Source organism: Oryzias latipes, chromosome 11 (genome assembly GCF_053564925.1).
Source record: "Oryzias latipes strain Hd-rR chromosome 11, Olatipes_Hd-rR_3.1".
NCBI classification, from domain to species: domain Eukaryota; kingdom Metazoa; phylum Chordata; class Actinopteri; order Beloniformes; family Adrianichthyidae; genus Oryzias; species Oryzias latipes.
The window spans coordinates 16,800,524-17,377,239 of record NC_136247.1 but is presented as its reverse complement, the minus strand read 5'-3'; the positions used below and the strand labels follow the sequence as shown (position 1 = coordinate 17,377,239).

The following is a 576,716-nucleotide window of genomic DNA, read 5'->3' as shown; positions in this document are numbered from 1 at the left end:
AATAGGTGGAGGAAGATAATCTGTAGATGAAGTAAGTGGAAAATTCACTATGAGACAATATTACCCACTAGGGCTATTATTTTCAGTTCTTTTAAAAGGTGCTACAACCCAGAGAGACAGTAAACACTTCTATGATGTGTCAATGAACTCTTGAAAATGTATTTCCGGAAACAACACTGAACCTACCTAATTTATACTGAAATTTATACTGAAAATCAGATGATTTTTTCAAAAAGAAAAACTTTGATTTTTTTGTGCATGGTAGCAGGAAAGTCATATCATAGGCTAAAGAACCATATCCCCCACCTTTCATTTTCTCCTGGAACTGGTTTTGTAACAGGGTTATTGCACCAGATCTCATGGAGGGCACAAGTCTGGTTTGTTACAGACTTGTTCATCGCATATCAAGTGCGCATATCAAAGCAGCACATCCAGTGGCCTGTATGCGACTGTATGAACTTTTGAGGTCTTGAAGACTTACTCTCTCGATCTACTAATGCAAGCCAGCGTAGGGTAGTATATCTAAGACAAGAACTACCTATGCTTAATAAACATGAAAACCCCGGACTCCGTCATGTTATTCCATTGGAGCTTAGGCGGAAATACTGGGAGTGCTGAGCCAGTTGTAAACACAAGGCGAGGCTGGAGGCTAAGGCTGAAAACCGGCGGTGTTTAAAATCATTCGTCCCCTCCATTATTATGAGAAATGTCAACGCCCTGTCTAACAAGACAGATAAGCTTACTGGACTGATTAAGACACTGCTACATGGAGAGCAGCCTCCTCATCTTCACTGAGATGTGGCTAACCAGCTATGTGCCAGATTTTTTTTTTTTTTTTTTTTTTTTTTAACTTGTCCTGTCCAACAGCTAAGCAAACAGATGAGAGCTGAGGGCCTCTTGTGTTGGACATATTTTATTTTAACAAGAGGGGTTATTCATCTTCAGACAAACCAAAGGTATGTCTGAATAAACCCCTTTTGTAATTGAGGCCAAACTTTATTAATTTCAATCATGTTTGAAAATCTTTGGTGTTGGACCGGACGGAAAAAGAAAGGAGGGAAGAAGAGAGAGGGACGTAAGAGAGAGGGGGGGGTAGGAGGGTGATAATCGGAGGGGAAAGGGGGTAAGACCATGAAGCAGCATAGAGCAGACAGGCTTACTGGTTGTTTATCGTTACGGTACGGTTCAAATGTAGTACAAAAAGGGCGGGGCCTGTTCACACACACTCAAATATTATCAACACACCTGCTAGCCGCAAAAATGTCCACATGTCAACATGCACACAAAACAGATAGTCTTCACGAACGCATACCTATGCCTTTAAACCAACTAGTGTGAAATCTTTCATTCATTCAATCATGCAAACTATTAGTGCAAAGGTGAGCCAACACCTGTGCTCAGGTGAGTGTTTATGTTCTTCTAAAATGGATGGTGGAATGTGAAAAGAAGGAGGAGGAGCGCCCAGCCACCCCCACACCCATACCCCCGCCGCAGCAGCAGCGGCAGCCGGAATTCCCCCAACGCCACACGGGAACAGGCAGGGAACAACCGCCCCCCGGGCGACCAAGACCGCCACCCAGGCCAGGGCCAGCAGGACAGCCGCGAGGCCCCCAGAGCCAGAGAGCAGGGAGGCGCAGAGGGAAAGAGAGCGCCGCCCCAGCCCAGCCAGGAAAGCAGCCCCCCGCCGCGCCAGAAGAGCCCAACGCAGGGCCCCACCGGAGAGGGACGCCCACAGCCCCAGACGAGCACCCCACCACCACCCAGGAGTTCCGGGCATCCCCCCGCCCCGACCCCAGGTACGAGCCAGGACCCCCCAAGGGAGACCCGCTCCGCACTCCAGGCAGCCACCCACCCGGCCCACGGTTGGTCCAGGTAGGAGCAAGGCAGGGGCCCGCCGCCCCCGCCCAGGAGGGGGGAACCCCGGGGAAAAAAGGGCGGCCCACAAGGGGTGTTATAAATATGGCCCGACCAGGCTCGGCCATGTTGGAAGTTTGGCGGGGCCCAGCGCCCAGGGGCAAGGACCAGGACCCACCCCCCAGGGACACGAACACCCCCGGCTCTGGTGTAATATGAACCCCCCCACCACGCGGAGAGAGCACCGCCGGGCCCAGGGAGCCGGCACCCAAGGGACACGGCCGCCATCGTCAAGGGGCCCACACCCCCCACCAGGGAAGGGGTAGGGGACAGATGGTCCTAGGTCCCACCTTCCTTGCAAAGGGGGAGGGGTGTGTGTACTAAGGGGGGTGCAGTTAAAATTGGCGAGTAGGGCACTAAGGGGACATCTCCTGATTACTCACAGTGATGTCCCCTCACCCTCCACACCAAGGGGCCCTAAATGTCTAAGGTGCGGTTAAAATTGGCGGGTAGGGTGCCAGGAGGACATCTGCTGCTTGCTTGCAGTGATGTCCAAGCACCCCCCCCTACCAAGGACCCTACATGTCTAAGGTGCAAATAAAACCGAAAGAGGGGGGGCCCACTCCATACGGCAACCGAGGCGCATCGCAGGCTAGACCCCCCACCCCCTCACCCTAATATGAGGTTATATAAGGAAGGGGGTAAGTTGGGGACAGCTGGTAGACTGTCCCCCGGTGGTCAAACAGCCGTCCCCCAGCCCACCCCCAGCAAAGGGGCCAGGGCCACCCAGCCCAGGGGCCCACCCCCGGAGGCGCCGACACCCTAGGCCCGGCACCACCCGCCCCACACAGAGAGAGAGGAGCCAGAAAGCGTCGCCCCCCCCCGGAGCAAGCCCAGGCCCCCACCCCCAGACGCCGGCCCTAGAAGAGCTCTGGTCAGGCCTCGACGGGACCGAGGAGGCCAACCGCTGACCGCTGACTGATTGCCTCAGCGGAGACCCCGACCCGTTAGCCCCCCCGACCCGTACTAATAATGCCCCCCCCCCCCCCCCCAGAACGCCCCCCCACAGGACAGGGCCGACAAGCCCCCCACCCCACCCCACCCCACCCCACCCCAGACCCCGCAGCCGAAGCGGGTGACACCCAGAGCGACCGGGGGCCCCGAGAGGGTTGTCCCGTCCCGTCCCAGAGCCAGGGAAGGGCCGATCCCAGCCCCAGGTGCAGATGGGCAGCCCATCCGGCGCCGCTGGGCCCCCCCCCACCCGAGCAGGGCCCCCCGCCAACCCCCCCCAGCACAAGCAAAGGGACCACCCCCCCAAGCCAAGCCAGACCACCACCCCACCCCCCCACCACGCACCCCCACACCCAAGCCCAGAGGACCACGCAGCGCCCCAGCCCGCCCCACCCAGGCACCGGACCCGACCCCCCGACCAACGGAGCCCCCCACCGCCCCCGCCAGGCACCGGAAGCCCCGACCCCCACCCCAAACCACGGCAGAAGGGCAAGGAGCAGCGACGACCAAGCCCCCCACCCCCTAAAGTCATGGAGTCAACCACAGGAGACCAGAGAGACTGAATTCTTTCAAAGTTACTTGAGCTTTGGGCTGACATTTTTTCCAAGCTGATATGATCAAACAGCAGATTTCTGTGTTGACTTATGTTTATATTTTTCTTGTTTTTTCAATTTATCAAAATAGTTTTTTTGGCAAAGAGTTATGAAAATGTTAGATGCTAATCCTTCTTTTAATCCAGATTTTAATGTGTATCTGCCTGGCTTCACCACCATGAGAGCAGACCCAGATACCAGCAGGAAGAGTAAAGGGGGGTGGTCTCATCCTGTACGCCAACAGAGGATGGTGTCACCCCAATAATCTGACTGTCAAAATGGTGATTTGGAATCGTAAATCTGGAGCTGCTAGTGGTGGGCTTCAGGCCCTATACCATGTGAGTTTTCCTACATCATCGCGCTCTGTGTTTACATTCCTCCTAGAGCAGAGGCACATGCAGCTCTGGTGACTATTTACAACACAACCACAGAACTACAGTCCAAGCACCCATGGAAGTTATGCATCCCTGGAAACTACTCTGCCCACTTACATCACTATGTCGATTGCCCCACAAGGAAAACAGAACTATTGATCTTCTGTATGCAAACACTCTGGAAGCATACTTACCTGTCCCCCACCCTTGAAAAATCTGACCACAACCTCATACACCTGCAGCCTAGCTACACCCCTCTTGTGAAGAGGCACTTGGCCACCACCAGACAGGTCAGAAGATGGTTTGCTGGAGCTGAGGATGGCCTCAGAGGCATCGCTTTGACCTTTTGCACCAAGCCTCTTTCAATTGGGGCAGACATGAGCCAGTAAACAGTAGAAGAAAAAAGAAAAAGCCCCTCCAGTACTTTTCCAGTGTATACGCCAAGAGCTAAATACAAGTTCTTGAATGTGCATCAAACACCCAGTGTCCACATAGCTAAAGAGTACTAGTGGGAGGAGCCACTGTGCTTTAGTGCTTCTGTTTAGTTCCAGGTTCCTGATTTGGGCCATTTCTGAAAGTGAATTAAGCAATTATAGATGTCCCCAAGAACAATGTTGATCGATTGGGATATTATAAGAAAAGAGTCCAGCTTTCATTTACAAGTATTGTGGGTGCATGATGTAATGGTTAGCACTCCACAGCGAGAAGGTCCTAGTTCAAATCCCGGGTGAGTTATGTCTATGTAAAGTTTGCATGTTGTCTCCGAGCGTGTGCACGTTTTATCCTGGCACTCTGGGTTCCTCGCAGGCTTCAAAGGTTAATTGGGCATTCTACGTTATATTTGAATGTGGTTGTCTGTCTCTATGATTTTCTGCAACAGACTGGCACACACTGATTTTGCCTGACAGTAGCAAGGTAGGCCTCAGTAACCCTGTGAGCCTGGACTGTAAAAATCTATGGATGATTCTACAATAAGTGAAAACACCTCTTTGTCTTAGTTTTTGCTAACATTTTGTTTCTGTCATGTTTGAGTTCTGCCTTCTGTTTTATTTTGAAGGTTTCCTGTGTGTATTAGTTTTGAGTTTTACTTCCCTGACCGTTTTCAGCTGGATCTTGTCAGTTCTGTTTGTATTTAAGTCTTGTCTCTGCATTCCTCTTGTGCTGGTCCATACCGTCATTTACCTGACCGTCTGAGTCCTTGTCTTCCTGTTACCCCAACAGTTCGTTATGTTTGGTTACCCTTCTCAGCAGCACTTTTTGTTTTACGAGTATTAAACCCTTTTCTCTTGGAACCACCTGCCTCCTCGTCTCTGCATTTTGGGTCCTTCATCAACCCCATTACTAGACCTATTGTGGACAATACCTACAACTTCTACTTGCAAATGCCCAATTGTCTGAAAACTGTCCTGTAAAAAGATGGGGAAAATCTCTAGATTTACACTTACGTGGGTGTTTCAGTATTACATTTAACAGATAATGGTTTTTTTGTTGTTTTTTTTTGCTATTTTGGAAACATTTTGCTGAAATGTTCCCAAAAAACATGACACAAAGACATAATTTCATGCATTTTTCCATTAGCAGCCCAAAGAAGGAACTGTAAGATATTAAATCTTGGATTAATACAAGATTTTATTGAAAGAGACTGAAACTTTATTTCCTGAGCAAGATTAATGTATGTAAGATTTGATTATTAAACGGTTACTTATAGTAACATTGTACGAGCCGTGGAGTTCATGCTGGATGTTTTAACTCAACTTTCCTTGTCAGGGGTGGTGGTGTTGAGAGCAGCGGGAGGGCAGGAATGACAACCTTGGGGATAATTGTGGTGACGGGGCTCAACAGCAGTGTTAACCTCAAAGAACAAGTGCCAGGCTTGGAAGTGCTAAGAGGCTTAGTTGCAAATGTGGCAGTTTCCCTGTGAGTGAAATCCATACATGCCTCCACATAAACACAAGCGTAGAAGAACAGACGTTTTCTGACAAGAAGTGCACACGCACATTATGCAGTCACTCTGCATTTTCTCATTAAGACATATGAAAGGCTTTCTAAAGACTCATGGGAGAATTCATTACTGCTCTGTCAAGCTTAGCTCTTTTCTGATGCTCAAACAAAGTCCTAAGTGTGTTTACAATGGTTGTCAGAGGACTAAAGCTCATATTAGCATTCCTCACGTAAAGTCAGAGGGACAGAGGATTAGAGGGTGTATTGTAAGTGTATTTGTGAATCAATGCTTCTATATAAATTAGAAAATTTGCTCCCAAACTTTTAGGAAACAGGAAAAAGTGAAGAGCAGATGTAACCTTTGAGGATTATTGTTCCATGTAGAAACCAAGCAGCTGGTGTAACCGTTTTTATTAACGAACAGCACCATAGATCGGATTCTCCACTTTCATTGTGACACAGTGTCAGTTCTGTTTTTGTTTTCTTCATTCTTGTGTTTTTCTGTGCAGGTTGGCTGTGGCTCTCCTGGAGGACTCCGCCCTCTCTCTGGTGGCTCTCCGTGGAGTGGCACACAGCTACCTGCACTTTTGCTTAATTTGTTTGAGCTGTATTTAAGTGGTTCTGTTTCTGCACTCTGTGTCGGAGTGTAGCTTATGTTTAGTTTCTAGCTCATCTTGATTATTTTGTATTCTGGGTTTGAGTTCTGTCATGTTGTGGGTTTTTCCACTTAGGGTGGCACTTTTTGTTATTGAATACTTTTAGTTCTCATTGTGGCTTGTCTTCTGGTCCTGCATCTGGGTCATCCTGATACCCCCATGACACATTGTTTAATGGATAAAGTCTGAACTACAGTAGAGGGGGTCATTTTGAGTGGATGCAGATGGCAGAGCTAAAAAGGCAGGCTGAGAGAAAAGACACGAAAAGTTTGATAATAAGGGATCCTAATAAATGCCACAATACAAATGAGGAGTATTGTCATGAAGGACGGAGCACAGAATGCCTTATTAATCCAGCCTCCAAATATGACAGTTCAAAGAGCATTTCTTGACTAAAACCAGCCGTTCACAGGACTTTATTACTCAAGAACAATCCTTTACTTTGATGAAAAGTGACATGGTTTTACCACAAGAGATTATGTAGTTTGTTTTGTGTAAGGTCATTTAGAGATTGATTAAAAGTGCCTTACCGTAACGCACCTACAAATAAGACATGGATGTGTTGTAAACCTTAAGGACAAAAGAAGTACGTTTTGACTTGATTTAAGATCAAATAACTTTAACACAACAAACCTAAAAGAAAAGCACAAAACATGCAGGAACACAAATGGTGTATATTTGTATAGCCCTTTACTACCTTCTTAGGAGGCGCAAAGTGCTTTACAGACACAGTCCCATTCACACACTTGTGAATGGCGTTGCCATACACTGGCGCCCTATAACCACCCGGAGCAATGTAGGGTTCAGTGTCTTGTTTAAGGACACGTCAACAAATAGGCAGGCAAGCATGAACCAGACAGAAGACAAACAGGGTGAAGCTGAAGCCTCAATCATATTGATGAAAAGTCTCTTGATTAAGATTATCTTTCTTTTTCTTTTTAATGTTTGATCTCTTGCTCTTCCAAACATAACTTTTAACGATAACGAGAATTTATTTCTAGATTATCAGTAAAATAATACTAATAACTGCTAATCAAAGAGACACTCAAAGAAGCACAAGAACATGTTAGCTTTACCTTTCTTTTATTTCTTATTAAGGAATTGGTTGTAACAATGACTTTTAGTCTTTTAGTCAGCTTGGACTGGCAAACATTTCAAAACCATCTCTTGGGTTTCGTCTTGAAAACCCACTTCATTATTTACCACCACAGCAACTCTGAACATTTTTAATTATGTCTCTCTTTACAATTGCTTGTAATAAATCAAAATGACGGCATTAAATAATTGATTTTCATTATGTGTTTCTTTTTTTTTTGAAGAGGTAGTAGGACATTTGTGTCTTTGAGTTTTAAGAAATAAAACCCTTCAGCTCCAGCGTCTCTGCCTCCCAGGCTCTATGGGGTAATCGATGGCATCTGTTTCACCTGTTACTGAGCCTTTATTAGCAGACTCAATCAAGCTAATTTCTGCCAGAGAAGCAGTTGTGCACTTGTGCAAGTTGTGGCAGTGCTCCTAATGTTTCTTGAGGTGTTTGCTTCTTCCGTTTCAAACTGTCCTTGCACACTTGGACCAAGATTACCTCCTTCTTACTTATTCCTCTGCTGTCTTTCTGTAAAATCTATTGCTGTCAATAAACTTAGCTTTAGATTAAGGGAATTATTTTTGGGCGGCCGTGGTGCAGCGGTCGGGCGGTCGACCCATGATCGTAAGATTTCAGGTTCTATTCCCGCCTTGCAGTGGGTCCTTGGGCAAGACACTGAACCCCACCTTGCCTCTGGTGGGAGGTTGGTGCCAGTGTTCGGCAGCGGATGTGTGTGCAACTGGGTGAATGGGTCTGCGACTGTTAAGCGCTTTGGGCCTTGTAGGTAGAAAAGTGTATACATATACATATAAGTATACACCATTTACCAATTAAATGTATAGGACTGGAAAATTGTAAGAATTCAGGTAAGGGATTCCTGTGAAACTTTCTGCCTGCTAACCATTTACAGTCCTTCTGCTTTACTAGTGTTGGTGGTTTGAATTGAAAAATTGTTTCTTTGTTTTCCTCCCATAATGTTGCAATGTTTTATCGTGGTTTGTGTGTTAAACACATTTTAGGCATCTTGTGTTCTTTTTCGGCGATGTAGCACTACTAGTTTTATCTTCCTAAGGCCTCAGTCACAACTGTCCTTACAGCTAGAAAAGGACAAACATGTGCGAGGCATGCTGGTGGGCCGCACAAAATAGCTAAGTAGTAGAACGCCCAGTGAACCTGTAGAACAGAATGTTTATGCACATTTTATGTACTGCCATGCTGCAAGGGATAGGTCATAGCAAAGACTTATTCAACAAGTAGGTGGGTGAGATGCAGGTGTGTCTTAGAAATTTTTCATTTTGACAATCTCCCAAATTCCCTGGACTATGCAAGGTGCCTGTTAGTGCTGTTCACGTAGTAAGTGTGGGCTTCTTTAGGCTCCTCATGTGCAGCCTGACTATTAGAAGTTAGAAAATTGGACGAGAGATTAGTTTGTGTGCAGATCCTACAGGCACTTAAATACCATCTGCACACCCCGTCCGTGCGGCATTTGCATGGGGTCAGTACTTGCCTGTGGCTGGGTAGCTCGGTTGGTGAGGTGAAACCAGGTTTTGATTTCCAAACAATTAATGGCAAGCAATGGTGAAGCAATGGTATAAATCGTGAGCAATTAAAATCCCCCAGTGAGGGCCCTTGGGCATGACCCTTAACGGTGCTGCCTCCCGAGCGCGGCTCGTCTGCAGCACACTGCTCCCCCAGGGGATGGGTCAAATGCGAAGAAGAATTTCCCCATTGTGGGACAAATAAAGTGACAATTATTAGTTTCACAATACCCTACTAATGACCAGAGTGCAGTATGATAGTACCTTACAGCAGCATCACCAATACGTCATAACGGCATGCAATTTACATCAACCTTAAAAATACTTCAAGATATACTTACCACTCGCACAGCTATGGTACATTCCAGAGGTGGCCGTATGAGCCTCTCAAGGGAACTACACCTGTGCTCCTGATTGCTTCTCTTTACAACCCTCCATGGGCCTGGACAACCAAAAAGCTTGCACCAATGCTATGGGTCCACCACTTGGATGTGATGGATTCTTAAACGTACTGACCCAGATCATCTGTCAAGTCTGCATTCTTGGATAGATACAGCATTGCTTTCTGTCAGTTTCTTCATACCTAAAACCATGGGTGTTTGTTTGCTCCTAAGTGTTTAATGAGTGTAGTTCTTGATTTGACCTAATGATGGCTAAGCTCCAGAAGACTCCAATGGCCTTTTAATGCCATTAGGGTTTAATGTTGAATCATGCTTGTCTTAAGCCTCTCAAAGTATACTACATCCATATATACAGTATGATAATAGATAATCATTAGCATCATTAGCTCTGCCCATTTCATGATATTAATCTATAGTCGGTCTCAGCACTGTGTCTGTGTTTTACCCACGGAAAAAGCAACAACATCCAAACTTTTGCAAAGATGGATGTTAATACCGTGAAGCTTTCAAAAAGAGTTTTGCCGATCACTGCTAGCTCCGCAATAAAAGGTGTGTGTGTGTGCTGGCAGCATTGATTCTTTCTGGAAAGGGCTGTTCTTTACCTATGTGACAATGTTGGAACAGACTCATTTTCATGGGTTGGAAGGAGCCGGTGCTCAGATCCCAGGTTTTTAAAGGAATACTCAGAAATGTGTACATGGATCACAATACCACCATGGGGTTGTATTTTGTGAAAAGCTAGGATTATAATACACTTGATATAGGCCCACACAGTACTTAAGAATTTATCTTTTTTTTTTTATTTGCCTGTTTTTTGTCAAGGTTGAATCTAAATCAAGACAATTTGTTTGAATCTCCAAGGCAGATAAAATGTTATTGTTTCAAACTAGTCTTTTCAAGTAGTGCAAATGTTTTTAGAAGTGTTTTATTTTCCTTTTATTTGTGTAAAAAAAAAAGAAAAACATACCAGGTCAGCATGGATGATAAACTGTATGCGATTGGTTGGAGTATTATACAATGCAAAGTACAATATCTGATTCATAATCTGCATATGTGCAAAATTATTTTCCTACTTTCAATCTTTTTCTTAAAAGTCTTGGTTTCCATCACAATTACATATCTCAGGCCACTGTAAAAACCACAGTTGGGTCATGCTTTAACCCCTCTTTCTGGTGGCATGATGAGATTAAGAACATTTTGAAATAATTTAACAAAAACAGCAACAGCATCTTTTAATTAGCCTTCCCTCATGATCCATTTACAACCAATAGTTTCAATTTACAATGTGGATGCCGTCAACATATGCTGTGGTTGCAAATCACGTTGATGTATTGTTCTTTTCCAATCTAATGCTTTCCATTTTCAACCACTTAGGAGAAGAGCTTGTCCTACAAATGCTATAGAAAACCACCTCATCCTCATTTCAGCTGTAGTTTTTACCTGAACCAGGAAATCCTTTTTTTTCTTCCAAATTGGTATTAATTAAACCCACTTGTTGCTGTTTAGCTGTTGGTCTCCTGTCATGATGTCATAACTGCTACTGTGTTGTGCTGATGGAGAATTAACATATTCAACAATAGACCAGTATTACCTTTTTTTGTTTTTTTGTTTTAGAATCTTCCAATAAAAAAATTAGTTTGCCATGAGCATGCAGAGTTTAATTCTTAACAGTCAAAGTCAGAACGAGTGGCAGTGGCTAGCTGCAGGTTTAATAACTATTAAACCAACCCAGTTCATTACTGTTTGTAATTACGTCTGTGAACAAACACCTTTGCTTCATTGGCAAAGGTGGCTAATGGCTATATGTCCATTATCTCTAGTTAATTAGGAGGGATCCTAACAACATATCCATAACAAATCCCATGTCATGTCATATTGCTGTTACATCCCTTAATCACCAGTGCCATGCAGGGTGTAGGAGTGCAAATTACTTGAACAGGAGTATGAAATATTCTCTGCAAAATCAGGCCACCTGATTAGGAATCTTCTGAGAATCATAGTTTGAACAGCTTTAATGTTCCCTCAAACAGGTGTCTTGCTATGATCCAGTAGCTCCAAAAGAACTGGTTCTAAAATTTAGCCATGCCTTATAACGGTACTTATGGAGATCAAAATCCTATCTTTTTCTGCTTTGAATAACTCTGCATGAATGTCTTTTCTTTCCTTGCCCTGTAGCCAGAATTGGTCATGGTAGTGTGTGGCACTGCTGCCACATTGTATCTATATTTGTGCATATAGCTATATAAGGAACAGCTGACATTTTTCATCACCCAATCTCAGATGCCACCTGTAGTATTCGGAATTGGTAAAAAAAATAAACCTGAAATGGGTCGGGCTTAGTGCCCGAAGTTTATTCTGTTCAACTTAACACATTTTCTGAGTCGCCTGCAAACACAAATACATGAATAAAATAACCAGTTCTACACATTAGAAACCTCCATACCTTAATTGTGAATAGACAATTTACCAATAAAAAATTAAAGTTTGTGTTTCCCGGGTGTACACATGTTTATTTTTGGTATAAAGTTAAATATTGTGCTATGAAAATCAATAGGATATTGCTGAAACTGCGTCTTTTTCAGTTTTGAAAACAAGAATAAAGTTCTACAGTATAATGCGAGCATTTAAGGTCCCTTGTAAACAATATGAAAACATCAAATTTTTGAAAAATTGTCTTAAGTTTAATAAAATTAAGCGTAGTTGGTAATCCTAAAACAAAATAAACTTGATAACAACAATTTAATTTATATAAACCTAGACCAAGAAGAGCATATCGTATATGCCTTCAAGCATTTTGCATGTACATAGATAACTCTTTCAGCTCTGTGTTTGTACACCTATCAGACCTGATTCAAAAACTCAGCCAAACGTATCCAAACAAAGTTTCTAAACATCTTTAACTATTTTAAGTGGATTCAAATAAACACTAGAAAATCAACTTTTTAAAACTTCCATTTTCTAAAAGAGAAACGTGTAAACAACGAAAGAACATGTCTCCCGGGGGACTTCTACAGACCTAAATTGCCGTAACAGTGCAATTTGCAAGGGTTACAATTGGTTGCATACGGTCAAAGCCCTTATTTGCATCAAACCCCATTGTAGTAAGTTGAAGAGCTGCTTATGTGATTTGACAACAATTCAGCATTAGTTAGACACCCTCACTAAAGACCTGACTGCAGCTTATATTTGGGGCTTTCTCTGGTTTTAAAGACGGATGTTTACTTGAACTTTTCATTGCCTCATCCAGAGAGGGTTTTTCAATCAATAAAGCATTATAACTATGACAAACCCTGAATCACACTCTTCGGCTTACTGATACAGACATGCACCATAGAGGTGCATGTCTGTATCAGACAAAAGAGGCATTAGTAAATTCAGAGTGTATGTCCTTGATAATGGAGGAACTTTCCCTTTTTTTGTTTAACTCCTATGTAAAGACAAATGAGGATGTTGGTATCAGAGACGCCCTGTAATGTTGTGGGTTCTTCAATCACATGGTTTTATTTCAAGGCAAATATTATTTTATTTAAGTACAGTTAGGTGCAGAATTTATTTAAACTGTAAGAAGCATGACTTATTCAAATATTGAGGATCATCTTCTTAAAATTCAAAGTTGAAAGTCTTGTACATCATTGTTCACTTTTCCAGGAATAAATGTCCCACTAAGTATACGTTTTATTTTACCTTATCTTATCAAACATGTCCTGATATAAGAACATGAAAAGTTCTGTCACACAACCAGACAAGATCATTATCATGTGTTGGGCTGTGGATCAAGAGGTATAGTGGCTGTCTCTCTGCTGTATGGTTACTGGTTCCATTTTTGGTTCTCTTTTGCCTGATCAAAGTGTTCCCATGCCAAACACTGACAGGTTGTTCATCTGTTTGTGAATGTGTGTTCTCGATCTCTGGAGGTATGTCCCTGCATTAATGTTTGCTGTGCACCTTGAGTGTGTGTGTGTGTGTGTTTGGATCATTTTACTTGCCTGTCTCTACTCTCAAGGTTAATGTATACACAGATAATGAAGATGATGTGTTGGAAAGTGTCCACTTTTCCATCTGACTGCTGCTACTTCAATGCATTACGGAGCTCATCAACATGATGGAACAAGCTCCTTAACATCTCTTTACACTTACCCACATGTATAACGCAGCCTCTCCCTATACACAAACATACTCTTATACTCACAGCACATTTGTAGTGTGTTAAATGTCATACCAAAATGCCCCAAAATACAAAAAAAATATATATATATATATATATATATATATATATATATATATATATATATAATAAAAAATAAATGAAAAAAACGTCCCTCTCACCCTCCGCGGGTGGTTTTCTCCTCCAAGCTCGGGTCCTCTACAAGTCACCAGCCCATCGCAGGTTTACACAATCACACACACAATACACATTCACAGTCACACTTAGGGACAAGTTAGAGTAATTAATCAACCTATGAAGCATGCCTTTAGACCAGGGGTAGTCTAAATCTGGCCCACCAAACTGGACTAAATCATGATCCTTATTAATGTTTTATTTTCTGGTATGCCCCATAGACTGTGCACTACAAATTAATTGACCTTTGTTTATATGCAGAAAGCTATTCTGCATTTATGCAGTGTTAGAAGATTTGTTGTTTTTTGTTAATGTTCATGTGTGTTTTCCAAGACGGACAGTCACTTTTCCAATCATTCCAACACTACATGAATGCAGCATTTCTCTAATTTGTGTTTTTCCCTGAGGGACATCAACCCATTGGTGCAACTGGGACTAAAAATGAGAACAAAAGCCACAGTTCTGAAATAAAACATTCAAAAATGTTCTACTTTAAAATATATTACTGTGTTTTTTAGTCAAAATTATAGGATGTTTTTGTCCAGATTGCATGGTATTTCTTTCTCTAATGAGGTGGATTACCAAAAACAAGCAATCGATCTTCTCTTGGTCCGGCCCTTCTGTCAAATTTTAGGAAACCTTTGTGGCCCACAGGTCAAAAAGTTTGCCTAGCTTTGCTTTCGACTGTGGTTAGAAGCCAGAGTGCTCAGAGAAATTCCACGCATGCATGGGGAGAACACGCAAAGTGCACACAGAAAGGACCCAGCTGGGATTTGAACTGAAGGCGCTCACCCCGGATGCATGCAGACTCTGAGAACCATTCTATAAAACAAATTACATAATCAGATAATGTACAAGCTGTACTTATAACTTTTTATAACCATACTTGTTGCACAACCACGTGTTTAATTATTCCTTGCAGTCAAACGAAATCTGTAGCTGTCACAATGAGACTGGACCTGTTAATGGGTGTTTTACCCCACTCTCTTTGAGCAAACTGCTCTAATTGCCTCAGGTTTAAAGGGGGTTTTCTCCAGACAGCATGTTTCAGCTCCTTCGTCAGATGTTCAATAGGATTAAGATTAGGACTCAAGGAGGGACTCTTCAATGTTTTACCCTTAGCCAGGTCATTATCTTGTTAGAAGACCCATGACCTGCCACTGAGACCAAGCCTTCAGACTTTATTTAGGACTTTAAGACCAAAATGGCTTGACAGAAAAGCCCCAATTCAGTGTATAGTAATACATATTAGGAAAAGTGAATATAATACAACAGATACCCAGTGTATTGAAACTACAGTACTTTGTTGCAAATTATAGCAACAATCTATTTTTATCTAATCACAAATTCAACTTTTTGAATTTAAGAGGTCATGACCTCTAAACATGTGTGTCCTCTTTCAGAAAACTGTTTCTCAGATATAAAACAAAGATTTTATTTTAGGAAAAGGGCACCAACTGCCTTTCACAACGTCCTTAGAGCCAGACATACAATCTTCTGATGAATTACAAAGCTCTCATGTTTGTAAATTATAACACAAATTCTATTTAGTAACAAGATGTTATTTTAAAATATTGAAGATTTTTACATTTATACTGAAAATAGGCAGGGTGATAGTTCTCGGGCATTCAGATTGAGAAGCCCTGCGTCCAACTCCTCTGAAACTTCTACACTATAACAGTAGCTGTGTTTACATGGGCAAAAGTAATCGGAAAGAACGCCTGATCGGAAGAAAAATGCGTCATGTAAACACGCCGTTCGGAATAGTCTGCCCTGATCAGACTCGTTCGGATCAAAATTTCTTTCCGATCGAGATACAGTAGGTGAGTTATGCCGATTATCCGATCATGTTGCATGTAAACGGTTCATTCTGATCGTGTGTCACTTCTGCTCTGGTTTAATGTCATGCATAGATGGTGCTTTGCTCCAGAGAAAGCTTTGGAGCTCAAACAGGACCGACTGGCTTCTCTGCGGAGGCCCGGTGAGAAGCACTGCTCCGCTCTTGCCCCGCTGGCTCTTCGCCTCTCCCATCTCTTACACCCCTCACAGAGGGGGAGGGGAGCGCTTCGTGACGTCTGGACCCTGCGCGGTCCGGGCTCGGGTGCCGGTGGACCGAGCGAACTGTGTCTCTGAGCAGAGCAGCTGGATTTATAACTTTGTTTGTTACGTTTGAGGGGAGGGGAGGATGCTTTGTTACATGTGCGTTTTGTTGTTTTGTTTTGTGTGGGAGACTTCGGACTGCGATCCGTCCCTCTGCTCATTTCCTGCATGGATTTATGTTCATCAAAGAAGGCTAATGTTGTTAGTGTGTGTTAGCCTTCACCTATACCTGGCTTCTTCCAGCTCCATTCTTCCACAAAAAAAAGCACTGACCACACGGATTAAAAATAAATTGATGAGCAAACAGGCGCTTCATAATATTCACAACAGTAATAAAAGCATGTTTGGAAGATCGTCTCGTATATTACAGAGCTGCTGCATAAATGTATATGTGTCATGGCTACAGAACAATTTCGAACCCAGGCGCTGGAACCCGGAAGAAACACAGAGGAGGATGAGCGTGGCAGGTAAGTGGATTTAATGGACAGGTAAGTTAAGAGAGCGTGAGCAGGATTCGTGGTGTCCACAACACGAGGGGCAGACTTCGGCGGCGTCATCATCGGTGGAGATGCGGGGAACAGGAGGAACGGCAGAAGCTTTAGGTGTGTCCAGAGGAGTAGGCAGAATGAGGGTTCAGGCGACCACTAGTGGCTATGGATTCCTGGGGGTGAGTAGAGAGAGATATTAGGTGCAGGCTTGGCGTAGCGAGCGAACAAAGAACTAGACTTGGAGACCAAATATGCACCATCAGGGGCAACGGACTGGCGAAGAATACTGATCCTGGAGCTCCTTATGAAGGCAGGTGATGAGATGAGGTAAGTGGTCGCAGCTGGGCTGAATCAGGAGCCAACCGGAGAGGAAAGGGGGAGGAGTCTGACAGAGGCACCATATCAATATGAGAGCAAGGTATGTTTACTGTGGGACACATTTCCTTTTTCTGGTATTTTCAACACTACTGCGCATGCCCAAATGATTTATTCCGACCGAAAATGTGACCATGTGAACGTTCGTTGTAATCGGAAAAGGTTTTTCTGATCCTATGTACACGGTTGAATTTTAATCCGAGCATTGATCCGATCAAGATATTTTGCGCATGTAACCGTGGCTATTGACAGGGAAGGAAAAGCAAATAGTGGGAAATACATTTTAAGCAGCTTATGTATTTTAAGAACACCCATCCACCCCCTCATGGCACATCATTTGGTCTGTCAATGGCGGGTTGCCAGTATGCACCAGGGGTTGGAATCCTACCGCCTCTGGGCTTTGGGCAGGTTGGGACCTTGGGTGTCTCTGGATGTTGCCTGTCACATTTATGGTTTCTGATCAGAGCAATATTGGTGTTGATCAAGACAGAATCTAGGGAATTTGGACTGTTGGAGCATCCTCTGAAACCCTCGAGGGTGGCTCTGGCCAAAGCTCCCACTAAAGCTGCATTCACACCAAATCCAATTTGCGTAGCAGAAGCATCCAGTTTCAATATTAGGTCAATGCATAGAAACCATCTGAGATCCTGCAGCGCGATTTGAGAGTTGGGCACATTGGTCCGGCAGCAGTGCGATTCGAGTGTAACGGCGCAATTTGGGCATCGCGGCGCATCCAGAGTTAAAAATTTGTACTTTTCCAAGGAGGGCCTGTTCATTCAGATGATTAAAACAACAAATTATTTTTTCAAAATTGTCATAAAAAAGGTCCCCTTTTCTTTAGTTTTAATGCAAACCCACCTCTTAAGTGAAAGACACGTATGTACTTGTTACCATGGGCACGGTTTAAGCTATGTAATGGGAATGCCAGGGGGTACTTTTGCCCCGAGCTGCCCTCCAGGTTTTGCTCACTCGAGACTGACTGCGTGAAATGGTTCCATTTCAACAGATGGAGTTTATACAAGATAGGAATGGGCAATCAGAGAGTGCTTGCATTGCAAAATCCCAAACACAGTCTGTTCTAAGAGAGAAGGTATCAAAGACAGAGGGAAAATAAAAATGTGAGAGTTGGAAGAACAGAAGCGGCGCATTCTAATATGCACTGTTTAAGGCGGTCTGCATGTATGAGATGTGGACAGTGATCATGATTGGATGGCTGCTCAAATGGAGCATCAGTTTCCCTGGAGAACCTTCTTTTCACTCTACTCTTCATTGCTTACTTCCTCATCCGTGAGGATTTGGAATTGTCTCATAAGAGTGCAGTTCTTTTTTGTTTCTAAACATAACCCTAAACAGGGTTTATTTTGTTTTATTTTTGTCTTTACAGCTAACCTATAGGAAATATGTTCTACAAAAGCAGTCTAGTTTTGAGGCTTCTATATTTTTGCTACAAGCCCTGCATGCACACGTAGGCCTCACTTGCATGAGCAAATGTGTGTACAGCTGAGCAGTGATTAGCTGCACGGTCTCTCTGGACTTTTACTCCTCTGTGCGTTCTGCCCGCCAAGCTCAGTAAAAGCTACGTCCAGACTAACAGCACTATGCCATGTGTGTGTGTGTGTGTGGGGGGGGGGGATAGTGTTTTTCTCTTCTGATTAGTTCGAAAACTAAAGAAAGCAAGCAAACACATTGGAGCAGTTGTACTGTTCAGGTTAATAGCCTTAGGCTGAGAACATTCTAACCCTTTTTGCTCAAGGTCAGCGCTGGAAAATCTACAGGAATAAAAAACCAAGTAACAATGAAAAAAGATGTCTTTTTTTCTGATCGATACTTGTCTTTTAAAGGTTTTAGAAGCTGTGATGCATTTATTTTGTGCAGAAACCTGACCCCCACCTCCTCATCAAAAAGTTGTTCTTATATATTAACCAGGAAAAAACTAAAATTTTAGTTGTTGGTCATTAAGGTATTCAAAAAAAAGTGGGCGTTAAAACTGTTTTTTTATCATCTTAGAAATCTAGCTAGGATCTGCCCACTACTCTCTTGCTAATATGGAGATGCTAATGCATGCTATCATCATGAGTAAAATTGATTACTGTAACGCCCTGCTTGCTGGTCTTCCAAAAACTAACATGAAGAACCTGCAGCTCCTCCAGAACTTTGCTACACGAGTTCTTACCAAAACCAGGAGGCGGGCTCACATAAACCCAATTTTAAAATCCCTGCATTGTCTCTCCATATGCTTCAGAATTACGTTTAAGATACTTGTAACAGTTTTTAAATGTCTAAGCGGTCTTGCGCCTTCTTATTTATCAGATCTTTTAGTAAAATATGAACCCTCGAGGAACCTGAGATCCTCTGGCACTGGTCTATTAACCATTCAACCTGTAAAAACTAAAACCTATGGTGAGGCCACTTTTCAGCACTATGGCCCCCGTTTATGGAACAGTCTGCCAGAGGACCTGAGAGCCGCACAGAGCATTAATGCTTTTAAGAAAAAGGCTCAAGACCCATCTTTTTAACCAACTTATTTTACAACTTTTATTGTTTTTATTTATTTATTTCATTTTAATGTTGTATTTATTAATCCATTTCAGAATCGGAATTACTTTATTGATCCCACATGTGGGAAATGTGTTCTTTACTGTAGCAAATGACAGCATTGTAAATATAAAAGGAAAAAAAGAATAAGAATAATATATAAAACAAACAAAAAATGTAACATAAATGTAAACAATAAGTTGGTATAATTTAAAAAGCTATTTACAGACAGTGCAAGTAAAAATATGAGCAAAAAAAAAAAAAAACATTTTATCTTATTCTATGAATTTCAGGTTATCAATGATTTATTTTAATCACCTTATTTCAATCTTTTACTATTAAATAGTGGTTGGCTTTTATCAGTATGTTTACTTTTTAATTCTCATTTTAATTTTAATTTCCGGTACTGTCTCAGCTGGAACTTCTCCCTCTGGATTGGCTGCTGTTCAGCCGCTGCAGCTCTACATAGGGACCCGCATCTCCGCTTAGCTCTGGTGGGGCCGGCCCCCCCCTGTAAAGCTGCATTAGGCTGGCTATGCAGATATTTACAGAGAGGAAGCTCCTAAATATTAGCATTTCCAACAACCAACATTTTGTTTTTTTGCTCAGCTTATATTTCCCATTGTCTATCTCTATCAGTTAGGGGGTGGGAGTTGTAAAATGGGTGGGGGATTGTGTGTGGGTACGAGAAGGGGGCTCTTTGAATCTTCATGCTTGTTTTTATATACACAGTATATTTTTTTGTTTTAGCGTAAAGCACTTTGTGTTATGGTTTCATAAGAAGAGTACTATATAAATAAAGTTTGATTTGATTTGTTACTTAAGATAAATGCTGAAAATTCGCCGCCATCAGTGTTTGAATGGGTGAATGGGACCGTGACTCTAAAGGACTTTGGGCCTTCGAGAAAGGTAAAAAAAAATTGCTATAACAAGTATCTGCCATTTACCATTTTACTTTGTCAGCCTATGAAAGGTTTAGTTAAAATCATTCCATGATAGGCTGCTTTGATATGCTTTGATGAAAAGAAAAAACAAAAAAAAAAGCTACAGCATGAGGATGAATTGACGAGGGGGAAAAAAAACTGATTTAGCACTGCCCTCAAAAATGGTTATGTCAACTGCACTTTGGTGAAATACAAGTAAAGGAAAACTTGCAGGAGTGAGACCATGAAAGCAGGGAAGTGACAAGAAGAAGAAGAGCCACCACTCACACCAGGACTCAACCGATCACCCACACCTGAAGGACAATGGACACTCCCTTAAAAAAGACAGTCATATTGTGGATTAGGCTCCTATTGACACCTTCACACACCAACAGTTAAACACTAACAGGCGCCACAACCCCTGAGCCACAGCAAGACCCCCACAAAGTAACAGGACTTTAGCCAACCGTTCTGGACCTCACTGGATTATTTACACTTACTGCTCACATGAAATATAGATAATTATTTGAGGAGTCTCTTTGGGGTTCAGGTTATGATTGACTGATATCTACATCCCACTTTACTATTATATTTTCACCCTAAGCAGTATGCTTTGCTTTGTTTGGTATCCTTTTTTTCTGCACTACCTCATCTGTGACTATACAGTTACTTTATTTATTTATTTATTATTTTGTAATACTGCATTCACATACTAGACCTAAAATCACATTAGGAAATAAACCCCGAGTAGAAAAAAACGTTATTTACAGTGAAAATCAAACAAAAGTTTGGCCAACTTTAAAAAAATAAAAATTTATAGCGTAAGTACAAAAAATACAGAAATAAAAGGAGTTATTTTTAAAACAATAATGTTAAATGCAAGTTAGATATTTTTGAACAGTTTTTTTTTTCTCTCCTGAATCAGTTTTAACAATGAGAGAGACATAAATCTCTTGTAGTTCTTCAAAAAACATTTTTTTTTCTGCTGAACAAACATAACCACATCACTAACATGCTCAAATTTTAGAAAGCAGCAAAGCTAGATCTAACTTTGAACACAAATGTGCAATGTTTCTGATATTTTTTTTTTCATTTTACATTAGGACCCACAAGATGCTGTGGTGACTTTTTTACTCCCCGAAAAACAAAGGTGAATTTCACACTTTTTGCCTCAGAGTGGTGTCAGCATTTGGTTCTCATCCTAAAACAAATGTCTGCGTCACATGGCTATACGTGTGGAAAATTAAACTAAACAGTTCATCATGAGTCTTCGAGTTAAAACTCAATCATTATAAATAAAACTGAATCTATTAGAATTTCAAGACCTCTGTTTGAAAAACTAGTGGAACAGACAATCAGTGCATCTTTAAATGATTGGAAATGCCCTATAAACTTGATCAGCAGCAAAACTTGAGCAGCAAAACGTCCTTTTAATCAACCTATAATAAATCAACCTATAATGGCCATCTTCCCTGAAGAATGAAAGGATCTTAATGACTGAGAAGATTTTTTGGAAATAAAAAAAAAAAAAAGTTGGCAGAAAAAAACTAATTACAATGAGGGCAGCATCTCAGAAACCACTGATAAATAAATATGTTTTATGTTTATACTATCAGATATATGACTTAACATGAAGTATTTCTCTTGAATGTACCACCCTGCCAAAATTGATTTTGATTGAAGGTTTTTTATAATCCTCAGGGAAAAGGATAAAATTAATTACAATGTTTTTCTGTTAGTGCCTGTCAGTCTCTGTCTCTCCCTCCAGTTTTTTCTTTTATTTTTCTCACCTGCTGTCTCATGAACAGTTTCTTTGTTATTCTCCTGAATAATTTATAAAAAAAAAAAAAAAAAAAACTTTCCCCATTAAATTCCTTTACCTGCTATATCTTTTTATTTTTCGTGACAAAGCATATTAGCATTTTTTTAACTTGTTTTTTTATTTCTAATGTTGCTTGGATTTAAAACTCAAAGACTTTTTATTAGTGGAATTAAAACTGCTTGATCGTATGCCCTGTTTGTCTCATTTTGATCCCACTAGCACATTTTCTTCCATTGTAGCTGCTTTTTTCCCCATCATATGATGGTGTTTGATGTTCATGGATCTAGATATTTTGTTGCTCTTTGAAACATTTCAGAGTTACGTCCTTGACACAAGTTCCTTTTGGATCCTTGACAGGAACGGCACTCTAACAGAGATGTTGGATAAAGGCACTTACCACTAAAAGTTAAACACATTTTTCTTTGGGTAGTTTTTATTCTTCTACACTAAATTGCATTCTTTATTTGGCAGTCAAAGTGCCACTTAATTATTGATTGCAGCCACCTGTGTTGCACCGTTTGATTACCTGCAGAGAGAATATAAAATACAGCTTCCATTCTTTCAGCTGTTACGATCAGCATCACTCATCTGCTGCTTCTGTGTGATGACCGGTGTTTGTTAAGTGTTTGAAGGCATCTGCCAAAGCTTTGTAGTGTCCCTTTGCCTTTTCAGCATGGGCAGGGTTGGTTAAGGATTTTCCCCAGGCTTTTTAACCATGCTGTAGGTCACATAATATGTGTGTCTTTTTGTCTTCCTTCAGCTGCACAAACAACTATGTAATCTGTAATGCTATGTTTTCTCACTGGGCTCAGCAACGCATGCTGGAGAGACCACTTCCAATGAAAAGTCTATGAACGTAAACGTCCATAAGGATCAGATCAAGTGACATTACATTTAAACAGAAGTCCTTACAATGAGATTGGCTGCTGCCTGCTATCAATACCTGGCATTGCTAATACCAGCCTGAACAACCACAATTTGTGGCATGTTTTGTCCTCTCTAGTTAAGGAGAAAATGAGACTTATCCAGCTTTCACCTTCTTTTTTTCTCTGTTTATTTGTATAAAACTCTTGAGACGTATTTCTATTTTTCAAGGCTAAAAGGGGAGCATGGAGTGGTTTTCTGCTACAGTTAGAAATCAGTTTAGAGTTTATTTGCATTTAAATTTGCATACTCTGATAATGGACATTTTCTTGGTAACTGCAAATTGATGGGCTTGTATGCTGGAAAACCAAGAAATAACGTCACTTAAGCAATCTATGGAAAATGTGTCCGGACAAGGAAGACATCCAAGCGAGCCACCACTGTTGTATTTAATCCTTTTGTTTGATAAATTGAACTCCTCACATAGCTTGTCATGGCTTGTTAAATATGAAGGGGCTAGTGAGGGTTTTCTGCATCTCTTGACCCAAGCTTTCTTTCTGAATCCAGCAGACTTGTTTTATAAGTCCTCGTTCTTCTGGTTTTGTGGCTAAACTGTTTGCCCCTCTTTAACACAGTTTAATTTCTTGTAAAAGATCACGTCCATAGATTTCTGAAGCTATTAGTACATTTAGTGGAACTTTACGGTAAGTTAAATTACTCATTTAAAAACAGGATTTTGGAGCCTTTAAAAAAAATGCAAAATTAAGCCAAGTTATTCTCTCATTTATTTCATGAAATAAGAAAAGGCCTTGGCTCAATTTTGACACCATTTCACACTTTTTTTAATCTATTTTTTTTACCATTCAAAGTCTGGTTTCAACCTTGTCTTTTCCAAGTGCGTCCTTCTTAGCAAGAAAGTTGAGACACATCAGAAAAGTTCTTTACCCCTACCAAAAATGATTTTAATGGCAGTGCCATCTATGAAGTACCTCCTTCATTTCTGTCACTCTACAAGATGTAATGATGGTTATAAGGAAGACCAAACTCTGTGGCTCTGTTGACATTTTACCTACATCTGTCATTTTTATATTGATTTTGTTGGACATGGGTTGAAATATAAAACAATTGTTCAATACAAACATGAGAGATTCAATTTATCTCTAAAATACATTTATGGAGCTATAAAACCCAATTGGCATAGTCCAGTCAGGATTTTGTCAAATGTATTTTACTGAGACTGCTTTCAAATGACCTAATGATAGCAGTAAATTAAGGCCAATACATGGTCTGGCTTTTAATTGATTTGATGTTTGCATTTGACACTGTGGATCACTGAATTTTAATTTAACAGAATCTCTTAACAAAGTGTAGATTTCTTGCCGTGTTGTTTTGTTGATCTCATACCTGAATGAGGTATGAGATGTCGCACACTCAAAAAAAGGAAATTACCAGCCAATTAAGTTAACGAAAAAGTAACTTGTCATTTCAACCAGAAAATTTTATGTTTGTAAATCTTACGTGAATGAATCATGTCGATTGTACATAAAAATAATCCATTTAAAAGTTACTAATTTCAATCATGTTGATCCAACATGATACCATTAAATTGGATACATTAGTAATCGCAAGGAATTGTGGGATTCCATTTTCTTTGTCTATCTGGGCAGATTGGGGTCTAAGTGTGAGTTTTTGTCCATGGGTTTTATTGTCTAGCTGTTTTACTCTGTTTTAACTAGTGATTTAAACTGTTATGTTTATTTTTTTTTTGCACCATGAGTTAAAGTTTGGTAGAGGATGATGACCAACCCCCTTGTGTGGCAAACTGTTAATGTTCCAATACTTAACACAGAGTTCGCGGTAATTGAGCTCCTGTCTTGTGATGTGGGACTTTGCTGGGTAATTCATGTCTTTGATGTGAAAATTAAAAGACCCACTGGTTGTAACTTTGGAACAACATATCAATTACAGATGAATAAATAAAATTAAAGAAATAAATAGAAATTCAAGTTAAAAATAAACTTAATTTACTTAGGTGTGACCAATTGAAGTGATTCAATTAAATTGGATCAACTTTTTTCTTTTTAGAGTGAGCAACAATATCAATTTAAAGTTGGGTGCAACTGCTCTATTTAAATTGAATCAACTTAAATTTATTAGTTTGAACCTAAATACATTAAGTTGACCCAACCTAAATACATTAAGTTGAGCCAACCTAAATAAATTAAGTAGGACCAACATGATTCATTTTTGTTCAAGTAACGCAATCTAATCATGTGGAAATCCTTTCCATAATTTTTTTATGTTCATTCAAAGTGAACGTTTTTTGAGTGCATCAATGTCGCAATAGATATTTACCTGCAGCGGCACTGTCCTGCATTGTTTTTACAAGGGTCTGTTTTAGGTCCAAATGTAGACATTTTTATTCTCTTAATTAGATTACTTGTGGTTTTAAAAAAAATATCATTTTTATGCAGATGATTTTAAACTTTATTGTTTACAAGTACTTTTATGAGTGTGCATGGAGGGATCACAAATGACTTCTGTGGCCCAATGTGATTTAAAACTGTAGAGCACAGGGATATTAATGTTCAAGCAGTTTGGACAGCTAAGAGTACTGAAATAAAATGTATTCTGTGTGTGGGCGCTAGCTGGAGATCAGCTAGAAGGGAAAAAAAAAAAGGCGATGGCAAAGGTTGAGAGATCCGATTAAAGAAATGTATTAAAAAAACTCATATAAGTCTGAATGATCGTTCTTAACACATAAGAACCCATGGTGACATTAGTGTAACAGAAAAAATGGCAGAAATGGAACAAGAAGTCCACCTGGTTTGTGGTAAATTGCACATAATTTTATTTTTCAGAAGACAAAAAAAGTTTGAACTTTCTGGCTGAGCCCTGACCTTCACATGAGCAGTGTAGTCTTTCTCTTTAAAGGCTATGCTCCTCCCTTTTGACCAATTTTTTGTTCTTTAGTTTAATTACGTTTATGAGTTCTTACCCCAACGAGCATTAAAAAAACCTTTACATATCCATTTAATTTAAAAATAGGAGGGGAAAGGGGGGTTGTAGCAACATGCATGAATATTTGCAGGGAGAAAACAATATAGACACCAAGTATGCCTGTTTTATGCTCAGACATTTCAATAGCCCTCTTGAAACCTTGCTGTAGTCCCTTACCACAGTCCAGCACCATTAAGCAATAGTATAAACAATAAACTACATTAAAAAAAACGTATGAATTTATGCAATATGTTTAAGTGAATGAAAGAAATGGCACAGGAAACTTTCTGTGGTGTTGAGTGTAGCCATGTGAGCACCAATCCAACTTGTAGCGACTTACTCCCTGGCTTACATGTTATGTGTTGAAAGGTTGTGTGAGGGGTATCAGGGGCAGGAGAATGTGCCACAATGTTGCTATTCTAGCTCTGCTTCTACCTGTTGAAACAAGTCAACTCTAAATTGACTGCAGACTAAAAAACACTACACTTTCAACAAGATTGCCCATCAACCATATTTTATCACCACTTTCTTGGCTACCAGTCAAGTTTAGAGTTCACTTTACATTTGTGTTAGCTTCAAAGCGCTGTAAGGACAGACCTCCATAGTGATAAACAGAGCTTTTGGCCAGCATCTTCGAATGGGCACAAAGACATGCCTCAAAACTCTAGTTTAACGTAAAGTGTTGCATAACAGCACAAGGTCCTTTTCTCTGTGAAAGAATCGGTTGGATTTACTTTGACTGCGTTATAACTTCACTGCTGTGGAGTGTTGCATATCATCAAAAAGGCTGTTTTTTCTCCACTTCAAGATCTGATCTAATTGTGTAAGTGGTTGAAGAATTACGGTACTAAAATTAATGTCAACACCTACACTAAAAATAGAAATTTGCTATATGTTATTGTAAGACACTTTTTAAATCAATGACAGGTGCTTTATAAAAATAAAATAAAAACTAACCACGGATGTGCCTGTTATTCCCTATAAGATACTTTTTTTAGTTTAACTTGCTACCATGGCAAATGCTCACTGTCATTACAATTTCAATCTTTGTTTGCTTTTGCATGAAAAACAAACTAACCACCTGCTCCTTTTAGATTGAAAACTAACCTCAGCAATTCTTTGAGACTGTTTAAGGGAAGATTTTGTTTTTAAGATATTACGCTCTCCCACAAAAAAGGGAAGATATGGAATGGTTTGAAGACAAACTTTAATTAGAGGTAACTACTTAGACTACATATTTCCTCAGACTACATCTCAACCCAGTTGAACAAAAAACAAATGAAAGTACAGATGACAACAATTAAGGTCCCACTCCAATCATCTATTGATGGATTTTCAAGGCATTCCAAGTGGTCTTTGAATTATGATTATGTCTTTTTTAGCCAAAAAAATAGAAAACTATTGTTTTTTAGGACATAGTTTCTGCAGAGCTGCAGGACTTTATTAAAAAATCACCACTGAGTTGAAGTATGGGAATGTTGCCCGCCCCCATTTCTCATCATCCCTCTGTTCACACGCTCTCCCACAAGCTTACAGCCCTTCAAAACCTCAAACTAGCATTATGAGTGCAACAAAAATGGTGAGCAATATTGAAACTATCCAGCCGTACAGTTTGGAGACAGATTCCAGCTCAGACCAGGCAAAGGAAGAGTTACATGGATCTCTTTGTCTACAAGTGGCTGGATCAGAATCCCTAGTTACATTTAATATTTTTTTGTGATATGTCAAAACAATCAACTTATATATGTACTTTATCTTTTAACATTATTGCTGCCAATCATTTTTTAAAAACAAAACTCTAAACAAAATGTTTTTAACATGAATAACTAAATCCAAACATCATTTTGGACCAATCATTCTGTTGCTGTCATCATTTCATGTAATACTATCACACACATCATATTTATTAAGCAAGATGGCTGGCAAGCTTAATATTCCTGGCCCTTAACCTTTCAGTGTGCTATAATCCAGAAAATCATTTGAGAGGATTATTAAGTAATCCAATTATGTTTCATAATCTGAACCTAGAAAGCGTTGCTTTGCCTCTGATAGGTTCAGTTATCAAAGATGATTTTGGCTGTAGGCTGAGCAGTATGTCAGGGATATTGAAGTGAATTACATATTTTTCCTTTTTTGATTTTGGGGACATTTATTTAAAAGGAAAATAAAAAAAAATATTCAATGTTTTGTATATATTTCATGCAATCTTTTTTCCTCACAAAATTAAACACTAAAAATCAACAAAAGTGTTATTATTATTACTTTTTTGAAAGGAAACCTAAAATATTTTAAAAAATACAAGGATCAGAAAAAAACATTAACGTGAAAAAAATTCTCTATCTCTTCCCTTCATTTCCGTTGATTATTCTGGGCTGATAGATTTGCAGTCAAAAACATGCAAATGACATGTTTTCTGCTAGGTTCTCCAAAAGATGAGTGTTATCATTTAACTCCAACACAAACCAGGAAACAATTTCACATCCATGCAAGCTCTCTGTGCCTGCACTCATGTCATACGCTGTGATTTGTGGAGGCATCAAACACTCCATCTCTTTCACAGAAATTACACATCAAAGTATCAAAACAGCTTCAACACTTACAAGCTGGAGATCAAAACATACTTTAACGCATGTGGATATGAAATAAACATTCCACAAATAAAAAGTGCATATTTATTTTTTGAAAAAAAAAAAAAAAAAAAAAGATTTACCACCCTCGCTATGTACTTTTTACATTTGAGACAAGACTGTGTACAGCAGAAATCTTAAATTGAAAAAAGATGGATCCTGTATGACCAACCACAGGAAAAAAAAGAGGATGCTTTTCTTATCCTGCATGCTTTATAAACAGCCCTGAAATTCCCCAGAGATCCTGGCATTTTTTTGGCTCGAGAAAAATTCTCTTCCTAAAAACATTACAAACACCACAAAACAAAGCAAGAATAATGTGAGAATGTGGGTGATCAGGATAACTGCAGAGTGTGTGGTTGTTTTAGATCTAAGCTACATTCATTATCAGAAACGAGGGAGCAGCGAAGCAGAGGGAGAAAGGCGGTCGATCACAAGAAGTAAACACTTGTTGCATCTAAAATATCCAATTAAATTGTTTTGGAGTTCAGAGCGTCTGTTTTATCTTTGTATAATTGCTGTTTTTATCTTTTTTGCGACTTGGGATTTGGTATGATTAGTGTTTTCCCTTTAAACTCTTTTTTTTCTTCTTCTTTTCTTCCTGTTTTCCTGGAGGAGTCTTGAGTGGAAAAACTGTATTTCTAATTTTTCTGACCCTCCCTTTGCCAACCTTGCCACTGAAATTCTGCCCATGTCTTTATTTTGTCATTGCGCATGTCAGCTTTTTTTATTTATTTATTTATTTTTTACTTTTTTGTGAGTGCTGCTGGCACTAGTCAAATATTATCCCATAATGGGTTCCTGCACTTAAAGAGTAGAGCCCACATCTCACTGTAGAAGTAAACAACAAATCACACGTCATATCTAGAATGACCCAATGTCTTTAAGATGGCAGATCAAAGAAGGAAACTCAGAGGAAGGTGCACATCTTCATCAGAAAGGGGTCCTTATTACGTGAAGAGGATGAGACTACTTTTGTTGTGCGTCTGTGAGTTTCAGGGCAAAATATGGAGGAAAGAGTCAAAACTTGAGATGAGTTCTAGAGGTAGATTCTGTCTTGGAGTTTGAAGCTCAAGTTCTAAAGCTAATTTTTGTTGCAAAAATTGTTCAAATGCAATGCATTGCAGTCCATATTTGCCATTCTAGTGAGCAGCGATGCACACTGGCTTTTCAGAGAGACTTCTGGGAAATTTGTAGGGCACAGGATTTTGAAATTGTAGATTTGGACATGCTACAAAATGACGGATGCACTATATAGTGCACTAAGTAGTGAAGGAATTCGGACATAGCCTCAGTTCTTTTTGGAGTATAAGTTAGGCTGCACGATAAATAGGCTCATATATTCATTATTTTACTACTAACCTACTGATGCCCACAAGAAGGCACTGCAGGTGTGTAGATCAGTATTTGCTTCTGACAGCAATGCAGAAGAAGTGCCATTCAAAACAAGCATGGAAACCCGATCGTTCTCCTTCTAAAGTTTATGATATTTTTCTTATTAGTATTCTTGTTTTTTATATTTTCATTCTTAAAACTAATGCGAAAAGACAAGTCATGAATGTAGTTTAGAGACACAGAGGTATCACTAAAAGCAGCGTCATTCAGACGCAGCTCTTGCAGTTTTGAAGCTAATGATCGCTGTAAATAAAAAAACAAAAAAGACTGAATGATCTCATGAGCCCTGACATAAAGACGTTTACAGATAATTTTGTAGAGCTCTACAAAATAAAATCAATCTGATCTCTCAATATCATCCGTGTCTTCCTTGCATTGTAACTGACGTACCGTCAGTGCCTCCAAGTTTCGATAGGGATAAAAACTTGCTTCTCCCACACGTGAAACGAGGGTGTCTAGTTTATGAACACAATTTTGGACAAGCATTGAGCACCAAACCAACCCCTGTTGAGAAAGAGGCAGCAGATGCGAATTTGAGGCATTAATGACATTTGTGTGAATGCAGATTTATGCCGAGCTTGCTGGATTTGTTCAGAATTGTTGCACTTGTCTCCCAAAAGTACGAGTTATACTCCAGATAGACTTGTGTATGTTTTTTTTTCTACTTTATTATTTTGTTTTTTTTCTTTTGCATTTTTGTTTAAAAGATTGTTGTTAAACTGAAGACATGTTTGTTTATTTATGTTGCATTTGTTACAGGGAAAATGCATGTGAGTGTTCTTTTGTTTCTGAGGACATGCATTTGATTTTGATTGGTAATTGGGTTGGTTTGGTGAAAAGAGGACTTCTTTTCAAGATGGAGGGCCTCCTTTATGATGTCTGGCTTCCATGGTGCTGCATTGTAGGCTGCTTCCCTACCATACTATTATCAATGGATGGATGTTTCCTCCACTTTACCTGAAAATGACATAAAGCATAAGAGCACCTTGACGTTTCTTGTGGACAGTGTTTTTTTTCCTTTGACAATAACAATGGTATGCTCTATTGTGTCCCTTGAGGGGGCACGGGACATTCCTGCTCTGTCTTTGAGATGCATCCCCTCCTCTCTACAACCCTCTACGGGCCTGGACAACCCAACAACCCACAGCACCCATGTGGGTCAACACTTCACACGGGTACATGTCGCTGAGGCGTTCGCTTTTTTAGATTAAGAGTGGCACACAAAGCATGTCTAATGATTTTATTTGATTATATTGTGAAATAAACATTTCATTCTGGCTTCAACTTAAAAATGTTGAGCTTTATTATGTTAACCACAATCACATATTTCCAAATCTACCTAATAAGACTGCAAAACCTTGTTTAGTGACATTCATTGTTCATTTTGCTATTTTATTTCAACAATTTATTTTTTTCTAGTTATAAAAAAAAAAGTCAAAACTTTTTTTCCACAAAACATTTTATCATGACAATCTGTGCATCACTGCAAGTGCTTTAAAAATCTTTTTTTTATTTCTACCAGAGCCATTTTTTACTCTTAACTAGACATTTTTCTTTGCAGGACTTTAGAGCTAAATATCACTGTGCTGTATTCACATCACACAACACAGCATGAGAAAGTTTGCAAGAGCATCAAGAAAAAGGCCCACTTTTAAAATAGACCTCTTAAATGCAGCTGTGAGCCATCTAAGGCACATCTATGCATAATTCATGTTCATTTACACAACCTTCTACCTCCTGATCATTGGTTCATCTTATATTCTTCACATCTTGCCTGAATATAAAGGAACTAATGCCATGTTTTGAAGTATATCAGGAGAGTGGAGTTTACATTTTAATCCCATAATGTCTGAGACTATTTTTGTTGTGTCTTTTCCTTCTCCTTGCACAGAAAACACACTATTAAAATGTGGGCATGAAAATGGATTCTTGAACAGTTTGTCTTTATCAAGAACGCACCATCTAATTAGCTAATGTGGTGTTGGCTAGCAGTGGCTAATCCATCCAATTGCGCCCCGTCTGAAACATATCCTTCTCCCTGATCAGTTTTTACAATGAGCATGATTTTATAATAAATTCAGGGAATATTTTAATCTAACATTTATTTATTTTTTTTTTTTTCTTGTCCTTGTCCTGACAACCAGAAGTATGTCTGAATAAACCCCTATTGTAATCGAGGCCAAACTTTATTCATTTTAGTCATATTTCAAAAAATCTTGTGTTGGACCAGACGGAAAAAGAAAAGGAGGGAAGAAAAGAAGGATGTTAGAGGGGGGGGGGGGGGGGGGGGTAGGAGGATGATTATAATAAGAGAGGGGGGGGGGGGGACCATGAAGCAGCATAAGGTAACAAGTTTCTGGATGTTTATACTCGTTATGGTGAGGTTCAGATGTAATACAAGTCTATAAGGGCGGGGCCTATCCACACACACACTCAAATGTCATAAACACACCTGTTGGCTCCAAAAATGTTCACATGTCAACATGTACACTACACAATTACTGTGCCCACATTTTAATCTAACTTTGCCTTTAGTGGCAACAGGGTAGAGACTATTTCTGTTACTTTGAACAAAAGTACATGTAAGGACTATTTTAGAAAAAAAAAAATATCTCATGGCTAAAAAAGTTAAGCATGACACGAGTGTCAATATAAGACTGTAAAAGTCAATGACTTCCAGGAGTTAACAGGCAGCCAAAGGGGGAAAACAGAAAATTTCACAAAGTTAGACATAAAGTTGAGCAGTATATTGTGTTTTCAGAAAGTCCACATTTAATATAAAGGGGATTTTTTGGGGGTTATCTCTGAGATATCATCCATAAATTTTTAGCTGTTTGACAAAAATATTTTCTAACTACGGATGTTCACATTTCAGCATATCCCTTCAGGGGTTGCCACAGTAAATCAGCTTTTTTTTAATTTTTTTTTTATGCTGGATGCCCTTTTCTGACACAACCCTGTATTTTATCATCCAGGCTGGGGACAGGCAAAGGGGGAAATGTTTTAACCTTCAATTACTCTGAAAAAAAAATCATGTGCAAGAATACCCCAGATGTCAGTTTCAGTACCTCCATATTAAATTTTAACACTTCATTTGCTTGCCAGCATTTCTCAACAGTTTCTAAAGACCAAATCCAGAGCAGATTAACAGATAGCTCGACCAGAGTCAGAGTCTATAGGCAGTCGGCTGTGAATGTTCTTTCCTTTATTGGTTCAAACAGCAACATTGAACATGTTTTAGGACTTATATTTTCTCCTGGAGTCCAATGACAAAAAGCTTTATATTGAGCTTTGTCAAAAAGTCAAAATAAAACCCCTAAAAAGACTGTTGACACCATTTGCTGATGTTGTTGGGCTGTTCTATGCTCAATTTCAAAGGATACTGGTTTACACAACATTTAAAAAAACAGATTATTTGTCTCATCAAGTTAAAAAAAATATTCCAAATTTAATTTTTGTATCAGCCCATCAGCTCTGGTTGATCTGATTGGCTGATTTTTCCCATTGACCTCTGAAAACCTCAGACGAAGTGCACCACAAAATAATGTAATGAGTTCAGTAACACCAAGGTATGAAGAGTCACTGAAAAGCAATGGCACCACCTTTTTGGCAACAAGTGTTGGGATTGTTTGGTGTGTGCATGTGGGACCTGTGGTTGCCTAGGCAACTTGTAACCCTATCAGTTCAGCAGGGTAAACCAGAGATCCAAAGGACTTCTCTATTCTGCCACCTCACCCACCTTTATTTGGCACAGATTCCAGCCTCTAGTCCTCTGTCTACCTCTGGCTGACGAAACATGAAGTGGGGGGTTAATTAATTCTTAGGGATAGTCCTGTGGCGTGATCACTTGGGCTCTGCTCACATGGGGTGGTCCTCTGCTTTCAGCAGAGTTGGCAAGAATATATGCACTCATTAATTGCATGCCCCTAGGACAAGCAAGAAAAAAAAGGGGAAAAAAAAGCTCAGGTAATGATGAAAAGTAAAATTGAGGGGGGAAAAAATAGACCATATGATCTATAGGTCACAGGTTCATCCACACCCTTCCACACATGCTTTCTCCTATGTAACTCCAATTGGAGACCACTGCAACAGTTAACTGCCTGTGGTGTTTATAGTTAAACCAAATAGTGTAATAGCACAAGTCAAAGTAGGCAATACAGCGATGGATCATTGAAGGCCAGTAATTGGAATTTTCCAGAACGCACAACATTGTATGTGTTTTTGTTTGAACTCTGTGTATGTGTTTGCGTGCACACACATTGAAGCTGTACAGAAAACAAATCAACAGGCTGGGAACCATGTGGCACAGAAACACCGGTGCACTACTGAGGCAATTGTTGATTATCGTGTACACTGCAATTAAAGAAACTCTAATGAGGAGATAAACAAAGTCTACTTTTAAATCAAACTTGTTGGGATTGTGTTTTAATGAACTCCCCCTGCTGCTTTGCTGCTTTTTGAACAACATCTGAGTTTCTAGAGTTCCACCCTACTGAATTGCCTTAATCATGCCGCTCAAAGTGTTAAGGTGATGCTCCTTCTGCTCAGGATACAGAAGCATCCCTCATTAGACAGTGTGTTATTTCATGTATTAAAGCTGCATCTTTATGGACCAAGTTGTCAGTTATTTATAGAATGTAGATGAAAATGAGAGGATTATACTGTAGGACTGGCAAATGGGGCAACTTAATTTAGAAAGTGTTTTTTTTTAAAATGATCTTAAAAAAGGTGTGCTTGGTAAACAAAATTCTAAAGCACCTTTACTGATGGAAGACACGTCCTTTAATAGACTTGGAGACTGTAATTTTTGTTTATCACAAATATGATGAGTCTTAAGTCATATGTAGTATTTTTCATTACCAGATTTCAGGTGAATTTTTTTTTTTTTTTTTTTTTTTTTTTTTACTGTATTCTTGAATTTACAAGAACGAACCTCAATTTATTTTAATTCAATTGAAATGTTTTTACTCTGTGTTGGACAGACAGTTAATCATGGTTTGTCATGCTGAGGTGAGTCAGAAAACTAAAATGTAGAAACACAAAATGGTAGTTGGAAGCATAGAAGATATAAATAACAATCTAACGAGCGATCGTGGCGCAGTAGTAGAGAGGTTGACCTCTGATTGGGGGATGGTAGGTTGGGTTTCCAACTTGCCCGCTCATGTGTTGAAGTGTTCTTGGACAAGAGACTGAGCCCCACAGTGTTCCTGCTATAAAAGTACATGCCATTTACTATTTAACAATCTGCAAAACTGTTCTGATGCTCAATGGTACAACATCAGATACTGCAAACCTCAGCTCCAGGGCAGAGGGCAGGTAGTAGATGGTGTTCAGCGTTTGGACAACCTGGTGAATGAAGCTGTTTGCCAATGGAGTAGGCCTGTGGGAGCTCTGAACCTTCTCCGTGAAGGTAGTAGACATAAAGTGGGTATGCAAAGAGTGCACGTTTTTTCCAAATAGCCTGATAGCTCTTTGCGTAACACGGATGTGGAAGACGTTTGTGAGGGGGGAGCAGGGGGTACCAATGATCAAACTGGCTTAATTCACTATGCTTTGGAGAATCACTCAGCAGGAGGTACTGCAGCCGTCATGCCACTCAGTGATGCAGCAGGAAATGACGTTCCCCCCACTTTGGTAGAAATAACTCATGGGGAGGGTTGTAGGACATGTGCTCTGTTTTTATTTTTTATTTTTCTTCAAACAATAAGATTTTGATGAATGGTATTAGGGGTTTTGTTGGTTGAATTCATGATTTTGCTGTCACATCAATTTTGACATAATATATAGTTTATATAAATGTGTATATGTTTTGTATTATTTTCTTTTGTTTCCATTGTTTGAAAAAAGCTGAGAAAGCAACATGTAAGCAAATAGACCGTAACCTCAGAACAGTGCAGTTATCTTTTGAAACAGAATTATTTAAATGAAAATATGCACATCACATTTTATGATATGTATCACCAGGTTCTTCAAGGTATGCAGAATCTAGAACACATATTTTCAGATTTAAAACATGTTAGAATGCATTTTTTATCAATCAACTCTGAAGGTTTTTGTATCTTGACTCCTCCAGGTACAGCCATTACAGTTTGGATGTTGGATCCAAGGAATTGTACTGTTTTCCCCACTGTGCATTTCATATTTGAAAAGGCCCCACTAATTCGTAGGTTCTCGAAATAAAAAGGCATCGTTCAAAAATGTATTTCAAAAATGTGTCATGTTCCTGCCAGTCTGTCATATTGTCACCTTCCCCCATCAGCCATTTCTCCTTGGAGGTTATCACTCATTAGTCACACCTAGATCATCCTCTCCATATACCGCCTGCAGGCAAACATTCACCATTAGATCGTCTTAGCATATTCCTCTCTCAAGTCAAGCTGCTCATCTTCTGTTTTCTGACCAAGTCTCACTGTGTAAGCCATGTCCTGTAAGGATGGATGAAGTGAAATCTTAGGAAACACCAGTAAATGCATCAAAGTTTTGAAACAATACCTGAAAGCCCTCTCTCCACAGTGATTTCTACTATTTATGAGGACCACGCTGCATTTGACTAACGGGTTGGTAAAGAAGCGGTGAAGGTTTTGTCTGGCTGACTGTCTTGTTTTCCTCTAAAAGAAAAGTTTTTGATGCTTCTTACTTCCGCGGGTGGTTTCTCATCCAAGGGGGGGTTCTCTTTTAGAGGCCTGGGAGCTTGAGGGTCCCAGCACTGCACTTTTTTTTGGACTGAGATGTCTGAAATCTGCTTTTTATTTATTTATTTTTAATTTTAATTATTTGACTTTTATGTCATTTTTTAAAATCTATTTAGAATACAGTATTAAACATATAATTTGCTTTGTTTGAGCACATTCTTTTTTTTTAGTTGATTTATTGTTTTTATTAGTCTGTCCCTTTAGTGGTTATCTTGAGGTTTTTTGGATTTGTCCTTTTTTTTTCTACAAAAAATTGTATGCATCATTGTATCGTTGCACCTGCAACTACTTTCTTCCCCATCTCTACTCTAAGTAACCTCACCGTTCCACTTGAATTATTTTCATTTACACACAGATACTCTTTTTTGCTGCGGCTGACCTTTATTACTTTCTTTTCCAGATCAAACCTTCACCTCTCTAGATGTTCTTCCACCTGCTTCCTGCTCCCACGACAGATCACAATGTCATCTGCAAACATTGTGGTCAGCAGAGATTCCTTTCTAACCTCATCTGTCAGTCTGTCTATCACCAATGGTAACTGGAAGGAGCTCAAAGCTGATCTTTGGTGTAATCCCACCTTGAACTCCTCTGACACACCTACAGTACATCTCAGCACTGTCAAACAGCTCTCATAAATGTCCTGCACATCTCCACCATACTTCTCTGCCATTCCAAAGTTTCTCATTTAAAATTCATTCACCTCTCTCTGTATCCTGTCACAGGTTTTAAATTTACTGACATACAATGCCGGTTCTTCTGGCCTTCTTTGTACTTCTCCACAAGCATCATCAAAGCATAAACTGCATCTGTACTCTTCTTTGGCATAAAATCATTAAGTTAAAATATGTCTTATCACAGTCAAAACCATTATTATTTCCCATTTCATGACGTTACGAGACATTTTTATTGTTATTCACTTTCAACACAAAATCTATTGTGTTGTTTTGACAGTTTGGCTAAATCAAGGCTGCTGTCAAAAACCACAAAACAGGTTTTGACAAGTGATAAATGGTTTTCCCTTTTTTTCAATCGTTTTTAAGTTTTGGTCACTTTTGATTCTTCATGCAAATATAATTATAGAACAGTCAGAGTTGATTTTATTTTATTTTAATAATTTAACAAGTCAAGAACCTAGAAATTTGAAATATGTTTATTTTTCCATATGTCAGTTTTATTGTTCCAGGTCATAAAATGAATCATAAAAAAAAGGTTTTTGTAATCGAAGAATTATTTTCAATGGTAGTATGTATGTATGTATGTATGTATGTATGTATGTATGTATGTATGTATGTATGTATGTATGTATGTATGTATGTATGTATGTATGTATGTATGTATGTATGTATGTATGTATGTATTTACCAAAACATCCCAATAGTTCAGTTATGAAAGCCTTTGGTAAAAAATGTCCACGTTATTTTCCAACAAACATGCTGCGAACAACAGGTCGTCACGAACACTTATGAAATAATTGAGACGCAGGCACAACGCAGGTATTTTTCATTTTTTCCTCCTCCTTCGAACTCTGCACACTACGCAATGGATTTTTCCACTCTCAGTTGTTTTTTGCAAAGATTTATGATGGTATGGCTGTGACAGACTTATTTTAATTGGACTTAGAGGAAGTGTGACGGAGTGCTGATGTGATGTGTCTGTATTAGCTAGTAAGTCAATTAGCATGCTTGTCACACGATGGGAGGCCACTGTGTTTGCAGCAACTAGTAGCAGGACACAGACAACAGAAACAGCATGCAAAGAAAGCTAATCAAAGCTTTATTTGGCTAGGTAATTTCCATCTGATTACGGCTCTGATGTCCTGACTTAAGATGATGATTTCTGAAGTTCTACCTGTTATTTTTCCAACAACCCTCTTGTTATGCAGCCCATGCAAATGATGCCATCTGCTCATCATCATTTAAATGTTTTTGTTTGAGCCAATTATGCTCATTAGGAATGCTAGACAGATCTGCGGGCTTAGAACGTGCCAGCCACCATGACTGTGTCCTGGAATAACCCCTGAAGCTTTTGGAACACACATGACTCTGTGACGGTTGCCCGAGGGCCTCAGTCACTTATACAAAACCTAACCTTCTACATGTAAAGGTAAAGCATCGCAATGTGTTACTTAAACATTTGCAGCGACGCACAGGGATGCACGAGTAGTTAAAAAACGTCACTGTGCTGGAAAGGACACACCAAGCGTAATTTTTCTGTTACTCATTGACAAACCATTTCACAAGCTTCTGTGAAGATAACAAATATTAGACTTCAAGACATCTCTCTCTTCCCCTCTGTCATTATTTTCTGGGAACACATACAAACGCGCACAGAATTAAACACAAAACATCAGTAGTTGCTAGTATCAGGCTGCTTGTTTAAGATGAGAAGTCGAACGTCAGTGAGATAGGTAGCAGGGATAGATTTCATTAAGATAAAGCTCCTCCACTAGCTCCTAAGGTAAATGTATTTTAGGTGATAAAAAGAGCAAATCTTGTTCTCAGTCTCTGCTTGGCACAGAATTTGAATGAGAATAGTTTGCTCCCCCAGAGAATCGAGAGATGCATGCATTTATCCTTGTGGTACCACTTTACTTCAATGTGACTGTTTCTTGCTGCCTCTTGTGTTTTTTTCTTCATCTGCCGAGTATTTCAGGGATGAGGACTTTGACGGAAGGGTGCCCATGGAGGAATAATACTCTTATTTAGATTCTTTCTCACTCCCTCTTGTCTTAATCAGAGTGTGAAAATACATCTTGCCCTTCTGCATTTCAACACGTAACACTCCCACGTTTATATTCTGCTTACAAAACCACAACAGAAAACTTTTTTTTTAGAGTTGATTATTTCTCTTGTCTTTATCTGTAACTGTTAGTTTTTCTTTCTTTCTGTCTTTTCTTTGAGTTAGATTGGGAGAATATGACAGCTTGAAAGATGTGAAGGTCACATTAAAAAGACATCTTGTAGCTTTTTTCATTTAAGGATTGCTGCTTTGGGACAACACAACCCATCGGCCACACAATGTCGGCCACACAACTAATACAAAGCTAAAAATGAATACTGCAATTTTACATCCATCCATTCATCTTCAGAACCTACCAAATCCCTATTGGCAGTGGCAGGGTGGCTGGTTCCAACCCAGATACTATTAGGCAAGGTGGAGTCAGCGAGAGAGAAGCCTGGCCCGACCCGGCCCGAACGTAATGATTGTCATTTTAGTCCCCGACCCGACCCGAATTTCGGCTCGGGCTTAAGATCTTACCTCTAGTTGGAAACAGCAACCCTGTGACCCTGAAAAGGATTAAATGGTTTCTGAACATGAAAGGATGGATGTAGAATTGCTGTGTTTATTTTATATCTAATACATTTTTTAATAAGTGCTCTAACAGACATCTACAAATATCCTAGGATTAGATGTTTACAGGTAGATATGTAGTAGACCTTCATATGCAGATGTCTACCAATAGTGTTCTAAAAAATATTTGCATATATATGCATATGTATAGGAGACCTTTATATGCAGATCTCTTTCAGGACACTATCGGTGGACATCTTGTGAAAGAACAACATAGAGATATCCGAGATGTCCAGTAGACTCCAACAATAGATATTTATTAGTTATTCAATAGACTTTTTGTGCCCGGTGGGAAGAAACTACCCATACCCATCTGAAGATGCCTGAGGAATGGAGGAGAAGCGTTCTGGTCCCAATCTTTAAGAACAAGGGTGACACGCAGAACTGCAGCAACTATAGAGGAATAAAGTTGATGAGCCACACAATGAAGCTGTGGGAAAGAGTAGTGGAAGCCAGGCTTAGGAAGAAGGTGGAGATTTGTGAGCAGCAGTATGGTTTCATGCCCCGTAAGAGCACCACTGATGCCATTTTTGCTTTGAGAATGTTGATGGAAAAGTACAGAGAAGGTCAGAAGGAGCTGCATTGTGTGTTCGTAGATTTAGAGAAGGCGTATGACAGGGTGCCGAGGGAGGAGCTGTGGTACTGTATGAGGTCGTCTGGAGTGGCAGAAAAGTATGTCAGAGTAGTTCAGGACATGTATGAGAGAAGTATGACGGTGGTGAGATGTGCTGTAGGTCAGACAGAGGAGTTCAAGGTGGAGGTGGGACTACACCAAGGATCAGCTTTGAGTCCTTTTTTGTTTGCTATGCTGATGGACAGGCTGACAGACGAGGTAAGACAGGAATCTCCCTGGACAATGATGTTTGCGGATGACATTGTAATTTGCAGTGAGAGTAGAGAGCAGGTGGAGGAACAGCTAGAGAGGTGGAGGTTTGCTCTGGAAAGAAGAGGTATGAAGGTCAGTCGTAGTAAGACAGAATACATGTGTCTGAACGAGAGGGATCAAGGTAGAAGCGTTAGGTTACAGGGGACTGAGGTGAAGAAGGTGCAGGAGTTTAAGTACTTGGGGTCAACAGTTCAGTGTGATGGGGATTGTGGAAAAGAGGTGAAGAGGCGAGTGCAGGCAGGTTGGAGCGGTTGGAGGAAAGTGTCAGGAGTGTTGTGTGACAGAAGAGTGCCAGCAAGACTCAAAGGAAAGGTGTACAAGACAGTGGTGAGACCAGCTCTGCTCTATGGGTTAGAGACGGTAGCAGTGAGACAGAGACAAGAGGCTGAGATGGAGGTAGCGGAGATGAAGATGTTGAGGTTCTCCTTAGGAGTGACCAGGTTAGACAGGATAAGGAACGAGTACATCAGAGGGACGGCTCATGTTGCCTGTGTCAGCGACAAAGTCAGAGAAGCCAGACTGAGATGGTTTGGACATGTTCAGAGGAGGGATAGTGGATATATTGGTAGAAGGATGTTGGAGATGGAGCTGCCTGGCAGGAGGGCAAGAGGACGGCCAAAGAGGAGATACATGGATGTCTTAACAGAGGACATGAAGTTGGCTAATGTTAGGGTAGAAGATGTCCATGATAGAGTGAGGTGGAAAAGGATGATTCGCTGTGGCGACCCCTGATGGGAAAAGCCGAAAGAGAAAGAAGAAGGGAAGAAACTACCCAAATGGGTTGTTTACAATGAGCAAGGCATGATGGGACCAGAACACGATTAGCTGTGGGAAAGTCGTCTGAGATCTAAAAAGCGATGTTCAATAGACCTCAAAGAATAGATGTCTATCAAATGCATAACGTATATATATAGCTGTAAAAACTTAAATAATAAGAAGCCATGATTAAGATATCTAATAGATTTGTCTGTGCCCAGGGAGAAGTATTGGGTGTGGAAACTGGAATCTGATTATAATAAAATATGCCACCAATCAAATAAAGCGTACCCAAAGCAAGTCAATGATCCAATTTCAAGTTAAAAAGCCTTGACTAAACTTTTGCTGGAGAATCAATGTTAAAGTGCCTGGTCCATGAAAGAAAAATGTGAGTCTTGAGCTGCACACCATTACTGTGGTGTTACATGCTGACCTTTCACAAAGTAAGCCAATACAGCCGAGTGACAAGAGTTTCATCTTTTAGAAAGATGTACTTCTCAAAGCTGTCATAGCTGTCCATACACGAAAGCAAATATCCAGTTATTTTGCAGAATTACTGTATTTTCCTAACTATAAGTCACCAAACTATGCAAAAATATGCACAAAAAAATGACTTTTATTCTAAAAAAAAAGGGATGGGAATAGAAGCCCCGTGAAGCTTTCACAGGGTTCATGTAATTGTGCCGGAAAAATTAACCAACCGTTCAGGACTTTGAAACCACACAGAACAGCGGCATCTGGTGGCGGACTGGAAATATATCACATGCTTCAACTAAGCTCTTTGTAACACTTCAACGTGGAAATGATGATGAAAAAACGTAAAACAAAACAATGTTGTTAATGACGATTAGAAGAAAAACGTAAAACAACAAAACATGTGACGTTTTCTGTGAGAAGTGCTTGACACAGAAAAATACACATCACAAGAAGAAAAGAAACGTAAAAGAAATTTAAGAAAATTGTAAAAAAACCGCTGAATGCAAACCCCACTGACTGTTCCACTGAGCTATCTCTACTGCAACTGATTAAGTGTGCCATCATAGATTCATTGAACTAGTTTTTTTTGTACACAACATTCATAGTGTATTGTTTTATTAGGAGAAACCGATTTGAAACGATGCTTGGCCACAGTACATTTTTTACCCAGAGGCATGGTTAAGTGAACTGACACTGATTCCAATAAAGGGGAAACAATAGAACTGGTCGGGGAAACGTTCGGGATTCATTTGTATTTCTATAGAATAGCGCGCCCAGCTGTTCAAAACACAAGTGACATCTGAACCATGGTTCGACCAAACAGTACATTTGGCGCTTCATAGGTCATCAACCACGTGATCGGCGCTAGTTGACACATGCCCCGAAACATTGTGTCGAACCACTCTGTTTCACGAAGGTGAAACATGCGCCGAAGCATCATGTCAAACAGGCCATCCCTACTAAAAAATATGCTAATTGCCTTTAATATGGAAACGTTCAGCTCATTCAGTAACACTGAGCAAACATATACAGAGTAACATCCACTTTTTAGTATTTGTATTAGACCCTATTCTACAGGAAGTGTTTCTTAAAGTGATATGTGTATACTATTTTAAGTAGGGGTGTAATGATTAATCATTTTCTAGTCTTACGAACCTACCAGATCAATAAACAGTCAGGATTTATGTTTATGCCGTTCAGCCTGCTCTCATGTTTGGCGAACGGTTTGCTGGAGCTGTACATGAGCTGCCTGCCTCCCATGTCTCCTCACAATGACGGAACCACTCTCCCACTGCTGGCAACTCCGTGGGTTCACCTGGCCAGGGAAAAGACCGGGGTTGAACCCCCAGCACACACTAAAAGGGTGAGAGCGCCATGGCCACCTTCTTCAAGGAATTCTGGGCATATTCAGCCCAAACCAGGAATCAACTCCAGTGTTCCTGATGTTGTTCAGACGTTCGGCCATTGGACTGAGTTCGGTAGCCAGAGGTGAGACTCACTTTGATGCCCAGACCCTTGCACATTTCACGCCACACTCGTGAGGTGAACTGGGGCCCGCGGTCTGACACCATGTCCTCCAGGAGATCACAGTGCTGGGCTATGTGATTGAGGAGTTGGTCTGCTATTTCTAGAGCTGTGGGCAGCTTAGGCAATGGAAGTTGTCAAGGCGACTTAGCCATTTGGCAGAATACACATAGGGTTGCTTAATGGGCCACGTCCACCTGCATCGTGGGCCACCACAAAGAGTTTGCTGTTAATTCTTGAGTCCTTGCCATACCTGGATTTCCAGCTGCAGGCAAGTCGTGCACAAAAATTGAGACTCGGCTGCAACGTGGCCAACTTGCAGGTCCAGCTGGAAAACGCAGAGTGTTTGCTGGCAGAGAAGAAGAAGCAGCTGAGTTGTAAGATCTTAAGACTGGTTGAACCAGATCTAAACGCTGAAGGAACAGTTGGAACTCCAGAAGAACATCAGCAAACAGGAAATCCTGGAGGTCCAGACCAGGCAAGAGACTTGTCTGGTGGAGGTGGACGGCAAATTATTCCTTGACAAGAACAGACAACTGATTTTTTATTTTTTTATTTTATTATTACTATTATTATTCTATTATTTAAAAAAATGCATAATCATAGCTAAAAAACAACTGGGAATACTTTTAAAATAGATATAAAAATGATCGGAGTGGGACTTAAACATTTCAGTAGACTTCTGTAACCTTCATCAGACTGCCCAATTTTTGCTATCTGACTTTTGATTTGCCCACCTTTCATAGGTGGGATCCACCATCTCTCAGAGTGTGAGAATGTGAGAGATTTTTAAAAAGAAAATCCTGACTGTTTGGAGGGAGGATAATTCACTTTGAGCCTCAGAGGTCAATAACTTAACTGCACCTAATTAAATGTATTGGAATACCCCAATAACAAATGCATTAACACATTTCTCATGCAGTTTTTGCACAGAATATTTAAACTAAACACATTTTCAGTGTTTTTTTTTCTTTGGCAGTTAATTTCGAATGAATAACTTGATTTTTACCCCCACCCACCCATTTTTATCAGAACAACATCCAGCACAAACACCCTAGGTTTTCCCTGAAAATGAAATAATAGATTAGTGCATTGTTGCCAACACATAATGTTAGTGCACAGGTGCATAGAGGGCTAGAAGCAGGTGGGTGGCATATTTAAATGAGCAAGAGCAAAGCACACAAATCAGTTTTCTGTATGTCGAGCTGAACTGCCCTATTTTGGCAAATACTCAAATACTTCAGAAACGAGTGTTGATTACTCTTTGAATTAAAGATTTTGACTCTCAGAAAAGTTTACATAGAGAAAGCTACAGAAATAACCATGAAAACAATAACTGTTAATAAAATGCCCCTTTGCAAACACCCAGGGAGTTGCACAAGATTTTAGAAGGGCAGGGCTCAAAGTCTGAAAAGGGCAGCAAAAACACTTTTTTTGTCCTTTATACAATAAGGAAATTAAGTAAAATGTTAAAATAAAGAACTATAATACTAAGACAACTACTCAGCTAGGTGACCTGTGTAGGTCAAAGTGATATATTTGTCATTTTTTAATGTGAAAAAAAAAGTCATTGTCAACATGAGTTCATTCAGTCTTTATCATAGACTGGAAAACAAAACAATTAAACACTGGAAGGTATTTGTGTTAGCAATGTGCTGCAGACATATTCAACATGAATTGAGTTTAGTAAAGATTGTAATGTTTTAAACATGGATTTCCCACAACTTTTATCCCCAGAATGCTGGTATTTTAAATCATCTTTAATGTTATCATACTGTTACTGTGCAAATTTTGTGGGATTAGTTGGGTTTTCAGTGGTATTTTTTTAGTCTGTCCTCTATCAGTTACTGCAGGTTCATGTTAATTATCCACTACTGTCTTAATTTCTGTTAATTATGGCCCGCAGCAGTCATAGACTGCAAGGACCATATTGTGACTGGTACGAGGGTCGAACACTCAAAAAGTCCAAAACGTCAAAAAAACGCGTCAAAACGCCAAAAAATGGGGTCAAAAGTCGCCCAAAGCACACAACGACACGACAATTGTGTAACGCAACAAAAATAAACACACACACGCACAACACCCCCGCACAAACGACAAAATTGTAGTCGCAAAAATGATGACAAAAACCCAAAAAAGCCCAAAAAAGCCCTCAAAAGACGGGTTTAAAGCCCAGAAGACCTGCCCAGCCTATAGTAAAAGACAGGCCGCATTGAAATACATAGGCCACCTGACTGCAAAAACTTCTATATTGTTTCTGCTTCGTTTCATTATTATTTTTATTCTTCTTCTTTCTTTCTTCCACTTTGAGTGAAAATTTGACCCCCGCCACATACCCGAAAACTCACCAAAATTGGCACACACCTAGGATAAATTGAAAATGAATTTTCGGCAAAGAGAACGTCACCCCCCCCACGATGATGACATCACGGCGAGCGATCCCGTCAAAAAAATGAATGGGCCGAAATTTGTTTATGGGGCCAAAAAAAAATATTTCAAAATAGACTTATGAAACCTAAACACACGTGTTGAAGATATCCCAAAGACGTTATGAAATCATTATGGGATGGCCACACGACCTACGACTTGGCGGCCATTTTGCGGCGAACTCAGAGAAATGGCGATTTTCCTGTTATTTGACAATATGGGAAAACGAAACTTTTGTTTAAGCGATTTTGACGAAATTGCATACACATGCCAAGACCTTGATTCTACAATAACCAAATAAGTTTCGTTGACCTTTGACCTTGGCAAGGGGCGGCCATCTTGAATTTTCATAAAAAAGCACCTTTAGTAACGGATACAAACGAAAACTCGTCCTAGGGATTTTTATCGATCTTTTTGAAATTCTCGGGCATCAATGGCAAGCTACTGTGGACAAAATGTTGGAATTAGAAGTTGTAGAATTTGAAACGCGTGCGCGTGGCGAATTCGCAACCGTCGCCATTTTAGCTAGCTCGCACATATTTTATCGGAATAGCCTGAAACTGAAATATGCGATACCTTGGTCCACACTGAACAAAACGATGTCACGCACGACAAAATCGATAAAGGAATGTGGCCGTGGTAAACAAAAAACGATCGCAAAAAAAAGTGCTGACTCGGCTAAAAAAAAAAAATTCGGATTTTATTTTTAAGAATCGGCTAACGAAACCCAGATAACTTTGTCGGGTATATCCAAACAAAGTTTTGAAATCATTACGTGATGGCGACTCGACCTACCGTTTGGCGGCCATTTTGTGCCAAAATCTGCCATTTTGCGTTTTTCGCGATTTTACACAATATGGAAAAATGAACTTTTTTTCGAGCGATTTTCACGAAATTTGACTCGCATGTCCCTAGCGTAAGTGTACAATCACCTTTGGAGTTTCGTCGACCTTTGACCTCGGGAAAAGGCAGCCATCTTGAATTTTCTATAAAAAACACCTTTACCACCGGATTCAAACGTAAACTTGTCGTTGGAATTTTCATCAATCGTCTCGAAACTTTTTGGGCATCAATGGCAAGCTACTGTGGAAAAAATGTTGGAATTAGAAGTTGTACATTTTGAACGGCGTGTGCGTCGCAAGCTAGCAAAGTGGCGCACTGTTATAACTCTCATGCATTTCAATACAATACAGTGAAAATTGAATGCATACATTCATGCCTGAAACAGATTACATTGAAAAACACTGGATATGGACATATAAGGAATGTGGGCGTGGTTAGCATAAAACCACTGTTGCTAAGGACGACAAAAAGTTTACTTTTACCGATTTGTCCGAAACTGACGTCAATCTGTTCGTCCTCCCGAGGGGACCTAAACATAAAATGGTTGCTATGGAGATAAAATCAACAGAAAAGCCGCCATTTTGGAAAAAGTGGGTTTTTTAGCAACTTATGACATATAACTCTCACCAATGGAGGAATGTGTTTTTCTAAGTCAGTTGATGATGCTGATCGCTATGCTAGCACTTTTAGCTATGTTAGCATAACTAGCATAGTTAGCATAATTAGCATTTTAGGTAATGTGTTTTTCTGAGTCAGTTGATGATGCTGATCGCTATGCTAGCACTTTTAGCCACATTAGCATAGTTAGCATAGTTAGCATAATTAGCATTTTAGGTAATGTGTTTTTCTTAGTCAGTTGATGATGCTGATCGCTATGCTAGCAATTTTAGCCACATTAGCATAACTAGCATAGTTAGCATAATTAGCATTTTAGGAAATGTGTTTTTCTGAGTCAGTTGATGATGCTGATCGCTATGCTAGCACTTTTAGCCACATTAGCATAGTTAGCATGGTTAGCATAATTAGCAAATCCAGCCTTGAATAGCTTTTAATTTGTGGGCGGTGAGGGCGGTGGTGCGTAGAGTTGGGCGTAGAAGGCGGGTTGCGTCTGCGGGCCATACAACGCCGCTTGCGGCTTTAATTATCCTTATTGTTGAGAAGCGTGTCGTTTTCAGTTCTACCTTGTCAGGTCATCCGCTTTATCCCCTTTTGTTTCTCCCTGATTTTATTCCCATTTAGGTTTATTTATTAAATGTTTATGTTTCTACCACCAATCCTAGTTTCCTACATTTTGGCTCCTACACTTCCAGTTCTTTGAAGATTCACAAACTATTATCTGAACACAAACTTTGTTAGTTTGGAAAGATTTTAAAATAAAAGATTGTAAAACTGAATAATCATTATCAGGAAACGTTACATTTAACAGATTCATTCAGACCTGTTGGGAAGAAGCTATGAACTTGCCATAAATATGGTCCTTTTTTTTGAAAATGTCCCTTGTGTTTTATTTTGTACTGGGCACCCAGTTTCCTGTCCCCACAATATCTGTCTGCTGAATTGTTGCGCTGTGCTATGACGTCTGGCAAAAATAGAAATGGACTAACCATTAACCATATTTACGCTCGTTGAATCAATACTAAAAGAAAATGGGAAGAATACTATGGGGACTTTGTGCTGAGATTTCTTTTATCCTTATCACTAACAGGAATTTATTAATGTTAATACAATTTATTTAAATAGATATATTTCTTCTATTTGATTTGAAATGGTGTATTTCAAGCAATCAAATAAGAATAATACACAAAAACAATACAAGCATCGGTTACACATTCACAAAATGACCTATCAAACTTATGATAATTAGACATATTAATAAATATTGCTTGAAAGAGAGTGGACGGAAGCGAACTTATATAATCCCACTCCAGTTCTACAGTAACCATTTTATGACATGTTTGATCATTATCCGGTTCATAACTTTTATCAGACAGAATTAAGAATCATTATTTATCAATAAAGCACATGACTAAGATGAATTACTTAATTATATGTAAAAATAACTATTTTTGAAATCCTAATGGCAAATGCAGATCAGTTGTTCAAAATATATGCATATTATGTTACTGTTAAAAGTAATTTATATGTTTAAAAAATAATACTCGGTAAAATAAACATAACACTGTTTCAAAAATCTTTATAGCAATAATTGCTCAAATATCAAAGGTTAAAATATGTGCAAAATTACATTAGGAAAAATCATGAATCAGTTTTCAATTTTTGGAGCAAGTGAAGTAATATCATTAGAAATCAATCAATTGAACCCTTTTCAGTAATTGATTACCGTAATTTCCAGGCTATTTACAAGACACACCCAATCGATTTAATGAAGATTAACCACTATTTACTTACACAGGCCGCATGTGTATACAAGCCACATGTTATGGCGACTCAGTTGGAATGTCACTGATTACCGTGACCCAATTACTGAGAGACCATGGCAGTCTCAGAGAGGGAGGAGTAACCAATAGTTTAGCCTATTTATTCAAACACACCCACATCTGCCAAACAGCATGGACCTCACTTAAGCTAACAGCTCCCTCAGTTATGGTGTGGAACTTCACACTCTGATTCCCCACTTCCCATGAGTTTTAGGGGTTTCAGGCAGGGCTAACCCCGGTTTGCCACACTGTGTTGTAGATTGCGGATGTATTTGTGCTGAAACCACATGCGTTTGTAACCCTTGTGCTATCCTAGGCACTTTAACATTGGGAGTTGGGTCATCTAGACCCACTAGACAGTGCGCTGAACCTTTTTTCTTCAATGATTTGTGAACCTCACTGGTGTCCATGGATTACATGAAATCTTTCCACCTTTATCCACCTTTGTCATGGTAGGGAGAACAAATCAATGTAAGGGTGGGGTCATCTAAGATAGCACAAAGGTTAAGAAGGAGCAGGGAGCTGCAGCGGAACGCGAGAGCAGCTCTCCCTTCCTTCTGGCAGTAACACGGCAGCAATGTGAAAATAACAGGGTTGGTTGAAAAAACATACTAGTAAAAGAGAGCAGCAGTGACTTATGAGCGCGCGCTCTACGCGGCTCTGCGCGGCGCCACACGTTTCCTTCCACAACAGTGAAAGAAACTTCTGGCACGCAGCAGACCGGCTTTTCTAAACCCATTGGTGATGGTGGATTTTTTCACACTGCGTTTAACGATTGCTTTTAACTTGAAAGCTGCATCATATTGTAGTGGCGGTCACGTGCACGTTGGGTCTAATGGCACCAAAGGATTGTGGGATGCGGCTGAGCAGGGGTGTTTCTTTTATTGCACCATGACTGCAGTGTCTAAGAGCTGAAGTGAGGTCCATGGTGTTTGGCTGCTTGTGTGTGTATTGAAGCAATCACGATTGTTGTTGGACATAGACTTATTTAAGCAGTTTCCCCTCTAAAACTGCCGGAGCGATCCTGGCAGCCGTTAAATGAAAGCATAAATTAGCCGCATCATTGAATAAGCCGCAGGGTCGAAAGTTCGTGACAAAAGTACCGGCTTATAGTCCGGTAAATACGGTAAGCATTTTTTTATTATTAATTTATTTTATAATAAGGTAATGCTGTGAAATAAAATAAAATACAATTCTGTCGAATGACCAAGGTTGGTATTCCTTCTGCTGATTAACAGCCATTCTTCGGGAAACAGAGTTTTCCTTTTCCATCTTCAGCTGATATCAGTGGGGCTGAAAGTTAAGGTCAAGTTGTCTGCAGGTCAGAACTTTGCTGAAAATCAGGGTCACTTCAGACTGTTGGAGAAAGGCGTAATTTTTCTTGAAATTATATTTGGCTCTTTGATTTATTACTGCATGTTGGTTCAGACGTCCGTAATCAAACACTTCTCAAAGTCCTTCATGGTGTTCACAACCATTGGACCGGTCCAGTGGACCGAGTGGTTTGACGTAAATCCTGCAGCCTTTAACCCAAGTGTTCTCAATCTGCTTACGCTTCCTGAGAAGCCTGGCATGTTTGGCGATTTCAGCATTCCTTCTGGTCAGATGGTCGTTCAGATAAGCAGCAGATCCCTTCAGAATCCTCCTTTGATTCATCAGACTTATTTTGTGTTTTTGTTTCACAAACCTGATGAGGATCGCTGTTGTATCCGTCTCCTTTCTCCTGGGGAGCGGGTGGCAGATCGTCTCGATGGTATTTAGATCCAGGGAAATCCCTTTAGACGTGGGAAATGATTCCATTTGATGTTCCAAAGACTGTCCATCGCTCCCAGTTTCAGAAAAACTACTAGCAATGCTAGCGCTATTAGCATTAACAATGCTAACTCCAGCTGCATTTATCTTTGCCCGAGTTTTGATCGGTACTCCAGTGAGAATGACATTATTCATCCTCGCTTGTTGTTCCACATCGTCCAGTCTTTTCTACAGAATGTCGACCAGGTTTTCTCTTTGCTCTTTTTGAGTCCGTCACGTGATCCATGAAAGGATACAACGTAGCTTGAATATCATCAAGAATCTTTTTAAGGTCTTCGTAGTCAGGATTTTTCTTAGGGGCCATGGTCAGCTCTCTTTTTTGGGAGAAAATCAACTTTTAAGTCACTTGAAATTAGTTGTGTAGCTGCCATGAGCCACACACGTCCGTGCTGTAACCCGGAACCGGAAAAATAGATAGATAGATAGATAGATAGATAGATAGATAGATAGATAGATAGATAGATAGATAGATAGATAGATAGATAGATAGATAGATAGATAGATAGATAGATAGATAGATAGATAGATAGATAGATAGATAGATAGATAGATAGATAGATAGATAGATAGATAGATAGATAGATAGATAGATACAGAGGGCACCAGGGCACTTTTTAATGCAAGGCAAAAAGGGCAGGTGGTCAGCCACCCCGAGAGTACTATGTGTGCCTGCAAACACCAATACAGACCCTACAAAGAGATGAAAACAACAATAAAAAGAAGGAATTAAAATTGAAAAAAACAGTTGGAAAGTTGTAACAAATCGATGAAAGCAGGTAAATAAAAAAAAGCTATTTTAAACAGTTGAGCTTTGAGAGTTTACTTAAGGACAGGAGGCGAATCGATGTTTCACATCTCTGATTGGAGTAAGGAGTGACAGAGTGACAGAAAGCTCTGCTCCCCGTAGTGCTGAGGCAGACAGAGGGTGCAGTGAGGTGAATGGAGAGCAAAGATCTGAGAAAGCAGGTGAAGATGGAGATATGGAGGAGGTCAAACAAATATGGATTGGAGTGGTGGAAGGAAAAGGTGGTGGATGGTAAATAAATGTTTAGTAGTATTGGAAATCCTTTTGGGTACCATGTGAACACATGATTATTTTGAAAATACTGAATTAAAACAAAATGAATGAATAATAAGATATGAGTCCTTAGGGCTTTTCAACCGTTATTGTATTTAGCATTTTTTATTTAGCATTGCTGCTTAGTACTATACATTTTTTTTACTTTTACTTTATCACAAGCCTGTTTTTAACCCATTAACACAGGAGATGTCGCCGGTGACGCCTAAATAACAAATGCTCTTTGACATACCGTCACTCATCGAGTGTTTACGCAATCAACGTGAAACAGCTGATTCCAACGCAGAGATTTTTATTTATTTATTTATGTATTTTGCAACAGAATCAGCCAATTTATGTTAGTTGCAAATGGCCCAAAGGACTTTACAGTCATAGATGCCACTGCCAACCCATATCCACCAGAGTTAATGGGGGGTTCAGTGTCTCGCCCAAGGACACTTCGACACATGGGTGGGCAAGGCAGGAATTGAACCTGCGATCCTCTGATCAGAGGTTTGCCACTCCACAGCTATTCCAGAAATTGCTGGATTTATAAAACTTGTGTTAAAGTTTACAGAGTTACTGAAGTAATGGGTTAAAGTTCTAATGGTCGTAAAGGAAATATGAGCAATTATATAAGTCAAGATATGAATGGCATTGAGAGACAGGCAAAGAGAGGATGCCTTTTTTGGACCTGAAGCTGGCTCTGTTCAGAGTCCAAGGACAGCTGCCCTCCAGATCCAAAGCACTGAAGCTGAACTAACGAGGACGTAATGACCCTCATTTGTGTTTACCTCAGCTCACTTAGTGAGCACACCCAAAACGGCACATTACATCTTTTGCTTTTTGCTTTACTTTATGATTTTTTTTTCATATATTCCTATTTAGTCATTTAACCTATATAGTTTATATCTCCCATAAGATGTACGTATGGTCAACTACAACAGGCAACATAAATGTGGATTTATGAAAAAAATCTGAAGAAAAAGACTAAAGGTGTGTGAGTTGGTGGTTGATTTATTTACCACGATTATTTATTCACTAAGAATCATTTGATCATTAGCACCATGCTGCTTCTTACTCCAGTCATTCCCAAATAAACACACAGGTGCATCTTGGCTTGGTATTTCCTCACCTAATTAAATGAACGGAAAGCTTGATATCTTAGGTGACTCTTTGTTCTCTAATGAAATATAGATAAATAAAATTGGGGGAGCAAAGAAACATTTCAAGATGAAAAATAGAACAACATATCTCATATGTTATAGACCCATTCCGATGGTGTTTTTGTTATGATCTTGTAGCATTTTCTAAAAATGGATGAAATATGTGAAGAAAATTAAGATTAAAAATGCTTTTCTGAGTATTTATTTAGTCAAATCATTGTGAATCAGAAGCAGACAAAAAAAAACATTTGAGAAACCTTCTAGCTGTTACGTAGGTGCTATAGTCTGCAGGCCAGAAGCTCCATACTCTGCTCCATTCCGATGCATCCGCTGATGGACAAATAGATCCATGTATGTCCTTGTTCTCCTCGAATGAGCTTATATCTGGCTCAAAATTGGAAAGCTCCAAAATTTCTTGACATTTTTTGTTGCACCGGTATTGTTAGGTTGGGGTTGTGAGGGGCTGTAAGCTAAAACACAAATCAAACACAAAAGAGACTTGGGAAAGATGTAAAGTTAACAGGTCTCACAGCGGCCCATCGAGCGCATTCTCCTCACTTCTGAACTCTGTGCTGTGGTGAGTTCAGGGACAGTGGGACATGAATATACAGTGATTAACTAACTATTTATAATAGTTTTTTTTTTTTATTACATAAAAGAAACAGCACACCACAGGCTCCTGGCCTGGGGGTCTCTCCTCCCCTTTCCTGGTCTGGCTGGTCTGGCTGGGTAGGATCTGGTTCCCCTTATGAATACACAGTTCACTTCGGCAGCGTCCATGTATCTCCACCCCCACGTGGACGTTCACACTGCCACACTGCTCCCTGTCTGCTTCATCCCTCCTCCTAACCCACAGTGTATTGATGGACAGATATTTTCCGCTCATCCTCGTGTCAGATTTTCACCTTTGATGTAACATTCGTCTTTCCAGCAGATCTGGTATAATTGTTACAGCTTAAAATAATTACTTATCCAAATCAGTGCTTGTATCCCCCACTCTCTCACCTCTCTTCCTTTTACTCTCTTCCACCCCCTCCCTCACATTCTTCCCCTCTCCCTGCCCACACACACTAAATGTAAAAAATAAATAAAAAATAATAAAACAAAAAGGGGTTTATACAAATCTACACTCTGGTTTCTCGATGCTATATAACCTCTTTTTGTGATAGCAAAACCTGTCCAACACAAAAGGCCTTCAGTTCTAATCTGTTTGCTGAGCTGTTGGACAGAACAAGTTAAAAAAATACAATTAAAAGAAACAGCGCACCTGTTACCTATAAAACTCCGCACTTGCCTCGCACAAGACTTTCTGTTGCTCTGTTCAGCTGAAAGTGTTGCAAACAGCGCAAAAAAAAACCATCTGGGTGAAACTCTAAATTCTTCAGATTCAGTAAATGACCGACAATTGTGATCCATAGCGTTTAGTTAGATCTGTCAAGCTTATTTTCTCAAAACAGGAGTTTCCCAAAATCTTAATTTCTTCTGTCGTTTTTCTGGCGTTCATGCATGTTTTCTGAGTCATGATGACAAAAAGATGACAAAAAGTATTTCTGAGTCCTGAAATACTTGGTCTAAAGCACCACTTTTGATTTAATCTGCTAAACATGGTAGCTTGTTTAATAACTAGTTTTACATGTACTAATGTAATTTATTAATGTGTTGTGTAAATATTAGATTTTATGCATTACTTATGTTTGACTAATTCCTTATCTATTCAAAACAAATTTTGTAATGAAACCAATTGCTTATGATATAATAAAGTAACTGATGTTTATTTCAAAAAAATCATTGCTGAAATGTATTGGTCACAGTTTCTTGAAATAGACTTAGCTGGAATAAAATCACGAAGAAAAAACAAAACAAAACATGTTTTGCTAAAAGTATTAAATAATTTATTTCAACCTTTTATTAAAAAAAAAAAAAAAAAACATCTTATTTTGCTTCTAGTTTGATCCATCAATTTCATGCAAAATTCTACTCTCCAGTCTGCAATTTTAAATGATGTAAAAATGTTATCTCAACTATGATAATCAGACTGACTTTATAGCTTCACTTTTAAAATCAATTAAAATGTTTTTCACTTCAGCTAAAAAATGTTGATTAGGTACAAGGGCAATGTCATGTGCAAATAGCAGGATGGGTATTTAACCGGCTTGGCCTGAGTTGTTGGAAAAAGTGATGCAAACATGTTAAAAATTGACTTTAGGGATTTGATTAAAAGTTGTTTGGGATTTTTTGCACCTACTTGACATGACATTGAGAAAAGTGTTTCTTTATATGACTTTCTATAAAGTTAAAATTATTCTGACAGCATTACAAACTGTTTCCTAGAATGGGGAACATAACTAGAACTCTATCAAACATCCCACTTTGGCAGCTGAAAAAGAATCTCACGAGTTTTTATCTATTGACCTCAAAGTACAGATTCAGAGGTTGTAATCTACATGTTTAATGTGGCTCTAGGTGGAGGTTTTAGAGACCCAACCCAATGACAATTGTGTTTTTGGTGTTTTTACCATGTTTTTGTAGCCTTTTTTCTTATACCGTATTTTCCGGACTATAAGTCGCACCGGAGTATAAGTCGCACCAGCCCAAAAATGCATTATAAAGTAGAAAAAAACACAGATAAGTCGCACTGGACTATAAGTCGCATTTTAACTTTCACAACCTTATATGACACAATCAAAGCAGACTGTTTATCTAATAATTTCACAGTAATTTTTTCTCAAACTTATTTATTTATTCTTTTCATGAAGCATCATCGGCCAACTAATACTCTGTTTTCATCCTGTATTTGTAGAAACAGTTTTCACTTTTATTGCATTTCTGAATCTATGAAATCATTGGAAAATAGAATATTATGTTGTTAGCCTTCAAGATCTTACTGTAAAAAAAAGTTTGCTGATTCTCTGAGTCACTTAACATACTCCTAACACTTAACATACCTCATACATCAAATTGACCCAGGAACATCATCTCTGTTCCTCACAAATGAACATAACAGGAGGGTTAACAATGTATTTATTTCAATTTATTTCTAATATAAGTCGCTGCGGAGTATAAGTCGCACCCCTTGCCAAACTATGAGAAAAAGGGCGACTTATAGTCCGGAAAATACGGGTAATAGACAATTTATATTAAGGAAATTAAGAATAAATCTGCATCTCTGAGTATGTCTTAATTCAAATCATTGGGAATCATTTGAAAAAGATTGTAGCTGTTACTTCCAAACTAAAATGGGCGGGCCACAAGCTGCTCCATTCTGATGCATCCAATTTCAGGCAAATAGTTCCATGTAAGTCTTTGTTTTCTTTTTCTGCGGTGAAATCTGGCTCTAAATTGCACCACTGGATGGCTCCAAAATTGGCCACCATTTTTGTTGTACTGGTAATTTTGGGTTGGGGGTGTGATGGGCTGTAAGCTAGAGGGAGAAAGTGTAACCAAAGGGATGATGGGAAATGGGGTAGACTTACTCCGCCCCAATGGTCCTGGCGCACAACTCAGAGGTGAATTTCTAATAAACTCATTTGCAGAAACTATCTCCTACATTTTTTATGGCTAAAAAGACCATAATTATATTTAAAAGACCACTTTTTGATTGGAGTGGGAATTTAATTAGATTCTACTGCATAAAAATAAATTCATCAAAAATAATTACATTAAACTGTAGAGGTGAAAAAAAAATCCAATGCCTGCATTAATGTTGAAGCAAGCAGAAATTGTATGTGCTTTTTCCCAACCTCTTTCAGCTTAAAGAAAACTGATATGTTCCCGTGTGACCAATTATAAAGACAGGTTACATGTTTGAACTAAAACACACTTTAATTAAAATGTTTTCAACATTGAAGTCCTGCCAATGTGCCTGATGGTTACCAATGAGAGCTAATGAATATAATATACACATACAGACAGTACAGTCATTCACAAACACACACACTCGTGCACATGCCTAAACAACCCCTATACACCCACCCACAGACACAGACACCAATAATACAGACAGCAAATCCACCCTGATTTAATTAGAAAAGGATTAGCTAAACTCACTTATTCGCAGGCTTTTGATGTAATATTAAACATCATTAGCACAGGTGCTGACAGCGTTCTGGGCTGGATCACTGAACAGAGTGTCACTCCAAAGGCCTTGACCTCGCTGCCATACTCACTGGTTTGCACATACGTTCTTTGGCAGCGGGATCTCTGACAGTTCATTTAGTTCGAGACAATCTGACTCAATGTGGCAGGACCTGGGTGTCTTACCTCCTGTGGGGCTCAGACACAGACAAGAAAATAGACCTTCTCCCTGACACACATTTTATTATTCATTTAACAAAAACAAAAATAAATCTAACAAATGTGTTTTTGGGACTGTTGCAGGCAAGAGTTGATGGAACAGCTTTATCGCGTTACACTGCTGTTGATTAACTAATGACTCAGACATTGATAAAAGCTAGAAATGCTACTTGCCTTATAATGGAGTCTAGTCCTCCAATTCCTTACTGAAGTAGGAGGCTGAAAACAAATAAATAAACTAGCAAGTAGCAAATAAGACATTAAATTTATTAGCTGTCCAGCTAATTAAATGGCTGGAGATATATGGAGAGAGGAGAGTATAGGGTGAGAGTGGGATTAGATGCACAGAGAAGAAACAAGAGATGCTGATTGTGGGGGGTTGAAAAATGTCCCTATCTCAGGCTTTCCTGTGCAGACATGAGCCCACAAAGGCTTGAGTGGGAAAAGTGAATCAGCATGTGATGCATGATGGCGAGAGTGAAAGAGTGCAGATGTGTATGATGATGCATGCAGTAGGCTTCAAGCAGACAGAACACACATCCAGACATCCATGAATTATCAATTTGCAAAAAGTCACATCAGCTTATTATAAATACAGACAGGAAAATAATAGAAATTGGAGATGGATGATTTACCAAATGGACCAGAAATGGATTGGGGGCTGTTTTTCCAGTAATTTGTCTTTTGAGCGCTGTATCCTCACAGATGCATGTTGAATGCTATGTTCCTATCTAATCTTTTGACTCTGTCACATAGAAACTTATATTCCCGTCATAACTCAAAAATATTAATTTACGAAGTGCCAGAAATACTAGCATTCCTAAAGAGGAGTCCCCAAGGTTTTTATTTCATTTTTATTTTTTGAAGACACTTTTTTAATGACAGTAATAGATTGTTTAAAAAATATATGAATAAATAAAAACTTGTAGAGTAAGAGCTATCTAGAATGTTCTATGTAGTTTCTAATTGCACTGCTGATAGAAAAATACTCAATGGTATGATATCTGTTATGAAAAAAAGTTTTTTTTTAATTTTTTTACTTTAATGTACAGTACAGACCAAGAGTTTTGACACACCTTCCCATTCAAATGAATGGGAAGGTGTGTCCAAACTTTGGGTCTGTACTGTGTATATACAATAAGACTTCGTACCGCTAATGCACTTTTAATTTTAACTATATCTCAAAGTGCTAGACCTAAGATTGACGCTGTCTTTAAAATGTGGATTTAGACCAAAACTATTTATTGCATGGAATAAAAATGTAGAAGAAAAAAAAGATCAGAACAAAATAAATGGAAACAATTCCATCAATCTCCTTAATGGATATATTTTCCTTGCTCTGGTTGCCGCCCTTTTTATTAATTTATTTCATGGTCTAAAACCACATCCTTACAGCAGTTAAATATTGCATGTTCTCATGCTTGTTCATTCCTAAATGTCCTTAAAAAGTGTTATTGTAAGAAATTGCTTTCAAGGTTACCCTGCACTCACACAGCAAGTTCCCCGTCCACCTTTCTCCTAAAATCCTGCAACAGCGATCATGCAAATTGTTAAAAAAAAAATAAAAAAACCTTGGCTAATTACAAAAAAAAGGCTATCCCACTTCTATTACCCAGCAGTGAAGCTTTACCTGCCCCATCATTGTGTTCCTATTAGTGACTAATCTAAAAAGAGGTATTACACTATTTACCAGCTTGATTGAAACCAGAAAGCCTTGTCTTGCACAATTTCTTTTTCTTTGGTGTATTTTAGTTTGTTCCATGAGTCAGACCTTTCGGTGACCTTTTCGTTCTCCTCAGTCCTTACCCTCAACCCCCCGGGAAATTTCCATTGACTATACCTCAGAAGAGGGCATGCATATATAGTTCTGCTGTTTTGGGAATAATTTAAAGAGGGTGTTGTGTTATTGGCTGGCTTCCCCACACCTTAGCAAGAAAAAATATATATATTCTGGATAAAATGGAAAGAAATGTCCAGCTGTTCCCAACATGACGCATGCTAGCTGCAAAGAACACTGTCAGAGGGACTCTGTCTGTCCGTCCGTTCGCCTCTTTCATCTTGGCAGGCTTCTCTGCTGAGGGTGGGCGGCTGAGAAGGAGAACACACATGGGATGAAATGATGTCAACTGGGAACAGCTCTGATGTTGGTTCTGGACAGATGAAGCCACCTGTCCACATGGCAGAATTTTACAGACATTATGCAGACTCCCACGCCAGTGTGGATTTTGAATTTCAAGGATAGAACTCATCCCAGCTCTTCTGGATCCTATCATAGTTTTGCTCTTCATTATTTGTATTTAGACTTAAAATCACCCATTTATTTGGAATTTAACTGATGATAAAGTGCTTGTGACTGAAAAAAAGCCTATTTTAGATTTTATGAATTCAGATATAGCTCAGTTGACATTAAAATGGGTAATCCGTTTTGAAAATTGATATACACTCCATTTACAACATTTTGGTCAGTTACCTAGATTTGTCTTTATTTTCTAATGCCTGGCAGCATTTAGGATCTTCTCTTTTGAAACTGTACTAAAAGTGTAATAGCTCTAAACTACTCAGACTGATGGTCCCAGCTGGGCAAGATAGCCTCTGCCAGCCCTGATAAAATGAACTCAATTAAAATCTCTGCTAAGACACAATCTTTAGAAGAACTTTCAAACAAAAAAGTTTTTTGTTTTTTTGGGGTTGGGGGTCAAGAACTACACACAGACTAAGGGAGAAGCTCAATCTGTGCATGGAAAACTACCGGGTAAATGGATGAATTCAACTAAAACTTGAATACACAAGAACTACATTACAAAACTTGTTGAAATTGTTAATTTACTACTGGGAATAAGATCACCAAAGAACTGTCATCAGTCAGTTTTACAATTTAGCAAACAGCTATTTAGTTATCATTTTCTGCAGCAGAATTTTTTTGTTGTTGTTGTTCTGTTTTTTATGGGGGCCCTGAAGTGCAAATCACATCAACCAATCACACAACGGAAAGTCATATGTAAGATCACAACAATAGTTAAAAAAGAAAAACAAATAATAATTATAATAATAAAAACTTCTAGAAAAAAAATGTTGAAATCAAAAAAAAAATCCAAAAAAACCAAAACACAATTTGGAAAAAATGAAATGAAAATTAAATATTTCAGTAATTTATCAATAATGACATGTTAAAAAATGAAACACAATAAGAACCTGGAAGATGTAGGAACAATGGGACATCACTGATTGGATGATGATGTTTGAATTTGACATTTGAGTTTTTTTAAATGTCCCCATACTAAACGTTTTATGATTACTATGGAGGATATCCATAGTATGACAAATAACTTCAGCATAAAGCCAAAGTACCTTTCCAGATTTCTTCTTTTGTTTCATTTTTTAATAATTCCTTCTGATTTCTGGGAAAACATTTTGTTTACCAAAACGTTTCATTTTTTTGTATTAATTTTGTGGAATTGTTTTTTGGTTTCTGACTTTTTTGGGAGTGCCAAAATGTATTGGATTTTTTTAATTATTATTTTGCATTTTCAGTTGTTGTTGTGATCTTTTAAACTTTTTTTTGTGTTGCCTGATTTGTTGGAGTGATTTGCACTTCAGGGCCACTGTATTTTGGCCCTCTCACGTGTCCCTTTCTGTCTGGCCATATTAGTGGACTCCATCAGTGGGTTCATGGTATTAAAGACTTATAATTTCTCACTTGTCTGACCAGGCTGTGCCTCAACTTATGGTGTAGGTCATAGTTTTGGCAGCCTTGCCTCTCACTTTCTGACCGTCTTCTGTCATAGGTTACTCTTTGCTCTTCACCCGGTCACTAGTATTTGTTCTCATCAAGTTTGTTTTTTTCTCTTCTGGATTCTATATGGCTTTATTGAAGCAAAAATGCTTGTAAATGCCATCTCAGTGGCCTTGTGGTAGAGACTGAGAAGGTCATGTGCTCAAATCCACGGTCAAGTCAAACCAAAGACTCTAAAAATGGGAGTCAATGCCTCCTTGCTTGACACTCAGCATTAAAGCACCAAGTGGTTCCCAGTGTCTGGAGCTCACTGTTCCCCCAGGGGATAGGTCAAATGTGGAGAAAATAAGTTACACACTCAGGTGTGAGACAGCTAATGGGACTTTAACCGTCTTGTATCTTGGAGCCCAAAGTCAAAGATAGTACAACATTCCTGTTTATTTGAACAGAAAGCTCTGTTTATTTTACAGATTTTAAACATTTTTTACAGGATTATTTTCCAATATTGCACAACTAAGATGCTGTATTCATATAATTTCAAAAGATGACCAGAAAAATAAAACTTTCCATTTTCTAAGGGTTTATACCCTGAGGTGCTGCTGCAGGTTCCCTTCTCTGTGGTGTTGATAGATTTTGCTGTGTTGATTGGATGTTGTGTCAGGGCATATTATGCGGATTGTTAGGTTTCCTCGGAAACATGCCTGCGTCGCTGCTTCATTAATATTTATTATTGATGCTTTCCTGGTGGAACTGTCTGGCTGTTAGACTCACAGGTAAAAGTAGAGATTGAACCAATTCTTGTGTTGATAGTAGAAGTTAAATATGGTCTTAAACTAGAGCTCTCTGTGTTTGGGTGAACTAAGCTGACTATTCTTACGGTTTATAGACTATAGATTTGTTTGCCTCTTCTTTTAGATTCTGGTATGTAAACCTTAGATGTAGACTTGGCTCCTCCATTTTCCTTCCGCCCGTCACGACAAGAGTCACCGCGGAAGTTTTGGATCTCTCATCAGAGCTTCATCCGGTCAGTGGGCTCCTTTCACCAGCAAGGCCACTTTGAAACTTTAACGCTTTATCTTGTGCGAAGAATTTTGGAACTACATGGATCTCCAAAATTATATATTTTATATTTATTCTATAAAGAAAAGGAGGGCAAGGTGAACATTTTCGCTCATATTTACTGGTAATGTTTTGCAAAATAAATAACCCAAAATAAAAAAAAACAGACTATGCAAAAAAGAAGCCTTACACAGACACACACCTCCCATTAAGAAATAATCAACCTGAAAGATAAACTGTGTAAGAACCATTATCTAATCTGCCAGGTTCAATGGCTCTGTTAGAAAAAGTTCATTAGGCAATGTGAACTCACTCGTGCCTTAAGAAGGTTAGATCTGATCGCAGACAAGTTGACATGTTATAACTAAAAATTAAGTACAGATTAATCAGCAGCCATGATCACCATTCAGAATCGCAGGACAGTCACTCATAATTACAAGCCAAAAAATGAGGATAAGTCAATTACCTGAGACAAAATTGATTCGAAGATATTTCATTAGTAACACCATACAGTGTTCTAACAAAAACTGTGCAGATCATTAACAATATAAAGTCTACAAACAGGCTCATATTACAAAAATAAATGTTCTACCTCTCGTGGAGGGAATTTCAATTTGAGCACAATGGAGCTCGCCCTATAGCATTACACTTGATTCCAGAAGATTTGAACAAAAAACAGTGCTTCAGACCACAAATGTTTCGGGTTTTTTTTGCTTATTTTTCCCATTCTTATTTGCTTGTGTGGAACTTATTGATTCTAGATTTTGAAAATTTATTATTAGACTTCTTGTTAAGAAAAAATGTATTTAAGTGTACTACTTTCTATTGATTTTATTCCCAGAATATTCCTATTATTAGTCTATCTCTTTCGGCAGTAACGGTAAACATGAGCCAAAATCTTTACCTTGCCCTCCTATTCTAATCTTTTTGGGGTTTTTCTATTTGTGCATCTAATCATCAATCTCTCTTTTCCTCACAGCATCTTCTTTCTTTCTCTGACTTCTCATAGCTTAACACTTGCACCACCAATCTCTCCCCCTTTTTCTCCCAAACCCTCATCAAACCACCTCCACACCTCTGATTGATGGACAGAAGACTCCTGTTTTCATGCTTGTTAAGTCCATTAAAGCTGATAATCACTGGCTATACTCTTCAGGTGCTTTGCTGCCTGCACACTCAGATAAGAGGGCCACCCATGATGCTCTGAAACATCTGCAGTGTAAGCTAGAAAATAGGGATGGGAATGGAAGCCCCATGAAACTTCCCTTGGGGTTCATGTAATTGTGCCGGAAATATGAACCACCCATTCAGGGCTTTGAAACCACACAGAACAGCGGCTTCTGGTGGCGGACTGGATGTATATCAACATATGTTTCAACTAAGCTCCTTGTAACACTTCAATGTGGAAATGATGATGAAAAAACGTAAAACAAAACAATGCTGTTGCTGATGATTAGAAAAAAAACAACACCAAATGTGACGTTTTCTGTGAGAGGTGCTTGACACAGCAAAATACACATCACAAGAAGGCAAGGCAAGGCAAGTTTATTTGTATAGCACAATTAGTACACAAAGTAATTCAAGGTGCTTCACATAACAGAAAAATGCATTAAAATCACAATACATCATAGAAATAATCAACGTAAAATTTACTTTAAAAGAAAAGAAAAAAAAAATTGAAAATTGATTTAAAAATAAAGGAAGGAAAGGAAAGAAAAGTGCAGATAGGACCTTTCAGTCATATACCCGGCTAAACAGAAATGTTTTAAGTCTAGATTTGAACATGAACACAGAAGAGGCCTGTCTTACGACTTCAGGGAGGCTGTTCCAGATTTTAGCTGCAGAATATTGAAACGCTGATTCCCCTTGTTTAGTTCTGACTCTGGGAATCAACAGGAGGCCGGCCCCTGAGGTCCTCAGACTACGAGATGGTTCATATGGCACTAACATGTCAGAGATGTACTTTGGTGCTCGGCCATGGAGAGACTTGTACACAAGCAGAGCTGCTTTGAAGTCTATTCTTTGAGGTACAGGGAGCCAGTGCAGAGACCTGAGCACAGGACTAATGTGATCATACTTCCTGGTTCTGGTCAAGACTAGAGCAGCAGCATTCTGGATGTACTGAAGGTGTTTTACAGCTCGTTTGGAGAGGCCAGTGAGCAGGCCGTTACAGTAGTCTAACCTACTGGAGACAAATGCATGGATAAGTATCTCCAGGTCTGGCTTTGACACTATGTTTTTGATTTCGGCAATGTTTTTCAGATGATAAAATGCCGCTGATGTTACTGACTTGATATGGCTGTTAAAGTTCAGGTCAGAGTCCTTTTTACCCCTAGATTTCTGACTTGATTTGAGGGTTTAAGAGACAGAGAATGAAGGTAGCTGCTGACACTTTCTCTTTGTTTATGTGGGCCAAAAATAATAACTTCGGTCTTGTTTGAGTTTAGCTGGAGAAAGTTGTTCTGCATCCACGCACTGATCTGTTGGAGGCAGTGGCTGATTGAATCCACCGGCCCATATTTACCTGTTGTCAGTGACATATAGACCTGAGTATCATCTGCATAGTTGTGATAAGATATGTTATTACTGCGTATTAACTGCCCTAGTGGCAGCATGTAGAGGTTGAACAGAAGGGGTCCCAGGATCTATCCCTGGGGCACACCACAAGTCAAAGACATGTAGTCTGAGACACAACTCCCAATTTCAACAAAGTATTTCCTGTCTTCCAGATAAGACTTGAGCCAACTTAGGGCAGATCCAGAGATGCCAACCCAGTCTTGGAGTCTGTGCAAAAGGATCCCATGATCAACAGTATCAAAGGCAGCGCTCAGGTCTAGCAGGATTAAGACAGTGACTTTGCCATGATCAGTGTTCAGGCGGATGTCGTTGGTTACCTTGATAAGAGCAGTTACTGTGCGATGATGGGGTCTAAAACCTGACTGGAAAACATCAAATTAATTGTTTAATAAGAGAAAATCAGTGAGCTGTTGGTAGACAACTTTTTCAAGGACTTTTCCTAAAAATGGCAGATTAGAGATAGGTCTGTAATTATTCAGTACAGTGGGATCAAGACCGCTTTTCTTCAGGAGAGGTTTAATGACTGCAGTTTTTAAGGCCTCTGGGAATATTCCAGATTGAAGAGACATGTTAACTATTTGAGTAATTGATGGCAACACACTGTTCAGGACAGACTTTAGAAATCTAGTGGGTAACACATCAAGGCAGCATGTAGACGAGCTCAGACGGGTGATGGTCTCTTGGACAGTTTGGTCAGTGACAGGTACAAAGTGAGTCAGCTTAGAGTGAGTAGGTGGCCGTTGGATAGTTATATGTGTTGTGGAGTTGATAGCTTTTTTAATGCCCTGAACCTTGTCATTAAAAAATACAGCAAACTCATTACATTTGGGTGTGCAAACCAGTTCTATTGGTAGCTGGGTTGGAGGGAAGAAGAAGAAAATAAACGCAAAGCAAAAAATAAATAAATACATTTTAAAACACAGGTCTTGAATTCAGGACCTCTGGATGCAAACCCCACTGACTGTTCTACTGAGCTATCGCTACTGGTACTAATTTGACATGCCATGATAGATTTATTGAAGCATTATTTTTTTACACAACGTTTATAGTGTATTGTTTTATTTGGAGAAATCGAGTTGAAACGATCCTGAGCCACAGTACGTTATTTACAAGGAGCCATGGTAAAGTGCAATGAACTGAATTTGATTTACAAACTTGGGAAAACAACAAAACTGGTCGGGAAACGTTCGGGATTCACTTCGTATTTCTAGAGAATAGCGCGCCCAACTGTTCAAAACACAAGTGACATCTGAACCGTGGTTCGACCAAACATGCATGCATTTGGCACGTCATACGTCATCAACCACGTGATCTGTGCTAGTTGGCACACGCCCCGAAACATTGTGTCAATCCACTCTGTTTCATGAAGGTGAAAAGCGCGCTGAAGTGTCGTGTTAAACGGGCCATCCCTAGGAGCCATCATTAAGCTGAGAAAACAGAAAAATTCCATGCAAGAAATTGCTACAGTATTAGATGTGGCAAAATCAACAGTGTGGTACATCCTGAGAAAGAAAGAAAGAAAGCAAGAAAGCACTGGTGAACTCAGCAACGCAAAAAGACCTGGGGCCTCATTTATAAATGTTGCGTATGCACAAAAGAAGGCGTACGCCACTCTCTACGCAATAGTTGAGATTTATAAAAAGCAAACTTGACGGGAAAATGTGCGGTCCTTCACGCAAGCTCTGACCCAGGCGTACGCACAAAAACGGGTGAAATGAGAAACGGCGACACCGTCGGCAGATGGAAGAAACACGTGAAAGTGAAAATGACAATAGTGCCTCTCATAAATAACATGAAGACTTCACAAAGCAAGTCTTACAATTAACAGCTACACGAACACCCGTTTGATCGATCAGCAGTGAGACAAACAAAAAGAATCAAACGAAAATTACAACAGAAATTCAAATGAACACTTATTTGCAAAAAGAAAAGTGAAATATGTTCTGCAATATTGGCATGTTGTGCAATTCATCCTCATAAATAATATATTTAACAGAACGAAATAATGTACAAAACTGACATTCCCGTCAATGTGTCCGTCTGGCGGAGCAGATATAGGTGCAATTAGACAGACAGATAGATAGATAGAGAGAGATGCGTAAATTGTCTACTGGGGAAAGTTGTTTTCATAGTAAAACATTTCTTCATAAGGTACGGAATCATGGTATTCATGCATATGCCTTTAGTTTGTTCTATTTTTGATAAAACAACGTATGTCTCGACCATTCAGAAAGCAACAAGAAATTACATTTGCGCTGAACAATTTCCCATTTCCACGTCGATTATTCCCGACATCTGTAGCTTGTCAGATGCAATTAAATAGATGGAAATAAAATGCCCCATCACAATGCGTAATGACGCACAATGGCTGATCTTGCGCTCTTAGAAGATGTGAGCCGGTTCCGACTTCCTCTGCGGGCTTTTGGGGGTGTGTCACCCGGTGCATCTGGCGTGTCGGCGTCCCCCTGCGCCTCAGTCACCACTCCACTTAAAAGGGATTCCCCAATTATTGCCGCCAGTCTCTCATCAGGAGGGGTCAGCTCCGGTGTCCCCCCCCCACACCCGTGGCAGACACGGGTGTGTGTGTGGGGGGGGTTCAGCGCTAGACGTTTTTTTGCCTTGACTTTGATGTCCGACCTTTTCTTTTTTATTTCGGCCACGGTCCGAGGTTGTGAGGCTGCAGCATTTTCGGCGTCTGCCGCCGTCTGCCACTCACGTGCCTTTTTGGCATTAGTAATGCCCACACTGTGCCCTCCAAACAACATTATTCTCCTCTTTTCCACCTCGCCAACGATAACTTCTACTTCACATTGAGTGAAGTTACGTTTTTTTGATTTTCTCTCCGTGTTTGGCATGGTTTCGCAATCAATGAATATTCATTTGTGGGCGTTTCACGGACTACTTATGGGCAACTATGGGGGTGTCATGAGGCCGCAAAAGCTGCGCAGCATTTAGAATTGGTTGTGATTTATTAAGGGAAAGATGCGTAGGATGTGCGTGCGCACGGTTTTATAACTCCGAATATTTCTGTGCGTACGCACGTCCTATGTTTCATCCGTACGCCACTTCTGACGCAAATACTACGCAAAGTATTATAAATGAAGCCCCTGGACATCCACGGAAGACAACAGTGGTGGATGATGGCAGAATCATTTCCATGGTGAAGAGGAACCTGTTCACCACAGCCAACCAAGTGAACAACACTCTCCAGGAGGTAGGCGTATCAATATCCAAGTCTACCATGAAAAGAAAACTGCATGAAAGTAGATACAGAGGGTACACTGCAAGATGCAAGCCACTCACAAGCTTCAAGAATATTCAGGCTAGATCGGACTTTGCTAAAAAGCATCTAAAAAAGCCAGCACAGTTCTGGAAAAACATTCTTTGGACAGATGAAGCCAAAATCAATCTCTACCAGAATGATGGCAAGAGAAAAGTATGGAGAAGGCGTGGAGAAGCTCATGATCCAAAGGACACTACATCATCAGTAAAACACTGTGGAGGCAGTGTGATGGGTTGGGCGTGCATGGCTGCTAGTGGCACTGGGACACTAGTGTTTATTGATGACGTGACACAGGACAGAAGCAGCCCAATGAATTCTGAGGTGTTCAGAGACATACTGTCTGCGCAGATCCAGGTGAATGCAGCCAAACTGATTGGGTGGCATTTCATAATACAGATGGACAACGACCCAAAACATACAGCCAAAGCAGCTCAGGAGTTTATTAAAGCAAAGAAGTGGAATATTCTTGAAAAAATAAATTCAGTCACCTGATCTGAACCCAATTGAGCATGATTTTCACTTGTTGAAGACTCAACTTCAGACAGAAAGGCCCACAAACAAACAGCAACTGAAAGCTGCTGCAGTAAAGGCCTGACAGAGCATTCAGAAGGAGAAAACCCAGCATCTGGTGATGTCCATGAGTTCAAGACTTCAGGCTGTCATTGCTAACAAAGGGTTTTCAACCATATATATATACATATATATATATATATATATATATACACATATATATACATTTTTATATGTATATACGTATATATATATATATATATATATATTATACCGGAACACATTTTTTAACTTTTCTTTTAAGACGTGACTTGGAAAAAACTCTTTCAATGTAAAAAAATTGTCAAATTCAATTTATTTAATGATCACAATGTTAAGCACTGCAACTGTATCTTATATATAAGTTGTTTTACCCAGGCGAATTTGTAGTGCTTTTATTTTGTTAACTTAAATCACAGAAAGGGAACAGTCAGCATTGTCTAATTTCCACCACAAGATATATTTCAGAATAGGAAAAAAAAATGGAATGAATGTGCCTTAACCAATAAGGTTGTAAAAGTATGATTGGGGAAATAAACCGCTTTTTATTTTCAATATTGCTTTATGTAGCGTCTCCAGTACTTTTTGAATGGTTCAGGAGCCTGAGGGGGGCACTAATATTTTCCAGGAACAATAAAATGTGATGATGAGGCAGCATGACAGAATGAAGGAAAGTTCCTTTAATGTGGCAAAGATGCGTTGTTTACATATCTGCACTGCAGCCATGCTTTCTCACACAGATGAAAACTAACGTTGATTGCCATGATGTCTGCCTTTTTTTGGGGCGTTGTACACATCACTTTGATCAATCAGGTCGCTGAACCAGAATCCATTGCTGGGAGGTTCTGCAGAACTTTGGCCCTCTTTGCCGATAGCATTTTGGTTGATGCTAAGTGCATTAGCCTATTAGCCGCTGTGAAGCTCAAGTGTTTCGCTCGTTCTTATCTGAGTCCGCTACAAAGCACCGCAATCCGCGTTTTTATACGTATGATACCGGCATCAACATGGCACAGAGTTTCAGTTCGGTACCCATCCAAAGTAAAAACTAAGAATTCATGTCTCATAACAACGCAAAAAGCTGCCTCTGGCCGAGGTCTTCCTCTTGTTTTGTGCAAAGTAGAGCTGTTCAAAGAGGCTCTGTGTGCTCTGCTGCCCACAAGTGGTCGGAAGGGTGAAGTGGAAAACGAGTCAGACGCTAAAGGATGCTCAGAAGTAATTAAATAAATATCGTCCTGACAGCATTTTGAATCGATACAAGTATCGCCAAATGAACTATCGCGATATATTGGCGAATCCCGTAGTGCTCACAGCGTGACTGTTAGAAATTAGACAATCAGAACGTGGTTTGTTTGGACATCCTACAGGCATGGGCAACCTTTTGTAATCACAACCCATAAACCTACAGCACCTGTATGGGTCAAACCTTGTACGGGTGATTGAGGCATAAAGTGGAAGTGAGGTCATCTTTAAGTTACCTTTGGGTTTCACCAGCATGAAAAATTAAATGTTATTCCAAATGTCCTGATGTCACTTGGTGGGAAGCAAGTACACAGTTTAATGGTTTTGTCCAAAAACAGACCTCTGTGGAGCCCCCATAGGTGACAACATGGGGGTAGTTACTTTTTTCATGCTAAAATAGTTTTGTCATCTACTGAGGTAACATCGGGGATGGTCCCATAGAGTCCAACTTGGATGTGAGTGTCATGTAGGACATTTTTTTGGTCCACTATGTATAGAACAAAGAGAAGCCCTGGTCAGCAGCCATTAGTTGATCAATGGGGACTCTACAAGAGCGATTTTTGTGCTGTTTGTAGGGTTGAACACAGAATCGAAATTCTCATACATGCAACAACTTTTCCTCAAACTATTGAGAGAAATGGTAAGTTTGAAATTAGGCCATCATTTGCCAAGTTTTCTCAATCTAATAATGTTATTTTTGTAGTGGGAGAAAATAAGAACAGTTTGGAAGGACTGAAGGATCTTTACAAGTTCTTAGTGAATAACTGAATGTTGCAATTGTGGAATAATGACTGAAATGCATGGCCATATTAAAATAGGTTGAAAGAAGATCCGGGGGAACCTGAAGACGATTTTTATTTGTTGCATAAGTCTCTCCTATTTTCTCCTTGTGGTGTCAGTGAAGTCAGAGTTAATGGTTGCTGTTTCTAAGAATCTGGGCAAGTGTTGGAGGGGCAATGGGAAGCAGATTGTGGGGATCCTACTAATTTGGAAAAAATAAAATGTCCCATGTGGTCAGTGCATGTCTGGGATTGTGGTTGGAGTAGGTAATTCATTGTACAAAAAACAACACTTTAGGGTTTGCAGAGTGTTTGCTGTTTTTGTTGGGTTTAAAGTAAGTGGCCGCAGCTTTAGAATAAGCAAGCATAAGCGTACACAAAGAAATAGCTATTTATCATTTTCTGATGCTTTGAACTGGGCTGACCCAGACAAACTAAATGGCAAGAAAAGTATCTTGCCGTCTGTTATGATGCTCAATCTCAGTAAGAGAAGCTGATTATGACAAGTTAGCTAATGTTTCACTATATATATATTGCATGTATTCATTCATCTCCTAAACCTTTTTATTCATTTTCAAAATTGTTGGCATAAAAGCTGCTTTGCAAAATAAATATAAGACCAAAATAAATATAAGACCAGATCATTTGTGAGAGTTCTCTTTAGTGATTAAACATTTTTTTTGTTGCTCACACTCCAGAGGAAACTTTCTAAACGTTCCAACAAGAGTGCACCCTCTTGTTCACTTCTGTGAGAAACGGCCTGATGCGTCCTTTCATATGAATCAATCAAAGGTGACCTTATGCTGCTGCTGCTGCTGGGTAGTGAGCACAGCCTTGATTAGGAGTGCCTATGCTTGTTAGACACAATGCCTCTGCAACTCTGCATCCCACTTTTCAGTTTCAGCGCATGTGTGTGTGTGTGATGTTTAAATTCCCTCTTTTGATTGTGATTATAAACATCCATATCTTAGCAATCAGTGTACAATTACTTCTACTTTGTTGTTGGCCATGATTAGTTGTTAATAATTATTTTAAAGATTGCTTTTATCAACAAAAGTAAAATCATGTCCTGAAAAATCTATAAAGCTGAGGTGTTTAACTATTTTCAGAAAGTTTTATCTTTTCACATGCAAGTCTTGCTCAAATGGGGGTTTCACAGGGGTGTAGTTGGGTAGCGCTCTCACCTCTCTGTGAGGAGGCCCTGGTTCGAATCTCCGCATGGTCCTTTCTTTGTGGAGTTTGCATGTGTGGGCTTCCTCCCACAGGCTTCTTTGGTTCATTGGTGACTCTAAATTGTCCCTAGAGGTGGGATTGTGTTATTTTGTGGCCCTGCGAAAGACTGGCGACCTGTTAAAGGTGTACCCCACTTCACCCAACAAAAATTGCGATAAGCTCGGCAACCATGTGACCCCATAAGAGATTCAGCTGAATCAGACAATGGATGGCTGGAAGGGATGGGTTTTACAAATTAACAGCTATGTAGAGAATTTCTTATCAATTTATGATGTGTTTATTTATTTATTTTTCTACTTCTTACCTATACAGATTGGTGCTGGTTCTGCAAAAATTAATTTGATGTGTTACCTGATCGTCTACATGCATTTTTGCTCAGCAACACATTGTCCATCCTATCAGGCAAAGTCACACACTTCGTTATTTGGTCTTTTCAAACTGACAACTATAACATGACTTGTGACTCAGGAGAGCTAAACCTGATGTTGTCCTGTTTTGTCTCAAACTGCTAGTCACCAATCCCAGAAGTTCGATAAATCTCAGCTGTGAGTGAATCAGCTCTACAGCAGTAGATGTTCCAACATGCAGGAATTGAAGGAGGACCGCCAATTAAATAGCAACATATGTTGGTATTAGTGTGCATACAGTAAATATTAAACTAGATCATGATGACATTCATTAAATGTCTCTCCAAAAAAAAACTGATTGTTTTCTTAACTCTCACTTGGACTTTATAACTTTCATTTTTTTGTGTTGATTACTTCTTATATGTAATTAGAATCATTTTGATTTCAGCAGCTACAGTGAGGTCAATAAGTATTTGATCCCCCTGTGATTTAGCAAGTTCTCCTATCAACAAATCATGGATCCGTATGGAGGAGTGGGCCAAAATCCCTGCTACAGTGTGTATAAACCTAGTGAAGAACTACAGGAACCGTTTGACCTCTGTAATAGTTAACAAAGGCTTCTGTACCAAATATTAAAGTTGTTTAACTCAAGTGATCAAGTACTTATTTGTCACAGTAATATACAAATAAATAATTTTTAAAAAAAATCGTACAACGTGATTTCTGAATGTTTCTTCAGATTCTGTCTCTCACTGTGGAAATGCACCTTTGATGAATATTTTAGACCCCTCCATGTTTTCTAAGTGGGAGAACTTGCTAAATCACAGGATGGTCAAATACTTATTGACCTCACTGTATTTCCAATTTGCAATGTACAGCCTTTTTTATATGGAAATGTCCCTATGATTGAAAAATTTGATGATTAAAATGTCATATCTGCTTTATAGTCACGTATTTTACTAAAAGACTTGTAAAAAGAAGACTAAGTGTGTCTGCTGCAGAAGTATTGTGAGTGTTTAAAAGAGCCCAACATCCACTAATACATTCACAAGATGATTTAAAGATGATTAGTTCCAATACTTCACATTTCATCACCTTTTGTTTTTCTTGATAGTTTTATCTTTCTTTGACTGCACATTCCCCACACATAAGTAAACAGAACCTTGTTGTTAGTTTAGATGCATGAGGAGGACCCAAATGTTTAGGAGCAGTAGGAGGCAACCAGATAAGAAGTAAATATTGTTTATTAAAATTAAATAGGGTAAACATCAAAAAAAGGTGGAGGCTCCAACAAAAAACAAACAGGGGGTAAGAACAGTCTTACAGGGGAGGATAATGACTGATAGGAAGTTGATGTACAGGAATTTCTCAGGTGTGGGAATGCATGAAGAACATGAGAGGATGCAGAGTTCAGCAAAGTAGAAAAATAAAACACCAAACCCAAATAAATGTGCAAGGACATACACTTCCAAGTGAAAACAGAATTTAAACATCACAAGGCTCAGGTGGTGAAACTGTTTTCTGAAAAAGCTAGCTAGCTCACAGGTGCTGACAACTGTGATCCTGATTGACAGAATCTGTAAGTACAGACTTCAAAGGTCGAAACTCTGCTGGGTAAAGTTGCACAACAGAATGAAGTAAACAAAGATGAGGTTTTTTTGATGAGCCAATAAGTAAAAATGTCCAAAGAAGGCATCATGGCTTAGAATCAACTGGCATTCAAAAAGGCATCTAGTCATAGCTTGAGTCAATGTCAATGAAAATAAATAATGTACAGACTTCAACCAGGGATGTGTCAAAGAAACTGGAAGTCCAGTGGACCAAAAGTTTTTATTCGTAATGCCGCCGAGGCAGTGCAGGACAAACCCACAGGTATTGTCCAGATCTTACAGGAGCAGCAGGAGCTCTGGCTCAGAGGTGTAGGAGAAGAATTGTCAAGCAAAAGATGGCTGCTGCTAAGTGTGGAGAATTTTTGGGCAAAAAAAGTCAATTTAGAAAAGTGTAGAGCCAAAATACAAAGACATTTAAAATTAAGAAGCTCACACAATTGTTACAAAATCATCAAAGTAAAGTATTAAAGCTTGGTCTTGGCATAAAACTCAGTTATGTCAGGAAAAATAAGCAAAAAGGAATCCAGAGACCTAAAAAAGCAAAACTTTAGGAGAGAACTGAAGTCTAAAACCAACTGCTGAACTGGAGGATGCTACTGGCTTTTGACCAGGGTAGCACACCCTTTAGGGCTGTTGGATTCAGCAGTCTTACTCTAAAAAGTAATAAACTGTTAAAAAGCCCTTCTTAAAATTCTTCTCAGCTGTCCCAAGCACAGCTACGGAATTATTTGGATTTTCTGTTATATTTGTAGAATCAGAAGTGATATGTGAATTGTAAACATACAGATTTCCTCTGTGATGAAATTTTTGCAGCAAGCTTAAAAGTAGGACATGGTCCTATCAAAGTTTGAATGTCAGGCTAAATAAACAAGTAAAACACAAAGCTAAAACTCATGAACAAATGATCAAAAGTTAAACTAAGCATCATGTTTATCAGTTGTTCTTTTAATTGTCAAAATAGCATCTTAAATCAGTTTTTCACTTTGACCCTGAGAATCACAAAGGATGTGTTCACAACTGTAATTGTAAAGCAATTCCTCAAACTATTATTTGCAGCACAAAGTTGAACTTCAAATGTCTTGCATTGGGAGGTTTTTGGTTTGGTTGACAACAAATATGGTTTAGAAAACTGTCTATAGCCTTTTTGCATGTTTTTTAATACCATGTTGTCTCCTAAACAGGCTAAAAAAAAACCTAAAGCTTTTGTGGCTGGCAGAGGTGAGTCAGACCCACATGCTGGAATATTGCTCATCAAATTCTTGGTATTAAATGAAACATTTTCACAGAAGGCAGAGCATTTTAAACACTACATGGTAACCAGAGCTTGTTTTGAAAAAAGAAGTTGACTTTCAAAGACCTCCTGCCCACTGGTTGCTTCAAGGAGACTGATTCAGTTTACCTGAAGCAACAAGTGTCAGGGACTTAGTATGGATGCCTGAGATGCAATGTTCAAGGTTACTCCTGTGATTTCTTGAATAATTTAAATAAATGGTCAATAACATATGATGACAAGCACAGGGATCAGCAGGCTTTAAGCAGTAGAAAAGGGAGCTTGCTTGTCATGGATTCAGTGATAACAGACTCTAATCGTAAAACTGATCTCTGTGCACTGATTGTATAAAAGAGACGATTTCAGGTCAAAAAGTCCTCGACATTCTCTTTTTAGTTCACTTCTGCATGCAAAAGCGATGTTGCATAAGAGGAAGACTTGCAGAAAAACCTTCAAATGAGCAAATGATGTAGTATTTGTATTCAAAAGCATGCCCAATGAAAAACAGAAGTTTCAGGTCGGAAAGGCTTCACGGGGGCCCGGGACTACTCTGAAAAACTAGAAAAAGGAGCTGGATTTATATGAAAGACAAGAACTGTGAATGTGAACGATAATGGCTGAATTGTAAAACTGGCGAGCTCGAATGAACGGGAAATGCTGTGAGGAAAACAGGGGAACGTGCAGATCGAAACAGGTCAAACACATGAGCTTGATTAGCCAGAGGTTAGGGTTAGACATAAATGCAGACTGTAAGACTTGCCGTTATTGGAATCTGGAATACCTGGCTGTAAACGGGAACATATACTGCATATGGCAGTGGTATGAGCAAAAAAATATAGAAAACACTAAGAACACACAAGCTTTCAATACTCTTATAAATACCTTAACATCTTTCTAATCTATGCAAATAGAAAAATCTATGTGCACTAGGGTTGTGTATCTTCTCCCCTCAAATTATTCAATAAACATCTTGGTCCTTAAATGAATGATTTCTTAATGTTTTAACTGGCACTTTCTATTTTAAGCAACACAAAATAATGCCTTTGATAGAGCTTTAAACACAAATCCTTTGGGAATTTTGGGGCTTTTAGACACTTTTTTTTTGTGGTAACAAAAATAAAAAATACACAACATTTAACAACAAAATGAATGTATTTATTAAGGTATTGTTTGCAGTGCTTTACGCCTCTTTATCATCCCGAATGTGCACACTAGTTTTCAACACATTTCACACACATTTTAAAGCAGTATAGTTACTACAAAATACATGCTCAGTTAAAAAAATAACAAGTTCCTGATTTTAAAGGAAACCCAAAAGTTGTAGCCATGACAGAAATGTGGTAAACAATGCAACATAAAATCTACATAAAACTGTTAATCCAATTATTTCATCATTGTATCAATGCATTTTCAAAGGGAATAGATAAACTGTAAACAGATTAATCGTTAAGTGGAACTAAATAAGTGTTGTATCTTGCTGAGATCTTACTAATGGTAACAAATGATTGTTTTCTTAAAAGGTTTCAAAGGTGCCAAGACCAATGCAGGTTGGATTTCCTAATTTCTCGATAGAAGTGGGAGGTAAATGATAAAAGCTGAGATGAACCCAAAAACACTCTTTGGATTGTTGGAATTATAAATGTATTGTGCTGGACAATAATTTACATTTTTTGATTGATATTATGTCCATGTTTTTTTGTTTAATTATGTACATATATTTTTAATCTAGGTTAATTGCATTGTTGACTGCAGAAAATTAATAACAGGGTTTATATTTTGAGATATTAAACATCAGAAAGCTTCATAGAATACAACAATTTCAGTGATGTTTATTTAATATTAAAAAAAAATGACGATGCGCTGAGTGACCATGCAGTACTTTGGTCAGCTGGGATTGTTTTTGAATGTGCTCTATAGAAGAAGACAGGTTAATTTGACTCTTAAAAGCTTAAACAAGCAGAGATAATCTGAACAAGAACGCTCACTAAGCCAAGTAACAGTGCTGTGGCCAAGACAGAAATGAAAAGTGAGAGAGGGTTGAAGGTGAGAAAAAGGAAAAGAAGTAGCTTTTTGATATTCTCATATTGCTGGCACCTGACTCTGTCTTGGGGAAAGTAAAATTATTTGACAAAAATAAATAAGCTTTGGCTGGAGCTGCCTTTTCGATACCTTTGTGGTCAAAGAAAATGAATGCTGAATTGATGTATGAGATGAGGAAAAAAATGAAAGTCTGTCATCACAGTAAGAAATTGCCCAGGGTTTAAGAATTGTATAAGCACAACACCGATGGGAGCTGAGAGAAAAGAGGAGACGTGCAAGAATGGACAGTAAAATAACAAGGAAAGAAAATAAACGTATAAATAATCTGAATAAATCACTGGTGCAAAAATATGAAAAGACATGACATTTTTTAGAATGGAAGTTCTAGAATGTGGAAATCCGAGAATATGCACCAAACCAAGACATTTGAAAAGCTGAAGAATGTAGAAGAAAAGTGATAAAAGCTAGAGAAAGAGAAAAAAAAAGGAAATTCACACTTGAAAAATGCCAGCTTTTAGCTCATAGTATTATCCATACATAGGGCACACTAAATAATATTCCGTTCCCACAAGATAATATTCTGTTCCCTCGAAATATTATTTCGTTCCCTCGAAATAATGAATTAGTGCAAACGAAATAATTAATTCGTGCAAATTGAATAATTATTCACGTCATAAGTCATTCATAAACACGGATATGGTCTCTGTCCGGGCGCAAAAGCCGCTTTCAGTGGTAACTTCCGTGTCCTTGTGACCCACATTTGTTCAAGAGAGGAAAAAGAAAAACAAGAATGATCAATTTATTATTGTCTTAATAAATATAAGGAAAATATCTTAAGATTTACGATACCTATAGGCTTGCTGCTTTGCCACACGATTCACCGGACATAGCTCCACCGCGGAGCTCTTTTGCTTGTCATGCCGGCATTCGGGCTGTCTACGGGCAAGCCAGCGGCCCGAATGCTGGCATGACAAGCGATATAGCCCTGTGGGGGTGCTAGGAGCTATGTCCGGTGAATCGTATGGCAAAGCAGCAAGCCTAGGTATCCTAAATCTTCTGATATTTTGCTTATATTCATTGAAACAGTAATAAATTGATCATTCTTGTTTTTTTTTTGAACAAATTGGGGTCACAGAGACACGGAAGTTACCGCTGAAAGCAGCTTTTGCGCCCGGACGGAGAGCATATGCGTGTTTATGAATGACTTATGACGTGAATAATTATTCAATTCGCACAAATTAATTATTTCGTTTGCACTAATTAATTATTTCGTGGGAACGGAATATTATTTCGTGCGAATAAGATAATAATCTGTGGGAATGAGATATATTTTAGTTTTTTGATGTCAGGACTCCGTAGTTTGGTGTTAGCTTAGTCACAGTAACGTTTGTTTAGCGGTGTCAATCTGTTTTTTGTTTTTTACGTGTTACAAGCACTGGGAATATGATAATGTGGCTAACATTTGTAACGTGGCTAACGGGGAGTGTATCACAAACAAGTTCTAGAATTACCATGAACGTCTGACAGACTCTTCTATGACAATTTGGAACAAACTAAAACAGTCTCCGGCACTAAGGTGGTCTGAAATCAAATACACACAAGTTCTGTGCTGTTTCCATGTGAAACTTTGCAATATCTGGAAGTTCTGAGGGGCAAATAATGCATAGGAGATATGGTAACGCTTTCTTTTACAGTACAGTACTTACAGTGTACTTAAGTGGTATTTACATGGTACTTATTGTGTAACTACTGGGTACTTTCAGGGTACTTACATGGTACTTTTTATGGAATTTACTGGGTACTTACACTGTGTTTACATGGTACTTTCTATGGGACTTTACTGGGTACTTACATGGTACTTTTTGTGTCTACTCTGTACTTACATGGTACTTACTGTGTATTTATATTTTACTATTTGGTTCATACCTATGTGGTACATAATGGGTATTTATAATATTCTTACTGGGTATTTACATGTTGTGCAAAGGTGTCTTTTATGGTACTTACCACATGTAAGAACAAGGTAAGTACAAATAAAGTACCTTGACCTTTAGGTCTGCACTCGCTGTATGTTTCATGGTATTTACCATGAATTTACCACAGAAACTACCCCTTAAGTACACTGAAACTGTACTGTAAAAGAAAGTCAGCCCTATTTCCACTCAACTACATGGTACTTTCATTACTAAATACCGGGTATGTTCACTTGAATATTACTTGGTACTTACCCCTTAATTACAATGAAACTGTACTGTAAAAGAAAGTCAGCCCTATTTCCACTCTATTACATGGTACTTTTAGTAGTAAATGCTGGGTATGTTCACGTACTACCATCCTGTGCAGTGTACATACACACTTGGTCTTCTGACCTCACCAAATGAGACAATGCTAACTTGTTGGTAAGGATAAAGTAACTACATTGTAAAAACATATACTGGCCTGATTACTTCTTGTAACATGAGGCAAGTTTAAAGAGAAACAAGACAGCTGTGCAAAACAACAATCTTTAATATGATACATGTCTGCAGCATACAAAGTGTCATCACAATAAAATTTGTTTTAAGTACAAAACAGTAGAAAGGAGCATTCCAAAAAACACATTATTGGCCTGAGGGTTGTGCTTTTTGTCCATCCAAATTCCTTCAGCAGAGTTTGGTAACGGTGCAGGACTTCTTCAGGGTTTGTAACTGCAAGAAAATTCACAATAAAAGCTCAAATGAAAATAAAAAGAACAACGACTTTGATGAAATACAAAATAAATTTTACTTATTTAATCATTTCTGTAATGAGTTTGATAAATCTCTGTGTATTCTTTATCGCTTTGACTGTAATGCTTGAAATTAATCAATTATCCTCATTTATAAACATGATAATAAATTATTCAAAACTTAACTTTTTTTAAATATTGTTCTAAAAATATATAATGTCACGAAAATATGTAAAACAACAAGGCTAAATATTTACTTTTAATACTAAAAACCCCCCGAGTGTGTGTTTTTGTTAAGTAGGTCGGGGCGAGTAAAGCTGCAAATTCCCAGCGCACTTGAATGCAGCACAACTACCCCCAAAGTGAACGTGCATTAATCCCAAGAACCTCGAGGCGCGCGCAACAGTTTGAATTTCTCTTCATCTGGCAGGTAAGCCAGTGTTTTTGTTTTTTTAAATATTGGATAAATTACATGTAAATATTTAAACTGATCAAACTTTACAAAGAAGCTAATTTCGTGATTTCAAGCCGCTCTCTCTGTGTTTGAAACGTGACGTAAGAGCACGTCTGCTACTGCAATAATTCAGTTATTTTATGTATAAATTTTCAAAGTTTGTAATGAAAATTTACAAACATTGTTGTTACTTACCAGGAGAGAGGCACCTGTGAAACAAGCACGTCGCCTAAATAATAAAGTCTGTTGTTCTGTGCTGTTTGACTGAGCGCATGTCTTTCTGGGAAAATCAAAGAAAGGCGTTTATTTAAAATAATGATGACGTACTTCCGTCTTTTTACCGCTTTAGATCAGCTATGGTGAAGAAGACATCCCAGACGAATCCACGAAGCCACAGGAGAGTAAGCTAAAGTAAGTTAAATCCACCAAGTGGACATATTATTTACATTAATGAAGAGTTTAACTGCATTTTCTTTTCTTTTTCCGTTTTTATTCTATTTTTATTTATTAATTTATTTTCAAATATGATAGAGACAAAAATACCAACCAAAAGTGAAACTGTTTGAAAATTAAAACATATTTCTGTGAATAACTGCGTTGAATTTGAAATTGCCTATTTATTTATTTTTTTCCTTTTGTTTTACACTGCCATGTTTTTCATGCTAATGCAAATTGTAGGTGCAAATAATATTTATAAAGAAGAAATACACACAGCAATTGCCAATTAAAACATTACTTTTGTCATTCTTTGTCTAAACAAATTAGATTTTTTATGGCAATTTTGATTTTTTTTCTTTGATTTCTTTTTTGTTCTAGTTTATGTAACTAAAATATAAAGTTGTGAATAATCTATCATGTTTATAAATGAGGATAATTGATTAATTTCAAGCATTACAGTCAAAGCGATAAAGAATACACAGAGATTTATCAAACTCATTACAGAAATGATTAAATAAGTAACATTTATTTTGTATTTCATCAAAGTCGTTATTCTTTTTATTTTCATTTGAGCTTTTATTGTGAATTTTCTTGCAGTTACAAACCCTGAAGAAGTCCTGCACCGTTACCAAACTCTGCTGAAGGAATTTGGATGGACAAAAAGCACGGCCCTCAGGCCAATAATGTGTTTTTTGGAATGCTCCTTGTACTTTTATGTACTTAAAACCTATTTCATTGTGATGACACTTTGTATGCTGCAGACATGTATCATATTAAAGATTGTTGTTTTCACAGCTGTCTTGTTTCTCTTTAAACTTGCCTCATGTTACAAGAAGTAATCAGGCCAGTATATGTTTTTACAATGTAGTTACTTTATCCTTACCAACAAGTTAGCATTGTCTCATTTGGTGAGGTCAGAAGACCAAGTGTGTATGTACACTGGACAGGAAGGTAATACGTGAACATACCCAGCATTTACTACTAAAGGTAACATGTAATAGAGTGGAAATAGGGCTGACTTTCTTTCACAGTACAGTTTCATTGTACTTAAGGGGTAAGTACCAAGTAATATTCAAGTGAACATACCCGGTATTTAGTAATGAAAGTACCATGTAGTTGAGTGGAAATAGGGCTGACTTTCTTTTACAGTACAGTTTCATTGTACTTAAGGGGTAAGTACCAAGTAATATTCAAGTGAACATACCCGGTATTTAGTAATGAAAGTACCATGTAGTTGAGTGGAAATAGGGCTGACTTTCTTTTACAGTACAGTTTCATTGTAATTAAGGGGTAAGTACCAAGTAATATTCAAGTGAACATACCCGGTATTTAGTAATGAAAGTACCATGTAGTTGAGTGGAAATAGGGCTGACTTTCTTTTACAGTACAGTTTCAGTGTACTTAAGGGGTAGTTTCTGTGGTAAATTCATAGTAAATACCATGAAACATACAGCGAGTGCAGACCTAAAGGTCAAGGTACTTTATTTGTACTTACCTTGTTCTTACATGTGGTAAGTACCATAAAAGACACCTTTGCACAACATGTAAATACCCAGTAAGAATATTATAAATACCCATTATGTACCACATAGGTATGAACCAAATAGTAAAATATAAATACACAGTAAGTACCATGTAAGTACAGAGTAGACACAAAAAGTACCATGTAAGTACCCAGTAAAGTCCCATAGAAAATACCATGTAAACACAGTGTAAGTACCCAGTAAATTCCATAAAAAGTACCATGTAAGTACCCTGAAAGTACCCAGTAGTTACACAATAAGTACCATGTAAATATCACTTAAGTACACTGTAAGTACTGTACTGTAAAAGAAAGCGTTACCGGAGATATTTATGAATAGCAATTTCCTTAGGCAAAACGAACAATTTAGAACAGCAAAAAATATGGTCGTGTGACCTTTTGACTTGTCACAGGCCTGATTTAATTTAATTCAATCTTCAATTCACTTTTATTTATGTAGCCCAATGTTACATTAGTAGACATGTCGATGGGCTTCATCCCATAAACATGAAATCATAAATAACATGAACTCATAGAATCTTTTTTTTTTCAATTAACTTTGAGAAGTAATTGTAGTCGAATCAATTTAGCACATGCAGCATTTAGCAAGTGTTATTTAGCTGCTTGCTTCTGTAGGCTTTTCATTTGAAAGGCTGGAGTGTTGTTGCAAAGAGGAAGCCTAGGCAACAAAGTTAGGGTCGCATTTTTTCTGCACAGCCATATGAAATGACTTACTTTCACATTTAACAGCTGCATGCACCTTTTCTTTTTCTTTTTCTCTTATATCATTTTATAATGCCAGTGTTTTGAAGTGTGGTGTGTTTTTGTGTTAATCTGCTCACATGGTTCACAGATATTTTTCCTGAAGCTGCAAAGGAAATGTTAGCTCCACTCTTGTTCACATGCATTAAGAAGACAGTGTTCCACTCCTGAACAACAAAGTAACAGACAAAAACGAAGTTAGGGGGGCATCATCTGAAGCTGCTTGTGTTAGAGGAAATAAAATGTTTTAAATTATTCTTAAGCTTTTGTAACAAATGTAAAATTAATGCAAGTGTTAGGATATTGATGTTTACAGCCTTTTTAAGATCAAGCATCCATCCACAGGTCTTTCGGCCTCCTTACATAGTCACTATCTTTCCTATTTTTTACGTTTCAAGCCACACATTGTTTGTGACACTTTCGTCTAGGTGAACGTTTTTCCTCTGTGAGTGACAGAATAGCTTCTTCTGCTTCAGACATCGGATCAGCTTGGGTTTGTGTGTCTGATGCTTCACTGATCCGGGTCAAAGCTTTTATTTCTGCTCGCCTAAAAAGCCGCTCTGTCTGTCGGGTTAGATTTGGCAGCAGTGACCCCATTTATCGGAACTAACAAGCTTTTTAGCATAACCCCCACATCTATTAAGAAAGACAAAACAGGACATTTTGTCTGTTTCCTTTACAATTTCCGTCTTTCTATGATCTTGCTTTTTTTTTTGGGGGGGGGGGGGGGGGATTTCCTTTTTTTTTTTTCTCTAGAGTTAAAGGGGGAAGTTCAGATCAAGCTCAACAGAGTTCCCTCTGTTCATTTCACTCTGGCAGAAGAAGCTTAATATACATGCAGCAAGCTCCCAGCAAGGCCTTAGGCGGCAGTCAGAGCCGGGAAGGTTCTTTTTCCCATTCAGAAACCTCAGAATAGTATCCATCCGAAGCAGTCACATCATTAGTGATCACATTATCCCACCTAAACTTTTATAAGTGGGATTTTTTTCATCTCAACAATATTGCAAGAGTTCACCCTTTCCTCTCTCTTGCCATCACATGGGGGCTAATGTATGCTTTTATTTTAGGTTTGATTTTTGTAATGGCCTGCTCTCTGGTTTATACAAAAACTCTTTTGTAGGCCTACAATTATGAGTTCAGATGAGGGTCAGGGGGCGGGAGCATTCTACACCAGTTCTAAGGATCGCTGAATTGGTTCCCTGTGCATTTCAGGATTGATTTTTTTATTATTCTTTTAATGATTTATAAATGTTATATTGTTCTTAAGCCTTGTTATCACAGTGATTTATTTCTAAAATATTAGCCCTCATACTGATCTTTTAGTTGTTCCTGAGGCGAGGATCAAATCTTAAGGCTAGTCCTCGCCACTGGAACAGCCTACTGGAGAGCCTCAGGGCTGCAGATGTTTTTAGGAAGAGGTCCAAGCCCACCTTTTTAAAATAGCTTTTAAATGATCTTATTAGTTGATTTATTTTATTTATAGGGCTGTAACGATTCATATCATTTTTTTTTTTTTTTGCCAATATGATTGGTTTTGATTTAAATCTTTAAATATTTAGTGTCTGCTTGTTTTTAACTTTAATGCTACACCCAATCCTAGTACATGCACCTACAGTTGGAAGAGGCTTGGTGTGAAATGTCAAAGTGGAGCAAATGTCGCAAATATGCTTCAGGCTTTTTCTTTCACAGCCATTTTCCAATATATGAAAGGACATGGTGTTATATATGTCTGGCTTGGCAAACTATAGTTATTAATTAAATTAATTTAAATTAAATTAAATTAATTAATTAATTAATTAATTAATGCTCCTTCATGATCAATGTTCATATGTCACTACCACAGTTGAGTCCCTGATTGGTCAAAGTTTAATTTTCTAGATTAATTTTCAGCATGTGTACAGTTGCCAGGCATTTTATACGTATAGTCAACAAACAGACTTAAAAAACGTGAACACGAGACTTTTAATCATGGCAGCCCGAAATGCGCATTTGCAGGAGTTTACGCATACTTTGCATTGGAAGCAGTAGCTCTAACCTACTCAAACCCAGAGTGCTCTTTTTATTTCTTATGTGTGTGTGTGTGTGTTTGTGTATGTTTTGAGCAGTTGAGAGTTTGACAAAGACGTGTATTAGCTTTTTTCTGTGATCTATTTCAGTGAGCAATGCAGTGTGGCTCATCAATAGCTGTGAAAGAAACACTATTGTTGAAAAATTAACTCATCCCTGGTATTGATGTTCTGACAGAGATGATGGCCGTGTCACAGTGTAAACACTAACTGTGATGTGTCATTGGGTTTATTGGAAAATGCTTCTTCACATTCCACACTAGACCATTTTTTCCCCTTCTCTTGCAGAGGCAATATCTTTATGTTGTTGTAACCATATGTGGCATGCACCGTCAGATATGGACATTTTTTTCACTTGCTCACGCTGATATTTGTTTGACAACGTTACGCAAGAAATCCCAGAATGTTTTCAACAAGATATCAGGTTTTTCTTTCCTGAGTCCCTATGACTCTATGATCTCTGAGTGACATTTTATTTGACACTTACGGCACACCAGACATCAGTCATGCAGACGGAGTGACTGCAGAAAGCCGTGGACAGGGGAAGACAACCCTGTGAGTCAGAGAGAGGGAATTGTTGAGTTGGTGGTCATCAGTGCCGAGATATAAATGTATCAGGGCTTGACAGACTGACGTGCTTCTAGAAGGGATGTACAGAGTATTTATTTATTATTCATGTATTTTGTTTGTTTTGGGAGACATCTTGACATGTATTTTCCTAATTTAACATTGCAACTCTCCAACTGCCATCCTATTATTTTGAAAATTCGTTTGGTTCAGGTATAGATGAGGGTAGGACTTCAAAGCTGCATTGAAACTAATTTTTTCTGCATTTTTCATCTTTAATTTAGTAGGAATACAAGTCTATAAACCTAAATAAAAGAAAAGAAAGTGTCCCATATTTTCTAGATGTGCAAACTGCATTCTGGTCTTTTTCTTTCAACCTTATTAAATCTTCGCTCTCAGTTTCACACATTGACAGTGTGCAAACCGTACACTGCGGATGATATAAATGTAATACTACAGCACTGGGCTGCATGCAGGAGAATGTCCTTTAAGCTCAAATCACAGAGAAAATGCAGTAGCAGATGCCGTAACATTCCACAGCAGTTGCAAATTCAAAAAGCTGCATTTCAGATCTCAAGACACTGCACACATCTATGACCTGAAGGTATTGCTTCTGTTTTTTTCCACATGCAGAACACAATTGCTTTCCCACCAAATTGTGCAGTTTTCTTTGCTTTCCCTCTCTGGTTTGTTTTCCATCGTTTGGTCAGGTCTAGACCCGAATTTGTACGGCAGGAAGTGGCTTGAAGAGATAACCTCTGGTTGAACTCTGGGTTTTTAACAAGCTGATTTACCAAGTGACAGTGTCTGCTGTAAGCCTGATTTTCTTTAAGCAGGTTACACTTAGGATAATGAATCAACATGTAAAAAAGGACCACATCAAAACAAAAAGGTGAGATATCAGTAAAACACTCAACAGCAGAGTCTGTTCCTTTCCATGGTCTTCTACGTTCACACAATCGATGTGTCACAGATTAAAGGACAAGGGTTCTTGAATGCCCCTTTAGCATGGTGTTCAAACTGGACTGTCACTACCAGATACTGGCGCATTTCCCTGCAGTTGAAGGAGGTTTGGTGTGAAATGTTTTAGCAGTGCAAACCTTGTGAATCTTTCTTTCACAGTTGTATTTCTGTTTTACTCAAAAGTCAGTCTCCATGCACCATTATGGGATTCAAAACACAACAGGATTTAAAGGTGATGGTATTTTTCTCGTTAAACTTGCTAATATAGTGCTATTTATAGCCCCCGCATGTTTTGCAGTGCGCTTTACCATTGCTCTAAAGCTTCTCACGGGAGGACTCCACATCCACATGTGCATACAGTGATGTACAGTAGCTGCAGGCTGTGTGGCATCTGGGGCTCTGTGTCACTCCCTTCATCCCTCTGTCCCTTTCCCGTGCTATATTGACCCACTCTTGGCCTTTGCAACATTATCCATCCAACCAATCCTGTTTGACCTTCTGTCTCTACACCCTCCCCTCCCTCTGTCCCTGGGCTTTGGCAGTGGAGAGGTGTCCTTGTCTCTGATGACAGTGGGCTCATTGCCAGACATGTCACCACTCTGCCCCCCAGCTAGCACAGCTCTCAGGAGGGAGAGTGTCCAGGTTCAAGGGAGGTTTCACTGACTGACACCATCCACCAAGAAATATAATCTACTAAAATTTGTTTTGGCGGTGGCTGTTTTGATGCTGTCAACAAAAATTTGAAGTTTGGTAAAACAGCTCTGTTGGTCATATATGGTTGTATGGGGTAAGACTATTGTCAAAATGAAATGTGTGTCCATAGAAAAAGTTGCACACACTTTGAAAAGACAACAACAAAGGAAATATGAATACAACATTTGGTTTTACGTTTGATAGGTCTGTTTTGAATATGACTTTTCTTTGCTATCCATGCAACATTTACCCTGTTAATTTATTGTCAAAAATATATCTCAGTGTTACAGGCATGTAAACACCGATTAAAGAAAAAAAAGTGCGCATGTGTAACGACTACCACTAGAGAGAACATCAAAAATAAGAGATGCCTCCGCAGTGGAGTTCAATCAGGTGAATACAAAAAGATTTTTTAGCATTGATTTATTCATGATTTTGTGCAGATCATTGGTTACAACAAATTTTCACCAACTATCATATCACAGCAGTGACATCATAAACAAGAGACAACGTAGTTTAATGAACAATAATAACACCACACTAAGAACTGCGTAGATAAAGCCAAAACAAAACTAAACAAACTTGCCATTCGTTAGCAGGAAATTCCAGAAAGTAAAGTCAGTTGGGTATTTGGAGCCTAGTGACATGACTTTTTTTTAAAAATCCGGTGTAGAGGTAACCGCCTGCTACTTTAACAGGCTATTTTCTTATTATCAACCTTTTTTTTACAGATATGGACTTCTTCTTTGAACACCTAATTACTGCATTGGCATGGCTGCTACTCCCTTCTGAACTGTTTTCCCACCACTTCTGGGTCTAAAACGGTCAGTGGGTGCATTCCTTAAACAATCAGGTGTCGCCTGGCAACAACAAAAGTCTGCTGGAACGGAGAATGGAGAACGCTGGTTTTCGTATCTGTTATTTATTTCAACACTGTTATTGTTAAACTATTTTCCCCACTGTGACATCAATAAAGTTGAATTTTTGTTTTGCTGAGCCACGGTTAGTTGTATCAATGATTCGTGACTCGAAATATATCCCTGTGACGTATTTTTGACAGTGGAAAATGTTGCATTCAAAACAAAGACAAATTTAATTTAAAACAGATATTTGAATGCAAACCTAAGCATTGTATTTATATTTTCTTCAAAGTTGTGCACAAAGTATTAATTTGAGCACAACTTTGACTGTGAGTGTATGTTTTGACAGTTTGACACCCCATATGGTTGCTTGTTCAAAAAACGCAACAAAAAAACCCATGCAGTAAAAATTGACATTTTCATCTCAAATATACTTAATGTTGTGCTTGTGTTTTCTCCAAGAGGGATATAGATTGGAAACGGGGTAAAAAACAATGTCTACCTGGTAATAATCACAGTTTTGGGGGCACATAGGGGCTATGCAAGTTTCAATTTCACACTACTCTACTTTCCCAGCCATTGGCCCAGTCTTTTCCCTTTCTTTCTCAGTAATCCTTCGAGGCAGTGCTGACAGCAGAGGTATGATAGAGGAGGGCCTACTGGAGCGAGAGGGAAATGATCTGCTAATGGTACACTCTCTCCCATAGGACACCTGCTTACACTCCACAGCCCCGCTGCTCACTGGGTTGTGGTGTGTGCGTCTGTGAGAGGGAAACGGCGAGGCAGACCTTCATCAAGGTATGCCTTATTCTAAGTAAAGTTTACTTCTCTTTGATTTCTCCTTTTTTCATGCAATACTCTTTGTTCAGCTTTCCAGACCCAGTCTTCTGATTTGACTTCTTCTCTTTTGAAGTGTTTTTTTTACCCTTGCAATTCCTCGTCAACCTTTTAGGGTTTATAAGATCACGCCAAGCCTGATTAAAGCAACCCACCCTTGATCATTACACCCTGATGGTCACAAAGCGGCCAGCAATTAATAAACCCGGCTTGTATTGGTTTTGTCTGAAAATTTCACCGCGCTCTCATTTGGATTATAAATAAATAGCAACATTTTACATCCCACTAAAACTTTATGGGCATGTTTCCTCAGCTTTCCAGCTGTCTAATGTCTTAGCTTTACTCCCTAACTCCCAACGCCACTCCACTACTCTCTGTTGCACAGTAATAGCTTGCTATCCCATCTGCCTTTTTTTGCATGGAACATGTCAGCTATCCATTTAAGTCATTCCCGTGCGTGGCAGTATTTTGATAGGCTGAGTGGAAACTGACTGCTGGTGCATTAAATCACATAGCAACAACCCATGGTAATGTTACTGGAGTTTCCCACTGTGACTTTAGGTCAGAGTGGTTTAATCTGTTACTTCGCTACCCATAAGTTCCATGCCAGATATAGAAAATTGGAATTTTGCACATTGGTTTATTTGCTTGTTTTTCCAAACACGATTCTTGGCTGTGAAGATACCTGGAAACCTGCGGGGAGGGATATGCTCTCTGCAGGGATCTAATCTGAGTATGAGCTTCCTCCCACCTATCGAGGAATTCAGGTTGTACTGATTGTTTCTTCACAATGAAGGTAGAGAGAAGACAAGAGAACATCTCCATCTGGGATAGAAAAACACAGTACCAGGAATAGCTCACTAAGGTGAAAAGGATTTTCCAAAGCTTGAAAAACTGACAAAGTGAAGGATTGTGAGCAATACAGGAATTCACCGTGGGCAGAAGATGGAAAGCTGACAAAAGAAAAACAACTGATTTAGACTGATGTTGTTTTCATTGACTTTTTGGCCCAATAGCCAGCATTTAGGGGGCCAGGTTTCAGATCGTGTATCCTCATGTGTGTAAAGGGTGTTTGTGTGTGTGAGCAGAAAAATGCACAAAGCAATTCTCTCCCACTAAAGAGAACTTTGACCTCTATCTCCTCCTTTCAACCCCAATCACAGAAGTTGCCCTTTACCCTTCTCGATGACGGACAACCAGACAAATTCATGTTTATTTTAAGCCTGCTTCATAAATGAAAAATGGTCAATTCTCCCTAAAGTGTCCATCCCCTCAAATCAAAACGACACTTTTCAGATCTGGCACAGTTTAGTGGTAATTTTCTCAGATCTCAAAAAAAATATAATAGAATGCAGAATAGTTGTAAGAGGCAACAAAATAGGTTTCTAAAGAGAATTAATTTCTACTCGATGTGATAATAGTGTTTTTAATTATTTTAATATGTTCTTGTGGTATTTTACTCTGGATGGAGGACATATTTGAAGGAAATTAAGATAAAAATCGCATTTCTAAATATTTCTTTATTCAAATTGTTGTGAATGAGGAGCAGACAAAAATCATTCTGTTTGAAAAAGATGTAGAACACTTGCTGGGTGGGGCAACATAGCTCAGATTTTTTTTTTTTTTTTTACATCGGTAACGTTAGGGGTTGAGAGGGGCTGTAAGCTAGCAGGAGAGCATGTAAACAAAAGTATGAGGGGACGAGCTTACTCCACGCCAACAGACTTTTAAGAGTAAATTCGTCTTACGACCCACGCACACTCACATTCACACTTTTAGAGTAACCAATTAACCTATGAAGCATGTTTTTGGATGGTCGGAGGAAGCCGGAGTCCCCGGAGAAAACCCACGCATGCACAGGGAGAACATGCAAACTCCACACAGAAAGGTCCTCCATTGGTGTTCTGTTTCAGGTCCCAGCCAGGATTTGAACTGGGGGCCTTCTTGCAGAGCGCTAACCACTGCTCCACCGTGCAGCCATCATCATCACACAGTCATCATGATGTTCGCATCACAGGTGCAAACATCCCTAAAACTGTTGACCAATTCTTGGTCATGTTGGTTGTCATTTCTGAACTCAGGGAATGAAAAGAAACAGAGCAACATTTACAGCCAATGGTAGTCTACAATCTAAGAACTTCTTCTGCTATATGGTCATCATGTTTACTAAACAAACAAAATTTTGCACAATGTTATTTGTATATTAAAAATAAAGTTGGTTGATTAGAATATTTCAGCTTGGTACAACTAATAAGGTTCTCTAAATTTTAACGCTCTTTTTGGACACTCTTTGTATTACTGCAACTCTTCGACCATTTACACAATTAAGGAAAAGGATTGTGAAGCTGAGAAAAGCAGTTTTACACCAATATGCAACACTTGATAGAAGCAAAGTCTCGGCTTAAGAATCTTAGGTTAATTGTGTAAGCAGTTTAAGAATTATGGTAATTTATGTCGCCAGCGACAGCTCCAGTGTTAAAGGGTTAAAGTAATAAAGAAAATGCATCCCTTTTTCTTTTTTTTTTTTTTTTTTTTTTTTTTTTTTTTTTTTTTTTTTTTTTTTTAACTTGTCCTGTCCAACAGCTAGGCAAACAGATGAGAGCTGAGGGCCTCTTGTGTTGGACATATTTTATTCTAACAAGAGGGGTTATTCATCTTCAGACAAACCAAAGGTATGTCTGAATAAACCCCTTTTGTAATTGAGGCCAAACTTTATTAATTTCAATCATGTTTGAAAATCTTTGGTGTTGGACCGGACGGAAAAGGAAAGAGGGGAACAAGAGAGAGGGACGTTAGAGAGAGGGGGGGGTAGGAGGGTGATAATAGGAGGGGAAGGGGGGTAAGACCATGAAGCAGCATAGAGCAGACAGGTTTACTGGTTGTTTATCGTTACGGTACGGTTCAAATGTAGTACAAAAAGGGCGGGGCCTGTTCACACACACTCAAATATTATCAACACACCTGCTAGCCGCAGAAATGTCCACATGTCAACATGCACACAAAACAGATAGTGTTCACGAACGCATACCTATGCCTTTAAACCAACTAGTGTGAAATCTTTCATTCATTCAATCATGCAAACTATTAGTGCAAAGGTGAGCTAACACCTGTGCTCAGGTGAGTGTTTATGTTCTTCTAAAATGGATGGTGGAATGTGAAAAGAAGGAGGAGGAGCGCCCAGCCACCCCCACACCCATACCCCCGCCGCAGCAGCAGCGGCAGCCGGAATTCCCCCAGCGCCACACGGGAACAGGCAGGGAACAACCGCCCCCCGGGCGACCAAGACCGCCACCCAGGCCAGGGCCAGCAGGACCGCCGCGAGGCCCCCAGAGCCAGAGAGCAGGGAGGCGCAGAGGGAAAGAGAGCGCCGCCCCAGCCCAGCCAGGAAAGCAGCCCCCCGCCGCGCCGGAAGAGCCCAACGCAGGGCCCCACCGGAGAGGGACGCCCACAGCCCCAGACGAGCACCCCACCACCACCCAGGAGTTCCGGGCATCCCCCCGCCCCGACCCCAGGTACGAGCCAGGACCCCCCAAGGGAGACCCGCTCCGCACTCCAGGCAGCCACCCACCCGGCCCACGGTTGGTCCAGGTAGGAGCAAGGCAGGGGCCCGCCGCCCCCGCCCAGGAGGGGGGAACCCCGGGGAAAAAAGGGCGGCCCATAAGGGAAATGCATCCCTTTTTCAGCATTTTGAGGAAACAAGGACCCTTATACATAACACATGGTTTCATATGTAAAAAGAGAGATAACATTAGCATATTTTGGGAATAAGGATTTGCTGTAGTTCTGCAAGTAATGTAAAAAAAAAAAAGATTGTGTTGTCTACTGAGCAAAGTGTATCTCTGGAGTGAACTGGAAATATTTGCAAACCAATGCTCCCCAAAGAAAAACAGCATTTGCCAAGTTCACAGAATTGTTCACAAGAATTCATCAAATATGAATAGTGACAAATGTGCTTTGAAGTAAAAAAAAAAGCAAAATAACTGAAACCTTTACCAATGGGTGTAATTATTCTGTCACAAACTATGCATTAGAGCTTTTGTGTGGATAACTCTATGTTTGTGTCATCCTTTACAGTCCTCTTGACATAGCTTACCCAGAACCACCTTGGATGCTGATTGTGGTGACAAATTAATTAAAATATTGCATTGTAATTTATGAGTGGTGATGTGCAGCCTGTAATTACTGCAAACAAAGTTACCTTTATTCTTCAGCGCCATCAGCACGGGGATGGAGAAGAGGGTCAACGCTCTGCAGTCATGGGAACTACTGTTAGTGAGTAATTGAAAACCCTCCTTTGTGCCTGCCAGCCAGGCAGCTCTTTAATGTAAATGTCAGAAGCCTGTTCAGTCATTCACTGCTCATGCCTGTGGAGAACATTTTTTGATTTTGTCCTTTTGTTTGCATATACTTTGGGTCACTTTCTTATAATGATCTGCTCTTTGTCAAATAAAAAATAAAATAAAATAAATAAAGTTGGGTTGTGTCTTTGAAAAAACACACATATTTTGTTTTTTTTGTTAATTTCTTTTGAAATAATTAAAATTATGGATTAGGAGGAAAGATAACTTGGTAATCTTAACATTCCTTTAAAAACAATGAATAAAACAGATACAGAACAATTTCAAAAAAAGGAACTAAAGTGGTTTGTCACCAGGAAGGGTTTGTTTCAGGAACAAATTTGTTTGGATTCATTGAAAGATTTGTAAAAAAGTCTTGTTGTGATCCAGGTTGTATGATTCCGAAGGAAACATTGGAATTCGTAGCTTTGGCGGCTGGAAAACAGATCCTGGGTTAGTGTAATAATGTTACCAATAAATGAGGCTGTTTTATAAACATGAAAGTGCGAAGTGGCAAGAGATGAGACTCTTCCCAATCTCCAGCATGTGACCACATATTTCTGTTTGACCTCTTCTGGAGCTTCACAGACATGTCATTACTTCCAGCAGGCAGGAACCTGATACATGTGGATTAACTACATATTCTTATTTGAGTACATTCTTGTAAGGTAAATGTTTCAATCATAAGCTAGGGACTCATTTCAAGAATGCGCTAAATGTGGATTCTTGAACGCGTGTATAGCCCATGGTATTTACACTTTTTTCTTCTCTTTTTCTCCTGTTTTCTTCTGTTTACTAACACATGTCCGTGGTGCGACATATTAATATATAAAAAACTTGTCATGTAATTCTAACCAGGCACAAACCGCAATCAATCCCTCCTCTTTCATCAATTTTCAAACAGTTGTCATTTTCGTGAATTAAAAGGATGCCCTCCATAGGTCGCTACCTAATCTGATTTTCAATGCGCGTTGAATGGCCATATGTTTTGTACATAGAGCCAGAAAACAGTCTTAGAAATATACGTAGTGACAGGTGAATGCAGAGGGCGTTGTGAATTTAGCTTTACAGTTATTTACTGTTCTTTTTCAAAAACCAACTATTTTAAACCCTTTACTAAAGAAAACATTTTTTTTTTCAGGCCCTTAAAACTCAGAATTTTATTGTGACCTAAGACTGTACCTTTTTTTTTTAGACTCAGCATGTTCTTTTTGGGTAATTAATTGAAAGCTTGTCACCTCGTTTGTTAAGGGCCCCATAGCACTGATCGATGTTAACGCTCAAACACCATAATAAAAGAGTCAATACTACATTAACTGAAACAAAAACATTTCCTATTGGAACAGTTGTTCAAGTTTGATCAAAATTAATTTAGAATCACTTAGTGCTGCACGGTGTTACATTGGTTAGAACTCTAACCTCACAGCAAGAAGGCCCTGATTCAAATCCCAGCTGGGACCTTTCTGTGTGGAGTTTGCATGTCCTCCCCATGAATGTGTAGGTTTTCTCTGGGCACTTTACAGTCCAAACTGTTTGCATGTTAAAGTGTGGATGCCATGCTTTGAACAACTTTGTCAAATAAAAAAGCCTTTTAAACGCTGATTCTATTGATACCAATAGTTAGCGTCGAAAAAAATCCGAAGCATATGAATAATAGACATCTTTCGAAGGAATCAGAGATTTGAATTTGCCGCTAAGAGCGCAGGCTGGAAGTGACCTCGATATGACCTGTGACGTCACGAAAGGCATTGACTTTCGCAGTTCCGCTTCGGACAGCATGTAAACAAAACAGGTAGTTTTCGTTTCTCTCGTGTTTAAATCTGTTAATCATCAACATGCCAAGTCGTTGTGTGGCAGCTGGATGTAGCAATACATCTAGTGAAAGTGTATCTGTGTATAAATTCCCAAAACAAGAAACGCTGCTGAAACAATGGACAAAACAAGTGCAGCGAACGAGGGCGAATTGGGTGCCAACTGCTTCGTCAACTTTATGCAGCGAACATTTTGAGGCAGACTGTTTTGAAGAAACACCACAGCTCATGAAAGATATGGGAATGCATGTCAGATATAAAAAAGTATTGAAACCGAACGCAATCCCCACCATTTTCAAGAGATCGCTAGTGGGAACGTCCGAAACAGAAACGCCCAGTACCAGCACTGGCAGCAGCCAGTACAAAAAGAGAAAATCTGTGACCGAAAAGCTGGCACAAAAGAGAGTGAGTTTAACGTTTATTACAAAATTTATTTATCACAAAAGAGAGTGAGTTTAACGTTTAATATATATACGGTATATATATTGATATAAAAATTTCCCTATGCTATATTATAAAATCACGAAAGGCAACTAACCATGCCGTGTTCTGGAGTCTAGCCGAATCTTCATGCTGGCTATCGTCATCGGCATCACTAGACCTACTACTTTCTGCTATATCCTCCTCACTTTCGCAAATCGATACGGTTGCAAAAGTGACTCATCATCATGATAATCTCCGCAACTTTCCTCTTCATCTTTCTGTTCATGTGATGATAAATCGCTAATAGAGACGGTAGCATCACTCTGTGCTTCGCTATCGGTGCTAGCCATGTTGTCTGCCTTTCGTTACGTCACAAACATGGCGGCGCGAAGTCGGCGGAATGCGTGAAGCCGGCGGCCGTCCTCGTTGTTTATATCGCGTTTTTCGCTATTTATTCTTTTTCGAAAAATATTAAAAACAATCGCAACATGAAATAGAGACTATTTACTATATTTTGGCTTGTTAAAATAGGCCATGTCACCCACACTTTAAGTATGTTAAGTGGTAACTCTAAAGTGTCCTTACGTGCAGCATGTAAAAGTTCTTGTGTGTCCTGCGATAGACTGGCAACCTGTCTAGGATCAGTCGCCAAGACAAGCTTCAGCAACCACGAAACCCCGAAAGGAATATAGCGGGTTAAGTAAATGGATTGATGAATAGGTTCTAAGTTATTCTTCCCTGTTTTCTGATTTAATTAGGAGTAACATTTTTTTTTCATTAAATGCATATGCATACAAATATGTTTTTATTTAACTGAGAAAGTATAGAAGTTGTGTTGGTGTGTACAGTCACAGAATGGTTGTGTCTGGAAGGTCAATTCTATATGAAGCACTACTGTTCCTTACATCTTGTACAATCAAATGCCGAGAACATTAGTGTCAGTGTGAATAAGCTTATCAGAGCCAAAAAACAAAATAACTCTGACAAAGTTGTAGTTATTAACAACTATAATCTTAAATGATAATTCTAACTAATACAAAACCCTAAACTATACATACAAAATGATGCTTTGGCATAAAAAAATACATCATTTAATTGGTTGTGCTGACTGGGTCAAAGCACCCACATAATGCCCCCCCACCCCCACCCCCACCTTCAAGGCTCTTGCAGGTGCATAGAGCCGACCAAAAGCCAGAATCTCAGCCCTAAAAAAATAAGGGAACAAGCTCATGACAGCATAAAAACCACTGCAAGCTCTTTTTGAAGAACCTCTAGAATCAACATCTGTCTATCTCAGCACTAAGTCCTGAATTCATGGAGATTGTGACTTCATTTTCCACAAAATACATGTAAAATAAAATCATGCACAAACTCTACAATAATTGAATAAATCTAAAACTCATCCATACCTTTATAGTTACTACAAGGCGGATCGTACCATCACATAGTGGAATATTGTCTGTCGGCTTCAATAAGTCTCAGATAATTTTGAAATGTGAATCCTCTTTTACTATACTTTCCACAGTTGAAGGCACACGGAATTATAAAGGGCACCGTCAATGAGTGGTCTATTTTCAAACGTCTGTCACATATGAGGCACACTGAACTATTAGGCACTTTAATCAAGACAAAACAAAAGTTGGAGATAAGTCCATCAGTCAGACTTTATTAACTGCGTTCACATTGTAAGACAGACAGACATTTTGACAGAGTGATGGGTTTGATGTCAGTGAGCACAACCAGAATGAATCCATGTATAAAGAGCTCTGGATTAAGTGTGCCTTTTAGTGCAGAAAATACAGTAATTGCTAAAACTAATATATAATTATCTATGGACTCGTTTGAAATTGTTGCAATAAATGAAGACGATAAACAACTAGCATCTCTGTTGTGATGCATGTGACATTCAGATTAGAGTTTGATGATTATGAGTTTAAAAATGAATGAACCTGAGGTCAAACATGAAGAAAGATCTCCAGTCAATAATTTAACTATTTACTTTTGAATTCCATATTAGGGTTACATGGACATGCACTTTTGCCAGCTCCAACTCAAGCTGCTGTACAGAAAAAAAAAAAAAAAAAAACATCTATAACCCCCGGTGCTGTCTCCATCTGACTAATCCTCTTTATTGTTAGACATATTTCTTGTCTTTAAAGACCCTCTCCCATCAACTTTCGAGCTTAAGTGTTCCCAGCGGTCTTTTAATTATGATAATGCTGCTTTCAGCCAAAAAACAAACTAACAAAAAACTAACTGTCCCTTTCTTGGACATAGTTTTTGCAGAGCAGCAGTAGTTCATTAGAAATTCCCCTTTACGTTTTGGGAGGGCTCTTTTTGGATTTGGATTTGGAAATGGTTTATTTCAAGCAATCAAATAAGAATAGTACACAAAAACAATACAATACAATCATCAGTTATACATTCATATGATGACCTATCAACCTATTGACCTATTTTGTCTCCTCTCTCTCTCTCTCTCTTCTCTCTCTCTCTCTCTATGTATATCTATCATTTCCAATAGGCTACAAGTAACATAAACAGACAGTAGCCTTAGCTGTAATCCCTCAAAGAGTGTTAGCTGTTTTGTGTGAGGACGACATCCTGTTGTGACTGCAAGTATCTCCACCAACACAGACTGGCAGACAGAAGAGCTGCGCCTCAAGACCAAATGTATGTGTGGGTGTGTGGGGCAAAGGGTAAGAAAATATTCAAACAGAAAGCTAACATTTCTATCACAGGTGTAAAGGTGGAAGTCAATATCAAGGCAGTTTGTGTCATACTGTGTAATTGTGTGTGTTTTTAACAAGCACCCTGAGCTGGTCAAGTATGATGGATGTGAGGTAGGCAGGGGGCTGATTGCTGCGGTGTTATTTTTTTTTCACCCCACGTTGAGGAAGGAAGGTCGAAGGTCTCTGCTTTTCTGATCTCTAGATGTGCATGGGATGATGGGACTTTTTGATGAAAAAGTGTAAAGGTCAGCAAGTGTGTGAGCATGTGTGAATCCACCTCTTTAAATGTATAAAACACCTTTAAGACGGAGTATGTTTGGAAAGATACCCTTTAAAACCAGCAAAGAAAAAAATACATATTCAGAAAATTAAAAAACGGCATAATTATAGGAAATGCTTTTGTTCTCATGGCTCACACCCAGCATGCTATAATACAGCATGTGTAGGTGTTTGGGCTTGACTGTGTGAGCTGAAACTCTTTCACAAACCACAGCAGGCAGCTGCTGCTCAGGAGAATCATCTTTATACCCTGCAACAACCAGCCAGGCCACCATCCAGCAGAGACGGATTAGGAGGGTTTAAAGTCGGTGAAGGTGAGCCACTCAAACACAAATTTTCACACAGCCCTCACAGACACTCACACGTTGGAAAGTGCACATACTCCAAAGAAAATAGGAGAAAAATAGATGGACGGGGTGCAGCTGAGGCAGAGAACAGGATTTATCTTGTTAACTCTTTTTTTTTTTTCTTTAAGGGCTATATCTCAGAAAAGCACATTTTTTTAATTAATTTAAACCCACATCAGAAAAAGTGCCATTCGGACTGAGAGACTCACTTTGTACCACACTTTTTTTTGCAAAGAACAAAACTCCTGCAAAGGATGTGACAACAGGGAGAGTAAAAAACAAGGTACAAAGAAAGAAGTGCAGGTGCATATTTACTGCTCCCATTAAATTGCCTTACAGATAAAAGGGAATAGGAAATAAAATAAAAAAAGAGAAATTAATAATAACTCTCCCCTTTGTGTTTTTCAGGGAAAATTTCAAGGAATGGGAATTAGCTGTAGGAATGTGTACCTCTGTGTGTTGAGAAGATAATCCCCTTAGAACAAATCTGCATCTTATTGGACCATGAACAGGTTACCTCAGGGGAACTGAAAGTATGTTTAGGATTTCAAGTAAGATTAATTTTAGAATTCCAGCTATTGTTTATCCTTCATTGTTTGGTTTTCCACCTTCATGGATGTGTATTTAATGGGCAGACAGATGGTCAACTAAATTAAAGTCTATTTTCATCAGATATAAACTAGTGAATTCCTATTTCTATATTTATCATTGCTTTTTATGATGTGATTGTCAAATTCTCTGGATTTGTTTAACATGCTTAAAAGGCTATGAACAACAGTGAGCAAATAATGTTGAATAAACTTGTCATGGTATCTCAGAGAGTCCTCTCCTCCCCCCTCCATTCTCTCCTTCATCCACAGATTGAACCCAGCTGTCGGCTATTACCTCATCTCCTGCTCCAGTATTTATGGTGGCTGCCTTCCAGAATTCATCGCCAGTTCGTTGCCCTCAATGGTGCACTACCTGGTCAATCATAGTCTTATCTACGACAAAAGTATCTTGTTTTTGTAACAACAACATCCAAGTTTTCGATCTGCCTATAGGATTCATACACCACTAGCTGACCTGGGTTCTTTACTTTGCCAAGCCACGACTCCTGCCAAGCCACGATTCCTGCCAAGCCACGACTTCCACATCCGCCGCTCAAAAAACAAAGAGACTTACCCGCTCATCCACGTCTTGCCTAATCTCCGGTGAACTCTTTGCAAATAAATCTCTTTTCACCAAGATCCGTGCGTCTCTTTCTGGGTTCCAGCGTTTGGGTCTGCTTTCGTCCGAACACATGTCAAAACTATTTTAACTGAGAGACAGGAGTATTAATATCCTCAAAGGTCATAGATAGTTGTCCAGGAAATCTATTGTTCCTTATCTGGTTCTAGTAACACTATGTTACCAAAAGGATTGGCCCACCTGCCTTGACACACATATGAACTGAAGTGCCATCCCCTTCTTAACCCATAGTGTTCAATATGATGTCGGCCTACCTTTTGCAGTCATCACAGCTTCAATTCTTCTGGGAAGGCTGTCCACAAGGTTGAGGAGTGTGTTGATAGGAATTTTGGACCATTCTTCTAAAAGCACATTGGTGAGGTCACACACTGATGTTGGTGGAGAAGGCCTGGCTCTCAGTTTCTGCTGTAATTCATACCAAAGGTGTTCTATTGGTTTCAGTACAGGACTCTGTGTAGGCCAGTCAAGTTCATCCACACCAAACTCTTTCATCCATGTCTTTAATGGACCTTGCTTTGTGCACTACTGCACAGTCATGTTAATAAAGGGGACCTGCTCCAAGCTGTTCCCACAAGGTTGGGAGCATGGAATTGTCCAAAATGTTTTGGTATCCTGAAGCATTAGGGGGTTCCTTCACTGGAACAAAGGGGGCAAGCCCAAATCCTGAAAAACAACCCCACACCATAATTCCAGCTCCACCAAATTTCACGCTCGGCACAGTGCAGTCCCAAATGTACCGTTGTCCCGGCAACCTCCACATCCAGACTCGTCCATCAGATTGCCAGATGGAGAAGCATGATTCATTTACGTCTCTGATGCTCTACAGTCCAGTGGCGGCATGCTTTACACTATTGAATCTGATGCTTTGCATTGGACTTGGTGATGTGTGGCTTGGCAATGGAAATTCATTCCATGAAGTCTGTGTTATGTACTTGGGCCAATTTGTAGGTCACTTGAATGTTGGAGCTCTGTAGCAATTGACTCCACAGAATGTCGCCCACCTCTTTGCACTTTGCCTTTAAACACACGCTGACCCCCCCCCCCCCCCGTCAGTTTACATGGTCCACCTTGTGGCTGAGGTGCTGTTCCCAATACTATATACTATATTATATATACAGTACAGACCAAAAGTTTGGGCACACCTTCTCATTCAAAGAGTTTTCTTTGTTTTCATGACTATTAAAAATTGTAGATTCACACTGAAGGCATCAAAACTATGAAATAACACATGTGGAATTATATACATAACAAAAAAGTGTGAAACAACTGAAAATATGTCATATTGTAGGTTCTTCAAAGTAGCCACCTTTTGATTTGATTACTGCTTTGCACACTCTCTGCATTCTCTTGATGAGCTTCAAGAGGTATGAGGTGTGTCTAAACTTTTGGTCTGTACTGTATATATGTCTCTTGTGTACCTCTTTGTATACCTCCCTAAACAAAATCGACTAACCATCACAGTGGCAGACATCCAAGAAAGAGTTTCAGGTATGAAGAACTGGACCGCACTGGGCCCTGACATGATACATGCCTACTGGTTAAAGAACCTCACCTCACTCCACGAGCGCCTGGCAGGACAAATGAACCAGCTACTAAGAGATGGGATCCACCCCGAATGGCTAATGGAAGCGCGAATGATCCTGATCCAGAAGAAGCCCTCAAAGGGTGCAGTCCCAACCAACTATCGGCCAAAAGCATGTCTCTCCACAACATGGAAGCTCATGTCAGGCATCATTGCAACAAAGATAAATAGGCACATGGATCAATACATGAGCAACACAGAATGGCATTGGAAGAGACTCCGGAGGAACCAAACACCAACTCCTGGTTGACAGAACAATCGCTCAAGACTGCAGGTCCCGACACATCAACCTGTGCACAGCCTGGATTGATTACAAGAAAGCCTATGATTCAATACCACACACGTGGATCACAGAATGTTTGGAGCTGTACAACATCAACAGAACTCTAAGAGCCTTCATAGGAAACTCGATGAAGCTGTGGAAGACCACCCTTGAAGCCAATGGCAAGCCACTAGCACAAGTGTCCATCAAATGTGGGACCAAGGCGATGCTCTGTCCCCACTGCTGTTCTGCATAGGTCTGAACCCCCTCAGCCAAATAATCAACAAGACTGGCTATGGATACGGACTCAGGAATGGTCCCAACATCATTCACCTCCTCTACATGGATGGAATCAAGTTATATGCTAAGAGCGAGCGTGACATTGACTCCCTCATCCATACCACCAGGATCTACAATACTGACATTGGAATGTCATTCGGGCTCGAGAAATGTAGGCAGATGGTGACAAAGAGAGGCAAGGTAGGCCACACAGGAGGGGTCTCACTCCCAGAAGGAACAACAGCAGACATTGAAGACAGTTACAAGTACCTTGGAATGCCGCAGGGAAATGGCAACCTGTAGCAAGCATCAAGGAAAGGTGCAAAAGCTAAATACCTCCAATGAGTAAGGCAAGTACTAAGAAGCCAGCTCAATGGCAAGTAAAAAGACCCAGGCAATAAACAGCTATACACTGCCAGTTATCAGATACCCTGCAGAAATAATAAGATGGCCAAAGGAAGAGATACAGACCACGGATGTTAAAACACGAAAGCTCCTCACCATACATGGAGGGTTCCCTCCCAAATCCAGCACCCTGAGACTGTATCCTAACCGCAAGGAAGGAAGCAGCGGACTAGTGAGCGTGGAAGCCACTATCCTGGATGAAACATCCAAGATGCATGAATACATCAAGCTCAAGGCCCAACTGACAGTGTGCTCAGTGAATGTCTAAGGCAATGGAGAGCAGAGGATACAGCACTGAAGCACTCATCCTGGCACCTCAGGAACAAGCCCTGAACGCAAGAGTGATTAAGGCTCAGATCTACCACACCAGACATTGATCCACCCAAGGTGTAAAATTACAAGCCTGCAGATACCAGAAGAAGTGAGTGTTGGGCAGATTAAACTTTTTAGATAGTAATTCAAATGAAGCTAAAGTTCCTTCTGTGTAAAAGTTTTTCACTGAAACTAGGACACAACTTCTCCAAAGGGCAAAAGTCTTATCAGTAAATGATGGCGGAATCAGAGGGTTAAGATGGAGTAGCGACATGAGAGATATTTTTTGGATTCCAAGGTGCTGTTTCACTTGTGTCCATATCTTTAAACAATGCTTAACTATGATGTTATTGGTATAAGATGTGGGAGATAGATTAAGAGGAAAACACAAACGGGAGAGTGGAGTAGCAGAGGCAGAAGTACAGGATGACTCCTCTGTTGGTAACCAGGCTGGCTTAACCATATGACTATGGCACCAAAATAATATTGTTGGGATATTTGCAGCCCAATAGTGAATTTAAATGTTTGGTAGGGAGAGGCTGCCATTATCTTTGCTTTTCTGCAATTTATTTTTTCCCCACTGTTTTCCGGATAAGAATTGGGAAATAGAATTGTCACAGAACCTAAAAAATTGCTTTGGAATTAATACTGGTGGGCATTGAAAAAAATTGAGAAGTTTAGGCAGCACATTCAGGGGCTGCACGGTGGCGCAGTGGTTAGCGCTCTTGCCTCACAGCAAGAAGGCCCCCGGTTCAAGTCCCGGCTGGGGGACGTGAAAAACAGAACATCAGTGGGGGACCTTTCTGTGTGGAGTTTGCATGTTCTCCCCCTGTTTGCGTGGGTTCTCTCCGGCTTCCTCCCACCATCCAAAAACATGCTTCATAGGTTAATTGGCAACTCTAAATTGACCATAGGTGTGAGTGCAGGAGTGAATGGGTGTGTGAGTGAGGACATTCTACCCTGCAACAAACTGGCGACTTGTTCAGGGTGTCCCCCCCTGCCTTCGCCCATAAGTGGCCAGGATAGGCTCCGGCAGCCCCGTGACCCCGAAAGGGATAAAACGGTTAAGAAAATGAATGAATGAATGAAGGCAGCACATTCATTTTGATGCAGCTTGTTCTACCTGCGAGAGATACTGGCAGCATGGAACAATGCTGTAAGTCACAAATAATTTGATCCAGTATTGGGTTAAAGTTGGTTTTGAAAATTTTTTAAAAGGTAAGTCTGATTGGGGGGTAGGGTAGGGCGACTGGATTGATAGGAAAAATGTTCACTTTTATTTAGGTTTAATTTGTAGCCAGCGATCTGACCAAACTCCCTCAGCAGAGCTAAAACTGGAGGCATGGAGACAGCTGGATCTGAAATAAATAATAAAAGGTCAACTGCATATAATCTGCTAATGTGTAAACCAGTTCATTGGTGTCTGTGATTGTTGTGGTAGGTACTGCCCTCGATACTTCATTCACAGTTTCCAGGAAACTTTCTTTCCAGAAGACTTTCAGGTGGTACATCACTTACCATTGTAGCTGGTGTTGGGGTTGCCTGGTGTTCATTCAAGACATAATCTTGGCTTTCAGGTCATCTGCTGTCTCACTTTACATATCTGTAGTTTTTAGGACTGTGTCCCCATTCTCAGAGTGGGAGTGTGGTATAGCCTCCTCCCTGACCTGGTGTTCTTGCTCTTCTGTGGTGTGTGTATATGTATGTATATACAGTGCTGGAGGACAGATCCACTTGGGAGGACAAACCCCTGCATGGGATGTACCACCGAACCATAACTAAAGTGACTGATATCAAGAAGTCCTACCTGGCTAAAAAGGGCTGGCCTACAGGTCAGCACTGGCAAGACCCAAGGTGTAGGCTGTGTAAAGAGGCACCTGAAACAATCTAGCACATAACTGCAGGGTGAAAGATGCTGGCAGGTAAAGCATACATGGAGCGCCACAATCAAGTGGTTGAAATAATATAAAGGAACATGTGTGCAGAATATGGACTGGAAACCCCAAGGTCAAAATGAAAAACACCTCCTAAGGTGGTAGAGAATGAGAGGGCAAAGATCCTGTGGGACTTTCAAATCCAGACTGGATGGATGGTAATGGCGAACCAACCAGACATTGTAGTGGTGGATCAAGAACAGAAGAAAGCCATTGTGGTGGATGTGGGAGTACTAAGCAATGGAAACATCCGGAAGAAGGAACTTGAGAACCCGGAGAAATACCAGGGACTCAGTAAAGAACTGGAGAAAGCATGGAAAGTGAAGGTGACAGTGGTGCCTGTGGTAAATGGAGCACTCAGGGCAGTAACCCCCAAGCTGGAGGAGTAGTTTGCATTTTCTGTTGCTTAGAGAGATAACAATAAAGGGGCAAAAATAACAAAATGTAAAGCAATTTATTGGACCAAAATTAGGGTCTGCAGGAACAAACCTGTTGTGAGCGGGCAGAGAACCTGCTGATCCTTCGTTTATTTTTCAGTCCAGAAACGCGCAGTGCTAAGAGCAATTCAGATAATGCGCAGGGCCCTTAAACTGCAACATGTGTATATATATATATATATATATATATATATATATATATATATATATATATATATATATATATATATATATATATACACACACACTAAGCTAAGCTAAACTGTCCAGACGTTTGAACAAGCTGAGTGGAATTACATAATAAAAAAAGAGCTGGATCACTTGAACATTACAGAAACAAGAACTTTAACAGCGTGGCATTGAAATATATAGATAGAGTTGACTTTACAGTTGCAATGACTATGTCTGCTATATTTACTACTAATGTCTCTTAAAAGTTGTTTTCAAAGGTTGAAAATAAAGTCAGGGCTCTATCCTTGATTGTTGTTTTTTTTTGTTTGTCAAGCCTGGTGTTTACCAGCATTGCTTTGTGCTGAGGGACAGAATTGGGTAAAAAAAAACTGTTCTGGAAGTCAATGTTACCAAAAAAATAAAAAAATAAATAATTAAAACGATTTTGAAGACAGTATTGACGGCTAATCTTGTCAGTTAATGACTTTTCACAGTGCCATCTCCAAGAGTTCAATTTGTCTCTAACAGATCTACAATTAACATCTCAATTGTTTAATTGGGAGCATAAAATACAATTTTTGGGATCTATTTTGTCCACATGGATGTGTCACATAAAAATGAACTTTTGTTTAAAATGTGTCATATTCCACCTGTTTAAAACAGGCAGGTTAAGTTCAGAGACTAGTTGGACACAGACATATTTTGTAAGGATTCAGTGCTTGAATTTTTGTGGTGTTTTTTGCGATGTTCTGTTTCCCTCGTCAGTCTCACCAGGGGGTATTCCAGAAAGCAGGTTATGCTAGCTCCCACGGTAAGTTTGAGGCCAAGGAAGTTGATAACCTCAGCTTTCGGTTCCACAAATGTATGTATGTTTCAGGGTAGGTCAAGTTGCCATGGCAACTCATGCTCTGAACATAACCTGGTCTGGAGCAGGTTTAGATGAAGGTTAGTTTGTTTTCAGAGAAGTGAAGCAGCATGCTGTGTCCATTTGAAGATGATTTAATGGATGAAAAAGCTCAGATAATACTTCTTCCACCATGAGAGGGTGATAAGACCACATATGGATGTTGGAAAAATAAACTTTTTTACTTTGATCTAAATTAATTATTTGCTTCAGTTAAATTAATTAAAAATCTTTTTTTTTGTTAAGTCAGTTTAAAAATAACACGTAGTTTTCAGAAAGTTATTTTGCTTTTATTCAAATTAATTCAATCAAGTAGGTGTAACTTTGGTGCTGCTGTTAGATCAGCACCGCAAGGGATTGTGGGATATCATTACCTTTGCCTGTTTGGACGGATTTGGGTTTAACTGTGGGATTTTGACCAAATGTGTTTAGTTGTTTAGCTGTTTTACTGTGTTTCACCGTGTTTTGCCGAGTTATTTTGTCCTACTTTGCTCAAGTCTCTGCACCATGAGGGAGAGAGAGGGAGAGGATGATGAGTTTATGTAGCACTCCTACAATCAATAACTATACTGAGATTGTTGGAAAATTCCTAAATGAATGAACACACTAAGCACATAGTCTTTTGTTCTTTTAATTGTTATAAAAATGAGGATCTGCCGGCTCAAACTTAGACATATGAGAGTTCAAGAATTTTAATTCATTACGATGGAAAAAAGATTACTTGAATTGGAGTAATATGACATTTAGTTAAATAAATATGTAAATTTGAGTTGTATTAACAACTATTGAGTTTTATAGACATAAGAAATTAGGTTGAATAAATTTAACTCAATCACTTGTTACCAATAGAAGTAATTCATTTAAGTTGGCAAAATTGGATAAGTTATAAATATATATATGTGTGTATATAAATATATATATGTGTGTATAAAAAAAAAAAAAAACTTGCCCCTATCACCCTTTCGTGGGTGGTTTCTCACTCAAGCTCGGGTCCTCTACCAGAGGCCTGGGAGCTTGAGGGTTCTGCGCAGTATCTTAGCTGTTCCTAGCACTGCGCTTTTCTGGATTGAGATGTCTGAGATCTTTCCAGGTATCTGTTGCAGCCACTCCTCCAGCTTGGGGGTTACTGCCCCGAGTGCTCCAATTACCACAGGCACCACTGTCACCTTCACTTTCCAGGCTTTCTCCAGTTCTTCTCTGAGTCCCTGGTATTTCTCCAGTTTCTCATGTTCCTTCTTCCTGATGTTCCCATCGCTTGGCACTGCCACATCCACCACAACGGCTTTCCTCTGTTCTTTATCCACCACTACAATGTCTGGTTGGTTCGCCATTACCATCCTATCAGTCTGGATCTGGAAGTCCCACAGGATCTTTGCCCTCCCATTCTCTACAACCTTCGGAGGTGTTTCCCATTTTGACCTTGGGGTTTCCAGTTCATATTCTGCACACATGTTCCTGTATATTATTCCAGCCACTTGATTGTGGCGCTCCATGTATGCTTTACCTGCCAGCATCTTACACCCTGCAGTTATGTGCTGGATTGTTTCAGGCGCCTCTTTGCACAGCCTACACCTTGGGTCTTGTCTGGTGTGGTAGATCTGAGCCTCTATTGCTCTGGTGCTCAGGGCTTGTTCCTGAGCTGCAAGGATGAGTGCCTCAGTGCTGTCCTGTAGGCCAGCCCTTTCTAGCCATTGGTAGGATTTCTTGATATCAGCCACTTCCGTTATGGTCCGGTGGTACATCCCATGCAGGGGTTTGTCCTCCCATGAGGATCTGTCCTCCAGCACTGTATCCTCTGCTCTCCATTGCCTGAGACATTCACTGAGCACACTGTCATTTGGGGCCTTGAGCTTGATGTACTTATGCATCTTGGATGTTTCATCCTGGATAGTGGCTTCTACGCTCACTAGTCCTCGGCCTCCTTCCTTGCGGCTAGCATACAGTCTCAGGGTGCTGGATTTGGGATGGAACCCTCCATGCATGGTGAGGAGCTTTCGTGTCTTAACATCCGTGGTCTGTACCTCTTCCTTTGGCCATCTTATTATTCCTGCAGGGTATCTGATAACTGGCAGTGCGTAGCTGTTTATTGCCCGGGTCTTATTTTTGCCATTGAGCTGGCTTCTCAGGACTTGCCTTACCCGTTGGAGGTATTTAGCTGTTGCAGCTTTCCTTGTTGCCTGCTCCAGGTTGCCATTTGCCTGTGGAATTCCGAGGTACTTGTAACTGTCCTCAATGTCTGCTATTGTTCCTTCTGGGAGTGAGACCCCTTCTGTGTGGACTACCTTGCCTCTCTTTGTCACCATCCGACTGCATTTCTCGAGCCCGAATGACATCCCAATGTCAGTACTGTAGATCCTGGTGGTGTGGATCAGGGAGTCAATGTCACGTTCGCTCTTAGCATATAGCTTGATGTCATCCATGTAGAGGAGGTGACTGATGTTTGCCCCATTTCTGAGTCGGTATCCATAGCCAGTCTTGTTGATTATTTGGCTGAGGGGGTTCAGACCTATGCAGAACAGCAGTGGGGACAGAGCATCACCTTGGTATATCCCACATTTGATGGACACTTGTGCAAGTGGCTTCCCATTGGCTTCAAGGGTGGTTTTCCACAGCTTCATTGAGTTTCCTATGAAGGCTCTTAGAGTCCTGTTGATGTTGTACAGCTCCAAGCATTCAGTGATCCATGTGTGTGGCATTGAGTCATAGGCTTTCTTGTAATCAATCCAGGCTGTGCACAGGTTGGTGTGTCGTGACTTGCAGTCTTGAGCGACTGTTCTGTCAACCAGGAGTTGGTGTTTGGCTCCTCTGGAGTCTCTACCAATGCCCTTCTGTGTGTCACTCATGAATTGATCCATGTGCCTATTTATCTTGGTTGCAATGATGCCTGACATGAGCTTCCATGTTGTGGAGAGACAGGTTATTGGCCGGTAGTTGGATGGGACTGCACCCTTTGAGGGATCCTTCTGGATCAGGATCGTTCGCCCTTCTGTTAGCCATTCGGGGTGAGTTCCATCTCTTAGCAGCTGGTTTATTTGTGCTGCCAGGCGCTCGTGGAGTGCAGTGAGCTTCTTTAGCCAGTAGGCATGTATCATGTCAGGGCCCGGTGCTGTCCAGTTCTTCATACCTGAGACTCTTTCTTGGATGTCTGCCACTGTGATGGTTACTGGATTCTGTTCAGGGAGGTTGCTATGTTCTTCTCTCAGAGAGACCAGCCACTGGGCATTGCTGTTATGTGCTGTCTCTTTCTCCCATATACTTTTCCAGTACTGTTCAGTTTCTAGCCTTGGTGGGTCTGCTCGGCTGTTTTGACCCTGCCACTGAGCGTACACTTTCGCAGGTTGAGTTGCGAACAGCCTGTTTATCCGTCTGGCTTCATTGTCTCTTGTGTACCTCTTTAGGCGGCTGCTCAAGGCTAGGAGCCTTTGTTTGGCAGTTTCCAGTGCTTCAGGTATGGGCATCTGGCTGTATCTCTTAGGTACTTGCTTTCTCATTGTACCTCTTTGAGCCTCTGTCAGCTTACTCACATCCTTCCGAGTTGCCTTGATTTTGGCCTCTAACCGTTGCTTCCATGGTGGGTATTGTTTTCTCCCATGGTTACTCTTATAGCCAAGCATCTCAAGGATCACTGCTGCTGAAGTGTAAACCAGTTCATTGGTTTCTGTGATGGTTGTGGTAGGAATTGCCCTCAATGCTTCATTCACAGTTTCCAGTAGACTTTCAGGCGGTACATCACTTAACCGTTGTAGCTGGTGTCGGGGTTGCCAAGTGTTCATTCTAGACATGATCTTGTCTTTCAGGTCAGTTGCTGCCTCGCTCAGCGTAACTGTGGTTGTTGGGGCTGTGTACCCAATCTCAGGGTGGGAGTGTAGTATAGCCTCCTCTCTGACCTGTTGTTCTGGCTCTCCCGGGGTATTGCCATTGTATTGTATCGCTTCAATCTCAAGTTGTGATAGGAGTTGCCGTTTGTGGATGTTAGAGCATTGGGCTACCAGTTGTTTGGCAGTTAGCCTTGATTGTGGGTTTTGAAGCATCCATTCATTCCACATTCTCTGCATGTAACCACGCTGGTTGGGATTACTTGAGTAGTAGCATTCTAACAGAACCTTGTTCTCGCATCTAGTCCATTTCCGTCTTGTTCCAGTAGCCCACTTTCCATCAGAGTGCTATATATATATATATATATATATATATATACATATACATATATATATATACATATATATATATATATATATATATATACACATATATATATATATATATATATATATATACACATATATATATATATCCATTGTCTTTATGTACCTGCTGTGCACGAGCATTAACCCAGGGTTACCAAGTCGAGCGTAATTACGCCAACTCATATCCGGTCTTTTGGAATCGACATACCCAGAGTAAGCAAGTTCAGGCTTAAAGTCAGGCTAGTTTAAACATGCTTCCTGGAATACCCCCCAGGTTCAGATTGATCACCCACAGCTGGTCTTCATTTAGATAATTACCCTCAGTGTATAGGAGTGTCTGGTTTTCAGTTCCTGAGGGTCAGGTTATCTGCTCTGTTCTGCTTTGACAACTTGTTGTTGCACCTGTGGTTTTGTCATGTTTCAGTCTTTTGTTTGATTAAATCTTTCATTTTCTGTCAGTAAGCCTGGTCTCTTGCATTTTGGGTTCCACACCTCCAGTTCCTGACAGATTTGGTCTTTCACTTCTACTGTTGCTAAACTTTCAGTCTTGATGCACCAAATATTTAAAATATGAATGAAAGGAAATGCAAACAATGTACAGTGAAATCCTTTGCCCCCACAATGTCTTTGTCTTGCAGATCTAAAATGGCATCATGGTGCAGTGTCCATCCAAAGAAAAGAAAAAAATCTGAACTTAAAGAGTAAAAATGTCTGACTTCTTTAACATTTTTAACTTGGACTAAATCAATAAAAAATGTCTGTAAACCACTGATTAGTCAAAGGATCACTTCGACAAATGAATGATTACAGGTGCAGTTCACCTTGCGATCTGCAATTGTTGCTGAAAGCTCAATTATGCAGAGAAGCCGCATGTGAAAATGATCTGGCAAAACTACAAATTGCTATTTGAAATTTCCTTTCATGAACCTTAGAGTTTCTGCAGAAAAAAGCGACCATCTGACTCATAACTTTGATATGGTGCTTCTGTCAGACTCCTCCCCCTCTCCTCTCCGCTTGGCTGCTGATTCTCCCCACCTGCGACCACTTAACTCATCACCTCATCCGCCTTCTTAAGGAGCTCCAGGATCATCAGTCTTCGCTAGTCCGTTACCCCCTGATGGTGCATAGTTGGTCTTATTGTCAAGTTCTAGTTTGCCACGCTACGCCAAGCTTTGCCTAAACTCTCTTTCTGCTCACCTCCAGGAATCCATTACCACGAGTGGTCGCCAGAATCAGCCTCAGCCCGGATCCCCCACTCTGTCTTCTCCTGCGGTCACACCTCGAGCCTCTGCCGTTGCCTCTGTTCTTTGGACCTCCCCTTCAGACGGCTGCACTTTCCTGTGGAGGAACCCACCAGTGACGCCACCAGCATCTGCCTCACGCCAGGGACCTACCTCATGTCCTGCTCACACTCTGTCTCCAGAATCTCCCATTAAATCTCTTACCTGCCACGCTCGTCTTCCGCTGTGTTTCTTCTGGGTTCCAGCATCTGGGTCCGAAAGTTTTCTGTAGCCATGACAAACTTATTTTAAAGGGTACATTGGTGTGCTGACAGCAGAGCTGCAATTTTTTCGGGGGAAGAAATCAACTATAGCATGGATTTGATGGCTTTCAACAACTTCCTGTTTGCATTTTATTTTTTAAAAATCTACTGCGGTCATCCAAAATTATTTCAGTTTTTATACTAATTTTCCGATTCTGTATTCAGTTTAAACATTGCAACAAAAGCCTTGAACATGCTTACAATCAGAAGGGACTATAAAGCTATATAAATAACTGTTAGTCCTTAACTCAAATACATTTGACAGATTCCTCCTAAAAAAAAATATATATTTATTTTTACAGAAAACGGGCAACATTGGGTAAAATATTTATCTGCAAACACAAAGGCATGTTAAAAACTCAGGCTTGCAAGAAATTAAATTAACAAACATAAATGCATATAGTTACTTTATATAAGAAATAAGCTTTTCTTTCAACATGAAAAACATTATTGAACTGTGACTGATGTGCTGCTTAAAAAATATTTAAAAAAAGCTTTAAATGATTAAAAAAAAACAATCCTTTTTTTATATTATTGAAGTAAACCACACCATCTGTCTTAATAGCTACATTCCGTTTTCATCACCTTAAAAAACCTTGGAATCTGTGCTTTTAAATTTAACTTTATACAAAATAATGGAAAATACGCAAAAAAAAAAAAAAATAATTAAGGAGCAATCCATATTAACAAACATATACTTAGCAGAAAATATTGGAGTTCATGTGCAGCCAGCAGGAGGGCTGGAAGTTCTTCCCCACCTTCCTCTGAGTTGTATCTGTCCAGGCTCTTCTCTGATTGCTTTGTGGGCACTTTAATTGCCAATTAGGGAGATGCTAAGACAACAATCAAAATAGGCATATGTGTGTGTGTGTGTGTGTTTCACTGGAATTTTAAAATGCTCCAAAGGTTACAACAAGAAATTGTAAATTGGTAGTTTAGGTGCTGCATGTGTTTTACATTCACTACACCTCTTTAAAAAGGCTAGTCATCTCTAATTTTTACACCTTTCCTGCTAAAAACATTATGGGGGGATGAAGATACAAACAGTTGAGGAAAACACATGGCATGTGTGTAATCTTGTTCTACACTCCCCAGACAGTGCAGTTATAGCAATGAAATAATCAATAAATAGAGCTGATTTAGTCCTCCCTATACTTCTATTCACTCGTTTATTTGCAAAATATTTTCTTTACCAAGCAACACCAGAAACAATGTGCATATTATTAAGTCTGTCTGGTGGGACCTATCACATATTCGACTGATCTTTTTTTCTAAGACTCACTAGGAATGCTTACCTAAAACACTTTTTGAGGATGGTTTTGGTATTTAAATCACATTTAAAGACGCACTCCAATCTTTTGACCTATTTTAAAAGCATTCCCAGTGATCTTTTAAATATGAATAGGTCTTTTATTGACCCCAAAAACGTGTTTTCTAGGACAGGTGGCTGGGATTGTTGGTATGCAGTAGGCCCTCCCGAACTTTTAAATCAGAAACATAGTAGAAAAAAAAGTTGTGTGGCTATCACAAGAAAAGGTTTGGGGACCCCTGCTCTGTGGTGGAAAATGTGTTGTTTTTCATTCTTCTGATCAAACATCATATGAACGCAGAATTTCTTTAAAATTTTACATGACTTATACCAAGGCATTGGTTTAATTGGCTCTAAAATATTAACAAACCACACTTTAAAAAAAAAATCATAAATGTTCTGTTTTAACATATTCTTCAAAATGTTTTCTTTCAGATTCAATGTTTTCTCATATTGTGGATAACCAAAACACTCCACGCATCTGCCCTTCTATCGAATTTTAGAACCATTTGTGGCCCACGAGTCGATCCAGTTGATTAGTGGATGCATCAGAATGGAGGGGAGCAGGGAGCTAGTGGCCGACCTAGCACCATTTCCACGTCACAAGTAAACTTTTTCACATCAATTTGAATAAAGAAATACTCAGAAATGCAACTTTAAGCCTAATTTTCTTAATATAGTTCCATCAGAATAATGTCACATTTACATGATTTTAATGTGTACATTGGTCCCACACAATCAGTCTATGTAAAAACACAATTTCTCTTAATTACTTTTTCTTTTGGAAAAACTAATTATAATCATGTTAGTTTCATGAATCATGTTAATTTAATGTATTAATTCAATGTAAAATGTTGAAAATGTAATCATGTTTAATTTTAAATGACTTGCAATCCCACAAAGAGATGGTATCACAAAAGTATTCCGTATTCAGAACATTCACAGGTGCCTGAAATTAAGACTGCTGAACCACGTTTCAATAACAAAAAGCAAAGTTCATTGTCAGGTATATCTCTTAACCCTTGTGCTATCTTACATGACCCCACCTTTACTTTGACGTGTTCTCCCTACCATGACAAAGGTGGATAAAGGTGGAAAGATTTCATGTAATCCATGGACACCAGTGAAGATCACAAATCATTGAAGAAAAAAGGTTCAGAGCACTGTGTAGTGGGTTTAGATGACCCGACTCCCAATGTTAAAGTGCCTAGGATAGTACAAGGGTTAAAAGTAAGCGAAACTTACTTAGTTAGCCTGCGATGAGCCTTGGGGGAGGGGGTTTACTAGGCAGTGGCCCCCCTCCTATGGTTGCCGTATGGAGTGGGCCCCCCCTCTTTCGGTTTTATTTGCACCTTAGACATGTAGGGCCCTTGGTAGGGGGGGTGCTTGGACATCACTGCCAGCAAGCAGCGGATGTCCTCCTAGCACCCTACCCGCCAATTTTAACCACACCTTAGACATTTAGGGTCCCTTGGTGGGGAGGGTGAGGGGACGTCACTGTGAGTAATCAGGAGATGTCCCCTCAGTGCCCTACCCGCCAATTTTAACTGCACCCCCCTTAGCACACACACCCCTCCCCCCTCAATATATACATTCCAACATAAACACACACACATGCACACACACACCCTCTCAAACACACATACACGCACACACATTTTGCAAGGAAGGTGGGACCTAGGACCATCTGTCCCCTGCCTCTTCCCTGGTGGGGGGTGCGGGCCCCTTTGCGACGGCGGCCGTGTCCCCGGGGTGCCGGCTTCCTGGGCCCGGCGGTGCTCTCTCCGCGCGGCGGGGGGGTTCACATTACATCTAAGCCGGGAGTGTTCGTGTCCCTGGGGGGTGGGTTCTGGTCCTTGCTCCTGAGCGCTGGGCCCCGCCAAATTTCCAACTGTGGCCGAGCCTGGTCGGGCCATATTTACAACACCCCATGTGGGCCCTCTTTTTTCCCCGGGGTTCCCCCTTCTTGGGCGGGGGCGGCGGGCCCCTGCCTCGCTCCTCCCTGGACCAACCGTGGGCCGGGCGGATGGCTGCCTGGAGTGCGGAGCGGGTCTCCCTTGGGGGGTCCTGGCTCGTACCTGGGGTTGGGGCGGGGGGATGCCCGGAACTCCTGGGTGGTGGTTGGGTGCTCGTCTGGGGCTGTGGGCTTCCTTCTCCGGTGGGGCCCTGCGTTGGGTTCTCCCGGCGCGGCGGGGGGGCTGCTCTCCTGGTTGGGCTGGGGCGGCGCTCTCTCTCCCTCCGTGCCTCCCTGCTCTCTGGCTCTGGGGGCCTTGCGGCGGTCCTGCTGGCCCTGGCCTGGGTGGCGGGCTTGGTCGCCCGGGCGGCGGTTGTTCCCTGCCGGTTCCCGTGTGGCGTTGGGGGGATTCCGGCTGCCGCTGCTGCTGCGGTGGGGGTCTTGGGGTGGGGATGGCTGGGCACTCTCCCTCCTTCTTTCCACGTTCCACCATCCATTTTAGAAGAACATAAACACTCACCTGAGCACAGGTGTTAGCTCACCTTTGCACTAACAGTTTGCATGACTGAATGACTGAAATATTTCACACTAGTTGGTTTTTAAGGCATAAGTATGTGTGTGAACACTATCTGTTTTGTATACATATCGACAGGTGGACATTTTTTGCAGCTAGCAGGTGTGTTTATAACATTTGAGTGTGTGTGTGGACAGGCTCCGCCCTTATTGTACTACATTTGAACCTTACCATAATGATTAACAACCAGTAAACTTGTTGCTTTATGCTGCTTCATGGTCTTATCCCCCTTCCCCTCCTATTATCACCCCTTACCCCCCCTCTCTCTATCGTCCCTCTCTCTTCTTCCCCTCTTTCCTTTTCCGTCCGGTCCAACACCAAAGATTTTCAGACATGATTGAAATTAATAAAGTTTGGCCTCAATTACAAAAGGGGTTTATCCAGACATACCTTTGGTTTGTCTGAAGATTAATAACCCCTCTTGTTAAAGTAAAATCTGTCCAACACAAGAGGCCCTCAGCTCTCATCCGTCTGCCCAGCTGTTGGACAGGACAAGTTAAAAAAATACAACAGTAAAAAAAAAAAAGAAATCCTGGAGAATTGTAAAAAAATAAGATTGTAAAGAAATCAGTTTTGTTGTTGCATTCCTAAGTATTAAATCTAAGGTTATTAAATTAAAGAGACTATAAGCTTATCTGACCAAAGATAAAAACATTGCACAACATGCATTTAACAATGGTAACAAATGTTAAACAATGGAATTGCTGGTAGGTGAGGGCATAACACCTTTTGTGGTGAATGTCTGAAGACGTTGCTCCCTGTCCTGGGCCTCTGACTTTCACTGAAAGAGTCTGTTTTTCAGAGCACGAACCTTGTTGGAAAGTTTATCCTCATTCAGTTCCATAGTTATCTTTTGGAGTACCTCAGATGTGTAACAGAGGTTTTGAGGATACCTGAGGTTGACAGCATACATTACTCCAAACAGCATTTCGACAGCCAATGCCACATTGTCCAGATCCTGCAGCACCTTAATGTCCTCCAAGACAACTCCAATGTCTTCAGCCTCAGCGCTTGAAGCTTGTTAAATACCAGAAATACCCACACAGGTGTCTTTGACTCTTCATCTATGTCCTGTGCCAAAAAATCTATAGTGATGTTAGTCAAGGAGATTTTTTAACTGTATATTAAACAACGTGGTGGGATTATATAAGGTCGCTTCCTTCCACTCCCTTTCAAGCAATATTTATTAAAATGTCTAATTATCCTAAGTTTGATTCGTCATTGTATGAATGGATAGCTGATGATTGTATTGTTGTTGTGTATTATTCTTATTTGATAGCTTGAAATAAACCATTTCAAATCAAATTAAATCAAATACACCTTGTTTTCGAATAGTTGATGGTTAAAAAAAAAAATTACATCAGGAAGGCACACACTTACTTTAAGGCCGTGTCACACTGCCGCTAAAGACCAAGGGAATCTGACTGTTTAATTAAAATAAAGCATTGTGAGGGCCTCCGCTCCAGGGTGATTGGGGGAGCAAACAGTCCAAAACCCAATCTACAAAATAAAAAAAAAAGTTTAGAAAATGTCTCCTTGTCTTGGGCCAATTCTGATTCGCACTGAGAGGGCAAGTTACTTATGTGAAAGAGGGGCAGGTTGTGACCACACCCCTCTGCTGTTGTTTGTCACATCCCCTCTCCACCTTGCGGTTCCATCATCCACTGGATCCAACTTTGCTGTCCCAGCTAGTGATGGGTCTGGCAACACCGATGCGGCTCACATGTCGAGCTCATAATTTTTAAACCCTGTGTCTGTGCGCGAATCACTTCAGGAGAAGTCACGTGACCGATACAGCCACTGTGTTGGTGTGTCACAGACGAGCCAAAGAAGGAAGCACAGAATCTACCAGCAGTATTGCCAGACTATGCGCTCTTCCACCCAATTGGGTGGAACTTATTTAAGTTATTGTGGTTTGGTATTTATTCCTTTGTGAATAGATTTGTTATATTTGTATGGAGACAATTGTTTGGTATTTTGTTATTAATTTAAATTTGGGGAAACCATTTACTTTTATGTTATGCTCCTCAAGGGTACCCCTCGACATCCAATGGGGCATAACAGGGACCCCGAGACGTTCCCAGCCCAGCCGGGAGACGTAGTCTCTCCAGTATGTCCTGGGTGTTCCCTAGGACACCGAGTGGGACAAGCCTGGAACACCTCCCAAGGGACACGTCCAGGAGATTCCTGGTTTAGATGCCCCGATCCGCCTGTCGATCTGGCCCTGAGGTCTTCCCTCACTTGTGAAGAAGATTCCAAGATGTTTAAACTCCTCCACCTGGGACAGGAAAACTCCACCCACAAAGAGATGCAAGTGCTAGGTTTAACTGGCTAATTTTTGTCAGGACTTTGGATGTTGAATTTATTTACTGCTGCTGGTACACAGGCTGTGAGCCATGTTGATGGGATTGAGATGAGGAATGTAATTAAAACTGTCAAGAGTTACAGCATAAGAAGGTTCCTATGGAAACATTAGTCTTGAAAAAAACTTCTCTGCTGATGAACTGCAGGGTTTTTCAGTGCAAGACACTCCAGATGGAGCTAGCTGATAGGTCTCTCTTTGCTACCATGATGAGTAAATGTCTGGCAAAGATTGCTGCAGTACTCGAAAGGCAATACGGTCTGTATTTCAGTTTGGATATTAGTACTAACTACAGAAACCGAGTCAGCCCCTTGCCACAACATTGATGCTGAGGCAGTAATGGGAATGTTTCCTGCAGCCAAAAGCTGTTCTCCAAATGCAGCATTTACTTTCATTTCGTCAAAGCGAAGGGCTCAGAGGAACACAGCTTTATTATTATCTTGACAACCTTGATGCTGAGAAGAAGGAAAAGTTTCAAATCATCCATTTCTCTCAAACACAAACAGTGCTATGTCAATTGTGAGAAACGCTTTGAAGTCAGAGACAAAATTATACGCAGAATTGGTGTGAAGACACAAAAAACGGTACCTATAAAAGAAAAAAAACTGGAGGAAATTCTAAAGAATCAAAAATTTGATATTTCTAAGGAGTATTCTAATGTTGAAGAAGCTCAATGACATTCATTAATGAAAGGTGGTTGGTCATCTGATTTGTCATATATGGTATGATAAAGGAACAGAATCAAAAACTGTGTACAATGGTAAAATTTAAAAACTAAAGAAGGCTACCGGGGAGAAAAAGAAACATCTGAGGATCCTGTTGATTTTGAGATTTCCGTACAGGCACTTGGTACAGATTTGTTGTGTGAAGATTTACTTATGCCATAAAGGATATACAAAACAATCACTATATCTGAATGATCTTGATGTCATTGGAAAGGTATCTTTAAGCCCTTTCCAATGCCAGAAAGATCAGAAAAATCCAGCGAATTTGAAATGTTTAGACAAATGCCTAGTAGCCAGTGGGATGTGTGTATTGATGGAAGGGACAGGCTGACCGCGACAAAACGTGTTTCAGTTAGCCATTGAATTATTAAGTAGTAATAAAAGAAAAAAGGTGGGATTATAAAATCAACACGAATGGCAAAGCTGCGTATAATCATTGCCAACATTAATAAACGTACATTTTCACTTTTTAGTCCTTGATTTGCATCACAGAAGGGGAACTTCAGCCGGCTGGAGTTCCAGCTCCACAGACACGTTTTCTTCTGCTGAAATTAGAGGAATACTGTACCATTGCGTTTTCAATGTATTTCCTTTTCCGGTTTTGAGGAAAATTAATTACATCATATTTACTGTTTTGATTTAATCACTTAAAGGCAAGAGGATGCAAACAAGAACATTTAACAGTTTATTTAATTACAAAGAATTTACTTGTTTAAATTACAGTAGCAGAGAAAACTTGAATAAATTGATTTCATGTACTGGCAGTACTTTAGCAAATTCAAAGACTTTGTGTTTCCTTTTTTCAGTACATGTTAAAACACAAAAACAAACTTTTCATTGGAGAGATTCTTTAAAGGTGAAGGTTACAGGCAAATGCATTCAAATGATTTTATTTTAAAATAACTTGTTTTATGTTGTGCAGTTCGTTGTAATGTAGCAGACTTGCTGCCAATTCTTTGTTGTAAAAAAACAAAATAAGTATTATAACATTTTCTGTCATTATTTAATAAAGATCCAACAACAGCCTGTAAAAAGCCAATGCAATCCTGTTGCTAGCATCTAACAACTGCTCATCAGCAAGGGGAGCCTCCTCCAGAAAAACCGGCATTTTGTCAGTTGGGATTCAGGTGTTTGTCTACGCCGTGCCGAGGAGAGCAGTGAGAAAGATGATTCATAAGTGAAAACGATTCAAGGAATTCAGCCAAAAAGAGCATGTCCTACATCTTCAGACCAAGATGAGTCACTGTAAGACTGTGCTGGCCGTAATTATCATGTTCAATGTTGAAATTACTAAACAGTGGCCTTTAAAAAGGATAAGAAGGGACTTGCTGTGCAGCTCACTAGCAAAAAAAAGTTATGCTTTATAAAAAGAACATGGTAGTTTTTTTTTTTTTTTTTTTTATGTGCAATTTTCATGAAAGATTCTCTTGGATAAAAGCAGATATATATGGTAACAGGCAAACACAATGTTTCTGCACAATTATGTCATTACAGATTGACATGAAGGAACCACAGCCTACTGTATGTTCTTTTATTTTGTAACCAAAGAACTTAAAATGAGCATGACAATGTTTCTATGACATTTGCAGGACTGCCAAAGCTTAACAGAAAAAATAGATCATATGAGCAAACCAACAAATCCATTCCAAAACGACTAAAAAATAACAGATATGCAACAATGAAATCATTAAGTCCAGACATAATTGGAAGGCGTAGGACAAACTTTGGAAGACATATGCAAAAACAAATGCTTATAAACCTCAATTAACTTCTGGAAGGATCAAGATCAAGAATTTTCTTTTGTCGTCCACCTTTATGAGTGCAGGCTGATTGTATCAGAAAAGACGTCATGTCTGTGTTATGATATGATTGCCTGGATATCGATGTGTTCTGAGATTGACTAGTTGTTCTAAAAGTGATTTCTTTCCCATCAACATGTTGAGTCTCGAAAGCAAAAAGATTGCAATATTTAAGATAGAAAATAATATTTCGGGTCATAGCATGTTGCTGTTTGAAAATGTTAAGGTTTAAAAAATTCAGAGAGAAAATTCAAAGGTTTAATAATTTCAGAAAATAAAGCTCAAGGCTTTGAAAAATTCAGAATCTGATGGAACAGAAAAACTTCCATACATTATGTAGTTAGTAGTGGAGGCAGTCAGACACAACTCTGATTTTGGTTGTTTAAAAGGGTTCTCTTGTTTACTGCTTGGCTCCTTGGGAGCACTTCCTGGATCATCCAGTGGACCCAACTACAATGATTTCTTTTTTTTTTTCGTCTGTAGTTTTGCTTAGAAATTGTTGTTAATTGGAGGACATTTTTTGGTCAAGTTGTTAAATGTAAAATGCATTTAAAAGGTTTGTGTTTCTTTATGTTTGAATTTGATTTATAATTGGATCGGTTTGGTTAAGAGGTGGAGCCAACCACCAATAAAAGAGGACCTCTTTTCCAGGTAGAGGAGCCCATTTTTGTCGTATGCCTTCCATGGTGCTCCATTGTGGGCTGCTTCCTTGTATTGTATTTTTGTCACATTGGCTGAAAAGAAAAGATCCTTCACTTTTTGTGTGACAGTGGTTTGTCCTTCTGACAATGATAGCCAGTTGGTATGTTGATCTTGACATAGGTAAATACGCTGAAATTTGTGAGGGTGAAAAACTAGATTTGTGTGTTTGGGTTTTTAAGCTTGACTCCATAAGCTTCAGGCAAAGTATTTACTTCACTGTACTTTTTTTTTTTTTTTTTTAACTTGTCCTGTCCAACAGCTGGGCAGACAGATGAGAGCTGAAGGCCTCTTGTGTTGGACATATTTTACTTTTACAACAGGGATTATTAATCTTCTGACAAAACAGAGGTATGTCTGAATAAACCCCTTTTGTAATCAAGGCCAGACTTTATTCATTTTAATTATTTTTGAAATTTTTTTGTGTTGGACCGGACAGAAAAGGAAAGAAGGGAAGAAGAGAGAGGGATGTTAGAAAGAGGGGGATAGGAGGGTGATCACAGGAGGGGGGAGGGGGGTAAAACCATGAAGCAGCATAAAGCAACAAGCTACTGGATGTTTATCATTACGGTAAGGTACAGATAAAATACAAATCTCAAAGGGGCGGGGCCTGTCCACACACACACTCAAATGTTATGAACACACCTATTAGCTGCAAAAATGTCCACATGTCAACATGTACACAATACAGATAGTGTTCACACACGCATACCTATGCCTACAGGCCAACTAGTGTGAGATATTTCATTCATTCACGCAATTTGTTAGGGCAAAGGTGAGCTAACACCTGTGCTCAGTTGAGTGTTTATGTTCTTCTAAAATGGATGATGGAATGTGGAAAGAAGGAGGGGGAGCAACCAGCCACCCAGACCCCCGCCGCAGCAGCCGCGGTAGCCAGAAGCCCCCAACGCCACGCTGCAACAGGCAGAGAACAACCGCCCCCCGGGCGCCCACGCCCGCCACCCAGGCCAGGGCCAGCAAGGCCGCCACGAGGCCCCCATAGCCAGAGAGCAGGGAGGCATGGGGTGAAAGAGAGCGCAGCCCCAGCCCAACCAGGAGAGCAGCCCCCCCGAAGCGCCAGGAGGGCCCAACGCCGGGCCCCACCCGAGAGGGGTGCCCACAGCCCCAGACGAGCACCCTATCACCACCCGGGGGGTCCGGCATCCCCCCGCCCCAACCCCAGGTACGAGCCAGGACCCCAAAAAGGGAGACCCGCTCTGCGCTCCAGGCAGCCACCCACCAGGGCCACAGATGGTCCAGAAAGGTGCAAGACAGGGGCCAGCCACCCCTGCCCAGGATAATTAAAATATTTAGATTTTTTTTTCCAATAGATCAGGCAGTGATATTAAGAGGGATGGACCCAAGCTTTAGAAGTAAACTTTGAACACTTTTCATTCAGACTCTAGTATACCAACAGATGTCAGAAAGGACCTGCTGCAGTAATATGTCAATGATGTGTAAGATTGCCCTGGGGAAAAACATGAGCAAGTGACAGATATGCCTCAGATTTTCTGTTTTGATCAGAGTTGATGCACGGTGTAGACACTTGGATGAAAATTGATTATGTAAGACAAGTCAAACATGACAGAAACTGTCTGTGGCATCTTCTTTTGGAGGAGCATCATGTAATCCAGAGTGGATGTCATTTGTGATTTTACACTTGCTTCAATTAAAATCTGCAGATACTATTGCATAATAAATATAATAAATATTTTTAATGTTTTAATATTTCGATCTAGAATATCTTTTAAGAGAGTGAAAACTGAGTTTTCGTGATTTTGGCATTTGCTGAGTTTACATTTAAGTTGTCATTTACTGATCATTACCCTGAATATTGAGTTAGATCAGGCCGCATAAACTCTTGTCACCCTTTCAGAAAAAAAACAAAAAAAATTCGAATACCTAAATCCAGTGAAGTGGTTTTCTTGGATTAGCCACATTTCTTAACCTGATGCATTTTGTGCAGGTGCTGCAAGAGGATTTCACCCTCTGTCTAGAATAAGTGAGTGTGTCCGCTTCTCATTTTAGACATGAGGATTATGTAACCCAAGATTCTATGGTGTCCCAGTTGGGAAGGCAAAACCAGAACAATGTGAGATTTAACAACAAAGCCATTTACTCCGTGAAGCCACTTTGATGGCCGGATGCAAGAACACTGGTGTATAAAGTGGGTAATTGAAAAAGAAAATTGCCGGAGAAGGCAGATTTGTCTTCTAAGTCGTCTTTCAGGAATTTTCTGTTTTTCATTTATTTCTTACTTACTTGACTTAATCTCAGATTTTCTTTGTTCTGCACTCTGCACACTTGGTCTACAACCTTTGCATTACACTGAGCTCTGCTTAGCATTTGTGCAAAAGTAAATATTATAAAAGAAAATTCGGTACGTTAACATTTTTAATGTACTTTTTCATATTTTATTAGTAATGGCTTTGTTTGTCCACGTGTCTTAGATTGTCTATCTTTTGTTGTCTTAATGTTTCTGACTTTTTTTCTTCTTTTACTGTAACACTTGTTTTAAATATTTTTTTTTGTCATTTAACTACGAATAGTCATCCTTAAAACTGTATTATTGATGGTGTGTCAGGTCATGCAAACGTTGTTTATCTCATTCAGGCTGTTCACATGCCCACAAAAATCCTGGTTTGCATGGTATTTTATGGTCTGACTTTAGAAGAACCACCAATTGAATATTAAGGTGTGATTTTTACCTATACTGGTATTTTTAAAACTTCCATCATTTTATCCTTTGGAAAATGGTGGCGCCAGTTTCTATAGCTTTAGTTTTGTTAATAAGGGAACTGCTACATCTACAGTATACACATTGCTCCCTGTCTGTGTGCTCTGTGAGGACAAAACTGCCATTGTGCAGCCATGTCTGGAGTTCTTCTTTCACTAAGGTTCCCTTAGCCTTTTTTTAGTTAGTCAGATTAGTTCTGCCTTTAAATGGCACTTTACACAAGTAGGAATGTGTTTTGATATTTGGCGCAAACACATAATACAAATAGGATCAGTGGAAGGTAGAAGATAAAATATATAGTGACTGGAATAAGTAAAATAAGAAATATTTATTGCATAAAAGAGACAATAAAGTTCAATGAGAATTCATCCCTTAGATGTAAACAGTTTTGGAAAGTTATCCTTAGGAATAGTTAACATTTAAATAAAAAGAAAAACAACAATAATTTAAAGGGCTTATGCCATGTTTTTCTTATGCCTTTCAGAGTAAACTGCATCCATATTTATGACGACAAATTTCGTTCTGGCAACCCCAAAGAATGATAAAAAAAAAAAAAAAGTGATTTTTGCAGCTTTTTTTGATACTTCAGACAACTCAATCTCTGAGGCACTGTCTTTCTCTCCTTATGGGTGCTGCCCATTTCATGACGTCAACCTAGAGTCTGCCTTAAGCAGCGTGTCTGAGTTTCACCCACGAAAATAAAAAACATCAGAACTTTTGCAAAGATAGATGTGCATATTAAAGGAAAGCGTTTTTACTGCTGACCGCTAGCTCAGCTGAGAAAATGTGTGTTAGCCGTGTGATTTCACAATGTGAGAATCCACTTATTTGGATCAAAATACCGCTTTGGGGTTGTTGTTTTTTTTTTTTTGTGAGAAAAAATATGATAATTCACTTAAAATTTCAAAAAGTTGATTTTTCATTAAATAGGCCCTTTAAGTTTGGAAGAATGTACTAGGAAAAATGTCAATTTACTTTTAATGACAATTGACAAAACAGTACTACAGGAAATGTTCATGTGAAGCATGAATTGTAGCATGTCAAAACTAGAGATGTTTGGAAATGCAATCTACTAAAAGAACCTTTGTTGGCTTTATGTAGGAATGGATGGCTCCACGGTTGGACAGTGGTTGGCGCTCTTAAAGGACCCAGTTTGAATCACAGCTTCTATAACCAAACTATGTAAAGTTTGCATGTTCTCCTTCTGCATGTGTGGCTTCTTCCCACTATGTAAATGGTAAATGGCGTATACTTATATAGCGATTTTCTACCTTCTTCGAAGGCCCAAAGCGCTTAACAGTCACAGACCCATTCACCCATGCACACGCACACTCACACACTGGTGGCGGCAAGGTGGTGTTCACTGTCTTGCCCAACACATGGGCGGGCAAGGCGGGAATCAAACCCGCAAATTTCCGATCGGGGGTCCACCGCCCTACCAATGCTCCACGGCCGCCCCATATATATATAATAATGGTTATTAGGTTGATTGAATACTCTACAGCAGGGGGTTCACCAACTGGAGGCACCAGGTCACCTCCGAGGGCCACATAAGTCGCCCACAGGGCTATTCTAAAAATAGCACAACTCTCCAGTGAGCTGCGTCTAAAGTTTACTTTTATTATGTTGCTATTCCTTTTAATTCACACTTGCATTTATATAGATCTAGAAATGACAATATCTTAAGAATATGTTCATTATACAGTGTTCTCCCGCTAATTTGTGTTTCAATATTCGTGGTTTCACATAAACTGATTGAGATGGTGCGTGAATTTCTGAGGAATTGGGGAGGAGATGAAGAGGACGCCGGTCTGCCAGCTTCCAACAGCTGGTTCCAGCGGTTCCTGAATAGCTATAACCAAAGTTTGTGTCCCTGCATGGAGAAATGGCATCAGTTGACTCAGAAGTGGCCAGAAAATATCCTGAAACGCTAAAGAACATAATCAAGGACAATAATTATCACCCGGATATATGAATGATGAATGAAACCGGCCAATTCTGGAAGAAGCGATGCTCAGAACACGCTGCTGCAGTCGGACTGACACGCCTTAATGGCACTGCAGGATCTCTCGTACTTAAGAAAGAGAAAAAACAGGGTTAGGCACAGAGTGTCAGATTGACACTTCTACTACGGTTCAGTCAATTGCTCTGAATAAATACATAAAACTTTATGTTGAGTAATACATTTTCTTAACATTTTAACACATTTTAATACATTTTTTTACAAAGCATCAAACGTTTCAGAAGGCTTTTTGACGAGTAAGGATCGGTGACGGACATTCCTCAGCCGCAGGGGGTGTGAATGGTTCTCTGTATTCGCGGGTGTCTCTGGTCCCTAATCCCCGCGAATAAAGGGCGCGAGTGACAACACCAGTGCCAGTTTCAGATCAGATAAAATTAAGTAATTTCATTCACAATTTTTTGCGATATGGACGTCGCCATGTTGGTACCAGAACCCCTCAATAAGCAGTGATTGGTCCGGGTTGGTCTGAGTCATCTTTTTTATGACAACCACTCTCTATTATTATTATTTTTGTTTATCTCTACATTTGTTTTTTCCTCCTTTGATGGGTGGTTTAGGGCCTTAATGCTTGTGATTCTTAGCATCCTGAAGAGAATGAACAAAAACAGGCCTCCCAGGGACTTTTATGATGAATGGACTTTCCTATCCATCCAGGTTTAGCATTTGTCAGTAGTTCTGCTGCATGCCCCATTTCCTAGCTGAATGCAGAAATGGTTGGATATGCATTTCAAAGACTTCAGCATCATAGAAGGAAGCATCAGTCTTGGATGAAAGCTTCTCTGTTGATTCAAGGATAAGGAGCCATCCCTTTACCTGTCTCTGCTCTCCTCCGATGATGACACACACTCTAATCATTGGGTCATATCACATCTGGTGTGCTCACCAACATCAAAAAAGTTTCATGTTGGGATGCAGAAATTCTTAAGGAGGCAAAGGAGAGCAAGAAAAAAACAACATTTTGGATCAAAAATGTTTGGGAGAAGCACAATTTATCAGAGGTTTCCTCTTTTACTTAAATATTTTAGAACTCAAATGAAATAAAGTTTATTAGAGAGCATTAATGTTTTTAGCTACAAATGCAGCACTTAACTTTGTCATTGAGAAAACAATGTAACAAGGCTTTTCTGCAATTGTTTATAAGAATACATATTTTTTTGTATTTGTTGTTTTTGTTTTTTTCAGGTTTTAATAGGTGCTCCAAAAACGGACCACCTGACCTGGTTAAGGCCTATTCAAATTAGGTCTCGCTCTAATAAGTTGTGCTGATTGTAGGCTTTTGTGCAAATGGACAAGTTCTGTTGAACAGTTTTTTTTTATTCATACAGACTGAAATGGAGCAATTTGCTGCTTTTATGCAAGGAAATGTTGTTCAAACAAAGTACTCTTTGTTCAATCAGAAATGTTCCAAATACAAATCTGTTGGTTTACATGCGGATACAGGAGAAACAGTGAAATGTGTTGAAAACATAGAAATTTATTTCTATATATCAATTCCACAAAATGGCTTTCAAATCTTTACTGCATAGTGCTATATTTCTTTGTATTGTAAATAAAACTTATTTTAGAAAATAAAAATATTCACACTTAAATCAAATTAATTTTACATTTAGGAATATAAAAAATCCATCAGGATTTTTTTTTCTTTTTTGCCGTATAAACTAGAGTTTTATATAATTATTTGGCTCAGACGAGCCTCTTTTTTATACTCGCCTGAGTGGACTGTGTCAAGAAATCGATGGCGCAATTTGGAACATGCAAATTTAAACCACGTCATGTCAACCAATCAGGGACTCAGCTTTGGGCTTGTGACATGTTTAGTGACTCGATCAATGGGTGGATTCCAAATCCAATTTGGAGGATTGATCGGGGTGTTCATTTTCTTAACCTACTTTATCCTTCTTAGGGACTACGGGGGTAGCTGGGGCCCATCCCAGGTATTACTGGGCAAAGGTGGGGTACACCCTGGACAGGTCGCCAGTCTGTCACAGGGCCGATGTGGCTGGAGCGATCTCGCCCGATTGGTGGAGAGACAGGCAAGCAGCTGCGGCCAATCTTTGGCCTCTTGAACTTTATGATATTTTACTTATTTTCATTGAGACAATAATAAAAGCATACTCTAATTTTGTTCTTATTCTTATGTTTTCCCCCCTTGGTCAAATGCGGGACAGCAAACCTAGTCAAACTGGGTCACAGAGACGCAGAAACACTGTACCGGCTGTCATTTAGACACAGCTGCTGCAGAGATCCCCTATTACACATTTTATACTCTTTTTCTCAGTCAGACACAAATATTTTTATACTTTTCTCTCGTGTAAACGCTGAAAGTTCAAACTTTTGTTAAAAAATAAGTATTATTGAAGGAGATCAGATAATCTGAAGGGCTAAACAGATTCTGCTCCTGTAGGTGACTTGATTAATTGACAAGGGCAATAGCCAATCAGGACAGGAGAAGAAGATGTGCCGTTGATTTAAAAAAAATAAACTGCAAAACTGCACACAAAAGGTGAACCACAATAAACACCATAGTTTCTGCACTCCTTTATTCTGGAGGTTTTTCTAACTTATCCCAACTTTGCCACCTCATAAAACGCCCTTCCAGAGACCGAGTAAACAAAGGGTTGCATATTGACTATAAAATGCAATCATCCGAATTAGAGTCAGCAACCCATCATGTCACTCTCCATCTTTTTGAATTATTGCTAAGCATTTTTTCACAATGGCAGTTCAGAGGTTAAATGGGTGTTTTGTTACATTTACTGTACCAACACAGAAAAGACCATGAAAATGCATTGACTGCTTAAACATTCACACACCACGTTGGTCACACCTGATCCTTTCCCATGCATGATGTAAACATGCACATGGGTCCACTTCCCAAGAGAACTCCTTCATGTTGGCTAGAAGCACAGGGTGACAGAGACTGGAAATAAAATACACTGAAGCTTTGCACTGAGCAGATGGGAAGAGCATTCTCAGTATTTTGTAGTCTGAAAAGCATGGTAAACGTCACATCTGTATGGTATTTTTACAAAATTCAGCACCTGTGCATCCCAGTATAGTTATCTCCCATGAGAAAACAGGTTCATATTCTTTTAAATTCTCAAAATATATTTCTGTTCCAAGTAGGAAAATTCTAAAATATGAAGAGAAAGGTGCTTCTTTGAAAACTTTGCCCTCTCCATAACCCTGTGGTGGTCCTCATATCCACTCAACAGTGAGAGCTAGTAATAAAAATTCCCTCTCCATTCTCCTTTTCACCTCTCATATTGTTCTTGTGCTGTAGCACTGTGCTCAATGCTTGAGACAGCTTTGCTTGGACCATGTGACCTTACACAGCTGACTACACACAAAGATATGTACGCACTCCTCGTGAGCACACAATCATCTAGCGAATAGGTGTGTATATGTGTAATGTCAAAATGACATGCAGCTGAAGCAGCTGATTAAAAGTCAAGTGAGATGTCACGCATGTAAAGCTCTGCAGATTCTTGAGCATCCTATCTTTTCCTCCCTGCAGGCCAAATCTCAAAATGATGAATTGAAACTCACAAAAACTTTTGAGTGGAAACACAGCTTTACTTAAAACAGCATAGTAACCATAAGTGTCGGTGAACTGACAAATGGGCTACTCTGTAAATAGTTACCACTAAAGATCAATGTACAAAAGGAAAAGTATAATATTTTATAAATAATTGTGAAGTTATAGCAACTGGGTATTTAAAGTCCCACTGTAATAAAAATGTTTTGGTTTTTTTGTGTTTTTAACTCGTTCTTGTGGTATTATTCTGATGATGGATAACATATATTAAGAAAACTCAGCTTTAAATTGAATTTCTTAGTATTTCTTCATTCAATTAGTTGTGAATCAGGAGCAACCAAAAATAAAACAGTTGTAAAAAGAGCTTATTTGTAATGTAGAAAATATGCTGAGCAGGTCATAAGCTCCCTGCGACTCTCGATTCTGGTGCGTCCACTTACAGACAAATGGATCCATGTCCAAGTGTTTTCCCCGTCTGAGTTCAAATCTGTCTCAAAACCCTACAGCTGGACAGCTCCAATATCGCTCGCCATTTTTGTTGCACTGGTAATGTTTGGTTGGAGGTGTGAGGGGCTGTAAGCCAGCGGGAGAGCATGTAAACAGAGTCCCGACCACAACTCAGAGGTGGATTTCTAATGCTGCTCTGCAGAAACTACTGTATGTCCTAGAAAACAACAGTTATTTTTTTATATTCTAATTTTTCATTTTGCTTAAAATTGGCATATTCAAAAGACCACATCCACCACAACGGAAAGCCGTTTGGTGGATGTGGCAGTGCCAAGCGATGGGAACATCAGGAAGAAGGAACATGAGAAACTGGAGAAATACCAGGGACTCAGAGAAGAACTGGAGAAAACATGGAAAGTGAAGGTGACAGTGGTGCCTGTGGTAATTGGAGCACTCGGGGCAGTAACCCCCAAGCTGGAGGAGTGGCTACAACAGATACCTGGAAAGACCTCAGACCTCTCAGTCCAGAAAAGCGCAGTGCTACGAACAGCTAAGATACTGCGCAGGACCCTCAAGCTCCCAGGCCTCTGGTAGAGGACCCGAGCTTGGAGGAGAAACCACCCGCGGAGGGTGAGAGGAGCGTTTTTATATACATAGTTAAAACAATAAACATAGTAAAAAAATACAAATAATAATAAAAATAATTTCGAACATTAATATCCACAAAGTGGCATATCCTTTGCATTTATTCAAATGTTAACACTTTAAAAAACAGTTTTGCCACAATTCATGTATTTTGATTACACTAAGAGAATTTATGAAGAAAGAGCACAACCAGTTGACTTTTCCTTAGAAGTAGCTTAAGGTATTTGAATGCAGTCATCAAAAACCATGGTTATGCATTCTTAGGAGCTTATCTAAAAGTTATTCTCTGGCACATTTGGAAATAAAGCAATATTTATTAACTGATTGGGGGCTGAAAAAGAAGGTTTGTATGGTGTACAAGGTTTGAAACCTCTCATGACATTTTTTTTTTCTTCTGGAAATCGATAAACATAATCTTATTGATAAGCTTCTTATCCTCCCAAAAAACAGAACATTTTTAAAAAATGTCTTCATTTGGTTAGCCGGAATGCAATACTGTCAGGAAATGAATAGAATAATGACTAGAAGAAAGTGCAGAGACCTTTCAAAGTAGGGTACATTTATCACAAATGCATGACCCAATACTGTTCATTATGTAGACCTAAAATAGGCTTGAGACTAATAACGTTGTGTCACATGGGTAGGATTTACTGGGACCTTTGGGCTAAAGTTGTGGGACATTGTTATGAAAACACACTATACTTCTTTTCTCTCCAATCATAAGTGTAGTCTGTCAGTACACCTGAAAACAAACAGATCAGGTGGGATGAATTCTGGTTTTAGTTCACGGTATCGATAATGCCAAACCAATAATCAACGGTTTTGATAAGACAAAAATTTTGATTGAATTGCACCAATTTAAATAACTCAAAAACAAAACACAGCTGGGTAGTAGTGGCCAGACACCAGACAAAGCAGGAGGTGTGGTACTTATTTACACACTCAAAATAAATCAAATTCTGTATATAAATATAAAATATATATTCCTGTCCTGTTTTTCCTGAAAATTCTATGTCCAAAATAAAACATTATCTTATATCATATTTAACGAGGAGCAACTGAAAATAACTCATTTCATGGTCTATAATATACCTTATGAGAAAAAGGCTCTTTTACAAACTACTAACTACTTTGTCTAATAAAGTCATGTGACTGGGTAATAACACTGAAGGCTGACTGGTAATGCATCACTCTTGTTAGAGCTTTTAGGCACTATGTCCAACCAAAACAAAATCTGTTTTCAGAAATTGTGCCGTTTTTGGATGACTTGTCTACTTTGCTACTTCTGTTTAATTATTCAACCTAAAGAACATTAAGTAATTTACAAAATCTTTTTTTTTTTCTTTTAAGCTCTTAATCAACATCATCTGTTCAAAAAGACTGAAGGGTTTCAAATCATTGAGATTTTAGAAAATTTACAATTTTAGACAAAAGGATTTCACTGAAACAAGTGTTTAAAAAATTTAGTCATTACTGAAAACTGTAGAGGAGTTGGTTAAATTAGGAGTTTATTGCAATTTTCAAACTTTACTACAGGAAAGTTTGTTAGCATGGAACTGCAGAACCTAGAAACACTGTTTTAACCCTTGTGCTATTTTAGATGACCCCACCCTTACTTCGACGTGTTATTCCTACCATGAAAAAGGTGGATAAAGGTGGAAGATTTCATGTAATCCATGGACACCAGTGAATATCACAAATCATTGAGGAAAAAAGGTTCAGCGCACTGTCTAATGGGTCTAGATGACCCAACTCCCATGTTAGAGTGCCTAGGATAGCACAAGGGTTACATAGCTAAGCTACTCAATACTCAACTACCTAATATGCACCATGAGATGCGCTTCTCAAGTGGAACTTTTTCCTACTTCTGGCAAAGTTTAAATGTTGTGTTTGAAGTTACCCTTTTCTGTCAGCCTTAATAAATACAGTTCAAGTGCAATATCTGCCTTTAACAAATACTGTAGTTCGTGATTCTACCTATAACGCTTCTGAATAGTGACATGACCTACTTGTATTTGGTGTTACAGCACTTTTTATTTGGTCCATCATTTAAAAAATGGGTATATATGGCTTAAAAGCATCTGGATGGCTCAGTTGGCTGTATTTAAGACTGTCACATGGGAAACCATAGTTTGATTTCCCAGGGGGCACGATGAGCTTCATCCACTGTGGGTCTTAGGGCAAAACCTTTTGCGCTACTTCTTAACTATGTAGCCACAAGGAGGCAGAAGTTTGGATTCCCCTGTGCCAGCCCCCAGCCCGGATAAAATACAGGGTTGTCAGAAAGGTCATCTGGTGTAAAAATTTCTGCCTAACCACCTGTGTGAATCATCAAAAGCTGATTCGTTGTGGCGACCGCTGAAGAGATATGCTTAAAATCAAAGCCTAGGGGGGTATTCCAGAAAGCATGTCTAAACTACCCTGATTTTAACCCTGAAGTCTTGCTGAAATCCGCCTGAACTTGCTTACTCTGGGTATGTCTGTTCCAAAAGACCGGATATGAGTTAGCGTAATTACGTTTGACTTGGTAACCCTTGGTTAATGCACTTGCACAGCAAGTACGTAAAGACATTCTAAATGGATCGCCGATTTCCGGAGTCACCATGGAAACGCGTGGGGAGAAACAGGAGAGAGCGCTATAATACTCCAGTGAGACGGAGATTTTAATGACGGCGTATGAAGATTATACACCATCAAAAAAGTAATACATGTTCCTTCTTCCTGATGTTCCCATCGCTTGGCACTGCCACATCCATCACAATGGCTTTCCTCTGTTCTTTATCCACCACTACAATGTCTGGTTGGTTCGCCATTACCGTCCTATCAGTCTGGATCTGGAAGTCCCACAGGATTTTTGCCCTCTCATTCTCTACCACCTTCGGAGGTGTTTCCCATTTTGACCTTGGGGTTTCCAGTTCCATATTCTGCACACATGTTCCTGTATGTTATTCCAGCCACTTGATTGTGGCGCTCCATCTATGCTTTCCCTGCCAGCATTTTACACCCTGCAGTGATATGCTGGATTGTTTCAGGCGCCTCTTTGCACAGCCTACACCTTGGGTCTTGTCTGGTGTGGTAGATCTGAGCCTCTATTGCTCTGGTGCTCAGGGCTTGTTCCTGAGCTGCCAGGATGAGCGCTTCGGTGCTGTCCTGTAGGCCAGCCCTTTCTAGCCATTGGTAGGACTTCTTGATATCAGCCACTTCAGTTATGGTCCGGTGGTACATCCCATGCAGGGGTTTGTCCTCCCATGAGGATCTGTCCTCCAGCACTGTATCCTCTGCTCTCCATTGCCTGAGACATTCACTGAGCACACTGTCATTTGGGGCCATATATATATAAACTTATCCAATTTTCCCAACTTAATTTAATTACTTCTATTGGTAACAAGTAATTCAGTTAAATTTATTCAACATAATTTCTTACGTCTATCAAACTCAATTAGTGCTTATACAACTCAAATTTACACAATAATCTAACTAAATGTCGTATTACTCCAATTCAATTAAATGTTTTTCCATCTTAATTTATTATAATTCTTGAACTCTCATATGTCTAAGTTTTAGCCTACAGATATACTCATTTTTACAAACTCATTTTTTCTAAAAAGCAAGGAACAAGAAAGATTAATAGCACGAAATCAATTGCCATTTCTCCGACATTTTTATTATATCACCAGTTAGTAGGGGTGCCATATGAACTTATCATCCTGGCCCTCCCTCTCAATCATGGTGCAGAGACTTAAGCATAGTAGGACAAAATAACTGGGCAAAACACAGTAAAACAGCTATACAACTAAACAGATTTGGTCAAAAACCCTCACTTAAACCCAAAACCGTCCAGACAGGCAAAGGGAATAGTATCCCGCTATTCCTTCCGGTGCCGATCTAACAGCAGCACCAAAGTTACACCTACTTATTTGAATTAATTTGAATGAGAGTAAACAAACTGTCTGAAAACTACGTGTTATTTTTAAGCTGACTTAACTAAAAATATGATTTGTCTTAAAAGAAGCAAATAAGTTAGATCAAAGTAAAAAAGTTTATCTTTCCAACATCCATTCGTGGTCTTATCACCCTCTCATGGTGGAAAAAGTATTATCTGAGCTTCTTCATCCACTAAATCATCTTCAAATTGACACGGCATGCTGCTTCACCTCTCTCAAAACAAACTAACCTTCAACTAAACCTGCTCCAGACCAGGTTATGTTCAGAGCATGAGTTGCTATGGCAACTTGACAGATCCTGAAACATACCTCCTTTTTTGGAACCGAAAGCTGAGGTTATCCGCTTCCTTAGCCTCAAACTTACCGTGGTAACTAGCAAAACCTGCTTTCTGGAATACCCCCCTGGTGTGCATGTAGACATAAAACTGTACAAGTAAATAATATATTTTTATTTCTGTCTTGAAGCAGTCTCAGCAATCTTAATTACAAATTCATCTGACTTTTATCTACTGACAAGTATCCAACCTCAACAGAGCAAAAAAAGTATTTTTTTGGCAAGCAGGACTTTAACAAATGGATAGTCAGAGGGCAGGGAAGAGGAAATAAAGGGATTTTAAATGTTTCTGTACATAAGCTCTAATTAGCAAAATGAGTTTTGGACTGAAATGGAAATTAACAAAAGTTGCCTTCAAGTTCACGTTATCCACATTCTATCACTAAACATTAGCATTTAGCCACCACGGTGAACATTTTAAACTATTCCCTCACACTCCAGAGTGGTGTTCAGAGTGAACAGGGGTTTTTCAGCTAAATGTTTTTGGGAAAAAAACAAAACATAAAACGCTTAAATCTACACCACCTATGAGATTTAATACTTACTGTATGCTTTAAGATTGTCTTTGATATTCAGGATGAAAGAAGATGTTTTGCTCCATGATCAGCTGGCTGAAACAGTACTATTATGTGTTCAATGGTTGTCAAAGTCAGAGAAGCGCATCTGCAGACTCTGGAGGAGGAGGGCTGAAGAAGTGAGAGCGAGAGAAAGAAGCAGACTCTAATGTCACGCTTGCATTTGCAGGGAGTCACTGATGAAGGTTAAAAGGTTACGCATCACAGTGGTCAATGCTGTCAAGTTAATGTAAGACATGTTCAGTGTCAAAAACGGTACTCTTTAATGATGAAAGGTCATTTGATACATCTTGATGTGGGAGGTGATGCACTGCATAAACAAGCATATCTTAGATGAAAACCATCAATAATTCTGACTGTATTTCTTTAAATATGTTAGAAGTAAGTTGCTGAGTGAAGTGGTTAAACATTCATGTGCTCCATGTGTCAAATTCACTTTGAAAGTGGAGTCCCTGCTATTCTCTGACATTTTTTGTTGTTGTTGAAATCGGTTACAAATTAATGGAAAATTAAGTCAACTTTATTTATTTATAAATTGTAAACCTTTCGAGTGCAAACAATGAATTTGACTTTTTTATGCAAACCCAATCACTTACAGTCCTTAGATGGACAGCTATATGGGAGTAATATCTAATTGGGACTTCTGACCTCTGACTTCTGCAGAGTGTTGTTTTCCATTCATAGCACTTTTCCACGTTGTAGAGGGTGATTTAAACAACAGACATGGAAGCTAAAGTAAACAGTTTTTTTCTAAATGAATATTAGACTTACCCTATAGAAAGGTGAGAATGTTTGACAACTCAGACAATGTTCAGAGCAGAGCAGCTACTTTTATGTATAATTAGAAACCAGACTGTTTTTACCCATCTTCAAGACTATTGGTTACGCAAACGTCTGTGTGCATAAGTCTTGTGAGATAAGTCTTCCATCAATAATGTATGAATATACTTCTAACCTGTAAATAGCTGTGTGCAAACTATTTGTTGGTGTGTGTGTGTGAGAACTAAGCCATGCAATCTACTTATGGCACTTATGTTTTGACTCTGTATTATCAACTGGCGCCCCCCCTCATCTTAACACCTTTCCCCCTGTCTCTAATATCCTATTCTCTCACTCTCCTTATCTTTTCCGTCCCGTCCGAAATAAAGCTTAGCTTCAAATACAAAAGGCGTTTATACAAATATGCACTGTCTGAAGATCCATAAACCCGATTGTAACAGTTGGACAGGGCAAGTTAAAAAAAAAAAAAAAAAAATTACAAAAAAATCATATATATATATATATATATATATATATATATATATATATATATATATATATATATATGTACATATATATATATATATATATATATATATATATATGTACATATGTGTGTATATATATATATATATGTATATATATACATCTATATATTTATGTGTATATATACATAGATGTTTCATTGAGCAGTCAGAATGTATGTAGTTTGCATATAAGGAAAATACCGATAAAGATGAAGAAGGATCTATGGCTTGGTTCAAACGCGCAGAATTCTCTCCAAGAAAATCAACTCTGTTAAACAATATCCCTTGCTTTTTTGGGACATTACAGTATCTTTTCAAGACCAGTCTGAACACTGCTTTTTTTCTTCTCTTTTTTTAGATTAATGTAATAGTCAATTAAACAGCTGTTTTTTTCATTTATTCATTCATCTTTTAGACCTGTTTTGCCCCTTTCTCAGTCACAGGGCTGCCGGAGCCTATCCTGGTCAAGGCAGGAAGACAGAGGACATCCTGGACAGGTTGCAAGTCTGTCACAGGGCACATACTAGGCTATAATAATCAATTCAATAAATGCTGGGGATCTGAGAAGAAATAGATCTTCCTGTGTCAAAGTAGATCTGACAAGCTGGAACCCAGGTTGGAAAGAAGTAACAGGTGGAGCTGGCTGTTATCAGTGATACATTCAAGCAGGTTTCCACATGTTGAGGTCCAAAGAACAAATTCAGAGCAACATTATAAACAACATCATACAATAAATAAAACCAAAAGGCCAAATACTTAAATCTATACAGAATTTAAACGTATTTTCAGTGTGAAACAGATTTTAGCATACAGGGAATTATCAGGGTTCTGTTTGAAGTTGGTTGTTGGTTGAATAGTTTTGGGATCAAAATGTGATTAATTCAAATTGTTAATGAATTGTTACTCGATCTCCTTTAAAAAAAAAAAGCTTGTTACTCAACCTGAAGCTTGTGGTGTGCAAAATAAGGATAAAGCAGAGTGATAAACTTTCAAATCTAAAATGAGAAGTAATTTGGTCTATTTTAAAGAGTAAGAAGGACCTCTGATATAAATCATGGTCAAGGACTAGCAGAGTAATTAAATGTCTGTCATAAAAAATATAGGTAGTCTCAGATGACATTTCTTTTTCAGATGTTTGAGACAGTGTTCTTATTCAGAGGATCTATTTAGTGAATCAAAAGTCTGTCCTAATACCTCTAAAAATGTGCCCCAAACATATTTACTCCCAATGATCTAGAAGTCAACTAAATACCAAATAATGCTAAATTCCTTTCTGTCATTGCAGAATAATATAGACCGTGTTCTACAAACAAATGTATTAACAGTAGTCAAAACTTTTGACTAGTTTAAAACCCAAATGAGGACAAACACACTTGTTCGATGTCCCTTGCCCAATTTTACTGACTTGTACTAAAAACAATGTTATCTTGTGTTCAGTAAATCACCGTTACCAATAACCCCTTGGCGCCTAAATTCATTTCTAGTTATTAAATAAAACAAAATCCCTTCTGTTATGGCTTTAAAGTAGATGTTAAGCTGCAGTAAGTTTGGATCAGAAATGGTTTGATGCGAATTTATATCAGCAGGCGTCAACGGGTTAAGATCTTTAACACTTTTAAAAAAAAATTAAATTTCCTACATTTTCTACCTTATCAAAGCTCTATTACAAACAACTCAAAATCCTACAATGACACAGTGACAGTTTGGAAAAATGTATTCTAAACATTGATGTAAACTGGCAACCTCTCCAGGGTCTACCTCGTCTTTGCCCATTATTCACAGGGATAGGCTCCAGCCACCCATTGACCCCAGAGGGGATTAAACACCAATAGAAGATTGACAGATGGAGGGATAGCCATCAATGTAAAAGAAAAACTAAAAAACTTTCAAACGTAATTAGTTTTGAGGTCTTGCTTTTTTTTTACTTACAGTTGCAGTTCAGGGATGTACAACCCTGATTGAATTAAAATAGATCAGGTTTTGAGCTTTTGTGTTTAGGCAACAATAGTATCCTATGCCAACTGATGGAGCAGAAACAGTGAAGCACACCAAAACAGTGAGCAAAAAATTAAAATTTAATGCTTGAAAAATTCTACAGCAAAAATGTTTTTTTCATGCTGAACACGGGGCAAACACATGAGTTCATGACCCCTCAGCCTCACACCCATCCTTTTTCTTTTTTAAATCAATACAATACTTTTCTGGTTATCAGAATGGGCCTGGACTTAAAAACCTGGGGGTTTAAAATGCAAACCATGAGAGCAATATATAATAAAACCCCAGAAGTGGAAGCAGCTTGAGGCATCATGCAAGGACATTAAACATGACTAAATGCTTGTTGAATTTGGCATTTAACTAAACAAAAAAACTCAGCTTGATGCTTCCTAAAGCAACATTCCAAGTGTTCTGGCAAAATGGGAGATTCAGTTACAGCTGCTCCTGGTGAGGGACAGTTAAATTAGCTGTAGCTGTCAAGCTGGGTTCACATAGCAAACTGCTGCTATTACAGTAAAGCTTTGGTGTAGCAGAATGAGTTTTTCCTACGGCCAAGGCTGATTGACATGTGTGTCAGGCAGCATGGCTGCAGTGCATAATTGTCTTGAGAAAATATGAACCAATATTGCAACATGTGGATTGTATTGTTGGACTTGTCAAAGTTTTGAGAGCAATCTTGACAGAAAAATATATGAATCTGGTATGTGACTGGCTATAACTGAGCAAGGCCCACTGAGCTTTGTGGGCCTGATGGAAGGATCATGTTCGCTAGGCTAGTGCTATGGAAGTGTAAGTAAGGGCATTTATTATTTATGACACAATTCTGCACCGGCCCAGTCAGTCAGTATGAGCACAGTTTTTAATTAGCCTTTCTGTCATTGCTAATACAGACATGTAACACGCACATATATGATCCTAGAAGCCATGTGTGCAGTCATGCACTGAAAATATCTAGTTTTTAAAAAGTATAAAAAACAAAGCACAGATTCTCCAACTAGCCCAAAGCTAAATTGTTCACCTGTTCTAGCTCTTTTGCCAATCTCAGAATGCCCCAAAGCATGATGTTTCCACCCCCATGCTTTACAGTAGGTATGGTGTTCTTTGGATGCAGCTCGGCATTTTTTCTCCTCCAAACACGACGACCAATGGTTTCATCTGACCATAGGACATTCTCCCAGTTCTCTTCTGGATCATCCAAATGTTCTAGACCGGCATGCCCATGTACTTGGGCATGCCGGTCTAGAACATTTGGATGGCTCTGTCGGTTGAGCTGGTCGGCCAGTGATCGAAGGGTCGGCGATTCAATCCCCACTCCCCCCCATTAAACTGTTGTTGTGTCTTTGGGCAAGACACTTTGCCCTGCCAGCCTCCAGTGTGACTCCACTGGAGTGTGAATGTATGATGGTCCCAGTGTTGGGGCCAAAGGACATGAGTAGGCATCAGTGGTTTACCGTCACCAAGTATGAATGAGGCGTGAATTCATATTGGACACATTGTAAGCATAAGACGAACTAGGAGATAAACAGGATTCTGCAACTTTTTGCTCTTTTCTATGGATTTAATTAAATATCTGCAGCAAATAAACTTTAATGCCATGTTTTGACATTACTTATGTATTATGGATTAATTATTAATCAATCATTAAGGGAGGCTGAAAGAGCTATACAACTACAATCTTTCTAACCTGGACTTGAATGTCCAAATGCAAGAGGGTAAAATGCATTCAGAGCTTGGAGGTTGTTAGCCACGTAGCTTGAGTTTGATTTGCAATGAACTGAATGTATATAGTAATTATTAATATACAAATCCTTGCAGCAGCAAATATTACAATAAACCTGGGGTGCAAATTATTCTTTTGCACATTTATTTGCTTTGCTTCTTTGGAACACTTTTTAGTTTAAGAATCACCACTAAACACCTGAGGCCAAGTTTATGAAACAGTGTACTTTAACTGTGTGTGCACAAGGCAGCTGCAACAATGCACCAAAAAATCTGTAATACTGTTATTAATATTTAGTAGCAGCTCCTCTAATTCAAATGAGAATTCATTTCCAATTGACAGCTTAAAGCAATGTTTTGCAATGCAATTGGACAGGCCTTTTGCAGTTATTAAAAAAGACAATTTAATTCCCTTTTACTTATTAACATTTTTAAATAAAGCTAAAATTAGTTGCAATTGCTGGTCTCATGGTATATGTTGTTATTAATACTAATATGACAGCTCATTTTGCCTTTGTCAATTTTGAATCAAACATGACAATAATTAGCGTCACATAATATCAACATAGCCGCGTGAGGCCTTCTCAGGTTTGGATGATTAAGGACATCAAAAACCTGATGTACAAATGGGAAAAGAAAAAATCACACTAGAGATTGCATACATTTTCAAACCTTTTGCAAAAGGGAGTGCCAAGGGCGTCTATAGAAAGAAGTACTTCGCTTCTGCTTTGATCAGCCCCGTCACGGAAATCAGGTGTTATGACCTAACATGTATAAATCAAGTCATGGCATACGAGGACGAAATGAAGAGACAAGCTGTTACTGGTATTCCTTCCGCACGGACAAAAAACAGATACAGGTTTCAGAACTTAGTTCACACAATGTTCATGCATACCAAGAATTGAGTAAATGCATTATCAAAAAGTATAAAAGTTTAATGAAAAACTCTAATCGTTCCACACAACCTGGTGTTTTTGTTTTTAAATTTCTATATTTTTAATAGATTCTCCAGTAAAACACCATGTTCTTGTCAACTGGCCATGAGGCTGGGTGGAGTGTGTGCTCAAAGGACTGACTAGCGTTAGGCTAATTTTAAAACGTTAAACCACAATAAGAACTAAAGTATGACCCCCACTTGTGTGTGACTGATTTGGTGGCACATTTGTGACACTTAGCTCAGAGGTGAAAACAAAAAAAAGAGAGAGAAAGCAAGATTAGAAAGTATACATCTGACAACACTTGTGTTTCAAATGCAAACATGCATTTGGTATCAAAGACTTTTTAAAATAAAAACACAGGTGGGATTTTTTAAGCAAACTTTTATTTATTCATTTATTTTCATTTTTGAAGCTGCCTGTTTTGTTTGCAGTTAAGGGAATTTTGATTTCAAAATGTGACTTTTGCTCTCATCGTGGTGGCACAAATAGTACCTCTTATATATAGACACAAATTATAGTGATATAGCTGACAGTATTTAATTAAAACTGACAAATTCCTTTTAGTCAACAGCAATGTGGGATTTTAGTGGCTTACTTCAATGTGCTCCATCCACCCTAGTTTCCCTGGTAACCTACATGTCAACTAATAACCATAGGTTACATAGTGAGTCTTAGTTACCTATTCAACTTACCTTTTGTTTAACCTATGTGCTATTCAAGGCACATTAAGTTGGAAGTGGGGGTCATCTGGACCCCACTAGACAGTGCGCTGAACCTTTTTTTTTTCTTCAATTATTCTTGATCTGCACTGGTGCCCGTGGATTACATGAAATCCTCTTCACCTTTATCCACCTTTGTCATGGTAGGGATAACATGTCAATGAAACGGTGGGGTCATCTGGACCCCATAAGATAGCACAAGGGTTAAACCTCTAACACCAGCGGCATGGTAGACAACACCTAAATAACACACACTCTTTGACCTACTTTAACTCTTTGGCCACTGACACGCTTAGTAAAAAAGTATATTCAGAGACGAAGAAAGCTTATTTTTCTTTCAGCTTTGCATCAGTTGCCACAAACTAACTTTTCTATGCAACAGATTCATCTGATTTACATTGATTGCGTAAGCACTTCAGTGGTGTAAAGGCTGTTTTTCTCTGCTTCCGGATCCACTGGAATGACGTTAATTGCGTTAACTGTTGAAGATCAAGTTGCCTACAAGTGGATGCATCAGAATGAAGCAGAGCAGGGAGCAAGTGGCCCACCAATTGTAGCTTTTTTTTTTTTTTATTTGTAAAAACTCAATTCAGTGTGTCACCTCTAGATTTAAAAAGTTTACTGCAGCAATAGCTAAACAATGCTAACCAATGAAGGCAACTACCAGAGAGAGGCGTTTGATGCCTCATTGTGTTTTTTAATGCTGAAAAAGACATTGGGTAGAAAAGAAAAAGAAAAAACTGAACAAAAATCTGTACCAGAGGTAATGACATGTATGCATATTTTTTTTAAATTGTATTAAATTATTTAGACTAAAAAATCAAACAAAAATCTCCCACCCAACAAAATTCTGAGGACAAAAACTTGTATTTGAGATCGGGTTACAGTAAAACTTTCTTTTTTTTTTTTTTTTTTTTTTTTTTTTTTTTAACTTGTCCTGTCCAACAGCTAGGCAAACAGATGAGAGCTGAGGGCCTCTTGTGTTGGACATATTTTATTTTAACAAGAGGGGTTATTCATCTTCAGACAAACCAAAGGTATGTCTGAATAAACCCCTTTTGTAATTGAGGCCAAAATTTATTAATTTCAATCATGTTTGAAAATCTTTGGTGTTGGACCGGACGGAAAAGGAAAGAGGGGAAGAAGAGAGAGGGACGTTAGAGAGAGGGGGGGGTAGGAGGGTGATAATAAGAGGGGAAGGGGGGTAAGACCATGAAGCAGCATAGAGCAGACAGGTTTACTGGTTGTTTATCGTTACGGTACGGTTCAAATGTAGTACAAAAAGGGCGGGGCCTGTTCACACACACTCAAATATTATCAACACACCTGCTAGCCGCAAAAATGTCCACATGTCAACATGCACACAAAACAGATAGTGTTCACGAACGCATACCTATGCCTTTAAACCAACTAGTGTGAAATCTTTCATTCATTCAATCATGCAAACTATTAGTGCAAAGGTGAGCTAACACCTGTGCTCAGGTGAGTGTTTATGTTCTTCTAAAATGGATGGTGGAATGTGAAAAGTAGGAGGAGGAGCGCCCAGCCACCCCCACACCCATACCCCCGCCGCAGCAGCAGCGGCAGCCGGAATTCCCCCAACGCCACACGGGAACAGGCAGGGAACAACCGCCCCCCGGGCGACCAAGACCGCCACCCAGGCCAGGGCCAGCCGGACCGCCGCGAGGCCCCCAGAGCCAGAGAGCAGGGAGGCGCAGAGGGAAAGAGAGCGAGTACAGTAAAACTTTCTAATTATTCTTTTATGTTTGAAAAAAACTGTACTGAACTTTAAATCTACACTCAAAGCAAATAATGTGTACTTAAGAAAAAAAAAAAAAAGGAACAAGCTTTTCTCCAGTACTAAGAGGCAGCATATGCAGTAATGATGTTGACTCAATTTTGAGCCATGTGTACATTTCCTCCTCAGTCCTCATGCTTGGTGAGAGAGGTTTGCATTTGTGAGAATTTCAATTAGAGCAGTCTGCATAATGAGCAAAAGGGACAAGGGACTGCAGTGAGAGCTACAGTACACTAACAATGTCAGAAAATGTTTGAATAATGTTGTCTAATTGCTGCCCGATATGTTTGGAAGCAAACATGAGCAAAGAGAGCAATTAACTTTACTTACTAACTGTTAAGTCACTTACTGAGCTATTCAAAGCTTCCTGATTTGCCCACTGAGGAATAGATTTGGTCCTAAAATACACAAGCAGCTTGTTTTTGTTTTTTAGCCCTTACCCTAAAAAATGCTTTTAAATTTATCCGAAGATGAACATAGAATAGAATCGTGTTTACTTTCCCTCCATGTCCCAAACATAGCAGGAGAATAATGAAGAACAAATTTTTCACAAACAGTTACTCAAGTTGTCCACAAATGAATTTAATGAGTAGAAGACATAGCCAGGTAGCGAGGTATGTGAGACTTTTAATCATGATGTTTTGGAATCATCAGTCAGGATGTTAATACAGAGTGGTAGAAGTGTCTGTTTGTCTGTGTGGGGGATATTTTCTTGGCACACTTTAGGCCTCCTTAGTACCAATTGAGCATGGTTCCAACACCACAGCCTACATGACCATGTCCATCCCATTATGACCACAGTGTAGCATCTTCTAATGGCTACTTCTAGCAGGATAAGGCACCATGTCATAAAGCTGGAATCATCTCAGACTGGTTTCTTGAGCATGATAATCAATCAATCACAATGAGTTCACTGGACTCAAACGGCCTCCAAACTCACCAGATCTCAACCCAACAGATCACCTATGGATTAGGAGATTGGCATCATGGATGTGCATTTGAGAAATCAGCAGCAACTATGTAAATATGGACCAAACTCTCTGAGGAATGTTTCCAGCATCTTGGAAAATCTAAGGATTCAGGTAGTTCTGGAGGCAAAAGGGGTCTAACCCAGTTAGGTATATCTAATAAAGTGGCCGGTGTGAGTTTATCACATTTAAATGGTTACTACATTAAATCAAGAGCTGCAAAAACGTATAACAAACAGCTACAGATACTTTACAAAAGATGAAGATACACTTTACCCTAAAAAGTTAGGAAACTGGAAGCTAAAAAATAATTGAACACCCACTTTAGCCTTGTATGGCCGGTCTGTGAAAATGTTGTCTAACATTAAAGCGGACGTGTAAGATAAAAACTACAGGTAACAGTTTATCATGTTGCAGAAAAAAAATGAAATTAAAAAAAAGCTATAACTGAAGCAAAAAAGTAAACAACAAAGCAAAAGCACACTAAGATGATGAACCTATCTTTTGGACACAAACTTTGTTGTGTCACACTTTCTTTAACACTTTTCATGACTCAAGCTGCCAGGAAGAGAAACGTCTATGACACTGGCTGACACTGCCTCTGACTCAGCTCTCCGAAAGGAGATCCTCATGTCTCCTGGCAACAGCTGTAATAAACACATTTACAGGAACTGCCAGTTTTCTTTTTGGCCATTATTAGCTGTGGGAGCAGACAAAACAATAGGATATTAATGAAACAGACTGCTGCTGAAGGGTAAAATGTGGCCCAACTTTTTTTTATTAAAACAGTATCAAAACCAATGAAAAGTCATGTCAGCTGGTTGCATTATGAAAGGGATATAACTATATTTTATTTATTGATGTTTTCTCCATAAAAACACCATGTGTGATGAAAAGAGGTGTGTTTCAGTGAGAAGGTGTTGGTTCAAAATACATACTACTAATAATACTGCTTACAACGTGACATTAAAACTTGGTCTACAAACTTCCCCGATCCAGTTCTCATAAACAGTCAATGGTTTAAACTGACTTCATTTATTCCATTCCAATGAACATATTATTTACGATTTGAGGATATTGAGAAAAATAATGAAAAGAAGTCATCAATATATAGTAGAGCAATTACATTTTCCATTTCTAATAAAGAAAATATTTACTCCAACAGGTGGATCTATCATGACATTTTATTAAAGCCTCACATAAGTGACTAAGAGATTGCATCACTTTTTGTGATTTAAGGGATAAAATCATCACTCTCACTTTCACCTAATCAATACAAGAATTTTGCAAAATAAATTAAAACAAATGAATGTTGTTTAAGCTACGAAATACTGAATTTTTCTAGACTTATACTGTAGCTTTCAGCAAAGTCTAAATGCTGTTTGAAGCAATGTAACTATATGTATGCTTTAACTCCAGAATTAAGTCATACCTTAGTTAAAAAAACATGTATTTATATTTATTGTAGTTAAAATATAAAACTATACTCAAAACCCTTCTAAAAAGAAAGCATGCATGTGAGTTTAAATCATCTCACGTAAAAGGAATTTAAAGGATACGTTTCTTTGCTAGAGCCATTTTTATTTCTACTCTCAGTAAGAATCTTTATCTGTTTTTAACAAAGGAAATCATTTATTGCCATAACTCCTTTTTATGTGTGGCTAAGATTATTTATTAATGCACAGTTGCTGCAAAACTGCTCCTTTGTGGCAGAAAAACACTTCAGCTGAGGCACTGATGAGACAGAAAGGATTCTTAGAGCAAACTGAATAAAGAATAAACGGCAGTGAGTCAGCTGCAGGGATGTGGCATCACCTCATCCGACTTTTGATTAAAATAAAAACTTTCATAATTAGTTCTTAAAATAAAGCCTCACCATACCAAATCCCCTTATAGGGCACACAGACAAACAAACTCTGTGATTTGTCATGCCATTTGCCAAGTCCTCCTGGACTAGCCTGCAACGTATTGGAAAAAAAAAAAAAAACACAAGATAAAATGGATTTGGGAGCTCAGTTCCTCTTTGTACTTTAAATGTCAACCTTACAAGGTATCCTGGGGAGTGGCTCAAACCAAATACCCCACCCCTATCAATCTGTCTGCTCTCTGAACCCTTTTGATGCCATGTCATTCCATTAGAAGGCTGAAAGGATGTGGGGCCTCTTATCTTCAGTGCTCTCTACCTGCATCATGCTGTTGTTACTGATGAACACAGCACCGCTTGTCTCACCTCGGGTTGTGAGCACAATTCCAATCTCCAGCAAGATACTTGCATGCCTCCGCCACCCGTATGTTTATCTCATTGAGTAAATATGTGATTCGAATGCAGGTGATGGGGCTGTTTGTGCTCCTTGTGGCATTGTGAGAAGCTCTTTGAATGACATGCGGTATTAAAACTGCCAGTGTCGGCGGATGTTAGCGCGATAAAGAGCCAGAGCAAATCATTCTCATTAAACATCAGTTTCTCTTGACTTTTAGGTTTCTTGCTGAAAGCAAAGTCTGCATTATGACACAAATGCAAAAGAGGCTGAGGGAAAAATTGAAATTCTTGTAATTTCACGTAGATATGCCACAAACCAAAGAATTCATTTCTTTGAAACCTCTTCAGAGAACATATGAACAGACTGTGCCTACTTAGAAGTGCATGTGCTTGCTTATCGCAAGCCCTAAATTAAAATCTAGTCATCTGTTAAGTATTATAGGATTAAATTTGTTTTGTTACCAAGTGCAGATGGAGCTGAAAGGGGATTTGTTTGTTTTCTGTCCCTCTCACTTTTATCAGAAAGCATGCGCACGCTCACATGCACACATCTCAGCAGCACTGCTCAGGGACGGTTCTATATTGAAACTGGTTCTATGTTCCAGTGAGCTTATCAGCTGTCATTTGAGGGCTAAAGTGGAGGCACAGAGACCAGGGACTTATGTCTTATAATGCTGACTGCAGATTCTGAACTGTGTCAGTCCATTTAAAACAGCTGCATGGAGCTCCAGCTCTGCATGCATGCAGTGGATGTAAAACCTACGCTGTTTCTGTGTCTGTTGTTACAAAACAAGGAAGGTTATTTATTTATTTCTTTAAAAAGCTCTGAGAAAGGAAATAAGTCTTTGATCCCTTTCTGATTTTGTGGGTTTGCCAACTTCAAAAAGAAACATTTGAATGGTAGGCTCATTTGAACAGTGGAAATCAGAACAAAGGAAATCAGAAGATTTATGTTTTATTGATTTAAATAAGGTGAAGGTGACAGTGGTGCCTGTGGTAATTGGAGCACTTGGGGCAGTAACCCCCAAGCTGGAGGAGTGGCTACAACAGATACCTAGAAAGACCTCAGACCTCTCAGTCCAGAAAAGCTCAGTGTTAGGAACAGCTAAGATACTGAACAGGACCCTCAAGCTCCCAGGCCTCTGGTAGAGGACCTGAGCTTGTGTGACAAACCACCCAGAGAGGTTGATGGCTTTACTTATTTATTCATATACATAAATACCTGCGACAGACTGGCCTGTCCAGGGTGTCCCCTGCCTTCGCCCACAAGCGGACGGAAATAGGCTCCGGCAGCCCCGTGACCCTAAAAGGGACAAAACGGTTTAGAGAATGAATACACACACACACACACTTTATATTGTTCCTTTCTTTCTAAAATGAAATTTATATGATGGTGGAGCCCATCTAGAAAACAGACTACCTTGTGCTAGGCTATAAGTAGAAAAACAGAAGCTCGTATTCAAGAATAGAATATCTCAGGATGTGCAGTATTTCTGCATCTCACCATGATCTTCTCATGGTCAGCATTCAGGTATGCTGTGCATAGCAGCCTCAGGTTGCAGTGTATTCTCTGAGTGCTTTTATGATCTTTTGTTGCGGTAATGTTTGAAGAGCACTGTGGATTGCATAAATGTTGTTTCAAAAGTCAGTGGTGAAAGCCAATTGAAATTCATGCTTGTGCTGCCAAAAGTTCTGCATCCCACACCTACATGTAATTACTGCTTTGCTTGTCGTGGATGTTGATTGCATAAGTTAGTGATTTTACTGAGAGTAACTTCAAAAACCTCTTTATATTTCATAACAGAGGCATAAAATGTAGATGTGGTCTGGATCATTTGCCTCACAGAAGAAACGGATATGGAGATCTGTGTTGTGCAGATGTTTGTAGTTCCTGAAAGAACAATGCACCAAACTCAGCCTGTTATATTAAAATAACAATAAGAGAAAGGGACATCCCTGAAATGATGAACTTCTAGATGTAATTTTTTTTCTTCTTTTTTTTTAGAACTAAGCTTTTGTTATGTTCTAAAGTTTGATCCGGATGAGAATAATTTACGCATTCCAAAAACGGGTTTTAAAACTAGGTGAGGCCTTGACTGTCAGGCAGTTGCTCCCTGACTCTGGAATGGCTTTCTCAGTTAAGTTAAGAATTTCTTTATTTATAATTTCTTTTAGCTGACTTTTTTACAAATTTGACATTATTATTATTACCGTATTATTATTATTATTATTATTATTATTATTATTATTATTATTATTATTATTACAGTATTATTATTATTATATTTCTAGCTATCTTTTATTAGGTTTTTACTTAAAATGTCTGAGTGTCTTTTATTGGGTTTACCTGCTTTAAGCAGCTTTTATTATTTCTCTGGTTTTATCTTGTTTTATTATTGTGTGAAAAGTTTTATATAAATCAAGACTTCAGGTAACTGCAAACAATAAATAAATAAATAAACAAAGAGGCAAAAAAAAGGTAAAATACATGTCTGTGTCAAGTAAGAGATGAGTGACATTAAGCTCTCAAAGTAGAGTTTTCAAAATTCAGGTTTAACACGTTTTCCATCCTCATCCCATTAGATAAAAAAAAAAAAAAGGAATTGGTTAAGGCCCTTAACTTTGGTGATATTGTCACTTCTAAAAGAGAGAAAAAAAGTTAGAATCTCAAGAACTAATCAAGGGCACATCAAACCAGTTTCCCACTTCCAGAAACTCTGGTCATCCTTTGAGACTGGGTGAGAAGCTGTTTCTATTCATGGCTCATTGCTGATTTTCACCTTGTCCCAAGCAATCCAGCAGTGTTCCTCCAGCCACTGACCCCTCTCACTCTTCAATGGTCAAACGGACCTTTCTGCTTGTGCCTTTCAGCAATGAATCACATCATTCTATCATACCAGTGTTGCACTCATCATTACCATCAGCTTTCACTACCAAGTGTGTCCGTTAAGAGGCCTTAGTGAATTCAGCCACGCATCAAAGGCCTGACTCTATGGGGGGTCTAAGTCCTGCAGTAATTTGAATAAGGGAACCATCAAAGTTGGGCTTTAAAAGATCAAGGTCAGTGGTTATAATATAGTTTTCCTTTCCTTTTTTAATCACTGCCATGTCCCTAGGCCTTGTCCGGGGCAGCTTTAAAAGAGCTATTGGAAGAGATTTGTTTTATGTGTAGCGCTGAGTGTTCTGCTGACAATCAGCAGTATTGGATCTGAGCTGAATACACTCAACCTCATCTAGTCAAAATTATAAACTGTGAATCTTCCCATTTAAGTCCCCCTCTTTTATAAAAAACAAAAAACAAACATGTTTTAGACTTTTCACATGTATGGGTGGCATTTTTCTTTATAAAAGAGAACACATGTAAAAAAAATAATTTCATTTTTGCATTTCTGAGTATTTTTCCTTGTAAATAGCAGTAAATCAAACTGTCGCATTGATGGTCAGTTTGAATTAATAAGCTGTTGTGATGTCACAATGGCCCAGGAGTCCAAGTGCATTGCGCAAGCTCCCTGATCTGCCCCGTCCAGCGTGTACAAGCTCAGGTGCAAGAGAAAAGAAGATGCCACATTGCTAAGGCTGGATTCTGTATTTAATATTAAACTTAGGTTGAAGTCCCGAATGTGTTCTTCACATTTGTGTTCTCTCTCTGACCGAGTTTGAAGGCTTGCTGTCCTGCATTCAGCAGAGAGGGTGAAAATAAAAACAAAAATAAAATCAGGGACCCTTCTTTATTGTTGAATCGATGAAAATAAGAAAATGATCATGAAGCTGAAGAGGCTCAAGCAAGCTGGCTCCTCATCCTAGTGGGTTTCTGGCCGCCAGCTTTCCTCACGGCAGCCGGCATAGTAATCGGGATTGCTCCAGCTCCATCCGCCCTGCGACAGACTGTCCAGGGTGTACCCGTCTGTACGGGTACTGTTGGGCATTACTTTAACATTGAAACTGTCCGCCTCTACCACAAACATCACGTTCCATGTGAACCCAGCTTCACCGTAACCCTTAGTCCTAAACGTAACCCTTCCTCTGGGTCTGTTTGGTCCAGGAAAAAGTTCTGCACTGGCTACGTATTTGGAAATTTTCGAGCGAATAGGCACTTTTTTTATAGTGTTTCATTTGATTTGCAGTGCAGTTACATTTCAAAATCTACATGTCCTAGAATCAAATCAGTTCTGAGCCAGAGCCAGTGCTGCTTGCTGCTGCAATGTGGCATAAATTATATGTAATTCAAAGCATTTTTCATGGGTTATGAAATAACTTTTTGATGTGTAATTTTATTAAACAGCAGGGTCTGGTAAACACACGTTTTGTTACTCACACATATTCTGTTCTGAGAATAGAAACTGTGAGTCGGTGTAGTTTATCCCCTTCTTGCGTCTAACATTTCACTCATACAAGACACGGCTTTCAAAAAGGGGGGGATCGAGGGCGGGGCTACTCAGCTTGGCACCATTGGCCACGCCCATGTAGAGGAGAATTTGGAAACAGAGCCTTCAGATAAACATGAAATATTGCTTTTAAGATATTTTGTTTGTGAGTTTTTTTGGTTAAAAACTTTATTATCATAATTATTACACCACTGGGAACTTTATTATTAAAAAGAAAAATTGTCATAGGGAGACTTTAACTATCACGCCAGTCCTTACATCTTATGGAATGATTTATTAAAGAGTTAGGGTTAAAGGTTAGGGTTAAAACATTTTGATGAGTTAAAGAATCATTTATTCTTCATAGATATATGGAAAAGGAACCAATTCATTCATGTTTATTTTTGAATATAAAAAAAAGTTACAAGTTAATGAGGTTGTATTAAAGTAACTAATTTTTTTCCTTAAAAACAAAAGAGACAACCATATTATCATGGGGAAATTGTGTGTCCTATTGTGTTTTCCAGTTTTAGTTAGACCTTTTTTTTTTATTTGCTGCATTGGTGAAGCAGCTGAATGCTTAAATTGTTAGGATGCATTAAATCTGCCTAATAAATTAATGGCACTGACTGAGCTAAACTATTGTATTTCATGCACCAACAAATAACTTGGAGCTCAGATACATTAATTATATTGTAATCTTGGAAACTTCAAGGGGAATTCATCTGCTTTGTATCTAGAGCTAATCCTCTGGCCTTTAATTTTCAGATCAGAGCTGCATACTTGAGACGACGACACGGCATGGTCATCATTTTTGGGGGAATTTCTTTCATTTCCTGTACTAGAAGGCCCAGTTCATAAACTCAAAGGGCTATTACACTAATACTGCATCTTAATAATCTGTGGTAAAGCGCACAAGCATGTTCACCACTGTAAGCATACCCTTCACAGTAACTCCATCTACATGATATTTCACATTCAGTCAAGGCCTCCCCTAGTTTTAAATACTTGCAAATAAGGAGTCACTAGCATCCAACAAACGATTGTACTCTGGCTTCTAACTGTTTAGTTCCCAGAAAAACAAAAGTGAAAAATCTGTCCCTTCCCATAGAGTTTTTAGAGACAATGGAGAATTTAGAACATGATTTTTAAAGTACATTACCTTTGAGTTATTGAGTTGAAGATCTTCCCTACTTGGATTAGATTGTATTTTCCATTAATTAGTTCATGATTTGATTTTTCTTTATAGTAATTCTTGGTGTTTATTCAGATTGGACATATTTGGTTCACTTAAAGTGAACCAGAATTTGTTTCCCCCAATAAAACAAATTTTTGGTCTCGACTCTACTAAGCGGACCCTAGTCCGGTAACAGGAACGGCTCAGACCCATTTTATTATGTGGTTTTGGTCAGTTTCCAATCAGACTGAGCTTTGGTTCACTCTGAGTTTCTTCAGCCTGTATAGGCTTTGTGCTCAGAGCGGAACAACTGAGCCAAAACAGCCACTGAATTGCATTGCACAATGTAAACAGAGTAACAGAGCAGCAACGATACACTGTCATAAAGTCATAAAGACTTATCAAAATACCTTTTGTCTTCATCTCAGCAACCACCTGTAGCATGCCTCCGCCGTACCAAAGTAAAAATTGTTGTAGCTGACGTTGATACAAACATTCAAAATTGGTCAGCAAAATATAGTTTATCCCAATAAAGTTTTTCCCAACCAGGATTTCAAGGTGCAGGATTTCCATAATTCATTTATTCATCTTCTTCTCTCTTGGGTGTCTTCCTCCTGGGCAGGGGTGGCTGGACCCTGCCTTGCTCTCACCTGTTGGTGGGCTGCTTGTCTGGGACTGGGGGTGCTCTCCTGGGGCGGGACAATGCGTTGGGCCCTACTGGCATGGGGGGAGGGGGCAGCTCTCCTGGTGGGGCCAGAGCTGCACTCTCTGTCCCCCGGTGCCTCCCGGCTCTCTGGCTTTGGGGGCCTCTGTGGCGGTCCAGCTGGCCCTGGCCTGGGTTGCGGATGTGATTGCCCGGCGTGCGATTGTTCACTATCTGCTACCGTGCGGGTGCTGGGGGGTCCTGGTTGTGGGGCTGCCTGGACACTCTCCCTCCTTCTTTTTACATTCCAACATTTCCTTTAGTAGAACATAAAGACCCAGTCGAGCACAGGTGTTAGCTCACCTTTGCACAACTAGTTCTTTTGACTGAATGAAATATTTCACATGGGTCACTCCGACTGCATAAGTATGTGTGTGTGTGAATATCAGTTGAACTGTGTACATGAAGACATGTTTTGTATGTGGGTTTTTTTGGAGCCAACAGGTATGTTTGTAGCATTTGGGTGTGTGTGGACTGGCCCCGCCCCCTTTTGGATTTATACCACTTGTAAACCTGACTGTAATGAGTAAAACAATCAAGCAACTTCTTGCTTCATGCTGCTCCACGGTTCTACCGCCCCTCCCTCTTCTTTAATCGCCCCCCCCCCCCTCTTCTGCCCTTCTCTTCTGTTCCATTCTTTTCCATTTATTTATTTATTTATTTTTTTTTTTAAAGGGCATTGTTTCCTTAAGGAAAGTTCACTCATTGTTTGGTTAAACTTAGTAATAAAATGATTTAAAAAACCACAACAACATGGTTTTGAATAGAATTTTGTTTTAATTATATAAAATGATTAAGTTCTGCATTGAAATCTAATAGATTTAGTATTTTGGCAAAAATATATGGCCCTGTTTCACACTAAGCTTGAAGGAAAATGGGTTTTCTGTCATCCAAATATGTTCAGATATGTATACGCAGTGCAATAATCCCCAAATTCATGTCTAATAGGCATATCCACACCAAATCAAGCGTTGTAACACAGTAAAAAAATCATGTTTCTTTCAATATTTACAGTCATCCTGAGGATATTTTATCAAAATGCGTGTTAAAGGGGGTACTGTATCTATTTCTGTTTTTATTTTTTTTGGGCCAGTGGGTGGGCTCCTCTGGCTTAGAGGGCTAAAAGCGAGACAAGCAGCCACAAAGACCTAATTTTATTAGTTGTCCGTTGTTTTGTTGATGCACACACCTGCAGGCACAAGTTCCACGCTCAAAGTTCCTGCGCACACCATTTCTTCACATTTGATGGTCTGTGCAGTCTGCCTACACTGGGAAACTGTGGACTCATGATTGATTTTAATCTGGGCTGTCACTGGATCAATGGAGGTTTATTACACCCAGAAGGAACAGTTGCAATGAAGCTCTTCCCTCTGGGAGGTGGGGTTTCAAAAGCCTTCATCATCCAAGCTGCTAACACCCCATGGGGAGCCTCTGGTAAGGGAATTGTGTTTTTTATTTTGCGCCATAATGTTATTTCTCTGAAATGAGATGTTGTGGGCAACACTGGTGTCACTAAGCCAAGTTGAAATGTGTGGCACACCAGAATACCTCTTTTACAAACACATTCATTGAGGAAAACATTTGTTGTTTGTCAAATGCAAAGTGATGTGGACAAAAGGGGCCAGACAAAAGGAACTCTGCTTCACAGCGGGGTTATTTATTTTGCCCTCATGCCTGTCAGCGGGATGAAACAGTCTGTTTCTCATCTAATACTTGGCATATGCGTGCATCAAGTGCTGTTTTAACAAACAACCAAGCAGCTGTGCGCACAGCACCGCATGTTTTATTAGAGGCATTTAGAAAGACCGCTGGAGCCCAGTCCCCACTGCTTTCAGTTCTGTGCTTTTCAGTTGCCCAGGTGACCAACACATGGCGATGATTAATTGCACCTTGCTAATAAGCAATTCCTTCAACAACTGACAGAGCGGTGTACCCATATGTTTCAAGGTTTGGTGCATCTCCAAGCATTTGGACCTCCAAGCCTTCAGTTATGTGTTGATTCAACAAAAGAAGTTATGAGAGGTTTCTCCGCAATACAGTCCTCATTCTTCATTGTCTCTATGCTAGTAATTCTCAGATGATATATGAAGTGAACCTAATACTGTTCTCAACAACCCAATGTCCTGATTACAAACAATAATTCATTGTTACTTATTGTAATAAAAGGGTAATGGGCCTTCATAAATCGAGCGGCTGTTCACTCCAGGAGTGGGTGTTTCAAGTGAGCTCAATGAAGGATCCAGGAGTTGGTATTAGAGAGTTGCTGATCCCAGTGTCAGTCACGTGACTTTCTTCTGTCATGTGAACTTATGATATTAGGAATATCCATCCATCCGTCCGTCCGTCCGTCCGTCCGTCCGTCCGTCCATCCATCCATCCATTTAAATGTTTGGGAACATTTAAACCCCCCGACCAAATCAAATCAAATCAAACTATTTATATAAAGCACTTCTCATACCTTGCACAGTAAGTGGTTTACAATTAAAAACAAAAACATAGACATAATCCAATCCTACCTTCACACTCCCCCATTTCCCTCCCTCAACATGCACGATCCTACACACAATGAACACTTAATAAAGTAACTTGTAAAAGTAACTCAATGGAAAGTGACAAGCAGGAAGACACTGGGTCCTACTTTGGAGTGTTTGGTATGACTCCAGCACGGATTTAAACTCATGACCCGTCAATCACAGGGAGCACACTCTACTTCTAGGCCAAGGGGTTGGCAACCGGTGGCTCCGGAGCCACATGCAGCTCTTTCATACCTGGGCTGCAGCTCTCTGTGTTTTTGTAGAATAACTATCATGGTCTAAGATTGTCGTGGTGCCTTTAACACCGTCAAGTAGCGCGAGCTGTCAGGAGGAAGAGAGCAGAGGGGGCGTGTCTACAGCTGTGAATGCCAACCAGAGTCTGTTTTGGCGTGGAAAGTTTTTCTAGAAAGACAGTCAGTGGCGATCTCGTAGCGGACACATGAACGCCCCAAAAAAAGCCTTTTTTTTCCCCCTAGACTAAAACCACCCATTTTCATCAATAAAATGAATATAATTTATTGGGTTTACTGGATTTAAAGAAAAAAAATAATAGATACGAGTGTGCATCAAAGTGAATTTCTTTTGAGAGACGGAAAAGTCTATTCAAGGTTGTGGAAAATGGACAAAAGATCAAAGGAAACATCACACTCCTAAAAATAAAAATAATTAAAATAAATAATTAAATAAACATCCTCACAGCACTTTGTATTAATACAAGTATTGCCAAATGAAATATCGCAATAAAAAACATTTTTTTCTAACACACCTACTGTTGCGGCTCCCTGTGCTTTCATCTCAGTGGGAAACTGATCAAAATGGCTCTTTGAGAGGTACAGGTTGCAGACCCCTGCCCTAGGCCATTGAGTTAGTGTATAGTAAGTATATAATCACAATGACAGATAAATAGGTAAAACAAGAAAATAATAAAAAAAAAAAGGTAAAAAACAATTTATTTTGCCTTCTTTAGTAAAACCTGACAAATTAAAGAAAATACAGAAAAGCATCATTTGCTCCTTCTAGAAAGTGAGGGATTAACAAATGAGTGCGTTTAATAAATGTAATGGTTTTTTTTTAAGTAAAAATACTAAAATATATGTCTTTAACATTTTAATGAGAATTTCGTTTTTATTTCTTATCAAAACATTTTTGATTTTTGACACTGATGTTGTCTAAAAGTGGACCAGTTGTCATGGTTTGAGTTTCTTTTGTATTGGTTTTTGCTTTCTGTCTTGTTCTGTCATGGTTAAGTTCTGTTTCCTGTTTTATTTTGAAAGGTTTCCTGTCTTGTCTTGTTTCTTGAGTTTTACTTCCTTTGGTCCCCATCTGCCCTGATTGTGTTCACCTGTGTCTTGTCTGCCCTGTCTGTTTATAAGTTCTGCCTCTGCCTTCCTCCTGTGCTGGTCCATTAACTTCTGGTCGTGTGTTTAACGTCTTCATGTGTCTTCGTCCGTTCATGCCATGTTTCATGCCCCGCCACAGTGAGTTTTTGTTTTGTCATCCTGCTCTGCAGCGCTTTTTGTTATAATTAAACCCCTTGCCCTTGAACCCGTTTGCCTCCCGTCTCTGCGCCTGGGTGCTACCGGCTCTCGAGCCTCCCGCATATGACAGAATGGACCAACCTTATTTCCTGGACCCAGCAGAGCGGGACATGCGGCTTTTAGAGGCCTACTGCCTGGAAGCAGAGCAGACCAGGACATTCTGGGTGTTTGACCAGGCCCAGTTTGCCTCATATCCCTGGAGTGGGAGCCACCAGGACTTTGCTGGGAGCCGGCTTGCCCTGAGGGGGGGTCGTCGTCGCCGCCGTCCCCCACAGTCACGTTCAGTGGTGGTCCGGGATGCACCACAGCCACGTTCAGTGGTGGTCCCGGATGCATCACAACCTCACCCAGTGGTGGTCCCGGACGCACCACAGCCATGTCCAGTGGTGGTCCCGGACGCACCCCGACCCGTCCCGGCTCCCAGGGGGTTGCCGCCTGCACCCCGACCCGTCCCGGCTCCCAGGGGGTTGCCGCCTGCGCCCCGACCCGTCCCGGCTCCCAGGGGGTTGCCGCCTGCGCCCCGACCCGTCCCGGCTCCCAGGGGGTTGCCGCCTGCGCCCCGACCCGTCCCGGCTCCCAGGGGGTTGCCGCCTGCGCCCCGACAGGTCCCCGCTTCCAAGGGCATGCCTGAACCTCCAGCCGGCTCCACGCCCGACCCGCCAGAGCCTGACTGCTGGCCCGACCCGCCAGAGCCTGACTGCTGGCCCGACCCGCCAGAGCCTGACTGCTGGCCCGACCCGCCAGAGCCTGACTGCTGGCCCGACCCCATGCCAGACCCTGACTGCTGGCCCGACCCCATGCCAGACCCTGACTGCTGGCCCGACCCCATGCCAGACCCTGACTGCTGGCCCGACCCCATGCCAGACCCTGACTGCTGGCCCGACCCCATGCCAGACCCTGACTGCTGGCCCGACCCCATGCCAGACCCTGACTGCTGGCCCGACCCCATGCCAGACCCTGACTGCTGGCCCGACCCCATGCCAGACCCCATGCCAGACCCCATGCCAGACCCCATGCCAGACCCCACGCCAGACCCCACGCCCGACGACTCCACGCCCGACGACTCCACGCCCGACGACTCCACGCCCGACGACTCCACGCCCGACGACTCCACGCCCGACGACTCCACGCCGGACCGCTCGGCCCCCCGGCCGTCCTCCGGACCGGCCTCGCCCGACCGCTCGGCCCCCCGGCCGTCCTCCGGACCTGCCTCGCCGGACCGCTCGGCCCCCCGGCCGTCCTCCGGACCTGCCTCGCCGGACCGCTCGGCCCCCCGGCCGTCCTCCGGACCTGCCTCGCCGGACGGCGCGGACCCCCGGCCGTCCTCTGGACTCTTGTGCCCGTCGAGGTTTATCCTCCGGGGCCCCCCCCTCATGTGACTTTTGGAACCTCGGAGCGGTTCCTTGAGGGGGGGGTACTGTCATGATTTGAACTTGTTGTCTTGTTTTTGGTCCTTGTTCTGTCTTGTTTCTGTTTCCTGTTTTATTTTGAAAGTCTCCTGTCTTGTCTGTTTTCTTGAGTTTTACTTCCTTTGGTCCCCATCAGCCCTGATCGTGTCCACCTGTGTCTTGTCTGCCCTGTCTGTATATAAGTCTTGTCTCTGCCTTCCTCCTGTGTTGGTCCATTATTCCTGTTCCGGTGTTCATGTCATGTCATGCCATGTTCCTCGTTCCTTGTTCCTTGTCTCATGCCTTGCCACAGTAAGTTTTAGTTTTGTTTTGTCATCCTGCTCGGCAGCGCCCTTTGTTTGTAATTAAACCCCTTGCCCCGGAACTTTGTGCCTCCTGCCTCTGCATTCTGGGTCCTACCGGCTTTCGAGCCACCTCACCGTGACACCAGTGAAGAAGTTATTTGACGTTTTACCCTATAGGTAAGGATTTAGGAAAAAAAAAAAAAAAAAAAACATAAACAGCCATAGAGCGCCGCATGTTATTGTTCACCTGGGGCCCACAAACTGCTAAGTCCGCCACTGTTGGAAGGGATAACAACCACAAATGCCACACACTATTTCTGCATTAAAAATAACTTATCAGTAAAACAGGGCAAAGCTTCCACGTGGGCTTGCCAGTCTTTGATTGGGCACATCGGACGACTTTGATGTGATAAGAAGAATGCATGGAATCAGATTAAGACAGATAATGAAAAAAGGATTATGGGAAATCATCTGCAACTAGCTTGTTGCTTTCAGATAAATCCTAATGCTGCTATTGTCAAAACATGATAAGTATGTGTCAAGAGAAAAGCTTTTGGTCTGACTGTTTCTTATCCTAATACAAATTAATTGTTATGTTTTCTGGTTTTTATAAACCACCTGCTTTCTTCCACTCACCATTTCTTATATCCACAGAAACCAGGACTGCACATAAAGCCGTAATTGTAAAGAGATGGAAAAGACTGGGAAGACAATGATAGCCTAAAGGCAAAAAAAAAAAAAGAATTATTCGATGGTTGTGCTTTATTTAACCAATAGCAGGCATGCTTTTGACATTAATGTACATACAGCACAAAACTTGACGTTCAAAGCGGACTCAAATCATTCAGTCATAGGTGTCAATTGCAAAAATCCATCAAAATTATAAAATGGCTCAAAAGTTACTCCAGAAAACACCCACAGAGAGGCACACGCAGATGTGAAACTGCATCAACCGCTGGCTGGCCCATTAGCCCTGTACACGGGGAGGAAAGTCAGAGGTAGTGGAGTAGATCCTATTCCAACAATCAATCATACATTAGCCAGACAGCATGTCCAACCAAGTGGGCTGCAAGACTGACAAGAGGAAATCAGTACTGAACACAGACGCTCCCAAACAGAGAAGGCGTTATTGTTGAAGCTCTTGTAACATTAAGCTTATTTTTGTCTCACACTCTTGTAAGGACTCATTCTTTCAGTCTTTCCAAATTGCACACACTATTATTGAAACCATATTGTTTCTATATTGTATGTGAGTCAGGAAGAAATGCTGTAAATGTCCTAAAGACATTTATATGTTACTGGTTAGTGAAGCAAAAACTGCATGTTTGATGTTTGATCCCTGCATTTTAAATGATTAATAAACTTTTTTTTTTAACCTGATGTAATTTCTCTAATTAATGACGTTGACTCTTTTTAAGAAGGTCTAAAACATGTCCCTTAATATGGGTGAGAAAGCTGTCTGAGAAAAAAGCTGTCCAGACAGGAAACAAAGTCTTTGGAGAGCAAATTGCTGACATTGTCCGCAAGAATTTTAAATCCCCTAAAATGATTTTATTGGGTGAAAGAGTTGAATGGTGAGTCAAAAGAGCAGAGGGCCTGCAGAGAGTGGCAACACTAGTTGGAGCAGGGCCGGAGAGCTGACATACACTTGCCTGTCCCTTGTCTCATAGCCAGAGACAGTCACAGGTGCTATCCTCCAACTTTCGCGATAGATCATCGCGTGCCCTTGCGCAGCCGGAACAATGAGGTTGCGCGATGTAAACAAACCCTGGAGGAATGGCATCGTTCAGCAAGGTGAAGTCTTTTGACTGCTGCCGTGTCTCTGTTAGGCAAATAAAATCCAACTTTTGGTCAAGGAGGAGATCTTCAATGAGATGCTGTTACGCCCCCTTTTGTGCCAAGGGCAGTGTTTTCCAACCAGTGTTGTGGGAGATGGTCAGGTGTGCTGTGGGAAATTGCCCTCATTAACTGATCTAAAAACATTTACTATCTCCAGGATATCAGCTCTGTGTTCATCCAAAGAGGCCCTGATAAAGCACTGAGTAGTTAGGAATATGAAAGATCGTAAAATACTTTTTTCTGTGTGTTTATTTGATTCTATTAAAGACATTTTGATAAGAATGACGGTACCGCAATTTAGCTGCAGCTGTCTCCACATATCATTTTTGGAGTCTTAATCACACGTCATCAGTCTGACCAATCAGAAGTGGTTCAAGTCTTCACAGCCTTGTTCCGATTCTGCTCACAAAGTCTCTCAGTTCCAACAAAAATAACAGTTAAAAGCTTGTCTTTAGTGGTGTAGCTTTCAGCGGGATCCTGTATCAGACCGTGGAAAAAGTGAACAAAACAATGAAGCTCGCTAGTAGAGACGCTAGTCTGTTAGCGTTCGGTGGCTGTTTGCACTACATCTCCCATGATGCATTGGGTTAAAGTGACAGCATCTCAGCGCACAATGAGACATCCTTGATAAACGTCTTGAAACCACAACGAACACACGTCGACAGTTTTTAAATCTTCTAACTTAACTTTTATTACATCTTTTAGAAAAAAACAACTGCAACTTCCAGCTTTTTCTGCCACAATTATCACAAAAATGCACGTGAGATTGTGGAGGGGCTGTAGATCAATACAGACGATGAGTTTCTCCTTTTTTTTATTTATTTAATTTTTTTGGATGTTGGTGTGCCGTGGGAATTTTGTCAAGATTAAAGTGTGCCGTAGCTCAAAAAAGGTTGAAAAACACTGGTCTAGGGGTACCTAGGGGGGCATAACTAAAAATAATGTTTTTGCCACCAAATTGACTGTATCAAAAACACCAAGCGAATGGTCTCCATACAAATATGACAACGTTTATTTACAAATTAATAAATAAACAACAATAACTTAAGGTGAAGCTAAAAGGGTTCAGGGTGAACCCAGGCCAAAATAACAAACAAAACCCCACCTAACTGAAATCTGTGTTCTTACCTGTACTAAAAGAAAAGGGAATACAAAAACAAACTCTAACCTCCCTGGACTAAAATAAACAGGAGAAAATGGTAGTCCACCCCTACAACTTCACCTAAACAAAACTACACTAAAAATCTGATCCTGATATCAAGCCCAGAAATGTTTCATGCTAATATATAACAGCTTATTGTTACTATTGGTTCAATTAACAAATGGTGTACCCTAATAAAATAAAAACAAAGTAAATTTGAAAAAAATTTGTCTTTCTATTTCTCAATATGAAAGGAGGATATTTTAATATTGTATTACTGTTGTGAAGGTGCTGCGAATTATAAACAATATTAGCTATGAATATTGTTTTTTTCTAAAAAGCCCTTTACTTCCTTACAACGCAGAACAGGTTACCATGGTAACGCCTTACAAGGTATATACTTAGAGTTGTGACAGTCATCAGAAGGCAAATGTCTAGTTTGCATAATGACACCCTTACCCAGCTGTGACTCAGACATGTCAGAATGATGGCAGCACATTGGTCAACCCCCACTGGTGGGAATTAGCTGCCGTTACAACAATAACCAGCAAATATGTCCTCAAAGGCTTCACCATAGTAAGTGTAACAGTTATTCTTATATTGTCAGAAAAATGCTAGCATAAAAAACACAAAACATTGAAGTTGTGTTGCTTCATGAGAGCTAATCATTTAATATGATTTTAAACTACCAGCTATTTTCTCAAGTTTGTAGAAATGCAGTTAGAGTAAAAATATTCATAGCCTTTTGTAAAACAAAAGCTTGTGGAGCTCAGACCAAAATGCCATGTTGTATTATGTCTAGACTCTGGTTTTACTTTTAAGTGTTATGAATATATGCACTTGTGCTTTTCTGTCTTCCTGTTTAAATGCCATATTCATCTATTAGGTGAGGAAACCCGGGTACATAATCGACAGTAAGGCACAGGAAAAGTCAAGCAGTGTGTACACCACGGGGAAAAAAAGAAAGATATTATAAAAGAAAGTGGGTGTTTATGTTCTTCTGGGATGGATGATGATGGAATGTAAAAAGAGGGAAAATTTCCCAGTCATCCCCGAACTTAGGCCCCTGCTGAAGCACCAGTGGAAGCCAGGGGTGCATGGGAGAGCACCCCCAGCCCCGGAGGAGCAGTCCACCACCACCCAGGAGTTATGGGCATCCCCCCACCCCAACCCCAGGCACGAACCAGAGTCACCCAAGGGTGACCCGCCCCATGCTCCAGGCAGACACCCACCCAGCCCAGCCCAGAGTTGGTCCAGGAGAGAGCAAGGCAGTGGCCGACCACCCCTGCCCAAGAAAAAGTGGGGGGCCCCAAAAAGGAGACTTAGTAATGGAGGGATAGTCAGAGATAGGTGCTAGACAGGCCACCAGTTGGTATAACAACCGTCCCCCAAAGAAAGAAAAGTTCCTCCCTGTGATTAATTGTCTTCACAATGACTGCATAAAATAAAAGAAAACACTGTTTTTTGATCCATCTTTCTTTTTCCCTCTGTGTGTGACAGATTGCTCTCCCGATTCATCATCTTTCATCTGATCCAACATCCTAAAAAAAAGCCTTGCAGTGGGAATTTGAACCAGACTGCTGTGGTCTTAGGAAGATGAAAACCATTAATGATTCATCAGCCATCAATAAAAATAATTTTCTCCAATAGCGTGCCATGTTTGGATTCTCCTAATCCCTCTGATCTTCTTACTTTGGCTCCACTAGCGAATAAAATTCTACATTTTAAGATAAAATTGCAGCATCACTGTTTCTTTTAATTTGGACTTTTCTTGGATCCAATCACAGATTTTTCATCACACCTGCTTTGCAGCAGCATGAGGTTACATCTAACCGAAGGCTCTCCTGTTTTTGTTCCTTTTATATCCTTTATATCACTGTCTCCAGCATCTAAACTAATAGATAGGAATGGTGTTTGTCAGTCAAACATGATCGTTATAATATATCCTTAGTTAAAATGTACATTAATACTAAGTACATGGCTAAAGAACAAGTCATTAAATTTGGTTTTATATATATAAATATGTATATATATATGCCATATACGTGCCATACCAGGTAACAAATAGTCTGTTTTTTTGTGAAAAAATTGATCGAAACCAGAAAAATAAAAAAGAACAAAAAGTGATTGAATATTTATTTGTAAGTGACCATGGTTTAAGCGAGTCGAAGACCTTCATAGGGTGCATTATCTGAGATAAACGCAACCATCCTCCTCTTCGTGTTGGTATGTCCAGGGGCTTCATTTATAAAACTTTGCGTAGGATTTGCGTCAGAAGTGGCGTAAGGATGAAACATAGGACGTGCGTACGCACAGAAATATTCGGATTTATAAAATCGTGCGCACGCACATCCTACGGATCTTTCCCTTAATAAATCACAACCAATTCTAAATGCAGCGCAGCTTTTGCGGCTTCATGACACGCCCATAGTTGCCCATAAATAGTTCGTGAAACGCCCACAAATGAATATTCATTGATTGCGAAATCATGGCAAACACCGAGAGGAAATCAAAAAACGTAATTTCACTCAATGTGAAGAAGAAGTTATCGTTGGCGAGGTGGAAAAGAGGAGAAAAATTTTGTTTGGAGGGCACAGTGTGGGCATTACTAATGCCGAAAAGGCACTTGAGTGGCAAACGGTGGCAGACGGCGTAAAAAAATGCTGTAGCCTCACAACCTCGGACCGTGGCCGAAATAAAAAAGAAATGGTCAGACATCAAAGTCGAGGCAAAAAAACGTCTGGCGCTGCATCGCCAGAGTGTGTTTGCCACGGGGTGGGGGGACACCGGAGCTGACCCCTCTTGATGAGAGACTGTCAGCAATAATTGGGGAATCCCTTTTAAGTGAAGTGGTGACTGAGGCGTAGGGGAACACCGACGCGCCATATGCACCGGGTGACACCCCCCCAAAAGCCCGCAGAAGTCCAAGAGGACGGCTCGAGGAAGTCGGAACCGGCTCATAAGCCACTCGTCCTCGTTTGCCAGCAAGTCTTCTTGCTGTCTAAAGATGCGTTCACTCCGAATTCTTCCATTTGCCACATCTTCTAAGAGCGCAAGATCAGCCATTGTGCGTCATTACGCATTGTGATGGGGCATTTTATTTCCATCCATTTAATTACATCTGACAAGCTACAGATGTCGGTAATAATCGACGTGGAAATGGGAAATTGATCAGCGCAAATGTAATTTCTTGTTGCTTTGTGAATGGTTGAGACATACGCCATACATGGTTTTATCAAAAATAAAACAAACTAAAGGCATATGCATGAATACCATAATTACGTAGCTTATGAAGAAATCTTTTACTATGAAAACAACTTTCCCCACTGGACAATTAATATGTCTGTCTGTCTGTCTGTCTATCAAATTGCACCTATATCTGCTCCGCCAGACGGACACATTGACGAGAATATCAGTTTTGTACATTATTTCGTTCTGTTAACTATATTATTTATGAGGATGAATTGCACAACATGCCAATATTGAAGAACATATTTCACTTTTCTTTCTGCAAATAAGTGTTCATTTGAATTTCTGTTGTAATTTTCGTTTGATTTTTTTGTTTGTCTCACTGCTGATCGATCAAACGGGTGTTCGTGTAGGCTGTTAATTGTAAGACTTGCTTTGTGAAGTCTTCACGTTATTTACGAGAGGCAGTATTGTCATTTTCACTTTCACGTGTTTCTTCCATCTGCCGACGGTGTCGCCGTTTATTTCACCCGTTTTTGTGCGTACACCTGGGTCAGAGCTTGCGTGAAGGACCGCACATTTTTCCGTCAAGTTTGCTTTTTATAAATCTCAATTATTGCGTAGAGAGTGGCGTACTGATGATTTTCACTTTGTCGGCCATTATCCCTTACAGATGTTTGAATAATAGTCTAAAGAGGTATCAGAGTCCAACATTAACTTTCTTTACCATTTAAGTTGGAATCTGCGCTGTTATTTATTTTTGCTCTTTCCAAAGCTGAACTTCAAGTCTGCTTATTTTTTTTCCCTTTGCTTTAAGGAATGAAAAAAATAATCTCTCTTTTTCTCATTTTCTTTGATGAAAAAAGCCAATTTTTGCATCAAAAGAAACTGCTCCAGCAGACAGAAAAGTATTTAGACTTTGTAAAAGATAATCAATTTTTATAGAGGTTGGAGAGCTAAGACTAAGAACATTTTTGTGAGATACTTTAAATATTAGCAGTTAGATCTCGATTTACAGCCACAACTTTGTTAACATGGCACTAAGAAAATGAACCAAGTGTTTGCTTTGCCTCAACGGACAGACAGATAAATAGATAAAATCAAGCATCAGGACTATCTAATCTTTATATGTTGGTTTAGAAATTAAGCAACCCCTCAGTCACAGTGACCTAGCACATTATATATAACTTGTCAAACCCCTACTGGGGGATTGGATTTTATCTATACTATATTTAAAGTGAAATCTTCTGCTTTTAGAAGCTGAAAAGCTGTGCAGAGTTCCACATATGAAAATCCAAGATGCCTTCACATGTCTTTTAATCTTGTAGTTGATGTTTGTTCAGATGTTTCTTTTATTTCATTTATCGTGCAGACATCAGCTGAAACAGCAGTCAGCACCAGACCGGGCAACAAATCCTTGTCTAAAAGGATTTAGGTTTTCCTGTTTTGTGTTCTGGCATTTTAAAACCATTTAACACTTTGCCACGTCAACAGACTCCATTTAAAAAAAAAAAAGTGTGTGATCTGAATTCATAAATGAGGTCCAGTGCTGCGAGGGACATTCCATGATATGTTTAATCTAGGAAATCTGTTCACTGACTGGGTACCAATGTTACAGAGTTCAAAAAGAGGTGATGCAACTGGAAAGTATGAGACTTTAAATGTTGCAACAAGTTCCTCAAAGTCAAGACACAACAATTTTTAAGGTTGTTGCAAATTAGCCAAGCCTGACTAAACGGTTCTTTGGAAGTTATGACATGCTTGAGTGAGTTAATATGATTGAGTTTGGTTATGAAATAAAAGACTCTAATCTGTGCATCATAAATGAAGACGTGATTTGGAGTGTTCTTTGTGTCAGTGTTCAGCCCTCATTCAAGCAGGGATGTTAAGCTGCCAGGAAGCATCATTTCTTTTCAGAACCAATGGCAGCAGCATTTTCAGACAGTACTGATGCTAAATTCACACGAGATAACACTCAAGATGGGAAGAAAAACAACAAGTTTAGAATTTTATTCGTATTTACCTTTGATCTTCCAGGGGGAAAAAAAGAAAATATCAAGCCTCAATATTCCCATGTATCTAAAGGATACCAATTTGGATGCATTTTATTTGTATACAAGTAAAAGCAAAATCAACTCCATTGTGAAAAAGAAAAGGTTCATTATATGTTTCTGTGGGTTACAGTGGATTCAAAGCTCCTCCCCTAAGCAGTTGATAAGGCAGAACAATACTTGTTCATAAGAATGCCTGGAAGAGTTTAATTACTAGAAGAGCCTGCTGTCTTCACTGCAAACATCATTTTAATTTTAAACAAAATTTTCAAGAAAAAAAGTGGAGATGTGCTTTTTGCTGTTGTACTCTATGATTGAATTTCAGTTTGATTCATGCATTAGAACCCCTGGAACATCTAAGAAGATCAATTGTCATTATCCAAATAGACAGCCGATAATTCAATTCAATTTTACTTATACAGCCCAAAATCACAACAACAGTCGTCTCCATGGGCTTCATATATGAAGGTAATTATGTTCCAAAACAGATGAACTTGTAGATTTGATGGGAGAACTTGTAAAATAGAATGCGAGAACTTAGACAGCAAAAATCTGCATCTGTGTTTAAAAATCTTCTGCTGTAAAATTTAAACAAACAAAATTACAACTGACAAATTCCCATTTGCATGTGTTCATTTAGAGCTACAACTTCAAATCTGTGATGACAACTGCTCAAATGTGCTTCTGCGTGCTCGAATCTGCTGGCGCAAATCACAAGTGTGCTACAACTGTGCTCTGACTTCTGACACATTCCTTGCGAGAAAGTTGTGTCAAAACTGATCTGTGTCCGAAAATGGAACGGGGGGGTTAGAGGAGGGGGAGTCAACCAATCAGAGTACAGCACTCATAGAACTTGGTAAAGTTAGAAAGGTCTTCACAGATTCAGACTTCCTGCTTCAATAACTCTTCTGATAAACGTTCAAATGTGACAGCAAGTATCTCAACCATTTTGTATTAACTCAGAGAGGGAACTACAAATGCATTTCTAAAGAAAAAATATTGTTTTTTTCCTGAATTTTAATGAGAAATGATCTCTTCGTGCTTTAAATGCAGACATGCAGCGAGACGGCTGAACGGACCGTCAACAGGAAAATCCTCTTTGTTGTAGCAGGACAACAGGGTCATGACAAGTCAGTACAGAAAATATGGAGACAATAGCATCACTGTCCTCAGAGCTATTGAGCACCTTTATTATGAATCATATGCATTAATATTTGACAATTTTCTTTTGATTAGATTAACATTATTACTCCCCCAGGACGGAGAGGCGATGTACAAGAACTCTTAGAGAAGAATTAACTTATCGAACTCAACAACTACCTATTTAAATATTCCAACAGATGAGCTTCGTCCAGATGGAGTTGGGGGACGGCTGGGGGCGCCAGACGAGCCAGAGGCAGGATCCACAGCCAAGTGTAGGAGCAGTAATACAGACAAGGTACACAGTCAGATACAGGGCACAATCATAGGAGCAGATACTCACGATAACTAGAATTTGGCATTTTGAATGGTCAGAAAAAGGTACAATAAGTAAATCATCATTTTGACACTAAGAGCTTTTAAAATGTGTTCCAACTTTGATAAAAGCTGTAACAAATGGAGATCACGAATGGTTTATAAAATATTTATAAAAGTCTCACTAGTTATGCATTAATTTGAACTACAAGGACAGACTACAAGTGAGCTCTTTACAATATTTATTTCTGACAAAAATGACACCCAGAAAAAGCTATACAACTACTTCTACAATGCTTTGACCTTATATAATTTTACAGAATGAAAAGATTGACATATTCATTAAAAGTCCCACTCTGGTCTTTTAATCATAATGACAGTTTTAGCCAAAAAAACAAACAAACTGTGCTTTTTAGAACATAGTTTCTGCTGAGCGGCAGTTGATTATAAGAAATTTGCCTCTGAGTTTTGGGTTTGACCGTTGGCGTGAAGTAAGTATTTCTTTTCATGCTCTTCCCCTAGCTTACAGCCCCTCACAACCTCAACCTAACATTAGCGGTGAAACAAAAATGGTGAGCAATATTGGAGCTGTCCAGCCGTACAGTTTTGATCCGAATGCCAGCTCAGATGAGAAAAACAAAGACGTTCATGGATCTATTTTTCTGCAAGTGTCTTGCTGTAGTCCCTTCTACATCACACTTACAAGTTTTTCCCAGCTGCATTTTTTTTTACTGCTCCTGATGCACAACAATTCTAATAAAGACATTTTCAGGAATGCAATATTAAGCCTAATTGTCATAATATGTGTTCTCCATCCAAAAAATTCCTCAAGAACAGGTTATAAACACCATTTTCATCAGAGTGGGTCTTCAATTTTTATACGACAGAATCAGTTGTTTGTTTTTTATTGCAATATTTGAAACAGTGTCCTAAAAAGAAAACAACATGACATACAGGCAGCAAGTGGCCTTCAAACACTTCCAGCCTAAAAACTGCTTTTTGAGAGAATAGAAAAACAGATGGTAAATAATAAATGGTTGCTGCAGTCAACCACTATGTGGCAACGCTCTTTGAACCGTTTTTCTTCTAACTTGAGGGAGAGAGTTGCAAATGTTGCAGCAGTGTTTTAGTTGTTGTCTGAATTGATCTACTGCCAAACATGCTGCAGATTTTTTTTTTTATTCGTATGTTCATGACCCACTGAACAAGTGAGAACAAATTATATTTTAGTGCAGGAACATCTTTCTGGGTCACACAGATTTTGCAGTGATTCCTTCTGAGTCCTGCTATTAAAATATAGTACATGTATGAATTATGGATTCACTCCTAAAAGCTCAAATTAAGCAAAAATAGAAAGCTGTTTTTAGGAAAAGTGCATCGCAGCCAAAGTTAAATCTGTGTCCAAGACAGACCTTAAGTCTACTATCACAATGGCATGTGGTAATTAGTCCTGTGTTGTGCTATTTATGTAACAGTGACTGTGCAGTAACATACATTAAAAAAATATGCATATACAGCATTGTGGACTCTTGTGTTTGCTAGCATATTTCTGTTGAACTTTATTCTCCTCTCAAGAACACAATCACAAATAGACTTGAGACTAAGGGCCGTGGCCTTCACCTTTTTATGAATCATGTGCTTATTGGAGCGTGCTGTGTGCACCACGGATGAGCTTTTAACATTGGCCTCAGCAAAAATCCCATTTAGTTAAGAGCTCAGGAAAGTCCTGTCTTGAGGCTAAACAAAGACAGGCAAACCATCAAGGAAAACCAAACACAGTAAGGATGTGAGTCCTACTAGTTATTGCCTTTCTTTTTACAAAGGTGTTGTGTTTTACATGACTAACAATTCAAAATAAATGGCCTTTTAAAACTAAGTGTTCTTGACCCGTTTGGGATCTTGACTCGTTTACTTGTGTCTCACCTTCCTGGTTTGAATTAAAACCTCTACTGTTCACAATATATAAAATATGAATTTTATGAGTCAAAATCTGACTTATTCAATACCTTGCATATATTAAAGCACTCTCTTTCACCTTGTCATGTTGCCTCATCACACTAATGTTTCTGGAAAGAATTGTCATTTTTTTCCTGTCTTTATTTTTGAAGCACCTTTTAGGCTCCTGAACCATTGAAAAGTACTGGAGAAGCTACATTAAGCAATGTTGTAAATAAACAGCACTTTATTTCCTCAATCATACTTTTAAATGGTTAAAGAGCTTTTTTAAATTTTTATTCTTCTACTGAAAAATATTTAATTGTGGAAATCAACAAATATATTTTAAGTTACCAAAATAAAAGCACTATGAATTTGCTTGGGTAAAAGCAACTTCTATATGAAATAAAGTTGCAGTGCTTAACGTTGTGATAATAAAATAAATTCCATTTCACCTTTTTTTTTTTTTTTTTACAATAAAAGATGTGTTAATATTCAGGTGGAGTTTTTTTTTAAACTCACACTCTTCAAAAAAAAAAAAGAAAAACATTTATTATGGTATAATATCAGGATACGTATCGTATTGCGAGATCGCCAGACTTTTGCCGAGACACACTTCTGTTCTGCACTGCGCTCTGGTCTGCATTTACAAACCTTTGCAAAAACAGACAGAACACACCTGAATAGTATGGAATCATGATCAAGTTTATTCCTAGTTTTAAGCTTTATGGATATCTAACAAAGGAATTCAAATAATAAAGAAATGAAGTAACTAAACAGAAAAGTGCAATTTTAGTGTCCAGCAGATATCTCTGGTTTTGTCAACTCCTTGATCTTCCAGGCATGAATTGAGGAATCAGGAGAGCTAAGGCAGGTGAGGTTGAGAGGAATTTGCTGATTAAAAACAGCTGTGCTCACTCTTAGTGCTCCTATGGTGAACTTGATGGAGGACTGAACCTCAGCAGGTGAGTGGCATTGTTGGACTGCAGCTTTTCTGATCACTGATGCTGTGCTCTGGAAAACAAGCAAAATTAGGTGTGGTGTTTTTTACTTAAAAATCTCCTCCTCTGTGTGTGTTTCCACCAAGTTTAAAACCTTTAACAGGTTTGTTTACTTTGATTCCATCCTCACAGGCAGCAGTGCTGTCTTCTGTAATCCAACACAGGACACAAGTTCCAGGAAACATAAATTAGATCTGACTTGCTCAATGGAAAAAGAAGGCGAAACTAAGAAAAATGTCCTTTATAACTTGATTGGCAACTTGGAAAAAAAGTAGTAAACATGAACACCATGAAGAATAAATGCAAACAATGGACTGTTGAGGCTGTGAAACTGATAAGTGGAATGAAAGCAGTGAGTCCAGTGAAGCATTATCAGCACAAAGCGGTTGGAATGAGCAGTGAGAAAATAAAGCCATGTGTCAGGAATGAAGTTACTGACTGAGACAGCTTGAAGTGTTTTTCAATTTCATTTAAAACTGCACAGTCAAACCTTTGCTTAAACCACTTGAGCATCACCTTACAAGTTTTTTGCTTGTTAATGCGTTGGGGACTTGGGCTTTTAATGACAATAGTTGAGATTTACTTTAGATAATACAGCAGATTACTTTAACTCAAGGCCCTGGACCATGCCTTTCTTAAGGCTTTTATAGTAAACAATATCCATTTATATAATTATATATTACCTTTGGCACACAGAACACTTTTTATTAAAATATTTGTTATTTTTGCAGCTCATTTTCCAATCCAGAGGTAAGACGACTCAATCTCTGAAGCACCGCCTTTTGCTCCTTGTGGGTGCCGCCCATTTCATGACATCAACCTAGAGCTGGCAGCGTGTCTGCATTTCATCCAGGAAAATCCAAACTTTTGCAAAGATGTATGTGCATATTCTGGCACAGACTCATCTTAAAAGGGCCTGTTCTCACTTTTCTACATCAGCTTGTTTTCGGGGGGTTGGGAGGTGGTGGTGCTCAGAGCGCAGGAATACTCAGAATTAAATGAACAGATCAAAATATCACTTTAGGGTTGTTTCTTTTTGTGACGAAGGAACATTATAATACAATTAAAAGCTCAAAAAAAGGATTTTGCATGGTATAGTATAGGCCCTTTTAAATCTGAAGTTTTACCTCTATGGTTTACATTCTGTCTTCTGCTGTAACCTTTCAACCGTTTAAACAATTATCGTTACTCCAGTGGATTCTGAAGCGGAAAAAAACAGCCGTGTGCTGATATGCAACACTTTACAGTAGTGAAGAAAGTGTTTACACCATCAACATAAATCAGATGATACTGTTGTAAAGAACGTGACGTGTTAGCGGCACAAAGCAGCTTTTTCCTACAACAGAATCACCTGATTGACGTTGATCAAAGAGCATTTATTATTTAGGTGTTTTGCTTGAGAAGGATAATTACATTTGAGTTGTTTTCTAGCACTAGCATACAGTTATGGCATATAATATGAACTTTTATTTTGCATATAATTGTTTTGAGTGGTATTTGTGGCACGCGGTGGGTCTTGGTCAATTATAAACTGGACCAAAGGACTTTTTTTGTGTTTTAGCATTAAAGGTTAGATGATCACATGTTACTTAAGATTATTAAAAACCATATCTTTACAAAAAATTGCGTTAAATGTTTGCCTGCACTGCCAGTACATTTAAAATGTAAAAATCTACTCCCCTGAAGCCCCCCCCCCCCCCCCCCCCCCCCTAAATCCGTCTCACCTTTTGTTATTGTCAGAATGATGGAAATCACAGCACTTCCTAAGTGAGTGCAGCTTTATAATGGTGATGGGTGTTTTCTGTTGGCACAAAATTGCTAACTTATCTCCTGGAGGCCAAGATCAACCGTCATCACCACTGTCATGGTAGGCTTTATTCATTGCTTTACTCTGCCCACCCTTTGGTGATGGAGTGCAACACAGGCTCATATTTTATGGATTGTAATTGAGATCAATTTTGTCAAGGAGAGTGGTTACAGGTGTCTCTTTTAATCATAAATGGAGCTTTCTCTTTTACATTTTCTCAGTTCTCTGACCACATAGTCAAGGCAGCCCCCTTAGACGGGTACAACATTCATTTAATAAATCTAAAACAACTTTAAACTACTTTCCGAAGTCTAATCCTATAGCATAGAGAAAATGAAAATGACAGAGGACACACAGCTTTAAGGCTTTAAAAAGCATTGCCACCGACATATAATATATTAAAATCCGAAGCAATAATTCCGGTGTGCAAACATGGAGAGAAAACAGCACTCATGTAATACTCTGCTTCCTTTACAACTTGAAACTTTAAGATATTAGAGCAAGTATGATGCCATTTGAAAGACGATACAAATTCCAAAAATGGTTACATCATTTTGTTGAACGAAAGCCTAATGATTTATGGCAAAACAAGTATTAAAAACAATAGGGGTGGATGACTTCATTAATCATGCACAACCTGTAAACACACGTTTAACACCAATGGGGTTGCCCTTGAGAGGTCTGAGTCATCAAAATGCAGCTAGCATGCTCATTGACAAAATAAAGCCTGGTACATGCCTCCGGGCTGCAATTCTCAGAACAAGAATTAACAAGAAGAATAAACTGTGGTTTTTCTCCATCTTTCCTGATCTCTGATAGGCTGGCAGAGCAGCCATCAAAATTTGAGGGAAGCTTTACAAAATTTCAAATCACAATCATGTTTAAAAAAAAAATCTTTCTTTCAAAATAAAATAGAAATGTAAATAGAGGTCATCATTTGAATGTATAAACCATAACCAATAAGCAGTAAGAGTGGCACATTCCAAAAAGACATTTGTCATGTTTTGTGAGAAAATATAGAAATCTCCAACATGAAAATACATTAATTAAACATGAACATATGAACCCGAGAGAATCCATGTACAATTTCTTTCTGGACTTTTACAGTTAATTTGACTTATTTTCATTTGTTATTCATGTTGGTCAGCAGCACCAAACAGCCATAAATTACAAAATAAAACCGCAGCCAGATTTGACCACCTGGATTCTCCAGGGTTTCAAGTGATTCCTTAACCTTTTTTATACTTTCAAGGTTCTGTTAGACTTGAGGGGATACATTTAAATTTGTTCAACATCTTAAATGGGTTTTTGAGACAAACTGCATTTCAATAAGGATAGCTCTTAAGAACGTCAATAAAGACAAAAAAATATATTGGTGATACAAAAGATGCGCATGAAATAAGTCCATAGTCTTTGGGGTTAGGCACTGGGCCGATGATGTCGTGCACAGACCATCATGGAGGAACAATCCCCAGAACATAGATGCTGATAGATGCCAATCACAGGTATCGGTGCCAATCACAGGTGGAAGATGGGGTGGAGGAGGACCGGCAAAGCCATCTAGATAGAATGTAAAGAGATAAACATCCATGAATTGAAAAGCAAGGGCTAATTGGTGCAGTGTGATGGTGGGTAGTTTCCCAAATTCAGCTATGAGTACAGCTCACTGCTCTCTCAGGGGTTCGGAGAACAAATATTCCAAATTCAGATGTGGGAAAACTGACGGGACCAACCAAACCTTAAACTTTTACAGCACCATAAAACATGCTCGTTAAAACAAATGAGTCAATTCAACTATATTTTAGCATCAAATTCTAGCATTTTAAGCTCCTGAAATACATGGCTGGGCAGTCTTTGCATAGCAGCTCCACTTGTCCAAAATGGTCTCTAGGTAATCTTCCCAATTCGTATTTCACCTGACTTTTATGGGTGCTTTTAAACATCTGCTTTTTGTGTCTGCACAAGCACAGAGGGGACAGTGCTACAGAATGACCCGCCTTGACATTGAATAAGTGCTTTAGTGCCTAAAGGCTGCCTTAATATTGATTTAGGACTAAATGATCTGACTGAATGACAAACACTTTAATTATGAAGTCAACATGCAAACACGTCAAAAACTAGAGGTTTAAAACAAGAATAAGGATGATGGAATCATCAAAGCGACCTTGTCATTTATTCAAAGACCTACCTTTTTAGCTTTAATGCTCACAGAGAAATGGACATTGTCATTTTCTGAAGTTTCATCAAAGTCCAGTTTCTTCTATTGATATCTAAAAAAGGTATTTATTTCAAGGCTGGTTTGAGTTCTCCGCCATTTTATGTTCCAGGAAATGCACTGTTGTGCCTTTCTTTGGTTTGTTTGTTTTTTCAAAGAGTCAACATAATTATCTAAAACAAATGCTCCTGGAAAAGTGCAACCTCTAAATGTTAGTCTTTTAAAAGAATGCATGTTCTTGGATAAATCCAAAGGTTATGTGATGTGATTAGTTATGAATATACATTAAAGGATCTTAATAGAAATAAAGAAGAAATACTTTTCTTAAAATGTTTGTTTTTGTGTAGCGTATTTTCTAAATGACAATTGGGCAACAAATTTAAAGACCCAGTCCAAGGAAAATTTTATTTTTGGTATTTTTAACAAGTTCTTGTAACATTTATTCTGGTGATGGGGGACATGTATAAAGAAAATTAAGCTCAAAATTGAATTTCTGAGTATATTTAAGAACTAAATCATTGTGAATCAGGAGCAGATGAAAAAATGCCGTTAGAAAACGAGCCCATTTGTGACGGAAAATACGCTGGGCGGGTCACAAGCTCTCTGCTCTGCTCCATTCTGCTTTATTCACTTGCGGATCCATATACGTCTTTGTTTGTCTTCGCCTGATCTGGAAGCTGGAACAAAACTGTACAGCTGGATAGCTCCAATGTTGCATGGTAACGTTAGGTTGGGATTGTAAGGGCCTGTAAGCTAGCAGGATAGAGTGTAAACAGATTGGTGTTGTGGGGGGGGGGGGGGGGGGGGGGGGTACTCTATGCCAACAAGAATTTCTCACGAGCTACTGCCGCTCTGTAGGAATTATTTCCTAGAAAACAGGTGTTTTTTTTCTCTTTTTTTTTTTCTTCTTTCCTCTGGCTAAAACCAGAATATTCATAATTAAAAGACCATTGGGAACGCTTTGAAAATGAATAATCGGAGTGGGACTTTAACGGCTATAGTAAACATTAATGAGCTATCAAATGAAAACTTTGCTTGAGCTTTTTATAAATAGTTAACAGTTCATAAAAAATTAAAGATTTTAAAAAATTGTGAATTATGGATGCTTTTTTTTTTGCAGCCTTAGATGCAAAATGGGGAACGAGTAACATAAACATTTTAAAAGCTCATGGTAATAGATTCAAATATTTGAAAAACGAAATCTTCAAAAGGTTCAGCTCTAAAACATCAAGATGATGGGCACGTGTACACGCAGCGGCTTCTCTCGGTAGAACGATTCTTCCTGTACTTTCCCCTTTTACAGCCATTGTTCATATAACATCTGTATTGAAACATATACTGTACATCTAACGATAAATCGATTTCTATCTAATTTTCTCCAAACATTTAAGAGTATGACTGTCTGCGACACTTAATGGTGAGCACATGGGGCTAAACACCACTAAAGACAATTTGATGAGAAACAAATTCAATCTATTGGTTATGCCTTTGAGCCAGCCAAAATAAATCTTCCACACTGTTAGATATGAAATGATCAAGCTGTTTATTTATCTTCTGGGAATGAATGCTAGAGAGTGGTGCGTCTATGAATTACTGTTGATGCCTTCTTTCAGAGTAAACTAAAAGATGAAAAGTAATGTTTTTAAATGACATTTTGGAACTGCAACTTTGTCTATTTATTTGTTTGTTTATTATTAAAAACCATGTTGATCATCACAAAGTCACACTCCTTGCCAATAGCAAGGTGAGCTTAATATGTCTTTTTTTTTATCCCTTCTTTAACTTGTTTGGTCTACAGTCAGTCATGATGGATGGTGGAACAAAGTGTGGTCTGCTTTGGGCTTCAGCTCCTTTTAAATGTATGGGTATGTGGGAATGGAGAGATGGAAGAGATGAAGAGAGCAGGCGAGACATAAAAGGAAAATGGCTGAAATGAGGTGATGGATGTCTATAAAAAGGATTAAAAAAAAAGAAAGAAGGAAAGACCTGGAAGGACCAAGAAGACCACACAGACACCATATTGTAGGTGTGCGGAGAGACGGTCTGTGATCTGTCTTTGTCAGGTCCAATAAAAGGATTCTCTTCTTATAATTCTGAAATTAATTATTGTAGCTGAGAGTTGTGAAAATATGAGAAAAAGCACCACTGTGTCTTATCAGGCACGCTAGAGTGTGTGACAATGATTTATAGCATGCATAAAACATGGTACATCTATGATGACTTTGTTGAACCTCCATCACGACTCTAACCTAATGCTTTTTATTCAGAAAAAAAAGTAATAAGAAAAAGAGGGCTTATTATGACAAGAAGCGTCAGAAATGTTGTAAAAATGCAGCTGTAGATTGATTTTATTATTTCACAAGCTTTTCCCTTGCATTCACTGTTGCAGATAAATTACAAAAATGTTCAATTATGGCCACAAAATGTAGTGTATGCACTGGAGAGAATGGTTCTATGAAAATATATACACAAATTGTATACATAAAATTAAGAGTGCAAATATTTATTGTGGGAATTTGTTTTCAAATCAGTTTCAGTTTTGGAGAGGGTGCACTGTTATTTTAATTCAATTCAATTCAATTCAATTCAATTCAATTCAATTTTATTTGTATAGCCCAAAATCACAACAGTCGTCTCGATGGGCTTCGAAGTAAAACATGAAATCAAAAAGATCACGAAAACAAAGAGTTCAATAGAAAAATACTAAAATGAACTAACAAACTGACTAAGCTATACTGGCATCCCTGCCCTTAGACCCCCCTTCGCGGTAAGGAAAAACTCCCAAAAAAACCGGATTCCGGAAAAAACGAAGAAACCTCAGGGGTGCCCACATGAAGGAGGGATCCTCCCCCAAGACGGACAGGCGATTTACCAGAAATCTTAGATAAGAATTAACTTATCTAAATCTACAACTACACATTTAAGGTCCAGCAGACGAGCTTCATCCAGCCGTGGTTGTGGGGACAGTCAAAGGCGCGAGTCGAGCCGGAGACAGGAACCACAGCCAGGTGTAGGAGCAGGAGCAGAGACGAGGTACTCGGTCAGGTACAGAGCAGAGACGAGCCAGAGATGAGCCAGAGGCAGGATCCACAGCCAGGTGTAGGAGCAGGAGCATTTTAGATGGAATTAGAATGCATCTGAATGATGTAAATTTAAGACTGAGGTGTTGAGCTCCCCTCTTGATCTTCAGAAATTAGGAGTCTTGCTAATGCCATTAGATGACCTTTTTGTATTCAAATTCTCTCATTAGCCATGTTTTGATATAGTATGTAAAGTTCAGGAACTGCAACAGACTGGCAATTTGTGAATGTTGTAACCCGTCTTCACCCAACAGTAGCTTGCTTCAGTAGACTCATGACAACTAAAGGGATCCATTGGGTTCTGAAGATGGAGGGATGGAAGGTTCAGTGAAATTCCCAGCACAAAAGTGCATATCCCCATCGCATGTGGGCAAAATTAAGCTTTAAATTACATTTGGCATAGTTCAAGAAATGTTGCGTTCAGTGGACCATGCAGAGGGCCGCACATTCGTGTAATCGTTAGTGCTCTGTTTGTTCAAACCCCGGGTGGGAGCTTTCTTGCGTGAAGTTTACATGTTGTTCTTGTGTATGTGTAGGTTTTCTCTGAGCACTCTGGCTTCCTCCCACAGTTTTTATAAACACACGGTGATTGTAAACTGTCCCACAGCTGAGAATATCTGTGGCCCTGCAACAGACTGACAACCTGTGCAGGGCTTACCCCACCTTTGGGAAAAACTTGCGTTCATTTGAAATTCATGTGAAAAAAATAATCCAAAGGTATCATTATTGAAAAAAAATGTTTTAATGGTACTGCTTGATACAAATCTGCCTCAGAGTTATTGACCTGGTTTGATCCTTGGAATAAAAATCGATTCATCGATTACTTGTTACTTCCCTATGAATTGCGTATATCACACATATATCATGAAAGACCGAAATGTTTATACATGGAAAATGCACAAAATGTACATAGTAGCTGTGTGACATGACATGACATAACCCTATTTAGGGTGTACCCGGCCTTCACCTAGCAGTACATGGCATAGGCCTCATGCAAATCCATGAGAGGGTTTATGTGGGCCAGTATAATGGATGGATTGAGGTTGTGCATTCAATGCAAATCATTAAAATGACTGGTATACATTTATACACAGACCTTTAAAATGTTTTTCGGATGAACTTTTTTTTCGTTCTCATGTAAGCAGAGCTTTCCCTTCCCGACTATTTTTTTTCTGCATATCTAAAATGGCCTTATGGGCTTTCCGTCTTCTCCTAATGTATAGGATTAAAAAGAAGAGGAATACAGGTGACAATGTCAGACAGAATAAACACAAACTGGATATAAGATTTCAAACTTTTGTAGGTAATGCCTCTTCCATGGAAAAGAAAAGCAACTGAAATGTGGAAAAAGGAGATTGTATTAGGAGAGACAGAGGAAGGGAATGACTGGGGAAGCCAGAGGGGAGTTTTGTACCCAGGAAACTATCATAATTGTCACATTTGATCTAGAAGGAACTCAAGTTAGCTTCATGGACCAGTGCTTTTTTTTCTACCTCACACCCTTCAGCAAATTCAGCTGAGTGAGCACAAGACAAACAAATAAAGTGTGTACACCCCCAAATTTATGCTGACACTCATGCACACATGCATGGGCAACCATACCCTCGATCGCACTTGCACATTTACACATTCAAGAGTTTGTAGTTCTGAAATATTTTATTCAGATTTTTCGTGCTTGGATTTACCTCGGCGGGGCAGCCCTGAAGCGAAACCCTGTTCTCTCCTCATCTGAAATGTAAACAGGCAGGAAGGGATTATTGAATACTGGGTCTGGAAAGTGAGGCAGTGTGAAAACTTTACGGTTCCTGTGTTATTTCTAATCGCTGCTGCTGCACTGGGAAGCTTGCTTTGTGAGAGAATGAATCCCCAGATGAAACTAATAAGTATGAGCGCTCAAAAAGCTGATGCCTCACAGACTGTACGGTCGCTCTGCAGGGAAAACTTCCATTTCAACTGGAATACCAGTTTGAAGAAACATCTGTTGATGACTGAATTATCTCATAAATTTGCATGACTTTACTGTGGTAAAGTGGGAGAAAAAAAAGTCCCATACGATGAGAAAATATATTTCTTTTTACCTTCTGATTGGTTTTTAAAGTGCAAACAAAAAGGTAGAAATACAGTCTGCATGATGTTTCAGGTTTAACTTGTACCTCTGCTTCTCTTTCTTTTAGTGTTCGTGCATCAATATCCCCCCTGGCCATGGCAGATGTCGGCTGAATCGGTCAAAAGGTCCCATTTACTTGTGCTGATGTCTTCATGGTACATGTACTCTCCACACTTCCTTTAATGATGGAAAGCTTGACTCAACTTCAACCTCAAATCCACAGGACAGCCCACTCACTGGCTATGAAACGCAAAATACTGGTAAGGAATTGGGATGTGTGAAAAATTATTTGAGGGAAAAAATGTGACAAAAGGATGATGAAAATAACAGGGCCAGCCGGTGTTTTTGAAGGAGACAAATCCTTGACTGATTTCATTTCTTCATTATATCCTGCATCCAAAATACAAACTAAACCTTTCGGAGAACAAAAGTAATTTCCATGAATGAAATGTAAAAAAAAATAAGATACAGAGCATCACATCAATGGATGACAACGTTTGTTTACCTTTTCAACAGGAAATTTTGACATGCCGTTGTCTTTTAACAGAGAAGCTTCTTTTTTTTTAAGATTCTGGCCATGCCCACAGCAAAAGATCATGGTTGATCAATCAAATTGATCACAGTTCATGCAAAACATCATTGTGCTTTCCCTCTTATTCAAAACTAAAACAACATATTCCAATCAGAAATGTTCCATAATACTTACCTTTTACAGTTTCTTATTTTGTTTGATTCATTATGATTTCTGAAATGTTTTTTTTTTCTATTTTTCTCGACAAGTTTCTTTTTTTTACGTTTTAGTTTGTGGAATTTGGGTTTGTTTTCTGGAAAGCAATGTTGTTGTTTTTAATTTGCTTTTTAAATTGTCTTTGTGATCTTAGATATGCTTTGCGTTGAGTGATTTGCAATTCAGGGCCACAGTTAACTTCTTACCTCCTATCTAATAAAAAAACCAAGGAGAGTTCCAGACCCAGAATTCTCAAAATATTGTACCCAAAATCATATATTTCAGGCAATTCTAAAAGTACAATAAATAAATAAAATCTATATCTGGTCTGCATGAAAAGTTTTGATTTTTGATTTTTTTTTAAGCTTATAACCAGAAGGTGCTGATTTAACTTGATAGAGCTCTCCGTGGTGCTGAACATTCCTCTGATCCGTATGCATGTGAGCTCAATTCCGAAGCTCCAGAATGCATTTGTGTTTGACTAAAACCATGCCCTTGAAGCTACACTGAGCTGTCTATTTTGCTGACTTAGCTGCAAGCTATAAGTAAGTATTTATTTTCAGAAACCAGCAAACACAGAAAGATCACAGGCCAGTTACAACATTACCATAAAGCCAAAGTGTCATTTTGATTATATTATAGATGAAAATAAGTTTTCTTGTGGGCAGCAGTCTGATTATTTCCTGTTTGTTTGGGTATAATGTGTAAATATAAAAGCTTTAAAGTTTTTCTATTTTACTTAAATACTAAGTGCATAGCAACAATTCAGTTCTTTTGAATACCACTTAAATGATCAATAGTGACACAGTTCTCTTATCTATGGTAAACATTGTTGTGGTGTTTTATGATAATAGTTTGAAAACTGTTTAATTCCTGAGATGTTGGTATGCTCGGCTACTGTCTTGCAGGAACAGAAGCGACTGTTATTTTGCATTCCACCCCAGACACGTCATATGTGGAGGAGATGATAGAGAAGGCATTATCTGTTTTGTGCTTTTCATTGGATGAGTTAACCTTATCAAAATCTATTTTCAATTATTCATGAAAAATTATAAATTGCAAGGGGAGATTCCTATCACTATGTAAGTGAATTAAAGATGATTCTTTTTTTATCAGTACTCAAAGGTGCAAAAGTGGTTGGAATCGTTTGTTCTGAGCTAATAGATGAGAACGTCTGCCGCAGTCATAGGAAGACTACTTTTTCATCTGCTTTGTTTCCCATATTTGCTTCACATTTAGAGCAGATTAATTTGATTCAGGGCAGAATTTCATCATGCAAAACAACACATTTCTTAGAAAAAGTCTCTTAGACATTTCAAGAGAAAAACCTTGACATGGAAACACTATTTGACAATGGCACAGATAAACCTCAAGGTTAAATCTCTTAAAAGAAATGTAAACAAAATTAAAAAAGGAATTTGTCTTGATATTTTATTGCCCTTGACTCTTTGCATTTGTCCCTTTCTTTTAAGTCCAAACATGGACAACAAAACATTTGGAATACTGAATAATCTGACAAAACAAAAACACCACCACTGACTAAAATCTCCACAATCTACATTCATAGTTTAACTGTATTTAAGGTGCAAACCTTTGTTGACTTGAAATCTGCTACGAATTTGGGATTTAGCAGTCTATGTGAACACTTGTGGAGCCTCGCTCGTGTAGTTTCTACTCCATACTTAACATGTCAAAAGAAACACTTGAGTTGACAAATGTACCATCACTTTTGTCCTCATCTTTATGCAAATATATGCAGCCCGGCACCCCAAGTTTAATCAGACCATCAACTGTCTTTGACTGCTTTGAAATGAGTGCCTTATGGAATCCCAATATGAAGCTGTGAAATCTTAAGATGTTTAATCTTAATATGTTTATATTGAGCTTTAATTGATCATATGTATATAGATATATATAAATCTATCTATATATATATATATATATATATATATATATATATATATATATATATATATATATATATATATATATATATATATATATATATATAGATATATAGATATATAGATATATAGATATATATATATATATAGATATATAGATATATCTATATATATATATATATATATATATATATATATATATATATATATATATAGATATATAGATATATAGATATATATATATATATATATATATAGATATATAGATATATCTATATATATATATATATATATATATATAGATATATAGATATATATATATATCTATATATATAGAGTTTTCTTTATTTTCATGACTTTGAAAATTGTAGAGTCACACTGAAGCCATCAAAACTGTGAATTAACACATGTGGAATTAAATACATAACAAAAAAGTTTGAAACAACTGAAAATATGTCATATTGTAGGTTCTTCATAGTAGCCACCTTTTGATTAGATTACTGCTTTGCACACTCTTGACATTGTCTTGATGAGCTTCAAGAGGTAGTCACCTGAAATGTTCTTCACTTCACAGGTGTGCCCTGTCAGGTTTAATAAGTCTGATTTCTTGTCTTATAAATGGGGTTGGGACCATCAGTTGTGTTGTTCATGAGTCAGGTGGATACACAGCTGAAAGTCCCACTGAATCGGCTGTTAGAATTTGTATTATGGCAAGAAAAAAGCAGCTAACTACAGAAAAATGAGTGGCCATTATCACTTTAATAAATGAAGGTCAGTCAGTCCGAAAAATCGGGAAAACTTTGAAAGTGTCCCCAAGTGCAGTCACAAAAACCATCAAAACCATCAAGCGCTGTCTGAATAAGAAGGAGCTGTCTCGCCTGCAGCTGATCCAGAATTCTGCTGCGAGGATATTGACCCGCACCAAGAGAAGAGATCACATCTCCCCTATCCTCAAAGCTCTTCATTGGCTCCCGGTTGCTTACCGATATCAGTACAAAATCTTGGCTTTGACTTTTAGGGTCCTTCATTCTCAAGCTCCATATGTTTCTGATTTAATGGCCCCCTACAAACCAGATCAGAACCTGTTGATGGTCCCTCGCACACGGTTCCAAACTAGAGGAGACAGATCCTTCCAGGCTGTTGCTCCCAAACTCTGGAATGAGCTTCCATTGTCCCTGCGTTCCCTGGACTCTGTGAATTCTTTTAAAAGTCAACTGAAAACTTTTTATTTTTGCAAAGCATTTTGACTGAAACTGCTTTTATTGGGCTTGAGATGATTGATTTACGTGGTTTATGCTTTTTATATTTCATGTTTTTATATGTATATATTTCTATATTTTATAAATTTATTTATTTACATATTTTAACCTGTGAAGCACCTTGTGACTTCTGTCTGTGAAATGTGCTATGCAAATAAAATGTATTTACTTACTTAAAGAAACTGGTTCACATGTGGACCGCCCCAGGAAAGGAAGACCTAGAGTCACCTCTGCTGTGGAGGATAAGTTCATCTGAGTCACCAGCCTCGGAAATGGCAGGTTAACAGCAGCTCAGATTAGAGACAAGGTCAATGGCACGCAGAGTTCTAGCAGCAGACACATCTACAACAACTGTTAAAAGGAGACTGTGTCAATCAGGCCTTCATGGTAGAATATCTGCTAGGAAACCACTGCTAAAGAAAGGCATCAAGCAGAAGAGACTTGTTTGGGCTAAAGAACACTAGGAATGGACGTTAGACCAGTGGAGATCTGTGCTTTGGTCTGATGAGTCCAAATGAGTACAACCACCGTGTCTATAAGTTATATGGTATAGGTTAGTTTGGACTCTACATGCCTGGTTCCCACCGTGAAGCATGGGGGAGGAGGTGTGATGGTGTGGGGGTGCTTTGCTGGTGACACTGTTGGGGATTTATTCAAAATTGAAGGCATACTGAACCAGTATGGCTACCACAGCATCTTGCAGCGGCATGCTATTCCATCCGGTTTGCGTTTAGTTGGACCATCATTTATTTTTCAACAGGACAATGACCCCAAACACCTCCAGGCTGTGAAAAGGCTATTTGACCAAGAAGGAGAGTAATTGGGTGCGGCGCCAGATGACCTGGCCTCCACAGTCACCGAACCTGAACCCAATGGAGATGGTTTGGGTAAGCTGGGCAGCAGAGTGAAGACCAAAGGGCCAACAAGTGCTAAGCATCTCTGGGAACTCCTTCAAGACTGTTGGAAGACCATTTCAGGTGACTACCTCTTGAAGCTAATCAAGAGAATGCCAAGAGTGAGCAAAGCAGTAATCAAAGCAAAAGGTAGCTACTTGAATGAACCTACAATATGACATATTTTCAGTTTTTTCACACTTTTTTGTTATGTATATAATTCCACATGTGTTAATTCATAGTTTTGATGCCTTCAGTGTGAATCTACAACTTTCATAGTCATGAAAATAGAAAAAAACTTTGAATGAATAGTTGTGTCCAAACTTTTGTCTGGTGTGTGCACGTGTGTGTGCGCGCACGTGTGGTCTTAGATATTTGCAGAAATGTATGTAATTGATTGCATTAAATGATTATTTAAATATCAAGCCATAAGAAATACTACTCTTAAGATTGTGCTTTCCTCATTGACATGGAGAAACAGAAGGAATATAGGCCATTAGCAAAATAAAAAATAGCAAAATAAAGCGCAGCATTGATACCACGCCTCAAATATGCAGAGTGACCCTCTACAGATTATGCCACTTTGACTTTATGTGCTGTATTTGGAAACTGCCTGGGCTGACGTCACTGGAGGCAGGAAGAGCAGGGATGGAGGGATGTGAAAGGGAAGAGGAGGGGTGGGGGTTGGCTGTGAGCGCGCTTGACGGATCCCCGGTGGATGGGGTGGCGGGAGCGCGCATCTATGTTCTCCGCTCGTGAAGCGACTGCAGGGAAGCCAGATGCCCGAGCGCGAGCCGCTGCCTGTGGATCCTAGTCCCGAATGCCAGAGCAAGAACCAAACCGGCGACACGGTTCAGTCTGTCACATGAAAGGAGGAGAAACGCACGAGGGGCCAGACACGCGCTTGTGATTTCTTTACTCCGTTTTACGCGCACTCTGTTCCAGCCTCCACTTCAGGAGCCGGAGCTTCCTCTGACTTGGAGTATTGGGCATCATTAGAAAAATCCCCGTCATTCCACTCTGCTGCTGCGGCGCCGCAGACTGTGAACGCATCACTTTGGAATATATACAGCGTGCTTGTGCGCACGAAGCCATGGAAATTAAATGAAGTGGATTTATGTTTGTCTCAGAACTGGACATCTACTTTGACAGCGTCCCTTTGTTTTTCTATATTTCATCTTACATTATTTTCATTCTAACCATTTCTTCTTTTTATTCTTATTTAGTTTATTTTATTCCCTTTAATTTGATTGGTTGATTGGCTGCTACTTTATGCTTTGGCGTCTTCAGCTTTCTTTCGAGCCCCGCCGCTTTCTTGTTTATTTCCCCACATTTCTTTCTTTTTTTTCTTCTTTTTTTGGTTTTGCCTCGTCCGTGCGGGACTCGCAAAAGAAGTAGGCTAGGATGCTTCGTCGTGGACATTCGTGGAAAGAAGACAGCGCGCAGCAGAGGGCAGGGATGAATGATAGTCTCCCTCCACGTCTGTGACGTGCCATGGATGGGAAACTTAATTTGGATCCACGGAACCGATCGGGGAATAGCCGTCGCCTCAAGTAACTACTGCTGACAGCGATCAGGTAAACGTCCTCCATCAGCAAACTCAGCATCTCCCTGCTGGACACTGTCTTTGCGCCATCTCTGCTGGCTATCGACTCCAGAGATTCCCACTGGTCACTGGTCGATTTGTTATCCGGGTTATTAGTTTCACAAGATTTAGATTTAGTGAGTGCTTGTGGTGTGCGTCAGGGGGAGGTGGGGTGTTGAAGGAGCCTGGTTACAAGTAAAGGTGTTTCATACTTCTGAACAGTTAGGAAACAGGCCATTAGTACAGCGCAGGTGTACAGCAGACCCCCCCCCCCCCCCCACCACCACACACACACACACACACACACACACACACACACACACACACACGCGCGCGCACACACACCATCACCACCAGCCACCCGCCCCCGCGAATCCCGATTCTCAGTGGGGAACACAGCTCTCTGTATGATCGCCGCTGGCAGACTTGGAACTTTGCGCAGTGGCCAAAAGAAGCGAGCATTACGCGCGCCTCCGCGCGCACACTTTCGGGTTCAACCCTCCGCACTCACACACAGTGATGCAGTTCTCCTTGAGTGTGTGCGCGTGATGCCATTCTCGAGCTCCGCCGCTAATGACGGGAAACGCTTGTTGGCAGGAGAACGTCTCCTGCGTGGTCTGATTTCAGCTCTGGGTCCAGAGGGGCCGATGCTGCTTCCTCCCACTGCGCTCCTTGCGCCCCGGTGAGTGGGTGCCTTCTCCCTCCATGAGTGTTAAAGAGCCAGAATGCACCGTGATGAAGAGGAGGAGGGGGGCGCTTCTTGACTAACATCCGTCCTGGCACCGAACCACGCAACAGAAAGGGCTTTGAAAGCTACCTGATCGTGCTCCCGTGGATCTTTGCGCTCCATGCGTCTGCCGCAGTGCCGCCTCCTGTTGCTGTTCCCATCTCATCCCACTCCGTTCCGTGTGTCATTTACAGTACGATGCTAGGAGCCAGACACGAGGGGCTTCTTAACGCACTTGCCCCTTGCAGCAAGCAGGTGGCTCCCGCAAAGATGAGTCGGGATGACTGGGGTGAGTGTAAGGAGCCTCCAGGCGGTCGCTCTCCCTGTCTCCTCCACCCATCTGTTGAGCGTTACAGTGCGTGCGCTTTTCCTTCAGAGCTCGCTCAATGAAGCAGTGTGTGGAAGCTGTGGATCATGGTCATGCTTTCAATCTATCATTTAATTATCTTCTTTTCACGTTAGTAAAATGACTTCCAAGTGTCCAAGCACGCATTGAGACCATCAACATTCGAGGGGCTAACCTGTTTCCACTCATTTGAAAAATAACATCTAAAAAATATTTGTTCTTGAAATATGAATTCAGACCTAAAGGCTTAATATGCATCATATAATCAACAAGCATGTGATGAACCCATGCTGGGTTATCCACAGCATGATTTAAGTAAGGATTATTGGGTTTTACTTGGTCGTTTCTATCTATAGTCTTTCCTGCTTGCACACCTTTAAGAAAAATGTTTGGCCACGTTTGAGTAGGATTTTTTTTTTCTAAAACAAAGACATTTAATATCAAGAAAGATGACATTTTTGATTGAGAAAAATGAATGAACCTCAAATTCTGCAATATTTCCTGAAATCAAAACCACAAATCAACACTGTTTTCATTATAAAGGAAAAGCAAGGAAAACAGCAGAACGTGGAATTTTGGATTAACTTAAGTGTAATTTCATACTTTAAACAAAAAGTCAAAACTTACCATAAAATTCTAAAGTAATGCTGGACCAAAAGCCAAAGCATTAAAATTAAAGGTATTTCCGCATGTTTTTCATAGCCAATAACACAGCACAAATGTAAAAATCAGTTTATAACCTCAGGAGAAATAACAGATGAAGTCCAGAGACACATTTCTCTGCTTTTAGAATGGCTGCCAGTGTCAGTTTTTGGCTGTGGTATTTACCAAAATGCTAAATTGATATTTGGCCAGTTTTAATCTGGGATGAGATGAGAATTTAGCTCATAGACTGATAAAAAGAAATACCACCATTGTTCAAGAATTTGTTTATTACCCTTGAAACAGATTTACAAAGAAAAACAGTCCCTTAAAAACAATCAAGCCAAAAAAAGGATTATAGAAAATTTTTACTTTGTTTGCCACTGATATCCTTTTTACATTTTGTAATTTTTATTACTATTCAGCATTTAAATATGTCACCCAGTGATATTTGGGAATGTCAACCATATTATGTCTTTCTCTATAAAGTTTTTATCCTTAACGAGCCTAACCTTTCATCCTTAACCAGCCTAACCTATATATATAAATACACACAACTATATACGTGGAAAGTGGCTTTGGAGACACTTTCCCTCATAAATTATAACAGTTGTTCTCATTCAGCTACTCATTTTGAAAGCGGGACTTCTTCCACGTTTATGCCATGAATAAAAAACTCATTTAAGGGTTTCACATTTTCGAATTTCTGGTTGTGTTACAAAGATGTTCCCCTTCACAGCTTCAGCACCATGGACAGTGTTTTCACCAGAATGCAGGCAGAGAGCAGAAGATTGAGGAAGTATAGCGTATTCAGCAATGGAAGGTGTGGTCATTTGAAGCCATTTTTTAGCCTTATTCTGGTTTGGTTTGATGTCACAGAACTTGGACTGACCTCATTCACAGTTGATGGCGTCCTTAGACATTAGTGGATGATCACATGACCTTTGTATGTTGATTGATTTGAAATCCAGTTTTAGCTCAGTGGTCATCGCCATGTTGACCAGGTGATGATATCCAAGCCCTTCCTTTTCAAAAGTGGGCAAAACAAACATACCTGTCTGTTATAACTTGGATAGCTGAAAATTCAGTGGTGTGTTGATATTCATGAAAATCCTCTATGTACAATTTTCTTAGATATAACATCTAATCACAGAATTGGAAGGGAGCCCCACTTGTGTGTTGATTTATTTTCCATTGGAGTAAATAGGGACTCGCATGTGTAACAGTCCACTTAACAGGAACATGTGAGCTTTTTCAGCTGCTTTTGTTTTTAGCCTCAGAGAGGAAGTGTTTGGTTCTTTTTCTTTATTACATTTTTCATTCAAGCGACAGTCTATAATTTTTCATTTCCCTTTATTTCTAGTTGGAGATTTGTTTGTGAAGGTTCTCATTCGTCCAGGTGATGTCTTGAATTTGAATCCTGGCAAGTGGACTGAAAATCTCCTTCCTTGAAACGTTTCGCCACTCGTCCAAGTGGCCTATAAAGTCATTTTAAAATCCAGTTTCCATGACGCAACTTCAAGACGCTTTGGGATTTGCTCGATATAAACTAAGAAAACAAACACATTATCACATGTTAAGAGTTTCATTAGATTACGTAATTCAAAAATTACACAGTAAAGGTAAACAAACTGAGGTGAGAGTGCTAGATGTATAGAAAAATGATATACTAGTCAAGGCCTGAAATTATGCACCAAAATCACTTTATTCAACTTCTAAGTGGACAACTTCTAATATATCTTCACTCAAAATTACAATGTTTATGTACTGATAGGTCAAAAACTACACAGTAAGAGTACACAAATCTTTGTGAGGAGATAACTTTGTCGTGTGTACTAATACTATTTTTACAGTAATACATAATTAGAATAGAAAAGTCGTTTCATTCTGAAAACAGAAAGCAGCGACGATCGCGTTTTGCACTCTGCTATAAAGTGGGGGGGGGCATGGCATTTCTAAAGCACTGCTTGCTGTGCGAATGGCGGCCCCTGCTCTGTGGCCAGGGTTGGAGAAGCGCGTGCTGCCTTTAGTCGGGATCCACGGACCTAGCAGCAGGCAGGACGGCAGTGTCAGACGGTGCGTCTCAGTTTGTCTTCCAATCCAGGAGGCACCTGGCTGGCTCAGGCCTCAATAAATGCTCCTGCGAGACAGAGTGGTCCTCCACCGAGGACCCGGTGTACAGCAAAGCCGGCAGAGGCTTTCTAATGGCAGCAAGAATGTGCGGTCAATGTAGTTAAACACCCTTTCAGTGACATATGTATTACAGGGTGTTCGATGGCCGTTGTGCATTTCAATCAGGTAACATACTTCACAGTCAGGATGAATTTTCGCTGACAGATTTTTTTTAACTATATTTTTATTTTTTTTGTTCATTTATTTTTGATGGCCCGCGATCAACCCACATCTCCCCCATCATCAACCGGTCATTCGGGATCCCAGTAACGATCAGCCCTGCCCTAACCCAACTACTGTTGTGAAAAGGGTGGGTACACCCTGAACATGTCGCCAGTTTGTTGCAAGACCACACAAACACACTCACATGCACACTTAGGGTCAATTTTAGTGACACCAATCAACCTATGATGCATGTTTTTGTAAACACCCACACATGCACAGGGAGAACAGGTAAACTCCACACAAAAAAGTCCCAACATGGATTCAGACTATTGCCTTCTTGCTTTGAGGTGGAAGCGCTAGCCACTACACCACCATTCACCCCCTAACTAAAACAAGACTTTTTTTTTTCTTCTTAATAGTTTTATTGTTAATAGCTTAACTATTGGTTGATTGAGGTCAAAGCAATCTAGTCATTTTCTAACCACACACATTTGGTGGCCATTTGTAAAAAGGTATTAACAGCAGGGAAAAAATACCCCCAAAACAGCTTTTATTTAAATATTCAAAGTAAAAATACTAAACGTCCATTCATGGCTTTTTATTTTATCAAACTGCTTCCTTTTGCTAAGTTTGGATGTTCTCCAAGACATTTTGAAGCCACTCCACCTTTTCATGAACAGCATGCTGATCATTTTCGGAACTGCCTAACTCTTATGTGTCCACCAGTGAGTGGAAGTGTCTCATTTTTAATGATCATGCTTTCCTCAATCTGGCCCCACCCTCAAAGAGACATGCTGGCATCACCACTGATCCAGACGGGGAGTAAATAGCTGTAATTTTGGGTTCCATTAGGAGAGGTGTGAACGTCTGAAAGACACATTTTTCATAATAACTAGTTGTGAAAACCCCTAGATAGAAATCTCACTTTCACAAAATGAAAAATGTGAATACAAGTCTTAGTTTTACCATATTTTTTATTTCTTTTAATCCTCATCCACACACCAGAAATGGCACAAGGGGGGACCCACCAGTTTAAACCACAACACAGCAGGGGAGTTAAAAGGAACAGACAAATGAGATGGCAATGATGACTGCACTATCGCTGCACGATCATCTGAGCAGCTGCTGGAGGTGCAACACATATGACAGTGTGACACATATCAGCTGAAGATATATTAAAACCACCCAGCTCAGTGGCAGTTTTATAAGGCCTGTAAATGTGACACTAATAACACCCTCAATATCCACCCACATGTCATGCTCCAATGCTGGATATCAAATCTCTCCCCATCGATTCTCTTTCAATATCCCTCCCACCCTCGCACACATGGTGTGCACCTTAACCTCCACCACACCTGCCTTTTTGCTCATCTTTACATCCTTTTTTTGGTGGAGATCATTCTATTGCACCCAGTAGTAAAAGGAGAAATCGCACTAATGAGTGGAATGGTGGTTTGATCTATATAAATCACTCCCACTGGTCTTTTCATGAGGATTATGCTGTTTTTAACCAACATTTTAAAAACCTGTCTCATTTTCTGCAGTAGTTCATTCAAAATTCCCCCTTATAGTTGTGGGGGGAACTGTTAACATGGAGTAAGCCTGCTCCCACTTCCTATCTTCCTGTTCACACGCTCTCCCGCCACCGTACAGCCACTTACAACAACCAACTTAACATTACCGGTGCATGGCAAGCAAAACTGGAGCTATCTAGCCGTACAGTTTTGATCAAGATTCCAGCTCGGACGAGGAAAACAAGGACGCACGCAGATCTATGTGTCTGCAAGTGGATGCATCAGAATGGAGCAGAGCTACAAGCTTTTTCAAACGGTATTTTTTCATCTGCTCCTGATTCACAACAATTAGAATACGAAATACTCAGAGATGCAATCTTAAGCTTCAGTTTTGTGTGATATGCCCTCCATAGTGAGAAAAAATGCTACAAGAACATGTTAAAAACAACAAAAAACACAATTTTACAGGAGTGAACCTTTAAGCTCTGTGTTAATGTGTGTGTGTGTGTGCACACATGCATGTTGTTTAAATATGGGCTAAAGCCCAGGCGACAGCTTGGTCTTGCCTGGATCACTGCACCCTGGCTGGGCCATTGTTGCCCTGACCCCCCTCCCTCTACATGTGCAAAACACACTTCCCCTCTTTTTCACAGCATTTTCTCTCCTTTTCCTCCTTCCATCTCCTTATGTTGCATCCACATGCATCCACAGTGCTTTACTGCTTATCTACTAAATAAGACAATGAATTGAAAAAGCTCCTAATTACTTGTCTTTTTTTTCCCTGCCATTCAAATAAAAATCAGGCAAAGCAAGTAGGATTTGTTGAGCTTCTTTAAAATGACGCTGACAATAAGGCTTAGTCAAATCTAAAATCTCAGCTGTCACCCTGCCTAAAGTCGACTAACCAGCGTCAGAAGATAAGTGTGAAAGCACGAGAGAGGAAGTGAAAAAGAGCAGCTCTTGCATAACAGAAAAAATGAGTGAGAACAAATTGTTTTCACCTCTGTTTTTTTCCCTCATTCCCTTGCTCTGCCATGCTTCATTTGGACTCGCAGAAGCCTCTTTCACTGCAGTGGCATTTCTTTGGCATGGCCCGGGGCAACTGTGTCAATATTTGCACTGAGTGCCACTTTGGTTTGGGGCGCCTCTATAAGCATGACTGAGTTTGGGCGAGGCTAAAGCTAAAATACTGGCAACAAAAGCCTTGGGCCGTATAGACTCACTCTGTGTAACTGCACAATTAATTAGGCTTTTTGGCAAGAAAAAGTGAATTGATGAGCTGCATTGGAAACAGGCTGAAAGAGGGGGTGTTGGTGGGGGAGGGACCACAAAGCAAATTAATTCATTTCAATTGCCAGGATGATTTGCATTGCTGAGTGATATTGATCAGAATAAGGAACTGCCAGAATGAGAACATACAACACGTTTTTTTTCTCTGTCATATTAAATGTTTTTCTTCTGAAATAAATGAGGAGATTTTGCAGGTCAATGACTGTACAATTTGTGCTTCCAGCTGTACATTTATATGTGAGGCTTTTGTTCAGTGACTGACTGCATCTCAGCAGTAATATGCTTTTTGTGTAATGTTTTTCATAATGTGTGGCCCCTGGGTGTTGAGCTAAAGCAAAAACATGTAGATTGTATTGATAGAACATATACAGCTTCAGTTTTATAGGAAAGTGTAGGGGGGTTTTCTTGGACTTAAAGGTCTATTCTGGTGAAAATCGGGTTTTTGATGTTTTTAACATGTTCTTGTGACATTTTTCTGATGATGGAGGAACTATAAAAAGAAAATAGGGCTGCACGTTATGATGAAAACTCGCGATTTGCTATATTAGTGATCAATATTGCAATGATGATATAACTTGCTATGCATGAACACTAGCAAAACAACTGAAAACCTAATTTCCATTTCACTGCAACAGTTTAATAAGAGTCAACATAACTTAAATTACACTCCAAATGACCCTCGTCTACATAGGTTAACATAAAAGGGCTCAATCTGCTTAGTCAATAACATATAGGGATGCATCTGATCGGTCAAATATATAAAGAAATTTATGTGATTTCTTAAATAATTCAAGCTGCATAAGATTGTTTTAGCACATTTAAGGTAACCATTTATCACAGTTTATGCCGTCTTTTGCGATATGCGTATTGCAAAGCTTGATTTTGTGAAAACGATGAATTTCCGATTTATTGTAGTGCCCCAAAATAAAACTAAGCTTAAAATTGCATTTCTGACTATTTCTGTATTTTATCAGGAGCAGACACAAAAATGCTGTCGGAAACAGCTCGTAGGTTATGATGTAGAAGCTACTACCGCTTAACATGGGACCTGTTAATATATTTATTAATCCCATACAAGCAGTTTATAAATGGCTTGTGAATATGAACCCATATTTGATCACGCTTTAGATTGGGGGGGCTGCAAAACACTTAATAAACTGTTAATAACAACACTGTTATTATCTCGTAAGGCATTTTATGAAGGATTAATAAATGTGTTTATAAGCAGCTTAATACAACATTACTAGTGCTTGTTAATGTCTTATAAATAGTTTATCAAGGACATTTACAACTGCTTATAAATGTCTTTATAAGCAGCTTATTACAACATTAAAAGTGCTTGTAAATGTCTTCTAAATAGTTTATTAAGGACACCTATTATAAAGCGTTACCCAAATTTCTTATGAACTACTTCTGCTCTCCAGAGATTATTCTACACAATGACACAAAACAGCCTAATCATAATTAAACGACCACGTGGAACGCTTTAAAAATAGATAAAAAAGATGATCAGAGTGGGACTTTAACCTCCTCTCGTGGTTGCTTTTCTTCTCCAACTTGCAGAAGCGATATTCTCTTTTAGGCATCCCCCATCCTTTGAACCTTTTCCAGCTTCTGTTTGGTAACCTCTCTTTGTTTCTACAGCAGCACGCTCCTCTAAACAGATTCGTCTTTCATTTATATGATTCCTGTGATATAAAGTGCTTAACCTCCCTATTTCTACAAAAGTGCACACACACAACAGCTGCCCCTGTGAGCTCATGCAGAGGCAGGAGACGAGTTCCAATGTTTAACTGAGTGTTCAGAGGGGTACAGACTCATCTGCTTTAGCAGTCTGGCCTCATCATCAGCAAAGTGCCCTGCTGTCACACCCATTCGGCCCCCATTACTGCTCCATATAGAAGAGGAAGCTTTGTGTTCGCAGGCCAACAAGTAGAAGGCTGTGCTCTGCTGAGGCATTCAGAAAGACCCTGGACTCCTTTGTGGTGTGTCTTAATGGGGTCTGATATCTGCACATGTGACTCGGATCACATGCACGCTCACTGATTCAGAGTCTCCAGCACCCAGTTGGTATTAAATAGAGTTCAATAAATGCTACAATAGTCAAATTACCATGAGAAAAAGAAGGGGGAAAAAAAAACTTTTAGAGAAAGTTGTGATTAAAAGGCCAAATCAGCTTTCTGTGTTTTATTGATTTTAAGCTTTCCCAAGACTGCAAACCTCAAACATACTTTGGTGTGGGACAAGTTTAGAAAGTTTCCTTTAAAATAGTCTTGTTTTTAAAGAAAACATTACTTCAGAAAGTTGTCTGGTTTTTAAATACGTTTTTTACCCGCACAGCAGTGGATGCACTTTATTTTTCTCAGACTGAGCTGCAGATGTGGATGGTCTGTTCTGTTGTGCCACTTAATGGAGAATATATTCACATAAAAGCCAGACTCAGTCTGAGTTTTGTGACTAACCTAATTCTCTTGACTGAGTCTGCAGAAAAAATAAGTGTATTTGTTCGTCAGATTCATTTTTTTAGAAAATGTTTAAATATGGTTATATATCTAGTAATAGTACATTGTGTGGAACCCATATGTTTCATTTTAACATTTTTTAATTTACTTTAGCAAAAAAATAACTATACTATTATAATTTTTTATTTTATTTTAACAGAAGAATGTGTAGTTTTTTTTAAGCTATACCTCTCTAAAAATAAAAAATAAAATAAAAATTGGTGATAGAAATAATTATATCTCCATGGAAAACATGTATTTTAATTAGATTCTGGTATCACACTTATGTTTTGCAGTGGATTGACTTTATTTAGTACAAAAACTAGCTAAGTTCGATACTGCAGTTTTTGAGTCCCAGAAAAATCTAATGTCTGCCCTATATTGTATCAGTGTTACAATAATATATTCATGTCTGTGTGTTTGAGATAAAACAAAGACATAAAAATATAGATTTCTTCCCTATTTGAAATTTCCTTTTAAAAAATTATAACTGCTTCCTGTCGTCAGTGGCTTGATTGGCTAAAAGGGTGTGGCACAGAAGTCTACAAATGTTTGGTAGGACATTTTTCTGTGAATTCTTTTTACTTTTTATTTTTTTTCTGAAACTTGTTAAATAATGCCAGTATATTTTTGAGAGTATCTGCTGTTCTGTTTTTTTGCATATTATTTCCATTTTGTTGGTATTTTCTGTGAAAAACCTTTGCATCTAAAGTCAAAGTCCAAGTGTGAGGCCATCACAAGCCCCGTTGGTAGGTTATAATGGATCAGGGTGTCTTCATATATATGTGAATAAAACATTTTGTTTTTAAAAGTTTTGGTATTAATCCAGATTTCTGTGAACAGAGTTTTAACTGTCTTGAAATGACCCGCCTGTCCGTTAAAATGAGCTGGAGAAGGTGGACGGGTGAAATAGAATACTGGGATTTTTTTCTTCCACGTCTACCCGCTCAACCTTGGCATGTTGCTTCTGACACAAGCCAGATTTCTTTTTTTTCTTTTTTTTTTAAAGGAGGGCATCTTTGAATTTCCAAAATTTCTGACATTTATACATTTTTTCTCTGAAAGAAAGAAAACAACTATGCAAAAGTAAGAAATGGAACTTCACTTAAATTAGACTTGCCATCTCCCTGGCCTGTTGTTGTGAACAGAAGTCAGGCTTAAAATATTCTCGGGTTGCCATTTTGAATCAAAAAAATCAGACTTTCAAGAATGAGAAGCTGTGATTGTACGCGCTGCCACTTTTCCTCTTTCATTATTGTGGTGTGTGGCTGTGCGTCAAAAGATGTGTTTGCGTTTGATTCAGCACCACAAGTGTATTGACTTGTCAGAGCTGTGGTTTTTTGGGTTTTTGGAGAAAGCTTTATGGACAGGTGGAATTCTAACCCAGAGGCATTGTGGGTAGACTCACTGTGTGACAGGTGCACTTTGTGACAGTTCAGTTGCTGTGAAAACATCCATCTTAGGGGTGCATATATTCTTTGTGTGCATTTTCAAACTATGACATGGGAACTAATTAAGACAGAGTGTGAGCCAATGTTTTGGTTTTCAGTCTAAGGGCAGCGTGGGCACTTCACTCCTAAAATCTACATATTTTTCTGTAGGGTGACATACACTTTAGTAAATGTACAAGTAAAGGTTCAGGGTGTATTTTCATGGAATGATTAGTGTATCCCACCTCATAAATGTTGTCTATGATCAGGCAATCAAAACCTTAAAGAAAACCAAAGCTTCATTAGACAATGTCCTTGAAACATGTGATTCCCACTCCTGTTGCATTTTAAGCTCATGCATTTCCAACTTTCCAACTTTTCAACTAATAAGCATGTTGTGTCTGCATCGAGACAAAGATCATGCCATGTTGCTGCTGAACATGCTTCTTTATTTTTCCGACCCCCAACATCATTATCACAACATTTGCAGTGCCCTGTGCTGCAGCTCTTAAAAGCTCAGTAACTACTGACTAACAACTAACTAACTACTCATTGCTTTAACCATAACCAACATGATATTAACCTGAATGCTTGCAGACATAACAAAGCACCTTAAAGAATCAAGAAGAAAACTCAGATTTTCTTCTTTTTTGTGTGTTTTATGTGTCACTCCGGTCATCTTTTAATCTGTTGGTGAAGTTCTCCCAGTGGTCTTTTTATTTTGATTATGCAATTTATATAAAAAAGAAATTAAATTAAAAAAAAGAAATGCGGCTTTCTTGTACATAGTATCTGCAGAGCGGAGAGAGTAGATGATTAAAAATTCACCTCTGAGTTGTCCCTGGGACTGTTGGCGTGGAGCAACCCCGCCTCTCATCCCATCACCTATAAATGAAAGCTCTCTGTTATCACTCTCTTAAAGCCCCTCATATCTCCAACCTAAAATTACTAATTTAACAAAAATGGCAAAAATTATGGGGCTATCCAGTCGCACAGTTTTGAACCAGATGCCAGCTCAGGGGAGGAAAACAAAGACATACATGGATCTGTTCGTCTGTAGATGCTCCTGAATTTCAATGATTTGAACAAAGGAATACTCAAAATTGCATTTTTGAGCATTACTTTCTTTATATATGTCCTCTATCATCAGAAAAAGATCACAAGAACAAGTTCAAAAACACAATCACTTCAGATAGCAGACTTTGCTGAGATTGACAGGCTCCAATGTTATATTGAACTAGAACACAAAGCTTTCCGATGTAACACATTTAATTGGTTAAGTTAGTCACAAAGAACTTTCTTGGAAATGTTGTTTCAAAAAAAAACATTTCAGTAAACACAGAAGAAATATTATTCAGCTCATGATAACTTCTGTTTGGGTCTGCAGATGTTTTGGTTTTCAGTTTTCGTGGATGTTGGGACCTGACCACTTCTGACAGGAGCAAAGTGCCACAGAGGAAAGTGAGGTGTTTTTTGAATTCTAAATGGATTGTATTTCTAAATATTGTATTTTTGAATGCTACGTTGTCTTCCCATGTCACTGTAGATCTTTGATGAACACTTGTTTGAAGACTTGTTTGTATATCTATTAAGTAAAGAATGAGGCACACATTTTACAGAGTATTAATCAAAGATTGTGTGTGTGTAATTATACCTAACTTGCGATGATATTCAGAGTTACTCAGTATATAATGGGATTATTTTAGGACACTTAAAACCAATTATGATCTAAAAAAAACAAAAGAAAGATAAATGAGCATCACATATAATTAATTTGGTTTGAGTAAATAAAAACAAAAGAGCACAACGTGATGGATCTGTGATTCTCCATAAATTATGTTGGCCATTTTTTTAAATCAATTTGTATTTTCTATTTGTTGCTGAAAACTTTGAGAATTTCTTTCATTCTAGACAAGATTTACAATATCTAAATATGGTAACTTATTTTTTTTTTTTTTTCATTTGATTCTTGTGTAACACTTCAGAGGACATGTCCTGGCCACTTCTACATACACAAGTCTTTAGCTGCCAAATAATAGCCTGAATGGATATTTGTACCAACATGGTTAAAAAAAATGTCTTCTGGAGTTAGTAAAATGCATTTTTGTTACTTTTAGCTTTGCTTTTTGTGAAACTGAAGCATCTTGTTTGACTGGTTCTTTTTTTAATCAGACCAACTTGATAAGTTGTTGAGCTGAACAAACCGCAGCTGCATCCGAATCTAGAGGGTGAATGTGAAGGGCAGCTTGAGACAACGAGCTACAATGAGCTCAACTCAAGTAAAACCCAACTGTGCCAAGCGAGAAGATTGAAAAAAAGATTAAATCTCTGGTGATTCATCTTTTTACTGCACTCAAAACCTGCTTGTGTTGTGCTGGTAATATAAGACCAATTTTTCTCCATTAATTGAAAATATATAGTTATATTTGTGGGCAAATGATCTGAAAAAATTTTATTTTCTTTCATGGGACAATCCATATCTAAAACTTAAAAGAGACATCCTTCATTGGTGACTACATTGGCTACGGATGACTTAAATTAAAATTTGACTAAAATTTTTTATTCCCAATTACCTACTAGAAAAAAATGCTAATTAAATTAGTAAAGTGAAAAAAATAAATTTAATTAAAAAAAGACAAAAGTAGTAAAAAAGAAGGCAAATATTTTAACTTTCAGGAAAAGTCTCTCAATTCTAGCCATGAACACCGAGGTAACGCGCTGCACTTCTCCACTCGCCATCAAATATGACAATCTTTGCTATGATATTCAAAGGCCACCACCACAGGGTTGTTTTAAATGTAAAAGCAAGAGCTCCTTACTGAGTGTTACTACATCAAGTGTTGCCATTGAGAATCCTGTTAATCCAGTGGAAGTCTCCACAGGATCAACAGGATCACAGGCTCTGGGCTCAAGAAGGCCCTTGAGGACATGGCAAAGGAGACGGAGTGAAAAATCTTTGGGATTTGGCTTTAAAGACCGGAAAAGGCAAAGATAGTGAGTCCTCTTCTTGACCTGACGGCTTGAGACATACTTACTTTCACTGAGAGCATCTTTCAGATTGTAAATCTATGTCCACCTAATAAATGCGTTTTTTATTGTATCTGTTGCTTTTTTATGACTTTGCAAACAAAGAAAAAAGCTAAAATAAACAAATTAGAGCTTTACAGTAATTTTGGGCAATGACAAATATTTATCGGTATACAGGTATTTCCTAAATGAAAACTCTGATTTGTTTCACCGCAACCCCTTGATTCTTATTTCCAACTATATTAAAAAAAAACAAAAACAAAAAAACGCGCCTCTCACCCTCCGCGGGTGGTGTCTCCTCCAAGCTCGGGTCCTCTACCAGAGGCCTGGGAGCTTGAGGGTCCTGCGCAGTTTCTTAGCTGTTCCTAGCACTGCGCCTTTCTGGACTGAGAGGTCTGAGGTCTTTCCAGGTATCTGTTGTAGCCACTCCTCCAGCTTGGGGGTTACTGCCCCGAGTGCTCCAATTACCACAGGCACCGCTGTCACCTTCACTTTCCATGTTTTCTCCAGTTCTTCTCTGAGTCCCTGGTATTTCTCCAGTTTCTCATGTTCTTTCTTCCTGATGTTTCCATCGCTTGGCACTGCCACATCCATCACAATGGCTTTCCTCTGTTCTTTATCCACCACTACAATGTCTGGTTGGTTCGCCATTGCCATCCTATCAGTCTGGATCTGGAAGTCCCACAGGATCTTTGCCCTCTCATTCTCTACCACCTTCGGTGGTGTTTCCCATTTTGACCTTGGGGTTTCCAGTTCATATTCTGCACACATGTACCTGTATATTATTCCAGCCACTTGATTGTGGCGCTCCATGTATGCTTTCCCTGCCAGCATCTTACACCCTGCAGTTATGTGCTGGATTGTTTCAGGCGCCTCTTTGCACAGCCTACACCTTGGGTCTTGTCTGGTGTGGTAGATCTGAGCCTCTATCGCTCTGGTGCTCAGGGCTTGTTCCTGAGCTGCCAGGATGAGCGCTTCGGTGCTGTCCTGTAGGCCAGCCCTTTCTAGCCATTGGTAGGACTTCTTGATATCAGCCACTTCAGTTATGGTCCGGTGGTACATCCCATGCAGGGGTTTGTCCTCCCATGAGGTTCTGTCCTCCAGCACTGTATCCTCTGCTCTCCATTGCCTGAGACATTCACTGAGCACACTGTCAGTTGGGGCCTTGAGCTTGATGTACTCATGGATCTTGGATGTTTCATCCTGGACAGTGGCTTCTACGCTCACTAGTCCTCGGCCTCCTTATATATATATATATATATATATATATATATATATATATATATATATATATATATATATATATATATATATATATATATATATATATATAATCATGTTTTTGCTTTCCACTAGATCAGGGGTCGGGAACCTTTTTGGCCGAGAGAGCCGTGAACACCACATATTTCTAAATGTAATTTCGTGAGAGCCATACAATAATGTAGCGTCCTTTTCCCACACTGAGGAAAGGAGACTTAATCTCTTTTAAGGTTCTTTATTCTGGTTACTGTAGGCCGTAACCAATGCTGTATAACTTGTTCAGCAACTCCTAAATCTCTCCCGCCGGGAGCGCCTCCCCCAACTTTTTATTCCCCCACTCCCGCACCAGCCCTCCTATTTCCCTTATTCGGTCCATAGCTGAACCCCATTGGTCGAAACTCCCCAACAACAGGCTGAGCGACAGAACTGAGTGGCCAATCAGCATCTCTGCTTGATGCGTTCAATGAACTCTGGAACATAGAACGCGACCCAACAACAGCCACCCAGTCCCACTCAGGGGATAGTTTTAAAACTAAAAATACAAGTGAATGTGTGCATTTTATGTAATTTCAACACTTTTAAAGTACAATAACTCTGTGGTTTCTTTTTAACACATTGTTATGCTGTTGCCAATAAATGAGTATTTCTTACCATTGATGCGACATCTGGTGCTGCATGGTTTTACTGATGGTCTTGTCTGGTTGATACTTGGTGAGTTTAAGCTTCATGCAGGCATTTTTTCCTATGAACAACTAAACACGGTTGTGTAACAGAAAATACTATGTTATTTATGCTTATCCCAAACCACAACTAAAATTAATACATTAAAACAATTGAATCCAAATTACAAACCCATTATTTATTCAAAACATGAACATATATCTTGAAAGCCAAATACCCAGAATGGAGCGACATGTGTATCAGGTTGCACCCTCCTAACTTGTAAAGTCACATGATTGTTATATATAAACAGACCTTGTGATTCATCACTGGATGAAAAAAAATCAACACATGGATGGCTGTCAGAAACGATTTTCAGAATAAAATACCGGTACAGCGGTCGACCCCTAATCGGAAGATTGCAGGTTCTTTTCCCGTCTTGCCCACCCATGTGTCAAAGTGTCCGTGGGCAAGACACTGAACCCCACCTTTCCTCTGGTGGAAGGTTGGCACCAGTGTTTGGCAACGGAGCCGCCACCACTTTGTGAATCTGTGTGTGTATGGGTGAATGTGTTTGGGCCTTCGAGGAAGGTAGAAATCGCTATACAAGTTCACGCCATTTACCATTTCCTTTAATGATCTGCAGTACTATCTGCACTGCAGCAAATGCTGGATTATAAAATATGGATTAATAATAATATTACAAATTATGTACGTATATTCTTTTACTTTAAAATATCCACCCGTGTCTTTATTGTACTTTTTTCTGTTCTTTGAAGTGTCTTCGTGTATGTGGGTTCTACCTGTAGCCTCATGTCTTTTTTCAGAAACACATTTCCCTATGCTGCCGGTACAGGTGGAACGTTTATCATTTATTGCGTCTTCACAGACGCAATAAATGCTGCTGTGGGATACGCTCAGCAGACCCATAGCTCTGGGAAAGTTCTCAGCTTTTTGGCTTTGCTCTTTTTGAATTAACACTTTTTATTACCCCTCTGCATAATCGTGATTTCTTTTTCTTTTTTTGTTTTTTTTCATGTTCTTGGAAAGTCAGTTGATAGGTTTTGTTTTTGATACTCTGGAGCAAAAGTGAAATGCATAAAATAAAAAAATAAAAAGGTTTAATTTTCTCAAATGTCAAAGCCTCCCCAGTTGACAGCAAGAAGTTGCAGCCTCATTCATTTGAAGCAGAGAGTCAGCCAGCATGGTCTCTAGCAAACGTTTGTCCTTGATACGAGAATTTTAGCAAACATTCTATATATGGAAACATTAAATTATCTGATTATACCTTATCATTCCTTCAATATGTGTTCCTGTGACAAAGACAATCCCTGGTTATGCTCACAGCCCCTTTTACCTTCCTTGGCTCTGACAGCATTCTAATTCTCGTCTTGCTTCTAGTATCATGGCAGCCCAATCTCCTGTCTCAACACCATCAGCACCTTTCTCCTGGACCCAATTTAGCTGCTGATCCTAAAACTAGCACACTTGAGACCCGGGAGATTTGGAAAGGTTCTCCACATGGAACAACGCCCTACAAGCTTAAAGGAATTATTCCCCTCATGAAAGTCTTTTCCAAACAGACTGTCTTGGAGTGAAATTACATGCTGCCAATCTTCTTCAAACACCAGGGAAAACAGGAAAAGAAATGGATAGAGATGTGCCTTTTTTTCTTGACTTCACATACTTTTGAGTTTGAATAGAACTTTTGTTTTTCATTCTTGGTTTTTTAAGCAATCAGTGGTTAACATTGAGGCTTACTCATAAATACCCTTATGAGTGCTGTGGGTTTTTGGGTTGTCTGGACCCATGGAGGGTCGCAGAGAGGAGCCACTGCATTTTAAAGGGGAGTGCAGGTGTGTTCACTTGAAGCATGTGTGGCTAACATACTAATGGCATGCCTATGGTAGGTGTATTGTGAAGTATTTAGAAGAATAATATAAGTTGCTTATTACATAGGGGTGATGCTGTCGTATAAAGCCCTTAGTCATTAGTAAGATGCGCAGACTGACCCCTAACTGCCTATATGCTAGTGCCGTGTGATAACGTGTGCACATATATGTAAATAGCCTTATTTCTGCTAGGATAAGTTTTCGTCACATCCACCTGTTCTGAGGTTGACCCACATGGGTTCTGCAAGTTTTTAGGTTATCCGAACCCGTGGAGGGTCTTAAAGACGAGTAGCGAGCTCAGGTGTGTCTTGCCCCTTGAGGCTCGCACAACCACCTCAAGAAACGCCAAGAAAATGGAACTTACCATTACATGACAATATGTGTGGTAAGTTCCATTTTCTTGGTAAGTGTATGGTGAAGTATTTGTAAGGCAAATGTACAGGTATTGCGGCTGTACGGTGCCCTTATGACGCACTCTAGTTGTTTGTAAGGTGTGCGTATTGTCTCCTTAATGATTGTGCACAAAGGCTGCACAGAAAGGGTGTGCGGGTAATACATGCTTGTTGCCTAACTTCCTAATTTCCAACAGTCTGGCTGGAACAACACTAAAGAGCTCCTTGTACAGTGTGAATAATTTGGGGGGGTTCAAATAATGAAAAATCGATGCGAATGCCTGCTTATCACTTACTCACCTTACTAACCCTTGCGTGTTGTTTAAGTGTTCGCAACGACTTGTCGCCACAGCAGGCCCATAAAAAATGTGCATGATTTTCTCTCTATGGGCTCATTGAGCTGTCTAAGATCTTGATATTCCGTATGGGCCACCTGCGTGCCGCGGACACGTTTGCCTGTTTTTTTGTCCACAGACGGCGTATCCACTCGTAAGGGCAGTTCCAACTATAGCATTGGTAGCTCTCATTGGACCTGATAAAAAGCAACCATTTTTCATTTCAGAATAATTGTTGACATTGTAAATTTGACTAGACACAACACTGGTATTTATTTATTTAGAAAAAAGGTGCTAATCAATAACGCTCCACCTTTCTTCATTTTATAGCTTTATTTACAGCTTCTGTGACCACATACCACCCAGTCCGGTATAATTTCCTTTATTGAGGCTCTGGCAGAATCATATAATACCTCTTGACAGATGTGATGGCACTTATGATTATCAGTTTTATCATAGCTGATGGTGATTTAAAGCAAGTTGTGAAAGTAGGTTAAAACCAGAGGGGCTCATGGTTTTATGAGAATGCTGATGGGTCACTTGCTTTTGAATTTATTACCCAAGTCGTTGCAGTGCTTTGTCTTGATTTTAGATTTTAATTGGATGTTTTATATGTGGAATTTACTATTTAAAACGCCGTTAAACACCTTCTTATAGAAGATGAACTTGTAAATACATAAGCCCACAGGATAATTTCATTCAGTCAGAAATGCAGATATAATAAGGACAGAACCCACCAGCACTGCCTCATTAAAGAACCAGTTATTGTGACCATTTATTCAGTGACGACTACGGTATTTTCTTTTTCTCTTCTCATGATTATGCAGCTTCAAAGAGAGACAGGATTAAACATGTGGTGTACATGTGCCATTGTGGGCGTGCTGTACATGCCCAAGGCTGTCCCGAGAGTGAGTCATTGTCAGAGCTGGAGGGTGACATGAGGAAAACGAGGCCACAAGCACTGACCCCTGACTGAGATGAGAGGAAGCAGCAATTATAACGAGTGATACGGCTTTCAAACTGCCAGTGGGAGACATTTCCAATGCACATGCCCCCCCCCCCCCCCCCCCCCAACACACACATACAGAGGGGGATATGTTTGAGATGCTTTACCTAGAGGGTAAATACAGGTTTTTACTAGATTTCAATTTCATAGATTTGCCATCACTGCTGTCACTGATAATAACCTCATATTTGGTGGGATAATTGCTGACAACTGAGGTCTCGGTACAGTTTGTGATAGCTTCATAAAGTGAGATTTTGGCCCTCCACGTGTGGGTCATTTGTTTCTTGTGAAGCCATACCCCTTTTCCAATTGGGTGGAACCTCTCTAACGTGGTAAAAGTCCAGTTTTTTGCTGAAAACGGAATGAAAGTAACCATCAGGGATCCTCGGTTGTCTATATCTGCAAAATTCAACAGTTCTTGAACCATTTTTCTCTTGAAATACTAGGCCACAAGAGAAAATACATGAAATCTGTGACATCTTCTACTGTTTTGCTTAATATTCTGGGTGTTTGTTAGAAATGATCCTGTCTGTTGCTTGCAGCTGGTGTCCAAGCTTCTGTCTGTTGGGAAAAAAAAATCACATCCCCCACAAATGTGCTTTAAATAACTAGGTTAATATAGTTTGACTGTGATAGAAAACTCTCAACAGCTCACGCGGTCTTGTTTCCAACACACGAAGACTTGCTTTTGATTGACCTGCTGTTTTAGCCCACTGAGTGAAGTTAAATTGGTATATTTTTCAGAAAATTGTGCTACACTTTTTTTTTTCCTTTTGGGGAGAAAAATCTGTCACTTTTTCCATTTTTAACTGATTGGTGGTTAAGGGAACAGACTTCTGTCAGAAGATTTAACCACATCTGAGTAATGCCCAGTTTATACTACATAGCCATCGGCCATCGCATCAACCTTATTGTGTCCCTACCGCAATCATGCTATCCAGTTCACACTAAGGTTGGCTGGCTTTGCTTTAGACAAAGGCCTGAGTGGCATTTATACTTTTCAAGCTTGATGCGGTTTTCTCCTGTGTTTCAGTGGTTTGGTATTCTACTGTATTTATCATATTGTAGGGGTCTTTAACATTCTGTGGGCATTGAACAGATTCAATGTTAAAATTCTCTCTCTCTCTCTCTCTCTCTGTCTCTCTCTCTCTCTCTACAAATATATATACATATATATAGCTTTTCTTTCATATACAAAGTTTTTTCTGAATATACTTCCATAGATACATAAATTTATTTGTGGTTAATTATTTGTGCAGACAAGAAAAAGTTACATTTGAAATGATTTGCCACCTGCTCTATATCTTAACACTCGGCTTCCACCGCAGCGGACATCCGACTGGAAGTCACGTGATTGCTGGACATGTCCAGTACAACTTGGCTTGCTGAACACTCTTCAAGACAAAACCTTGATTTTATGTTTCTGACTGAGACTTGGCAGAGAGAGGGAGAGTTTATTCATTTATACGAACTCTGTCTGGATAACTGTTCAGTCATCGGGGAGCCCCGCCCCTCTCGCCATGGTGGGGACGTGGTGGTTGTGTACAAGGACAACTATACATGCAAAGACATGAACGCCCAAACATTCCCTTCTTTTGAATCTCTGTCATTGAAGGTTGATTCCTCAGATCCATCTTATTGTGTTTTAGTGTACCCTCCCCCCCCCCGCGCAGGTCCTGCTGCCCCCTTTTTAGATGAATGTAGTGACTTCATGTCTTCCATTATAAAGCTGGAAAAGGTATTTTTTTCCCGATTATTTCAACACCACATAAATGCAGGATTTCTCTACTTTAAATTTTTCCTTGAAGGACTTCAAACCATCGGTGCGATTGGCACTAAAATGAGAACAAAAGCCAGTGTTCCAAATTAAAGCATGTGTTCATCCAGATTCTATGTTATTCATCTTTCTTAGGAGGTGGATTACTAAAACACTCCACAAATCTAATATGTCAAAAGGTTTGCCCACCCTTGTCCTAGAACAAGCCAATGAAATAAAGGAAACTACATAAAATACTTTTTAACTGAACAAAAGCTAAAAAAAGTTGATTTCCCCCCCGTTTCTGATGTCAATATAATGTCTACTTGAATGCAAATACATCATCCTAACCACACAAACTCTCAGTAGCAACATAACACAACACAACTGTTTATTTGCTCATTGAACGCCTATTTGAATCTGTGTTTAATTTACATTTTACGGTGAGACAGGGCTGTCTGGATGCTTATTAGGCAGAACAAGAAACACAATGAGACTGCCATTCTGTAAAACAAACCCCCGGGAAATCTGCGCTTGTTCCGAGCAAAGAAAAACCGTAGGTAATCCTATTTGCACCCACGTACAGTTTAAGGTTACTATTATTCACTGTGTGGCTTAAAGTTTTGCAGTTTGACTTGTTCTCAGTAGGAATGAGAACAAATGGGTGTAAAACGTTTTCCCTTTGCACAGCATCTGTCTTTTCTGCAACATCTTCCCCCTGCCTGCTGTAGTCATAAGAGCTGCGTCCCCTTTTCATTGCCGTTACAGTCCTCCCACACTGCCTCTCCTCTCTTCCTTCCATTTCAGGGTGTCAAGGCGGCGTGCATGACCAAACTTGCTCACAGCAGTATATCTGATCAAATCAATACCTATTTCTCTCTTCAACACTTTTTCTATTCTTTCCTCTCGTTTCTGACTGAGGTTAGCACGGAAGGATGATTGGAAAGTGATACATCCACTGGGTCTGCCTTGTCTGTGCGAGATAGATAGATTAGCAAGGAAGGGAGTGAGTTCAGTAAAAAGGCTTTGCCATGCTGCAGCGGAGTTAGGAGTCAGCAGATTCATCGCCAAGTCAAGCCTAACCTCAAGTAACTGTAACTGTTAAAGCTCTTTGTTCTATCATTGATTAATGCTTTAATAAAGAGACAACATAAGAAAATGAGATATATTGGAAAAATTACGTAAAAGTTTTTTTAAGCAATATTGTCTGATATCATTTATTTACTATTGTGTTTCTTATGACTTTTGCATCTTTTTTGAAGACCCACTCCAATCAGCTTTTTATTAGTAGTCAAAGCATTCCCAGTAGTCTTTTAATGATGTTGTTTTTAGCTGAAACCAAAAACTTGTGTCTTTTTCCAGGACATAGTTTCTGCAGAGCGTCGTTAGCTCAATAGAAATTTGCCTATGAGTTGTGGATGGGATTGTTGGCAAGTTGCTACTACCCCCTTACCATCCCTGTTGCTTAGAGGTCTCTGTTTACAGCCAACAATCGCCAGCTTACAGCTCCTCACACCTCCAACCCAACATTACCAGTGCAACAAAGATGGTGAGCAACATTGGAGCTATTTAACTGTACAGTTGTGAGCCAGATTCCAGCTTAGGCAACCTGGATCTATGTGTCTACAAATACAAGGTCGGTGGGTCGGTTGGTGGGTGGGTCGGGCGGGGGGGCGGTTGGGCGGTCGTGTATGTACTGCATTATTTCTAATATCAATACAATAATTGAGACCAAGAATTTTTATCACAATAAAATATAAGTTTTGTTACTACAGTTTTCTTTTTATAGTTATTAGTCTCTTAATACAATCATGTTTCCACCATTTCCCGCACAATTATTTTTATTTTTCTCTGCAGACTGCCTTCCTGCACTGTAGCTTCCTTTTTCTAATGTTCACGTCTCTGGATACTTTTGCAGGGGGATTCTTTGCTGTCTTAATAGTTCTGGCGTTTTGCAGTTAAAATATTCAGTGGTATTCTCAGTTTTGGCATTGATGGCAGCCATATGTTGCACTGAGAGAGAATCCCAGTTTGCAGAGTCAAAGCACCTTCGTTGCTCAAGTTGTCACTGAGCAATGGCTAAGTAGGTGGAAGTGACAGGTACCACATTGCAATCTGCTTTGTGCAGATCTTTAGAATTCACATGAAATAAATCCAGCATTTTATTTTTAACGGCGGGGCAGTTGACAAAGTGTTGTGAGTGTAGGGTCGACACAGAAGGTTTGCATCTGCAAACACACATTGTGATGGCTCTGGGTTATTATCGCTCTTATGCTTTTGTAGTGTCGATTTAAATGTAAGAGAATTCTCTAACAGCTGAACCTTGGCTGGTCATATTCGGAAAAAAATGAGAATTCAAGGGTCCATTCAAATACAGATTTGCTATCTTTTAGGGTTCGAAGAAATGAAGCAAAATATGACAAAATAACAAAAATATAAATTATTCTGTACCTAGTCAAATTGCTTGCATTGAATAGCAATAAAAAATTGTTTTACAGCCTTGAAGTTAAGACACACTTTAATTTTCCAGAAGTACTTTCTAATTTAATTTCGCTTTTGTCTATAAACACCTATATTCATTACTTAACAATGGTTAAAATTACATATTTTTTAGTGAGGAAAAAATCAAACCTTTTTTATTCAATTTTTGAATTCTTTTATTATTATTTCAAAGATAAAATTAGGTTAAAAACAACACATGGATGGTTGTTAACTTCTAAAGGTGGAAACAAGCAAAAATATAATCACACAAATCAATTTTGTTAGATGGATAATAGGTGATTATCAACTTTGCCTTACTTGCAAAAAGATTATGTAATGGCGGAAGCTATTTTTAGTCATTTGTGCTGCTCATATGAGTGTGTGTTGCCAAGGCTGCCTCCAGGGCACATGGATTATTAAACATATTAGACTTATGCAATGTTTATTGAGACTGTAATATATATTTATGTATATATCACTTCAATTTAAAATATGTCTGTGTTGTATCTTCTCTATACATTGATCCTACATTTGACGATGCAATGCAGAGTGCAGAAATATGTAGAGGATGTAGAGAACAACTGCACTGTTGAGTAGTTGTGGGGTCTAAAAGCCTAAAGAAACCTCTCTGAGCTCATAAAAAATACACAAACCCTAGACTTTTCCTGGAAATTTGAGTCACAGCTACTTTGGAGACGAATACGATCCCCCCCCCAGAATTTTCTTGAAATGTCTAATTTAGTTAAAATTATCATTTCATCATTACTACCTGTGTTCAAAATCATTTGTTCGAATTCTATAAAATGCGTAATTGATTTTTTAACCATGTTAGAAATGTTATACTTTCACACATCAGCTTTCTCACTTTTTTTTTTACTCTTTCAATCATTCATGTTGCAAAAATATTTAAGATTGCCCTAGGTAGAAGTTCATACACTAGAGATGCTGTTGTAGTTGATAAGTTGATGTCATTATTATAGAGTTTAAAAGGCTGTTTGTGTGTATTTGTGGTTCTATGAGTCTATGTAAGCCTTATGCTACATTTACACAGACCATGTGATGTGCATTCAGCATGAAGTTTTCACACTGCACTGTTGTTCCCCAATAGTAGTCTGCCACCCACAGTTAGAAGAGGCTTGCTGGGAAATGTTGAATGTTGATCTGGTGAATCTTGCAACAGGCTTTTTCTTTTTACAGCTCTATTCCTATATATGACAGACTTGGTGTCATGTAATTCTGTCCAAACTACCATCAATCCTGTCACTACCAAATCTGACTCCCTGATTGGTCAAAGTTAAACCTGGTTCAACCCTAGAACACTTTCACTTTTTTTTTTTCACTTTAATTTTTACCCTATATAATATCCCCAACAAAAGGTACTTGTCATGAAAGAAATAGATCAAAACATGACAACACATTATAAATCAGAGTGGTTTTATTTTATTTTCAACTGTGGTATGTGTAACAAAATGAAAATGGAAACCATAGGAAGTTCCTAAAAAACATGCTCAAAAGTTACAGAAAAATTAGGACTTTGAGACCAGAAAATTCCTTTAAAAAAAAATGATACTGGAAACTTGGTTTTTAGTTCACCCATTCCTGGGACATGAAGGACTTCCCTGGTGAAGGTACAGACTCCTTGACACACGAACCGCTATATGAGAGGGGAACTGAAAAAATACTTCACTGGCTTCCTTTGAGAGGTTTTTTCTAGAGTTGTTCCAGAACTTCACTTGTTGGCCACCCCAAAGTGGGTACCCACACCTTCAAAGATGTCAAAACCAAAAATGCAACGTATTGAAACTCATGTAGTTTTGCTTGGGTGACAGTGATAGTACTTTAGGCTCAACGTTCAACCCACATTCAAGAAAAGCATGTTTTGCGAATAGAAACTTGTGTGAACGTAATAATTTTGAACATGGAAGCCATAAACACACATACACGCGCGTTGAAATTGACTTTTCATTGTAAGTAATGGCTTGTATGCGTGTTGCCGAGGGCGCTGTCAACATAGCTTGAGTGAAATAGACCGGTATGGGGGTTGACATAAATGGGTGCTAGGGTATTTGGGTTGTTTGAGTCATAGAAAGGAGCGTCCGAATCTTAAGGGAAGCGCAGGTGGTTTTTACAGTTCCCTTGAGGCTTGTACAGCCACTTCAAAGAACATTGTTGCAAATGGAATGTACCATTTTCATGCATGTGGTAAGTCACATGTCAGTTGAACTTAATTATGATGTACGGGTGATGCGTGTCTCATCAATACTAAGGTGTGCAGACTTCCCTATTGCAGACTACTGCAAAGTGCTGCACGCACAGGGTGTAAACATGAAATGCAACGCCCATAGGATGTCCACACACCCTACACTCTGAATGTCCAAAATTCCTTATTCCTTACAGTCAGCTTGCATGCAAAGAGTGCGTGCTAACCATAACCCAGGTGAAGAGTACTCACCGGTTTCTTGTGTGGTCTGCAGGATTAGTGTTGTACACACGTTTGCTACCTGTCGCTTGCAGGAAAAATTGTGCATGAACATTTTCCCTCTAAAGGCTAACCAAGTGGTCTGTGACCTTGCTATTTCCCATGATCTGTACAGGTTTGCCCATTGTTTGCTCAATGACAGCCTGTATCTAGATATAAGGGCAGTTGTGAATAAAGCTTCACACGTGTGGATTTGTCCACCCCAATTTAGACATTTTTTCTGCATGCATTCTTTAAAAAAAGAAAAAAATATCAATTTTCGCTGCAGAGGAATCCATTTTTCAAAATCCATCAAATCTTTAGCCCGTCCTAACTGAGACGATACACAATGTCCCTAAAAGACGCTTCACCTTTTTAAAGCTTCATCCATCAATCACAAGGTCCATTTTCAAATTCACCCAATCCACTTTCATTACAAACTTTTTCAACAGTCTTTAATTTTTTACAAGCATCGTAACCCCAGATAGCGCACATGTATATCAAGTTGTCAAGTGAGAATGCTGTTGTTTAGCGTTCTTTGGGTTGCTGCCACAAGCTTAATTGAAAAAAAAGAGGCAAATCTCAATGTCTATTAAACTCATTATGGTTTGTGCATCCAGTAAAAAACTGCAGGGCTTCGACACCAATCAATCTGCCATCCTTTCCTTGAGTCCAAAAAAAGATAAAAAAGTTGCACGAGTATATTATATTATTTTAATATTTGTGATAAACCAGGCATAAATGCATGATGTTTGTGTAAGAGAAGTAGCCAGCTGGATCTTTCTTGTCTTAGCTAATGGGGTAACAAGACACATTCATTATGTTTTCCTGATAGATATTGTTCTCTGGGCTTTAAACATGCATAAACACTGACACCAGTGTCATTTATCCTGTAATTATGTGCCAGACACTTGCCTCCTCAGGATTAATCATTGTGTCTTTTGCATACATGCCCATCATGTAAGAGTAGTTCACAAGTTCGTCTGTGTCTTTTTTGCTGCAAATTATACCCCTGCTTTGATAATGACCCATGAGTTTGGTCCGTGTGTACACAATAGTCACCAATTCCCTTTTTTGTTTTGTCCTTACCCTAAATACCACTTCCTGCTCGCAATTAGACCACAGCTTTTTTTGTTGTTTTTTTGGTAATCCTTCTCATGCACTCAGAGCTTCTAAACCAAGAGCGTGCATGATAGTCATTTACAGCAGTGATGATAAGAAGAAGAAGAAAAGTGCCGTGTGGGAAGAACTCCGGGTCTGATTCGGCTGTAGTGCTTCCTTCTGTCTGATCTTTAACTTAAAAGGCCTTAACTCCTACAACAGGCTTATAACCCCTTGCTAATCCTCTCTTCTGACTCATTTCACTGCAGTTTGAAGCTCTCCTTAAATCTCTTGTTCAGTCGCTGCCCCGCATTCGCACAGATCCAGCCACGTATATGCAGAAATTTATCTCCACTTGATAAAGCCCTCCTGTTAAAATAGGAAATGTCTAACCAGACTGGTAAACCTCACTGGGAGAAATTTCTTGAATTTTGTTGCACCAGTAATGGTTGTGAGGGTCTGTCTGTAAGCTAATGGGAGAGCGTGTAAACAGATCAGGAGACATGGGGGCGGGCTTTCTCTGCATAATCCCGCCCACAACTCAAAGGCACATTTCTGATGAATTCCTGGTGCTCTGTACAAACTCTGTCCTAGTAAATGACTTTTTTTCTTTAAAATTATTGCAATTTGTCCTATTTGTAAATTTGATCCGACTAATATCCACATCGAAAATTTCATTTTGAGACACAGGTATAAATAGTGTGAGCGAGTGAGGCTTCCATTGATCTTAAAGCAGAAGCCGCCCCTCCCTTCCACAGAAGACCTTTGTGTCATTAAAGATTAATGTTTTCTTGAGCATAGAAGGAATTAGCATTAGTGTCGCTTTTTGTGTCAAACACTTGCTTCAGTGCTGTCACTTGCTCTCCCGCCCCCTCAAAATGCGACAACTTAATATCATGCTTCTAATAATACCACCTAATCACAGCGCCAAAATAGCACATCCCAGCCACTGGTTTGGAAGATGTGTGACTAAAAACTGAAAAGAAACAGCTTTCTGATGTTTTTACTCATGTTTATAAGGAAACTGAGACACTGATTCATGGCTGCTCAACGTTTTAGCATTATGCAGAAAACCTATGCAAGGATAAAATGAGTAGTTTTTTTTGTTTTGTTTTGTGTTGTTTTTTTAGTGAACACGTCTGAAATGTGTGGGAATAAAAATAAAATGTCAAACCAGTGACATACTGTCTGTGTTTTGTGTTGGCCACAGTTTACTTACAGGAATCTCCATATATGGTAAATGTACACCTTTTCTAATCTTTTTTTTTTCCAATTTACTTTACACAATCTCAGTTTTGCAATGCCTTTGACACCTCATTGGAAAATTCCAAATGTATTTCAAAATAAAAGCTTTATCACTTAATTTCTGGTCATTATACATTCATTATTAGGACATAACCATAAGTCCAAAAGTGTAATTCATCACTCTGCTAGAATTTTGACCTTCATTGAAATGAAGAAACACTCCTAAATGTTTTTTACATGGATTGTATAATATACTGTTGCAAAGTGATTACATAAACTACCAATTATAGACCCAATCCGATGAAAACAAGGTTTTTGGTGTTTTAACACTTTCTTGTGGCATTTTTTTGTCATAAGGGAGGACATGTGAAAAGAAATTTAAGCTTAAGTTGCATTTCTGAGTATTTGTTTATTCAAATTGTTGTCTTTATTAAACAGAAAATATACCAGAAGGTGCCCGAGCTGATATTTAGATCAAAAAAGTTTTGCTGCATAGGTAAAACGTGTTAAAGTGTTAAAACACCAAAAACCAAATTTTCTTCGGAGTGGGTCTTTAATTGGTACTATATATAAACACTTTGCAACTCAGAGGTGAATTTCTATGAACTGCTATTGCTCCGCAGAAACCATGTCTTAAACATTTTCTTAACGTTATTTTGCCTGCATAGCATAATCATAATTAAAAGACCACTGGGACCGATTTGGCAATAGATCAAAAGATGATCGGAGTGAGACTTTAAATTCTGGTCATTTTTTTTTTTTTTAAACATGAACAGTTTTTTACGGAGCCCGTGTCCTGACATCAAAAAACTAAAATATATCTCGTTCCCACAAATTAATATCTTGTTCACATGAAATAAGATCTCGTTCCCACAAGATAATATTCCATGTCTCTGTGACCCACATTCGTTCAAGAAAGGAAAAACAAGAATGAACAATTTATTATTGTCTCTTAGAATATCAGATTTATTTATTTTAAATGGCACAAAAGCATCGGTAATCACATTCATGATCCTGGTACCCCCCCCTGTCATCTTGCTGCAAAAGCTGCTTTCTGCCTCTACTTTCGTGTCTCTGTGAGCATTCAATAGGGGTAAAAACAAAAGCAAGAATGATCGATCTATTATTGTCTCGATGAAAAACCGAAAAATATAAGATTAGGCTGGCAGCATCGCCTACCCGATTTACAGTAGCTCCTAGCATTACAAACATGGATGTGAGCAATATCCCATCATGCATCACGCATACCCAAGATGCATTTCGACCAGCCAATCATTGGTCTTGTTGTTACACTTTTACATGGACACGAATGCCGACATGACAAGCAAAAGAGCTCCGCGGCTGAGCTAGGAGCTATGTCTGGTAAAACGTATGGCAAAGCAGCAAGCCTAGGCATCCTAAATCTAATGATATTTTTCTTATATTCATTGAGACAATAATAAATGAATCATTCTTGTTTTTCTTTTTCCTTTCTTAAACGAATGTGGGTCACAGAGACATGGAAGTTACAGCTGAAAATGGCTTTTGCGGCAGGACGGAGACCATATCCGTGTTTATGAATGACTTATAACGTGAATAATTATTCAGTTCACACGAAATAGAATTTCGAGGGAACAGAATTTTATCTTGTGTGAACGAGATATTATTACGTCCGAACAAGATATTAATTTGTAGGAACGAGATATTAATCTGTGGGAACGAGATGAATTTTAATTTTTTAATGTCTGGACATGGGCTCCATAGTTCTTGTACCGTAGTGTAAAAAAAACAAATAAATCATTAAATGACAGAAATTGAGTTTCTAACTTCCTACCAGTGCCAATTTAACATTTTACTCACCAAATGTTTTCAGCTCTTAGTCTGAATATTGTGATGCCACTTGAAATGCATGAAGCCAGCAAGGAGCACATCACAATAGTAAAGTGAGGAAAAGTTCTGCCTTTCCAGACAGTTACATCTTTTAAACAATATGATTTTCCTCTTTTCACAAAAACACTGGAAGCACAGCAAAACATGCTCTGTGTTCTGCAAACCTAGGCAGAAAAAAGGTTTTGTAAAATACATTCAAAGTAAATGATTCCTAAACGGGTCCTCCAGGTACAGCATACTTCTTAAAAGGTCTCATGGATTAGATATGTGAGCTTCTCGTGTATTGTAGGGCAACAGTTCAGGTGGTTGAGCAGGTCGTCCAATGATCAAAGGGTCGGCGGTTTCACCCCTGCTCCCCTCAGTCAACTGTGGGCAACTGGGCAAGACACTTGACCCTCCCTGCTTCCAGTGTGGCTCCGATTTCTGTCACAACTGCATTTATGAGTGGATACATGTTTCCCCCTAAGTGAAAAATGGGCAAAACGGATGGCTCGCACAAAATATTACAATTGCGTTGAAGCCGCTGGTGTCTGAAAGTGCATGAATGTCCCGGTGATGGTCAGAGCGACCTAGACGCGAACTGGCAGCCACTCCTCTGTCATTACCTAGTATGAACGAGGAGTGAATGAATAATGGACACATTGTAAGCTCTTTGAGCGTCTGGAAGAGCGCAGATAAATCCAACGGTAATTTCGAGATCGAGAGCTTGTGCTTCACAAGAAACAAGTTTTACTTCCACCACATCTAAAGCAATAGTTTTAGCGAGTCATGCTTTTGAGGGAAATCCTATTTTCAAGTCAACAATTTGTCTGAATGAAGCTACAGAATTTTGACTTTTATGGAAAAAATGGTTCCTCTTTTGCCCTTGAATGACTGGAGTTGTGTTGATGTAAAACGACTCTGTAGGTTGACATATATAAATGTATTGAAGTCAAATCTTATGTCGAACTCTTTTTTTCTTTTTTCTGCTCGGCATAGTGTAGGAACTTGTTGCAGTCTGGAAATTTTGTATTTTTTACTCCACTTTAAAATATTTGTTATATTCAATTATAATGGCAATAACGATTCTTTTTTTCATTCTTTCTAAAATGTGTTGCTTTTTTATAGGAAACATAGGTGTGTTACAATTTCAATATTGTCAGTTTAATCCTTACAGGAAAATTAGGAATAATCCCAATATTTAGGATAGAAAGTACCGGCAGGTAAAACATGACATGACTGAGGACAGTGACTGTGGAGTCTAAAAAACAAATAAGAACACCCAAATTGTTAAATCTTTTATATTGATTAAATATTAGATTTATTGATTAGATTTTATACTGTGAGCCATGGCAGCTGCTCTTCCATTGCTCAGCAGTCTCCCAGCTTCAACCACAGGTTGAAACCCTGCACTGGTTTTCCTGCAAAACCCTCTTCTAACAGTTGAACGTGAAAACTTCCTGTTATCAGCTCCCTCTGACAGATGGTTCTACCTTTTAGTGCTGCTGCAGCTGTGCTCTCAATCTTCATTGCCCTGTGGAATTGCATCAGCTAGTCACATGTGAATGGATTGAGAATGTAGTTAAGGAGAGACACATATTTACCATGCAGAGCGTGTCACCACTGTCTCCCTATTTGGAGCCATTAGGCTCCGTCCTCAAACAATATTTCACCTGGGTTTAAGGCCAGACCATCAGGATATTTTTTAAATGATCCAATTACCCTTGTTCATCAGAGAAGACTTAAACTGGAGTAATTATAATAATAATTCCTGTGCTATCACTTTTCGTGTTTGACCCCTGATGCACATTCTCATGTACAGCATATAGGATGGATGCATAATAATTGAAATGAGAGCCGACTTATCTCTGGGTTGTATGGAGCGTTTAAGTCATAATAATACATATATTGTAAGCTCAATATATGCAGCATAAAATTCAATATTTAAAGGGATGTTTTTGTTGTTTTGTTTTGATACAGAACCACTGCTCCTAAATTAGCTCTATTATGCAGTAAATGGTAAATGGCGTATACTTATATAGCGCTTTCTACCTTCTTACGAAGGCCCAAAGCGCTTTACAGTCCCATTCACCCATGCACACACACATTCACACACACATTCACACACTGATGGCTGCTCCGTTGCCGAACACTGGCGCCAACCTCCCACCAGAGGCAAGGTGGGGTTCAATGTCTTGCCCAAGGACACTTCGACACATGGGTGTGCAAGGCGGGATTCGAACCTGCAATCTTACGATCATGGGTCGACCGCCCTACCGCTGCACCACGGCCGCCCCCTCCAGTACTAATTAAAACAAATTTGTTAAAAACATGAGTCAATAAAAAGAGTTTAGTCAGTTTAAGACAGATTTTATGAGTTTAATTAGATGGTTTCTCATTACGGTATTGGACTGGACATGTGTTCTTACAACTAAATATAATTCAAGTAAAGTGTGAAAAGGGGTCATGTTTGGGGAAATATTAGATGAAGAAATTAGATTGTAACGCTGGATTTTTCAGCTGAAAACATCTTCACAATTTTTTGGGTTTTTAATGACACAACTGAGACGGAAAGGAACTGCAATTTCTATCTGCAAAACATAGTTAAGACCGAAAAGTAATATTAAAAAAGAAAAAGAAAACGAGCCCTAAACCTGTTTCTATCTCTTGCTTTAGTCACAACTCCCTTTAAGGGTGCATTTGGGTCGTCTTCTGGCGAAAAACCTGGTGCTTTGCAGAAAATATTATGATTGTAGATGGCTTGTTGAGCCTGTAGAGAGAAAATATCTGTGCAAACTTTTTCTACAGGCATGCTGGGAGCGACAGGTCATAGTAAAATCATAAAATACAACAATTAAGAAAGGGTGAAGTAGGTGAGACGCAGCCACGTTGAATGGATTTTTAATTTTTTTTCTACCCTCCTGGAACCTCCACAATACGCAAGGAGGCCGTTACCCCAAATTGTTACTGGCCTGTTTGCGGTTCGCCTCTGCTGCATGGCATGAAGAGTCCGTCTCACGACCATCAATTAATTTACATTGACTGTGTTGTTTCTCTGGAAACAATGTACAATGGTGCAATGGACATTTTTATTTTGTAACCCGGACCCGTTTGTGATTTCCTGGCTTTTTACCACAAAATTGTAAATGGACTGTTGGGTAAAGCTTGCATTGCAGAGGGTCGCATGTGAAGCGTAGACATGACAGAGGGGATGTAAATTTTGACTGATTAGTGAACATCCTATTTTTTGTGTCAACGCAACGCAACAGAGATGCACCACAGACAGACCAGTGGAAATCACTCTTTAGTGGTGTTCAAGTGATAAGTGCAGACTCCTTGCTTGAAGACTGACTGTTAGCTATGACAGAATGAGACTATCAGAGGGTAGTTTGTATTGGCGGGCACTTGCATATCACATGCACACTCTGTCCGTGCACCATTTGTGGGCATAGTGTGGCATAAAGAGCACTGTACGACAGCATCACCCGTATGTCATGTATGTATACAACTTCCAGTATCCTTGCCAATAGTTTACAATACCACGCCCACAACAGTGGTACGTTCCATTTTTATGACATCTCCAAAGGTGGCTGCATTGTTCAATTTACAATGGGGAAGTGCAAGACCGCACTCCTTTTAAGATGCAGTCTTGCAGGCCCGTACGACCCGAAATTGCACAGTAATGGTACAGGTTGACCCCCATATGGAGAAGATCATTTCCTATTCAAAAATTTTAATCTAAGGTACAATTATCACCTGCAGCGGTTGAAAATGAGCCAAAGAGCAGACCTCATCTACGGGTCACAGCCTTTCCTGCTCTCCTTTTTCACTTTCAACATCCTGTGATTGACATTTACAGCACATTTTCTCAGAAAACAAAATAAAATCAAACAGTTTGACAAAGTTGATAGAAAAAGACACCTGTAAATAAGCAGTTTTGTGTGCAGGTAATTACATCAGCAGAAAAATGTTTTGCTTCAATAACCCTCTGCAGCGTCCTTGCTGAACCACTTAAGCTAAATAAATAGCGTTAATTGAGTTTTTGTTTTACTGTTAAGAGTTAACCAGATGCTTAATGGAATCGCCGTCAATTTTGTGAGGGTTTGCTTTTATTTAAGTGGACACGAGTGATTGAAAGGCTTTCACCCAATGTCAGGATGTCAATTAACAGCTCGTCCTGATTGAATAAATGGAGTAAAACACATGATGGAAGAGATGGGAGCAAATATGTTTGATTAGACTCTCAAGTGAGGGCTGTGCCTTTAATCCCTTCTTTAACTAATCCCTCTCTTCTTGGAGGGTCCTCACTGCGATTAAGCTGCAGGATCTCTGACATCCTAACGTCTTGTATGGGCCTTGATGAGGAGCAGCGTGATTCACATTTACCGCAAAGTGGACGTACTTTATCCAAGATTTTCACTCATATGTTGAATTGTGCTATGGAACCAGCAATGTTCTTAGTAAGACTAATATCTGAAGCCCCTGCAAAGATGCAGCCTCACACAAGCATATTTATAAATGGGCGTTATTTTCAACAAGCTGCTTTGGAGCCATGCCTTGTCATAATATCTGTCAAATCTTTAATGAAATAAAAAGTTTAGAAAAGGTTGAAAACTTTTTACAAGGGCTATTTCAATAAGGAGCGATCTTAGGAATACTGATATATTTAAGATACAAAAATTTGGATAAAATAGTCCATAGTCACAGGTTAGGCTCTGGGCAGACAACGTCTTTATCCAGGTGGGATAAGATTGGACTGTAGATGGATAAACCCAAAGCCTGTAGACGTACGGCCCAGGTAGAGAATGGGGCAGAGGATGGAATGTAAAGAGATAAATCTCCAATAAATTAAAAGCAGGAATGAGATAGTGATTGGCTGAGAAAACAAGAGGTGGAATTTAGTTATTGGTTTATAGTGAAGGCTTAATTGATGACTGGTGTGTAAAGTGATGCAAGAACCCAGTTCACCCGTACATGAGGTAGTTCTTCCTTATTGAAATGGTGCCAAAGCTTCACTTTTAAGCATCCTGTTAAGCACTTTAATGAAATCAGTTTATTGTTTCAGACCCACTTTGCATCTATATTGGAGAAATGTATTGGAGTCATTACCCAGTTAGATGATGTGTATGTGCAGTCAAAACATAATTCTTCCACCTCCCACTTGAACACCAGGTTTTGAATCAATATTAGTATCATTATTAACAAAGATTAGGAACCATCAATGCAAGCTTTTCTAAGCCTTAAAAAACAAAAGCATTATTTTCATATCTGTGATGCCCCTGTATTGCATATCCCCCCGTCAGCACCCTGGCCAAAATCTGCACCGTTTCTATGATGTGGCAGAAAAAATTCTTATTTTTATAAAAACTCATTGATAATACCTCGTTAATAATACAACAGTTTGAAATACACATTTTTGATCCTTTTATTTGAAATGACCCTGTAAGGACTTTTTTTTTGTCAAAAACGTAACTTTTCAGTTCTCTTTCTTGAGTTGTATCTACTGTTATTTTGGTAAAAAATGCTAATTAGATTATATTAAATTAGTTTGGCTATTATTATTAAATATTGGTGGAGAAATTTGCAGACTAACAAGTCCTGAGTAAAAAAGAAAAATTTGAACAAACGACACATTTACACTCTCAATCACATTATGTATATACATTCACAATAAAAATAAAAATATGGAAATAAATAAACAAAAGTTACAGTCAATTAAGCCAAAATATAGTTTGAAAAAATACAAGCAGGGCCTTTAGGCATCTGTAAATAGTACCGAAGGATGAGCCTTATAAAGGTCAACAGTTTTTTTTCCTTGATGTCTTGATTGATGTTCTTCGAATATATCTCTATGATCTTGAGGCTTGAGGCAGTTATTTAGATGTGTATTTTAAAATGTGTGCTTCTAATTACCTGAAAGGGGTGTCAAAGGATTCGCCAGAAGCTTGCAAATCTAATGAATCAATGTGTGAAATTCTGCAGGCTTTTTAAATCCACTGTCAGCACAGTATGAAGACCCCTAGGTTCTACAAGAACATCAAAAGTAAAAGAACAAGAGTTCCAATAAATATAAAAAGCGGATTTTCATGAGAAGTGGGGATAAAGGTGTAGTGCACAACATTTTGTGCACAATTGAGATTGCAAATCTCCAAATATAAATGTGAACATTTGCATGGAAAATGACTGATAATTGTTTCTTAACTTTTGATGTATTTTCACTGGATGCTAACGCTAATTGCCATTCCCAAAAGTACCAGAGGAACATGAAAATGAGCTTGGTATATTGTTGAATTTCTATAGCTTTTGGACATGAAGTGGGGACAGGATTGTGCTGCAAAATTCAGTTTAGACTACTGTAAACCCATGCTTTTGAGACGTATTAGAGCAAACGTCTGAGTTGACGGCTGCTTTCATAAAAGACTGGTTGCTGCTTTTTTGTAAACCAGATGCTTCTCCGCTGGCATCAGAGGGTTATCAGCACGCAATAAAAACTCATTAAAGCAATGTATGTTCTGTCATGAAAATTCATTCTGGAAGACAAATCTGTCGTGCGTTACCATGGGCGTGAATTCAGCCCATCCGTGCAGAAACAAGTTATTTAAAAGCTGGAATTGGAAGTACGGAGAGGGAAAAGGGAGAATAAGACTCACCCAGATGGAGGGCAGGAGGCAGCATGTGAGAATACATTATGAGATTTGGTTGCCTGTGTAATTTTCTATTCACCTGAAAGGGAATTAACATAAAAAGACACATTCTATTCTTCAGTATGCTCATCATCTCGAGCCATAGTGGCTCCAAATCCATCCCTCCCACTCGGAGTGGTTTCAGCATGGGGGGGTGGGGGGGGGGGATCAGTCATAACTGTTTATTGCCAATGCTGTTTTGTTCCTGATATATATTTATATCAGTAACTTTTTTTTGAGCTAACCATATGTTTCATTCCAAATGTGCTTCACACCCCAGCAGGAAACTACTGAATGCTTCTAGAATACAGAACGTCTTATGTTTAATCCTAGTGCATTATGTTCTGGCAGAGGATCTCAACAGTGCAAAAAAGAGGTAAATATGCAGCATGAGGTTGAGACTTCAAGAACTTGTGTGTGCGCTCTGCTTTTTAAGTTGATAAAAATCCACCTGCTGAGTAGAGAATGCTGGTTTCCTCTCTTAATAGCTTTTTCTTTCTCATAATAAGTCATACTTTTTGATGTATGGTTTTATTTTTAGACTGCTAACAAATAAAAGCAAGCATAGATCATGCACACAAAGCCCACACATTTTCACTTTTTTCCCCCCTCAGTTTTATGATAAACCCACATATTCTTAGATTTAACAGCTTAATCAGATATTGAATAGTTTTTTGCTTTTTTTTCTGAACCTTTACCTGAAGAGAAGCTGTAACAGTCACTGTTGGTCTGTATTTTTCAAAGAAAAAGAGAGGTTTGAAAGGGATCGATCAGGCTGAGATTTGGACTTTCATCTGATCAAAGCCTGAGGCCTCCGCAGCGCTTCTTTGCTTTGAAGGTGATTGAAAATTGCGCTAATGCAAACACGTCAAGGTTTGACTGCAGCAAGCAGGTTGTTTTATTGAAGGGGGGCTCAGAGTTCTCATATTTAATTCTTTGGATTTTCCTCGCCTCTTTCTGATGCTTGTAATTTGTTCGGTTGATATTGCAAATGGATGGGTTAAATGATCAATTTCGTCTGCTATCATGATCAACGGCTCATTGCTGGCGACATTGATTTGTCATCGTTAAAGTGATCAATATTTTCACATATGTATTCAAACACACACCCGCACACACACACACACACACACACCCACACACACACACACATATATATATATATATATATATATATATATATATATATATATATATATATATATATATATATATATATATATATATATATAAAATCTCACTGTAGATCTTTGGGATAATTGTTGACTTTTGTGGAACACAGAGCAAAGTTATGGTTAGCTGTGTGTGTAAATGTGCATGTTTTCACTTTTGTGTTCATGCAATGACTGCAGTATTTTGCTCTGAGTCATATCCTGTGAAAAGCTGGGCTAATTCTCACCATTTCTTCCTGACTCTGCATTTACAATTCCGCCTGATCACATCTTATTCACTTGATCACCTCCCACTATTCTAATTTTCTTACTCTGCCCCTTTTTGTTTTCTTCATAATAAAAGAAAGTTATTTTAGCTGCATTCAGCTTGTTTTGTTTATTAAAAAAAAAAAAAAAAAAAAAAGAATTACTGTATTTTCCACATTATGGGCACACAGTGGAGAAAAGTCACTGTGATTATGCTAACTCCCAACCTAGTGACATGTAAAAAATAACAGTTTGACACCGCTACATCTTAGCCGCGCTATCGTACTCAGAATGATACCCTAACCTGTTTGCACATTGTAAAAGAGCAGACTGACATTTTGACAGATCTCCGTGTAGCTCTCAAAGTTGCTTTAAATTCAGGCCTCAAGGGGTTTAAAACAAAATCAGGTTGAACCAGTAAAAACAAAAGCAGAATGTAGATTATCTGGGTTTTTTTTTAGTGATTCATGAAAACTATTTTGTTTACTCCAAATGTTATAATTGGCTTTATTTGAGAATTATATAAAATATAGATATCAAGAAAGATTGGTTAGTTTGTTTAAACTGCGATGTTACCTGCATTTCTGGCTTCTGTTCCTGCTCTAAATCCTGCAAATCTGACTTGTGCTATAGCATTGCTGGCTCATATTTATAATGTGTAAAATCTTTTGCTCAAAAGACTTACCAAATGAGGTTTAAATTGACTGGAATTATGTATTCTGCAGGGTTTCTATCTCCTCTGTTGCATCCATCCTTCATTATAGTGAGTCAAGAATTGACGTGGAGTCCTAATGAATGGTGGGGACTTGGCTGTCAGGGGTTTCACTCCTCTTCTTTTTTTAAATTGCGGGATGCAGGCTTTGCCAAGCTGCCTTTCACATGGCTCATTGGTTCTGTGCTGCAGGAGTATCTTTCTTTTTTACATACAGACAAACACACATTAAGCACACATGATGTATTCATAGTGGTGTTTTGAGCATATTTGGGTGCTGGAGACTCTTTGCCACTGTGGGCTGAAAGAATATTACGATGTGTGGCTGAGGAGTCTCTGTTTAAAGGCAGCTTTATGCTATTGAAAATACACAGAGTAGTGTTAAAGAAAATAATTCCAATGTCCCTGGCTTCATTTGAATTGAATCATGGTCTACAGCTAATGTATGGATCCATTTTTTATTGACCACTACTTCCGTAGAATAGAGTTTGGTAATCATTTTATCCTTGAAATCAATATGTAATAAGTGGGTGTGAATGTGAGAAAGATGATCTTGTTTGGGCTTATTAAAAAACTATTAGGTGTACGTCTTTGACGGTTTCACAATATCACCTGAGTTCAAATTGATCATTGATTGTCAAAATATAAGACGAAATGATTGATTTGGGATTTTTATAGTTATTTACAAGTAAAAATCTCACCATTAAAATTGAAGCAACAGTGTAAGTAATCATAAAAAGAAAAAAAAAACATTATCAAAAGCTTGCTAATTTTTGACATTATTTGATAGAATACGGTACTTTTTTAACTACAAGTTATTAAGTAAAATGGTAAATGGTGTACACCTAACAAAAAACGTCTGCCTTTTTTCCGAGCATTGTACACGTCACTATCTATCAGGTTTCTGAATTAGAAATCTTTGCTGAGAAGTACAGCCAAAGTTTTGCTCACTTTGGCTTCTTTTGTGCATTTTGACTGAAGCTCTGCGCACCCTCATGGTTTCACCCATTCTTACATGAGCCCGCCCACAATCACTGGAAAGGTAAAATGATTGGCTAGAAGTGTGCAGCAAAATGTATATAAGTGGGTGACATGCTCAAAACGAAGCATTAAAATGAAGCATTATTTTTTATTCTTTTTTTGTTAAGACAGAACCGGCAGGACCATATACATTGATACTGATGCACTTGGCACTGACTTTCGGAACCCATCCCTAGTCACAGTCCTATTTACTCATCAACACACAGTCACACAGCGATAGAAGCTCCACTGCTGTACATAGTGTTAACGGATACCCACCAGGAACAATGTGGGGTTCATCATCTTATCCAAGGACACTTTGACACTGAGCCTTGAATCAGAGGTCAATCACTCTACCTCTTTTCCACAGCCATGTGATTCAGGACACCAAATCACAACCAAGTAACTGTATCTTAAAGTAGAAGAAAACTGCCACTTGGTGGGCCATTAGCATAAACATGGTAACTGGTATGAGGCCACTTTCCGTTATCACCTTACTACTTACAAAAATAAACTTCATGCCTGCATTGAATTAAAAAGCAGGTTGATGTAAGTTTTTTTTTCTTTTTTCGAAAAAAAGTGGACTTTGAAAGTTTGTATTTAATCTCACCATTTTTTCCTTGATGAAACCGCTGTGATAATTTTTCTGCAATTGCAATGTATATATCAAAGTGAGTGGTAAGTGAATATAAAAAAATGTTTTTCGGTCTTACTAACATAATTAACCACTTGATAAAGTTTTGGTTAGTTCCTGAGTTTTGTCAAATGCTTCAGAAACTCTGATCTGAGCAGAATGATTTCTTTTTGTTGCAATATTATTTTCTCCATCTCCATAGAAGTGCACTAACCATTAATGCTAATTGGAAAAAGGCACACAATATAGAAAGTGGTGGTGATGCAGTTGCCATTTCCAACCCCAAAATTCAGAAAATATAAGGATAAAATACCAAGGACTCCCTATCAGAGTCATTTTGAGGAAAACATTTAAATAGAGGCAAGTCAGTTCTTCAAATAACCTCAAGAGGGCTTTTGCTCAGCACCAGTTTTTCTGTTTTAAATAGTTTGTGCTTTTTATCAATAAAGATTGATTAATTGATTTGTAGACTTAAAGCTTGCTTCTGACTTTCAGCTCTAGTGCTACAATATTCCCCAACTTCTTGGCCCAGAGTGATAAAAATACTGAATGTGGTTTATGAACGCTGTAGAACAATTAAAATACATCTGATACCACTGGGACCAGCGTCAAGGTGCTGCAGCTGACAAACAGAGCCACCAGATGGGGGCAGGGAACAAATAAACTGAAAATAGGCAGAAAAAGTTACTAAAAAAAACTGTACAGTGGTTAGCGCTCTCGCCTTACAGCGAGAAGGCCCTGTTTCAAATCCAAGGGGGGTCCTCTCTGTGTGGAATTTACATGTTCTCCCCATGCATGTGTGGGCTTTCGCCTGGCACTTTGGCTTCCTGTCATGGTCCAAAAACAGGCGGCATAGGTTAACTGGTGAATATGAATTGCCCTTAGTTGTGCATTTAGCCCTGCAATAAATTGGCAATCTGTTCAGGGTATACTGGCCATACCCCAACAGGGTTGGTTACCGCAGCCCTGTGACCCTGAAAAACATTCAGCAGGTTCTGAAGATGGATGGAAGGATAAAAAAAATAACGATGTGTGGACTAGGTCCAGTATACACATGAATCCTTTACATTCTGGAGCTGAATCAGCTAAGTCGGAAAGGCCTCTAGGTGGGTATGTCAGTTACCATTCACTTCAATTTAAAACAACCAAACTTTACCACACAAAAAGTACAATCACAACCAGATTTTGCATTGTCTTTCACTTATACAACTACCGTATATGTAGAGATATAAAATTGCAACCAGAATGGCTTTTCACATTTGAACTATACCAAGCATCACTAACATAGGATTGAGGTTATTGTACGCAGTGTGAAAATGTGTAAAACTGTAACTTCACTCAATCTAAAACTTCCCACATGTGCCTCCATGTTTCTATGTGCCACGTTTCTGAGCTGTGATCTTCCCCCCTGCTTTGACATGAAAATCTGATTTGTCTGCTTCAATACATTTTACAGGTACACCTGTAAACCACAATTTAAAAAAAAATGTAGTTGCCATTTTAAAATACCCAAGTGGCTGCACATGTTTGTGCATACGTGTCCTTCTGAGTGTGTTTGTGTCACATCTAATCCTAAAGGTAAACCCCAGCTGTGAAATATTTTAATTGGCTTCAGGGAGCTTGGAAGGTAGATTGGTGGGTGTTTGTGTTTGCGTGTTTCTGAGCAGGCACCTTTATAAGGTGTAAACGTTGCCATTAATGTCACAGCTGGGGGGGGGGGGGGGGTATCGAAATAGCAAATGAAATTTGTATTCTTTTAAGTGCATGGCTGCATTTGTTGTGTGTGTAAGTCGGTATGTGTTCAGTAGGTACAAGTATGGGCTAAGGGAAAAGTCACGCCTTGTAGGAATGAGGAGGTTTTGATTTGGCACAAAACCTTGTCTACAGTTTCCACTAAGTATCCAGTCTCTTGCGATTACGTGTAAACGTACTCAAATGACCAGATAATTGGCCAGACAGTGCTTTTCCCCTCAAGTTACAAAAAAAAAAAAAAAAAAACATCTCAGGAAACACAGCCAGAAGAATTTTCAATGTCAGTGTTATAACAACATTCACTGTTTGGGCAAAAACAAATCAAAGAAATGTGAAATAAATAGAAAATAGGTCAGTCTGTGAAGGCGTTTGAAAAGGGAACATGCATCAGAGAAGTAGGGATTGCTCAGACACAAACACACACCAAAAGGCACACATAAACACCTAACCACACAGTCCAGCTGTTCCATGTCTTCTGTGAATAACCCAAAACTATCTCAAGAAAACCTGAATATATATAGATATTATTTTTATGGGATCATCAGCATTGAAATCATACAGTTGTGGAACTTCTTGGTTCTCGGTCCATCACATTTGGAAGCATACATGATTTCCCCGCACTGTTTGAGAACAGCCTACCAAGTTGGACCTGTTTTTACTTTTCATTCTTTATACACTTTTTCATTCTTTGACGTGACTTGGAAAAATGGGTGAGAATAAGTCAAAAAGGAAAGGGAACTTTTGCACATCGCAAACACAAAAAAAGAAAAAAAACACAGAGTCAATTTTTAAAATGTATAACATGGCTTTCTCTGGCATGACTACCTTTGCCTGACACCAATGGGGAACTCATCATCTCAATGTCATCCAATGGGTATGCTGGAGGTGTCCAGCTCCAGGGCTCAAGAGCCACTGACTTGTTTTTTTTTAAACACCCCTGTCTTTTCAGCTTCTTGTTATAGAAACGACCAATTCAGGTAATCAGCAGTAGGTAGGGCAGGGATAACTGGAAAACAAGTAGGACAGTGGCCCTCTAGGACTGAAGATAGACACCTCTGTGCAAGGTAGAAAAGAAATGTAGATTTATTTTTTAGATCAGAGTTAGGTTTGTGCAGCAGAAGGTTTGAAACACTGTTGACCAAAATAGTTTTTTACATCAAAGTAACATGGCATTGGTAGACAGAGGGTAAGTCAAATGTGAACTTTGCGCTTATGCCGAAAGAGCTGGAAAAGATTCCTGCAAACCCTGGAGCCCACACAAAAGTAAGTACCCTCAGCAAAAAGTACCTTTTTTTTAGGTGTAATATAAGTTTACTTAGGCTATACTAAAAGTAAGGCAGTATACTTCAAGTTGACTTTTAATATACTAACTATATATGGTAAACGTAAAATGTTCCAAGTATTCAGTTAGTATACTTCCTACACTACAAAAAAAAGGCCCAAGAGCTGGATATGGCTCCTGATGGATCTAAATTTTATTATCCAGGTAAAAAAAAAACAAAAAAAAAAACGTTTTGCATTTGCACTCTGCACATGAGGTCAGATAATGGAGGGGTTTTACCCCAGATTAACTCAGATGTTTAAGTTCAACACACTCTCAGAAGTGCTGCTAAGAACAATTAGCAGCGGTAATTCACAACAACAACAACCTACTGCAATCTGTTTTGTTGGTTTATAGCTAAAGCCTGGAATAAAAAGCTGCTAGATTACATTTAGAAGAACAGATTTGGGCGAATACAAATTTTAGATGGTTACTGCATTCTTAAATAATTTCCATGTTTTTAACAAGTATGTATTTGCATTGAAGCAAGTAAGTTCTTTGCTGTAACCTAGTAACTGATAAGATTCGCAACAGTCTGTTTTATTAGAATGTAAATGCCATGCATAACTTGTCTCCGCCATATGTGAAATTAAGACCTCTCATTTAGTTTTTTTATTATTGCCATTTGACCAAATTCATTTATCGTAATTTCGTTGCAGTTTGAAAAGTAGAACATAATTCTAAATATTTAATAAGACCAGCCTGTGGTTCAAGAGTAGGATCATAATCAAGTTTTCACCAACATACCCGGTTCTGTTTTTCAGTGCACTGGATGAGAAAAAAATAAAATGACCCTCGTCTACATAGGAGGCGAACATCTAACTTAAAAGGGCTGAATCTGCTTAGTCAACAACATGAAGGGATCGATCCGATTGGTCAAATGCATAAAGGAGTTTATTTGATTCATTAAATATTTCAAGCTGCAATAATATTGTTTTAGTACACATAAGGTAACCATTTACAGCAATTTCCTCCGTCTTTTGCGATATGCGTATTGCAAAACCTGGTATTGCCATAACGATAAATGTTTCATATATTGTGCAGCCCTATTTCATACCTGTCCAAAAAACCTTTCTGGAAATGCTACTGGAGAGTAATTTTCAAAAAGGTTGATCAAAATAACTTAAAAAAACTGACATGACATGAAATCGAATGTCACAAAACAGGCAGACGGCATGATCCAAATGCAACAGGTTTATTAGCTCAGCTAAAAGTCCTCAATGCTAAATCAGGGTCAGGCAGGAAGGAGTCAATAATGAGCATGGGAGCATCAAAGGAGAAACAGGAGAAGTCAACATCCAGGCAAAATGTTTGGGCAGGCGGCAGACAAACGGGGTCAGGAAACAGAAGGTCAGATCCAGATATAACACTCTGTAACCCTTGTGCTATCCTAGGCACTTTAACATTGGGAGTTGGGTCATCTAGACCCACTAGACAGTGCTCTGAACCTTTTTTCTTCAATGATTTGTGATCTTCACTGGTGTCCATGGATTACATGATATCCTCTTTACCTTTGTCCACCTTTGTCATGGTAGGGATAACAGATCAATGTAAGGGTGGGGTCATAGGATAGCACAAGGGATAAAGAAGGCAGAGTGGCACAAACAATACTCTGCACTGAGTGAGGCTCAGTACAGTGTTTAGGTATGCTCTGATGATTTGGTGAAAGAGATTTATGTGTACAGCACTCAGAAACAGCACACTGGGGTTTCTGGGAGATGTAGTACATTTAGAACTCTGGAGATGATTCCCACTGATGACCAGAGGGGGAGACAGAGCTCTGACTTCTGACAAAGGAATTTGTTTGCAACCGTGAAAATAAATCAGGAAGAGAGGCCAAAGATAGTGAAGCTGGCAGTTCAGGAAGTGGTTCTGCCAACAGGCCATACCTGGCTTACAGTTGTGATAATAGTTAATAAAAACCCAGTCTAACAAATAATATTTTATAGTTTTTAACATATTCTTGAGGCCTTTTCATGATTATGGGGGACATACATACAGAAAAAACTAAGGTCAAAATTCTATTTCTAATAATTTATTTTTCCTAATTGTTGTGAATAAGGAGCAGATGATAAAATACAGTTGGAAAAGGTTTTCTGGTGTGCTACAGTCGGCAGGCTTCAAGCTCCCTGCTCCGTTCCAATGAATCCACTTGCAGACGAATAGATGCATTAATGTCCTTGTCTTCCTCGTCTGAGCTGGCACCTGGCCCAAAACTGTACGGCTGGATAGCTCCAATATTGCTCGCCATTTTTGTAGCTGTGCTAAAGTTAGGTTGGGGTTGTAAAGGGGCTGTAAGCTAGCAGGCGAGAGTGTAAACAGATAGATGTCGGGGAATGGGAGTGGGCTCAATCGAACAGTTCCCCCCACCACTCATAGGCAATTTTGTAATGAACTACTGCCGCCCTCTAGAAACTATGTCCTAGAAAACGACACAAGTTTTTATAATCATGATTAAAATACAACGGGAATGCTTTTAAAATGCATTAAATGATGATTGAATTGATTCATAGGATTTGACAAACCTGTAGTGGAGAAAAGAGAAGGGAATTAAGATGAAAGCTTCATTGCACATTTAATGTAAAAGTTGTATTACTTTTTGTTAAACAATGCTTACATTTCGTCTGGTCTCAACAGACATACTATTATAATTTATATATATATATATATATATATATATATATATATATATATATTTTTTGTGTGAAGAGAGTTTAGTGTCACCAAACATGCTGTGCTATTTTCCTTACTATCCTTCAGCCCTCATGATGCGCCTAGTTTTTACATAGATCTGTTGGAGGGATAAATAAGCAGTTACAGGTTCCCACGTTAAACAATAAATCTTACCGTACTGCGCTTTAAAGACTGCAATCCTGAGAGTGGGTGAACTGACTGAGGGGAAAGCATGGATGTATGATGTCTTCCCTGGCATTAACAAAAGCGAGTAAAGGAGGAGACCAGGAGGAGATTAAAGGCACTGAGGCAAAGAGAGGTGTAAGACGAGATGTGAGGAGAGAAGACAAAAGGGGAAAGAGGGAGAGCCGAGCCTTATCAGCATTTACTCATCCTTCAGTGGATGAAATTACCCTTCTCTGTCTCGCTATGTCTGCGGTCAGTGCTATCAGGCTGGGCTGAGGATTTGCAGTGGTCATAAATCTGTGTGTAGGTGTGGGTGTGTGTTTGTGTGCAGGTGACTGTATGCACGGCTGCATGGGCACAGGTGTGCGTTTGTGTTTGGCTCTACTGCTGTTAAGATGAAAGGACTTCATGGACAAAATAAAATGTGTGGAAATTAATCTGCGATGTGAGGACTAACCGGCCATAAATCAAACATTTGTGGATTTATCTCTGTGTGCGTGTGTGTGAGGTAAGGAGAAAAAGATAACAGCAGTTGGCTAAAACAAAAGCAAGTCCCCAAACACCTGAGTCACCTCAGCTATTATATCTTGGGGAGAAAATGAATAAAAATAAACCATATTTGGGGTTCTATTGCAAGGACAGTAAATTTGAGTTTTAATGTGTGACCAAAAAAATGTCAAATCCACTAGTGACAACTGTAAATTATAAATTAATCAGTAAATGATAGATCAAATGTTTGAATTTTGAGAATTGTGTATATATATATATATATATATATATATATATATATATATATATATATATATATATATATATATTTCCCCCAAAGAGTATGCCATTGATCCTACACTGACCCGAAGAGTATAGCATTGATGCTTTTTCGTTAAAAGGAAATAAACACAAAGCTTGTTTTGATTATCAGGATACAACTTTTTTGGTAAAATTTTTCAATAGGCAAGCATTTTTTATGATTAACTGGTTGTATTTTTAGCACTTGCTTTTTTTTGTGTGCGTTTTCCATCATTTGATCTGAAGATCACTGGTCAATTATTTTCCTCGTGAGACCTGGTATTCCTAGTGTTGGATCTGAATGTGTTTCTACTCTTAGCAGACTGTAGATTAGTTTGCATTGAAAGGCAAGTTAAAAGAGTCCTCGGGTTGATGAATTCTCTTTAGTAGTCAGACTGATTTAATTGCGTTGCACCACGATCCTGATGCCAATAAGAACGCTTTGATAAAACATAATCCCTTTGTTTAATCTTCATGTCTCGAGCACTTTTTCTATTTTACACGCAGCATCCCTTGGTTTGTGTTTTTCTCAATTTTCTCACCTAGTCTCCAGCAGCTTCTCTGTGTACACAGCAGAAATGTATTGTGCTTTCCAGCTTTTTTCCTTTCCTTGCCCCTCTAATTTGTTTCCTCTGTGTGCTGTGTGTGAAATGCTGAATTAGAAGTTGGGTAAAAGGAGCGCCTTGGAGCTAGAGACATCAATAGCTTCCTTTTAATTCTCAGAACTCTCCCCTTTCTCCACTTTCCTCCTTTTTCTCTATCCCCTCTTTCTCTCCCTCTTTTTTTGCCCTCATTATTAAAGCCAAATTGGCATGAAAGCCGGTGACCTCGACCATCCTCTTTTCTTTGCTCAAAGGTCCGTGTCAGAGGGAAGAATCGACAAGAAGACTGCTGTCTTTTTTTTGTCAAAGTACTTATTTCCTTCACATCTATTTTCCTTTTTTTCTTCTTCCCATTTTTAGTCTTCTTGTTATTTCAGCTAATGTTATTATGGCTAAAGTGTTTTGCACAAGTAGACTCTTGCTTGAGTCCCCTAAAAAAAATACCTTTTTTGTTGTTTATCTCCACTATTCTTTGACAGCGTTTCAGGTTGAACCTTTTTTTTTTTTACTCACTTGATGTGTAATAAGTCTCCTTACCAGCTTTACCTGCCGCCATCCCGACTGTCTCCTTTTGAAGAATCTTCGTGGTGACCCCGATTTTGGCAGGGCTCTCGCCGCGTTGCGATTTAACAATCAGACTGCTTTTTCATTTCTGTCTGTCTGACCTTGAAGGGCACTTCTCCCATTTTTATTTCCAAGATGCCTCCCTGATGTTTCTCTTACTTTGGAAAAAATAAAGAAATTTCACAATTCCGTAAGGAGGGCCCATTTTTGAAGTCCCTCTCGGCCAGGCAGGATTTGAGCACACCTGTCATTCGCTTTTCATAACTTTAAATATGAATTTTAAATACGTAGTATCAGTATCTTTATACTTCCCTGAGCATGAAGCTTTCTGCACACTCATACTCACACAATACACGTCTTTTGGGTTATTCATAAAGTGCACAGATCCAAAACTTATTTCCATCTCCTTTGTTCTCTACCTCCTCCTTGGCCTTTTTGTGGGTCTCTTGTCATACGTTCTTATGCCTTTGGTGTGACATCGATGAACAAGACAAAGGGGTAAAAAGTTTGAAACTGCAAAATCACAATATTTTACGCAGTTTGGTATTTTGCAAATTATATTTAATATGTTTGATAAATTTGGTCAACCCATTGGAACTTTTAATCTCTGCTTCTAGTCCTGCCCATGTCTGACTCTATGTCGGCATTCTGCATCTCTGTGAATATGTTGTGTCCCTCTGGGAGTATTTACATATTAGGTTTGAGTCCATGATTATTTTCGACTTGACTGCTATGTTGTACTCAGATGAGCTGAAGCGCTAATATAATTGCCAATTAAATTAAGGAGTCGAGCTTTCCTCACATCCCCTGGTGATAGTGCACAGTGTCTCCTGAAGTGCTCCACACACAATCGGTACTGTGCAAACAGCCTCCCTAAAGCAATTCATTTCCAAAATTATTAGTTTTAAATATGGATTTAACAGATCTTTCACTGTCACCGTTGAGGCATTTCTTAATGAATATGCATATGTGACAGAACTCACTAGTGTCTGAAATTCAATCCAGCTGATTCAACTGGAAAGAGCAAGTTAGCAACTATGCTATAGGAGCAGTTTATAGAGCTTTAGTTTTCTGTGTAGTCATGTATTTTACTTCTACAGAAAAGTAATTGTTGGAATTGAATTGGTTTGGAGTATTTAACACAGTTAATGTAAAAATATCAGAATTTCATTGGTTACCAATATTTTCTCTGAAGTGTGGAGGTATAGAAGACAAGGCTTATTTTATCTGTATGAATTTTCGATAACATATGGATCCACCTTGCCTGATTTGTGATGTTATACCCAATCTACAGTATATGAATCCACCCTGCTCACAAGACTCAAATTTGTGGCTTGCTAGGTAGCAGTAGTATAGGTTTTAGGTAAACTGTTGCTGCAGGTGAAATACTAATGCTGATAAAGTGTGCAAAAACCAAAAAAAAAAAAAATATTAATAATAATCATGGTGATCTTTGAATCTGTTGGGAACTGTTGGCAACCTGAGATATCCCATGTAAAAAAAAATCGTTTTAAGATGAAGATTTTCTTATCACTTCATTTTCGATTTGAAACTACAGTCTTGCACATACTGAACAAAGTAATTTGGCTCAACGTTGGTTTGACAGATTCTCTTGAGCCTGCTTTCTTTGGTAGGGGTGTGGCCTTCCAACAAGCTCACTCCCAATTGGGCAAAGTCGTTACCATACAAACAATGACTCAGACCTACGTGGATCAATCGCTGCTTACTGACGCTGTCTGGCTGTTTTGTCCAGAAAAAAATCAGCAAATGATACATCTTCATTTTGTCTAAGCCAGAAGTGAGCCATTTTCTATGGGTGGCGTCATACTCCCTCATTCCAGTTCTCATTTATTGGTAAATACACTGGAGGCCAAACAATGTCAGAATAAACCGGGTTAGTAATGAAATTACAACAAACCAAGTAAACCATTTGCAGTTGCTGTACTGTCAGTTGAATTTAAGTATTTTGGCATTTTAGTGAAATGAGCAAATCAGATTAATACGTGTTTGCAACGTTGTAGGGCTGTGACTTTTTTGTTTTTTAAACAATTTTTTTTGTTGTTTTTTTTGTAAAATACTGAACTCTTGGTTGATAAGTGGTGATGAATTTTAAACAGTCTTTGTCAATGTAATACAGTGATCCCTTGCTATAACGCGGTTTACTTTTCATGGTTTCGCTACTTCACGGATTTGCATCATGCATTGTGTTCTGCATTCTGACTGGCTAAAAAGTCACTCCGCTTCTTCTCTACCTGTGCGTCAATAACGTTGCAGTTTAATATGTACACATACGTAAATCAGCTTGCCAAATTTACAGTACGTATGTGCAAATTCTCTTGCAATTTCGAGTTTCTCTAAAACCCATAGAAAAAAGAGCAACAACAACTGCCTATCACTATGTTCTTCTCCCGAACAAACACAGCTGCACCGTGGGCTTCAAAAGAAGAAAACACTGCAGAGCGGAGTCAGGATGCAGCAGCTCAGTCTGTAGAGCAGTAAAATACACCCGAGTCACTATTTGTCCCACTGTACTTTGTATCTTTTTATAATCATTTTAAATTTTCTCCTGTTTTATCCAATTACTCTTGGGTCGCGGTGGGCGGGGCTAATCTCCGCGATTTGAAGCCTTCTATTCACATTGTTGATTAAAATTATTATTTGACAGTACATTACAGAAGTTATTTGTTAAAAAAAACGTTTCTAAAGTACTTTTATTTGTGAAACAAATGCTTGAGCCTGTAAAATGGTCTGTTCTTTCTTTTCAATGTATAACAGAGTATTTAATTGTATAATAATTGTAAGAAAAAACAAAGGTTTCTACTTCACGGATTTTGCCTATCACGGGTTCTTTTTGGAACGTAACCCCCGCGAAAAACAAGGGTTTACTGTACAGTACATGCTGCAAATTCTTTTTTTTTAAATATATAACAAGCAATGAGTAAACGTTAAAAGTGCAGCAACCTAAAACTTGGAGAGAAGAAAGTTCCTTTGCAAAGTGAGTGTACTTGGACCTGATCCTGATCCCCACCTTTCCCTTCGTGCAGGCCCAACTACACTGGGTAGTCTACATTAATTTGTGAAACAGCTTTCTCCTCAGCTTTCAAAACTACTCTGCCTTGCCCATTACTGCCCTCCCAATGGGAGGGAGGTTTGTTTAGCTGCGCTCCAATGGGAGTGGATGTTGTTTGAAGGGCTGCCATTTCAATCAGTTTTGTTGTTCATCTGTTGTTGTCTTTTGGGGAACCTGCCCAGGCTTATCGCCAGGGGCACACATGTGGTTCATCACGCCTGTAATTGGATTTGATTTTGTGTTCCCCACTTTTTCCTTATGTTCAATTTCGCAAAGTGTGCCACTGAAGACGTGTGCAAAGAATGATAAAAGAAAGATGAAGGGGACTGAGTGCTGTTGGCTTACATGCTAAGCGCAAATTAAAAGTTCATACTGTCGGTTTTATTTAACAGATTAGGATGCAGAGGTTCAGCACACGTTCATTTTCCATTGTGCCCACCTGAGCTTATCAGATGAATAGAAGCTGGTGTATACATCATGCAAGGTAAATCAATTATAATTTAGTTTTTCTCACCGAAGTGATGAGGGACTGGTCAGGCCATCTTCCTGAAATAAAGTGTGAAAGAAGACAGATGACAGCCAGCTGTGGCAGCCTGGGCTAATAGGAATGGCCCCACAACCCAACAACCACTTCTGCACAAATGGTGTACTAGATTGTGAGTGTTTGAAAAAGTATGGCTCTCAAATCAAGTTGTTAAAGGTCAATGTCTTTTTGTCCTACACAGTTTATTTTCACTCAAAACTGTACTGGATGCGCTACTTGTACAAGGAAAATACAAGGGATTCTAATGCTTTTCACCTTTTTGTCTTATAGTGACTGACACAATAAAATGCTGTATCCAATGTTATGTTTGTTTTCCTATAATATCCTGCTAAAATGACAACAGAATGTTGGTCTAACTAAATACAAAAAAGAAGGAAATATTGTTAAAGTTAACAATATTGTCTCTAAGATGTATTTTCTTTCTGGTTGCACCAATATAGCATTTTCACCTGTACAACTTTATAGCAATTTCCTTTTGGTAATATGAGTATTGTTAGCAGTGTAGAGGACACTTACTGACAAAGACTTTTAGAGTTCCTTTACTTTGTATTTTCTGCACTATATGGCACACTTAAAAAGCCTTCAAAGAAGGCTTAAAAAAAGTGCCTTATATCCCTAAGTGCCTTTTTGTGTATTGATTCTGGTTGTGCTTACCGATGTCAAAGCACATGTTGAGAGATACACACCGCTCTGTCAAAATGTTTGGATTTTTTATGTTACGAACAAGGATGGGAGTTAGCATAGTCACAGTACGGTTTGTTTTAGCTGTATCAGTCTGTTTGTTGACGTGTTGCAAACAAGACTGGGAGTTATGTCGTAAAAACCACAAACGTAGCTAATGTGTAGCATGTTACAAACAAGTTTTAATGTTAGTGTGAACCCAGTTAAGAGAGTCTGACTGACTGACTTTTGTCTTGCTTGTTCCGCCTCATAGTTCAGTGCACCTTATGTATGAGATGAGTTCAAAAATAAAGCATTTGCTGACGGTTCATCCTATTGTCTGGTCCATCCTATCATGTGAAAAATACAATAATTAGGATCAATTTGTAGACTGAAAGATCATTGGACCGTCTTCCTTCACTCCATCCAAAGGACAAGAGAGCAGTCTATTTATGTTCATAGATGGATTTTTTTTTTTGACAGTTGGAGACACAGAGCAATCATTGAAATTTCTGAAGCGGGAGTTGCAATGCACATCCCCTTTTTGGGTCAAATAAACTAGATATTGTGACACAACTTCAACGGTCTTTGATATAGTCACGGAGAATTGGTCCATCCCATATCACCTTGGTAATGTTTGGCACCAGAAGCAGACTTTTGAAATGAAAACGATTGATAAATCCACCCTGCTTTCACAGTCTTTTGCCTTTTTAAGCTGTGCATTAGAGAAGAAAAAAAAAGTCTGCTTGATTCCCTACAAAGAATCAAATCTTCTGAATTATCATATTTTCTATGTAAGTAAATAGAGCATGTCTGTGCAGAGATCTATAAGAAAACTTTAGACTCTGACTCCAATATAGCAACAAAACCAGAGACAAGGTTCACTGCTGGTGAAGCACTGATGTCATCAGTCATATTTTAAAAACATGTGAACCCTACAGAGTAGTTTATTCACCATTTGATTGGCAACAGTTAAAGTTTGCTGTTTAACATTTCATTTCAACATTTTTCATCCGTTTACAAACTGTTGCATAGAGGAAAAAAATCACTACAATTGTTATTAGGGACTTACTTATATCTATAAATAAATTCCATGTGCCGCTCCTTCTAAAACACATGGATAACCTATTTGAAAAGTGCTCCTTTTCTTTCTTCAGTTTTAAAACTCTCGGTCTCAATGCGGAAAACTGCCAGTGACGTGTCTCCACAAATTCCTGGGTTTAAACCCCTAATCCTCCATTTAGAAAATGATGCCAAACAATATTAAAGAACAATTGGATGGCTGCACTTCACTTGCTACCGCAGATTCTATTATTCTTTAGTCGTGGTGTCCCGTTCTCTGGGATCATTAGCGTCCTCTGCCTTGAGGCAGGCGTACTGCGTGCCTTAACTACTGTATTTCTAATGTGCATTTTTGGATACAAAAAGACTAAATGGGTATCAAACTGGCACCAATAGGACAGTTGGTGAGAAACAGAAAAATGAAGTCATAAAAAATAAAGCGTCTTTTATAACAATAGAAAAGACCAAATTGGTAAAGCACATGCGTCAGTCAGTGTGTGCGGCACAGTCTGGGCACATGTAAGGCATGGGCAGCCTGCTGCCTTCTCATGTATTTGAACCATTGACAGGGGTTTGAACAGGAAATTCCTAAATTTGCTGCTTTTATTTATTTATTTATTTATTTTTGTTTTTTTACCAAAAAATGTTGAAACCCCACACAGAAAAAAGTAATCATAATGGGACATGTCTAAAAACAATAAATGCTTTTTATTTTTAGTAAAAATGAAAAGTTTATTTAACCCTTTTCAAGTGATGTATTTTTTTAAAGTTATATTTTGCAGGTGAGACAAAGCCTCACCTGCCTCCCATGACTGCACGTCACTGACTAAAATGCTGCAAGGCACAAAATGGTTCCACCAGTTTTGGTATTTTAAACAGATAGGATTTTCTTTTTTATATGAAGTTTTTCTTCCAGATACAGACACTTCACCCTAACCTTCCTTGCCCCAAATGGATCACAGCTGTTGTAGCTGCACAAAGAAAATTAAAACAATATTTCTCAGCTGGATTTAATGCTCCTGATTGATGCACAATTAGTTTTCATTACATGAGGTTGCACTTGGTAAAATGTAATTGAAAACATTTAATGCCAATCCAATGTGAAATGTCTCGAGAACACAGTCATTTCTCAGCTGATTTTAAAACGTTTGCTTAAGAAAAGTCACTTTTGGAACAGCAAGAACAGTTTTTGAAGTTTTTTCAGAGTTTATCCTGATTTAAAAATACAACTACGAAAGTATTTTTCTTTAGTTAAAAAAATTATATATTTTAGACAAGTTATTTTTAGTGTTTTAAAACATTCAAGGAAACATTTTATATTGAAAATAATCCTATTCAACAGAAAGCAAACTAAGAAAAAAACGGCTTTCATCTGAATAGGAATGTTTGAATCACTGAAAGTCAAAAAAATGTTATGACAGAATAGAGTTTGAAGCACAACGGGGTAAGAATGTCATGAAGTGCATCAAGAGAAAAGGAAAAGCAGCAAACAAATTTATAACACAACAGTGGAAGTCATTGCTTGGAGCAATTTAAGCAACTGCTATTAGTCAAGTTGCATGTTTTTCTGAAATGACTTAGAAGCTTCCTCCCTGATGATGCAGATTTAGCCTCAAGCAAAGGAAGCAGTTGCTTTTGGACCTCACTGTCATAGATCAAATTTGATAACCTCTTTTATGTTTTCTTTTGGACCAAATGTAATGTAGACTTTTTTTTTTTTTCTGCTGTTGTGCTTTTACTACCAACAAAACCTGAATAACAGTGGTTTGCCTTCATTATTACACTGCTGTCATGGCACCAAATGACTGCAGAAACAACATAATTATAGTAACTGTATGCAGCTTTCACAGCTGGTATACAAAGTAACACAATTTGGCTCTCTTTTAATTCTGAATAATGTGGCTTTTTTATTTCAGTTTTTGAATAAAAAAGCAACATGTTTAAAAAAAGTTGAAAGTTTCTGTTCTTTATCCCATTTTCTGATTGGAGAGATGTTGGAGCTTGAGGTCATGATGTACTAGTTCTACAGAAAAAGAAAAAAATAATTGTTAAAAAAAAAAAAAAAAAGCATTGTGTCCCATCAAGGTACAAGCTGGTTCAGCACAGCTGTGTCCTTGGCTCCCCATGACTCTGTTGTTAATGTTCCATGTGTGCTGCAGGTACAAGGCCAAACATATGAGTCTGTACTTACCCTTCGACTCTAAACATGTGTTGGTGACAGAATCTGGATCAAGCTTTAGTTTGCCTACTATGTAGTGCGAAAGGTAATTTTAAACAGGTTATTTTCATAAATTTTTACAGAATAAAGCTGAAGAACTTTTTTTTTAAATAACAGTATCAGAGCACTAAAACAGTTGAAAAGTTAATTTAGATTTTAGTAGAAATTAAAACAACTTTATGTACAACAAAAATGAGATGATCTCAGCGTTCAAGTAGGCTATAGAATAGGAAATTGCGTTTTGTGCAATTTTTGACACACTTTGCTGCAGAACTTGTAAAGGTCCTTCTCCAACTACCATAATAACTAAGAAATAAAAATACATTTGTACTAAAGTTTTGCCAAGTTTTGGGACACCAAGAGGACTTACAAAAAGATTGCCAGATAGTACATGATTAGAAAACTTTGTCTGGTCAGATGAGTCTCCATTTTTGCTGCAACGTTTGGATGGTAGGGTCAGAACATACACATATATATATATATATATATATATATATATATATATATATATATATATATATATATATATATATATATATATATATATATATATATATATATATTCTTCTTCCACTTTCGGCTTCTCCCATCCGGGGTCGCCACAGCGAACGAGTCGCATGGTAGATTTGGCAATGTTTTACGCCGGATGCCCTTCCTGACGCAACCTTCTCAAACCGGGCTTGGAACCGGCAGAGGTAGAGAAGGGAACAGGGAGCAGCCCGGAGTCGAACCCTGGTTTCACGGACAGCAGGCGCTGCAAACCAGCACGAGCTAAACCGGCTGCTATATATATATATATTTTAATACTGTAAATTTTTTTTTTAATGTTTGAGATATGTTCCTGTCCCTATAGGGCTCACCCTTAGAAGAGAAAAGGTGAAAATTAAAGCTCTGAAGAGTTCCTGAAAAAAAAAAAAAAAAAAAAAAAAAAAAAAAAACTTGGCCGATATGTTTTTCATTCTCAAACGGACAACAGATGCAACAGTGTAGCTCAAGGAGGGACAGCAGAGTTCGCTCAGTCGAAGCTTAAAAAAAGACAAGAAAGAAAAGGTAAATCTTAGCTAAACCAAAGGTTAGATGAATAAGTTTGTCATTTTCAAATAGTTTGTATTTTCTTTAAATGCAGACATAATGAGAAAGCTGGTGTTATATGTTGTTTATTTTATACAGATGCAAGACAATCTCGAAAACAGATATTAACATGAGATTCTTTTGTATTTTTTTGCTATTTCCACAACAGCCATTTTCAATCAAGCTTTTTATTGTGATGGAAAAAAACATGCTGAGCTAGAAATGACTATGTCAGTGTGGTAATTACATTTACTGGGCTGCTAGAACTTAAAATACTATGTCTTAGGTTTAATAGCCAAACAAAACACATCATTCACCAAATCATTAGTACACAAAGACGACAATATAAATAAAACTCAAGCAGAAAAATCATGATTGTGCTGTAGAATTGTAATCAAAGATTTAATTAAAATGGATACAAAGCAGTGTTTTATTTAAACAATTCAAAATGAACATTTTGATTAAAAAACATGTATTCTAAATTTACTAAATAGTTATATTATATGTTTAACAACATTTACTTTTGAATAATGACAATTATTGTCCTTTGAATGTTGGACCAGAAAGATGAGAACAGGAAATTATTTGAAAACTTTAATCGCTGTCAAGAAATGTTTCCACAACCAGTGGAAAGGTTAAAAAAAAAAAAGAAAAAAATTACAAAGCAAAGAGTGTTATCAATACATGACATACTGTTTGGGAAATGTATCATTATATATTTTTTTTCCTTTCTTTAAATGATTTCAGTTTCACAATATGTATATTATTGGTCACTTTCCATCAGAAAACCACAATAATATGACTTTTTTGATTAAACCCTTTTTGCTGACCCTATTCCCAGATGTAAAGGGCTCAAAAGGTTTGCCCTCATACAAAATTTTCTTCAGAATAAAGGGTTTGAGATGTAATATCTGTAGGAATTCCATCAAGGTTCAGCCTTTCTGATCAACAGGATGCTGTGACCTAAAACAGCTCTAAGTTATCTAAGTTATTTCTTTGACATGTGTTTGAGATGGTTTTTACTGTCAGACCAATTGAGCTAAAAAAAGTATGCAAGCACCAATACACTCTTATCTAAAATAGAACCCTGTTCTCTCACAGTTTCCAAACTATTTCATATATAATTTTTTTTACACCTAGGAAAAGTGTAATTAGAGGGAAAAAAAAGACCCAGTTCTACTGAGTGGTACACTTCAAATCGGACCAGACAGTTTGTGTTGGCAGATGTTTTGGCAACGGCAGAATAGCGTGTGTTCCGGCATGAGACGCATGCCAATGAATTTAATAAAGAGAGGGGAAACAAAGGGCATCAGTGGAGGAATCAAAGGCATCAAGAATTTTGTGGGTGTTAAACCATATCAGGCATACAACCATCTTCCAGACTCTCTAAATTCCTTGACCAAATATTTTTTTCTTGATCTCTATTTATCCAAGGTAATTTTCTATGATTGTTTGTTTAATCAATGTCAAGACTAAACTTAGGTCATGGTTGTGTTGGGGGGGGCAGGTTGTGTCTTAAATAGACATCGTTATAAGACTACCAAGGGGGATGTATGGTGTCCATTTGGAAAAAAAAACATACCAGCCAAGTTTTTTCCTTTGAATTTGGCCTTTCATGGACTGTTCAGAGATTTCATTTTCACCTTTCTCTTCTGATTCCTGTACTCTGCTGTATACACAATCACACACACAAACACTCATTTTCTCTTTCTCTGTTCCTTTGGCCAGTGCTGAGTCAGGGTTAGTCAGGGACCAAAGTAACAGACAAAGAGCTGACAGCACCAGGTCATTTAGCTTGCAGCAAAAAGGTGCATCGGTTGACAAAAAGAGCATCTAGGCTGCGGCACGTCTTGAAGCATTTCATGGAGCATTTTGGTTTCAGGTTCTCTTGATGCTTACTGCATCAAAAAAAACAAAGTGCACTCTCTTCTGTTTATTTCTGTTTTCACAGCAGGAATCACACTCGCCCATCTTGTTTTATCGTAGGTGTACTTTAGTTCTGCACCCAGATGAAACACAAGAGAAGAAGACACTTTGAGGCAGCAACCTCAAGAGACGGTTCCTCCTTATCTCATCATTGATTGGCTGCTGGATTAGCCACACGCTTTGACCAGTGTGTGCTATCGACAGGCTGCCTGTCACAGTCAAGAGTACCCTCCAAAGCAGTGAGTAGATCTCAATGGACTGAGTGTGGGGGATGGTGGAATGGGATCAAATTAAATGATGTCTTCCTATACTATTGATCTCACTGCGTACATCACCTTTGCTTTACCCTCTTAAAAATATTATTTGTTCCCCATATGAGCATAAGAAAATATGATCGTTTGGTTGTCTTCATAAAGATAATCATGGGTCAATTCCTGCAGGACATTGTGTACGGAATCATTGTAGAAGAAAAGGTAAAGATAACTGGTAATGATGCATTGATGGATCACAGTTGGTGATCAACAAGAAAACTAGTGGGCAATAAGGAAATGGCTGTCACCCCCCTCCCCCCTCTCTTCCCAGTGAAAATTGACTTTTCTACCTCGTTAACTTGTCCACAAATCATGAGTAAAACAAATATGGAACTCCATGACAAAGCATCTCTGCGTAAGAGCTGATTCATGACAAATTTGGACAACTAGGGTTTGATATTTCACTGTAAAAAGAGAACTGTTCCATCAAGTTGCATTGTGGGACTTGATAGTTAGGGTTAAAAGACAGAAACCAGGTGAGTTGTTAATTATTATGATTTCATTTATGTAGTCAGGCCAGCTGCTTAGCAAGTAATATCGGTTAAGAATTAACTGGTCTTATTTAGATTTTTGTAAATTGTTCATTTATTTATTTATTTATTTTATTTGTTGCTAATTTATTGTGGTTTGGAAATGTATTTATACTTTTTTGAGGCAGTTGTTTCCCCAAAAGACATGCTGTGCAGATTCTCAATGGTTGTTACCAAGCTGCCGGTGTTGATTTTGTGGAGCAGAGCTAGTAAGATCCTTGAAAGACCTGTTCCAATGAAAATCTTTTTTTTTTTTTTTTTGGTGGTGTTCTTGCGGCAGTTTACTGATGACGGAAGACATATTTGTAGAAAATTAAGATTAAAGTTGCATCTCTGAGTATTTATTTTTTCAAATTCTTGGGAATCAGGTGGAGACGAAAAAAGCATTGTTTCAAATTGCATTTAGGTGGGATGTAAAAAACTACAACGGCAAACCGGAAGCTCCTTGCTCCGCTACATTCTGCATGCACTTGGAGACAAATATAAATCCAGGTACGACTTTGTTTTCCTCGTCTGATCTAGTACCTGGGTCAAAAGTATGGCTGGATAGCTCCAATATAGCTCACTATTTTTGTTATTCTTGTTGCAGCAGTGATTTTTGGTTAGGGGTGTGAGGGGCTGTAAGCTATGAGAGATTTTATACAGATGGATGAGGAAAAGTAGGGGTGGGCCTACTCTGCACCCATGGTCCCGCCTACATCTGAGAGGCGAATTTCCAATGAACTCCCACCGCTCTGTAGAAACTAGTAGAAAACAACAGAAAAAAAAAATGTGGCTTAAAATTGCATAATTATAAGTAAAAGATCACTGGGAACACTTTTACTAAAGATCAAAAGTTGATTGTCTTTAAGTTTGTTGTGTGCATGTATATATGTGTGATGGTGTTCGTATTATCTTCTCTTTAAAATCAGCACGAGTGCTTAGAGCTCTGCCTCCTGAAACACACTGGGGTCGGTGGGTTTCCCTGGCGCACCAATGCCGGTCTGGTGATGCAGATAAACTTCAGCCCTAAAGGAGGGACTAGTGGCAACATCCACTTTCCTTCCACTTAGTTCACTCTTACTGCCTCTCCTCCCTTCCCTTGTTCCCTCTCTGCAGCTCAGTATCTTTCATGTTGCTCTGTGACTTGCATCCTTCCATGTTCTTGTTTACCCCTCATGCTTTTTAAAGCTCCCTTTATGGCCCTTCTTAATTGTAACTGTAAACACAAAATGTCTGTTGGTCGGATTGTAGACCAATCGTTTTGACATTCCTGCAAGATTAACAGGCATGAGTGCCTTTATTTAGTTTATTTCTATTGTTTGTGTTGCGAAAGCACCCCAGAATGCTCTAATATTAAAAAAATGCCTGCCTTTGATCAAAAGTGATGGTTCAGTACAGATTTTTTCTTAAAGTAGGGCTGTGTTACTTGTTTTGGTTTATTTCCCCAGCAGCAATCAGTGATGCTTTCAGTTTGGAGATCTAAGAAGAACAAGAATCAGAAAACATAGAAGTCCACCAAAAACATGTAATTATTTAGTATTTTGTCCTCGACACTTTAATCCAGAATGTTTTAACTATATTTTTCTCTCAGAATTTTAGACGATTTGGGTTGAGCTTTTTGGCTACAAAAATAATATTTATATAATGTTTTCATTTTACATATAATTTTTGTGTATGGTTACATTTGAACTTTAGTTTTTATTTAAATAAATGCATTTTCTTTTTAATATTACATTAAAATTGTCAGTTATGGACTTTATTGATTATTTTTTTCTTCATTTATCATCTAAACAGAGGAAAGGCTTTGAGAGACGAAGTCCCAATTACATTTGAGTAAGATGTGGAGCAATATCTGCACATTTTTGGTTAAATGTTCCCTAAGAAAGTGACTATTCACATATTATTTTGAAATATGTGCGGTCAGCCCTAAACCTTTTCCTTGGCTGCACAGACCCAGAGGAAGGGTTAAGGTTAGGATTATGGTTGGTTGTATCTCTTAAGTTTGGACAACATTGTTACGCGCCTTTTAATGTCTAGGAGTACGTCAAGGGGCGTAACATAAAAAATAAAGTTTTGGGCACCCCATTTAAATGAAGAAATACAAACAAATGTCTCCTTACAAAAATGACACACTTTTATTAAAAAATAAACAAACAACAACCAACAATAAATAAAAGTGAAGCAAAAAGGCTTCAGGGTGAACCAAGGCCAAAATAACAAACAACCCTCCCCCCTAACTGAAACATGTAATCTTTCCTAAATGAAAGAAAAGGGAAATCAAGGACAAAACACTAAAGAAAAAGGCAGTTCACCCCTACAGCTTTACTTAACATAACTACAACCAAAAGACTAAACAGAGTGGGCACAAAACCACAAAAACTACAAAATACTAAAACACAACACTAAAGTGCAACACAACTAAACAGGTGGTGGAGTCCAAAACAAAATGGCGAAGAGGGGACATGCTGCAGTGGAGACTTGTTGCTGCAAGGCTCCCTTCTCACAGACCGGAGGTCCATGTGGTGCATTTAAAGGCTGCCTCCATCAGGTTGGGTCCAATGGGAGGCCACACCCTTCCCAGCACACCTGAAAATAATCCCACATGGACATACAAACAAAAATATCCACAAAAACCACAGAAGTCCCACTTTGATACAAATCAATACACAAAACACAGAACAGAACTAAGCAAAACCAAATACGGACACAGCCGTAAAAACATGAATTTCCATCACCTTTTGTGCTGGTTGCACGTAAATACTTGCGAGCAACATCAGCCTTTCCCTAAATGTGCAGGACAACTGAAATAGAAGGTTTGCTAGAGGTTTAGGACTCTTACAGACCTCTGTAATAATGCTGATTTGTTACCAACCCAAGCTGCCCAGTACTTTGTTAACCTCTCAGAAAGCCTGTCCATTTTTACTTGAAATACCATTTTCCCATTTAAATTACACATAGTGTTGCGCTGTTGTGAAATGACTTTTTTTCCCTGCCTGAGGCAAAATAATTTCAAAACTTACTACTATTGTACAATTAAATGAACTGAAGGTAGTCTCTTGTAATGTAGCTAACTTGATTTGTTTGTGGCTGTCAGGTGTCTTTATCGTACATAATTATTGCAATACTGCTGTATCCAAGTAGTTCTAAACACGGATCAATATTCTACCAGTTTACGCCAGTTGTAAATGTCTAACAGTAGGGGTCCAATTAAGCAAACTCCTGGCCAATCCCAAGACAGAATCTTGGAAAATAAGGCAGCAATAAAACTAAGTTGTATTTGTGTTCTCTGCCAGCCAGAAATATGGTTTCATTTGAGGCTAAAGGGCAGGAAATAGTTTTAGGATAGCAGCTTTGGCACAAAGAATGAAATGCCCATCTTGCATTGCGAGCTTGTCTCTATCTCATTATTTATAGTTTTTTTTTTTCTTTTTTTATTGTTTCTCCATCTGTATGATTGCAATTAATTAAATTTACAAATATTAGTTTAATCACCTTTTCATTCTGTTTTATGCATTTCCCTCTCATAGATTTTTTTTTTGTTTTTTTGCAGCTTTTGTATCCATTGAAGTCATTTTGTTGGTAATACAACTTCATCCAGAGTCCTCAGAGTCCTCTCTTTCACAGCACTTCTCTGACCATTTTTGTCCTTTCGTGAGAAATGTCTTTCATGTTATTGCCAAGGTTTTAAGACATTCATAAGTCCTATTTGTAAAATACTACAGCTGCTAACGACGTATTTGTCATGAAATTTGACATAAATGTCTGCATTCTTGATTGAGCATGACTTGTAAACCGTCCCAGTTTTTTTAGCTTCTCACCAAGGGTCTATAGGGGGAAAAAAAGAGAGGATTTTTTTGTGTAACTTCATACATTTGGTAATTTTTATATGAGTTTGGATCTTAGATGAAAGTTTTCAGACTTCAATTTCTAACTTGTAGCAGATGTCATGCTCTGTATGTTCATGTTCAGGGAAGATGTACTTTGTGTCACATCACTAATTTCCTTAACTTCAATGCTTTTGCAAAGACTAAGTCAAAGCCTCCTTCCTCACTGGAAAATTTCCTGGCCTAATGTTTTTGCCTCTGATGAGAAAGTTCACCTTTCAAGAAAGAGGCTTTTTCTTGTTGTGCCTTCCCTTTTCTCTACACTCTTCTGCCAGGTTTTCTTCACATTTCAGTCAGGGCACAAGGCGAAGAGAAGAAGTGAAGCGGACAAGAAAAATACCCCCTTTGAAAGACAGGTCTGGATAAATAAAGAAGAAGTATAGTCAACTCTACCGAAGGGGGAAGGCTGCAGAGAGACGAGGGATGAAAGTGTTTTGTTTTTTTTTCCTGTCAGATTTTTGATGACAAAGAAACGGGAGGGGAGTGGGGACAAAAAAGTAAAAGGACAGGGGAGGGGATGAAGAGATGTGTGCAGGATACAGAGGGCAATAATGACAGATGGGGCACAATATTATGTCGGAGAAAGAGACTAGGTCAAATGCAACATGGTCTTTACAGCCTTTAATAGACATTGACTCTGTGGTTACGGTTATAGGTATTGCACTGATAGTACTCCTTATATTGTTAGTCAAATCACAGCCTTCTCTTTGAAAACATAATGCTGCAAAAATGTATGGATAGTTGAGGAAAAAGAATCTACTGGATAGGCTCTGATCTGCGTCAAACATGTTAACTCCAGACTGCTGGTCCTTGAGAAGTACAAGGTTAAAATTATATTTAATCTAATTCACATGTGTGAGATAAAATGAAAATGGCCTTATCCCAAACAATATATAAAGTATAAGACATTTGCTCAAAACGTTTCTTAGCAACGAAACCTTAAATAAACTGCATCCACTGCTGTTCAGTACAAATTTCCACACTGAGAAACAACTGTCAGAACTGTCAATGCTCAGTCAATTGATAAGCTCAGGGCTTGATGATATGCAAATAAAAAAAATAAAAAATAAAAACTTTGTCTAATACAGCTTTAAGGAACATCCTATGGTGTACTAATCAGTGTCCTCTGGGAAATACCAAATATAAACAAGATTTTTCAGGAAAGATTTGAGAAGAGTAAAAGTTGCTTAGTCATTCTACAAAACAGTGGAAACTCAGATGTAGATTTTTAAAATTGTGTTTATTGCAAATGCATTGTGTATTTCAAGTATTTTGCCGGTAAACACATGTCACTTTCTGTGAATTATTTTCACATTGATGTGCTAAGAATCACTGAAATGTTCAATGAAAAATGCTCCCAATATATATATATATATATATATATATATATATATATATATATATACACACACACATCTTTAATTTTGGGTCAGTGAAACAGATGAACTGCACCATGCGGTCCACATGTTTGCTCAAGCACTTACTTATTATTGACAGCTTTGTGTTTTTTAGGGGTGTTTTGCTTTAAATTATGGGAGTGTAAATGTTAACAAAAACATTAAACTAAGTCATTTTACATTGATTATATGTTACATTTCAATGACAGGTTTTTACCATATTTTTAACATGTCGAACACTACTTTTGCAGTCTAATTAATTCCAGGTCAAGTTTTTTAAAGGAAGACCAAAAAATAAAAATTAAATACAGAAGGTATAGTAAACCCTTTTTATGAGTTTTATCATTGACTGTATATAAGAACTGGACTGAGTGTGACATCACCCATAGAAAATCACTTGCCTCTAGCTCCAATGAAAAAAAGTCAGTTCAAGTGCCATTTTTTTGCCATACGATTATGTTTGAGCCAGATGAAATCATTAAGCAGTGAATATCGGTCTTGGGTAACATTTCCATGGAAACCACTCAAACTTATCAGGAGTGAGCTTGTTGGAAGCCTACAGCCCTACCTCTGAGTTTGGAATAATCTGTCAATCAAATGCTTTGAACATTCAACATGGGGGCCAGCTCAAAGTTGAAAGCTCATACTTTTATTGAAGCATCTGAAAGGTGAGTATATTACTTGAATAACTTGCAATAAAGCAAATGTATAAACATTTAGGAGTAGCAACAATGTGTTAAAAAAGGTTATGGGTATTCTGAAAAATGTAACGACTGCTGTTTATTTCTCAAAAAAGGTCTATAGGATTTTGGCTTCTTGGAGCCAGTGGGTACTTTCTGTTTGGAACACGATGGGTCGCTCAGTTCAGTTCTCATTTATAGTCAATTGTTTTTTCATCTTACATTTTATAAAGCCAGTATATCTCCTAAAATTGTTCAGGCTTACAACCAACTGTTTCAGTTTAAAGTTTGGCTGCCATTTTTATGTCTTTAACTGAAACCATATTTGGCAAGAAGCTGTGTTCTAAGCAGATTTTTGGCAAATCTAACTTCACCCTGTGTGACAGAGGGAAAAAACAAAACTGCAATACTTTTTTCTAACAAATATTGTACAGTATTTGTTTTCTTTGCACATTTGTTCTCACTGAGCTGTTGCTTTCAGGAGTGTTCTAAGGAACTGCCAACACAGCTGTGTATTCTGAGAGATTCATGTTTCTTTTCATCTTACAAAAACACTATTTGCAGATTTTACAACTGTAATTATGCTTTTTTTTTTTGTTTTGTTTGCCCTTATGTAGTTTTTGGGCTTGTTGGGTGTTTCTTGTAGATCATTTCAAGTTAATGTTTGGCAAATAACAGTGCACCGCTTTTTAATTCTATTGTAATATAATCTTCAAAAACATTATATTCAAAGCAATCGTATCACACTTCAATAGCAGAGAAAATTGAATGAAATATAACTTGCAATGATAGTTGTTGTGTAGCTCCCGATAGAAGCAGCAAGATTGAAGCAATGTTGTTTCAGTTTCTTGCCCATAGGATATACAAAGTACAAGTATTGGCAAAGTTTACATTGCGTTGCTTCTATGAGTAAAATAGAAACAGTACTAAAGTGAAATAGCTTTTAGGCAAAATTTGATGAAGGCTCAGGATAATTTGAACTGTTTAAGGTGAACTGTTTGCAGAACACAATGATAATAAACATAAACCCTTTTACGATAGAGACTGTTACTAGCGACACCTAAATTACACCCTCTTTGACTGACTGTAACTCTTCAAATTTACAGCTGATTCTGACAGGGAGAGAAGTACCTTTGCACATCGACTTTAGTAATGTAAAGTGTTGCACATCAACACAAAGTGCACGTCAGAATCAGCTGATTTACGTTGATTGCATATAAGCACTTTACTTCTGTAAAGTAATGCATATCCGCTTCAGAATCCGCTGGAATTATGCTAATGGCCTCAACAGATGAGAGTCAATGTCAGCACCAGAGCTAAACTCTGCTGTTAAAGGGTTAAATTAAAAGCAAAACAGTAAAGTACAATGTGGAAAAACAAAGTACCTCAAAAAGCTTTGCCTAAGTGGCTTTTTTTCTTCAAGTCAAGTCAAATTTCTCTCCTACCATGGAATCAAAACTTTTTACAGAGTTTATACACTAGAAATCTACCAGATTTTTTAAAATTAGTCTTACATCTTAGCACAGTGTGTGCACTTAAAAAAACATGTTAATGCTTCTTGATCATCCTTTTTTGAAATACAAATTTTAGGATTTTGTGTTTCTTTTCTTTGTGTGTTTCCTCTTAATTTTAACCCAGAAGGCAAATATCAATGTTAGGATATTGACCTATAAGAGTTGATTAACGCCCAAATGAACTGAATATACGAAAGTGCAATTTTCATTTATGTACAAGCATTTTGCATTTGGAAATTAAAAATGTCTGTAAATGTTACTTTTGAAAAGATATAGTAGCGCATATCCTCAGTTTTAATGCATCAACTCTATCTTGCAGGATTTTCCTCTAAGCTCAGGACATGTTTTCCACACAGAAATGCAAGCGACTCTCACAAAATCACACAGTCTGGAATTTTTAGGCCTCCACCTGCAGCGTCAGCTTTCTCTGCCTCCATTCCTGTCTTCTCCTTTATACCAAGCCATAAAAACAAGGAGAGGAAATGGAAAAGGAGAGGAGATAATGAAATAAAAACCTGATGTCTGGCATGGCTTCAAAGAGGGAGCCTGATCCACTGCAGCTAGGGAAGGGAAAAGATGTTGCACAAAGACAGAACAGCAACCGTCGCTTTCACAATCACGCCGCAACAAAATAGTAAAACCCTAATGGCTTTTACCAGGGCTTTCAAGATGAGCACTGTCTGATGAGTGTGAAGCAGTACTTTCTCATTAGAGACACACAACAGTAGTGAGGATGCTTTTATTTATTTAATTATAGTGCTCCAACACGAGGGAAGTCCAGCAGAAATGGCTGTGGTAAATTTTCACTCCTTTTGTTTGAATAGTTAAAAAAAATAAATGCAGTTTCAAAATGTAATCAATTGAGAGCAGTATTACCCAAAACCGCCTCTAATTGGAATTAATAAAATAGAAGAATCTAGCTGTCCCTACTAGCCATAGGATTACTCTCTATTGTTATATGGCTTTACCTTCCTGGTTTACCGCTTTTAGTGAAAAAAACAAAAAATGACTCGATCAAAATCAGATGTTTATTCCCGATCAGGGATCGGACATTTAATTTATTCTTATCATGATAGGCGCTTTAATAAACGATAAAAACTTTACGAGAGTCTGCATATCATGAACGCATCACAACTTGGGCTAGTTTGAGCAGGAGGCGCAGAAAAACAGGTTAGATAAGCTAAGCTAAGCTAGTGAGATGTTCACAGATTCAGACTCTCGGGATAATTGACTCTTCTAAAAAACCACTGACAGCAAGGGTCTCTATTGGGATGTCTTTATGCAAATAATGACCTACAAAGGACAGAAAAAATATTGGGGTTGTGTTTCCTTTTAATGAGATCAGTTCTCCACAAAGAGTCGGAGAAGGAGAAATAACCTCCCCTTGTGTTATCTTGTGGGGTCAAAATGACACCAACATTACATTGACGTGTCATCCCTACCATGACAAAGGTGAGGAGCATTTCATGTAATCCATGGACACCAGTGAAGATCACAAATCATTGAAAACAAAGCTTCAGCGCACTGTCTAGTGGGTCTAGATCAGTGTTTTTCAACCAGTGTTGTGGGAGATGGTCAGGTGTGCTGTGGGAAATCGCCCTCATTAACTGATCTAAAAACATTTACCATCTCAAGGTTATCAGCTCTGTGTTCATCTAAACAGGCCCTGATAAAACACTGAGTAGTTAGGAATATGAAAGATCGTAAAATACTTTTTTAATTGTGTTTATTTGATTCTGTGAAAGACATCTTGATAAGAATGTCGGTACCGTGATTTAGCCGCAGCTACAGCTGTATTAGGAAAAGTCCTGCCCCTTTAACTGTCTCCACCAACCATTCTTGGAAGCTTAATCAAACGTCATCAGTCTGACCAATCAAAAGTGGTTAAAGTCTTCACTTCCTTGTTCCGATTTAGCTCATAAAGTCTCTCAGTTCTAACAAAAATACAATCTAAAACTCGTCTTTAGTGGTGTAGCTTTCCACAGAATCTGGTGTCAGACCGTGGAACATGTGAACAAAACAATGAAGCTCAGAGACGCCAGTTTGTGTGCTTTCTGCGGCTGTTTGCACTATATCTCCCATGATGCATTGGGTTAAAGTGACAGCGTCTCAGCGCACAATGAGTCTTCCTTTGACGTCATGAAACCACAACGAACTTAACTTTTATTGCATCTTTTAGAAAAAAAACAGCTGCAACTTCCAGTTTTTTCTGCCATAATTATCACAAAAATGCATGTGAGATTGTGGAGGGGCTGTAGATCAATACAGACAATGAGTTTCTTCTTTCTTTTTAATTTTTGGATGCTGGTGTGCCGTGGGATTTTTGTCAAGGTTAAAGTGTGCCGTGGCTAAAAAAAAGGTTGAAAAACACTGGTCTAGATGACCCAACTCCCAATGTTAACGTGCCTTGGATAGCACAAATGTTACAACCCAATCTTTTTTTTTTTATTTCTCTTTGACAGGGCCCCAGTTAAGTAGAATTAAGTAATAAAACCCCAAATGTCATGTCCACATACGTGGACACCAGATCTTCACTGGTTAAATGAAGAATTACATATTCTCTAAGAAAATAAACAACCAAAAGTAATAAATGGTTCCACTGAAATGAGCTAGTCATGACAACTTATTATCATATGTATGCCACAAAAATTGTAAAAGAAAATCATTATTAATATTTAATGGAGATATGTTGAAAATGTTCAATAGTTGAAGAGACTAAAGTAACAGTCACCAAACTTTCTATACCAAACTTTATCACCAGTTTTTTTTTTACTAGATATCAGTTAATTCTAGTTGATATAGTTGCACTATTTTTACTTGATTGTTAAAACTACTTCACAGAAAGGATCTATTGAAGTGTTAAATGGTTAAAAGAAAATTATTATTAAAAAGAAAAATAGAAAAAAAGATCTGTTTATTAAACTTGTTCATTTTCTAAATGTGTTACAAAGTAAGTAAGTATCAGATCGGGACTCTGTATCTGCAGAAACTCAAATTCAAATAACTCAGAATTGGATAGGGCCCCAAAAAAAAAAAAAAAAATCATCGGGACACTCCTATACCTTCGCACAGTTGGTATTTTGTTGATTACTCAAAACTATATTTGTGTTACTTTCTTTCTTTGGTTCCCATGCTCTCTTTGGTTCTTCAAATTGTAGTGTCAGTTTTAAACTCTCATCCTATTTTCTGATCCTTTTCAATTAAATTGTAGGTGACAAGAGATCCTCTTTCTTTTCACTTTTAAAATTTCATTTTGTTTACGACGGTTTCCCCTCAAAGGGAAGCATCTCCGGTGAAGACTCTATTCCTGAGCCTTTAAGGTTTTCCAAATTTGGGATTGAACTCTCGAACTTGAAATTTGAAAAATAATGTCTCTTGGGTTTGTCTTTAACCCCATGAAAAAATAATGTTAATTTCATCTCCATGTCTTAGTGCACCATATATTAGAAAGCACCTGTTCTAGTTATTTATTTATTTATTTTTCTGATCACCTTAAACTTTAATGCAGACAATGTGAACATAAGGGCATTCCCAAACTTTGGATTTTCATAGGTAATGTTTTCCCCGCTGGACGAGTTGTTCTGCCTGGCAGTAACAAAAGCATTTTATAAAATATATCCTGAAGAATTTTTTTTTCCTTGTGTTGTATAAGCAAAATGCTTTTTTTTTTCAGTGCATGTGGCACTTGTACCAAATTCAGTATTTATGTGTTGTGCAGGCAGGCGAAGCATGTGTCCTCTTTGAGATGTCCTCAACAGGAGTATATCTGAATGTTACAAATATAGTTTGTCTGGACTACCGTGACCAGGGCTGACTCACGCAGTCCACTTTTTTACATGTCCACATGCATGCAGGCCTGTTGTATGTTACCATAAACAGGTGACTTTTATTCATAGGTATTTTGAAAAATAAAACTTCCTGGCATAATGGATGGATTTTTAATTATGCATGTGTGCACATTGTGATCCCACGCAGTATTTGTAACCTGTCACCCACCAGCATGCCCTATTCACCCTGTTCCTCCTTTATTACTTGTCTTTATACACAACTTTCTATTCTGTAGGTTTGCTTCTTAATGAGATGAGTAAGTCTGTTTCAGCTGTCTTAATTTCACCTACATTGTAATTTAATTTTTAGTGCTTTTTTTCTTTAACTAAATCCTTGAATATTTTTTTATTTTCTTTTCCTGATGTAATGATAGATATACAGACAGACATGAATAAATAAAGAAATAAACAAACAAACAAACAAACAAACAAACAAACAAACAAACAAACAAACAAACAAACAAACAAACAAACAAACAAACAAACAAACAAATAAATAAATAAATAAATAAATAAATAAATAAATAAATAAATAAATAAATAAATAAATAAATAAAATACTAACGATTTCCGGTAAAACCTAAACAATACATTACTTACAAGGTATTTAAGTGGTATTTACATGGTACTTTTTATGGGACCCACTGGGTACTTACATATTTAATTGGTACTTTTTGTACCTACTCTGTACTTACAAGGTACTTGCTGGGGTTTATGGTATGGTACCATATGGTATAGTATTTGTCTTGTACTATTTCTTTCATACTTATGTGATACCTACTGGGTATTTATGTCATACCTGGTATTTACATGTTGCGTTAATGAGTCTTTTGTGGTACTCACCACATGTAAGAACAAGGTACTTCTTCACTTATTGTGTTTTATGGAATTTACCATGTTTAAAAAGATAGTCAGTAAACAGAAACTACTTTCAAAGTACTGTGAAGAGGGGCCCAGAATTTACTTGTTAAGTTTATGTGTGTTTCATGGTAGTCACCATATATGTTAGAGGATGGGTAATTACATATGTGGTACCTTACTGTGTTTTTCATGATATTTACTATTGATGAGAACAGAGTATGTACACATAAAGTACCATTTTTTTTGCATGTGAATTTTAGATGTTGAGTAATAGGGTGTTTTGTGGTACTTACTATTTAAAAGGAGAGAGTAGTTATATAGACACCACTTTATAAATAGCAGATATTTCACTAATTCTAATATCGTTTTAGTTTTAAATAGTAATCATAATATAATGTGCATAACTGTTTTGTGATGTACATGTGTGATAGCAAATTCCCCAAATGTATTGTTAATTTATTACTCTTTATGTAATATCTTTTGCAAATTAATTCATATCGTATTATATTTATTATAAAAACATATTGCGTATTAATAGCAAATCTTCACAAATCTTGATACATTTTGTATTTTATTTTTGTGATGCCTAACTCTTTTTTTTTTTTTAATGTTCCAATTGCCATTGAAATTGAGATTAACTGAATCATTAACAAAGGATTAAATTATGGGGGAAATATGTTAGTTTTACTGTTGTTTTTTTCTTTTCATAAGCTTTAATTGTTTGCTTTTTGGCCCTATTCCTTTACTGAGCAAAAGCAGACAAATATTAAAGTCTATGCATGAATGAAGAAGAGGTTTGTGTTTTTTGTGATGCTTTAAAGACCCTCCGTACCATGTGTTGCTGTCTGGATTTAAACAGAAAACACCCAACAGATTTAAGTAGTAACACTAGTCTGTCCTCACACATGCTGCTGTTTTTTTGTGAGGAAAAACAAAATCATTGGCTCAATTGAAGTTTTGGAAGAAATATTTGTGTGAGGTTCAAACATTTAACAGAGGGTAAGAATCACTGTAAAATAGTGATTTTATATAGTTAGTCATTACTTGATTCCTATTGTGACTGAGTTAGTTACTAAAATACTCTGTAGTAAAAGTACCAGGAGAAGTATTTGTGATACAGTAAAATAAAGTTCCTGTCACAATTGGATTTTTCTTATTAATGTTTAGTATATATAATTAAATTAGACATGTAATGTAAAAAAAAAAACCTTAAATAATTACAATAAAGTTAATATTTTGTTAACAATAAAATTTGTCGTTGTTCGCCACAGTGACGCAGCTTGGACTGATCTGCGCAGGTATCAGAATCAGAAACCTTTGTCATTGTAAATAATACCATGAAATTTTAGCAGCCTTAGAGTGGTGATACTATAAATTTAATCCAAAAGATGTACAAGTACCCAATGCAAATACAAGTATTAAAAAAAGAATAAAATAGAGTAAAATAAAGTGCAGCATGAATAAATATTGTGTGTGTTGAGGTAGATGAAAATCAGTCATTGCACACATAAGTTGTCAATTTGGAGCAGAGTGGGAAGTTCTCCAAGTCTGGGCACCCAGACGTGGGCCCATGTGGCTACATAGGTAGTGGTAGTACAAAGGGTCTTGCCCAAGGAGACCCACAATGGATGAAGCTCATGGTGGCCCTTGCAAATGAAACCCTGGTTTTCCAGGTGTGAGTCCTGCGCCCTTACCAACTGAGCATCCAGACGCTTTTGTTCACAACAAAAGTAATGGCAGTCTGTTATCCAAATTGAATAAATCAAACTTGAAATCTTTGAGAACTGGGCTGTTAGAAAGTAGAGAAGTACAGGAATAGTTTTGTCATTTCAGGTGGTTAGAGCCTAAAAGAAAAATAAATTTGTGTTTTTAAAATTTCTTACTGAGGAAAAAAAAGGTCTTCTTTTGCAAAAAGCATTTTTCAACTTTGTCTGCAGCAAAAGAGCAAAAAGAATTTCCACCGCAGCTGTTTGCCTGGGCTCAGCCTTAGTAATCATTTATTCACTCATGTGAAATTAATTGCTCTTATTATCAATACCTGGCTGGGATGAAGCATTTATCATCATCAAAAATCAGGTTTGGAACTTATTGAATAAACGCTACATGCTAGTGAAGTGTTTCGTAAAGGTTTTTGGACCATGTAATAGAAGCTCAAACGGAATTTCATTAGAAGAAATTGACAACATGAAAAAAAAAAAAAAAAACACACAAAGAAAAAAAAAACTTTTATTAAGACATTAACTATCACAGTAAAAATGAAGAAAGGAAATTGAAAGATGTGAAAGTATTTACATTTCTGTCTTTTTGAGTAAAAAAACAAACAAAGACATTTTGCAATTAACTACTTTCTGATTGAGCTGTAAAAAAAGCATGTGTGAAAGACCCTAATAGAGAAAACCAGGCAGCTTGTGAAACATATACAGATTTAAGAATAAACTAAAACAATTGGTCTTGTTGGTTTAGTTTTTCAGTTGTAGTTTGGCTGAGGTTTTTTCCCATCAGTCATTGGATAAACAATGGTCCCCCCCGCTATATTGCAGTTCATTTTTTTGTGGTCTTGCTGCTTTTTTTGTGTATTTGTATTTATTTTGCATTGTGTTCTGCATCTTGATTGGCTGTAGACCTTGTCTCTGCATTCAGTTTACCACATTTACAGAAATCTTTAGTTGCCATCAGAGCTTCATTTTCATTTATAAAACTGGAGTCTTTTTTTAATGACGGTTTGAACATTGGCATTTCAACCCCTACATAACCCCCACGTCACAAGAGAGAACACTGTATAGGTTTTATTTTGTGATTGAGAATAACATTTTGCTTTTTTTCTGTGACAAAAGCATTCAATTGTGAGTGTAATGCAATTTGTGAAAATAGTTAGTACAAGTAAATACGAGTAAAGATTGACCCTACCCCTGGGTAAAGCCTTCTGGCTCAAATCCTGGATTCTGGATCATTTTTTTTTTCCTTTCAATAGCAAATATACTCCATGCTTTTCATTGTACTCCATAAGTTGAAATTAATACCAGATTGGTTTGGTTGGTTTAACCTGACGATTCAACAAAGTTTCTAGAATTTAGACTTATAGGCAAATGGTAAGAGAGACTTGACGTTCAGGTATAAAGGACAGAGGGACAGAAAAACCATCTAAGAGTTGGTTCCATTTGCTGATCCTTTGTAAACTTGAGTCAAATTACCTTTTTCTTTTGGTTTTGATAGCTTGACTCGGTGCCTTTTTCTCCGGAGTCCCACGGCTGTCTGCCTTCAGTGACATTCCTGCTCCCATTTTCCCCACTAACATTCACTTACCTAATCACCTCCACACAAATTCCCAGACTCTCATTGCTCGTTCCTTTTGTCCTCCTTGCCAAATTTGCTTTGCCCTTCCTCTTCTCTCGTGCCTCAGCTGGGAGGAAATAAAAGGCGAGGAGGTGAGTCGAGCGCACACATGTGGGGGAGAGGTGACAGGCACTTAACAATTTGACGAGATCGATTTTCAGGTCACAGACAGGAGCTTTCTGTGACTTTGCATTTGGATCATCTGTGCAGTCACTGGTGGCTCTAAAACTGAAACTAAGGTTCGAAAAGTATGCGTGTAGTAACAACAATGAAGCTATCATAAAAAATACATTGAATTAAATAAAAAAAAATTTTTTTCAATTCCTGGATATTACTTGAAATTCCCACTCCTATCATCTTTTAATCCGTACTTTCCAGTGATCTTCTAACCATGACTGTGCCCTTTTTAGCCAAAACCGTAGAACCTGTGTCGTAAAGGACAGTTTTTGCAGAACGTCATTTATTTATTAGAAATTTGCCTTTGAGTTGTGGCCGGGACTATTGGCGCAGAGGTAACCCACCACCACTTCCCGTCACCCTTCTGTTTCTGTTCGAACAGCTTTTTTTTGTTTGTTTTATCTGTTTCTTATTCACAGCAATTTAAATAAAGACATTCTCAGAAATGCAATTTTATTCTTAGTTGTCTTTTCATATGTCCTCCATCATAAAAATAAAATAAAAAACACGTGTTCAAACTGGACTCTCTGTAGTGTCCTGCTTCACATGATGGTGAGGACAAAAACAAGATTAGTCTTTTTGTCACTTTAGCGCATAAAAGAATGAAGACACCGCCAAGAAGACAGCGCAAGGAAAAGAGAGATGAGGAACGAGGGATCTACATATTTTTCCATTCTTGGTGATAACATTAATGTCAAGGTGGAAGGGGGGAAAGAAGACATCAGAGCTGATGAATATTTATAGATGCCCACAGTGAAGTGCTGTTTTAGAGTGAAGCGAGACAGAATGCCCTCAAGAAGACAGCACTTTAGGATTTCTGTTGCACAGACTGTGGATCTATGAATATGCATTGTTCATTGTCCCAAAAAACAATTTACTTGACACTTTCTAACTTCTTTCCATGTGTAAAAACCCCTTGTTTTGCCTTTGCATGATTCTGTGATACAGTTTAAAAAAGAATCACTCTTGGTAAAATAATGAAATCCAAGGATTGGTCAGTGTTGCTCACTGCAAAATGAACTAAAGACCTTTGATCATGTAGACATAATTTTATTCTCACACTGAAATTATGGATTTAACAGTTCAGTGTCGCATGGGGATGAGTAGAATGCCGCCAGCTGGATTGCCGTCTGGAAAGATATGTCTGCCAGATTTTTCTGCAAGTGGCAAAGTGTGGTACTCCCTTTATATGCCAGGCTGAACAATGTTCTTAAACATATTCCACAACATGTTATAGTAACTTTCCTTCAACTTAAACATGCCTGAAAGTGCCGCCGCAGCAACAATGCAGTCTTTTTTTGGTGAATATAAAAGTGAAAATGTGCATTTGAGAATTGTGCTCCACAGCAGTTAAAAGAAAAGCGTGGAAAAACATGAAATAAACTTATATAAAATGTTATGTCATTTCAACCTTTCTTCCCAAGAAGTTTTCCACTGATACTTAAGGAGTTTAGAGGCAATAGATAGAAATGTATTGGAGGGGTTTACATTTGTAGCTGGTTCTTAAGCTGATGTTTTTTTCTTTTTCTTTTTTTTTTTCAATTCAAGATGGAGGACTCTTTCCAAAGTCAAAGGTCAATGAAACTTTGGAGGTGGTTGAAGACTAGTTTAATATAACGTAAAAATGACCAAGTGCAACACAGCGGATAACACTCTTGTGATGGCATCAAAAAAGGATTAGTCCGTCATTCCAGTCCGATGTGTGGAAACACTCTGAAATTAGCAAAGACATGTGACCATACAGTGTTTTATAATGTTCTAAAATTGTTCCCTTTGGAATATTTGGATGAGGAAAAACAACAGTGGACTGAACTTTCAGAAACTAAAATGTGGATGCACTTGGCATTAATTATTGTTAATGAATTATTGTTTATTTGTGTTTTTTTTCTTGTCCAGATATTTAATTTTACCTTTAATTATCTTGCAAGAAATCCAAGGAATCTGAAAAACTTGACCTGCACTGTTCAGTACCCCGGTATTTTTTATCTGAGTCACACTTGTTGAGGTTTTGGCTAAAGATGTCCTGGATCCATTTTAGGTCAGTGAATCGAATCGAATTGGATTGTTCAAAAATAAATTGAATCGTTGGTAAAATAAATCGTTACACCCTTATAGTCATAACCAAATGTTATGTTTACAGATCCATTCAAACTGTATTTGCCTTCTCTCTAAACCTGAACTTTCACCTGGGGGCTTCGGTAGAAACTCCCGAGACCTTGCTATGACCCTCAGGGTTGCAAATATGCATTTTATGCTCGCTTGTCTTTTTAAAGTGAATGGTCTTTAAATGCAACCGTAAACTATTTTATCCTCTTTCATTGCTGTGAGTTAATTTAACTAAAATCCAGATGAGATGAATAATATTTTTATATGCGTGATGTATATTCCCTCCTTAGTTTTCTTTCATGTAAAATCCCAAAGCTTCTAATGCACTTCCCTCCCCACTCCTACTCTTTTGTATTTCCATGCAGCATTTATTTGTCTTTTATGTTTTTTAGCCCAAATATACTCTACTTCCAGTGAAACCAGAAGTGTCTCTTATTCTGTGACTTGTCTAAATGCTACAAAACAAAAGCACTCATAAAAGCAACGGAGAAGTAGTTTTATCAGTTGCAGTGATTTGTTAAGTGGATTTTGTCACGTCGGGTAAATGTCTGATACAACATGACCCACTGTTTTGTGTTTAACTGGTCTTAAGGCTTTTTTTTAGCTCCATCGTAGCCACAAATAACAGAAAAAACAGACAAGATGGCTGTAATTACGTGAGCCATTGATTTGTATTTGAACAATTTGAAGCTTTTTGTTTTGCTCCTTTTTCTCCTATATTTCTAAAAATGAACAAACAGGTGTGAAAGAATATTAGTTCTTGCAGCAGTACCTGTGAGGTCGATCTAGAGCTGAGGACATGTTGCCTGTCAATTACAAAACCAGACCCTATTTTGCACATATTTTTTGTCAAATATGGAAAAAAAAACTACATAAAATTTACTCCAAGAGCAGCTGTCAATGAAATTTAAAAGTAAAAAAGGTTGAGAATTTAAATATATATTTATTGTTGTAACATTTATACTAGAATGAATAGGAAATGTCTTGATTGTACAACAACCCCCCTAGTGGTTGCACGGTGAATTGACGTGGCTCTTATCATTTTTATCCTCCAATGTGTTTCGCTTGGAGGTCAGTGGGTTTGGTCATATCTCTATTCCACCTGGATATTATTATTGTGTGACCAACTGCTTACTTTTACTAAGACCTTGAAAACTTTACTGTGCAAAATTTTGAGAATCCTTTGTCATGACAGGTTGAAATCTTCTCAAATCAAAAGCCAGATAAGTTCAAATATTAGCTCTATGTGAAGAATAATTTGAAACTTTTTTTTTTTTTTTTTTTTTTTTGAAGAGGCCGCTCAGTTTGATCTCTCAAATCAGCTTTGAGTGGACCGACAGACTGCAGCAAAAAATTAAGCTTAAGGCTACAAGTATTAGGGCAAATGTGGATTATTTATGAAGTAGCTTTGGGGGAAATATGTTTATCTCTCTCTTGACTCTTTAGATCACTTGATTTGATTTACTTCTATTGGAAGATGAAAATAGGATCTTAGACAAAAAGCAGTGAAAGGAGGAAAATAATTCACTGAAAATAAACACACATGCCGATCAGCTCTAATCATGTTTTCTCCCAGATTTGTTTTTACATGTATGTGTTAACTTTTATTAAACAACTGCATTAATAAAGACCCATTCCAATGTAAATCATGTTTTTTGTTTCTATTTATAACATGTTCTTGTAGCAATTTTCTCATAATAGAGGACATCTATGAAGAAAATTAGGTTTAAATTGCATTTCTGAGTATTTCTGTATTCAAATTATTGTGAATCAGGAGCAGAAGAAAGAAATGTTGCTGGAAAAAGCTACAAGCTCCCTGATCCGCTCCATTCTGAGACATCCGCTTGTAGACGACTATCCCCTTCATTTTCCTCATCTGCTGTGTATTGCTTGACTTTTTTGCAGCACTGGTAATGTTAGGTTGAGGGTGTGAGGGGCTATAAAATAGCGGAAGGGGGTGTAAATAATGCATTTTTGACAAAAAAACTGAACAATCATAATTAAAAGACCACTGGAAACGCTTTGACAATAGAACAAAAGATGCTTGTACTGGGACTTGTGGAAATGGTATTTGTTGCAAAAATAAGTAATTTTTTACATTGTTTTTACGAGGTTGTAGCAGGCGTTCCCATTTTCCAAACATGTTTTTTGTTAAAGTCTATCAAAAAGCAGACAATAGTAAAGCAGTTTCAAACAAAACGTAAGACACTAAATGGGGATTTTTTTTTTCTTTTTCTGGCAGTATTATGAGTGTAAGCTGTGTGAATCAAAAAAATCAGGCTGTTGGTGGACCCTTACTGTGTCAGTGATGGTAATAGTTTGCCAGAGCCTTAGGGGGTTGGCTCAGCAGGATGACGCGTGTGTGTGCATGAATGTGTTTGTGTGCACAAATCATCAGGAAAGAATAGAACAGGCCCAACAGTGTATGTCTCAACAGCCAAGTCATCAACTGTTTTAATCCAGCCCAGCGGGGAAATGTTGGTGATTTTGACAGTTCTTGTGTATGTGCTCTGAGAACTTCATGAAAACTGCTGTCAAAAAGTTACTGATGTTATACTCTGAGGCAAGGTAGACATCACTCATTTTGGCACTTCCAACCACACATTATTCTTCTGTCTGGTCTCTTGAAAAGAAGTCTTTGTTTTTCTTTTTCATGTTGATTTTGTTTGAAGATTAAACTGAGTGTGTCTAATATTTAACCCTACGTCTTCTCTTTTCTTTGTCTCTACAGGACGAATGTCATAGGATGAACACTGCTGGTGGGGTGTGTCTGTCTGTGCTGTCCTCCCTCCTGGCTGTGGCTGGGGTCCTGGCTGCTGTGTCTGACCTCCGTCTAGCTCCCCTCTTTGCCTTGGCTGAGGCTGCCCATGGGGCTGCTGATAGCAGCAGGGCAGAGGGGCCTCCCTCACCCATCTCTCCGCCGTGCTCCAGCCTTGTAACAGGGGTACTCTATGGCTCTTTCTCCCTAAGGGAGCTCTTTCCATCAAGGACTCCTGGCTGTTCCTGGTCCCTGGAAAATCCAGATCCAACGAAGTATTCGCTCTATCTCCGCTTTGCCCGTCACCCCATCATCTGCCAGACACACTTCCCCATGCTTCTGTCTCTTGACCATCACTCAGCCAATCAAAGCTGTCCTCTTCACTTACAGACATCCAGAGATCAGGAAGTCCTGGATCTCTGTGGCAGCCAAACAGACTCAGACAGACTTTATTCTTTCCTACAGTTTGATAAGAACTTTGTCCAGTTGTGTCTAACGAGACATCAAACTGCAGATGAGCCTCAGGTAACCAAGGAGTTGCTAGAACAGAGACTGGTAGAGGTGTTGCTCATAAACAATGAGAACTCTAGTCAGTTTACCTGTGGTGTGCTCTGCCGATGGTTCGAGGAATGTTTGCGTCTGGATCACAAGGAAAACCAGGACCAATCTGACCGGGACGGTTGCGGGATGACTCAAACAGGCTGCGTTTGTCCTAATCACAACATTGTACCGCCGCATATCCCCTTACTGCCAGAGACGCCGCATAGTTTCAGCAATGGTTCACTGGTTCCTGAGGACTGCTGCGTCACTGAGCTGCATTCCAATGATGCAATTGCCATAGCTCCCAGAGATGTCCGACAAGGTAGGACTGCGTTTCTGCCAGATAATGAGCACTTGTTTGAGCATGGGTTTGCTTTTTTAATGCACTGGATAAGATAACACTTTTCTCTGTGAAACAAGCATTCACATTTTGAAAGTATTAATTTTCAAGTTACATGCACGCATCCCTAAATTTTAAATGGAAATGTCTGCATTATGCACAGTCTTTTGTCTTTGTACAGGGTTCCAAGTGCTAAGTAGAAGTTTGTCTTCTTTGTGTATTTAATGTTACCCTCAGCAAAAAGTAATCTATTTAAGTGTACTACAAGTAGTCCATGCTAAAGATGAGGCAGTATGCCCAAAGTTTACTTTTTATATGCTATCTATATATTTTAAACTTTAAATGTTCCAATTTAATCTGAAAAAAATAGTCAGTTAGTATACTTCCTACATGACACGTACATAATCTTTAGGGACCTTACTGTACTTTTACTCAAGTATATGTCATTAAATAAACCTCAAGTGTACTACATTTTGCTAAGGGTCCTTCAGGGAGGTCACATCTCTCCCTAACTTGACAGAGAATTTATCGTTTGAATTTCATCATTGCAAGTTGGCCTTTAATTAAGAAAAAAAACAACAACAACAAACAAATCAGTTCAAAGCATACCCTTCAAACTTTCAATCAAAAGATTTATGACCGACAGAAGTTCTGTTTTTTGATGAATATTTTATAGACCACCCCTTGTGGCCTCAGAGGTGTGGCTCTAAGCATTGGTTCTAGTGTTACATTTCCCTGTTTGTGGTTTGTTTGTACATGGAAACATCGGTTCAGAAAGTTCGGAAAGGATTACAACGGGATTCATAATTGAGAGTATTTTTATTTATTTATTTTGCACACATAAAGATAAGACAAAGATGGATAAATCTGTGTGTTAAATGTAGACCGGTTTTGTAAATTGTTCTATGTCATCAGAAACATATACTGTAGATTGGAATCGATCACGCTGGATGCATACATGAACTCCTAAATTGTATTTTAAGATACTAAATGACAAATTTTTTAAATTTGTTTGCTTTTAAAAAGAACCTAGACACCTCACCATCACATAAGTACTCTAGTGAGGTTTTCATCTCTGCCTGAATGTGTTTTGTCCTGACATCATGATGTCACAGGAGCAGATTATCATCTGTGAAATGTTATGACTGCAAATATGGGGCAGAAGAAGGATGGGACTGGGTCTTTCCCTTTAATCCTTAGTCCAGTAGGGCAGATTAAGCTAATCTGTATGTTAAAACTGGGTCTTCGGGTAACTAAACCAATCCTGTTATTTGGTTGACAGTGCTGTTGGTGGGATATCATTGACTGGACGGCTTTCGTGTTAATTATCATCTGGTCACATCCCTCACAAATGTTGCTTTGCACAGAAGCTTGAAGGCCCAAAATTAGTGCAGAGTGCAAGCCTTTAGATGTGTAAAACCGTCATCAAAGTGGTTCCTCAGTGTCCTAATTACCCCAAAAATAGCAGAGCTTTCAAAAATCCTGAACTTTAGGCATTGAAGCAAGATAAGTTTTTGTTCTTAAATTCTTATATTTTAAAAGACAAAACCTAATTAACATAGTGTATTCAGAAACTCCAAATTCTCATGCCTCCATATTTTTCTGCTTTTCCTTTGGATGGCTGACTCATGTCTATGAAAAGTCCATCTGTTAGCTAGATTTGATTTTCTATCGCTTTATGGCAGATCAGAGTTAATCAGAGCTAATGGTTACCCCTTTAACACCCAAATTTTCATCGGTGACACCTAAATAATGCACAGTCTTGATATGATAAATGTTAAATATATGATTTTAATATGATAAATCTTTGACCATTTACAATTACTGTAAATCAGCTGATTCTGACGCAGAGAAAAGTAGTTTCTCAAATGGGCTTTTGCAGCAATATTGCCGCTTTTCTCTACTTCAGAATTAGCTAATTTACATTGATTGTGTAACCAAAAAAGTGTAGCGTTGTAAAAGTTTCAACGCTGGAGCTAAAGCTCTGAAGTACAAGGGTTAGTTTGTGTCAGCCACTAATAAACACTTTAAAATGCAGTATATGTAGGGGTGTAACAATTAATTGATTAGTCGACAAATCAATTTCTATTCCTACGATTGAATCAGATTGATTTGTCTAAGGCAGGGTTGAATCAAATCGTCCAATTCCTTTACCAATAAAAAAATATTTTTAAAATGAGATAAATCGATAATCGAACCTGAATTGGACAATATTAAGACATGGTATATTTATTTTACTTTAATATAAAAACGACCATGTGCATCACAGCGGACAACACACATGTGATGTCAGCAAAACATGAACCATTCTATCATTACAGTCCAATGTGTGGGAACACTTTGGCAACACGTGACCATATAGTGTGGTAGAATGTTCTCATAATGCTTTGTTTGTAATGTTTTGATATGAAAACACATAAGTGAGCGAAACTTTCGGAAACTAAAATGTGAACGCACTTGGAATAAATTCTGGTTGACTGGTTTGTTTGTCCGCATGTGTAATTTACACCTGATTATCATGCAAGAAGTAAAAGGAATCTGGAAAACTTCACCTGCACCGTTCAATCAGAGGCATTTAACTCTGAGTCGCACTTGTTGAGGTTTTGGCTAAAGATGTCCTGGATCCATTTTTGGTCAGTGAATTGAATCGTTCAAAACGAACCAAAATCGAAAGTGAATCAATTCGACAACCGCAAATATCGAATCATATACACCCCTACGTACGGTATATGTGTAATTTTGCAGCTGGCATGCTGCCATGTTTGCATAAAGAGGTATTTTTTGGCTGTGTACAAGTAAGTGAAAAGACAATACCACCAGGCCTGATAGTTCTGGTGAGAGATATGCTGGCCCACACAATCAAACGCCCTGCACTAACAACATCGGCGCAAAAAATATGGCCTTCTAAAAACAGCTACATGTGAAAAAATGTCTTCAATTTTGGTTATGAAGCGATGTTTTTTGTTTTTTTTTCATTTGTCATAAAACAAAAACAAAAATCACTGTGCAAGGAAAAGTTCATAGTAAAAGGAAACTTTTTTTGATAGAAGAGAGGGAAATGAATCCAAAGTGTGCCATGACTGTCTGTTTGCAGCCCATTTAGCCAAAGGATCAGGTTGTGCCCTGACTGGTGGAAGTCTTTAGCCTGTTTGCAGCCCCTTAAACTGTTTGTGTTGAGGGTGATGATGGTCTTTATCAATATGCTCACCCTTGAACTTCTAGTTTGGATGCAACATGTTTGTTTGAACATTGCTTTTCCCTTTGTGAAGTTCTCTGTTCTAGAAAAAAGAAACGTTTTGTCTTTTCTCTGCACTGCTTAGAAGTAGCAACGGAGGTAAAACAAAAGTAGTGTGCATTTCAAAAACTGGAACGGCAAAACATTTGGGAAGCTGTCAGTTAACTGGTTTCAAAGCCCTTGCTCCCATTGTGTAAATAAGCAGTAGATTGGAGCTGTAAGGTTTCTGTTTGGTGTGATTTACTGAAAAGGAACAGTGGGGGTTTAACATGCATGTCTTCTTTTGCCAATGGCATGCTATTTCTTTAAATACAAAGCATAGATTTTTATTTTGTTCCCTTTTTCTTTATGTAAAGTCTTTCGTTTTGCTAATTTTTCTAAAATGTTATCATTTTCTTTGCTACCTTAAAGGATCAGTAATTACCGTTTGTCTCATTTAAGTTTACATAATTAAAAAAATACTTGAGTTTGATACCATATATATTAGGGCTGCACGATATGAGGAAAACTTGCGATATGCGATATTAGTGATCAACATTGCGATAACGATATAATTTGCGGTAGATAAACAAATAGAAAAATAAACAAAAACATCATTCCCATTTAATTGCAACAGTTTAAAATTATACTCCAAATGACCCTCATCGACATAGGGGACAATCATCTAACATAATAGACCTCCATCTGATTGGTCAACAATGGGAAGGCGTCCAACTGATTGGTCAAAACATAAAGGGATTTATTTGATTCGTTAAATGCTTCAAGCTGTTAGAAGATTGTTTTAACATATTTTGGGTTTGCGATTTATTGCGATATTCGCTGTCTATTGCGATATGCATATTGCAGAGCTGGATATTGCGATAACGATAAATTTGCGGTATATATATATATATATATATACCATATATATATATATATATATATATACCATATATATATATATATATATATATATATATATATATATATATATATATATATATTGTTACGTCCCTGGGGAGGGCGCAACAGTACAACCATGAAATAAGACAAGTAGTCAAGGATGATGTATATAAATATGGTTTATAATATTCAAAGACTCAGGCTGCTGCAAACAATTACCTGTGGGGGAGGAAGTGACGTTTGGGTTGTGCCAAATAAATAAACTCAATATAACAAAACCAGGCCTAACTCTGCAACTAAACCCATAAATCAAAAGAACAACAAAAGACTACCTAACTAGTCTAAATACAAACATACAAAACATTACAAGAAATGGCACCAACCCCTTACCTGGTGTGTCTAACAAAGTTCAGCCTGCGTGTGAAAATGTATGGGGCCCCAAACTTGCCTGATCACAACCTCCCACCACGTACCTGAGGAAAACAGCTTAGTCAGAAGCATGCAGCCAAAAGAGAGTCAGGATCGCAGTGAGTGTCAGCCAGAGACAGCTCACCAGACTCTGCCAGGCTCAGCTCCCAGGTGTGCTTTAATAGGCTCCGGCTTCCTGGTAGAGGAGCACCACATGACCAGCAGGCGGCCAGTCACAGCTGATGAAGCTGCAGTCCCAGGTGAACATCATCAGGAAATTAACTGAAGTGAAACACAACAGGATGAAAGCAAAGCAGAGGGCTGTGCCTGTAACACCCCCACCCTTACAAGTCCAGACCACACAAACAAACAAAAAAAAAAACTTGCCTACACAGATCGCGATAAGGCATCAGCGATAACATTTTCAGAACCCCTCTTGTGGTGCATCTCGAGGTTGTAGTCCTGTATGAACAGCGCCCAACGCATAAGGCGCTGGTTGTGGTTAGACATCCGCCTAAGAAATACCAAGGGACTATGATCTGTAAAGACCTTAACTGGTACTGTACTTGAGCCAACATATACCTCGAAATGCTGTAACGCCAGGAGTAATGATAGAGCCTCTTTCTCAATGGTGGAGTACCTCTTCTGATGATCATTGAGCTTCTTCGAGAAGTAGCTCACTGGGTGGTCTATTCCTGAGTCATCCTCCTGTAGGAGAACAGCACCAACACCATCCGCGCTGGCGTCTATCTCCAGCTTGAAAGGTTTTGAAAAAAACGGGAGCAGACAGCACAGGAGGACAGCAAAGCATGGCTTTCAGGCCGTCAAAAGCGTGTTGGCACTCATTAGACCATATGAACGGTTTTAAGGGGCTGGTAAGAGCTGACAGAGGAGAGGCCACAGATGAGAAATTTCTGCAGAAACGTCGATAATATCCGGCCATTCCTAAGAATCTTCTCAGTTCCCGTCGACCTGTAGGAACCGGAAATGCAATAATAGCAGACACCCTTACGTCAGCAGGACACACACGTCCTCCACCTACCTGCTGACCAAGATACAGGATGGTACCCTTACCGAATTCACATTTGGCAAGGTTTAGAGTGAGGGATGCCGCTGATAAACGTTCGAACACATCCCTCAATGTAGCAAGATGGTTAGACCAGACATCAGAATACACAACAATGTCATCTAAATATGCTCGGCAGTTCCGCACATCACCAAGGACTTTGTTAACGAGTCTTTGGAACGTAGCCGGAGCATTACACAATCCAAAGGGCATTACCGTGTACTGTAGAAAGTGATCTGGTGTCACAAAGGCGGAAATCTCAGAAGCCCTTGCAGTTAAGGGAACTTGCCAGTAACCCTTCAACATGTCCAACTTGGTAACATATGTGGCAGGACCAACTTCATCAATACAGTCATCCATTAAAGGTAATGGATATGCGTCTGGCACTGTCACGGCATTTACTTTCCTAAAATCAGTGCAGAACCTTGGACTGCCATCCGATTTAGTATCCAGTAAGCAGGGAGAGCTCCAGGGACTATGGCTTGGGACTGCAAAGCCATGTTCAAGGAGATAATTCGCCTCCTGCTTCAATATCCCTCGCTTTACTGGATTGACCCGATAAGCATGCTGCTTGACTGGATCGGGCTTGGTCAAAGTAATGTCATGAGACACAACAGTAGTCCTCGTAGGGATGTCACCAAAAAGATCCGGGAAGCAAGAAATGAGCTCTTGGATGTCATTCCTATGACAGTCAGAAAGATGTGATAAATACAGGGGGAGGTTGGACAGTATTTCTGAGTTGTTAAGCCTAGCCACCCCTGGTGTTTTTTCACATAGCCCCAGCCCAGCCGAACTAGACTCTGTAATGGCTGTAGCTATTGGAACAACAGGTGAAACTGAAGAACTAGCTGTGGACCCCAGGGTTTCACCTTCCCTTGAACAATACCTTTTCATCATGTTTACATGACATACTCTAGTTTTCTGTCGACGGTCAGGCGTCTTAAGTACATAGTTTGTCTCACTGAGTTTTTTCTCAACTATGTATGGACCAGAAAACCTGGTAGACAACGCAGAACCGAGTATAGGTAAGAGAAGTAGGACTTGATCACCGGGCTGAAAAGAGCGAACCACTGTTTTTCTGTCGAAGTGTCCTTTCATCTTTTCCTGAGAGGAGGCTAGAGTGTCACAAGCGAGGGAACATGCTTTTTTCAGTCGCTCTCGTAACTCTACAACATACTCAGGGAGATGTCGAACAGGCTTCTCAAGATCCACTAATCTCTCCTGTAGAATCTGTAGTGGTCCTCTGACCTGATGTCCAAACACTAATTCAGCAGGGCTGAATCCCAGGTGAACATCATCAGGAAATTAACTGAAGTGAAACACAACAGGATGAAAGCAAAGCAGAGGGCTGTGCCTGTAACAATATATATATATATATATATATATATATATATATATATATATATATATATATATATATATATATATATATATATATATATATATATACCATATATATATATAAAATGGATTGGATTTATCAGCGCTTCTCAAGTCACTCAAAGCGCTTACATTGTGTATATATATATATACACACAGGTTTTGGAAAAAAAAACCAAACATATGTGACCGAATGCCCTCTTACATTTGCACCCCAAATGGAGACTGGATTTGGTAGTTGTTAAAAATATACCATTTATTAAAAACTTGACCCAAGTTCCATAAAAGAGAAGTTTACAATATACTGGGAAAGTTGGACGGCGCTCCAACACTGCATGAGGGCGGCTGTCTCCAGGGAGTCCTCAGCCCCACTGCACCGGTGGGTAGCCACTAACAACGCCAAGGGAGATCTTCAATCCACACCCTCACCAGGAGTACCTGCTCAGGGCCCCAACACACACACAAACACACCACAACCCCAACAGTGTTTAAAAGAAAACACAAAACAGAGGAGGAGCACCTGAACAGGACACCACTACTTGTAGGCCGAAACAGGGGGCCCCTCCTTACACAATGCTACTCTATGGCACCCACCAGTTACCGTAAGGATGAAGGGAGGGAGCAGCCACCTCCAGCCAGGTCCAACCACCAAGAGACTAAAATGGGTACAAAACACAGTTTAAAATGGATAAAAACAAGGGTGTCAAGATTGGTTAAAACATTAAAAACAATGGCCAAAAACATTTAAAAGCAAAACAGCAGTGGCAACTCTGCTGGAAAGAAAAAAGTCAAATAAGTTAGTTCTGACCCTGGGAAAAACATCATGTTCACAAACCCTTATGGTACCTCTCATGCCCCAGGGTCAAAACTCATTCCACCACCTGTTGATATAAATACAATTTAATAATACTGCAAACTCAAATGCTTGAAAACTTTATCCTTAAAAAACTGTTTTAAAAACATATTAGCACGTTTGCATGTAGTTCATGACAAAATAAAACTATTAAATATTCAGAATAGATTACTTGAAAGGGAGTGGGAGGAAGTGAACTTATATAACACCACCCCTTCATCAGTAAGCACAACCAGAATTAATCCAAATAAAAGGTGCTCCAGATTAAATACTGCTTTTCATTCCCCTGTTTAGATCAGGAAATAAGGTATATTAACACTAGTAGTTTATACAAATTCAACCTATTTAAACTGTTTCCCCTGAAAGCAATGTGTCTTGCAGCTCTATGTGGTTGGCTTTATTTTTCAAACACCTGATATTTTACTGTGAACTTTCCCTGAAATCGGTCACCCATGTCTGTAAGGACACACAGGTAAAGTCCACAAACACAGAGCAGTGAATCAGACCAATTTTGCAGTGATTTGCAGTGGTCATGTTTTCAGCCCCACGAAAACACTTCAGCACACCTCCACAACCCCGGATTTCCATTCACAGCTTTACCAACCAGCCTGACAGATAAACACCCTGATGGCTGAGCCAGAGGTGGGTGGGAGGGCAGAAAAAGGAAAACACCGAACTTCAGAATGCATTATACTTTAAACCTGTCTAAACAATGTTTAGAGTAGATATATTAACACAAACTTGTGGGCTCCATCTACTATTTTACAAAAATCGCAGATTAAGAACAAAGTTTTTGATTTTTTTTTTTACTTTCATAATGTATACATTGATTTTCTTTAGCAAAAAAAAGGGTTTCAGGGCACTGCAAGTGAATGATGGGATGGCAGATCCAGACAGAGGACACCAGACAAAAACTAGCTGTTCTTTGTAAGGGTTTTATAAAAGCCAAGGCTAGTGGTATACGGAAGATGAAATGAGGCAGGGACACAGCGATGACGCAGCAAAAGCAACACAATGGCGACAAACTGGCAGGGAACAAAGAGAACCACGGTGTGTATGCTTTAAGGAGGATAATGGCAAAATGAAAGCAGGTGTGGTAATTGAAAGACAGGACCCAGGTGTGCAAACTGACAGGAAACAAAGCACAATGAAAATGAAAACATTTCAAAATAAAATGAAGAGTTAAAGTAAATTGTCTTTTCTGTCTGGAGTCCTTCAAAACAGAGCAGGTTGCACAAAACAGAAAATGTGAACTTATGCAAAGAGAAAGAAATCAACAAACACAAAAAAACAAGATGCAGACGATACGAAACTATTAAAAAAAATATTTTTTTATTGGAAACAGCTAAGAAAGTAAACTTTACAACACATTTAAAAAAATGTGAAATTTTAGTGAGTACCCCCCTCTTGCAAATCAAACATTTGCCATTGTAAATACAATTCAGAAAACCATTGATCACAATTTAAATATTAGAAATAACCTAAGTATTTTTTAACATAATCAATTCTTGTCAACTCCTATACCTTAATATTTCCTTAATATATATTTTTTATTTTATGGAACTTGGCCCTACAGGAACACCAGTGCTTAATTTATTTCAAAAGGCCAAGAGAGCATTTCTTATGACAATCAGCAGAACTGCACATAATCTGTTTTGAAAGCATGGGCACACACACACACACACACATGCAATGCTCCTGCTGCAGCTCTAAAAGCTTAAAGACCAAACACACTAAACCTCACTTTAAACTCCTGGCTGAAGTGCACATATTAAGTTAGCACGGATGCTAACATTCACCACATTAATGACCTAGAAAATGTTGCGGTGAAGTTCTGTAATATTCTGGTGATGCAAGCCCCAGAAACCATGTCATCTCACAGCATGCACAATGACTGACTCTTTCAGTCTACTCAAGTATTTTATGATTGTCAGGCTTGTGGAAAAAGACAGAAAACGTAATGCAACTAAATTGGATCAACAAGTCTTTCTGGCCTTCAGGAGCCTCTATTAACCTGTACCAATCAGACCATTTATCTCCCTTTTATCATTTATTGTTTTATTTTTTTTGATAAATAAAATAAAAAGAAGGGAGATACTGTAATTTGTTATAAAACTGATATACGTTATTCAACATATATTATCATTTTTTAATTTTATGTGGTAGGCTACCTGTTTTCCCTCCGACTGAGAGAATTGGTCACCTTTTTTTTTTTTTAATACATTGCTTTTATTTGTTAATATATATTATAGATATATATTCCATCTAAGAATTCCTTAGGTTCCAATTGTCCGGTGAGACAGAGATTATTTAACCCCTTCATGTCATTTGTGACTAATTCACAACAGACTACTTATTTTAGGATAATTTTGAATGGGAAAAAAAAAATTTCCTTGAAGACATTTTTGTTATACAATTGGAAAGAAAGTCCAGTATGAAGGGGTTAATGCCAAACATTGCCGTATTTTTTTTTTTTTTTTTTTCGGAACCGACTTCCAATGGTAAATGATCCATTTGTAACTTCATAAAAACATAATGTTAACATGAATTTCCATGGAAACAATGTATTTGGTTCTGCACTAAGTTAACCCTTTTAAATAGGGCTAGTTTCTGCAAGAAGCATTTATAATAACAATAATAATAATAATGGATTGGATTTATCTGCGCTTTTCAAGACACCCAAAGCGCTTACATTATGTCCATTACTCATTCACTCCTCATTCATACTTGGTGATGGTAAGCTACTGTTGTAGCCACAGCTGCCCTGGGGCAGACTGACAGAGGCGTGGCTGCCATTTCGCGCCTACGGCCCCTCTGACCATCACCGGGATCATTCATACACATTCACACACCAGTGGAGCCACACTGGAGGCAAGGAGGGTGAGGTGTCTTGCCCAAGGACACAACGACATTTTGGCTGGTGGGAGCGGGGATCGAACCGCCAACCCTTCGATCATTGGACGACCCGCTCAACCACCTGAGCCACTGTCGCCCCGTTTAACATACAATCTTTGATTTATTGTAAATGTTCCACCATTTACACACTTAATGTATTTCCAATGGGTTCCTTTGTGGCGATACGCAAAACTTAGGTTAGTAATGTGTTACACTTTAATAGACTGTGTTTAAGTGGTCAATGTTAAGTGCTGCATAGCAATTGAAAAGTCATGCTGCATACACATCGAGCACGTGTGGCGCTTTCAAGAAAGCGTTGAACGTGGGTTTTTCAATGCATTTTAAGGTGTTCACACTGGACTGTCACTACTTATTAGTGCATGTACTCACAGTTGGAGGAGGCCAATTGTAAAATGTTGAAGCATTGCAAATTTTTGTGAATCTTTCTCCAGTCTTCCTCTTTCACATATCTGTTCTGATATATGAAGGAGTTGGTGTTATGTCATTCTGGCCCGACATAAATTGCAATTATTAATTGCCCCTCAATGATCAATTTACAAACAGTTTGTACGTCTGTGTTTTGAAAAGGATGCTACTCACACTATAAAAGCCGAGTTTCTGATTGGTCAAAGTTCAACTGGTCTAACTTTCAACACACGTTCAATGGCCATACAATTTGTAAAGGGACCCAAAAAATGGAAGTAAAAACTTGTGTAGTTATGCACTAATGTAATGGTATTAAGAGCAGAGGCCCGAGGCATTTCATTCAAAGTGGTGGCTGGAACGCATGTTTCTGAGACTGATGTGAACGTAGCAATATTTTAATTCAAAGAATGCCAACAATGGAGCTAAAGCTACCATGTTTAAGGGCTACTTCACACTCATCAGCAGTTGCTTTTAGTGAACTTCCACTAAGTACATAAACCTGACCTTATAACTCTGCAGCTTTAATGTAAAATATGTGAATTTATGAAAACCTCAGTCCTGTCACTCTAATGGATGATGGATGCTCCCCGGATGTCTTCTTGTCCTGGTGATTGATTTCTGCAGGGTTATGTAAAGAAAGAAACTTTACTTGAATGATTTTTGTATGTATGATTTTTTTTTAATACACTCACTTCCTCTTGCTAATTATGTCCTACTTGCTAAATGTAAATAGTTTTTATTATAGTATAAAATCTTATTCTGGTGTCATAGCTTATAAAGAAAAGGCTGTCCCACTGTGTAGGGAGCATCTTTATACAGAATTTGAAGCTGACATTATTGTTCTCCATAATAATTCACAGCAAAATTACAGACTCTGGTATTTATTGCATCATCCATCACACTGGCTGTCCCCTCATTTAATTACCAGGCTTCACAACTTAACCGAGGATTGAAAGTAGGAGCCTCAGACTCTACAGAAGTTCAGTTTTTTTGAAATTATTGTTGGATTACAGTGATGAGATTTGTGATGACTGGAATAAATATTGCTGCTTGGAAGAAGAGATGTTTCAGTTTAAACTAGGCAGTATTTCTACTGGCCAGGATGGAAGACTGTTATAAAACAGCCTGAAAAAGCAGATTTAAAAATTGTTGAATCATCCTTTTTTTTTTTTTTTTTCCAGCTCATCTAGTACATTTTTTATTGACATTAAAGGTTTTGCAAGATCACCAAGGCCCAAGAAACCACTTCACTGGAAGTAATTTCATTCTGCAAACTCACTGCACTTGAAACACTATTTGTAACCAGACATCTTTTCCTTCACTTAGCAACATCATCATGCCACACTATTTGCTGCATGTTGGCTGGTGTGACTCTGCAAAGCACTCAACGCAAAAGAGAGAATTTTCAGCTTAAATTATAAAAACATAAAATCCTCAAACTGCTATTAAGAACAGTTAGATTTTGTGTTTCCATAACTATTTCAGTAGCTGATAAGTCCATTTTTATTATAATGTTTCTACACATAGCCTGCTGCTGAGTTTCTGCAGATATTTGTTGCTACGTGTACCGGAAGTAATCACAAGAATGAGGTATTTAAGACATTCAAAAACACAGCCAGGAAATTAGAAAATTGTATTGAATTGGAGTTTACTGGTCTCAAACAATAGAAAGAATACATCAACATTTTGTTGAAGAGCTTGTTACCATTTCTGTAACCAAACAGTGCCCTTTATGGAACTAGAAAAAGTCCTAAGGTTTAGCCCCACCCACAGGCCAATTACCAAGCATTTCTTCCAAAACAACTTTGCAAGTACAAATCAGAAAACTCTTGATCATAAACCAAAAATTGAAACTATTGGGAGTTTAAATATAGAAATCGTTTAGACAGGGAAACAAACAAATTGTGATTACAATTCTATTTAAAACCAAGTGTCTACCATTAGATTCAGACAAAATTGACTATTATATAATTCTTTGTGGAAGTCACAAATTGGAAAACAAATGTAAACCTTCATGGTTGATAAAAAGTGATCTTATCAAAATTCAAATAAAATAAAAATTCTGCTCTATTAATTTTCCTTTTCAAAAGCGTTTTGTATATATATATATATATATATATATATATATATATATATATATATATATATATATATATACAGTCATGGCTATTTTTCTTAATGACTCATTTGACTTTCAGCAACCTTAAGATACAATGTTGAAGCCGATAAATAATTTCTAAACTGAACCATTTGTAACAAAGGATTAAATGTTGTGCAGATGCCTGTTTATTATTTTATAACCCAATATCCCATAATCTAAAAATGTATATTTTAAACAAAGATTTTCCAAATTAGTGGTTAAATATGCAGTCACTGTGTATATTTATGGGCAAAAACTGTGTTTTTTATGTGTAATAAGTGTTGGCTGAATATTCTCATTAGCACAGCAGAAGGTATAGACTGTCTGCCATGTAAAGGTGTAGGCGGACCATAGAGATTCAGTCCAGTGAGGGCAATAGAATGAGAGAAGACGAACACTGGGATTTTGGTTTGGCACAGAGTTGAAACCAGCATCCATCAGAAGATGCACACACATATCTTCTCATATAGTTTCTTCTCAATGATAACTTTGTTGATAATTGGAGCTGAGAGAAATGTGTAAATTTTCCAGTATGAGTCTCCGAACAGCATAGGTGAGAGGTGTTTATTGACACGCCGAGATGCAGCCGCGTACAGGTGTAACTGCACGTGCACAGCACTTTATTGGACAGAGAGTGAACGCATGCTGGGGAATAGTCGATGTGGAAATTTTTCCTTAAAGGAATGGTGTGTGCTCAGATTCTGTGTGTGGAAACGACTACCCAGGGTAACTGTGGCAACAGAATTAGTATTCTCTGCTTCTCCGCTATGACTCGCTCAGTCAGGACTGAGCCTCTTTATTCTCCCAAAAGACCAACCTTACCCCCAAACACCACACACACACACACACACACACCTAATCATCTTATATTCTTGTTCTTCCACAGATCATTCTATATCAGAATGGATTGCCTTTTAGGACACGAGCTAGATTCCTGTTGATGCGATTAAAAATGTCCTAAATCAAACAGTAAAAAGCATGGGTTCCATTCAATACGCAGACCTTTCCACAATCTCTGTGAGATCTGAGCACAGGAACGACAAAAGTACAATTCTTCATGGAATTACAGTTTATTCATATAGTAAATATTCCTATTTGATTATAAATGGTATCCCCCTTCAGGCTGTCCTCTAATTTGACAAATACATCTAATGCTACGTTCACACTTGGCACGTGATGGAATTTTCATCAAATGGAGCTCACATTGGGGTGTTGCTACCCAATAGTAACGCATCCAACTACAGTTGGAAGAGGATTGGTGCAAGATGTCAAAACGGTGCAAATCTCGTGAATCTTGTTCCAGGTTATTTCCTTCTCAGCTCTTTTCCGATATGTAATAAACCCTGGGTTTCGTAGAATTCCAGTCGAGAACCAACAGCAATTATTGTTTCTCCTTTATGATCAACTTTCAAACGAGTGGCACTACCGTGAATTAAAATGAATGCCGAGTCCCGGATCGGTTGAAAGTTTAACTGGTTTAACTTTTAACACGTGATCAATGGATGAGCATTTTGTACGTATAGCCAAAAAGCTACCTTATAAACATGTGTACCTACACGTAAATGCAAAAGCTTAAAACACAGAAACCCTAAACGCACTCAGGCTACCATAACTTAATGCATACCCATAAAAGAAAAGTAAAAAGTTAGGAATGAAATTTTATTTTATTTCTGACCCTCACGAAATAATTCAAGAGAAATCCATTTCCTTTTCCATTGTGAAATATAGTTTTATGTTTTTTTTTTTTTTTTTAATTCAGTGTTGACTAACAATTGTTTTCCAAGGTGCTCCAGAGCCCATGTGGATTTATTGATCTTTGTAGTGTGTTGGTTCCTCATGCTGGACTTCCTGAGGGCTTGAAGGTCACATGCATCAAAAAACTCAACCTTAGCCTTTACACTGAAATTTCCCCAGACTCCTTAAAAAAAACCTGTCCCTCAATTTCATGCACTACCATTTTGTATACCACTTTTGGACCAGTCCCTGGTGGACCAAAAACAGTCATATGTTCTAATAAGTTGTTGGAGCGTGTTTTGGTAGTTCTGCAATGACCAAAACAGTCAGGTCTTATGCTTCCTAGAGCCTTATGTCCTCCACAGTCTGATGTGGTTTTGTGGTTTTAAATTTGTCTATATCATCAGGGACAAAAAATGCAAAATTCTGCAACTAAGAAGAAAAGTTTGGAACAAGTAATGTTGCTCAGCCAAAAACTGACAACTGAAACAGGTTGACATATTTTTTTATCCTATTATTTTATCCAGTCTTTAAACTGCCTGGTAAAGGAAAACCTTTCACTGACATATTTTTGAGAAAAATTGTTCCTATTTTTCTTTAACTTTAAAAATGTTGAAAGACCCACTCCAATCATCTTTTGATCTATTCTAAAAGTGTTCCCAGTGGTCTTTTAATCATGATTATGCCATTTGGAGACCAAAAAAGAAAGAAAGGTTGTTTTCTAGCATATAGTTTTTGCAGAGCGGCAGGAGTTCATTAGAATTTCACCTCTGATTTGTGGGCGGCACTGTTGCCGTTGAGCACCCCTTCCTGTCACCCGTGACTAAGTTAACAGTCTCCTTACAGACACCAACCTGACATTACCGGTACAACAAAAACAGCGATCAATATTCAAACTGTGAAGCCGCAGGGTTTTGAGCCAGATTCCAGGTCAGACAAGGAAAACAGAGACAGACATGGATCTAGTGGTCTACAAGTGAATGCATCACAATGGAACAAAGTAGAGAGCTTGTGGCCTGCCCATCAAATTGTTTATCTCAGTTGTTTGAGGACCACCACGCAGGAAACTTGGGTTTGATTCTCAGGGTGCAATCCAGTGTGGGACCACAGGCAAGACCCTTCGCGCTAGGGCCAGGCTTAACCCTAACTGTCCATCTGGGTCTCCTTGTGCCTTTAAAATATGGGGTTGGGGCGGGGGGATGCCCGGAACTCCTGGGTGGTGGTGGGGTGCTCGTCTGGGGCTGTGGGCGTCCTTCTATGGTGGGGCCCTGCGCTGGGTCCTCCCGGCGCGGCGGGGGGGCTGCTCTCCTGGTTGGGCTGGGGCGGCGCCCTCTTTCCCTCCGTGCCTCCCTGCTCTCTGGCTCTGGGGGCCTTGCGGCGGCCCTGCTGGCCCTGGCCTGGGTGGCGGGCTTGGTCGCCCGGGCGGCGGTTGTTCCCTGCCGGTTCCCGTGTGGCGTTGGGGGGATTCCGGCTGCCGCTGCTGGTGCGGTGGGGGTCTTGGGGTGGGGATGGCTGGGCACTCTCCCTCCTTCTTTTCACGTTCCACCATCCATTTTAGAAGAACATAAACACTCACCTGAGCACAGGTGTTAGCTCAACAGACTGAATGACTGAAATATTTCACACTAGTTGGTTTTAAGGCATAAGTATGCGTGTGAACATTATCTGTTTTGTGTACATGTCGACAGGTGGACATTTTTGCAACTAACAGGTGTGTTTATAACATTTGAGTGTGTGTGTGGACAGGCTCCGCCCCTTTTTTTTTTTTTTTTTTACATTTAAACCTTACCATAATGATTAACAACCAGTAAACTTGTTGCTTTATGCTGCTTCATGGTCTTATCCCCCTTCCCCTCCTATTATCACCCCCTACCCCCCCTCTCTCTAACGTCCCTCTCTCTTCTTCCCCTCTTTCCTTTTCCGTCCGGTCCAACACCAAAGATTTTCAGACATGATTGAAATTAATAAAGTTTGGCCCCAATTACAAAAGGGGTTTATTCAGACATACCTTTGGTTTGTCTGAAGATTAATAACCCCTCTTGTTAAAGTAAAATATGTCCAACCCAAGAGGCCCTCAGCTCTCATCTGTCTGCCTAGCTGTTGGACAGGACAAGTTAGAAAAAAAAAAAAAAAAAAAAAATACAGGGTTTGGCCAGGAAGGGCATCTGCCAAAACCACCCGTGTGAATCAGTGAAAGATGATTCGCTGTGGCGACCCCTATCAGGACAAGGTGAACAACATTTTTGTGTCTACTCCTGATTCACAACGATTTGGATGGGGAAAAAAAAATGTTTAGCCTAGCTTTCGTTGCACATGTCCTCCATCATCTGAAAAATGACATAAACATGTTAAAAACACAAATTTAATCACTGTGGGTCTTTAAATAATGGTTGGTGTGATGGGTGAGGGGAAAATTGTAATCCAGGCACAGGTGACAGAGGGAGGGTCAGCAATTGTTTCTTTATATATTTGCCTGCAGCTCTTCTGTTGCTACATTGTGACTGTGTTTAGATCATGTGACCACTGGCTACGGTGGCAATTTTGGTTCAGTTGTTTATGAATTGTATAAAGACTAAGGAATCTCGGAGCGGACTGAAGCTCAATACGATTGGAAACAAACCAAGACCCCCTTTAAAGATGGGCCCGATAACAGTTCATGGTCCTGGCCTAGGGGCCGCTTGGGTGTATTCAGACTGAAAATTTGTTCTGGATTGTCGGGGAAAGAAACTTAGATTGTGGCTAATCTGAATACATCCTAAATCTATTTAACTTAATATACTGATATTGCTGTGTAAGTTTTTGGGGACAGGAATCAATCTGAGAAAGGAGGGAATGATGGTGCAGAGAGGTTGAAGACCTGTGGGAGGACGGCAGTATACTGGGAGGCACAGGCTTTGAGCACTTTACCTGGTACTTCGTCTAGTCCTGTAGCTCTTCCTTGGTTCAGTAACCTTAACTCTGGAGTCAGCTGATGTGCTTTCAGTATGAGGGTGCAGTGGGGGTGTGTGTGTGTGTGTGTGTGTGTGGGGGGGGGGGGGGGTAATTTCAAAGCAGGCAAAGAAAAATTCAACTCTCCTGCCAGCAAAGCCTTAAATTTGGGTTTGTGAGGAGATTTTCCTTTTTCGTTGGTCAGCTGTTTTAATCCTTGCTAAACATGACATGGAAAGGCTGGCAGCTCATTCACTGAAAGTAAGTCTGTTGTTCTTTTTTTGGCCATTCAGTTTAATTAAAAAAGTTCTAACTCAGTACAAATCACTATTTTTTTGAAATGTTGATCCAATTTTGAAAACATCTGAGTTGTTTCATAAGGAGGTTACAGTAAAGTCTTCACTAAACCACTCCCATCCATGAAGCCATAGTCTCATACAGCCTCTGAGTGCTGCATCACTCAATCACTTTTTTCCCCATTACAGTGATCCCTTGATTATCGCGGGGGTTACGTTCCAAATAGAACCCGTGATAAGCAAAACCCGTGAAGTAGAAACCTTTATTTTTTTACAATTATTATACAATGAAATTCACTATTATACATTGAAAAGAAAGAACAAACCATTTAACAGGCTAAATCAATTGTTTTTTTAACAAATAAAAGTACTTTAGAAACGTTTTTCAACAAATAACTTCTGTAGTGTGCTGTCAAATAATAATTTCAATCATCGATAAGAACAGAAGGCTTTAAATTGCGGAGATTAGCCCCGCCCACCGCGACCCGAGTGGATTAAACGGAGGAAAATTTAAAATGATTATGAAAAAAATAAAAAAGTACAGTGGGACAGATAGTGACTCCGGTCTTCTTTTTCACTGCTCTTCATACTGAGCCGCTGCATCCTCTGCAGCGTTTTTTCCTTCTGAAGCCCGCGGTGCAGCTGCAGGTGTGTTTGTTCGGGAGAGGAACATAGTGATAGGCAGTTGTTGTCGCTCTTTTTTCTTCTTTGCTAAAGATCCTTATACACCGACATGCCACCATCGATTATGTTGGAGAACTGTAATGAACGGCTCATCAAAGGGTCCCATTCTTGAGCTACTCGCTGAGTGACTTTTTAGCCAATCAGAATGCAGAACACAATGCACAATCCAAATCCGTGAAGTAGCGAAACCGTGAAAAGTAAACCGTGATATAGCAAGGGATCACTGTATACCTTTTTCTCATCTTCTACATTCATAGTTTCTTCAGAAGACCTCTAGAATTAAAACCAACAAAAAGGCAAAATTAAAATCCTGATTTCTAAATAAAATTTAATTTTGCCTTTCTTCTTAAAAGAGAATACCTGAGACAGAACAATCGTAATAACAATAGCACTAACATTAGCATTGATTTTATTGTTTTCCTCTGTAAGTAGAGTTCTACTTGTTTTCTGCTGAAGAAATTCTTGTTCTGGGATTTTAACATTTTCATTTGACTCATTATTTTAAAGGCATAACAAATGTGTTTTGAACACTCGAAAACGTTTTTCAGAGTCTACTTTGTTCGGATTAAAATAAAAAAATTAAATGAAAGGAAAAAAAACATAAAACAGTTTCTGCTGTGGAACTATTTTTTTGTAGGAAATGAAACGTTGTGCTTTTGTAAGTTATTGAATGTTTGTGTATAATTATTTCTTTTGGGAGCGAACTTTTAAAAATACTATTTTGCTTCGTTTTTAATTTTTTTCTCAGAAAATTATAAAACTGCTTTGTGGATTTGCCAGATTTATATTTAAAGTCCCACTCCAATCTTTTGATCATTCTTCAAATTGTTCCCAGTGGTCTTTTTAATTATGATTATGCTGTTTTTTAGTCAAAATAATAATTAAAAAAAATCAAAGCATGGTTTTGGCTGAACTGTTGGCACAGAGTAAGTCTGCTTTAATTTCCTATGATTTATTTTATTTATACACTCTCCTGTTGCTTACAGCCCCTCACAACCGAAGCTAGCATTAGCAGTGCATATTAAAAAAAAAAAATGCAAGCAATACCAGAGCCAACCAGTCAGGCTTTTGAGCCAGACACCTATTCAGATGAGTTCAAGGAAGACGAACATGTATCTATTTATCTAAGTGGATGCATCAGAATAGAGTGGATATGTCACTGCTGCCAGGTTTTTCCAATGCCATTTTTCCATCTGCTCCTTATTCACAACAATTTGAATAAGGAGATACTCTGGAATGCAATGTTTAGCTTAATTTCTGTTGTGTTTGTCCTGCATCATCAGCACAATGCTACAAGAACATGTTAAAAAAACTAATATATATATACATATTTTTATTGAGGTGGGTCTTTAAAGATTTACCAGTTCCTTAGACCCCTCCAAACAAAAACATCATTATACACCACACTAAAAAAAACTTGAGTAATGCTTTGTGAAACACACTCAAATAATATATGTAAAATAGTGGCTGTTTAAAATGTTTAATAATTATTTTTTTACTTTGAACATTGTCCCTGAGAGTTCTAGCTGGCGCAGAGTTGGGTCGCTGAATGTTGTATGATGTTTGGAGGTGAGCGATCACGATGGCGCATTAGGGTATTTAAGAAGGAGAGAGGAAGTCTGGAGCGACATGTGAGGCAATGAAGCGAGGGAGAAAGGGGTTATGGGACCAGAGGGCCAAATTAGCTAACCTCTAAAAGACCTCCCCATCCACTCCCACCATCTGAGACTGCCTTGTGTGTGTCTTTGTGTGTGTGTGGTAAGGTGGCAGAGGGAGTGACCGTGAATGCATGTGAATGAGTGGATGACAAAAAGCCTCAGAGGTCGGATGTGTCTCCAAAGGATCTTGCAGCTCTAGAGTGGTGGTAGAGCAATTCAATAATAATGAAATACAGATATATATTACTGAACCAAACACACACACACACACTAACACAGTTCATTCTCTGTGGCCCACTGGCTTTCATCGAGCTCCAGTGAATGCATGGGATCGATTTAACTGCAGAAAATAGACAGGTGTCCCACAGTGCACCTGTGCCCACAGTGATGTGACACAGTTGCCCTAGGCATGCACCGTTGTGTGTATGCTCCTGTTTTGTTTGAGGTTAGTTGTGCGACTATTCAAAAACACCCCAGTGTCAAACTTGAGCACTGCAAATCTCAGTGACAGTTTTGACTTTTTTTTTTTCTTAGTGCACTCCTGCTTCTGTCTTTGTTTGAAAAACAACATGTTTTTTGTGACACTGCTCACTGATCTTTCAAACACAAGCCCCCATGCACCGGCCGGGGCTCTGAACAAAGCCACGGCACCCACTTTAGAGCGCTGCATTAGATTTAAGCATCCATGTGTGGGGGGTGAGCAACAGTTCACCTGTATGAAAAGATTCTTTCATTTCACTGCTCTGCACGGGGAAGCAGCTGCACATGGCTGCTGTGTACGTCTGCAGGCTAGCAGACAGAAAATAATGCTAACTTTTGCTAACCGATTCTAAAGTTTGTGACTAAAATACAGTCGGCTGCAGGTGTCCCATCAAACTAAAAGGTTTATAACAAACAAACAAAGGAAACAAATGATCTGTGAATACTCTTGTGAATCAGTGTTTAGGTGTTCCTGTTTTCATTTTAATACACATTTACTACACTAGCACAGTGTGGTTGCTTGCTGCACAGATTTAAAAAAAAAAGCTGTTTTAAAATCCCTTTGTATGGTGGCCCTGAAGCCCAAATAACAACAAATCACTCGATGGAAAAACAAATTTAAGATCACAACAATTAAAAAGGCAAAAGAAATAATAAGAGGGCAACGTTGTATTTTATAAATCTAAACAAAATTCCACAAAAACTGAAATGTAATTCAGAAAAAGATATAAAACACAATTCTAGAAAAATAAATCTTAAAATTGGGAAAAAAAAATAATTCTCATTAATTGAAAAGGAAATGTTAAAAATGAAACAAAAGAAGTTTTGAAACTTTTATGGGATGGCCTCAGCACCTACAGCTTGGCGGCCGTCTTGTGGGGGGAAAGAAATTGGCGATTTTCACACTTTCCTTTTTTTTTTTTTTTAATAGTTTATTTCAAGCAATCAAATGGGAATAATACACAAAAAACAATCCAATCGTATACATTCATACAATAACTAATCAAACTTAGTATAATTAGACACAAAAGTGAAGTACTGCTTGAAAGGGAATGGAAGGAAGCAAACTTATATAATCCCACCCCTGTTCTACTGTAACCATTTTATTACATGATTTATCAATATCCGGTTCCTAGAAAGCACATGACAAAGATGAATTACTTAAATTATTTAAAAAAAAATAACTTTTAGAAATCAACATGGCAATGAAGTATCCAAAATATATGCAGATTATGTTACTTATAAAAGTCATTGATATGATTAAAAAATAATACTGTATCAGTAAAATAGACAAAACACTGTTTCAGGAATTTTCATAGAAAAATTTGGTCAAGTATCAAAAGTTAATAATATGTAGAAAATTATGTTTCATTGGGAAAAATTCATGAATCAGCTTGGGAAAAGAAAACTATCGTAGAAACGGTTTTCACAGAATTTCACCGACACGTGAGTGAGGTGCATTAGCCGCTCAGCCAGTGACGGCGGGTCAGGAGAGTGCGTGGTGGGCAACGCCTGTGGGCCACAAAACGCTGCTCGCTGCTTTAATTCATCATTTGTTTTGATTTTTTTAAATATTGTTGTGATCTTTCACATTTTTTCTGTGTTAAGTTGTTGATGTGATTTGCATTTTAGGGTCACTGTACGGTTTAAACATTACCTTCTATTATATTGGTAAATGTATGTAATGTTGATCTAAGGGGCATTCTTTTTTAGCTGTTAGGAGACCCGATACAGTGACTCACCCTTTTAAAGAGCCCACTGTAAACTGACTGTGTTGGTCAGAATCTTTCTGTTCATCTGCATGCACCAAATGCACACTCTCATGACCCTGAACGTTTAGGCCGAGTCCAACTTGCTGAGCCATCAAGGAGCTTCGGCAGAGCAGTATAATTACCCCGTGCTAACATAGAGTGATTTAGTGCGAGTGGGACCTGTCACCTCTGAGGTGGAATGATACTAAAGTGTCATTGTGGTTGTCAATCAGCGGTTATCTCACGCCTTTCTGAATGTGCAGTGGGTGCAGCTCCCATCCATTTCCAAAGGGAAGCTGATGATATTGTCACTGGAAGACACATACTGAGACAGACAGAAGCAGGTTATTGATAACAAACAGCAAGGGGTATGACAGATTTCCTGTCATTATTTAAATATATGTTTTTTCATATCAGAGCGTGAAGACAAGATGCACTTCAGTGTTGATGCCTTAGCACATTTGGGTTCAGCAAACGTACAGGGATGTGGGTTTATGCAGCCCCGGTTGATGCATGATGCAGCAACGCTCCCTCGCCGCCACGCGCAGCTCCTCTTTACCCTTACAACGTCCTTCATGATGAACACCATGGGGAAACTCTTTCCCCTGAAACATCTCCTCTAGGGACCTCATTTGTGTTCATTTGGCTTGACGTGGGGCGAATCTGTTCGCCAGGCAAGACCTTACATGATAGACAAAGGCTATTTATCTTAATACACAAAGGCAAATTTCCTAAAAACATCCCATACCCTACCATTTGCATTCATTGAAAGCTGTTTGCAACTATGAAAGTTTGCAGAACAATTATAGTTCATGATCAAAGAAACAGGATTCAAGACAAATGTTAGAGTTGTATTTTACAAACTTAAAAGGTAACACAACAGGACAGTTGGAGGCTGAATCCAGCCCATAACTGAAAAATGTAAAAGGGGCGGGGCTAGAGGAGGGGGGCTAAGCGGGTTTGCTTGAGGTATCACGCTGCGTCTTCAATAATGGAGACTGATACAAAGCAAAGCAATGCCAGTTTAATCACAGAACTTTCTATGGAGGTTGAGGATATTTCTCCTTCCACAGATCAGGCACGCATCGTCCAGAAACTTATTGTTTAGAGGCACTGACACTGCCTCAGCGTTGGCCGACGGCGTGGCTGCCGGCGCATCTGAGGGTTACACATTCAAAGATGGGCGATGAAACGTCTGGTTACTTGGGACTTCAATCGGTAAATGAATCACGAAATTCCACTTTATTACCTCATTTCAACCTCTAGGGGGCAGCACACAGACAGTTTTAGACTGTAACTTCAGGAATATAACAAATTTATTTTAAGTTGTCAAAAATTGGGCAAAGACCAACAGTCAGCACTTTTAAAGCTCAGATTGTACAGCTAAACAGCTGAAACAAGGTTGATTCATTGTTTTTGCTAGACAGTGAGAGCAAGTCAAAACTGCAAGAATGTGTCTTGTTTTTCCTTTTCTTACTCTTTTACCTGAATATTATTGAATCACTTGTCCTATTTTAGCAAAAAAAGGAAAGCAGATCAGCCGTACAAGCAGCTCCAGAAAGGTCAGCATCATAGATAATGTTAAAAAAATGTAGCACAACAAATAAAAATGTGGGTTAGCTCGTTTGCATGCTTTTGGGCCAAAATATATATATGATGTGTTTATTTCTGTGTGCCATCCATCCATTTTCTCAACCTGCTGCATCCCTTTTGGGGTCATGGGGTCACTGGAGCCTGTCCCGTCTTCTTTTGAAGGAAAGCCAAAGTTCCTGGAGAAAACCCACGCATGCACAGGAAGAACATGCAAACTCTACACAGCTGGGATTTGAACCAGGGCCTGTTTGCTGTAAGGCAAAGGCACTAACCACCATGCATGCAGCCCCTGTGTATTGCATTTTTTGCATATTCTAGTTTTATACCTCAAGTTAAAGCCAGAAAATTAGCATAATTCCAACCAATCAGTAGTCTGATAATGGAACGCTTTCAAAATAAAAGCTTTTCTTTTTTTTTTTTATTCAAAAAAAGAAATATTAAATATTTGAAGATAGGGCTGCATGATTTGAGGAAAACCTGTGATTTGCGATATTAGTGATCAAAATTGCGATGACGGTATAACTTGTGACACATGATCACAAATAGCAAAATATCTGAATACATCAATTCAATTTCACTGCTACAGATTAATTTAAATCAATGTAATTCATTCATTTTCTGTTCCGTTTAGTACTTTTCGGGGTCACAAGGCTGCCGGAGCCTATCCCGGCCACTTGTGGGCGAAGGCAGGGGACACCCTGGACAGGTCGCCAGTCTGTCGCAGGGTAGAATGTCCACAATCACACACCCATTCACTCTCACACTCACGAACAATTTAGAGTTGCCGATTAACCAGGAAGCAGGTTTTTGGACGGTGGGAGGAAGCCAGAGATCCCGTAGAGAACCCACGCATGCACGGGGAGAACATGCAAACTCCACACAGAAAGATCCCCCATTGATGTTGTTTTTCAGGTCCCCCAGCCGGGACTTGAACTGGGGGCCTTCTTGCTGTGAGGCAAGAGCGCTAACCACTGCGCCACCATGCAGCCCTAAATCAATGTCAACATCATTTAAATTACACTACAAATGGCCCTCGTCTACATAGGATGCGGGCATCTAATTTAGAGGGCTCCATCCGATTGGTCAAGTGCATAAATTGATTCATTTGAATTGTTAAATACTTCAAGCTGCTGTAAGATTGTTTTAGCACATTTAAGGTAACCACTTATCGCATTTTTCACCGACTTTTCCGCTATGTGCACAGCTTGATATTGGGATAACAATTAATTTGCGATTTATTGTGCAGACTTATTTGTATAGCTTTTATTATAATAAACAGGTGCTACCATATATTAGTGTATTGTACTGGATAGTGTATTGTTTATTTGGTTGACCTTCTAAGCTAATTGTAAAATGCATTTTACTGTAAATGTGTTTTGTTAAACAGATTTTTTTCAATAGATCTCCACTATAGTTGATGTTTGTTTAAGAGATGCTGAAGATTTAAGGATATGAGAATAGATGAAACTTCACTGTCCATGTCAAATCAGGAAGAAACTTTATACAAGAAATTTACTAAGAACATTGCATTTGTAATTTTTAGAAAATGTTAGCAACAGTGTATAAAAATGCTTTATTATCAATGCATTCAAGGATAACAATATTATTCATCATTCGGTGTAAGCGGCACACAGGACAGCAGAGAAAAAAGTGCCAAAGTGACTCACTGTACCCTCTGGAAGATTTACTGCTCAGTTACTAACGTAGTTCCAGCACCTTATCATTTTACGAGGGCTGTGTCCATGAGGAGGCCAGAGTGAACACCGCAGACATCTGCATTCTGACAGGCCACCCCTCCGGACATCTCAAGAACATTTTCAGGACTGCAGCGTTGGTGCCAAAACAGTTTCGAGAAGATAGCATCAAGAAGAGGAGATATTGAAAAACAGCACAAAAACTGATACAGAATAAAAAAAAAAAAATCTCTGCCTGAGGGAGGTCACTAATCCCACTGATCCTAAACATCACACAAACACACAAACGTCAACACACACAGCATCCAGTCAAGGACACTGGTGAAGCAGGATAAGGCAGCACAGTTGGACACTTTATAAAATGCCACACACTGGCAACCATTTCTCCGAGCACACAAACATAGACTGAGCTGTTGACCACGGTCTCTCCCTACTGCTCCGTTGCTCTTCCATGCAGATGATATTATCTCTTCCTGGCATGCGGGAAATATATGAGGGGTGGGGGTTAGAAGGAGGAGGGGGGGGGGGTTCTAGCACTGCTGGAGACTGTTTGAGGCTGAGAGTTATCTTGGAAGCAAAGAGCCATGGGTAAGTGGAACAGAATGACACACAGCAACAAACACACAGACAGACAGACAGGTACACACTCCCATGTGCTGCTGTTCTATTCAAAGGGCAAAACTTCCTCGTCTTGTAATGATTTCTAAATAAGGCCTTGCTGCCCGGGGATAAACTTAATTGCCACACACCGACTGGTGATGCTAATGTGTGCTGACAACATGGAGCAAAAGGCAGCAAGAGAACAGGAGATGAGCTTGTCATGATTGGTTTATAGAAGAAGTTAGCAAGGTCACATGCTACGGTCACTCAATGGTCAGTATGACGCAGCCGTTTGTAGGAAAAGTGTAAACCCATATAGGTTAAGGCATTCATTTCTTTACTGTATCTATCAAACTTTTAGTTGCAGTAGCAAAAAAAAAAAAAAAAAAAAAAAAAAAAACTAATAAAGAAGAAAGAAAATCATAAATAAGTCACTTTTTCCAGAGAAATGTATTTAACAAAACCAGGACCAAAAACAGACATTTCATCCTAAAAGGCAAATCCGAGACGGAATATCTGCACGCTTCACTAGTGTAACACACTTATACTTATGTAGCTCATGAAACATAGAAAGAAGTTTGTATCTTAGCACGGCATGAATTATTCCAATAACCATAAGAACACGCTAACAAGTCACTAAAGTCTTTACATCCCTTCAAATCCTGAAATATGTTGAATTCTTCATCCTCCATGTCGCTTTGGAACAATTCTGTCAAGACTGCGCGGCACTTCTTCTGCTTTACTGTCAGTAGTAAATACTGATACGCACACCTACAGCGCCCTCTAGTGGAGGTTCTCATGTATTTCTTGATTAAAATGACGACTCCCCACCCTTATTCGCAGGGGTTAGTTAGGGTTCGCAGAATACGCAAATACGGAGAACCACCCCCCCACCCCCGTGACTGAAACATTTAACCCGTGTGCTATCTTATATGGCCCCACCCTTACTTTGACGTGTTATTCCTACCATGACAAAGGTGGATAAAGGTGGAAAGATTTCATGTAATCCATGGACACCAGTGAAGATCACAAATCATTGAAGAAAAAAGGTTCAGAGCACTGTCTAGTGGGTCTAGATGACCCCACTCCCAATGTTAAAGTGCCTAGGATAGCACAAGGGTTAATAAAGAATATTGGAATATTGCTCAACATATAGTTTTTTATTTTATTTAGAGCAATAGACTGTACCCTAGCGTACTTTAAAAAGCTCATTAGGAGTGTCATTGTCTCTCTGTGCCTTAAAGCCAGGAGTTCGTGCTTCCTCCATCAGTTAAATGGGAGAGGTCATCTTCATCCATATTAAACACCTGCTCCAGATGATTATTATTATACACGATCATCTTCCTCAGCATATCAGGATATTATCCGACTGCTTCAGAGTAAGTTGATGCCACTTCTCCGCACAAACTTGAGTTGGTAGTGATTCAGTAACCGGTGGAACCAGCTGTGAAATATTCCTTAGCAGCCAGCAAAGGAAGCGGACGGGCTGGCGAACTTTTCATCTCCGCTCCGCTACAAACCCCATAGCACCTTCATAAACTCCTTGAGCTGAGTTTTGCAATGACCCATGGGAGTCATATGACAAAAAAATAACTTGCGAAACTGTAAAAATTGAAACTTGAATAAGCGGTGGAACACTATGTAAGCCACCCCTGGCTATAAGTTGCACCTTAATAAAACTCACAACTCACAGCCAAACTATGCAACAAACGGTGACTTATACAATAAAATACCGTATTCATTAACTGCAAGGTGTTTATAGACATTTTCTTTTACCCAAACTGTCAATATTTTACCTTATATATTTTTTTTTAATCTCTCTTTTTTAATATAATATACTTGTCAAATATTTTTGTTTTTTCCTTTTATTTTTTGCTTTTTTTGATAAAGGTTTTAAGACTGACATATAATATTTAGCTTTTAATTTTTTTTATTTGTTATTTCAAATTTGCATACCGTTATTACTTACATGTTTTGCCTATTTATTGAAGAACTCAATGGTCTGACAACAGAAGTAAATTTTAAATGATCATTTCTGGTGCTGCCAAAATTGCATAAATACCTGAAATAATCGAAAAAGTTATGATAAACTAATGCAATATCTTGCTAGCCTAAGTAACCCAGCAAATAAATTACTGTGTAAGTGGTTATAGCATATAGACATCTAAGTTTCAATTTAAATCACATTCATACAAGTCTCAAACTACTTTTATGATATTGTACAGTACATTTTCTTGGTGAAGTTCACTAAATTAAATTATTTGCTTAATGTAAAACTGTTTCAACGAAAATCAATCCAAATACCTGCCTGCTAATGCTTTTTTATTTTGCCACTGTGTCTTATTGGTTAATGTGGTAACATGAATCAAATCTTCTAAAGTTGAGTCTGAAGGAAAAAAAAACTCAATTTAAAAAAAAAAAAACTTTAGAGCCAGATGCTTTATAATACATCACTTACTGACTGTTCTACATGGGTTGTTTCAAAGCTAAATAAAGATGAATGGTTAAAATATTGTCACAGAACAAAAAAAAATGTAGTTAAAGTCATAAGTTTGATGCTGCTCACAGACTTTTCCATTACAAGGTTGCAGTGTTTCACTGGTTTCTCTGACTTTTTATGCATTTCAAATAAATATGTAAATGCCTAATTGTCTGAGCAATTTTAAATGATGATCCCATTAGCCTTTTAGAAAAGATAACTGTTAGTGGACCATTAGTGTTTTATTGCATTTTTCTTTTTTTTTCTTTGTGGTATGGTAATCTGCATATCTAATGTGATGGTGCAGCATTGAACTTAATCACAAAACATTTCTGCTTGATGTTTCCGGAGGCATAAATGCATGTTAAAATGCAAATGAATGGAGTTTGTTGTGTAACAAACACAGAAGAATTGAAAAAAAAAATAGTATAAAGTAAAGAAAAACTTTAAAGAATTACTAAATAAGTAATGTAACAGCTGCAAAATCATTTCATGCATGCTCAAAACAGTTTATGATGTATGATTCTAATAATATATAAATAATGCACTCACCTTTCCTTTTGCAAGGGACATAAAGCAAGGTATGGCTTTTTTGTCTTGTAGGAAATAAATGTGTCTGGGATTTATCGACACCGTGGCTGTTATAAGCCTACTGTCACAGTCCAGCAGTTACCCGTGGTGGATTTAAGACTCAGGATGGAAGAAACACTCATAGTCTCTATCTCAGTCTCATTTTCCTTTTCTTTTCCAGTCTGCTGTAAGTCTTTTTTATGACACTGCAGACAATTCCCAGTTAAATGTGGTCAAGTGGAACGAGAAAGGTATTTGTAACACAAATTTTTGGGAAGGTTTTTCAATAAAAGGATCGACTTTTGTAACAGCCCCTTCAGTGATACAAATGTATAATTGAGAGGGTGAGGAGCCCCGACTCTTCCTCTACCCCTCCATTATTTCTCCACAGCTGCCCGGGAAATATATTTGTTTATATGACGGTAAAAATATTCACAGAGAAAAATAGCTCTAAAGCTGTCCATATAATCCCCCCATAAACTGATATGTAAATCTGTCACATGCGTGTGCTCCCAACGCCAGCGCACACCCAAAGCAATGAGAGCTGACACCCTCAAGGGCACTGGGAAATGAATGACAGCAGCAGCGGCAGGTGTTTGTCCTGGGTGCCAAACATGTTGCTCAGACACCAACAAAAATGCAAGCACACAGTCAGAAGTACACGCCAACACACACACACACACAGCTCGTGGACTGATGCTGCGGTTTGAGAGTTGGTATTGATCGCCACTCATCAGCATGTCCTCTATAACAAGCTTTGTCCCCAAAAGGACTGCATCAAGCCTGCCAGGCGGGGAGGAAATGAGACTACAGGAGGCAGGTGGAACCTACACTGCAGAGTGACCACAGATCACATGGAAAAAAAAAATACTCACTAGAGGGGAACAGATGATCGGAAGCATTTTTACCCGGTTTTGTTCAACTTTTTCCTTTGTGAAAGTCTTTAGAAAATTACCAAGAAAGACATGCGGCTGGGACCAAAATGCAAGCATGCTGATAAGGATAAAGCACCTAGCCACCCGGCTAATAAGAGCCCAGATCTGCCTTGAGTCTGCCTGCTATGCAAATTTTCCCCACACAGGCAATGAATCAAAACTGGAGCAAACCAATGTCTCTTTTCACAGCACTTTAGCAAAGCCATCATTCACAAAGGACACGACAAAGACACACACATGCACAAGAGAAAAAGGCATGGTAACATATTCGCCTCACAACTTCTGATGCAGCACTCAAAAAAATGAAAGACCCACTCCAATCATCTTTTCTGTTAATTTCAGAGCATTCCCAGAGGTCTTTTAATTATGATTATGCCATTTGTAGCCCAAAAAAAACCAACAAAAAACTTTTCAGGACATAGTTTCTGTAGAGCGCCAGGAGTAGAAAGTCACCTTTGAGTTGTGACAGGAGCCAGAGTTAGCCTCCCTATTAGTCTTTTGTTTACCTGCTCTCCCATTGGTTTACAGACCTTCACAACCCAAACCTAACATTAGCGACCCCCCCAAAAAAATGGTGAGCAATATTGTAGCTATACAGCCGTACAGTTTTGATCCAGATACCAGGTCATATGAGGAAAACAAAGATGTACATGGATACATATGTCTCCAAGTGGTTGCATCAGAATGGAGCAGATCAGGGAGCTTGTGGCTGCCAATTGTAGTTTGTACGTTACAAATACAAGCTTTCTCATTTTTTCATCTGCTCCTAAATTCACAACAACTTTGATAAAATATAACCCAGAAAAGCAGTTTTTATTCATATTTCCTATAAATATATATGAATCGTCCATCATGAGAAAAATGTTAAAACATTTTTCATTGGAGTGGGTCTTTAAAAAGAGCCCAGCTATAGAGACTTACCCCTCATTTTTTTTTTTTTTTCTAACCAAGTTATGTGCGTCACTTCAGAGTGTACTGGACTCAAACACTACTTCAACTGTAACAAGGCTCAGGAGACTCATTTTCGTCATGTTGATGTTCTCAGCGTGGAACATAAGACTCCATCTCCCCATGTCCGTCTCTGACCTCACGGCTCCTTGGTGTTCCTGCAAAATGGATTATTCATGCAACTCGTATCATTTCTCTTTGATGAATTTGTGCTAAGGCTTGGAATGATGGATCGAGCATACTGTCGGTTCACACTCGTGCAGAGAAGCAAGTATTTGCAAGTCTTGTCATTGTGTCGCCTTCTCTATTTTTGGTAGACTTTCCTCTGGAATAGGGTTGTGATGAAGTAACACAATGATGCTAATTTGTTTTAATGTCTGTCCCCAACTTACCCCCTTCCTCATATAACCTCATATTAGGGTGAGGGGGTGGGGGGTCTAGCCTGCGATGCGCCTTGGGGGGGGGCTACTTGGCAGTGGCCCCCCTCCTATGGTTGCCGTATGGAGTGGGCCCCCCCTCTTTCGGTTTTATTTGCACCTTAGACATGTAGGGTCCTTGGTAGGGGGGGTGCTTGGACATCACTGCAAGCAAGCAGCAGATGTCCTCCTGGCACCCTACCCGCCAATTTTAACCGCACCTTAGACATTTAGGGCCCCTTGGTGGAGAGGGTGAGGGGACGTCACTGTGAGTAATCAGGAGATGTCCCCTTAGTGCCCTACTCGCCAATTTTAACTGCATCCCCCTTAGTACACACACCCCTCCCCCTTCAACATATACATTCCAACATAAACACACACACATGCACACACACACCCTTTCAAACACACATACACGCACACACATTTTGCAAGGAAGGTGGGACCTGGGTCCATCTGTCCCCTACCCCTTCCCTGGTGGGGGGTGTGGGCCCCTTGGCGATGGCGGCCGTGTCCCTTGGGTGCTGGCTCCCTGGGCCCGGCGGTGCTCTCTCCGCACGGTGGGGGGGTTCATATTACACCTGAGCCGGGGGTGTTCGTGTCCCTGGGGGGTGGGTCCTGGTCCTTGCCCCTGAGCGCTGGGCCCCGCCAAACTTCCAACAGTGGCCGAGCCTGGTCGGGCCATATTTATAACACCCCTTGTGGGCCCTCTTTTTTCCCCGGGGTTCCCCCTCCTGGGCGGGGGCGGCGGGCCCCTGCCTTGCTCCTCCCTGGACCAACCGTGGGCCGGGCGGATGGCTGCCTGGAGTGCGGAGCGGGTCTCCCTTGGGGGGTCCTGGCTCGTACCTGGGGTGGGGGCGGGGGGATGCCCAGAACTCCTGGGTGGTGGTGGGGTGCTCGTCTGGGGCTGTGGGCGTCCTTCTCCGGTGGGGCCTTGCGTTGGGCGCTCCCGGCGCGGCGGGGGGGCTGCTCTCCTGGTTGGGCTGGGGCGGCGCTCTCTTTCCCTCCGTGCCTCCCTGCTCTCTGGCTCTGGGGGCCTTGCGGCGGTCCTGCTGGCCCTGGCCTGGGTGGCGGGCTTGGTCGCCCGGGCGGCGGTTGTTCCCTGCCGGTTCCCGTGTGGCGTTGGGGGGATCTCGGCTGCCGCTGCTGCTGCGGTGGGGGTCTTGGGGTGGGGATGGCTGGGCACTCTCCCTCCTTCTTGTCACGTTCCACCATCCATTTTAGAAGAACATAAACACTCACCTGAGCACAGGTGTTAGCTCACCTTTGCACTAACAGTTTGCATGATTGAATGACTGAAATATTTCACACTAGTTGGTTTTAAGGCATAAGTATGCGTGTGAACACTATCTGTTTTGTGTACATGTCGACAGGTGGACATTTTTGCAGCTAGCAGGTGTGTTTATAACATTTGAGTGTGTGGGTGGATAGGCCCCGCCCTTTTTGTACTACATTTGAACCTTACCATAATGATTAACAACCAGTAAACTCGTTGCTTTATGCTGCTTCATGGTCTTACCCCCCTTACCCTCCTATTATCACCCTCCTACACCCCCCCCCCCTCTCTCTAACGTCCCTCTCTCTTCTTCCCATCTTTCCTTTTCCGTCCGGTCCAACACCAAAGATTTTCAATCATGGTTGAAATGAATAAAAGTTTGGCCTCAATTACAAAAGGGGTTTATTCAGACATACCTTTGGTTTGTCTGAAGATTAATAACCCCTCTTGTTAAAGTAAAATATGTCCAACACAAGAGGCCCTCAGCTCTCATCTGTCTGCCTAGCTGTTGGACAGGACAAGTTAAAAAAAAAAAAAATAAAAAAAATAATAATAATTTGTTTTAATGACAGACAAGAGTGTAGGAGGCAGGAAACTGAGGAGCAACAACACCTCCTAATCACATGATAATTCCACTGTTAGACTTGGTTTTACAAAAAAAAAAAGTCGAAAATATTATATAAGCATAGCAACATGTTGGGAGAAAATATACAGTAAAATCCTTTAGCAATTTTTTCATGTTTTAACCAAATGACAAAAAGTTACTTTAAAGCATCCATCAATGTCCCCATGATTGAAAATGACAAAGGAAATTTCCAGAAGGTGAAAAGACCAGGGCTGCACAGCCTCGCCTCACTGCAAGAAGATTCAAATGGTTTCAATTCCAGCTGGGTTCTTTCTGGGTGGAGTTTGTATGTTCTCCTCATGCATGAATGGGTTTTCTCCTGCCACTTCAGTTTCCCCCCACAGTCCAAAACCATGCTTCATGGGTTAAGTGGTGATTCTAAAAATTGTCCCTAGGTGTGAATGTGAGTGTGTGATTATGTTTTTCTCTGCGGCAGACTGGAGACTTAGCTTGGGTGTACTCTGCCTTCGCCCAACAATAGCTGGGACAGGCTCCAGCAACCCAGTGAAATGGACTCAGTAGGTTCAGATTAAGGATGGATGGTAATAAGATGGTCTATAGGTGGCACCATAAAGAAAAAAACAGTCCAAACTTTGCTGTGGGTATCTAGGCGCCAGTGGCTCAGGTGGTTGAGCAGGTCGGCCGATGATCGGAGGATCGGTGGTTCGATCCCTTCTCCCCCCAGTCAACTGTTGTGTCGTTGGGCAAGACACTTCACCATCTGTGTCTCCATTGGTGTGTGAATGCATATGAATGTCCTGGTGATGGTCAGAGGGGCAGTAAGCGCACACTGGCCGCCACGCCTCTGACAGTCTGCCCCAGGGCAGCTGTAGCTACATCAGTAGCTTATCATCACCAAATATGAAGGAGGAGTGAATGAATAATGGACACACTGAGCTTCTGGAAAAGCTCAGATAAATCGAATCCATTATCAATATTCTGGCTTCGTTTTACAGTATTTGTTGTTTATTTGCCTAATTAATGTCCAACTATTAACTATTTTGAAGTCTATTTTAAAGAGTCTTGAGAGAGTTTATTCATGGCAACTGGACCTACAATATTCTTCCTTAAGGCATGGATGAGAGTTGCAACATTTTAAGAAAGGAGATTTTAAGTCCAGCAGCTATGACTACTTCAAGATAATGTCTTCTGGATGAATCAGAACCTTAACAGACACTGTAAAAGTGAAAATAAAAGCAACATTTCTTTCCATTCCAATCCTTTTTTTTCCCAGAATCTAAACACAGACCTCCAGTTTTGGAATCAGCTTGGAGATGCCCAACAGGTACCTTTGACACGATTTTTGGGTAGATGTGAAAATTCAAGTGTTATCTGACTGATTTATTCATAAATAAATGAATACATGAACGCAAAAAAAACAAAACATACAGTCATTTTTTTTTCTTGTTTTTGGATGGTCAAGAAAAGCCATGCCATTTTGTAAAACTGTAACCATTATCGACGACAGGAGCGCTCACGTTTCATAAAAGCATACGCACGAAAACACACGGTGGCAGGCTTTTAAACCTCCGTCGGATTAATAGCTGCTTTCTCTCTCAGGTCAATAAACGCTTTAGGGAGTTTCCAAAAGGCTGCAGGAAGGAGTACGTCTGTGTTGTGTGCGGAGCAGCTAACAGGCCTCCTGGGTCAAACTGTCACTCAAAAGATAGCTAAGGAGTCGGTTGGCCAGCAGGAAATCAATGGAAGGTGATCAGGCGGCTGTGTGTGAAACATGTAAAAGTGTGTGTCTGTTTCTCGGTGGGACTTTGTGTGTAACTTACGTGTGCATGTGCTTGACCTTTACTAAGATAAAGAAAAAAAGATTGCCGTCAAGATGAGCATGGTAAATCAATTGTATCTTACAGTTGGAAAAAAAAAAAAAACCTGACAGGATCACTTCCATCCACGCTGCTAACAGAAGGAAGCACAAGAAGCTAATTGGCTAAGAAGTGTAGGAATGTGACAAGTGGAAAAAGTTATGTGGATGCTGTGGACCCGTAGGGAGGTGAAAGGTCGAGGTTGTGGATCTCAGACCCTGCTGAGTCCTATGGTGGCGTGAGCAGGAGATTATGGTACTATAGAGCGCTGAATGTGCCTCTTCCCTGCGCCTTGGGGAGTGCTGGCGCTCCTGTTTGCTTCTTCACTAGTGAACCCTGGTTGTTTAAACTAGCCCCAGCGGTGCTCATTACCCTCTCCCCCAGGCGCATTTGCGCATACAGACTCACACAATTGCGTGTGCACGGCAACACTTGTAGATACAGAGAAAGACAAGCACGCGGACAGCTGTTAGATTTAATGAAGTGCAACGGAGCTGTTTGCTTTTCTTAGGACGATGCTCCATCCGTTTTGATCCTCCCGGCTTGAGGGGTCATTACCACGGTGATGGTTCTAATGATCCTTGGACTACCCAAGAGTCGACATGCCAACAATCCTTCCAAGCTAATGTCTATTCCAGGGGGTCGCATTTCAGATGACAAGGAATATGAAAAGAGAAGAAAGAAAAATGTATTTAGTGTTTTTCAGATGCTGTTAGTGCATGTTGTCTTTTCTGTAATTATCGTTAAGGAACATAATTTGTTTCAAGTGTTTGAGTGCAGCATTTAAGCCTGTAGTTTACCCTGTAGTTACGGCAGAGGACAGCAGTCTTTTAATGTAAATTTGACTTTGTACTATTGTTGGTACAAGAGAGGTGGATAACCTAAAGAATAAACGGGGAAAACAGGAATACTCAGGTCATACTTAATCTAAAACTATTGGATAACTATTTCACAATTATGATGTATGGCCTATAGAATGGACTGTAGCAATTGTCTTATAAAAATATTGATCACTTTTTCCTCTTCGTCACTCTTTGACGCTTTGGGGGAGCCCAACTTTTTGCTTCTCGATGTGCCGCCTGTTCAGATTAAATGACTTTGGTAAAGTAATTTTTGGTACAGATTCAGACTTCCCCCTAATAATAATAATAATAATAATAAGTAAAAAAAGTGTTTTTCTTTTTCCCCATATAGTCTGAAGGCAGTTTTCGATATCTTGCTTTCACTTAAACTACACTACCTTCATTTTTGAAGGCACTCATCAGTGTTGAAGTGTTGCGTGTTACTGCAAGGCTGCTTGTCTCCACTTTGGAATGCACTAGATTTACTTTAATTGTGCAGAAGGTTGAAGAGTTATGGTATTTGAAGGAATGTCAATTAGCTAGGGCTTCTGTGTTGAAGGGTTATTAAGCTGTGACCTGAACTTTAGAAATAATCACTTAGGGATAAGAAATAAACCATATATGATCGAGATTTTCTGTATGGACAACAATCTTCCTTTCAAGTTGTGGACATCTTGGTTCACATCACCTACAGTACATCATAATCAGAAATACATATATATATATATATATATATATATATTACTGTGCCTACACAGTAATCAGTTATATCTGTGTCCTGTATTCTAAAGAGTTACCAAGTTCTTTTAATAATTTTGCCATTGCACAAACTTCATTTTCTCAGTCATGGAATGGATTTTAATCATTGGCCAAAAAATTGTTTTCTGCCTGAACTATATAGTCAGCAGAAATGTCCAAATTGTGTCCTTGAAGTCCCAAAATATAATCCAAAATGTTTAAATTGTGTCATAGAAGTCCTAAAATATGACCCAGAAAAATTATTTAACGGAAATTATAAAATAAAAAAGTAATAAATGCACTAAAGAAATTCAGTACAACTTTGGATTGGTAGATTAAAATACTATAAAATCATAAATTAGTACGATAAAAATATCATAAATTGAAGCTAATCAGAAACTGTTTGAACCTATTAATTTAGTAAATTACAGTGTACTCCAGATACTTGTGGGAAATATTTTGTGCTGAAATGTGAGTTAATATGTGCATCATTCAATCAGCTTTATGATTGAGAAGACTTGCAATGTATCATATAAACAAAGAAAAACGCTTTTTAAACTGCAATATTAGCAGTTTACTGCCACATTTTTTGTAGAGTCTTATAACAATTTAAGTATCTGTGTCCTTAAGCAAAAGGGATATTTAAAATTATAGGTAAAAAATATTAAATCAATAATTTTCAACATAATCATGCAAAAAACAAGCAGTAGGATCTTTTTATTATTATTTTTTTTGCTTTCTTCAGCACTACTGGCCTGTGACCTCCTTCTCATCATTCACTTCCTCATTTTCTACATTCACTTAATTTCTTTTCAAAGTCACATGAGTCGTCTGGAGCCTGTCCCTATCATCATCAGGCAAGAAACTAAGAACAGCCTGAAGAGATTGCTAGTTTATCACAGGGCTATAAAGCTTCACTCCTAAAGCCAACGTAAAATCACCAATCAACCTGACATTCATGAGGAAAGCACTTAGAAAAAAACAACAACAACAACAACAAAACATGTGCAGTGACTGTGAAAGCGCCCCGCTGGGATTTGGACCAGGACCCCCTTGATGCGAGGAGACAGAGTTAACCACAGCAGCAGCATGCCGTCTCACTTCAAGTCAGGGAGGCGCAGAAAAAGAGAGTTCTGCTTCCTGTCAGGCTGGCTGGAAGGCCAAAATGTGGCAACGTAAATCGATGATAATATTGGCTACAAGTAATTGAGTGATTAATCAGCGCGGCATAAGGCTGACGCAGGATTTTCAGGAGAAAGACATCAGGACATTAAACTGAAGTAACAGAGAGGAAGTCTGTGAAAGACTTGCATGAGGATATGGGAATCCAATGTTTTCATTGAAGAGAATTGTAGCTGCAGGTTCTAATCAGTGTTGTATTTCAAACTTTGTAAAAACTCACCTCTTGCTGAAATTGATAAAAGTCGTTATTTTTTTCTCAAGTCTATTTGAAGCACATACAAGCAGAAAAAGGCTGCAGAGTGTAAAGCAAAGGACAAGCAGGGCTTTCTATACTTAAGGAGGTGTGGAACTTGATGCAAGGTGATGATTGTAGATTGAGCTGATTGGAATTTTTCAATTCTATTAGTCTGGCAGAGCAGTAGCTACACGCCCCTCACTCTCCCCTTTCCGCCTCCCCCACCCTCGTCAAAGATGTGACACATTCATGAAAAGAGCCCTTTTTTTTTCAAAATGGCAGTTTTTCTATTGGTTTTATCCCCTTAGCAACTAGTTTATGTTTGGGTTGTCTGGGGTGACGGACAGGCCTATGTAATATTTAGAGGAATCGGCAAAAGTAAACGTTTGTTTTTTTCTTGGCAACAGAATATGTAAGTGATGTTTATTTGTAAAGCGCCTTTACCAGACAGCAGTCACAAAGTGCTTTACAGGAGGGAAATTAAAAAAAACATTAAAAAAAAAAAAGTAAAAGTACCAAGAATACAGCACATCATGTCAGCCAGCCAGAGGCCCATTTAGTGTAACTGGAAAGCTTTATTAAGAAAATGGGTTTCAAGGGCGGCTTTTTAAAAACATCAATCTAGTAAACATAAAAAAAAGTGGGATTTGTTTCAGGGTTTTGGTTCCACCGCTTTAAAAGAATGGTCTCCATGGGTTTTAAAAAGGGCAGGTTTTGCCCTGAGGATCAGCGTTTGGGAGGGGGTATAGAGCTGGATGATGTCTGAGATATACAACACGGCTTGTCCATTTAGGGCTTTAAAGGTCAGGACCAAAATTTCAAAATGAATTCTTAAAAATGACAAGGAACCAGGTAAGAGACTTTAAAATCGGGGTAAAGTGGGTTCTTTTGTTTGTGTGAGTCCAAAGCCCAGCAGCCTAGTTCTGGACCAGCTGAAGACGGTTTAGTTCCTTTTGGTTTAGACATGTGAAAAGGCTGTTGCAGAAGTCCAAACTTGAGGACACAAAGGCATGGATCATGATGTCTAGCTCATGCTTAGAAACCATGGATTTAAAGTTCAGAGATGTTGTGCAGCTGGAAATAACAATTCTTAAGACATTAAGAATAAAACATTCATCAAACACTACTCCTAGGTTTCTCAGGTTGGGTTTTTCCAAATGGCTCAGGTCACCTATAGTTAACATTTAATGGCAGGGATGTCACTGTCTGGGGCAATAATCAGTGTTTCCATTTTGTCGGAATTTAGCTGAAGGCAGTTGTCGCTTAGCCACTGCTTTATTTCAGAGAGCCAGTTGATTAAGGTCACAGAGTTCTAGATCAGTGTTTTTCAACCCTTTATGTGCCAAGAAACACTTTTGACAAAAATCCTGTGGCACATCAGCAACCTAAATTTATTAAAAGAAAGGGAAACTTTATAGTCTGTATTGATTTCCAGTCTCTCCATTAACTCACGTGCATTTTTGTAGTGATTAAGGCACAAAAAATTGAAGTTGCAGCTGTTTTACTAAAAGTTGCAACCATTTATAATAATAATTTTCAACTAAATTTGTTGAAAATCTGCCCAGGTAGTTGTTTTTCTCTCCAGTTTATTAAAAAGCATGTAATCACACAAAAACCAAATCAATTTACATTCTTTCTAAATTGTTAATAATACACATTTTCTTTTAGCTCCATAAGAGATTTTGACCACATTAATTGTTTTTATTGATGGTTTAACTTGCTGTGATGTCATCAGTTTTTGGGGTGGAGGTTGTTCACCATGTCAAAAATGTATTTTCACCGGTACAGTCACATCTGTACACAACTGTTCTATCTGCTTATAATGCAACAGAACTTCGTTTGCACTTCGTTTAAAATGTAATTATTCGTATCTCACAATTTTCTTTTGTTTTTTCATATTATTGGCATGAGACAGGATCAACATTACCACAGTAAAAGCACATTTTACTGCATTTTTCCTGCAACCTTTCAAAGTAAGAGGTTTTTTTTTTCCTGACAGGGATAAAACTATTAAAATATTTTTGTTCAAACTTAAGAGACCATCTAACAGCTAATTGCATGCTTTAATTTGATTAAAAGTGTCCACTAAATGGGTGCTTTGGCAAGCCACTGTGATATTGTTCAGTTCAGCATGCACTTTCCTCTAGCTAAATAAATACATTAAAAAAAAGATGCGTGCCTTAATCCTTTACTAGAAAAAGTCTAATCTCCGACATTCTTTGAAAAAGTTGTTTTTCTGTGGTTTTGGAAATTTGAAACAGCAAGTTTAGTGGAAGCAGAGACGTAAGACACGGGGATTTTTACAGAGAGTTGCAGAACAAGAATCTAAGAAAAGCATAAAGTGGTAAAACAAGCAGGTCAATGCTGCTGAGGGTGGTAAATAAATAAAACCATAGGCTATCTGTGCAAAATGTAAGAGCTTAGTGACAGTGTCAAAACAAACGCAGGAAGAAGAGATCAAAGCACAGCAGCAGACTGCCATGAATTTTTACATCCATTCATGCAGTCCTTGTCAAATTCACTACTTATGCACAATTTAGCCACAGGAAATTGAAAATGAAGACAGGAGATAGAGAGAAAACATATCTATTTATTGTCTCTTCCAGAAGAGACAGCTCATATGGTGCATTCATACACCAAGTAATCATGCGGCTAACTGAGTAGCGGATGGCGCTCACTCTTCCCACTGGGACATGCTGTAAAAGTCTTATTTTACCACAAGGCATTGTGGAGGAGAGCAGAACCCTGTCAGTGCGTTGACCCCGTACCTCAGTGGGATGCTGGTGATGTGCTGTTCTCACGGGACCATGGTTGAAAGTGTGTTTGTTTTTTTCTTTTTTTAAAGTGTCATTGCTGAAGGAGAACATGATGCTGAGTAATTTGTTTGACTATAGACAAAGTCTGCACAAACATCCCAGAGATGAGAACTGCCAGAATACAGTCCTCATTTTTCTTGAAGACCCACTCTAATGAAAAATGTGATTTTTGGTGTTTTAAACATAACCTTGTAGCATTTTTCTGAAGATGGAGGACATACATAAAGAAGATCAAGCTCAAAGCAGTGTTTCTGAGGATTTCTTTATTCAAATTGTTGTGAATCAGGAGCAGACATAAAAAAAAAAAAGCTGTTTAAAGAAGAGCTTATTAGTGACATAGAAAATAAACTGGCCCTGGTCCACTCCAGAATGGGGGGAGGGGAAGGGGGGCTGGGTAGCTCCTAATGTCACAACCTGGCTAAAAACAGCTTATTTATAGTAAAAAGACCACTGGGAGTGCTTAGAAAATAGATCACATTTTTTTTTTGTATCATAACTTGTGAGACCGCTAAAATGTTACACTGCCTTTTTCTCTGCATGTGTGAACCTTTGTAGTGTCCTTTGTGAAGATTTGCTAAAGTGCAACGCAACGAGAGATTGGTTTTCTTCTAGCTTTGATTCATAGATCAAATAAAATGCCCACACAAGAAATCTAAACTTTCAGATGCACTAAACCTTCCCCATTATTTTGCTTTATTATTTTGAGTTTTATTTTATGCTAATAAAGAGCTGTCAATTCTTACACAGTTGATTCTTTTTTTTTTTTTTTTTTGTAATTCCTCTTGCAATGGTGTCAGTCGGGTACTTTTCAGCATCAAATGTTTATTTAGAGGAGACATTGCTCGTCACCAGAAACAAAAGCTTAAACAGAAAAACAAAAAATGTTAAAATAGAAGAAGCTAAGAATGTTGCCTGACTAATATTGGTAAAAAGGAAATGGATTACAAAAGAAAGAATCGTGCACCGACAAACAAAAGACCTTGGACTTCAATACTGAGGAATACTGAATGAACAGGAAGAAACTGTAATAGTCTGAAACTGAAACCAGGTATGATGATGGCAAAGAGGAAACGCTAAACTTAACCCAAAAACCAAACTGAACTGAAATTACCTAAAGAATGAAAACCAAGAAAACATAACAAAAACAACCAAAACTTCACTGTTGCGTCCTAAAAAAAGATACAGTTAGCCGTGTTTCAGCAGCGTGTAGAGCAGTTGACCCCTGAACGGAGTATTGCAAGTTTGGCTCCCGCCTTACCTGCCAATGAGTCGAGGAGTCGTTGGGCAAGACACTGAAGCCTGCAATGATCCTGGTGGGAGCATGGGCGAATGGGACTGAGATTGTAAAGCATTTTAGACCGTCTAAGAAAGTCGAACAGTGCTACATAGGTATATGCCATTTACCATAAACATTTTGTATTTCTAGTAACAAAATCGGGTTTGCCAGATTTGACATTTACAGTATAGACCTGTAATTTTTAAACCCTTCTTGTTTTGATGAAACATATTTTTCTTAGAAGTATCTAAGACATTATTGTTTAAACTTATCTAAAAACAGCAGCTCAAAGAGTCCTGAATCTCTTACTTTTGCTTCACTTCAGGATGATTTTCAATTTTGGGTTTAAAGTGAGGTTTCAAAAGCACTTTCCTATTTTTTTTTAAATTAGATAAAAGTTTTTTTCTTTTTTAAATTCCCACTGTAATTTGGTTGCTACTTTATGCTGCATTTGTCCTTGAGAGTAATACAAACCTGTGATTAGGCCTGCTGATCTTGGGTGAAATTAGCTCTTTAGCATGGATCTCCATTCACTTTTGAACAACTGCATTGCTCTCTCCATTAGCCTTGTGGCCAGACTGCCAACAGTCATTTATCCAGGCCTTTGTTTTGCACAACACCTTTTCTCTCCTTGTGATAAATTGGCTAAAACATTTTGATGCAGGGAATCTAAAGGAAAAGGACCAACTCTAGGGACTACAAACCAAGTGTTTAGAAGGCCTGGACTATTTATAGTTTTATTGCAAATATATTTTCCATGTCTGTTGGCTGCAGGTGAACCGTTGCAGAATGTGTGGATCTGAGGGATTATTTCCTTTTTTCTTCATTCAATGGAAGCAGGAAGTGTTATCTTACAGACACGGCAGACAAAGAAGGATTTTTTTAAAGAAAAATTTTAACAACGCCAACTGTTTTACCAAGAAATAAAGCTAGGAGTTACTTCTTCTCCAAAGGTGCTCAACTGCATGCTCAGTACTGGAAAAATACATCATTCTCTAAAAGTACTCTGTTGTTGTTCCATAAGACTGCCATCTTAGCTAGGTTTTCTTGAATATTAAATTTATAAGTCGAATTTTCACAGCAAGACTGATTCTTTTTCATCATAAAAAAGGTTTTAATGATCCGGGATTTAAACTGAACAAAGATGGATTATTTTATTAGCAAAGTGATGAATCCTGGCAATAAAAGGTACTGGAAACATATGTTACTAAGAAAATACAAAAAAGGAAAAAAAAAAAGTAATCTACAAAGGATTTATGGATTTGATTAGCCAGTATTGCAGTTTGTAGTTTTTTTCTGAAGACGGATTCAAGATAAAAAGGTATTTTTGTACATGTGTACATTTTATCAAAATAAACGTTCATAGATTTTAAATAATATTAGGAATAAAGATTTAGAAGGGCAAGAATAACTGATTTCAGCAAAACAAGAAATACATACACACACCATCAAACCTTTTTACTTTCTTTCCCAGTACCTTTTGGAGTTTTGAGTACTGTATTTTCCGCACAAAAGGGCCACTGGATTATAAAGTTTACTGTCAATTCATGGTCTATTTTCAAACTTATGTCATAAATATACCGCAATGAGCTATAAGGTGCATTAAGCGAGACAAAACGTCTGTGTGAGATAAGTCTGTCAGTCAGTCAAACTGTATTAAGTGTGTACACTGTAACTTGCAACACATAAAACTACAGGCTGATGCTGCTAAAACAAGTGTTAATGTGACTACGCTAACTCCCAACTTTGTTAGTAACACATTAAAAATAACACAGTCCAACACTGTTACACACGTTGGCAAACTGACACTACACCAAACATATTGACAGAGTGCCATGTACCTCCTAAAATCGCTTTTTCATCAGTTAACACTTCTAGAATTAACCCATATACAGTATAAGTATCTCCAGGGCCTATATCATACAAAATCAACTTTTTGAGCTTTTAAGTTTATTGTAATGTTAATTCTTTACAAAAAAAATAACAACACCAAAGGGGTATTTTTGATCAATTTCTGGGAAGTCCTATAAAACCATACTATCTAAACATCAGCCCTTCCCAATCCAGGAAAACGACTGGAGTTCTCACATGTGATGTCACAAAGTGGTGAACAGCCCCTCCCAGGAAGAGTCTGCGCTGCAAGCCCCTCCCCCCTAGGCTAACACACACACCCACTTTCTCTGCGCACTAGTGGTTATAGGCAAAACACTTTTGTAAGGCTCCACAACATTCACATCCATCTTTGTCTAAATTTTGGATATTGTTTGTTTTAGTGGGTGGAATACAGACACTACAGCCGACTCTAGGTTGACGACATGAAATGGGCGGCACCCACACAGAGAGAAAGCCGGTCCCTCAAGGATCGAGTCGTCTTACTTCCGAGTAAAATTAACTACGAAAATTCATTAAAAAAAATGTTTTTTTAGTGTTCCTAAGGTAACACATTATCATATATATATGGATAAAGTTTACTCAGAAAGGCTTAAGAATAACATGATATAGGCCCTTGTAGTCCGCCTTATAGTGTGTAAAAAACACAGTATTTTTGTTCTAATAAAATACAAAGTGATCAATAGAAACTAAGCAAAGATTCTTGAACACACGTCTGTCAGATCACTCCCAACACACAGCAGGTCGAGTATTTGAGTGGATGTGAATGAACTCTGGTCTGTTGAAAGAGCATGGAATCATCCTTGTAATTTAGAGTGAAAGAGTAGACCGCCTTACACCCAGGGGTTTGTGGAACATATTGTTCTTAATGTCTGGACTTTCCCGGAAAATTACAGACATTGATAGAAATAACACACCCCTACCAGAAATGTTATGGGCCCTAGCCCCACTAGAGTGAACACCATATGGGCCTAAAGGATAGTTGTAAAAAGCACACACACAAAAAAGGAAAGAAGACAAAGTAAATGTAAAAACAGCCAATCTGAACAAGGATTAAACTAAGAGCTGTTCTGGACTGTACCATAGTGAAAAAAAGTGCTCAGTAATATAGCTGGACAAATTCAGAGAACAGAAGCAAACATTACCAAGAAAAAATGAAAAAAAAAATGTTTCAATTTATTTCACAAAGACCATGGGAATAGGGGAACCTTGAAAAAAAATCTCATCCCAGGCACCCATTGACTAGTTCATGTTCCATTAAGTATCTGGTCATATCAGAGACATTAAATCGGTTTATTTTATGCCATTTTATTTCATACCCTGTTTTTATATATGTATTTGCATTTCTGTGCGCCTGTCCTTCTACTTTAAAAAAAAACAACAGAGCGCTGGAATGATTCAGCTCCTGTCTTGCTGTAGACAGCAGCAATATCTTGCAGCTGCTCAGCTCAACTGAGCATGTCTGTGATTGACTGTGTGCGTGTGGGTAAGAGTGTTCGCATTGGTGCGTGGCTGTGTGCAGCGAGCATGAAAGGCCCCAAACGTCGGCCTTCTGTCCTGCTGTGCTGACCCCTCCCCCTTGATGAAAGGTAGCTGAAAGAGTATCAGTAAGTGCTGTGAAAGTGTTTGTGTACTCAGGAGACAGGTTGAGGGGGAGAGTTCGTCTCATTATCCTGTCTTCACTGCTAAACTCAGAACTAAAAAGCATTTTAAACTCTTCCTATACCCATTTTGTCTTCAGAAATAAAACAATAACCAAGAAACTGCATGATAAATAATGTGCACTTCTGTCACTGCATACTAGTGTAATACTGCTTCCATCAGTGCATTTGAATATAGCTTTTTCCCAAAGTCATTATAAATGCAGGGATGATCATGGAGGAGAATTAATATCACTTATGTATTAATATCAAACAAGGCCTTTAATATGGAATCTCAGAAAAAAAAACATTGTGTTGAAGCCTAACATTGTTAACAAAAAGTGTGAAAAGACTATAGAATAACAGGGAAAGAAGCCAAATGTAAACAATCTAAAAAAAGACACAAAAAACACGTATAGAAGTGAAAGAGCATGTGAGTCATTGCAGCTGGCCTTTATCACCACTCTCCCTTTTTTTTATGTGTTCCCTGTTCCTTATGCCATCAGTACAAAGATGTTGTTATGGTAACAGCATATGAGTGCAGAGTCAAATCTGAACACTAATCAGGCGTTTACTGTGGCTGTTTTATGTGCGAACACCAGGCCAAGAAAAAAACTGTGGTTCAAAGAAAAAAAAATGGTTATCTTACATGATTTAGGAAAGTGGAGGACAGCTGTCAAAAGGAGATATAGAATTTCATAAAGATTATAGTTCTCAATCTGAGCTGACTATTTAGAGTAATATTGTCTTGGATTTTCAAGATTCATGTTTTCAGCTTGTTTTTTATACTCAGATGATTACCAGAAACATCTTTTACTTGAACCAACTTATTCACATCTTATATTGACGACAGTCAAGGCTTTATAGTGGAAAAACTATGGTAATCATCACAGACTTAAAGTCACATCCAAGACTGTATTAACACCAGACATGGTTTCACTTTAAAGCACCATTGGTCATCCAACTACTTTTTTTAGGTTCAAATTGTGTTTTAAAGACATGTAAGCTGTGTTGCCGCTTTTTGTCCACACTCTAGCACAGGTGGCAGTAAAGGCTTTTTGTTGGTGTACAGTGATCCCTTGCTATAACGCGGTTTACTTTTCACGGTTTCGCTACTTCACGGATTTGCATCGTGCATTGTGTTCTGCATTCTGATTGGCTAAAAAAGTCACTCCGCTTCTTCTCTACCTGCGCGTCAATAATGTTGCAGTTTAATATGTACACGTACGTAAATCAGCTTTCCAAATTACGTACATGCAAATCATCTTGCAATTTCAAGTTTCTCTAAAACCCATAGAAAAAGAGCAACACCAACTGTCAATCACTATGTTCTTCTCCCGAACAAACACAGCTTCACCGCGGGCTTGAGAAGGATAAAACACTGCAGCTTCTCAGACTGAAGAGCATTGAAATACACCTGAGCCACTATTTGTCCGTTTGTACTTTGTATTTTTTTCATGATCATTTTAAATTTTCTCCCGTTTAATCCAATTCTTCGGGTCGCGGTGGGCGGGGCTAATCTCCTCGATTTGAAGCCTTCTGTTCACATTGATGATTAAAATTATTATTTGACAGTACAGTACAGAAGTTATTTGTTGAAAAAAAACGTTTTTAAAGTACTTTGATTCGTGAAACAAATGTTTGAGCCTGTAAAATGGTTTGTTCTTTCTTTTCAATGTATAACAGAGTATTTAATTGTATAATAATTGTTAAAAAAATAGAGGTTTCTACTTCACGGATTTTGCCTATCACGGGTTCTTTTTGGAACGTAACCCCCGCGATAAACAAGGGTTTACTGTATTATTTGCTAATACTAGAAACAAGAAGGGGTGCAAGTACACACTTTACCATCCTATGACCTTTGTAAAATAACAACCAATCTTTCATATTTGTGTTTTAAGAAGACATACTGCTTGAGTGTGTTACTAGATGTCTTTGGTCTGTCTTGTTAAGCAGAATGTGGTTCGTGGTTTAGTTTGTCTTGTGACTTCCGGCATCCTGCCTCAAGCAGGATAACATGTAATAGGGTAGCTGCTTAATTCACATTATGGATTTTAAAGAGTTTTGCTCCAACGTTTCATGCTCCCACCGGATCCAAACAGAAAGCTGGGCGCCAGGATTAACCATGACAAAGCATGGGTCGGAGCGATAAGACAGTGCAAACAAAGAGGACTCTGGCGGTCAATCATACTCGGGTGTGGCATGAACTCCAGAGGGGAAAGAATGTCCTAATTCCTAGAGTTGACTTGAGCTTTGGGACCTGTGTACATTGTTTATTTGTTTATTTTTTACCTCTATAGGACACCACTGTCAGCTAACAAGGTCAGTTTCTTATGTTCCTGGTATCTTTACATTTGTGATTTATATTTTGCCCCATTGTTTTATTTTATGATAAAATAGTGAGTTTGTTCCGGTAGAGCACTTGTGTTGTCTAAGAGCTATGGATTTGACTAGATGAAAGACAATTGTACACATTCCAATGTTCTGACCCAGTAAGAACCTTATAAAGACATCAGTCAATCTTCAGGAATTATAGTCAATGACTGTCCTTCTCATAAACACATCAGCTGTACATTATAACAAAGAATATATTTTTTAGAGGATTTATCAAAAAAGGATAAAAGACATTTATAAACAAGTTAATTCAAGATTTTCTAAGCAACAATGTTTGATTTGGTTGAATTGTTTTGCTGTAATATTTCAAAAAATGTTTGCTCAAGGTAAAATTGTGTTGGTTGGTCATTAAATACAAATTAATAATCATATAAAATAATCTAACGGTTTTCTGTCTTCTGTGGTTACCACCTTCTCACAAAAATCTATTATGGTCCTATTTTGCACAAAATTATGGGGAATCTGTGGTGCAGAGGTAGAGCTGTTGGTTACTGATCAGAAGGTGACAGGCTTGGTTCCATCCTTGCCTGCCGGGATGGGCTCCAGCAGCCCCGTGACCCCGAAAGGCCCAAATCGAAAGGGACAACAGGTTTAGAAGATGAATGAATAAATACCTTGTACAAGTATGCCCATTTTTGCCCAAAGGCAGCCCGTCTCCGCCCACAAGGGCAGTTGCAAAAAGGCAATAGTAAACGCCATTTACTATTTAATTTGTAGTCACAGAAAAGATCCATGGAGTATCATTGCTAGTGTACCGTGTGAAAAAGTGGAACACAAACCGGAGTCTGAGACTTGGCAAACTAGATTCTGAATCCATTTGGAAGGTGCAGTGACCTCCAGGCTACCCAATCAGACACTGTCCTCCACAGAGCAGATTTAACTTCTCTCTTCATATCTGCAACTGGAAGAGAAAGAGGTTGGAGCTGAGTGAGAAACAGCAAAAGATGGAGTGGCTCTGTCTGTCCAGTGGCTTATAAAAAGTCCATTATGGTGCACTTCTATCAGTTTGGGCTCTCCCAGATGGACCCCAGAGTAAATGGACGACACCAGAGAGCTATAAGCTGAGATTTGATATATAGAAATAGCTGTGTGAGTGTGTCTCTGTGTCTGTGTGATTATGTTTTCAGGGTGTCTGCATTCAATCAAAACTGCTACATAAAAAAATAAAAAAAACGCCTAATAGTAGTGGACCGTAAACATTCCCTTTTAGCTATGTTTTGTGCAGGTGACTTACTTTACACAGCTGTTTTAGAAGGGTAATGCATGCTCCGCACTGCCTCACTCACAAACACGCGTGCATGCAGTCTTCCTTGCAAGCATAAATCCCAGCTCAGTCTGACAAAAAAAGCCTGCAGCTCTAAGTGGCTCTGGCACAATCCCCTTGACCAGCCTGCAGCTTTAAACTGCTCAAAACTGCTTATTGGATGAGCTTGATTTATTAGTTATTACTTCTTATCCTTCAGATGCATGTGTGTCAAGAGTGAGTGGTTATTGGCCTGTGTGCAAGTGCTTATATGCTCATTTGAAATCTTCCATCATTATTTGCATTGCACTAAAGAAGCTGAAAAAAACCTTGGCCTGCTGAAAAATCGAAATGGCATTTTGTATGAGTTGCATTAGATGTTTATCATAAACAATAAGATAATGTTTACATTTTTAAAGAGGTTGATTGGACATTTGACGACTCTTTAATTGGTAGGATTCATTCCTGGCATTCAATTCAAATGTTTTGTTTTTGTTTGTTTTTTTTTCAATTTACTTTTTCCTGTAAAGTTGAAAGATAACTCAATTTGTGATATAATAAAATACTGGCAACTGGACTTTATGGTATATTGTACAAAGACAAATGTCAAAGAACCACATCTATGAAGTTAGGTTTCTAGCAAAAGTACTGTCCATCTGTAGAATGGTTTGGAAATGATGGAAGATACTCGAAATATGGTAATTGATGTATTTCATTGCGGCATTGCAACTCGAAAATGAGCTGATTCTCACATTGTGATAAGTGATATACAGGTTGGAAAAACAGACATGTTGCCGAGGCCCACTCTAGTCTGACGTCATGGAATGGGCGGCACCCATAAGGAGCCAAAGGCGGAGCCTCCGAGATTGAGTCGCCTTACTTTTGGGTAGGAAAATGAGCTGTGAAAATAACTCGTGTTCTTTAGTGTTCCGAAGGTAAGATTTTATCATATACATGGATATAGTTTCATCATAGAGGCCTAAGAAAAGCACGATATAGGCTGCTTAGAGGCGTGACTCGCTTTTTTCACACAACATATGGGAAATAAAAAAAGTGTTAGTTTGCATGAAACTTCATCCGCTCTCATAATGTCTACAATCAAATTAACATCAAACAGTCAACCCACAGCAGGGTTTTAGTGTAATGAAAGAAAATATGAAAGCAGCTGTTTGGAGTGTAGCTGTTTTTTTTTCTTTTTTAATAAAAAAGAAATGTCTTTTTTTTAAACAAAAAATTGTGTTTTTTTCTTCATACATAGATTTTTTTCCTGTATTTTTCACAGCTTTTCTTGTATAACAAGAAGAGGTTGTTTGTTTATTGTCATTTAAAATGATTATAGAACAGTCTTTATGACATAATTTTTATACCCACACTTGTGTTATTTCCGGCACAAAGAGATAAACTTTTGCAGTAATGCAAATATAGACATTTGTTGTGGTTTTCTAGACACTTATTAAATCTTAAAACTTGAGTTGCAAATATTGTTCAAGTCTGGTAGGGTGGTGAAACATCGTAAATGGACAGTGCACAAAAGACATTCAAGATTTAAAGACACAAATTAAAAAATGGAAGATTAAAGTAACCTTTAATTGACATTACCTATTACATGTCAGTGTAATAATAATAATAATAATTATTATTATTATTGCAATGCTGAGTAAGAAAAATACAGCATCCCAAAATATTTACCTGAACAAAACAGATGAGTTCTCTGCTACATGGTGTCTACACCTCCTTCTTGAAATATTGACAGTAGCCAATGTAGAGCTGTGATACGTTGCCCCTTAGGTAACCCTTAGGTACCCTAATCATCCTGTAGCCATCTTCATTGGACTTTAAAAGAAGGGTTAGGTACAAGTCGCATGCAGGGGTGAATTATGGTTCACTTTTCATGTCATAAATAGTGGCGTTTTCCCCCTGGAGTTACAGAAACAGAAGAAATTGCTGGGTGAAAGTAGGCGTGACAGGGGGCTGAACGATTAATGAAGTATGTGATGATCTGTCCATTTAAACACAGTCCAGAACATTAAACAGTATAGCTGGGTTCGTAAAGGTCAGTGCTCTGAGGGGCTTATCCATATTGATCTCCACATTCATTTTGTTTTGAGCACAGTGTCCATCCAAAACCTCTTTTTATACACCAGAGAGGAACAAACAGAAGCAGGAAAAGCAGTGAGATGGCAGAACATCCTAAGATTGAAATATTCATGCTGTGTATTTCCTGGCTTGTGTGACCACATTGAGGACGTGTGATCCTTTTAAAACCACCCATTCTCAGTAGGGCTGCCACTTTAAAACAAAAACAAAGCAGACACCCATCAGAGAGCCCTCAAAAACTCCCATTGACTGCTGCATCAAAAAGCACAGGGTTCCTTCAGAACATATTATGACGAAAAAGAAGACATTCTACCTAAGGGCCCCTTACCCCCAATACACACACTATTGAAATGGTAAGCCTTGTATACAGAACAGGTAAAAAAAAATCTCACACGTAACCTTTAGATTCTCTGGGTTCTGTCTGTTTTGCCGCTGACGTAGGATTTTTACAAAGAACACAAATTGCACTAAAAGGAAAGTAAAGTTAAGCTAATGATCTGTCTCAAATGCTAATTAAGTTCTTATTTGTTTTTAATGATTTTCTTCTCTTAAATTTTGCTGATGCGTGTCACTAAGTTAGAAAGCTAAGTAGGATTACAGTGATGAGTATGAAGATCAGTACTCAGAGCCAAGAGGCAGGGAAAATACAAGTATTAATGTCAATTGCCAGCAGAACAAAAACAACTCAGAACTAAGTATATTTCATAAAAATCCTTAATGAAAATACTTCTTTTCTAAACTGTGTTAAAAGCAGATTTTGCAGCATTTTACCGAATGGTGGAAGTACTGAACCGTCTCTGCTCGCCTGCTTTGCTGATATTTCTTCATAGATGTAAAATGTCTCTATATTTTTAATCCATTAAAATATAAATCAACATTTTTTCTGTTCATCTATTCTTTGGATAAGGACTTGTAATAGCAAAAAATACCCCAATTGGAGGTACTTTTTGACAGTTTTTTTGCTCTTGCCTGCTTGTCTATGACCATCTCTGTGTCTAATGCTAATGCATAACTTAGAAAATCATGCAAAAACAAACTCCAAAAAAAATGAAAAAACACAGCCTTTGCTTCAGTAGTCAGCAGGAAATAACCAGCTGCAGGAAAAGAAACACACAAAACAGCAGTCATTTACCTAATTTAGAAAAAAGGAAGATTAGTTTTTATTATAATATTTTTCAGAAGAAACCTATTTTCCAAGTACCACTTACTATGCATTATGGGAGTTTTTTGCCCTATTTTTTCATGGTTAGTCAAGGTTTAAGTTGTTTTAGTTTGTAATTATGTTTTTTGTTTTGCTCAGTTTTGTATTAATTTGACATTATAATTGAATCACAAGTAGTTGCGTACAACTATGAGGTGATAGTGCCATTTGCTTGTTCCAGGTAGAATTGAAGCACATACATTGTGCTAAAAAGTGATGTATGGATGCTGGAGCTTGGCTTTTGTGTGGGTGCAATGTAATAATGTGGAGGGGAAGAGAAACTATGTTGATCCCTGGCACTTCTTTAACCAATTGTACACAACTTGGCAATCTTTTTTGGAATTCCGCTGCTTCCTTTAGGGTTGTGGTCCACAACCCCCGGGCCACGGACCGGTACCGGTTCATCGACCTCTTGGCATCGGATATAAAAAATGCATACACTAACTTTGATTATTTCTGTTATTTTTATTTTTTGATACCGTATATTCTGATACCATTCTTGTCTTTTATTTTGGAAAACTACCAGATTCTGTTCACCACATCCGTCTGTCTTGGCGCGTCACCTGACTTCAAGCAGCCGCTCGGACTGCTAAGTTAGTAGCCAAAAGCCAAAAAGATCATGAAAAACTAACAGAAAACTGTATTTGGCGTGTCTCTTTGGGGAGAAAAGAGCAAGCGAGGAAACCAAAAAAGGGGCTACGACTTCTAAGAAAAATAAAGCTGCTGTTTACAGACAAAACCAGGAGTTTTCTTCTACACACGGATTTATTTAGACAGTTTTTCACATGGACAGAAGCCGCTCCGCTCTGCCTGATAGGTGGCAACTGATTTTTGAATGTTTCACACGCAGATAATAAAGATGCACAGGGATTCATATGTGCTATTATAATTAGAAAATACCAGTTTGACGCGGGGTTTTGTTTGCTTCATTTATCCATCACACCCTAAAAGTAAATTTGCAGCTAAACTTAGCGTCCGGTTGTTTGCATCCACAGTGATGTCTTCATCTTCATCACAAAATTAAGTTTAAATCTGCCACAAACAATTTACAGAGAAGGAAGATTCAGTCAAATATAGTAGCCATCCTGCTAAAGATGTTTTTGATATGAGGACACTGGTAAAAAGGAGATTAATGGAAATGTAAGCAGGCAGCTGTTAAAAACCTTCAGCACAAGAAAATAGTGCCTGTGTTAAAAATGAATACACAGTGAAGCCGGATTAAGGTAAAAAACCAAATCTGATAAATCATTTTGCTCTGAACGATGGATCTGGGTTGAGTTCTCAATGTTATAACGAGAAAATGAACTGTAATTGCACTTTTTTGAATTTTTGCAGAAATACTTCTACAAATTAATAACTTTCCTTTAACAAATCCTTGTCATCTGCCAAAAAAGAAAACATTGTTTTATTTTTTAAACAAACCTTTAAACTTTAAAAAAGAAATCTACATATACGGTCAGGACCATAAATATTTGGACAGAGACACATCTTTTTTTCTAATTTAGTTTCAATACATTACCACAGTGAATTTTAAATACAACAACTCGGATACCATTGAAGTGCAGACTTTCAGCTTTTATTCCATGTGTTGAACAAAAAGATTGCATAAAATGTGAAAATTCACTGGTTCTCTAAAAAATTCTATATAAGCAAGTAATAATAGTTTTTTTTTTAAATTACTTTTATATACGAATCTCATCAAATTACTATCATGTGAAAACACATTTCTCTTTTTGTTTTTAAATTGACATTCTAAAATGTAAATGCAAAAGAAAACCTTTTCAAATATAATCGACATTCTAAAAATTAACAAAAACACTTCAAGGTGGCATAAAAGTTGGCTGTTCCAAAAGCAATGAATCAATCAAATCAATGAGGGCATTTGTAGATTTTGTAGATTTTCTTTTTTTTTCTAAACTTGGCATTTCTGAAAATACACAAATAGATGCAGCTGCCAAAAAGGAGTTATTGTTTCTAGGAAAACGTTAAAACAAACTATGGCATCACTTTAATACGTCTTTACTGTGTCTTTTATTTTCAGAGCAATATGATGATGAAGACCTGCGGGTGAAGACCCAAAGGCCACGATCAGCTGACCAGCCAGGTGTGTTTCAGGCACAAACAGGTGAGTGTTAGGAGTTAGTGTTCACCAGAACAGCTTGACCTCACCGGGCTGCATCTGTAGCTGAAAATAGTCAGTTTCTCATAAATAATTGCACTGGAGGAGAGCTTAAAGAAACACCCAGATCTCCGCCAAACTTTGGAGATTGAAATGCATGATTCTCAGAGAATGTGTGACACTTTGTGTGAGGGAGATTTTCAAATCGTACATAATTAAAAGGAGTGGAAAAGACAAATTGAATTATTCATTGCTTGATACATTAAACTTGAATACCATAGGAAAAAGTGTGCTCGGTCTCATTTGTCTCTGTGCGGTCCTGTGATAGACAGGGAACCTGTGGAGGGCAGTATAGAAAATGAAAGGATAAATGAATAAAATTCACATGGAGAGAATGGCAGTTGGGATAGACATGGGATGGAGGGAATTTGCAATATTCATATAAACCAAACTGGAATTATTCACATGCTAGGTTCAGCTGGTGATCATATGCATATAAACAGGTTTCCATATTCAGACCCACTGCATTGTCAAAATAAAAAAGGGGTCCCTACCATGAGGGAAAACCCTTGGTTCTTTTCTCCATTGAGCACCACCCTCCCCTTCTCCTTTCTCCACATTCTTCCATTTCTCCAGGCATGTGTGACGAGCTTAAGCCCTGACTCACGGCATGTTAATGAAGATGTAATGCGATTAACGGACATGCAATTAATTTGATTCCCGTTGTTACCACGTGACGACGCCTCCGTCAATGGACGCAGAGCTCAGAAACAATTGGAATCCCTCGACTTGTTGTTTGTCAATGGTGGAACTAAGATGAAGCATGAAGGTTGGCAGGAGAACAAAAATGTTAAAGAGCTCTGTTTGATTAGATTTCTACAGAAGACTAAAGCTTTTTTTTCTTTTTTTCTTGCAGTATCCCTTTGCAGTATAATTTCACATTATTTAATTTTATTGAATTATTATTCTAAACGTTGAGCATCCTTTTGCATAAGAAATCAAGCCTTGCATTTAGTGTACATTCCTCTTGCATTTAAACATTCTCTAAAGACACATTTACATTCAAATGGCTTACATGACTTCTTTGTCTCCAGAAATGAGGTTTTTGTTCACAAATGATTAGCAGAGTCTTTATTCTTAGATAGAAAATCCAACCTGCAAAGGTTCCTCTAAATCCAGATTAGCCAAACTGGAAAACAGCCACTTAAAGTTGAAAACCAAATTTACTTCTGACTACTTGAAAGCAGAAATGCCCATAATTTACCTAAGAGACCCCACTCCGATGCTAGGATCTTGAAAACGTGTATTTGTGGCTGGGCAGGCTGGATCCATGAACGTCTTTGTTTCCTCATTTGGCTGTTTCAAACTTGGACGGCTGGATAGCTCCAATATTGCTCACCATTTTTGTTGCCCTGGTAATGTTCGCTTGGGGATGTGAGGGGTTGTAGGTTTAGTTTAGGGCAGGCTTACTCCAGGCCAACAGTCCTGCCCACAACTCAGAGGTGAAATTCAAATAACCTATTGCCGCTTTACAGAAAATATGTCCTATAAAATGACTTTCTTTTTAAATGTTGGTTAAAAATGGCATAATCTTAATTGAAAAACCACTGGGAACACTTACAATAGATCAAAAGATAATCGGAGTGGGACTTTAATTAAATGGAAGGCTAGCACTGCTGCAAATAATACTCTGATTCTCCACTATGTTCACTTGATGCTTTTGCAACAGTTTTTTAATCAAATGTCAATGTGTGAAAAGCTAGGTTCTTGATTGGGGACAGTGATTTGCAGTCTTCTTTGTGTGACTTCGCTCCAGAGTCTGTTTTGCCGAGGCCAAAATGTTCTGAGTTTAACCCCCTTTTTCTGTCGTAATGCACCTGTTTTCATCTTAAATTAATAAATAACCAGAGCGCTTCACACATGAGATAAGTGTTAAAACATAAGCACAAAGTAGGACTAACGAGGACAAAACACAAAGTAAAAAAAAACAAAAAAACTCAAGCTCAAATAAATTCTATTCAGTTGTCCTTTATCCAATGTTTTGTTGTTTGGTTTTTTTGTCCTTGCAGTGTTTTTGTCAGACTTTTCTCTTTCATTCCGTGCTTGTGGGAGGCCATGGTTGGAAAGCGTCCAAAAATCAATTGTATCAAGAGAAAAATGGACACAAGCAGAAGGAATAAGCGAAGGGCTAAGCGAAGTGGCAGATCTCCTTTTGTTACCAAACCATAGAAGTTTCTGAGCTGCTATTATATGTTATGCCATGCTTTGTTTTCCCAGCATAACATTTTCATGTGCCTAATTAAGAAAAGGTAATCAGGAAAGCAGTTGATTTTAGTCCTTGTTTATTTGCACTAGTGAACTCCTCCAATAGCTGTGGCTGATTGTTTTTTTTGGAAGTTGTGTTCATCTGTATGACAAAAAATCCTCTTCAACTCTTTTCTTCTGGCATTTTCATCGCTGTTTTGTCATCTTCTGAGAACCACCGCCAGCACTCTTTTTTTTTTAATATTCACAATGGTTTAAAAAGAAAACCCATCCACTAAAAATAACAATCGTCTTTGCCTTTTCATCTACCTTTTATTACTATCGATAAATGTTTGAAAAACAGTCCAACTGTGATATGGACATTCCTGAATGCTTTGGTTTGGAAAATAATGGCAACTTCTTCTAGTACACCAGACATTTAAAAAAAACATTTCTAGTATTTACATGGAACACTTATTATTTAGTCAAAAATGCAGTAATTTAACATCATTCATCTATTTTGCTAAGTCTACTTCTAGAATGTTGATACAGGGTGTCTTGAGACTGGACACATTTTTTTCGCTTAAAGTGAGCCAGAGTTAGCTTCCCCTGATAATCTGGAACAAATTTTGAATACACCTAAGCGGACCCTGATCCATGACCATGAACCACTCTCTGACCCATCTTTGGAGGTGGTCTCTGTTTGATTCCAATCGGAAAAAGCTTTGGTTCACTCTGAGATTCTTGTCTGAATACAATCCGTTCCTGGAGTGGAACAACTGAACTAAAATGGCCACTGTAGCCCATGGTCACGTGTTCTAAACCTGGAAGGTAGCAACAGATGAGCTGCAGACAAATGTAAAGCAACGACTGTTGTGTTATCAGAAAAAAAAAAAGAGTCCAACTTTTACATGCTTTTCTGTGTCTGTTACGCGGCATGCGCCCGATGCTAAAAGCAAAAACCTTAAAATAACATTGCAACAACACAACAATGAGACACAGCAACAACACAAGTGTTGTAGCTAGCTTTGATGCAGGGTTTCAAAATTAGTCAGCAAGATATAAAGTTTGAATTAAATATTTCCTGACAAGAACTGAAAAGCACAGGACTATTCCATAGCTTCTGCCTGTAGTTGCTTTTTCCCGCCCTCGTACTTCCTGACCAATGAGTGAAGAGATCTTTAGTCAAGTGTTTTTGTTTACAAGCTTTAGTCCGAACAGGAAAGTCCGCTTGAAGTCAGTCTGAATACAGTCCAAACGTTAAGTTCAGGACTCGATACCATTAGATCAGTGGCTCTCAATTATTTATTGCCAGGCCCCCCCCTAGGAAAAAGAAAATGTCCCCCCCCCCTCCCACACACACAATCTCGGCGCGTTGACAATATCTTAGGTTAGTATCTATAGAAATTGTGTAAGTATACCTAAAATTGTATCTTCTAACATTAACAAAAGAAAAAAATCAATATAAATCCACTTTCAACAAATATTAACTTTATTTAGCCACACAGAAACCCTGTTATAGTCTAAAACAGAAAAGAAACTTAAAGTGCCTAAAATAAAAATCTGCCAGTCCTTATTTAAACTAGAAACATTTTAACCAACTGAACCATTTGATGCTGAGAAAAATAATTCAATCAATCAATAATATTAAATGTAAATTGATCTGAAACATTAACACAGCAGCACCAATATATTTAACATTTTTAGTCTGAAGAAATAGGTAAAAACATTGTTCAAAATTTTTTTCTAAATGATGGATTGTTTATTTATGATCTCATATAGTGCAGCTGTTTTCCTGCAGTACTTGATGTCGTTATGTCAAATACTGACACCAGCTAAACCACAGGCAGACAAAGAATACATTTATGGAAAATAAAGACACATCATCAAAATGTCTCCAATAGTTCATAAAGAATGACACTTTTAGCATGAGCTGAGGAATCTAGGCAGCGCAATCCAGGCAGCGCGTGCAGGTTCCGCGTGGGCCGTCTCGCAGCCTGATCCCCCAACCCCTCCCCTCTCCTTCGCACACGCAGCCGCGTGTGACAGGAGACAGAAGCACCTGCATAGACGGCAGTTCACAGTTTCAGGCTGTTACAAATTCAGTGATATAAAAGATAATACAAAATCAATAGTAACGCAAATTTTTTTCCAAGCACTGAGCCGCTGTCACCACCGCTTCCCGTTAAATTTGCGCGCCGGGCAAATACCTGTGCCTAAAACCGCCACTATTGTGCACCCCGATGGCGCGCCCCACTATTTGAGAAGCACCGCATTAGATGGAGTTTATACCCTCGCTTTGCGCCAGACGGTTCAGGCTTCCGCGTAGTCTGTTAATTTCTTATAATGCACACCTTGTCAGTCAATATCCCTCAGGTATATATTGATGTTGTGTTCAATGAATTAGTTATAACCCTTAACCAGATTACTTTGCACGGTTAATATTGAGTGCATGAAGTTGGACCAAAAAACAAACAGTTGACATTTTCACCATTTGACTATTTTCAGACCTCCTTTCTCCTTAAAAGTTGTGCAAAACATCCCATTGCTCATATATTTCCCTTTCCATGATCACCTGCATCTCTCATTAATCAATGGGCCTAATTGATGTATAATGTCACCGAGAAATGTTTTTCTCTTTTTTTGAAATTTAACTTAATTTTTTTTTTTTTATTTTAGTCACAATTATCATATTAGTATCCATTTCAGCATGATGGCCACAATGCATTTCTAACAACACTTTTTGGTCAATAGTCTACCTATTTTGGATTCACGAGAAGAGGCACTTTTGAATCAGCTTCCCATTTTTTAGGAACAGCACAGCCAGCACGATCTGAAAATGGGTGGAATATAGGATGACGAAGGTGGATAATTTTACTTTGATCTGAGTTGCCTCCAGTTCCTTTCAAATCTAGTGGAATACCAAAGAACAGGCAGCTGTCCAGAGCCAGCCTCCAAAAGAAAGTGTCTGACTTTTGAAATAGTTCTTGAGCTGGTTGTTGTACTAGGCACATCAGGCATATAAATATATACATGTGTGCATTTATATTTAAAATGTGTGTTATGTAAAGTGGCCTGAATCTTTGTTAAGGCAACCTGGGCCATTGTTGGCCAGATGTGTTTAAGCATCCGGCCTACGCCCCCTTGTCATAGAAAACAGCGCACAGTTCATGCGTAAAAGATATCAGAACATCTTCAAAGGCTGCAGACACTTCCAGTTGTACAGGGACTTTCTTGCATTTGTTCTCTGTTCTCTGTTGATTTCACTTACAATTCAAAGCCCGTGTCAAATCCTCATTGCGGTTTGTGCCTGCTTTCCTTTGCACAGTCAGTTTTAGTAAATCACCCACAAATCTTAATTAAATTCAATGTGCATGCAATCTTAATGCAGCCACATTTATTTTAGCACTTTTTCAAACTCTAAAAAACCCTGCGTTGTAAATTTTGTGACTAAAGAGTATAATTTGGCAGTCATTTTTGCCCTAATGCTAAATCTGGCCACCTTGAAGTAACATATGCATAAACCTCTGTTTTTATACTATATTGTTGACTTGTTTTGTCTAAGATTTGTTTTCCTATCTGCCCTTTTGCCACAGTTCATGCCTCAAATAGCGTTACATGCTTATGTTGAACTTGTTTCAAGGAGCAACAATAAAAAGTGTGCAGTTTGTGTGCCCAAGATGCCTCTGGGGGGTCTTAATCCTGCATGCTTTGCATTTAAAACACCCATTAGCATTAAGAGTAAAGAAAACAGACATCCTTATGAGTGAAATACAGCAACTGTAGATGATGGAGGGCTTTATTGCTGTGACTTTTTATGGGAATTTGTGTTTTTCTTTGTGTTCATTAGTCCCAAAAAAAGAAGATTTAAAAATGTAAAAATTTTACTATGTGATGGGGCCTGGAATCAATCTCCACAACATTGGATTATGTGAAGGACATAATGAACCTCTGCTGTCATTACATTTCCTATTATGTTTGTTTGATTACTGCAGCCACTTAGTGATTTCATTATCTCCCAAGATTCTGTATTGATCCCATCACAGCTATGTTTGTTTTATTATTGAGAAAGATTGGACTCCTGTCTTTATAGTTCCAAGTGAAACGCTTGTGTTATGTAAGTTAAACAACAGTAGAAGTGAGAATTGCTAAAACTTTTGCTTTGATTGAAATGAGAAGAAAACATTGTTCTGAAACTTGCCGTTCATCTCAAATAGCAGCTTTCTTTGTTTTGTCGACTTGATGATTTTGTGCCGCAGCACTTGTGCACACTTAGTACACCTAAGCCTCATTTCCACTGAGCGGTGTGTTACGGTACGGTCCGGTCCGGTCTAATTTTAGAATGGTTCACACAATTCAGGCGAGCATTTCCACTCAAAGTTGGACTGTCATGGCGCATCCGGGGTGTAGACCAATTGCGTCGCTTTGCGTTTGTTGCAGACATCTTTTCCTGATACATGTCGACTGAAAGACAACAATTGACTGTTTAGAATCGTTGGCGCTGGTTTGGCGCTTTCTATTGCTGTAATGACCTTCCGTCAATCAACGGGGTTTCATCGTGTGACGACAGTAGCTCCGCTCTAACCGGTCTGGACCTACAACCAACGGGGGCCCAAAAATGGCACGATTCGGTCCGACTTAATAGGTCCATTTAATAATGGAAACGCTCAAAATACTGGACAGAACTACCATAAAGTAGCGCTCAGTGGAAAGGAGGCTACTCGGCATGAGCAGAAACCATTGGATTCATTTAGCTACTGTTGCGTGCACATTCAAATTTCCAACGTTTCCTCCTCGCTTCTCAGGCGATCCCGCAGCTGAGGAATGGTCACAGTGGAGTGTGTGTTCTCTCACATGTGGACAAGGTTGGCAAGTGAGGACGCGGTCTTGTGTATCTTCTCCCTATGGGACGCTGTGCAGCGGTGCCCTGCGGGAAACACGCATGTGCAACAACACAGTTTCCTGTCCAGGGGAACCTGGAATCATCACCTCAGGTATGTCTTAATACTTACACTCTATTGGCTACTTTTGGCCTGTGTCCAATTCAGAAAAACTTAATGCTTGGGTTTTGTCAAATGTGTTCATTCAAGTCTAGAAGACTAGACTTTGTGGAGTCGAGCCTTTTGCTTCAGCTCATTTAATGGTAGCAAAAGCAGATCTTATTCTCTTGGGTCAAATCAGAACTGCTCTCCAGAGGAGTCTCTCAATCCTTTATCTCAGTCAAATTTATCCCTAGTACATTTTTCTTTTTGTGAATCTACCATCAAGACAAAAAATACATTTAGAACCAAATGGTAAGCGTCTTATTTATGTGAAATATTTCATTGAGCCATTATTGTGGGAGCTACGCTCTGAAAATGACACTCAATAGGTGACATCTTTGAAGTTGTCATATTTTACAATAGTTATAGATGTTTTAAAACTGTAAAATTCCTCACTACACACTTAATACACTTTTCTCAGAAAGGTATGAACGTTTGCATACTCTTGTTTAAACTCTCAAAGTTCAAATTTCATAGCAAATAAATCCAGTACTGTAGAATGAAAACAAAACTGTCTCAATCAAAGATTTGTGTAAACCTGACAATCTGAACACATTTTGTTCAGGAGACACAACACTGAGGAGACTTATTGACAAAGTTGGCAGCCAATCTACACGCAGAACACTGTGCACTGTAAAAAGAAAAAAGGTTGCACTGAATAATCTGCAACACCGTGTAAGGTGAATCGCGATATAGCAAGGTACCACTGTATTCAAAGAATGAAACCCAAAATCTGCTTGCTTTTTAAGATTTATGTATATTTGGCAAACTGTAGGCATTCTGTACTGTTAAGGAAGCGTGGCATGGAGGAGAGTGTTTGACAATGCTTTACAGCCAATCAGGAAGCAGAACATAATTGCTCTAAAAATAAAATTAAAAAAAAAAACATGCAAAATTGTATTTACAAAAATCAGTGAAATGGTGTAACCATGAAAGGTGAACTGCAATAGAAGCATTGGGTATCACCAATATATTCCAGAATCTATTAAATTTGATACAGCAGAGCTTGGATCTATTTGATTCACAATTTTTTCGATTCTTTTGATCCCCTTGATTCAATTCACTTGTTAATTTACACGGTTTACACAGATAGAAAATATTTTTTAGACATACATTAACAATCTATATACAAGTTTTGAAGATATTCATATTAATCTGATACAGTTCACATATTGTAAAATTGTTAAAAGGAGAAGCTCCAACAAAAATGTGCAGATCAGTAACGTTGTTAAAGGTTTATACTGGCTTATATTACAGAAACAAATGTTCTGCTGCTCCTGGAGGGTGTTTCATTCTGGCCACTAGGTGGAGCTTGCGCTATAGCATTACACGTTATTCCAGGCAATTTGAGCAAGAAACTTTACTTTAGACCAGTCTGGCCAGTCTGGCCGGTCCGGGCCGCGGGACACTTGGCACCGGGATGCACAGAAAGAACAAATAATTTCGATTTTATTGTTTTGTTTTTTTTCGAAAAAAACGTTTTATTTTGAAAAGTGACCGGATTCTCTCTGTTACATCCGTCACACTTACCATAGCAACCAGAGTGTGTCGCATTGGGTTAGGGTAGAAACGATGTTGCTCATGTGATGTTCTGTTGTTGGTGTGACGTTACGAGGACACAGCTAATAAAGTTGCACATGATTACACAGTGGATTTACGTTTATTATTATTATTGTTATTATTATTACTAAAGAGAAAATACCACCCCCAGTCCACGGTAAACGTGTCTTCCGTTGCACCTCAACCCCCCCCCCCCCCCCCCCCCCTCCACCGGTCCGCGGTAAACGTGTCTTGCGTTGTACCGTTCCGCGGTGACAAAAAGGTTGGGGACCATTGCTTTAGACCACAAATGGTTACTTTAAAAAAATCTTTCCTTAAAAGACTTTAGAAAATTCATGTCTGAGAGTATGTAAAGCTGTTCATTTAGTCAGCAATGTATGTTTAGGTCGAAACGAGAGTTAGCATTTCTTATGGGAAACTCCATTATATAAGCTAGCGGACTTTGGCTTTACTGCTGTTTCGCGGACAAGGAAATTCATAAAGATCGATCTCTACTTTTATGGATTTATTCTGATCATTTCATGGATTTTGTCTACCTAGCCCCACGCAATATAGTGAGGGGACACTATATCTTTGTGAAAAAATGTATAAACAATTAAGGCAAATGTTACTATCTTGTATCTTTTGAGGTCTACATCCCCCACAAACACACACAAAGGCACATGCACCATTATCAATTCATGTTTCCACATCTTTAGAGATTCTGAAGGAAGCTAAAGGATGTTGTTAATGTAGGAGTGTCTGATGAAAGAAGCTCGATCTCATCAGTCAGAACACAACGCTGCTGATGGAAAAAAAAAAGGTTCTATTAATCTTGTTGGGCAGCAGAAAGGAGCAGAAAAAGATATAAGTTATCTCTGAAGATCATGTGCCTTGATCTCTATTTGTATCTCTCTTTTCATTCATTGTGTTTGTCTCATTATTCTTTTCTTGTTTTCATCCACATGAGTGTAGCCTGGAAATTAATCCATTTTAAAAGCATTTTCTGCAAACTAATCTTTGAATGTATTTGTGCTGATGATATGACCACTTGGACTAAGAGGGAAAATCATGAGCAAATACTTATTTACTCCCATGATGAACATAACAACATGAAAAACCTCAACTGCTCATTTAGTTTTTACGTCAGCTTTACTGCAATTGTTCTTTTTTTAACTCCAAGACATATTTTCCCAATAAAATAAAAGTTTCATGTGTATACATGCTTTGCCAATCAGTCTAAGTGCTGCCTGCTCATGACAAAACGACAGCAGAAAAAAAAAAGTAGAATGCGTCATTCTTTTTCTCCTGGAGACACACAACACAATCAGGTTACTGAGGGGACTTGTAGTCAGTTTATGCTAAATAATTCTTGTTTTGATTGAAGGTTTTTACTGGATAAAATGCTTAAGTGTTTTCTATCCAGCTTGTATTTGATTGGCCTGATTTGAATAGAGGTTAAATTCTGTCATAAAATAACGAGGCAGCTTTTTTTTTTTTTCCCAAATCTTTTTCAGCTGCTTTTCAGAATATCTTTTGTTCCTTCTCTTTGTTTACAACATTATGACCTGAATCATTAAGGAATGATTCCGGTCTTCTGAACAAGGCTTGAACACTAGACACAGAGTTCTTGTCACTGTATTTTCTACACTATAAGGTGCACTATTTCTTTTTCAAAAAGCACCTTATATTTGAATTAAAGTGGGTTTTGCTTAATATTGAAACAGGTTTGAGAGATATGCAGTGCTTTGTCAAAATGTTGGGTGGGTGTCATAAAGAAAACGTGTCAAATGTGTAGCATTGTCTGAGGTTGTGTCTGAATTCCCACCTTAACCCCTAACTACTCAAAAACGATGTAGTGCTGCACTATGTAGGGCCGTGAATTATAAAAAGCAATTAGGACACTGTGCTCATTACTTTTTTTTTTCTAATGTCGGATATGACGTCATTGATTTCACAAAGTTAAAATCTAATTAAAATTAGGGTTTTACGATGATTATTAATGAGTCCACCGTCTTTTGAAGATAAAAACTTTGATGGTTTATTAAAATAATATATATATAAAAACAAATTTTGGGTTAAAAAAGTTCTGACTCAATCCATTGTGAATATGTATATATATTTACCGATCTAGTGAGCATCAATGCACACTGGTTTTTCGCAGAGACTTCTGAGAAATTTCCAGGGCACTGGATTTGGGAATTGTAGATTCGGACAGCACTAGAAAATGGCGAACATATATAGTGCACTATAGAGGGGTTAGGGTGGGAATTCGGACATACCTTGACTGCTTTTTTATGTGTTACGAGCAAGGTTTGAAGTTAGCATTGTCACAGTAACAACTGTATGAGTCTGTTTTTTCACATGTTACAAACATGGCTAAAGTGTTGCGTGTCGGACTGTTATGTGTTATTGTAAATATGCTAACCCAGCTAATAAGTGGCTGTATCGGGCCGTGGTTTTTGTACGGGATACTAACGGGGTTTTGAGTTAGCATAGTCAGAGTGACATTTGTTTTAGCTTTATCATTACGTGTTTTTTAAACCCACAAATTCACAGGGATGAACATGAAGGGAAGAACATGAAGATCCCCCATTGATGTTCTGGTTCAGGTCCCCCAGCCGGCACTTAAACCGGGGGCCTTCTTGCTGTGAAGCAAAGGCGCTAACCACTGTAGCACCGTGCCGCGTTTTTTTATTTTTTTTGCCTTTTGTCCAAATAATGAAGCTAAAGTTTGTTTTAAAGAAGCAAGCTCAGTGATAAAGAACATTTAAGCTATGTGACCGGAACTCCTTTTTTAGCCGTGCGGTTATCACTGTGGTATATCACTTTTTAATGCACACCCAGCTACTTATCAGAATCGAGAATTCACACGGACCATGTTATAAAAGTGTTGTGAATACGCTAATGCACCTAACATAGCTAACGTGTTGCAGTGTCGAGCTGTGTTTTTTTTTTTATGTCACTAACAAGGTTGGCTATTATTGTGTATACACTAACGTTGCTAACGTGTTGCTATGTTGGACTGTGTTTTTGGTATGGGATGCTAACAAGGTTACGTTTGTTTTACTTGTATTAGTCTGTTTTTTTTTTTTCTTTACATGTTAAAAAGAAAATGGGAGTTACAAAAATACGCTAACGTGGCTAACGCTTCTATCATGTAGCATTAGTTTTAGAATTACTGTGAACGCCGTAAAGTCTGACTTATCTCTGACTTTTTTATTTTGGTTGTAGTGCTTTTAAGATTGCTACGCCTTATATATGACATAAACTTGATAATAGATCATTCATTGATGGTGCGCCATCTGGTGCGGCCCTTAGTTCTGAAAATACTTTTTCACTAATCTTTGCATCCTTATTCTGCCTTTATTGTTGCTTTTATTTTTATGAGACTAGTATTTTTCACTTTTACTCAAATGTACACATTTATTAATGTTGTCAGTTTCCTCGTGCCTCTGCTTTAGATCTCTCTATATGCAGTTTTCATTTTTACATTCTACACGTATGTGAATATTCAATGGGTTTTTTATATGATACACTGGGCAAAGTAAAATGAAAAAAAAAAAGCAAACAAACAACTGTAAAGGGAGAGGAACATTTTCTTCCCTGTCAGTGCATATGCTAATCTTGTCTTCATGCAAATGTGGCAGCCCGATTTGTCTGTCTAAGCGCCTCATTTTCCTTTCCGTGTCGATATTAATACCCTGAGCCGCTCCTTTGATGGGATATTGGTTGCTGTGTTATGTTTCGTTTATTATTTCATTTTATCCTCTGCTCCTCTGATGTATTCTGACACACTTCTGGAGGGGTTTCGGGGCACTCCAGGGACTGCTTGAATGGGATCACACCAAATTCAAGTTGACTTAACTTGTGGGGTGTGACTGAAGCGTTTGAAAGTCTTTTAATGAATTAGCAGATGTTTTTTAACGGGAAAATATGACATTGCAAGCATGTATAGATTTAAATGGTTAATTTGCTTACATGTAAAAAAAACAAAAACAAAAAAAAAAAAAAGTGGCCAAAGATGTTAGAAGTACCTATTATATTTGTCTGAATGTCCCCTACAAGGAAAAAAAACTAGAAAATACATTTAACACACATGAGACACAGTGTTATTTACTACGAATATATATATATATATATATATATATATATATATATATATATATTTTAATCAATTTGTGTTTGCTCACTTACAAATTATTTGGCATGCTGGGAGTTGTTTTCACTTTTGTTAGAAAATTTCAGGCTATTGTTCACTTCCTACTTCCTTGTCCCTAGAAGACTATGTAGAGCTGGACTATCCAGTGTCCCTGAATTTTATTGCAATTCAGACACATGTTTACTACGTTTCTTTTTTTTCAATTTTACTTTTTAAAATGCTAAATATGACGTCACCTATTTACACAAGTCTTCTTTCTTTCTCTTTCGGCTTTTCCCATCAGGGGTCGCCACAGCGAATCATCCTTTTCCACCTCACTCTATCATGGACATCTTCTACCCTAACATTAGCCAACTTCATGTCCTCTGTTAAGACATCCATGTATCTCCTCTTTGGCCGTCCTCTCGCCCTCCTGCCAGGCAGCTCCATCTCCAACATCCTTCTACCAATATATCCACTATCCCTCCTCTGAACATGTCCAAACCATCTCAGTCTGGCTTCTCTGACTTTGTCGCTGACACAGGCAACATGAGCCGTCCCTCTGATGTACTCGTTCCTTATCCTGTCTAACCTGGTCACTCCTAAGGAGAACCTCAACATCTTCATCTCCGCTACCTCCATCTCAGCCTCTTGTCTCTGTCTCACTGCTACCGTCTCTAACCCATAGAGCAGAGCTGGTCTCACCACTGTCTTGTACACCTTTCCTTTGAGTCTTGCTGTCACTCTTCTGTCACACAACACTCCTGACACTTTCCTCCACCCGCTCCAGCCTGCCTGCACTCGCCTCTTCACCTCTTTTCCACACTCCCCATCACACTGAACTGTTGACCCCAAGTACTTAAACTCCTGCACCTTCTTCACCTCAGCCCCCTGTAACCTAATGCTTCTACCTTGATCCCTCTCGTTCAGACACATGTATTCTGTCTTACTACGACTGACCTTCATGCCTCTTCTTTCCAGAGCAAACCTCCACCTCTCTAGCTGTTCCTCCACCTGCTCTCTACTCTCACTGCAAATTACAATGTCATCCGCAAACATCATTGTCCAGGGAGATTCCTGTCTTACCTCGTCTGTCAGCCTGTCCATCAGCATAGCAAACAAAAAAGGACTCAAAGCTGATCCTTGGTGTAGTCCCACCTCCACCTTGAACTCCTCTGTCTGACCTACAGCACATCTCACCACCGTCATACTTCTCTCATACATGTCCTGAACTACTCTGACATACTTCTCTGCCACTCCAGACGACCTCATACAGTACCACAGCTCCTCCCTCGGCACCCTGTCATACGCCTTCTCTAAATCTACGAACACACAATGCAGCTCCTTCTGACCTTCTCTGTACTTTTCCATCAACATTCTCAAAGCAAAAATGGCATCAGTGGTGCTCTTACGGGGCATGAAACCATACTGCTGCTCACAAATCTCCACCTTCTTCCTAAGCCTGGCTTCCACTACTCTTTCCCACAGCTTCATTGTGTGGCTCATCAACTTTATTCCTCTATAGTTGCTGCAGTTCTGCGTGTCACCCTTGTTCTTAAAGATCGGAACCAGAACGCTTCTCCTCCATTCCTCAGGCATCTTCTCACTCTCTAAAATCCTATTGAACAACCTCGTTAGAAATTCCACTGCTGTCTCTCCTAAGCACTTCCATACCTCCACAGGTACGTCATCAGGACCAACGGCCTTTCCGCTCTTCATCCTTTTCAGAGCCTTCCTAACCTCATCCTTTCCAATCTCTGCTACTTCCTGCTCCACAACAACCACATCTTCCTCCCTTCTTTCCCTGTCATTTTCCACGTTCATCAGCTCCTCAAAATACTCCTTCCATCTTTTTTGTACACTCTCCTGAGTTGTTAGCACCTTTCCATCTCTGTCCTTAATCACCCTTATCTGTTGCACGTCCTTCCCATCTCTGTCTCTCTGTCTGGCTAGCCTGTACAAGTCCTTTTCTCCTTCCTTTGTGTCTAACCTGTCATATAGCTCATCGTAAGCTTTCTGTTTGGCCTTTGCCACCTCTCTCTTCACTCTACGCTGCGCTTCCTTGTACTCCTGTCTACCTTCCTCAGTCCTTTCTACATCCCACTTCCTTTTAGCCAACCTCTTCCTCTGGACGCATTCCTGTACTTCCTCATTCCACCACCAAGTCTCTTTACCGTCTTTCCTCTTTCCAGATGACACACCTAGCACCTTCCTACCTGTTTCCCTGATAATTTCTGCTGTAGTTTCCCAGTCATCTGGAAGCTCATCCTGACCACCCAGGACCTGTCTCAACTTCTGCCTAAATTCCTCACAAGTTTCTTCATTCTGTAGCTTCCACCACTTGGTCTTCTTTTCTGTTTTCCCTCTCTTCTTCTTCCTGACCTCCAGAGTCATCTTACACACCACCATGCGGTGCTGTCTGGCTACACTCTCTCCTACCACCACTTTGCAGTCAATAACCTCTCTCAAATGACGTCGTCTACATAGGATGTAGTCCACCTGAGTACTCCTACCTCCACTTCTGTATGTCACTCTATGTTCCTCTCTCTTCTGGAAGTAAGTGTTGACTACAGCCATTTCCATCCTCTTCGCAAAGTCCACCACCATCTGTCCCTCCAGATTCCTTTCCTTCACACCAAACCTGCCCATCACCTCCTCATCACCTCTGTTGCCCTCACCAACATGTCCATTAAAGTCTGCTCCAATAACAACTCTCTCTCCTCTGGGGATACTCTCTATGACCTCATCCAACTCACTCCAGAATCTCTCCTTCACTTCTAACTCACAGCCAACCTGTGGCGCATACCCACTGACTACATTCACCATCACCCCTTCAATTTCTAACTTTAGGCTCATCATCCTGTCTGAGACTCTTTTCACCTCTAGAACACTGTTTACAAACTCCCCCTTCAGAATCACACCTACCCCGTTTCTCTTCCTATCAACACCATGATAGAACAGTTTGTATCCTCCTCCAATACTACGTGCCTTGCTGCCCTTCCACCTTGTCTCCTGCACACACAGTACATCTACCTTCCTTCTCTCCATCATGTCTGCCAGCTCTCTGCCTTTCCCTGTCATTGTGCCAATGTTAAGAGTCCCTATTCTCAAACCTATGTTCCTGCCTTTTCCCTTCTCTCTCTGGCCACGGACCCTTCTGCCTCCCCTCTTTCTTCGACCAACAGTAGTCAAATTTCCACCGACACCCTGTAGGTTAACAGCATCGGTGGCGGTCGTTGTTAACCCGGGCCTCGACCGATCCGGTATGTGTAAAGTGTTGTGGATGATTCGCATGGTTATTTTGGCAATTTTTACGCCGGATGCCCTTCCTGACGCAACCCTCTCTATTTATCCGGGCTTGGGACCGGCACAGAGGCAACTGGCTTGCAACCCCTGCGGCTAGATTCCTGCGGCTAGATTCCCTATTTACACAAGTAAAAAAGTTTTTTCCCTATTTACACAAGTAAAAACTTCATAAATATGAACATTTTCCAAATTTCATTAATGAAATGCTGTGTTCTAGTGATTAAAATTTGGAAGATTTATAAAACATAGATATACTTAGATTAGGTTGACACATCATTCAAATGCAATGCATTGTGGTCTATATTTGCCAATCTAGTGACCATTGATGCACACTGGTTTTTTGCCAAGACTTCTGGGAAATTTTCAGGGCCCTGGATTTTGGAAATATACTGTAGATTCGGGCAGTCCCACAAAATGGCTTTAGAGGACACTGTCTTAGAGTGAAGTAGCTTGGACAGTTATTTTAAAGAGTAACTAGATATTTTTGTGTGAGCAAATCTCCAAACAAACCAAACTATCAAATATCTTCAAATGTGTTTTTTTTTTCCTAATATCTGAAGTAAACTGGAGCTGAGTTTACTTATAAAAGGTAGCACAACAGTTAGTGATTTATTCAAGGAAGGCAGATTGAGTTTATATGGTCAGTGACATCTAGAACTGGACTTGAAACAATTGAATGCAGTCTGTCAGGTCAGTGCACAGTCAAAGGCTGTCACATCAGACTTTCAGTTACCATACAAGCAGGAGACCACAAGTTTATTTAAACATGCTACAATGAACTCATGGGAGCTTCATCAAAAACAGATGCATACCTCTACAGGACAGAAAAACACTGATGACTCATGTTGACTTGGTGGTTTGTTTCTTTTTTTCCCCTCTCCACCAAAATATTTCCATAATTTTTTTACAGAAGTAGACAAATCTATAATATGCACATGTCCCTTTGCAAAACAGGAAAAAGAGAATTGGTGGGCTAAACAACAACAGCAGGAAAAAATTACCAAATAAAACAATATAGCCCCTTTTCTTCACCATCATAAGTCTTGACTATAAATAATCTTGAAGACTGTCCTAAAATGATGCTTTTCTCTAGAAAATCAAAATCTTTGATATTTTCTTTATATGTTTGAGTAATAGAATTAAACGTTTTAACAATAAAGTTAGAAGAGTGAACATTTTTATTTTTAAACTTTAAAAACCATGTCAAGACTGGAATAATCCTTTTCTGGTTCCCGCTGTGGATGCATTGCTTGCAGCACTGGCCAGGCTACTGGGGGCAGGAGGGGAAGGCACATGTCCCCCCAGCAAAATAATTTTAAATCCGATTTTTTAGTCAATACTAGTATAATTTTCGACAAAGATTAAGAACTCATCAAGCTTCTGTAGCAATGCAAAAATAACAAAATAAATATTTTAAATGAGATCTTGAGCCCCTTCAGATTATTTGCCACACCCCTGTATCCCTTGTACTATATTGTGGGGGGTCCAGATGACCCCACCCTTTCATTGAGGTCTTATTCCTACAATGACAAAGGTGGATAAAGGTGGAAAGATTTCATGTAATCCATGGACACCAGTGAAGATCACAAATCATTGAAGAAAAAAGGTTCAGAGCACTGTCTAGTGGGTCTAGATGACCCAAATCCATTGGACAGTGGGGTCCATGATATGGTAAAAAAAAATATTCTTATATTTGAAAAAAACTCATTGATAATAAATGAGCAATAATAAAATTGTTTGAAATATAACTGAACCTCTTATTTATAATGGCCTTCCACTCTGTTGTTCTCATTTTTCTCTCTTCTGCCCCCCTCTCGCCCCCTTAGAAAAAGTTCTAGCTCCGCCACTGTTTTGTAGATTATTTGTAGATGCTACTGAGCGGGCGTATTCAGGAACCGAGTGAGGAACCTTACCACCGCGCAGGTGCAATTCTAACCAAGCAACCCCGCATTTTACAACTGCACACCTGCAATCCTAACTGAGCGGGGATCCTGCTCGGTCAGTTCTTCTATGCTCCCTCACCAGGATTTACGCTCAGTGTTAAGGGGGCGTTTTTGTCACTTGGGGGGGCTTGGTTTTTAAAGTTAGAAGACGTTTCGCCTCTTATCCAAGAGGCTTTGTCAATTCTTATTCAATAAGAATTGACAAAGCCTCTTGGATAAGAGGCGAAACGTCTTCTAACTTTAAAACCAAGTCCAGATGACATCCCCTAAACCTACTACAATGTAACCAACCTGGATGAATGAGTCTTCATAGACATGAATCAACACACGCATCTTTGATCATTTTAGGACCTGATTTTATGATGATGTCACAAGTTGTAATTCAAAACTGACTTTTTACTACAAACACATTTATTTCAACTTCATTCCTTTATGAAAAGTCTCACTGGAGGTCCTGCATTGAAGCAGAAACACCTGGGGGAGCCCATATATTAAAATGACAAGAAACTAAAGTTCTGAAGCAGTTTGGAAGGATGCTGCTGAAACATCTCATAAAGTGTCACTATCCACAGCTGACAGGGTAAAGATCATGCAGCAGAGAAAAGGGAATGCTGTTTGGGATTTACTATACAAAGGTGTTACACTTTGCAGCTGCACATGGGGCCAAGACTTTTCATTTAAATGCATTATATGTGAACTTATAAAATGAAGATGATTGAATTGACTATTGGAAAAGCTTTGCAAACTTCAATAACCAGGGAAGCACAGAGGTGGTAGTAAAAATCCTACAGCAAGCCTTTCCTGCTGACTAAACAGGATGCACTTTGAAAAAAAGAGAATAAATGCCTCACAAATAAATAAACTAATGTACATAGAAAATGTTAGCCAAGCATTCAGATCACTTGAATAAAACACAGTTTAAAGCATATCAATGGTTGTGATTAGGGATGTCCTGATCTGACCACGGGATCAGAAATTGGACTCAATTGTGTCGTTTCAGACTCCATCAAAATCAGATGTTGCATCCCGATCAGGCATCACATATTTACTCTCATTATTATGATCAGTACGTTTTAAGCTGAGAGCAAATGTCTCTATTGGTTTGTCTCAACTCAAACAAAGACCTACAAAGGCATTTCAAAAGAAAAAAGATTGTTTTTTGTTCATCTTTAATGAAAATGGCCCCCTCTTTTCTGAGAAACAGCAGTGATACGGCTGACAAGGGACCGTCTACAAAGTGCAAGCTCTGTTTTTGTTTTTTTTCCTTAAAAGGAAAATCAATAATCTCTCAAAAACAACTGAAACTAATAAATTGTTACATTGATATGCGTCAGTCTTGAATGCTCATCATTATATTTATGCTACAATGATGATTCTGGAAGAGACTTGTAAGCATTTTCAATAAAGATAATCATTTATCGCCAAAAATGTTCAAAAGCTCTGAAGATGCTAAAGCTTTGGTCACCAAACTTTCTTACATGATGTTTATTGATCAACTAGTATTAGATAAATGCATAATTTTTACTTGATTTTTCAAATAACTTCACAGAAATGCACTGCTTAAGTGTTAAACTGATTAAATAAGGTAAATAAAACAAAAATATGGCATCTGTTCGTTAAATGTGTTCCTTTTTAAATGTGTTACAATGTGTGGAATGCCATAATTACGAATATTTTGGGCCAAAAAAAATGGTGTTTGTTTGTTAATGCATATGTTTATAAGTACTTTAGTATTTATGTTTCCTTGGAGTTTTTCTTTTTCTTTTTGCGAATTCTAAAATCTTATCTAGAAATCAATTATGTTGTCAATTATTATTTTATTTAACTTTTCCCATTAAAGGTAATATACAAACACTTATGTACCGACATTAAAACATTCATGAGAAATGATGTTCACCAAAGCTTACTACTGTATCCACTTTCAGTTAAAAAAGACTTACAAATCGAATAACTTCATAAACTTTCAAAATATTTTTTTTAGCACTACAAAACTTTTGACATACGGCTCTTCAGTGAGGCAATGCAGAGCCAAACTGATGCCATGTTTTTGTTTTTTTGGCTTTATAAGTCTGTTTTACTGTTTACAGTAAATTGTCCTCTGCCTTTTACTGTAAACAGCTTTACATATCTTCACTCTTTTTTAATACCACCGTCCTCCCCATCCCTCTCCCTCTTCCCGCCGCTCCACTGAGCTTTCCCTTCACAGAGCACATTTAATTATTCATTACCATGATTTATTTAGTTTTGCTCTACACAGGACCAGCAGTCTTCATCCTCCTGTCTCTAACTTTATTTAGCTCATTCCCTCCCTCACTTCATCTTCCTCACTACATCCTATTTTTTTTTTTGCCTTTTAAAAATATTTCTTCCCCTTTTTTCTTTCTTCTGCTTCCTTTCAGTAAGTCCTCTCCTCTTTCCCTAAATACTTCAAACTCTTCCCCATTTTTTTCTCTCTCTCTCAAAAGTCATCCAAAAGTTTATAGTTCCCAATCTTTTTCATTTTCTCACATCATCTCCATCTTTTCCTACATTCTCTTTTTGTCGCTTCCTCACACTCATTAATCAGCTCTGTCATCCATCTCTTCCTTGTTTGGAGTCCCCATTTCTTGCAAAATCTGCCCCTGGCATGTAGAAGAAAAAAAGATCAAGAAAATGGATCCCAACATGAGCTGCCACTCAGTCAAGCAGCATCAGAGGTTTCTCATCCGAACGGTTTTCGTACAACTCTGGTGCTCCTTTGTTCTTCTTGTATTTATTTCAACTTCATCTTTAGCGGAAATAATTAAATAAATACATAAACAGGGTGTGCAATGAGTGAAAAGGAAAAAGAAGAAAAAAATAGTATTTTCATGCTTGAATAGCTGATGATGACTTTTGAAGGAATGTTTTCGCATCCACATTGTCTTGACTTGAGCTCCAAAACTGCATGTCTTCAGATACCAGAATGCCTCTTCCTAACCACCATTTTCTTCCATTTGATACTTGTAAGTTAAGCCATGTTCAAATTGCCTTTTCCTTTGTAACCAGAATGTATTTTGTAGATCAGAAACTCACCTGTCAAGTATTTCAAGGAATGTGCTCATACTCATAAAATCTCTGGTTTCTCTCATCTTCTAACCCCCGCCCCCTGCTTGCCATTGGATGCCTCCTTCTCCTGTCCCTTCCTTTTTGTCATATATCCACCCCCCGTGTCTTGCGTATGTGTGTCATTTACACGGGTGTTTGCAGTGCATGGTCAGTGGGAGGAGTGGTCGTCATGGAGTCTTTGCTCTGTGACCTGTGGGCGGGGCTCCAGGATGCGAACCAGGAAGTGTACGGATGGAGGCGGGGTTATCACTTGTGAACGCCCAGAGATTCAAACCAAACTCTGCAACATAGCGGTGTGTCCTGGTCAGTACCATCCTCATTAACAGAGCTCTCCACTCCTGTCTTGTAAGCATGACATTTTTTAATGTTTTCATGTCACTTCAACCCAAAACAATGAAGCGTTGACATTGCAACTTTTGCATTTGCATGTATAATTCATGTCCTGACATTCTTGCTGCTATAACAACTGTTTAAATTTGTTTTCTTTATGAAATACAAAGGCTTTTGTTTTGTTTTTTTAATTAAACCCATATAGCTATTTACATCAGATTTAATAAATGAATACCTATGACGCCTGTCTCATAAGCCTCATCCAAACTTTCCTTAAAAGGCTATTATAGTGCCCTGTAGTTCCTCATCACTCCACTAGGGGCAGTAGAAGGCCTTTTCCTGCTCATTTCACAATGTACTGTCAATGTACAGCCGCAGACACGCCCCTTCCGCGCGTTCATGCTGCTCTCCTCCTCCTGCCCGCTCGCACATCCCGACGGTGTTAAAGCACCACGGCAATCTTAGAACATAATAGTTATTTTACAAAACTACACAGAGTCGCAGCACAAGGATGAAAGAAAATTCCGACCCCTGGATTAGATGATCTTCTATTGGCTCGGAAATGGTTTTTTCCAGAAAATGGGGATTTGACTTGGGACCTTGACTTTACGACTTTTAAAGAATGTTCATTAATCTTTTTTAATTTGTGCAAAACTACTGTCAGATCTAACAAACAGGGCTCCTCTGCCATTTTTTCATTTGCATCTCAGCTGTGGATGTGATGAAACCCGAAATTCCTGCGAATAGTGTGGAGCAAAGCCCCTTCCCCTTCCCCATCACCGCTAACTAAGAGTTTGCATTATCTCCCGCTAGCTTACAGCCCCTCAGAACCCCAAGCTAACCTCAGCAATGCAACAAAAATGGTGAAAAATATTGGAGCCATCCAGCCATACAGTTTTGATCCAGATGCCAGCTCAGACGAGGTAAACGAGGATCTAGTTTTCTGAAGGTGGATGCAGGTGGACTGCCGACTGTAACAACTACAATCATGTTTTCTTCTGCTCCTGATTCACCACAATTTAAATAAATACTCAGAAACGCAGTTTTAGTCTTAATTTTCTTTAGATATGTCCTACATAATGAGAAGAATGCTACAATACCATAATAAAAACACCAAAAGCTAAATTTTCATCATAGTGGTTCCTTTAATATCTGATGAAAAGGCAATATGACATGACAGTGTTCTGCCAGGAGATCTGGACTAGCTGTACATATTTCAATCTTTATTTGACTGGGACTGTTATCCTATCAAGTGATCACCTTAAAAAAGGTCTAAATTTGGAATCCTTTTTCCATTGTTGGCTTGTTTCAGACTGCTGAGAGTTCTGCCATGAAGAACTTCAATTACCGTCCTTGAGATTACATGGTACCACCAAACCTGGTCAAAACAGTGATAAGGAACCTTTCTCAGGTCTGGTGTCAGACAGTACCACAAGGCTTTCCTTCACTTCATCTCAGGCAATCCAGCTGAAACGTATCCATCAGAGTAGAGTGAAATGTCGCAGCAGAGACTAAGATAATGGAGCAAGATTTAAAAATGAGTCTAACTCAAGAAACTTTTAAGATTCAGACGCTCACTCAGACATAAGAGCTCCCATTAGTTAATTTCATAAAGAGTTTCCAAAGACTAAAAGCAAAATATGTTTATAATTTCACTAGTTTCCATTCTACATTCAGAAATGTCCAACCAGAAAAAACACTTACTCTGAAAGCATTACTAGTACGAAACAATGTCAATTTAAGCGACTTGAATTGGTCTTGTTTTCTCTGCTGTCGGGCTGTAAATGGATTCTATGCTGAAATAAAGACATAAATGGATGCAGAAATATTAAAGCATCACAGAGTTCATAACAAAAGTGGTAGGTGCTTTCTGATTAATAGCTTTTTTCTTTTTTACTGGAATTGATTTCAGTCCGGGTGAGAGTGAGTTTGCTTGGTGTGTAATCACTCACTGCCTGAGAAATTATCGCAGAGTAGGTGCTTTTTATTTAGTAACTCCAAGGCAACGGATTTGCCATCATTTACCGCTGCTGCAGAACCTAAAGCTGGAACAGAGCTTCATCATCATTTTACCCCCTGACTCATCCTTTGAACCTTACCTTTATGTATTTTGTTTTTAAAAGCGGATTTTTTTTTTTTTTTTTTTTTTTTTTGATGCGTTCAGTAGTTTATTAAAAGGCAGCTCCGGCTTTCTTCACAATAAGAGTCTGTAAGGATGATCAATAAAGGGATGGAATTATCTTGATGGTCCCTTAAGATGGGTTGCCCTGGCTGATGAAAAGGGGGAAGTTTGGTAGAAAAGGGCAGGCTCTTCCTCGCAGGACCTTGAGAAAATTTGAGTCTATATTATTTTCTGTATCACAATGACTTCAGCCTGCTTTTGGGAGTTCAAAGGCAATTTTCCTTTGCTATGGGGGATATTAGCATTATCCTTATGGCACAAATGACCATGTAGAACAAGGCTCTAGAAGGTCAAGTCTGGGTATATGTGTATTTGGGTATTATTTTGTATAACACAAATATACAGTTGTACTACAAAATCGTATGCTTCCTTAGTTTGGTTAAGTGAAAGACGATCTCAAAAAGCTATAAAAATAAGAACAGTTTTTTTACGTATCAACAGTGGAAACTGCTTGCTGTTTACAGCCTTAGTCTCATGCGCATATAAGGGTGTTGTGGGTTTTTTGGGTTGTCTGTACCCGTTGGAGTGTCATAGAGAGGAGCGGCTGCATGTTAAGGGAAGTGCAGGTGTGTGTGCTGTCACTTTAAGGGGCATCCTAAAAATGGAATGTACCATTGTCCAGCACAGGGATCCCCATTCCTGGTCCTGGTCCAGATCTACCACCCTGAATGTTTTCTAGATCTCCAAGCCCTCCTAGCTGCTGAGTAGCTCAATCAGATGTCTCCAGATTCTGATTGAATGAACACACCTGGTCCAGGTAATCTGCAGCAAGCAGTGCAGGGAGAGCTGGAAAACAGGCAGGGTCGTAGATCTCGAGGACCATAAATGAGCATCCCTGGTCTAGCATGTGGATAGTGTCGTTTAACTTAGGCCTGGGCAACTGGCATTCAAGCGTCAACTTTTAATGAAAAGTCAGTGTATCTAAACGTGTATATGCGCGTTTCGGGCTTCCGCATTCAAAACTCGTACGTTCACGAGTAGCTACGCACGTTTCTAAGACCATTTTCAGGCTCTACATAAGGTGCACCCACTGAACGTTGAAAGTTCGATCAGGTTGAACTTTGACCAATCAGGGACTCAGGCTTTGTTAGTGACGTTTGGATGACGACCCCTTTTATTCACAGAAGTACCAGCTGTGCCAACTGAGACATTAATTATTGCGGTTTCTGCCCAGACAAAATGATATGACACCAAGTCTTTCATATATTGAAATAGAGCTGTAAAGAAAAAAAACTGGAGCAAATATTGACATTTAACCCCAAGCCTCTTCCAACTGTAGGTGGCAGACATGCGCTACTAAACAGTAGAAAAACAAAGAAACCCCTCAAGGATTTATCAGGGGGAACACAATGGGCAATGAGCGCACAGCACATGCACACCGTGAACAAAGCCTATCATGCAGTATTTGTAAGGCTAATGCAATTTGCACACACTCGTGCTGTCATACGGTGTCCTTACGCCACACTCTAATCATCGGTAAGGTGTGTGTACATGCATGAAAAGCACGAACAGGCTCTTTGTGCAGTCCACAGTATTTTGGGGGTTTCAAAATATGAAAAATATGAACATTTTCACCGTGTGGGGTTACCAAGTGGTCTACGACTTTGATATTTTGTGCGGGCCACCTGTACAAGTTTGCCCATTTGTCGCCCGGAGACAGCCCATATCCACGCATAGGAACAGTTGAGACAGACGCTCTAGGAACTCTAAATGAAGAGGTTAGACTTGATTGCATTGATTCAGTTTGACACAGAAAATCGCCTTGACATTTTTATATATTCTTGAACCAAAATACACACTCGAATAAGGATGTATTCTTTCTTTGTATACTTTTTTTGGAGAGCTTTTCATAGCAGCATCATTAATCCAAAGCCGTACTTTGATCAGTTGTTTTAAACTATTTGTTTTGTTTCCTTTTAAGCAAGTCTTTCTTTCAGAAAGGCATGTTTCCCTGCACTGCAGAGCAGCACTTCCGGTTTTCCTAAACCTTCATAAATGAATCTGCCGATCAGATCCTTATTTAGATCAGACCTTAAAGCAACACCATAAGAAGTTATCCAACTTTTTTAAGAATTCAACCCCACTGCTTGTTTCATCCTGTTTATAAATCTTATATACATTTGCTGCCTTGATAATATTTCAATATTCTCCTACCGTTCTCCAATATCTATATACAAAATTTCTGCAGGGCCTACAATTTTGGAAAGCATTACTTACTCTTAATTACAATTTTATTTACATTTGTGTTAAAATAAAAAATCTTGTTTTTCTGTAATTATCTATTATGCAGCGAAGAAACTATATATTAATCATAGAACTCTAAATGTTAAAATAATTGCTATCTCTTCAGATAAAGTTAATTGGCCCAGTCAAAATGAAAGGAAAAAAGAAAAAAAAAAAAAAACTTTTAGTTGATGTTCTCAAAAGCTAAGAGGAGGCTAGCAGGGATTTTCTTTAATTTCCTTAGGGGAAAAAGACGTGTAAAATAAAATTACAGGCAGATACAGGAGATTTGCCAAAAACGGAATCAATTCTGCTGCTTTTCTTAAGCTTTCCTAAAGTCAGACTAAATGTTTCCTTTTGGAAATTAAGAGTAAAGTAATCATGAACTGAATGTGAATCTGTAAAGATTTACGACACAATGATGTGTTTGTGTAACAATAACTTTTACGATAAGAACTTGTGCATTTATGTGCATTTACAGTTTTGCAGGGATTTTTATTTTTTCTGGATGAGAGCGTGTCATTCACACAGAACACACTTCATAACTCCCTGTGTGTGTGTGTGTCATCCCTCCACAGCACACGTTTGGTCCCAGGTTCTGTATGCTGCAACAGACCACATAATTAAGATAATAGATTTTGCATGGAGGAACTTTTTTCCTGAAGGTGTTTGACTCAACAGGGCCTGATGAAAAATAAATTCTCTTGTTTGTGCAGATATTTTTTTTGCAAACCCACTATGCTTCCACTGCAGTACTATTCTTCTAATAGAAAATAATAAATCGTAATAAGACCAAATATGATTGACTTCTAACACTGTGATGCCACAAAGTGGTTTTAGAGCAGAACTGGATGCAGACTTTGAGCGTAAAGCATCTCATTATTTCAGAGCAGTGACTTAAATTGGTGTAATGTTTACTGTTGTCTTGATTTTACAGTCAGATCTTTCTTCCCCAGGTCATTCACTCATGGTCAATATGATTCTTGTAAGTGTTCAAGGAGCTTAAAGGAAAGCCAAAATCTCTTTGAAAAACCATATTGCATCTCAAAAAATATTGAAGTTTGACTTCAAAGATCTGTATATATTTCTAATATATGACTGTTGTTTCCTGTAATATGAGATCAGTGTTGGTACAAATGACATTTTTTCTCAAGTGAGGGGAAAGGTTTTTTTTGTTTTGTATTTTTTGCATGATAACAGTATGAAAATAAACCTTCTCACATAAATTTGCCAGTTTTTAAGACATGTAAATAACTTTTTCCTTCCTGTTAGCAGTAATTTTGTCAGCATGCGGTGCCCCTGGTTATAATCCCAGCAGGTCCATTTCTTGGTTCTCCATGTGCATGCATAGGTTTTTTTTGCAGGCACTCCTGTTTCCTCCCACAGTCCAAAAACATGCTTCATAGGTTTATTGATGGTTCGAAATCTTCCCCCCAGGCTTGAATGTGAGTTTGTGTAGCCCTGTGATGGACTGGTAACCCATCCAGAGTCCACGTTTGCCTGACAGGAGTGGGTTCCAGCAACCCTATAACCCCGAAGCTATGTGATGCCCATGGTGTTCACATTGGACAATCAGGGAGGGGCTTCTTCTTCTTCTTTTTCTACTGTTTATTAGCATATGTCCACCACCTACAGTTGGTGCGAAACGTTGAAGCAGTGCACTTCTGGTGAATATTGCTCTAGCCTTTCTTTTTGACAGCTCTATTCTTATAGATGGAAGACTTGGTCTCATAGAACTCCAGCCTGGGACAGACCACAATTACTAATTTCTTGGCACTTCCGTGAACTAAAAAGGGGATGCTATCCATACATCAATACCAAATCCAAGTTTAACCTGGTTGAACTTTTAGCACATTTTGGCTATATGTTTTGTACTTTCAAATGAACAGGTGTAGCTACGCATAAACACACGAGTTTTGAATGTGGAAGCCTCGAACCTGCATTTACATACACCTTTCATTGGAAGCGGTTGCTTGAACGTGCGTTGCTGTGGGTGGTGTGAATGCAGCCTGAGAGGAATTAAACAAGTTTGGAAATTGGATGGATGGATAGATGAGTCTTTTTAATTTTTTTTTCTTGGTCATAGTTGTAAAACTAAACATGCGTACTAAAAGTGATTAAAAAAAAAACATTAATTTTTTACGTTATTGGTTGAGCTGTTTCCTTCTTTCTGTGTAAACTAAGCAGAGCTGAACACAACCCTGAGTAAAAGCTGTACTTCTCTAAGTGCATTATGGGTGGAGAAAAAGGGAAAGTACTCTGTGTGAACTCTCAAACAAGCAGTTATTTCATAACATGATGAAATATTTATTATGTCTGTGAACTCATGTCGTGGGATGTGTTTGTTGTTAGCATTTAAGGACAAATACAGTCAAATGGATTTTCTTCCTTCTTCCCTGGTGTGTGACGTTTTCTGCGGACTTTTTCTCCTACCGTTCTCCTATTTACATTTATTCCCTGCATATTTACAATCCCTCTGTCCCTCTCTTATCCACCTCTTCTTCATTCTCTGTCAAGTGGAAGGCCAGTGGTCGGAGTGGGGGCCCTGGTCGAGATGCAGCGTGACTTGTAACCCAGGCGTCCAGCAGAGGCAACGGCGTTGCAGCGCATCGGTGCACGGCTGGGCGGAGTGCAAGGGTCCCCATCAGGAGAGCAGAGAATGCGCCAACCCATCATGCAGCGGTAAGGCATATAAATGAATCCTCAGGATTCACCCTCACATGCTCTAAAACCCCATTATTCAAAGATAGCAAATGTAGTTTCTGAATGCATGCTCAGGCTTGTCTCTGATTCATGGTCCACATATGAGTAATTTTGTGCTCTGGGACCCAATTTGGTAAGTCTGTTTTCAAAAAGGAACCCGGGAGGTTTTAATGAGTCACGACCTAAATTGGGCTCAAGTTGACTTCCTCTTTCAACCCACACTAAGAAAAGATATAATTACAAATAAAATGATGGTGTTAAAGACCCACTGTGATAAAAATTGTGTTTTTGGTGTTTTTAACATGTTGTCCTCTTTTTTTTCTCATAATGGGGGACATAAACTAAGAAAATTGATATTAAAATTGTATTTCTGAGTATGCCTTTATTCTAATCGGTGTGAGTCAGGAGAAGACAAAACAATAGATTGTGACGTAGAAGCTACAATCAGTGGGCCAGAGGCTCCCCGCTCCGCTCCATTCTGATGATCCATAAACGTCTTTGTTTTCTTCGTCTGAGCTGGAATCTGGATCAAAACTGTACGGCTGGATAGTTTCAATGTTGCTCACGATTTTTGTTACACCATTGTGCATTTTGGGGTTGTGAGTGGCTGTAAGCTAGTGGGAGAATTTGTGAACAGACGGATAATGGGAAGGGGGCAGGTTTACGCGCAGGTTTAGCCAACACTCCCACCCACAACTCAGAGGCAAAAAAACAACAACAACAACACAGATTTATTTGTTTTTGGCTAAAAATGTCATTATCATTAAAAAATAAAATAAAAACTCGTAACGCTTTTAAAATAAATCAAAAGATGATCGAAGCAGTGTGCTAAAAGGCAACAACTGTATATTCATGTATTTCTTTCGGCAGGAGGTAACTGGGGCAACTGGAACCACTGGAGCCTCTGCAGCAAGACGTGTGACACCGGGTGGCAGCGGCGCTTTCGGATGTGCGAGGACACCGGACCACAGGGTTATCCGTGTGACGGCTCAGCAGAGGAGGTCCGGTCTTGTAATGAGAAGAAGTGCCCCGGTTAGTGAATCAAAGAGAATATAACTATATCAAGCTGAATTTTAATTTATACTTTAAATATATCATCATTAATCTTTTTATTTAAGTAGAAATCTGCATTCCTAAATGTATGCGCCTCATTTTCATGTGCATCATCTCTGTCTTGCAAACTGAAAGCAGCGCTCTACAGTGTACTCCATCGCTAAGGGCGCCTGTCGTGATTTTTGGAGTAAAGTCCTCTTCTTTTCCCTCGTCTACCTTTTGTCTTGAATTCATCATATTAATTTTGCATGTCCCTGTCGTGTGAACAATTTTTTTCCCCACCCTGTTAAAGCCCAGAACTTCCCTTGTCTGCTTTATGTTCCATATTTTATTGCTCTGTTTCCCCCTTCCTTTTGTTTTTTCTGATGATTTCTAATTGCTCATGGATGAGATGGTCAAGCATCAACTTGCTGGCTTTTTTCTCTTCCTTGCTGAGTGAAGTTTCAATGAGGACCTACAAATGATGAACATCTGAACGTAGCATCCAGGGCTTTGCTTTTCCAAGGCTCTAAAAACCTTTTTTTTTTTTTTTCCAAAAGACAAAAGGCATTTTCTGTTAGGATTCCAGGAGAACATCATATGGTATTTTCATCCCCTGTTTTTTGCTCTTTGCTCTCTGTCCCTCTTCATCTCTCTGCATCTGCCTCTGCCAGCGCTCGTCTCCCCCCTTGGAATATCTTCAGAGCACTCCTCTGTTTTTTTCATCAGGGGTTAGGGAAAGACAGGGAGGGTGGTGGTGGTGGTGGGGGGGGGCATGAATAAAAAGAAGGGATGAGATGAAGAGGGAATGAGATACTGCACTGAGGCAATGTCACTGGCAGAGAGCACTGAGAATTGAACAAGGGAAAAGGATTGGAGCTACTGCAGGAGAGCATAGATTTGTATCGTGTTTTTGTGCCTCAGTGTCTTTTTTTTCTTTCTTTATTTATTCTTCTCTTCAACGAGGAGTTGTGTGCGGTTGTGCAAAAAAAAGATTTTTTTCCCTGCAAGGCTGGAGCATGTTTTAATTTGTGTTTTTCACATCTACAGCTCCTCATGAGATATGCAAAGATGAACACCTCCTCTCCATGTCATGGAAAAGAGCCTCGGCTGGAGAAACGGTCTACAATAAGTGTCCAACAAACACCTCTGGTTAGTCACTTGATGTCCTAAGTCTGTTTATCATCCCAGTATTCAAATTCTTGCTGTGGGACAATAATCAATTGTTATGCAATCTACAAACTATTTGATCTTTGCAAAGTTTTCAAACCCTGTTTTTAGACATTCTAGATATTTTGCCAGGTTTTTAAGTTGTTTTAACTTGTCTTAGCTCTACAGGCATGTCCAAAGTCCGGTCAAGCGAGCCATGTTCAAACTTGCAAGCTCCTGTCTTTAAAAAAATAAATAAATAAATTGCAACCTCAGCACTTTCTAAGAACTGTGTGTACGATTTCTTGATTGTGATTGGCTAAATAAGGTCATAAGTTGTTATAAACCTGTAGCAACAAACTGTGGCTTCTTGACCTTCAGAGACTCAAGGGCAAAACAAATAGGATAATTAGTAGTGATATTTTTCTGTAAGTATTTCACTGTGAAAAATATTTGACATTTCATATGAAAAAAAAAAAAGTTTTGCTTTTCTTATTTTTTGGGACAAACTTTTCTTTATTTTATTTTATTTCTAATCTTCAAATCAAATATTTCCAGTAATTAGGTTAAAAATCAAAAACGTATTTACATGTATTTCTGTTTCATGTGAAGAAATAATAAGTATTAGATTGTAGAAATAAAAATAAAAATTAATAAATTGTTAATTTGCATTTATTGTTATTATAGGAGTTCAAAAAAGCAGGCTGATTGGTTGACCCTAACTCATCTTTACCTTAACGAATGGCTTCTTTCCAAAGTTTGGGCATCCCAATTTAAAACCTTGTTTTTGGACAAACACTGTATTTTTTTACTAGGTTTTTAATTGTTTTGACTCATCTTTACTCCACACCTTTTTAAGCTTTTCATCAAAATCAACACTGTTGGTAATTTTTTTACCTCATTTAGTGCCTATTAAGAACTTATTAGAATCTAGGAACTATTATTATTAGTAAACTATTATCAAAATGATTGCATTTTTTTTTGTCCAAACTCTTGATAATGAAAAACTCCCCAAAACCACAAATTTCACTGTAAGTTTTGGTTCATTTGCAAGGATGTTATTTTAAATTTGAATACATGTCAACAAGTTAGACTAGCTTTCATTAACATTAATTTGGAAGCAAAAAAATAGATTTGTGTTTTAAGAATAAGTGCTAGTTTGGGATTTTATGAGGATTTATTAAGATGGGTCAACTTGTTATTTGATGGTATTGTTATTTTGTTCGAAGCGAATTATACTTTTTTTTTTGTTTGTTTTTTGTCACGTCCATCAAAATAAACTAGAATTAAAATATAAAAACTCAAAAAATACAAGCCACCGGCTTAAAACTAGAAAAAATATATATTATTAAGCTGTATATTAATAAGTTAGCTTTTTTGTCTTCTTTTTCTCTTTCTAAATGGTTGGGTAGAACAAATTTTCTGAGTTTTTTATAATAAGATTTCTTCTTAAGTAAAAATGGACCAATACCTTTGTTCTTTTCCTATTTTAGGCTACTTCTTGTTGCGCAGTGCAAGTTTTTGAAACCAACAGGCCATTTTTGCAGTTATTTAGTCAGGCAAATCAGAATCCTCCCGAAAACTTACTTCTCTTAAAGTTTAATCTTCTGTCCTTTGTCCTTGTAGTACATTTAAAGTTTTTGCTTCATTCAATCCAATTTTACACAAAACAGAGGAGATTGTTCAGCTGTGAAGTTCCCCGTTTCTCTCTCAGAGGCTAAATGTGGCGCTGAGGTACCATTCAGTATGTGAGGTTCTGCACATGCTGCCAGCTGTTTCAAAGTCAAATCACACATAACAGATCACCTGCCAAGAACTCAATTATATTTTAAAGAATTACAGTTGATTTGAACTCAAAGTGCTTTATTTAATTAACCGAGAAACTAGACAGTTAATTGGTATGTCACTCACTGTGTGAAAAAGAAAAACAGTTTCAAACTTCATTTTGCCAGTCTCCATTAATTTCTTACATGTGTAATGGGGAGAGTCAAGCAGCAAAACTAGAACTTTTCTGTAGGAGATGGGACTTTTGGGAATTTTGGGGAATTTTTTCTTTCGTTAAATAAGCGATGTTCTAGATTACGTTGCGAATCGGGTGTGAAGTCGTTCATGGATCATATTAAACCAAGATCACAATATTCTCTACGAAAAACAAACTGCTTTGCAACATGCAAGTCTACATTTCTGACACAAGCCAAGTAAAACATTAGACACAAAAGTCAAAAAGAACCTTTAAAATAAAATCAATTAGGAAACTAAACCAAATCTCTTCTAACTATTAGAAGCAGTGTTGGTGTAATGCATTACAATTACTGTAATTTAATTACTGTTATCAATAAGTAATTACATTTCAAATTTAGGTAAATACTAATATAAATAGACCATAGAAACCCATGTTACATTGTTACTCACGTTTCACCTTATGGGTGAGTAATGAAACAAAGGATTTTATGTAAACAGTCGGCTCTGACATTTCTGCAACACTGCATAGAATGAATTAGGATTTAACAAAGAGGATGAAGATCTGCGCAGAAATAATATCTACAAATGCATTTTAATCAAAAGGTGTAAACATAATTCATCAATATTTTTACAAAGCTTTCGTAAATTTTAGAATAGGAGCACCAATGCTTCATATTGCATCTTTTCGTAGAAAAAAGAAGCAGATAATTGAATTTGTTTAACTACATCTGTGTCTCTTTTACCTTTTTTGTGTTTTTTTTTAGGATCTGCTAGTCGTCGTTGTATGCTGGACAATAACGGAGTTGCTTTCTGGGGTCCTCCGAGCTTCGCCAGATGCGTCTCGCTTGAATTTAGACTTTTACATTTATCTGTAAGTTTCTTTCTTTTAATCAAAGAATTTGCAGGACTTCAGTTTCATTCGTTTGTCTGTTATTCCAACACGACATTTACACCATGAACCTCACTTTGAACTATTTTTCTTTAAAGTGTTGATGAGTGTTCTTTTTTTTCTTTTCCTAAAGTTTGCTCAAAATAGAGGCGGAATAATGTCTTTACTCATGGTTTGCCACTATCTGTAATTAGCTTTTCCACGGCTTTGCACTTACACTTATCAATTAATGAACACAGCTAATGAGTGTGTTCATCGGGGAGACTCTTTTCCTGCTCCGTGAACTTCAACCTTTCCCATCTACTCTGATGGTGGAAGGAGATAAGGGTCAGGCATTATGCATGACAGAGCTGATTGCACTCTTAGCTTCTGTTTCAGCCTTTCATTAACACCAGGACTCTATAATTAATTTCCTCTGATTGGTACCATCTTCTGTTTTTTTCTGTCTGTCACTCAACTCTCCTTCTTCTACGTTTCTGCCCACATTTAACATTCGCATGCAGGCTTTTCTTTCAGCACTGCTTGGAATTGCCTTGCAAGATCACACACTGCCTTTCCTGGAAAATAAATATAACTTGGGTGGCGGCACATGCTGTTCCAAAGTATCTGCATTGATAGGAGCATTTCTATAGGCTTACTCTATCACTTATGTACTAACCTGTAGTTTTCTATGACTGTCGACAGAAAACCTGATAAAGTTGAAATTGTGACCCATCAAACAACAGAAATGTTTACTGCCTTGTCAGTCAAGAAATGCATTTCTACACGCTGTTTACATGCAATTAAATAAAAGAACGAAAGACACCTATTAGCAATTTAAAAAAAACTCTTGCTTCAAAACATTGACCGGCCTTTTGTGTGTGTTTTGTTTTAATGTTTCTTTTTTATTTTTTGGCCGCTGCAGCAGACTCTATCCACTGACAATAGCCTTCGGAAGCTGCAGCCAATGCTGTAATTTCCATAATAGAATTACGCCTGGTTTTAAATCAGGGCTTCCTGCATTGAAGGTCAAGGCCATTCAATATTGGTTTTCAGGATTGTGTCCCGTGGGTTCCAGGATTATTATTAATTTCCAGAATCTTTTAATGAAAATGTGTACAGTAGATGATAAAACCTCATAAGCAGATCAGCTTTTTTTTCCAAGCAAGAGTGATGGCCAAGGTAATGCATAATCTTCTATTTAAAGACCTGAAAAAGTTGTCAACATTACTCTTTGACTGCAGTGCTGCATTACAAATACAGCATTTTCAGCATGTGGGGCGCATCGGATTATAAGGTTCAACATCAATGAATGGTGTATTTTCAAAACGTAGCATCCGATGATCGTTAGCAGCTGCTCGCCTTCGTTCATTTTTTCTTCATCCTCTGCTGCACTCTGCTTTGCACTTGCTGGCTGGAAACTTTCGTAGTTGTGTTTACGGCTTCGGTCGTTTGTAACGGAGTTGCTTTTTGTGATTCCGTATTTGTTAACTTGCACCTGGATTTGCTTTTGTGTTTCAGGACTCTGTAATTTTTTTCGGTGATTTGCTGTTTTTTTTCATGATTTACTGTTGTGTTTCAGTATTTGTTCCTTTATCTTAAATGTAAACATGTCTTGCACCTCTGGGCCACCGTACATTTGACACGTTAGCATATTCACAATACCTGCAACTCCAAACCAACAAAAACAAAAAAACAGACTGATGCCGCTAAGACAAATGTTACTGGAACTATAAGCTAACTCCCAACCTTGTTAGTAATACGTAAAAAAAACAAAGCCTGACACCGCAACATATTGGCCGTGTTTGCGTATTTTACAAAAACACCCGACTGTTATTTGAAAAAAAAAAAAATAGAATAGACTGCTACGGCTAAAAACAATCATTAATGTGGCTGCGCAGACTCCCAGCCATGTTATGAATGGATTAAAAGACACACCGCTAGACGTTAGCCGCGTTAGTGTATCAACAATGACATCCAACCTTATTTGCAACACATGAAAAACAACAACAACAACAACAAAAACGGCTGCACTGTGGAGCAGTGGTTAGCGCTCTTGCCTCACAGCAAGAAGAACCCTGGTTCAAGTCCCGGCAGGGGGACCTGAAACAGAACAACAATGGGGGATCTTTCTGTGTGGAGTTTGCATGTTCTCCCTGTGCACACGTGGGTTTTCTCTGGGGACTCCAGCTTCCTCCCACCAAAAACATGCTTCATTGGTCACTCCAAAATGTCCATAGATGTGCATGTGATATGTGTGACCCTGCGACAGACTGGCGACCTGTCCAGGGTGTCCCCTGCCTTCGCCCATAAGTGGCCGGGATAGGCTCCAGCAGCCCCGTGACCCCGAAAGGGACAAATGGAAGAAAATGAATGAATGAATGAAAATAAAACACAAAAAAACAGACCTTTTGACAGAGCAACATTGGTAAGACATCAGTACCAGAATGAATCTGTATAAAAGCTATCTCCAGATTATAAGACACTGGCGTTCTTTGAAGAACATTAAGGCTTTTAAATGCACCTTCTAGTGTGGAAAACATGAAATGGTTACCGTCCTATAGCTTTAATTTTGTCCTTCACAAAAAGGTAAATGTCTAACCGCTTGCACCAATATGAAGCTATTTGTTTTTGATGTGAAGATTTCAAGATTTCTTGAGGGATTTTCCAGTGACTGTATGCAATCTGTAAAGTGTTTAGAGTTTAGGGGTGTGGACCAAGGGCTGCTTTCCTGCTTGTTCCCCAACATATCCTATTCTGACTTGTTCTAACTAGCTGAACCCACCTGATCAAGGTAATCAGTCATGTAGACACAGTGGCCCTTGAAGCCTGGAGTTGCCCATCCCCGGTTTATAATTTTTGATGTTTTTTTAAAAGTTTCTGGCAGGACTAGAACTTTTACCCATTGGTAATTTCTTTACCTCTTGACACATTGTAGTTACGAGAGCATCTCGCGAAGGGTCAGAGGACCCTGGCCGGGGAGGGCATGTCTCAGATCGTACGGAGTCTCCTGGAACTTTTGCAGAGGAGGAGCTACTACAGTGGCGACCTTCTCTTCTCCACGGAGATCCTGCGAAATGTGACGGACACCTTCAAAAGAGCAACCTACATCCCAGCTCCCGACGATGTGCAGGTGAGCACAGAAAACGTTTAATGTAAAATTTCCGAAGATGTTGTTGATTACACACCAAGGCAGTAAAGTGTTTATGGCTCAGACATTTACTAGAGACTTATGACGTTTCATTTTGTTTTTGTGTTTAGAAATTCTTCCAGGTTGTCAGCCACATGTTGGACTTAGAAAATCTAGAGAAATGGGAGGACGCTCATCAGGTGTGTGAGATTTTTGGTCTTTCCGCTAACATGAAAGCTACTTTTTCACAGCTGCAGTATGAATTTGAGGATCGTTGACTTCTATGCTCTTGTGTATGACATACCTAGGATCCCTTAAAGACCCACTCCACTGAAAATAGCGGTTTTTATATTTTTAACACATTCTTGTGGCATTTTTCTCATGATGGAGGACATATTTCAAGAAAATTAAGCTAAAAATTGTATTTGATTGTGAATCAGGAGTAGACAAAAATGCCATTTAAACAAGGTCGTATTGGTTACATAGAAAAGTTCCCTCCTCCTTTCCATTCAGATGCATCCACTTGCAGACAAATAGATCCATGTGCTTCTTCATTTTCCTCGTCCAAGCTGGCATCTGGATCAAAACTCTAAATGGCTGGATAGCTACAATATTACTTGCGATTTTTTTTGCACCAGTAATGTTAATAGGGGTGTGAGGGGTTATGTAAGCTTGAAGGAAAGCATGTGAACAGAGAGCTCTCAGCAAAAGGGAATCCTGCCCACAACTCAGAGGCAAATTTCCTCCTGCCAGTCTGCAGAAAATATGTCTTCGAAAACTGTACAATTAAAAGACCACTGGGAAAGCTTTCACAATAGTTTAAAAGATGCCTGGAGTGGGTCTTTAAGATGACTTCTGTTTATTTGTCACCTGGATCTTTAGAAAATGTTTTAAGAAATGATTAACAAAACAAATGTTCTGCCTCATGGTCATGGCTTTAATCCTGCAACATTCTTAAAATACTATTTGAGATGCTCTAGGCTGTGACATAGTCTGCTCTAAATTCATTATGAGCATGCTCACTCCTTTTCAATTTCTCTTTTACAGGTCGCTCCCGGTGCTGCTCTGCTGATGAGGATTTTAGAAGATTTCATTCACCTCATTGGCGAAGCCCAAAAACCTTTTCAAAGTTTCCTGGTGGTGACGAATAATCTCAGTGAGTGAAATTGTGTCAAATTATAGCATGCTAATAATTTTTGGCACTAATTAATCAGTGTTTATGACATCCATTTCCTGGTTTGCATCTATTGTTTTCCGTGTTCTAACTCTTTTTCTCCCTGTTGTGCTTTCTTGCTTTGAGTTTTCACTCCAGACATTAACAGCTTTTCGGTATCTCTTGTTTGCTCAGTGGTAACCATCCAGAGAGAGCCCGTATCAGCAGTATCCAGTGATATCAACTTCCCCATGAAAGGCCGGAGGGGAATGAAGGACTGGGCCAGGACCTCGGAGGATAAGCTCTACATCCCTAAAAAAGTTTTCACCAGTCCGACTGAAGGTGAGCAACTCATTTTGTAAATGAGCTGGTGGGAATTAGTTTAGATTTTTCCATTTTTGTACCTAATCTGCTCTGATCATTGCATTGATTTAAATGTTTTACACTTGTTTCTACACAAACAGAATAATTCAGAGCTACCAGTTTTGGGTGCAGTCTCCTAGCATTTCTGGCTTTTATTCATTTGCAGCATTGCTTACACATGCTGCCAAATCAGTTGTGCTAGCATGGCTATGTAATTGTATGGACCTAGAAAAGCATCTGATTCAGGCAAGTTTTATAGTTTCTCATTACTGTGAACTTAGCGCACAGCTAAATGTAAATAAACTACAGGGCAGGCGATGTGGGCCTGAAGTTAAATGCTCTGTGTAAAATGTTAACTCTTGGCTTGTTTGGGGAAAACCTGTAGACAGAAGTGAATGCAGCTTTTCAAAGTAAGAGTTTTTTTTCTTTCTATGACCAAAGTCAGACTAAACTAACTGGTAGATGACTAAGTAATCCTCAAAGATCTTAAATGGTAATGCTAGAATGGATTTTACATACACTTTTGAATAAATGACTATTGGTTTTAAGAAAATGAAATGTGTTAACGGCTGTTCAAACAGAAAATTTTTTAGGACATATTTTTAACCATATCAAATAATCAAATGTCTAGCTCAGCTTATCACTGGGTAACTATCTTGAAATTCAGCTTACTGTTGATCACCAAATAACATTCTCCATGTACAGAAACCCATGGAAGCAACATTTGCAGGAAAAAAGGAATTAGGAATACCTTTGATTAGTGCTGTCATGCAATTACATTTTTGAGCGATTAATTAATCCTGACCTGTAATTAACTCATCTAATTAATCTCTTTTTAATTCAATCTAATGATTGCTGTATAAATCCTCATTTTTAGGTATTTTAAATTAAATTTGTGACATCCTGGTGCAGTACAAATTTAAAATACAACTAAAAAAAATTAATGAAGACTATCTAATTCAAACCTTTACTTTTACAGCAACAAGTGGCATTTTTTTCAAACTCGAACAATAAAGAAAAAAGCAAAACACAAGAACTAAAATTAGTAGGAACACGTTTCTGAGCTTTAAAAACATTTTTTTAGTACAAACGTCTTATTACGGTTTCCATTCCGATGTGATCAACCCTTCGTGTTATTTTAAGATAACAAATGCCTCTAGGGGCTTTATCCCTTACATAATATGAGTCGTGGCAATGTTGAGGTCGGTTCTTTTAGGAAGTACAAAGTCGCACATTGATGATGTCACTGCAGCAGCAGATGTGCACTGCGCGCTGAATACACAGACACCGAGACCCTGAGAGCAATCTGAAACACATTTTCACTTGAGTTCAAGTACAACGTTCAAGCAAATGTAAAGTTGAACCCTTATTTTTTATATTTAATACAATGACAATAGTTATAGATTAGAAATAAGATTAACGCGATAGGAAACATGTGTGCAAGCGTTTTTTTACTACCAACCTCCAGCCAGTGACAACATTCAGTGGTTTGAGTCAAATCCAGTTTCAGATGTGTTTAGCCTACTGTCCTCTTTTATTTCCCACAACAACAACAACCACCACACACACACACATAAACACACACTAAGGTAACGCGTAGAATGATTAACCAAAATGATGCAATGTAGACCCAATGTGTAAAATAATCCCTTTCTTGTCTTCAGAACAGATCACTAAAACCTCTGTTTTGTCCTGGTTTAACTGTAGGAAGTTCTCTGCCATCCATGACTTAATGTCTAAAGTGCATTTTAAGAGTATGTTGACTAACTCTTCGTCATCAGGAGACACATGAATGTATAGTTGTGTATCATTAGCATAGCTGTGAAAAAAACGCTATGCCTCCTAATGACATCCCCAAGTAGCAGCATACATTGATCAAAAAGACCTTTGAGGAGTATGTGTATTTACATAAAATCTTCGGTCTGCGAGATAGGATTAAAACCACTTCAGAACAGCACCAGAAATGCCCAAACCTCTCAGCCTGTTGAGTAAAATATTTTGATCTACTGTGTCAAATCCAGCACTCAGATCCAGTAAGACCAGGACTAAGAGTTTCTGACCGTCCAGTTGAAATACAATATCATTTACTATTTAACAAGGGCTGTCTATGTTGTGTGGTTGTTCTAAAACCAGACTGAAACTTTTCAAAGAAGTTAATTTTATTTAAAAACTCATTGACTTGGATTACAACTGAATTTTCAATCATTTTACTAAAAAATGGTAAGTTGGATACCGGTCACTAATTATTATAGTTGCATGGATCTAAATTACTCTTCTTCAGAAGAGGCCTCACTACTGTCGTTTTAAAAGCAGCAGGAAAAGACATCTATCGAAAGAGAGTAACTTGCAATATTTAAAAGCTCAACTCAAAGAAGTCAAAAAATGTTTTTACTGGGGGGATTTGGTCTAAAAGGCAGGTGGTTGGATTTAAACTGGGAGAAAACCCGACCAAGTGCCGCAGCATCAACCAGGACAAAACTTTCTAGTGTTTCCTCTGATAAATGCAATGCTATATGGAGTGATATTTCTGCCACCATGTTGCACAAAAAACTTTTTAAGTTGAACACAAAACTTTCTAAGTTTTTTGCTCAAAAAATTTTTTTTGCTCAAATTTTTTTTTTTGCTTTCAAAAACGTTGTTTGCGTTTGCAAAACACATTTTTTTACGTGCGTTGTGTCAAATCTCGCTGAGCGCGACTTAGCGTGATATGACTGCCAATGGCATCGCCAAAAAGAAATTCGCATGCGTTGTGTGTCATCTCACTTTTTTCCTATCTTTGCTAAGTTAAGTTTCGGTTTGACGTGACCAAACTGCCATCAAACAGCTGCTGATTGGTCCAGATTCTAACCAATCAAGTGTCTCTGTCTCATATTGACGGTACTCCGAGGCAGACATTGACTTCGGACTTTGTGTCGGTGTGGGTACCGGATGTTCTCGGGTTGCCGGATGTTCTCGGGGTCCTTCGGGGTCCTTCCAATGAGTTATATCACTAGAGGAGACATCCCGTGGTTCCTCATGGGAGGAGAGCACCGCCATCTTGGTGAGGTCAAGTTTTGAAGACCAAACCACTTTTATAACATTTAATAAAGAGCTCTGTTTTTGCTTTCAATCGCTTCATTATATGAAAAACAACAATGGCTTGAAACTGCTTAGTTTTGTTCAGAAATACAAACTTCACGAGTACCCCTAACTTAACTAGTATTAGACTAAGATTTTTTCTATGTTCCTTTCTTTTATTTTACTTATGTTTTTATTTATTTGTGTGTTATGTTCATTGTTTCTTTTTTTCCCCTCTTTTGTTTATTATCTATGTCAATATGTTATATTTGGCAATGGTGACTGATCTTCGAGGCAATATTGATTACATCGTTATTGTTCGTTGTTAACGTTAATGTCATTGTTAATGTATGATACCGCAATTGTCAATAAAGTTTTAAAAAAAACTTAGCGACGTTAACTCATTGGTCGTGGCAACTTACAGCCAATCAAATAGTGTGACGTCATCATTGGTCGAAGGACCCTGAAGGACCCCGAGAACATCCGGTACCCACACCGGTTCTGTTCATACGAGGTTCTGCCGTTTTCAACCACTCTGGCCCGTTTGTCTCAGAGTAAAACCCAGAAGGAGCAGCAAAGCAGCTAAAATAAAACAGAGTTTAGTATTTATTCATGTCTGTGTAGAGACCAACGTGTTTAAAACGTCTGCAGCAAAAGAAAAAAAAACGTCTGAGCTCCGACTCCATCCAGCCGGAAGAAGTTAAACTTTTTAAGATTTGTATCTGAACTTTTGTTTTATTTTAATAAATTATTGTTGAAATATTAAGAGAAAATAGCATTTTTGATGACTAATATTTTTAAACTTTGGACAAACGCTCACAAATTCTAAAACATGAGACACTGGTGAAAATTTACATAAAAGTTAAAAATGCTTCTTCTGATAAATGCATTGAGTCTCCTGTGGTGAGCCATCATTCTTTTGCTTATTATTGCTGTTCATCTGATCCCAAACACGTGTGCAGCATTAAATAAATGTGCTTTAAATTTTTTATTGTTTTGTTTTAACAAACAGACCTTAAAGAAAATCACACTTTTCACTAATATTTTGCTCTGCAGGATTCACAGATCAAACAGACCTGTTGATGTAATGTCAGCAGATAAACTATACAGTTTCAGGAGATCCTCAGCCATAAATTCACAAATCTGACTTCATAAAAATGAACGAATGCTAAAAAAAATAAAGTATGAATTATTTAAAAAGTGAAAACGTGTTCATCCAAAAATGAGGGTAAAAAGAGCTGGTTCAGCCTCTGAGCCTCGGCAGCAGACACCATGTTAGATTCATATGGGGATTTGACTGGTTAGAATCTGGACCAATCAGCAGCTGTTTGATGGCAGCTTGGTCACGTCAAACCGAAACTTAACTTAGCAAAGATACGAAAAAAGTAAGATGACACACAACGCATGCGAATTTCTTTTTGGCGATGCCAGTGGCAGTCATATCACGCTAAGTCGCGCTCAAAGTAGTCAGCAAAATCAAAGATAAGACAAAAGCGAGATTTGACACAACGCACGTAAAATAATGTGTTTTGCAAACCCAAAAAACGTTTTTGAAAGCAAAAAAAAAAAAAATTTTGAGCAAAAAAAATTTTTTTGAGCAAAAAACTTGGAAAGTTTTGTGTTCAACTTAGAAAGTTTTGTGTGCAACATAGTGGCAGAAATATCACTCCATAATGCTATAGGTTCATTAAAATCAACACCTTTTTTTACTTAAAAGACTAGATCTAAAACCATTGATTTTACTCCTTAAGTGGTCTGCAGAACTCTCACATGTAGCATCCGATGATCGTTTCATGTATTTGTGGTGTTGTTCTGTGAATAAAACAGCCACACTTATGAGTTTCACCATAAGTGAGTTTTTATAAAGAGCATCATTTTAAGAACACAAATATTGACCCAGGAAGGTTTGGAGCAAAAAATTCTGAGGAGAGAAAAGTCTGTAAGAGATACAAAAGTACGCATTTTATAGTAGATAAAAACATTACAGTGGCAGTGGCCATCCACCAACAGTAAAGGCAAAGGTCACATCCCTCAGGATATTGCACTGGCAGCCTTTTCTTTTTCCTTTTCTTGGTACTCCCTTCCCCTTTCCAAATTAAAGTGCAAAGAGGCTGCGGGCAAAAAGAGCAAAGCTCCTCCTGGTATCAGACTGCCACTCTCTTTGGGCCAAACTCCATAGGTTTTCCTGCATTGACCTTGATTTTTTGGGGGGTTTCGACTTGTGTTTTTTTTAAGACACCCCGTCATTGCCCTTTGTTAGCTTTTTTTTTTTTTCTAAGTTAGTGCACACCAAGGTGGTCCATACCTCTTAATTCCCTCATTTTTCATCTAGGCATGTCTATTTTTGGCTTCTCTTTTATCTAAAATCCAAAATTTGATTAGTATTGAAGACATCCTAAAAAGCTTGACTGGACTGATGTTTGCCCCCCTTACTACGCACAATTTGTTCACCTTAACTGCCGACCATTTAGTCATTTTTTGGTGCTCATATTTTTGGACTAAATTGTAGCTTGAACTGTTTTATAGCAATAAAAGTCCCCTTTAACATTTTACTGGGGCTTTTTAGGATCATCACCATATGCAAATGCCCTTTTGATGGCAGTGGTATACTTTGCCATCCAAAGTGCACATATCATTTGAAACTACTGGTACTCTGTTCCTCTTTTCAATTTGTGACTTTAACTGATGAAGTATTTGGCTGATGCAGGTCTGTTTGTTTGGTTCCTTCACCCCACAACAGTCTTTCATACTCGAAAAAACAATCCATTTAGTGCAAGGGTGCTCAAACTTTTTTGGCCATGTAAGTTACTTTTGAGACGACAATGTCTCGAAGATCTACCTATATATATATATGTATATAAATATATGTATATATGGTATTTTGATATTAAAATACTGTTTACTATACATAGTATTATGAACAATTAATACATTACATTGTTTATGTACTGATAATTAAAAAACTACACAGTAAGAGTACACAAAGATCCTTTTGTATTAACAGATGAGGCAGATGAGGTTTTTTTACAAAAACAGAAAGTAGCGACTATCGTGAGGAGCGCGTGCCACGGAAAGGGGGGGGGGGGTTTATGGAGCAGGAGGAGATTCACGGGGCGAAACACTCCAGTCGTCCGGAGTGGTCTTCTGCCGGGAACTTGATGTGCCGTGGGGCAAGTAACGACTTTCTAATGACTGAATTTGCGCTCAGTGTATTTAAACAGTGACGTATGTATCAGAGGATGTTCGATTGGCCGTTCTACTTGTCAATCAAGTCCCGTATTTCTCTGTGAGGATTTTGATTCACTGGCAGATTTTTTAGGAGTACTCTTTTAGTTTTGTGGTTGTTTATCTTTGCTGGCCTGCGATCTACCCTCATGTCTTTGAAGATCGACCGGTCGATCGCGATCGACGTAATGAGCACCCCTGATTTAGTGGATGCACAGGTAAAAGCTGGAGCCAATGCACACAGGTTCATGCTCTGCTTTAGTGAGCACAGGCTGGGACTGTTCTTCACAGGTTTATCAAGGTGATAAACTCTGCTCCATTCACTGCATCTCACCCGACATATATCTAAACTGCAGGCTCTATCCCAAAGCCATGCAAACGCAGACCTATTTTTGCAGAGAAAAACCTTTGCCCAATGTCAGTGCATGCTTCCTAAAGCTGACCAGACAAGCATAGCTTTGCCACAAGTCACTTTAAATAAGACCAGATGTTATTGGGTGGAACTGTCATTATTTACACCGCATTAGGGATTTGTGAGATTTACAGTGAAACTCATTTAGCTAATTGCTGTGGAAGATTATTCCATGGATAGTCATTAGGACTTAATGGTCAAGTGTATTTCTTCAAATGAGAGATATGTTTAAGCTGATGAATGAAAACAGTGTGGGGGAGAAGGCCTGAGGCTCAATTTCATCAAGAACTACATTGTAGCTGGTAAAGTCAAAAGTCCTAGCAGTCTCAATAATTTTACAACCCTTGAAAAGAAGGAAAACCTGTCAGCTGTCACTTAGACGATGTCACCCTGGTTTTTAACACAAGTGCTGGGGTTTCCAGGTTTCAACGTTATTCTGATCTGCGTACAAATATGTTTGAATGAATTGGTTTGAGCAGACCAAGTCCCACTCCGATTATCTTTGAATCTATTGTAAAAAAAAAAAAAAAAAAATCTACTCAGTGATTTTTTAAATTATGATTGCGCCATTTTTAGACAAAAAAAACCCAGAGAAGCAGCCGTTCATTAAAAGTTAATCTCAAAGTTGTGGGTGGGACTGTTGGTGCAGAACAACCCCGACTTCTGATTTCATCAAGAAGATGTCACTTTAAGCCAATGCATCATGGGAGATCAAAATCAACAATATTGTGATGATCTTTGTTTTTTTTTTATAAATTGATGATTTGTTTTGTTTTATGTATTGATGATTACTAAAAATGTAAAATACCAATCTTTATTGATTCCTTCGGTCTCATTCATAAAGAGCATTTTTGTTATTTAGGTAGCATTTTATAGCAAAAATAAATAAAAATAAAACCAACATTAGAATTACAGTAAACAAAAGAGATATTGTTTTCTTTTTCTGTTTTATTTAGTATGCCTCTATTGCAAAAACGCTCTTTGGTGATTGGATGTTCAGACGTTCAACACACTTCAGGAAAGAGAGTTTTGTTGATGTTGCTGTGTTGAAGAGGTGACACCCAAGCATCATAATATGATTAGCCTGACATTAGTCATTAGAGGATACCAACTATGGAATATTTACCTCTATTTTTGGAAACTAGAAAAGCAATGACTCATCCCTGATCACAACTGAAACAGGGTAAAGAAAATCACCTATGCACATTTTCCCATCATCTTCCAACAGTTTGTAGTTTTATCTCTGTATATTTGGCTTCTAGGGTAGATGTTCAGAATATTCTTATTGTAGAATTAACGCTGAGAATCTTAATATGTAAATCTAAGGGTTAGTTCACAGTTGCTATTGGAAATGAGAAAAAAACTACTTTCTTTTTCTTTCTCTGATTAGTAAAACTATTTTCTTTGCTGTGCATTGATGCATTCTAAAAACCCATTGGAATTCAAGAAGGGTATAAAAAAAGAATTACTTGTAGAAAAGCTGTGTGGATGTAGCGTTCATTAATAATTAAAACAGTAAATTCTGGCGGAACATCAACTCTGAGCATATCTTTTCCTGATAAATGGCATATTAAAGTTTGCAGCTGGTGACTGGTGGTTTGCCATTTTGCCTGATTGCAGCTGACCACCAATCATTCGGATGCTCAGTGAGGGGAAAGTGACGAAAAGTCTGTCAGTAGGAAATTGGAGTTTTGTGACTGAGTGCTTTTGTTGTATTAATCATCCCCAAGTGCAGGGGTGCCATCCGCTCACACGCTGATTTACCATTTACCCATAATACACTGACTCCCTCATTTGCATGCTTTCACAGACTCTGTCCAATTAGACTCCATCAAATTCACAGGGTGTTGAAATGTATTGAACATTTTGCCTCCTGAAAACCCTGTCATTGTCTTTTTTTCATCCTGTTGATGATTTTTCTCATACCCTTATTTGTTTTTCCTTTCACACCAGTAAATAATTACATTTAAAGTCCTACTCCAATCATCTTTAATCCAGTGTTTTTCAACTGTTCTTGAAACAAGGTACAGTTTTTCCTTGACAAAGTCCTGGTTTCCCCTCCAGTTTATTAAAATGCAATTTAATGTAAACTTCACATAAACCAAATGAAATGACATACTTCCCAAACTGTAAATTAATTTTAAATATTTTTTATGTTTTTACAAGAGCACTTTTTTTAATTATTATATCATAGACCAAGATTATATTTAAATTTAATTGTAACAAAAAAAATGTATTCATTTTTTCTGATCAAATTGTTTCATTTTTGTTAAATGTGTCTGTTGGCCACTTATACCTATTCTTTTTCTTTTATTTTTTTTACTTGTATTACTTCTATTAAAACTTAACTAAAGTCTGAAATTGACTTTGTCCTTTAATCTGGACATTATTAGAAAGCAGCTGTTTTTTTTCTTTCGGAAAGATGATATGGACCGAACACTGGAATTGCAACAAAAACCTTGAGGGAGAACTAAACAGTTTTCTTGTTTTCATCAAGAAGTTTTACAAACTGTTCGCCTTTTTTTGTGCTTCATGACAGTGACCAGCAGCGCAGTAAGAGAGGCCGTCGAATTAACCATATGCATCATGGAAATTGTAGTGAACGTCTCTGGGCTTCATTATTTTATTCACTTTTTAAACGCTCTGACACCGGATCTCGCGGAGAGCTACTAGGGGTGCACGGATCCCCAGCTCCGTTTCTGCACAGACGTGTACCGCAAATGCCCCCTCCACTCTCTTTACATCAAATGTGATTTGCACATCAAATTTGTTTTAACCCGTGTGGGAGGAGCTACCGTCAAAAGTTTTTCTCGCCCTTCTTATTAAAGACACGGAAGACGTTGAGAGACGTTGAGGTGCATTTATAACAGTTTGCATGTTCTCCCCGTGTATGCGTGGGTTCTCTCCGGGGACTCCGGCTTCCTCCCACTGTCCAAACACAAGCTTCATGAGTAAATTTGTCACTCTAAATTGTCCCTAGGTGTGAGTGTGAGTGTGCATGGGCGTGTGATTGTGGCCCTGTGACAGACCGGCAACCTGTCCAGGATGTCCCCAGCCTTTGCCCACACGTGGCCGGGATAGGCTCCAGCAGCCCCGTGACCCCGACAGGGATCTAACAGATTAGAAGATGAGCTCCAGCAACCTACAGAGTTTTGGAACCTGGACCATTGTTGATGAACACAGAGCAGATATTCTGGTGATGATAAATGTTTTTGGATTAGGAAATTAGTAATTTCCTGATCATCGGCACACTACTTGAAAACACTGCTTCACTTTAACTATTTTCAAAACGTTCCCAGTGGTCTTTTAATCATAATTATGCAGTTTTTAGCCAAAATATAAAAAACAAAAACAGTACAGAGCTCATGCCCCACCCAGTGTATTTCTATGTCACAAATAGGCTGCATTTTTTTCATTAGCTTCTAAATCACAACGATTTCAATAAAGACATATTCAGAAATGTAGCGTCATTGTTCATTATTTTTATATATGTCCTCTATCATTAGAACATATTAATAACACCAAAAACATAGATTTTCATTGTAGTGGGACTTTAAAGTGATTTTTCATGCCTAGTTTTTTTGTTTCTTTTGGGTTGAAAAGCAAAACAGCAACCTACCTACCCTTTTTTGCTGCTTATTTCAACCACCTTCAGTGAGACAAAGTGACATTTACAGGACGACAAGCTGTTTCTTTTCTTCTCAGCGAAGAATATACAGCGATGGCAGATAAATCGGAGTGAAGAATTTCCGCTAAAACTGTGAAGCAGAAAAAAAATGGTGCAAACAACAACAAAGCCTGTTGAGGAGAAAAGGAAGCCATGTGGCTAAGTTAAGAACAAAGACACAGGCTAAAGGTGCTCAAAATCCTTGTTTTACTTCATTTAACACAAGTTTGAAGCATCACATTCACTGAAGTTAGCTTTATAAATGTTGTGTTAACAGCAGGTGTTCTACTAGTGTCTCAAAGTGACACAGCTGACATCTCCACCCACATAAAGTGTGAAGCCACATCATGCCCTGGCTTATTTTTTTTATTTTATTTTTTTGGGACTTGGAAGCATAATTAGACTGAATGTGTAAAACGCAGCTGTCAGGCGCTGAGCGTCGGACTTGTTACTGTGATGTAGTCAACAGAGCATTTGTCAACAAGCTTAATAGCACATGTAAATAAACCAAAAGTCAGAGACAAAATGTGCACATAATTGTTTCACTGTTTCACAGATGACAGCAGCTCATCACAACCGAGCCTTCAGAATTTTGCTTCATTCATTTCATTCTGATCTGCATCTCCTGCTTTATTTTCCTGTTTTGCATAAAAGCATCAATTACTTTTCAATATACTTATTATAGACAGTGTTTACAAATAGTCATCCCAGCAGAGTTTTAAGTTTCCTCCTTTTAAATATGAAAAGTACATTTTCTATAAATGTATCTTTTTTTTTACGGGAAGAGGACGCTGCCTGGGCACTATGTCGACCAATTTCTTGCAATGCTTTTAGTATATATATATTAAAAAAAAACTGCACCTCCTTTGCTGACCTCTGTAAACTCGTCTTTTCTTACAGAACCAGAATCCGAAACCACCATGTACTATGTCATTGGAGCCATCCTGTACAGGACTCTGGGCCTCATCTTACCCGCACCAATGTAGGTTCTTCATCATTTTTTTATCCTTTCAACTTTCTATATATTCCCATGAACTCTTCTTGTGAATTTATTTTTTTCCCCCATGTCCCTTTTATGCACATTTTCTGCCTTTTTTGGATTCTAAACAATACCAGCCTCCACTTTTCCAAGTCTTTTCTTTCTTTTTTATGATTTCTGTCTGGGTTTTTTTCTACCTCAGGTGATAAAAATGTACTTTTTTTTTTTTTTTACTAGATGTTTTTTGTAACTTCTGCATTGGTTGTGTGCTTTTTGAGAGGTTATGAAAGGCTGGGAATAACAGCAAGCCTAATGGGTTATGAAACCTGCCCAGAACTCACAAAAATAGAAGTTAGAGGAAGTATGGGGGGGTTGTTGGAAGTCCTCTGTGATATTGTGTTTGTGCAGGCCCCGGGCCTTTTTTTCAGGTCAGTGCTCTTGATTGTGGATGAGCTGAATCTGTTAAAATCCTGTTCCACTCTCTAGCTCTGCTGAATGTTAATAGGTGCAGCACTGGGTTGTAAGTGAGGAACTGTGTTGAGCTCTCATTAGGTAGTTTTAATCTTTTGTGTATCATTTTCAAACTCACCCAGCAGTCTTGTAAAACATAAATATGCACAGCTTGTACAGCCATAAAAAAAAACAATATACTGCCATTTCCAATTCAAAGATGTTGTCTATAAGCATGTAATAAAATATAAATCATAGTTGTTGGCTCCGTGCACTACAACAATAACCTACATATTTTAATATACATATTAACGACCATCTCCCATTAAAAAGCTGTGTTTCTGCTAGTTGCATCCTGATTGGGTGTTGAGCTTGTCAATCAGTGTCCTCCGTGCTTTAACTCCTGTATGCGTTCAGTTTGCCAGATCTACATAAATCTTTGATTGCAGGCAGGTCTTTATTATTTCCTATATTGAACTGATTTTCTACGAAAGTTTGACACAAGTGAAAATGGTAAAAATGTTCTGTCTGTCTGTTCTGTTCTGTCGGAGAATAAAGTATGTGGTGAGGAGTTTTAATTGCCTTAAAACCTCTGTAACCCTACCTTGCAGATTTCACCTTTCACCTCATTTTTAGAATGCAACCCCCCTGCATTAAACGAGGGAACATTGTAATAAAATGGAGTAATAAAATGTCCCTGGAAGCCTAAAAACTCTTCTTTTTGTATTTGGAGTTATGCCAAAAGTGAAAGATTCTAAGCAGCACAGCGGACAGACTTGCATGTTTCACCTCTTGAAAGCCTAAACAGCTGTTCAACCTTTTGACTGTTCAAGGAAAATTTTTGGCTTTATAGGAAATTAGAATTTCTTTCAAAGTAAAAATCTGAAATTAGGTCTTTCAGGACACACAATAATTTGAAAGTCATATTCTTATTTAGTGAATTTTCGACATTCATTGTAACAGAGTCAACATGGTGCAAGGCATTACGCCCAAAGACACAAATCCGGATGTGCTTTCTGAAGTTATTTAAAAGTAAGTTTGCAAATTGAAATTTAGGGTTTCTTTCAGGTGCTGTGCGATGGTGTAGTGGTTAGCACCCGTGCATGGTTCAAATCACACTTGGGTCCTCTCTCTGTGGGGTTAGCATGTTCTCTCTGTGCATGTGTGGTTTTTTTACTGTTTTCACACCGGCCTCAGAAGCACATGTTGACGCGACCAAGTCTAACAAAAAGTTTGTGTAAACGTGCATATGTGGAACGCGTAGCTATGTAAGTTCTTAAGTTCACTTACAGGCTTCCATTCAATGACCATGCGTTAAAAGTTAAACCGGTTGAACTTTGACCAATTAGGGACTCCGATTTGGTAGTGACACATAAGTGGCGTCCTTTTTATTTCATGGAAGTGGCAATCATTTGAAAATGAATCATGAGGGAGTAATGAATAACTGTGCTTTGTGGCTTGACGGAATGACATGACACCAAGTCTTTTAGACATCAGAAAAGAGATGTGAAAGAAAAAGCCTGGAGCAAGATTTACGGGTTTTGCACCAGTTTGACATTTCACACCAAGTCTCTTTAACTGTAGGTAGTGACCATGCTCTAGCATCGGGTCTAGTATGAACACCATAATATAGAAGCGCTTTCAAGAACCCACATTTAGCGTGTTCTTAAATGTGTGACGCATGCCCAGTGTGTCCATAGCATTAGTTGTCAATGTGATTGTGGTTACCCATGTCTGTCTGGGGCTGCAATGGACTGACGACCTATCCAGGATGTGCCCCATCTTAGTCCAACAGTAGCTGGGTGGGCTCCAGCAGCTCTACAGGATGGGTGGGTTTCTTAGTAACTGTTGAATCAGGGTCTGTTTTCTTCTTTTTGTGCATCTGTGAACAACTGACTGATGTCCAACTATATATAACTTAAAGCATATGTCCATGCGCTTGTATTTTTTGCAGTCCTCCTGCGGTGATCAACTCAAAGATCCTGACAGTGACAGTGCGACCAGAACCACAGCTCAGCGAGCCCATGGTGGAGTTGGAGCTTTCGCCACTGATAAATGTAAGTTAAGAGACTATGTTTTACCATAAGATACTACAAAAATAAAAACAGTATTTGATTCAGTACAAACCCTGGCAACTAGAGGGGAACTGGTCTCCTAATCCCTTAAAGCTCTCCCGATTTTTATGGGGACTTATTCAAAGAAATCCACCAGATTTCACTGTATTTGTTTATATCAAAGTCCAAACACAAAATAAATTATTCCTTATACAGCACTTTTTTTTTTTAAATACAAGCTTGCATTTCTTATGTATGTATAATTTTATTTGGACTTATAGATGAAGCAAAGCTTGGCCACAAAAATAAATTTGTTTAGCGGGGCTCAGGGCTTTAAAAGATTCTTTTCCCAGCCGACCCGTGTTGCCTCAGTTCAGAGGAAACCGAAAGTGCTGCATGCTGTAAAGCGCTTAAGAGCTCACTGAAATGCCTGAATAAATGCAACCTTTCCGACTTAGTTGTACTGCAGTGTCTCCTGGTGCCTATTTCGTTTATATTACAGTGGAGTGTGTTATTATTAACGACTTGTGGGGTATCATCCTTGGAAATGACTAAGTGCTAGTGTAATGAGAGGCACCCTTTATGACCTCAGTTAGACATAGCTTTCATTAGTAATTCTTAAGAAAAAGGTGATCAAAGAAAATCCGATGGCTCTGCATGTTAAACTCGGACGCATTTATAGATGCACGTGAACCAACAGCCCTGAGTGTGGAAATCTAAAACTGAGGGTCGCATTTTTAACAAATCCCATAAATGTTTTAGTTTCCTTCAACTCTTTTATCCAGAAAAAGAAATTCTAATGATGGATTTTCTATCTACATAAAATAGTCTGTTTTATTCATCTTTTTAACACTTGCTTGGACGAGGATATCTAAATTGGATCCCTACTGTAAACTCCTCATGGTATCCATGCATCCTTCATGCTAATGTATGTGTTTTTATGGCAGAAAAAGAGAGATTTCTTCACTTTCAGTATCCATGACTCACTTTAGGCTTGTTTTGCCATAGAGATCCTTCTTATGCTCCCACCATTCCTTTTACAGTCAAGTCACGATCACAAACACCAATCTGCTTATTTGATGAATGTTGTTTGACTTTTTTGAAGAAAGCTAGAAAAATTACCCAACTGAATTTGTGGAAAAACAGATTAAAATTGTTAATTCAGTTTTAAACCCAGGGCCAATTAAAACCGACTAGACCCTTTTTTCAGGGGTTTGAGATGATGCCCATTGACCAACACAGCAATGAGGTTTTACAGTATTTTTCTTTTTTCTTCCCTTATGATGATCTTAATTATCTGTTTTTTCCATTTTGTCATTCATCAATAGAAATTACGTGTAAAAGCTGCCCAATTACACCATTACTATGTGCTATATGATTAAACTTATATATATATAAAAAAAAAAAAGATTCAGCTTTGAGTCCTTTTTATTTCATGTTGCAACAGCACAGCACTGTGGGAGAGGTCATTGGTGCCGATGTGGCAAATTAAAATGTAATGTTCTTTTAGCCATTACCGTAAGACCTCTCTGCCGGTCTGAAACTTGCCCTCTAAAGCAGTGGTTTCCAACCTTTTTTCAGGCCCCGGACCAGTTTAATGTCAGAGAATATCTTCACAGACCGGTCCGAATGGGGCTGAAGTTTGTGTTTCTTATCTTTAAAAAAAATTCACATTAAAATGATTTTCCCTTTAACGCCAAAGAAGATGCAAACATCCGTATGCTAACTTCCACGTCCAACTTTTAAGGTGTGGTGTCATGCAAAAATCCTTCAGACGCAATGCATTTTGGTCTATATTTGCCGATCTAGTGAGCATCAATGCACACTGGTTTTTGGCTGAGACCTCTGGGAAATTTCCAGGGCACTCGATTTTGAAATTGTAGATTGGGACATCACTACAAAATGTTTGAACGCACTATATAGTGCACTAAATAGTAAGTAGTGAAGGAATTTGGACACAGCCTTGGTGTTTTATTTATTCATTTATTTTTTTATATATAAATAGCAATAACCAGAGGGTGCTGTAGATATGTGTATTAGTATTTGCTTCCGACGACAATGCAGAAGAAGAAGTCCCTCTCAGTCTTACATCGGGCTTGGAGGAAGTATTTGGCTGCCGTGACTTATACTCTGGAGCGGCCTATAGTCTATGGTACTAATATTATGGCACATAATATTTGTTATTTCTAAAACCGAGTTTGATTGTTCCAGTTGAAGTTAGGCACAAAAGCAGCTGCAATGTGGATTTCTCGGGGTTCACTGCATTTCATTTCTGACCTTTTATCTTTGTCATGTTGTCATTTAAAGAACTGCTTTCATAAGTTGATCAGCATATTTTTCTTTTCCTTCCCCCCCCTAAATCTGTGATAATAGAGATTCTGGAGTTGATATGAAAGGGCTTTTAAGAATATAAAATAAAATAATAAAATATAAAATAAGAATATAAAAAAAAAAAAAAAAAACTTTCCTTTTTTTCAAGAAGCTTCTGCTGAGTTGATGATGTTACAAGCAGGGTGTAAGTGTTAAAGAGGACAGCATTGTGGGCGTGCACCCTTTTCACGCCAGCTGAAGCAAACAAGGTGTTTTGTGATTGAAAGCTGAATGCTAGCAGAACTCACAGCCGAATTGCACTCACAGGAACATCTGACGCTTGACAGCTCTCTGTGTGCGAGGAAGAACAAAGCCCTGCCATCCATCAGTCTGCGTCACCCATGCCTCTGATCCTGTGTATGTGAGCATTGCATCATCCCGTCGCCCCAAGTCCAGTAATGGATGTTCTGATTCTTGAGAGAGCGCTTTTAAAAATGTTCAGACATGAATGACCTTGCCTTTAGACTGGCTGGAGTGCGCGTCACCTCCATCACTCCCCACTGCTCTCTTAAAGCAAAGTGAAGCAGTTTCATTCCAGAAGTTTCCTCGGGCTGCAGTTTTCTCACAGTGGACATGATCCTTATTATAGCTCACACACAGACCATGGCTGCTGTAGTCCTGCTCTATTCCACCATTGCCATAAGGGGGAGCTCAAAGGCAAAGTGCTCAAAGCAAGGCTCAGGCATAATCAACAAAGTAAAACAGAAAGAGATCTATTTTCCTCCCTGTCAGCTCTCTAAATGAATGACATCTCAGTTGTGGGCACTCAGCCACCTGCACAATCATTCTTAAGACTTTGTTTTTCCACTGTCAATTCCAAAACAACATCCTTCAGTTATAATGATGTCCAAAATAATTTAAAAAAAATCATGTTTATAACCATCAAGGTAAATGTTGGTTTGAAACAGGGATGTTCAAAGGTTTTTACTAATAGAGACAGATTTGGTGAGGTGAAAAAGCAAATAAACTATTTCCTGAAGATTTGATTGCAATTGCAAACTTTCCTTTAAATAGAAAACAAATACATCTAAATATGCTTTTACCTAAATTACTGTTAACTTTTAGCACCCTTAATTCTCAGTTCACATTGTCAATAGCAGGTCCTGTTTTGTAGTCCCTCTTGATTTTGAACTTTCTAAAAAACAGCCTCGGTCTGCAAATTTCCACTTGTCCTGGAAGCAATGGCCCTCACTGTCAACCTTTCCTTTTTTTATTTACAGTTGACAGTTTAGAAATGAGCTAAAAAGTGTCACAACAGTGTCGCCATAGGTTTACAACGTCATTTAGCCAATCAAAATCAAGAAATTATACACACAGTTTTTCAAAAATGCTGGATATTATTGATTTTAAGAGCCTGCAAGCCGGTGGATACGGGAACACTGGGCGCATTTGGTCTACAGGCCTAACTTCGTTCACGCCTGGTTAAAAATCACAGATAAACAAATGGTGACGAGTGGCTTAAAGATATTGATCCTCTGATTTACCCGTATACGTGTAAATTACACTATGTGTCTATAGACACATAGTGTGTCTTCTTTTGCTACCATGCCTCTCTGTGCTTTGATTACTACACAGTTCAGCTGCCACTTGACCCCCAGAAATCGACTTTTCACTGCAAAGAACCAGTGGATGAAGAATTATCTAATTTTTCTTTTTTCTTTTTTTCATTGGGGGACCGAAGATCTGCTGCACATACCCTGAAGAAACCCATTTTTTCCGCACATATTGTACTTTAATTCTCCTAATTGTTTCCATTTGCTTTAAAAGCAGATCTCCAAAAATGTGAAAGCTCTCCCTAAAGAGAGTGTTTATTGTGTGTGTTCATGTCTGTGAAAACTCCTCTTTTGTGCCTTCCAGTGCTCTCAATCCACATCTCGCACACCTCCTCTCCTCCTGCCGCCGTGGCCGCTATTTGCTACTCTGCCTCACGACAATGACTCTTTCTCCATCTCTGGCTCCCGCCGTCCTTCGCAATCCCTCTCTTTCATTGTCTGCTTACTTCTCTCCATCGCCCATGCAGCATCACTCTTCCTCCTCTGGCAGTGCGCTCCTCTCTCACTTATCCTCTCGACTGGCAATAACTGCTTATCTTCCCCCCACCCCCACCCCCACCCCCACCCACCCCCTTCCCTCTTCTCTATCTTGCAGGGAACATCAGATGCTGAGTGCATTGTCTGGGACTATGGCAACCCGTAAGTTGGACTGAATGAATGAATGTCATGTGCATGCTGGTGTGCAGAAATGCATGTCTGTCAGAGGGTTTGTCAAGGTTCACTAGTCTGACTCATTTTATTAAAGAATCTAGAACACTCAAATGAAGTCCTTGGTGTTATCGTTAATTAAATAATTCACTGCAAAGAAAAACACAGTTTTCTCTGTGCTGCTGAAAGTTGTCAGTCAGAACTCCGAGCAGCTTTATTCTTTCTATTTTTTTTTATCTTTCCTTCTCACAAAATTGTCAGTTTAATTTCCTGCTTTGTTGTCTACTTTGAACATTTACTTTAATTTGAGCAAAGCAGTTCCTCAGTATTCTTAAGTGTTAGTGTCTAAGTGAGCTACAACTGAATTGGTCTTGTTTGAATAGTAAACCAGCCAACAGACAAAAAAAAAACACACAAAAGAAACAACCAGGATCGATTGTGCTTTTATCTCCATTAACCTACATTAGGATTTTCCAGTTTGTCGATAATAATGATGAACTTTTTAGTAGCATGGAAGAGGCTGCAGTGCTTCCGGCAGCGGTACGGTGTGGAGACAGATCAGGCATGTAGGCTCAGTCTTCATGAACTATCTGGGTTATTTTTTTAGAACTTTAACCAAATACAATCTTATTTTACATTTGCACAACACTTAAAACGTTCATTTTAATATTATAGGCTAGTAATCGCAAAAGTTTAGCCTTACATCGAAATACAAGTAACAACAAGGTCAGAGACAGAAATTCCAAGGCTCTAATTGTGAATGGGGTTACCTATTTAGTGCTAATCCCATTCAGATCTTCAGAGATGGATGTTGGGAATCTATAACCACTAGGGGCAATGTGGAGTTCAGTGTCTTGCCCCATAACTTCGACACATGGGCTGGTAGGGCGGGAACTGAAACTGCGCTCTCCCAATCAGAGGTCGACTGCACTAGGCTTTTATGTGATGTAATGCATCATACTACACATTTGTCAAACAATTTGTTTAGATTGAGATCGAGAAATATGGATCTTACACATGATTTCTCATACAGCCAAATATGTTACTAAACGGTAAGTAGGCAGCTTGCAGTGCTGACTCAGTGCCAACTTTCTCTAAAAAAAAAAAGACCAAATCTGAACCGTGGTTGTCTATAGGGGGCTTTAGCCCACCTTGTCTTCAAAACTCTCACAGTAGATCATGCCAAAATATTGGCCAGACCACTCCTTGTCCACGCAACACATGCTAACACTGTTAGACCTAGATAATGACCTTTGGGTCATGTCTGGCCCACATACTACTTGGCAAGGCGGAAACTGAGTTGTAAGTGCCAAAGTAGAAGAGATTAAACCCAAATGTATCTGCTATCAGCTAAGGAGTGACTCACGTTGCACATATTTGACAGTCTCCATAACTGTGAAAGGCCATAAATGAGTTCTAAGAAGCTGACACCCAAAAATACAGAATCATCTAAGATTTCTTTACTTATCTACTATGTCTTTTGTGTTAATATTGCTGTTAAACTTAAGCTTTGATGTCTTTAAAGAGAGTGTTGCAAAGTCATGCTCAGAGACATACATACCAAACACAGATTTGGGCAACAACAATCTCTATGTCAAGATATGTAGCTCAACGGAAAGGTAGAGTGATAAACCTATTCTTTTTTTTTTATGAGGATGAAGGTTTTAATTCATCATCATACAATAGGTTGTATGACAATGAAGCTTCTCCTTTGTCCAGGTGATGTTCAAATTGCATCATAGCATCTGGGTTTAAAAGTCTAAAACTACCTTCACTCTGCCCTCGACAATGCACTTTCAAGTGGTCACGTCCGATAAAAAGCTTATGTAAACACATGTATATGCGCGTTTTGGGCTTCCACGTTCAAGGCAGTCGCATTCAAACATGGCCACGCAAGTTTCTATGACTCTTTTAAGGCTGCGTACAAAACGCGCGACCATTGTACGTGTGTTGAAAGTTAAACCAGGTCAAACTTTGACCAATCAGGGACTTGGATTTAGTAGTGATGTATAGATGTTGTGACCTTTAATTTACAGAAGTGCCAACTGTTTGAACGTTGATAATGGAGGAGAAATTTATAATTGCAGTTTGTGTCCGGCTGCAATTATTTGACACCAAGTCTTTCGTACATCGGAACTGAGATATGAAAGAAAAAGCCAAGATTTACACCTCTTTGGCATTTCACACTAATCCTCTTCTAACTGTAGCAGTAGCAAAAGAAGAATCCCCCTCCCTGCTGGTCCGGTCCGTCCCCTGCCTGGTGTTTCCTTAGCTTCCGAAGATTTTAGGTCCAGAATGCCATGATTCAACTACAAGACTATTCTATAGAACTGCTCACCCTCCTTAAAACCACCAGACAACCAGTCAATGTGTCACAGAGCTAGTTTAGAATAGATCATTGTCTCCTGGCCTTTCGTTTTTTTGACGAACGACATACAGACTTTTTTAATCAAGACCCATAATTGCATTTCAGAACAAACTAGAGCTCTTAGAGAAAGGGTTACAAAAGAACAGGAAATTCTGTATACTATTTTTTACAAATATTATGAGCCAAACTTGTAATTGAAAATCGGTTTAGATTTGTTGCACAGTTCTAATTGAAATGCTCCACTGCAAGTTGGACAGTGCTGGATTGGGGAGCAATTGTTTTGCTACCCGTGTCATGGTTGTTTTAATTGAAAATGAAATCATAGTGGCATTATTTTTCTTGCCAATGTCAGTAAGTTGTTCATGATCATAATTCTGGGGGACAGATTTGACATATGTCCCTTTGACAGGGTGTAAGAGAGGGATTTGACAGGGGGCCATTACAGCAGGGCTCTTTACTATGACAACAAGATGGATGAAGAAAAATTCTGGTCACCTCAGCTTTCCCTACGAGATCACATGACCAAATGCAGCTCTAAAGAAGCCCTCTCTGGTGTCCAGGGCAAACAATGGAGGTGAGGATTTGCAGGGAGAGGACATGCTATTGTAACTTATCAGAAAACAGTCCCTCTCCGTCAAGGTAAGAGGAACAATGCTGGGAAAAGTCAATTAACTTGCCGCAGATTGCAGCTGCAATCAAATTAAATCCGCAGACACGGCGAAGGCGCACAGCCAGACTGAATATGAAGTGGCAACATGGCAGTGATGTCTATCGTTCTAACATATTACATCTGGGAGGAATTTGGAAAACATCCAAACATAAACATGCAAACTAGGAAACAATGCGCAATAACCTGACCAGAACCTGGTTTAACAGTTTAACATCTTTGGATAACTTGGTTGAGCTAGGCGTTCGGTTTGTTTTGATGTGCCGTTTAGGGACTTTTGTATGAAGGAGTAATTTGGGCCCCCATGATTGCGATTAAATTCGTAAACATATGAAGTCAAATTTTTACAAAAATACAGTTGTAAAATTAGTATTAAAAAATTCTAAACTAAAATGTCACTTCAAGGTTTTAAAATGTTTCTACAAATCAAACATTAGCTGTTTATTATGTTTAGGAAAATTCAGAGAAATCGGATGGACATCACACTCCTCAAGAATTTGGCTAAATTTGCTTTACTTTTTTGTACTTTTTCTTTTTTTTCATGAAATTACAACATTGTTTTCTTTATGAAAAGCATTTCTTTGTAAAATTACGATTCTCTGAATCCTAAAGTCACTATTTTACTTTTGTAAAATGTTGACTTTTTTTCGTAACTGTACAACTTTAATGTCATAAAATTTTGACTTATTTCTCGAAGTCTACTTCTACTTCTTCTTTCTCTCCTGGTGCAACAATTAATCGATGAATTGATGGATCATTTTAGATTCCTAACGAAATTGATCTGTTTGAGCCAGGTTGTTAATCAAATTGACCTATATTATTAATAAAAAATCATTTATAAATTTAAATAAATCATTATATTGATATTGGAAAATACCATTTGGATTGAAGTGTTTTCACACATTGGACTGGAATGATGATGATCAGTTTATGCTGTCACCACATGTGTGACACACGTTATAGTCAAGAGTTTAGCAAAGACGTGACCATACCATGTGCTAGAATGTTCTTATAATGTTCCCTTTGGATTATTTTAATGTGAAAAAACAATAATTGTTCAAATGAACCTATACGGACTATGAATGGAATTGTTGTTAAAACAAATCGTTCAAACCCTGCTTCTTTCTCATCATCTTATGAATTAATTCTCATATATGTTGTATTTTTATGGTGGCCTTAATTTACGTCATACTTTTTTTGATAATAAGTAAAGAAATCATAGGCCCTGCAGAGTTCTAACAGAGAGCCAGGCTATCAGCTCAAGGGCCAGAGCAGCATGTAGTAGACATATTTGTCGTTCATTCCCCGTCCATTGTTTGTCTGTGGCGGGCAGCAGATCTTGTCTGAAGCTTGGCAAGAACGTCGAGTTGATATGGACAGAAAACATGTTGTACAAAGCATCTCTTTGTTTGCTGGAAGATATCGCGTCTCTCTGCCTGGCTGTCTTTCTGACTGAGCGGCGAGCTTTGAGGTTGAGCAGCAGGCAGAGGAGGGGTGGAGAATGTGTGGAAGGGGAGGCAAACACCTCACAGCAGCTAAAGCAGACATCAGCAGAGAGGAAGTTCTGCTGTGGCGGAAAAAAAACAGAACTTTTCCGCTCTGTGACCTGTATATGGATACTATATTTAGTGTGCACAGATGCATCTATGCTGGAAACACAGATTACATTCCCAGCATGTTCCTTTCTTTTCTCCCCTTAATTATCATCACACATTCCTAGATCTGTACTTCTATTTCTATTTGGAGATTATTCCTGAGGAACAGGCTCAAATCTGCAAACGTACTGGTATACTAATGGCATTTTTATTTATTTATTTTTATGGTACGCGGTGCACTTCTCAGAAATCTCCATGCATTTCTGATGGTAGCTCTCTGTCAGATGGCTGATCTGGCCAACAGTTTGTGGCGCTCACAGTTCATCCCAGTATTCATGTGTGAGTGTTTATTTATTTATTTTGCCCCTAACAGGCCCATATGTTGCTGCCATCTGCCCACCCAAATAGTTGAGCTTCCCTCCCTGCCTTTCCCCATGTGCCTGTCCCCTCAACCACCTCTCAACCTGTTTCCGATCGCCTCGCCGGCTCAAATAAACCGGGCTTGTGTTTAACTCCATTAAATGTTTTAGACACTTTTTACCAAGCAGGTAAATAAGAAATGATTATTTAAAGAAACATCCATTTTTGAGGCCTCCTATAAATAAATCGAGTCTTTGAGATGATAGGAAGAATTTCAGGAACTGCACTTTCGGTGTTCTCACACTGATGTCATATGTATGAGTCCTATAAAAGGAAAAAAAAAAAGTGCAAACCTGGTGACTGATCCGGAAAATTAGACCTGGAATTAGTCCTTTCTATTGTATCTTCCTTTTTAAACCACGGTTTCTCCTCTGGAAAATGCAAAGTGGGGTTCTTTTGTCTCTCCTTTTGTTCCTGACCTTGCCTCTAGCATCTTCTTGTTTTGACCCTCTGTAAGCTTCTGTTTAGAATGTCATATTAACTCACTTACCCTGACGTTATCTTACACATGAAAGTAAAAATAAGTTCCACTTTTTTGCTTTCTAATGTTTATGCATCAGGTCCACAAGAAGATTTGGGTTTGCCCAGAAATCAGGTGTATGGAAACTTGCAATTTGGAGCAAGTCAGAAATTGCTGTAGAAAAGTCAGCGTATGGTAAATCCTACATTGATTTGGGGAACTAAAGGCTAAGTACTGCAACGGATGGGGACTGCTAAATCTACACTTCATTATATAATCATCAGTAGGTGTAAGCATTTTATAGAAGCAGAAGTTGGTGCAGGATGATGATCTGATCCCAAATACATTCTTTATCTCAGAGGGCAGTGGTTGCTGTCCATCCATTTGCAAGTTGTCTTAAGGCGACCTGCCACAATTTGGAGTCATTCCAAACCACTCCAGACCATGACAACTGACATGATTGCTTCGGAGTAAACTTCACAGTAGTTCGTCTCAACTTTGAAGGGTACAGTGATCATTGACATTCAAAAACGGAATAAATAAACTAAAATAAAATACATTCGAGCCTCAAGGGCTCTGTTAAAATCCAAAAAATCTGTCATTACCCAAAGGTCCCACCGGAGAACTTTTACGATTTTTTTTTTGTAGCACTTTTTGATGATGGAAGACATAAATAAAGAAAATGAAGCAAAAATTTGGATTTTTGAGTATTTATTTGTTCAAATTAATGTTAATCTGGAGCAGATGGAAAAATGCTGTTTGAAAAAGATTATAAATGGTAAACGATGTCAACTTGTTAAGCTTTTCTACCTTCCTCGAAGGCCCAAAGCGCTTTACAGTCCCAAACCCTTTCACCCATTCACACACACAAACACACACTTCTCTGCCGAACACTGGCGCCAACCTTCCACCAGGGGTATGGTGTATTTGTGATGGAGACAATATACTGGGCGGGGCACAAGCTCCCTGCTCCGACCCATTCCTATGCATTCCCTTGTAGACGACTAGATCCATGTACACCTTTGTTTTCCTCGTCTGAGCTGGAATCTGGTTAAAAACTGAATGGCTGAATTACTCCAACATTGCTCGTCTTTTTTGTTGGACTGGTAAAGTTAGGTTGAGGGTGTGAGGGGCTGTAAGATAGCAGGAGAGCGTGTAAACAGAGAGCTCAGTTAAGGGTGACGGGAAGGGGGCGGGGTTGCTCTGCACCACCAGTCCCATTCACAACTCAGATGTGAATTTCTGATGAAATACTGCTGTTTTCAATGTCCTAGAAAATAACACAAGTTTTGGATTTTGGCACATTCATAACCAAAAGCCCACTGGGAACACTTTGGCAATAGATCAAAAGATGATCGGAGTGGGGTTATTATAAGACTGCATAGCTGACAAGTTTAAGAATAGTTTCAAAAAAGAATCATTCTGTCTCTAAAACAAACATCAAAGCACATCTTGGGTTTTATGCTTGTTGTATCTAAACAACAATCAGACCAGAGAAATTGTGGAACAACTATGGGTAGACACAATTGAAAATACGTTTTTTTATTTTATTTTCCACAATCTGTCTTTCCCAGAAAATACAAGCCCAACACATCAGACGAATATCTAATTAGCAAATACTGTCATTTGGAGGTGACAATTAGTGCATTTTTGGAATTTTTGGAATCTGTCCAAGTAGAATAAATGGTCTTAGTGTTGATCAGTTGAGAACTACTAGATTTAGGTTTAATTTGAAACCTCTGAATTTGAATGTTTGAAAAAAAGGTTAGATTATCATTAAAATAGGGCATTTATTTTCTTTGGGTATGCACACAGTTTTGATTTTTTTGATAACATTACTGTGTGTGCAGCATAAATTTTGAATTATATGTTTAGATCAGACGTTTTAAAGATTCCTCAAGATTACAATTTTTGGTGATACTCGTTCTGTTTATGTCATTCCATAACAAACTAAACGGGCTGTTGCACCTGTGTTAAAACTACAAATATCATCCACTATATTCCAACATTCCATTTTCAAGCTATTCGAACCACAAAAAAAATGCAGTTTTTTAATCATTTCTCATTTCTTTCACACATCAGTTCATTTACGAGGGTCTTAGTCCACAGATCTTCCAACCAATGGAGCACACTAGCCTGGACTCAGTTTACTGATCTACCAATTGGCATGCGGCGATCTCCTGAGCCGCAGCCAATATTACCAACTGGTAAGGGATAAATGTAATGTATAGTTTAGTAAACTTATCAAGGGCTTTGGCTCACTTAATCTTATTTCTAATCCCAAGTGGTGTTCATCTCGAGTGGGGATAAGCAGTCAAGAGCTCCGCCCCCACCCTGACTATTACACATTACTAACACACAGAGCAAAAAGCTACAGCAACTAGCTCTGACATCCACGATTTGACATGCTAGACTCCCATGGGCTTCACGCCAAACTGATCCTACCCTCATCCTTAATGGGGTGTAATCATAAAATAGAATGAGACTAAAAAGTCTCAATGTATTCTTTAAGATGCAAAAACATGAATGATCTAGAATATTCTGACCAAGAACATGGTTAAATAAGCTATACACCTTTCTTTTTTCTTTTTTTTTTTAAATAACTCAAGATGTTACTTTTGGGGAACTTTTTTATACAGTTCATACAGACAATTTATATTGTGCGTGAACTGTTTTCTATGAAACACTTCTTATTATCTGCACCTGATATTATTCAACACTGTCAGAAAAAAGGGTACGGTTGGGGTACATTTGTGAACACTTAGGGTACAAATGGTGAATTTGTACCCTAAGTGAGTCATAATTACACCTTAGGGTACTCATATGTACCATTTAAGGATAAAAAAGGTACAAATATGTTTCCAACCATCAGAGGGCCCATATTTGGACCCTTTATTCCACAAACAAAGGTACAATCACTTGTGTGACAAAAGTAATAATTCAAAGTGTATGAAACGTCACCCAAAATCATTTAATACGTTGTTGGTTATTTGGAAAAGATGCACAAAATAACCAAATATATTTAAGAGACCACACATCTTTTATGACTATTTCTGAACAGTACACAAGCACATTATATTTTATTGATTGTGCAGAGCATCAAGATAATAACTTTTAAACATGTATTAGTGTGAGCCTGTTTTTTTTTTACTTATATAAGAGCTGTTTTAAGTTTTGCCTTTAATTTAGAGCAAAAGCACAATGTAGACAAAATTATTTGATGTTTTTAACCTTATATGGTGTACTTTAACTTGGCCTAAGTTCAATTTAAATTTCTAGTCTTTGAGCTGTTAATTTAAGTTATTTTTTTTCTAATCATACATTCTCATAAAAAAGTAAATTTCTCTGTTACTACGTTACATTATGTGTACATGTAAGTATCTTTTAGCTTTTGTACCTACACAGGAAAAATGAGAGAGTACTTTTTTCGGAGTTACCATCAGTAATTTTTATTTAAGTAGGTGTAAAAACGTAGAGGAAATATGTTGGAGTAAACCAGCGAGACCACGCCCACTCTACTTTCTTAAGTTTCGTTTCTTCCGCCATTTTGTTATCCCGCAGCGGCCGGAGGAAAATAGAGGCTGTGACTGAGGTAAGTCTGCTAATTGCTCAAAAATAAGTTGGAAACTTGTTTTAAGCGGGTTCGGTTATTTTATCTGTAAGGAATAACTTTTTTGTAGTGGAATGCTGCTATTCCACCGTGTATGTGCCTGTGAGGAGATTGCAAACTACGAGCAGGAGTTAGTTTGCTAACGGTTAGCCTCAGCCGTTTGAAGTTCAGCTAAATGCAGCCATTAAATAAATGAAGCTGTTGTTTTTATTGGTGTTGTACCGCGTTCCGTTAAATACATTGAAATATATACATTTTATCACTAGATAATTCTGTCGCCGTTTTACCGATGTACGCTGGCGTTGATGCACCGGTTGTTGTTGCCTACCCCCCCCCCCCTTTTTTTTTTCTTTCTGTCTTTCTTAGTAAGGAAGCCAGCTACTTTTGAAACGACCAGCTCCATAATTCCTACTGATATTTATCAGGTCCGTCGAATTCAATGCGTTTATCATTTTAATCTGTAATGTGTAGGAGTCCAATAACTTTTTTTTTTTTACACCGCAGTATGGCAGTCCTTCCCATTTATATGTCAGCCTGCCGTAGCTGCTGTGCGCGCGCAGCCACCATTTCTCGAATGCAAGACAGTGACAGAGACTGTTTAGGTTGTCATGATTGCTCATTGTTGGTCAAGCGAAGTTTACACTGTTGTTGATTTTGATCATTCTCCTGCAGATTATTTTTTTTAAATGGAGGTCCGTGATTCCAGATACTCGTCACGATTTCCCATACCAAAAACTCATCTATTAACCAGGAAAAAATAATTTTTTTAAATGAAATTCCAAGAAATAAATCTGTAGGTCCTTAGAAGCCAGTGCATTGTCGTCAGTGTTTTATTTTATTTTTTTTTTTTAAAGTTCTGCAAATTCTGCAACATTGCTGTGGCAGCTAGTGTGAACTGTATATTTGCCATTACTATTTTAAAATGTATTAATTTATTTGGAACAGGGCTTAGATCTGAATAAATGCTTTGTTGGTACCTTTTGGTGTTTTAATGTTTTTTTTTTTTTTTTGTAATATATTTTTTTTTCCCACCAGGAAAGATGCAAGCTGTGCGTGAACATGTCGAACGCCAAAAAAAAAATCTTTTGAAGTTCAGCTGACCTTCATATCCTTTTGGGAATGCGGTGAGTGGAAACATCACAATTTCCAGCATTTTTCTTTACAGGAATCAGTCAACTTTGTGGATAAACTGTCAGCTGTGATGCAAACAGATTTTTTTAATTGCTTTTTAATTTAAAGATAATTTCTGTGCTGTATTCTAAACATAATTTTGCTGTGTTCACAGCTGCCAAAAAGTTCAACATCCCAACCTTGGACTTGAAAGTGTTTGATGACTCAAAGACAGAAGTTGATGAGCAGGTTTTTGATCTCCTGTTGAAAACCCAAACCTTGGTGTGTTGGAAATTTGTCTGGCCGAAGATACAAATCCAGAAGGTGAAGTTTTTCTTTTAAATTGTAATTTATGTATTCTGTTTTGAATGGTTTTGGGTAAATTCCCCTTTGATGCCTGAATTTATTTCCAAGGTAAATAATCTGTGTTTTTGCTTTCAAGTACATTAAGAACATTTTTGAGCTGAAGAGTTTTGATTATGTATTTGCATCAATAGGAGTCTGAGGGTTAATGATTTATTTGACAGGATAGTGTGGGGAACAAAACACGGGCAAATAAGTATGAGTTTTTTATCCTATTGCTGTCTTAGACAAGATAATAAATCTGCTAAACTGTTAAGTCGGTCAGTATTTAAAAATCTTTGTTTTTACTTTTTTTGTTTTTGCTATCATACTAATTTAAATATTACAGTAACTGAAAGCTTTAATACTTTGACAGATCAGCCGAGTTGTCCTGCAAACAGCTGTAATAGCAGTTCAAGTGGAGATACTGAAGTGGACTCAGATGACACCATAATATTACAACACAGTCCTACAACAAGACGAAGACTTGAAGACACCTCTCTTGCCAAAGTAAGTAAATAATCTTTTCACAAAGTCATTTCAAGCATTCAAAGTCAGGCTGTCTTTCCAATTCAGTTTAGTTGTCAAACAGTGCAGTATGGCAGATCATCCAAACTAGTTAGTTTTCTAGGGAAACAGCAGATTGCACCAAGTGAGTCACAACACATTGGAATACTGTCCTCATCATACAAGCATATAATTCTTCTGTATTTCCTTAAACAAAGCTCTGCATAATTAACAAGATATTGACTATATGGGCGACAGTGGCTCAGGTGGTTGAGCGGGTCGTCCAATGACCGAAGGGTTTGGCGGTCCGATCCCCGCTCCCACCAGCCAAAAAATGTTTTCAATATAATTGAAAACATTTCAATTTCAAAACATTTCAATATAATTGAAAACATTTCAATTTTTTCAATTATATTGAAAAAATGTTTTCAATATAATTGAAAACATTTTTTAATAATAATGATAATAATATAATTATTATTATACAAAGACAGACATTGATTATGCAGTTTTTGAGGGGGGAAAATGTTTTCTGGGACATGGTTTCTGCAGTTCAATTGGAATTCACCTTCAAGTTCTTGACAGGACTGTTTTGCAGAGTTAACCGGCCTTAACTTCCCCTCATGCCATTGTTTACGCTCCCGTTACCTTACAGTCCCTCACAACCCCCAAGCAACAGAATTGGTGTGCAATATTGGAGCTATCCAGCCTTATAGATGTGAGCCAGATGCCAACTCAGACGAGAAGAATGAAGACAAGCGGAGCAGGGAGCTTATGGCCTGCCAAATGTAGCTTGTACGTAACAACTACAAGCTTTCTCAAATTACATCTTTTCATCTGCTCCTGATTCATCCCAATTTGAGAAAGTAAATATTCAGAAACACAGTTTTATTCTTAAACTTATAACAATATGTCATCATAAAAATGCTACATTTTAAAAAATAACTTTCATTGGAGTGGGTACCCCATTTTTAACATGTCGCAGTATTTTTCTCATGATGGGCACGTTTAAAAGAACACGTTTAAAACTGCACATCTGAGTATTCACTCAAATTGGGATGAATCAGGAACAGACAAAACAAATGCAGTTTGAGGAAGGTCTCTATTGTGACGCACCACATGAAATGAAGTGGGTCCGAGTCCCTCTGCTCTGCTGTATTCTGATGCGTCCACTTGCAGACAAACAGATCCATTAACATCTTCATCATACTTGTCTGAGCTTGATCTAAACTATGGCCAGAAAGCTTCAATATTGGTCACCATTTTGCTTTCACCACTAATGTTAGTTTTAGGTTGGAAGGACTGTAAGCTAACGGGAGAGGGCGTAAACAAAGGGATGATCGGACATCAGCAGAGGGTAACTACTGTGTCAATAGCCCCGCCTACAACTCAGAAGTTAATTTCAGATCAACTCCAAACCACTCTACACAAACTGTCTTTAAACATCATCTCAAAGTGCTTTAACCCCAGTAATCAGTGCTTGCAGTTGTATTTTTTATTATTAATATGGACTTTTAAATTTGATCCAATAGGCGGTTGCTGTCATTGGTGAGGATGCATCATCCGTTGAAGGTCATGTGAATGTCCTGCATATCCAGTACAGCAAGGTGAGAGAGGATATACCAAAGAATTACCCTTTCTTGAAGACAACCTCACGGGTCAGTGACATTTTAAATCAGTTCTCAGCTTAAAATAATTTTGAATGTTAATATAAGCTGAGACATCTGCTAAAATGATCATTAACAGCTTTAACTCAATTGTAAAAACATTGTAATTTTCTAAACCCATATATAAATATATAGTCATTCAAGCCAAATAATATTTATACAATGGGATCACTAAAGGGAAATGGCAATGAAAGAGGCAACAAAGAATATTAGAGTGTTTTATGTCTTTTGTTTGTTTTAGTTAAAGTGAATGATTAATTTTCTAATTTTCTTCAATTTTCAGTTGTTTGATGATGTTGACCGAATGCATCCATCACCTGTCAGTTTAAGCCAGCGCTTCAAGGACGGCGTTTACCAGTATTGTGCCAAAGGTGCTTGAGCTTGTTCAAAGAAAAGCTCCATTAGCCAAAGTCTGCAAAGAAGCAAGAGAAGAGATGCTGGCAGAGGATCTACTAGGTATTGACATAAACGTAATCCTTGGTAATCTTTAGTGTGATTTATAGTTCTTCTTTTTAGAATTCGTATCAATATTATCTTATCACATTTATGCATTTTATTATTTAAATTATGCATTTAAACTTGGTTATAAGTTTACTTTTTTATTATCTATTTTTAGAATGCAGTAGAAAGATGTACTTAAAATGAGGTCTAGTGCTGCTTTTGTTTATGTCACAAGTTTTATTTCATGGTTTAAAAATGGTAACTGAAGTGCTATGTGCTGTTTACAATTGATCAAATGTTAAGGTTATAGTTACAATGAATGCAATGTGAACTGAAGGAAAAATATAGATTTTTCATTATTGTAAAATTACTAATAATTGTAAATATATGCATCCTGTTGTGATACTGTACATACTGTGTAATGTCAGAATTGTAATTGTTTTGAATGTTTAATAAATGTGATAAACAGTATACTGGTCTTTTAATGTGCTGTATTTGGTACAAATTTGCCATCAAAGGGTACAAAAGGCTTGTCACTGGGGCAGTACCCTTAAAAGAACAAATTTGTACCTTTTTTAAAGGTACATTATGGTACCATAGCACTATAGGGTACAATTTTGTCCACAGAGGTACATATTTGCCTTTGAAAGGTACATACTGGAAGGGTACAGATACGTACCAATATGAAAGGGTACAACATTTGTACCCTTGAGGGTACTGCCCCAGTGACAAGCCATTGTACCTCTAAAGGTACAAATTTTGCACATTTTTTCTGACAGTGAACAAGCCTAAAAAGGAACTGTAAACATTGTCATCTTATAGATAAAACGCTGACATAAAGGTTTGAAACAGGAGCCAATAACACATCAGAAGGTCTTATCCCATTCCGTGTCATTATATGGCTCAATAGAACTTTGCAAAGGATTGCTTTGAGATGTAAACATAAGACGATGTTCGGGCTGCTGAGACAGTGACAGTATGCCACAGGAACAGCATAGATTATTCTTTCCCATTAATGCATATTCAGAAACATACACTCCACCACACTGAACAAGTGTGAACAAGACTGCATAGCTGACAAGTTTAAGAATAGTTTCAAAAAAGAATCATTCTGTCTCTAAAACAAACATCAAAGCACATCTTGGGTTTTATGCTTGTTGTATCTAAACAACAATCAGACCAGAGAAATTGTGGAACAACTATGGGTAGACACAATTGAAAATACGTTTTTTTATTTTATTTTCCACAATCTGTCTTTCCCAGAAAATACAAGCCCAACACATCAGACGAATATCTAATTAGCAAATACTGTCATTTGGAGGTGACAATTAGTGCATTTTTGGAATTTTTGGAATCTGTCCAAGTAGAATAAATGGTCTTAGTGTTGATCAGTTGAGAACTACTAGATTTAGGTTTAATTTGAAACCTCTGAATTTGAATGTTTGAAAAAAAGGTTAGATTATCATTAAAATAGGGCATTTATTTTCTTTGGGTATGCACACAGTTTTGATTTTTTTGATAACATTACTGTGTGTGCAGCATAAATTTTGAATTATATGTTTAGATCAGACGTTTTAAAGATTCCTCAAGATTACAATTTTTGGTGATACTCGTTCTGTTTATGTCATTCCATAACAAACTAAACGGGCTGTTGCACCTGTGTTAAAACTACAAATATCATCCACTATATTCCAACATTCCATTTTCAAGCTATTCGAACCACAAAAAAAATGCAGTTTTTTAATCATTTCTCATTTCTTTCACACATCAGTTCATTTACGAGGGTCTTAGTCCACAGATCTTCCAACCAATGGAGCACACTAGCCTGGACTCAGTTTACTGATCTACCAATTGGCATGCGGCGATCTCCTGAGCCGCAGCCAATATTACCAACTGGTAAGGGATAAATGTAATGTATAGTTTAGTAAACTTATCAAGGGCTTTGGCTCACTTAATCTTATTTCTAATCCCAAGTGGTGTTCATCTCGAGTGGGGATAAGCAGTCAAGAGCTCCGCCCCCACCCTGACTATTACACATTACTAACACACAGAGCAAAAAGCTACAGCAACTAGCTCTGACATCCACGATTTGACATGCTAGACTCCCATGGGCTTCACGCCAAACTGATCCTACCCTCATCCTTAATGGGGTGTAATCATAAAATAGAATGAGACTAAAAAGTCTCAATGTATTCTTTAAGATGCAAAAACATGAATGATCTAGAATATTCTGACCAAGAACATGGTTAAATAAGCTATACACCTTTCTTTTTTCTTTTTTTTTTTAAATAACTCAAGATGTTACTTTTGGGGAACTTTTTTATACAGTTCATACAGACAATTTATATTGTGCGTGAACTGTTTTCTATGAAACACTTCTTATTATCTGCACCTGATATTATTCAACAAGCCTAAAAAGGAACTGTAAACATTGTCATCTTATAGATAAAACGCTGACATAAAGGTTTGAAACAGGAGCCAATAACACATCAGAAGGTCTTATCCCATTCCGTGTCATTATATGGCTCAATAGAACTTTGCAAAGGATTGCTTTGAGATGTAAACATAAGACGATGTTCGGGCTGCTGAGACAGTGACAGTATGCCACAGGAACAGCATAGATTATTCTTTCCCATTAATGCATATTCAGAAACATACACTCCACCACACTGAACAAGTGTGAACAACAACCAGGAGGTGGGGGGTGGGGGGTGGGGGGCTGATACGGCTTGCTCCACTTTTCCATCTGACAGAACACAGGGGATCAAGACTGTGTCAAACGGCGAGTCAGCACAGCAAGAGGGAGTCGGCCAATGGGGCTTATATGCATTCTGTGACCACTGGGCTTTACAGACATGGAGAGGCTCTCAGCAGCACATTAGAGTTAGGAGAACAGTCCACAGCGAGGGCGTCGGTGGGGTTTGTAGACGGGTTTAGGTTTTTTTTCAGTTGTCTTCAAATCGATTTTAAGAGTTCAGATTTTCTCTCTCGTCATATGATCAAGTCCAACACCATGCATTTTTTCTCTCCACTTGGACTTCAATGGTGCATGTGGAAAGCTCTTATGTGAGGAACATTCTGCTCGTTAAAATGGGTGAAGACATTATTTAAAGGTTTGTTTTTAAGCTGCTGGACTCTGGAAGTGAAATCTTTACTGACGTCAACATGTAACGACTGAAAAGGAAATGGTGCGATGCATCGCTTAGCCCAAAGACTGATGAAGTTTAGAACTAAAGCTGCAGTTTAAGAGAAAAATTGTACTAATTTAAGCGGTAAAAGGAAATCAAAAGGAAAGAGACACATTTCCCCAACTGTTGGATTACATTATGTGGACCTCCAGTGTTTAAAAGCCACTTGGTAAGTACTTCAATCCTTGTTAAAGTGTTTTTAAGGTTATTCTGTGACATCTGCGTGGTGAAAACACATTCATAATGTTGAATATGAATACTTACTAATATCTCTGGTATTTTAAATATTTCAGTGTAGCTACTGTACTGTGGGCCAAACTTTTTCAGGCCATTGCAGCTTTAGAGCAAATTCAAGTTTTAGAGAGATTTTCAAAGAAGAGCTTTAGCTTTGGGGTTTTTTCTGGCTAATGGTGACCAACTCTTGGAACCTTTTTCTCTAAAGTTGTTGTGAGTGTCCTTAATAAGCTTTTACAATGTCAGACCTTTAATTGTCATGACCAAGACTGCTATATCTGCATTTCCTGTTAGCTAGCTAGCATGTGCACCACAGGGAAAGATAATCCCTTGGAAAGTAGCTTATAAATTACCCTAGGGCCATGCCAGAGAGCAGCAGATTGGGACAGTGGAGGTCACAGATAAAGATTTCTCATGTGTTGAGGGAAAGGAGTTTTCTTTTTTTTTTCTTTTTAAAAGACATGGACTCGTTAACATAATAGACTTTGCCACCATCAAAAACCAGGAAATGACTATACTATCACTGGATGCTGAAAAAGCCTTTGATAGAGTAAATTGGAAGTTCCTCATTGCTGCCCTCCATAAGTTTGGGTTTGGAGAATCATTCATCAATTGGATCAAAATATTATATCACAACCCCAATGCATCAGTTAGAACTAATAAACAGACTTCCAACAGGTTTTTTCTTGGAAGAGGAACTAGACAGGGTTGCCCACTCTCCCCCTCGCTTTTTGCAATATTTATCGAGCCTCTAGCTGCAGCAATAAGACAGAATGAGAGTATTAAAGGAATTAAAACCAAACACAGCCATCATAAAATTAGTCTCTATGCAGATGACATATTACTGTTTTTAAGTAATATACATTCTGTAAATGAAACGGCAACAATCATTAATGAATTCTCTTCTATATCAGACTATTCCATTAATTGGAATAAATCTGTTTTATTACCACTGAACAGTAATGCGGAGCAAGGACTCACAATACCAGTTAAATCAGGCAATATAAAATATCTAGGTATTTATTTTTCCCCCAAAATATCAGAACTGGTGCTGCTAAACTACACCCCATTACTGAAAAACATACAGGACGATCTAACACGCTGGACCAACCTGCCTTTGTCCCTTATGGGCAAGGTAGCCACGGTTAAAATGAAAATCTTACCCAAAGTTAATTATCTCTTCTCAATGATTCCCACACAACCGCCATTAAAATGGTTCAAAACATTAGACTCATCCATATCAAGCTTTCTATGGAACAATAAACCTGCAAGAATTAGTCTAAAAACTTTAAAATCTGCAAAAAGCTGTGGAGGGTTAGAATTACCTAACTTCCACAATTACTTTCTTGCAAATAGATTACAATACATCTTAAAATGGTTAAAAAATAATCCAGAAACCAACTCATGGTTAGACTTGGAACAGGCGTTATGTGGAAAGATCAACCTGTCAGATCTTCCATTTATTAGTCAAATAGTTAAAAAACAGGATTGTTTCAAAAGTATTAATATAAATGCCACTTTAACAGCCTGGTGGGAATTTCTCAAAATATCAAAATCATCAATTCAACCGTGCAAAATGACACCCATCTGGAACAACCCAGACATCCTCATAAACAAAAAAATTATCCACTTCCCAGCTTGGCAAGCAGGGGGCATAAAACAACTAGAGCACATAATTATTGATAGAAGATTCATAACTCCCCAGGAACTTCAAGACAAACATGGAATATATAACTTCTTGGAATATCAGCAACTTAAATCAATTATTACTAAAAAGTTTAAATACAGAGACAACGATTTAAAGCTACCAGATGTAGTTACCACTCTGATCAATTTCTCAATGAATAAAACTCTCTCCAAAATATACAAACTTTTATGTAATTTAGATAACAATATTTCACTTCCGACAACAAAATGGGATGCGGATTTGAGCATCAGCACAGATGAAAGTTTTTGGTCAGAACTTTGTCTAAACACCTTTAAAATGACAAAAAATCCAAATCTGCAGCTAATCCATTTCAAAACTCTTCACAGAATTTACTACACTGGACAGAGGATGTTCAAGATGGGTCTCAGTAACTCAGACATTTGTCAGCACTGTGACAGTAATCTACCCGACAATTACATGCATGCACTATGGTTCTGCACGCCTGTCCAGGCTCTCTGGCAGCAGGTATGTGCCGATCTATCAGTCTGGCTTAAGGTTTCAATCACAGCTTCACCGTCACTTTGTGTGCTTGGTGACATGAGTGCCATCGATGTAGAAGGAGGATTAGGCTCTATCATTTTCATAACTCTTTGCATTGCTAAAAAAACTATTTTAATAAATTGGAAAAGCAAAAAAAATATAAATATAAGTCAACACAGAAATCTGCTGCTTGATCATATCAGCTTGGAAAAAATGTCAGCCCAAAGTTCAAGTAACTTTGAAAGAATTCGGTCTCTCTGGTCTCCCATAGCTAACTCCGTGACTTAGGGGGTGGGGGGGGCATGGTCGTCGCTGCTCCTTGCCCTTCTGCCGTGGGCCGGGGTGGGGGTCGGGGCCTCCGGTGCCTGGCCGGGGGTGGTGGGGGCTCCGTTGGTCGGGGGGTCGGGTCCGGCGCCTGGGTGGGGCGGCCTGGGGCGCTGCGTGGTCCTCTGGGCTTGGGTGTGGGGGTGCGTGGTGGGGGGGGTGGGGTGGTGGTCTGGCTTGGCTTGGGGGGGTGGTCCCTTTGCCTGTGCTGGGGGGGGTTGGCGGGGGGCGCTGCTCGGGGGGGGGGGCCCAGCGGCGCTGGATGGGCTTCCCGTCTACACCTGGGGCTGGGATCGGCCCTTCCCTGGCTCTGGGGCGGGACGGGACAACCCTCTTGGGGCCCCCGGTCGCTCTTGGTGTCATCCGCTTCGGCTGCGGGGTCTGGGGGTGGGGTGGGGTGGGGGTCTTGTCGGCCCTGTCCTGTGGGGGGGCATTCTGGGGGAGGGGGGGGGGCACTATTGGTACGGGGCAGGGGGGGTTGACGGGTCGGGGTCTCCGCTGAGGCCATCGGCGGTTTCCCCGGCTGGTTGGCTGCCTCGGTCCCGTCGAGGCCTGACCAGAGCTCTTCTAGGGCCGGCGTTTGGGGGTGGGGGCCTGGGCTTGCTCCGGGGGGGGGGCGGCGCTTTCTGGCTCCCCTCTCTCTGTGTGGGGGTGGTGGTGCTGGGCCTGGGGTGTCTGCGCCTCCGGGGGTGGGGCCCCGGGGCTGGGTGGGCCTGGCCCCCTTGCTGGGGGGGGGGGGGGGGGGGGGGGGGGGGGACGGCTGTTTGACCACCGGGGGACAGTCTATCATCTGTCCCCAACTTACCCCCTTCCTCATATAACCTCATAATAGGGTGAGGGGGTGGGGGGCTTAGCCTGCGATGAGCCTTGGGGGGGGGGGGTTTACTAGGCAGTGACCCCCCTCCTGTGGTTGCCGTATGGAGTGGGCCCCCCCTCTTTCGGTTTTATTTGCACCTTAGACATGTAGGGCCCTTGGTAGGGGGGGTGCTTGGACATCACTGCCAGCAAGCAGCGGATGTCCTCCTAGCACCCTACCCGCCAATTTAACCGCACCTTAGACATTTAGGGCCCCTTGGTGGGGAGGGTGAGGGGACGTCACTGTGAGTAATCAGGAGACGTCCCCTTAGTGCCCTACCCGCCAATTTTAACCGCACCCCCCTTAGTACACACACCCCTCCCCCCTCAATATATACATCCCAACATAAACACACACACATGCACACACACACTCTCTCAAACACACATACACGCACACACATTTTGCAAGGAAGGTGGGACCTAGGACCATCTGTCCCCTGCCTCTTCCCTGGTGGGGGGTACGGGCCCCTTTGCAACGGCGGCTGTGTCCCCGGGGTGCTGGCTTCCTGGGCCCGGCGGTGCTCTCTCCGCGCGGTGGGGGGGTTCACATTACATCTGAGCCGGGGGTGTTCGTGTCCCTGGGGGGTGGGTTCTGGTCCTTGCTCCTGAGTGCTGGGCCCCGCCAAATTTCCAACTGTGGCCGAGCCTGGTCGGGCCATATTTACAACACCCCTTTTGGGCCCTCTTTTTTCCCCGGGGTTCCCCCCTTCTGGGCGGGGGCGGCGGGCCCCTGCCTCGCTCCTCCCTGGACCAACCGTGGGCCGGGCGGATGGCTGCCTGGAGTGCGGAGTGGGTCTCCCTTGGGGGGTCCTGGCCCGTACCTGGGGTTGGGGCGGGGGGATGCCCGGAACTCCTGGGTGGTGGTGGGGTGCTCGTCTGGGGCTGTGGGCGTCCTTCTCCGGTGGGGCCCTGCGTTGGGTTCTCCCGGCGCGGCGGGGGGGCTGCTCTCCTGGTTGGGCTGGGGCGGCGCCCTCTTTCCCTCCGTGCCTCCCTGCTCTCTGGCTCTGGGGGCCTTGCGGCGGCCCTGCTGGCCCTGGCCTGGGTGGCGGGCTTGGTCGCCCGGGCGGCGGTTGTTCCCTGCCGGTTCCCGTGTGGTGTTGGGGGGAATCCGGCTGCCGCTGCTGGTGCGGTGGGGGTCTTGGGGTGGGGATGGCTGGGCACTCTCCCTCCTTCTTTTCACGTTCCACCATCCATTTTAGAAGAACATAAACACTCACCTGAGCACAGGTGTTAGCTCAACAGACTGAATGACTGAAATATTTCACACTAGTTGGTTTTAAGGCATAAGTATGCGTGTGAACACTATCTGTTTTGTGTACATGTCGACAGGTGGACATTTTTGCAACTAACAGGTGTGTTTATAACATTTGAGTGTGTGTGTGGACAGGCTCCGCCCTTTTTTTTTTTTTTTTTTTACATTTGAACCTTACCATAATGATTAACAACCAGTAAACTTGTTGCTTTATGCTGCTTCATGGTCTTATCCCCCTTCCCCTCCTATTATCACCCCCTACCCCCCCTCTCTCTAACGTCCCTCTCTCTTCTTCCCCTCTTTCCTTTTCCGTCCGGTCCAACACCAAAGATTTTCAGACATGTTTGAAATTAATAAAGTTTGGCCTCAATTACAAAAGGGGTTTATTCAGACATACCTTTGGTTTGTCTGAAGATTAATAACCCCTCTTGTTAAAGTAAAATATGTCCAACCCAAGAGGCCCTCAGCTCTCATCTGTCTGCCTAGCTGTTGGACAGGACAAGTTAAAAAAAAAAAAAAAAAAAGACATGGATTTATCAATAACTAGTCTAGATAGGCCAATTTGTCTCTGACCGGAAACAGTAAAATGGGAATGCAACTAGAAGACAGGAATCTTTTGCATCTTACTACCATCTTTGACTCTCAGTAGTATATTAGTAAGACTTAAATACACATAAAGTTCATTAACCCTCCTGTTATGTTGCGGGTCAAATTGACCTCTTTTAAAGTTTGAACATCTAGGAAAAATAGTTAAAAGTGTTTTTTCGGCATGAAACTTCTTCTGCTAGCCTTAATTAGTGTAATCAACATATATTATGAATTTGGTTCATCTCACATATATGCAACCACCCCCTGCATGTTTATATCACATAGATCGTGTCTGGGTCAATTTGACCCAGCAGTCAAACTTGAAGTACAATGATGTCTTATTAGTAGTAGTTTTCCTTAATTTGCAGCTGTCAGACATATTTCTCCCCAAACACACATAGACACACACCTAGACACACACACGTACGCACACACACACACACACACACACACACACACAGGTGCAATGGTGTTATGACTTTTTACAGGAACCATTTATGTTCTCGTGGGAAAACTCAACCCACATTCAGTGGACACTCAACAGGGGAGGGGCAAAACATATAAAGATTCTCTGCATGGGAGTCCTTCCAACATTACACTCTGTCAGGCAGACCTTTACAAAATGAGCAGCAGAAGCAGAATGATGACAGTCCAAGAGGCTCTGGAAGTCATCACTGATCATGATCAGAAGAAGACTATCTTGAGCTGAATTCTGATTCTAATGATTCTGATTTTGAACCAGATGAGGGAATTGTTTTTCCTGTTCCTCCAAGCAAGACATTCATGTCAAAGAATGCTGAAGAACATTGTTCTTCATCCCAAAATATGCGTCAGACAAACCTGTCTGCAGAAAACATAATAAAGACAGTGCCAGGGCCCAATAGGATGGCAGTGACTCATGTGACCATGTGAATTCAATTCAATTCAATTTTATTTATATTGCCTAAATTCACAAAAACAGTCATCTCGATGGGCTTTGTACGGTTATTGAAAAAGTAAAACATGAAATCAAAAGGATCATGAATACATAGAATTCAATAGGAAAATACTAAATTGAACTAACTAAACAGACTAAACTAAACAGTCATCCCTTTCCTTTGATTCCCCTTCTCGGTAAGGAAAAACTCCTAAAAAAAACAACAGATTCCGGAAAAAACAAAAAAACCTCAATGCAGCCCACACGAAGGAGGGATCCTCCCCCAGGACGGACAGGCAATTTACCACAACCCATAGATAAGAATTAATTTACCTAATTTTACAACTACGCATTTAAAGTCCAGCAGATGAGCTTCATCCAAAAGAGTTGGGGGGACAGTCGGGGGCGCGAGTCGAGCCGGAGACAGGATCCAGGTCAAGACAAGCATGACCAGTGCGAAATGTGCAAAATGAATTTGCACAAAGCACAGTGTGATACCTGGTCACTCTTGTGCTGTGTAGATGTACACACACACACACCTTCATATTGCGATTGCTTGGCTGTTGTATTGTGATTTTGTTTTTTTCTGGTTGACAGTGCATGTATGAAAACAAAATTTCAAGATTATGTTTCAATGTTATGTAAAACTATTGTATTTTATATGTTAGTCTTTCAAAAGTAAAACAGTAGTGAAAAATTTGAAAAAAAGTTCGAACATGTATTTTTTTAAGAAAAACGAGTGAATTATCCAATAATTGAACCACTTCCTGTTAGAGGTAAGGAACACCATTTCACAAAGTTTTGATAGAATAATTAGTACTGGAGTTAGTAATGAAATATTCACACTGTTTGTTAGGATTTTTTGAGTTTCAGACATCTTTCAATTAATCAAACATGCCCCGGGTCAAATTGACCCAGGAACATCATCTCTGTTCCTCACAAATGAACATAACAGGAGGGTTAACATACATTTTGGACAGAAGCAGTGCACATGTCTTGGTTTTTATGCTTTTGTCACAAATGCCTTTTTGGGTGAACAAAGGTTTTCTGGGGGTGAAAAACGGAAAAACCTGTACCGGGCACGCATGGGGGCTCATGTAAAATTTTAAGATCCCAGACCATTCGGTGAACTCAGAGAACAAAGTTTCCTGGGCCCGGCGGTGCTCTCTCCGTGCGGGGAGGGGGTTCACATTACACCTGAGCCGGGGGTGTTCGTGTCCCTGGGGGGTGGGTTCGGGTCCTTGCCTCTGAGCGCTGGGCCCCGCCAAATTTCCAACTGTGGCCGAGCCTGGTCGGGCCATGTTTACAGCACCCCTTGTGGGCCCCCTTTTTCCTTGGGGTGCCCCCCTCCTGGGCGGGGGCGGCGGACCCCTGCCTTGCTCCTCCCTGGACCAACCGTGGGCCGGGTGGGTGGCTGCCTGGAGTGTGGAGCGGGTCTCCCTTGGGGGGTCCTGGCTCGTACCTGGGGTTGGGGCGGGGGGGTGCCCAGAACTCCTGGGTGGTGATGGGGTGCTCGTCTGGGGCTGTGGGCACCCTTCTCCGGTGGGGCCCTGCGTTGGGCTCTCCCGGCGCGGCGGGGGGGCTGCTCTCCTGGTTGGGCTGGGGCGGCACTCTCTTTCCCCCCATCCCTCCCTGCTCTCTGGCTCTGGGGGCCTCGCGGCGGTCCTGCTGGCCCTGGCCTGGGTGGCGGATTTGGTTTCCCGGGGGGCGGTTGTTCCCTGCCTTCTCCCGTGCGGCGTTGGGGGGGGTTCCGGCTGCCGCTGCTGCTGCGGCCGGGGTCTTGGTGTGGGGATGGCTGGACACTCTCCTTCCTTCTTTACACATTCCTCCATCCATTTTAAAAGAACATAAACACTCACCTGAGCACAGGTGTTAGCTCACCTTTGCACTAATAGCTTGCGTGATAGAATGAATGAAATATGTCACACTAGTTGGTTTTAAGGCATTAGTATGAGTGTGTGAACACTATCTGTTTTGTGTACATGTTGACGTGGACATTTTTGCGGCTAGCAGGTGTGTTGATAACATTTGAGTTTGTGTGTGGACAGGCCCCGCCCTTTTTGTACTACATTTGAACCTTACCATAATGATAAACAACCAGTAAACTTGTTGCTTCATGCTGCTTCATTGTCTTATTCCCCCTCCCCTCCTATGAACACCCTCCTAACCCCCCCCCCCCCCCCCCCCCCCTCTCTAACATCCCTCTCTCTTCGTCCCTTCTTTCCTTTTCCGTCCAGTCCAACACCCAAGATTTTCAAACATGGTTGAAATTAATAAAGTTTGGCCTCAATTACAAAAGGGGTTTATTCAGACATACCTTTGGTTTGTCTGAAAATTAATAACCCCTCTTGTTAAAGTAAAATATGTCCAACACAAGTGGCCCTCAGTTCTCATCTGCCTGCCCAGCTGTTAGACAGGACAAGTTAAAAAAAAAAAAGAAAAAAAGAGAACAAAGATTCTACAGGGATGCTGCAGCCAACGGGTCATAGAGAACACTTGAACAACACAAACGGGTAAGGAAGGGTTCAAAGACTTGCACTATGCGAAGGGAACCCATTAGTCCTGCTTAAGTATTAAGTGTGCAACCGTTGTGGAATACATGCTAGCAGCCTGACTGTTAGAGAGGTTAAGAAATTAAACAATCAGAACGTTATTTATTTGGCATCCTACGGGCTTTTGCGTATCACCTGTGTACTCCGTTTGTGCGGCAATTGCACACCGTCAATAAGGAGCCAATGCACGTACTGTACTGATGACTAAAGTCCAGAGCAAGGACACTGCACAATAGCATCACTTATATGTCAAAAGTGAGTGTAATTTACGTCATCTCTACAAATATTTCCAGATACACTTACCACACACAAGATAATTTTACATTCTATTTTCATGACGTCCCTTAAGGAGGACGCAGGAGCCGCAAGGGAGACCCACCAGATGCAGTTGCATCTGTCTACAACCCTCTATGGGCCAAGACAACTAAAAAATCTGCAGCACGGTCCACATGACAAAGACAGTAGTCCTTAGAAGAAAAGTTAAATCTGACATCAAGGATTCCTATTTAATGTTTCTTTAGTTTCCATGGGGAAAATGGTTGGTTTCCAGATTGAGTAAACCACAAACAGAATGTTTTAGAAGAGACCTTCAATATTATTTTTTTCTCAAAATCTTTCTTTCTCACATGGACTCATCAAAACAAAATGTTCAAGAGGTTTCTGCAGAGATAGAATTTAGACGCATAAGCCGTACAGTGTTCCACATGTTTCCCATAATCTCATATCATGTTCTTCTTGTCATCTACATTGGACAGTGGAAAAAAGGGAAAGCCTACTTACTGCACAGTTGATATTTAGGTCAAAAGTGTTTCAGCTAAAAATGCACATATTCACGCCAGTAAAAATATGTTGTAAGATTTGCTTTAATACTTTCTTGTTATTTAGTTCTAATTTCTTTTGACAATCTTATGCACTCTACTGTAAACCCAACATTGAAAGTGTTGTTACAAATATTAATTTTAACTCCCCTGAAAAAGGCTGTCAGCTTGAATCCATCCATGTAATATTCTCTGATCAAATCTTTTGTAACAGTGCTTAAATGTTAACCGTGGTGCTTCTAGATCACCCAAAATAGTGTGAACTTTCTAGAGAGAGTCGGCTCTCTGCCGAATCATTGGATGGGAAGACTTTTCCATCTGGTTACAGCACCGTTCAACAGTTTGCGTTCAGGCAGCAGCATCAGCTTAGTTTTGCTACAGTTGAAAAAGCCAGCGTGTGTTTCACTTATCCTTACAACTGTTGGGAGCTGCAGTGTGTGCTGGTGAAGCAAATTAACAGTATGTGTTAGGGACTAGAGTGGCAACATTGCATTGTCTGTGACGACTGTTTATCTGGGTGCTGTTTCCCCTTTTTCATAACCTTGTGACTTTTTGTTTTGACTTCGGGTCCAATGTAGAAAATCAGCCCCAGGTCTTAGAAACTTGGTGTATAAGGTTTTACTCCATAAAAAGATTTGTATTGAAATTCATCCACATTGTTAGGTAGTCTAACATTGCTGTGTGTACTTGGAACAAACCTAAAATTTGGGTTTTGAGCAGTCAAAGGCTGCTAAACTTGGCAGAGCTCGAAGTTGCAGAAAAATCCTTCACATTATGGTTTGCTTCAGATCGTTTTCTACAGAAGCAACACTAAGTTTTGCCCTTGCACATGAAACCAGTGTTTCAAATTTTTTGACAAGTAGCACCAACATTTTTTTGGTATATTGTAGTTAGTGTTTCATGCGATCATTCTTTTGGTGCTTTTAATTAAATGTGATCTGAAATTAATTCATCTAAGTAATCTATTTTTAATCTGTTATTTTTAACCTAATAATGGCTGTGTAAAGCCTAATTTAGAGATACTTTCTTTTAAATTAATGACATTGTGGAATGGTAGAAGATCAAATTACAACTAAAAAGAGGCTTTATAAAGTTGTCCTAATATAACAGACTTCAAACCTTTACTTTTACACCAACCAGGGGTATTTTAAAGAGGTACAAAAACAAACACAAGAACAAAACATCAGGTCCAAGGGGCTCTAATTTAACACAAAAACAGTAGGAACATCTTTCTGAGCAATTCCAAAAATAATGATGTCAAACTTCTTATTATTGCTATAATATACCTGCATATGTTGACATACCTAATTCTACAGTTTCCCATGTGATCAGCCCTCCACGTATCCCATGAATTTATGACAACGAACACCCCACCGGGAGATCGGGCCTTATCTCTTAAATATTAGATAATAGCTGCATCACAGCAGCAAAGCGGCATGTGCCGCATACACAGCGGTAGTTTTCAGCTGAGATCCGATAGAACCTTCAAGCACGTAAACAGTCAGACCTTTGTTTTTTATTTTTGAGGACATGAATGATTAAACGCAATTTAACAAAAAAATAATGTGCTAATTTGTCACTAATTAATTGTTGGAAATTAATGCGATAACGTGAAACCCCTAATTCTAGTGACTATAACTTAAAAGTGTGTTGTCTGTTGTTGTTTTTTTTTGAAGAGCAGAAGTGCGACAGATGCTTACTACCCTCATGTTCCTAAAGTCAAAGATTCTAAAAGTTATATTTCAATATGGAAATGCTTGGAAAATGCTCTTTTATCTTCTTTTATCCTAAAATTTTTGTGGTTGTTTAAAGAGATAATATTGTTACAGACCAAAGTGTCACTAGATTCACACCCTTAGTATTGACTTTGTGTAAGTGACCGAACCCCTCTGAAGATGGATTGGTAGGATTTTACACGATGAGCCAAAATCTGCAATTAGTGATTATGAAGTGGATACTGAGGATGTTTAACCCAAGCAGTCTGTAGCAGCTTTTCCACAAAAGCAAGCCTTTTTTTTAAAAGGGATTTTTTGATCATGATGGCACAGAAACATGTAATGGTATTTGTGTTTAATTCTTTCCCATGAATTATTGATGCCCTTTCCACTCATGACAGTGTTTCTGTTTGAATACATTTTGCTATTCCTTTTTTGGGCTTTAAATGCTTTGAGTAGAAAAGCATTAAACTGATGATCAAGCTGCCATCAGTGACATGGAGCATGCATTAGGTGCAGCTAAATTAGCACATACTCGATTGCACAAGCACGTCATGATCACCGCATTATGCTGATGAGTTTTAACACATTGGTTTCTCTAAATCAGTGTCCTCTTGAGGCCATTTACCCCGTAATCCTTAAAATCCTTTTACCACATACTCTTCTTCCCACTTGTCATTCTGTCTATGACTAATTAGGCCTCATGTTTTCACTGTGATTCACCAACTCTCAGTCAGTTAAAGACAATGACTGTGTTCTTTTCTCAAAAAACCATGAAAAATTTAGGTTACACAATATCAAAGGCAATTTGTTCACTAACTTCTCAGTTTTATGCTTTGAATGTTAAATCCCCTCAGTCTTTTTTTTTTTTTGAAAGCTTTAAAGCCTCTGTCTTTTTTTTTTTAAAGGAGAACAAACATTCCTGTCATTAACATACTGATATGTATCTGCGTGTGAAATTCTTTTGCCATCCTCAAAAGCTTTTCATCTCTATGCATCTAATTGTTGTTTGTCTCTCCAGTTTATTTATTTATTTTTCTTACTTTATATTTTCCCCTATAGCCACTGATGGCATAAATGAAAAACTAGGTGTATTGTTAAAAAAAAAAGTTTCTGTGAGTGTCTTTATGCAGCATTTTTTTTTTTTTTTTTGCTTGTCCTGTCTAATTGCTGAGCAGACAGACGAGAGCTGAAAACCTCTTGTGTGCAACATATTTTACTGTTACAATAGGGGTTATGAAACGTTTGACACACTAGGTGTATATTTAAATAAACCCCTTTTGTAATTTGTAACATGTACACAATACAACTGTTGTTCACACATGCATACTTAAGCATTCGGACTGACCCATGTGAATTATTTAATTTAATCACTATCATATCAACTATTTGTGCAAAGGTGAGACAGCACCTGTGCACGAGTGGACCTCTACGTTCTTCTAAAGTGGATGTTGGAATGTAAAAAGAAGGAGGGAGAGTACCAAGCCATCCCCACACGAAGACCCCCGCTGCGGCAGCAGATAGAGAACAACTGCTACGGGGTCCCCCGGTAGGGAGCAGGGAGGCACCGGGGGACAGAGAGCGCAAGCCCCAGCCCAACCAGGAGAGCAGACCCCCCCCCGCCCGCACCAGTAGGGCCTAATGCGGGGCCCCACCCCAGGAGAGCACCCCCAGTCCCAGACATGTAACTCTTTTGTCTTCAAAGAAAACTGTTGAAGGCTTTTCCTCCAATCTAACACAAAAAAAGGTGTCATATAGCAAACCACAGCAATTCTTTGGATAATTTCAGTTATTTTAGACATAAACTTTAATAAACTCACAGGGAATATTTTAGCTGAAGGCCCTTGTCACAACTGCTCAGATGTAGCTCATGTAGTAGAGGATAAGCAGTCAATTAAGCCTGAAACCCAGCAGACAAAAGAGGTCAGATTTGATTATAAGTGTTGGTGTAATCTGTGGCTCCCTCCCTGTTGTGAGCTGTCAAACAGTTTCCCATTACGCCTACTTCCTCTTTTTCAGCCAGATTGGCATTGAATACTTTATATCCTTATGGCTTTGTTGCGTGTAGTCGGGGTCCATCTGTGTCAGCGGGAAAGGAAGGAAGACATGCATTCCTTCACAAGTATTGCATCTCTATGAATGTAAATAAGCCAGCGCTCCCTTCTCTCCGCCTTTGATCTGCACCATCATTAATGCAAATGCAGTCCATAGTCCCATATTTCACTCATGTGAGCAAAACCATTTGTAAGTACTTTCCTGACATCTTATTGGTGCTCAGTGCATGTTTCAAATCCATGTAGACATGCAACATCAAAAAATGTTCGAACTCTGTGGACTGCTCGTCAATTTTCTCTGAAAACCAGGGAGTGCGTTCCACCAAAGCACTTAAAAAATAAGTAGGAAAGGCAATTTTCCGTTATTTTGACTCTAAAGTTAGAAAAAAAAGCATTTCATGAGTTTTTTTTACCTCCCACAATACCTGTACTAGTAAATGCCCTCCCTGTATTGGATACAATTTAAACTTAAAAATCAAGAAACATAAAAAAAGGAGTAGGTTTATGGCAAACAACAAAACTGAGGGTTAAACCTGAGATTGCCTCATTCAACAACTAATCCTCTTCATAATACAGGCTTTTGTGCTTAGTCTGAAGATTGTCATGAAAACTTTACTTTGGCTTTCCAACGAGAAGGTGACGTGACGGTTTTCTGCAGCATTGATAGCAAATGTCACTCTCTGCTTGTTTATTTCATGCATTCCTCTGACACAGAGGTGCTCTCCAATCACCTCTACCTGTCATACTGTTCCTGAACTTCTCTACCGTTGCACGTTTTCCAATAATCAGTCTCTGCAGCATCAAGAGCAGCTAATAATCATATGGGAATATCCTGAAATCTAATGACAGACATTAATTACAGGTTGGAGGGGCTGTGTTTGCAGGCCTCGCATTATTTTATGTGCTGGGAAACATTTGAGAAAGAATGTTGAGACGTTCTTGTCAGTCACAGTCAGTATGTTCATGTCTCCTGTCATAACAAAGGTATTTTTAGTTTTAGTCTTGAAGGATGTATTGTTTTCTTGTGAATTCCTTGTCATTAGAAACACTCAATGTCCTATAGAGTAGCAAGACACAATAGAACTTAGGAAACATTTATTTCAATACTTTAAGGTCAGTAAATAAACGCCAACTTTCCTAAATTGCCGAAACATAAACAAAACGTGTGGAAATGGAAAATGGTTGTGAAGCATTTTTATTTTTTCTCTTTTCAATTGGAAACTCTAAATTGTCCCTAGTTGTGAGTGTTTTAGAGTGAATGTGTGTGTGATTGTGGCCCTGCGACAGACTGGCCAACTGTCCCACAAGTGGCTGGGATAGGCTCCGGCAGCCCCATGACCCAGAAAGGGACAAAACAGTAGAAAATGAATTAATGAATGAATAAAACAGCTTGAAAAACATAGAAGTCTAAGGCACTCGACAGGAACAGGTATTACATGTACCATCAGAGGAGCACTTTTTTTTTTTTTTTGCTAGCAAATTCCCCTGGACACTACAGAAATCTAGAAAGTCAGCCCTGGAGTCCACATGTTTTGTTTCAGTTTGAAAATTTAGAAAATTCACACAATTTTAGTCTGAAAAGAAAGGATTAATGTATTTATGAAATTTGAAATGTAATATAAGAGGTCTCCCCGTTGTTTTTAAGTGCTTCTTTATGTCAAACAAGTCATGGTTTCACCTCACCGGACCGTAGAGTAATAAAGTAATGTTTATTTTAATGTTTTTATTTTTTTAAATGTATCATTAATATATATTTTTCTATTTGTTCTAAGGATACATTATTGAGGCTGCCTGTGTATAGAATGACACTGGTATTAATCAGGATATATTTATATTAACAAATACACAACAGAACCAGACATGGCTTGACATTATATTACACCTTTTTTGGCTAATTACAAACAGAGGAGGAAACTGCAGAATGAAACAAAAAAACAAAACAAAACAAAAAAACTAATAAAATGAAGATAGATCTGAGCAAAGTGAGGCACACACATTTTTTGTCACATGACTACAGACAAGCATTCATCAGATATATGTACTGTATCCCCCCCCACATAAGGCAAACTTAAAAGACTTCTTTTTTTTTATCAAAAAGCGACAATGCATCTTTTAATCCTTACTGATGTCAAGTGATTTTGAGAGATACAAGGAGATCTGCCAAAATGTTTGGTTGGCTGTTTTTGATGAGTCGCCGGAGCAAAGTTACTTGATGCATACAGTGAAATTTCAACTATTCATGAAGAAAATCTATGCTCTAATCTGACATATCCCACTATTGAATTACTGGATAAGGAACATTGGAATATTTGATCCCAAAAATGTAAAGGTAAACCCAACATGATACAGGGTCAAATCTTCTGCTCACAACGATTTCACATCATTCTGAGACCCTTGATGACCTCTCAGTTCTTGTCAGAAATACAACATTACATTTGCTTTGCTGATTTCTTTTGCTGTCCAGCTTCTGGTAATGTGAGCTTTTACTGTTGATTTTCACAGGGTTGTAGGTTTGATTCTCCCTCCCAATCTTTAAACTGGTCATAACTGTGTTGTTGTCATTTAGAGGAAATAATGGCCTCCCCATCTTGTGGGATTCGCTTTGGCTGGAAATGGGAACTTTCTTGTTTTTTCATGCATAATTTCCCGAGGTGTTAATAAATATGCCTATCTAACTTCTGGTTCAAATTATTTAACTATAATCTATAATAACATCATTTCTGAACAAGATTTTTCCGCCATTGTTTATTGTTGCTCGTTGTTCTAGTGGATGAAATGAGCCACTCTTTGTGGGTCAAACCAGGGACACTGAAATGAAAATCCTGACAGAAATGTAGCAGTGCTCACTGCCAGAGGGCTGCACCACTTTTTAAATTTGGCTGAACAAATCAATTAATTTGTCTTGTTGTTGTCATTTTTTTTAGCACACATATTCTTATTTTGTGACTGTTGTGCTGACTGCATTATGAAATGTCATGAGTGAGAAACTGGCACCAAAAATGTTGAGAACATCGTAATTCTCTGTCCAGTAGGGTGCAAATTCTAGGAGCAGCTAAAGTGCTGCAAAGAAACCTCCAGTCCCCGGACTTCTGGTAGAGAACCTGAACTTAAGGGGAATCAGACCCCCTGCAGAGCAAGTGCAAAATGTCATTATATATTCACACCTAGGGAAGGTTTTACCACTATCCTTCAAACTTTCTACATTCAATGTGCTTTTTTTCCAACACATTTACCACCATTGTGGTCATGATATGTTGTAAAAATCTGAAGTGTTCAAAGCACTGTGTTCGTTATCCACAAATCAAAGTCACTGCTACAATTGATTCTGCATTGTAATTCTGCCAGGTGAGTGAAGAAAAGAATCTGGCTACATTGGGCAGAGTACTGCCATCTAATGCCATCTGTTCACACAGATATGTAAGGGATTATGGTCAATGAAGTGTGCATTATCAGAAATGATTGCACGCCGTGGAAGCCATACTTTCTGATAGTGCACACTTTGAAGGCCATTATACCATGGTTACTTACAAAAGAAATAAATATCCAATCAGTTTTTATTCCTTTATTCTTGTTTTTTTTTTTTTTTTTGTGGTTTAGATCAATTTTTTTCACAAAAAGTGGACAATTTGTTACGTGGTGCAGCATGTTGCCACGGTAACATAGCCGTTACCGCAAAGGAAAACGATATCTATGCTGATTGTTATGATGAGTTACATAAGGCATCAGTTCAGAGAGAAAGTTCACCTCTTACCGCTTGTTTTTGTCCAGATGATGAAGCTAAAGGTTGTTTTAAAGAAGCCAGCCCAGTGATACAAAACATTTAAGCTATGTGACCGGAACTTCACTGTGGATTATCACTTTTTAATCCACACCCAGCAGCCAATCAGAATTGAGTTTTCACCCAGACCATGGTATAATACACTTTAATTATTGTATCCCCACTACTACTAATAAAACCAAATGTAGTTTAAATGAGGAAGACAAGTATCAGGTTAAACATTCTTCTATTTTTAATTAACTTTTTTTAGTTCATTATTATTCTTCAAAAGGCTGTTTTTTTATTTTCAAAGTCAAATACAATTATCAGATTACACAAATTAGCCTGGTCAATTTGTGTAATCTGTAAATTAGACAGCATGGATATTTTGGACATTTTCCAAAGGAGGGTCTAAGGGCAGGGATGTCCAGTTTAGCTTAGTCAGTTTGTTAGTTCAATTTAGTATTTTCCTATTGAATTCTATGCAGTCATGATCCTTTTGATTTTATGTTTCACTTTTTCAATTACCGATACGAAGCCCATTGAGACAACTGTTGTTGTGAATTAGGGCTATGCAAATAAAATGGAATTGAATTGAATAAATGGAAGCAACGTCCCTCAGTAAAGTGTTTTGACAGTTGATCCTTTAGTTATGTTCCAGTCACCTTTGAAGTCATGCAGGTAATTGTTGGCCAATGCAACTCTTCATTAAGGTCCCAAGGCCCTTAGAAAGGAGAAGATGAGAGGTGGATAAACGCACATCTAAAAGCATTCAAATGCAGAATAGACATGTCAATGGATGTCGATGGATCAACAGCGAATGGCACGGGGTCGAGTTAGGTGAACGAGTTGGTTTAATGGTGGAAAGTATCCACCTCTTGAGAGTTGCTCCTTTGTTTCATCACGCTGCTTACCTCCCGGGCGAGTGTAGTTTTGTGACTTTTCAAAATATGTATATATTCATTTAACTGATAGTTACTCTCTGTGTCCTACCCCCCTACCCTACACCCCCCCCCCCCCCTTTCTCTCCACCTCCAGGGAGGCTGGCGCAGAAAACTGGGCCACCGAAGGCTGCCAAACGCTTGCATCAAACACTGTCCACACCAAATGCCGGTGCAGCAGGATATCCAGCTACGCCGTGTTAGCGCAGCAAGCTAAAGACCCGGTAAGTCAGCGGTGTGCAGCCAAATGTACTCAGTGGGACAATGGGAGGACTTGCTGGGCGACGGCCAGCAGGGGCCGGGTTAGTGAGCAGTAAGAATCGAGCTGGTTTCTCTATTTTGCACTCCACCATCTTATGTTGGTCAATAGAATATAGGTGATTATTCGTGGTGATTGTTATTGCTTGTCTAATTACAAACGAGTGGTGGGGTGCTTTCTGGGGGGTTTAACTGGAAAAAAAAGTCAGGTTGCTTCAGCTATTCCCATGTGGCATGAGAAAAAAAATGAGCATGAGCAGATTGTGCAGCTTTTTGAGTGTGATTTTGCCTTTGGCCACCTAACCTGCGCTTCCATAAATAGTTTGCATGGCTTGCAGTGTGTGTGTTTGACATGATTCAAGAAGGCTTTTTTTTAGCAGTTTGGTACACTGTCTGCTCCAATCTCCATTAATAAGACAGGGGTTAACCAAGCACATGACGGTTTTTATTACAATCCTGAGGATTCTAATGTTTATGCTGCGTGTAAAATCATCTTTTCATTTTCTAATCTCATTTATTTAACATCTGTTATCAATATAAATTCAAAATATTCTGTTCTTTAGATTCATTCATTCTTTTTTTTTTTTTTTGTTATTTATTCAACTTATGTGATTATGCAACCTTTAACTGTATAGTACTTTTTACAATTTGGCTTTTTGCACATAAGTGACTACAATCAAATTTGACTGTATTGCAAAAGGAGAGTAAAACAAATGAACTAAATCAGAGAAAAGCTTCATAAATGTTCTCAAAGTGAAACTAAGAGGAAAGTAAGTTTAGCTGGAAGTGTGGAATTTCAATCAATAGATGGGCAAAATTAATGAGCAAAGGAAAAATATGCAGATATGCATTAACAGTCATTGTAGCTCTGTACACTTTTACAGCACTCAATTTACGGTGTGACCTTCATATTCATAAATATTGTCTCTGGAGTTTGTGCATAATACAAATAGTCTTACAATATTTATTCGTGAGGAATCTCCACCAGAAATTACAATTGTATTTCTAAATTATTATTTTAGCTTTTTATATATTTATATTGTATTACTACCTTTCTCTATACCATTACTTAATTTTTTAAAAAAAGGAACAATTTAAAAAGTATTTATATGTCTATCTTTATACATTTTATACATATTAATTCATGGGTTGTTTTACCAATCTCATTAATTGCATTTTTTTTAAAGCAAAACATTTGTCAAAAAGTTTGTCTATAACTTGAAATATTTCATGCAGTTTAACTCTGCTTTTTTTTTTACATTTTGTTCTAATAAAATCTCAGTCTTTTCTGCTGAAGGGTTAGCTTTTGATTCACAAATTACGATTAAGAGCAATCGGGTGCATCTTTCCCATTCTTGGCTTTTCATTGGGGCTCATGGGAAATTTTATGTCTTCATATTGCCATTTGTAAAGTAGAAAAATCCCCAAGGCACAGGGTGTAAAAAAAAACAAAAATACGGACTCTGCAGAAAATGCAGTCTGTCTGAGTACACTCTTTTAAAAACCTCAGAAAATCTCTTTGATACCTAAAAAGAGAATCCCATTTGTTACACTGAATAAAAAGGGGGGGTAAATAATGTATTTAGATTTAGTTTTTAAACTTTAGATTGTAAATATTCTATTTTCTCCCTTGTGGTGCTGTATCGTGGAGATGTGCCCGTTGGGTGTGGAATAAAGGTTTATCTTATCTTTTTTCAATGACCCCATTAATCTTGAAATGCATGGTCTCTAACAACAGAGGACTTTCCATTCCCAGAATCTTTTTTCTTTTTTTTTTGCCAAATAGTACACCTTTTTTAAAAATGTGTTTAAAATCTAAGCTCCAGTCAAATGTTCGTCACAGTTGCTAAGATTCAAGCATTTTAATTTAGGTCTAGCATTTCCTAGCAGGAATCTTCAAAAAGTGGTTGTTAGGAAGAGTTTAAACAAATTGTAATGGCACTTTTTTCCCCACATTGTTGTAGGATAACAAAGACTGCAATCCAACCATTGTCCAGTGCTGATTCAGCATTGAGAAATAAAGCTTCGGGGGGAAAAAAGGGCATAATTAGCTGCCTTGCAGGACTAAGGATATTTATGATGCAGTGACGGAGTCATTTCCTTCTGCTCTGCTGCCTTCATTTACATCATTTTTTTTTATATTGAGTGTAAATAGGGTCAAATAAGGTGAGGACCTCAGGTGAAGTAATTACTTTTTGTCATCGTTTAGTCCTTCAAAACTTTCTTTGCAAGAGCCTGGAACCTATTACAAAGTGTTCATTCCCATAATATGGAAGAACATAATGGCTATGACCTACATGCTAAACGGGTCACTCCGGCTACTGTTTCACCTTCCTATGATTCCTCTTACGGCTAAACAATATTGACTTTTCCTCTTGCCACACAGCAATTGGGTCGGTTGTGTGGAACGAAAGTGGGCTAGGAGGGAAAAGACATTGACTTTTGTGGAATTTGTGGCATTAGTGAGGAGGGTGGGAGTCATTAGTGGGAGATCATGCACCCCCCCCCCAGTAAAACAGTGCAGAGAAGCAGAAGGTATGGGTCATTGTGTTCTCGCCAACATCAGGAGCTCCCGTTGCCAAGTGTGTTCCATAGATGTAGAGTACTACAAAGTTTAAGACCCATTGCAATAAAATCATGTATTTTGCTGTTTTAACGTGTTGCATTTTTAAAAATATTTTTCAGATAATAAGGATAAAACTGCATTTCTGAGTATTTCTTAGTTCAAATCATGGTGAATCAGGAGCAGACAAAGAAATGCCTTTGGGAAAAAAAGTATATACAGTAGCTATGACGCAGCGGCTACAGTCGGCGGGCCACAAACTACCTGCCTGGCTCCATTCCAATGCATCCACTAATAGACTAATAGAATCTGCACAGCTGGTTTGCTCTAATATTACGCACTATTTTTGTTGGACCAGTAACTATAGGTTGGGGGTGTGAGGGGCTGTAAGCTAAGAGGAGTGTGTAAACAGATGGATGGCGGAAAAGTAGGGGTGGCCTTGCTCCTTGTCAATTCAGAGGTGAATTTCTGATGAAGGACTGCTGCTCTGCAGAAACTATTTCCTAGAAAATGACATTTTTTTAAGGATTTGTTTTGGCTAAAAATTGTGTAATTATAGATAAAAGACCACAGGGGACGCTTTAAAAATAGATCAAAAGATGATCAGAGTGGGTCTTATAACTGTAGCTGCAGTTATGCCTGACACCAGAGGAGGGGGACAAGGTTTAAATAGTTAAAAACAAGCAAACAAAACAATGTAGAAATGCCTTCACCATGGACACACCTAAAGCAAAATGAAGACATACAAGCAGGTATGGTCAGGAAACCGAAATACAAGCTCTGAAAAACACACACTCGTGTCGAAGATGTATGGCTGTTGGAGCGGAGCCGAGTATCAGCAGTCCAGCTCTGACAGCTTATCCCAGGCCACGGCACAGGGGACAAGGGGGGGGGGGCAAGGATTAACCTCCATGTTTAATAGAAAAAGTAGGGGGAGGAGGAGGAGAAAGAAATGGAGGGATTTAGAAGCAGTGGTACCATTACAGGCCGTTTACAGTGGAGCGAAGGATAGCCAGTTAATCCTGTTTACTTTATATAGCCTCTGGGACTTCCGCATGTGTATTTTTGTGTATTGTGCTTGGATGTGTTTTATTCTCTTTAAAGGCCATGACTATCGGATACAATACAGAGGCTTTTACTTCAGATAAACAAATGAGAGAGTGGAAGGAGTAATGCAGCGAGGTCATGTCGTTTGTAAGATACACAGAACTCCCTTCTTAATTCTTAAAAAAAATGACTTAACAAAAGCTTAACACCCTACAGACATGGTTGAACTCATTGCTTCCACGGTACTTACAGGTTGATCGTGGAATTTTTTATCGGATTTTCAAAAGTCAGTTTAACTGATTTTGTGCCTCCGGTCAGTAAAGTTACTTAAACCTGCTTTTCTTCAGTGTTGTGTGCATTAGAGAGCCACAGTCCTAGTTGTGTCAGGAGGAAAAAAATGATTGCAGCTTTCAGTTGCCTCTCTGAGCTTGCTTTCTTAGCAGCAGAGGGATTCAAGTTTGGGTCTTGCCTAACTAGTTAACTAGTGTGAGGGAGATGGTCAAGGGTACGAATAGTACCTAAGGACTCAGTTCATCCTGTAAAGGCCAGACAGAAACACATTGGGAAAATAAATGGCTGTAGAAGCCAAATGACTGCATTAGCATTTTCAGAATGGATTGTCCTATAAAGAATATATCACAGAAACCTCATGCTAGCTGCCTTTCTGTTCCTCAACCATTTTCATTCAATTACTTACTGCAATTAATCCATTATTTTGCCTCAATCATTACTGCACAGAGCACCAAACCAGAATGGAAACATTTCTGTGTTGGCTTATTTACAGTATTTAGAGTATTAATGTCCACTGATCCCAATCAGACTTTGGTTGGGGATGAATGTGGTTTTGCAGAATGGCAGCTCATATTTTAAGTTGCTATAATTGGGGCAAAGGAATGAAGCCTGCCCCAGATGAAGCAGCCCAACAAGGTTACGCTATGCAAATATCTTGCACTTGTCAACTATAATTATAGGAAAAAAGGGTTCTAAAATGTAAGAAGGAATTTGCATGAGATTGCATGAGAACTGTTGATTCCTTTGCTCTACTAATTGAATGACATCCAAGCGTCAGAAACCATTATGTGTGGAGAAGGTAACTGATCCACCTTACAGTGCATGAGCTCAAAGTTGGCAAAATTATTATTTGATCATGTGTACAATGGAAAGTAATATTTGGTTTCCAGTGTTGGAATTAACCTGCAAACATTCTGAATAGTTTAAGGGTTAAAAGAATTCTGGGGCAGTAGTTCAAGTCCCAGCTGGGGGACCTGAAACAGATCACCAATGGGAGACCCTTCAGTGTGGAGTTTGCATGTTCTCTGGGGACTCAGGCTTCCTCCAACCGTCCAAAAACATGCTTCATAGGTTAATTGGTTACTCTAAATTGTCTCTAGTGTGAATGTGAGAGTGGTGTGTGATTTGTGGGCCTGCAACAGACTGGGGACCTGTCCAGGATGTCCCCTACCTTCGCCCACCAGTGGCCACGATAGACTCGGGCAGCCCCGTGACCTCGAAAGGGACAAAAACAGGTTCAGAGGATGAATAAATGAATGAAGAATTGTATTGTTAGAATGGGTATGTAAAGTTTTCCCCTTGCTATTGCACAGAAAACTGATTGTGGTAGAGTTCAAATATGGTCAAATTTAGAAGCATAATGTATATTTAAAAAAGTGATGTTAGGTGACTGAAAAGTGACAAATTCTCATCCGATTCTCAAACCACTGAGTATAAAATGGGAGCAGGACTCCTAGCCTTCTTGGACAAGCAGCTGAATGTAGAATTTGCATCACTAAATTCATCAAAGTATTGGATAAAGGAGCGTCACAGTAAAATCCAACTGGAAATAGGAGCAATAGTATGTACATGTCCTAGTTTAGGGGTGCTCATTATGTCGATTGCGATCGGCCGGTTGATCTTCAAGGACATGAGGGTAGATTGCAGGCCAGCAAATATAAATAACCAAGAAAATAAAACGTATTTCTAAAAAAATCCGTCAGCAAATCAAAATCCTCACCTAGAAGTACGTGACTTGATTGACAATCGCACATCCTGTGATACATACGTCACTGCACATGCGTGTTTAAATACACTGAACGCAAATTCTGTCTGTCATCAGAAAGTCACTTCTTGCCCCACGATACGTCAAGTCCCCGGGAGAAGACCACCCTGCCCCACTGGAGTGTTTACTGAGGTCTAGATCACTCCGCGTGCCTCCGCAGCTCCCGCCCTATGGATGAGAGCTTATTAAAGCAGCAGTGTGTACCTCTAGCACGCGCTTCGGGAGTGGAGAAAGCAGCGAAATGCCATGCTCCCCCCATTGCACGGTTTACAGTAGAGCATAAAATATGATAGTCACTGCTTTCTGTTTTTGTGATAAAAGAGAGAGAGAGATCTGTAAGACCTTGCCGTCTCAAAAGTAGCTCAAGTAGCTCACATGCCAAAATAGTGTGGACAGCCCTGTTCTAGTTGAAGCATAATGGTCTGGAGAAGTTTCATCAATGCTGTGGCTATGACTTCAGTTTGCTAACAACTTTTGCAATGAAAAGTATCTTGGTATGAGTCTTGGTCACAACATCAGCCGGAGGTCAATCTCAATTTTTCAGCATACCAAGAAATGTCTCCATGCTTTGCTACGAAATGTCAGGCTGACCGTTATCTAGTCCACCATAGTCTGCTTTAAAGAAGAGCAAATCGACTCTCAAATGACAAAGCTATCCCGAACATCTAATGTCCCAAATAAGAGACTATCAAGGCTGTTTTGGTTTACTTATTGGTCAAAGTAATCACAAAAAGGTCCAGTGAAGGAGTGTCCAAAAAGGAGTGTGAGCCATAATCCTTATTTCACCTGATTGAGTTAGCTAAATGAAGGTTTTGTAAAACATTTTGTGTTCAGTCTACAGTCCCTGACAAAAGTCTTGTCGCTTATCCATTTTGTAGAAACAAAAGCGTATAAACTCACTTTTAATGAATCCATTGGTTTTAGAAATGTCTCATATGAAAGCTAAAACCCTCCCAAATTATGTTCAATATACTAAAATAAAATTGCTTCACTGAAGAAATATTGATCATTTAATGAACACAGAAAGGTCACATTTTGGCAAGACAAAAGTTTTGTCGCCTTGTCATAGGATGCACCCAATCTTAGATTACAGCCTCACCTGTGATCAATTACTGATCAATCAATTAGTGGGTGTGTATAAAAAGAACCCCAGCACACCAGGCCTTCACATCAACTGCAACTTGACCTCTGACAACATGCCTAAGATTCACCCTGAGACCAAAGCGTTGATTATCAAAAGGCTGAAGACCAGATCCACTGCTGAGGTGGCTAACACCTTCAATGTGTCTCAGCGTCAATTACAAAGAATAAGAAAAAGATTTGAAGAGACTGGAGATGTTTTTGACAAGCCCAGGTCTGGCAGACCCCGCAAGACAACTGCTCAGGAGGACCGTTTGTTGGTTGGAAAATCCAAGGCCAGCCCCTTTTCCACTGCAGCAGAGCTCCACCAGGCCTGGTCACCTCAAGTCCCTGTGTCAACCAGAACAGTTTGTAGAATTCTGTTACAAAATGGCCTCCATGGTCAAATCAGTGCCCAGAAACCAGCACTAAACAAAAGGCAATTGAAAAAACGTGTGGGATTTGCCAAGGCCCACAGCCTGCTAAAAGGATGGACGCTGGAAAAGTGGCAGAATGTGGATTTCTCAGATGAGTCTTCAGTTGAATTACATCACACCCGCTGCAAATATTGCAGGAGACCCACTGGAGCCCGCATGGACCCAAGATTCACCCAGAAAACAGTTAGGTTTGATGGCGGAAAAATCATGGTCTGGGGTTACATCCAGTATGGGGGTGTGCGAAACATTTGCAGGGTGGAAGGCAATATGAATAGCCTAAAATATCAAGAAGTATTAGCTACCTCTTACATTCCCAACCATAAAAGGGGTCAAATTCTGCAGCAGGATGGTGCTCCATCGCATACTTCCATCTCTACATCAAAGTTCCTCAAGGCGAAGAAGATCAAGGTGCTCCAGGACTGGCCAGCCCAGTCAACAGACATGAACATAATTGAGCATGTCTGGGGTAGAATGAAAGAGGAAGCACGGAAGACGAAACCAAAGAATCTTGATGAACTCTGGGAGGCATGAAAGACTGCTTTCTTTGCTATTCCTGATGACTTCATCGATAAATTGTATGAATCAATAGCCGCGGTTACATGGGCAGAATATCTTGATCGGATCAATGGTCGGGTTAAAATTCACCCGTGCACATGGGCACAGAAAACCTTTTTTCCGATTAGAACAAACGTTCCCATGGCTCACACTTTCGTTCGGAATGAATAATTTGGGCATGCGCAGTAGTGTAAAATCACCCGGATGCGGAAATAGGTCCCGTTGTAAACAAACCGCTGCCCCAGACATTTATACAGCAGCTCGGTAACATACGAGACGATCTTCCAAACGTGCTTTTATTAATGTTATGAATATTATGAAGTGCCTGTTCGCTCATCGTTATATTTAATCTGTGTGGTCAGTGCTTTTTTGTGTAAGAATTAAGATGGACGAAAGCTTAGGACAGGCTAACACGGGCTAACATCATTAGCCTGATGGATGGACACAAAATCCACAACCGTGCGAGAAACGCAGCAATCTGCAGCTTTCTAAGGACTGAGCGATATTTTCTGCTCTGAAAAGTTTACACAGACCGCCCCGAAAGCCACTCTGTGAGCTGGCGCCCCGAGCTCTGTTCGAACACGGGTCCTCCTGAGTCCTGCAGCCACTAACCCAGAGCGGCGGGACGGCTCGCAGTCTGAATTCTCCCACACATAACAAAACAACAAAACGCACACGTAACCCCCCCCCCCCGACACAAAATTATTAATCCAGCTGCTCTGCTCACCCGGGTGCCAGTGGACCGAGTGAGCGTCGGGGGGCACGAAGCGCTCCTCCTCCGAATCTCCCCGGTGAGGGGTGAAAGAGAGGGGAGAGCCAGCGGGGCGAGAGCGGAGCGGCGCTTTTCACGGGGCGTCCGCAGAGCGGCTGGTCGGTCCCGTATGAGCTCCAAAGCTTTCTCTCAGCGAAACACCGTCTATGCATGACGTAACCCAGAGCAGTAGTGACACACGATCGGAATGACTGTTTACATGCTCTACGATCAGATAAACGATCGGTATAACCCACCTATCTCGATCGGAAAGAAATTCTGATCCGAATGAGTCTGATCGGGGCAGAGTATTCCGAACGGCGCGTTTACATGACGCATTTTCTTTCCGATCAGGCGTTCATTCCGATTACTTTTGCCCATGTAAACGTGGCTATTGTCAAACCGCATGGATGCTGTCCTTCCAGCTCATGGAAGTCATATAAGATATTATATATGGATCTCACAGTAGCACTACTTAATTCACTGATGTTATGCAACATATTTTTGTTTTTAAAGTAAATTATTTGTTAAATTTTCACATTACTCTCTGTAGGCGACAAAACTTTTGTCTTGCCAAAATGTGACCTGTGTTCATTAAATGATCAATATTTCTTCAGTGAAGCAATTTTATTGTAGTATATTGAACATAATTTGGGAGGGTTTTAGCTTTCAAATGAGACATTTCTAAAACCAATGGATTCATTAAAAGTGAGGTTATACGCTTTTGTTTCTACAAAATGGATAAGCGACAAGACTTTTGTCAGGGACTAAATATTTGTAGACTTTCATCCAAATTTGTTTGAGATGACTGGAAAAATTAGCAAATAAATAAAAAACCAAAGCTTTGTTAATTCATTAGCAGAATAACAAAAACAAAACAAAAATCACTGGATTATTTATGTAGTTGCAGCAAATGTAAACATTAAATATAAAATAAAACTCTGTTATACTTTATTTATTCGGAATGTAGTGTATTTGTACATGTGGAGGCACTGGATAGGTCTGATATGGAACAGCTTGTGGAGACTTGACCTAAAATATCCATTCCCTTTGGAATGAACTGGACCAAAGATCCAAGCCTTTTTATCCAACATCAGTCTTTGACCTCTTTAATACTTCAACAAAATTAATGGAGACCAAGTCCCACAGAAACTCCACTAAACCTTCCAAATAGAGTAGAAACTGTTAAGACTATACTTATATATACATACTTAAAAATCAATAAATGCGTCTCAGTTATTTTTCTTTTTTACAAATAATTTATTTAACTGAAAGGTTTTTATTTTAATTAAAAAAAGCTACAATAACATGTGGGGTAATTAAAATGACAAGCTGTAAAGTTGAGTTTGTGGAATTGATTGATTAAAAAAATCTTTAATATTTTGCATGAACACATTGTTAAGGCTACAAAACAAGCAACAGAATAGTTTTGCTGTGAAATTTGACCTGGTTGTAGATGTGCCTGGAAAAAAATAAAAATAAACTCCTGACATTTTAAAAACCAAGACTTGCCAAGGAGACATAATGGTAAAAATACTCTGAAAGATGCTCCTATAATGTATCAGTTCAACTTTAATGAAAGTACAGCAATACAGCCATAAAATATCACCCTTTCTATAGGAGGTTTTATTGAAGATTGTATCTATTTAAATGTGAGCAACATGTCTTTAAGACAAACTTAACTGTGGAAGGTTTGCTTTCAGGTGTGCTTTTCCCCCCCTTCTCTTTTCAAACCATCACTTGACAGTTTTTTTTGTTTGTTTTTATTTCTGTAAAAAGATTAAGCCAACTCCTATTAGAAATACATTTGTTACACAACTGTCAAGTGTAGATATGGCTCTTTTTGAATAGTTTTTCGTGCATATTTTTTAAGTTACTGTGATCTTTTAATATCTGTCAAAATCAGTCCTATGTGAACTGATCATGGTGCTAAAGGATCCACTAAAGAATGGATTTGTTTGTTTAGGTATCTTTTAATAGTTAGAGCTGTTTTCTGTTTTCATGCCGTTGAGGCAATTGTCATTGATATACATAATATCCATGTATCCATGTATATTATATAGACAGAAAGACAGACAGACAGACAGACAGATGATTTGTGTGTGTGTGCACGTGCCTGCAGGTGTGTGTGTGTAAGATGGGTGTTGGGCTACAGTTGGCCTTTAATTTTTTTATTTAACTTGTCCTGTCCAACAGTTGGCCTTTTTGAACAGTCACTGTTTCAGCTGAGTGTTCAACACCATTGAGAAGACTAAGTCTAGATCAGAATAGAGATTTGATGATGATAAGGAAACTCCAATTTTTAGGGAATTGTTTCTTTACATTTTGTCAAATATATTTTAGAGTCATCACAAATATTTCATCAGACACATTCAAGCAGATAAATAATCTATGTCTGATTCATGGCTTAATCCCTTTCTAACTAAAAGACTGCTTTGGCTCATTGTTATAATTTTCAAAAGCGAGAACGATTGCTGGTTGTTAATTTAAAGTTCCCCTTATATATATATATATATATATATATATATATAATTATTTATTTTATTACTCGTGTAATAGAGAAGAAAAATCTATATAATGTTCCATGACCCACCTCCCATATTCCTTAAATTCAGAGATATAGCTACACACCAACATTCAACATGTCAGTCTAAATAAAATGAAACCAGACATTTACGTATTCCCAAAAGTTGATGTTGATTGATGCAACTCCCATCGGCAATTACATAATTAAGATGGACATAATTACTTAGCCCCTTGAAATTAATTATTGCTTATGTTAATATAACCATATTCGGTGTACTCTATGACATTTTCCTTCTTAGATGTTTTTAAAGGACACTCAAAAACATCATATTTTCCCTTGGAAAAAAAACAACTATTTCTGCATTCAAAAGAAAGTGCCATTGTTTTTGACCACACGTTGTTGCTTGGACCAGAAAGCATTTCACAAACATATCACACTGCATGTGCAAAGTGTCGCTAATTACCTAAATGTGCACTTAGCGCAAGTTTGCTAATAGTGGACTGTGAAGGATGTTTAACAGATTAACTAATGTGCCATTTTAGCACTTTAATTTGGCTCATTTACAATAGAGAAAGGAATAGTGAGATTGAAAGTGAGAAGAGGGAAAAAGAACTTGGGATAGAATGGGGGCCACTGCCATAAAAAAAGGGCGGTGGTGGGGTAGGTCGTCGTGGAGGGAAGTGAAGTGTCAGTAAGTGGACATAAGTAGGTTAAGCTTCCTGAGCTGAAAATAGCTATCTTCTTCATCACATGGTGGCCAAGCTGCACAAGGGAGCCTGGCTGCATGCAGTAGAGCCTCAGCCCACTTATTTTAAACTGTCTGTGGTTAATGCAAATGCTCCCGAAACAGAACTACGCTCTAACAGAATCCCTGCTCTGAGGACAGAACACTTTCCATGACACACCACCTCCGGCCTGTCGTTATACATTTGTGTCTGCTTGGACGGTCACGTCCAGTGTTTGTCTTGTCTCTATCCCTATCTAAAAAAGAAAACATAGTTTTTGCGCTATAGGATGCACCGGATTATAAGGCGAGTCAGAGATGAGTCTGTCAGTCAGACCTGACTAACTCTGGTCACAGTGATTCTAGAACCTGTTCGTAAGGTGGTACATGTTAGCACCCTTAGCCTATTTACAATACCTGAAACTGCTGACACATAAAAAAACCAAAATGATACAGCGAAAGCAAACATTACTGTGACTACCCCAACACCAACCCTGCTAGTAACACCTTTATAAAACAGTCTGACACTGCTACATGTTAGCCGTGTTAGTGTATTCACGACAACACCCAATCTTGTTTACAACCCGTAAAAAAACAGACTGATACCGTTAAAGTAAACGTAACTATGACTAGACTAACTCCCAACCTTGTAGAAAGAAAAGTGTCTAACAGCGCTACATGTTAGCTGTGTAGCGTGTTCACAATAACATCCAAACGTGTTTGCAACTTGGAAAAAACAAACGGATACAAATCAAACATTACTGTGACTACGCTAACCTCCAACATTGTTGGTAACATCTAAAAAAAAAAAGTTAGCCGTGGTAGCATCTTTACTATAACAGACTGACTTCATTAAACACAATCCGAATCAATCCATATACAAGGTGCTAAGAGTTATAAGACCATTATGGAGCAGATTTACCGGTAATTTATATGATTACTGGTATGAAGCCCATTAAGAATACTATTGTTGTAATATAAGGCTAAAAAAATAAAATTGAACTGAATTTAATTTGTAAATTTGAGTGGGTGTCTATGCTTGTCATTGGCCACCCCGCCCTCCTTGATATCAGCCACTTCAGTTATGGTCCGGTGGTACATACCATGCAGGGGTTTGTCCTCCCATGAGGATCTGTCCTCCAGCACTGTATCCTCTGTTCTCCATTGCCTGAGACATTCACTGAGCACACTATCAGTTGGGGCATTGAGCTTGATGTACTCATGCATCTTGGATGTTTCATCCTGGATAGTGGCTTCTACGCTCACTAGTCCTCGGCCTCCTTCCTTGCGGCTAGCATACGGTCTCAGGGTACTGGATTTGGGATTGAACCCTCCATGCATGGTGAGGAGCTTTCGTATTTTAACATCAGTGGTCTGTATCTCTTCCTTTGGCCATCTTATTATTCCTGCAGGGTATCTAATAACTGGCAGTGCGTAGCTGTTTATTGCCCGGGTCTTATTTTTGCCATTGAGCTGGATTTTCAGGACTTGCCTTACTCGTTGGAGGTATTTAGCTGTTGCAGATTTCCTTGTTGCTTGCTCCAGGTTACCATTTGCCTGTGGAATTCCAAGGTACTTGTAACTGTCCTCAATGTCTGCTATTGTTCCTTCTGGGAGTGAGACCCCTCCTGTGTGGACTACCTTGCCTCTCTTTTTACCATCCGGCTGCATTTCTCGAGCCCGAATGACATCCCAATGTCAGTACTGTAGATCCTGGTGGTGTGGATCAGGGAGTCAATGTCACGCTCGCTCTTAGCATATAGCTTGATGTCATCCATGTAGAGGAGGTGACCGATGTTGGCCCCATTTCTGAGTCGGTATCCATAGCCAGTCTTGTTGATTATTTGGCTGAGGGGGTTCAGACCTATGCAGAACAGCAGTGGGGACAGAGCATCACCTTGGTATAGCCCAGATTTTGAAGCCATTGGCAAGCCTTTTGCAAGCCTTTTGCACAGGTGTCCATCAAATGTGGGACATATATATATATATATATATATATATATATATATATATACACACACACACACACACAACTTCTTTACAATGGTTTTCATTTCAATGCTACAGTATGTAAATGTAAAGCTGCACATTTCAGGTCATGTTTTTCAATAAATATAATAACTGACTATAAGCTCACTGTTTTTCTTCAGGATATGGGTCCTACCAGCATGCCCTCTGTGCCACTCATGGTGGGGTGTGGGGTCTCCTGCACTGCTCTGCTTATCCTACTGCTCATCTATGCTGCCTTTTGGAGGTCTTTACACACACACACACACACACATGACACTTTCATATCTTCAAATACAATTTTAGTATTTCTAATCATACATAGTCTTTACTCACAATTTTTTTTTTTAAATACCAGCTCATACATTTGTGCTAAAACAAAAAATAAAGGCTTTTTGGTGTCATCTGTGGTGGAAAAAAACAGAATGAGGCTTAATGTAGAACAAATGGTTCACCTGCAGCAGAGATAGGTGGAGATTAGCTCAACAGAGATGATAAAATTAAGCTAATGACTATTGTCCAAACGTCTGTTCAAGCCATCAGTGTGTCAATATTGTTTTTTTCACCTGTCTGTCCGTTTCCGCTGCGGATGTGTGACTCTTTTGTTTTTTCTTCCGTCGCTCTGTAGGTATATCCGATCAGAGAGATCAATCATCCTGGTGAACTTTTGTTTCTCCATCCTGGCCTCCAATTTATTGATTTTGGCTGGACAATCGCAAACAATCAGCAAGGTAAAACGGCTGGTGAAACACACCAACATACTGTATTCGTGCACCCTGTTGGGAACATTAAAATGCATCTCTGTTTTCACATCTGTTTCCTACAACTGGTTGGTGTTTTCACATAAACCTTTCATTACTCTTTTGGTTTACAAGCATATTTCTATTTCAGGGCCTCTGTGCTGTGACCGCTGCCTTCTTGCACTTCTTCTTCTTGGCCTCCTTCTGTTGGGTGTTGACCGAGGCATGGCAGTCTTACCTGGCCGTGATTGGAAAGACCAGGTCAAGGATCATACGCAAGCGCTTCCTGTGCCTCGGCTGGGGTGAGCAGTCTCACAAACACAACTGTATTTTTGACCACGTAGTTCAGCAGTCACTTTTACTACAGCCCCTCATTCATGAAACATTTATAGCATTGGGTACTGATAAACAAAGTGTGACAGATACCATCCAATTTGGTTTTTCGGTCCATAGCTATTGTATTTTTACTTTATTACTGCAATATCAGTTTACCCTTTGTGCATTTTGCCACATAGAAACAGATAAAGTGGAGGGAAAAAATAATTATTTTGCTTGTTTTATTGTTGTTTTTTTATTAGTTTTGGCATGGACTTCAGTTTGTAACAAGCATCATTGAATACAAATAACTATAGGGAGCTAACTTACTTATGTACTTATTTAAAATTGTTGGCCTTGGAATTTACTCTTCATTGAATAACTTTGAATAAATTCACTTTTATCTCTTCAACAATTTGTGCTTTTACTACTTTTAGCTAGTAATCAAAAGGTTCTGCCTTGACATTAAATGCAAAACCAACCCATTCTTTTGTGTTAGAGGTTTTTGAATTGGCATTTTCCTGAACTGGATTCTGATTGAACCATTGTTGTGTGACGGTGTGACTGGTGATTGGGAGCAGAAAAACAGGATTATTACTGCTGGGCGGTTGCTGCATTAAGGCTACATTTATAATTGTTTTTTTTATAAAGCACCCCATTGTGCTTAAGTCCCACATTGCTCATTATATCTCATTTATCTATTCCATAAACTATTACCCGTGGCTTGATTTCCCAAAAGCCATTCTTAGTCATTTCTAATGTTTTTTTTGTTGTTGTTTTTTTAAATGCAATTCAACTGTGTGGTCATTCATTCCCACAACCCAGGCAGAGTAGAGAGGATGTCATTCCTTTGCGTCTTTCTGCTGCACTTTGCTGTTTTCTATTCAGCTGCACATCCTCAGTGTACAACAAGCTGGTGCAACAAGCACCTGGGATGTTAGGGACATAATCAAAACGTATGATAACATCTGCACAACACCACACAAGATGCTTCGAGATAGCGCTGAAAATTACAACCTTGCAACACCACCGCTGCCTCCGCATACACACATGATCTGCTCATTTAACTCCATATTGATCCCAGCAGTCTAATCTGCCAAGTCACTGATGCCCTTACCTGATAGAGGCAGAGAATGTATAGAGTGCTGTACCGTCACAGATGGGGTGATATTGACAGTTTTGGATGCCACGTGTCTGCGGCAGAACTGTCCGGCCGACTTACTGTACCGGATGTGTCAAACGGGCGACGAAAGCAGATTAAATGTCTTGTCCTCCTCATGTCCGACTCACTTTTGCAGCGCTTTCTGAATTATGAGGTTGAAATCCGTTGCTGTGGAAACAAGAGATTTAGGGTACGACTGGATCTGAGTCAGGGTGTGCAAGCCTCACACACAGGTGTGTTCAGCACATTGTACACATGTAAATTTAGGATCGATGTTGTTGACTAATTGAAACTTTGTCGTTGCTCGCTTAGTGGACCGGGCTGGCTCTCCACCATCTTATTTGTTAATGTTAATGTGACTTTTTCTAATTGCTTTTCATTTGCAACCATAATCACAGCTTTGTTAATTACATGAATATTTCAGAGCCAAACTCATTATAGGCCCAGCATTTTTCTTTTGTTTTTTGGCACACTGCAAAACAAAGTATATCTTCTTGCATGACACTCATATGCCGGCAGACAAACACAAACTGCTTGGTTTAGCTAATTAACGTGTGACTTTTTGACCACTTTTAGCAAAACTTTTAGCGTCCAAGCTTAATTAATCAATAATTGTTCCATAAAAGTAGAGATCGATCTTTTATGCCTTTCCTTTTCCAGTGACCTAAGGCACAACAGCAGTAAAGCCAAAGTCTGTTAGCTTGATGCTAACGTATCATGGAATTTCCCGTAGGATGGCTAGTGCTAACGCTCGTTTGATCTAAACATACATTGGTTAGATGAACAGCTTTATTCACACTCAAAGGCATGAATTTTCTAAAAGGGAGCCTTTTTTTTAAAGTAACCATTTGTGTCTAAAGTGTGATGCTACAGTGTGAGTGCCACCTAGTGGCCAAACTGAAACGTCCTCCAGGAGAGGCAGAACATATTTTTGATTTGAAATGGTTTATTTCAAGCAATCAAACCAATAATAGGCAGTTACAAATAAGGAAACTATACTATAAGTGTGTAGTTGAGGTCATAGGCATCCAACGAAATTATGCATTGCGTGTATACCCCATAAATGCAACTTTTTGCAGACGGTCAGTAAGAGGCAGGGTGTAGGAAGGACAGTGACATAAGTGTGACATAAGGGCAACATTAGACAGCATACACCCATATGTCATAATTTGCGTGCAACTTACATTAGCCCTACGATACACTCACCATACGCATAACAATAGTACATTCCATTTTATGACGTCCCTTAAGGTCGCCGAACAAGCCTCAAGGGGACGTGCGGCCCCTCTTAAAATGCAGTCGCTCCTCTCTATGGCCTTCTACGGGCCCAGACAACCCCAAAACTGACAGCACCTGTATGGGTCAAATGCATGTGACTAAGGCCATATATAGCATGACTAAAGACTACATTAATAGCACTAATCCTTACCTACATAGCTTCAGTCATACAAGGTCATGGTATACGCACTGATACAAGTCAGCTCTGCATTTGAATTGGAGGAGTTTGGTGCAGTTTTCCACAAGGGGAACCTTATTTGGCCAGTGTGCCTGTCTACCCTGTTACAGCCCCTTTTATCCTTTGGCCAAACCTTTTGATCTCCTCTCCTTCTGTCTCTTTGTGTTTCGTCTGCAGGTCTCCCAGCTCTCGTCGTTGCAGTGTCAGTAGGCTTTACCAGAGCAAGAGGTTACGGAACAGCAAGCTAGTAAGTGTTCTTTTTTTCCAGACCTCCTGCCTTGTCTCTCACTCTAATCGCCACTCCTTTTCATTATCAACACTTAATGGAAGCTACTTACTCCTGCTTGGGTCTATACCAGCTCAGTGCAGGGCCATTTTACTGTGAGCTGAAGAAAAAATGGATTTTTCTTCTTCTCGTAATCTTTTTAACACACACACACACAAAATCTATATTATGACCCACTGATTTTTTTAGTGAATATCACCCAGTGGATAAATATACATGTATATCCTAAACTTAGTTTTTTCATCCATCTGTTTCAATTATATTATAAAGTAACACCTAAAATGTGTGCCACAAGGAATATGTATTGAGCGAGGGAAAATTTACAAAATATCTTTTACAAAAGCTCCCCATTTTATTCTTTTTGTTAAATAAATACCATTCTTTAAATGGAAATGCTGAATTTAGATTAATTTATTTAGGAATAAAATATTTATTCTTAAAATGGCCATGATGCATATGTACATTTTTAAATATGCACTGATCTGTGATTATGCAAATGTCTGCTACCTCAGTCTCCACCAAAATGCAAAATGTGTAGCATTTTTTTTATTGTAATTTGCTGCTAGATCTACAAAGCATTTTTCCGTCTTGCTCTCTACAGAACTTTCCATTTAAAAAAAAATTCAACCACTTTAAATTCTTTTTGAGCAAATTAGTTCAGATAATGATAGATATTTTAAACAGATTTTTGTATGTTTTCTTTATTGATTTTGAATTTATTTAAACCAATGTTTTTGTCCCCCTAAGTGAATACACAAATTAATAAAGACGTCCTCTAACCTGTTTATGCATTTATCTTTTATTAAATTTAAACTGAAATTTTCTTATATTCCCAAAGATCCCTGGACTAACAAAATTACAAATATAAAAGCAAGCCTCCTAGCTTGTTTGTTTATTTATTTATCTATCTTTATATTTATTTCACATTTATTTAAACAACATAGTTTTTTTTTCTAATCTTCCTTTTAAATAAATTTTAAATAAATAAACAGGCCAGCTGGTCTATTTATATATATATTTTAATTAGCTTATTTTACTTTTTTTTTTTTTTTACTTAAGTTCTTTGGAAGAACAAATATTTATACATTTTTATGATGAAAATAAACCTTTTAATTTTTTTTAATAAGTCATATATCTCACCCATGCAAACAAAATTATTATGTTTTAGTTAAAAAGTACGATTATTTTTATTCCCACATATACACTATAGCAGATCATGACAAATGTAGCCAACCAATTGGGTCATCAGGGAATAGAGAATGCTCATCAAAAATGAGTTGTTTTTTTTTACATCCAGTATCTCTTCAAACTCATTTATAAAACAGTAATACAGCAACTTAATGACAAAATGAGCTTTTTCTTTCTTCTTTGTATCTTTTCACTTCAGTTAGGATGGGGGTAAGAGCAGAACAATCTTAATGACTTCACTGGAGGACATGTTTATACTCATTACCTCTCAGCAGCTCTCAAACCAAATTCAATTTACTGTATAAGGATTTGTTTAAGGTTTTGCTTATAATGCATTTCTTAAGGACCAAGGCATTTTTTAGAAAAAAGAAATAAATAAATAAAGCCTAACTCATGGTAAAATACCTCCTGAGGGAAGTCACTAAAAGTGCACATTCTGTGCATACTAAATGTTCAAGTCAAGAACAAGACGACAATCTTTTTTTCCTTTTCTTTTATATTTCTGATCTGGTTTTTCCTCTAGTTGCTGGTTATCTTTGGAGGGCGGTCTGCTTTATGCCTTCGTGGGTCCTGCTGCCGTCATCGTGTTGGTGAGTCTGTTCAACCTGCTTTGTCCTGGAGACATTCCCTTAGCTGTCAGATCAACTAGCCTCCCAACTCTCACAGGTCACGCTGTCTAATCCTGACTCTTTCTGAGCAGTGTACCAAGCTCAGACCTCTGGAGCATGTGCACTGATACCAAAATGTTCAGGTTAAAAAAAAAAATAACAGAAGAAACGTAAAGTTAAAAAAAAGCTTTTTGAGAGAAGATTTACAACTCGGGATGTAAAAAAAAAAAACATCCCGTTGCATAAATATTCTGTGAATAGCGTGGCCCCAAAGCATCAATATGCACTTTACTTATACTAATTGCTCCTGTAGACATTTTTATGTAAAACCAAATACCAGTCTCCATTGTTTTGTTCAACCCAATTGGGTGCATTGATTGCAACTCACTGGTCTTTAAATCATCAGTTTTTATGTGCCACTGAATTGTGTTAACTCATTTGTGCAAGATGAATTCCTTGGTGGATGGTTCCAACTCTACCAGTCCATCCAACACTAAAGCTTAGTAAATCTGGATAGAGTGTTTGAGACTGTCCTCCGATAATTGGGGTCATTCTTGCCACGGGTATGTATGAAAAGGGACTATCTTTGATGGCCATTTTTATCACAGCTGGGATTATTGACTGTATAAGAGAACCAAATTGAATGTTCAGATTTGTTAGAATAGCCATTGGTGGGCTACTATATTTTTTAACAAGTTCTTGCTAGTCCTGTGTTATTTATTTTATTTTATTTTTTTGTCAATATATTGTCTATATTGCAAGTTGTTCAAGTTACTAACTGAATGATTAGAAGCCTCAGTAAAAGTTAAACGTTCAAAACATTTGATCAACAGATCCTCCCAAGCCGGCTTTCAAGTTGTAGGGGCTTGGGTATCCAACACAAGAGTGGTTGCCATAGAAACAATGACTCGGACCAATCACTGCTTACTGACATTGTCTGCCTCCAACATGGCAGCACCCATATCGTGAAAAAATGGCGACTGAATTGACTTCATTTGGTTGGAGCCGTAGCTATGCCATTTTCTATAGGTGACGTCACACTCACTCAATCCAGGTTCCATTTACAGTCAATGGGAGCAGGTCACCAATCCAACAATTGGTGGACATTTGTTTAAAAAATATATATTTTCAGGAATCTATTTATTTCAAATATCAATAAGGCTTTGAATATGTTTTTTGTTGTTGTTGTTTTCTTTTGTTTTTTGTTGCATATTTCAAACTTTGGTGCATTTCTGCAATGTCCAATTACTCCCCATGCCCCTGATGACTTGTCCAGCCCCCCCCACCACCACCCCTGCTGTTTTTCCCAGGGCCCCACTTTAGCAAACAGCTGTAAGGAGAATGGGACGCCAGGCATAGAAACACAGACCTTCCCGCTGGAGTCTTCTCTAATTAATGAACCTGGCCTTGGGCAAATTACAGAGCAGGATGATGCTGACACACAGCTCAGGGACCAGACAGTGGCCCTCTCACAAGCTGGTGCAGCATTGTTAGTTGTCAGCAGTGACACACACATGAGAGCCAAGGAGATCAGAAAGATACAGAGTTTGTCAAGAATTGTGCGAGCAGCCGCATGAGTCACCATTCAGATGTAGCAAAGAAATAAGCTTCAAGCAGAAATACTGCTCTTGCAAAAGTTGCAGAAAACACAAATTTAACTGACAGCAGAAATGCAAGAGTTTAGCTTCTCAGCTCTGAAGATTTTTCACAGCCATGTATTAAATATATAACGTCTTTTTTCTGTAGCTGGGGGCTGCTTTCATTGGCAGCTTAAGGAAAGAATTCATGCAGATATCCATTTTAGGAGCTTTGTAATAAAAGCATCACTTTAAAAAAAATAGATCCCAATGTCAGTTCTCTCTTATGCATCGCACAACTGACATTTCAAACACAAGTAGATGAATGATCAAACCCTACAAAGACTCTCAAAGCAGGTGGAAGAGAATACCAATGGATTTTAAAAGTCAGGATTATAAAGAGTATGTCATCAGCATAGAGAATCTGCCAGATGGACTGGATTTAAGAGAAGTGGAAATGTACAAGGCTTTGTTTCGCTGTATGTGTGTTTGTGTGTGTGCATGTGTGTTCCTAATTGAATCTGTATCACATAATCCAAAATTCCAGATGTTTGTAAGAACTTAAATACATACTACTTAAGCAATCGTCTCCTATTTTCATTTATTTTTTTATTTACTATTTTCTGTCTAAACATCCTCAAAATGTAGAAATATTGTCAGTTTTTATGTTTTTTTTTTGATTGAATGAATTACATTAAATTATGAGTTCAGACTACCACAACATTCTATTGGTGATAAAAGGCAGTGAGAAAAACTGCTGTAATAGCAGTGGGTTTTTTTTTCAAGATATTAATGAGAAGATTGTAATTACTTAGTTTAGGATGGTTCAAGGAGAGTGATGTATCCCTTTCGTACACTGGTTGCTCATCCAGGTCTTAACCTAAATAAGAGTCTTTGCTATGAGCTTATTTGACCATTTACATAAGAAGTTGGCAAAAAAATTCATGCTAATCTGGCCAGATCAAATGGGGGTCCACCAAAGTATCATTGTTTGAACATGTAGTGAACAGTAGTCTATGGGGTGCCATTTCTAAAGTGAGACAGTCAAAAATTAACTGCAATATTTTTGGTTGTTTAGCCTGTTTTGGGAGAAAAATAAAACAGGTTTCATTTTTTCAGATATATATTTTCACCTTTTAATTACATGTATTTACAAATGCTACATTTACTAACTTAATATTTAGTTAGTAAGCTAAATATTTATTTTATAATTTTTTCATAATTATATAATTTGTTTACAAAATAAATGTTTAGTTTGTAAACTAAACTTTATATTTTATAACATTAATTTGCAAATTAAACATTTAGATCTGACCTATATATTTATTTTCCAAACTAAACATTTATGCTTTGTAGCTAAATATTTATTTGTTAGATAAATATTTATTTGTCCGAATCAAATATTTAGTTTTTTAACTTAATATTGAGTTTGGAGCTAAATGTTTCGCAAACTAAATATTTATGAACTTGCGAATAAATGGACTACCAAAATAAAAGCTGAACTTTGTGCCATCTCTGAACTGATTCTCGCCACAGTCGTCTCCTATGCATGTATTTGTGTTGTACTAAGATATGTCCAACCTGCTGGACATGTTTTGTCCAGCAGTGGCGTTTTGATCCTCAGCCTTCTTTCTGTTTTTCTTTTTTCCTCATTTTCTATCGCTTCCTGCTGCTTTTCCTGCTCTGGTGATAATCCTAACGTCGCCCCAGTGCATGCTGGTCCAATCACAGCCCCTTTACTAATAGAAATGACCTCAACTGTTATTCCTAGCTCATACATTAATATAACTTTCCTTCTTTTGAAGGTAAGCAGATAAGGAGGGGACGGTGAGTGGGCATGGGGGCTGTTCTGTTATAATAATCTCGCTAAATTCGATTAGCGCCCCCTGCTGTTGGATGGAAAATAAGCACTTTTTAATTTGTGTACAATTATTGGGATTAATGACGCAGACAGAAGGCTGTGGACCATAACAGCTGTGGGCTCTAAAAGAGTAAACAGAAAAGAGAAAGCTTTGGTAGTGTTCCAGCAGAAGTGGCTGTGCCGGCAGGTCTCAAAGTGTAGCGATGTCCTGAGAAGAAGCCTATTTACAAAAGAATAGCCGTTAAAACGGCTCATCAATGTTTTCGGCCAGCAGTTGGGCACCAGGTTGGCAAGAATCAGTTCAGAGAGAGCGCAAAATCCAGCTTTTATTTTAAGAGTCCATTTCGCTTATGGGCAAGTTCATTTGCATATTAGCTAAATATATAGAGAGGAACTAAACATTTGCTCCAAACTGAATATTTAGTTAAAAAGCTAACAAATAAATATGTAGTTACAAAGCTTAAATGTTTAGTTTGAAGAAAAAAAATCAGTCAGATCAAAATATTTAATTTGCAAACTTGATGTTTAATTTTGTAAAAAATAATATTTTACATACTTTTTCCCCGCACATTGTGTTTTGCATTCTGATTGCCTGTACACTGTCCCCTTGTTTATCGCGGTGTATATGATCCTTAAATAACCCGCGAAATGTTTAGGGCTACACACTTTCTAAACTTTTCTCAGACAGACATGGAACTTTTCACACTTTTCTCTGTTGTTTAAATTCTCAAAGTCCAAACCTTCATAGTAAATTACATCCAGTATTACAGAATGAAATAAAAGAGATTTACTTAACTCTGGAAAGCTGCACGTCTCTGTACAAGAGACACGGTACGGAAGACATTGATTGGCATGATCAACAGCAAGTCAGAACAGAACAGATTGCTGTAAAAAATCAAAGAAAAGAAAAACAAGTTGTGCTGAAAACAATTCTCAAAACAGCGAGACTGTGAAAGGTCAACCGCAGTACAGCCAGGGAAAACACTGTTGACCATTTTCAATGGATCTCCTCTGTGCTGTTTCCTGTACATTCACTTTCACCTAGAGGATTTTCTTTTCTTAATTTTCTACGAAGGTTTGAACTTTGAGAGTAGAATTAAGAGGGAAATGTCTTTAAATGTTTAATCTGTCGGAGAAAAGTACACAAAGTGTGTTTTACAGCCTTAAAACATCTGTAAGAAGTGTAAAAATAAATAAACAGAATAAAAAATGACTACTTTGTGGAGTTTGTATATCAGGAGTAATTTTTTTGAGCGTAACACTTGGGAGGGAACACTGTAACTGTGTTTTTTTTATTTTTTATTTTTTTACATAAACTTAAGCTTTCGACATTTACTTGTGTTTTTAACCCAATTAATTTAATATTTTTCACCAAGCAAAATAAATTGAATATGTGTAACATAACAAACACCTCTTCCCTTTTGTCCACTTTAAACTAACTGAAATTTAAAAAAAAAAAAGAAAAAAAACATATTTTTCTTTTTGGTCTCAACATTGCAACTGAAGTTTGAAGTAAATTTTTACTGTAGTTATTGCTACTTCCAACATGACAGATACTATTTGTATTTTCCAGGTGAACATGCTTATCGGAATTGTGGTGTTCAACAAGCTTATGTCTCGCGACGGCATTTCAGACAAATCTAAAAAGCACCGTGCAGGGTAAGTGAATATATCCACTTGTTTTTTTTTGTTTTTTTATGTGAGAAACAAAATGAGACTCTTAGTGTTTGCCAAAGTTACCGGAGAATAATTTTGTGGCACCTAATTTAAACTCCTGTCATGCTTGTCTGCACAGACACACACTCATACACCTGTTTCCACTAACAATAATCAAAAAGGATGATCCAATCTGCTAAGACAATGAGCAGACATCTGTCGTGTTCTTTTGCTCTTCGAGATGAATTTCAGCATCACCTCCACACATCTCATCTCCCAAACTGGCTTTCACAGATGAGCAGGACGTAAAAATCAATAGGGACTTGAAATCTTCCTGGAAACCTTTTTAGACATCATGCTTTATTGACACATATGGACATTTAATGTATTCAAACCTGTGACATGCACGAAAACCTAGCACTGGTACATGCATTAAAGCCGTTAGCAGGCGTGTGCCATCTCATCCATCCATCTTCTTGGCTTTTATTTTTCATACATATTGATTTTGCTGACTTCTCATTTTCTTTTTTTGTTTCTTTCAGTGCACATCCACCAATGTGAATTGTTTGTTTAAATGCATATTGATTGTTTATATAGACATGGGTTCGTGGTACAAATGGGTTTTGTCCAAATTCCTTTTCTGCATAGTACATTATATAGTGCGTTTGCCATTCCGTAGGACTGTCTGAATCTACAATTCCAAAATCCAGTGCCCTAGAAATTACCCACAAATCTCTATGAAAAACCAGTGTGCATCAATGCTAATTAGGTTGTTGGATAAAGACTACAACGCAAAAGAAAAATTGACATTTGAAATGATTGCATATGAACCATCTCATCATCAGAACACAGTGATTCATAAAAAAGTTCATATTTATAAGGTTTATTATTAGGGGCAAAGCAACGGGGGCAATGGGTGCGGATGCCCCCCAGTAAAATGCTTTGCCCACTCCATTCCCCTCCCCCATTTTTGAGTCAATATTTGTATTATTATTATTGATAAATATTAAAAAAAAAACATCATAACATCTCTATACATTTTGCAAAAATAGTTAAAGCAACATTTTAAATGAAGATGGATTTTACATATCTTCTTGTGTATAGATATTTTGATCCAGGCAGCTGTTGTCAGTTATCCACCATTTCGAAGTCTCCTGCCCCCCTCCCACCCTCATATAAATTCTGCTAGCTCTGCCCCTGAGTGAGCAAGGATGGTGTCCGAGTTGCTTTCAAAATTCAGGGCACTAGATAATCCTGCACTGTATAGTTTTTTTAGTAGATGGGGAGTAGTAGGGGAATTTGGACTCAACCATGGGCTTTGTGGGGGGGGGGTTAACTAACAAAAAAATAAATAAACCTCTATTTTGTGTGCAGACACACACAGGCAGGAGCACATTTGAGCATTAAGCATTGGGGTGTGTGCATGGAGATAACACACACCGTGGATTTTGTCGGTACCTAAGATCCCGCCATGCCACTGCAGTCACCACTGGTGTTGCAAACAGGACAGCCGGTCGGTCATTAGCATAATGCATTTCTTTATGAAGCCATGGGGACATGGCTGGCAGTAAGGCAATGAGCTGTGATTGGAAGCTAACGTAGCATTGCCTGCGTTTTGCCGTTTTGACTAATTTCAAATATAAGTGGACGACCCAAACACGTTCAAGAAAACTGCCGAGCAGTTATTTGTAAGAGAAAACACTGATGCATTCTGACGTTTCATGCAGGTTGAGTGTTTAACATGCAGCTGAACAACGCACAAACCTGCACGTTTTAGCAGTGCAATGACACAACTGGTGCTTTCGTCTGCGTCTCTTGAATTGGTCAGTCAGCACAACTGTTCTAACATTAGTGTCCATCTCTCATGTTCTATCCTCTTGCTCTGAATGGATCTCTGTATTTTGACCGTTTTTCTTCATTGCAGCTACTTTTTATGATCTGTTTTTAATTTACCTTTCTTTTTTTCTCCCTCCCCTCTCCCTTTCTTTTCTCCTTGTCACCCTCCCTTTTCTCCTTTTTTTTTTTTGGTCCAATTTTGACTTTTTTGTTTCTTTTTGGTTTTGGTTGCAACTATTCCACCCTCACCTTGTCATTTCTTGTCCTGTTTCCTTACGTTTTCCATGTTTTTCACCTTCTTCCTCATATGGTCTCGTGTGTGTTTGTGTGTGTAATGTGTCCAAAAGTGTCCCGGCGGAAGCGCGTAGCCGACTGCTCCTGAAATGCTCCAAGTGCGGCGTGATCTCGAGCACTGCTATGTCCAGCTCCACTGCCAGCAGCGCCATGTTAGTTCACCTTCATCTCTCTCTTTTTTTTTTTCTCTCTTCCTTCCTTGTCTTCTTTGTCCCTTCCCCTCCCATCATCATCTTTCCATCTCCTGCTTTCTCCTCCATCCTTTTAATCTCCGGTTGAAGGTAATGATGCAGGGCAGCTTTCAGACTCGTCTGGAAAGCCAAAACAGGCTAATAAAAGGCAATTCAGCTGCACTGCAAGTGCTTAATGAGAGCATGTTTTGATCCAAAAGTGGTTCAAGCATGCATTGAGCAAATCTGACCTGTGTCAGACGGTATTTGCAAATCATCTTCAGAGGATCTTACACTTCTTTGCAGCCAACCTGGCAAAGGTTTTTCAGCCCAATCTCAGGGAGGCTGTCACTTAGACAAGCCATCCTGCTGTTAAGCACATTACTATAAATGTTCTATCTTGACCTTTCCTATTGTACCATGCATAGGACGTTTCAAATATGATTAAATAACAGATGGAGAGAAAACTGACTTAGCCGGCTGTGAAAAGTTTTTGTGTTTCACTCTTAAAGTCAGACAGCAGAACAAAGTGTCCATATTAAGTATATTGCCTAAGGACACAGTGCTTTACGGGAAGAAACAGAACCACCAACTCTGGTATATCTAAACAACCAAACTTAGCATTTATGTCCTCAGGCTGCTGTGTTGAACTGTATTTGATTAGTCCGAACTGTGATTATATTATTTAGAACCTAAAAAACTAAAGTAGATATAAATGAAGGAGGATCCGCGGATTTAAATCCTGGCTGGTGCTCCACTGGGTGCTGCCTGTATTTTTTAAAATATGTATGTATATATTTTCTTTTTTTTTGAGGGCGTGCTTTAGGATTGTAAATAATTATTTATAGAATGTACTGAACTGGTGTTTCAATTAGAGTCAACTATTGGAAGCTTTTTTTTAACCAGCTAGGATAGGCCCCTAAACAGTGACCGTTTAAAACAAGAGGGAACTGAGTGGCTGCATCATGTCTTTGTATCCGGCTCATTTGAAACCAATTATTTAAATGGTAATTGTTTCTACTTATTTACTACCTTCTTAGATGGCCCACAGTCACATTCACCCATGCACACACACACGTTCACACACTAATGGCAGCTCTGGTGCGGAACACTGGCGCCAACACCAGGAGCAGCGTGGGATTAAATTTCTTGACCAACGAAACTTTGACACATGGACATGCAGGGTGGTAACTAGATCTGCAGACATTACAGCACAAAGGCCCCTGGTTCAAGTCCTGGCTGGGGGACCTGAAACAGAACATCAATGGGGGACCTCTCTGTGTGGAGTTGCATGTTCTCCCCGTGCATACATGGGTTCTCTCCGGGGACTCCAGCTTCCTCCCACCGTCCAAAAACATGCTTCATAGGTCAATTGGCAACTCTAAATTCTCCATAGGTGTGAGTGAATGGATGTGTGATATGTGGCCCTGCCGACAGACTGGCGACCTGTTCAGGGTGTCCCCTGCCTTTGCCCACAAGTGGCCGGGACAGGCTCTGGGACAAAACGTAAGAAGATGAATGAATGATGAATGAATGAATCAAATTGTTGTTCCAGCAAAATGTCATCTGTCAGTCAGAAGCAATGACCGCCAACCCTGTTCCTCAAGACTTAGTGTCCTGTTATTTTTCCAACTAGCCCTGCTTCGATCACTGATGATTAGCTGGTTTGGTTGAGTCTAGTCCCTGATTCAGCACCAAGTTTAAAAGTGTTGACTGCAAAACAATTAAGCCAATAGTGCTCAGGAGTAATGTCTTAGCCACAGGCACAGAGGGTTCAGCCGTGTGGGTGCTGCGGGTTTTTGGGTTGTCCGAGCCCTTGGAGGGTCATAGACGGGTGCGGCTGCATCTTTAGGGACGTCATGAAATGGAACGTGCGATTGTTGTGCCTGTGGTAAATGTATTGTGAAGTAAAAATAATGTAAGTTATTATTATACGGGTGATGCTTTGGCACCGTGCCCTAATGCCACCCTCTAGTCGTTAGTAAGGTAGGCGAGTACCAGCTCCTTACTAAACACGTGCTGCATATATGGGGTGTACATGTGATCCATAAACTACGCTCTGATTGTTTAATTTCTAAGAGACTGGCTACACACAGGGAGTGCACACTTATCACATGACTCAAAAGGCCTGTTTCAGAGGGAGTTGAACAAGTGAAAAAGCTGTACTCCAAGCTTGCGTCTGACCTACTAAGTTACCTTTAAGTATTGTGTAAGTGTTTTACAACAACCTGTCGCCAGCAGCATGTCCGTGCGTCAACAGTTTGGCTCTACTGACTCACCGAGTGGTAATCGATCTTAAAATCTTCTGAAGACTGACCCTGACTTCACTTTTATTCTCAAACATGCTTTAATCCAGAAGTTTAAGGGTTTTGATTAAAAAGAAAAATAAACTACTAAGAGTTTGAAATATAGAATATAGAGAGGAACAGTCAGCTCCTATCAATGTAAGTTTTAGGTTTAGTCAAAGTAATCGTTTTTTCTGCAGAAATTGGTAATGTCTTACTAAAGAATTGGGAAAAATTTTAGGCTTTTTGTTGGTTCTCTGTTTAGTCACTATACTTGAAGGTCAGAACTAATCACCAAAGTGGTGCAGGTGAAAAGTCACTTTGAATTGCAAGCTTTTGATAAAAGATGACTGTGCTCTAAACTGACTAAAAAAGCACCTTTTGGAAAATATGCCATGACAGCGGTAACAATTTGACGTTTTTTGGCATACACGTATTTTTTTTTCTCCCCAATTCTACCCAACACTCTCAGGATTCATACTATTATTATTGCCTTGTTGCTCTGCGGGTGGTTGTCATGGTTTCATGATCGGCACAGGCCGTCTCAGAATTAAAAGCTATCCCTCTATTTGCAGTCTCAACTCTCTTGTGCATATCGTTTGGCCACATCTTGGAACAAATCTCTCATTACAGCTTGCAATTCCTTTTTAAAATGTACTCAATTATAAGCAGCGACTCTGGTCTTCGTTATGTTGTTGCATGATTGGATCCTTTGATTGGAAGGTAATGAAATGAGATTGCTCATTTTCAGAGACACATGTGAATTTGAGCTTTTTTTTATTTTTGTTTTCGTCATCAATAGAACCATCCGAGCTCCGTCTGTTTCTTTCTTTATTTTTTCCATCTACCTTGACATTTTTGCAGAGAAATAGTGTCATTCGCAGCTTCTGGTCACATTTATTCTCCTCTAGTTTTTATTTATTTATTTTTTTCCAATATGCTGCTTGGTTGAGGTTTCTTTAAAAATCTACCTGGAGCCATCTCCAAATCAAAAAGCAAGTGCTGTTAGCATGTTATTTTGAAAGGACTATTATTCAGGCTGAGATATTAAATCTGTTGAGCATCATTGTATTATATTTATGAAAGTCAAAGCTCCAATATTTGATCTGTAGTATTTTTGTAAAGACCCACTCCAATGAAAATGATGTTTTTAACATGTTATTGTGGCAGGCTACTGATGACAGAGAACATAAAGAAAATTAAGTTAAACATTGTAATTCTGAGCTTTTCTTTAATCAAATTGTTGTGATTCAGCATCAGATGAGAAAATGCCATTTGAAAAAAAAATCGTATTTGTGACATAAGAAATATGCTGGGTGAGCCACAAGCTCCCTGCTCGGAGCTTTCAGCAATGGGGAGGGGAATGTAGCTCCATGCCATTTTGGCTAAAAATGGCATAGTAATAATTAAAAGCCCACTAAGAAACGCGTTTTTACGATATGTCTTTAAAAGACATGTTGTAAAAATAAAATATTTAACGTTTTTTTTTCTTTGTGCTTTTAATATGAAATGGCTTCCCTTACTAAAGTACAATAAATTAGAAATAATTAGAGATTTGCTTTTCAGTATTTGTATTTTCAAAGCCTTGATTTGAATTTCTGTTTTGCTCTCGGGCCTCAAGAGAGACTCATATGCTCCCCAATAGATTTAAAATAAAGCTGTGTGCCTGACAGCTATAAAACTCTGAATGTGTGCTCACACAGCGTGAACATTTGAAATTGGAGTGTGACTCTTTTTACTCCAGAGAAGCCCTTGTGTCACAGTCATCAGTGGCCTGTCTTCTCCATCTCTATCCAGCCTCTTATTGTCCTATTGAGCCTATTGTCTCACAGTCCACCAGCACGCCACTTAGTGTCCGTCAAGCATGTCATTGTCAACAATTGTCAGAATCAAAACTATCTACATGATTCCACGTCATCTTCCACTTATCAGTCCAGACGCTCTTTCTAATCCAAGTTGCAGTGGGAATCAGCATCAAATCGATTGCCACTATAGTTATGATTGCTTTGTGTGTGTGTGTGTGTTTGTGGAGTTGCGTAACTTTCCAGCGCTGCCCTGTCTGCTTTTGTGGCCAAAATCATCCCTCCTTGTTTTCCCTCTGCAGCCCCTTCAACTGGTGTGTGCTTCCTCTTCTTCTTCTTCTTCTCTGACAGGGCGTCTCTGTGGAGCTCCTGTGTGGTTCTCCCTCTGTTAGCGCTGACCTGGATGTCAGCAGTGCTCGCCATAACGGACCGTCGCTCCACACTCTTCCAGGTGATGTCTCTTTACAGCCGCTAAAATATGCAAATGTGGAGCAGAGAAGCTGAATAAACCCATGACACGTGACCTGTAATACCAAGCTGGGAATGTACTTATATTCTGATGAGGAAGGCATCAAATAACGCTTTGTCATGTTGGTGGAAAGTGATTCATGTCCCACAAACAAATGCAGAAAACAACTATGGATTGCACAGGAAATCTTGGATTAGTGAGAAATTAAAATATTATTGGCGTTAACATGCTGAGCTGACTTACAGGTGGCACATCTGAGGACAGAATACTCTTATTCCAGATCAACAAACCAAAGTAATAGGAAAATACTGTGAAAAAAGCTTTTTTGTGTCATAACCAGGACAGCCAGCTGTAATATTCATTTTATTAAACTGCAACTAAAAGGCAAGGAAACATGAAAATGCAGCGAAATGGGCAAAAGGATCACTTTTATCACTATCTTTCTCCTTAGGATTCAGCAGCATCCAAATGTGTTTGGAAACAGGTTCCTAGTTCTTTCAGCATTTCAGCATTTATCTAGAGCCCATTCAAAAGTTTCCAGATCCTCTTTTTTTTTTTTCAAATATGTGTCATTCTACGATGATCAGCAGCAAAATATCTTTTTGATATGTAAATAAAGACATATGGTCAAAAAAACTATATTTAAACTTCACAGTTTTGTTTCCTTTCTGCTTTTATTTAGAAATAGCTTCCAGTAATAAAGTAAATTAAATTAGGACTAATTGGATATTTGCTATTTGCTATTCAGTATTTGGTATGTGCAAGTAAAAATGATAGTAAATATATAAAGTAACTGAAAACTGAAATACCACAAAACAAAAAACCCATATATTATATATATATATATATATATATATATATATATATATATATATAATTTTATAGCCATTAGTGCTGTCCAAATCAGTGGCATTATATATGTCATCTAAAAGAAAAAGTAGTGAGCATGCCGTCTGAATTGCTTTTAAAATCCAGGGCTCTAGTAAATAGTTTTTTTTTTTAGTAAGGGAGTAAGGAGGGAAATCAGACATTGCCCAAACCTCAAGAAAAACGACACAAACTCCTTCAAATAACCCATTTCTGACCAAAAATCAAAAAGCAAAAATGTTTCCCTCCTGCAGGTCCTGTTTGCCGTCTTTGACTCTGTCCAAGGTTTTGTCATCATCACAGTCCACTGCGCCATGCGACGAGAGGTTGGTGCAGCTTTTTCTTCCTGTTGAACGAGCAATGTGTGAATTGGAGCCGTTCTTAATGAATTTTTAATTCCACGCCACACGGCTGTGTCAGCCTTCCTGACTCCTTTCATCAGGAAACATTCAATCACCTAATTTTCCAGGTCAGTCTCAGGCCACAGCATGGCAGAGCCAAATCAGACCCAGGAGAGATTAGCGTAGTATTTATGCCCTATATTGTGGTGCTTCTTCCTCATAATGCAGTGTGATAGTGCGCTATTGTCCAACGGATCTAAGACTGGTTTAAGGAGCTTACTCAGATTCTGTACAGAATAAGACGATAAGTCCCACTAATAGCCCCTGGTGTCTGTTTGAAACAGGCTTTGCCCCTGGGAATCCTGCGTTTGTAGCTCATTGTGCAGATGCAAGTAGTCAAGGCTTTGAGACTCCTATTAACACACATGTCGATGTGCACGCTCCCTGTACCACAATTAATGTATTTCCAATGTCATCCGTTTTTCCATAACTGTAAATGTGTCATTTGTAGCTGACACACCACATGCAGGTTCGCCTCGCTCCCAGATATCATTAGGATATTAAATGCTCTGCACAGTGTAAGTGAATTTTTAAAAGCCTCCAAATGCTTAGCAGCATTAAATCAATATTACAAAAGAAGCCAGGATCAGGATACACTAAATCCAGGAATTATTTATTCTAAATGTATGAAAATCCGCTGCAAGATACTGAGCGCAAATCTTTCCTGCTGCAGAACATACAGGGGGGGATGGGGGGCAGGGAGCTGGGACTCCACGAGTACAGAAGAAGACTCTATGAAACGCACAGGAACATGAAGTAAAAACACTGTGCAGACAGAAAAGCGGGCTGTTAAGTGCGGATCCACAGTAGAGCTCCTCAGTAGAATCTTGTTCATGTAAGGGGCTGGAGAAGAATGAGAGGGGCATGAAAGCATGTGCCACCTGCTGCGATCTGCAGAGAAGAGGAGAGACATGGAGCGATTTCAGAAGCCCCGAAGAGGCAGCCAGAGAAGAAACCAACAGGAGATGTGAAGGAGAGGAACAGAAGGTTACGATGGAGCTGCTTGGTTTCAGTAAATGATGGAGGACGGAAAAAAAGGCATGCAGAGATCAGTGGAGAAGAATGCGACTCATGATCGAAGCGGGGAGGGGGGATGACGAGCATAGATGAGTGTGGGGAAGGTTTTCTTCTTAAAGATGGAGAGAGACATCACACACTCATATCAAATGAAACCAGTGCAAATCTGGAGGCAAAAAAAAAAGGAACATATATTTTTTTAATTGGCCAAAAAAAACAAAATTTGAAATCAAATGCATCTAAAGCCAAACCAAAGCTTCACAAGCCCCGGCCCCAAATGTAGACCCGGAAAAAGCAGATAGTAAACAGAGGAAACAAGGCGCATGCCACAGCATGTACCACACAAAACCATGAAAGGAAAATACACAACTACAGTTAACAGCGGAGCTCAGGCTCTTAAAGCTACCATAACTGTTTATGCAATTAACGTCGATCATTCCAACAGATACTGACACAAGTAGCTTTGCACTGATATGCAACACTTCAGTAAAGTATCGGTGATATCAGACGTCACACATCAATGTCCAGAACCAGAAGTCCTCATCTGGAACAGGAACCCTGCATATCTCTAAAAACAACTCCACTTTTTTTTAACTAGTGACTCTAACAGTTACTGTTTTTCTTGTTTTAAGCTTTAAAATAGTTTTTTCTCCCAGTCTTTTGGGTTTGGGTAAGTTGTATTATTTCCGATGTCAGGCACCATCTTGTCTGCAACCAGGTTCCTCTCAAATTAGCTGGTTGTGTTTATTACGTAATCACTCGACTACTGTAGAGTGTTGCACATCACAGCAAAACTGCTTTTCTTAGCTCTAAATACCTATTTAATGCCTCTTAAGCCTATCTGAGTAATTCAAATTCATTTATATGATAATATATTTACCTTTAGAACATTAAAGAAATACTTTTTAATTAAATATTAGTTATTTTTCTGAGTCTTTTAGACACCTTGATCTCTGAGGCCCCGCCTTTCTCTCCTTATGGGTACCGCCCATTTTATGACGGCCTCAGCAGCATTTCTGTGTTTCACCCGCAAAAACAAACAACATCCAAACTTGGAAAGATGGATGTGCAAATTGTGCATATAAAATAAAAAGCGTTTCAGCCGATTACCGTTAGCTCCTTGGAGAAAGTGTGTTTGTGTTAGGCTGGGGGCGGTGCTGGCAGCACAGACTCTTCCTGGAAGGGGCTGTTCCTCACTTTGTGACATCACAATGTGAGAACTCGCTTGTTTTCGTGGATTGGGAGGGCTGGTGCTCGTAGCGCAGGTTTTTAGAGGAATACTCTGAAATGCGTGAATGGATCAAAGTGCCACTTTGGGATTTTTTTTTTTTTGAAGAAGAAGAAGAATTAACATGATAATACACTTCAAAGCAAAAGCAAAAACAACTCCTACTGTCAATGTTTCTATAAATTCCTAAATTTCAATGAACTGGAAGGCTAAACAAAAGTTTCAAGATGAACAGTGCAACACACATTTACCCCTATCTGTCTTCACAGAAAATATTCTACAATGTGAGACCTCTGAATAGTTCCCCATGGGCTTTAACCTCTATCTTTGGAGTCGGGCCTTTGTGCCAGTATTTAGAATAGACTAGTCAGCTGGGTTGTCATTCCATTATGAAATTGAATTTTTTATTAGCTCTGTCCATGTTTTTGCTGGTGTAGTTATAACTCTGTTAACAGAGCAAGGGAAACTGTCATTTTCAGCGTGCCTACCTAAGACTTTTCTGGTGGGACCATTTTTAAACTCTAATATACACTTTTTTTTTTCTTTTTCAGGCACCTAGAATCTCTAGAGTAATACATTTCCTTGCTTTTAGATTTAGTATATTTTCTTTTATCCATAGCTGAGAAGTCTTTCAAGAAAAAAAGTACATTAAAAATGCGTTTTCTAATTTAAAAGATCTTTTCCCCTTGAGCATGCATATTGGGGCAAGGACAGAAGGTCATTTTTTAAAACAGCTTTCTTGATGTAAAACTTTGCTTTACCAGATATTTCCCAGAGTATCTACACAGATGAAATCAGAAATGACAAAGCAAACAAACAGAGTAAAACGTTTATATAGTATTAATCTGACAGGGGTAGCTAGCATCACATATGTGTAAAAAAAAATAAAAAAAAAGCCTTTTTTCTACCCAGAAGACTCTGATATTTGACATTAGCAACAGTGGGAAATATCAATATTTCCAAGTATTGGAACACCTACTGTGTAATGTAGGGTCTCCTGGCAGAAAGGAATGATGGGGGGTTTCTGTTAAAGATTCTAGGGATACGTTTGAGTTTTGACTGATGGGAGTTCACTGCAGTGCGGAGATAAAGAAAAAACAACTTGACACCAAGTAAGCTTAGGGGTTGGAACATCTTTACACTCCCTTGTTGATTTTAATTAGAGTCACAGATGTCAGGTCTGTGCTCTCTACAGCGCCTGCTCTCTCTATTTGATAATCTATAGGATGACTTATTTAGGAGACGATTCGGCTCCTTCTTTAACTTTGCCCTTTACGCATGATTTTGTATTCAGTTCTACATGAAAGAATAAAGAGTGTACAGAAACTTGAAAATGAGAACCTAAGGCTCCTTTACAAACTTTCTTCCTTATGCATCATGTCTCCCGTTCCCTCATTATTCTTTCCCCTTCCCTCTCTCTCTCTGGGGTCTCTTTCCTTTTACACCACGTAGGTCCAGGATGCGGTGCGATGTCGAATGGGGGGATGTAAAGATGACAGTGAAAACTCCCCAGACTCCTGCAAGAATGGACAGGTGCAGATCATGGTGAATAACATTTCATTTCATCCCACATTGCAGTTCATTTGCATCATGGTAACCAACAGCGGCGACCTGCAGCCTTCATCCCCGGTAGACAGAAACATGGCTGCTGTTGGTGAAGTGATCAAACCCAATCCAGGCTTTCTTCTTCTTGGTTTTCTTAATGGCAGTTATTATTTTATTTTTTTAATTTTTTTATGCATTGTGCATCTTCATTACATTTCCAAAAATGTATGATTTCCATGTTCTCACCCTGAAGTCATACCAAAACCAACTCTACTGTGTGATAAATTCCTTATTACATAATTAAATAACAGTGATGAGCTTAAACAGTTTCTTATTATATTATGTTTTTGGTGCTAGCTCAACTACTTTAGAACCCACAGAACGGTTGTCAATTATTCTCACAGCCGACATGTTTTCTTTTATTCCTAACTATTTTCTGCACTTTAAAGCGCATTGAGTGAGACAAAAGAGTCAGAGATAAGTCCGCCAGTCAGTCAGAGTTTATTTAGCTATGTGTTTAAAATGTAAAAATTCATTGGAAACTTTTCCAACGGTATAAAGATCATTTAGATAGGTCCAAAAGTAAAAAACACATGGGATTTTAAGTGTTCATATGTTGGGCGTAACTATATTCCTGAAATATAAAGGAAAACAACAAAATGTTGTGATGAGAGAGTTCTTAGTGTCATAACTTTCTCATTACTTGTCCAATCCCAGAAAGGGAGGTATCATTGCCAAGCTAGTCAGAAGAACTACAAGAATTACAGTTGATATCAAATCAAATTTAATTTACTTATTATGAAAAAAATAATTAATTAGGAATATAATCAAGAAAATGGTACAGCTCAATTTAAAGCAACACGAATGCTGTGATGCAGAGTAAACACGGACATCTTCAGCATGACATGTAATGCTTATAAAATGATTTAGCTTAAAAAAACACCTTCTAAAGGAGACATCTTATTTACATTAAATCTTTCAATTTACAGTTTAAGTCAGGGGTCGGGAACCTTTTTGGCCAAGAGAGCCATAAATGCCACATATTTTGAAATGTAATTTCGAAAGAGCCATACAATAATGTAGTGTCCCTTTCCCACACTGAGGCACGGAGACTTAACCTCTTTTAAAGTTCTTTATTCCGATTACTGCAGACCGCAACAAACGCCGAACAATTAATTCAGCAACTCCTGAATCTCTCCCGCCGAGACGAGTGCGCTTCTCCCAACTTTATATTCCCCTGCTACCGCTGCAGCCCCTCCCATTTCCCTTATTCGGCCCATAGCTGAACCCCATTGGTCCAAACTACCTAACAACAGGCTGAGCGACAGAACTGAGAGCCAATCAGATCTCTGCTTGACGCGTTCAATGAACTCCAGAACTTTTAACGCGGCTCAACAGCCATCCAACTCAGTCCGCGACAATTTGTTTAAAACTAAATATACAAGTGAATGTGTGCATTTGATTTAATTTCAACATTTTTAAAGTACAATAAGTCTGTGGATTCTTTTTAATAACATCGTTATGCTGTTGCTAATAAATGGTGAGTATTTCTCGTGGTAGTTTTGCTGATGGTCTAGTCTGGTTGATACGTGGTGAGTTTCTGCTTCATGCAGGCGTTGAGACTTTAAACCTGATCTTAGGTCTGAATGTTCTGTAGATGTGAGACAGACTGATCACATGCAGACCTGGAGCCAAACACACACTCACACGCCGCAGTGGGTGACGGGCAGCGGGTTTTACGTTTTTATAATCCCTGCGCGATTCACCTGCTGTCCCCACAACCCCTCACCCCCACCCTCTGCTTTCTCCCTCACACATCCCGTCCCCGCATCTGCGCGCTCTTTCTCAGAGACGGGAGCGCGCAGTTTTAGGCACGTCAATTCACAAGTTTCCAGCTGGTACAAACTCTGTGAAATAATAGATAATAGTAAACTGATAGCGCTGGCGCAGATTTCTCTCTCTAAGCACCGCTACTACTGCGCGCCTCTGGCATCGCATCGCGCCCGAGAAGGACTGGTCTAATGAAAAAAAAAAAAACTATAATTAAAGATTTGTCTGCGAGCCACATGTGACCATCAAAAGAGCCATATATGGCTCGCGAGCCATAGGTTCCCGACCCCTGGTTTAAGTTAACAATATGAAGAGAAAGTTATAAAAACATGAAAATAATGTCTACAAAGTCAGCAGAAGTATTAAACTAAAGGGTAAAAATGAAACATTTTTTTTAAAAATTAATGATTGATTTTTTAGATTAAACAAAGTTAAACAATAATAAAACTCCACACAGAAAGGTCCCCCATTGGTGTCATGTTCCAGGGCCCCCAGCAGAGACCTGAACCAGGGGCTTTCTTGCTGTGAGGCAAGAACACTAACCACTGTGCCACCGTGCAGCAGTTAAAAAGGCATTTTTTTAAAAAAAAGGAAACGTTTCAAGGTGTGCCTTGAAGTGCAGAAAATAGTACATTTCTTAATTTTTATTAAAAAAAAATGATAAATCCCATGAGTTGTTGTTTGAGTCCTAAATGGGCTTAATAATGCTATAAATCACAGAGACTTTGAATGCCTAGCCAACGTCAATACGATCACACCACATCCCTGCACAGCTCTCGCTGTCGGCCCTTTTGTTTTTCCCCCAGACCTGTTTGTGATAATGTTCATAGGTTTCTAAATGCTCCTCTGAGTTGATCAAAATTCAACTTGTGAGCCATCATTCAGTTCACTAGAGCCATTGCTACACTTACTCTGTGCTTAGTTAAGGTGCAGATTTACTAATTAAACTTTCATTAATTATGTTATCATTGAATACAGGGCTTGTGATGTTTACTTTAGGAGAATCGCTGATACCTGTTCAAATATGCAGCTCTGACAATCAAGATGCCTTTTCAGAGTGTTTTTATGGACAGTAATAGTGGATAGATAACTGGTTAAAATGCCATAAACCTTGACAATATTTACTCAAAATATTTGGTGGGTTTGCCACCACCTAGAATAACATTTATAATTAAAGTAGAAATTAATCTCTTTGTGCCCCTACCATAAATTTAAAAATATAAAATATTAGTGTGAAACTCAACATTTACAGACACAAAGTTGACTGTTGTTAATCTAATTAAAAAGAAACAAAAACTAGCTGCACTTGTTTCCTAATACAAAGTCTATCGTTTCATCTGACATTTTAATTCTGTTTTTACATTATCAGAAGTGTGCAGGTGCAGGCGTCTGTGGACAGCAGCATGGCTCTCGTCACAGCACTCCCTTGTGCCTGTCGGGTTGTCACCCACAACCACCTACGTGCCACCAGACATGCCAACAAGCCTGTTACCACAGTCTGCCCCGAAACGGCTGCAACTACGGGCTAGACCACAACCACGCACATGAGCACATCCCAATACTCAACAATACCCACAACCATGCCTATAATCACATCAGCAACCGTTCAGTATGTCGGCGGCAGAAAAGCACAGAGATTCATAGATATATATATAGTTTAGTTAATAGAAAAGGTGCAATCTGTAAATTAATATTTGACAACAAAGGGAATAAATAGAGGAGCGAATAGAATCCTAAAATGAGGCTTATTGAAACGTTTATCTTTTCTGTTACAAAAGCATAACTTTTATTTAAAACATTGATCTTTCAGAACTGCATAATTACTCTAATGTTGAACAAAAATGTTAAAAATGTATAAATATATTTAAAGTTTTTTTTTTTCTAGGTGTGTGAAATTACTTGATTAAAATCTGCTTTAGGGGTTCCTCTTGTCTTTTATGTGAGACAGGCATCCAAAACAGTTACTCTTGCAGCTTGAATGAGAACTTTCCCAATAAAATGTTGCGGTACAGTGCTATAGACAGGTATTAATATCAAACGTTGTTCCACGTTTGATTCATCCGTTGGTAAAGAAGACAACCATATCACTCAAAGTCAGACCATTTTCTTTTGGAAGAAACAAGCATGTAATCTAAGTCTGAACTGATTACATATTGCACCTTTTATGTGTGAGTAGAAATAGCTGTGATGTAACTGAAAAGAAACTGTGATTTAATGCATGCAGTACTTAACCTTAAACAACTTGCATGTGTTAAAAGTAATGATTGAGATAAGGTCAGTGTTTTTCTCAGTTTTATGGTGGGAGTGTCAAGGTTTCTATTCTTATTGCCCCATTTGATAAAGCTTGAATCACCCTGCTGCAGGGAATTCATTTACTAAGAGCTTTTCTTCTCCTGCAAGGCTTCTGTTTCTTATATTTTATCATTTCCTTTTTTGTTTTTCATTTCTCATCTCCACCGTTCTAGCTTTTCTATGCCTCTACATGGTGTGCCCAAACTGTCTAGGTTTTGAGGTTTACTATCCAAAGAAAGGCTTTTGTAAGTGAATCCCGCAGAGGGCAGGGGGAGGCTATGTGTTAAGAATAGAGAGGACCACATCTGCATAGTAATGAGTTTTACTTCCTCAAAAGTTTATAAAAAAATAGAAGAAAATCGGAGTGTGGTTGCTCTTTTGAAAACGGTATTTCTTCATTCAGGTCTGTCTTGTGTGTATTTGTGAATGTTGATTTACTTGATGGAGCAGTGCCACTGTGTGCTTCTACACAGAAACGAAATAATGCTTTAGTCACACGCACCCATATGGAGGTTGACCCGTACGTGTGCTGCGGGTTTTGGGGTAGACCAGGCCTGTGGAGGGTCATGGACTGGAGTGGTGTGTCTTTCAGTTCCCTTGAAAATGGAATGTACCATTGTCGTGCGAGTGGTAAATATATCGTGATGAATGTGTAAAGCTAATGTAAGTCCTTGAACAGGACTATCAGCACCTTGTGCAGTGCATAGGTTTTGAACAAATGAAAAATCCAAACACGCCTGCATCTAATCTACTTTTCCCTTACATGTTTGCTACAACCTTTAACCCGCAGCACACCCGTATTAAAAAGAAAATGCATAAACATTTTTGCTCTACGGGCTTATCGATTAGTTTGTCCATTTCCTGCCCAAATCCATAAGGGTAGTTGTGACTAAAGCATAAACTAACCACAAAGAGAAATCTTAGCAGTATTAGGTCTAAATGTTAGGGCTGTTTTAAACCCTCTAAGGCTGTGTTTGTGTGGCTAGTAAGCATGAAATGAATACTTACATTTTTTCTCTGTGTAGTATATATTTTTTTCTGTCCAGCTGGGAGATGGCAAAGTTTTGCTTCATGTAGCACAGCAGATAATAGTTGTGTTTCTGTGCAAATGTGTGCGTCTGCCTCTATTTAGATGACAGTGAAGTGACTGATGGGGCATACAGTAATATTATGTAGCTCCCAAAAACTCAATTTCCTTCACATACTGCTTTGATACAAATCAAGAACATTGCATCAGTGCCGGACCAAACAATTGTTTCCCTTTTCTAACATTTAAAGGATAGCAGCTAGATTAGGTATCACTATGGAAACGCATGTTATCCTCAATTCCAGTTGGTTAAGAACATTGAATTTGTTGGGCACATCTTACCCTTTTGGGGATATTGTGACTCATTGGACCTTTATTCTACTAATTGTGTTGGTGCACTTTCTCATTGTGTTTCCTCTTTTCTACCTTTGCGTTCCTCTCAGACGGATTTTGAGAAGGACGTGGATCTGGCTTGTCAAACAGGTGAGCCCTCCTTTCCTGTGGGTTTCTATGCCCCTTGTCCTTGTTGCTTCTATTTTCCTGTACTCCCATTGGCCCGCCACACATTTAACACAACAACACTCATAGCCTGCTAATAGAATTACAGGATTAGATGCTCTACATCTCTGCACTGTTGTGCTTAAATTACTTTGTCTTATCAATTGCTGTGATTCTACCCAATAATTGCTCAGTGAGCATATGTTTGAATGAATCTATGTTTAATTGTGCATGATAATAACAGTACTCAATGTGTTCAAACTTGTTTCACTGGCAAGTCAACAATGGAGTTGTGTGGGTGTTTGGCTGTGATACGAGGGTACCACTATCTAGTAAGTGTGCTTTGATTTATTAACTCGGTTACTTTCCTCCTCCACCCTTGCAGAAAGAGGACACCCATGTAAGTTCTGCACCCGACTTTCCTACTTATCACTGCTTGATGCATCCTAGACTCTAGTAGGTCCTACAGACAAATCCTGGTTTCATGTGGAGACAATACCACTAAAAATGCTGATGATAAACTAAATTTGACTAAACAACAAGTATCTAAAAAAAAAGGCATTTTGATGAAGTTGAAGTCCCACTCTGATCATCTTTTGATCTACTGTAAAACCTTTCCCAGTGGTCTTTTAATTATAATTATTACGTTTTTAGCCAAAAATAAATAAATAAATAAAAATAAAAAAAAATATCTTGGGTAGTTTACCAGGAGGTAGATTGTGTAGAAAAGCAGTTTATTAGAAATCTGCTTCTGAGTTGTGGGTGTAGATTAACCAGAGTAAGCCCCCTTCCCATCCTCCATCTGTTTATACTCTTTCATGCTATTTTATGACCCCACAGAAAATTAGCGTTGAAAAAAAAAAAATGGCGAGCAATATTGGATATCCGATGAGGAAAACAAAGACATACATGAATCTATTTGTCTGCAAGTGGATGGATGCATCAGAATGAAGTGAAACAGTCTAGCTTCTTCTATGTCACAAATACAGTATTTTCTTGTCTGCTCCTGATTCACAATTCAAATAAAGAAATACTAAGAAATGCAATTTTAAGCTTAATTTTCTTTATATAAGACCTCCATCATCATCATCCTGCTACAAGAACACGTAAAAAAACACCAACAAACATGATTTTCAATAGAGTGGGTCTTCAATGAGTAAAAATGTCTTACCTTATTTTTTTAAAGCTACTGTCTTCACTATAAATCTTCTTTTAGCTAGTTAATCATTTTTAGATAATCTTGTATATCAGGCTTTTATTTAATGATGTCTTGCTGACTGACATTACAGGCGTTGATGCTTTTAATCATTTCTTGCCAAGAAACTGTTCTTGGGTGGCTGTACTGGATTTGCCTATAGGCCCTTGTTTATGTAGGACTTCTTTTGTTTGATGTACATTTTGGATGCAGAAATGAGGTTAGACTGATTTTGGGAAATCAGTCTAATCCTTTCTGATCACTTTGCACCAATGAGATGGCGAAGCAGAGAATGTGACATGCTCTGTTCTCAGTCAGTGTGCTGTCTGCTCACACCAAAAACTGCTTCAGTTGTGGATCAAACATATTTAGACCAGGTTTTATGTCCAATATGCACATTTTGTACCGGGTAACGGACGTAGCATGATATCAGTTCATGAATTAAAGGATACTTTCAGCTTTCCTTTGATTGTAGCGATAGACTGTTGCTTTTGTGACAAAACTGAACGTATCTTGATGCAGCTTTCCACCGTTGGAACAAGCAGCAGCTTTGAAAACCATATGCCGCCTTCAAGTTTGGTCTAAACTTGGTTCTTGTTTATGAATCTTGGTATCCCAGATCTCTGTTTACTGAGCTTACTTTCACTGGATTGAAACTCAATTGGTCATAAGCTTTTGAAGGGCTCTCCTCCAACCCATGTCTGCCAGACGTTCCTACAGTGGAAAGATAGCTATCGTTCAATTTTGGGGCGCTTTTCTGGAAACCAATTCTTAAAGTTTCTCCAAAGTTTGGAAAGTAAAACTCAACCTGAGCAATTTAAAAAATGAAAACTCAATATATCTAAGAGACTTTTGTGAGAGATGTAAACTCTCTAAAACAACATGACAGATGGACAAAGTCTGAGGAGCAAATAACAAATGTTATTTATAAGTTCATTTGGCCATCCTGTTGTGGATGACATTTTATAACTGGATCTATTCCATTCTTTATCTCCTGATTTCAATTTCCACTTTGGAAAACAACCCTCACCCTCACTTTTCAACGGACTCACTGTCTCTGCAAATTTCTGCCTCCTTCTGTTTCACTTCAGTCATTTTCAAAGATGTTAACACGTGTAACCCAGCTACCATCACTGGGACCCTGTCTCGAATCTCCTTGGATGACGAAGATGATCCTAAACTCACAGCCCATCAGGAAGGGGGAGTGGGGGTCAACTTCAGCTCCCTGCCTGGCAATATTCCCCCACCAAATCTCATCGTACAGGTATGTGTGCAACATAGGAGTTTATATTTCTAAATCTGAGCAACTTTTGGGATGTATCTATCTATCTATCTATCGATCGATCTATCTAAAATTGACAATCGATCTTAATCGATCCAAGCTTAATAAATTAATAACTGATCCATAAAAGTGGAGATCGATCTTTTACGCCTTTCCTATTCTGGTGACCTAATGCAACAGCAGTAGAGCCAACATCTGATAGCTTGATGCTAAAGTATAATGGAAGTTCACATAGGACGGCTAATGCTAGCACTGGTTTGACCTAAACTAAACATACATTGCTGAGTAAGTGAACAGCATGACTTTTTCAAACTCTTTTGAAGACATTTTTTTTTTTTTTTGTGGTCTAAAGCGCAGTTTTTTGCTCCAATCTCCTGGAATAAAGTGTAATGCTTTAGCGCAAGCTTCATCTAGTGGTCAAAATCAACCGCTCTCCAGGAGAGGCAGAACATTTGTTTTTGTAATATAAGCCAATTTAGAGCCTTTACAGTGTTATTGATTTGCACATTTTTGTTGGAGCTTCACCGTTTTAGAAACCATAAATCACTGTATGGTGTTAACAATCTCATTGGTTTAATATTTTGCTCAGTTATCTGGCCTTTATATATAGAAGACAAAGCTTAATTCCCTGAAAGACATAATTCAAACTACAAACATTATTTATATAATGTATGTCCATTATTTTTTTAGAACGAAAGACCACAATAAAGGGAATAAATGAGCCACATTTAGCTCCGGGGCTTCAGGTTGCAGACCATTAAATTGGAGAATGTCCTCTCATTTCTACACAAAGAAATTATTATTGCAAGAACTAACGATTCAATCTCCTAAAACTTCATAACTAATGATCAAATTTCTTGTAAACGGTTGCATAAACTGATTTCTGTGTTTATTTATTTATTTATTTTTAAAATCAAGGTCCCAACCCTAGGCCTCAATGAGCTCAGCGAATCACCGCTGAAGAAGGAGTTGAACATGGACCAGCAGAGGCAACAGGGACAACAACGCAACAATACTCCAATTTACCTGTGCACTGAGAGTGGCCTGGGATGGGCTCGACCCCCGGCTTCCTCCAACAACTCCCAAGATGGAAGTGCGGGAAGCGGAGGAAGTGGGGGAGGAAGCGGTGGGGGAGGGGAGGGAGACTACATGGTCTTACCACGTAGGACAGTCAGTCTCAAACCCCCAGCTTCCTCATCACAAGGGGTAGGCCTGGGACTTGGGGGCGAGGACCAGCCTCTAAACATCGCAGTGGAGGATGCCCCCTTTCCTCCCCCTCCCTCCCCTCTGACTCTTCACCCAGCTGAGAGTGAGGCCTACCCGGCGGATTTTGTGCCGTCCAGCGTGGGCGACATGAACATCACCATGAACCTCAATCGCTCCTACGGGACGATCAAAACCATGCCCCATGGGCATGGCCATTTGATGGCTCAGGGGGGTCTTGTGCACTCCCACGGAGGACACATCCACTCCCATGGGCATTCGCTCCACCTGAAAGCAGGCCAGAGACCATCAGTGAGGCAGATTTTAACAAGTGGGCCTACAGTAGAGAGAACCAGGACCCTGCCACGTAACCTGGGAAGTACCAATGCCAATACCAGCCACTCAGCAGGATCTTTGGAGGTGGGTGAGAGGTTGTTGAAGGTGGGAGGGTGGGTTGTGCCAACAGGGGTTGATTTTCTTTTATCAAAACACTTTCCAGCTGAGGGCATGTTTTACACCCATGAGGGTTGTAGCGACTTTGAGACTTGACCAGATGCCGCAGCATTATTCTTGAGCGTAAAATAAATATGCAGCAAAAAAAAAAAAAAAAAAAAAAATACTAATTTTCAAGGTTTCCAAAATCATTCCAAATAAACATGTGAAATGAAGCAGTCCACAAAAAAATACCAGGACCTGCCTACCCCCTCCATACACAGAACACCACAAAACAAAACCTGCAGGTGAAGAGGTGCATTGAGCCAAACTCTCCCCCTGATCATGTGACATTGCAACAACAGTTACAGCTATAATGGTGATGCAGTTATCACAAATATGGGGTAAAATGATGGATTGTATTTGGCAGAAGCATCTTTCGTTGGATCTCTATTGATTAAACAGCAGGTTCTGTGGTTTTGAACATGAACAATGCAAGTGCTACTTTTGCATTAAATATACATCATTTAAAGGATGCCGGAAGAAACTGTGTATAGCTTATGCCTTAGTCACAACCACCCATAAAGGTGGATAGGGGGCTGCCTGCGGGCTAAAAAAATGGACAAATCTATACAGGACACGCAGGTGGCCCACACAAAACTTTAAAATTGTAGACCGCTCGGTGAGCCCAAAGAGTGAAAATGTACATGCACATTTTACTACGGGCATGCCACGGGTGACAGGTTGTATGTAACACTAACATGCCAGGGTAAGTAAGGGTGAAGTAGGATTTTTCTTTTTTTTAACCCTGTAAACTCTGTACACAGCACCAGGGGTCTGTTAGCACTGTTTAAATGTGGACCCGTATGTCATACACATACCACATGCACGACCATGGTATGTACCATTTTGATGACGTCCCTTAAATTGGACACATAAGACTGCAAGACACACCCACGCTCCTCTTAAGACAGTCGGTCCTCTCTACAAACCTCCACGGGCCCAAACAACCCAGTGTGGGTCAGCCCCAAACATGTGGCCAAGGCATAAGGCCTTCTTACCTTCACAGTTTTGCAAGGATTTCCTTCCGACAAGGTTAAGTGTTATTTTCTGTCAAATACTTTTACAATTTTGACAAAGAACAGATCAGGCTTAACAAATCATTTTGTGTTCAGCTGTTTATTTATTGATGCTGGTCAAAATATTTCCTTACGAAGTATACTTTTTCTTACCAGTATACCACTTATTTAAGTTTAATCATCATAACTCTCCTCAACTGAACATACGTGATCTATGGTAACCCTTGTGCTATCCTAGGCACTTTAACATTGGGAGTTGAGTCATCTAGACCCACTAGACAGTGCACTGAACCTTTTTTCTTCAATGATTTGTGATCTTCACTGGTGTCCATGGATTACATGAAATCTTTCCACCTTTGCCATGGTAGGAAGAACACGTCAAAGTAAGCGTGGGGTCATCTAAGATAGCACAAGGGTTGATGGAAGCAGACAAGATCAGAGGGAATCTGTCTTATTTGTAGCAAGAGTGAATACACACACATGTTTATGTGCAAAAGGGTTCTGCTGGTTGACTAAAATAATGGGAATGTCACGTTTACAGTGAAGCAGAGATGCCTCATTTAAAGCTGAAGGCAAGTTATTAAAACTGTGAGAGAATAACTGTTGGAACGATCCAAGCACACAGGATGAGAAACTCTTTGAATGTCATCTACTACTATAATTTCTCAGTTTAAAGATGCTTGATATCGAGATAAATTTCAAATGCTACGTCCAAAGTAGCAGTTTTGCTCCACTGGTTGGGTGAGATGAAACTGAGAAATCACACAAAGTAGCGTTCTTGTCAGACCTGATTTTATTTGATCTCTGAATACTCAAATCAACAAAGCCAGAAAGTTCAGAGAATAATGCAAAAATCTGCATTTTTTAAACTGCTAGTTACTTTACTGTTCTTTAAGGACAATGTCTGCACTCCACACATTTTCAAATCTTTCAATGGTTAATGAAATGTGCTTTAATATTGAAAAAGATCATAATTTTACTTGTACCTTGTGACTTGTATCATGTCTTTTATATCAGTGATCTTTTGGCTACTTCCCATTTTATATTTGACTTAGCAGGATTTTTTTTTATACATTCTAAAACTACTGAACTTTGACCATGCTTACTATGCAACCTGCAACTTTCAACTCTAACTTCAACAAGTGGAACCTCAAAGAAATAGCTTTGCTGGAAGTGATTAAATAATTTTAATATCAGTTTAAAAAATTATCTCTACATGTAAATTTTCTCAAACCACAGAGCAGTTATCTCATGCCACACCTTCAATTTTCAAAGGTTTGATAGACAAAAGGTTCATTTTATTTGCTGCATTACTATGTAAAGATGAACTGTCCTTCTAGAAGGCTAAAGTTTTTTTTTTTTTTTATCTTTTAAAAATGCTTTGCCGTGAATTAAAATTTTATTTCACCTTTTATTTCCATCTCTGAAAAGAATATGGTTTTACTCTGCTGCTACCTTTAGTGTTCCGTTAAAAATTCTTAATTTAGGCAATATTTGAATACATTTTGGAGTGTTTTTATCGCTTTTTAGTGAAAAAGAAAAACTTTACTGCTCGATTAAAACACAGTTCTACAGAGTCACACATGGAATGCAGAAAAATAAAATCAATTCCAGATTTCAACTCCAAAACAGTTAACTGCAAAAAAAAGCACATTTATTTGACATAATCATGTTAACATCAACAGAAAATTCTCAATTCTGTCTGACTGATTCATCTGTTTTCTCACTAAAGCATGCACTATACAGCTTCTGTATATGCATGTGGCATACTGTATGTGTACCATCTTACAAAACAAAATTCAACTTTTCAAGTACCACAAGTAATTTCACAAAGTAAAGAAGAAGAAGTTCTTTTGGTTTGAATTTCTGCCTCCTTTCCCAATTTGGCTTCTTTAGCGTCAGATCAGCAAGTCTGCCCTTTTGAACGGATGAATACAGCTTTTAAATAACTGTGGAGAGCAGCTCCTCTTCCTGCCAAATGCAAATCTGGCAGACAGCAAGAGACAAATAGGAAGTCTGGGATGGAACGCCATTCAGTGGGATGTCAGGGCCAGATGAGTTGGAAATGTCTGCAGCTGTTAAATAGCCGCTTTGTGTGCCACTTGCCTGAACTACGGAGGCACTTTGGATGAGAGCAGCAGGACCTAAACAAGGTTATGTGATGAAATCCATCCCTCATATGGTTTTTTGCAGCTTTTTTAAAGCTCAATTTATCCAACAAATGTCCTCAAAATAGGAAAGATAGGAATTTTTTTTTTCTTTTGCCAGGATTGTAGCGATTGGATTTCAGAGTACGTGAGGCGAGAAATTATTTTATTGTAATTCAGGGTTATTCCACTTCACTAATCTCATGCCGATGAAATAGACTGAATAATCTTGGCTTGACATTCCGAATGTCTGTATCATGTTGAGCAGCCAGAGCAAATTAGCCCTGCTCTTTTGACTGAACAATGGCACTGTGAAGTCCACAAAGAGATTGGCATCGCCAACGCTTTATAGCAGTTAAGGGGTGGTCATTGATGTTGTCTTCTCTCCCCCTGCCCCCTCCTCTTCCAGAGGAAAAGAGTTCGGTACTCTGAACTGGACTTCGAGGTAAGATCTTGAACCCGATCGCCTACCATCAGCCTGTCTCTGCTTTCTTGTGCTTCAGCCAGAATCTAAGTAACGCATAGAGGAGCGAAAAGCATTGCTGAACCCCACCCTACGCGCCTGTGTCCCCCCCGCCCCCGCCCCACCTTGTCTTTTGAGCATTTTTCTCAGAGCCGTCCTAAACAGATGCTGTTTCTCCAACAGTGACGTCAGAGCTCAGCTTGGTGTCTGTTGGCCGTAAAAAAAACAAAAAAACAATCTTATTCGTGAGCTCTGCTAATTTGCCGCACTGACCTGGCATAAAATCCAGTCTGTCAGGTGGGTCCTGGTGGAAGAAACAGCCAAGCAAAGTTCTGCGTTTGTCTGACTGAACTCCTGGTTAACGTTTAACTGTGGTTGATCTGTTGGCTGTATTTGTTGGATAGAATAGGGGCTTTGTACGGTGACCCTGAAGTACAAATCACGCCGACAAATCACCTAACTCAAAAGCATAATAAAGATCCCGACGACAATTTAGAAAAGTGAAACAAATAATTTAAAAAAATAAAATTATTTTTTTTAAATCAAAACAAAAGTCCAGAAAACAAAACACAGGTACAACTAAATAAGAAAACAAATTAAAAATGGAAATCAAAGTCTTTTACAGAAATCAAAATGAAATGTTAAAAAAAGAAACACAAAAGGAACCAGAAAAAGTAGATACAATGGGACATCACTGATTGGATGATGTCTTAGTTTTGACATTTAAGTTTTTCAAATGCAACTTTAAATGTCTGCATACCAATGGAGTTATATGATAATAATTGACTTTTGATTAAAATGATGGACAAACCTCATCCTCCAGTCAGCAATGTCCTATAGTATATACCTTGCCGCATTTCTGTAACAAAGAAAAAAAAAATTTCAGAAAACAAAAGTAGTTTTCAGAAATAAAAATAGAATGTAAAAAAATAATAATCTAAAAAAACAGAAGAAACCGGATAAGATAGGTACTATGGGTTATTGCTGATCGCATGAAGACATTTGTCCATCATTTCAACTGAAAGGTATTTGGGCATGAATCAGTGATGTCTAAGAGTTCCTACCTCTTCCAGTTTCTAGTTGTGTTTCTTTTTTTTAACATCTCATTTTGATTATTTTGTTTTATTTTTTGTTACTGTGTTTTGGTTTCTAGAACTTTCTCCAATATGTTTTTTTTAATCATTTCTTTTTCTTTATTGTCATGTTCTTTACACTGTTTATGTGTTGAGTGATTTTTGGGGTGATTTGCACTTCAGGACCATGGTACCTCCGTAAGTCTAAATGCTTTGGCCAACTTGTCGGTATACAATCTGTAGAAATAGAAACCTGAACTATTGAGGGGGGTTCATCTGACTTTAACGTATTTAAAGACTGGACTTTCTTCTCCAACCTTTCTGACATGTGAATTAAACACTGGATATGCGTGAAGGTAGCTCTGCAACATTTGCATGAGCAGTGAAGCTGGCTCTTTTTGAACTCAGCCTGTTTACTATCCATCACACGTTTAGGTGGGAGCGAGCAAAAAACTGTTAATAATAATCACAAAATGCTTTTTTTTTTTACTTCTAAAAGTTTACTTTTAACAAGTTTTTTGACAGCGGACTTTGAAAAATAAGCTTCCAAAAATGTAATACCTCCACTGCACTGCAAGAGTTTTAGAATAAATTTGGAAAACAAGAACTAAAAAGGATTGGTATTTTTTTTTTTTTTTTTTTTTACCAAAGAATAATAATCGATCAAGAAGCATCGGCTTTGTGAGGGTTGTGGGAATAAATCCTTTATTGGACATTATTCGTGACTCAAAAGCCTTAGCTGGCAGAAAGGAAAGACGGAGAGGTACTGGCACCTTCTTGACAGAGCTCAGAAGAGTGCAGTGTCTTTGAAGTCACTGAAACTGTGGCCAAGCAGTAATCTCGGCCAGTAAGTGGGTGGGTGTGACTGCTGGCATCACTTAGCTGTGTCACTTTCAAAGTCACAAGCTGCTTTGACGATTAGCCGTCCCGGCAATGTCCATTAACACGGATACTCAGCTTTATCTGCCTTCCAGACCAAAGTGATGTAGAAGTCGTAAAAAGGCTTGGTCAGAAGTTTTATTTTGGGTTATTGTATTAGCTCTCGTGGTGGCTAGTTAAATTTCGGTCCATTTATGAGACTTTATAGCTGACAGCTCTATCTAACAGTGGCATTTCTGCTGGTCATCAAAATCACATTTTGATTTAGGGACTCTTCTGCGGTACTCGCAGTTGCCAAAATCGGAAAGAACAAGGAAGTGGGTGATGGATGAGCATGAGTCAGCAATCGATTGATCTGTCGCAACCTTCTAACCCCCTTTTCACGGCTGGCACCACCGCAGTCCCTCAGCATTTTTTACCTTTCCCCTTGCCTGTCCCCACATTATCTCCCATCAGATCCCCATCCATTCTTTTTTCCTTTACTTTTTGTTTTGATTTGTTTCTGTTGACTTCATTTTAGCTGTCCCTTCCTTTCTTCCCTTCCAGAAAGTGATGCACACTCGCAAAAGACATTCTGAGCTGTACCATGAGCTCAACCACTCGTCCAAGTTCCACACCATAGACAGGTATAACAGGGATCCAGCCATGTCCACATTCAAGGTAAGACTACTGCCCAGGACCGGGATGGGAACCCTCAGGTCTCATGCATCTCCACCGCCCCGGCACTTTGTCACAAACCATAAACCTCTCAGTTTTCTCATTCAGTCCTGATACACTGAGCTCTGAAACGGCACGAAAGCTCCTACCAGGGAGCAACCAACTACTGCCAACACTGCAGTGACTAAATGCAGTGTTCCGTTGATTATAGCCATAAAAAATACCCCAGTGACTCAATGACAAACACGCTGTCCTTTTGAAATCATCAGTTATGTTTCTTTTTCAAAGTCAAAGTGCAGCTGTTAAAATCTAAAAGATTAAGTGCGCTTAAAAATAATTAAGGCACGGCACAAATTCCCAATTCTGATTGGTCAGTTCACATTTATCCCGACTGCAATCATGACGAACAAGAACCACCTCATAGATATTTATTTTGGAAGCACGTTCTGTTCCAGCTCTCATCCTGTGTGCATCCTAAGCTATGGAGCAGGTGGCAAATCATTTCAAATGTTCGTTTTTTTAATTTTTGTTATTTAAAATGTTAATTTTTTTAAAATATCATTAAATAAAAAAATAACCTGATTTACCACCTACCTTGTGTCCATTAGTAAACCAAAAATGTATTTACAAAGAATAAAAAGTTTCTTATTTTCTTTTTTGATTTTTTTTAGAACTTTTCATTTTATCATGACCTGCATAACTGAGAATCTGTACCGACATATTTACATAGATAGAAGCATCTTCAGATAAACTTTGTAAATATAAAAAAAAAACACTATCTTAAAGACCATAATTAAAATGTTAAAACAGTGAAACGCTGGAGACAATCACATCATAATTGAAAAGTATAAACGCCACTCAGAAGTTCATCACAGTTAATATGGACAGCCACAAGTGAGACCTAAAGGCAGTGTCACTACCGCTACACACAATCTGCGCATTGTCCACATATGACATTTTGGTCCTCTGTGATACATGCGTGATATATGTAATTCATAAATATTTCTTGGAGATGTTGGTCGAGGGGTTTCACGTAACAGCATATCAGCCGAGACCCTCTATGGACATCTGCCCACATCCACGAATGACGAACGAAAGAAATACTTATGAATTACATGCCATGCATGTGTCACAAAGACCAAAATCTAATTTGAGAAAAAGGCAAGGATAGTACGTAGCGGCTTTGTAACACGGCTTTGACTTAGAACTGGTGCAGTTTAAAGAAATCCAACTGTTTAATTTTAAAAAAGCATAGCGAGAGCCCGCGGCGGAGCTGACCATGGTGCTGACACATGGTGCTGACACAAAGTAATTTCTGCTGAATGTCAACACAAAGAAATTCAATGAAGCGCGGGTTTACGTGTTCTTTGCATGGTTTATTCATACTTCTTCCGTGGTTTTAACGTGGTTCATTCGTGATACATCTGTCAAAATTTCACATAAAGAACCACAACTTTTCTCAGTTTTTGCCACATAAATTCACGTATAACAATCAGTGCACAATGCTCAAATTGTATGTAGCGGCAGTGTGACACGGCCTTTAGTATGGGCTAGCCCGCACGATTACAGTAGGGACAGAATATGACCGATGGCTATGAATTATAAACCAGACGTATGAATCAGTCAGGGCTAACCAATCACAGCTGGTTTATAAAATGTATGTTTGTTTGTTTTTTAGGTTTGTGACACAAAGCGATCCTCTTTAAGTTTGTCCCTGTTTTATCTTCCACTTCCTGTTTGTGTTAATTCATGTATGCCAGTGGGAGAATGGGTATGTGGTGCCCGGCTGGACATAAGAAGCTGAAGCATCTTTGAAATATTAATACACCATTAGAAGCAGACAAAATGCTCCCTACATGTTGCGTACTGACCTTCACAGGGCCACTTCCATTAAGTATTAAACACACTCTCACTCCACACTCATCTGCCTGACTGCAGTGCGTGGAGCCATGATGAGTTAGCCAGCCTTGATAGGTGTACTCTCCCCTGGCATGGACGGCATGCTGGTTCACATCTAATTTACAGCGCCAGAAGAGAAGCAAAGGCTAGTCTGACATCTTTCATATTCTCCACGCCATGCGGCCACGCAGAGACGATGTACACACACTCTTATGAGTGAATATGCTTCCACTTCTCAGTGCCTGACCCCTCTGGGCCGTTGCCTTCACTCCTCATTTGCTCAACATGTTGAGTTTCAGAACTGTTGGCTGTCTCGCCGCTCATTCATGCCAAGCCAATATTTAACAGAAAGAAGGGAAATAAGTGGAAATGTGAGATGCTATCCAATTTTAAGAAAATAAAATAAAAAATAACGTATTTTATAATTATAAGGTTATATGTAAGTCCTTGTGACAAACTGGTAGAACAGTTTCCACTTGGTTTCTGATGTCAGGGGTTCCAAAGTTCTGCAATCAAGGAGCAGCACAGATGCAGCTAAAGTCCATTATGTTTAAAGTAAGTTGGCAGTTCACTTAAGTGTGAATAATTACATGGATAATGCCATCAGCATCAGGCCTTTTGACGGGTCCCAGCTTGAGTTCAGCTCTGCTGTTGTCCACATCTCACTTTGAGAGTCACCCCCAGACACTGACATGCTGACTACACAGCAATTATGGAGATGAGATGGTGTTTGTGTGGGTGTCCACGCGCTCAGATTAGAGTTTCTCATGTACGGCTGCATGCCTTTGTCAGCGTCTGCATGTCCAATTGTTCATTGTGTGTCTGTTTTATGTTCGAGGTCACTGCACACGCGTTTAGTTCTCAGAAGCTATATTTAGGAGACCAATAATGACTACATAAAATCTTTATGAAGCTCCAATTTATGAATATGAAATATGAGTTTCCCATATATTATTCGAGTGGTTTAAAAGCTGCCATTTTGTGTGAAAGTGGAAACTTAAAAATTGCATGCCTAATTAAATCTGTTACCTGATGATAGGCACCATTAAGCATCTTACATTATAAGGAAGGAGGTGAAGGACACCCTCTTTAACTTGCTGATTATAGGTGTAGCCATACCTCAAAGACGGTCAAATTACTATTTTGCTCAGGACCTCCAAAACTTTGTTATTACCAACGGTTGGTGTTCCCCTTACCACAGGTGCCCCCTCCCCCTCCACCGAGGCACAACACTGAGCCGTCGCTCGCACGCAGATCATCTCTTGTTTACAAAGAAAGTCAACGTAAGAGACACTGTACTCAACATGAACTTGATGAATAGGAACTACCCCAATGAAATGGAAACATGGCCTGAGTTGATGGCCCACTGTATGCTACAAGTAGCTTGCCACTGTTTGATGTGAAGCTCTTTTTTTTCGTGCAGTAAAAAAAGTGCATTTCCCGTCCAGCTGATACTTGAAGAAATACTTCCTCCAAGAAGATCCTTTGATTGAAGCTTACAATGCCTTAGTCACAACTGCCAGTATGGGTGGAGACAAGCTGTCTGTGGACAAAGAAATGGGCAAACCTGTGCTAGGCATGCAGGAGGCCAGCACAAAATTTTAAGATCATAGACCGCTCAGTGAACCCGTAGAGCAGAAACGTTCATGCACATTTTCTATGGGCATGCTGCGTGCGACAGGTTTAGGTGAACACTTGTAACACATTAGAGTAAGTAAGGGGGAAGTAGGTGAAATACGGTTTTTCATTTTTTTCCAGCTCCCATGAAACCTGTGGTGAAGCCTGTTGGTGCCGTTCACGTGATATGCCGCCCTCCATGCAAACTTTGTTCTTGTAGCCGGACTGTTCAAAATTAGATAATTAGAGTGTCGTTTGTGTTGGCATCATACTGTTGTCATACGGGCGCTTACATATCACCTGTACACTTTGTGCATTTGTACACAGTCACTAAGGTGCCATTACTCGCGCCTTACTAAAGACAAGATTGCGGCGTAAGGGCATCGTACAGCAGCATCACCTGTTCATCAGAAGTGCATGGAGCTTACCTATCCTTACAGATGCTTTAATGATACACTTACCACAATAATGGTGCGTTCCAGTACCATGATGTCCCTAAAGGTGGCTGTACGAGCCTCAAGGGAACTGCAAGATACAGCTGCACTACAACCCTCCACGAGCTTCAACAACCCAGAAAACCCTCAGCACCCGTACGGGTGTGTGTGACTAAGGCATAAGCTGTTACTAGGCCTGTCAAGCTTTAGACACTTCCAGCTATAAAATATTTCCTCCATTTACTGCAGTTACTTCCAGTTCGATTGGGTCTGATGTTTCCTAGAACACAAGCACAAAAACTGTGATCCCCAAAAACTCTAGATGAATTGGAAACTATAAACTCATCCATCTAACTTGCTCATAAAGCTGAACAAAAAAGCATTCATCCACTCAAAATGCTTTCAAGTAAGCCATTATCAGTTCATAAGCTCAACATCTAATCATGCTTTCATTCAGACTTTAGTGCTTTTCCTTTCAGGAGCAACATTACTGTCATTAGTTTCTCTCTACAATATTCCTTAATAAATGGCTCAGAAGAAAATTGGTGAAACTGAAAAAAAAGCAATTCTGTTAGAGAAAGAAATTTGATATGTAATTATTATCTTTGTTTTATCTCTTTCAAAAACTAAATCCCAGAAGAAATATTTTGTATTCAGTAAAAAAAAAAAAAAAAAAAAAAAAAGCTGACTTGTTAGACATCCGATGCCATTTGTTATTGAAAGTCTCATTGTGGTAACTCTGTTACTATTGGTATACGAAAATATATAAAAGTACACTATAGTAGGGAAAGCTTAACTGGCCTAGGAGCAGTATAGGTAATTAGGAGGAATGGTATTTACCCAAGCATTCGCTATCTTTTCTTTACCAATCGATTTCCAGATTGAATTCAACACAAACAGTGTCAACCTAATTGTTCAGGTGCTCATTGCCGACTTCACAGTGTTTAGTGATTATCCTTTATGAACCCCAATGGTCCCATAGTGTTGTGACGGGGCAACAGTTCCATGCATCCTTGCAAATATTTAATTGAACTTCAGGATCCTGCAAAGGCCAAATCCTTATTCTTCATCAGCATCTCTGCAGGATGGATGGATTTGTTTGGTGCTCTTTTTGTCAATGAATACCCACATTTTTTTGTTTGTTCTCATTTATTTGTATGTATGAGTTTCATTTGGTATGGTATTGTTTATGTTGATCACAACACATCATTTATTTTTGTTTCCATGTCACAATAACCGAGAGATAAATATTGTTCTAATCCTATTATTAAAAGTGATATGATGATATGCTACCCTTAACTCTGACAAAAATAAATGGAGTTTAACAAATAGCACAAGTAGGAAAAAATAATATGAAGGCATACACAAGTCTTTTATGTGACTTTTCTCCCAAAAAAAGGTAAGATGTTTGTGCTGGTTGTGCTGGCATGAGTGGATATCAGAGAAAAATAATAAATAAAATGACATATATGTATCAATTTTTGCTTCTGATTCAGCATTTCATGTCCAAATGAAATGGGCTTGATGTGGTCTTAAGTTATTTTAGACCCAATTTCATGTACTTCCAACCTATCCAATTGTGATCTCCACTTTTCTATCTCTTTCTCTTTTACCCATTCTGTCATTCCTCTGTGTTGCCCGTCGACTCGTAATGCTCATATTTACCAGTTGGATGGCTCGAAGCTGTATTCTGGTAGATCAGCATTATGCTTAACTGACAGAATTGAAGAGGAAAGGCCTGAGTGGGAAGAAGAGGGACTCAGAGAAGAGCAGGCATTAACCTCTAGTGTTGAAAATCCCCTTGTTTGAAAGCTCTATTGGGCAGCTGAAAGCAGCGGAGCTGCTGTTGTGTTATGGAGATTCATCTGAATGTTGCATATTTTCTGCAGATTGATGCCAGGAGTATATAGCTGAGAGATTTCTTAATGTAGGATATATTTCTGCTTCCCTTATGCTAGGTGGATTTCTGAAATTCCATAGTGAATTGGAAGCAGATTTTTGCAGGAGGGATTCTTCCCATATGAGTTTGGTTTTGCTATCACTTGTTTCACCCTCTGCTGAAGTGGACAGAGTTGACTCCACATTAATGCAAATGGTAAAAACAAATTCAAAACCTCCTCTGTTTTCAGCGCTGCACTCTGGTAGGGGCCAGATGGAGGGAGTCCACTCTTGTTGTGTATTCCACAATGGAACTGTAAGACAAATCGAGTTATCAGGGTTACTAGAAGACAGCAATGATGCAACATCTATGTAATACAGCTGGCAGTAGCATCTTGGGCTAAGTTGAGGTTCAAAGCTGCTCCTTGGCCTGTGTTGTCGTGGAGTTTGCCTGCTTATTTTCTATTCTCTCTGCCGGGTTCAGGGGGTCAAAACTTAAATTTCCGTGTCCAATGAAGCGCTGATGTTCCTGGCTGTGCGTGGGATGCAGGGTGGGCGTGAGATTTTAAGGCAGAATTTGCACAACATAATGGCATGACTAGTGTATTGTTTTTCACCCTGAAGTTGAATATGTTAAATATAGAAAGTGTGGAACTGTTTTCCTCCCCTTATAGATGTTGGGGCGCTGTGAGAAACACTATAGGGATGGGATGAGGAAAAAAGCATCATGTTGCCTTTGCTGGGATGTTACCCATTTGTTACAGAGCAGAAATAAAGAGTAGACATTAAAGACCCAAGCTGATGAAAAATGGGGTTTGGGTGTTTTCAATGTGTTCTTGTGACATTCTTCTGATGATGGGGGACATATATAAAGAACATTAAGTTCAAAATTGCATTTCTGGGTATTTCTTTATTTAAATCAGGAGCACACGAAAAAAATTCTGTTGAAAAAAATCCTATTTGTTTCGTAGAAAATATGCTGGACGGGCACAAGCTTCCTGCTCTGCTCCATTCTGCTGTATCCACTTCCAGATAAATACATCCATGAACGTCTTTGTTTTCTTCATCTGATCTGGAATCTGGATCAAAACTGTACGGCTGGAAAGCTCGCCATCTTTGTTGCATCCCCAATGTTAGGCTGGGGTTGTGAGGGGCTGTAAGCTAAATGGAGGACATGTAAACAGATGGGAAGGGGGGCAGGATTGCCACCAACCACAGCTCAGAGGTGAATTTCGAATGAACTCCTGCCGCTCTGCAGAAGCTATGTCCTAGCAAACGACACAGGTTTTTTAGTTTGACTAAAAACAGAATAATCATACTTGAAAGACCACTGGGAATGCTTTGAAAATAGATCAAAAGCTGAAAGGACTGGGTCTTTGAATTTAACTTTTGTTTAAAAAAAAGTTGGAGTACAATTAAGGAGGAATCTAAGAGAAAAAAAAGGAAATTCTATTTATTTTTCCAGTTTGTCTCATTAGGAATGAGGATGTAGTGCGTTCGATGACAAAGGCCAAACTTTAGTTGATCCAATGAGAGAAATTTGTCTTGGAATACGAAGCCTTTTGGTCTTAATAGTCAATCTGCTCGCATTAAGCTGAGGGGTTTCAATTTCACAAACCAGCAGGTCCACCCCTCTTCTCCCCTCTTCATATCTCATTCCCCTCTCCATTCGTCCTCACAGCTTGACATTTTCAGTCTTGGCGTCTCCCTCATTTACTCGTTTCTCCCTCTAAGCTCAGCCCTCAGTGGCACGTTTGAGGCATTAATTGAATAATTAATTCCTCTCATTAGCTTGTTTTTAATTATTTCCTTGCTTCATTCTCTGTGCCGAGCATAAACTCATCAGTTGTTTTCATCCCTCTGCACAAATTGCCCATGAAAAGTGAGGGCCGTTGAAGTGTAGCTTTAGCACACTGGCTCTATCAGTGGCTCCTAATGAGGGGACGGGCAGTCCAGGCGGAACAAGCCTAACACTGCCTTCGTGCACCAACAGGCACAATACTCATTTAGCTCATTTAGTGTCTTTGGGCCAATTAAAAAGAGGTGAAAAGGTCCGAATCACCAGCTGGAACTGTTTTCTGTTTAGGAGCTCCGGCCATGGATTGTGCAGGCCCAGACGGCAGCAAACCGAAGCTGTGCGGCTGATTGCTCGTTTGTTTGCAATGTGTTGCACTAATGGAATTTATTTACCCTACATTCACCAAATGTGGCTCCTTTGAAGAGCCTTATTACTTGTGACACAGATTCCTTTGCAGCTAAGAGGGTAAATGGTGCTAAACGCCGCAGCAAAAAGTCTCTTTGTGTGCTTTGTAATGAATTACGCCATTGCTGAATCAAAATGTTTCATTAGCTGAGTGGCAGAATGTCATAAATACACAGATATATTGAATACAGTTATGCTTAAGTCGCACCAAGCCCACTCAAGGCCGTGACATGGGCCAAACAGTCTGATATCCACTCATTTTGTGCTTGGCTTTTTGTTGGTGTTTCAATGTTGTTACCCTTTGTTTCACTTACCCCCAATTTTCACTGTTATAATTTCTTTGCCTTAATGCCAGAATTGATTGATTTCTGCTTCTTTCCCTTGTTTTTGTCATCCCGTCTTTGCACCTCATTTGCTGACTGGGCCTTCATGTGGCATGCATGTTGTCATGTCCCAGTTTGATTGTAGCCAGACAGTCAGCAGAACCATGGGCCTCCAAGTCAACAAAGGTAAAGTCAACCCAACTAACTGCAGCCATCTGTCCACCATCAACCCATTAAGCCATGCTGGACATCCACAAATGAGCGCATTGTCACCTAAGCAAATGTGCAGGAGTGGACCTCTGCCACCTGTCCGGTGGCAGAGCCTTCTAGAAATGTGTGAAGCTGCTGTATTTGTGTCGTATGTACTTTCCCCTGATGTAACCCCTGATCTCTATTTCGCTTTATAATTCTTGGTGGCTTCCTGGTGAATTGTCTCTTTGTCGTGGCTTGTTCCGCCTTTAGGACAAAAGTGCATTAAGTAATGTGGGCTCTCTCTACCTCTTTCTCTTGTGCTTTGCAAGCTTGTTTTATTTAACTGCATCAAAATGCTTCGTTAAAGACCCACACTGATGGAGATAGTATTTTAAAACTATTTTTTTTCTGACTATTTAAGAAAACTTAGCTCAAAGATGTATTTATTTAAATTGTTGTGAGTCAGGAGCAGTCAAAGAGGGAGGGGCCACAAGCTTTCTGCTCCGCTCCATTCTGATGAATCCACTTGCAGACAAATGGATCCATCTGAAAAGGCATCTGGCTCAAAACTGGACGGTTGGGTGCCTCTAATAATGCTCGCCTTTTTAATATTAGATGGGGTGTGTGAGGGGCTGTAAGCTAGCAGGAGAGCACAAAAGCGGAAAACTCTTATTTATGGGTGATAGGAAGGGGGAGCGGGGTTGCTCCGCGCCAACAGACCTGCCCACAACTCAAAGGTGAATTTCTAATGAACTACTGCAGAAACTATGTCCTTAAAAAAACCTAACTTTGTTTTTTTTTCTCAATTTCGTTAAAAATGACAATCATAATAATAAAAAATAAATAAAAAAACACTGTGAACACTGAAAATAGATCAAAGGATGAGTGGAGTGCGTCATTAAACAATATGATAGAAATATTCAAATAGTTGGCACATTTAAAGCTGGGTGTTTGGATAGCAAAGTGAAAAAAAAAATCCCTAACATTACAGTAGCATGGCATAACAAACAAAAAACATGAATTAAAATCATACACCAGAAATAGTTGTTGTAGTGCAGTTTTGCGCCAGTTCATCCTTTTGATCTCTTGTGCTTTTAATGGTTACATTTCAAGCTCAGTTTGAGCTGCTCCTCACGGTGTTTTAACCTATTTAGTTCCTTCTTTGTTTGAAAGAGGCTGGTTTAATTAATGTCCTTCATGTCCGTTTTAATTGTCTCTCTGTTCCATTGGCTGTGTGGCATGTTTCATGCTCACCAGAGCCAAGCTGCCAAATGTAAACTACCTTACTTAAACATCATCTTTGTGACAGAATTAATCCTGACGTAGCTGCCAGTAAAAGAGAAAAAAAACACACATTAACATCATCTAACTGCCTTGTTGAACATTTTGGTTTTCAATGCAGGTTCATCACGATGTCCCCAGATCTTCCAAAGTTGGAACATGATGCAATTTCTCTCTGTTTTAACACCAAAAAATAGCTGTAAAAAGCTTTTTACAGTTTTGTAGCTCAAATATTCATAGATAGTCATAAAAGTTAATGATAGTGATAGAATGCTTCATGGTCTACATAGATCAGCTACGGTGAAGGAGAGCAGTCAGTCTTCCTTCAGTCAAAGGCAGCAGTCTACCTCTGCTTGTAGTTTCAAGAACATGCCAAACGTGCATTTTTGAACGCACATTTAGCCCATGGTGTTCACACTGGACAAGCAGGAAGGGAATTCTTCTTCTTTTTTTCTACTGTTTACTAGCGCATGTCCATCACCTACAGTTGGAAGAGACTAAGTGTGAGGTGTCAAAACGGTGCAAATCTCATCATTTTTTTTTTGTCTTCCACAGCTCAGTTCCAAAATCTGAAAGACTTGTTGTCTCTTCTGCAAAAACTAATAAGATTTTGAATAATGCTGACAGGAATCAATCATTTAAGTAGGAGTGGCCACAAAGAAAACTTCAGTGACACAAAAGAAAAAGAATGAAAATATTCAGGAAATGATTTTAGGCTTTAAGCTGCTTACAATCCTGAATCAGTTTAGCACAAACCTGTTCCATCAAGTTGAAAGCAAACAGTAATTGGAGTATCCATCAGTTATTTACATCCTAGCTGGGTTCTATCGACAGGATTACACCTATGGTGATGCGTTGCTGGATCTAGGGCTGTGACGATAACCGCATCACCGCACTTTTTTTACGCACTTTTTTTTTTTTTTTTTACGTTTTGCATATGGTGCGTGTTTGGAACTATAATAAACACATTCATCTTTGCTGATAATTTCCTTTTTCTGCTAGTCCTGTGTTCAGACTTTCTTTCTTTCAGACTGTTGTCTCCTTTTCTCCCACGGCGCTCGTGCTCTCAGTGTCTGCCTTCGCGCTGCACGTGGCACGCGGCTCCGTTTACACAAACAGGCGCGCGCTTTCAGAAGCAAACATCCTTATTCTACAACAGAAGTTTCCGTCTCGTGAGGAAATACGACAAATTTACTGCTTTCTAATTATTAATTTCCATTGTATTCATTTCCATTACAAGCTGCGTGCGTTCCTAAGTGCGCGACACGGCCGCCCACCGGAGGATTTTGTGTTGGGGGGGGTTACTGTCCTCCTTCAATCCGTAACACCAAACATGAACGCACGCTGTTAGATTTCCATGAAAATCACTACATGTTTTGTTTGGGAACTATTTTTTGCAGCGTAACGTTACGTGTCTGTATAAACAAAAGCGGAGCCTCCTGCCCCGCCTTCTTCATGGGTGTCAGGCTTCATGGCAACCGGAGAAGTGACAAAGTGTCTGCAGTCTGTTTATTACTGGGCAATAAATAATATTCTGAGAAGATGTCTGTACCAGAGAGCACAGGTGAAACTTGCGTGCAGCTCCAGAGCGGTCCGCTGCAGAAGAATCAACACACACCCCCAACACACGTGTGCGCACCTTCCTCCTATTCCTACACAAGACGCTCCGCGCTCACACACAGTCAATCTACAACACCTATAGTAAGTTCACAAGTTAGATATGTAGTTGTTAGTTGTTGTCATTTGTTGTCATTGTTAACAAAGAATAGTACGTTGTAACTGTATTTATTTCCGATGCGGCCGCCGGGGGATTTTGTGTTTTTTTTTTTTTGGGGGGGGGCTGCGGTTAACCGCGACACCGCGCCCCCTTGTGGTTCATCACCGCGGTGATGAAAAATTCAACACCGTCACAGCTCCAGCTGGATCACACCATTTGAACGTATATCAGAAGAGTTATTGAAGTAGGAAGTCCGAATCTGTGAAGACCTTTCTGACTTTACCAAGTCCTCTGAGTGCTGCACTCTGATTGGTTGACTCCGCCTCCTCTAACCCTCCCTCCCTCCTAGTTCCATTTTCGGACACAGATCAGTTTTGACACAAGTTTCTTGCAAGGAATGTGTCAGAATTCAGAGCGCAGTTGTAGCGCACTTGTGATTTGCGCCAGCAGATTTGAGCAGTTGTGATCACAGATTTGACGTTGTAACTCTAAATGAACACATGCAAATAGAAATTTGTCAGTTCACAGCAGAAGATTTTTTACACACAGATGCAGATTTTTGGTGTGCAAGTTCTCACATTCTATATTACAACTTCTCAGATTAAATCTACAAGTGTGTTCTTTTTGGAGCATATTTACCTTCATAGACTTGGTGTCTGGGGGAGGATCCCTCCTTCATGTCGGCACCCCTTTGTTTTCTTCGTTTTTCCGGAATCCGATTTTTTTAGGAGTTTTTCCTTACCGCGAAGGAGGATCTAAGGGCAGGGATGTCCAGTTTAGCTTAGTCAGTTTGTTAGTACAATTTAATATTTCCCTATTGAATTCTATGTATTTATGATCCTTTTGATTTTATGTTTAACTTTTTCAATTACCGATACGAAGCCCATCGAGACGACTGTTGTTGTGAATTTGAGCTATACGAACAAAATTGAATTGAATTGAATAAAATTCCAGCTGGACACAAACCTCAATTATTAATTTCTGCTCCATGACCAATCTTCAAACAATTGGCACTTTCATGAATTATGTGGGACTTCCTCCATACTTCACCACCAAGTCCCTGGTTGGTCAAAGTTCGACATGATTTAACTTGCTATGCGCGTTCAATACCTGTGGCTTTTGTACACAGGGCCCAAAAACGGTCTTAAAAATGTGCGTCGCTTCGCATGCAAAAGCCTGAAACAACCATTAACAAATGTTTTCAATAAAAGTGAACGCTTGGATCCGTTTTGGCTCAGGCGGTGTGAACATAGCTTCAGAAGGCTCAAATTTACAGCAAAGAGCAATGTGTCGTGCATCAATATATAGTAAGTGAATGTCTCAAAAAAAAAAAAAACATGCCATTTATGACAACATTTTACAAAAGAAATATATATAAAAATGACTAAAATGCTTGTTAGCAGGAAGAGACTAGAATAAATATACTGTAATATATTATAGTTAATTACTTGCTGTGTTTATTGTTTTAGCATCTCTGCTGTCAATGTTGAGTTATTATAGAGTAACGAGCTGTATAGGTTTGGAAAGTTAACATCAATCTTACAGTGGTGGACAAAATTGTTGGTACCCCTTAGTTTAAAACAGAAAGTCCACAATGCTCACTGAAATGACTTGAAACGTTCAAAAGTAACAATAAATTAAAATGTATTGAAAATTAAATAATCAAAATCAGCCATTACTTTTGAGTTGTTGATTAATAGAATTATTTTAAAAAACAAACGAATGAAACAGGACAAAAATGACAAAAGGACAAAAATGACAAAAAAGGACAAAAATGTTGGTACCCATAACTTAATATTTTGTTGCACAACTTTTTGAGGCAATCACTGCAATTAAACGGTTTCTGTATTTGTCAATGAGCCTTCTGCACCTGTCCACAGGTATTTTGGCCCACTCCTCCTGGCCATAACTAAGAGCCTGCAATGGAAAAAGCATGGTCACCCCAGTGTTTCTTTCGGGATCTGGGCACATGACGAAGAGATTAGCTGGCAGACCTTAAAACTCAAGAATGGCTGTAAACAGTTAAAAGCTCTGTTAAACTGTAAACTGTGGCAAGACCAAGAAGAGCTTTAAATTAAGAAGTAAAAGTTTAAACAATTCTAAAACTGGTAGGGAGCAACATGACAAACTGATTTATCATGAGAGAAATTAGGGTTCAGGAAGTGCAAACAACACAAATCTGCAAGTCGAAAAGTATATAACTACTCACGAAACGCATACAAATGTCATCTAGAGCCATGGGGTAGCTGTTCTCACAGAAAACACTTGTTGCTTTACTAACACATTTACTAACACAGAGGTCACAAGGAAATCAGACTACTGACTTGCTACGTGCACATCAGGCAGTTAATGCCCATTCCACAACGCACTGAACGTGCATTCTTCAACATGCTTTTACCATATGGTGCTCACTCTGCACTGTTGCTATCACAGTTGGAAAATGTTGAAGTGGTCCAAATCTGGCTAATTTTGCTCCAGGGTTTTATTTATTTTTTTCACAGCTCCATTCCGATATTAGAAAGACTTGGTGTCATAGAATTCCAGTCGGGCACAAACTGCAATTATCAATTTCTCCTCCATGATCACTTTTCAAACTGTTAGCATATCCATGAATTAAAAGGGACACTATACTAAGGTCGCACCCCGCATTCAGAAAATTGGACTTAAAAATGTGCATGTAGACTTGTGAAGGCGAGAGCTTTGAGTGTGGAAACCAGAAGGTTGCACATATGTACCTTTACTTACTATTTATTGGAAGCAGCCACGTGAATGCGCATTTCCAAACCTCGTTTGAACATAGCACCACAGAAGAACAACATGACAAACCTTTGTTCACTTTAAGTGTAAGACAGGGCAATAAACCAGAATACAGGTGACGCTGCAGAGGTGCGGTTTACTAACAAGTTTGGGTTCTGGAGTCAAAAATCATCACAAAAAAGATAAAGTCATTCTGTATCTAAGCTTTTCCATTTAAGTAACACAAGCAGTGTAAAAATCAATGTTGCAGCTTTTAGCAGATAGCATTTCCATGCACTAATTACCAGATTAGTTATCATCTTTCAACACTGTTTAGAAAACATGAGCTGCAAAGCCTCTAGCCCCGTGCATTGTCAGGACTTTCCCAATCTGATGACTTTACACCAACGTGTCATCCATTCTTTCATCCTTTTTGTAATGGTTGTAGATGCTATTAGTGGTGCATAACATTCAGAATCTTTCCAAATCCCACTCTGTCCCTGCAGCTGCAGCTTCTTGTGAGCTTTGCCAAATCTGAAAGTTGAAAACCCAGCCTGCTCCCCCACATTGTACGCATGTGTGTGTACAGCCACCGCTCCTAGTCTGCACTGCATCACCTCATATGTGCCTGTAAGACTGTTGCACACATATGTGTGTGTGTTTGTTTGGGGGGGGGCAAAGGATACAAAGGGTACGGGGTAATCACAAAGCAACAACTGCCTGTTCACCTGATGAAGGTGTGGGAACACTTCTGCTGTTTCGGGGCAGACTTGTCAGTGACTGTGATCCCTCCCCTCTCTTCTCCCTTCTTCTCCTGTTCTTCCTCTTTCCCTCATGCCTTCCTTCCTCTCATTTCATCACCACAGAGGGGAAAAAGATGGAGCATTTCGTCTGCCGGAGGTGAAAAGAACTCGTTGAGTGTAAGTAGAGGGGTGTCTGGCTGAGAGCGAGGGATAAGATGGGGCTTTTGGGCAAGGAGGGAATGGAAACAGGCAGAGATTGCGAAAAGGGAATGATACACATGCAGTAGCAGCACAATCGCGTCAGCCGAGCCTCCCAGGGATAAAGTTGGGCTTAACTGCAGCATTACCCACACGCCCGCATTACAAAATGTTCCTTCGCCAGCATTTAGCATGCAAATTGGCTCCCAGATTATGCCTTTTGTATTCATTTTACCAACTGTCAGGCTGTGACGCGGAAAGAATGATAATCAGGCTGATATTGCCCCCTAGCGCTTTGGTGACGATTATCACCACAGCTGAAAAGTGAAACGGGGGGGGGGGGCAGTGCTGTATAATGCAGATCAATGAGTTTGCATGTGTGCAAGCCAGATGAGGTGATTAACAAGGACCAGGGGTGTAAATAATAGAATGTGTTCTGTTCAGTGAAGGTTGGGGGGGGGGGGGGGGGGGGGGGGGGGGGTGAAAGCATAAAAGAAGCTGAAATGGGGTTTGTCTAGTGGGCGATGGAATTGATGAGCAGATTTTGCTGAGTTCTTTACCTTGAAGACCCACTCCGATTATCATTTTATCTATCTTCTAAGTGTTCTCAGTGGTCCTTTAGTGATCAATATACTGTTTTAACACCCCCCCCCCCCCCACCCAAAAAAAGAAGGGTCGTTTTCTAGGACATCATTTCTGCAGAGAGCCATGAGTTCATTAGAAATTCCCCTTTGAGTTGTGAGTGGGACTGTTGCCATGGAAAAACCCCACTCACCCTTCCTGTCACCCATAACTGAGAGCTCTGTTGCACACTCTCCCTCTAGCTTACAGCCCCTCACAACCCCAACCTAATATTAGTGTTGCAACAAAAAGTGAGAGCAATATAGGAGCGATCCATCCATACAGTTTTGAGCCAGACACCTGCTCGGACGGGGAAAATGTAGCCCTTCTAGCAAATTTGATCTTTTTCAAACAATTTTTTTTTGTCTGCTCCTGATTTACAACAATATGAACAAAGAAATACTCAGAAATGCAACTTTAGGCTTTATTTTCATTTTTACATATCTGCCATCATCAGAAAAATGCTACAAGAACATGTTAAAAACACCAAATACACAGTTTTCATTGGAGTGGGTCTTTAAATGGGTCACATTTGGACAAAAGGGTTCATGCGAATCCAAACCTTCCATACATTTACGCTCCTGAATAGTTATTTACTGATGCTCGGCCTGTTGGGCATCCAAACTGGATTTTTGATACATTTAAAGCCCATTTGTTTATACTGAAAAAATAATAGACATATTTTTAACTCTTTTGTAGGTTTTTTCTTTTTACTATTTAATTATGTTTAAGTACAAGAAAATATAAAGAGTTTAGAAAAAATATGATGGTCTTGCACATAATTATTTTTTTTCTGAAGGACATCAGAGGATAAAGATCTGACAGTATGATTGCAGAGTGAATGATTATAGTGAGTCAAGTTAAAAGTACTGGAAAGTACAGAAAAATAAAATGTTTGTGTCATTTCTAAACCGATTATGGCTGCAGGCGTAGTTTGACTTCTTTTTATGTTCATTTGTCTATACAGCTTTGACTCCAAGACTATGTTTAATGATCAGCCAGGAGAAACTTCAAGCCCCTGATGTCTGCTAGCTGTAGTGAGGGTCACCTTCCTTCCTATGCTGGCAGGCACAGTTCTACGTAAATTCAAAGTTGTTCCGAGAATCGCCTTTGACTTTTGATGAAATAATGAGGTCTGCCCCCCTTTTCTTTAAATCTCTACTCTGTGAATTCATAAATGTAAAGTAACATCAAAAAACTTCCAAACCTTTTGAAGCTTCACAAGAACACAATTTTTATAATGCAAAAAGAGAAACATATTAATCTCAGGACCACCTGTGTTCATTGTGTCTGAAGAAAGTAGCAAGAGTGACTGTCTTGTCCTTTGTGTGTTTTGCTCCATCAGGATTCATCTGAGTCAATTATCTCTGTTTTTCTTCCCACTTGTGTCCATTTTATGACACCTTCAGGACACAACGAGTCCAATTAGAATAATGCTTTTTCTTTCTTTTTCAGTCTGATGAATTATTCTAGCTCTAATTGTGTTTTTTGGCTAATTACCCAGCGTGCATTGTACCGTACCGTGCGTGGAGGGCGTATTGGCAGACCTCTTGCAGTAAACACAGGTCCAAGCCAAGAAGATCTTCATGCTTTGTCACTTGGCTAAAGCTACTATTTGGAGGCGGTGGAAGAAAAAACAAACTACACATCTGCAATCAAACACAGCAAGAGGTTTTTTGGTTTTTTTTAGGAGAAATAACGACAACCATTCTGAATAAGAGGCATGTGATCCATTACATTCGGTGCAATGGAAATGGACTAATTTCCATGTCGGAGGGCATGTAGAGATATTTGTATGGTACTTTAGTGTCATTAGAATAACAATAGCTATGTTTGATTATGCTAATGTTTGCAACAATCGATGGTTCCTTTCTAAAAATGCAATAAAAGGAATTCTTTGATGGTGGTAAACAGTTTAGTCTACTTGGATAAATAACTCCAAAAACCAGACAAAAAAGACACATAATGGTGGAACATCTGCTAATCCATGTCATAAATATTATTTCCTTGAAAATACCTTTGATCTCCTACATATTTTTGCAGTATTTTCTTTTAAATGAGGTTATTAAATTACAAGAAAAACATGCAATATTTGACATGCAGAGCAACTCTTGAAAGATTTTAGGCGTCCCATGTGACAACCAGCATGAGCTCCAGGAACAGGTTTCCTGCACATCGCTGAATGCATCATAACTGCTACAAAGAGGATCTGGGAAAAAGGAAATAACGACTTGGGATAAATTGGGTTGAGTAGGAAGGGGCTTCAAAGCCTCTAAAGAACTGTAAACAGCTTATGTAAAAATAAGCACCACCCATGCACAAACAAAACCCAACAAAATGCATTTCAAGTCATGCTCGTCGTGCTTCTTTCCAGTGTTTTACAGCAGTGACTAGTTGCCGGCTGCAGCATCAAACAATGAAAGGGATACAATTCCCTTTGAGGTGGTCTTTCATAGACTTCTAACTAAAAACAACTTTTGGGTTTATTTAGAAATAAAAAAAAAACCTGCATGCAAATCAGCAATTTTTCATCCACTTGTACACTACTCTAAGAGATAGATTAAAAATAAAATGTATGATTCATGCTGTTGTAATCTGAGGCTGCGTACATACAGAATGCAATTAGTGCATTCAATGTGTGTCCGCAGTCTCTCTTTTATAGCACATTTTGGACGCCTGTCCAAAAGAATGTTTATGAACTTGATGCCCCAGACAAGTGTGGGGGGAGCTATCATCAAAAGGTGTTGCCTCATTGCTCCATGCAAGTATAGACTGTATCTCATTTGTAAAACATGGAAGATACGGATGATGATGAGAGATCAGGTTTATTTATTTTTTTTAAAAGCTCTACAAAAGTATCAGTCATCATGTCTCCATGTCTGGGTTCAGGAGATCATTCAGAGATTCGGTATTCAGTACGATTCAGTACGGTGAGCTTCACCATCTACTGCAGGAGCCGAATGACGGATCCTTTTAGCAGTATTTCCATCTCTCTGTGACCCAGTTTGACGACTCGTTGTCCCGCATTAGTCAGAGGATGAAAAACATAAAAGAGAAACTGGCTGTTTAGAGGGAGGTTTAGAGGTACTTTTTGCAATTGTCTTGATGGAAACAAGAAAGAAATGTCACAAATTTTAGGAGGGGAAGGATCAGATTCTCCTCCATGTTGGTTTTTGACTCCACCCACTTATGAAGCCATCGACACATCAAGCGCTAAAGCCTTGTTCCTGATTGGTTGACTCAACACAAAGTTCAGGTATTTGAACTCTGGAAATGCTGCAATGCCCAGAACGGGATGTGACGGCCAAAACACGTTGCTGCCAGACCCCTGTGATGCGCTTGACGCTGCAGGACCTCTGATCACGTCTGTGCATCGACTTGACAGGATACCCCTGACGTGCTTTCAGTGTGGATACAGCGTAAGGCTTTAGGAGCTTTGTTGTAGATCATCTTAAGAGAAAATAATGATATAAGTGAATAAAATGAATAAGAAACTTTTACATTTGTAAGAACAAAGCTTAGTATTTTTTTATGTGGCTCACTCTTAACATTGGTATTTTTCTTTTGTCGTCTTTGCCCTTCAGGACAAGTCAACTCCAGAGGACCAGAGCTCCTGGGACAGCTTCAAGACCATGACCCCGGAGCTGTCCATAGTTCCTGGCGAGCAGAAGGACCGCTTGGAACTGCACAATAAGAACTGGGACTCGTCCTCAGCTAATACGCCCGACTCGTCCGAGGGAGACTTCCAGACTGAAGTGTGAAGCCTAACGTACACACTCACACTTTACCATACACAGAAGCTCACGTGGAGATGCAAATGCACAACGAGAAAGTGGACTCCTGAAAGACCAAGCACGGGAACATGACGGTATTTTTTCGTTTTTGCAAGGACCTGTCTCGCTGGGCTCCCCGTCTCCGTTAGGCGCATTTTGTCGGATCCCAAACTGTTTACTGCTGGAGAGGACATACGCGGGAGGGGGACGATGTTCTAGTCTATATTTTCTCAAAGACTATCGAAAAAGGAAGAACAGGGCCTGGATACATCTGTGACTTGAGATGATTTTAAATGAACCCTAACATAAGAAGAAAGTATGAAAAACTTTTTTTTTTTTTCTGAAAAAAATGTCTTGATTTTATTCTGGAGGGGAAAAAAAGGAAAATCTCTTTGAATTGTTTGACTTTGGGAGGGAGGTGTGTGTGTCGGTGATGGGGGAGAAGAATATTTCTGCACCATTCAGTTCTTTTTATAGCAAGAGGAACAGATCTCACAGAGGTTTCTCACAGTTGCCCCCAAGCAACCCGCTTTCATTAGTTTCTTTTATCTCACTAATGGATGACGAAAGCATTCTTGTCTTTCCATGTGGTCTTCAGTCTGTCTCATCAAGAGAGTGAATGGGGGGGTGGAGATGTCTAGGGACAGATTTGCTCGCTGATATGTGCCATTCTCTTTTCTTCAGGTTCCTGCCGTTCATTTCTCTCATTCCTGTGTCAACATTTTCTTTCATTTTTTATTTCTTCCTGCAAATGTCAAAAAAGAAGACAAAAAAAGAGGCACCTGAAAGAAACGACTACAGTGATTTGTGGTCTGCGCTCCAATTGTTCACAAGAAGCTCATTCATTTTTAGGCTGCTTTGATTTGTGCTTGTGCTGCTTATTTCCACCACTTGTTCTTGTTCCTTTTTGTTCTCAAAGAGAACCGAGTCACGAGGAGCTTGAAATAAATTAAAAAAAACAAAAAAACACACACTTCTAACCGCACATGAGCTGTCCTTCCAAGGTTATGTGCGGAAAAAAAGGAAATCCAAGCATTTTTCTGCCTTTTTTTTCTCTCTACCTCCAGAAGATAAATGCGTTTAAAGATTGCGGCTCGTGAATCCATTTTAGCCATCACCTGTCAGTCACAGCGACACCAGAGAAGTCTGTTCCAGTCATTTTTGTCTGATCCCTGAACAGCATGCCACTATTGATCAGTTTACCCCCCCCCCCCCCCCCCCCCATTCAGAAGTTGACGGCGAGAGCCACCAGTTGATGATTTGTGAAAAATAAATTTCATCTTAAACATGAAGTGCTACAACTATGCTTCTTTGAGGGAAAAAAAAAATAAAAAAATAACCGCCTCACCCTTTTTCTCTGTCACTCCAAAGCATGAAATCTTAATGCCAACAGCAAAGTCAGACGTGTAATTCCATGTTCACATGGATTTCTCTGTGTGTGATTATATCACGCGTCTGTGAGCACAGCAGCTGCAGAAGGAGAGCATGAAATAGAAAGTAAGAGCGGGGATTCACAGAGGTTAGAGGGATACACTATGTCAGATTCAGGAAGAGCTGACAACGATGCTTCCTGCTTGACATTCAACGTCCGTGCTGCAGTTGTTACAGATGATGCCTTCCCCCACTGTTATGCTGCGTTCACACCAGCCATGTCGCAGGTTCAGGAACGGGCTAAACGTACCTGCTGGCTCCCAAAAAAAAACAGAAACGTCAATAGAACAAAAAAGTAAACACCTATTACTCAGTCATTGTATTTATCAGAATGACCATCCAAGCTTTTTTAAAAGTTGTTCTTGCTTATCCCATTTTTTTTTTCATGATAAAATTTGTCCTTATTGCATATTATTGAAGTTGTAAACTGGCCAATCAGATGCCTCACTAAAAGCTTGCGGTGCCCGCTGGCCCCCACCTTGAACTTTTGAAACGTTTGACAGATACTCTTGAACCTGCTTTCAGTGAAAGGGGTGTCGACTTCGAATAAGCTCACTCCTGCCTGGCGACAGCAGTTGTCATGGAAAGATCAACTTGGACCAATCACTGCTTACTTGTGGCTCCCAATGGCGGCGTCTGTATTGCGAAAAAAATGGCGACTGAATTGACTTTTGCTGGAGTTGGAAGCAAGTCATTTTCTATGGGTGATGTCACTCTCACTCTGTCCAGTTCTCTTATACAGTCAATAGTAACTAGCCTATATTAGTGGACGCACCTGCATTTTGAAGAGACTTGGTGCAAAATGTTGTAGCGGTGCTAATCTTGTGAATCTTCCCCCAGACTTTTTTCTTTCACAGCTCTATTCTGATACATGAAAGACTTTGTATCATATAATTCCAAACTACAATTACTAATTCCTCCTTCACGATCAATGTTCAAACGGGACCGTGAATCAAAGAGGACGCCATCTATACCTCACTGCCAAATCCGAGTCCATGATTGTTCAAATTAGGTTGTGTTAAGTGGCTTCGCTTTTTGGACGTAGAGCCCCAAACCTGGCCTAAAGACCTGCGTAGTAACATGTGAGTGCAGGAGTTTTGAGAACAGAAGCCTGGATTGCATATTTAAACACACACTTTTTATTGAAAGTGGTCACTTAAAAGTGCACGGAGGCTGGTGTGAATGTAGCATAACAGTGTTTGCACATCAGTCATCCTAACTGACTGTGCAGGATGATTGCAGCAAGAGCCTTGAGAAGTCCTAGGTGAACATTTTAGTCTAAATAAAAAGACTGGAGCTTGAGGGAAACTTAAGAAAACAAGGCCAAGACACAATTGCCAGGCAGAAACGCAGGAGAAGTGGACAGCTCAAAACAGCAATTATCCAGGGAAGGCGATTTGTCCTGACATTTTCCATTGCAGCCCTCAAACCATCTGTTTAAAGATCCCTAATGTGGTAGTAGAGCAGTGCAGCGCAGATGGTGAGACAAGAGTGGCGCCCTTGTAACCTTTCAAGCTAATCAGCTGATAGGCAAACCTACAGCTTGCCCTGTCCTAGAGGAGCTAGATTGGTTTGATCCCAAGTTTCAGAGCTAAGGTCACATTCACCTGACCTTCTGTGAGACTCCGCACCCAGATCCACTGAATAAAAGCAGCAGTCTGGCAGCTACACTCAGTAGGTGTTACTCCACAGCCATTTTTATTTTTTACCTTACAGCTGTAAGAGATTCATTTGGAGGAAAAACAAAGTCCTGTTCCCATGGTAACCAATAAAAGAGATCTGGAGAAAGTGAGAACTACATGTTTTGGTTTGCTGTGTGACATTTTGCTGCATTCTTTTTTATGAGTTTGAAGTTTTGATCTCCAAGAATGGTAAGTGAAATCCTGTTGACTGACTGAAATCCTCTTCTCCCGTTATCGGTTGTAATGCTAACATATACAACACAAGGATCAGAAAGTCGGCATGTCAGCTTGTCGTGTCCATTTCTCTGTTGGAAGCTTGCCAACGTCAGCAGCCTAAAAAATAATTTGAGATGCATAGAAGGTCAAATTTACAACAGAACTTCACGTCCTTCACTTTCCGACCCTCTGCCTTTGATGCTTAACTTGTTAACCAGCTTCTTCAACCATCCATAACTCAAGTTGACTTATTATTGACAACAAAACCCTCCTTTTCTCCTTCATTTTTTTTTATACATAAAATTGTGCAAAGTAGTCCTCTAATGTTTTCATAGTGTCTTTTTATATGAAAATAAATTTTCAAACCAATGTTTTGCGTCTCTTGTGCTGTTTCAAGGGCATCTGTTGAAAAGCTCTAGTTTTGGACTGTTTTTGGAATCCCGTGTTTTCATCATATCACCCTGGGAGTCGACCATAACAAACTCTGTTACCCAGAAGCATCGGAGCTTGACTGTAACCAATCAAAGCTCCTGCTGCTCTGAAGATGTTAGAGGAACAGCTCGGTGAGCTTCAAGATTTATTCTTTTGGTATAATCAAAGGGGGAAATATCAAGTCAAAGTGATAATTTTGTTAAAAATATACAGAGCTCGGCCGACGTTTACAGTATGTTAGTAAAAAATATTTTTTTGGAAGAGGTTACTGTAAAAGTAGGTTTGCTATGTAAAGAAATACAGCTATATATAGAAAAATGGACCCTATGTGTTTTTATGTAAAAAAATATTAGAACATTTATCACAAATCAAAAAGTGTGACCTTGAAAAGGTTAAGAAGCGGATGCCAAAAGTACAGTAAAATTATGTGCTTTTTTGTCAAATTCATTTTTAAAATAAACACAGGACCCCCCCCCCCCCAAAAAAAAAAGAAAAAGGTAATTTTAGATTTAATTTTTCCTTACAATTTAAGGGTTTTGGTTTCACCCATTGACTATGAGAACTGGGGCGAGAGAGTGTGACTTACCAATAGAAAATGACCAGCTTCTGGCTCCAACCTATGGAAGCGATTGTGTAGCATAAATAAAAAGAAAAGTCAAAACCAGTAACGCTTTTTAATTTTCAAAATGAAGCTGCATCAAATGACTCAAAATTAAAATGAAAAAGCAATGTTTCAAAATGCTTTGAAACATTCTACTTTAACACAGCTTTTTCTGTCACTTAATTAAAATGAGAATGAAAGTGGTATTTGACATTTCATTTTCAAAAAGTTATCATGTAAATGTGTAGCAAAATTCATTTAGAAACGTCTAATTTGACAATAAAATGGATTAACAGAAATGCTTTTTAATTTTTAAAATGTAACTGGATCAAATGACTCAAAATTAAAATGAAAAAGCAATATCTCAAAATGCTTTTCATTTTATACTTAAAACCGCTTATTGTGTGTCATAATTAAACGAAAATGCAAAGAGGGGATTGCTACATATTTTAACATCCACCCTGCAAAATCTGTAGCAAAATTCATTAAAAGTGAGCATTTCCAGAGGGGAGGCGGGGCGATGACGTCACTGCTTTCTCTGTGTGTCCTCCTGCGAAGAGACACAGTCAGACTAGGAGCAGTGGAGCTTTCTGTTAGCGGCAGAGAAGACGGCTTTGAGTTGGTTGTGAACTTCTGATGACTGTACACAGCTTCTCAGGACTACATAGCAGCATGTCCGCCTTCTGCGGTCCTCATTCGGACGCACCGCGGACAAGCTTTTGTTCTTCGGACCGCCAGCTGCCTTCACATAGTGGATCGCGAAGCTCCCGATCATGATCGCTGAAGGCGGAAATGCTGCTACGATCTGAGAAACCATCATATGAATTTGTGTTTCCAGTGGTGTCCAGAACAAAAATAAAGACTGATGTAATTCCCACATATTTACAAAATTATTTGCAGCTTCACACTGAATTTGCTGTTTGATGACAGCTGGAGCCACATCAACAGATAGCAGATTTCCCCATGCTAAACGTTTGCTGGTTGGACCAACACTCACTCAGGGCGAAGCTGCAGGAGAATATCTTCATAATGTGCTTTTATCACACAGTTAAGATTATATTTAAGGGCCTGCTCGATCACATGTTTTTAAATCGGTGCATTCAGAAAACGCTGAAGTTGGCTTGCGATTCACAGCTTCTGATTCGCGAGTGCACTTAAGGAACATTCCGCTGCATTTTTTGCATGAAGATCACCTAAAACCGGGTCCTGATCACAAACCGCTGGACCTGGACTGCTCAAACCTGGATTCCTGGATCTTAATGCGAAAATTGCAGCGGAATGTTCCTTTAGTGCCCTCGCGAATCAGAAGCTGTGAATCGCAAGCCAACTTCAGCGGCCGGACACACGGAGAAAGCAGTGATGTCTTCGCCCCGCCTCCTCACTGGAAATGCTTTTTCTAAATGGTGCTTGAATAATTCCAAATACGTGTGTGAACTTGATTGTGGTGAAATAATCAAAGCTCTTTTAATTACAACCAATGAGTGTTACATTTTAATGTGCAATAATGATTACTGAAATGTTTAAATTACAATCAATAAGCTATTGATTTTATTTACTTGATCTGCAATGTGTAGCAATAATTTCTGGTTTAATCTTATCATGTGTTCTAATGATAATCAATTATTATTACATATCGGTATCGTTACTGTTTACTGAAATCATGAATGAATGTTTTCCGAAGATCATCAATCATTTCTAGGCACTGGATTTTGTTACTTGAAGAGAATCTATCTGATCAGAACCGGATTTAAAACTCTGTAAAACTATCAAATGAATGAACTCAGTAGGGGTGGGATTATATAAGCTTGCTTCTTCCCACTCCTTTTCAAGCAATAAATCAAACTCTACTTATACTTCAGTTAATGATCACTGTATTTAATTAAGCAAATGTGATTTAAGGGACATTTTTGTTTTGTTTTCTGTCTTTTTAATTTATGCATTTCATCATTTCTGTAATGAGTTTGATAAATATGTGTAATTTTTTTATTGCTTTGACTACAATGCTTGAAATAAATCAATAAATAAAAAAATTAAAAAAAATGAATATTGAGACAATGTTCGCAGGGTGGATGTTAAAATGCAAATGCAATCCCCTCTTTGCATTTTCGTTTTAATTATGACACACAATAAGCGGTTTTAAGTATAAAAGGAAAAAGCATTTTGAAATATTGCTTTTTCATTTTAATTTTGAGTCATTTGATGCAGTTACATTTTGTAAATTAAAAAGCATTTCTGGTTTTGACTTATTTAGTTTTATTTATGCTACACAATTGCTTCCATACCAACCAAATTAAGTCAATTCAGTTGGCATTTTGTTGCGATATGGATGCTGCAGTGTTGGATCCAGAAATCAACAGTAAGCCGTGATTGGTCCAGGTTGGTCTGAGTCAGCATTTCTATGGCAACTACTCTAGCCAATCAGGAGCGAGCTTGTTAGAATGTCACAGCTCTACCACTTGAAGGCGGGCTCAGGGGAATCTATCATTTAAACATTTTAAATGTCCGACGTGAGAACACATACTTTTATTGAGGCATCTGATTGGACAGTTTGTAATCGGAATAACCTGCGCTTCAGTAAAAATATGAAAAGAAAATAAGATTAGCAAGAACATGTTCAAATAATATATCAGATCAAGAATGGTTATTCTGACCAATATAATAAATATGATTTTGGCTGAGTAATAGCTCTTTATTTTTTATATATTTCTCCGCCGGCCCTTGGGCACCTGGCTGGCTGCCCGTGCAGGCTGCCTCCCCATCCTGCAGCAGCTCTGTCTTCCAGCCAGCCGCCCAGGGGCTGCCCGGTGCAGTGAGTGCAACCGTTCCAGCCCCATTGGTATAATGATATGCTGCCGACCTGTCCGCCTCCTAGCCTTGCCTCCCGCACTGGGAGGTGAGGCTCCTACAGCGGCTGGCTGGAGGTCCAGTCACTTGGGGAGAGCCTTCTTCACCCGATTGTGCCCATGCGCCTTTTTCTTCCCACTCCCACAAATTTTGCACACACACATAGGGCTCCGGGAATTGGATGGGTGGGATATGCTGATCGGGGGTGACTGTCTCTGGGGTCACATCGACACCCTCCATCAATTACACTTTTACTTGCATATTAGAAACCTTGATACATATAGGGTCTTGCGGGGATGGTCTGGTGGAGGGGGGCACGGTGAAACATCCGGGCCGATTTCTCACCAGCCCCCCCAATTTTATTTTTCACTTTAGACACTTTACACACCACACACAGAGGGACCTTAGGATGGGGGTGGGGGGGGTGGGGCCTCTGCTGCTTGGGGTACTGCACACCCACACCAGATAGGTGGGGGCGGCCGGTCTTCACCCACCGGGTCCTCTTAGAGTCGGAAAAACATGATTTTCAATCAATCATGTTTCTTAGTGGCCGGTCGTGCGGTGCTGGGGAGTTGGAAGGCCGGGGGAGCATAGAAAGTTTGCCTTTTAAATCAATGCTATGGCTGCTTCCACATTTAACCCTTGTGCTATCCTAGGCACTTTAACATTGGGAGTTTGGTCATCTAGACCCACTAGACAGTGCTCTGAACCTTTTTCCTTCAATGATTTGTGATCTTCACTGGTGTCCATGGATTACATGAAATCTTTCCACCTTTATCCACCTTTGTCATGGTAGGAGGAACACTACAATGCAAGGGTGGGGTCATCTAAGATAACACAAGGGTTAAGAAATACAATTAGCTTGAAGAGAACAAGACATTTCAAGTCAAGAGGATTTCCACAACTACAGCATTGTTTGTTGCTTAAAATTATCAACTATTTATGTAAATGAGCATTTTGGGAAAGTTTATTTGGTCTGGGAGTAACCTCCAGACCGACACACCCTGCTTATACAGAGTTTCAATTTTTACTTCACAGTTTTCCCAACCACCAGTCACAACTGCAATCAAAGGAACATGAGCTTTTCGAAAGGCAGAATAAGGCACAGTTCATGCCTTGGTCCTTCTACTTGCACCCTCCAAGGGGATTGTGGGTAATTAAGTGTGGATGAGTTTGCCCGTGGAGCTGCTATCAGAGACCCTGGAGAAAGGCCACCAACTGAAACCATCTCAGAAGAAGGAAATAGAGAAGGAAGGCGGCCAGGCTCGGGGATGAAAGTACAGTGACAGAGTAAAAGCCATGGAAGACTTTTCCCTTTACCCCTGACAGAAAAATGACAGTGATACCATCCCTTTGTTACTGTTTTTCTGCAGTGGTGCTCTGACACTAGTTGTAGAAAGTGCCTGTGAAGGAATACTGCAAACAGTAAAAGTTAAGAAGTAGATAAAGGATTTTTTTTTTTTATTTCTACGGGTGTAATGTACACATTTTACTGGATTGTAGAAGTGTTACCACAAAACCTCTGCATTTTCACCATGGAGTTTTGAATGGACACACAAAATTGTGAACATAATGTCAAAAATATTTATTTCCATAAATGCATTCGGATACTTAAGTTTAATGGAAGATAAATCTGTTTAGCCATGCAGAAGACTGGCGACCTGTCCAGGGTTTACCCCATGACCCCTAAGAGGATATGGTGGGTTAAGAAAATGGTTGGATGGATGTATGGTTCTGTTTGAATTAGTCCAGGAACTTTTTTTTTTTTTTATATTCATTTTGCATGAAGATAAAGATATATTATGATCACATCAAACCAAGCAAAAATAAAGTATTTTTCAATATGGTATCTCCATATTCAAACATATGGGGGGATCCCTTTGCCATAATAAATGCCTTGGTGATCCGTGGCAACTTATAGCATTGTGCTGGAGTTATGGATTGTCTTAATGCATTCAGCTCTTCTCTATTTTGTGGTCTTGCGCTCCTCATTTCGTCTTAATAATATTCCAGAGTAGGCCTGCACAATTAATCACAAATTAATCGTTATCGCGATTTCAAGCTGTGCAATGTAAGTGCAATAAATTAAACTTTTGCAGTGAAATAGAGATGTTTTGGTTATTTGTTCATTTATCGCAAGTTATATCGTCATCACAATATTGATCACTAATATTGCATATTGCGAGTTTTCCTCATACCGTGCAGCAACTCCATAGATTTTCAGTGGGATTTAGGCCCGGCGAGTTGGCACGCCAATGAAGCACTATGATGGCACGAGCATCAGGTTTTACGGCTTCTGGCAGTATGGGCAGGGCCAAGGTCTTGCTGCAAGATGAAATCTGCATTTCTATCCAAATCCTCAACAGAAAGAAATCATGAAGTCCTCTAGAACATTTTGATAGACTGCTGCAGGGATTCTGGATAGAAGAAAGCAGAGTTAACCAACACCAGTGCTGGACTTTGCAGTCCAAATCATGACTTTAGCCAGCTTTTAGGTATTTTTTGAATGGAATTACGAAAAAGAACACAGTTTTCTGTGAAATTCTCATATTTTGAAAAGGGTCTATGTAGTTAGATATAAGGCTAAAAAGACTCCACACAAATGTGCAACATTGTTAATTTATCTCAGTACACAACTGTTATGTGCTTTTTTGGTTTTAAACCTGCTTTAAACATTTAAACAGTTATTGTAAATGAGATTTTTATAGAAGTGTTATAACCTTGCAAACTCATTCAAATTTAGTTTTTATTATTTTGCTTGCCCCTTCAGATTTTATTTTCTTAACCTTTTACCACCAGAGCTTTGGCTCCAGTGTCGACATTGTTTTAACCACCATAACTTTTTTTAACCGTTCACGCATTAACGTCAATCCAGCGGATTATGACATGGATCAAAGCTGCCCAATATGCAGTTTTTACAGTAGCGAAATGCTTAAGCAATCAACCTTAACCAGCTTTTTCTGTTGCAGAGGAAAGCAGCTTTAAACTAAACTAACTTAAAGTTCTGCATATCAGCGCAAAGCCACATTTGTCCATGCATTAGTTAAAATGGAGTTTGTTATTTTGCTGTCGTCGGCGACAGCTCCAGTGTTAAAAGGTTACGCAGTTTAGCATAGCATTTCATGAAAACAGGCAAACTTGTTTTAGTAAAATGTTGGTTCTCTAGTTAGATACTGCAAGCAACAGCAGTAAGAGTTCAGCATTGAGGAAATATTGAAACTGACAAGGAAAGTCAAAAACATCAACACATGCTGTTTACTGAAGCAAGGTCAGTCCTGAAGATTCAGAAAACCTTCAGGGGTACTGCAAAGTAAAATAATAATAATAATAATAATAATAATAATAATAATAAATAATAATAATAATAAATAATAATAATAATAATAATAATAATAATAATAATAATAAAAAGAAAATTAGCCACCTTCAGAAATTTGTATTGAGCAAGCTCTGAGTGGAAGAACATGTCTCTCTTCGACACCATCAAAAAGGAAAAAAGTGCAGCAGGCATGCAAGGGAGAGGTTTGAGTCTTGAGACAGGGAACAGTGGAAATCCATTGCTCTAATGGTTGTGGCATGTCTAGACGTCCCTCCTCTGTGGCTGACAGATGGTTCGGTCCCACAGGCTCGGATGCCATGCTGCTCAGAAACGACACAAGGAAAGAAACAGACTGATTGGAACAGAGGGCGGATTGGACAAGGCCAGAGTGGAAAAGAGCCATTAAAAGTAAAATTAAGATGTTTAAAAGTGGCCGTTTTTTTACTTGAGGGCATAAATTAATTAAAAGTATAACAACTTAGAGCAAATTATTTAAATCCACTGCACTGGTTAAAGCATATATTCAAGTGTCGGGGAAATCGCTGTGAAGGAGTCCTCTTGTGAAGCTGACCAAACATCTAATTTACATCTGTGTTGTTATGCATCACATCCCTGAATGCTTTATGCCAGAATTGCAGTTTTGGCCACGTTCTTGGCACCAATGTCTTTGCCAGACATCTCTTTGGAGAGTGCATTTCAACAATGCTGTTAGATGACTGTCCATGTGAAATGCTGTCCTTCGTCCAAATTCCAGCCCTGCTAATCCACCAAGGGTCTCCATCTCTACCAGGCAGACTGGGATGATACATAAGTGGTCTTCAGTGAGGGTGATTTATTCACAGCTTAGGTAAGGAATTCATTGAAGCTCTTTTGGCTCCATCAGTGTCTCTTTTTTTACAAAGCACTCACACATTGCAGACTATACTTTGTCAAAAAGAATTACCTCTTCATGGCGCCAATGCTGCTAGAGATGCTAGAAGAATTCAAAAGTGGCTATCACAAACCAACAAAGTCTCAACTGGATGCCAAAAAGGAACAGAAATGCATCACGTGGAGCATGCTAGACATTTTTATGCCCCCTTTAATTTAAGCCAGAAGGAAGGAAGACACTGAAACTGTGAAGAATGTAAACCATCAGACTGTTTATCAGAGGACCGGCAGCAGGAGACATGCTGACAGGGACACAGAGGTGAAGAGTTGAGATGTGCCCATACACACCCCTCTGCTTGCAGAGGTAATGAGACAGTCACACTGGCCTCTCGAACTCTAGCTGTCCAACAACGGTCAGCCATGATGGCTCCAAATGAGGGCGGTCACCTCCATCCCTCCCACCTGAACTCCAGTCATTGTTCTTAGCTCCCTGGATGATGCACAGTTCATCAGAGCTGGACAACAGAGCACAGATTCGTGCCATAAGACGTTGCTTAAACTTGCATACCATATTTTCCGCACTACAGGGTGCACCAGATTATAAAGTACACCATCAATGAATGGTCTGTTTTAAAACTGTCATATGTTAGATACATCAAACTGTAAGGCGAATTAAGTGAGACAAAAGAGTCAATCAGTCAGTCAGACTGCATTAATTGTCTTCATTTAATTCTAGAACTTGTTTGTAACATGCTCAATGAACCTGTGAGTATCAATCCTCACTAGAATGGGGAATTTAGACCACAATGCATCACGTTTAAACAGTTTTAGTGAAAAAAACGTGTTTTAATTGTGTTTGTTTTTTACAAACGATCCAAGTTTTCATCATCAGAGCACAGTGTATTCATATGTAGTTGTATCTTTTAGGTTTTTACTTTTACTCGTACTTAATAGTTTTCTGGTTGTTAGGGATTAGGGAGGGAATTCAGACTCAGACATAGCCACAGTCCAAGACCGCTAAACAGTAGCCACATTAACGTAATGACAATAACACCCAACCTTGTTTGCAACTCGTAAAAAATAAATAAATAAATACTTTGATAATTGCTTCGACATCAGTAAGAATTAATACATGCACATTATGTGCCAATTTGAAATATATAGCACACTAATATTTCTTGATAAAAAAACATGAAACTTTTTAAGTGCCCCTTCTACTGCGCATTTCAATTTTTTTTTCAACAGTATTTTTGGCCAATGTAAGAGTAGTGAAGATAAAGAGTTGTATCATTCAGCACTGTGGATAACCACCGTGACATCTCCTATTGGTTCATGGACAATCATTTCGAAGCCTGGGGCGCCGCATTTCCTGCCACCATTTCAGCTTTTGTAGAAATTGAGAGAAATCATATTTGAGCCAAAATGTTATGGTTAAAACTCAATTTGAGAAAAAAAATGCTTCCACTTGAATTTATAGAATCATTTTTCAGACATACAAAATTAAATCATCTAATTGGAGAAAAATACTGACAGAGAAGTATTTCTGGATAAACTCTGTAAGAGATGTTTTACAGGCCAGCCCTCAGCACTATTTCCAGCTACATGTCTCTAGTCCAGTGGCAACATCCATCTTTTTTTATATACAGGCTGTGAGACCCACTGATCAAAGCAGCTTTCCAATGTGCTGGCAGTGTCCATAAATTGCACAGAGAACCCACAGGCTTAGTGTCATCAGTCGATCTGGCATTAAAGTGGAATGAAAAGTGATTGTGATTGAGCTATATCTGATGTGTCAGTTCAACATGTGTTTTCTGGGGCTTTCAAAAGAAGTCTGTGCAGATCATGTTTGTCTTCTTAAAAAAATGGTCAAAATATCCCAGTGATATAACTTGCACTAACTAGTAAGTTTGTATGTAATTATATGCAGCAAACCTTCCTTTATGTCTAATGTTTTGATTGCCAAACTACATTTGGCAGTTTTGCCTACTTCCCCCTTATTCGTTAATGTACACAAAAATCTCACTAGCCACTTTATTATATTCACCTTGCCAGTACCGAGTTGAACCCCCTTTTACCTTAAGAACTGCTTTGATCCTTGGTGGCATTGATTTTAACAGGATACAGGAAACATTCCTCATAAAGTTTGGTCCATATTGACCTGATAGCATCACATAGTTGCTGCAGATTTGTCGGCTGCACAAACATCCATGATGCCAATCTCCCGTTTCACCAAATCCCAAAGGTTCTCCATTGGGTTAAGATCTGGTGACTGTGGAGGCCATTTGAGTCCAGTGAACTCATTGTCATGTTTAAGAAACTAGTCTGAGATGATTCCAACTTTATGACATGGTGCCTTTTCCTGCTGGAAGTAGCCATTAGAAGATGCTACACTGTGGTCATAAAGGGCTGGACATGGTCAGCAACAATACAAGTAGGCTGTGGTGTTGGAACCATGCTCAATTGTTACTAAGTAGGCCTGAAGTATGCCAAGAAAATATCCCCCACACCATTGCACCACCACTACCAGCAGCCTGAACCGTTGCTACAAGGCAAGGATGGATCTATTCTTTCATGTTGTTGAGGCCAAATTCTGACCCTACCATCCAAATGTTGCAGCATAAATCGAGACTCATCAGACCACACAACGTTTTTTCAAACTTCTTTTCTGTTATAGCTGACATGAGTGGTATTATAGTCTTCTGCTGCTGTAGTTCAACTGTCTCAAGGTTGGACGTGTTGTGCATTCAGAGATACCATTCTGCAGACCTCGGTTGTAACCAGTAGTTATTTGAGTGACAGTTGTCTAGCTATTAGGTAGAACCAGTTTGGCCATTCTCCTTTGACCTCTGACATCGACAAGGTATTTCTGCCCACAGATCTACCTCTATCTACCTCTCTTTTTCTTTTTTTTACAGACCATTGTCTGTAAACCCTAGAGATGTTTGTGGATAAAAACTCCTGTTGATCAGCAGTTTCTGAAATACTCAGACCAGCCCATCTGGCACCAACAACCATGCTACATTAAAAGTCACTAAAATGATATTTCTTCCCCATTCTAAAGCTCGATTGGAACTGCAGTAGATCGCCTTGACCATGTCTACATGCCTAAATGTATGGAGTTTCTGCCATGTGATTGTGTGATTAGAAATGTGCGTTAACGAGCAGTTGGATAGGTGAGTGTGGATTCTGCATCACTGCCTCTGGACAGTGGTTACTATCACAAAACTTTCCTTCCTCTCTTGTCCAGGTTAGGCCAAAAGCTTTGAACAGTTTTGCAAGATTACGTGAAGAGAGAATTCATTTCTTTCCCAACAATAATTCAGCATCTAAAACTCAAGGAGACACAATACCTTGAGCAATAGTAAAACTCCTCACTGGTGCTGACATTCATTTGAGGTAAGGTGATTAATGTTGTGATTAATGCCCACGATCTGCTCTTATTAGATTTCCCTCCCTCACCAGGAGAAACATGTTCCAAGGTCTTCATTAATCTTTCAAGAGTTAGGAAAAGCACATTAAGGTGAGGTTTAAAATTTTTTGTGCTAAAAAAACAACAGGAAGCATAGTTGTTCACCACCAAATTAAAGGGGAAAAGCTGCAATCTACATTTGGCAGTTTTGTCTGTAAAAGTAAATAACGTAATGAAAAGCAAGTTTTAGGTATAATGCTTTTTCCATTATTTTTGTATGCAATTCCTGTAAGTTTAGAATATTTGTGTGTTATACAACACAAAGTACCTTCATCTATACTCAAGGTTTTATTTTTATTTTTTTTACAAATTTCGTATTTTTTTTAACAATTAACAAGTTCTTGTAGCATTTTTCACATAACAGATGTGTTTTCAGGAGCAGATGAAAAATTGACATTCGAAAAAGAGCCAACAGTCTCACTCAGAAGTGGTGCTTGGAGAAAAAGTAAAAGTAAACGCACCAGTTTCTGATCTTATTTCCAATTACATTGATATATATATATATATATATATATATATATATATATATATATATATATATATATATATATATATATATATATATATATATATATATGAGATTGAAGCGATACAATACAATGCCACGGGAGAGCCAGAACAACAGGTCAGAGAGGAGGTTATACCAGACTCCCACCCTAAGATTGGGTACACGGCCCCAACAACCACAATTTCGCTGAGCGAGGCAGTAACTGACCTGAAAGACAAGATCATGTCTACAATGAACACTAGGCAACCCCGACACCAGCTACAACGGTTAAGTGATGTACCACCTGAAAGTCTACTGGAAACTGTGAATGAAGCATTGAGGGCAATTCCTACCACAACCATCACAGAAACCAATGAACTGGTATACACTTAAGCAGCAGTGATCCTTGAGATGCTTGGCTATAAGAGCAACCATGGAAGAAAACAGTACCCACCATGGAAGCAACGGTTAGAGGCCAAAATCAAGGCAACTCGGAAGGATGTGAGTAGGCTGACAGAGGCTCAAAGAGGAACAATGAGAAAGCAAGTACCTAAGAGATACAGCCAGATGCCCATACCTGAAGCACTGGAAACTGCCAACCAAAGGCTCCTAGCCTTGAGCAGCCGCCTAAAGAGGTACACAAGAGACAATGAAGCCAGACGAATAAACAGGCTATTCGCAACTCAACCTGCAAAAGTGTACGCTCAGTGGCAGGGTCAAAACAGCCAAGCAGACCCACCAAGGCTGGAAACTGAACAGTACTGGAAAAGTATATGGGAGAAAGAGACAGCTCATAACAGCAATGCCCAGTGGCTGGTCTCTCTGAGAAAAGAACATAGCAATCTCCCTGAACAGAATCCAGTAACCATCACAGTGGCAGACATCCAAGAAAGAGTCTCAGGTATGAAGAACTGAACAGCACGGGGCCTGACATGATACATGCCTACTGGCTAAAGAAGCTTACCGCACTCCACGAGCACCTGGCAGCACAAATGAACCAGCTGCTAAGAGATGGGACTCACCCCGAATGGCTAACGGAAGGGCGAACGATCCTGATCCAGAAGGATCCGTCAAAGGGTGCAGTCCCATCCAACTACCGGCCAATAACCTGTCTCTCCACAACATGGAAGCTCATGTCTGGCAGATGGTGCATGGATCAATTTATGAGCAACACACAGAAGGGCATTGGTAGAGACTCCAGAGGAGCCAAACACCAACTCCTGGTCGACAGAACAGTCGCTCAAGACTGCAAGTCACGACACACCAACCTGTGCACAGCCTGGATTGATTACAAGAAGGCCTATGACTCAATGCCCCACACATGGATCACTGAATGCTTGGAGCTGTACAACATCAACAGGACTCTAAGAGCCTTCATAGGAAACTCAATGAAGCTGTGGAAAACCACCCTTGAAGCCAATGGGAAGCCACTTGCACAAGTGTCCATCAAATGTGGGATATACCAAGGTGATGTTCTGTCCCCACTGCTGTTCTGCATAGGTCTCAACCCCCTCAGCCAAATAATCACCAAGACACCAAGGCTATGGATACCAACTCAGAAATGGGGCCAACATCAGTCACCTCCTCTACATGGATGACATCAAGCTATATGCTAAGAGCAAGCGTAACATTGACTCCCTGATCCACACCACCAGGATCTACAGTACTGACATTGGGATGTCATTCGGGCTCGAGAAATGCAGCCGGATGGTGACAAAGAGAGGCAAGGTAGTCCACACAGGAGGTGTCTCACTCCCAGAAGGAACAATAGCAGACATCGAGGACAGTTACAAGTACCTTGGAATTCCGCAGGCAAATGGCAACCTGGAGCAGGCAACAAGGAAAGCTGCAACAGCTAAATACCTCCAACGAGTGAGGCAAGTCCTGAGTAGCCAGCTCAATGGCAAAAATAAGACCCGGGCAATAAACAGCTACGCACTGCCAGGTATCAGATACCCTGCAGGAATAATAAGATGGCCAAAGGAAGAGATACAGACCACGGATGTTAAAACACGAAAGCTCCTCACCATACATGGAGGGTTCCACCCCAAATCCAGCACCCTGAGACTGTATGCTAGCCGCAAGGAAGGAGGCAAAGGACTAGTAAGCGCAGAAGCCACTATCCAGGATGACACCTCCCAGATGCATGAGTACATCAAGCTCAAGGCCCCAACTGACAGTGTGCTCAGTGGATGTCTCAGGCAATGGAGAGCAGAGGATACAGTGCTGGAGGAAAGATCCTCATGGGAGGAGAAACCCCTGCATGGGATGTACCACCGGACCATAACTGAAGTGGCTGATATCAAGAAGTCCTACCAATGGCTAGAAAGGGCTGGCCTACAGGACAGCACTGAAGCGCTCATCCTGGCAGCTCAGGAACAAGCCCTGAGCACCAGAGCCATAGAGGCTCAGATCTACCACACCAGACAAGACCCAAGGTGTAGGCTGTGCAAAGAGGCGCCTGAAACAATCCAGCACATAACTGCAGGGTGTAAGATGCTGGCAGGGAAAGCATACATGGAGCGCCACAATCAAGTGGCTGGAATAATATACAGGAACATGTGTGCAGAATATGGACTGGAAACCCCAAGGTCAAAATGGGAAACACCTCCAAAGGTGGTAGACAATGAGAGGGCAAAGATCCTGTGGGACTTCCAGATCCAGACTGATAGGATGGTAATGGCGAACCAACCAGACATTGTAGTTGTGGATAAAGAACAGAGGAAAGCCGTTGTGGTGGATGTGGCTGTGCCAAGCGATGGGAACATCAGGAAGAAGGAACATGAGAAACTGGAGAAATACCAGGGACTCAGAGAAGAACTGGAGAAAGCCTGGAAAGTGAAGGTGACAGTGGTGCCTGTGGTAATTGGAGCACTCGGGGCAGTAACCCCCAAGCTGGAGGAGTGGCTACAACAGATACCTGGAAAGACTTCAGACCTCTCAGTCCAGAAAAGCGCAGTGCTAGGAGCAGATAAGATGCTGCACAGGACCCTCTAGCTCCCAGGCCTCTGGTAGAGGACCCGAGCTTGGAGTAGAAAACCACCCGCGGAGGGTGAGAGGGGCGTTTCTTTTTATTTTATTTTATTTTTTTTATACATATACATACAAATATACAACTTATAAAACTTAAATGAATTGATTCAGTTGGTAATAAGTAATTGAGTTAAATGTATTCAACCTAATTTATTATGTCCAACTCAATCTTCTTTCTCTTTCGGCTTTTCCCATCAGGGGTCGCCACAGCGAATCATCCTTTTCCACCTCACTCTATCATGAACATCTTCTACCCTAACGTTAGCCAACTTCATGTCCTCTGTTAAGACATCCATATATCTCCTCTTTGGCCGTCCTCTTGCCCTCCGGCCAGGCAGCTCCATCTCCAACATCCTTCTACCAATATATCCACTATCCCTCCTCTGAACATGTCCAAACCATCTCAGTCTGGCTTCTCTGACTTTGTCGCTAACACAGGCAACATGAGCCGTCCCTCTGATGTACTCGTTCCTTATCCTGTCTAACCTGGTCACTCCTAAGGAGAACCTCAACATCTTCATCTCTGCTACCTCCATCTCAGCCTCTTGTCTCTGTCTCACTGCTACCGTCTCTAACCCATAGAGCAGAGCTGGTCTCACCACTGTCTTGTACACCTTTCCTTTGAGTCTTGCTGGCACTTTTCTGTCACACAACACTCCTGACACTTTCCTCCAACCGCTCCAACCTGCCTGCACTCGCCTCTTCACCTCTTTTCCACAATCCCCATCACACTGAACTGTTGACCCCAAGTACTTAAACTCCTGCACCTTCTTCACCTCAGCCCCCTGTAACCTAACGCTTCTACCTTGATCCCTCTCGTTCAGACACATGTATTCTGTCTTACTACGACTGACCTTCATACCTCTTCTTTCCAGAGCAAACCTCCACCTCTCTAGCTGTTCCTCCACCTGCTCTCTACTCTCACTGCAAATTACAATGTCATCCGCAAACATCATTGTCCAGGGAGATTCCTGTCTTACCTCGTCTGTCAGCCTGTCCATCAGCATAGCAAACAAAAAAGGACTCAAAGCTGATCCTTGGTGTAGTCCCACCTCCACCTTGAACTATGTCCAACTCAATAGTTTTTTTATACAACTCAAATTTACATATTTATGTAACTAAATGTCATATTACTACAATTCAATTAAAGTTTTTCATACTAATTGTACTTCTTGATCTCTCATATGTCTAAGTTAGAGGCTGCAGATTTCCTCATTTTTATAAAATTAAAATAAATGATACAGTGTGGATTAACAATATATACCATGCATTTAGTTATCATGACTCTGGCTGCAACTTCAGTTCATGTACAATAATAATACAGTAAACCCTTGTTTTTCGCGGGGGTTACGTTCCAAAAAGAACCCGTGGAAGGCAAAATCCGTGAAGTAGAAACCTTTTTTTTTTTAACAATTATTATACTATTAAATACTCTATTATACATTGAAAAGAAAGAACAAACCGTTTTACAGGCTCAGGCATTTGTTTCACAAATAAAAGTACTTTAGAAAAGGTTTTTCAACAAATATCTTCTGTACTGTACTGTCAAATAATAACTATTCAGGCTTCAAATCGCGGAGATTAGCCCCGCCCACCGCGACCCGAGAGTAATTGGATTAAACGGGAGAAAATTTAAAATGATTTTTAAAAAAAATACAAAGTAAGGTCAGACAAATAGTGACTCCGGTGTATTTCACTGCTCTTGAGCCGCTGCATCCTGACTTTGCTTTGCAGTGTTTTCTCCCTTTGAAGCCCGCAGCGCAGGTGTGTTTGTTCGGGAGAAGAACACAGTGATTGACAGTTGGTGTCGCTCTTTTTTCCATGAGGTTATAGAGAAACTCGAAATTGCAAGATGATTTGCACGTATCTGTTGTAATTTGGCAAGCTGATTTACGTACGTGTACATATTAAACTGCAACGTTATTGACGCACAGGTAGAGAAGAAGTGGAGTGACTTTTTATCCAATCAGAATGCAGAACACAATGCACGATGCAAATCCGTGAAGTAGCGAAACCGTGAAAAGTAAACCGCGTTATAGCAAGGGATCACTGTACACTAGGTGTGCTAAATAACCTCATCATTCTCTCCGTCCCTCTTACTCATGGTGCAGAAAGAATTAAACATAACAGGGTAAAATAACTTGGCAAAGCACAGTAAAACAGCTACAATGAAACCTATTTAGACAGAAACCTTGTACCCAAATCTGTCCAGGCAGGCAAAGGGAATGGTATCCCGCCATTTTTGGTGCTGTAGATCTAACAGCAGCACCACAGTTACACCTACTTAATTGAATTAATTTGAATGAAAGTAAAATAACTGTCTGATAACTACGTGTTATTTTTAAGTTGATTGAACTCAAAAAATGATTTATCTTAACTGAAACAAATAATTAAGTTAGAATAATGTAAAAAAGTTTATCTCTACAACATCGAGCTTCTTCATCCACAAAATCATCTTCACATGGACACGCCATGCTCCTTCACCTCTCTGAAAACAAACTAACCTTCAACTAAACCTGCTCCAGACCAGGTTATGTTCAGAGCATGAGTTGCCATGGGAACTAAGCATAAACTGAAAAATATATCTGTTTTTGGAACCGAAAGCGGAGGTTATATGCTTCCTTAGCCTCAATCTTACCGTGGTAACTCACATAACCTGCTTGTTGGAATACCCTCCTGGTCTACTTGTGTTGATGTTTTGTTTTCCTGTTCGAGCAGGAACTGTTCTGTACGGTAGGGCTTTTTTAAGACATGATCTGAAGCTGCTTATATTTCTGCCACCACGTTGCACACAAAACTTTCTAAGTTGCACACAAAACTTTCTAAGTTGCACACAAAACTTTCTAAGTTGCAGGTGAAAATATCAAATATTTGCTTTTCAATCATTTATTATTCTGCTTTGATATATCTTTTCTGGTTAAAAAATTTTGTTTTGCTTACAAAAACTTTTTTTTTGCTTTCAAAAACGTTTTTTGTCCTATCTTTGATTTTGCTGACTACTTTGAGCGCGACTTAGCGTGCTATGACTGCCACTGGCATCGCCAAAAATAAATCTGCATGCGTTGTGCTTTAAATCTTTTATTGTTTTGTTTTAACGAACAGACCTTACAGATAATCACACTTTTCACTAATAATTTGCTTTGCAGGATTCACAGATCACACACAGGCCAGTTGATTTAATCTCAGCAGATAAACTTTACAGTTTCAGGAGATCCTCAGCCAAAAATTCATAAATATAATGAATAAAAAAAATGAACCAATGCTAAAAAAAAGAAAGTATGAATCATTCGGAAATTAAAAAAAAAAAAAAAAGAAAACGTCTTCATCCAAAAAGACAAAAATTAGATTAAAAAAAGTTAAATTAAAAAGAGAGGTTCAGCCTCTGATCCTCGGGAGCATACACCATGTTAGATTCATATGGCAATTTTATTGGTTACAATCTGGACCAATCAGCAGTTGTTTGATGGCAGCTTGGTCACATCAAACCGAAACTTAACTTAGCAAAGATAGGAAAAAAGTAAGATGACACAAAACGCATGCAAATTTCTTTTTGGCGATGCCAGTGCCAGTCATATCACGCTAAGTTGCGCTCAAAGTAGTCAGCAAAATCAAAGATAGGACAAAAGCGAGATTTGACACAACGCACGCAAAAACGTGTTTTGCAAATGCAAAAAACGTTTTCGAGAGCAAAAAAAAAAGTTTTTGAAAGCAAAAAAAAAATTTTTTTGAAAGCAAAAAAAAAAATTTTAACCAAAAAAGATATATCAAAGCAGAATATTAAATGATCGAAAAGCAAATATTTAATATTTTCACCTGCAACTTAGAAAGTTTTGTGTGCAACTTAGAAAGTTTTGTGTGCAACGTGGTGGCAGAAATATCAATTCATACTTCTTTGCTCCACACAGCCCAGTGTCAGGCATTCTGATGTCATAACAGCAGGAAATCAAGCGAGTACCGATGGGAATGTTTCAGAGGCCCAGCGTCTCAGAGTGCTCTCTTTTGGGAAGCCCTTGTGAGACTATGAGTATACTTGGGGATAACATGCAACGGTTGGCATTAAGCTTTTTATAGTAACCCTTGTGCTATCATAGGCACTTTAACATTGGGAGTTGGGTCATCTAGACCCACTAGACAGTGCGCTGAACCTTTTCTCTTAAATGATTTGTGAACCTCACTGGTGTCCATGGATTACATGAAATCTTCCTACCTTTATCCACCTTTGTCATGGTAGGGAGAACACGTCAATGTAAGGGTGGGGTCATCTAAGATAGCACAAGGGCTAAAGGTCGAGCGCAGTGTTGGCGACTATTTTTAGAAAAGCAACTTTTTCTGTCATTATTTGGATGATTTTTTGCTACAGATATGAAACCCCCCTCAGCACCCTCCGTGTCTTGATGAGCAACAGCAACATTGCTCCCCTCTGTTACAGAATCTCTGGCAATTAAATGCACCAGATAATGCAAAGAAGGTGATGAATTCATCCAGGGACTTTTACTACATCTAATAACTATCTTCCTCACTCAGACTTTAGAGACAGTGGATCCCCCCCTGTCCTGATTCATTTTTCTTTTTATCTCCTCCCCAGCATCCTGTCTGCTAGATCTTATTCATGTAAATTGATGTGATTCAGCTGCTACAGTGAGCTTTATAGACGGCACATCAATCTTCAGGGCAGTAGCATGCGGTGCTGCACAACGAGCAGCGGTATGTCCGGTGTGAGCACACCCATAAGCCTGAATGAGTCCTGTATCTTGTACCGCGCCACATTCTACAATTGCACTGTGACGGTGGGCCATCTCTAAGCCCTAAACTTACCACAGACAGACATATTTGATGCTCTAATAAGCATTTTGTTGTCCATTATTAGATAAATGTTGCCAAAAAAGGTTAAAAATAACAAACTGCTTTGTATTATAGGCTATTTGCTCTGACAATATAGCCTATTTGATGCCACAAGAATAAACATGGATTAGAAGGTATGGTGTTTAAAAAGAATCATTGCAGCACTAGTCTCAATTTGTGTCACTTTAATTCAAGCATCCTTCATTCTTCACAGTTTAGTGTCTCCATAAACGACAGTAAAACCAGACTACTAATAGCTTGATTTGCATCTTCTAGTTTTGCTAATAATAGAGATCGGGAGTGTGATGCTCATCTGGGTCACAATGAAGTGTTCAACGACAGGATTCAGATATAAGTTAAAAGCAATGCTTTCAATTAAAAGGTGTGCAGTTAAGTTCAGCTAAATGTCAGCATTTAATATGCCTGGCTCCTCGTGAAGCAATAGTCTGATATGCATTTAAACAGCCGCTTAATTAGCTGCCTGTCAGATACACCTTTTTGTTCTAGCAAACACGCTTGGAGAACCCGGAGGAAGAAAGGTTACTTTTCTGATTGATTTGTTTGCACAAAAAAACTAAATATGACAAATAAAAGGTAATGTTTGCTGCTCTCATTTTATATTTAATGTCAAGTTCTATGACACTCTGAACTTTTTTTTTTTTTTTACTCATTTTTTTCTCTAACAATAGATCAGAAATAGTAAGCTTTTGTGTTTGGTAACTAAATATATCAGTTGATCATAATTTACTTTAAAAATTCAATTGTTTGACTTTGTCAAAGATCCTTCTATCAGTTTGAGTTTAAACAAGCTTCTAAGGCCACATATTTAGTGCAGTAATCAGTTTGTTTTCACTCTGAGGAAACAAATCATCTTAGAATCATCTTACTGCTGTCATATTGAAATGGTGCTGGGATGCTGGTGACCAGAGAAAGCCTCCCATCTTCTTTAGGAGAGTATAATAATTTCCTCTTCCTGTATGTGGTCCCATCATACTCAGCAGAGGATGAAGGTTGTTGGACCACATTGTTGAAAGGTTTTACAAAAAAAAGAACAACACAACGATAAGAACTGTTAGGACACATAAACCTGAAAATAGGTTCACTTAGGAGACATCTTGGCTAAAAGAACAATTTAAGTGTGATCATAGGAAGCAGTAGGAGAGGTAGCTAGCATCATTTAATCTGTGCTAAAAGGGTTTTGTCCTTGATTCAGATCATTTTAATCATTTTTATACTCAAAATCAATATTTTGAATACATAATGCTTTATTTTGAACATCTATCTATCCATCCATCCATCCATCCATCCATATAGTAGACATTACTGTTGCATGTCTACATTTTTCATTAGTCCATTTGTCTGTCGTATTTTCAATCTTCAGATGTAACAAAACTGACCTAAAGACAGAAGATGACCCAATCTGTAACCAACCTCCCGCATCCCGCTGACCTGTTCTTTGCATGTTGGCTATTCCTGTGGAAGCCTCACAGGATCTGGGGTCTGCAGCTGACATGTTCTCAGCCTTTGTGTGGCGGGTCTCTGACAAAGGCTGGGCTGCATCCGGAGGGACCGAACAGTGATGGCTGGTACCTCATGGGCACTGAGTATCTGGGCTCCCATTGTTGTAAGAATAAGGTCAGGGCTTGATCACATGGGCATCATAAGGCAACTGGCCACAATCTATAGCTGCCAATTTCTTGCTGTGCTCCTTTACAAGTAAGAGGCAACATTGAGCCATGTGTTAGTTTGTGGGTGAACTTTTGTCTTTGTGTTGGTATGTTGTGATAGTGTTGATGCAGGTTTTCCTGTGATCAAAGGCGGATTGTGCTGCTCAGGTCTCGCACTTTGGGCAGCAGCGCCAACCGGCTCAACAACAACCTGTGGGAGAAGCAGTTGGACTTCTCGATGCGGAGAGCAATCCAATATCTCAGTATCTACCAGCAGTTCCTGGCCTTGAGCAATGTGAGGGGGCAGTTTCCACCACATATGCCCTCTCTGCCGTCACCCATCTGGCTGCTGACGGTTTATGGCTACAATGTTCTAATGCGGCTGGATGAGAACAAGGCCATGATTATCTCTACCTTTGGATCCATCTTAAAAATATACTCCACCATGAAGGTTTGGGAAGGTTTTTTTTCTCCTGTGGATTCTGAAACAGCAGTCTGGATCTGTGCTTAGAAAACATCTGTGTTCAGGTGATGAAGATGAGGGTCTCTACAGGATGGCGACCGGGCTGATGAGGCGGTACCAACGGTACCAACTCGCCAAGTATCCTCTCCCTCAGCTCATGTCTGTGGACCACAACTACTGCACCAGAGACAGTGTGTCCCGTACAGCTACCAAAAGTCAACCAACAGGTACACCAGGAAGTGGGGGCCAGCCTTAAAGGCTAGACACCGGCCACATTGGCATTGCTGGGGTGTCTGACTATAGCGTCTGAAATGTGAAAAGTTTATTTAATTTGACAAATATTTTTGAATAAAAGCTTGTGCTACAGTTTTTTTTTTCTTTTTAAACAGGTAGCACAGATTAGTGTAGAAATGAACTATCAATAAGGTTTGTCACAATATTTTGCTTCTAGAAACTTTCTAAAGATTAGGATGTGGAGAAGAAATCAAGGATACTAACGTTAATAAATAAATAAAAGTATGCTTAAGTTTCTTTATAGATGTCCTCCAACAAGAGAATTATGCTACAAGAACACATTACAACACCAAAAACACAATTTTCGTAAGAGTAGGTCTTAAATCACTTTGTTTATGTTTCATGCCCTTTTTTAAATTGACCTGCACATATGTCCCACATTCCATCACTGCAAAACTCTTAAAATACCCCAACCAAATTTGTCAGAAAGTAAAAAAAAACAAAAAAAAAAAAACATGCCATGTCAGTAGTTGAGGGTTAAAGTGCCGATAGGTGGAAATTAACACAGTGGAACACGACAGAGTCAGAAGAGGAGGGTAGCAGGATGTATTATTGATGGTTGCAGGATGGGGGCATTGAGGTGAAGTCAGTATGGTGTCAGAAAGCACCTGCGCCTCTACCTGATCCTCAGTACAGTCCATTTAACATTATGGCACTATGAATTTGTCAAAGGAAACCAGGCAGAAGAACTGTTAGCTCTTATTTCGAGCTGTCAGCTTGAATCAGTGTCACACAATCCCATGCAAGATTCCCTGATTTATGATGAAAATGGCTGGAAAGAAAAAAAAAAGCGTGATTTCTTGTAAGCATCAGGAAAGAAGTGAGAAAGTTTCTGACAGATACTTTCTCTGAAAGCTATAGCAATAATGGAATGAAGTGTGTTCAGAGCAAGATGACCTCTTTTTGAAGAGGTATTACAGTTTATTTGCAGTCAACATTTCATCTTTAACTTGAGGCAAACGCTGTAGTGTTGCAGTCTTATGCTTAGAACATACCACAGTGCTGACAAGTTGCTGAGAACAAAGCCTCAGTAGCTGTCAGGATGAGTGAGCTTGCTTGCGATTTGTTTACATTGTGTCACTCTGAGGTTTGTCCTGTTCCCTCTGAAATGAATGCTGCTTGATCTGTCAGTACTTGTTTTTTCACTCTTCTGTTAGAGCTGTTCTCGTTCAAAAGGAGTTCACGAACCTTATTTTAAACAAAAATGGGAAAAGAATCATTGATAGCCTGGGTAACAATAACTACAGGCAAGTTTGTCAAATCTCAAATGTGACAGTTTTGTTGGAATAGTGTTTAAGTAATTTACATGAAAAATAAAAAAATAGAGATGGATGACAGGATTTGGATCATTTTTATGCTATGCACACACCGGCAAGTGATGCTAGTTTAAAAACAGGCTTTAACGGGCATACACACACCGCACTACTACTAGCGCATGTACTCACAGTTAGAAGAGGCTACTTAATTTCTCCTCCACAATCAATTTTCAAACAGTTGGCACTTCAGAGAATTGAAAGGAACGGTACCCATTGGTCGATATCAAATCCTAGTCCCTGATTGGTCAAAGTTCAACTGGTTAAACTTTTTAGGCACGTTCAAAGACCGTACAATTTTTACGTTTATGCGATACGTGAATGCAAGAGTTTTGAATTCTAAAGCTCGAAACACACATTTAAGTCCACTTGCATGGCCTTTTTCAGTTGAAGTTGTCATTTGAATGCACATTTTTGAGCCTGGCGTGAATATAGCATTACCAATTTAAAGGCAACACTAATTAATTCACTTAAACTTATAATAAACATAATCATCTGCTCATTCTATTAGGTGGGTCTTGAGGTTTTCAAGTCAAGCTCTCCTTTGAACACCCTCTGTCTGGGATATCTAGACAAAAATAAAGAATCTCTGAGGCTCGTTTCACCTGAGACAATCATCAAAAACACAAAACCTTCAAAGGACCTTTCCGCTGTTGCATTTGATGACAGTGCCAGCAATATGACAGATGTGATGTAACAATCAGTGCATGAGAAGTAAAAGGTTATAAAGTTAACTGGTAAGTTGTTTAATAAGTTTCTGATTTCAAAGTCTTGAGAGAGTCTAATGTTTTAAGCTGTTTTGTTTTGTGTGTTACATACAATTTACAGTCATCTTTTATTTATTTTTTTAAGAAGGTGCATTCTGGGATTAGCTGTATTTCCTGAACCATATTGCAATACTGCTTGCATCTGTGTCTTTCACAACTTCCATATCACAGAGTTCCACTTTTATAGTTTTTTGAACAATCAGTTTCTGGACTGTAAGAGAAAACATCTTCTCTGTATTTGACCCATTCCCTCAAGGAGCAGTGAGCTACAGTCACAGCCACCCTGGAGAACCCTTATGGTGGTTCTCACCCTCCGCGGGTGGTTTCTCACCCAAGCTCGGGTCCTCTGGGAGCTTGAGGGTCCTGCGCAGTATCTTAGCTGTTCCTAGCACTGCGCTTTTCTGGACTGAGAGGTCTGAGGTCTTTCCAGGGATCTGTTGTAGCCACTCCTCCAGCTTGGGGGTTATTGCCCCGAGTGCTCCAATTACCATAGGCACCACTGTCACCTTCACTTTCTAGGCTTTCTCCAGTTCTTCTCTGAGTCTGTCATGATACTGCAGGTGGGTCGAACCCACCCTCTAGGTTAAATGCCGAACTCCAGGTGGGGAGCCATATGCTGCTTATATTAAGTCTATAAAATAAAATTAGCTCAAAATTAATGTACAAGCATAGGCATGCAATAAATTAGTCCTCTGTTTGATATGCCTGTTCTTTCAGGTGTTTTTCTTCTGAATTTACTCTTGCTTTTTGTACCTGTTAACCAGGTTCCGTCTAAAAAATCACAATCCCAACTGATCCAGGTAGCACAAAATTTAGTTTTATCCCATTCTTCGTAATACTAAATTCAAAGGTTTAGACTTAGAGCAAAGCTTTGCTGTACTCGACTTACAAAATAGGTCACTTATGAGCAAAACTGATTGTGTCCAGTTGTGTCAGGTTTTGACTGAATGTCTCAGCAACAGAGAACAAAGACCTGTGATTTGGTCTGAGGTTTTTCCTTTGCTGTTAGCTCGGAGGAAGAAGTCAGTCGTGTGAATGTGCTCATATACATGCAGGCCCGGTCACATCCAGTAAGAGAGAGCACATCAAACGCAGAAAGAGAAATGGAGGAGGTATGAGGAAGTATGACATTTCCAGCTGTGTTCCTGGAACAGTGTGGAAATGTCATATTATTGCACCAGACGCATCTGTCAAAGTCGGTGGAAATGTCCGAACAGAGGACAACAAAAGAAGTATCTCTTCATTATACCATCCTCAATGTGTCTTCATCAATATTCATTTACCATTTCTCTTCTTCATTTGTGCACATATGGCAGAAAATCACTCTTTACTGTAGAACAGTGGGACAGTTATCAAATGTGTAATGTGATTTTTATTATTAACCCTTGTCCTATCTTAGATGACCCCACCCTTACATTGACGTGTTCTCCCTACCATGACAAAGGTGGATAAAGGTGGAAAGATTTCATATAATCCATGGACACCAGTGAGGTTCAAGAATCATTGAAGAAAAAAGGTTCAGACCACTGTCTAGTGGGTCTAGATGACCCAACTCCCAATGTTAAAGTGCCTAGCACACGGGTTATGCAAAAGTAATTATACCAAAAAGGGTACATGAAAGCAAACTATATTGCTAAATAAATAAAGTTGACAGCTGGTCTAGTCCTACACATTTGGGTAATAAAAAAAATGCACACTTCAATTAAAACTGTTTTTGTAGCATTTTTCCTTATGTTGGAGGACAGATATGAAGATAAATTAGATTAAAACTCCTTTCCTGAGTATTTCTTAAATCAAATTGTTGTAAATCTGGAGTAGATGAAAAAAAAATCAGTTTGAAAAAGCTTGTAGTTGTTATGTAGGAACTACAATATTTTGGTTGCATACACTTATGATACATGGGTGATGCTATCATATTTTCACTCTAAGGCATATGGACTCACCGACTTGTCTACAACTTGATATTTTATTTGAGCCATCCGTGTGCCCCGTACAGATTTGCAGATTTTTGCCCACAGACAGCCTGTATTCACCCGTCTAGTAAATGTTACTTTATGAATATTAAAAGTTTTACTTTCCTACTAGACACAAAATTGACCTTTAAAAAGTAAAGCAATGCATAATTTGGGTTGAGCAAATTCTTAAAAAGTGACTTTGATTTCTGAAGTAACTAAGTAATCCAATTGTCAAAACAAACAAACAAAAATGCTTTCTTTTTAAAGAAGTAAAACTTCTAATAATGGTCTGACTTTTAAATGACCTGCACAAAGTTGCACTTAGTTATGATGCATGATTTGCGTTTGCATGTCATTTAAGCCTGTAATCCTCAGACAGATGAAACTCTATTTTCCTTCCACTTTTTCCCCACGTCTTTGTAGTCGTTGAAATATAATTGCTCTAACAGAAATTTCATTTGAAAGCTCCAAAGTGAATGTGAATTGCTGCGTGGGGAGAAAGATGCGTACAAAAAAAACCCTGGTAAAGTAAAAATTGTTACATGGCAGTCAAATGAACACAGGCAGGCTCTAAACACACACATTTGCCTCCTGGGTAGTGAAGAATGTCAGGAAACGCATACCGCTGTCAGTCATCCACTCAAAATAGAAGAATACAGAATGAACAGCACTCTCCTGGCAGAAACTGCCTCAGAATGCAGTATCCAGAGCACAGCAGTGCCCCCTAAACAGCCGGTAAACAGTCATCTCAAACTGGACTTGAAGCACTTGAGTATTCCCAACAGCCATCCTCCCACCCAGAGCTATATCACTCCCTTGCAGCCATCATTAAGTCCGGGATAGTTGCTTAAAGGCCTTGTGCTCCATTTGAAAGAGAGAAAAGTGCTTGCTTGGACAAATGCAAAATTACTGTGGAGGAAATGTTGAGCCTGCTGCGTTTGCCCAAAGGCATGAAAATGTTTGTCTGCTGTGAAGGAGACCACCTAGAGCAATGCTGGCAGCAGATGGGAGCCAAATAAAAAGTGAGAAGGAAATTCCTTGTTGAGGTAATGAGAAAAACAAGGCTGTCAAAATCAAGAGCTTGATTTCAGCAGAGACATGATTCTTAATCAAAAAAAGTCATGCTTTCCGTTAAGTGTCTTTAATTTTGGGTGACCTTCTTTGATCTTTTAACTGACCTAAGAGAGTTTCTGATAGGCAAACTAGACTTCTTTAATTCGTTTGTTCAAAGAATCCTTGAACAGAGAGAAGTACAGGAAAATCACTTGCTGTGATTTTTTTTTTCTAACAGGTGTTATTTTTTTGAATTCTTCATTTAAACTTTTTGCAAATGGGAGAAAACAACAAATGTAGACTTATAAAAACTTAATCTTCTCTATAAAACAACTTGGCAGTTTGTTAGATGATGATAACGAGAACAGGTTTTCCTTCCAGTGCAGTCAAATATATTCCTTTTACTATCCAGCACGTTTCAGCCATTTTCTGTTATCTAAGAAAAACATGCCCCACATAGGATAAATATGGCATTAGCTAGCTGCCTTCACATGGATATATTTATTATAGAACACAACCCCAAGCCTTTTACATGCTGCAGTTAAAAGGAAATACATGTATTGCAAGATTTGCCTTGGTTCATTCTCTTCCACAGACTCACCAGCCAGAACAATCCCCTATTCCAAATCTGTGCCTTAAAAATAAAGTTCAAATTATTTTGGCTAGAATCAAGGGTCCTCTCTTGGCAGTAGTGTTCCAATGCCCACTATTGTGAGCCTGCTCTTTATGCGTATTTAGTTTAAAGTGGCTAAAGGCTTAAAGCTCCCCTCTGATGCAAATCATGTTTTTTGAGTTTTGTACGTTTGGCATTTTTCTTATAAAAGAGATCAAATGTAATAAGAAATCATTTCATTTTCACATTTCTGAGTATTTCTCCTTTTAAGTCACTGTCAATCAAATTTGATTCTCGGGTTGAATTAATGAGGCTTGCTGTTCCGCGTTAACCGGAGAAGGTAAAAACTGGAAACAAGAATAAAACATTTTATTATGGCCTCGATGAAATTAAGAAAAATATCATAAGGTTCAGGACGCCCGAGCAGGATGGCTCCCCATCCCGCAGCGGGTCTCTCTCTGGCCGCCACCTTGTCTGCTGGGAGCTGGCATAGTGATCCTGATCACTCCAGCTCCATCAGCCCTGCAACAGACACAGGTGGTACCCGCCTTCGCCCAACAGATGCCAGATATTTGTGCGGCACCCGTCACTCAAATTGCACCGCAGGACCTCAGATCGCATCTGTACCATCGACTTAACATAGAAACTGGCTGCCTCTATCGCGCTAATCGTGTTGCCACTCAGAGGTGGCAGGACTTAGGGTTAGGAGTTAGAGTTAGGGTTAGGTTGTTTACGGTAGTTTCCCATAGGGAAACTCGAGACCAACTGCGTCAGCCTGTCGGCTTTTGGACGCAGAAGGGGAGAAGGCACCCTCACTACTTGCTAAGTTGAGGTTACAAGCATCAACAGTTGCCTTGTCAGTGGTGTATGGTGTTCTGAAGTGGAATGTGCTGTGTGGTGCATCAGGTACCTGACCGGCAGGTATCTCCCATAGTATCACTTTGCAAGTGCCATGTTTGTGTAGGTATCTAGTGCTCAAACTATTCTTCAAGAAGGGTTAGTCAGGTGGAACAGGAAGTGGGTTAGGGTCATTGGTTAGAGTTAGGGTAAGGGGTTAGGTTTAGGGTAGGGTTAGGGGTTAGGGTTGGCTACAAATATTGCACGAGTTACAGATTTTTGTGGGATTCACATCATAAATAGAGTCAAAGGGAGAATGTGATTTGCATTAAGGTGGCAGATCAGACATGTTCACCATATGAACACAGCAGTCAATGAAGCAAATTGATTCAGTCTCATGTGTATTAACACCCAGACACTTTTTAATTTCAGGGGAAATGCTTGAGAATCACATTACCCGCTCCCAATAATCCATTTCAGGCCCTCCAGACCCCAGGTCATGTTTCCCAAATTAGTTCCAAATTTCTGCTGTGGCAGGCTCAGCTCCTCAGCTGCCAAAGCAGCACCTACCCTGTTTGACACAGTAAAATCCTGGGAGAGCTGGGAGGAGGGTTAGACAGATGAAGAGGGAGTTATAATACTTCATTAAGGTGATTCACTTGAGTAAATTCTTCCTCGTCTTTCTTTACCAGTCTCCCTTTCTCCACCTCTTGGTTTCCATTAAATGCTTTTTAGTACGGAAACCTGTTGCCCAATTTTAATGAAGTTGCAGGAGAACATTTAACAAAAGAAAACATGATAGGAAAAGAACATATACTTTATTTATCGTTTACAATAAATTTTAGAGTCAACAAGGCTACAAACACCTTCATAAAATATGTATTTTAACAATAAACAGTGGAATTGCAAGTCTATATATATATATATATATATATATATATATATATATATATATATATATATATATATATTGTACAACATCAACTGGATTCTAAGAGCCTTCATAGGAAACTCAATGAAGCTGTGGAAAACCACACTTGAAGCCAATGGGAAGCCACTTGCACAATTGTCCATCAAATGTGGGATATACCAAGGTGATGCTCTGTGCCCACTGCTGTTCTGCATTGGTCTGAACCCCCTCAGCCAAATAATCACCAAGACTGGCTATGGATACCGACTCAGAAATGGGGCCAACATCAGTCACCTCCTATACATGGATGACATCAAGCTGTATGATAAGAGCGAGCGTGACATTGACTCCCTGATCCACACCACCAGGATCTACAGTGCTGACATTGGGATGTCATTCGGGCTGGAGAAATACAGCCGGATGCTGACAAAGAGAGGCAAGCAATAGCAGACATCGAGGACAGTTACAAGTACCTTGGAATTCCACAGGCAAATGGCAACCTGGAGCAGGCAACAAGGAAAGCAGCAACAGCTAAATACCTCCAACGAGTAAGGCAAGTCCTGAGGAGCCAGTTCAATGGCAAAAATAAGACCTGGGCAATAAACAGCTATGCACTGCCAGGTATCAGATACCCTGCAGGAATAATAAGATGGCCAAAGGAAGAGATGCAGAACATGGATGTCAAAACACGAAAGCTCCTCACCATGCTTGGAGGGTTCCATCCCAAATCCAGCACCCTGAGACTGTATCCTAGCCGCAAGGAAGGAGGCAGAGGACTAGTAAGCGTAGAAGCCACTATCCAGGATGAAACATCCAAGATGCATGAGTACATCAAGCACAAGGCCCCAACTGACAGTGTGCTCAGTGGATGTCTCAGGCAATGGAGAGCAGAGGATACAGTGCTGGAGGACAGAACCTCATGGGAGGACAAACCCCTGCATGGGATGTACCACCGAACCATAACTGAAGTGGCTGATATCAAGAAGTCCTATCAATGGCTTGAAAGGGCTGGCCTACAGGACAGCACTAAAGCACTCATCCTGGCAGCCCAGGAACAAGCCCTGAGCACCAAAGCAATAGAGGCTCAGATCTACCACACCAGACAAGACCCAAGGTGTAGGCTGTGCAAAGAGGCGCCTGAAACAATCCAGCACATAACTGCAGGGTGTAAGATGCTGGCAAGGAAAGCATACATGGAGCACCACAATCAAGTGGCTGGAATAATATACAATACAGGAACATGTGTGCAGAATATGAACTGGAAACCCCAAGGTCAAAATGGGAAACACCTCCGAAGGTGGTAGACAATGAGAGGGCAAAGATCCTGTGGGACTTCCAGATCCAGACTGATAGGATGGTAATGGCGAACCAACCAGACATTGTAGTGGTGGAAAAAGAACAGAGGACAGCCGGTGTGGTGGATGCGGCAGTGCCAAGCGATGGGAACATCAGGAAGAAGGAACATGAGAAACTGGAGAAGTACCAGGGACTCAGAGAAGAACTGGAGAAAGCATGGAAAGTGAAGGTGACAGTGGTGCCTGTGGTAATTGGAGCACTCGGGGCAGTAACCCCCAAGCTGGAGGAGTGGCTACAACAGGTACCTGAAAAGACCTCAGACCTCTCAGTCCAGAAAAGCGCAGTGCTAGGAAGAGCTAAGATACTGCGCAGGACCCTCAAGCTCCCAGGCCTCTGGTAGAGGACCCGGGCTTGGAGGACAAACCACCCGCGGAGGGTGAGATGGGCGTTTTTTTTATTATTAAGGTTTTATAGTGTATCCAAAAAGCGATCTTATACATTCATGCCAAATTCGGTTCTTGTACTAAAAAATGCACAATTTGTCTTAAATACAGTATCAACCTGAATGGCTCCTCTGTCTGAATTTGTTCAGAATTTAGCATATTCTGAATTCTAGTTTACAGTATGGTTACTAGCATTTTTGATTTCCACTCGAAAATAAATTCTTTTAACATATTTTACCACAGCCTAGAAAAGCCATTTGGTTCTTCCGGTTATGTTCCCTGCACACAAGGCACTCTTCTTCGTTCTATAGGACAACGTATGTATTTAAGGTACACCAAAAACACTTGTTTGGTTTATATAAGCTGTAAGATGCATTGATGAATAGGAAAAACTCGTACTTGCTTAACAGAAAATTAATTGTTTTGTAGGTCACAAAGATCAATGTTGAAAGAATGTTTAAGCTGATGTTGACTATTGGTATGGATTTCTGCTTCTGGTCCTATGACTGGAGAAGAAAGACAACTGTTGTGATTGCTTTGCTGCTCTGGGGACGAGTCTATATGAAACAAGGACATACTTTTTGACAGCTTATCATCCCCTAAGAAGTCATCATCAAAAGATTGAACAGTCTTGAACAGTGATATACTGTTGATTTAGATTTCGCTCAAGGCCTGGACCAAGTGTGATTTCACTTATTCATTTACACGAAATATAGAAACCAGTCAGATGTTGTTTTGTCATTGTGTAACTAAAAGTCTGAGATTATCATGTATACAATTTTGTAAATAAAAAAATAAAAAAATTGTTTACAAACAAAAAAAGGTCCCCAGTGTAAAAATAATCATATACATAATTGAAGCTAAACACTTAATTTAGTACAATGATGACATTCATACTTTAAAGTCACTTGTCTTATTTGTTTTCATGCAGAAGCAATAACTCATCTGTTATGGTGCAATACTGTCACCTGTTCCATTTTTGCACAGAGGCAAAAATTAAGCCAACAATTAAATGTTTCCCAAACTGAACCATTAAACAAGGCGATTACAAATGACACTGAACAATTACAACAATAATTATGAAAAGAAAATAGCAAAACTGTTGAAATTATTTTTTTATAGATCAGTGAAACTAATAGGCCAGGAACACATTAGTCTTTCTTGTTAATTTAGCAGGTTAGATTTAACTCTTTGTACTGCTCAGTTCGTAAAGAAAATAAACCTTTTTAAAGTAAGGTCAAGACTGGACATAAACAGTAAGAAAACAAGGATGACCCTATCATAACTTGACAACCGTTTATTTTATATATATATATGTATATATATATATATACAGAGTCCCCTTTTTTCCATTTTTAAGTTTGGGTTGGGTTGGGAGTTTTTTTGAAGCCCTGTGATCTACAAAATGAAACATCTGAGTAAATGAGCAGGTAAATGGTGTAACTCATACAGTCTGTGTGTGGATTACACTGGGAACTCAATATATCTTGGTTCTCCTTTCGCGGTAATAATTTTTTTTCCCATTGTTTAAAAGTGCACTGTATTCTGAATGGCATGTTGCCCTTGTCAATCAATCTCCTCCGTGTTGTTTCTCTTGTCCAGAATGTGTTCCGTTGATTAAATCTACATACATCTTTGATTGCAGTCAGATCTTTGTTTCATTCTACAATACTGGACATATTTGTCTTTGAAGGTGTAACATTTGAGAGTTTAAACAAGACATAAAAGTGTAAAAATGTTCATGTCTGTCTAAAAAAAGTGTAGAAAGTGTGTTGTGAGGAGTTTTACTGCCTTAAAACATCTGTTATCCACCTTCGCAGATTTCCCCTTGCTGGTTATTTTTAGAACCAAATTCTTGCGGTAAACGACGGAACACTGTCCTGTCTCTTTAAGATTCGCTAAGGTCTGAAAGTGTAGTTTTTTTGGAAGATATGCCTTTTAGAATTTAGAGAATGGATTATCTTTTTCAGAGTTGCTGTCATGAAAGATAAAAAAAAAGAAAAGAAAACAAACTGACCCCACAGACAACTTCATGCTGTTATGCGTTCTTGAGATCCACTGGTCTTTCAAGCATTTGCAGCAGGAAGCCTCATATCACTTTGTGATGTATGCATTTTTCTAACCAAAGGGACTACTTAAGCATTATTAAACCACTAGAGAGGCCTGATATGTAGGATGCATAACTTTTCTCTGCCCGCAGTAGAACCAGTAACTCAAGCACAAAATACAATGGATGAGGTTGAGGAGAGCATTTTCAGGGGGAAATACAGAATGGAATGAGTTTTTGTAGTAAACTCGACGAGAGTCGACAGAGTAAACAGAGAACCAGAAACCAGACAAGAAAAAAACCTGGCAGTTCAGAGGCGTTAAAATGACCTGTCATGTTGTCAAGTGGCGTTTTCTCCGTCCCACTGAGACATGTAACTGTGTCATTGATCCGTCGTTGGGTATATTGTAAAAAGGCATCATTTAATGGGGGCCTCCAGAGCGTTTGATTGCTTCTTATGACCTCACTCACAGGACTCATATATCGCAGGATCAGAGAGGCTTGGAGGACAACCAGAGTCGATGTGCTCGTCTTTCTCATAAACCTGAAGGATCTAACTAAAAGAGTTCTTTTTTATATGTGACACTTTGACATTGAAACTTTGCACGACAGTTGTGTCTTCTCCAAATTAGAAAATATAATGTTTATCTGCTCCACTAATCTTTGTTTTGTCAATGTTAAAGTATTAAAACATAAATGTTTAACCCTTGTGCCATCCTAGGCACTTTAACATTGGGAGTTGGGTCATCTAGACCCACTAGACAGTGCGCTGAACCTTTTTTCTTCAATGATTTGTGATCTTCACTGGTTTCCATGGATTACATGAAATCTTTCCACCTTTATCCACCTTTGTCATGGTAGGAATAACACGTAAATGTAAGGGTGGGGTCATCTAAGATAGCACAAGGGTTAAATAGCTTTAACTTTAAGCTTATGTTTTTAGCAACGTAGCAAATTAAGATGTTGATTTGGTATTTATGTTGTGTGCTAATTATTCTAATACATACTGTATATTGTAGTTTTCAAATTAAATAAAAATTTTAAAGAAGATTTTTTGTTTCCTGAAATCCTGTTATACTTTTTAACTATATTTAAACAACGTTTGGAGGGTCCATGCTAGTGTCTTGTGCAACTAATGATTAATATATTACAAAAAACTTTTTAAAAAAAAATCTGCATTCCAAATAATAATTTAAAAAAACTACAGAATATAAAGTTGTACAAAGTCCACAACTCATTACCTGTGGCCAAATTCATTCCAAGAGTATGGGGTAATTCTGACCGAACCCTGCCTTCATTTGCATACTTAACCCCTCCCTGTGGTTTCTGGTTGTCTGAAGCTCTTGTTGAAATTTCCACCCTTTTCTTTTTCTAGTTAAATAAAAAAGAAGGGAAAAAATAAACTAAAGGTAGGGCAATTCATCAAGTGACAGCCAGCTGGTTTGATTAAAACAGAAAATCTGGTTCCATTTACTGTCATGATCAAACTTTTCACACAGCACACAAAAAGTAAGGCAAGGCAAGGCAAGGCAAGTTTATTTGTATAGCACAATTCGTACACAAAGTAATTCAAGGTGCTTCACAAAACAGAAAAATGCATTAAAATCACAATACATCATAGAAATAATCAACGTAAAATTTACTTTAAAAGAAAAAAAAAAATAATAATAATAATTGAAAATTGATTTTAAAAATAAAGGAAGGAAAGGAAAGGAAAGTGCAGATAGGACCTTTCAGTCATATACACGGCTAAACAGAAATGTTTTAAGTTTAGATTTGAACATGAACACAGAAGACGCCTGTCTTACGACTTCAGGGAGGCTGTTCCAGATTTTAGCTGCAGAATATTGAAACGCTGATTCCCCTTGTTTAGTTCTGACTCTGGGAATCAACAGGAGGCCGGCCCCTGTGGTCCTCAGAGTACGAGATGGTTCATATGGCACTAACATGTCAGAGATGTACTTTGGTGCTCGGCCATGGAGAGACTTGTACACAAGCAGAGCTGCTTTGAAGTCTATTCTTTGAGGTACAGGGAGCCAGTGCAGAGACCTGAGCACAGGACTAATGTGATCATACTTCCTGGTTCTGGTCAAGACTCGAGCAGCAGCATTCTGGATGTACTGAAGCTGTTTTACAGCTCGTTTGGAGAGGCCGGTGAGCAGGCCGTTACAGTAGTCTAACCTACTGGAGACAAATGCATGAATAAGTATCTCCAGGTCTGGCTTTGACACTATGTTTTTGATTTTGGCAATGTTTTTCAGATGGTAAAATGCCGCTGATGTTACTGACTTGATATGTCTGTTAAAGTTCAGGTCAGAGTCCATGATTACCCCTAGATTTCTAACTTGATTTGAGGGTTTTAGAGACAGAGAATGAAGGTAGCTGCTGACACTTTCTCTTTGTTTCTGTGGGCCAAAAATAATAACTTCGGTCTTGTTTGAGTTTAGCTGGAGAAAGTTGTTCTGCATCCACGCACTGATCTGTTGGAGGCAGTGGCTGAGTGAATCCACCGGCCCATATTCACCTGTTGTCAGTGACACATAGATCTGAGTATCATCTGCATAGTTGTGATAAGATATGTTATTACTGCATATTAACTGCCCTAGTGGCAGCATGTAGAGGTTGAGCAGAAGGGGTCCCAGGATCGATCCCTGGGGCACACCACAAGTCAAGGCCATGTAGTCTGAGACACAACTCCCAATTTCAACAAAATATTTCCTGTCTTCCAGATAAGACTTGAGCCAACTTAGGGCAGATCCAGAGATGCCAACCCAATCTTGGAGTCTGTGCAAAAGGATCCCATGATCAACAGTATCAAAGGCAGCGCTCAGGTTTAGCAGGATTAAGACAGTGACTTTGCCATCATCAGTGTTCAGGCGGATGTCGTTGGTTAACTTGATAAGAGCAGTTTCTGTGCTATGATGGGGTCTAAAACCTGACTGGAAAACATCAAATGAATTGTTTAATAAGAGAAAATCAGTGAGCTGTTTGTAGACAACTTTTTCAAGGACTTTTCCTAAAAATGGCAGATTAGAGATAGGTCTGTAATTATTCAGTACAGTGGGATCAAGACCGCTTTTCTTCAGGAGAGGTTTAATGACTGCAGTTTTTAAGGCCTCTGGAAATATTCCAGATTGAAGAGACATGTTAACTATTTGAGTAATTGATGGCAACACACTGTTCAGGACAGACTTTAGAAATCTAGTGGGTAACACATCAAGGCAGCATGTAGACGAGCTCAGACGGGTGATGGTCTCTTGGACAGTTTGGTCAGTGACAGGTACAAAGTGAGTCAGCTTAGAGTGAGTAGGTGGCCGTTCGATAGTTATATGTGTTGTGGAGTTGATAGCTTTTTTAATGCCCTGAACCTTGTCATTAAAAAATACAGCAAACTCATTGCATTTAGGTGTGCAAACCAGTTCTATTGGTAGCTGGGTTGGAGGGTTAGTTAATCTGTTTACTGTTCTGAACAGGACACGAGAGTTGCTGCTGCAACTTCCAATGATTTCAGAGAAGTACCTTTCCCTTGTTCTGCATAAGATCTGGTTGTAAGCGTACAACTCCCCCTTATACATTTCATAATGAACCTGGAGTTTTGACTTGCGCCAGTTTCGCTCAGCTCTGCGGCACTGTTGTTTCTGTGCCCTGACTAGATCATCGTTCCTCCAGGGAGCTTTCTGTCTATGTTTTCTCAATTTAACCTTCATAGGGGCAATGGCATCCAGAACATTCAAGATGCTAGAAGTAACAGAATTCAGCATTTCATCAACATTGGCACCAGAGGCGTTTTCAGGGTTAATCATTTCTACAAACTGTGCCCTAGTGCTCTCATTTATTTGTCTCCTTTGGACAACTGCAGGGCCAGGCGGTGGTTTGGGAGCAATAGACAGGTCAAAGAATACACAGAAATGATCAGAGAGGGCGACATCAACCACACTGACATTGTAAATATTAACCCCCTTTGTGATGAGCAGGTCCAGAGTGTGCCCTCTGCTGTGGGTGGGGCAACTTACATGCTGAATTAGATCAAAGGTTTCAAGGACAACATTGAGCTCTTTTGCATTTCTGTCATTGACATTATCAACATGAACATTAAAATCACCTGTAATGACTAGACCATCAAAGTCTGTGCACACAACTGAGAGCATTTCAGTGAAATCATCAATGAAACTTTGGCTGTGCTGAGGAGGTTTGTACATGACTATGCAGAGTAAGGGAGGAGTTTGTTTTAACTCAATCTTAAAGGACACATACTCAAATGAGGAAAACACACCAAATGATAGTCTGCGGGTTGCAATATTATCTCTAAACAGTGCAGAAACGCCTCCACCCTTTTTATTTTCTCGTATTTCCGATTCATGTTTGTAGTTGGGGGGAGTTGATTCGACTAGAACTATGTTTCCTGTGTTTTTGTCAAGCCATGTTTCAGTTAAAAACATAAAATCAAGATTAAAAGAAGAGATAAGATTATTGATTAAAAATGATTTGTTGCATAAAGATCTGACATTGAGTGCAGCAAGTTTGAGATTAGTTTCCTTGGGACTGGTCAAAACCTTCTTGCAAGGGATATCAACTAGATTTCTTTGATTGGACAGTCTAACTGCCCTTTTTTGCATTCTACGTGGTGCAACTACAGGTATAGCACCAGAAGGAAGCTGTTCATCACAGGGCCCCAGTTTGACATAACCTTTCCTAGGACACTGGGGGCCCGTTTCATCCTAGCTCTGGGGGATAGCACGTCTAGAGGCGCGCAGGGGAGGTCGAGTTGAGGGTAGTTTGGGTGATGGACCAGGAGGAGCGGGAGCTGGACGGGATTTGGGTGAACGACGGAGGGAGCGTGTTGGAGGGGCTTTGGATGAAGGACGTGTTGGAGGGACTTTGGGTGAAGGATAAGGAGGGGGCAATGGAGGGGTAGGAGAGCTCCTGTGTGGTGTGAGGCTCACAGGTGTTAGGGGAGCCATCTTAATTCCTGACTTAATGAGGCTATCAAAATGGCTTGGTAGGGCCATGGGTGAAAGTGGGGGGGACGAAAAGGAAAGTGAGTCTTCACTGGGAGTAGATGTAGCAGGGGGCGTCCACAGCTGGTCAGATGGTGGTATTTCTGGGGCCAAATCTGGTGGTTGTTGTTGTAGTTCTGTGGTTGGGTCCTTAGCTGGCGGTGGTTGTTGTGATGCTGGTGCAGCTGAGTCCTTAGATGGAGGTGGTTGTGGTGCTGGTGCTGCCGGATCCAAGTCTTTGACCGGTGGTGGTAGTGGAGGTAGTTGTTGTTGCCGTTGTGCTGTGGTTCCTGGGACACTGGCTCGGTCCTTCCTTACTGCCTTTTCAGGGCCTTGGCCTCTTTGCCCCAGAGCGTGGAGGAGGTTCTTCACTAACTCTCTTGCTCCACCTCTGTTCAGGTGTGGGCCTCTTCCCATGAATAGGTCCTTTCGTTTCCAGAATGTATTGAAGTTCTCAATGTAATGGAATCCTCTGGAAGCACACTCTCTGGAGAGCCAATTGTTCAGCTGACACAGACGGCTGAACTTGAGTGACACCCCACCGATGTTAGGAAGAGGTCCACTGATGAATGCTTCAACCTCTACCTTGTCAATCTCTTCAAATAACTTGATGAAGTCTTTTTTCAAACGTTCAGATTGTTCTTTTTTTATATCGACAGCACCTACATGGATGAATATTCGTTCGACTCCTTGGTACAAGACTTTAGATAAGAGTCCTGTAATCACTGGAACAGTAGAACTTGGGCAACATAAAGTTTGCATTCTTCTGTGGCTGACTCCACTGATAGCGCCATCTCCAAGCAGCAGCGTATCTCTGACCTTGACGTTTGGCACAGATTTTCTTTCTGCCTGTGCTTTGTTGCCAAAATTATGACTCCTATTCTGTGGTCCAATTTCACTTTGTTCTTTAACATCACATTGTGTTAGGGGTAAAAATCTGTTTGTGAGCTTTATTTCGGATGTTCTGTCATCTTTACGCTTTGGCTTGACACAGAGTTCCTCCGCACAAAGTTTTGGAAAGGACACAACATCACTCAGGTCTATGTCACTGTTATTCTTCTCGTTTGTGGTAAGAGCAGGCTTCTTACCACCCGATGTTACTGGAAGGGTCTTGTGAAGTCCATTTTCAGTTTCCAAAGTAAATATCCGTGTTTGTAGCTCTTTTATTTCTTGTTGGTAGATCCGACAGCGTTCACAGTGGGAGTTTGTTTTTCTTCCTCTTCCGGACATGTCGCTGGCTTGTCAGACGTAAAAATATTGATTTGTATAGGTGGAAGTCACAAAAAAGGATGACCAGTCTGATATTCCAGGAGTTGTGGATGAGGTAAAATAATTAAAAATGATTAATTAAATGATTAAAAAGCAAATAAAGCAGGAAGCGGCAGGAGCAGGGGAAAAAGCGTCTGCACTCTTTTGCAGAGGGAGGAGCCTATCATGAAGTATGAAAAGTTGTGCTTTTTCTTGGCAATAAAGATTTTGGTTGCCAAAAGTGAGCCTGTTGTTTAGTTTAATATTGGTGCAGTGTGTGTGTCACTCAAAGTAGATGGGGGTGATTATTTAGGATTTATTCAGACTGGACACATTTGGTACACTTCAACCCTTGTGCTATCCTAGGCATTTTAACGTTGGGAGTTGGGTCATCCAGACCCACTAGACAGTGCTCAGAACCTTTTTTCTTCAATGATTTGTGATCTTCACTGGTGTCCATGGATTAACTGAAATCTTTCCACCTTTATCCACCTTTGTCATGGTAGGAATAACATGTCAAAGTAAGGGTGGGGTCATCTAAGATGGCACAAGGGTTAAATGAACCAGAGTTAAATTTTTTGTCTGAATTCACCCAAATGAATATAAATGGACCTCCAGTGATTCTGTCATACAAACATATGATTCTAAATTTTCTTATGGTAATGTCAATGTAAAACAGTGTTCTTTAATGGTGGTAAAACACAAAGTTAATCATTTTTAGGAAAAAATAAAATAAAATAAAAAATATATATTACTTTATTTTTTAAATATTTATTCTAAAATTAGAATTGAAGCTTAATTAACAAGTTAGTGAAGACAAGTTATAACTATCTTATTCTTTAATGTTAAAACACTGTAAAAGCGGACATCTCTTCAGCAACAGGATTATAATGATTTTAATCATAACTTGATTCGTCTTTCTAAACAAAATGTAGTTTTTATTTATATTTACAACAATGTGGGACTAAAGTTGAACAAAAAATGTGAAACTGATGTGGATCAGAGTTTTGCCACTCAAGATGAATTACATACATAATTTAAAGTACCACAAAGGGCTTTAATTATCGATATAAGGACCTTTTTTTTTATAAATAGAATAAACAGTCCTATCAGGAAACGTTGAAAGATGTTTCTGTGTAAATTAAACAGTTGCTTGTGGAATGAGCCAATGTGATTCATAGGATTGTTGCTGCACCCTACTGTCCAAGCATCGTCTTCATACCTGCTGGGAGTCCAAATGTTTCATCAACTAGCTGAGTGCTGTCTGACACTGAAGTGTCTGGTTTCTCAAGAGCAATTTCAGAGCTGGAGGAGTAGGACACTCTTCATTTGAAATTGACTTTCAAAGGAATCCAATGCCAATCTGGGGTGGCAGAGAAAAGCAAGGCATCCTTCATGACAATTAAATGAAAAGCAGCAAGAGCTGTCTGATGGCCATTTTGCTTCCAAACACCTAATGAAATATTTATTTGCACTTCATATCTCTCCCAACTAAGTATTGGCAAATATACAATATAAAATCTATAACTTATTATCAATAATTAAGCTCCTTTTATAAGTAAGCCTATACGCCCAACTACACCCAGTGTTACTTGTCCTGAACCAATATTATCTTGGAAGGAATGAAAGCTAAAATGTGACTTTTTTCTTTTTTGCTTCTGATCTTATATCGGTGACATCAACTGAAGGCTGTCACTAGTAATGCAGGCTGCTGTGAGGCTCATGATACCTGCAGGCTCAGGCAGACAGCAGCAGCATTAGTCTTGCAGAAATCACATTAATAGCAGCTGTTCAAGGCTGACACGGGCTAAGTGTTACAGCAAAAAAAAACAGATTGCATGCCCTTCAGCTAATGCAATCCCGAGGGGGGACGGGTTTTTATTTTGAGATGGAGAAGTGTAAACCCCAATTTTTTGTAAAGGCAAGAGAAGTAGCAAGATTTAAATTTGAGGCACTGAAGTAATTTTTTTATGACAGAAAAGATTTAATACTATTTTCACTTTTGCTCATCAGTGCTCTTATTTGAAGTTTTTCACACAAAATACATGGAATGCAGAGCAATTCTTCATGTCTTTTCTCTCTCTGTAAGAAAAAAAAAACAGTTTGCTGGTAGGACTTTGACACTAATAGTTGGAAGGTGAAGGTTGGATCTTTGATGGTTAGTAACTCTGAAAATAAAGGTTATAATTTTGTAAGTCACTGAACTTTTCAGTTTTAAACTGTACGAGTCAGAATTGCAACTTTGAGAGCAAAAAATAGAGTATGCACATTAAATACTAAGCCCTAAAATAGGCCCAGCAAGAGACACTATAGTTGGCTCACAGTGCAGGACACCAGCTGCCCCAGAACCCTCCCAGAGAGAGCCGGCAAAGCCCTGCACATAAGGGATCCCCATGAGAAAACACTGGATTTATAGATAAACAATAAGAAATAATAATTAATACGATTCAGACTTAAATTATGGCAACCTTAATATTAATAATGAAGGAAAATGAATACATAAGAAAATAATAATACATGGAATCAAAGATGCATCTATAAATAGTTGTAAAAATTGACAGTAATTTACAATAATACTAATACTTATTTACAATAAGAGCAATCTTCAGTCCAAACTCACATAAAGATGCTGTGAGACAGGAAGTAGCTGTCCCATTCTTCTTACTCCTCCCGCATTGTTGATGAAACAGGACGTGTTTCATCAACAATAAGGGAGGAGTGAGAAGCATAGGACAGCTACTTCCTCTAAGGAGGTTTCCATTCCTCCATGTGGGGCTGGCAGGGAACGGGCGGTTTTGCCGCTGTGCAGAAGCTCGTGAGTTCGCATCCCGCAGTGCACAATTGCAGCATAAATTGTCAAATCATAAAAATGTATGAAACATCTGTAAAAAGGTGTTGGTATGTGAATGAAAAAATTTAATGTGTCAAGTTCATTAAAGGGACAAACTATGTACATCTGACAGATATTGGATTGAAGTCTTTTGGAAGACTGAGGACAAAGAGGCAGAGATATAAAGTGATGTGAAGCCTTTGTGTAAACAGTTTGTGTTGTTTTGTGTTTTTTCTTCAGATTTAATCAACAACCTTAATCTAAAAGGGATCCATTCATTGATTGCGTATCTTTATCTGCTTTTTCTCCAGGTCATCATGATTGATCCTTTTGGGAAGAGGTTAATTTATTAATGATAGTAACATGAAAGAAACAAGCTGACATCTACAATACTGCTCAAATTTTACCTGGGAGTATCATTTTGGTAATGTCTGGTCCAGCTTTTCGGACTTTGGCTTGTTCCATCCACCTATACAGGGGTCCCTAGAAATGTAATTAAAGCTGTAACAGACCTTTTTACGAGGTTTCCACAGAAAAAAAGAGAAACTCTTTTGCCTCGTGATCCCACGTAAGCCCGCAGATATGAATGAAAAAGATCAGACGTGGCTTTTCTATGATTTTAGATCCTTTTGAGGTAAAATTGAACGAAACAAACAAACCACGAACTGCATGTCTGCAATGAATGGATGTTATGAAAGTAAAGAGTACAGGTGCTGCTAGAAATGTTACTAAATAAATAAATTTTAGTCTGCAATCTACCGTATTTTAGGGCATTTTCACCAGAAAAAAGAGAAACATACTATTCACGTGACCCCCGCGCACGTTTGCAGATATAATTGAAAAAAGACCAAAAAAAAGTCTTATTCTACGATTTCAGAGCTTTTTTTTGAGAAAAGTTGTACGAAATAAAATGAATACATATTATAAAACTAAAAGGTATATTTCTCGATAGAAATGTTTTCAAAAATAAAGATGTCCTCAAAATATCTTATTTTGTGGGAGTTTCCACCGAAAAACGAGCAAATATCCGCCATATTTTTTGCTCACGGCAGGCAAAAACTCAAAAGTCATGTGATCCTGAGAAGGCTCATATAAAATGAATAGGAAAATGAAACGTAGCCATCCCACAATTTAAGGGCCGTTTTTGTAGAACTGCTACTTAGCTACGGACAAACGTAACTACTACACGTTTTGGGATGAGACTGGGTTATCTTTGAATGCTTTTGGAAAGCCGGAATTATCCAATTTTATAGCAAGAGAGTTGATATTTTTTTTCAGATATTAGAATTTGGCTAAAAAAAATTATTTAGGCATTCATGCAATGAGGCTAACAAACGTTTTTTTTTTGCAGTGGGGTAGCGTGCATAACCCACCTGTGTCTTCAGTAGTGCTACGTCTGAATCACTCAACCCCTCATGAACCATTTTATGGTGCAGAAGCTAACTTTTCAATGCATATTAAAAATTAATTAAGACACAACAAATGCCTCTAAATAAAAGGAATAAACAAAACACAAAACAATGCAACTGCATCCAGCAAAAACATTGAAAATAACCACGTAAATTTGGATTGTTATTTAGTATGATATTTATCATTTCACTCATCAAAAATCTGATTTGAAGACGAAATCCATCCTCCTCTCTTTCCTCAAAAACAGTTCGATCACCCCGTCATGTAGATTACCGCACTTCAGTTCCGTCAAGAAGTCCTTTTCTATTCCATCAAGGCCAATGCTGAGAGCCAGGTCTGTCCAGTTGTGTTTCTGCATAGGTTTGAATCCACTTTAGAGGAGAACATTTCCACCTGACAGATGCAGCCAGATGATATGGGGATGGTCAGCGCCAAACACACAAATCTATACAGCTGCTTCATGATCTCTCTCAGATTTTTCTGATGAAGGAAGTCCAGGAGGTCAGTGGGAGATTTTCCTTGCTAAATCCTCCATGGCGTACATTACAGTCAGCACTGTCTTTAACTGAGACAGATCAAAAAGTGCTCCGTAGCTCTGTGTCAAACTGGACAAGGCTGCATGTGGGAATTTTTTTCTGTTTTCATGAAACTTCTGTCCAAACAGAAGGTCTGAATAAGGCCCTGCTCACACCAACTCAAAATCTGATTGGTTGAGGGAAATGAATGATCGACATTGATTTTATATTAGAGGGCCTGCAGAACGGAAACTGAAGCCTCTTTAGCTCTGATGCTGCATGGCAACAAAGAACAGCTAAAATGCGATTGGTTAAATGCTCCAATATGAAAATATGTCTGTCTAGAAGCAGCACAACCAGCATCAACACAATAAAAGGTAATGGAAAGACCATTTGGAATGATTGAATGAGTATGCATGGACAAAATATAATTAACACATGATTCAGATATTTTTGGGCCTTCAGAAAAGGGCTTAAAGGCCCTGATGGCCCACCAAGCTCCTCCCCCCAAAAGTTTTTTTTGGGGGGAGGAGCTTTTTCTGAAGAGGGGCCAGCAACCAGCAATTGACTAAAAAAGGCAACACTTTAACAGATTGAACTGTCTTTCATTGATTGTCTAACCCTTACCGATACCTAACCATTTTTTCCCTAATTCTAACCTTAACTGAATTTGAATCTTAGCCCAAAGCCAAACCAGGAGCCTGCAAGCAATAAACTATCAGGCTGGAACCAGTCAAATACTCCCCTTCTTTCCCTAAAACACTCATACACAAATTGGATTTAACAACTACCTCTATAAATATACAAGCATCTGAATAATTAGCCTGGTGATGCAGTACAGATCTCCCCCCGACAAATGTTCTTTCTCATAAACTGTGTTGTAGCTAAAACAAAAGCCACACAGCTTAAGCTATTTCATGCTGAGCATACACCCATTAAAAGCCCAATAAAACACATCCTGGTTGTACAGCACATTTTTCATCAACAGAACCACTGTGGTGGAACCCAACACTTTGATTGCCACCCCTTCTCTCTGCCCACATTTCTTTAATTTTCTCCAAAGCTCATGGTCTTTTGTTTGAAAGCAGCTACTTTAATTACTTTAGCCCGTGATGCATGCTTTGCACAGCGGCTATTGCTCACGCCAAGCAGTGGTGGATATTGGGATTGATGATTTGTATTAATGATGGGTGACAATGAAGGAGAGATGATGAAAGGGAGGAAAACGATATGAGACAGAATGAAAGCAGGAGCTGTCAAGGAAAATGTGGCTGATGAGCCGCAGATCACAGCTCAAATGAAGCTCATCCAACCTTTTACCTATCAACTCATTTTCAATTGATTACTCTTCAATCAGGAATTTTGTTTTTCAGAGCAGAATTATGTCAAGTGATATGGGCCAATTGAATGAGTGCATATGGCAATTTTCATATATTTGATCAAACTTGTTTTCCCCGCAGTAGATCATCAATGCACTTTGGTTGTGAAAATGCCTCTCAAGTAGCTCATCGCTTGGTTAGGACACAAATACAACGCATGTTAACTGATAGCAGCAGAGCTTGGTTATAATACCCTCAAAGACTTGTGTGGGCTTCCCCGGAGCATTGTCCAATGGAAGGAAAGTGTTGATCAGTGCAGCAAGTAAGGAGGACAGAGGGAGAAGAGTAAAAACAGATGAGAGGAAGGCCACCGTTATCGCTCTTCCATGACACTGAGGATCTGGATCTGCTGGGCTCCCAGGCTAAATTAAAACAACCGGCATCCCATTGATTCTAGCCTTGACAGGGACCATACATCACCCCACAGCCAGGGAAAGAGGAAGAGAAAGCAAAGGGAGAAGAGTGGGAAGGGTGGTAATAGAGAAGTAAAGAACAAGTTAAGGGGACAAAATGATTATCACAATGATAGGAGGAGAAAAGAGCAACGAGGAGGGCAAAACTGAAGGAAGGGATTAGAAAAAGAATAGAAAGGGAAAGGAAAAAGATGATAGAAAAGTACTGGACATTAAAAAGAACAAAACAAAAATAAGCATTTGGCTGCTGACAAGTCAATTTGCTTTCCTAGAAATGGATGAAGATTTTTTTTTTTTTGCTAGACAATCGGGTTTGAAGGAAATAAGGAAATCCAGATTTTTTTGTCACCGTTTTTTTTTTTTTTTAAATGCAAACCAAAAGGATCCAATGGAAAAAGTCTGTAGGGATGGCATAAAAACTTGGGAATTAGCTGTAAGAACTGATTGGAGTGTTTTCACCCTAATGCTACATTCACAACACATTCAAGTGGCCTCTTTAAATGAAAGGTATCTGTAAACATTCAGATATTTGAGCTCTGAACGCACCGCCAGGTTATGTCTGATGCACAACATTTACCACAGGACCTCTGATCAGTACATTGACCTTTCATTGAAACTGGATGCCCTTGATGCGCAAATCACATTCGGTATATGAACTCTACTTTTTCAAGTTTTAACCATTTGGTACACCACACCCAACAACACAGAGCTTAACCTAACTAACAAAAAAAAAAAAAAAATGACAAGGTGTTACAACATTATTCCTCAATGTAACAGTCTTTGGTTAAGATTCAAGTGGAAGTTTGGAGCAATATTGAGAGTTTGACATTTGAGGTGAGCTTTGCTATGGCAGTTGTAATGAGGAGTTCAGTTTGGTCTCATGAGAGTTGATAAAGGAGGAAATACTTAGGTGTTGATGAATAGATGGGATGCAATAATTATTGTGTCAGCTCTGATTTACTTTATGGAATTACTCTATAAAACACCTAAACTTTTTTTTCGAACACTTCTTAACACCGGGACGAATATTCGCCAGCCGTTATTCGTCAGCGTTTTTCGCCACGTTTTTTGTGTTCACACTCAGGCGATTTTCGCTGACGATGAGCCGAGCGAACATGCAATTTCATTCCCTGACATTAGATGGCGCTTAATGTAAACAGAAATACTCCTGTACACAAGGTGGCGTTGCGCAACTTTACGCTTCTTAAAGTCGCTTTTCACTCAGAAGAAGAGAGCAAGTATTCACGCGCTTGTCAGAATCATACAAAGAAAACATGAATATTTCAAGCACCAGTAGCTCCAACTGGTGCTTGATTCAGGGATATTTTAGGATGTCCGTCATTATTTCTTTGCGGCTGTGTAGATGCAACTCGGCGTCTATCTTCTTCGCTGGTATGTGTGCTCAGCAAGGCAGTTTTGTGTTTGAGCGCCCCCAAGTTGTGTTTTACTGTAACTTCAGAGGCTCCAGACACGTGTGCAAAAGCACCGTTCTCATTGGTCGAATAGATTTCGACGCGACGCGTCAAAAAAAAAAAAAAACCCGAGGCGTTTTTTTTTTTTTGACGCTTTGACGCGTGGCGTTTTTTCGCGTCGGTGTGCACACTCTCATTGGTGCCCTTTGTTTAGTCACGAGGCGTTAAACGTCGGCGAAAATCGCGCGCGAAATTCGTCCCGGTGTGTACGGGGCTTTAGGGTGGTTTAATATCAAGAGACCTCTCCGTGCAAGGCCCACTACAAGTTATAGTGCAGTACAGTTTACTTATTTAGCATTCAGAAGATGGTAAGGCATTCTGTGCAAATACTGTCTAAAGTGGTTCTTTGCCATAACGCTGTTCACCTTTCGCAGTCTTGCTGATTGTGATTGTGGTCTGGGATCAGTCTGTGGTCTCGAAGTATTAAGATTTGATCTTCGAGACTGTTTAACTTTTTGACATCACAGCTTTAGCACCAGTGTTTAATTTTTGTTTTTGTTTCTTTTTAATTCCTTCAACTCAATCACGCAACTGATGTCATTCCTAATGATTCTGAAGCGACAAAAAGTATATTTGTGCTGAAATGCAACATGTTACAGTAATCAAGTGCTTACATAATCGACCTAAATCAGCTGATTCTGATGTAGCTTTGCGCTGTTATGAATCCCTTTTAACACTACTAATGTACTTTAAAGTCCCACTCTGATCATCTTTTGATCTATTTTTAAAGCGTTCCCAGTGTTTTTTTTATTTTATTTATATTTATACCTGTTTTCAGCCAAAATTTAGAAATCTGTGTTGTTTTCTGGTACATAGTTTCTGCAGGGCGCCAGGTTTCTGAGTTATGGGCAGAATTCTTTCTAAGAAGAGTAAATAAAACGTGTAGTGATGAGGTTTTACAGCCTTAAGACATCTATAATATCTGTAATAATTAAAGACGACTATTTCTCAGATTTTGCATGTTTTCAGAACCTAACTCCCGTGACACACAGGGGAGCACTGTGTTGTGGTACGTCCAGGGTGAAAACATTTCTTCGTCTGCAATTCAGCAGGAGACTCTGGCTGTTTTTAGACACTATGTTGATCATTTGATCGTCAAATTTTATCCAAAAATTTGTGTTATGCTGTGGGAATTTGGTAAATGCACACTATCTTTTTTTACCAATAAATTATGTGTCAGAAGTCAATTTAGTGATTTTTTAAGGACACCTAGTACTGACTCACAGAGCTTCCCGGTGACCCTCCAGTCAAACGTCCCTGTTACTAACCACACAATAAGTACTGCCTCCATTTTTTCTTCTTTGTCAATTGAAGGTACCAGCAAACATATTCACTCTTTCATTTCTAAGCAAAGCAAGCCTTGAGAGAGCAGCAGTGCTGAGTGTCAGATTGTGGGTCAGAAAAAAAGATAGTTTGGATAGGAACTGTAGGCTAAAATTAGATCACTTTTTATCGCTAGAAGTGTAATAATATACTAATCTGGATCTATATCTAAATTTTTAGAAAAACAGGTGAACTAAAACAGAAAGTTTAAGGTTTTACTACAGGTTGAGCAGTTCCCTGATTTTTTTTTTTTGTTTTGTTTTTTTGCAGCTCTTCATTTCATTGCCATCTATTGTCAGTGGATATGGAGATTTCACTTTCAGGCCAAATTAGCATGAAGCCCCATTGGTCCCTTTTAACCAGCAAACTTCTTCATGTTGTTAACAAACTCCAACTGGCAACTTCAGCTATTTAGTGAATTATTGATTAAACAAGTTTTATCCATTATTTAGCTTTTAATAATACATTAAAGTTGCACAGCAGCACACAGAAGTTGTGCCAAATGTGAAATTCATGAATAGACTTCCTATTTTGAGTAATATAATCTGTATGAGATTTAAAATCACCTCACAAAGAGTGTATCTGTGTGCATTTCTTTGACTATGCTTTCTACTGAATAATTACGACTTACATTTACAGATTCGCTTTTAATTTTCTTGATGTCATATTTATTATAAAAAGTGACTGAAGGCTATGAAAAATATTTTTTATGGTTTAATTATTTTGGTTTAACAAGGTGGGACTTAAAACACACTGTTAATAATGTATTTCTTTGTTAATGTGTTCACATAATATTTAATGATGGTTAACTGACCAAATCCAAACTAAGTTGGACCAGGTTTTCAAAAGAAAATGTAGCTGTGTCACACATGGTCACATGTCACACATGTTAAATAAAGGTAAATAATAATATTAATAATAATAATAATGCTCATTGGCTATTAAACAAGATATTGATTGACCCACAGACACACACTTTTTTCCGTTACCATTAGGATTGTGTGATAACAGTCTATGATGTGTATGATTTACAGAAAGAAAATTAAGAACTTAGTCTAAAATGATTCAGATTGAATTGAAATCAAAGTCAAAATGGTTCTACTAAACTAAGTATTGACCAAATGACATCCAGCATCTTTCAACAAAACTTACCAAAACTGGGTGGTAATCTATGTCTAAGTAAACTAAGTTTTTTATTTTTATTTTTATTTTAAGACTTTTAAAAACAGCATTACGTTTAAAGAGATTCTCAACGATTAAGAATAATGCTTGATAAATAACCTTTGCACGAAAAACATAGATGCCCGTTAATGTTTAAATTGGTATGACAGTTTCGGCAAGTACATTACAATCTTGGAAAATGTTACATTGTTTTTTGTTTTTTATTGTACAGTGAGTTTGTTTGGAGGCTTTGCTGAGCTCTATGTGCTCTCTCCAAAAGCATGCAAATTATGGCAGGCATACAGAAATCTGCACAACACCCGCATTTGTTGAAAGACGTAAAACCGCAACACCCACTGGCAAATGCTCTAGGCTTCTTAGAATTTGATTCTTGGCCACACGTTGCCCGTAAGTCAACTTTTGAATAGCCTATTTCTTTAGTGCTTGTTTGATAGCACATTGCAGACATTCTTCCAAAAACAGTTACAGAAACGAAAAGTTTCTTACCTTTTTTAGCATTTGTAATTCTGTGAAAGCTTAGTTTGTGCTGGGCAGTCAAAGAGGCATTAAGCCTCATATGCTGGTATAGCAATAGTTATTTTGGTTGATAGATTAACCTGTAATGTGAAATTTTTTACACTAGGAGAAAAACACAACAAATGAACATTTTACTTTTTGTTTTCAAACAGAAAACAACAGTCTCTTCACCTGTGTCGCACTTTCTAAAATGCAAAACTGAATCTTGTGGTGCAGATGAAATGCTTACATACTTTTTTTTTGTTGTTGTTTTAATACAACTTCAGGAAGGATTTATGTATTTGAAAGAAAGATGTTGTATGTGTGATAAGATTTCAAAACAGAAAGTATTGATTAAATCTGGCACCTACTCTGCTATTATTACCGTATTTTTTGCACCATTAGGCGCACCAGATTTTAAGGGACGCCATCAATGAATGTCCCATTTTTAAAATTTTGTCATATATAAGGTGCATCGAAATATAAGGCATATTAAGCGACTCAAGTCAGAGATAAGTCCATCAGACAGACTTTATTAACTGCTAGGGGTGTCAGAATTAATCGATGAATTGATTTTCATTCCGAAGATTAAATCAGATCAATCTGTCAGAGGTCGAATCAAATCGAATTGACCATTACGTAAATGGATTTGCCATTAATTCTTGTTTGTTTGTACAAGAAATCTGGAAAATTTAACCCGCACTGTTCAGTACCCAGGTATTTATCCCTTAGGCTGCATTTACACTGCAGGTCTTGATGCCCAAATCGGATTTTCTGACTGTATCCGATTTTTTTTAAACACCCGCTTATATCATCTTTTAAAAGTGACCCGTATCCCATTTTTGCATTTACACTATACAATGCTGAAACTATCAAACGTAGACGTTCTGAGGACTACATAACGTAGCAGCATTTTCTGCCTTCCGTGGACCTCCTTCGGACATATGTGTGACTGAGGTTGTCACACACATTGGAGGCAACGCAGCGACGGATGGAGGTGTCGCCATTGGCGCTCCAGGATGAAGCAGGCGTGGGAGAGGAAAAGAAGGGCTGCTCGGCTGGCTTATGCGCTCTCACTGAGTTTTAAACGAGAAATTGTTTGCAGACGTTGTGCTGTACTAACAGTTTGATCCAAGCAAAGAAACAAACGGCTTCTAGCCTGTTCCAGAGCAACGGTGTCCCTCTTCATTACCGTTTGCGTCGCAACCGGGACCGGACCAGAAATAACAGCGGTTTCCTGAGGCTGAAAGGAAACACGCTGATGGGGCTCCAGCTGTCGTGGAACAGCAAAATCAGCGCACAAAAGCACCTATAAGTCATGTGATCACTGTTGGTGGTGTCCTGAGTTGACGTCACAGATGTACGACTCGCATTTACTGGGGAATATCCGATTTGTCTGCTTACATGGCACACGCAAATGCACGTATCCGATTCGTATCCGATTTATTTTCACATATGAATGATGCCTGATTTCGATCTGAGAAAATCGGAATCCATGCGCTTTTTCCTGCTTACACGTTCACCAGTCATATCCGATCTGTGCCACATGAGAGGAAAAAATTGGAATTGGGTTACTTGAACCATGCAATGTAAATGCGGCCTTAATCACACTAGTTGAGGTTTTGGTTAAAGATATCCTAAATCGATCTCTGGTCAGTGAATCGGATCAAACCGGATTGCTTAAAATGAGTCAATATGAAGAGGGAATCAAATTGGCAACCACAAATATCAAATCAAATTGTTGTTAAAATTAATACTTACACCCCTATTAACTGCGTTCAAAGTTTAGAACTTGTTTTGAAAACACTACACGTTAGCTGCATTAGCTTATTTATAACAACTGTAACTCCCAACGTTGTTTGCAACACGTAAAAAAAACAAAAACAGACTAATACCGCTAGAACACACTATACTGGGACTACGCAACCTTTTTAGTAACACTTAGAAAAAACACAGTCCAAAAGTTTTACTGTGTTTGCATTTTCACAATAACACCTAATCTAAGATTTTGACAGAGCGCCGTGTACCTTTTAAAATTGCTTTGACACCAGTAAGCGCAACCAGAATTTATCCATAACCGCTGTGGGTTATAAGGCACACTGTCCTTTTTATGAAACAATGAAAGCTTTTAAGTGCACCTTTTAGTGCAGAAAATACAGTGCCTGAAACTTGTTAAGCTTCATCCTTGTATGTGAATATGTCTTGCATGACGCTGTCATCATAGGCATAATTTATCATTCATAACATTACTTCCTATGATAAATTATGAGTGTATCTGCATCTTTGGATTGCAACTATGTTTCTCATTCCTAAATGTAGGACAGATTTTAGAAATACACTGGGAAAAAAATCCTTCTCAAAAATCCATTACTTTGCCCCTGGGTAACTTCCTAACATATGTATTTCAGTCTGTTTTAAATGACACCACCTAGTGAATTTTAACTTATGTCCAGATCCCATCACACAACAAGGCTTCAAAATGTAATGTCAAAATGTTCTTGGATTTTAGGTCATGACGTTTTAAGCATTGGGCATTTCCTGTTTGATCCTGACCAGATGTTGTCCATATGCCGTTTGGGATTTTCCAAGAATAGCAGATCTTTTCCAAAGTGGGTGGACACAGTTAAATAGTTCATTAATAAACATTGAGTCCACCACTCTAATCAGATTCCTACATTTACTCAGTGACCTACATATTCTATATGGCTTGGCATTACATCAAATATACCAAATTTGGTGGACATGAGGCAGTTCGCAGTTAGAACCCATAGCATTCATTGTTGGAGGGACAAGGGAGAGTTGGAAAGTTGGAACTAAGATTGATTTGTTTACAAAGTCTGTTGTTATTGGTACTGTATTGTTCCAAATGAATTCAGTAAATCTAAGTTCTGCCTTAAACCTTTACTCCCGTGGCATTTCTGGTTTGATGGAAATGGAAATGTGCCACTGGTCATCACACTGAAAGCCATTCCAAAGTGCTTGGACGGTGCTCCAGGGTAAAACAAAAGCCCATACCAACCCCCCACCTGGCTGTGCTCTCTGTGAGAGACAGACACTATGGTAATGAAGATGATGAATTGTGAGTCTTTTCTCTCACCTTTGTGTGTATGTGTGTGTGTGTGTCCAGCTGCTTTCTAGGCACTGTGGCCATTACTGAGCAACACCAAGCAGCAGTGCATGACACACACCAGCTGGATCGGCACACACCTCCAGCGAGAGCTGACGCCTGTGCCAATGAGACAAGGGGAAAGCAAAAAGTGTTGGGTGGGTGCTGAGCTGAAATCTATCTGAGGTGAGATGAAACGAATGTAACAGCCGAGACATACTTGTGAATGAAACCAATAAAGTATCCAACCAGAAACCAATGTAACACATACAGCACAAGCAGGAAAAAGCCCACGTATGTAATTACTGTCTTGATCTCTGTGTAGTGAGTTTATGCACGCATGCTTGGCGAGTCATGTAGGTGCACCTGTGTGGAATTTAGAGGACTTCCACCATGTGTCAGGTTGTCATGGTGAATGTCAGGAGAGTTGTAAATACAGTTCAGACTTCCAATGTCCAACTGAAAGTGTGGGTAGGTGTGTGTTTTGCACATATAATATATTTCCCAGACAATTCGAAGGCACTGTCGACATCCGCGTGATATTTTTTCTACTCCATACTCTTCTTCCTCTCTTTGCATTTCGGTCTCATAAAAGAAATACTTCACCAATGATGAAGAAAAAACATTATGCATGGATGAAGCGGGCTGTGGTAATCTGGAGTGCGGATGGCAAAAAAGATTATTTACCTGACAGTAGATAAATGTATTTCCTCACCTGTCTCATTCCCTGCCCACTTCCATCCCCAACCCCCATTTCCGTATTTGGTATTCATCGATCCAGCTACATTATTCCTGCTTCCTCTCTCTTGTCACTTTCTGACCGGCAGACACAAACCATAGAGCACTCTATCACAGTGTTTGGAACTTGCTGAATATCACTTGTCAGCTCAGAGATGACAACTGCTGGCGTGAAGCAGGGATTACGCATGCAAAACAAGGAATTTCACATCAACTTACTTCCGTTTTGTTTAAACCCCAATTCAAACACACCCTGTTCTCTATTTTTTTTTTTTTTCTCAGGTATTAATCAATGAAACCCACTGTGTTCAAAATAAATATTTTTCTGTCTGCAGGACTTTGAGAATGCTAATCCAACAAAGGCTCATCTATTAGAAAGAATCAAAGGCATCTAATATTGTTTGGCACTGAAATGCATCAAAAGCGTCTTAAAAAATCACTTATATTGATTAATTCTGCAGGCTAGTAAAGCTCTCTGGAACAAGATTTTTTTTTAATTCTTTGCAGTTGGATATATCAAAGCAGTTCAGAAAATCAGTGATAAGATTGATCCAGAATTATTATTTTTTTTTTTTTACGTAACTGGTTTACATGCTTTTCAGAATCACTAAGGTAATGTGTAAGATTGCTTAAACCTGCTGGTGCTACATTTACTGGTGATGAGCTAAGCATTGCTCCAAGATTTGGTCGAGCCAAAAAGCATGAATGTAACCTTTTTCATGTGGTTATGGTACATTACTATATAGAATTTGACACTAAGATGTCACATTATATATATGCCCAGAGCCTTTCAGGTTTTTTTTTGTCAAATAAAGTTTAAGTCACTGAATACTAAATCGAAGAAGACATTGGTTTTCCCTTATAATGTTTCGATTGATTTTATTTGCATGTGTCAAGTAGCATGTGATACTGGCAAAACAACAAACAAGTACCTCAAATAGTTTCTCATTTTAGGGTTCATTATTTCTGATGATTGGTGTCACAGGTCTTTTTCAGAGGACACAATAATTCCCAACAAAATGAGCAGCATTCCATGGATATTTTTTTAACCAGCCTCTTTAAGTCCAATTCAAGAATTCAAGAAGAACTTTATTAATCCCCGAAGGGAAATTTAGTGCCGGGAGCTGCTACTACAGGCAGCCGCACAGGGCAGCGCCAAGCAATGATCGATTGAACTGGGCTCTAACTGAAAATGGCATGCTTTTATATTTTACCTCAACTTGCACCACCCGCAGATTTCAACTGAAATCATGTTTTTAAAAAAAGCTAGCAAAGCTGTTCCTGAGGCATTTACAATAATACAGGGTTCTCTTAGCGCTCTCGCCTCACAACGAGAAGGCCTAGTTTGAATCCCGGCTAAGACCATTCTTGGTAGAGTTTGTATGTTTTCCTTGTGTGTGGGTGGGTTTCCTGGCACTCTGGATGTTGATTGGTGTCTCTAAATTGCCCCTAGGATAGATGTGAGTGTGTGATTGTGTGTCCCTGCAAAAAGCTGATGGCCTGTTCAGGGTGTACCCTGCCTTTGCCCAACAGTAGCTAGGTTGGTTCCAGTAACCCTGTGGCCCCCTAAAGAGAGTCAGCGGGTTAGGATGGATGGATGTATGGATGGATGGATTGTATCTAACAAATTTTGAAATATAGTAAAACTTGCAGTCGTAGCAGAGCATACCAGTTACATTAATATCTAGGCGAAATGTGACCCTTGAGTCACTTTCTGAATAGCTTGTTTCTTTAGTGCTTGTTTGATATTGCATTGCAGACATCTGGTAAGACTTTTGGTTACACAAAAAGAAAAGCCTGTGAAGTATAGCGAAAGGCTGATGTTATATATTTATTTATTTTTTCCCAGTGGAAGCTTTGGGAATGTTATAGCTCATGTTTGATCATGATCATCATGGAATTGTACATGGGAAGAAATGTGACACTCGTGACTTCAGACGAAATCAGAAATTAGATACATTTTTTTTTAAAAGTGGTGAGCCATCACAAGTGAAAGATCAAAAGACACCCAATGAATGCAACCCTGCTAAATGTTCTACGTCTTCCTATCATATTCTTCCTAAAAGGTCTTTTGGTAGAATTTGTTACATCTGAATAGAAATTTAAACTCCTGAAGAACCACAGGAATGTAAATACATCATTGTTTGTTTTTACATTATTAGGATCACAGAAAAAAATTATACCTCAAGTTTGGGGAAGTCTGCATCTTTCATTTATTAACAGGGGCCACACTATAACAACAGTTGATATAGGAAAATATTTAGTAAGCTAGTGATGAATGGTAAGTTCTTCAGCCCGTTTGGGTATTTAGCATCAGTTTGTAATGCTGTAGACTCTTTATGGGAGTTCTATCTCCCAGACAGATCCCAGACATTGACCAAATGGATTCGTATGGTTAATTAGATTTTTTGTACATTCTTCAGTTTATTTGTAATGTTCTGCTAAAAGTAACAATAAAGCTCATTTATCTATTTAGGAAAAACAACTGAGAGATAGATGGATGTAGAGAAGAAATGGATGAAGAAATGAGGAGTGGTAAAGGGTAAAAGACAAGGGGATCAAGTAAAGAGGATGGGATTGTAGAAAGGAATGGATAAATGAGAGAAGGAATAGGAAATGAATGAATGAAAAAAAATATGGTTTAGAGGAAAGAACAGAAGAGTAGATAGACTATAAGGGACTGGACAGTTTTGTTTAAAATACTCTAACTGATATAAGGGAATTTAGCCAGAAAGGGTTGAAGCGTAACACACATTCAAATGTCCTAAACTTAAACCAAAGAAACTTTTGCCCAAACAAACCCCGGATTCACTCAGTCCTGTTATGTCAAAAGGGTCAAAAGCAGGCTTGGAAGAGGATGGATGGAACCTCTGTTAAGGACTTTATATTTAAAAAAAAAAACATTAACATCGATTAAGTCTGGTACAGCATTGATCAGTACAGACACTCTGATCATGCTATTGATGCACACATGGATCCATAAACAACACTTTAAATTTTGATGTTTATTAAAGAGCCTATACCATGCTATTGTGAAGCTTTTTATAGAAAACAACATCAATTTATATGATGATACATTACTTTTGGCAAACTAAAGAACAATTTTTACAAAATAATAGTTATAACTCAATCTCTGTGGCCCAGGCTTTCGCTTTGTGTGGGTCCCGCACATTTCATGACGCCAACCTAGAGTCGGCCTCGGCAGCGTGTCTGCGTCTCACTCACCAAAACAAACAATCCTGACTTTTGTAAAGATGGATGTGCATTTTGTGCATATAAAAGGAAAGGTTTTAGCCAAACACCGCTAGCTTCATGGAGAAAGTCTGTGTGTGTTAGCCTTGGGGCGGTGCTGGCAGCGCAGATTCTTCCTGTAAAGAGCTTTTTTCACTTTATGACGTCACAAAGTGAGAACCCACTCGTTTTCGTGGATTAGGAGGGGCTGCTGCTCAGAGCGCAAGATTTTAGAAGAATACTCTTAAATGAGTGAATGGATCAAAATACTGCTATGTGAGGAATTAACATTTTAATAATACACTTAAAAGCTAAAAGAAAATGATTTTGAATGGTGGTAATTTTGAATGATTCTTCAGGGTTTTTAAACTTCATCTGTTGACCAGTTAGCACCCAACCTCTTTACGGGTTTCTATTTTCTACAACTTAAGTTTTGACTCCTTTTTTACACATTTTTGTTCTTTTCACCTATTTAGCCATTTCAATGTGTTTAATTTAGTGGAGCCTGATGCATATGCCATCTGTGTCAGTCAGAAGTGGCCTACTTTGGGGCAGCTAATTCATCACGGCCTGAGAGCTTACATACGGTACATATAATTACCCCCCCAACGCAAACAAGACCCTCTCAGTCCTTGTGATTTATAGTCGTGTCAAGGGAGAGGAGACATGGAAACCAGTAGGAAGATGCGAGGAGGGAGACCGGGGATGATGTGAGTCAGGTGCAGTTATTGAAAATGAAGAGGGTGACGTGTTAGCACTGCAGGCGGCACAACAGAAAAATGGAAACATTCATTCCACAAATCCTTAAGTTGGACAATGTTTAAGTCTCCACGTCAAAGTAAATCATTTATTTGTGATACTGTTTTTTTTTCTTTTTCTATCCATTCCAGCATATTTACTCAAAAAAAAAAACCTTGAGCTTTTGCGCCACTCGTATTGGAGCCACATCCACTTTGTCTCCCAGAGACAGGAGGATTGCTGATTGTGTCAGGAAGACACAACTAAAGTCATCATTCTCTCAGTCCCCCATCTCTTGAGGTGCTTATTTAAAAAAAAAAAAAAAACGAAAAAAAAATATTTCTGGATTCCTTTAAACCAGCAGTTGTTTTGTGATGCAGATGATCTACAAAAGCTTAGTTGAGTTCAAACAGAAAAAAAGAGAAGATTGAGGTGATTGTAGTAACAATGAGAAATTTATGACAGGCATTGAGAGCAGGCGGCAGTTTTATCAGCCTATTATCAACCAAATCACCCCTGTTGAGGTGCAGCACATTCCTTCCTTTGTTCTGCACGCTTACTGTTCTTTATCCCTGCTGCATTCTCTTTTACAGATTACTGCTCCCCCTCCCCATTCATAAACTGACTTTTCCAACCCAGCCTTTAATCATTTCCCCTGTATTAGCATTATCTGACCTCCCACCTACCCCACCAAATTCCTGAATGTCTCTTTGACTTTGTGGCTTTTCTGAGTCGACCTTCGTGCCTCTTTTTCTGAGCCTCATTCTTGTCTCTCTGCTTTACTGCACTCCCCCACCACCCTGTCCCCCTCCCTATATCCACTGGAGTGTTTCTGTCTACCATGCTTACACTCTCTGTTTTCCCAACAGCCGTCCTATATATACCCCCACTGCTTTCCATAACACAAGAGGGCTCTTAATCAGTGGCATTTCCCCCTGTTCCCCCACCTCCTTTCAGTGTTTTGCCACGTCTTCCTCGTCATCTTTGCTCCAACTCTCCGAGCCCCCGCCCTGCTGCAGCCCCCACCAATCTCTTCCCCCCCTTGGAGAAAAGCATGGTACCTAAGGGTGAACAGGTTAATGTTCTGGCAGTTTGAGATACGCTCCTGACATTTCAATCAGGCATCTGTTTTTATCGCAGCTGATTTAGGAAGTGAGGCTGGTGGTTAGATTGAGGGGGGTGCAGAGCAAAACAGGAGGAGGCGGAGGGGAAAGAGGGAGCCCACAAGAAGATACAGCTACTGAGAGACTGTGCACTGCATATGAGGTGCAACAGGAGCTGTAGACTTGCCATTGCGGATGTGGCGATGAACGTAAGCGCTTGGACATGTCGCCCCCAAGTGGCAGGCAGCAGAACTTTTGGAGCACTGACAAACTTCATAGATACATCATAAAGAAAAGAATATCCTTCAGATTCTGAAAATGTAGAGAAAAGGAGGAAAAACTGAATTGTGTGGTTTAAAAATTGCTACTATGTAAAATAAAGAGGATTGTACTTCTCAGTAGTGACCATTTTAGAAAAAAACAAATTGTAGTACTAACAACAACTGGGTAAGAAAAAATGTTGCAGCAGAGGGGCTGCACAGTGGTGCAGTGGTTAACACTCTTGCCTCATAGTAGGAAGGCTCTAATTCAAATTGAAGCTTGGACCTTTCCCTGAGAAGTTTGCATCTTTTCCTTTTGCAAGCATGGGTTTTCTCCAGGCACTCCAACTTCCTCCCACAGTCCAAAAAAACAGGCTTCATAGGTTAAGTGGTTTCTCTAAATTGTGTAACCTTGCAGCAGACTGGCTATCGGTCCAGTGTGTACTATGTCTTCACCTAACAGTAGTTGGAGCTTGCTCCAGGATTTAAGCAGGTTCTATGACAGAATTAAGAAAATAGATAACACTTAAAACTGTTGGGACTGCCATATGGTATACGGTAGACAAATTCAATAGGAGCGTCCGATCTCTGTGCCGCTGGTGTAATTACTGACAGAACAGTAAAGGAGAGTTGTGAGATCTGCCATTACCTAAACACTCCAGGTCGCTTCTCATCTTCTCTGAAAATGTCAATTATCGTTTTTAACTCTGTCCGTGGACGGAGGGAAGGTGTGTGTTCAGGAGAGGGCAGCAGGGATTACAAACGAAGAAATGGCAAGTAAGAGAGGAAATGTTTTCTCTGCATTAAACACAGAGAAAAGTATGTTATATCACCACAAACTAAGAAACAATAGAGTTTGTTGTTTCCACATATGCCCTACAACAAATCCTTTTTGATTTTCATAATTATTTTTTTAAAAGTAATACCTAGAATTAATAAAAGACATAAGTGTGTTGGGAGATGGCAAAAAATAAGAAGAGAGATGTAACAACTCTCTTGTCCGTCATCACGCCACAGCTATCAGCCAATTAACTAACTTCAGTGCTGAGATGTACGAAAAGTAAAAAGAGTTTAAAACAGCTGGCTCCTCTCTGTTTGACCACTGCCAAATCCACACTGTTGCGATTCTACTCTTTGTATGTGGATAAAAGCTAAGGGACTCTTTGCAAATTCCCAAATGTGTCCAATTATTTATACATCCTCCGCCAATCTGTTTTCTAGATTTTTCTCCCACTGAAATGTTTGTCAATGTTTTTGTGTTAATTTCTTTCTTTTTCTGAATTTTCTTTGCTCTTTAAAAAGCAACCTTCACTTTGAAGTGCTCATGTAATGTTTTACCACTGCATGTTCAAACACTAACATTTGTGATAATTAATGCTTGTGTATCAGAAATGCCACTTTGTCTTGTTTGAACTATGTTGCCAGTGATACTATGTTCAAGGCGGGCATGTGACGTGCATTGGAGATTGCATGCTTGGCGCAAATGTTTGAAGACATTTGACCATGGCAACTGCATTGTCGCCACTTGAATGTCTGTCACCTCCAGTTGGGAGACGTTTGTTGCAAAATTTCAGTATGGTGCTGTGATCAAAGTTAAACTGGTTTAGGTTTCAATGTGCGTTCAATGGATGAGCTTTTTGTATGTGGAGCCCAAAAACGGTCTTAAGGCCTGTTCACACCGGGACGAATTTCGCCGGCGATTTTCGCCGACGTTTAACGCCTCGTGACTAAACAAAGGGCACCAATGTGAGTGTGCACACCGACGCGAAAAAACGCCACGCGCCAAAGCGTCAAAAAAAAAAAACGCCTCGGGTTCGTTTTTTTTTTTTCAACGCGTTGCGTCGAAATCTATTCGACCAATGAGAATTGCGCTTTTGCACACGTGTCTGGAGCTTCTGAAGTTACAGTAAAACACAACTTGGGGGCGCTCAAACACAAAACTGCCTTGCTGAGCACACATACCAGCGAAGAAGATAGACGCCAAGTAGCGTCTACACTGCCGCGAAGAAATAATGACGGACATTCTTAAATATCCCCTTACCAAGTACCAGTTGGAGCTACTGATGCTCGAAATATTCATGTTTTCTTTGTATGATTCTGACAAGCGCGTAAATACTTGCTCTCTTCTTCTGAGTGAAAAGCGACTTTAAGAATCGTAAAGTTGCGCAGCGCCACCTTGTGTACAGGAGTATTTCTGTTTTACATTAAGCGCCATCTAATGTCAGGGAATGCAATTGCATGTTCGCTCGGCTCATCGTCAGCGAAAATCGCCTGGGTGTGAACACAAAAGACGTGGCGAAAAACGCTGGCGAATAACGCCTGGCGAATATTCGTCCCGGTGTGTACTGGCCTTTAAAGATGTGCACAGCGACATGTGAACACGAGAGTTCTGAACGCAGAAGCCCAAAAGTTTACGTAAACACTCAGACTTTTCATTGGAAGTGGTCTCTTGAACGCGTGTTGCAGAGGGCAGCGTGAATGTAGCATAAAAGTTTTGTAGAGGTAAAACATAACCACATCTAATAGAAATGGCATATCCCGCAAAATGCACTATTACACACTCGGTCCAAACTATAAATGGCAGGAAACAATATTAGAATATTCAATTCCAGTAGGAAACTTGGTGCGTGTCTGTTTTCACCTATGTTACGGTCCATTATGGGATCCATCCATCAATCTAGCTTGATAGAAATTCACCCACACACACAACCCCCACCCCCTGTGCCTTGCTCTTTTTTCCCCCCTTGGTGGGTGTTGGTGGGAGTGGTCCGCCCTTGATCTGCTCTCAGAACAAACAGCCTGGTAAACATCATGAAACATTTAAAGGAGGCAGAGCTGCCTTCTCTCTAATTCACACTGGCAACCCGGAGATACACAGAAACAGCTGCTCCCAAAGCAAGCCTATTACAGTGGGTTTCATCTAAAGAAGTGCAAGCATGTGTGGCGTGCACCTTCACTCTTCTCTTTGACAATAGTTTTCCTTTCTACGGGTTTATAAAACTAGCATTGCCACCTCTACACACTGGGCACATTGGAAAAATGTTGGCATATTTATATAGAATCAGATGTTTGGCACATTTGTTGTAGACGAGAATAAATGAACAGATTAAAATCGCTAGAGCTCACACAGCTGAAGGCTTGAGTTGATGCCTTGTGCAGAGTGAAATGCACTTCACTGATTTTCTCTAACTTTGCCAGTGCTCTCAGTTAAAGGTAGAGTGTAAACCACAGTCATCCCAACAGTGTACAAAGAAATCATATAAAGCAGCCCAAATGATTTAGTCTGAGGAGGGTTTTATGAAGTTTTTTTTCCACCAATGATACAGTTTCCCAAAATGAATGACAGAAAAGAAAATGTTTATATCCTCATGCTTTATATAGTCACGTAAACCATAAGGAATAACTGACTTAGAAGAAAAAACAATCCCTGAACTCCATATAAAAGAAGATGAAGATCAAAAAAGCAGGCACTAAAATAGAAAATAAAATCACAAAAATGTTGGGTCAGATTGTCGTAGCACTTTTCAATGTGTTGCAAACACTTCCAGAGAGACAAAGGCACAACCCTTGGTTATAACACTTTACCCAAAATAACCCTAGCAATCTTGTGTGAATTATCAAAAGAAAAAAAAAATTCCAAGAGCAAACTTCGGGCTGCCAATATATTGAAAGAAATACAAGAAATGGCTGTCAGGAAATTAGGGTAAAAAAATATGGTAGCGAAGTTATTGTCGTTAAAAATGTGTGTACATACCGTATATATATATATATATATACCAACCAAAGGAGGGGGAACACTGTCAAGTAGCTCCTCCCCCCTAACCCTAATTTTCCCATCAGCCATTAGTTTACATTCTCTCCCGCCACTGACAAACACCTCACAAGCTCAAGCTAACCGTAGCGTAGCAAAAAAAAAAAAAAACTTGACCAGTATTTGAGCTTTCCAGCTGTACAGTTTTGATCCAGATTCCAGGTCAGACGAGGAGAATGAAGACGTTAATGTATCTATTCATCTGGTGGTGGATGCATCAGAATCGGAGCAGAGAAGGAAGACTTTGGCCCCTGTGGCAGTTGCTGCATCATAACTATGAGCTTTTTCAAACATCTGGTTTTATCTGCTCCTTCAACGAAATTTGAATAATAACTGCCAAAAAATGCTGTTTTAATCCTTAACAAGTTTAGTAGGCATATTTTTTTGGAAGTTGGAGGTTGGTTTGCTTGCCATGTGAAAAGAAAGTCAATAACTGATTCCTACAGTTTCCTGAACGCTATTGTGATTTGATAGTTCAAGATAATGTAACGGTAGAAGGGAAAACAATAATTTTATATTTAACAAAGACACTGAAATAAGAACAATGCAGGGAAGATTGTTCACAAAGAAGATTTCATGTGAATAGGATGTCCAAGCTGAAATTAGTAGTGAAGAAGAAGAAATAAGAAAGGAGGTGCATTTTCTGCATTTATTAAGTTCTTTAGTACAATAATCAATTTACATATTTTGTTTTCCACTAAGCCCCGTCTCCTTTTTAATTTAAAGTCAAGATTTATTCACAAATGCATTTATCTATATCAGTGTTGGAACGTTTCATTTTGACAAGGATTTGGTTCATATCATAACTTGTGGTTGCTGATCCGATTCATAGTCAATATTTGTTCAAAAATCCAATTTACTGACATAAATTGGATCAAGGACATCTTTAGCCAAAACTTCAACAAGTGTGACTCAGAAGTTTTTCAGATTCCTTGTTTTTCTTTCAAGATAATCAAGTTTAAATTAAATATGTGGACAAACAAAGAAGTACACAAGAATTAATGTCCAATCCATTCATATATTTTTTTTCTTCAGCCCACTGTTGTTTCTCCACATCTAAATAATCCAAAGGGAACATTATTAGAACATTCTACCACACTGTCTGGTCACATCTTTGCTAAATTCAAAGTATTTCCACACATTGGAATGATGGACTGATCAGTTTTGGCTGACATCACATGTGTCTTGTCTGCTGTGATGGCAACAATGTCTCAATCCAAATTATATTTTCCAAGATCTATTATCCTCAATTTATTTCATTTTAAAATGATTTTATAGTGGTATAGTTAGATTTGATTCAAATAACAATCAAACAGATCAATTTGATTAGATAAATCAATTATTTGATTGATCATTACATCTCTAATCTGCATTTACTGCTATTTAAAAATTCATATTGATAAAAATTGTTATAATTTAACTGGCATGAACAAAAATCGACTTTTTATCCCTGTCCATAGCCAATTACGTGTCTTCATCAGGAGAGCTGAGGCACTTTTTAAAAGCAAAAGTATTTAAAGACAAAAGAAATGTCTTTAGAGTTCCAAGTGAGTCATTGTTTTCCACAGAGGTAAAAAGAGTACAGCTGTCTGGGGAGTAGCTTTGTGTAGTTTAAGTTTTTTGCTGCAGCTGAGCATTGAGATGTTCACTTGGCGTAAATGGTAAATGCTGTATATTAATATAGCGCTTTTCTAAGGCCCAAAGCGCTTCACAGACCCATTCACCCAGTCACACACACATTCACACACACATTCACACACTGTGTGAGACTTGCTCCTAAGCTTAAAGTTCCAGTAAAAATGGCAAAGATAATTTTGTCTTTCAGTTTTAATAAGTATTCCTAAGAAATAGGATTTTTTTTGATGGCAGATTGTAACAGCGGTCTACAGTTTCACTGCATCTTTCCTGTCTTTCTTACTGTGAAAAAGAATCTATTAAAATCAATGAATAATGAATGGACCCTCTCACTCCCCTTAATAAAATGTAGCAAGCGGAACAGCTTATTCAGTAATGTCACGCATAATTAGCCGTGCAGCCAGGACCACCTTCATACAGTAATATTTTAAAGCCTTCCCTGCATTCTTTTCTATATCTCACTCTACACTCAACTCTTCTCTGCACTTCTCTTTCTGTCTGTCTTTCCACCACTTGGTCTGTTTGCTTTTTCGACTGAAATCATAAGCTATACAAAAACAGTCTTACATTTACCACACAAAGGATGTGTGATGACTCCAACATCGTATTAAAGATAAAACAACAAACGCACAAAATTGACAGGGATCCCCCGTGACAAAGCCTCTTGTGTGGTATGTTTGTGAACACATACATGCTTTTTTGAAAGGTGACACCAAAGTAGAGTTTGTGTTAAGAAAAATGACCTTCAATGAGGATCAGTTCAGTGGCTTTGTGTAGGCTCTAGTGTAACGCACAGCAAGAAGGCTACTTAGATGGCGATCAATGCCACTGGTTACTGTTTGGATGGAATCGATGAGCTTAGGAGTTGATGTGGAACACGCTCTTTCTGTATATATCTCTCTTGCACTGTCTGCCTTTCTCTGTTTGCTCTCTCTGTTCTCTGCCCTGCACTGCCATTGATTCCAAGAGATGATAGGGAGCATATCTTCTCTCTAGGATTGAATAGGACAGCCCTACACCCTCAAAGACTGTTAATAGCCAGGACGACGCGAGGGAGGGATGGTGGCAGTGAATAGCTGGTCTTTATGGTACTTGTTCTAACAGGAATGAATCTTACAGAGCAAGCACGCTCGGAACACTTCAGTCTATGCTGTCTTCTTGTATAAAGAAGCGTCCTTTCTTCGCTGACTCAGGAGTGAAAACATCACCCTGCTGACGGACCCTGCTGCTGTAAATGCCCGGGTTGAGGCCAGCTTTTCCAACAGCGGAGCCTAATATAACCTAATTGCAGAGACCACTGATGCATATGAAGGAAGGAGACAGGGTGTGAGGCAGCACAGATGCCAAATGAAAACTAGCACCTTATGTGGCTGCTGGTCGCCTGCACTTGATGAAAGCTATTAAAATTTAAGTCACATTTTCCAAACACCTGTGATGTTGTTTATATATACAAAATGGTGAATTACTCCTATCTGAATATATTACAATATACATGTATTTAAATTTTAAGAACACCCTTAGTTCTATTCCCAAGTGAAAAGTCAACATTAATCTGGTCAAGCGATGGCAACATTGTTGAATATATACCATGGCTCAGTAGTCAGACATCTGGTATCTCTTTACATGTCCTTGATAGCATCCTTTCAAGCATACCAGCTGCACAATGCTAACAACTTTCCGTATCCCACTGTCTTCCCAAAGAAACTCTGCCTAACACTCTGCCTAGTTACTGATTGGATAGAACAATTGAATGTGTATGAGAATTGGATTGAGTGACCCCGTATCCCTAGCGTTCCAAACAGGTACCTGCCAAAATTCCATAGACTTCTATAAAGGAAGAAACAGCTGTTACTCAGTCATTCTATTGGTTGGGATGACCATCCTTGATCTTTTACCTTTTCAAACATGTTCTTCCTAAAATTTTCTTTTTGATCCTGATATTTTTTTTCTGTAGTGCAAGTTAATTAATGTTATAAACTGAACAATCAGATGCCTCAATAAAAGTAGGTGGTCTCATGTGGAATGTTCAAAACTTAGCCCGCTTTCAAGTTGTAGTCGTGTAGCCTTCAAACTGGAGTGATTTTTGTGCCAATATTATTTGTGCCATTTTGACTTTTAAACTTTGTGTGCTTTAAAAAAATATTTTGCATTTAAATAGAAAAATGTACTTTAAATAGAAAAATGCAATTGAAACTCTAAAATACATGCACACAAAACAATTGTACTCTTGAAACTTAAAAATGTGTGCAATCAAAACAATTTTCAATCATGTGAATGAATCATGAATCAGTGGTTTATTTTTGTTCAGAAGGCACTTCCAATTTTAAGTCAGATTAAGCAAAATAAAACATGTACACTCACCTTCCATTTTATTAGGTGCACCTTGCTAGTACAATTTCAATTTTGTCTTATCTTTTAACTAAAAAAGCAAACACTTGTTTACCTTCTTGCAAAGCCTTACAATGCCAATGGCTCTGCTGTTCTTCAATAAATAGACCTTTGAGATGTTGGTTTTGCTTTGTCAGTCTGATGTTCTGTTGAAGTCTCCTAAACAGCTTCTTGATTGCAAACTGTAGATCCAGAACAGCAGTTTGCACAAGCAGATGGAACGTTGGGATACAAAAAAAGATGGTTTGGATTTTAGTTAAGCATAAAGGGGGAAAACAAAGTGCAGGCATTATAGCTGCTGGCTTTTTTTCCTTTTAAATGTGGCTGTTGTTTCTATTAACGCTGCAAAGTTGTTGCTGTTCTGCATCTGGGATGCTTGAGTAGTTTTCAAAGAAGATGTGGAGACATGTTGGACGTCTGACTATTGAGGTGTGGTATTCATCAGCATTACACTTAAAAATAAAATCAAAAAAACATGCTGACTCTGCAACAGAGATGTTGTTTCAGATGTTGTTTTACAGTAATAAACTAAATAGAATAAATGGTCTGTTATTTGGTGGATAGAACGTGTTTATTTATCACAATTTTAGATGCAGAAAACCTCTGATTTTAAACAGGTTTGCAGTTAATGCAATTTGTTAAGAAGCTTCCTCAAGCAACTGTTTGCAGCACTTAATTGCAAATAAGTTTTACATTATTATTATTTTAGTACTTAGTTAAATGCACAACTATTTGATCGACATGATGATGCTTTTCAGTTCAGAGAAACAGGACACACCCTGAAATTAAAGCAATTTGACCCCAGTGTTGTCTAGTCATGTATTTAAATTTGACCCTTTATAGGGTTTCAAATAGTGATCATGGCACTGGCCAACAGGTCTGTATAAAAAGACTGAAGCATGCTGGAAAACATGATAAAGATTATTCTTTATTTCTGAGTTAAAAATTTCTCACACAGGTTCCTACTGGATATTCATAAAAAGCTTTGTTCATCATTGTCTAAAGCAGGGGTGGGCACACTACGGTCTGCAGGCCACATCCGGCCCACCTCCATGTTTGGTCCAGTGATTTATTATCAATTTTTTAATCTGGCCACACGATCGAGACACACACAAAACGTGACATTGTAATCCACCCTTCTTCTTTTTTTTCAAACAGCGCATCCTGTTCTGTGCCCTGTTTGGCTGGAGACCTTCTCAATCAATCTCCTCCAGAAACACACTGCTCTTCAGATCCACAGAAATCTTTGATCGCAATCAGATCTTTGTTTTCCTTCTAAAATGCTGGACTTCATTTCTGGTGTGAACTTTGAGAATTCAAACAAGACAGAAAAGTGTGAAAATGTTCATGTCTGTCTAAGAAAAGTGTATAGTAGTGAGTGGGTAGTGAGGGGTTTTACTGCCATAAAACATTTGTAATCATTCTCAGCAGATTTCATCGTTCACAGGTTATTTTTAGAATGTAACTCCTGCGATAAATGAGGGAACACTGTACTGGTGCAAAGGTAATGCAGATATTTGTCCAGTTGCAGGAGAAGACAGAAAAATTTGACTTTTTTTCCTTATTACTAGATGAGAAACAGACGTGCAGGACACAGTGCAGCTGCTCAGTTTGATTTGCGAAGTATAACCCTTGTGCTATCTTACATTACCCCACCCTTACTTTGACGTGTTATTCCTACCATGACAAAGGTGGGTAAAGGTGGAAAGATTTCATGTAATCCATGGACACCAGTGAAGATCACAAATCATTGAAGAAAAAAGGTTCACCGCACTGTCTAGTGGGTCTAGATGACCCAACTCCCAACGTTAAAATGCCTTGGATAGCACAAAGGTTAACACAAACTGTGAGATGTGTGAGGAGCTGCAACCCTCCAAAGTCTTAAGTGGACTATGAAGGGAGAAGATAGACTATTTATTGGTTAGGCTTTATTTTTTAAATGTGTTAGTATTATTTTTACTGCCTTTTTTTTCTCTGAAGATCACAGAGAGTTTTGCTTTTTTACTTCACAAATAGTGTTGTTTATTTTATTTAAAGGATCATGAATGAATGAAGCTTTATTCATATAGCACTTTACAACTTCTTCAGGGGAACCAAAGTGCTTCACAATAAAAGAAAGACAAAAGAAGTTTAAATTGGACTCAACAGAGAAGAAAAAAAAGTTACCAGTATGTGGCCCTCACAAGAAAAAGTTTGGGGACCCCGTTCTAGCATCAATGTAGTGTTGGAAGATTTGTTGTTTTTCATTCTTACGATCATTCAAACATCACATGAATGCAGCATTTCTCTAACTTTGGGTTTTACACGAGGTCCATCAAATGGTGCAAATGGCTCTAAAATGAGAACAAAAGCCACAGTTTTGCAATAAAAACTCAAACATGTTCTATTTTAAAATATAAATTAATTTTCAATCAACACGTTTTCGTCCAGATTCAATGTTATTTCTTGCTTTTTTTAGGCGAATGACCAAAACATTCAACACATCCGCTCCCGGTTCGGCCATTCTATCAAATTTTAGAACCCTTTGTGCCCCGCAAGTCAAAATGTTTCCCCACCCCGGGTCTAGAGCAACGTTAGAACAGTGTAAAGCACAGCACATTTATGCATCAGATCATGCTTTCATTACACATGCAATTCTGCTTGCACCGAGTGCTGACACTGCTCTAACTGTGCAAACTTATTTCTAATCATGTTTGCTAAAGTTGTACACAGAAAAAAATGCTAAAATATTTAAAGACTACTCATGTTAGTTCCCCAAGTCCACAAACATGACGCACACATTACTTACCACAACTAAGTATCAATTTGATATAGTGTGTATATAGCTATTTTTTTTATCAATCTATTTATTTATTTTAATGTATTTAATCACTTTTACCATTTTACATTTCTACTAAGGTTTATTTATGTACTTATTTTCTTTTTTCATTTATTTTCTCTTTTATTTTACTCCTTTTACATTTTCGCTGTAATTCCAGTTATTTTCCTCCGAGGGATCCTCCACATCGGTGATGGACCCTTCTCAGTGAGCGGGGTCGCTGCCAGGGGGATCTGTGGTAGTGGACTCTGTGAACCTGGGTGGGATGTCCCCAAAACATCGTTTCCCCCACCTCAGTACAAAGCCAGGTTTCTACATTGCATCCTTTTGTCTTTTATCACAGTGAGTGAATATGTGTGTGTGGGGGGGGCATTGTGCCGGTTTTTAATTACATATTTATTTGTCTTGTCCTTTTGTTTTTAACCCTTGTGCTATCTTAGATGACCCCACCCTCACATTGACGTGTTCTCCCTACCATGACAAAGGTGGAAAAAGGTGGAAAGATTTCATGTAATCCATGGACACCAGTGAGGTTCACAAATCATTGAAGAAAAAAAGTTTAACGCACACTGTCTAGTGGGTCTAGATGACCCAACTCCCAATGTTTAAGTGCCTAGGATGGCACAAGGGTTACATGTCGTCATGTAAAGCACTTTGAGTACCTTGTGTTGTAAAAGTGCTACACAAATAAACTTTGATTTGATTTGAATCAAATATGTAACTTTGTTTGTTCAAATTTGTTGTTGCCTTGTGTCCTTTGTCTACTAGAAATCACAGCTATACTGTATAACCTTTTTTGAGGCGGACAGAACCAGTCACAAAGGAGCACCACACAGGCAAATAAAGGCAGAAATGAAAAATCTAATAAGTTGTTACAGTATATAAGTGGTTAAATGTTATATTCTGTTGTCATACTTTGATTATAAGAAAAGGAATGGGTGGCTTTGGCAGACACCCTTTTTCCCGAAAGCAGGGCAGCCTGACTACTTCCTGTTTTAGTCACTGTCTGTATCAAAATATTTTTCTGAGCCTGCTATATCCATCATTAGTGTGCAAGATTAGAAAACCTGTGCTTAGTATTGCTAGACCTACTGATAACATTTAGCGAGTTCCAAAAACAAACCTCTCCAAATGTTTGAAGTTTTATTGTGTGCTGAGGCCAATTAGCCAAGGCTGTGGTGGGTTTCTGTTGAGATAACGAGCCAGGAAGGGACAGCACGGGTCCTCCAACTGTGCCCTATGTTAATAAGCCAACACTTTGATAAAATTGCCGCCATTGGCTCTTGGAACTATCCTGAACTTCATTTACCTGGCAGACACTTCAATTAGACTAAAAGCCTCCAAATGAGGGCTAATTTGAATTTCGAGACTCTGCTTTTTGGAATGTTTATCAGGATTAAGCCAGGGTCTGCTGTGGACAACTTTTATTTTATGTGCAAACACAGTAAAACAACTAAAGTTTATCTAATATTTCCCTGATGAGCTAAAAATTAAAAATGAATGTGTCAGGCAGGAATAATGTATAACCCTTGTGCTATCCTAGGCACTTTGACATTGGGAGGTCATCTAGACCTCACCCTTATCCTTTAAAAAAGGATAAGCAAAAATGGAAGAGCCTCGTATTTCTGTCATTGATTTGGTCATGACAGTTTGTCTGCAAATGAAAACATGGATGTTTGTGACAATCCAGGTCATGAGGCACACTAGTATTGATTCAGTCCCACACGTGCTGTGGTAGGTGTTTTTTTATTTTATTTGATATGCTTGTCTGACTTTAATGTCCAGCCACTGGAGGAATTCCACATCCTTCTATTTTCTTTTATATTGCATTGTAAAGTCTTCTACATGGACATTTCGTTTTGCTTCTCTTTATGCGGAAGCATTGCTTTGCATGCAAAGTTGTTCCCCTGGCAACTCTTTATGCTGCATGTGTCTGAGATATGCACGCACACACTTAAGCCGGGGTAGACTGAGCTAATAAAAGCAGGAAGATGTCTTGGATGAAGCTAAATAGTGATATGTATTCCAGGTGTGTTTCTGTAATCTTTTAAACAACTATGTTGGACCGGAAAGCAGGTTTTAGGCCAGAGTACCCCTTGGGCAAATACAGAGCAAGTGTCAACAGACCTTGGCTAAGTCTTAATGCTCTTTTAGGTATCTTCAGCCTCCGTCCCGGCACAGAGTCCTTAAACAGATACCCTTCAGGTTATCTACTTTCATATTTTTAATAAAAGTAAAAAAAAACTTTTAGACAGAGTCTTCAAACATTTCATTTAAAAAAGCTGCACTCTTAGTTTAGACAATGGAAGTTAAAGTTCATAAGATTTCTGCCAAAAAACTATAACTTCTGTTTGTAAAATAGTTATCTATGACAATATAACTTTAGTCCAGAGCTGGCCAACCTTTATCCTCAAGTATCACAATCTTGCCTGTTTTCCAGTTCTTTCTGACCAGTTCGGACTGAACGCACCTGATTTAGGTAGACAGCATCAAGCAGTCCATGAAGAGCTGAAAAACACCCAGGGTTGTGGCTCTTGAAGACCAAGGTTGGCCAGCCCTGCCTTAGTCAAATGGACCCCCTCAGGGGATTAACCTGCATGAGTGTTGTGGGTTGCCCTGAAGAAGAGCGACCATATCTTAAGCATGTGTGTCTTGAAGTTCTATTAATGCTGGAACGGACACCTTAAGGTTGGTCATGAAAATGGAACATGCCATTGTTGTGCATGTATCATGTAGTATTTGTAAGGCTAAGGTAAGTGGCACGCACTTAAGAAATATAGGTGAAGCTGTCATGTTGTGTCCTTACACCTCACTTCAGGGGTAATTGGCGTGATGGCGTATACTTATATAGCGCTTTTCTAACTACAAGGCCCAAAGTGCTTTACAGTCACAGACCCATTCACCCAGGCACACACACATTCACACACTGGTGGCAGCTCCGCTGCCAAACACTGGCGCCAACCTACCACCAGAGGCAAGGTGAGGTTCAGTGTCTTGCCCAAGGACACATCGACTCATGTGCCTGCAAGGCAGGAATCGGACCTGCAATCTACGATCATGGGTCGACCGCCCTACCGCTGCACCATGGCCGCCCCAAGGGTAAGGTGCAAATACTGGCCCCTTGCTGAGCGCTGGCAAATTCCGCATGCACGAGGTGTGCATGTGATATTATGCACATAGGATGCTCATAGGATGCCCACACAAACAACGCTTTAATTTTCTAACTCAGTGTTTTTCAACCAGTGTGCCGCAGCACACTAGTGTGCCGTGGGAGATGGTCAGGTGTGCTGTGGGAAATTGCCCTCATTAACTGATCTAAAAACATTTACCATCTCCAGGATATCAGCTCTGTGTTCATCCAAACAGGCCCTGATAAAACACTGAGTAGTTAGGAATATGAAAGATCATAAAATACGTTTTTATTTTTGATTATTTGATTCTATTAAAGACACTTTGATAAGAATGACGGTACCGCGATTTAGCTGCAGCTACATCTGTTTTTGGAAACACCCGCCCCTTTAACTGTCTCCACCAATCAATCTTGGAGGCTTAATCACATGTCATCTGTCTGACCAATCAGAAGTGGTTAAAGTCTTCACTTGCTTGTTCCAATTCTGCTCATAAAGTCACTGTTCCAACAAAAATAACAGTTCGTCTTTAGCGGTGTAGCTTTCAGCGGGATCCTGTATCAGACCATGGAAAAATGAAAAAAAAACAATTAAGTTTAGAGACGTTAGTCTGTCTGCGTTCGAGGGCTGTTCGCACTACATCTCCCATGATGCATTGGGTTAAAGTGACAGCGTCTCAGCGCACAATGAGTCTTCCTTGTTAAACGTCTTGAAACCACAACGAACACACATCAAACAGTTTTTAAATCTTGTAACTTAACTTTTATTACATCTTTTAGAAAAAAACAGCTGGAACTTCCTGTTTTTCTGCCACAATTATCATAAAAATGCATGGGAGATTGCGGAGGGTCTGTAGATCAATACAGACTATGAATTTCTCCTTTCTTCTTAATTTTTGGATGCTGGTGTGCCGCAGGATTTTGTCAAGGTTAAAGTGTGCCGTGGCTCAAAAAAGGTTGAAAAACACTGGTTTAACTTACTCTTTTCCAACAGTCAGGTTGGTCGCGAGGAGCGTACACTTAACACTTAAACGACACTGCCAAGCTCTTTGCACAGTGCACAGGACTTGGAAGGTTAAAAAATATTTTAAATCCTTACAACATGCCTGCGTCTCACCTACTTCAGGCTTACCTATGCTTGTGGGTTGTATAAGTGTTCACTATGACCAATCACTCACAGCATGCCAATTGAAATAAAATGTGGATAAACATTTACATACGGGCTCACTGAGTGGTCTACAACCTTGGTATTTCATGCTGGCCACCTTTTTACCCCACAGACAGTCCTTATCCACCTGTAAGGGCAGCACTGAATAAAGCTTAAGTTTGTAAAATGGAAGGTAAAGTAGTTCATAACTTTAGGCTTGCTCGTATTAATAAGTCTGTTTTTTGTTTTTTTTGCGAGTGCTCAGAGATGGAAATAGAAAAACTTTGCATGCAGTGATCACTCAGGCTTGCTTTACAAATCATTATCAACCTTTGTCGCCTTGTTTTCACACTACCTTTACTTCTTTTCACCTCTGCTACAGTGTTCTTCTGTAATGCAAGGTGGTAAACAGAGGAAACCAATTTGTCTCTATTGTCTTTCAATAGGTAGTTGCCCTCATTGTACCGACTTTTGGAGGAGGACTTTATGAGAACTCCTTTTTATTTTTTTGTCACATGTAGATGCTATGACAACTTTGATCCTTTGTGAATGATCTCTAGACCACGTCAAAGTCTCAAAAATATTTTAATATTTTGAAACAACCTTGGTTTTCTTAATGGTTTCTTTTTAAGTGTGAGGGTTATGAGCTCTGGTTTGGTTTTTGTCAGTGGTGTTATGGCTTTTGGTCATGTTCTGTTTTGAATTGTCCCTCAGTCAGTTTCAGGTTTGTCATGATTCATAGCTGTCTTCCTTTCGGTTAATTACCCCCAGTCTATTTAGGTGTCTGATCTTTAGTTTTTCCTCATCAGGTCATCCTCTTTGTTCTGTTGTGTCACCTTTTTGTTGCTTGTTGGTTTTGTCTTTCTCAAGTTTATTTATCGAATGTCTAAGTTTCCATCACCAAGTCTGGTCTCCTGCATTTTTGGGTCCTACACCACCAGTCCCTGACATCAAGCAAAAAATGGAGCAGATAGCAAAAACCAACTGAACTGAGACTGAAAAAGCAGGAACACAATCATGGATCATTGTTTAAACTTAGTTTTATGAATCATGTGGTAAATGTCTGTCAGCCTGTGCTAACAGTGTGTTTTGGAACGGATTTTGTTGATACAGTTTTCTTGAATTGCAGGTAAAGGCTTGTTTGCTTGAAGGTCATCCAGGTGTGATCACAAAAGAATTTGAACAGTATAATAAAATGGGATCAAAAGGAATGAAATAAATTACAGGTCATTTGTATGCTCTGCATGTAAAAACAGACGCAGGAAATGAAAAATTTACACATCTGGACTACTAGTTGTTAGAGATTATGCATAACTTTACTACTGCTGCTTTAAACTGGAGCAAAGACAAGAATGGATCAATGTGAAGAAGAAAGGATTTTTATTTTATACACAGTTTATAAGGAAAAAGGTCCTTTGGTTGCTCATTTTGAACTTGTGCTGTTAAAGCTGCATGTTTGGAAAACTTGGCCAAATAAAATCCCTTCTTATTTCAAAGTCCTGGCTTCAATGACTCCCTGCACTCCTTTTCAATGACGTGGCTTGGAGATCATGTGACCCCACACAGGCTGTCTGCTTCCAAAGTCAGACGAGAGCATTAACTCTTTCCAGACTGATGGAAAACTACTGCAGGAGCTACTGTACTTCCTGCACTCTTCACCACAAGCCCCTCTTTTCCTTTGTGTGTTGCTCTTTGCATCTCCCTTTTTTTCCCCTCGTTCTTATTAGCCTATGTCAGCACATCCCACAAACCCAATCGCCTTCTAAGCCTTTTGCCCCTCTTTTCTAAATGGAAAGACTGAGTGGATAGAAAGGGAAAAAATGAAGAGCTCTGGCTGGAATATATGTCAGGTGGACAAATTGGCTCCACATGCTTGTCACAACGCTGAAAGATGTGGCTCACTTAGTCAATGCCTTTTTGTCTCTTGTTTTCATTCTTTAAGCATCTGTTCTGGTCTCCATCAAAATCTTTGCTCCTTTTTTTATTGATCTCATTCCTTCGCATGATGGAGCTGTGTTTTTGCATCGTGCCACCAAAGGCAGTGACACTGTAGTGACATATCAGTGATCCATGTTTTGGCAACAATCCAAAAAGTGCATGTTTATAGCTTTAGTTGCTGGCTTCCAATGGTGTGTGGGTGGGATTTTTAACCTCAATGCTTGGCATCCTTACTGTTTTTCCACTCCTTGTTGCAGCTCTCATGTAAAACAGCAATCTGCCAACAAAGAAACACACACACTTTAGTTCACACATAGCTGTTTCAGGGCTACATTAGGAGCTAACTTATCTTTTTCAATTTCTTAATTTCTTTTTATTTCCACAAAACAACAAAAATGAAAGATCTTGTCCAACTTCTTATATATGGGAAATGGAATGGAACAGAAAGAGAAAGTTTTGTTTTTCTGTCCCTTTTACCTTTTCCTTTTGGATGAACAAACAAATTCCACATAGGCAGTGCCAGCGGGCTTCAAGAAGCTAAAATCCTATTAACCTTTATTAACATTTTTTTTTGATTGAGTATTTCTTTATTCAAACTTTTTTAAATTAGGAGCAGAAAAAAATGCCTGTTGCTGTTTTGTAGTTGCTACAGAAGGCGGGCCACAAGCTCCCCTCTTTACTCCATTCTGATGCACCCACTTGCAGGCAAAAAGATCCATGTTGTTTCTTTGTTTTCCTCGTCTGAGCTTGAATCTGGTTTAGAACTGCACGGCTGGATAGCTCCAAAATCGCTCACCATTTTTGTTACAATATTAAGTTGAGGGTGTGAGAGGGTGTAAGTTAGTTTGTTTTGGTGACAGTGGAACACTCAACCATTTTAGTTTTAATTTGGTGTCTTTATCTCTTTTAGCTAACCTCCCACTTAGTCTGGGATCTCTTCAATAAACTTCAAATTATATAGAAACTACGGAGCCCGTGTCCTGACATTAAACACTGAGCATTCAATAGGGGTGAAAATAAAAAAGCAAGAATGATTGATCTATCATTGTCTCGTGGCGGCAGGAAGCGGCTTTTGCAGCAAGATGTAAAGCAACTGCTAAAGAGTATGTTAACAAAAGAAAAGTCCTGATTATTATTATTCCTATTCGACCCTAAACTACACTATCAGCTTCATCATTCATTGAGACAATAATAAATTGATCATTCTTGTTTTCCTTTCTTAAACGAATGTGGGTCACAGAGACACAGAAGTTACCTCTGAAAGCGGGTTTGAGGCCGGACGGAGAGTATATCGGTGTTTATGAATGACTTATGATGTGAATAAGTATTGCGTTTGCCCTAATTAATTATTTCGTTCGCACAAATCAATTATTTCGAGAGAACAAAATAGTATTTCGAGGGAACAGAATATTATCTTGTGGGAACGGAATATTATCTTGTGGGAAAAATATATTAATTTGTGGGATCAAGATATATTCTAGTTGTTTAATGTCAGGACATAGCCTCTGTAAGAAACAATGTCCCAGCATTTAACTGTCATGGTGTTTTTAGTAGTTATAGATTTTCGGTAGACTGAGTGTTGTGCCTTAGTCAAATGCACCCGTTCTTGGGTTGATCCATACAAGCGTTGTGGGTTTTAGGGTTGTATGGGCCCATTGAGGGCCACAGGCAAGAGCGGCTGCATTTTAAAGTAAGCACAGGTGTGTCTTGCAGTTCCTTTGACGCTTGCACGGCTACCTCAAGGGACATCATGAAAATGGAATGTACCATTGTCGTTCATGTGATAAATGTCTCATGAAGGACTGTCAAGGATGTCCACAAAATCTATCCTCTGTCTGTTTTTTAACATTTCTAACAATCATGCTGCACAAAAGGGGAGGACAATTTCAGTTGAGCAGCTCTAATGCGCCCCTTGCAAAATGCACAGGGTTTGAGGGGGACTTGAAAAAATGTAAAAATCTATAAGCATTTCACCTACTATACCCTTTTGTGTTGTTTATGTGTTTACTACGACTTGTCACCAGCAGCATGCCTGTAGAAACAATGTGCATAAACATTTTCTCTCTACTGGCTCACCAAACTGTCTACAATCCTGATATTTCCTGCAGGCCATCTGCGTGCCGCATACAGGTTTGCCCATTTGTTTTGCCTGCAGACAGCCCATATCACCCTTAAGGGCAATTGTGACTAAGGCTTTAAAAGCTGTCAAAAAAAGATATAACTTATACTTAATTACTGTGTGTGCTGTAGTATTTTTGTCTGACTACCCCGCCAGAAAAGGGGTGGCTATCTCTTTCAGTATTGATTGATTTGGCATTTGTATTTGAAATGGAATTTACTCCTGTGTGTGTGTCTTTGGATAAAAGGACTGAACTTTTTTCTCAGTTTTAAAACTTGGTGCTTTTAACAATGCCAACTCACACATTCTGATGCCCCCTTTAGACTGTCTCCCCTGTCCCTCTCCCTCTTAGGAGAGTCTGGGAGTGTGCGGAGGAAATAACTCAGCCAATAAGGATGCTGCCAGCTTTGATTGAGTCCCAGTTTCTCACATGGTCACTAAGGGAGAGAAGCTGTGGTGAAAGTGTACAGCAAAGGAAAAAGGGTATTTCTAACATGACTGCTCTTACTGGGAGGTGGAAAACAATGTGGGAAAAAGAAAAATGGCAGAAATAAAAGAAGGTGGACAGTATTGAATGACTATTCGTGGTTCAGAAGGATTGTTATAGCAAGGTTCATGTGCCTGATAATATGGGTCATTTTTTTGATGTCAGGCTTACCCAATAAATAGGATTTTTCAAGTCCTGAGATGTCCTCTTGAGGTTTTTCAAGAATGAGCAACCCCAAAATCTGGGTGATTACTGCACGACGATGGTGCATAAGAACGACCAACAGATCAAACCAAAAGATTTTACAATGCAAATTAACCAATTTGTTGTAAACACACTGAGACAAAGAGCCAAAAGGAGAGACTCTTACTTCACCAGCCAATCGATATTCCTTGCCCCACTAATGACCACGAGCCATGTTTTGTTATTTGATAAGATTGCAGAGAGGTCGCAAGAATTGTTTGCAATGCAGGGGGTCTTTTTCAAAAAGGAGGCACAAAGTCCAGGAGAAGCTCAATGTAGTCTTTCCTCTACTCCAAGAAGAACCAGATGAGGTCTATGGGAGAACTACAAAATGGGAGCTGTATATAAAAACTTAACCGAGGGATCCCTCCCCCCTCACATTCCAAACAGGAAGTACCCGCCAGCTCCAAAAAGCCAAAATCCCTTCTGAAATAAACAGCTTTTATCTTGCTTTGCTTCCTTTTTTTTAATGTGTTATTTTCTATGGAAGACGTCGCAGTCACTCAGTCCAGTTCTCATGTGCAGTCAATGGCGCTTTCTCAGTGAGACATTTTGAACACGTTGAACTAGCTAGTCCATGAGAAAGACTGACTCAAAACGCCTCTGTGCACCCCCATGGATAGTTAAAAAGGTGCCCAGAGTCTGAAGTCTTAACATTCTTGCTTAGAGTGCTCTGATAAGTAGTGAAGTTGAATAGATGGATGGATGCTTGCAGCTGCAAGTAAGCACTGTAAATGCATTCACACACAAATCCCCCCAAAACATAGATGGAAATGTACTTGATTTTATTTTAGTGTGTTCAAGTGAGGCCAATCATATTGAAAGCCTGTGTTCCTCAGGAGGATCTGACTTGTTTGATCACATCTCTATTGTCAATCCAAACACAAATCTATTTTTGTGTTTTAATGTGTTTTGTTGAGATTTGTCTTATGACAAAGCACGTTATGAATATGTGTCTCTTAGGGTTGTCATTACAGTTCAGTCCCACCTAAGAAAAAAAAAAAAGATATGCATGTCTCGTGCATGTAAATGAGAACATTTATTCACAGGTTGACTCTTCATAGCCTGATTTTTGAGCACAGAGCAGCGCTGTGAGGAACTAGAAAGATGACAAATGTGTTAAGCATGTGTGGTTCTCTGGAGGGATCTGGAACAGAAACCTTTCATGCCTAATAGATGGACCTTGATAGTTATTTGATCTTCTCTCATACTTGCACTGAAACATGCAGAGTAAATTTGAAGTAGGGGTGTGTTTAGTTACTCTCTTCTTAGTTTTTAAACTCGTAACCTATGTTATAAACATCAAAAGCATCTAGTTAGGTTTTGAAACATTTGTTTCAGCAGCTCTATCTCCTAAGATACAAACAACTTTTAAATGAAATCCTCTAACGTCCACCGAAAGATGAGCCTTTGTCTTTGTACCAAAACTATTAAGACCAAGTCAAAGTTGTGCCAGGGATAATTTCTGCCAACTACATATTGCCTTATGGTTTGTTTTTCCTGTTTTCATGGCTGGGCTAATGTAAATTTTAAAAATATTATCTGCAATTGTGATACATGGTGATAGCTGTTATTAAACAATGCATGATGTTTATTGAAGCGTGGTCATTATTATGGATGTTTTAACACTATAGAACCCCAGATTGCACCCTTTACTAATTCTTCTTAGGCAGGCACGAATGAATGAAGGAATGAATGAATGAATGAATGAATGAATGAATGAATGAATGAATGAATGAATGAATGAATGAATGAATGAAGCTTTATTTGTCATATGCAGAATCAACAGAAGGTCAACAATGCCATGAAACGCTTGGGACGAGAAGAGCCGTTTGACTTGCCAAGAATGGTTGAGAGGCACTTATAGCATGCAAAGTGAAATTTTGCAAAAGAAAATACAAAATAGGCAATGCAGTTTTCACACTTCCCTATCTTTTTTTGATATTTCATATCAAATATACATCTACCGGTACATAGCAAAACAATGTAGATGTATATTTGAGCTTTTTGATATTGGCTTTGCACCACACATAATATTAAAGGAAAGAGTTTCATATCAGCACAAGGCTGCTTTTCTCAGCTTTAGAATCTGTTGGAATTACTCTGGTGTTAAAGTGTTTGACCACCCCTTAAAGTTCTAAAGTTCATGGAAAAATAAATCCATTATTATACAATGAAACCAAAGATCTGCCTGCAATCAAAGATTTATGTAGGTAAGGGAAGCTGCATGAATTCTGTACAGGAGACACGGCATGGAGGAGATTGATTGACATTGGTCTTCTGCCAATAATGACACAAAAAACATTGAGCTGTAAAAAAGAAAAAGAAAATTGTAAATAAAAATAAATGTAAAATAGAGCTGCATGGTGGCGCAGTGTTTACGCGCTCTCTCCTCACAGCATAGCTGTGGCTACAAACATAGCTTACCATCACCAAGTATGAATGAGGAGTGAATGAATAATGGACATAATGTAAGCGCTTTGGGTGTCTTGAAAAGCGCAGATAAATCCAATCCATTATTATTATTATTATAAAGCCTCTGGTTCAAAGGCTGGGACTTTTCTGTGTGGAGTTTGTATGTTCTCCGGCTTCCTAATAGTCCAAAAACATGCTTCATTGGTTACTATAAAGCAGTGCTTCTCAAATAGTGGGGCGCATCCCCGCGATGCCAGGGGGGGCGCACAGTAATGGCGGTTTTAGGCAAAGGTAATAAGGGCAATTGTCCGGAGCGCAAATTTAACAAGCACTGACAGCAGCTCAGTGCTTGGAAAAAAATCTGCGCCAATATTGATTTCCTATTATCTGTTATATGACAGAGTTTGGAACATCCTGAAATCTGTGAATTCCCATCCCTGCAGCTGCGCCCTCCCGTCTCATGTCACACTGTGTGTGTGAGAACGAAAGGGAGGGATAGTGGGCTGAGGCTGCCAGGTGGAACAGCGCACGCGAGCAGCCTCTATTACGCAACACCAAGATCATCTCGTGCCTTTAGATTCCTCAGCTCAGCTAATAATGTCATTTTTTATTAACTATTGTAGAAATTTTGATGAGCTCTTTATTTTCCATAAATGTATTCTTTGGGTCTGCCTGTGGTTTAGTTGGTGTCAGTATTTGACATATAGACATCAGGGAATGCAGGTAAACAGCTGCACTTTATGAGATCATACATAAACAATCCATCATTAAGAAAAAAAATCAGCACAATGTTTTTACCTATTTCTTTAAAATAAAAACATTAAATATATTGGTGCTGCTGTGTTAATGTTTCAGATCAATCTACATTTAATAATATTTATTGATTGAATTATTTTTCTCAGCATGAAATGGTTCAGCTGGTCAAAACGTTTCTAGTTTAAATAAGGACAGACAGATTTTTTGTTTCAGGCACTTTAAGCTTCTTTTCTGTTTTAGACTAACAGGGTTTCTGTGTGGCAAAATACAGTTAATATTTGTTGAAAGTGGATTTATATTGTTTTTTTCTTTTTTAATTGTTAGAAGATACAATTTCAGGTATACTCACTCAATTTTTATAGATACATATATTGTCACTGCGCGAGTGTGTGTGTGTGTGTGTGGGGGGGCATTTACTATTTCCTAGGGGGGGCCTGGCAAAAAATAATTGAGAATCACTGCTCTAAAGTGTCCATATATGCTCGTGTGTGTGGTAGTAATTGTGTGCCCTGCGACAGACTGGCGGCATATCCAAGATGTACGTCACCTTCACCCAACAGTAGCTGGTACCCTTCAGCAGCCCTGGAACCCCAATGGAATATAGCGGGTTAAGAAAATGGATGGATAAATGTAAAATTATAAAACATGCAGAATTTGCAATTAGAAAAAAAAAGTGAAAACGCAAAAGGTGAACCATGATATAGCGAGGGACAAGTGTACATTTAGTTGATAATTGAATCATTTTTCTGTTTGTGTTTGCCTAATTTTACTAATCACACTTGAGTTTCTTGTTTTGTTAAAGTAAAGTTCTCTTTTCATATGTGTACTTTAGTTGTTTTGTAAATCATCTTTTTCCCAAACATGCCTTTGGACTCCTGGGGCCTCATTTATAAAACTTTGCGTAGGATTTGCGTCAGAAGTGGCGTACGGATGAAACATAGGACGTGCGTACGCACAGAAATATTTGGATTTATAAAACCGTGCGCACGCACATCCTACGCATCTTTCCCTTACTAAATCACAACCAATTCTAAATGAAGCACAGCTTTTGCGGCTTCATGACACGCCCATAGTTGCCCATAAATAGTCCGTGAAACGCCCACAAATTAATATTCATGGCTTGCGAAATCATGGCAAACACAGAGAGGAAATCAAAAAAACGTAACTTCACTCAATGTGAAGTAGAAGTTATCGTTGGCGAGGTGGAAAAGAAGAGAAAATGTTGTTTGGAGGGCACAGTGTGGGCATTACTAATGACGAAAAGGCACTTTAGTGACAAATGGTGGCAGACGCCAAATGCTGTAGCCTCACAACCTCGGACCGTGGCCGAAATAAAAAAGAAATGGTCGGACCTCAAAGTCGAAGCAAAAAAACGTCTAGCGCTCCATCGGGGGGGGTTACCGGAGCGCCAGATGCACCGGGTGACACGCGTGGTTCCTCCAAGTGCTCCTCTGTAACGCCGGGCCTAAAAGCCCGCAGAGGTCCAACAGGACGGCTCGAGGAAGTCGGAACCGGCTCATAAGCCACTCGTCCTCGTTTGCCAGCAAGTCTTCTTGCTGTCTAAAGATGCGTTCACTCCGAATTCTTCCATTTGCCACATCTTCTAAGAGCGCGAGATCAGCCATTGTGAGTCATTACGCATTGTGATGGGGCATTTTATTTCCCTCCATTTTATTACATCTGACAAGCAACAGATGTCGGTAATAATCAACGTGGAAATGGGAAATTGTTCAGCGCAAATGTAATTTCTTGTTGCTTTCTGAATGTTGAGAAATACGCCATACATGGTTTTATCAAAAATAAAACAAACTAAAGGCATATGCATGAATACCATAATTCCGTAAGTTATGAAGAAATATTTTACTA

At 39.2% G+C, this 576,716-nt stretch overlaps 1 protein-coding gene and 2 long non-coding RNA genes across 22 annotated transcripts; all 3 read left to right on the top strand.

Annotated features, from left to right (window-relative positions):
* Positions 1–172,274: 172,274 nt before the first annotated feature.
* adgrb2 (adhesion G protein-coupled receptor B2) lies at positions 172,275–489,609 on the top strand. 19 transcript variants are annotated; one of them, XM_023959843.2, is made up of 36 exons: positions 187,073–187,936; positions 268,431–269,319; positions 324,702–324,785; positions 331,829–332,017; positions 346,223–346,384; positions 353,334–353,498; positions 354,390–354,551; positions 355,602–355,703; positions 358,427–358,533; positions 361,469–361,663; positions 361,792–361,860; positions 362,708–362,816; positions 363,009–363,155; positions 374,438–374,519; positions 376,921–377,023; positions 381,539–381,582; positions 416,261–416,387; positions 430,351–430,454; positions 430,836–430,938; positions 431,099–431,249; positions 434,058–434,127; positions 435,878–435,944; positions 440,974–441,059; positions 443,240–443,338; positions 447,795–447,894; positions 449,034–449,105; positions 452,878–452,970; positions 456,170–456,409; positions 458,563–458,602; positions 459,003–459,017; positions 460,904–461,076; positions 462,013–462,717; positions 466,365–466,400; positions 468,917–469,030; positions 484,174–484,227; positions 488,454–489,609. In XM_023959843.2, exons 2-36 carry the CDS (start codon positions 268,446–268,448, stop codon positions 488,628–488,630), a joined length of 5,220 nt encoding a protein of 1,739 aa, XP_023815611.1. In that variant the 5' UTR covers positions 187,073–187,936; positions 268,431–268,445; the 3' UTR covers positions 488,631–489,609. The 19 variants fall into 19 exon arrangements, with proteins under 19 accessions (XP_078811021.1, XP_078811023.1, XP_078811020.1 ...); XM_023959848.2 differs by having other exon boundaries at positions 187,094–187,936; positions 324,702–324,764; XM_078954898.1 differs by lacking the exon at positions 346,223–346,384 and adding an exon at positions 247,158–247,336 and having other exon boundaries at positions 187,111–187,936; positions 324,702–324,764.
* LOC144995298 (uncharacterized) lies at positions 390,565–392,144 on the top strand. The gene is made up of 3 exons (XR_013658880.1): positions 390,565–390,693; positions 391,747–391,835; positions 391,997–392,144. It is a non-coding gene; the product is annotated as an uncharacterized LOC144995298 (long non-coding RNA).
* Positions 392,534–394,760, top strand: LOC144995299 (uncharacterized). Of its 2 annotated transcripts, none has more exons than XR_013658881.1 (3): positions 392,534–392,673; positions 394,203–394,328; positions 394,621–394,760. It is a non-coding gene; the product is annotated as an uncharacterized LOC144995299 (long non-coding RNA). The 2 variants fall into 2 exon arrangements; XR_013658882.1 differs by having other exon boundaries at positions 394,203–394,277; positions 394,621–394,758.
* Positions 489,610–576,716: the final 87,107 nt, after the last annotated feature.

Coding starts and splice junctions, on each gene's coding strand:
- adgrb2 (XM_023959843.2), top strand. CDS start 268,446: ATGAACACTGCTGGTGGGGTGTGTCTGTCTGTGCTGTCCTCCCTCCTG. Junction 361,664..361,791: donor CAGCTCCCGACGATGTGCAG/GTGAGCACAGAA, acceptor TTTTGTGTTTAG/AAATTCTTCCAGGTTGTCAG. Junction 435,945..440,973: donor CTGCTGCCGTCATCGTGTTG/GTGAGTCTGTTC, acceptor TGTATTTTCCAG/GTGAACATGCTTATCGGAAT.